This window comes from Mus musculus, chromosome 14 (genome assembly GCF_000001635.26).
Source record: "Mus musculus strain C57BL/6J chromosome 14, GRCm38.p6 C57BL/6J".
Classification (NCBI taxonomy): Eukaryota; Metazoa; Chordata; class Mammalia; order Rodentia; family Muridae; genus Mus; species Mus musculus.
The window spans coordinates 65,884,405-66,450,157 of NC_000080.6; the positions used below are offsets into that span (position 1 = coordinate 65,884,405).

Below are 565,753 nucleotides of genomic sequence, written 5' to 3' on the forward strand. Positions count from 1 at the left end.
GCCCAACAGGCAGGTGTCTGACATCCAGCACTTAAAAAGGTAGAGAGGTTTTCCACCCTGTGTCCTCCATTTCTTGCCTCATCCCCCTTTCTACCCAGTACCCTCACTTTCTTCGGAGCTCTTCATCAGGCTCTGTGGGGTAGGCTAGCTTTCCCCAGAATTATCCTTCCAAACCAGCACTGTTTCCTTCTGCTGGAAGTGTTGCTGCCCTCCCGCTCCCAGACCTCCTGGGAGTCCAGTTCAGTTGCTGCTTCTTCTCCACCTTCTTCCTCTCTGCCCCCATTGCTCTCTTAGTTCAAGTGTGCATTGTCTCTTGATTTGTTTGGAAACTATCCAATCAAATGCAGACGCAGGCTGGAATCTAGGCTTCCGATTGGCCCACTGAGCTTCTATGCTCACCCTCACCCATCTCCTTTCCTCCTGGACTTCCTGTAGCACAAACTCTACTCCCCCTGCTGAACCTGTCCTGCTCCTCCATGAGGCTGCGCTGCACCCTCTGCACCTGCTCTCTGTTCTCCCTCTCTTTTCTTTGCCATTTCCTTTACCAAGACTCCTCCTTGCTTGAAAAAAAAAAAAAGATATCTCAGTTTCGATATCACTTCTGCAAACTCTCTTCTGCCCCCACCCCCAATCATTTGAGTGAGAATGGTCCCTATAGACTCATAATGTTTCAATATTTGCTTCCCAATTAGTGGAACTGTTTGGGAAGTATTAGGAGATGTGGCCTTGTTGGAGGAGGTATGTCAGTGCTGGTGCTGGTGCTGGTGCTGGTGCTGGTGCTGGGCTTTGAGAGTTCAAAAGCCTTGTGCCATGACTATTCTCTCTCTCTCTCTCTCTCTCTCTCTCTCTCTCTCTCTCTCTCTCTCTCTCTCTCTCTCTCTGGAACAAGCCCAATTAAACCCTTTCTTCTATAAGTCGCTTTGGCCATGAGTTTTATCACATGGGAAAAAAAGCCAGTAAACTATATGTTCGTTCACTTTGGGAACAGAAATGTGATGACTGTTATGTCACCAAGTGCCTAGCGTAGCATCTGCCATATAGAGGACACATAAAACACTGTCCAGTGCTGGGCAATGGTGGCTCTCTCACACCTTTAATCCCAGCACTCAGGAGGCAGAGGAAGGCGGATTTCTGAGTTCAAGGCCAGACTGGTCTACAGAGTGAGTTCCAGGATAGCCAGGACTACACAGAGAAACCCTGTCTTGAAAAACCAAAACCAAAACCAAACCAAACAAAACAAAACAAAACACTGTTCAGCAAGTGAATAAATGAATAAATAGATTCCCCTGGTCAGATTAAAAAACCACGTGTGGGGGCATGGTGGTGCACACCTTTAATCCCAGCACTCGGGAGGCAGAGGCAGGCAGATTTCTGAGTTCGAGGCCAGCCTGGTCTACAAAGTGAGTTCCAGGACAGCCAGAGCTATACAGAGAAACCCTGTCTCAAAAAAAAAAAAAAAAGTTGTTTTTTTTTTAAGAAAAAGGGGGGGGGGGTTGGAGAGATGGCTCAGTGGGTAAGAGCACCCGACTGCTCTTCCGAAAGTCCAGAGTTCAAATCCCAGCAACCACATGGTGGCTCACAACCATCTGTAATGAGATCTGACTCCCTCTTCTGGAATGTCTGAAAACAGCTACAGTGAACGTACATATAATAAATAAATAAATCTTTTTTAAAAATTTAAAAAACCACGTATGGTAATTTTAACAAAGAAGGCATCAGAGGATCATATATTTGAATACTTGGTTCCCTGTTGGTGGAACCCACTAGGGGAGAGTTAGGAAATGCAGCCTTGTTGAAGGAGCATGTCACTGGGGGTGGGCTTGGAGGTTTCAAAAGCCTTTCCTCATTCTTAATGTCTCTGTGCCTAATGGTTATGTTTCAAGATGTGAGTTCTCAGTTACTGCTCCAGCACCATGGCATGCTCCCTGCCATCATGGTCACAGGACTCTAATCTTACCCACTGAAATCATGAGACCCAAATAAACTCTCCTATAAGTTGCCTTGGTCATGGTGCCATATCACAGCAATAGAAAAGTAACTAAGACAACATTTGAGCCAGGTGTGTGTGTGTTGGGGGGGGCACACAGCTTTAATCCCAGTACTAGGGAGGCAGAGGCAGAGAGGCAGAGGGGCAGAGGGGCAGAGGGGCAGAGGGGCAGAGGGGCAGAGGGGCAGAGGGGCAGAGGGGCAGAGGGGCAGAGGGGCAGAGGGGCAGAGAGGCAGAGGGGCAGAGGGGCAGAGGGGCAGAGGGGCAGAGGGGCAGAGAGGCAGAGAGGCAGAGGGAGGAGAGAGGCAGGCCAGTCTCTGAGTTTGAGGTCAGCCTGGTCTACAGAGCTAGTTCTAGGACAGACGCAGCTACACAGAGAAACCCTGTCTTGAAAAACAAAAAGAAGAACACCCCTCCCAAAAACAGTTTTGAAGAAATCAAGCAAATAATTTAAGGTCACCCTACAGGGGTCTGACCCCGAGGCCCCAGGGTTCTCAAGCCCGGGGAGCCGGTTTGCTGATGGGGTACACCATCTTCAGAGCTGCTCATGTTTTCCCACCCACTTCCCCAACCCCCATCCTGCTCCAGCACAGAGGTGCTGTTGTCCTTGGCTCTCTCCACCCAGTGAGGATAAAATTCCCTGGGCCCTTGGGGTAGCTTTACCATCAGCCTTGATCTCCGACTGGTCCCACTTGAGTCTGCCAAAGTCTAGCAGAAAGTTCCTGTCAAGCAGTGCCCCCGTAATCAAAGACGCCAGTCCTGGAGGGAGGCAGGTGGACGTCACTCTGTTTCCAGTGCCAGGCTCCTTGGGCCTGCCCCTCCCCTCTCTGACCCTCCCCTCCCCCTTAGAGCAACCATTTTCTTTGTCCCTGGCACCCAGGGACATACAGACTGTGCAGAGTTTTATAGGGACACGGGCTGGAAAGTGTGAGGAAGGTTCTCACTAATTGGTGGCCTAAATGGCTCTCTTAATGAGCAGGGTGTGAGTTCCTATTTGGCAAATCTGCCTAAGGTTGCGGCTCTGGGGAGATGCTGGGCTGGAAGTTTAGATTATTCTGCAGCTTCTAAAGCAAAGATCTACTTAGAAAACATGATGTCACTGAGGATGGTTTGATTACCCTGCAGGGCGCTGGCAGCAGAGGCCCCTCCTGCCTCCATTTGTATTATCTTAGGATGGGGACGAGAAAAACACTTTGAAATAGGAGGGAAGATGCTTCTGGGTGGGGTTGGGGAGGGGAGAGGAAAGAGGAAAGAATGAGAGAGACAGGCAAGAGAGAGACAGATGTGTGTGTGTGTATGTGTGTGTGTGTGTGTGTGAGAGAGAGAGAGAGGGGGGGGGGTGGAGTGGGATGGGGGAGGATGCCCAAGCACAGGGAAGAAGAGAAATAGAGGAGGGGGGTGGTGGAAATGGACCCAGAAGCAGACATAGAAAGCACACCACATACAGGGACCTAAGCGATTTTACAGACTATACAATGATTTGCAACTAGAAGTACTAGCTTGAGACCCCTTCAGTCCACCCTAGGGTCTTTAATACTGACCCAAATGCAAGTGGCTGTGTGGGAGTGGGGGCACAGATATCATATCTGTTTGTAAAGGTCAGGACTGAGTCCTGAGAACCCTCGAGGTTCTTTGTGGCTGATGCCCCGAGTTCTTTCTCTCTTCTCTTCTCCCTTCCCCTCCAGCTTTGATTTCTCCCTCTCTTCCTCTCTCCCAATCTTTCTTTCTTCCTCCTATGGGGCTTGAGACAAGACCTCTAGCCAAGGCTGGCATCCACATCCAACATCTGGAGTGCTGGGATGCTGGGCTTTGTGTGAGCCAAGCAAACAATCTACAACTGACCCACATCCCCAACTAAGCTTCCCTTTTTCTTCCTTTCTGCTTCCCTTTCCCCTCTTCTTTCTCACCTTAGATAATACTGTCTAAGTTTGTGTCTTGTATTTGGCCAGCTCCTCATTCTACTGAGTGCTTGATGTCTAGTGTATCATTTCATCAAAAAACCCCTTCCCCTCTATTTTTGTTTAGGTCATTCTTGCTTCAACGTGAAGCAAGATAAGCAAAAGACAAAACAGAACACAACTGAGAACAGAGCAACAACTTATTTCACTGTTGATACTGACATACTGTCATATAGCCTGCCACATTTTTGTCTACAATCGGGCACTCCAAGATCTTCTAGGAGGCCAAGGTTGTAATCCTAGCATGCCGAAGGTGGAGGTAGTAGAATCAGGGGTTTAAGGTAACCCTGGGCTACCCAACAGAAATCCTGTTTCAAAACCATCAGGACTGGAGAGATGGCCCAGCAGTTAGAGCCCTGGCTGCTCTTACAGAGGATAACAATAGTCTGTAACGCCCAGTTTCACAGTATCCTAGGCCCCCTTCTGGCCTTTTCAGACACTGCATGCATGTGTTGCATATAACAGACATGCAAGACAAAGCAGTCATAACCATTTAAATAAAGAAAAACAAGAGCCAAACAACAGCAAAGCAAGCAAGCAACCAAACAAACCCAAGACTCTTGCACGCTAACCACGCTGCAACAGGATCCTTCTGCACATGTTTATTGGGAGAGCTTGATTGCAGAGGCGAAGAGACCCCGAGCCCAGAATTGGTGCTGCTTATATAGGCCTAGGAGAGTCCTGTCTCACACTTGGATTGGTTATGCACTAAGCCTCATTTGCATGTTCCTTATCTGATTGGCTACTCTCTCTTTGTACCTCACAGAGCCTCATTATCATACCTCATTTGCATGTCTCACATCTGATTGGTTATATTCCCAAAGCCTCATTATCATGCCCGGACCAGGCAGTGTCTTTGCAAAAAACTTTACTGCATATGTACACATTGGTTGTTTGTCCAAACTTATGCGTGGTGGCCAGCAGTAGTCAGTGCCACTCTGCAACGGCACATGTGGCTTCCCACACAAGAGGAACAAGGAGAGTGTCCGAAAGTGGAGGCCTAGGTTTGAAGGAGTAATGTGATCTTGGTTGACTCAGTTTCCCCGGCCTCACCTGGAAACAATCTTGGCAATGCCAGCTGGTAACCACGGCCATCGCATGCTGAGAGACTATGTTTTTGTCTCAAAGAAGCTTCTAGATGGTCTCCTTTTGCCAACACACAAAGGATAGACCTGGTTGCTGGGCCCACCCAGCCACCCCTCCCTTCCTCGGGCCTCACCCTAACCTTCTCCGTTTTCACCGTTTCTGCGGAGTCTTTGGAAATCTCTGCACTCTGACTTCCCCTCCATCTGTACCAACAAACTCAAAAGTGCTGCTCCAGCGCTCTCTGAATCCCCAGGGTGTCCTCAGCACAGAAATGGTGCATGCTGGGGCTTGTGGTGGCACCTAGGGAAGGGGATGGGAGGCGCCCTCCTCTGGCTGGGGGATGATTTTTCTCTTGGACTTTCCTGGCCTAGTTTCCGTGGCCCTGTGCTCAGGTCCCAGGGCCAGGGCTATGGGCGGGGGCAACCTTTAGGCTCCCAGCAGGAAGGCTTTCAAGTGGATGCCAGCTGGCCTCAGGGGTGCGGGTGCCTTGGGCCTGGCACGGCCAGAGTGGGAGCTGCAGTGAGAAAAACACTGTTGGAGAGCTGCCTGGTGGGAAGGGCAACAAGAGTAAGTAGACCTAAGGGTCCCAGCGCCGGCATAGGCAGAGATCAGAAAGGCCATCATGCCACCGTGCAAAGGAGTCAACTGGCTTATTTCATCCAAAAAGAGTCACTGCAGAGGCAGGAGGAACATTCTGCCTGCCCAGGTGGAAAACAGCTTCTGAAGGCTGCCTTAGTCCCCACCCCAGGCTCAGAAGCCTAATCAGGTCAAGCAGGCTCCCTGGCCAAACACACTGGCATTGTTCAAAGTCACTACCTTCCCCCTCCTGTCCCTAATCCCCACAGAGAGCACAGTTCTGACAAAGGAGGGCCCGAGGGACAGGGCTGGGAGGACAGAGGTCCAGGGTCCCAAGGAAGCAAGGGCGCTCACCAGCCTTTCTCTCTCTCCAGCTGGTTGTTTTCTATCCCAAGCTGCCAGCCCTGGCAAAGCGAGGGCTGTTTTTGTTAGCTTATGGGCACTTGAGCAAACCGCCCCGAAAGGTCAGTCCTGGTCCCAGGCGGCCTGGGACCGGGCAGCCTATTTGGGAGGTGTGGAGAGAAAGGAAACTACGCCCCCCCCACCTCCCCACCCCCGCCCCCAGATGACTTCATTGGAGCGGGAAATGAGCGGGCAAGTGGAGGGAGGCTGTTTCTGGAATACTCTGGCTACCCTATAATATTTAAATAGGGCTGAGGTCAGCAGTTTATCTGCTTTCTCAAGCCCTGGGGCAAACCTGGGTGAGCCTTGGTTTGCAAAGAGATCAACCAGTCACTGCCGTAGGCTTCCTGACCCCTACTCAGCCCTGGCCACCGGAAGTTGACCTTTGAGGTCTATTCTAGGCTTTGGGCAAACATTACTGAGCATACATCACATGCCTGTTGCCCAATCTAGAGGTGGAGGCAGAAGCAGTAAGGGGTTCCGCAGATGATAGCCAGCCCTCCAACTTGCTTGGGACTTTCCCAGTTTTGAGCCAGAACATGTTCTATCTATGGAGGCTCAGGAAACCACTTAGCTCTGGGCAGGACTTGGAGAGTTGCTCATGGAACTTTAGAAGGTCCTGATAAGTGAAGCCATATGCCAAGGAGTGAATGCAGACATGGGAATTGATTGGAAGGAGGCAGAAGCCCTCCTGGAAGGGAGGTGTCTACTGGCTTCCTCTGCTTGTAAGGTTCTTTCGTGTTTGTGTATGAGGAGCTGGGATGTAGCTTGCTTAGCATTCGTGAACTCTGTGATCCCTGAGGCACTCCATACACCAGAATTGGTGGCACGTGCCTGTAATCCCAGCACACCCCCCACGAGGATCTGAAGTTCAAGGTCAGCTACAAAGTGAGTTAGAGACCAGCCCAGGCTACAGACCCTGTCTCATAAAAGCAAAAGCAAAACCAACCAAACAAAAAATACCAACCCAAAACAACATAGATCGCAAACACTAACAACAACAGATGTTTAAAATTTCTCTCAGACATTTGTAAAAAGGTCATATATATCCCTATTATTTCATTCTCTCTGTTTTATGTAATTGTTTCTTGGCTACTTAATATTCCTAATTTCTGCTTTTAGTATATATAGCCTAGCAAAGAATGTGTCCTACATTGTAACACTGGTAAATTAATTTACTACTTTTTTTCTGGTAAATCTCTTATGATTTTTCTATATTTGTCTATGAGGTCTATGAATAAAGACATTTTGCCTCTGCTTTTCCAAGATTTAGTTGCTAATCTGGTGTCTTCAGAAATGATTTCCAAGTAAACATTGAACAGAAGTGGAGATGAAAGTATTACGTCATTCTTCGTTTTAGAGGAAAAAATTCCTCTCACTACTGAGTATATGATTAGCAATAGACTTAAAAATATAAATTAATGTTCTTCATAAGTTGAAAGATTTCCCTCTATTTATAATTTGCTTTTTATATTCCAAGGTTTTTTTTTTTTTTTTTTTTTTGAGCCTTGTCAAATGATTTTCTATTGGAATGGCTATGTAGTTTTTCTCCTCTGTTTTGCCAGAGTGGTGAATGATAGCAACTGGTTTTCAAATGTCAAAGCAGTATTACATTCCTGGAATCCACCCTACTTAATAACTGTTAATTTACTATTTAATAAATTCTATTACAAAGTTCTTTTTTTTTTAAAAGATTTATTTATTTATTATATGTAAGTACACTGTAGCTGTCTTCAGACACTCCAGAAGAGGGCATCGGATCTTGTTACAGATGGTTGTGAGCCACCATGTGGTTGCTGGGATTTGAACTCCAGACCTCTGGAAGAGCAGTCGGGTGCTCTAACCCACTGAGCCATCTCACCAGCCCTATTACAAAGTTCTTAATGGCATTTGTCTGCAAATTGTTTTCTTTACTTTTTTTTAAAATTCATTCACTTTACATCCCCATCACTGTCCTTTCTCCCAGTCCCCTTCCCATAGCCTCTCTCCCCATCCTCCTCCCCTTCTCCTCTGAGAGAGTAGAGACCTTCCCTGGGTATCCCCCAACCCTGTCACATCAAGTCTCTGCAGAGCTACTCGATTCTTCTCCCACTGAGGCCAGACAAGGTAGTCGAAGTCAGGGGAGTGGATTCCACAGACAGGCAACTGCTTTAGGGACAGCCCCTGCTCCAGTTGTTTGGTACCCACATTCCATATGTGCAGGGGGTTCTAGGTTCGGCTGGTGTATTCTCTTTGGTTGGTGGTTCAGTCTCTGAGAGCTCCTGAGAGTCCAGGTTAGTTGACTCCGTTGGTCTTCCTGTGGATTCCTATCCCATCAGGGGCCCTGAATCCTTCCCTCAACTCTCCATAAGAATCCCCAAGCTCTGTCCACTGTTTGACTGTGGGTTTCTGCATCTGTCTGAGTCAGTTGCTGTGTGAAGCCTTTCAGAGGATGGCCATGCTAGACTCCTGTCTGCAAGCATAACAGGGTATTATTAATAGTGGCAGGGATTGGTGCTTGCCCATGGGATGAGCCTCTAGTTGAGCCAGTTATTGATTAGCCATTCCCTCAGTCTCTACTCTATCCCCCAGTCCTGTATTTCTTGTAGGCAGAATAAAGTTTGCATGGTAAGTTTGTGGGTGGGTTGGTGTCCCTATTGCTCCACTGGGGATCCTGCCTGGCTACAGGAGGTGGCCTATTCAGGTTCTATACCTCCAATGCTGTGTGTCAGTTAAGGACACCCCCATTGATTCTTGGACACTTCCCTTTTCCCAGGTCTCTGATCCACTTGGACTTGAGTTTTGTGCAAGGTGATAAATATTGATCTATTTTCATTCTTCTACATGTAGACATTCAGTTAGACCAGCACCGTTTGTTGAAGATGCTTTTTTCATTGTATGGTTTTGGATTCTTTATCAAAAATCAAATGACCATAGGGGTGTGGGTTTATTTCTGGGTCTTTGATTCAATCCCATTGATCAACATGTCTGTTTCTGTACCAATACGGTGCAGTTTTGTTTTGTTTTGTTTATCACTATTGTTCTGTAATATAGCTTGAGGTCAGGGATGGTGATTCCTCCAGTTCTTTTATTGTTTTTGCTATCCTGGGTTTTTACTTTTCTCACATGAAGTTGAGAATTGCTCTTTCAAGGCCAATAAAAAATGTGTTGGAATTTTGATGGGAATTACATTGAATCTGTAGATTGCTTTTGGTAAGATGGTCATTTTCACTATATTAATCCTGCCTAACCATGAGCATGGGAAATCTTTTCATCTTTTGATATCTTCTAAAATTTCTTTCTTTAGGACCTGAAATTCTGGTTATACAGATCTTTCACTTGCTTGATTAGAGTCACACCAAGATATTTTATATTATTTGTAGCTATTGTAAAGGGTGGTTGTACTGGCTAGTTTTGTGTCAACTTGACACAGGCTGGAGTTATCACAGAGAAAGGAGCTTCAGTTAGGGAAATGCCTCCACAAGATCTAGCTGCAAGGCATTTTCTCAATTAGTGATCAAGGGGGTATGTCCCCTTGTGGGTGGTGCCATCTCTGTGCTCGTAGTCTTGGGTTCTATAAGAGAGCAAGCTGAGCAAGCCAGGGGAAGCAAGCCAGTAAGTAACATCCCTCCACGGCCTCTGCATCAGCTCCTGCTTCCTGACCTGCTTGAGTTCTAGTCCTGACTTCTTTCGGTGATGAACAGCAATGTGGAAGTGTAAGCTGAATAAACCCTTTCCTCCCCAACTTGCTTCTTGGTCATGATGTTTGTGTAGGAATAGTAACCCTGACTAAGACAGTGGTGTTTCCTTAATTTCTTTCTCAGCCAGTTTATCATTTGTATGAAGGAGGGCTCTTTGAGTTAATTTTGTATCCAACCAGTTTGCTGAAGCTGTCTAACAGCTCTGTGAGTTCTCTGGTAGAAATTTTGGGGTTGCTTATGTATTCTACCATATAATCTGCAAATTGTGAAACTTTGATTTATTCTTTTCTGATTTGTGTCTCCTTGATCTCCTTCAGTTGTCTTATTGCTCTAGCTAGAACTTCAAGTACTATATTGAATAGATAGGGAGAGAGTGGGCAGCCTTGTCTTATCTGTGATTTTAGTGAAATTGCTTTAAGTTTCTTTCCATTTAGCTTGATGCTGGCTATTGGCTTTCTATGTATTGTTCTGATTATGTTTAGGTATGTATGTGCCTTGTATTCCTGATCTCTCTAATACTTTTAACATGAAGTGGTATTGGATTTTGTCAAAGGCTTTTTCAGCATTTAATGAGATGATCACGTGATTTTTCTTTCAGTTTGTTTATATGGTGGATTACGTGATGGATTTTCATATATTGAGCCATCCCTACATCCCTGAGATGAAACCCATGATGGATGATGGTTTTGATGTGTTCCTGGATTTGCCTTGCAAGTATTTTATTTAGCATTTTTGCATCAATAGTTGTTAGAGAATTGGTCTGAAGTTCTCTTTCTGGCTTCATAGAATGACTTTGGCAGTGTTCCTTCTGTTTCTATTTTGTGGAATAGTTTGGGGAGTGTTGGTATAAGCTCTTCGAAGGTTTGGTAGAATTCTGCACTAAAACCATCTGTCCCTGGGCTTTTTTATTTTATTTTATTTTTATTTTTATTTATTTATTTTTTGGTTGAGAGACTTTTAATGACTTCTTCTATTTCTTTAGGGGTCATAGGGCTGTTTAAATACTTTACCTGATCTTGATTTAACTATGGTAAGTGGTAAGTTGTGTCTGTCTAGAAAAATTATCCATTTTGTTAAGATTTTCAATTTTGTGGAACACAGGCTTTTGAAATAAGACTTAATGATTCTTTGAATTTCCTCACTGTTTATTGTTATGTCTCCCTGTTCATTACTGATGTTTATTTGGATTCTCTCTCTCTCTCTCTCTCTCTCTCTCTCTCTCTCTCTCTCTCTCTCTCTTGGTTAGTTTGGCTAAGTGTTTTTCTATCTTGTTGATTTTCTCAAAGAACCAGCTCTTGTTTTTTTTGTTTTTTGTTTTTTTTTTTTGTTTTTTTGTTTTTTGTAGAGCTTTTAAATTGCTAGTATAAAAACTTTCTAATTTCTTTATGGAGGCACTTAGCACTATGAACTTTCCTCTTAGTACTGCTTTCATTGTATCCCATTAATCTGGTTATATTCAACCTTCATTTTCATTGAATTCTAGAAGGTCTTTAATTTCTTTCTTTGATCATTGAGTAGAGAGTTGTTCAGTTTCCATGAGCCTGTAGGTTTTCTGGTGTTTCTGTCATTGAAGTCCAGCTTTAATTCATGCTGGTCTGATAAGATACAAAGCATTATTTTAATTTCTTGTATCTGTTGATGCTTGCTTTGTGGCCAACTATATGGTCAATTTTAGAGAAGGATCCATGAGGTGCTGAGAAGAAGGTATATTCTTTTTTGTTTAGGTGAAGTATTCTGTAGATGTCTGTTAGGTCCATTTGACTCATAATATTGGCTAGTTTCATTATTGACCTGTTAATTGGTGAGAATGGGGTGATGAAATCATCCACAATAATGTGTGGGGTTCAATGTATGATTTAAACTTTAGCAATGTGTCTTTTACAAATGTATGTGCCCTTGCATTTAGGGTATAGATGTTCAGAGTTGAAATATCATCTTAGCAGATTTTTCCTTTGATGGGTATGAAGTGTCCTCTGTATCTTTGATTAATTTTGGTTGAAAGTCTATTTTATTAGATATTAAAATGGCTAGTCCAGCTTGCTTCTTGGGTTCATTTGCTTGGAAAACTTTTTTCCAGTCATTTACTCTGAAGTAATGTCTATCTTTAACAATGAGGTGTGTTTCTTGTATGCAGCAGAATGATGGATCCTGTTTTAGAGTCCATGCTGTTAGCCTATGTCTTTTTATTGGGAAATTGAGTCTATTGATGTTGAGAAATATTAGTGACTAATGATTGTTACTGGATTGATGTTAGTGATATTAGTGTGTGACTATATGTATGTGTGTGTGCACACATGCTTCCCTTGTTTTTGCTGGTATGGAATTACTTATTTTGTATGTTTTCTTAAATGTAGTTATCCTCCTTGGGTTGGAGTTTTTTCCTTCTAGTATTTTTCTGTAGGGCTGGATTTGTAGATAGATATAGTTTAAATTTGAATTGTCTTAAATGTCCTATTTTCTCCATCTATGGGGATTGAGAGTTTTGCTGTGTATAGTAGTCTAGGTTGACATCTATCATTTTTTAGAGATTGCAAGTTATCTAACCAGGCCCTTCTAGCTTTTAGAGTATCTATGAGAAATCAGATGTAATTCTAATATGTCTGCCTTTGTGTGTTACCTGGCCTTATTCCCTTACTGATTTTAATAGTCTTTGTTCTATAGATCTTGTGTTTTGATTATTATGTGGTGGCAGTATTTCTTTTCTGGTCCAGTCTAATTGGTGTTCTATATGCTTCTTGTATGTTTATAGATAACTCTTTCTTTAGGTTGATAAAGGTTTTTTCTATGATTTTGTTGAAAATATTTTCTGGCCCTTGGAGCTGGGTCTTATTACCTTCTTCTTTTGCTATTATTTTTAGGTTAGGTCTTTTCATTATGTCCCAGATTCCCTGGCTTTTTTGTGTAAGGAATTTTTTTAGATTTAACATTTTCTTTGACTGGTGTATAAATTCCTTCTGTTGTATCTTCTATGCCTGCGATTTTCTTTTCCATCTCTTGTATTCTGTTAGTGGTGCTTGTTTCTGTTGTTCATGTTCTCTCTCCTAGATTTTCTGTCTCTGGGATTCCCTCAGTTTGTGTTCCCTCTTTATTGATTCTATTTCCATTTTCAGGTCTTGAACAGTTTTATTCATTTCCTTCACCTGTTTAATTGTATTTTCCTGTATTTCTTTAAGGAATTTGTTTCCTCTTTAAAGGCCCTTATCATCTTTTTAAGGTTGGATTTAAGGTCATTTTCTTGCATTTCAGTTGTGTTAGGATATCTGAGGCTTGCTGTAGTAGGGTAGCTGTGCTCTGAAGGTCTCACAATGCCCTGGTTTTTGTTGATAGTATTCGTTTGAGGGCCTTTAATCATCTGGATGGCTTTATCCCTGGATGTTGCTGTTGTAGTAGGTATTGGGAGGGTGCCTAACCTTAATGATGGCTGTCTTTGGGCTGTATGATTCTGGATCAGCAGGTCTGATGGAGGTGGACAAAAAGGTAGGGGAATAATGGAGGTCTGCTCTGCAATTTTCTTTATTGCCTTTGTCTGATTTTATTATCAGATTTATACTGGCCTTATAAAATGAGCAGAGATTATTTTTTATTTTGTGAGTGTGCATAATAATTGCATAACATAATGTTTAAATCTTTTATAGAATGCAGCTGTGGAGGCATCAAAGTCATAACTTCTTTGTGAGAACCTTTTGTTCTGCTTTAAAAGCTCAATTTCTTTAAAAGGTATAACTGTGTTATTGCCTCTTGAGGTGTTTTTTATAAGTTGTGTTATTCAATGATCTTGATCTCATTTTTTTAAAAAGATCAGTTTATTGTGAGTACATGGTAGCTGTCTTCAGACACACCAGAAGAAGGCATTGGATTTCACTACAGATGGTAGTGAGCTATCATGTGGTTGCTGGAAATTGAACTTAGGTCCTCTGGAAGAGCAGTCAGTGCTCTTAACCACCGAGCCATCTCTCCAGTCCTCCATCTCATGTATTATCAAATCAATTGGCACTTATTTGCACATACTATTTCTTCATTTTCCCTTTAATGTCTATAGGTGTATGTAATAGCATTATCTCTTTGTGGTATTGAGGTTTATGCTTTTCATTTAAATTCAATTACTTTTTGGGGGGATTAATCAATTTTATTTATTTTTTCAAATAACTCTGGCTTCTCTAGCTCTATTGCTTGTATGAGATTTGTTGTTGTTGTTGATGATTTTTGTTCCCATAGTTCTTGCTCTTTTAACTTCTGTTTACCTTTCAGTCTAATTTTCTCTTCTCCCTACAATTAATTTTTATTTGAGGCCTGGTCTCATGTAGCCCAAGGTGGCCTTGAACATGCTAAGCAGCTTAGACTGGCCCTGAGCTCTTCTGGCTCTTCTTGCATCCATTTCCTGCATGTTGGAATTACAGGCATGCATCAGCCTGGAAGGCTGGGGATTGAACCCAGGGCTTCACACATGCTAGGCAATCATGCTACCAACTTCATCCCGGCCCCAGTGCTCATGACAGCTTTCTTATGCATATTATTTTCATGGTGTGTCTTTTGCCAACCAATACTTCAAATCTACCCTCGTAATTAAAGCATGCCTAATATAGATAATATCAAGTTGGATGTGCAAACAATTTTTTAAAAGATTTTCTTTAATGAATGCTCCCCTTGCCTTTACAGCTGTGATTCATGTGTGTGCCTGTTACCCACAGAGGTCAGAAGAGGATACTGGATCCCCTGGAACTGGAGTTATGAATGTTTGTGTGCTGCCATATGAGTGCTGGGAATTAAACCTAGGTCCTCTGCAACAGCAAGAACTCCTAGGCGTTAAGCCATCTAGCTTTGGATATTTAACACATACATAAATAGCAATCTCTGAACTTTAGTTATTTAGTTCTTCAGCATTTAATATGCTTTTGGATAAAGTATGGATCCCATCTGTCACTTTTTCCTGTTTGTTTGTTCTGCTAATCATCTATTGCTCTGATTTTGCCTGTTCATGAGTTAGCAGAATAGTTTTAAATATCATTTTATCATTTCTTCTATTTTTATCTTAACAATGGGCTCACTTTTTTTTCAAGTTTAGAAAGCCTTTAATTTTTACTGGACATTACTAAAGATGCTTTTAGAAACCATGGGATCTCTCATGTTCCCCTAGGAGCTTTCCTTTGTGTTCCGTCACACACATCAATCATCAGCTTAGCCTCGCCCATTTGCCTGGACTCATTTCAGGCAAATCTGTGAGAAAACCCACACATTTTCCTGACCTCTAAATTCATGCTTTAATTCTAGATTTTATTTTCTGGGTTTGTCTTTAGGGTTCTTTCTTTTGTGTAGACATCAGACCTTACTCTAGCTTGCAGTCTTTAGCCTCTGCACACCTCAGTCTGATGTTTGGGATGCTAACAATTCTGGATGTTGTTCTTTCCCACCTCTTGGTCCAGATTTCCAGTATCATCAGGACTTCTCTCCAATGCCACTCTTAACTGACAGTCTCTCTGTTCCCCCCACCCCTGCCCCAGCAGTGCTTCCCTGCACATGTGAAGCCCTGCACTTCCTAAGGCCTCACTGATGGCCCAAATACAATGCCTTCTCTGCAGACCTCTACTTCTCAATGCCCTGCCTTCAGATCACAATTGCTCTAGCTGCCTTACACTCTCAGCTCTTACTCCTAAGCTGAGCAAGACTATTATGTCTTTTTTGAGACAGGGTCTCTCTACATTGACCTGGATGTCCTGGAACTAACTACATAGTCCAGGCTGGCTTCAAACTAAGAGATCTACCAGACTCTGCCTCTCGAATGCTGGATTAAAGGAGTGTGCGACTATATCCTGCCTATTGTATCTTGATCTTAAAACAACAACAACATCAAACCCCCAACCTTTATAAATGAGCGTATGTATTTGTGTAATGTGTATCTTTATATCTCTGTGTGCTTTCTCTCTCTTTTTGTATATGTGTGTCTGTGTGTCTGTGTATCTCTGTGCTGTGTGTGTGTGTACGTGTGTGTGCAAGTATGCTTGAGTGCATAAACACATTCTGGTATGTACATGTGGAGGTCAGAGAACAACCCAGAATGTTATCTTCAGGAGCATTGTCCATCTCCTTTGAGACAGGAGCACTCATTGGCTTAGAGTTCATCAGCTGGATTAGACTGGCTGGAGTCTTCCTGTCCCCACTCTCTCAGTGCTGGAATCACAAGTATGCACTACTATACCCAGTGTTTTCAAATGGGGTCTGGGGATAGTTTCTATGGAATGAATCTGGCAGTGTGTTGCTGGAGACTGAGGAGGAGAAAGGGGAGGGGAGTGGGGAAGACAGAGACAGAGAGACAGAGAGAAAGAGGAAAGTGATTTTGGCATGAAGGTCAGAAACTAAAGTGGGAAGCAGACTCATGAGCCAACATTGATTTCTTGGGATTGGGGTTATTTTAAGAGTCCTTCATTGTAAGCCCCTACCGGAAAGCTGAGTCACCTGGCAGGGGGAGGGGAATCTGTGATCAGATGTGGGAAAGCGATAGGGTAGGAGAACTTGGCTGAGGTGAGCAAAGATTTAAGTACCTGCAAAAGGCAGAGATAATTCCAGGACCACAAGGAAATGGGCATTGTGGTTGAGAATGAGGTCAGAGGAAGGACACAGGGACACGTGAGTATTGAAACTTACTGGAATCCCAGAGGAGGTGGGCTTAATGTAGCAGATAAGAACCTTCCTACAGGCAGTTTACAGGAGGAGAGAGAGAGAGAGCAACACAGTGGGAGGCCTCCCCCTTGATGGCAGGGGCTGTCAACTTGAATCATTGCCATCCGGAACTGACTAAGTGTCAGAGGCTGTGAAAGTGCCTTGAAATGAATCATGATGTCATGACAAGTGTCAGATGGAAGAAAGAAAACTGAGCTGCCGAGTTCCCAAACTGTCCCTAAGCTGGTTAAAGGCAAATGCTTCCTGTTTTGTTAAGGCAGCCCACCTACTTAACTGGGTTTTGTTTGTTTGTTTTTTGTTTTGTTTTGTCTTATTTATTTATTTTTTTTGGAAGGGGCAGGTGGTGGTGGTAGGGGAGGCAGACAAAGTGTCCCACACATCCCTAATTGTCCCCAAGCTCCCTATGTAGCCAAGGATGCCCTTGTAGGTACCTCTAACCATTTTTGCTTTCACCTCTCATGTTTGGGGATCTCAGAGATAGACCACTGTGTTCTGTTTGTGCTATGCTGGGGATCGAACCCAAGACCTTATGCATCCTTAGTAAGAATTCTGCCAACTGAGCTGCATTCCCAGCCCCATCTTGACTTTTAAAATATTTAAAAATTAAAACAGTTGCTTTACACAGTTGTTTTGTTGGTTTGTTTGTTTTCAAGACAGGGTTTCTCTGTGTTGCCCTGGCTGTCCTAGAAGTCACTCTGTAGACCAGGCTGGCTTCAAACTCAGATCTGCCTGCCTCTGCCTCCAGAGTGCTGGGATTAAAGACTAGAGCTACCACCCCTCACCTTGCTTCACAGTTATAAAAACCCAAAGGCACAAAACAGGGAAACGTCATTCTCCTGTTGCTTCTGCTCTGAAATCCATCTGCCAGTGGCAGCTTCTGTCACCCCGTTAGGTGGAGGTTCCCGTGGCTGCTCTCAGCGTGGAGAAGAGTGTTTGCTATGATGCACATACGGAGGCCTGGGGACAATTTGCAGGAGTTGGTTTTCTCCTTCTAGCATGTGAGTTCCAGGGACTGAACTCAGCTCATTAACCTTAGCAGTGAGTGTCTTTACCCACTGAGCCATCTTGTCAGTGCCTGATTCCTTCTTTTTAAAGTGACAGTGGAGATTGGACTGAGAGGACACTGTGCGTGCCAAGTAAGTGCTCAGCTGCTGAACTGCTAAACCCCTTTGTGCTTGTTTTGCTTTGTTCTTTTGAGATAGGGTTTAGCTTTATATTCAGTCAGGTCTGGAATTCTCTTACCTCTACCTTCCTAGTGCTGGGATTACAGGCATTCACGGCCATACCTGGCTTTGTTATTATTATTAATATCACATAATTTCCCATCTAACAGATGTATCATAGTTGACCTAGCCTACTATTAATCTTCAGTGTTTACTATTACATATGATGTTATGTAAGCTTTATGAATACTTTGTTTCCTCTGTGTGTGTGTGTGTGTGTGTGTGTGTGTGTGAGAGAGAGAGAGAGAGAGAGAGAGAGAGAGAGAGAGAATGAGAGAATAGGCATAGGGCTGCAAGGTCAAAGGTCTTCCAAAATATGGAGACTGCTTCTCTCTTTTTAAATGCACAATGTATGAACAGGTGAAGCCAGCAGGCAAACTATTTATCTGACTGTTGGAAGGAACCTGGTCACAGAGAGTGTTATTTTGCTGTTGGCCTTGGCTCTTCTAGCACAGAGGCATGCCCTATATTTATGCTTACATGCAATACCTTTATTTCATTTCAGATGGCCAAGCTTAGAAGGTGCTAGAAATTGCAGACTAAGTGGGCAACATCTGCTGAGGTCCCTGGGCTCATGCATTCGAGGAGAGTTGGCAGGTCTGTCTATTTACTTTCTGAAAGTTTACATCTTGGACCAGCCTTCTTGTAGGCTAAGGGTTCCTCTGCTGGATCCAGCTCAGCTTGACCAGAGCCAAGACAGCCCATATGTGCTTCCTTCTATGCCACCAATGTCTGTGAGGACCAGGGACTGAGATGACCTGGATGGATCACACTCGAAACAGGGGCCCCCAAATTCTACATCAGCTAGATGTCTTTTGCACTTTTACCTTTAAGTACAATAGGCCTTTTGTTCCCACGCACAGGGCTTGGGAATCCTGTTTTCCCACCTGAGTCCCTTGTCTGTGTAGTGGGAAGATTATGAGGGACAAATATGCCACAGCACAGTGCATGGCGTCAGTGCCGTGCTGGGTCATTGGCTTAGCTTGGAAGGTCATGGAATTATTGGGGATTTTTAGCAACAGGTCCTGTTTCACTTCCTTGTTCCACAGAGGCTTCCAGCCCCAGCCAGACACAAGTCCTGCTCTGCTCAACGTGCTGGGTGAGAACAAAGCAATCTCTACTGTCTCCCTAGGCCCATCCTTTGGTTAGGAGCAGGTCTAGAGACTCCTGGCCCCAGAGGGTGACTTTATTTCTGCTGGACATTTCTGCAAGTGATTGAGGAAGTTACTCCTCTTGGGACCTTCTTTCATTACTTGGAACGTGCCTGCAAGACTCTGCTTCTGGCTTGTATGACCTCTTCTTAATGACTTGCTTTGGCCTTGCATTCAGAGTATTTCTGGTGGACTTCCAGCATCAGAGGGGCTTATCTGGAGGCTGTTACAGAAAGCGTCTTGAAACACAGACCTTCATGCCTAGTCTCTCTCTCTCTCTCTCTCTCTCTCTCTTTCCTTTCATCCCTTCCCTTTTCAAAACATTGTGAGATAATTATTCAGAAGAGTAGAAAAACATATTTTAAAAAGAAATTGTAAAGCCAATATTTGAGCCCTTTTCACCCAGGAAGAAGCAGGAGATTGCAAGCCCCTAAAGCCCCAACTGCTCCCTGGACTGTCCTCTCTAGTCCCTTTCTATGTGGGAGCTGCGGGTTAGATCTCCCTTCCTAAACCAGTCTGGTAACTTTTCATTTACGTGTGTTTTTTCCTGAAACATCCATAGAAGCCCTCACTGCATGCAGGCACAGCTAGTCCTGTCTTCTCTCTAAAACCATGCTCTCCCATCTGTGTTCCATTTGGCCCCTTTACCCTTTTCTTCCTCACCATTAGTCACCGCTCACCGCCAGGCATGAGTGCAGCACATTTCCTCTTGTAGATGGAAGCAATTACAGAGGACAAACCCCAAATGTGCCATTAATTATAGACACAAAGACGAGTTACCAAATACCAGGATCCACGAAATACAGGGGGCATTCAATATGTACTTTTGGACGAATGAGCTTCTTGGATTCATCTCTGTTACTCTGACCTAGAATTCTCTTCCCACAGAAGCCAAGGAAGCCTGTCAGCTCCCTAGCTATTCCTTGCCTCTCCTTGTCTGACTTGTCTATCCTCTGTTTCTCTCTCTCTTGGCCCCTCTGGGTAGATATACAATACATAGTGCAGTTGGGAGCAGAGACCATAGCAGGTAGTGAGAGAATTTGATACAAAGATTTAGCAACAGACTTATGCCCTAGAGAAAAGGCAAGGGAAAAGAAAAACCTACAAGGTTGCAGAAGTTGCAGTCCTAGAAAGCCTTCGCTCCCCTAGGCTGGAGAACAAGGAGGAAAGTCTGTGATGTCATTGAGAAAATCTGTCATTGTCAATCAGAAACTTTGAGGAGCAACCCATAAAGCTGAAGGAGAGCTATCTGAGGAGAGAACTCAGTGTTGGTATCTCTGATCTTGGAGGAGTCCTAGACATCTGTTAGGGTTTTCAACATGGGGAGGGCATGGTGGGTTCTTTTGGGGAAACTAAGCTGCATTCATTGGCTGCCATGGGAAGGACTTGCTGCTGTGATTATGGAGTCAAGTGGGAGGCTGGGGAGTGCTCACAGAATGGGAGCCCTGTCCTGTGGCAAGCAGCAAGCAGATGGCAGAAGAGGTGAATCTCTTTCTGAACTCCAGGTCTGTGCTCTGCATTTCACGGGCAGAGCCAACTAGGCAAGAAGGATGCGGTTGGGCAAGGGAAGAGTTCTTTCTCAGCATGGTAAAGTGGGCCCAGAGAACAGGATGAATCTGGGGCTGAGGGTCAGAGTTTATTGACTCACACAGGCAGGTAGCAGGGTAACACAAGAACTCCCCGAGACCACTAGCTTAGATCATATCTTCCCTGCTTTGACCCACACAGACCAAACATCAACTCTGAGACTGGAGAGGGAGAGATGCTCCTGGGTCACCTTACAGCTTGTCAGCTGAGCACATATGTGCACAGATCACTACGGTGCCAGGTGCAGACGAAAAGTGCAGGCCCTTTATGTGAAATACGATCCATTTAAAGTCATCCACTCCCACACTAAATAATTTCTCTATTTTAGAATGAGTGATGGGGGGAGGTGGGCTTTAAGAGGCAAAACTGAGTTTTGAATAGTTCTGAAGGCTAGGAAGGAGTCATCCATACAAAGGTTATGAGGAAGAATAGACCATCTATGACAGTCACATGTTTATTCTCTGAGAATGATACCTGCTAAGCTCACGTGAGAAGTTCAGAAAGGTGACATGCTTTGAGAAAACAAGAGAGAGGCTGAAGGACAGAGAGGATGGAGAAGTCAACAGGTCAGCAGGTTTTAAGCAAGCACAGCCCAAAAGCCTTGTAAAATGTATGGATTTGAACTGACAAGATGGCTTGGTGGGAAGAGCAGTTTACACACAGCCTGATGGGGTCAGTTTGATCTATAGAGCCTGCAGTAGAAGCATGGATCAACTCCTGAAAGTTGTTCTTTGATATCCACATGTATGCATGCCATGGCATGTACACACACGTGTACATGCGCGCGCACACACACACACACACACACACACACACACACACACACACACATGACATGTTTATACACACACACTAAAAATTTAGATTTTATTCTAAGTGGGATTAGAAACACTGGAAAGGTTCTAGGCACAGAGCAGAAGTGATCTGATTTATGCTAACGAATGAAGAAACAGATAAAACTTAAAACAAAAACCAGTTGCTCCATGGAGAACCAAAGTGAGGATGAAAAGAGTGAGACTCAGAAGTGTTTGCACATCTGTAATTCTCCTTCTGGTTCTAGAAGGGAAGAGGGTACCTCTCCCCAGAGCTAAGTCATTCTAAAAATCCATCCACCTGTCCACCCATCCATCCATCCATCCACCCATCCACCCCTTCATCCATCCATCCATCTATCCATCCATCCATCCATCTATCCATCTATCCGTCCACCATCTATCCATCCCTTCATCATCCATCCATCCAATCATCCATCCACCATCCATCCCTTCATCCATCTATCCATCCACCCATCCCTTCATCCATCCATCCATCCATCCATCCATCCATCCATCCATCAATCCATCATCCATCCATCCATCCACCCATCCACTGTGGGTGCTCTTGCGATGACCATGGTTCATGTGTGGCTGTCAGAGGACAACTTGTCAGAGTTCTCTCCTTCCATCTTGCATGAGTCCTAAGGATTGAACTCAGGTAATCAGGCTTGGCGGCAAGCACTTCTACCTGATAAGCCACCTTGCCAGCCTACCATGAGCTAAGGAGGAGCCAGATGGACTGTAAGAATACCAAAACCATGGTTGAAATCTAAAATGCCCCAATAGGTTCCTGATTTGAATGCTTCTTCAGCAGCTGGTGGCAATATTCTGAAGGCTATGGGACTTGTAGGAGGAGGGGCCGGACTGGTGGAACTAGAGCACCAGGGGCAGGACTGGAAGGTTAAAACTGATCTCGAGCCCTGCTTCACAAGTCTTCTGGGGTGTCACCCATACAGTTCCCACGCCACAAGCTGAGCTGTACTACCAAGCAGAGGTTGACGAAGCCCCTTGAAACTGTTCTAAAATGAACGAGTCACCCACCTGTCCATCAATCCACCATCCATCCATCCATCCATCCACCCATCCACTGTGGGTGCTCCAGGTATCCTGTCACCTTGAAACAAAAGTAAATAAGACAGGGAGGGGTGAGATTCCCTGACTGCACATAGCAACCACACAGAGACTAGATGCATCCAGTTCTCGATAATGAGAAATTGCAATGGGAAGTGACTGACTGAATTAACACAGAAAAAAAGAGGCAAGAAGCACCTCACACAGCAGTCTGCCTCTTGGTATCCTTGGCTATCTCTCTCTTCCTTGTCTCTGGAATCTGACAAGTATTCCTTCCATTGATGAATGCAGCACTGGTGACGGGAACTTCGGTTGTCCTGTTCTTGGTCCCAAAGAGTAAACTCTCCCTTTTCTTCATCTCTTCCTCTGTCAGTCCATTTCTGTCATTTTCTTTCTCTTTCTGTAATCACTAACACTGTTGGTCATCACCTTCATCACCACCATCACCATAATCACTCTCACCATCGTCACCATGATCTCCATTACCACCATTATCATCATCGTTGCCACCACTATCTTTTATCCCTCTTCTCTACACCGTCTTTATTGTCCTACCTCTGTTTTTCCTTTCTCAGGCAAAAGGGGTCATTTATTAGCTAATATACTGCAAGACTGAGATGGGGACCTGTTTGGTTTTGTGTATGATCACACTAAGCACCAATATCTATGTCTCTGTTCTGTATGGTGGCTTCTGTCTTGGGCAGATTCTGCTTAGAGACTGAAGCAAATAGCCTCAAGAAGTCCAGAGTTAGCAAACCTGGGGGCAGGGGGTGGGGGGAGCGGGTGTCCTTTATCTGATACTTCCAGTAAGTCTGGGAGATAATCTGCTGTTCATGGACAGCCTTGGCCGTATGCCCAATGGTGCAGTCACTGAGGCGTTATCACCAGCCTGACCTGAATCACTTGTTATCCTCTGGGGGGGAATGTGGTTGGTGAGGTCAGCCCTGTGTGAACCACATGATGTTATTTAAAGTGTTTATCCGTAGAGCAGCAGTGTTGATATCTGAAGTGTAAGAAAAGGATGCTTGGCAGACCAGTACAACAGTTATCTGCTACAGGCAGCATTTGACGTGGGCTTCAGTAATAAAATGGAAGAGCATTCTGGGAGGAGCTGAGGACAAGCCCAAGGTGTGGACTGGGGACAGTTAACCAGCAGGCTGCCCTGTGCCCGGGGTTGGGGTTGGGGGTGGGATGGGGTGCTTCAGGACAGCAAAGGAGGCAGAGACTGCCTGTGTTGTTTTTCAGAAGCTCCCGTTGTGACTCTTACTGTCACGGCTGTTCTCATCTTTTGAGTTCCATGATGGAAGAATTTAAATAAACCCAAAGACACAAAACAGACCAGATAACCAACACACATGGGCTTGCCACCCCGCTTCCCAGTTATAAATGGTCTGCCGGTTTTAAGTTGCTGACCTTCCCTCGTGGAGTGCGCTAAGACAAACCCCAGACACCACGTCATGTTTCCTCTAACCCTGTCCAGCATTACATCAGTCGGTTGTTCATAGCTGTGACGTAATACCGGAGACAAACAGCTTAAAGAAAGTACTTTACTCTGCCTTACAGATCCAGAGGTTTCTGTTCATGATCCCCGGGCAGTGTGCTCCTGGGCTGGTAGAACAGCGTGGTGGAGGAAAGCTGCTCCCCTCGTGGCGGCCAGAAAGCAGGGAGACCGGCGTGAAGGGGCCAGGGACGAATACATCTTTCTAGGATGTATTTGTTACTTTTCTCATTATAGGGCAAAACATCTGGCAATGTAGACTTGAAGAGTTTATTTCGGCTCACAATTTGGGAGTACATGCAGGGAAGCACGGGGCAAGTGTGAGGGTGGGGCAGGACAAAGAGGCAGCTGGTCTTGTTGTACTACAGTCAGTAAGCATAGAGATGGATTCTCAACATTCAGCTCTTTTCTTTCCTCCTCTTCTCTTTGTTATTCGTAAAGGACCCCAGTCTGTTGAATGACACTGTCCATATTCAGGCAAAATTTCTACCCTCTTTAGAAACACCAAGATGTGTATCTCCTAGATAATTCCAAATCTAGTCACGTTGAAAATGAAGAGTAACCTATACATAGGGGATGACCCCAGTCACCTACTTCTTCCAATGAGACCCTGTGTCTCACAGTTCTATCACCCTACATAGTATAGTCTATTCAAGTTTAAAACATATTAATTAAGCCTGCCATAGTAGATCATACATTTAATTCCAGCACTGAGAGTCAGAATCAAGTGGATCTCTGTGATTTTGAGACCAGCCTGGTCTAGACAGTGAGTTCTGGGACACTGCTAGAGTTGTCTCAAAAAAAATCCATCAAATTACATCTTGTGTCCCATAGACCCCCCTCAAATACCAAGGCTATTGTCAAGGATATTGGTTAGTCTTCATAACTTGATGGTAAAGCCCTGTTGCTGAAGGCAGAACTTATGTTTTTGAACATGGTGAAATCGAGCTGGCTCCCAACTAGAAGCTTCACCCCTGCTGACTGGCATGAAGAGTGCTGAGGAATACCCAAGATACAGTCACAGACCATATGAAGCTTAAGAAGAAGAAAGAACAAAATGTGGATGCTTCAGTCTTTCTTAGAAGGGGTAACAAAATACTCACGGAAGGTAGAGGGTAGGAGGGACTTGGGATGAAGAGAGGAGGGAGAGGGGGAGAAAGGGGGCAAGATCAGGTATGAGAGGAATCAGGGATGATATACAGAGGGTCAGGAATTTGAACAGAGGTGGGTAGCAATGGGGGATGGGGAACTGGGGGCCTGGAGGTAGCCACCATCAAGTCCCAGATGCTAGGAAAGCAAGAGGCTCCCAGGACACAACAGGGTTAAAATGCCAAACAAAGGGGAGGGAGAACCTGTAGAGACCATACCCAGAGGTTCTGCAAGGCTCCTGGTTGGGGGGTGGGACCAGCCACTCATCTCCAAATTCTTAACCCAGAAGGGCTCCTGTCTAAAGGAAATAGGGGGACAAAGTGTGGAGCTGAGACTGAAGGAAAGGCCACCCAGAGACTGCCCCACCTAGGTATCCATCCCATATACAGTCAACAAACCCAGACACTATTGCAGAGGTCAAGAAGTGCTTGTGGACAGGAGCCTGTTATAGCTGTCCCCTGAGAGGCTCTGCCAGAGCCTGACAAATACGGAGGCGGATGCTTGCAGCCAACCATTGGACTGAGCATGGGGTCCCCAATGGAGTAGTTAGAGAAAGGACTGAAGGAGCTGAAGGGGTTTGCAACCCCACAAGAGGAACAATAATATCAACCAACCAGACCCCCCAGAGCTCCCAGGGACTAAACCACCAACCAAAGAGTACACATAGAGGGACCCATGACTCCAGCCTCATATGTAGCTGAGGATGGCATTGTCTGGATCAATTGGAGGAGAAGCCCTTGGTCCTGTGAAGACTTGGTTCCACCAGGGCGGTGAGGTGGGGAGTAGTTGGGTGGAAGGGGGAGCATCCTCATACGGGCAGGGGGAGGGGGTATGGGAGGGGGTTTCAGAGGGGAAATCCGGAAAGGGAATAACATTTAAAAAGTAAATATATAAAATATCCAATTTAAAAGAAAAGAAAATTACATTGTGCATTGCTGAAGGAGAAAAATAAATGTCAATATCACCCAGCTACAAACTCTGTGACCTACAACAGAGAGCTGCCTGAAAGATATGCTGGTGTAATAGTGGCACACATGTTATGGACATAACCAACTGCTTTTATAAAAATTGGATGTCAGGTTCACTCCATGAGATGGTGCTCATCGCTTCTAAAGACCTAAACTTAGCAGTGGCCAAGACCCTGAGACTAGAAAGGTCACAAGGGTAGGAGAAGCCTACTTCTGTTGTTCTGATAAAGAAACATAGCAATAAAATTACTCGTAATGGCATATTATGACATAGGCACACCACTCTCATCAGAGAAGTAGAAGGTTGTCAACACAGAGATCCACAACTTGACAGTGGGCAGAGAGTAAGAGACTTTGGATCAACTCAGCTTTGAATGGGATGCTTTTTTTCAAAGCTCTCTCTTTAACTGAGGGATCTATGTGGAAGAATAGGTTGTAGGTGGTTTTTGGCTACTTTGTGGGTTCTTTCTTCCACCCTTCTCCATCCCCTTTCTTCAACCCTTTCAACCCGCTAATAAGAGAGAAAAGAAGGATAGAGGTAAAAGGAAAGAGCTCCCCGAATAAAGTCAGGTGTCAGAGATGGGGTGATGTTATCATTAGACTACTTCCTGCCAATTAGGGGCATCTGGTCCCTTGGGACAAATTTGATCTTTGCTGTCAGAATATCTAATTTCTTCTTGTTGTTTCTTCTTTGCACATGACTACTTGACAAACTGCAACCACCAACAACCAACCAACAACCCACCACACCTCTCGAGGCCCTAGTACTTATATACCTTCTGAAAAGTCCCCGGAATTACAGATGTCACATAATCAGAGAACTATCTGCAGCTGGCAAAATCATGCCCCTACTAGAGCACGAGGCAAATCATAGTCACCTGCTGTGAAGCAGCCCCATATCCCCACACCTGGGATTAAAACAAAAACACATTCTTATAATATTTCTGTGGTTTTTTTTAATGAAACCAAAATTCTAGAATTCTCACTATAGTAGGTAGAAAGACCCTAAGAGCTACATATGGTGGATGACTCCAAAGACATAAAGTCTTTTAGACACAACAGGACTGACACACATATGAACTCAGTGACTGTGACAGCACACACAAGATCTTCACAGGTTCAAACCAGACTAAGTGCCAGCACAGAGTAGGGGAAGTAGATACATAGCCCTACCCCTAACCAAGAAGGTTTTACAATTAATACCTGCTGAGAAAGGAAACAAAATCAGTTTTCTCAAATGGTGTCTCACTGGTTATATCAGCCACACACAAGGGCAGCCTCCATGTCCAGGAATAGTTGGCCAGCACAAAATATACTCCATGTCTTTGTGTATGTGAGTGTGCTTTTTGTTTGTATTCATTGGCTGCTGCTGCTGCTCCTCCTCCTCCTCCTCCTTCTCTTCCTCCTCCTCCTTCTCCTTCTCCTCCTCCTCCTCCTGTTTCATCATCATCATCAATCTTACTAGTTTCCTATAGTTTAGTTTTGTTAGCTTTGATTTTCCTTGTTTGTTTTGTCTTATCTTTAAGAAAGAGAGAAAGAACTTGAAGTTGGGTGGATAAAGAGGTGAGGACCGTCTGAGAGAAGTTGGGAAGGGGGAAGAATATGATTAAAATGTATAAAATATTTAAATAAATAAATTAAACCCATAATCCATCAACAAAGGCAGAGGCCTCATGATCCAGTCACTTTTCTGAAGCTCCATCTGTGCATCCAAATCCGTTGTCAACCATCACAAATGTCTTTCTAAGTCACAGAGACACTTAAAGCCTGTAGCTATGACGCACCGCCACATTTAACACTACTGTTAATGTGTTCTCACAATTCATTTGGGTTCAAACTATTTCATTTTTTTTCAAACTACTTTCATAAGTTGTTTGTTTGAGGTAAAGTCCAAACCCTGGCCACATCTTGTATTTGTTGAAAAAAAAATTTAACTTTTTTCTTTTTAATAGACTTCTATTTGAAGGTTAATTTCAAGTCTATTTAGTGTATAACATTCTCTCTTACATTTCTCATGGAAATGCTACTTATTTGTTGAAGAAACTGGATCTTTCTGGGTTTGGTTGGCTATCACCTCAATATCATGAAGGTGTGGTTTAACATATTTCTATCTTTGAATGTTAGCTGTAAACTGGAGGGTGGTATAGATGCCGGATTATATTTTGGGTCTGTTTTCTTTTCTTTCTTGTTTTGGCAAGACACCTTCTTAGTGACAAGTTTGCTATGGTGTCCTACAAGGAAACATTCAGCATTTGGCTCTTCTAAAGGGAACACTTTCAAGTTTTCATCTTTAGGAAAGATTCTTGTTGTGCGATATTTTTTGGTAGGTACTAAGTATTAGGCCTAATATATTTATTCTTCATTTGATAAAATTTTGTAAAACTTGTTTTCAGGACTTCAATTCACTAAGCCTTGTTTCTGTATCTATTTTATTTTCTGATTTTGAAAAAAATATTTTCTTTCTATCCTCATAGAACAAGACAGGAAACTGCGCCCCATTTTTCCTGTTCTTTGGAAGAGTTTGTGTTGGATGGAACGTTGTCTTTGAGTGTTTTCGTAGGGTTTGCCTGTAAGTCTTTCTCCACGGACCTGCTGTTTTTCTTGTGGGAGCATTTTAAACCACTTACACGCCTTCAGACCTTTTAGGATTTTTTTCCTTCTTGAGTTTACTTGGTGAGTTATATTTTCCTACAAATTTGTTTATTTCATCTGAGTTTTCAAAGTTATTGGCATTGGATTTTCATAATTCCTCTTAATTTCACCTTTCACATGATAGCACTATTTATACCTTCATGAACTTTTTCTAGTCAACATTGCCTAGGGAAGCAGTTCCTAGCCTATGGATCACGACCTCTTTGGGGTCAGATGACCCTTTCATAGGGATTGCCTAACACAATCGGAAAACACAGATAATTCCATTATGATTCATAACAGTAGCAAAACTACAGTTATGAAGTAGCAACAAAAATAATTTTATGGTTGGGGACCACCACAATATAGAAACTGTATTAAAGGATCGCAGCATCAGGAAGGCCGAGAACCACTGCTCTGGCATGTCTCAGTTTTCATAGTCTTTGACTTTGTTGACCTTCTCTGTTCTAGACTTTCCTCTTACGAACCAAGCATGATGGCACATGCTTGTAATCCCAGCACTCAGGATGTGGAGGCAGGAGGATCAGAGCTAGAGATCACCCTCCACTACAAAGTAAGCTCAAGGCCAACCTGGAATTCAGGACACCAGCTCAAAATTAAATTCCAACCTTTTTTTTCTTGATGTTTTTAATCTCTACATCTTATTAGTTCGTTCTTTCTGGTTTACTGTGTTCTGGCTTACTTTTCTATACTCTGAAGCTGCCATCTTAGCTTTTCTTCTTTGTCCAAAATAATATTTCATGGATACTAATCTTATTTTTAAAGTCTTGCTTCAGATACATTCCTAAACTTCTGAATTATAATCTCCTCATTACAAAACAGTTTGAAAATATAGCCTATATTTATTTAAACCAATTCCTATTCTAATTTCTTTTTGGAAATAAATTACTGCCTTATGATTCTTCTTAAGCAGCGAGTTTTAACTTGTATTCAGTGGAATGCACAGATGATAGATCTACTTGGACAGGTTCACATGCACATATAGATGCATGCAGGAGCCCAAAGAGGCCAGAAGAAGATGTCTGATCCCCCGGAGTGGGAGTTGGTAGTGGTTGGGAGCTGCCTAGTATGGATTTATTTTAGCTTTTCTACTGTCTCAGCTGAATTCTTGATGTGGCTCAAAGCAGAGTTGTTCAGATTTCCAACAGCGCCTCCCTACTGTGCATGCTCAAGCATGTTTCTCAGCTCGGAGTTCTCTCCACTCATGCAGAATCAACTGCTCCATGAGAGGTCTGTGCAGAATTGGGGGCTCCTTCTCTACACAGAATCATCCTGGCCAGTACCCAGTTCCCCAATCCCTGACGTCTATTTCTTCCTTCTGTGAGACCACTAGTTTTTGTAGACTTGTGATTCTCAACCTGTGGGTCTAAACCCCTTTGTGGTTCACATATCAGATATCCTGCATATCAGATACCCTGCTTATCAGATACTTACATTATGATTCATAACAGTAGCAAAATTACAGTTATGATTAGCAATGAAATAATTTTATGGTTGGGGTCACCACAGCATGAGGAACTGTATTAAGGGGTCACAGTATTAGGAAGGTTGAGAACCACTGCCTAGAGACATTTATTCTCTGTACAGAGGTTTGGGAAGAAGCCTGAGGCAAGAGGCTGAAGGGGACCTGGTACTTGCCTCTCACATTCCTACTGTATATATAATAGCAACTGTTGGCAGCTGTCCACGTGATGGATGTGTGAACACATTCAGTATGGTCCTTTCCCTCCCTATTAAACTTTGAGATGTTTCTATGTCTAGAAGAAGGGAGTTCTTTGAGTAAGGCCGGTGATGGATGATGGGGAGCAAGGGAGTTCCAGGTTACAACTTGGGGTTAGGGCAGGCTTGTCCGGGCGATGGAGAGGACCTGGAGTTTCTTGTGCAGAGGCAGCCATAGGTCACAAGTGTGAGTAAAACCATCACATGGTGGAGATTCTTCCGCCGTTTTCCATCAGAAGCAGAGATAGCATCAGTCTGTGATCTTTAGATGACCCGATCCTTTAAAACGGTTGGCGTGGAATCGAGGAAACGCTATAAGGATAGCTTTCAATATTTGATACAAGTTTCTCAGTGATGGAGCTGGGTCTGCACTTTCACAAGTTGGGTGCTGGCTTTTATGGAGGAGAGCACATGACTTCCTTTGAGAAGCCTTCCGGCTCTCATGGTAGACGCACCCTCCTGGGTCCAGCTCCTGCAAGGCCCCTGCTCTTGGTAACAGAACACAGCAGTTGGAACTGCAGATCCTGGCAGCACTTTATTCGGGGCCTTGACACAGCTTTGTCGCTAGCTTGCTCTGAGATGGAGAGAACAACACTCCTTTCTGTGGTGGATTTAATCCTTCTCCAGCTCACTGACCTCCCGACCCCACCACTCTGGAAGAGGTAATCTCAGTAGAACAGAGTTATCAGGAAAACCTCCATCCATCTGGCTGAACAGCTTTTCAAAAACCACCACATTTATTTAGTTATTTACTTACTTACTTTAAAATTATGTGTATGCGTATGTGTCTATGTGGGAATCCGTGCACATAAGAGCAGGTGCCTGTGGAGGTCAGAAGAGGGCATCGGATCACCTGGAGCTGGAGTTACTGGCAGTTGTCAACCCCCAAGGTGGATGCTGGGAACTGAATGACCCCTGCAGGAACGGTATGCATTCTTAACTACTGAGCCATCTCTCCAGGCCTCATTTAACATCTTTAGATTATATGTTACTCATCACTTCAGAGCCTCTGTTTTCTGACCTATAACATGCCAGAGTACTATGCTCATGAAGAAGAAATAAGACAATAAACAGAAACGAAGTAACAACGTGTCCCTTTCTTTATCTCCTACACCTGTGTATCTCACATTTATGAGGCATCATAATTTCCCCGGTCTTGGTCTGTAGAGCACATTCCTTCCCACTCCCAGCTTCTTATCCATCTCCACAGCTCTGAACCAGTGGGTTTAGGGTGCAAGCACAGGCTGTGCACTTTTTATGGGGGCTCTGAGTAATTGTACCATGGTAGGTGGGCCCCATCAGCAGACATTGTATAAGCCCCCTGAGCATCCTCTGATGCACTAGGCACAGCTCTTGCACTTGGAAGTTTGAAAGAAAACAAAAGGAATAGACAGGTGAAGGCTAGCAAACCAAATGGCCTGTGCTTCTGCAGCCAAGCAGCCCCCAAGAAGGTCTCTCCATCACCCACAGGGGTAAGGCTTTCGGGAAAAGCCAGCCCTTGGCAGCCCAGCCCTGGTGGAAAGTTCGGTGTGGTCAGATCATGTTTTTCAGCTCTTGCTTGACTCTCCAGAGGTTCTGTTTTGACAGGTGTACCCAGGATTGGTGTAGTATTGCCAGCTCAGCCCTGGCCTGGGGAATGGAGCTGGGGGAGGGGCAGGAGCTTTGCCCAGCCCCATCCTGTTCTGCAGGAAGGAGGAGGGGTTGCCAGCAGGACCTGAGAAGGTGAGTCTGTAGTTTTCAGAGGTACTGAGAGACATGGTTCAGGCATGCCGCCTCTAGGAAGCCCCACATTCTCCTTGGGGAACCCAGGAATAATTTCAGGGCTTTGTACACTTTGGAATTAAAGGCACACCAACACCGAAGTCCATGCTTCGACTCTAGGAGCTGAAATCTCACAGGCTATCATCTGACTATAAAGGTTCAAACTTTATTATCTCGGCTCTAGTGAGATCCAGTGAAGCAACTGAGCAGAATGGGGGGAGGGGAAGTAGGGTGGGGGAGGGGAAGGAAGACAGCTTGATAAAGTCAGATAAATGTGAGAGTCCAGGCCCAGGGCAGTCAAGACCACCCACTCTCTGTTTTCTGAAGAAGAACTTGAAGGCCCAAGAGGCCTGTTCTGGGCCTACAGTCCCACTAGGAGGAAAGGTCCAGCAGGGCTGGAGCAGGACCTGTCCCAGCTCTCGGTCCACTGACGAACCCTGTCAGGTAGCCCACCCTCCTCTCAGACAAGTAGCAGCCATCTCACCAGATCTCATGAGTAACCCCCCTTAGATCAGGCTGTATGGTTCTGACTGCCCACTCCTAAGCCCCAGTCAGCTCCTTAGAATTCCAATAGAATTGAAGAAAATAGTTCAGATCCTCTAAAGGACTGTGTGACAACATGGGACAGAGGGACGAAAGAAATAGCTAGAGGACCAGCCTCTCACAATGCAGGAAAGCGTGCTGGCTGCCTGCTCTGAGTGTTCATTGGCAGAGTGGCAAGCATCCATGAAGCGTATGAAGCTTAGATTCTGTGTGATGATCCCCACCTGGGTGAGGGCTGGCGTCGTTGGAGGAATAACTGCTGGGTACCCTGATTGATTGACAGATAGACAGCTTCTGGGTACCCTGATTGATTGACTGACAGTTGCTGTCATCATCACCTCAGTGTAGCTATCAGGAAATCACTAAGCCTAACTGAAGCCATAGGGTTGGGCTTAAGACTGGATAAGCTTAAGTCCTTAGCTCCCATGTGAGGATGCAGGACAATGGTGGCCATGTGCAAACCAGGAAGAGCTGCCACCTTGGTTTTAACCTTCCCAGCCTCTTGAACTGTGAGAAAACACATTTCTGTTATTGGAACCATGCAATCCGAGATGTTTTCTAGTGGCAGTTGAGGAGACCAAATACCCTGGGTAACTGGCCAGAAGATCTCCCCAGCAATCTCGTGGGAGGAAATGAGAGAGTGGTTAAACAGCATGCCCAAGTCTGTCTCAGCATGGGGAGCAGACGTGAGCTTCTCAGATAAAGTCATGCAACACTGTCCTGTTATTCCAGTACCTGCTGGAGTTGGCTGCTAGCTTGCCTATAGTTCATCTCACTCTGCAGATTCTGTTGTCACTCAGCCCTGGTCCCTCCCTCCACCTATCTGCTGGTACAGCTCTCTGGGTCAGGTAAACCCTTGACTCAAGGGGTCAGCAATGGGGCTTTCACCTAGATCCTAGGAATTACAGCTGAAGGGCAAGGCCCATGGGTGGCCAATCTTAGTCCTGTTCTGTTGGGCCTCATGAAACCAGATGTTGGTCAGGGAAAGGAGACAGGTTTAGAGATAAAAGTAGCCACTGAGAGACGGAGAGATGAGAGAGCAGTCAGATATCTGAGGGAGGAGGGAATGTTTTATGTCTTATCCCAGTAATCATAGGATTAGATATCCTTCTGGTTCCATAGCCCCTAGCTTACCCACAGTCCCCTTCCAGGAGGGGACCCTGTGAATGCATGTATGGGCTCAGTGGTTTCTGACTTTTATCTGTGCCCTTAAATCAAGTGGTTCTTCAAGCCACATAGTCAGGGGCTGGTTTATAACAGCTGAGTCCTCTTAGGACCTTTTTGTATCTTTGCTCTTATGGTTTAGATCGAGTTGGTTTTTATTTATTTATTTATTTATTTATTTATTTATTTATTTATTTATTGTTTTATGTCTTGTCTCTCATTTTATCCCCTAAGCCCATCCCTTGGAATTGGCCCCAGATCTGGCTTTGCTAGACTTTTACTTTGAGACGCTGGCTGATATTCTCTCTTGGACTCTCCTTTATCCAGGGCCTGGCCTAATTCTTCCCCTACCAGTAGTGTGGCAACCAGTAGTTCAAGTTCTCAGGAGGTTTGCTTGTAATCGAGAAGCATGAGGAGACTCCACTGACATGTCTTTCCTGTTGTCCTTGAGCTACTTACGTGGGTGTCACCCTTCTGAACGTGCCCTGACTTATCACTGAGACTAGCCCTCTCCACTCGGAGTTCTTATTACTGAGACTTACCACCCCCTGGCTCCCCTAGACTTCTTCCTTCTTTCCCTGTTTAGCTTTATGCAAGGCTATAGCCATGTCTGCCTTTGCTAGGAAACGTGACCACATTGGACTCTAGGCTTTGCTCACTCTCGTGGCCCATAAGCAGTGACATCAGTGACCCACATATGTCAGGTGCCGTGGGAAGGATATTTCTCAGTGCCACATGGATGGGCAAGGCTCATAGGTGGGAGTCTCAGGTCAGTTCTTCCACGTTTTGACTCCTACTGAGCACCCCTGATCCAAACATACCCCACCCACATCAAACCAGTAGCAGGCTTTGTACCAGGTCATGCTTGACTTAGCAAATGAACCCACTCTCCCGTAAAACCCCTAGTAGAGCAGGCCCTGACTGATTTCCAGGGAACCAAGTTGACCTCTGTTCTTTCTCACTTGGAGCAAGACTAGCCTGGTCTTTTCCTCCTTTCTGTTCTGTTTCTTTGACTTAAAGAGCACAAGTAGAATCAGGAAGCATCCCTCTAGGGTCTGGGCCTGTTCTATTTTCCACTTTCATTTTAGCCAATAGCTACAGGGTCCAGCTGTGGCTTTTCCAGCTTGGCCTTGCCATTAGGGTAATTCCTCAGACTTTTCTTTGGGCTTCACTGCCAACCACTAGGAACTCCAAGAAGACCTCTCAATTCTCAGATTCTGCAATAGAACCCTTGACAGGGATACATCTCTGAAGGTCAATATGAAATGGCTCCCTGAAGAGGTCACATCCTCCGGTTGGATATAAACACTAGAAGACACATCCCTACTGGAAACAGCTCTTTACTGGGTCAGCGATATTGTGTTGCATGATATTTTCATATGTAGACAGGACAATTATACAGCAGGGGTAGATGGGTCGTGCAAGCCAGTTGCACACTGATATTGATGAAGAAGGTAGCACAGAGCCTTTGAACAGGAAGAAGAAGACAGGTCTCTGAGGCAGGGCAAGAGAGGACACAGCTCTAGCCTCTGCCCAGGAGTGTTTGAGTCTGCTGGAGTATGAAGGATCAGGGCAGCTCTACAAAATGAGTCAAGGAAATGCAGGCCTTTCCCAGCATCCCTTTCTGCCAGTGTATTCAAGAAGTTCATGAAAGACGAGAAGTAACATCTAAGGTTCCTTGTGCACGTTCAGCCTTTCGCATGCCTGGTCCAGCTTGCTGTTCATGTGGGAAAGAACTCCAGCCATCTTAGGTCATTGTGGGGTGAGGTCATTGTGCATCTGTCTCAGGTCAACCAAGAGGAGGAGGCAAGAGCTGCCGTGTTACCAGCTTCTTCCTCCTTGGCTATTACTGGGAGTAAGACAAGGCAGAGTAGGTTGAACAAGTGGTGGCTTTGGAGAGGGGAGTTTTCCCCTGATATGTCCTCCCACCTCCAGCCCTGTGGTCTTCCTGGGAGCTGGATAGAAGTCAAGCAGAGTGCTCTGGGACCTGTAGGTTCTTGACCTGCCGATGAAACTCTGCTTGGGTTTCTTCCAGGCCACTCTTGAGATGCAGAGGTAAGACTGAAAAGAGGAATTTTCTGGACATGTGAATAAAAACTCTCTGAACTTGTCAGGGTCAGTATCCATGCATAAGGCCTGGGAATGCCAGCCAGGCAGACTTCTCTTGCCCTGTGTGGATCAAGGCAGCTCCACATGATTCTACCGTGACTGTTATGTGTCGAGGGAGGGGGAAAGAGGGGAGGCTGCTATCCCTGGAGTTTCATTTATAATGCCCCAAAAGTTTCCCTGGATTTTTTTTTTCTTCAAGACTTGGCTCGCATGGGTGTTAAGTCATTGCAGAGACCAGAGTAGTTACCATCCAAGAGATCTAAGACATTCTTCCCCAGGTAGCTATCCCTTCCCCCACCAGCAGGCTCTCACAGCCTTTCCTTCTAACCAGCCATAGAAACCCAATAGACTCCCCTTTAGTCAGCAGAAAAAAGTAGGGGGAGGTGAGCTGTTTTCCTATGGTACAGTCATTATTGGGAAGCTTAAGGCTATGCAGTCAGCTCTAAGAGACACCCTCGTATTAGGATCAAAGAACAATGATTGTAGCAACCCTTCTGGCTGCTTTCTCTGACCCTCACCTCTCCAACCTGCATGGCAGCATCAGGCCAAAGACTTTTTTCAGTAGGGGCTCTGGTTCCCTGGTGGACCTGGAGGTCCAGGTAGTCCAGGGGGACCCTGGATGCCTGGTTCACCCTTAGGCCCTGTGGCCCCTCGCTGGCCTGGTGACCCTGTCTTTCCTGAAATTCCTGGCTTTCCCTGAGGCCCTGAAGGTCCTGGAGACCCTGGGGGCCCCTCTGGCCCTAGGGGCCCCACATCCCCCTTGGGGCCTGGCTGCCCCCTTGGTCCTCCAGTGCCAAAGCTGCCCTTTGAGCCTTTGAGGCCTGGAAAGCCTCTGGGGCCAGCTGGCCCTCTTTCTCCCACAGGTCCTGGCTCCCCAGGCTGCCCCTGAGGACCCTGAGGTCCTGGGGGTCCCAGATTGCCAGGATCCCCTTTAGGTCCTCTGCTACCAACAGGTCCTTTCACGCCTGTATCTCCTTTGAGTCCTCTTGGTCCTGGAGGGCCGGGGACACCTAGGATCAGATAGAAGAAGAGACGAGTCACTCTCAAGACTTTCTGTATGCAGAGTGGGCACAGGGGTAGCTGAGGTTTAGACAGACACTTGGCTTAGAGCTGCCACCTTTGGGCTACTAGGTGATTGCTTTACTATTGCCAAAGTGGGGGGTTAGACCAGCGTGTTCTATGCAACAGAATGAATCAATGTCTTGCACTGGGTCTGGTATACTGCTTGTTAACACTCCCATTTCTGACTCCAGGCACTCCTGCAGCTTCACACACACCCAGCAGGACTGAGGGCATGGTTCTGCTGGGGAAAGGCCACAGGAATCCCAGATGCTCCCATCGTGTCCCCAAGGCAGCCTGGCCTTCTAGATCTACTCCCTGTCCTACATCCTGTGACCTGTTGGTCCACTGGGATCAGGAGTGTGCAATCAGGGACACAGAGGATAAGGGGAAGAAAGTAAGGTGAGGTTTAACTCACAGAAGCATCCCAAAGAAAGGCTATCTCTCCGGAAATCCCACTCTGCCAATTCCAGCCTCATCTATGAGCCTTTGAGGGTGCTGTTTTTGAGCCTCTCTGTGTGGTGACACATAGAGAAATCAGTATGATGAAAGCCAGCAATATATGTGTATCCTATGGACTCTGGTAAACCACAGAGTCCCGGAGAGACAACAAGGACCATTTCTCACCATCTTAGCACTGGACACAGAGTCTGCCATGCAGTCAGGAAAGCTGAGAGTTTGTTAGGAGAGGCTGTTACTCATGCTCTTGAACTTTATTTTAGGCCTGATGATGATGGTGTGGAAGAGACATGACTTGCAGCATGGAGGCCTCACCAGGAGTTGAAAGATCTCCCTTCCTCCTATCTGTGTAAGGCTGAGAGTCATCACTTCTTAGATCAGTACCAACCCTGAGGGCACGTGGCAGACAGTGGCTGCCCCTCTGTCAGGGTGTGCAGAATGCTCACAGGTGACAGAGCATGATCTGAGATGAGGGCAAAGATTGTGGAGAAAAGAGCTCTCACCAGTGTGGAGGCAAGGCTTGGTGTGGACCTGTTTTTTTTTTTTTTCCTGTGGTCTCTGGGGGTGGGGTTGGGGAGGGGCAGTGAGCGTCAGGGCTGATGGGAACTGTGAGTCCCAGAGCCTGGCTCAGATCTCCACAAGAACTGAGCTGACACCTCAGACCCTTTTGCAGTGTCAAAAGGTTTTACGCTAAATCCCATTGCTAGGCTGGGGAGGAGTCTGGCTGGTAAAAATGCTTGCTGCTTGAAGGATCTGAGTTTGATCCCTAGAGTTTGTGTGAAAAAGCTGGGCATAATGGCACGTGCCTAGTCCCGGATAGTCCCGGGATGGTGGATCCCTTGGGTCTTTTTGGCACACGTGCACACGAGCAATTCTAAGGACTTCTCAAATGGAGACTAGAACTGAGCGGAATCTTTGAGGGAAGGGATGATGAGTGTTGAAACCTGAAAGCTCTCTAAGTTGCCAGACTCTTATTTACTCTGTGGCCCTGGGTCACCTTCATGCTTGCTAATGGGACCTGCTGCCCCACGTTGCTTACCCTCTGCTGTTCCCCGCATCTCCTTCTCAAAATGTTTCTATGTGGCAGTGGAACCAGGTCAGTGAATATCTATTATGACCCAAACTAGAAACCAGAGCCTGACCAGTCAGCCTCACCAGAGCCAATAAAAACCTTCCAGTCTGCTCCCGCCACTGCCTGCCATGGGACACAGCTCTGCCTCAGCTCACGTGGCATGCCAGCAGAGGTGGTTTAAGGCTGAGGACAGCTGGTGGGTCATAGTAGCAGCCTGGCATTAGAGAAACCAAGAGATGGGGGGCCTGCCCTTTGATTTCCAGAGAGTCCCTCATTGCAGTTACCAGCCCAGCACAGGCCCAAGCCGATGCCCACACTGGGTCTCCCTCCCTCAGCCTGGCAGGTCTCTCTGGGAACTGGCAAACTCACAGTGCCTGTCCTTATTCTGCTCCTGGCATCTGGACCAGCTAAGATTTGGAGAAGCAGAGGGCCATTCAACAGTGGAGAGGCCCTGTAAAGCCGTGTGGCTGATGGAGCCATGCTGAGCAATCCAAGCCTTACTAAATATCATCTGTAATACAGCTGAATTGATTTTAAACACGTCCCGCTTAAGGTGTTCTTAACTTAACATTGCAAAACTGAGTGTCAAAGAGCCGTGTGGCTCTACGGCCCCTTGTCCTGAACCCCACCCCATCCCTGTGACAAGGTGGGTACTTGCTTCATGCCTCTTTGCCTGTTCCTGCTTCTCTGGATTCTTCCTCCACCCGCCACAGGAATAGGGGATGTCCAAGAGTCTTCTCCAAGTCCCCTGGCTCTCTACTCTTTTTTACTTCAGGTGGGAGTGACTGCACGCCATGCCCTCTCTCAGAAATCTCATCATAACAAGGGTGCTCTGCCCTACCCCCAGGGCATCTGCTACACCCCACTTTCTCCTTGGGGCCCGGTTTCTCCAATACCACTGTCTTCTGGAAACAGTCTCTTCCTTAACCCAGAGGATTACAGCAGCCACTGTGAGGGTATCTAGGCTCTCCATGCCAGCAGCAAAGGAGAAAAGGCAGAGCCAAAAGTCTGCTGTGCCTGCTACACCACCAGTCATTCCCTGGGACTTTCCAGGACAGAGCTGAGTCTTCTTTTCCTAGGAAGAGAGTATGTGCCCATCATGCTTAGGGTATACATTTGAAGAGAAGTCTCAGCTCTGTCATACCCCCATTTGGTTGTCCCAAGCATGAGTATAAAAGGCCAGCACTGCTATTCCAGCCCTGAAGACCCAGATGAATCCCAGGCATCATCAGGAGGACAAATGATGGGCCTCTCTCCCAGGCTTCCTCCCACAGACACCACCTTTGCCCCCAGCACCCCCACAAATGGATTTCTGGTCTCTTTCATCCAGTTTGGAGCTGTCTGGGGAAGGGGTGGGGCTCTAGAACCCTTCTCTGAAGAGCACTGAGCGATCCATCAAGGGTAGGGAGAGCCAGGCATGATGGCTGTAAGCTGAGCACTTGAGAAGCAGACAGGAGGATTGGGAGTTCTGGGCCACATAGAGTCTGGGTAGCTAGATAACAAGACTCTGTCTCAAGAAACAGCTCTTGCCTAGCATGTGCAAGGTCCTGGATTCTATCCTTGGTACTTACATTTAAAAGGGGGGAAGGGGATGAAAGGTTCTTTTCTTAGATTCTCAGGTGATCCTAAGAATTGTGAGCTGGAGGAGCCCAGCCTATCCAGGAACAAAGTCAACAACCAGCAGTTAGCACAGTGGGATGACTCAAGGCTGACACCAAGGCTCCCACTAGGATGGGGTTTCAATGACCTGTCAATAAGACACTGGTGTGAGCAGAGTACAGAGCAGAGAAGAGGAAGGCTCAAAACTGCTCTGAGCAGCCAAGAAGCAAACACCAGCATGGTGATTGAGGTAAGGAGTTCCAGGGAGGCCGGTCATTATTTAGGATGCTACAGACTATAATTAGGCTCTTGGGCCCATTAGGAAGTAACCACAACTGACTGCATGTCTGAGGTAAGTAGAGTGGGTGGTGGTTCTGTGGTCCATACTGAGGATTAGGGAAGATGAAAGAAATGGGAGTGGCCAGAAAAATCTAGTATCTTAAGGCATGCTGCTACCCATCCATGGTATAGTGATGGTATAGAGGGGTCCATGGTGCCTCCCATAGTCCACTTACTAAGACAGAAGGAACTAGAAATACAAGAGATGTTCCTTGAGTGTCTAGCCCAGTGGAAGATGCCCTGTCTTGAACCCTGAGACCCAGGTTGGAATGCCAACTCTGGCATTAGTGTGTTCGGTAGCTGGACTTGATCTCTCCCACCTCTTTTTATCTATTCAATATCTTCATTGTTCTCAGCCAGGGAGTCTCAGTTGTAGCTATGATCACCCAAAGAACATTGGGAAAATGCTGGCGGACTTGTGTGTCTGTTGAGGATGGGCTGGTGTGAAACAGTTTACACTGCCAACCAAGGGTTAAGAGGACTGTCAGAGATGAGGCAGAGCATCTTCCCAGGAGCTCTGGAGTGATGCCAAGTTCTGAGATCCTAGGAGAAGTGGGTACCTGATGCCAGTTGCTTTTCCTCTCAAGGTACCATGGGGAGTAATTGTTCCATATAGAGAGGCTGGGAAATGGAAGAGTGCAGCCAGGGCACTGGAGACAACTCTAAGCAGCTTTACAAGGCTGGCCAAAAGACAAAAATGGGACTCACGGCTACTGGTGCCTCTTCACTGCCAACTGCATACAAAACCCCTGTGCCAAACAGAGCAGGACAGTCTGTCCTTTCTTTAAAAAATTGTCTATCAACCATCTATGTATCTATTTATTTATCATGTATGTATTCATCTACCTATCTATGTATCTATCTATGTATGTATCTATCTACATATCTATTTATCTATCATGTATGTTTGTATCTATGTATATACCTATCTATGTATCTATATATCTATCTATGCATCTATCATCTAACAATCTATTTATTTATTCCAGTGTATAGTGTAGTGCTTGCATTATATGTGTGAGCATGGGGTTGGAGGTCAGAGGACAACTGCTGGAGTCAGTTTCTCTTCCTTTCTTTCAGGTCCTAGCAGTTGAACTCCAGTTATCAGATCTGGCAGCAGCAGGCACCTTAGCCTGATGAGTCATCTTGCCAACCTTCCTGTTCCCTTCTTAGCATGTCAACTTCTGAATCCTTATAGGTCACAGCAGGATATAGCAGGTGGTACTTATGGAACAAGTCTGCATGGTTCCTCTGCACACTTGGCATCTTCCCTCTGTTCAAACTTTCATTTATTCATTCACTGAGCAAACACTTCAAGAGTGCCTTGCAGTGAACTGTTAAACATCTGTGAATAGGACAAGGAGTCTATGTCATCAATAACTTCACTTTGTAAGGATGCCTTCGGTTAACATAGCCTTCTTAGGTTGACATTATTGCTGGCACTGATCCTCACAACTACCTTTGTGGTATAGGCAGGGCGGGTATTAATGATCTTGTTTATGCCGGTCAGTTTTAATTGTCAATGAGATACAATCTAGAGTTGCCTCTAAAGAGAGTTTTAATAAGGAATTATCTAGATCAGGATGGTCTGGGGGCAGGTATATAGGGGATTGTTTTGATTGTTAATTGATGTAGGAAGATAGAGTCCCTTGTGGGCAGCACCATTCCCTAGCAGGGGTCCCTGAACAGTATTAGAGAGTAGAAACCTAGCTGAGAGTGGACAAGCAATTAAGCAAGTGGGCCTGCATGGATTCACTTCTCTCTGCTCTTGGCTGTTGGTGGGATGTGATGAGCTGCTTGAGTTCCAACCTCGACTTCCCCTCAGTGATGAGCTGTAATCTGGAATTGAAAGCTGAATAAGCCTTTTCCTTCTTAAGTTGCTTTTCATCACAGCAACAGAAATTAAAGTAGAACACGGTGGGTGACTCGACAGAGTTGAAAGTGACGAAGAGCCGCACCCATCCCTCAGATAACGAGTAGTGATTTCTTTGCTTCTAATTCTCAAAGGATAGTCCTAGCAGAGACACTGTCTAGCACAGACATTGTCTACCACAGACATAAGAATTATCCCAGAGACTAGGAAGAGATAAAGATTCTGAGAGAGGTATAACCAGCATGGATACACCACAGGATTTCGGTCTCGTAAATGGAGGCTTGGAATTGAATCTGGAAGGGGCCGGTCGGTCCTACCCTTTCATTTACAGATGACAGAGCACAGATGCAGAGATGAAACAATTCTGCCTGAAGTCCCAGAGCAAATTATAACCCAGTCTCCTTCCCTTCTGTAGGTACTGGGCAAGCCTCCTCACTGCCTGTGTTACTACCATCTCTCTCCCTGTGTCCTTCTGCCATCAGCTCTACACCAGCCAGGCAATCCTTCACTGCCACTCCAGTTTCAGAGCCTCAGCAAATGTCTGAGCGTAGGAGACAAGCTCCCTTTTAAGTGGGGTGTTCAATTTACCTGGAAAGTTTCTTCCAGATAAGAGAAGCTGTGCACGTGGTGACTTGAAGATCAGGAGGAGTGCTGGCCAACAGACATAACTTAAAAGTGTACCTCAGAGGCCACACACATGGCATCTTCTCACTGAAATGGTGCAGGAGACTTTCAGTCCCCACAGAAACAATCAGTGCCTGGCTTTGTTGTATAAACATAAAATCAAACAGCAATTAAACACTTTCTCCCCTACCCCACCTCACCAATCTATATCAAAGAGAAAATGTGCTCAGGAGCAGCAGAAACATGAAGATGTTGAACTGAGGGTCCCATGAACTCAAGCCGACGTCCCACCGTGCTGAAGATGAGGTTCTGTGTAAGAACTCTGTTATGATCAAGGCAGTGGCAAAATGTCGATGTCCAAGAATTCCTCCAGGTTCTGTCTCCTCCATCTCCATCCCTTGCCCAACAGTGAAACAGATTTTATGTAGAAATGCCTGTGGTGTCTGCAAGCTCCTGCTCTGAGCACCTCCTTTTACAGGGGACAGTGGACACATTTTGAAGAACTGAAGTAGGGCAGGAGGAGGGAAGGAAAGGAGAGAATGTGTGGATGCATGATGTGTGGGCGTATGTACATGTCATTGGCCAGAGGTCAGTGCCAGGTATTTTTCTCAGTGGATCTCCAGTATATGCTTTGGAAATAGGTTCTCTTACTGGACGAGGAGCTCACCACCTTTTAGGTAGACTGGCTGCCCAGTGAGCCAGGGGTCCTCTCGTTTCCACCTCCCCAGTGCTGGGATGACAGGTGTACACTAATGCACTTATATGAATACTAGGAATGGATTCCAGGCGCTTGTGTCTATGCAGCAAGCACTTTACCTACAAAACATTTCTCCAGCCCCCGGGATTTTCAGTCTCTAGTGTACAAGAGACTGAACACTCATGTGCTCTTGTTAAGCATGTGAGTCGTGGAAAGCACAGAACTCGAAACTGCCAATAAGTAGGGGGTGGGGGTGGGGTACTGCCCAAGGCTTATTATGAAGCACCACAAATCTGTGTGTGCAAATGGGCTGGCACATGAGAAGCTTGGGATCGCCTTTGTTCTCGGAGTGAAGTTAACACCACCACTCAGTTGGCAGAATATGCACCATAAGAACCATCTCTGAAGCACAGAACCCTAGAGGCCACACAGACGCGTAGTTTTGGTGAAATACAGTGGCAAAGGTTTGGCTCCCATAGACATTCTCGGTGTCTAGCTTCATTGCAAAAGTAAAGCACAGCAACAAGCAAAGAGGACCTTCCTCTTCGACCTGGTCAGCCGGAGTGAAGAAAAATGGTCTCTGGTGGAAACACAAACACACTGTGGCATCAAGAGAAGCCAACATAGGCTTAGGACTGGTGGCCAAAAAGGAGCAGAGTATCAGTGAGGTAGGTTCCAAGACCAAAGGTGGCCCAAGGAAATGAACTGGGAAGGGCCAAGCCTTGGATACTTCAGAGGATGCAAAGGCTGAAGGAGACTGGCTAGAGTGGACTTCAGACCTCCTTCCCATGCTGTGACAGCATAGGGCCTAAAAGACATTATTGTTATCAGGATTTGGGATTCAAAGAAAGATCATAGGAAAGTACTGATCACAGTTTTGCCTAGTGACCCACCAGCAAAACGTTTGCATGTTGCTGCCGCTTTGTGTTCTGCTAGGTTAGAAGATCCAAGAGGACAAATGCCTTCAGCAAAGACACAGTGGCGACTCAGTTGAACAAAAAGTTAAAGACCATCACAGGGTCACTTAAGGGCTCCTATGACTCTGGGTCGAGAGGGAGGGAAGAAAGAAGGGAAATGGTGAGCTTGCTCACATGGCCAAGGTCACTAGGAAACTTGTGCACCCAATCGAAGCATCAATCCAAATGGCCTGGAAGCCTCAAAGATGAAGGTTTCCAGTCATCCAACCAGGAGTAGCCATGAGCCACAGGAATGCTGGCTGAGGGCAAAGGGGACTTGAAACAGGAAGTGGAAGATAGTGTTATAAGTCCTAGCTATGACCACTAGATTGATGACAAAATTAAGGTCTGCATTGTCACGAGCATGTCCTCCTTGCCACTATAACCAGATCCTTTGTCATCTATCTGTCAAAGCATAGGACACATGGACTACATTGACCTCACAGTATTTGAGTTCTGAGAAAGGAGGAGAGTGAAAATTGTTCTATAACCCCCTTGTGTGGGAAATTTTAGTACGTGCACTTTGATTTTACACAGGATAATTCAGTGTGTTGTGTGGGAGCTCGAAACACGACCTCTACTACCAGCATCATTTGGAGATTAAGCATGGCGACCAAGAAAGTGTGTGTGGGCAACATGCTGGCAAGGTGTAGATTCACAATGCTTAATTTTATGTATCAGCTTTAAGGGGTCACGAGGCACCTAGGTAATTGACCAAACTTCACTCTGAGTGTTTCCATGAGGGTGATTTTGGTTGAAGTTGACATACGAATTGGTAGACTGAACGTAGCAGAGAATCCTCCCTAATGCAGGGTTATCCTCATCTAAGAGGCTGCAGGCCAGAATAAAACATAAAACTCACACTCTCCTGAATAAGAGAATCCTTCCTGCCTGATATTCTTCTCATCAGGGTATTATCTCTACAGATCTTGGACTTGCCAGTCTTCATAGTCATATAAACCAACTCCTTATGATATCTATGTATCTAGCTCTGTATCTCTGTATCTCTGTAACTCTGTATCTATCTATCTATCTATCTATCTATCTATCTATCTATCTATCTATCTATCTATCTATCACTTGGCTATTTGTTTGTTTTGTAGAATTTAGGGAGATATAGAATATAGAAGAAGAACCCATTAGGGTGATCAATCTATGAATGACAGATAGTTGGACAGGCAGACAAAAGCATTAACGAGGGGGCAGGAAAGGAGAAAGTGAGCTTAGATGGTTTCAAAAAGACAAAGTCTGCAAACTTGCCTATGAGGACAAAAAGAAAGCCATGGATAAAACAGAATTGTCTATGAAAGGCAAAGTTAGAAACCAGATCACCTGCACTAAGAGGTCTACAAGAGCCTCGCTGCCTCCCTCCCCTTCCTTTCTTCTTTAATTTGCTCATTTTGTTGAGATGAGACTTTTGCCTTATATTTCTGACTTACTGCATAGCCCAAGCTGGCCTCGAGTTCATGATAATTCTCCTGCCTCAGCAGCTTCCTAAGTGTTGGGATTACAGGTGTGCACCACTAAGCTTAGCTTAGAATTTCTTAAACACTAAAAATTATTTATTTTTATTTGTGTATAGCACATGTGTGCATGTACCTGTGGAGTCCAGAAGAGGGCTTTGGATCTCCTGAAGTTAGCGTGACAAGTGTCAGCCTCTTTATGTGGGTGCAGGGAACTGAACCGGGGCCTCTGGAAGAGCAGCGTGTGGTTTAATCACTGAGCCATCGCTCCAGATCCTCAAAGGCATTTCTTAGAGTTGCCTGCTGCCCTGGGAATTGGTTAAAGGATGATTTTGGCAATCTATTTTCCTATCTAGCATCTTCTTTCTAGCATCCTCTATCTAATGGACACACTCTTGGAGATTTCCCTAACATCAGATGCTCTTGTATTCAACAATAACCAGAGTCCCTGGAGAGGTCTGCCCAGCCCTCCTCTTACCTCGGATGACGGTGACATTGCGAAGGATTTCTCCGTGGTGTGTGTCCACAGCCTTCATTTCCTCCATGATCATGGAGAGGTTTCGGACATTGAAGTCTAACCGGGCACTGAGCAGACTGAAGCGCTCCCTGAGCAGATCTGTGGTGCCCAGCATGAGGGAGACGGATTTATTCAGGTAGTAGAGCTCTTCAGCATGGGTGTGGAAGCCCAGTGTGCAAGACAGCCGCACGTCGTCCAGGTACTTGAGCATGCTGTGCACGTGGTTGTCGGTGGCATTGATATTGGTGAAGATAGTGCCGATTTCAATCTCATGAGAAGCCATACGTCCTTCCAGAGACTCGAACCTTTCCACTGTGCGATTCTGGGCATATCGGGTGTGGTATTGGAGGTCATGCATGTTCTCCTCATGGTCATCCAAAAAGGAAGAGATGTTGTCCAGCTGTAGCTGTAGGCCCATGACCTGCAGAACCAAGTCATGCATGCTCTCAGAATTCTGGCTAATGCGCTGTGAGGAGGCCCCCAGGGTGGTCTGAATGGTCTTGACTATTTCGCCAGTCTTGGCAGAGGTGGTTCGCAGACCCCCAAAGAGTCTGGTGTAGTTCTGCCAGTCAGTGACTATCTTCTGCAGGGTCAGGGTCTCCTCATCTGTCTTCCTTTGGATCCCGTGGATCCACTCAGCAGTCTGGCCCACCGTGAAGTTGATCTGGTGTACAGCAGCCTTGACATCATAGCACTCCTGGGTGAGGTCCTTCAGGGTGATGTCCATGCCTGCTGTGGTGGCCTGCCAGCCCCTCACCTGTGCCAGGAAGAGTCCCAGGGACTGATTGACCTGGTGAATGGAGAAGGAGCAACTGCCCATCTCCTGGGAGATTTGACTGCTTCTGGTGGAGAGCAGCTCATGGGTCTGGGAGGTCTGGTCCAGCTGGACCTCCTGGGCTAGCAGCATCTTCTGAAGCCCCTCCAGCTCCTCCTGGACCTTCCTGATCTCTTGCCCCAGCTGCTCAGCCTCACGGCAAAAGGAACAATTGATCAGGGCTTTTGGGTCTTCAGGAGAAAAGGGGACAACATTTTCAGTTAAATGGGACAAAGGTGGTGTGTGTGTGTGTGTGTGTGTGTGTGTGTGTGTGCGTGTGTGCGTGCGTGCGTGCGTGCGTGCGTGTGTGTGTCTACATGTTTCTAAGTGTGAATGCATGGAGGTCTGAGGACAACCTTTGGTGTTGTTTATCTTGAGTTTTGAGACCCATCCTCTTGCTGGCCTGGAGCTTGTCAATCAGGCTAGGCTGACTGGTAAGTGAACTCCTAGAATCCGCCCATTTCCACCACCCTGGGCACCGGGATCACAAGCTCCTGTTACCACACCCACCTTTTCCATATGTGTTCTTGGGAACTCAGCTCAGGTCACAATGCTTACATGGCTGAGTTATATCTCCCTCGCCCCAGAGATACTTCTTGAAATGTAGGCCCAAGGAGCTGGCAAATGGCTTCTGGACTGAGCTCACTTTCCTGCTATGAATATCCCTCTCCTCCCCTGAGAAAAGCCTTGCCACCCCTGCGGAATTCCATCTTTATTCCGTAATAGAAAAGCGAGATTTTGGATATTTGTCCCTTAGCATCACTGCATTCTCAAGATTACAGATCTTAGTAACGAACTGTTCCAAGGGGGCCAAGAACCTCATTGTACACTCATTTAAAAATTCTGCACACATTTTAATATCTGTTGTCTTGATTGATATCTCATAATATACTTGTGGGGAAGGTGGTCCTGCGGACTATATTTCCTTATGACTCCTGAGGACTTACATAGAGAATTAGCTTGCCAAATAGACGTCTGTTACTAGAAGTCAAGCCAACACTATTTGCAACAGAGAAAGTGACCTTTATCCCCACCTCTGTGATGGCCTCTTCTGATGACCTCACTCTCTCTTAGAATGTTCATCATTGGGGCAGAAGCTAGAGACCATTGTGAACTGTGCTGTGGCTTAAGGCAGTGACTTGAAATGGGCTCACATCAGGAGGCTTTGCACGGTCTTAAAACTCATTTGAGACATATGATGATTTTTTGCGAATGGACCATGCTTACTTTCCTTCTCTGACAATGGTCTCTCACTAGATCAACAGCCCATATGGAAAACTCTGCCCCAGGCCTTGTGGCCTTCCAGTATCCCAGCCCTCCTCGATGGACAATGCTCAGCCAGAGATGGAAGTGTGAATCATTGCATGGTCTTAGGAAGTAGGCAGTACCTGTCCATCTCTGGATAATAAGGGGTAGAGAGGGTCCTGTGTGCTTCTGAACACTAGAATCTTACCTAGTCCTTGAAGATTTTCTTGCATTGACACAAGCTTCTTATTATAGATGGACTGGGCCAAGGAGATATCTTCTGAGAGAGAGTCCACCTTTCTAAAAACTGAGGAAACAGAAGAGACACTGGATTGGGGTCAAGGTTTGGAAGTAGCCGCCACTGGTGAGATCATTTTCATCGGTCTGCCACTGAAACTGTCCATACCTCTCCTAGGAGAAAGGCTCCCTAATGGCCAAGCCAAGATGCTCCTTACTGCCTGAGTTCAGCATGTCCCTTCACAAGAATCATAATTCACCTCCCAACCTGGGTTTTAGAAACAAGACCTCCTCATAAATTAGGATAGTAAAAATTCACAAACGTACAAATAAAATTATTCTTAATTCCATCACCCAGAGAGTGCTCACTGACATCAACACCTTCAAGTAGCTGCTTCTTCTAGTCATGAGCCCATGGATCGTCACTTGACAGTTACATAGACACATACTTTAGAAAATAAAATGCAAAACTGTGTTACCCTGACCATCCAGCTATTTCCTCTTAGAGGCATGGTACCATGGGCATTTTCTTCTCCCTACCATCTTCTTATTCTTTCTTTGGAAGGAGATATTTTTAACTTTAAAATAAATTTAGAAATAGTCCAGTATGTGTATTCACTATACATGGCACTGTGTTATACACAGACGTTTCCATAGAAGGATACAGTGTATATCCATCATTGACCTCCCTTCCCAAGCCCCGCTTCCTCCCTCTACACTTGGTTCCCCACGCGGTTTTATTTCTCCTTTCATGTCATATATACATGTGAGACTTTATATCTCTCTATACAATCTAGAAACCATAAATTAGAGAAAAATATAATATTTGTGTTTATTCATTTTCCAGCAAATATCATATCCTCTTCTTCGTGGTTAAAGAAATTCCATTGTGTAAACCCATACCACATTTTCTTTACCTGTTCTTCTGTGGTTGGGTATCTAGGTTAGTTTTCAGGAACATTTTTCTACTAAGGCTTAAATGTCTCTTTAAAATCATGAGCTTTGGTGTCTACACCACGCTCTGTATGGGAGTACATGAGGAATATTAAAAAAATCCTCTCTCACTGAGGACACACAAGGTGCCTCCTCTCTTAAGCTTATAAACAAAGTCTGACATGTAGATATGACCGGTACTCCAACTTAGAAATAACCCTAGCTGTGATGGTTTGAGGACATGCATTTTTCCTTGGGATAAACTCTTGAATCACAGCCTTTGATCTGTATAAATCTTTGGTACCAAGTTTCCTCTAGAGAAACTCATGCTCCCTCACAGTTCACTTCGTCTGAGGGCCCCGAAGAAGCTGTTGTGTCGGCAGGGTTTAGGGCATGCTGCATCAGAAGCAGGGTATCTGGGTTTATCCAGCAGAGGCGTGGCTGGCCCTGGCGGTGGTGAGAGGTTACAGGTTGAATTGATGACTGACACAGATCCTCTGAAGGCCACATCTGGCAGAATGGAATTATAATTGCCCAAAGCGAATGATTGATATCAAGTCTGTTGGGTGACTTTGGCAGGTTAATGAACCTTTCCAGAAAGAATAGCCATCTACCAAAGGAAAACATGGAGGTAGTATTCTTAGCACCTCCAAACCATTATGCCTTCAAGTGATTTAGGATCCCCAGGCTTCTAGTGAACATTTTGTATCTCAGATCTGTCAAGAGATCAAATTAATTAGGAACGGTAACATGTTTGAGAGAGCCCAAAGACAATCTCACATATTGTTGGGTTGGGGAGCACTTTACAGTTGGCAATAGTTATTTTGTTTGAGCCTTCTCTCATTTGAGAGTACATACATAAAGGAAAAGAAATAGGAAGACCTGATAGTTGCTATTTTGAGTCTAATGTCTCGTTATGTCTACTTGGCATTGCCCTAATTTACCTTGTCTTCTCGTCTTGCTATGGTTTCTGTGTGAAATGCCCCCTATTGGCTCATGGTTTTGAGCACTTGGTTGGTAGCTATGGTGCTGTTGTGGAAGGCATGCCTTTTAGAGGCAGCACCTCGCTGGCCATAGTGGGTCACTGGAGTAGGCCTTGAGATTTTCTAGCTGGGCCCTGACTGAAGAGGCTATGTATCTTGCTATCTCCTCCTGCTACTTACTCTGCCCAGCCCACTACGATGGACTGTTCTCAAACAAGAAGCCACAATGAGTCCTCCGTTCCTTAAGTTTCTTCTTGCCATAGCAAAAGAAACATAATTAATACAGCCAGGGGTGTGGTTCCCAAATATCCTCAACCAGGAGCATAACCAACTGCCTCTCCAGGAGGGTGTTCGCCCTCAGAGTCTGTACCCTGGTGAACGTTGCTCAGGCCTCCATTGTTTCTCCCTACTCTAAGCCGTCTCTTTGGTATCAAGCAGGTTAGAATAGACAGATCTCAGCATGAATGTGACGAGACTAATTTTAAGACAACTCATCTTGAACTCTTAGAGTCTAGAAGGTAGGAGCTATCTGAGCCTGGCCAAACACCAGCACCGTGGTCATACCGACCGCACTGTGCCTCAGAAGCACTGAAACTCGGGTCGCCTGGCCTCACCTGCAGGACTCTGATTTTACAGATCTTAGTAAACCTGGGAATTTACATGTTAATGAATTCTGAAGGTAATCTTGATGCAGGTGGTACTCAAGCTCAGCTTGAACGATACACAGAGACCATGCAAGGTCTTAGGAGCTACCTGATCCTGTAGTCACAACCCAGGGCTATACAATAGATTCTCCTGGAGAGCTGAAAGTTACAGGGTTCACTCTCTTACCCTGGGAATAGGAATGGGCACCAGTAGTTCTGGAAACTTCCACATGATTTCCATCTCAGACCTGCCAAACTCATCTGGTTATTTTCTTCTATTCAAAGCCACACAGCTAACTTTGTTTGTGTGTTTGTTTGTTTGTTTGTTTGTTTGAGACAGGTATGATCCTGGGTATCCCTAGAGCTTGCTCTGTAGACCAGGCTGGTCTTGAACTCAGAGAGATCCACCAACTTCTGTACCCCCAACCCCTGAGTACGGGGATTAAGGACGTGTACCACCACCGCCTGTCTCTTAACCAAATCTTAACCAGATGTTAGAAGCAGGTCTAATCTTTTAGTGGATTAGCCAAAATGGTTTCTGAGCCAGGAAGATGCTAGTCTGTGTGACAGGTGACAGAGGTGGAGTGCTTTTCCCTATGAGGGTGTTTTTGGTATAGAAACCTAATCAGCTATCCCCCCTGTAGCCAGGACCAGAAAACTCTGAACTCACCCAGAGAGGCCAGCACAGCCACGGCCACCAGGAGCAGAGTGAGGAAGAGGTACAAAATCCGCACTGATGTGTGCAAAGATAGGTTCTTCTGGCAGCGGTTGCAGCGGGGTCCTGCCCGGCCTGTGGAGGACACGAAGATGGCAGTGGCTTGGGTCAGTGAAGAGGACGGGGTGGAATGCTTAATTCTATGTCCATGTTCTGTCCTGCCTCGTCACTTCTCAAGCTGGGCTCACGGGGGACTTTTCTTCTTGTATTCCTTACTTGTTCTGCCGCCTAGGCAGAGTTTCTAGAACTTTCTGGAATAGAGGAGACAGAAACCACCCCACTCCTCCTTACCAGTCATTCTTTCTCAGCAATCTCTTTATTCAGCCCACAGTGTAGGAAGAAGATGCCTTCCCTCGCTACAGTGGCCCTACCACAAGTCCAGCAGCCTGCTCACCCCCTGCCCAATGCAATGCTGTAGTGTGTGCTCAACACGACCCAGTTTGCCCATGACCTTCTCAGTTATAGCACAGAAACTCTCCTGCCACGAGAGTTCCTCAATAGGGGCAATTCATGCTTTACATAGAGGTTCAGTTTTAAGGTTTAAAGTCTCACTCCTGGGGACCTCCTCAGCCCCAGACATGCCAGGAGTTGGTAAGGAATATTTTTCCTTTCCTTTCCTTTCCTTGCCTTGCCTTGCCTTGCCTTGCCTTGCCTTGCCTTGCCTTGCCTTGCCTTGCCTTGCCTTGCCTCTCCTTTCCTTTCCTTTTATTACATATTTTCTTTATTAACATTTCAAAAGCTATCCCAAAAGTCCCCTATACCCTCCCCCTGCCCTGCTCCCCAACCCACCCACTCCCACTTCTTGGCCCTGGCATTCCCCTGTTCTGGGATATATAATCTTTGCAAGACCAAGGGCCTCTCCTCCCAATGATGGCCGGCTAGGCCATCTTCTACTACATATTCAGCTAGAGACACAAGCTCTGGGGGGGGGGGTACTGGTTAGTTCATATTGTTGTTCCTCCTATAGGGTTGCAGACCCCTTCAGCTCCTTGGGTACTTTCTCTAGCTCCTCCATTGGGGGCCCTGTGTTCCATCCAATAGATGACTGTGAGCATCCACTTCTGTATTTGCCAGGCACTGGCATAGCCTCACAAGAGACAGCTATATCAGGGTGGTAAGGAGTTTTCAAAATGGGCAAAGAAGCTATAGTTCTCCTGGAAACCAAACAAGGAGTTAAAGTCCACCAGTCAGGTTGCTGCATGGAGGGAAGAGGGGGCAGGTGTTTCTGGAACTCTGGGAGGTGATCAGAGCCCACCGAGAATGTAGGATGTCCCCCAAGATGAGCTCAACATAGCTGCAAATGGTGAGTACTAGCAGCAATTAAGAACCTAGTGTCTGGTCCACGCAGCACACTAGACTAAATTTACAATTTTGAGGGCTTTTTTGGGGCATCCCCTGCGCTAGTACAGCATCCAGTCAAGGTAAAGAACACAAGCTGTAATCTGTACCAAATGCCACAGAGCACCCTGGTCCAACCAGAAACTCAAACAGCATGTGGTCCAACCAGAAACTCAAACAGCATGATTAACAAAACAGAGAACAGACCTTGGGCATAGTGTGTGGCTAGGAGAGATAGCATGGGTTCCTGCCAGGGCTCAGGTGGAGCCCAGGGGACACATGACACTTATGACAAATGCTGGTTTCATCCATACTACACAGCTTTGCCATTCACTCTCCAAGGAGCAGTACAAAAATGAGAGGAGGAATTCTGAAACTATGTATTTGGGCACACTGCTAATCTGTCTAGAGATGACAGCAGAAACTCTCGGCTCACACAGGAGATAGGGGGTCCCTAACACTTACCCTCTTGGGTGCATGGGAAGGATGGCATGTCCTCGTCTTCACCAGCCAGGTCCTCTTCAGTGACACACAGTACATCCCTGTCACTGCCAGCTGATCTCACTGCAATGGAACCAGTTGGGTCAGACCCCACTTTATCCTGAAGCCACACCCTTCCCTTTCCAGCTTTCCATCTGATATCAAGATTCACATCCCATGTCCGCATAGTTCCTAGGTCCAATTCACTCTACCTGAACCCCAGGTGACCTGATATAAGCTGAAAAACAGGGTGTGTGGGGGGTAGAGGTAAGACTTAGAAGAATAAGTTATTGAGATATCCCAGCCATCTGATAAAAGATGTGCCCATCTCCCACAAGCTAGGAAGACACACAGGCTAGTCAGCACTTTACTCAGACCCCTGGGGTGGGTGGACAAAGAGACATAAGGATGTGTTGATTGGTCCAGCACATGGAGCAGAAGCAGAACTTCCCTGCTTCAGCTACAACTCTGAAACTGGTACTGCATGGGCTCCAGGACTGTGTGCAACCCAGCTGGGAAGGAGGAAGCAGGAATCCAGAGGTGGGCAGACAGAGAATGAACACATCCTGCCTCCTCCGTGTCACTGGAGTTCCACCGAGGTGTCCAAGGAAGCATGGAGGAGAGGGCCAGGTGATCCCTAGATAAGACCTAAAATGATGTGTCTTGTTATTGAGAAAACTGTTTTCCCTCCTCACCCCTTCCATCTCTTCTTCCTAGGGTAATAATGAGGAAGGTGCTTTAATAAAGAGGCAGAGCCCAGTTGTCATAAGAAAGACTCCAGCACCTGATGGAAACAGATGAAGAGACCCACAGCCAAACATTAGATGGAGAACCAAGTAACCTGAGTCCATCGGGATTCACAGAGACTGAACCACCAACCAGAGAGCCTGCATGGGACTGATGTAGGCCCTCTGCACTGTTAAAGTGTGTAGCTTGGTCATCTTGTGGGACTCCTAACATCAGGAGCAGGGGTGTCTCTGACTTTGCTAACCTGCCTTTGGGACCCTTTCCTCCCTCTGGGTTGTCTTGTCTAATCTTAATAGAAGACAATGCACCTTAGACTTATTGATAGGCCATGGCTGGTTGATATCCATGGGGGGAGGAGGGCTGCCCTTTGCTGAAGAGAAAATGGGGAGGGAGGAATGAATGGGGAAGGGGAGGTGGGAGGAAGGTCAGGGAGAAGAGGAGGAAGGGAAATCAGCAGTTGAGATGCAAATCAATTAATTAATTTATTTATAAATAAAGAGGCAGAGCAAGCCATTGAGCCCATGAGAATTTACTTTGCTCTGGGAAATGGGAACAAAGCCAAGGGTGGAACCTAAACTTTCTAGGAGAAGCATCTTTGACCCTTTTTAAAAAGCTTTATTTACATATTTAAATGATTTTATTCTTTGGTATGCAGGTGTGTGTGTGTATGTACATGCATGTCATAGCTAGAATAGGCTTTCTTTTGTTATTATTATTTTTTTTAAATGAGGAATTAGAGTTTGCTAAGATGAGATTTTTACCCTAGGTTTAGGTCTGGACATCAGTAGAGAGACCCTCAGGAAGAGCAGAGTATATCCAAGTGTGACTGTGGGCTTCTCAATAGAAGCTGCTTATGTGTCTTAACCACAGCCAGATATGCCATTAAAATATTTTATTTTTTAATTATGTGCATGTGTGTGTGCCTGTGTGGGGTATGTGTATGTGAGTGCAATGCCCACAGAGGCCAGAGGAGGGCGTTGGATTCCCCTGGAGCTGGAGCCAGTTGAGAGACATCTGAAAAGAGGGTTGGGAATTTAACTCCGATCCTCTGGAGGAGCAGCACGTGCTCTTAACTGCTGAGCCATCTCTCCAGCCCCAAGCCATAGATATTATTTCAATGACATCTGAAGCTACAGATCAAATGGTTGAAAAGAAACTTAGTTCCCCCCACCCCAACATAAAATAATTTTCTTTATACAGTCCTTACAAATGAACTTACTTGGTTGGACCATAAGGATATTTTAATGATAAGATAATTAACAAATTATCATCAAAGAAGGATATTAAAACCATACTTTTAACTATACAGCATGTACTGGCACATCCCAATGAGGCTCATTATAAAGACAAATGTTTTATGAGGTTAACTCAAATTATCTCTATATTTTATCTTGTATGCTGAAAAATTGTTGGTGAAAGGCTTATTGTGGAGAGGGACATGGGACTAAAGAAAGTGCTTACCATGTATGAGACCCTGGTTCTTTCCCTAACACACACACACACACACACACACACACACACACACACACCCCTGAAGACCCTGGAGTCTGGAGATGCTGCGTTCTCTGGTCAGCTGTCAGCCCAACGGCCCGTTTTCCTTAGCCTCTTGTCCCTCTCCTTCCCCATTTTTAGAGGAACCAGCTAGGATACAAGTTAGAATCTTTCCTGACAGGTATGACCAGGCACCAACCAATCAGAGTGAGTGCCGTGACCAATCAGAAAGGTCTTGGACTGTCCCAAGGTGAGACACAATGACAGCAGTGCTGAGGAGGGACAGCTTCTGTGGTCCAGGTTTTGTTGTGAAAGCAGTGACCTGGCTGTCCCTTGTAGGACTCACGGTCACATGTTCCCATTATTGTACACACTGAAGACTCCATGCCCAGGATACTGTCACTTGGTCCTGTATTTGTGTCCCCCTTGGCTTGAGCTCCCAGTTTAAATGCCACCCCCATTTCCCTCTTCCTGTCCTCCTCCTCTCGTTCCTCCACCAAGAACTCTTCTTCTTTGGGGCTTGTTTTGCTTGGTCCCTGGAAATTTCTGTTTTCTTTCAACTCCACCTATGCATTTGGTAGAATGCTTGTCATTTACCTTTTACTAAAGTTTAAAGCCCCCCCCCAAAAAAAAACGTGTTGGAAGCAGCCACTCCTCTTTGTTTTCTTCCATTGTTTCATTTTTGAAATGTGGCTGAAGTGTTGGGTCTGGCCTCAAGGCAATCATTTTGACAATCGTATAAATTATACAACCTCAAGTATCACTTTTACGGTCAAATCGACTGTGGGCCAAAGACATTTAAGAATGTACTAACAGCACACACAATACACGTGGAGAAGCCAAGCTTTGGACTCAAAAATCTTCCTTCCCTGGCTCACATATTACCATTGGGAGGGAGGAACAAAAGCCCTCCACAGTTCTAAGAGGTATTTCTTCTGTAACTACAGATCAGGGGAAACGGGAGAGGAAGAAGGGACAGACACTTGACTGAGCAGGCAGAACCATCAGGGCTGTGACAATGACCAACAGCCCTCTCAGGTTGTGCACACCATTGGCCCCTTTGACCTCATGTCCCAAATGTTGCCTTGCATCCTCTGTGATCAACTGGGAAAATGAGATGCGGTGTAGATGTGATGGTGAATGTTCAATGTCAACTTAGCAGAATCTACAATCACTGGGGCATGGACCTCTGGGCATGTCTAGGGAGCAGTCTCTTGATTAGAAATAGCCGAGGTGGGAATAGCCATCTGTGGTGGGTGGCATCATTCCCTAGGCTGGGATTCTGGAATGTGGAGAAAGAGAGCTGAGCAGCAGCAAGCATTCATGACTGTCTGCTTCCCAACTGCTGATGGGTGTGGCCAGCTGATTTGAGCTCACACTGGCTGGACTTCCTCACCACAAAGGGTTGTACCTCTAACTAACGGTGAGCCAAAAGAAAGACTTTCTCTCTGAAGTTGCTTTTGTCAGTATTTGTCACAGCAACAGGAAAAACAAAACAAAACAAAACAAACCCCAAAAAACAAAAGACAGTGGTCAAGAACACTTGAGAAGCAGTGGCAACCTTGAGTGGGCTCATGGGGAAGGAGCTGAGGAAGGTCCTCATGGCTGCCATAAAGCTTCCCTGCTTAGCTCCCAGGTCTGCCACGGGTCCACTGACACTGGAGCATGGTCCTTAGTGTGTGTGCTCCAGGGTCATGGATTCACCTCTGTGGAACTCAGCAGCCAGCTCTCATGCCCAGAGCTTAAGTTCTAGGGTCAGACGCCATGTCTGGCACAGTGGCTGGCTCAGGGAAGAATGCTTTGAAACCTTTCCATGAGTTTTCATTATGCTTTCTGGTAAGTGGTTCTCCAGCTACACCTGAACACAAATCTGAGGATTTTAGGACTCACAGTCTGACCTCCAGGGGAAGTCTGAGTTGAGAGAGGCTGAAGATGAGAAAATATTGGGGCTTAAAAGCACTCGTTACCTCCATTGTCCTGATGGATCCATAAAAGTAGCCTGAGAAGGATATGGTGTAAGAAATTAGAGAAATTGGTCTCGGGATTTGACAGATGGATGGGGAAATGGTGTGTGTGTGTGTGTGTGTGTGTGTCTGTCTGTCTGTCTGTCTGTCTGTCTGTGGTAAAGGGAAACACCAGCTGTGTGGTGTGTGAGGGGCAGCACATCTTTTTACGTGCTTATCAATTATCAGCCTTTCCAACCCTGCTTTTCAACTCAGTCTGCAATCCTTCCATCAATCTGCCAGCTGTTTACAAGGATTGCTTTGCCCGGGCACTTTACAGAGTGATGATCTCTTTCCCCAAAGCTTCAGGCTAGGTGAACTAGGATTCTTTGGACCGTTCTGTGCTTGTCTAAACAGAAACCTCGGCAGCTAGCTAGGAATGGCCATCCCTAGGAGCTCTGCAGAACACTGCATGATGGGGCTGCTCAGATCCTCGGGCTTCAGTTGAGCCCCTCAGAGAGATATCCCTTCCTTCTTATCCATGCTCTTCATTTCTCCCCACTCTTTAGTGGCGCTTCTCGGCCCTCCCTTGGGACAGGGCCTCCTCCCTGTTTTGGCTCCAAAGGCAATTTCATCACTCCACTGTTTATAGCCTTTGCAAGGAATCTGGAATGATTTAAATGAAGCCTGGCTGACACCAGCCTTCAGCAAACACCCCTCCCATAGCTGCTTTGCCACACCCTTGCTCCCCTGGTAAGAGCCCCTTAAATTGCTTGTCATTAACAAAGGGAGTCAATAAGGACCAGCACTTTCCAGAGCTGCAAGACCTGGCCCACGGAGGGGAAGGACAACTGCCTGCCCAGAGCCCAGTCCTCTTTAGACCAGTGGTTCCTGAGTGTTGGCCCTCTTCCCCTTGATGACATCTCAGTTCTGTACCTCATAGTCCTCTCCCGTCCCCAAAGAGGGTTTCTCATTTTCCTAATCCCCTGACTTCCTGCTGTCCGGTGTAGAGTCCTGCCCTGGGGGACTCTGATTGGCCTGTATCTGGAACGCCTCGGCAGCTTGCCACGTTAGACTCTCTCACTTTAATGAGAACATAATCCAAAGCATTTGTGGGGCTCCCTCAAGCCAAGCCTTTTGTTAAGTACAAAGTCGATGTGTTTATGTCTCATTGAGCTTGGTTCTGGTTGGAGACCAGATGAACATATGAACAGAGTGAGCAAAGCTGGGAGGAAGTGTTAAGCCCTGTGAGGAGATGGATGGGAATTAGATGGGGACCAGGACACAGCCCTGGTGCTGAGGCAGACAGGCTCCCCTGGGGCAAGGGAGAAGAGTTCTCCTTCATCTCCCCATTGTCCTAGCCTCATGGGGCATGGTGACTCAGTGTTGGGGATATAGCTCTCAGAACGAGGCTTACAAGTCAGAGTCACTACTATCCCATTACAAAGACCCAAGGGTAGTAGTAATTGCTTCTTAGTGTCCAGGAGTCTGGAGTCAGAACCCAGAACACATGCACCATCTACAGAGTTGCCAGGAGAGCGGGGATAGGACCCTTCCACCCAGGCCTGCCATCTGTTTACCCATCAGAACTCCCAGCAAGGTGTCACTTCCTTTAGGTCAGTCCACCTTCCCCTGGGCTCCTGTCAGTCCAGGGCTGATGCTACAGTGAATGCCAGTAAAGGTAGCTTGTGGACTTTTGGTGAAGGCCTGAATGTTTTCTGATGTTTTAGCCACGAGCTCATTTTCATTGAAAAACAAATGAAGAACAATCATTTAAAATATGGTTTCAATCTGTTTTATTCTTGGTATTGTCTATGGCCAAGGGAGTGTTGACACACGGGGTTTGCAAGAGCTTAAGGCAACAGAGACACATTGGGGGTGGGAGTGGGGGTTTGAGGCTTGAACTATCAGGAAATGGAAGGTGGGGAGGAGGGCCGAGGGAGGCAGCAGAGTTCAGGTGAGTCTTCCTTCCCTTCCACAGAGCTAGCCACACATGGCATAAGACATTCTTTTCTTTAAACAGGAAGGATTCTTGTTTGGGCGAAGTGGCAGGGGTGGGGACATGAATATATGTGACATTTAGGACTTTGGGTTTGCCCAAAGTTAGGGTGACCTTGCTGTAAAAATGTAAAAGTCGTTGGGCATCTGGAACAGCAAGGAGAGCCTTGTTCTGATTGGACGAAGGTGTCTGGAGTAGGCTAAGGCTAAGCTTCTAGGAGGGACTAGCTTCCATTGCAGGTCTGTCTGTCTGTGCTTTCTCTTTCCCCTCTTGCTGCTTTCAGCATCTAGTATTTCTGGGCCTGGGCTTGGAAGAGGACACTGGATCAGACAAGACGTGTCTGGACCTAAAGTTTTCATGAAGCCCCTCTGAGGGACACTTGAGACAGCAAGGTGCCCTGGGAATCATGAAGGGACAAGCATCCAAGGCTCTAGGGACCAGTCACTGTCTCCCTTGTCCGGAGGCCACAGGGTTCTGAGCTGTGACCAGGGAGTGCTTTTAGCTAGAGAAGACTAGCCAGGTGCTTCTCTTCATGTGGCCCGCATTGCAGGCCACATGCTCGGAAAAAAAGGAAAAACCATCAAACAGCCTTTAAAGGCCAGCGTTGTAAGCCAGCTTCAAAATGTAACAGCAAACACTGCAGGTTGAAAGGGCCTCTGTTCTGCTGGTACCTGAGGGTGTAATCTCCAACTTAAGTGTCAGAAGGAAAGCCAGAGAGGAGGGGATCCCTTGTTTTTAAGCTTTTGCTTGCAAGAGCCAGGTAGAACATTGGGTTGCTGGGTGCATGTCTTGGCACCTGGTTGCTGTAGATGCCGACTTTCTTGGAGTTGAGTCTGGTTCAACCTTTCCTTCTGTGGGTAGGAAACAAGTTTGCTAACCATCTGCTAACTCAACCACCATCACTGACCAGGAAATGTGTGACTGAGTCACCTTCCGTCTTTCCCTCTTCTTCTCTCTCCTCCTCCTCCTCCTCTTCTTGAGACTGCATTCTTCGACAGGAGTCAGAAGGGGGGAGATTCGAGGAACCGAATAAAAGGTCTTTCTTTGAGCACTCCAAGGGACATATTGTGATAATTATCTTCAGCCGAGTTCATAGTGGGTTTTCCAAATAGCCAATTGGGACAGGAAAAAAAAAGAAAAAAAGAAAAAAAGAAAGATCTGGAGAGCCTTCTCGGGAGCCAATGCTATATTTAAAGTTTCAGGACAGCTATAGTTTAAGGTTGGGGAATGCTATAATTAAGGTCTCAGGGTTGTTTTCTTCAAAAGCCTCCTGCTACTGCCCTTCTCCGTGGTTTTGTGGGTTCCTCTGAAGCCTGGTGAGAATCTTCTGTCCCTCTCATTTCCGAGGAAGCCAGGCCTCTTGTTCAGATCCTCGTACTCAGCACAGCATGTTAGCACTGACAGCCTTTCCACTCCTGCGGCCACCTCTGGACCGTCACCATCACAGTTATCAGTTGCTAGTATGTGTGCCCTGGCTGTCCCTGCCTCCTCCCTCTGTGAGCACTCGTTGTATTCTTGGTGACTGTAGAAGTTGTGAGTTCCATCTTGCTTTATCTTAGGTCTTCCTTTCTCTCAACAAAATACTCCCCCTCTTTTGTTTCCCACTACGGGCATTTCAGTGGACAACGATTTTCAGGGATCCTAACCCTAACCTAGCCCATCCTAACTCCAACCCTCCGAGAACACCAAACGTCTACCCCATTTCTAAGCAGCTCCTCAATGGGTGCCATCACTTCTATTTGAAGAACATACTGCAGCCGTGTCTATTGTCCCCGCAGCTCTTGTCTCATAAGCACAAACAGCTCCTCCTCTGCTCCCTGAAGCCTCATGAATTTAGTGGGATTGGAGAAATGGGAGCCAGCAGACTGTGCTTTTCTCGTTGCCTCTCTGGTCTGTGAAATGCTACTATTTCTCACTGCTCAAGGTCCCTGCTGCCTTTTCTGTTACACTGTCCTTCTCAGAGCCCCCTTGGCTTGTGTGTAACACAGTGGCAGTGCCCTCTGTGTGTCAGGGATGCTGTGCATGTGGCAAGGAGGAGGTGACCACCATGAGGCACACTCTGACGTAGACTAAGGTAGCAGCCACTCTGAGCAGTGTTATTTTCCCAAACTCAATCGAAGCTCTCATCTATTACCACATCCCAACACCCATCACCCTCAGGTCTAATTTCCAACTTCCAAGAAATCCTTTTTACAAAGTGTGTCCACAGAACATGGTTCCAAAACATCCTTTGTGGGGGGTGGAGAGAAAGCTCTTAGCAAATATTTCAAAAAGTGGGGAAAAGGATGGCATTTAAATGAATGTTTAATTTTGTGTTTCTCAGGCTGACTTGACCTCAGAACTTCCGGTCAATCTGGAAAAACATGCATTGATTATTCCTATGGAGTGGGGGCTCAGAGGTGCCTCATGTTGGAGAATGACGTTCTGAATAATACCAGCACTGGGCTAGGTTACTCCTTCACACTCTGCCATGCCTGTGAATGGAGTAGTACTGAAGTTGAAGCTTCTTAGTTTGAAACCTGCAGGTCTCAAGCTGCAGGCTGGCTACAGCTCAAGCTGCCTGCTTTCCGGGGCATGACTGCCATTCCTCCTGCATGAACAGCCTCCAGCTTCTCTCTTTGCACCCTGTCACCATGCTTCCCCCCACCTCCACCACACCAATCCTATACACCTGCTCTCTACCCACACACAACCCATCCATCAGCTTAGCACAGGGTCAGAGAGACCACAGCTCTCTCCTGGGGAGGCTGTTAGTGCTCAGCCTGTTTTCTCTGTGCTGTGGAAGACTTTGCCACCTGGGGCAGTAGGAGTTCTGAAAAGACCAACCACACTTGAATTCCAGCTCCGTTATCTTTCACTGGCTCCCTTAAAACATCTGCATCTCACTCAAGCAAGTACATGTGAACAGGATGGGGGGACCCATGTGTATTTAGAGCAGTCAGTTAGCCATGTGCAAATGAGCATCCCCTTTGACCGTGTGTCCCTTCTAGAAACTTTCCTAAGAGGATAACTATGCAGCCAGCAAAAGAGACCATAGAGTTGACTGCAGCATAGTGTAATAAACCTGAGGAGAAATGTGGATGGCCTCAAATACCCTTGAATAAGAGTTTAATTAAACTATTGTAGAATTATACTATAGAACATTACAGACAATGAAAAATGTAGATTTATGATTATTACCTAGGGAAAATATGCATCCTCTATCTATTCCCCGCCCCCTGCCCCCACATCCTACCCTAGGAGCTGAGGATGGAACCCAGGGTCTTGCCCTTTCTAAGTAAACACTCTACCACTGAGCTAAGTCCCCAGCCCCCAAACCCCATTTTGCATCCTTTAAAAAAATTCTTTAAAAATAACTCAATGCTGGAGATTGGATCCAGAGCTTTAGAAATGTCAAGCACAAGCTCTACTATGAACCCCCCCCCCTTCACCTTTTGTTAATTTAACAAACTACACGTAGAGCTGGTGAGATGGCTCAGTAGGTAAAGGCACTTGCTGCCAATCTGGATAATCCTGAGTTAAAATCTCTGGAACCCACCTGATGGCAAGAGAGTATAAACTCCCGGAAGTTGTCTCCTCCCTTTACATATGAACTATGGTATGAAGACTATAAAACACACTGCCTACCCAGCTAAAAAAATAAAGTTTACGACATAAAAATAGCAAAACTGTGCAAGACAGAGTACGATGGATAGCATCTTCTGCTCTTTGTTGGGGGAAAGGTCAGTGTGCACACACATAATTTTACAGGCCATGTCCACCTATGCCTGGCTACTTGTCAGCTCTGGGGTGTTACATTTCCTATGTGCTGTATTCCCCCCCCCCCCTTTCTGACTTTTTTAATTTATGAACTAACTAAGTGTACTGACTGGTTTTGTGTCAACTTGACACAAGCTGGAGTTATCACAGAGAAAGGAGCTTCAGTTGAGAAAATGCCTCCATGAGATTCAACTGTAAGGCATTTTCTCAATTAGTGATCAAGGGGGGAGGGCCCATTGTCAGTGGTACCATCCCTGGGATGGTAGTCCTGGGTTCTTTAAGAAAGTAAGCTGAGCAAGCCAGGGGAGGTAACATCCCTCTATGGCCTCTGCATCAGCTCCTGCTTCCTGACCTGCTTGAGTTCTAGACCTGACTTCCTTTGGTGATGAACAGCAATGTGGAAGTGTAAACTGAATAAACCCTTTCCTCCCCAACTTGCTTCTTGGTTATGATGTTTGTGCAGGAATAGAAACCCTGACTAAGACACTAAGCATATGTCCAAGTCTTCTGGATGCTCCTTCACACCTTTGACAGGGTCTCCCACTCTTCCTCCACCACCTTGTTCCTGCTCTTACCCCCTTCCATCTGTCCCTCTGTCTTCCAGTGACTGCTGGCCATCTCTTCAGGCCCAGCTTCATTGCTCCTCCTGACACTCTCACACCAAGGCTTCTGCACCTTCCCCTCATTCTCTTCAATGCAGCTATAATGGGATTGGTCTTGTGCATTGTGTATTCAGATGCTGAGTTCTGGGCCCCAAGATCAGGTTGCAGCCTGGACACGGACATTGTATTAACCAATGTGCTGTAAAGAATGCTCCCCAGTAGTCTCTGGTTGGGTAATAAAAGGCTAGAGCCTGTGACTGGGCTCAGTAAAATTATTACAACACAGCCAGGTCTCCTCACAGTCGACTGATCCCCCTACTCCCACCACTTCCTCCTCTCCTCTCATCTCAGTGCCTATTTCTTTGCCTGTGGTGCCTTGAGGCCACATCATAAGCTTGATTCCTCTCCTCTCTAAAAGTAGAGATTTCCCAACATGATCAAGATGTAAGAGGATGAGCCCAGTGAGTGCCAAATGTGCCTTACCCTGACATCTAACATTGGGCCAACACACGGTCACTAAATGGAAGCATGCATTTTTATCAGCTTCATGGGCTTGGTTCTGAGGATACCATGGTGTGATTCTTGATTTAAAAGCCCTCAGCCCGGTGTGTGCTGAAGGTTAATACATATACAATAAACACATATCGCGAGCTCTCTTGAGTGTCAGGGAATGGACAGAGAGAAATGCTTCTGAAACCCTGTATTCTGATACCTCTCTGCGCATCATCCAGGCTATTGGATGAGGGGACTGAGGCTGTGGAGTGCAGTGGTGAGGACGGTCAGTGCTAGACTGTGATGACCTCACATACACATAGACACATCACACAGATACACACATACAGACATACACACATGCACACACACATAAACATATATACACATGCACACACACATACATGCACACACATACACAGAAGCACACAATACATACATATATACACACATACACACACAACACACACACATATACATACAATACACATATACACAACACAACATAAACACATGTACATACAACACACACATACACATATATACATACAATACACATACACACACAACATACACACATACACACACACAACACATACATACACACATGCACATACACACACAAACACACATATACACACAACACATACACACATGCACACACATACAACACACACATATACATATGCACACACAGATACACACACAAACATAAATGCACACACACACACACACACACACACACACACACACACAGAGGGCACAACATAATTGAATACAGATGGAGTATTTGCAAGAGTTCAGAGTCCGTCAGACCACCCCGGATGCCAATTCTAACACCCAGGCCAGCTGTGTGTCCATGGAGACTGCCAAGCTATCCACCAGCGCCCATTACAAAGCAGTATGCTTTTTCCTCTTTCACAAATTAGCTCAGAGATGTGAGTCTTTTAGCCTTAAAGTTACTCCAGATGGACAGCAGGGCAACAAACCATGACGGTTTGGAGCTGATCTGTGTGGCTCCTGAACCAGTTGATGGCTCTTTTCACCTTTGTGCAGTTAGCTCCTTGCTTTTGACCCCAGTCTCCTTTCTAAGCCCAGAGTTCTGGGGATGGAGGGCGTAGCCTGCTGCCTCACGAATAAACAAACTTTGCCAAGGCAAGCTTTTCTTTACCAAGGCAGATCGGTTCTCAGCCTTTGGGCCAAAATCAAATGTCAATCACAGGACTGTGTTTTTGTTTGACTAATTTATTTTTATTTTATACATGTAGGCAAAGCAGCCCACATGTAGGACTGTTCACCATGTGTGTGCTTTGTGCATGCAGAGGACAGAAGAGGGCATCAAATCTGAACTGGAGTTACAGAGTTACAGAGTCACCATGTGGGTGCTAGGAATCAAACCCCGGTGCTCTGGAAGAGCAGCCATCATTCTTAACTGCTGAACTGTCTCTCCAGCCCCGTAGGCTGAGTTTTTGCAGCCTTCTTTCCTCCCTGCCTGCCCTTGCTCTGTGTTTCAGGATCCTCTCTCAGTTTTGGGTACTGGCTTGCTCAGGATCCTCTCTCAGTTTTGGGTACTGGCTTGCTCCTCTAGTACTGGGGAGAGGGTGGAGCCTGGCTCTGAGGGTCAAAGATGCACACCAAACACAAGCTTCTCACCGCCATCCACCATATCACCAAGCTTCCCACCGCCATCCACCATATCACCAAGTGGTACTGGAGCTCAGAGTTCTCCATCCTCAGGGAGCACTAGTGAGGAGCACGGGGACTCAGAGATGGAAATGACAGAACCAGAACTGGTGAACTCATGTGGGTTGCAGATGACTGTTATAGCCAGCCAGGCTACTTCTGGAGGCTCCGGGAGAGCTTTCCTTTCAAGCCCTGTCACAGGTGGCTGTTAATGGCTCACAAGTCAGTGGGAAACTCTGAGGTGGGCTTGTCACCAAGAGACTGGTGGCAGCTGTTTGCTCTTAGGCTTATGTGTCACAGAGGCCAGGTGCCAGCTTACATAAAAAGACATGGCTGGCTGGGAGGCCCGGCCAGCCACTGTCAGGCATGAACCCCACCTCCCCATCCACCATCAGCAGAAACAGCTCTGGGCTGCCGGAGCAGGGACCTGACACTGGGGTGCTGTCAGTCTGTCTTCTGGTTTAAATTCTATCCTCATCATCGTTCCCTCTCTCCACAAAACATCACATCACTGTTAGCTTTGAGTGGGGGACTGTGGATTTTTTTGCCAGCAGATGTAATTGAAGATTGGTGGGGCCTTGGAGGAGCCAGAAAACCCAGCCTCCCTTGGGGAAGGGCCTCTTTGGAAAGTGTATCCCCTCCCTCTAGGGGCTGAGGGGCCACCATGCCTTTCACACTCCAGTGAAAAAAAGCTCTACTCTGAAGATCCCAGAGGCCAAATATTTGCTTTTTCAATCTACCCTGACCTTTCCCATCATAGAAGATGGTGTCAGCCCTTTCTGGCTGCTGCGGAGCGGGGCATGCTGGGAACCAGTCATTTTCCCCCCTGGCAGCTCTGCCACCCCTCGAGGCCCTGGGGTGTCACAGGAAATCATTGGGGTTTCTGAAGAGATACCCTGAGGTTTGTGGAGGGAAGTTTTCCTGGAGTCTGGGGGAAGCAGGAAGATGGGAGAAGTCAGGAGTTCTGATTGCCTCAGATCTGTCCTGGGGACCTAAGACATGTCCATCCGCACTAGCTCTGGTCCTCACTCAGGCTTTCAGCCCCACCTCTGCCTCTTATCTTATCTGCAGTGAGATGGGTCAAAGCACTCTGAAAAGTGCAGCATCTTAGCATCATCTGCAAGGTTCAGGGCAGCCTGTGGCCCTGTGGACTACAGTCATATGTGTCCTCGGAAGTTTCAGAAAAGAGCCTGTCCCAGGGCTACAGAGAGGGGGAGAGAGATTCAGTGATGAAGCGGCTAGAAGCAGGGGCCCATGGGTGAGACTCCTCCCCACCTGCCAAGGGAACACGCCAGGGCTGGTTATAACTGCTCCGTTCACCCTGGTCAACCTTAGACCCTTCGAGGCTATGGGAAAGCATGGGCAGAAGGTGCCAGAGGCCAGAGGGAAGGGAACAGAAAAACATCAGTCTCTTCTGGACCGGAGGGCAGAGCCAGGGCTCTAGACCCTTTAGCTGGCAATGAGTGGTAACAGGTTGCTATTCTATTTTACTAGCTGCAGAATTCCAGGGACTCGATGCAAAATGAAAGAGGAGGGTGGGGAGAGTCCTTGTTTAAAACATTATGCATTTCAAGATTCCATCAGTGGCACCATCACAGGACCAAGTGTGGGTCCTGTGGGAGTACTGAATGAGCGGCACATGGGACCAGTCAGAGATTTGTCTGCCAGGCCCTTTCCTCTGGAATACCCAATCCTTGGACACCAGAGAGACAAACCACCACTGCACCAGTTGAAGCAGGCTTGACAAATGGGGCCTGATCTCCTGTCACAACTGTCACTTTTCATCAACCCCCACTCCCCCCGAAAGTAGAGCTTTGAAGCCCTGAACACCATCCCACGGGCCCTCTGAGGAAGTTAGAGGTGGTGGAAGTTCTCCTTCGGCTGCTAGGGGAGAGTTACCAAAAGGCACCAGAGCGAGTACCCCAAACCTCATGACCTGGAAGGGAGCTCTCCGGTACCCGGGAGGTACAGCTTGGAACCAAGAAGGGTTTTTACTTCCATTCCATGTCTGTCTGGCCCTCAGGGCTTGCTCAGTTGCTCTGTCCTCAAGTCAGAGGTCAGGGAGTGTCAGATAGTGGGGCTCCGACTGGTCTGATAGCGAGGGAAGGGGACAGAGTTGGTAAGAGAAGCAGCTTACACCTGGGGAGGGTCTGCGGGAGCCTCTGGGATGGGACCTCAGCTGTGATCCACAACCAAGCATCCTTCTGTGCTCACTGGGGAACTGGATCCGAATCTTCTCGGAACTTTAAATTTGTTTTAAGGGGTAGGAGAGCAATGGCGGTGAGGCCGGTTGCTGCAAGGGCCCTGTGTGATGGTTCACCCTTCCTCTCTTTCTCCGGACTTAGGGCTCTTCCTGTCCCCTTCCGACCCTACCCCATCCCTCCTCACTATCTCCTGAAGGATAGTTTTTTTAAAAAGTCAGGGGCCCTGACCTGTAATATCTATTATGGGGACTTTCAGCCCTCCTGCAGCCCAGGCATCAGGGTGCCCTGGCCCGGCCCTTGTCTTGGGAGGAAGGATGGATGTTCTCTATGCTCCCGGGGAGTCTGCTTACCTTTCATGGTCCCTTCTGCGCGGGCCTCTGCAGGGCCCCCGCGGCGCTCGAGTAGCCTTGGATGGAGCGGGAAGCCGGGGTCCTCCCCAGGCACCGACCGCGGCCCCTAAGTGCGGCCCGCGGGTCTGAGGCTTGGGTGGGGACACATGCGGCGCTGTGCCGCTGCTCGGGCGGCGAAGCAGGAGAAGGATCCCGGGGGTCGCAGGCTGGGGACACCACGCTGCCCGCCGGAGCCCGGCGAGCTGTGTTGCCCCGCGCCCCGCAGTCCTGGCCTCGCGCGCATCCCTCCCTCCGCCTCCCGCCCTCCCTCGTCGTCACCGCTTGGGCCCCGGCCCAGATCAACTTCCTTGATATTTTCAAAACTGCCGCTGCCAGGGCCCTTTGTGCCCCTGATGCGTGGGGCTGGGTGCGCGAGAGGGTTCCCCACCCCGGGGGAAAGCGTGGTTACAGTTGTGGTGGGCGGGGACCGGGACCCTGGATTTCAGTCCTGTATAGTTCCTTTGCCTGGCTATAAAGCAGAGAGACCGGGAGGAGCAAGAATTCTTGGGCATCAGCCTTCTGCCAACTGTTGGTTTTGCTCTGGTCTGTGCTCTCCACATCCGTACACCTCTGCACTGCAAGCCTCCTCTTAACCTGGTCGTCTCTAGTTGACAGGGCTTGCTTGCTATGGTTCTGCCACTGCTAAGTTCAGTAATGTTGAATTTCTTATCTGCAAGGGAGAACTGGGCCCTGAGCACTCCCAAATCCTGCTACATGTGGCTGGGCCACTGGTGTAAAGGACCCTAGAGGGAAAGCCGCCTCAGACTTGAAGTTGACTCTTGTCATAAAAACCCCCATAAAAGCTCCATTTTGTGTTAAGTGAGCATATGTTAACCACACATTCAGCGGTTGGTCGGTTGGTCACCTCCCAACTTCCAGATCCTGCCCCAAGTTCTGGGAGAAGGTGAGGAACACTTGTCGGTAAGGACCAGAAAGCCAGCAATTAAGCAACAGCACGGAGATGTGGCGGACATTATGATGGCAAAGGTCAGGACCTCCAGAGGGAGGACAACCCAGCCTGGTCTCCTGGCTGAAGATGGAGATTGGAGATGGTGGTAACATCAACAGCAACACTAAGGAAGCCAACTGGCAGAGGAGAGCTGGTTCCCACCCCCCTATTCCTCACACTCCCTATCCCCATCCCCCCCCCCCCCCACCTCCTGACCACCACCTGGGCATCCCTGACACGGGGAGAAATTGTGTTAGGTAAATGACCTCTTGGTCCAACATGTTTTGGGGTAGTTCCCTCAGCTTACTCCCATTCTTGGTGGGGCTGGATAGGGGTGTGAGCTTTTCTTTTCTTTTCTTTTCTTTTCTTTTCTTTTCTTTTCTTTTCTTTTCTTTTCTTTTCTTTTTCCTTTCCTTTCCTTTCCTTTCCTTTCCTTTCCTTTTCTTTTCTTTTCTTTTCTTTTCTAAAAAAGCTCTATTTCTAACATGTGTCCTGTTGCTGTTCTTTATTGCCTCAGGACTCACACCCACCCCTGTAACACTGATTGCTAACAGCCCTGCTGTCTACTCCTTCCCTGCATGTCTTCCTCAGTTAAGACTGGACTAATGCTGGGCGTGGTGGCTCACGCCTTTAATCCCAGAGTTGAGAGGCAGAGGCAGGCGGATCTCTGAGTTCGAGGCCAGCCTGGTTTACAAAGTGAGTTCCAGGACAGCCAGGGCTATACAGAGAAACCCTGTCTCAAGAAGAAGAAGAAAAAAGACTGGACTAAAGTGCTAAGGGTGGGGATTGGGTGGAGGAAGAGACTACTATTCAGCCAGCAGACCAGAGAGAGCTAAGCTCCTTTGCCTGCAGTCTGCTTGCCCTTGCCCTGGGAAGTTCACAGATTGTGAAGTGTGCACCCCAACTGTACTAGTAGAAACATACTACCGGAAGGGAGAGAGGCTAGGACACTAAGTCTGCCACACGAGTCAGGGTTTCTGAGAATCATAGCCTGTATCAGGGGCACTTCTTTGGAGGCACCAATTAGACATTCCTATCCATCCATCCATCCATCCATCTATCCATCCATCCATCCATCCATCCTTCCTTCCATCCGAAGAGACTCGTCTTGGTGGTTGCCCGTTTATTCACTTGTTTGACCCTCTGTATTAGTTACTTTCCTTGTTGCTGTGATGAAATAGGGATAAAACACCTTAAGGAAAAGGGGGTTTGTTTGGGCTCCTGGGTTGAGCATACAGTCTATCACAGAGGGGTCAAGAGCAGTGGCTTCTCCGGCTGTGGCCACTGGAAGGTGAGGCATTGGTTGTTGGAGGTATCACATCACATGTAAGCATTGTGTCTGCGATCAAGAAGCAGGGAGAGCCAGATGCGGACGCTCAGCTCAGCTTCTCTTTCTTTCCCTTTTTGTTCCATCCAGGATCCCGGGCCCTGGGATGATGCCAGCCATACTTGGGGTTGGTTCTTCTGACCTCAGTTAAACCTCTACAGAAGCACCCTTATAGACACCCACAGAAGTTTGATTCCCTGGTGATTCTAGGTCCTGTCGAGTTGACCAGATAGACTACACACTCTCTTAGCAATCCTGTGAAGTAAATACCACCATTGTCTTCATGGAAAGGCTTGCTAGTAAGGCGGAATGGTGGGACTTGAACCTGGGCAGGCTAAATCCAATACTTGTTAAAGCATGATGGAAAGTGCTTAGATATTTGTGGACACAGTGAGTTTTAAAAGGAGCTCTTCATTTTAATCCATGTTTTCTGTAGCTGGTGGGCAGATGGCCTCACCCTTGCACGAGGGAGCAGGGAACCTCTCCCAGTGCCTTTCTGGGTCTGAGGATATTTACATCAAGGCCCCTGGGGATGATGAAAGCACAGAAGCCAGAGAAGAGGCTTGCAGCAACTAGAGAGGGGAGGGGGAACTGTTTGGTACCATTTTCATTCTAGCTATGGAAGGCTGAGGATGGCTGTGCGTGTGCACACAGGCCATACCTACATTGAAAGTCAAAGGAGATGGCTAAAGGCAAATTCATCTCCAGGGAGAAATATGACCATAATGGTAGATGTGCCAGGGATTTATGAAAGCCCAGTGCCCCTGAGAAGTACTGCCAAACCTCTGCTTTCAAGCCTTTTAGTGAGTTCCACGGGCTCCAGATTTCTTTTGCTTGAGGCAAAACTCTATCCTCAGTTTTCCTCCGAGCTTCTGTGATCCTCTGCCGCCTCTGGTTCACTGAGACCCCAGTGCTCACCCCTCTCTTGCACACTCACACCCTACATGGGGAAAGGCCCTCAGGCAGCATTTCCACTTTGCCTGCTACCTGACAACGAAGCCTCACAGGTCCTCGCAGTCTCTCCCTTCCTCCTGATTACCAAAGGGAGCAGTGTTGCCACATCTACAGCCTCTTCAACTTGTGCAAGGGACACTGTCAATGGATGCTACTCAGAGCTCTGCAGAGAACCAATAGGACGCACATCTAGCTGCCCTGCTTCATGCTCAGGGAATGGGTCTCCAGGGCTGCTGTGGATGCCTGAAACCAGAGACAACACAAACCACAGATATACTATGTTTGTTCCTAAACATAGACTAAGGTAAAGCTTAACTTATGAGTTAGACATAGTAAGAGACTAACAATAAGTACAGAAAGTGGAACAAATGTAAAAATACTGTATGTAAAGTTATGTGAATGTGGCCAGTTCCACTCAAGGTACCTGATCACACTGTGTATGCACTAATGGGTATGTAAGATCCACGCCATGGATGTGCTGAACAAAGACCTGGTCCACGCCATGGATGTACTCTACAAAGACCTGAGGATGTAAAAATGTCATCAAGATCACTAGTCTGTTAACTAAAAGCAAATAACAATAAGAGTTTAAGATGCTTGCAGGCATATTACATACCTCGACAGGAGAAGAGATTATAAAAACGTAATTATCTCCAAGATAAAGTGTAGACTAAATGCAATTACAATTACCTCTTTTTCAACTGGGCAATGTCATTTTAAAATTCATACAACAATTCCACATGCAAGAATTGAAAAATCTTTTAAAGGAAAAAAAAATCTATGTAATTAAAGCAATGTATTCCACACAAGTACACACACACACACACACACACACACACACACACACACACACACACACAGACCAGGCAGACACACACACACACACACACACACACACACACACACACACACACACACACAGACCAGGCAGAGGTCAGGTCAGGCCAGGTTAGGTCAGGTTCATTCTGAAGTTGGAGACAAGTGGATGTTCATGGTCCAGCTGTTGGCAGAAGCCACGTGGAAGCCTAGCATCCGGGCTCCCACTGACTGAAGCACAAGGAAGCTATCATGACTGCAGACACAGTTGAGGAAAAGGAACCCAAAAGGCTTCTGTGACAACCCCTACCTCCCCAAAGTAATAGCCTAGAGAGGAAACCATCAAGAATTAAAAAAAAAAAAAACCTAACAACAAACAAACAAACAAACAAACGGGGGGGTCAGGGGTTGCTGGTGGAGAAGGGTTCAGCTTCCCTGGAAAGGCTGGCCACTAGGAGTCTGACAATGCTTTGGTGAATGTATGAACAACTCACAATTGACTTCATTTCTCACCCCCTCCCCCTCCCCCTGCCCCTCCCCCCCCTCCTCCTCTTCTCTGTGTGTGCAGGGTAGATATGGGAGGTCTGGGGGGTGAGTACCATTGGGGGGCACGGTGTAAGATTCCCCAAAAGCAATAAGAATATTACGTTAAACAAAACGGTGAGTGAGATGGAGCATTGGCCTTTAGCTCTCGGCTTTGTGACCAGGGATCTAAAACTGCAGTCGCTGTGCCTTCTCCACACAATAGCCTATGCCCTCAAGTCTCAAGCAAAGCAAGCCCTTCCTCCTTGAAGTAGCTTTTGTCAGGGTATTTTATCATAGCAAATGGAAAAGCGACGACGACGACGACAGTTTCTCTGACAATAATGTCACATATTAGGTTATCAGTCTAGAATAAATAAAGCTAGACCACGCTCTTATCCCCACCCCCACTCCCACCACAGACACTCATACACAGAGTCAGATGCAAAGATTTCCTTTTGGTTAGATATATAGATGTACAAGCATAACACAGTGGAAGCTGAATGAAAATGAGGAAGATAGCTTTGAGCGGAAGGAAGAAATTTTCAAACAAGACAGGACACTCAGAGACTAAAGAAAAAGATAAACATGTTTACTTGCATAGAAATTTGAGAAAGCCTCCACAACCAATGGGGGGGGCGCAAATAAATAAATAAATGGCAGCTTGCTGGAAAGGGGGCTGAAGCCATGGCTCAGAGGTTAAAAGCAGTTGCTGCTCTTCCTGATCAAGTCTGGATTGTAGAACTCATGCCAAGCAGCTGACAACCACCCAGGAATCCAGCTCCAGGGCCCCTGACACCCTCCTCCACCTCTGAAGGTACGAGGCACACGCTCAAACATGCAAGACAAGTAAATAAAGATCAAAAAATAATTTTTAAAAGAAAGAAAATTTAGAACACACAAAAGATTACTTTCTTTGTCAATTCAAAAACTCTTAAGATTGATAGAAAAACACAAATAACTTGTTCAAATAAACGGAGAGCCAAGAGACAGAAAATGCCTGCCTCTTTGATTGCCTGTTTCTGTCTCTGTCTATTTGTGTGTCTGTTTCTCAGTTTCTGTGTCTCTGTGTCTCTTTCTGTTTCTCTGTCTCTGTATGTCTCTGTCTGTGTGTCTCTGTCTCTCTCCATGTGTCTCTCTGTCTCTGTCTCTGTCTCTGTCTCTGTCTCTGTCTCTCTCTGTGTTTTTTTATGAGGCAGGGCCTCATTCAAAGGCCCAGGCTGGCCTGACCTTGCTGTGTAGCTCAGGTTGGCCTCAAACTCATGATGCTAGCAGGCACACTGTTCTTGATAGAAGATGGTAGTTTTCAGCTCACCAAATGGTCCTGTGGGAAGGGACAGGCTTACAGAAGCTAAAGTCACAGAAATCCTTGGGGGAAGGTAAACAGACAGTGCCTTAAGAGTGAGCCCTAGGGGAATGCCAGGGCCAAGAAGCGGGAGTGGGTGGGTAGGGGAAGCAGGGTGGGGGGAGGTTATAGGAGACTTTTGGGATAGCATTTGAAATGTATATAAAGAAAATATCTAATAAAAGACTAAATTTAAAAAAAACAACCCCCCCCAAACAAAACAAAACAACAAAAAAAGAGTGAGCCCTGTGCAATGGATAAAATACTTGCTGTCCAGAAGAACAAACAAGGGCCAGAGTTTGGATTCCCAGAACTTACATCTGGATGTGGTCATGCCCATCTGAAGAGACAGGAGTGGATAGCCTGGTGTCTACAGCAGGGAACAAGAGATCTAGCCTTGAACAAGGTAGTTGGTGAGGACCAACAGGCCAGGTTGTCATGCCCTCCACTCATGTGCCATGGTCTACAAACAACAACTCCTACACACATATGTGAGTGCATCTTACATCACACACGGAGATTAAAATCAAAACAAAAGAATGAGCTATCTGTTTTATCTGTCAGTATCTTCACCTTACTGGAAGCAACAAGGGCACCAAGCAATTCAGAGACACACAGAACATGATCTTTGACATGACTTAGACCAGTGGTTCTCAACCTGTGGGTCCTGACCCCTTTGGGGGCCCCATATAGGATATTCTGCATATCATATATTTACATTATGATTCATAAAGGTAGCAAAAATTATAGCTATGAATTAGCAACGCAAATAATGTTATGGTTAGGGGTGGTCACCACAACATGAGGAGCTGTGTTAAATGGTCAGAACATTGGGAAGGTTGAGAGCCATTGGCTTAGACAAAGTTGGATTAAGAGAATGATTGAAAGAATATATCGAGGTTTACCTTGGATGCTATGCAGCCTCCCAGAAGTATGGGCTAGATCTTCCTGTGTATTGACTCAGAGAGATGTCTATGACAGGACCTTAGGTGGAAGAGAACAAGTTGCATATGGTTTAGTAAATATATATTTATTTTTATCTTATGTGTATGAGTGTTTGCCTGCATTTATACACATGCACCACATGTGTGCAGTGACACACATTGGATCACCTGGAACTGGAGTTACAGGCTGAGAGCCATCCTGAGTGCTAGAAACTGAGCCAAATGCTTGCTGTTAACTGCCGAGCAATCTCTTCAGTGCCTTTAATATTAATTTTTATGTCTTTTATTTCTACACCTTTATTTCTCCGTGTAAAGAAGAGGGACAGGAATAAAATAAAAATGGCACAATTTACACATACACAGAGACAGACAGACACACAGACACACACCCCCACACAAACATGGTTGGGGTTAGGAAAGGGGGCTGGTTAGTAGACAGGGGAGGGGTCCCCATTACAGCAGCAGGAGCCAGTGAGCTAGGACGCTCCATTTCTCCCAGCATGAGTGGGAACAACCATCTCTTCCTTTCAAGCTACGGTTCTGCCCAACTTGTACTGCCCCGGCCCTTGGGAGGTAGGCAGAGAAGTCTTCCCAGACTACAGAGAGGAGGAACCGAACCCTGCTGTGGGAAAGTCAGACCATGCACAGGGAGTGGCAGTCATTGGCCTCCTCCACCTCCCTAAGGGGGGCAGCTATGTGAGGGCTCCCAATACTTATTCTTCCAGAATCAAGCAAGAGAGAGAAGAGTCAGAGCCTCGTGGGAGAAGTACGTGACAGCCACATCCTGGTCCTGGGTCACCTTCTCCAGGATGGGCCTGACTTCACTCTGCAGGGTTCTGTTGTCAAGAGTGGGTCCTATCTTCTGTAGCCACAAAGCAGACATTGGTGACTGGGTCCCCAGCCATACAAAGAACTGTGGTCAACATGTGTTTGGTGGTAATACCCTGCCCACAGACCTCAGACAGCACATTGATGCAGAAGAGTGTAGTTGTGCGATGTGAATAGTTAGGGTCTTAAAACATGGCTAAGACCTTTGGGACAATAGTGGCATGGGCCCACCCCTTCCCAAACACCTCCACTAGCTTCTTGAGGTTGCTGGTGGCAGCCTCACAGATAGCATAGACATCATCCACTAGCCAGGCCATACACAAAGAGTTGAGTTTCTCGTCAATAAATTCCACCCCGAGCTGTCCAGCCAGAGGCACGAACTCAATGAAGACTAGGCATACTTGCCACTTGGCATCCTCAGCTAGTTCCACAATGTCAGGAAGACTAGCCATACTCGCCACTTGGCATCCTCAGCTAGTTCCACAATGGCAGGAAGCAGAGACTGAGAGAGCTGCGGGATGCCAATCATCTCATTCACGCAATTCAGGTTGGAGATGATGTTCATGCACACCTCAGGACACTCATCCTTCAGCTGAGCCAAGAAAAGGGGCAAAAGGTGTGCGGTGGTGTCTTTACCCAGAATGGAAGAGGAACATGATGACAAAAGCCAGTGCCGACTTGACATGTTGGGTGGCATCTGACACAAGCTCCTTGATGCAGGGCAAGATCTGGGTCATGGTTACATCATCCTGGCAGTTGGCTGGAAGATTTTCACAGAACTTTTTGACCTTACAGTAGGCTGTGGCCCTCACCTTGGCCACATAGTTCTTCATCAGGTTCTGAAAGGCAGGCACTAGATCTGTCAGTGATCTCAGGCCCCACTGCTTTCTGGAGCTCTGTGAACTTGTCAGCTACCATGTATCAGACACTTGTTCCTTAGCACCTGTCTCAAGGTGGGCATCACTAAGGCCTTCAGGTCCTCCTGGGCACAAGCTGAGCAATGTTCACACATGCCTCCACTGCCAGCAGCCTCACCGAGTCCTGCTCATCAGAGGGAGATTAGAGAACACGGGATGCTCTCACTCTTGACACTGTCCAGCTCCAGCACCTTAGTAGACTCCCTCAGCTTGGAGGCAGCAGCCAGCCGCACCATGGGGGTGCCGTCTGAGCACAGGTTCCGGAAGGACTGTGGAAGTTCTGTTCTACCTTCATGGCACTGGATACTCAGGGGTAGCAAACCAAGAAGACACCACGGGCCGAGGTGCAGGAGGTGAACCAGTCTCCACCCACCAGCCATCCGCTTCACCAGAGGCACAAAGTGAGCTTCTAGATCTGAAGGTGAGTGCTCATGTGAGATGGCCCACAAGGAGTCTACCACCTTGTCTCGCACTACTGCCTATTCCACTGTGGCCAGTGACTCAGGGGCTGGCACCCCAAAGTGGTGAAGGCTCCCAGCTACTCAGCCAAGGCCAAGAGGACTGTGTCTTCATCATAGATGATATCTGTAAGGAAAGGCAGGAACTTACTTCTGGTGCATCCAATGACAAGGGCCAAGGCAAAGGTGCAGAGCTTCTTGATACGATTGAGACAAAGCTGAGCGTCGTCATTTCGGAGTTCATCTATGAGCACCACAATGGGATAGAGTGGATCGTCAACATTGGCAGCTGCCATCTTGGCTCCTTGGCATTTCTTTTTAAAGGTACAAACAGTTGGATGGTACCTTTGGAGGGACACCTGAGGTTGTCCTGTGGTCTCACACGTGCACATGTATGCATGTGCACACACATGCCCACGGACACACACATGAAATCAAGAGGTGCATTCAAGATTTGTGTCCGTTTGCTCAAGGCTGAATTCCCAAACCTCGTGTGCTTGGGAACAGGAGAAAAGTGGACACTTGTAACTGTGGCAGGGGACTCCTTATCTCCCTCTCCCCGGATCCCCTACTTCTGCTGACTAAGGCACATCTTCCTGCCTAATCTCCAAAGGAGAACTTTTAGAGACTCGGTGCTGAGCTCACAGAGCCGGCTAATGGCAGGGCTGTGGGGGTGTACAGGAAAGGCAGCTGTCTTTAAAAAGGGACAGCAATCTATCTTTTACTTACATGTTTGTTTGCCCACACACATACTATTCTAGAAGCATGAAATTCAGGAGAAGCTGACAGTAAGACAGATAGGGTGATTGGTTACTGACTGTATATTCATTTTTTTTTCCTTAAATCTCCAAGGGAATTTGGAGCCAGCAACGTCTGCATGTTTGTATCTCCAAGCCGGCCCCACAGGTCAGCTTACATCGGTGTGAGGAACACAGTATTGTATAACACCATACAAAAGTGAGCAGAGACAGGGTTCATGAAATCACAAATCGAAAGTGTTTGCTACTGTTGTTACCTGGTCACCCAAACAGGTGTCCCGTATTTAGTTTAAAAGCCACACAGAAAGACAAAATGGAGCATGTTTGGGGTAGGGATGAAGAGAGTGAGGTATTTGGCATCCTATGTGAGAAGTAGGTTGAGGGAAACATGGGTAAGATCAGATACAATTTGGGTTTTCGGCTGTTTGAGGAGTTGGCTTGTAGAAGAAAGGACTCTGTATCGGATATTGTCTCAGGAATAAGACACAGGAGGCCGCTGTATGGAGGAAACTGCAGGGGCTTCAGCCAGAGAGAGCAAACACCTGCCAGAGATCTTCTGAGTCCCCTTCCCCCATGCTCTCTGTAGAGAGAGTAACACTGTGATACAGAGAAGATCAAACACAGTAGAGCATAAGCCAGCACTTTGCAAATTGTGTTCCCAAACTGCGGCTGCTTTTACTTGGCTCTGTGTGTGTGTGTACGTGCTTATGTATGCATGTGTATAATGTGTATATAATATATTAATAAGTTACATATGTATTAATATAAGACATGTTGTATATATGTGGTGGTTTGAATAAGATTGGACCAGGGAGTGGCACTATTAAGAGGTGTGGTCTTATTGGCGTAGGTGTGACCTTGTTGGAAGAAATGTGTCACTTTGTGGGTGGGCTTTGAGACCCTCTTCCTAGCTGCCTGGAAGAGAGATAGCCTTTTCTCCTGGCTACCTTGGATCAAGATGTAGAACTCTTAGCTCTTTCACCAGTACCATGCCTGCCTAGACACTGCCATGCTTCCTGCCTTGATGATGATGAACTGAACCTCTGAAACTGTAAGCCAGCCCCGATTAAATGTTGTTCTTTATAAGAGTTACCTTGGTCATGGTGTCTCTTCACAGCAATAAAACCCTAAGTAAGACAGTGTATATATTAACTATATATGTATCTAGATGCTGTGACAGATTAAACCAAATATCTCTGATGGGGAGGACTCATCTATTGGTAGTTTTAATATAATTTAATTAAAATGTTTAGACAGAATCTTATATATTTCAGGCTGGCCTCAAACTTGTTATAGAGCTAAAGATGATCTTGGAATCTTGCTTCTCTTGCCTGTGCCTCCTGAGAGCTGGGTTCTAGGCATGTGCCATCACAACTGGAGTATGTGGTTCTGCGAATTGTACCAAGATCCTCATGCACGTTAGGCAAGCCTGCCAGCTAAGCTATGTCCCTGGTCCTCATTGGTAATATTTAGAGCTACCAAGTAATCTTTTGGTTAGCCATTGACTGGTTCCACAGCAAAGCACATATATGAAGTAATAATTGGGTGCTAAGTGATTATAGAAGTAGTCTTGATTTGAAGCAGATCTGTGGGTCAATTTTTTTCAAGGCCCATTAGCTTAACGTTTGGAGATAAAGGCTGTGACTGAGAAGTTTCAAAGTGAAATCCAGAAAGCATAGCCTGTCCACAGCATGAGGAAAGCTAAAGATGGTTTAAGGACCATCATCTTTTCCCAGGCATGTGATAAGTCATTCAGGCTTGAGTAGCCACTAACCTTTCTCCTGGGAAGTCCCAGATGAGAAGGACCAACCGATGAATTGTTTCTAGAGCTCACAGATGCCCAAGAAAAGAGCCTAAGGGGTCTTCCTCTACCTTTGGCAGAGTCAATTATTTATGATTTTATTATCCGTGATTTCTTTATGTGATTGATTCAATGTGCCCTTAAATAATCACTGCCTAAAGACTGGTTCTTAGTGAGGGTCACGGGATTCTGCTTGTGTCCATGTCTGCATTGCTGTGTTGGTAGCTGAAGCTGCCTGGCTGCGTGCTGAGCTCACTGAGCCGGCTAATGGCAGGGCTGTGGAGGTGTACAGGAAAGGACACCAAGTAGACACTCAGATGCAAAGACATTTGGGCAGCCAGAGATGCTGAGCAAAGCTTAAAGGGGGAAAAAATTAGATCCCCACGAAGCTCTGCACTTACCCCAACACTCTTCCCCAAGACCACAGAGCAAAGAAACCAGGCTGAAGCTGTCACAGCTGCACGTGTCCCGTGACTCAGCTCCCAGCTCAAGGCCAATGTGGAGTATGCAGGATAAGGAAGTGGGTGCTCCTACTCTGCTCTACATGGCCAGGTCACTCCTGGCATTGACAAACGCAGAGCTGGGTTTGGGGGGTTTCAAGAGCATCAAGGTCAGAAGGCCAAAGCCTGGAGGAGTCTGCAGATGAAGACAAGCAATGAGCTTCTGGTTCCAGGCCTTCAGGGGGAGCAGATTTGGGAGATATAAGTGTGTGTGTGTGTGTGTGTGTGTGTGTGTGTGTGTGTGTGTTTCTGAGGACAGAATTGGGCTCAGGGCCAGCCCTTTACAGGAACCAGGGAGCTCCGGCAAAGATGGCTTTCCTAAAGAATTAATTGCTTGCAAGGAAAATACCCAGTTCTCAGGTTGGGAACATCCAAATAGAAGTAGGAGAACTCCTGGGGGTTGAGGAGTTGCTGATATACAAGTAGGAAGAGGGTCAACCAGGTCTTATACTGGAAACTCAGGGTGGGAGATGAGGTGGTGGGTAAGGCAGAAGCTCAGGATCTGAGTTGGATCCCTGGTACCCGTCTAAAACGTGGCCTATAGTTATAACCCCAGAGCTGGGAAGGCAGGCACAGGATCTTATGGATTGTTGTACAGCTGGTGAGTTCCATGCCAGTGAGAGAGCCTGCCTAAGGTACGAACAGTTGGAAGGCACCTTTGGAGGAACACCTGAGGTTGTCCTGTGGTCTCACACGTGCACATGTATGCAAGTGCACACACATGCCCACGGGCACACACGTGAATCAAGAGGTGCATTCAAGATTTGTGTCCGTTTGCTCAAGGCTGAGTTCCCAAACCTCGTGTGCTTGGGAACAGGAGAAAAGTGGACACTTGTAACTGTGGCAGGGGACTCCTTATCTCCCTCTCCCCGGATCCCCTACTTCTGCTGACTAAGGCACATCTTCCTGCCTAATCTCCAAAGGAGAACTTTTAGAGACTTTGCTATTGTACCCTGTGCCCATGACAGGCAACAGGGAGGGAACTGCTATCAGAAAAACATTACAAGGACATCGGTGTCCATAGAAAATGTAGCTATTACTGATAATTCTTTCTTTTTATTTTTCTTTATAAAGAAAACAAAAAGAAGATTTGGGGGTGGGGTGGGGGGAACATTCCTCCAAGTTTCTGTTGACTCTGTTTTTCTGGTTAGTTATCTTCCCAGACTTGGCATTGAATCAGGTTAGGCTAAAGAAAGCCTTAGTGAGGACTCATTTCAGATTCATCTTTCCCAGACGGAAGAAACTAAGGCCCAAGGGCAGAGTGGTTTGTCTAAAGGCACTGGGTGCCTCAGGGAACAGCTGGGACTGTAGCCAGCCTTAGCCCAGTTCTGACCATTCCTAGACATTTCCTGTAGGCTGCCTTTTGGGAAAGTACCAAATCACCATAGTCTCTGGGCCTTGAGCAAATGGAAATCTGGCCCTATGGCTGCTCCTTTAAAGATCTGAACGGGAAACAGACCTCGACCACACATTTCTCCTTCAAGTCTGTTTCTTTTACATAGTTTTCAAGGCCTGCCACCCAAACTGTGTTACCTACATTGGTTCCTCGACAGCTTGAGGGGGATGCCAGGCTCTCTCTCTCTCTCTCTCTCTCTCTCTCTCTCTCTCTCTCTCTCTCTCTCTCGGTTTTTCGAGACAGGGCTTCTCTGTGTAGCTCTGGCTGTCCTGGAACTTAACTTTGTAGACCAGGCTGGCCTCGAACTCAGAAATCCGCCTGCCTCTGCCTCCCGAGTGCTGGGATTTGATACACGGATGTTCCAGGGTTCAGAGTGGGAAGCTCAGCTTCTCCCCCGAGAAGTAGCATGGTGGGGGCTTCTAGGTTGTCCCTTCTTCCCAGAGATGCCCATAACAGGTGTCCCTGTTCTCAGCAAAAAGCAGCTAGGGTGCCTCTCAGCACCTCTGGTCACAGACCCAGCTACTCAGCAGCAGGGCTCCACGGAGAACTTCCACCATAGGCTCCTTGTTCAGAAACCAGTGTGAGTTCCAAGTCTGGGACAAAGTAGTTTTTGTTTAAAAAATTGAATTAGTATATATTAATTATACATAATGAGTTTAAGAATGGCATAGTCATATATATATATTCCCCTCCTTCATTTCTCTTTCGTGTCCTCTTTGTCCTCTTCTTCCTCCCATTATCTCTTCTCTCTCTCTTCCTCTCATAAATTTCATTAGTGTTGCCCACAGGAGCATGCGGTGAGCAGTTATTTACAGAAACATAGACACCTTACCATTGGCTCTATCACCTAAGAAAATGGGGTAGTATACTTGAAAACAGGTGTGAGGGTCCTAGGTCCAGAGGCAGTGAAGCCCACCCTGCTTGACTGGGTCCCAAGTGCGTGGGAGCCATGCTTAGGCTTTACGAATTCAGGGACAGCAGAGGCCTTCGGGATTACTGATGTATCATTGTCTCATTCTTAACCCGCTTCTGTTTCCTCCATCTGTCTGCCAAGGGACCAGCAAGCAGCCCAGTGCAGCGTTTAGGGAGCCAAGTACTTCGTGTATACTCTTCCCTAGCACAATGCCTACGCCATCTTCTATGTTTCTGTTACTCTCCCATTAAAATGGGAGCAAAGAAAAGGAGTGAACGATGTGGAAGGATGTGGAAGATGAACATGCAATAAGGTGGGCGTCGGGCGGTGGAATCCTGTGCCAGTTCTGGGCTGGAAGCAGGCCAGTGTAGTGTGTGGATTCCTTGTCCTCTAAGACTCTTCTGTTGGGGCCTGATTGAGAGGTTTTTGGTAGCTCTCAGGGATTAGAGCCACCAATTTAGGGGCCCTACAGCAACCAATGCGGTCATTTGTGATGCCCATGCGCCCCCTGGTGCCCCCCGCTGGGTGCTGCGCCTCTTACCCCCACCTCTAGGCTTCCAGAAAGCTCCTGGTGCATTCTCCGGCATTCTCTGGGCGTGAGTCACGCAGGTTTGCAGCCAGCCCCAAAGGGGGTGTACTTGAGCAGAGCGCTATAAATAGGGCGCTTCCCCGGTGCTCACCACCCGCGTCACCAGGAGGAGCGCACTGGAGCCAAGCCGCAGACCGGTGAGACAGCTGCACCTTTCCTACCCCAGCGCCGCTGAAGCCACACCGGCAGGGATGGGAGGGCAAGGGTAGCAGCTAGGTGGAAAGCTGGCGCAGCCGTGGGGAAGTGGGAGGTGACTAGAGCCCCATCACCAGACAGCCGAGCATGGGGTTGGGTAGGGGGTGCACGCTGGCTCAGACACGGGAGTCTCCGTGTTCTTTAATCCGGATCACAATTTCACAGCTGTTCAATAGGCCACATACAAAGATCTTCCTTTTGCAAAAATGGGGAAACTGAGGCTTGAAGCCTGCCGTACGATGCGGGAGGCGCAGGGGTGCGAGTGGCTCAGCGCCGCGACTAGGTGCGGATCTCTGTAGTGGCTGTTGTCTTTTGGGCATGAGTCATTGCATTTGGACCTCCCTTTCAGTTCCTGGGACAGCGCATAATAAATAAGATGTTGTGTATTTAAAGACGTGCTGCAGACATCCAGACCCGTTTTGCTGAGCTGACTGCATTCATCCAGTTCTTTAGAGAAATGCTCCACCAGGCCGAGACGTCTGATCCCACCGGATCACTTTATAGATGGTAATCTGAGGCCTGGAGACCATTAGAGGCTCAGCCTCCAAACGTTATATGAATAAGAAACTGAAGCCCTTTGGCTTTTCCAGAATTTCTGGGCCCAGTTTTAAAAATGGTGCTGGTGCTGTTTTTAAAGGAAGAAGTTAGGAATTCAAGAGTCTATACAAGTTCTCTTAACAGGATCATACAATTTAGTGCCCGACCCTGTGAGAATAGTAAAACAAACTGCAAATGGTAGTCAATCAATGGAATATTAGGCAGCAGCAAATGTGTGACTTTTAAAAATATTTAAAAACAGGACCTATGAAGGGATGGTTTATAAAAATGCATTGGAAAAAAATGGAGAAAATACGCCACAATGGGAGAGGCTATGTTTTCCTACTAGATAAGGAGGTCCTTGGCCCTGGTGGGGCTGATGCACCCAGGGTAGTTGGCAGCCAGGCAGTAGGCCAGCCTCCAAAAGAAGACAGGAAGTAAGTCAGTGTAGAGGGAAGGCAGCGGGCTGAACTGAGCAGCGTTGTCCTTGGAACAACAACACCACAGCGCCGGGAAACTTGGGAGACTAGCAGATTCTGACCCGGAGTCCATATTACCAGCAGACCTAGAGGGAGTCTGTTCTTAGCTTTACTGAATAGAGGATCGCTTCTTTGAGGTCTGTATCAGGTCCATTTTACAGATAAAGAAACCAAGGCCGAGAGATTTAGGACTTTTTATTGTCAAGGAAAGAATATTAAAATGAGGTTTCAGAGGGCTGCATTCTTCCTGGGGGGTGGAGAGTGGGGGTGGGGGTTGGCTACTGGCTTGCAGTGTGTCTTGGGGAGCCTGGCAGGTGTCTGGGCGTTGGCATTCTCTAGAAGGGCCCAGGCTGAAGAGCAAGCAACCCTCCCTTTCTTATTTGGGAACTTGGTGGCTCTCCAGACCCCAGGTCTCCTTTGGCAAGCCCCAAGCTCCCTGCTCCCTGTAGCTCATCTTGATACTGCTTCGCCTCCCATTCAATGGTCTTCCTTGGCTGCCCTGCCCTGCTGCCTCTTCCTGCCTCGGATCAGAAGCCATTTCCAAGGCTGTTAAATGGCTTTTCCCAAAATGGTCATGCTTGAGGCTACTCCCACCTACAGATATTTCTGTGGCTTTGTCTCTGATGTGTCAAGGGGTCTGTCCCTGCCTGGAGCATTTCAGGCCTCAGTGAGCACCTGGGAGGTCTATGAGATCAGGGCCTTCCTAGTGGATCATGAACCAGGCTGGCTGAGCCACCTACCTATCCCTGGGAAAGTCTCTTCTCCCACACCACTCCTCCTCTGCTCTGCGCGCGTAATTAAGCCCTCAGCAGAGGCCTTGCCTATTAATGATCTGCCCAGTGTGTTGATGGGCCTGCCTAGCTGAGAGCAGGTTTTAAGAGTGAGCCATTCCAGGAAGAGAGATCGCTCCCTTTTCCCTGTTCCTGTGGGTATAGGAAGTTGGTGAGCCCAGATAAGCTATTCTGGGCAGCGTTGGAGATGCAAGGGGTGTGTGTGTGTGTGTGTGTGTGTGTGTGTGTGTGTGTGTGTGTGTGTGTGTTTATGCAACCAATCCAGCTTCTGGGAAAGGATCCATTGTGTAATACTGGGGCTTCAGCCTGTGTCCCCTGGCTCAGGGCAGCCGGCCCAGTGGTGGCAGTGGCCCCTTGGCAGAGTATGCTAGTTCAGGCTTAGAGGCAACAGGCATGTGAAAGGAATTTGCTGGAGCCAATGGGCTTGTCCTCCTGAAAGGGCTTTCTGGGGCGGGGGGTGGGGGTGGGGATGGGGGCTCACTGCTAATCTCAGGCTTTGTCCTTCCCCTTTCTAGTTCTGCCTTCTCTGCAGTCCTAAATTCCTTCCCTTCCCATTTTGCTTTTACCCCACCCCCTCCCCAATCCATACTCAGCCTGGTGGCACAAGCGTTGCCCAGAGATGGTGAGATGGATTGAATTTCCCGTGCTGATGGAAGGGTGTGCATATTACCACAGGCTCACTTGGATAGCCTTGGGAGGCTGAGGGCCCCCTAAGGGGAGCCCAGGGCTGTGCAGTGAGTGGGGATGCAGTACCATGGAAGGGGATAGGCGAGGGATGTTTGCATGTTTCGGGAGAGGTATCTTTAGTATTTGGCATGTTAAATATGCTCTGGAGACACAGGAAATTCATCTGCCCTGCCTCAGGCTCTTATGGGAAGAAAGGGACTCAGCTTGGAGCTCGGCCCCTCCAACTCCAGATAGCCTGGCTCCTCTGTGCAGCCGGGCCATGGTTCTTCCCAGGGCCTCGCTGTCTCCAGTGTCTATAGAAGGGGTCAGTTTAATCTTGGCTTTCTTCCCCAGTTCTTGAGAAGTAGATTGCAGTGATGCCAGATGAGGAGACAGATGAGGGCCGCGTGTTCCAATCCCACCCCACCTCCCCTCTCAGGGAGCTGTAGCAGGGTGCAGAAAACCCTGAAGCTGCCCAGGGGTTGCCATGACACATCTGCTGTTGTTTCCAGGACTCCAGATTCCAAGGAGGCCACGCCATGAAGATTCTCCTGCTGTGCGTGGCACTGCTGCTGATCTGGGACAATGGCATGGTCCTGGGAGAGCAGGAGGTCTCTGACAATGAGCTCCAAGGTAGGTAGGCTGAGACTGTTCCTCTGGTGGATGCTATAGGGCCCAGGGCAGGGCCATTCCTCAAAGCTCAGTCCCCAAGTGCTGAGGGCTGTTTTCATTCTACATCCTGGGTCTGTCCATGCCCTCTGCCCTCTCTAGGTCCTGTCTTGATGTTTTTGTGGTCAGGTGACTTCTAGACATTGCCCTCTGTCTCAAGCCCCTCTGTTGGCTGCCTGTCATTCCTTTGTCATTACTGGTCCCCTCACCTGGCTCTCTTACTCTTCTCCCAAAGCCGTGCCCTAGACCCTTTGAAACTTTGTCAGTCTTCCCTTTGTGTGACATCCAGGGTTCTTACCGATGTGTCTCCACACCAACCCCTCCTGGAAAGCCATATCCACCAATTTCCTCCTCTGGAAAAAGGGCAATGCAATTTGACATGAAGTAGTCACCTGAGAGCACCCTCTCCCTTCCTCCCCATCTTCCAAGGCTTTTCTGGAAACCCACCTTTTCTCCCTTCTTCTCTCCTAACCTCTTGCTCATAGCTGACCAGTTCTGGGGGGGGGGGTCTTCGTTAAAGACAATGTGATCAGATTCTTTGATGTGGATACACACGGTGAAATGATTGCTGTTGTCAAGCTATTAGCTGTCCATCACCTCAACTTATCATTGGGTTCAGACACTTAAAATATGTTCTCTCAGCACACTTCAAGGGTAGAACACATTATCAACCACGAGCTCTGCTTGGACCATTGACCTTCGGGCTTACTTGTGTTGCTACATCATTGAAGCTCTTGCCCTTGGCTCAGCAGTCCCCCCTCCCGCTTCTCTTTGGATGTGTCTGGCAACCGCATCAGGTAGAAAACAGCAGAGGTGTGGGAAATGGCACTTGACACAGGATAAGTAAGTGGTACCACCGTGACATGATGTGTCATTGCCTTCGTCACCTGGGGCCGTGTCATGGCTATGGTCTCCATGGTGAATGCAGCTCTTCATTTATCGTCCCGTCTCCATGGTGTCTGGTGCTATCCTGTCACCTGACCCTGTGCGTTGTAGCAAAGAAGTGCCAGGATTGGGTTAACCTGAGCTTCACAGAGATAATTTCCAAAAGAGCACTTTTATTACACCTTGATGCTTAGGAGGTTGTTTTGTTTTGTTTTCTGTTTTCCTTGAAATATTCTCTGTGGCTGTTGGCTCTCCAGGGTGGCATGGTGGGGTCAGTCATAGTATGGCTGCCCCTCTCTGCACCACTCACTCCTGAGTTTCTGAGCTGTGACTTGGAGTCTACCATGAGCCCTTTGATGGGACATAGAGGCAGGACTGAGGCCATAAGGACTGCCACAGGCTTGGGGTAATAGTGATGGTGTCTCAGCTTGACGCCCCCAGCACTCCCCATCAAAGCATGGCTTTCTCACCGTCCCCCTGGCACCCAGGCTATTTCTCCAGCCATTCCTCCCCGCCCCCCTCAACTCACTGTACCTTCCTCTCTCTCACAGAACTGTCCACTCAAGGGAGTAGGTATATTAATAAGGAGATTCAGAACGCCGTCCAGGGAGTGAAGCACATAAAAACTCTCATAGAAAAAACCAACGCAGAGCGCAAGTCCTTGCTCAACAGTTTAGAGGAAGCCAAGAAGAAGAAAGAGGTAGGGCCAAGCCTTGGCTGAGCCCAGGCTCTCCCTGCTGGAGGGGAGGAGGGGACATGGTGAGCAGGTGCCTTTCTGGGTTGCCATGGTGTCCTAAGGCGGTCCTCGAAGGGTTCCGCTAATGCTGGACTGAGGAGCCAGGGAAAGCACATTCGCTTGTGGGAGCCTCAGTGCCGAGGCCTTGAATTTGGTTTCCCTGCAACTCTGGTCCAGGGCCTGAAGCCTAGATTCATTTCAATAGGTTTTTCTAACCCTTGCTGTGGGTAGGGCATGGTGCAGGACTCAGCGGTGTGTGTGTGTGTGTGTGTGTGTGTGTGTGTGTGTGATATGAGCATCCAGACATTTCCCATTCTTTTCTTCTGTATTCAAAATGACTTTTAACATGAAAGTTCTTATTGAAATATTTTAAAATCAATGTAAAATTCTTGTAATCTATCCTTAGACATCCATCCATTCATTCATTCCCACTCAGATATAGGGGAGGGGGGCAGTTTTCAAAACCCTTAGTAGAAGCTGCAGTTGTGGCTAGCACCAGGCCCTGCAGAGATTGTGCTTCTGTAATTTATAAATTACAGACAGTAAGGTATGAGCAGCCACAATAAAATAGAGCAATTATAATGCTATACCAGTTATACCATACAGAAGGCTACGCAGATGTGATTTCTCCCACACAAAATATCTCAATTCCTCAGCTTCCACAATACTATTTTTAGACTGGTTGACCATGGATAGCTAAGAACTGATAACAAGGGACTGCCCTGTTACCATTTGTTTAATTTGTCATCTACATTTGAACATCAATGTTGACTCTGGTACACACACACACACACACACACACACACACACACACACACACACACAAACTTATCCACAGATTCATCCATCCACTTAATTATTTTCCATATTGATATGTAGACACACACATTTGCTATAAACTAGTATCTCTTCAGGCGGAGAATTTAAATTTTTCATTTTAGCAATCCCCAGAGCCAATGACTGGGTCAGGGGCATGGTAATGAGTTTGATGGTTGATTTGACTGGATAGCTTCGATTTGCATGTCAGAGGCCACAGTTCTAACAGAAAGATAAGACTGTCCTCTTTGGGGAGATGAGAGGAGACAGTGGGGTGGTTTAAAGGAGAGGTGGGGCCTAAGGAAGAGACGGTCAGAGCAGCAGATCAGAGTGGACAGGGAAGCTTAGGGAATGGCTGGGCCTTGAAGAAGGAGAGGCTCCTGAGAGCGTGGCTGGGGAGGCCCAACAGAAGGGCTAGAGCGAAGCTGTGGGCACCAGGAGCAACCTTGTACTCAGATCGGGGAGACCGGCTGGGTCTCTGTGTGGGTCACCTGGCCTTCTTGTCATCTCCCTGAAGGATGCTCTGGAGGACACTAGGGATTCTGAAATGAAGCTGAAGGCATTCCCGGAAGTGTGTAACGAGACCATGATGGCCCTCTGGGAGGAGTGCAAGCCCTGCCTGAAGCATACCTGCATGAAGTTCTATGCACGTGTCTGCAGGAGCGGCTCAGGGCTGGTCGGCCAGCAGGTGAGAAGGAGAGATGTCCACAGCCTGGGTTCTGGATGGGGAATGTGGAGAATCCATGAAATAGGCCTCATTCCATATGCTGGGTACAGTTGATTAGCATTGCTTGACTGCACATCGTTCTAGTGTCATGGTCGATTGGTGATGTCTGCTTGGCAGGTACCATCTCTTTCAAGACCTTTAACTGGTTGGGTAAAATGGCCTTATGGGATGGTAGAATCCTGTGTTAGAATAGGAAAAGGGAATTAAAAAATATTTAGTCTATTTGCATTAATTCTATCCCTACCTGTGAGATTCACTTGGTTGGAACTCAGTAAAATTCACTGTTTCCTCAAGGCTGAGCAGCTAAGCAGGAGTGGCTATTTATTCTTTATGGCCCAAGGTGAGACTTGGGAACCTCCGAGTTTCGCCATGAGAAATGGATTTGGGGGGCGGCGGCGGGGGGACGGGGGGTGCTGACAGGGTACCCAGGAGGCAGAACAGTGGGAACTTGGGTCAGTTTCTGTGTGGCCACAGGGGGATACAGGCTGGAGTACACACAATGCCTTACTCTACTTCTCTGGGTCCCAGCTAGAGGAGTTTCTAAACCAGAGCTCACCCTTCTACTTCTGGATGAACGGCGACCGCATCGACTCCCTGCTGGAGAGTGACCGGCAGCAGAGCCAAGTCCTGGATGCCATGCAGGACAGCTTTGCTCGGGCATCTGGCATCATAGACACGCTCTTTCAGGACCGGTTCTTCGCCCGTGAGCTTCATGACCCCCACTACTTCTCCCCCATCGGCTTCCCACACAAGAGGCCTCATTTCTTATATCCCAAGTCCCGCTTGGTCCGCAGCCTCATGTCTCCCTCCCACTATGGGCCTCCGAGCTTCCACAACATGTTCCAGCCTTTCTTTGAGATGATCCACCAGGCTCAACAGGCCATGGATGTCCAGCTCCACAGCCCAGCCTTCCAGTTCCCAGACGTGGATTTCTTAAGAGGTTAGAAAGCAATTGCTTTCTTTCTAAGTAGGAATGTGAATGTCCCAGATGTCTAGGCTCTTCCAGGGCTTGACCTGTGCTGGTTTTATGTTCCTAGAAGCCTCAGAGGCTGGTATTTCCTCCATTTGTAGGGTAAAGGAGCTAGGATGGGGGCAAAGAAATGCAGGTAAATGTGGGGGGGCGCAGTTCAATTAGCATTTGTAGAGATTGGAGCTCTTGTGTTTGTTACAGTGAACTCAGGGTGTGATCTGGGGCTGTGCCTCCTATAGGATCCCAGATATTATTTCTTGGGAACTTTTGAGGGTGTGGTGTGAGAGGCCCGCCCTTCCAGGCAATGAGTCTGTGTCATCTTAAAGAAGATGTTCATGGCTGTGACCTTAGCGTGTAATGCCTGTAAGGATGAAATATCACGTGGACACGAGAAACCGGTGTCTGAGGAGTGATTTTTTTTTTCCATTAGTGCCTTGGGTCTTAATACCATGTCCTACATGGTATGGTTTGCATTAGAAATAGAAGAAGTCTTGGCATCCAACACACATCTACTGTAGCTCCATTGTCTAAAGATGGTTTATGTTGTCAGGACACACTTGTGCTCTCTGGGGCTTGAAGGCCAGTTAGGGAGTACCATCAGTCAAGGAGAACAAAGAACAGCCATGATGTCAGAAGGCACACAGCTGAGGGGATGTGGCAGGAGAGATCTCCTCAGATGGAGATGGTGGGAAGGCAGGCAGGACCTGCTGAGAGCCGTGGGAATATCCTCAGCCACAGGGAAGTCCCATGGCTGCAAGCAAACAAATAAGCTGCATCGTGCCCTGACCATGGCACTGAGCAGAGGTGTGGAAGGCTGTCGGGTGGGCATCCTTCTGATGTGCCATGTGTCTAATCCTGCCCCTCTTTCCCCTCATGTGTCCAGAAGGTGAAGATGACCGCACTGTGTGCAAGGAGATCCGCCGCAACTCCACAGGATGCCTGAAGATGAAGGGCCAGTGTGAAAAGTGCCAGGAGATCTTGTCTGTGGGTGAGTCCGGGAACCAGTGGTCATCTGACTGTGGGTCTCCAGTGACTCACTGGCACTATCCTTTTCCAAAGACTAGCTCTCTGCCTGGGAACTCTTAATCCCCGGGAGACTCCTCACCCTGGTGCACAGCCTACTCTCCTCTTATCTAGAGCTTCATTATTTGGGAGCTGGGGTAGGACCCAGTGCCTCCTGCATGTTAGGTGAACGCTCTACCACTGAGCCACATCAATTTTACTCAGAATCAAGTTCAGGTGCAGATTGTTCTCATATAGATGAGGTGGAGCTAAAGTGCCCACCACCACCCCTGTGGCTCACTGGCAAACCTGCAGTCCACGGTGGAATTACACTGTATCGACCAGTAAGCCACAGCTCGTTCCCCTGGCTACTTTGTTCCACAGTGCCAAGTACTGTAGACCCTGATTTTGAACTTCTGATTATGAAATCTTTGACAACATGCGTTTTGTTTAACAAGTGCTCGCCACATGCCAGGCACTGCTGCAAACACGTCACAGGTGTCTGTTCGCAGAATGATCCTGTGAGCTGGGTACAGCTCTCTTTCCGTCTTGCTGGATGGCTAAGTGACTTATCTAAGATTACGTGACACGAGGCTTCTCACTTAGGCTGTGCTCATAAACAGCACCCTGGGGTTTCTCCCTGGGGACCTTGAGCTATGTCCTTGTGATGGTGGTCCTTGGTATCCTGGCCGCATTCTTTTTGGTGAACTAGTCCCTCAGAAAAGGAACTATTTTTCCTTCATCAGTTCCCCAGGCAATCTGGGTATGGTGACATATCCCTATAATCCCAACATTTGGGAGGCTGAGGTAGGAGGGTGGTGAATCCGAGGCCAGCGGCGAGGTTCTGTCTCAATGAAAACAAAACAAAATACAGCAAACCCAAAACTGTTCCCCACAGATTTGTCAGGTCTGGCTATCAAGCCAATGCCCCGCCTTCAGCCTGGTCTTTACAGTGGCTCACAGTACACGGTGCTACCTGCTCAGATCACCCTCTTTGTTGGCCGGGACAGACCTTTAGAGTCTGGTTAAATATTCCCAGCCTCATTCCTGCAATGTTAGGAGGCTAGGAAAAAAAAAAAAATACTAGTGCTTTCAAAGGTCATAGTGTGACATTATAAACAAATATGGGCCACACCTGTAGGCTTTCCCTTATAGTTGAAAGATGGGGTGCCTGAGCACAGAGAAGCCAGTCACCTTATAGACTGGATCTCTTACATCAGACTTAGCGATCCTCTCAACAGTCACCCGTTAGCTCTTATTTACGGTGCTTATAATGGTATCCTCTCAGCAGTCACCGTTTCTGTCACCCGTTAGCTCTTATGTACAGTGCTTACAATGGTATGGATAGGCTTCACAGAGACCTCTCGCCTGGGACATCTTGCCTCAGCCCTGTGGGCAGACCTGACCATGGCTGAGCATTTAACAACATTTTTGGCTCCAACCTACCATCTACCAAGAGCAACCCTCCCTCCACTGTGACAATCAGAAACATCTTCAGATTGTCTGGACTGTCTCCTGGTGGGTGGTGTGGTCCCAGGTTGAGAACCACCGTTCTACTCTGTCCTTCTCTCAGGACTTTCTTGTTTGGGCTAATCAGTGGTTAGAGTGCTCCGGTTATTCCTGGAAGATTTCTTCTCATTTCTGCTTCTGGTCTCCAATCCTGTGTCTTGCCCCATGCAACATTATATCTTATTTTAAGTATGAACAATTGTAGTAGCCACATAGGGCCCAGAAGGCATCTCTCTTGTCTTGCTTAGTTTGGATATAGCCTCTCATAGATGTTTAAAAAATAATTGAGGAGGGGGGAGGCGTTGTTAAACACTGGTTTTCAGAAAGCATGAGCACTTTGTTGGTCTCAGTAGCCTGATGCCTGCAGTGCACTCTTGCAGAAGAGAGGATGCCAGAGTTCCTATTTCCTCCTGGTCATCCTGGGTGGACAAGGGCAGGCAAGGACTGACCCTTGGGCACCAAACACCTGTGTTTTGTAGACTCGGGACCTGGCTGTCTCTTCTGCAGGTTTGGTTCTGGGAAAATGGTCTTGCCGAATCTGTCAAATTATGTTCAAAAATAAGTTTGGAGAATATTCTAGAACCCTGGTCTCAGGGGCTCAGGTTGAGGAGTGAAAGATGGGGCTTCAATCCTGGTTCCACAGATCGCTTCCTCTATAGATCTGAGCAAGGTCCACCTAAGTAAATAATGATCCTGTTCTTTGTGGGGTGTCCAGTGCCACAGTAGCTTCCTCCTATTTTGGAAATGAGTCCTGGGAGGAGCTCAGGGAGCAAGAGTAAGTCCAGGAACATGGGGTAGTCAGCATAGGTGCTCCCCAGAGCACCGTCAGCAGCATTGTGACAGGTCACCAAGACTGGTCATGTCTACCGCCCAAAGAAGACTCAGCCACGCTGCTCTGACACAGTTTAGCACAGCTAAGCCATTGTATCCCAAAGCACGAAGGGGGCAGCACCTTGGTTTCCGTGTCCGGGGAACTGTAAGAGCTGATCTGTAGCCCTCCCTGGAAGAGTTCCTCTGCTTCAGATTGTGGCTGCTGCAGCTGGTTCCCAGGGGCGTGTCCGTCCCCTTTACCCTCCCTTTCATGCTTCTGCCTTCTGCTTCTTTCTTCTCTGGGCAGACTGTTCAACCAACAATCCTGCCCAGGCTAACCTGCGCCAGGAGCTGAACGACTCGCTCCAGGTGGCCGAGAGGCTGACAGAGCAGTACAAGGAGCTGCTGCAGTCCTTCCAGTCGAAGATGCTCAACACCTCATCCCTGCTGGAGCAGCTGAACGACCAGTTCAACTGGGTGTCCCAGCTGGCTAACCTCACACAGGGCGAAGACAAGTACTACCTTCGGGTCTCCACCGTGAGTTGTATCCCAGTCATTTGATGAGGCTGAGACCCGGGTGTGATCCAGAGGTGATGTGTGTCTCTTAGAGATGTGGTGGGACAAAGGTCCCACCTAGGATTTACACCAGCAGGGACTAGGAAAACCGTATGCACGTTGTAGCATTGAAATGCCTTTGCCCCGTCAAATATCCAAGTCTCATTGTCAAGATGAGGAAAGAGAGAGGTTCTGTGGTTTGCTAAGAACAGACAGTTTTGGGCAACTTCCCTGGGTCAGCCTGTCAGCCTGGCTGTAAAGCTGCTTCCTGCCCAGGGCCACTCTGAGTGCCACATGAATTGGTTCACTGTTAGCCAGTGAGAACTCGGTTTCCTTTAGTTTGTGGACCCCACCCCTACCCCCTTTGACCACAGACTGGCTAACATTTGTACAAAGCAAATGTTGGGGCCAGGTGTTGTGGTGCGTGCCTGTAAGCCAGCACTGAAGAAACTGAGGCAGGAGAGTAGAGAGCTTGAGCCTGGGCTGGACTATATAGTGACAGCCTCTCTCAAACAAAGCAAAACAAGAGAACACAACAAGAAGAAAACATTCAAAAATCATTTCAAGTTTCTGGAGTGCCTACTTGGCTAGTCATTTTTAAGTAACATTAAAGGCGTGGTGGCGCACGCCTTTAATCCCAGCACTCGGGAGGCAGAGGCAGGTGGATTTCTGAGTTCGAGGCCAGCCTGGTCTACAGAGTGAGTTCCAGGATAGCCAGGGCTATACAGAGAAACCCTGTCTCGAAAAAACAAACAAAGAAGCAAGCAAGCAAACAAACACACAAACAAAAAAACCGAGATAGTTTTGCTCGGAATTCTCTAGGCATCCAGAAATGACAGATAACCCGCAGATCCATATCTGGCTGAAGGGGGCAAAGGGCAGTTCCATATCCTTTGACAGAGAAGGGTGCACTCTGCAGCCATCCCGTAGAGACACTTCTCCTGCCTTCCTCTAGGTGACCACCCATTCCTCTGACTCAGAGGTCCCCTCCCGTGTCACTGAGGTGGTGGTGAAGCTGTTTGACTCTGACCCCATCACAGTGGTGTTACCAGAAGAAGTCTCTAAGGATAACCCTAAGTTTATGGACACAGTGGCGGAGAAGGCGCTACAGGAATACCGCAGGAAAAGCCGGTAAGCGGGCAGCCTTTCTGTGACCCCAGGGACTGGTAAACAAGACCCTGGAGGCCTGGAAAGTCCTCAGGAGTCCAGACAAGGAACAGACTATGCATTCTGGGCACGTGGCCTATCCCTGAGGCCAGAGCCCACGGGGAAGCTAGGAAAACCCCGGGGATTTTACTTTCTTTGCTCTGGGAAATGTTTTTCCTTGATGGTTAAGGATGTGGGTGTTGGCGGCTGCTTCTTGGGGGATACTGATTCTCTTATCCACTCTCCTCTTTTTTTTTTTCAAGTGCGGAATGAGATAGAAGCATCACCTTCCTATATGTAGGAGTGTCTGGGAGGGAATCTCCCAGCTCCCCGAGGTGGCTGCAGACCCCTAGAGAACTCCACATGTCTCCAGGCGAGTAGGCCTCACCCAAGCAGCCTGCCCTTCCTCTGGATTCTGTACACTAATGCCTGCACTTGCTGCTCTCGGGAAGAACTGATTCCCCCACGCAACTAATCCAATAAAAGCCGCCTTGCGATACGTGTCCCTTGGGTCTGTTTTTTATTTAATCCTCCTGCAGGCTGCACATCTTGGTTTGGTATGGAGGGGAAACAAGGATAATAGCCGGGTCAGTTGCTAAAGCACTTGCCACACGAACATGAGTTTGGAAAAGTCAGGCATGGTGGCACCCTCTTGTAATTTAACCTCGGCGCTATCAGAACAGAGGAAAGAGGAACTTGCTGGTGTTCGGTGAGCCTCAGGTTCCAGTGAGAGATCTTGTCTCAGAACACATGGGTAGAAAGAGACCAAAGAGCGACACGAGGTCATGCATATAAAAATGAACAGCTGAGACTATATAGGGGTCTCCATACACTGTAGAGTACTCATGACAATTGGGGCACCTTCAGCTTTGAGAGAGGTATGTTCCAATGAGCCACGGAGGTGAATTCCTGAAGTCAGAGACTTTCCCTTCCCGTTACAACACTGTCTGTGAGTTCTGACAAGGTGGAGCGGTCTCCCAGAGGAGGCACTGACATCGAGGCAAAGGAGGCTGCTAGTGGGACAAGTGGGTGTTTTACTGTGTAACTGACAATTCCCTGAGGAAACTGATCAGCAGGAAGCCACATGAAGATTTTATTTGTAAGAACTCGGAAACCTGGGGCACCTTCTGAATCATGGCATCTCACATCACCGTCCTTCCATACAGTCTATACCCCTTTATTGGTTGTTTATCTCTCTGCTTTCATGGTTTTTAGTTCACTGCTTTTTAGTTCACTGCTCACCCTGAACTGTTAAGTTAGCTGCAGTACCAGGTGCTGCCAGCAGGTGACGCTGTCCAGCCATAGTCTACATCCCTATGGCGCACATCTAGTGTGTTATCTGCAGAAGTTGAGAGAAGCCATAGTGAATGACAGAGGGCATTTAGTTATTAGTTCTGAAGCTAGTAAATATCAGATGAAGAAACCCAAGGAATTCACTGTGGCCTTATAGCTACCAAGGCTTCTAGCGCAGTGTCCTCTCCAGACCTAGTCTTTCCTGGTGTTTTCTAGAGGAGCTTGGTCAATTGAGTATGCACAAGGAAAATGAAGAGACAGTGTAGGACCAGTGAGCATGGAGCCAGTCTGCGAGATAACAAATGTTGTTACACTGTGACGAGAAAGCTCACGAGGTTCAGAACGAGCTGTTTGCCTCTGGGCTGTTTCCAGTTTCACCTCTGATGCTAATATCCCTATTGTGGTGTGCCACACTGACTACGCCATTACTCCATGACGGCCAGGCAGCATCAGTGTTTGCACAGTTCTTGCCCAGGCTCAGTGACTTGCAGTCCAGCAGAAGCTCTGTCTGTCTCTGAGCCAAGTGGAAGCAGAGGAGGACTCGTCTAGGCTTGGAATGGAGTTGCTGTGGATTGGGACACCCTGATCTGAACTGCCCTCGCTTGTACAGGCACTCAAGAGAACAAAGATGGTTGTTAGTTGGTACCAGGCACCTCTGTGACTCCACCTTTATCTTTCTGGGTATCCTAGGGCAAATCACAGGTCGGGGGTGAAGGAAGGACCACTTTTCCCAGCTCACGTTCACAAGGTTCACAATCTTTGTGGATGATGTCGTATGTGTAAGGCCACAGCAAACAACAGGCACTAAAGATAGAAGGAGTTAGTTCTTTGAAACTTGAAGGCCTTCAACATAACTTGCTACTGCCTTTCTCTGGCTATGTAATATCTATAAACATATCTATAAACATATGTCAAGAACACGAAAACAACAACCACATGGGTGACTCCTTTTTGGAATTTTCTGGAAATGTCTGGGCTTTTCTTAGTCTTTGAAAGGCCCTGTCTCATAGAGAAGACATCAAGGCAAAGCTGACATCATCAGGTTTTAGTGACCTCTGTTCCCCATTGCGTGGTCACGTTACACCTCTTTGTGGATTCCCATTCTAAGACCCCCTTGGCTTATGTGATTAGGCTCTTTGGAATTATATTTCTGGCTCCCAATCTCCCATTCTTATGATAGAATCTGTCTTAGGCAAAACCACAGGCAGGGAGCTTACAAGGACCAGAGGACCTCACTTGTAAATCTGAAGCCAGCCATGGTATGTGGAGCTCAGTGTTTGCTCTCTTCTCTGAGACATTCATGGTCAGGTTTTCGTTTTTTGTTTGTTTGTTTGAGCCATGGCAGGCACACACATTAGGTTTAGATTTTCTCCTGTGTACAGCTTGTCTCCCTCCTGGAGACAGCTTGAGACTCAGTCCAGAGATCTGCAAGAGGCTACCATAGAGGCTACCATGGGATGCCTAGAGAGATCCCGTCCCCTGAGCTCTGTGTTCTTTCCCTCTGTTAGTGAATTTCAGTGACTTTCGCCAGTCACCTCTACCCATCTGCCTTCCTGGCAGATCACATACAATGTCGTAGTGAAGCCTCTCAGGTGACAGTTTATCCATTCTCTAGTTTTGCTTACTTCCTATTGCTGGGACAAAAAGACCCCAATAAAAGCAACTGATGAGAGAAAGTGCTTATTCTGGCTGGTAGTACAGACACAACCCAGAGGGCTTCATCTCCTGATAGTTCTATAACCTCTCTCAAACATCTCCACCACTTGGAGATCAAATGGTCAGGCATGTGAGCCTGTGGGGACATGCACATTTGGGCCACCACACAGGTGGCCTGGTCAACTTGTCTAAGTTTGTCCTATCTAGAGCCAGAGACTCCGGGGCACAAGGACCATTTGTCATCAGCCTCTAAGTGTCTCCTGTATTCCGGTTTGGCAAGAACCTCAGAGTGATGAGCAGGTGACTGCATCCCACTGGAGCCTCAGAGCTCACCTGGCCCCTCCTTTTCTCGTCTGCATACCTGAGGAGTATGGGGAGCAGTGGGCATCTGGAGAGAAGTGGAGTTGGTCGCCTCTCACCCAGATTCAGCCTGGAGGACTGATGCTGTACCTCCCACCCCGCCCCATCCAAGGCACAGCACACACTGGCATCCATCTGTTAACTCGATTTTCAATCCTTGCATGTTCTGATGATCACTGTCCACTTTCTTAGAGTCCAGGCTTGGCAGACAGAGACACACCTCAATACCCATGAGTTTCCACAGCCAGAGAGGAAGCTAGTGTTTGCCACCAGGGGACAGAAGAGCTGGCTCCGCAGGCTTTGGCTTCAGCTGACTGGGAAGCTGCTGACAAGATGGAGCTCAGCCAATTCGGGAACATGGGACAGAACTAACAGGAGAGAAATCGGGGGGGGGGGCTCAGCACACATCACTCAGGGTCACAAGGGTGGCACATGAGAGTCGGCAGGATGGGTGCCATACTCCTCAGGTATGCAGACGAGAAAAAGAGGGGCCAGGTGAGCTCTGAGGCTCCTGTAGGATGCAGTCACCTGCTCAGTTGTCAGTTGTTCAGTTGTCAAGACACCAGCTCAGAGAGAGAATGAATCACACCCATTGGAACTCCTAAGGATGCACAGGTGCCCTAGCCATTAGAATGTGTGTTTCCACAACACTGGGCTAGCCAAGCAATCTAGGAATTGAAGAATGAAGGCACACGGGGGTTTCAGATCTGTCATTGGACCAAGTCCCTGCCTGCCTGCCTGTCTGTCTGCAATAGAATGCTCAGTTCATGGACTTTAAGCATGGAGATGTAAACTATCTAAAGTATACACTGTGGAAGGAGCCCCTGTCTCCAGCAGTAGCAGATGCTCTTCCTGGCCTACTGCTGGGGTAAAAATACCATCTTTAGGATGAGCCGGTACGAGTAAAGTTGGAGTTCAGTAAATACAGAAGGGAAGTCTGGGACTTGTTAAGGGGAGCAGGGCGGGCAGGAAGGGGATTGCAACACTTGGGATGTAAATAAATAAAAATCCATTAAAAAGAAGACAATCCATGCTTGTTTAAGCATGGGCATGGAGAGACACACAGCCAAGGAAAGGACAGAAGGACATTTGAGGAAATGAGGGCTTTTCAAGAGTGGAGTCATGGGGATTCTGGATAGTCCCCTTAATGAGCAAACTTAATGGGATGGGGGTTATTTGTGAGTTAAAACCGGGTGGGAGGTAACAAGTGTGGATTTCCCCAGAACAGGGTTCACCTCTTGTTGTCCTTCTACGGGGCTTTCCAGATGTGTCGTGGCATCAGAGGAATAATGGGAAAAGCAGTCTTACAAGCCCAGTGGTGGATGGGGCCATTACAGAGAAGCCAAGGATGTCAGTAGGCATATGTAGTCAGCCATGTTGGTCCCAGCGGGGCTTGGGTGGCCGTGTTCTTCACAGCATCCTGATAGCAGACAGCTCTGGGCTTTACCTTCTCTTTAAGCAACAAGTAGTCGGCCTTTCTCCACATGCCTATGCAGCCTGTCTCAAACTCCCCTACCTTTGGTTGAAGAGCTTAAAGACATCGCCTTTTGTAGCTTGCTTTGAGATATTGATAAGTCTCTTTACTTCTCTGAGCTTCGGTTTCTTCTTTTGTGGAAGGGCAGGGGTGGGTTGATTTGGAAACTGGAGATTTCCAATACCTTGGGGTTTAGTTTGCTATTATTTTCCTCCACCCAAGACACTCAGAGCCTAGAAGAGAGAGCTAGGAGCTTCAGTAGCTGTAAGCCTTCTTCTGATCCTGTGCTGGGAATCAAACACGGGTCCTCTACAAGAGCCAGGCATGGTCTTACGCTCTGAGCCCTCTCCAGGCCCACATTTACTCTTGTTAGCAGCACCAATCCATTTCAGAGTGGCCCAAAGAAAAGCAACCAATGAATACATCTATAACGAGAGATTCATGTTGGGCTCAGGTACCTATGATTTCATAGGCCCCAGTCTGCCAGGCAGCCCAAAGGCTGCAGACTCTGGCTGGAGTTAGTGTGGACTCTTGCGGCCCCAAAGCTTCTCCCAGTGGGCATGTTCAAACTTTTGGCTTGTCAACGTGGCATTCACACACATGAGAAATAGGCAATCAAGTTATAAGACTAATTTCAAAACTCATCATATTTTAAGTAAGCTTCTGCCCTTAAATATTTGTTATTGTTGATACTAATGTGTCATTGTGGCTTCATTTGCACTTTTCTAATGATCAGTGCAATGATACTGATCACGGATGCACTGATCATTCCCTAGGGTATAATGATATTGAACATGTTTTTCTGTGTCCGTGGGCCTTGTGTACCTGCTGTAGAGAAATATCTATCCAAGTCCTTTGCCCCTTTGCTGATCTGGCAATTCTGTTGGTAAGAACATTTTGCATTTTAACTCTCTACGAGATAAAGAATTAAAATATGAATTCCTCAAGGGCAAAAAGATATCTTTCAGAGTCTTTTAATTCTGACAAAGTACCTGGAACATATTGGCTCTCCAAGGAACATTCCAGAAAGGCCACAAATAAACTGAAATCATCTCTGTGAAGAGAAAGATGAAACCAAGACCCAGGGAAACCCAGGGACACGGCGAGATCCCAGCCCAAAGAATTGTCTCTGAGGTGAAGGGAGAAAACACAGGGATCTAACAGGAACTGGTTAAGAAGACGAGGCAAATTCCACTCTAAACACCACCCGAAAGAGACACTGTGAGGGCCAGGCCATGGCAGTCAGAAGGCCACGTGGACCCATCTGGAAGATGGCTTGCTCAGGACCAACAGACAGACTCTGGGCATCTGAAAGGCCTTTAAGGATAAAAGTAAGCAGAGCATGCCTCATGCTACCTCTGTTGCCAAGAGATCCCTTCTGAAGAGGGAGGGAAAACTGCAGGCCCCAGGGATCTCTCTATACTTGGTGGACCAGTAGAACCTAGAAGGACCAAATCCTTAGCCTGGACAGATATGATGCAAGGGGAACCCCTTTTCCTGAGATGATTGTAGTTTATGTATGGCTCGTGGAGATGCAAACAGGAATTTGAGTGAGAGGCCACTTCTTGCCTGGGGTGTTATGAAGATGATAAAGAAGGCAGAGGCCTCGGCCAGAGCCCAGCCCCTCCTTGTGTTCAGGAGAGGTCGTCTCCCACTGTGCCTGTGAGACACTGCCCTGCCCCCCCCCCCCCAAGGCAGCAGAAGTGAGGGGTCAGGGCAGCTTGCTTCTGCTTCTACTTTAGTAGAAAACCTTTTCCAGGTACGAATTCAAGAACATTCCAGTGGGGTCCAGCTTCTCGCGGATGTCACAGAACTTGTGAAAGGCGGGGTACATTTTCTCAAAGTCCTTCCTGGTGCAATTGTGGGCCTGTGGACACAATCAGCAGCATCGGGCTTTGTCCTCACAGAACTATGTCAAGCAAGGCTGCACTGATCCTGAGCCTGCACTGACACTGCCCCGCCCTCCCCCTCCCCCGACAAAAAGAAGGGGGTCTTGAAGATAACGCTAAAAGGCCTTAAAATGCACCCCATGATAGCATGGAGGCCCCAGCTTCGGTCCCACCACTACACAGGCCTTCCTTAACTGTTTTATTTGTTAAGTGGGCACACTGATGTTTACCTTACCCTGCTCGCTAGCTCCATGGGAAAATCTAATAAAGTGAAAGAAATCTCTAGGATGATTCCCAAGGGATCTGGGCTTCAGGGGCCAGAGTGCAGGAAAGGCATATTCTGGTGCCCTTTCACTAAGAAGCTGGGAGGATTCCTCAGAGTTAATAGGGAGGAGCGCCCTCTTGTGGACATAAGGTGCACAGCAGTTGCCCCGTGGCTATGGGGAAATGTCTGAATGTTTTTACCTTTGCCCAGTGGGGCCTGCCTCCAAACTTCTTCATGATGGTCTCATAGGCCAGCCAGTAATCCAACCGAGGCACATCCTTCCCATAGGGCCTAAAGTAGAGAGGAAGAAGGTGGCTATCCGGCTCTGTCCCATGATGTGCCTCCACTGTCTCAGGTGCCTTCTCTTTGACCTGCCCCTAATCTGGCAGGTGACTGGAGATTAAGCTGGCTCTCCCTGCAGATCAGCCCAGCCAGGACAGATGCCTGCTCACTGCACATCCCTAAGGGTTCCCCGAGACGTTGTCCCCTCTTGTATTCATCAGTTGGTATCTGGACATTACTGTGAGTTTAATCTTGGCCAAAGACTGACCAAGGGTAATGGAGCTGAAAAATTCCTCTTGTCCAGGTTATCGCTTTACACAGGTTAGCCACCATCATATACAATAGATATAATGTATCGCACACCACAATCATATACAATAGATACAATGTATCGCATCCCACCATCATATACAATAGATACAATGTATTGCATCCCACCATCATATACAATAGATACAATGTATCACATGCCACCATCATATATACAATAGATACAATGTATTGTACAGGCATGCAGCCTAGGACAAGCAGGGGGGTGCTGTGCAGGGTGATGTTTATTGTTATAAAATTGTTAATGGTGTGTTTGCCAGAATATTTCCTCATTGCAAGCAACTCTCGACTGTCACACAATACCCACACACTGTTCATACATACAGTATTCATATAATAGACACACAATGCACAAATTTGAAATATCATACTTTTACACAATACTTAATACTTAAATGCAACACACACAATAGTTACACATCTAGTATTCACACACAATACACACATACATAATGTGCATGAAATATGCACAGCACCCCCCCATACTAGTCACATACCATGCTCACACATATCACACACATATGGTACTTTGGCCAGTGCTGTGGAATCCCCAGATGACTTTATCCATGTCTAGAAAGCAAGGCTGTGTAACCTAATGAAGCTCTCCAGTTGGTCTCTTGCCCGGCTACTCAGCCCCATGGTGACTGATCTCCAAAGCTGACGTCAGCGCTAACACTTCAAACGCATTCAGATGCATCCCGTGGCATCCCTCACTTCTGCATTTGCGTTTGAGGATTGAGAAGCTGAGACACACAGACAGCTGACACACAAGCTTTACCATAGCTACATCCTCCATGAACGAGACGACAGTTCCTTCAGTGAGTCTTTCAGAAAAGTGTTTGTGACTCTTTGAGGCCCCCTAAAAACTGAATTCAGCTGTCCCTGGCTTTGCAAGGATTTGAGGCCTTACACATGGGGGAAGAACACCCTAGAAAGATCAAGGTGGCCACTATTTTTTTTTCAAAGCCAGAGAAGGCCTGAGTCTCGTGGCGGTGTGAAGCAAGACTGGAGGTGGTGTGGGTGGTAGATGAGGGATACATCTTAGCAAGAAACCAGAAAAGACTAATTCCCTCAGGCACCTCCTGCAGGCTAAAAAGAGAGAAAAGAAGGCCAGCCACAAGCTTGGGTTCAGTCCCTGGAACTGACAAGTACCCCTATGCAGGCAGGAACCCAACATCAGGTACCCGCCTCTCTTCTGTTGAACTTAAACTAGCCTCGGAATCCATCCCAACATAGCCTGGCTTCCAGGCCAGCAGAGATCTTACTGGGGTGGGCACCTGAGTGAGAATATATTGCTCATTTTGTTATATAATCCTCATAAATAATAAATATTCCTCACTGGTATTAATTCACTCTTGATGCTAGAATATAGCGATATAGCCTAGCCTATAAGTGGTATACGTCACAAGACTCTATAGGAGGGAGCATTCTAAGAACTCAAAGGAGTGAGATGTCAGTGTAATCTGCCAATAGAGAAAGTGGCCTCGCCAGGCGTGGTGGCACACGCCTTTAATCCCAGCACTTGGGAGGCAGAGGCAGGTGGATTTCTGAGTCCGAGGCTAGCCTGGTCTACAAAGTGAGTTCCAGGACAGCCAGAGCTACACAGAGAAACCCTGTCTCGAAAAACCAAGACAGAGAGAGAGAGAGAGAGAGAGAGAGAGAGAGAGAGAGAGAGAGAGAAAGAGAAGGTGGCCTCAGAAGATGGCACTGGAAGGTTAGAGAAGTAGAGGAATCCCTTTGCACTCGAGGGCTCCTTACACCCCACACCCTGCAGAGAGCTTTCACCTGTACATAATGATGTTCATGTAGCAGCTGTCCCTCTGGAAGCACGGGCTCAGCAGGATGTCATCACCTCGGGTGAAGCGCACCTCCACGGGGTAGTGGGCTACCACCTTGGGGTGGGCCTCCAGCATGGCCTTTAGCTCCAGCAGGGCCTCCTTGGTCTTCTCCCTGCCCTCCGCCCAGGAGAGACTTCAGAGTAAGAAGGGACTACCGCAATCCTCCTCCTCCATGGCTTTATATAGGGGACCTGGGCCTGAGCTGGGATGCTCATGGCCCAGCTCTAGAGGAAACCGTTTTTTCATGGTATGTCTGGGGGAGCGCACTATCTGGGGAAGGTCTTACATGGGGATGGCCCCTATCTGGGGATAGGCCTATCTTGGGAAGGTCTTACCTGGGCATGGCCCTATCTAGGGTAGGTCTTTTTTTTTTTTTTTTTTTTTTTTTTTTTTTTTTTTTTGAGACAGGGTTTCTCTGTATAGCCCTGGCTGTCCTGGAACTCACTTTGTAGACCAGGCTGGACTCAAACTCAGAAATCCGCCTGCCTCTGCCTCCTGAGTGCTGGGATTAAAGGCGTGCGCCACCACGCCCGGCAAGGGTAGGTCTTACCTGGGGATAGTCCTATCTGGGGGTGCTCCTACCTGGGGGTACCCCTACCTGGGGATGGCCCAGTCTTGGACATGCTGCTTGAAGCGACACTCGTAGGAGAAGATCTTGTGGCTGAGGTTGCTGCTCTCCTTCTTGCAGTTGAACAGCAGCCAGAAGAAGAAGCGGTTGATCCAGCCCACGAGGCGTGGCAGGTAGGTGCTGCAGGTGACAGGGTAGGGGGGTTAGGGGGCCCAGCATTTACCGTGTCAGCTGTGTGTGCACAGGCCCTCACTCCTCGTCTCCTAGCAGCCTTGTTGTATCCAGGCTGGGCCAGTGTGGTGTTGGTCCAGGTAGGAACAGTGCCTTCCACCCCCTGCTTTATCTCACCTTTCACCTACCAACGGCCCTTAAGACTCTGCTCAGTGTCTTGTCACTTCACGACACACAGTAACAAATGTCCATATTTCAAGCCTTACTGGCTAGCTAGGGCAAGGGTGAGTCGAATTTTAATTTTAGCGGATGCCTGCCAGGTTTAGCTCCAAAAAGAATGTTCCATTCACTCTCCTTCTGTGATGGTTTGTATATGCTCAGCCCAGGGAGTGGCGCTATTAGAAGGTGTTGCCTTTTTGAAGTAGGCGTGGCACTATGGATGTGGGCGCTAAGATCCTCATCCTAGCTGCCTGGAGGTCAATATTCTGCTAGCATGGTGGTCTGTGCTCAGTAGTAAAACCCTAACTAAGAAAGAAGTTGGTACCGGGCCCAGGGTATTGCTGTGACAGGCCTGACCATGATTTTGTTTGGAAGAATGTGGATTTGGGGATTTTGGATTTGGAAAGCCATGAAATGTTTTAAGTGGGGCTTAATGGGCTATCCCAGTAGGAATATGGAAGACTTTGTTGCTGTGAGTGATTTCAGCTGTGCAGACCTGGCCCAAGAGGGTTCAGTGGAGAAGGATGTCAGTATGTGGCCTAGAGACTGTTTTTGTAGTATTTTGGTGAAGAACATGGCTGCTTTTTGCCCTTGTCTGTAAGTCTACCTGAGGCTAAGGTGAAGAGACGCCAATTAATTGCGCTGACAAAGGAAGTCTCAAAAAAGCCCAGCAGAGACTTGTTCTCTGGTTAAGTCTCATGGAGAGAGTTGTGAACAAGCATAGCAAGCTGAGAAAGGGAAAGTATAAAATATATGGTTTAAATATTAAAGGGAAACCAGAGAATAGAATAGAGCTGAAATCTATGTTCTAGGAGATAGCAGATTAAGGGAGTAGGGCTTTGGGGCAAGATCCTACCCAAATAAATTTAGATCCAGGCATGGTGGTACACACCTTTATTCCCTGGAGACAAAGACAAACAGATCTCTGAGTTCAAGGCCAGCCTAGAACAGAGCAAGAAAAATTTAAATCTAGGCTTGGTGGACCACACCTTTAATCCCAGTATTTAGGAGACAGGCATGCAGATCTGAGTTGAAAGTCAGTCTGCAGAACAAGTTCCAGAACAGCCAAGCTTAGGCAGTGAAGGAGTTGGAAAACAGAAAGCTGGTGATAATGTAATAGAACAAGGGAGCCATGTTCCAGCCCCAGCAAGCAGCAGAACTCAGCAGCTTTGGCCATGTGGCTCTGGCTTTAGAGTCCAGAATAGAAGGGATTACTAAGACAGTTGATGCTGGTTAGCTGGAGCTATGAAATCAGTGGTGATTAAGAAGAGACCAGCATCATTGAGGTGAAATCTGGGATGTGTTTTCTGAGAGCACAAAAAAACTGTGTTCCAGAGACATAGTCAAGGTTGTACCTCATGCTGCAGCTGTACTTGGTAATGGGTAAGAGTCACCCAGGTGGTACTGGTTTTGAAGGTCATGAAGAACAACTGAGGCCTGGCACTGTGAGAGGCCATGGAAGGCCATGGGTGAAGGTGCAGCCTGTTACAGTTGATGGCCCGTGACTGAAGGGGTCATGTAAAGGAGTTGAGGCTTGGCACCATGAAGAAAGCCTATGAGAGGCTACTGGTGAAGCCTAGCTGCAGAGGAAGACTCCAATATATAAGATATGCCAGTACCACGAAGATACGGGATGACCAGGAAGAAGAGCAGCAGCAGTAGAGTGGATCAACCTGAGCTTAGTGCTACAGAGGGCAGAGCTGGAGAAGTGACACCAGCCCTTTGGAGGATCTCAGATCATGTGTGGATCCCAGACATTGAAACAAGAAGCTGTAACATTGAAGTTGCCTTGGAGACCCCAAGATGTTCAAGATGCCAGAGCTCTGGGCTATCTGCTGAGGAAAGCTGCTAACGGGGAGTGGAACCAGCCCATGAGAAAGAAGTTTGTTGCAATCAACAAAGATGAAAAAGGAGTTGGAGATCTGAAGACATCAAACATGGAGATGCAGAGTTTGGAGTTTTCCCAGCTGGTTTTCTGACTTGCTTTGGGACTTACAGCTAAGTGATTGAATGAATTTCAGAAGAGACTTTTAACTTTTAACACTGTTGAGACTACTATAGACTATGGAACTTTTGAAGTTGGACTAAACCTATTTTGCATTATGCTATGTTTAGGTATGGCCCCCATAGACTCATATGTTTGGACAAGCCTATGGAGCCAGGGAGTGGAAAGTGATGGTTTGTATCTGCTCTGCCCAGGGAGAAGCACTATTTAAAGGTGTGGCCCTGTTCAAGTAGGTGTGGCCTCTTCGGAGTAGGCATGGCACTGTGGGTGTGAGCTTTAAGACCTTCATCCTCGCTACCTGGGAGCCAGTATTCTGCTAGCAGCCTTTAGATGAAGATGTAGAACTTTCAGCTCCTCCTGTACCATGCCTGCCTGGATGCTGCCATGTTCCCACCTTGATGATAATGGACTGAACCTCTGAACCTGTAAGTCAGCCCCAATTAAATCTTGTCCTTAGAAGAGTTACCTTGGTCATGGTGTCTCTTCACAACAGTAAAACCCTAACTAAGACACCTTCTACACCTTGGAAGCCTTGATTCAATGCTGCCAAGAATAAGCAGCTAAAAGGGGCCAGTGTAAAAAGGGTCTTCCTGTTAATTGGAAGAAAATAATTTTTAGAGTGTGTGTTAATTTCAGTTTTGTATGTTTAGCTTTAATAAATAAAGTGTTGGGGTTTTTTTTTTTTTTCTAAAAAAAAGGAGGGGCAGTGTCCTGGGAAGGTCTTGGGTTAGACTCTTGTCTTTAGAAACAATGCTGAGAGCTCCTTAGGGAACTTTTAGAGAGATCAGTGCTTCTTGGGCCAAGATACAGCTGCCTCCTAGCTTTTGGCTCTCAAAAGTTCACCATGCCATTGTTTTTAATTTTTATTTATTTATTTATCTATTTTTGAGACAGGGTTTCTCTGTATAGCCCTGGCTGTCCTGGAACTCACTTTGTGGACCAGGCTGGCCTCTAACTCAGAAATCTGCCTGCCTCTGCCTCCCGAGTGCTGGGATTAAAGGCATGTGTCACCACTCCCGACTCGCCATTGTTTTTAAAATCTACACACACACACAACATACACACACACACACACACGAATACACACATTCCACACATATACATAGAAACACGCACAGACATACATGTATGCATATCTGTGCATACACATAGACACACAAGAAAATGCACAGACACATATACACAAGCATGCAGAGACATTCATACACATACATGCACATACATACACATACATCTACACACACACAGAAGTAGGTACAGGATCTTTTTTTCTTTATGAAAACCCTAATTGTTCATTGTGGACTTGCTGCAATGCCAAGAACATAGTTAGCATTGCCCCAGGGTGGTGCAGGGTGGTCCCAGCACCTGTCACACCTGCCTGGAAGGGACAAAGTCGTGTGCTATGTATCCAACATTCCTGTGTCCTCTATAGCTGGCCTGGAAAGCAATAAGAGGAAGGCTTCTGGAAGGGGACCATAGCGGCAGCAACATCAAATTCCTCAAGGCAGGATCCCTGTCTCCCCATCTCCTTACATCAGGAAGACAACCCAGAACAAAGTACCTGGATGACCAAGCTTCAAGTGACTCCCTGTCAATCACAACGTCCCTCCCACTTCCAACAGCATGCCATGGAATGAATCTACTGCCTCAGAACCACTGGGATACTTGCTCTGACAGTGACTAACAGGTCAGCCTTAGTTGCTCAAAGCCATCTAGTCTGTGTCTGCTATTCACTCTTGGGCTGACACCTCCTCCTCTCAGAGATAGCCAGTGATATGGTTTGGGTGTGGTGTTCCTCTCCAAAGTCCATGTGTTAGGAGCTTCATCCTTGGGTCTAGGGAGATAGCTCAGGCAATAATAAAAATGCTTTCTGGGTTAGAATGAAGGTCTAAGTTTCAACTCTCCAGAACCCATGTAGAAAGAAAAAAAGCCAGGATAGCAGTGTTTGCCTGTAACCCTGTGCTGAGAAGGTAGAGTCAAGTATATCCTGGGGTTTGTTGGCCAGAGAGTCTAGTCAAATTGATAAGCACCGTGAGACTGTCTTAAAATCTGAGGAGGAAAATGATGGGGAGAAAATGGATGCCTGGTGTTGACAGCACACCCTGGTGTGTGCTCACACATATACACACAAACACACACATGCACACACATATACACACATGCACATACACATACCCATATTCACATCACACACACATGCATACATATATACACATGTACACACATATCCATATATACATGCACATATGTATGTATATACACATGCACAGGTATACATATACACACACATATATACATACACACACATACACACATACACACATACACACACACACACACACACACACACACACACACACACACACACACAGAGGCTTAGTTTTTAGCAGGTGCTACTTGAGAAGTAATTAGCTCATGAGATGGGTGCTACCCTTATCAGCATCAGCAGGTTGATGTGCCGTCAGTGATGTCATAGTTGTGTGGCCTAACAGGAGGTAGGGCTTGGTTGGAGGAATTAGGTCAGTGTCCAAATGTGTCTGAATGTCTACCTATCCTTAGACCTTTCCTTTCTCTCTGCTCCCTTCCTGTTGTGAGGTGATCAGTCCCTCGCCACTGTGCCTTCACCATCATGAGTCTCTGCCTCAGTTCCATGGCAGAGGCATCAGTGACTGTGGATGGAACCTCTGAACTTGTGAGCCAAAATGCCCTTTTTGCCCTTTAAAATAACTCTCATGTGTTTGTCTCAGCAATGCAAAAACTAACATTAGAGTCTATCCACCCATCCACCAAACCACCCACCTGCCAAACCACCCACCTACCAAACCACCCATCCACCAGACCACCCATCCACCAGACCACCCATCCACCACCGGACCACCCACCTACCAGACCACCCATCCACCAGACCACCCATCTACCACCGGACCACCCACCTACCAGACCACCCATCCACCAAACCACCCATCCACCAAACCACCCACCTGCCAAACCACCCACCTACCAAACCACCCATCCACCACCAGACCACCCACCTACCAAACCACCCATCCACCAGACCACCCACCCACCCACCCACCAGACCACCCATCCACCAGACCACCCATCCACCAAACCACCCACCCACTTTCCTACCTCTCCTCCTCCTGACTTATGTGGATTCACCCACATCCACGCACACATCCCCCTTGCCTCTCCCAGTCCACTAGCTCACAGCCCCAAGGCTGCCTTATTAAAAATGCTCCTTCAAATTCTTCTAATGATTTTCCTTGCTTAGAATGAACCCTAAGTTCTTCAGGTGATTCTGATATGCAGTCAGGGATAGACCCAGGAGATAGTCCCAATTTGCAGTTGTAAAGGCAGGACTCTTCTGATGGCCTGTATCCTCCACAGCACACAGGAGAGGGGACAGAGGTCTTGTGGCATTCCTACCTGGTCCAGAGCAAGAATTCCAGGAGGTAGAACCCAATGGCATAGTCCCAAAACCAGTTAGATGCAGAGGAGGGCTCCTGGGAGGGATGGTGTATCATGAGTTAGAGACCTGGGGCTCAACGGCCTGCTGACTTGTTTATGATGATGTCTGACTAGAAGACATGTCTCAGGAGTGACTTCACGTTAGAGCAGGAGGGAGAAAAGTGAGATGACCCACCTACCAGGACAATCTGGAAGCCTTATTTCTTCATAGTGGAGCTAATTTCCACTATGTGGGTCCCAGGAACTTAACTTAGGTCATCAAGCTTAGCAGTAGATCTCTTTTCTTTTCCAGGTGAGCTATCTTTCTGACCTTTATTTATTTTTTCACAAGACAAAGATGCCATCTGTCCCTCCTTCTGAGATCCTATGGTCTAGATGTCCATCAGCCACCCTTCGGAAACCCAACAGTCATCCTACAACAGTCACTCTCAACCTTTCCAATGCTGTGACCCTTTTATACAGTTCCTCATGTTGTGGTAACCCCAACAACAAAATGATTTCTGTTGCTACTTCACCACTGTAATCGTGTGGACAGTCCCATTCCCCCGGGGCCGTCAGGACAACAAATGTCAGCTACCCTGGGATGGGGAGTGTGTGCAGGCTATGGGTGCTGTGGGGATGGAGAGTGTGTGCTAGTGATGGGTAGTCCCCTGCTCCAGCACACTGGGCAAGGTCGGGGCTGCACTGTAGCTACCTTGTTGGTGTGATCTTGGTAGATGATGCTGACGTTCTCACTGTGAGGAAACCAGAGGAAGCGGAAGTACTCAGACTTCTTCAGGTGGCTGTCCAGGTTGTCAAGGACCTGGCAGAAGAGGAGAGGGGAGAAGGAGAGATGACGGTCAACTTAATTTGACTGAGAAACACCAGGTTAGTGAAGCCCACTTGGGTGGGTCTGCAGGCATGTCTCCAGAGATGATTACATCTTGAGGGCTCTGATCTCATGAGCAAGCCAATCTCTTGATGGACTCATAATGTGAAGACACTGTGGGAAGTGGTAGTAGGTCCAAGGCAGGGCGTAGTTGGAGGAAGCAGGTAACTTGCCCTGGTCCCTCCCTGTACTCCCTTTCCAAAGATTGTTACTAATCCCCACTACCCTTAGAAAGAACTTGGAGATCTATGTTGTTAGTAAAGCTAGGTTAAGATGTTTTTACTAGCGGCTTTGATGTAGGACATCTTAGGGAACAATTTGAAGTTCAGAAAGTTTCACTTTTAATAGCCAGGGATTTTTTTGAAGGCAGGGAACAAGAACACTGGCAACCCTAACTGACATGCTTCTCTTGCCAAAGATGAGCTGGTGATGAAGGTTGTGAATAATGTCTTGTACCCATTTTTTCCCTCACTTTTATGATATGATTTAATAAAAAAAAATGTGTTAGTGAGTAGGTGGGCATCTTGAGGATTTAAAGTAGAAATGACTGACTGGTTTTTACATAAAAGTTTAGATTTGTGATTCTTTTAAGATTTCTAAAAGTTTACTTTTAAAGGTAAAAAATAAAATAATTGATCCTTTCTTTGTAACCACAAATTGCAGCCTGCCAGTAGGAGAAACTGGCTGAGAAAACTCCCTTGCTTGCTTACACTTTGGTAAGCTAGAACAAGTTGCAAATGTAAGTGGGTTCTTGGGAATAATTTTCTTTTTCACCTGTAACATGTAAAAAGGTTTGTTCATTCGAGGGAATTGGGAAATGTGTCTTTTTCTTATGTTTAGTCACTATAATTGTTAACTAAAATAAAAATAGAATATAATCACATTGTAATTTTTATGTGACTTGAAAATTTTTGCTGGGATATATAAGCCATGGGAGAAAAAAATATAAAGGTATTAGAGCTTTGTTCCATCTACCAAATATGTATATGTATGTATATATGGTTGGCAAAATGGTTGGAGCTTGTTGAAGCTTGCTACCAAGTGTGTGAATGTGTGCGGGGCTTGTGTGTACGTTGGAGACAGGGAGACAGCCTAAAATGAAGCTCTAATGGACCCAGGACTTGTCTGTAATTGATTTCAGTGCTACTGAACTAGGTCAAAGGACGAGCAGGAGACAGTCCACCCACCCAGATCTGGTACTCTGGTGGAAATGTGGGAGCTGAGGGCCATCCTCTGGCAGGAAGAATCTATTGATCAAAAGCTTCAGCTTAAGCATCAGTACACTGTTAGCTGAACCAAGCACCAGACAAAAGACGGAACAGTGCAGTGTGCAAGATCACCTCTTTCTGACGGGACATGGTCCTAGCTGTCCATCCCTTCCTGGACTGTGATGGTCTTCTCTCCTTAACCTATAAGGCCTCCTTTGCAGCCGTCCTCACAGAGGCCAGCGATGGCCTCCTGGGATCAATATGACCTGGATATTGACCCCTGATACCCATTACCTCTTGTTTTAGGAACTCCACCTTCTCCTCCCCATCTTCATTCCTGCCTAGCTCACCACTCCCTCCGTCTCCCTTGAGGCCTCTCTGTGTTCTCTCACCATCCAAATGCCCTGTCTTCAGAGGCCCATTTCTTTCACCAAAGCCCACTATTTTGGAGTGATGGAGCCTCTTGATCACTTGCCTAGGGAGTTGAAGCTCTCTGCCAGTTTTCCTTAAAATGTGTTCCTATTTAGAGATTCAGCCCAGATCTAAACCTGTGGTGCCATCCATGGTAAGGAAGCCCTGGCATGTCCTTTACAGGACCGGTAGGAGTTAATGCCCCTAAGAACAGCTAGTCCACACTTTGTCCTGAGGCAGCTCTCTGCCCAAACCCCTTCCACACCCACATGCCAGTAAGTTCTGAGGTGCTTCTGGGTTTTGCAGCCCACCAGGGTTCTGACCAGTCTCTCTTGGGCCAAGGAAGGTCTGGTGAAATAAGACCTCCAACCGGACCTCTCAGGGCACCAGAGGTCCGTGGGAACTGTCCGAGGCTGAGTCCCTTTGTCAGGACCTCTATTTGTTTTCTGATGCTGGGAAATGGAGAGCCAAAGACAAGTACCTCCTTGAGGGTCGAAGGAAAGGATGTCTCCAGAAGGTGGAACTGTGGCACACACTGCAGGGTGACAGTGAGGATAACACCCAGGCAGCCCAGGTGCACCCTTGCAGCCTGGAACACATCTGCATTACTTGACTCAGAACATTCCAGAACTGTTCCATCAGCCTTCATCAGGGTCAGGGCCACCACCTGGCAGTGGGAGAGGTGTCACACTTTAGAGCCCGCTCAGTTATCACCACACTTTCTGGCTTGTCCTTAGGACAGAGGCTAGATAGCATCTACCCCTGGGGGTCAACATGGCCAGTCACACTGCTTCCTAGCCAAGTCTACTGCTACTACTTAGAGGGCATTCTGGGAATTGGGGGTGGGGTGGGGAGGAATGGGTGAGAGGAAAACCATGGTATCAGCTCTCCACAGAGAGAGTCCATGATCATGTGACATCACATGGGGACCCTGCTGGCTTGGCTTGTCCTTCCTCATTCTCTGACCTCACAGTCAAGAAGCAGTTAGCCTCCTCTGCCTGGAGATGGCTTGAGGGCACAGATTCTCAAGGAGGATGTTTGGCAAGACAAAGCGAGTACACCGTATGCCCTGGGGTGGGACAGTGGATGGAGTGGGGTCCTAACAGCCTTCCCCAGACATGTGCAGTCTTCCTCTTCAATAGGGACACTCTACCCCCAGGAAATACATCCTCTCGGCTAGCCTCATCTAACCAGAAATATAGTGTTTCTGAGAGCATTAAGGCGCTCGGCTGCAAACTGATGGAGGTCTCCATGGTCCCTACTTCCAGAAGGGTTCTCTCTCTCTCTCTCTCTCTCTCTCTCTCTCTCTCTCTCTCTCTCTCTCTCTCAGCTGCTGAGGACCTTCTCTGTGCTCTGCTGCTACCTGCTAATTTGGATGGAAATTGCTTCTGACACGGGCAGTTGGTGGTTGGTTGCTCAGGAGAGAGGGTAGCTCCAGCTGAACTAATCCTGATTAACAGTGACCAGAGAGCTGACAGAAACAGGTCACTGTGGCCGGCTGAGGTGAGAGGAGAGGGGGCGACTCCATGGTTGAAGCCTGGACCCTGCCGGAGATTCAGAGCCTTGGAAGCTAGCTTGCCTGTGAGATGCTTCGTAGGCATCTAGAGGCCTGTGAAGGGTGGGCTCTGCATTGACTGCTCCCGTGACCTTGACGGCTGATCCTCTGCCTCAGCAGGTAGGAGGATCAGGCGTGAAGCCTGTGATTAGCCTCCTGCTGTAAGCTGATTTGAAAGCTGTCCACCCCTTTGCACTTTGCTTCTGCACTTTTGCCTGAATCTGTAATGTCTCTCCAAGGGACAGGTGTTGGTTGCCAGGTGATGGGTTTGGGGGAAGCCATTGGCTCATGGCAGACCTAACCTCATCGCTGATCTATGGGTGGACAATAATCTGGTGGAGGCTATGAAAATCAAGATTTCAGATCTAACTGAAATAAATACACTTTTGGGGGCACGCTCCAGAAGCGCCTTTCATGTCTCTGGCCCCTTCCGGGCTTCTGTGTGATAAGTGGCTTTCCTGAGTCAAACCTTTCCTTCAAAGCCTCCAAAACCATGAGCAAAAATATACTTTTCCTTTTTTTTTTTTGTTTTTTTTTTTTGTTTTTTTTTTTTGTTTTTGTTTTTTGAGACAGGGTTTCTCTGTATAGCCCTGGCTGTCCTGGAACTCACTTTGTTACCAGGCTGGCCTCGAACTCAGAAATTCGCTTGCCTCTGCCTCCCGAGTGCTGGGATTAAAGGCGTGCGCCACCATGCCCGGCTTACTTTTCCTTGAAGCTGATTTCCTCAGACATTTTGTTACAGTGCCCCCCCCCCACACAAATAGCCAATATAATTGCCATCTGCATGGCTGTAACACAGAATAAGCCCTCCCCTGCATTTCCAGACCTGCTCAATGGGGCTTCCAAAGAAAAGTAACCAATAAATCCTATGTGCATTTTTATGGGTGATGTTAGTTTTATCCCCTGACGACCAGTGTGTAGCAACTGACATGATCATCTTGACACCAGTCCTAGATGGTGGAAAGAGCTGGGCTCATATTTTGGGGGTACTGTTAGGCTGTCTCTACCCTGGTTACCTCTGGGCTCCTTGGGCGGTAAGCCACAAAGGCCTCCAAGTTACCAGTGTCAACTGCTATGCCAACTCCTACTGTCAGGCTGCTCCTGATGAAGGTGCCTCTGAATTGCCTTGTGGCCAGACACCATTTAATGAGTGCTAACTTGTGACCTTAACTCTTGAGCTGAAATTCTTCATTTTAGCTGAAGATTTTTGACAGCAATGCACCCAGAAGCTAAGGGAGTCTACAGGTGTGCACATACCAGGGAGCGGGATATAGGTTACGATTCAGGCTTGAGTCTCCGAGTTAGTATTCTTAAACAGTTCCCCAAACTGGATTCTCATCGAATGAAGTTTAAGATGTGGTTTTTGTTGAAGGACAGGTAGACTCTGCCACAGATGGCCCCTATTCCCACCCCCCACCCCCGGGCTCTGCCTCCCCTAGGGTAGTCCCACCCCCTCCCTGGCTCCTGATTATAACTTCCAAGGAGTTATTGCCCCTGCCCTGCCTGCCCCTTGCCTTGTGCTGCCTTTGAGGATGTGCAGAGGTGGGGATGGCTTGAGCGCTGATAAACCTGGGGCTCCTTCAGGCCTGATAACGTTTAGGGGAAGAAGTGGTACTTCTGGGGGGCATCTGCCTGAGGCCTTTATGGAGCTGTACCTACCCTGCATGGACACAGGCGACTCACCTGGGTGGCCAGGATACCGTGCTTGATCCCGGTGTTATGTGTTCCAGACCCAATGACGCCACCAACCGTCACATCAGACACGGCTCCCAGACTGGGCTCAGCAGGAGGAACAAGAGGGACGTCACAGATCAGTTAGGTTTTCTCAGGACAATGGGAGCCAAAGATGACATAGATGCTCCTCTGGGCAAAAGGTTCTCCTTCTGTCTGAGAATTCCCCTTTACCTTTGATGGCCCAGCTTGTGATCAGCCTATGTCTCTTGGTCCCTGTTTCCTGATCTCCATGGACCATCAGATTAGCTGGTTGGGACATGGGCCAGTTTGCAGGGAAGCCTATATGTTTAATCTTTGAGGTCTCTACAACTTAACAGCACCCCTCTCCCCTTCCCATCTCCCGAAGGCATCTTCTCCAAGCACAGCCACATGGTCTGGCTGAGACTCTTCTGCTCCCAACCTACTAAGACTCATGGTACTGTCCTGGTTCTAAACACACAAATAAATATCCCCGCAGGTCTGTGTAGGTGAGCTAGAAGAAAAGGAGGGGAGAGAGAGCAGAAACTTGTCCTACTGGGAAACCTACACAGCTTCCTCAGAGCCCTAGGAGAAAGCTAAGCTTCTTAGACTGGGGTTCAAGCCCAGAATGCTGAACTTAGGGTCCTCTGAAACCTTTCGGTATCCTCAACGTGTCACCGACATTGAACCTGTTTCCTGCCTGGCACTGGTCAGTGACTGCCACCACCTGCCCCCTGCTGGAGCTCCTTGAAGATGGGCTTTGTTGGTCTTTGCCTTCTCCAGAGCCTGAGCAAGGTCTATACATGTCAGTCATCCAGATCTTGGGAGAGGTGGGGACAGTGGTTTCCATAGTGCAGAATTGTGGGGCCTGCACTAGGAAGGCTGAGGCAAGCCAAGCACCAACACTCGAACCACAGGACTCCACAGGGTTAATTCCAGCTGCAGTGAGATTTCTACACTCATGTTCAAACATCTGCCAGTGCTTTCTCCTGGATAAAATTCAGTCACAGAGTTACCTCATTAGCCACACTTGACTGCTATGTTGATGGCAGCCCCTAGCACTAAGGTGGACAATGAGAAATGAATTTGGATGGAGGGACAAGAAAACCATCACAGGAAGGACCACCTTGCTCTCCCACCCCTCCAGAGGTGTTTTTTGCCTATCTTTATGTGTTGGGCTGTGTAGTTGTATATCATTACCAGGTGTAAGTTGAGTCCTTTTGGAAAGACTCAGTCCTTAATGGTCTGATTCTGGTTCAAAACCATTGCTTAAAACTCTGCTAAACTTGGATCTGTTCCCCTCTTAACTCATGGGGCAATGAGAAGTATGGCAACATGAGTAGGAAAGGCAGAGCTCTGAGGAGAGGGGATGCGCCCCAAGAAGTGTGCGGGTCTCAATGGCAGACCCTTGAGAGTGTGGTCCAGAGAGAGGAGAGAAGAGGCCGTTCCTTCCCCAGGTGGGGCTGGTGGAGGGACTCTTACTTAGACAGGGCCAGGCCATGCTTGTCCAGCTGTGGGTGCAGGTCAGTCAGGAGGATACCGGCTTCCACTGTGACCTGCTTCTTCTCCTTGTCCACCTGTAAGAGCCACCGTCACAGGCTGGGAAGAGTTAGGCCACGCCTGGGCCCTTGCTTCCCAGCCACGCCTCTCTGGGATGTGGGTACGGCTGTATCATCCTGTGGGCAGCTTGAGGTACTTTTCAGTCTAAAGGGGACTATGAGGCCAGTCTGGGCTACATCCTCAAAGTCTGTTTCAAACACAAATTCCCTGCCCCCCCCCCCAACATCCCCAAGGAGGCAGGGATATTGCGGGGGGGGGGGGGGGCAGGGAATTTGTGTTTGAAACAGATTTTGAGGATGTAGCCCAGACTGGCCTCATATTCAAATATACAATCACTCTGCATCCACCCTCCAAGGGGAGAGATTACAGAAGCATGTCTCAGCTCCTTGGTGACTGTCTGACATAGTTCTTCAGTATTGCAAATGGAACCCGGACCTTTGCACAAGCTGAACAAACCTGTCTACTGAGCCCCACCTCCAGCCCTTCAGAATATTCCATTCGAGGTCTCTTTTCACAGGGAAAGGAAATGAGAGGTGGAGAAAGTGAAGCGCTTTGCCAGGGGACACTTGGGCTAGGTTGGGGACTGGGCTACATCCATGCTTCTGCGCCCTGTCCACACTGGGAGACTGGCACAGACTCTGTGGCCACCACGCCTGGCCTTGCTCTTTGGAGGACAGTCTCTGCCTGCTCTTCCCCTGCAGACCGGAGCAAAGGCTAAGGGCTGAGAAGGAAGAGACACGTCTAGCACAACTTTCTGCTGGTTGTCCGCATCGAATACAGGCTACTGCACCCCCTGAGATCTGACCTTAGCACAGGGGGTGACGCCAAGGTCCAAGGTCATGTAAACAGGGCGGTCGGTGGCAGAGCTGGGACCGGAAGCCATATCCACCCAAGTACAAAGCACTGGTTCATTCAGCCGCCAGGGGCACAGAGCTTGGAAAATCAATTGCCGGAGCCCAGTCCTCACTAATTAGCTATCAGGGTTAATCATGGCCGTGACTAATGTTTCCTGTCAGTTGGAGTAAACACCAGCACAGTAGAGAAACTTAGGTACTGCTGGTTGGCTGCGGGGAGGGGAAAGCATTCTGTGGAACTCAGCTCAGGGGAGCCAGGCCCTGAAGGTGAGGGCTGGAGTCCTAAGCACACATCTCTGGGCTCCTGAGTCCCTGTTAGGCAAGCGGGTGCTAGCTGAACTGCATGGATAGTATTCCAATAGGAAGCTAGCAGCAATCCTAAGTCCGGGTCCAGCTTTGCTGTTGTTTGCTGTGTGACCATGGGCAAGTCACTGCCTGTCTCTGATCTCCATTTCCCTATTTGTGAGCCTGGCTCAGTGCTACTTTGGGTTCTACTGGATTAGTCTACTCTGTGGGAGCCTGTTTCTGTGCACCTCTTTAAAGGAGGAAGAACAGAAGCTACAGCAGGAGATGGGGAGATTCTCTCTGAGGCCACAAAGGGCCAAGTAGACTTGACAAGTGGCCTGAGCAATCCAAGGGGAGGCTCAGGTGACAGTTGTTCAGCAGGAAGGCCAGAGATCTGGGCATCACCCTGAGGACCCAGAACAGGGAGAAGCTAAGGGCTGAGGCAAACATTGGAGATGTCGTGAATAGAGTCTGGGACGTAGACTGAAGCCACTCAGCCTGGGCATGGGCTGAGGAGGGGTGTCAGGGGCGCCAGTACCTGGAGAACCCGGTTCATCTTGCCCATGTGAATCATGAAGCCATCGGTGCAGGCGATGTCTGAAGGCGAGTGGCCGCCACCCACCACCTTCACTTTCTTGTTCTGCTGCCGGGCCAGGGCCAGCACCTGCCAAGTCAATGCCAGTCAGTAAGGCCCTGCTCAGAGAGGAAGCCAGGGGGGACTTCAGGGCCTGGCATAGCCTGCAGAGGCTGCTGGTTATGGTATGGGGAAAGGTTGAGACCCTTTGGCATTAGGGGACCCTGCCTGGCACCAGAGAGAGAGCCAGAGAGATGGGCTGTGAGGTAGGTGAGGTAAGCTGGGATTGAGCAGCCTTTAGCCTGCGGCTCTTGCTCCTCCTCCTTCTGCAGCCCCAGGCATCCCTTTCCATTTGGTTCCTGTGTTTTGAGACAAGGTCATGATGTAGCCCAGCCTGTCCTCTAGTTAGTGATCTTCCTGCCTTCCTAACGCAGGAATTGCAGAACTGAGCAACCATATGGGGTAGTTTGAAGGTCCCTCCCTTTTGAGACTCATGTAGTCCAGGTTGGCCTCAGACTCCCCTGAGTAGCCAAGGCTGGTCTTGAACTCCTGATCTTGCTGCCTCCTCAGAGCTGGGATTACAGTGTATATCACCACACCAGTGTGTGCAGTGCTAGGGATGGAACCCAGGCCTTTTGTGCATGTTAGGCAAGCACTCTCCCCAGCTGAGCCATATCTCCAACCTCAGTAAAGGTTTTAAAAAGACAAATCCTATTGCATTCCTCAATAATAAAAAACCTTCCAAAGGCATCCCAGTGACTAAGGATAAGCCCCAAGTGCCTCATCTTGGCCGCAAGGAATCTTAATCTACCCCCATGCTGCAGTAAAGGCTCCCAGAGGGCAGGAACCATGGCTGTATCTGGAGACACTTGGTAGAAAAGCACGTGGATCCGTGATGTCACCTCAATGGATTCACTTACTTTCCCCCTTGTGTCAAGCACCCTCATTCAGGTGCCTCGAGACACACATTTTAGGAGCCATATCACAAAGCGATCCGTTGGCAATTGAAAATTGACTGACGAATGCTGGCTGCACTGCCTACTCCCCGCACAGTGCATTTTCCACAGAGGCTGAGCAAGACATTCTGTCACGACACAATCCCTGAGCTGCTTGGTCACGCACCTATTTTTTTTTTTTTTAATCTTCACTGGATTCTGCTGGTTCTCCATGGAAACACTACACCTTACTCCGTTAGTACCAGGAGGTCATGTAGGCTGCTAGCACATCCCAGAAACTGTTTTCTAAGGTAGCTCTGCCAGAAGCACACTTTTGGTTCCCTCTCTTATCCCCTAATAGCCCCAGCTCCATCAAAGCCACTTCTCACCTACCCCTGATGCTGCGTTCTTGTCTCGTAGGGTACAGTCCTCAGTCCCTACACTCATGGTGCCTTTCCCAACAACCCTGATTCTTCCCAGAAAACCATCTCATATGTGATGTGTGACTGTGTCTGTGTGTGTGTTTATATGTGTGCATAAGCATTCATGCGTAAGCTGGGCGTGGTGGCGCACGCCTTTAATCCCAGCACTTGGGAGGCAGAGGCAGGTAGATTTCTGAGTTCAAGGCCAGCCTGGTCTACAAAGTGAGTTCCAGGACAGCCAGGGCTACACAGAGAAACCCTGTCTCAAAAAAAAACCAAAAAAAAAAAAAAAAAAAAAAAAAAAAAGTATTCATGCATATATGTAGATGTTCATGTGTGTGCACAGGCTTGTGCTTAAATTGTATTTGCACAGGTATCTGTGCATTCCAGACTGTATGTGTACCTGTGCATAGGTGTTTGTGCATGTGTATATGTATGCATATGCACCTAGGTGTGTACATGGGTGTGCACGTGCATAGGTCTACAGGCATGTATGCTAGCACATCTGCCTGTGCCCAAGCACGCACAAATATATGCACACGTGTGTATGTGTGCATGGAGTTTATTACAGAGGTCAGGTTGGAGAGGTGAGTGTAGACATGGCTGCCCCTGGTATACTGCTGTATAGGCTTGAAGTGGGCATAGAACATTACAACAGGCTGCGGAGCAGACCTGGAGCTGGGGAAAGCAGGAAGAAGAGCCTTGCCTTTACCCAACCAGGCCAGCAGGAAGCCTCACATCCAGCGTCTTCCAGAGCGAGGGTTGTGGCTGCAGGCCGGGCAGCCCATGTGGTGTTCATGGGCACCTACCTCTCTGACCTCCCCCACTGATGTGGGCTGGTAGTACATCTCTGGACTGCAGCCATAGGTCTTCGCCCAGTTTTGGAACTGGACCCCTTTGTACCCATGGACCTATACCAGGAAGAAAGCCAGGTCTCAGTAGGCAAGCAGTCACTGTCCTCTCTGTATGTCACATCACCAACCCCAAACCCCGTAGACACAAAGAGGAGAGGACATGGCCACAGCACAGAGAGCCCCAGCTCCCTTTGGCTACTATGGTTCTTAGGTCAAGGGCCACTAGGAAGATCAAACAGCACCGGCTGCTCAGAAGCTGGCAGCCCACACCCAGCATCCTAATGCTATCTTTGATCACTCCAGGTCAGAATGGTGGGAATTCTGCCCATTCTGAAGGCCAAAGCGATAGATGGGATCAAAGACAAGGACAAATCCTGATAAGCCAGGACTCGGGTCAATTCCTGCTCCAGGTGCGCATTATGGATGGCCCAGCAGATAAGTAGGGCGGTCTGAGAAAGGGCTGGAGGAGAAGGCGCTGGAGGCAAGGGCTGGGGTCTGACTTCCCTGGCAGGGAAGGGGTATCCCTTAGGTGTTCCATGGTGGTAGCATCTTAGCCTCTAGCCTGGGAATCAGAATCATGTTTTCTGCACACCACTGTATAGCCAGCCAGATACGGTGGGTCTTCTGTGTGTCCTGGCTTATTAGATCTTACAATAATGTCACGAAACAGGACATTAGTCTTCTTTTAGCTGTCAAAATTAAGGCTCAGAGCAGTCAGGGTCTTCCCTAAGTTCACACAGAAGCCCAGTGAAGGCATTAAGAGGTCAGCCCAAGCCTTCCACTTTCATATCTCTTCTAACACCCCAACCGTTCCCCAAGTTCACTTGGGGGATCCCCAGTGGCCCCTCTGATGGCCCCAGCCTTGGTCTGACTTTACCTTCCCTCACTTGGCTCACAGATGCAGCCTGGACACAGCCGGCTGTATCTACTGGCGGTCTCACAGACCCCCTATCATTCCTACCATGATTCCAGCGATCAACAGGGTCAGACGACTTGACTTGAAGCGTTCCCACAGGAAGTTGAACAAAGCCCTGGGCAGCAGCAGATGCAGTGGTCAGGCAACCTCGGCTCTGGGTTACCTCAGGCAGAACGGGACTGGAAGTTTAGCCACAGGTACCAAGAAAGGCAGGAAACCGGTGTTGAACAGGCTCCTCCCCCTGCAAGACCCAGGCAATCTGTAAACAGCAGCTGGGTCCCGCCCCCTGCCCTCTGTCTGCGAGCTCCAAGGAAGCTCGGGAGGTGTAGGTTAAACAGCAGCATCTGTGCCCCTGAAACCCACTGCTGGAGCTCTGAGCCCAACCTTGGGAGTCCAGAGCCAAACACCACTGTCAGGCTCAGACCTAGGCTAGCTGCCTACGCGTCTGACTTTGGCCGCTTTAAAGCCAGGTACCCATGCAGCTCTTGTACTGAGCCATCCAAACACTGCCCCCCACCCCCCACTATGTTTGGTGATTGTGGGAAGGGACAGCTGAGTATAGTCTAGTGCCATTCAGAATCAGTACCCGGTATTCTACTGAAGCAGTCAGGTGGAGGCTGTTTTGGTTAAAAAAAAAAAAAAAACAAAAACAAAAACAAAAAACCCAGACTCTTCACTTGGGTCTACAAGGTACCTAAAAGCAGGGTGGGAGCCTGACACCGCTATCTTCATTTTGTGTCTCCTCCCCTGAAGGCATGGAAATAAGTCATTTCCCATAGAGTCACTTTGGATATGTTTGTTTGTTTGCTTGCTTGTTTTTTTCCAGACAGGGTTGCTCTGTGTAGCCCTGTTATCCTGGAACTCACACCTTAGCCCAGGCTGGCCTTGAACTCACAGATCTGCCTGCCTCTGCCTCCCAAGTGCTGGGATTTAAGGCAGGTTCCACCACGCCTGGCTACCATGGATTCTAAGAATAACAAAACCTCAGAGTAGGGACCACCTTCCAAAAGAGGGTGGTTATCTGTGAAGGTGAGGCTGTGCCCTGGAGTCCAAGGACCCATGAGAACTAAATAAGCTCTGGTGTAGAAAACAAAAAGGCCTTGTGCACACAGATAAGCAGGGTGGAGAAATCAGGAAAGTTTCTGGCAGTGAATCTGGTCCATGGTATGAGGTGCATGGCTGCTCTTCCTGGAATGGCTGGAGTGATGTAGTTTTACAGTCTGGTGATTCTTTGCTGTCTGATGAGGCAGACTCTGTCATATCTTCCAGGCTTACTGCTTTTACTTATTCCAGACCCTTTCCTCCTAAATGTTATGATTGATGTCTCTTGCGTTTCATTCACAACAGTGTAAGTGACTTCTGTGTGATCTTAGGGCCAGGCCAACCTTAGCTCCCACAGATGCTATGTTTACCTTAGTCAAGATCCCTAGACCATTATCTCGAACATTGTTTCAGCAAGAAACCATCTTACAGATGAAGCCATAGGTACTTAGCCAAGAGCTTCAATGTAAACCTGTTTTAAGCTTTGTGGCCTTCACGGAGCTGAGTTAATTGTTATCTGAACACTTCCCCTCAGTAATTCTGCGGTGCTTAAATATGGCTAAAGGAGAAGGACCTGGGCCAGACTCTTGAAGTCCTGGTCCAGTGCTGGTTACAATAAATCCGGTTGAGTTTCATTCTTACTGTAACCTTGATTGTTTTGTCCCTGACTGTTGTAAAGCCAGCAGGGGAGTCACCACGGCACTGAAATGTGAGGCCGACGATGACCCTCGGAGGAGGTAAGAAAGATTTTCTTTAAATAGAAATTAGGGGGCTGGAGAGATGGCTCAGTGGTTAAGAGCGCCGACTGCTCTTCCAAAGGTCCCGAGTTCAAATCCCAGCAACCACATGGTGGCTCACAACCATCCGTAACGAAACCTGATGCCCTCTTCTGGTGTGTCTGAAGACAGCTACAGTGTACTCACATAAATAAATAAATCTTTAAAAATAAATAAATAAATAAATAAATAAATAAATAATAGAAATTAGGGGTTTAGGAAATTCAGTTCTCTTACCCAAGGGTTGCCACCATAAAGGGATGGAAATTAACATGGGCTCTTCTTGTCAGTCCTTCGACAACAAAGCATTTTGTATAATTACTGAGATGCTTGTTAAGATCCAAAGGAGCAAAATATTCAGAGCTACAGCTCTGCAACATTTGAACATAGCTCATCCAAGTGAAGGGAAAAATCCCTGTTAATTATTTTAGAAGCCAGGGTTCAGAGATGTGTTGAGTGGGACTTCTGAAGGGGGTGGGAGGAATTTTCTGCTATACACCTTGGCAGGTCTTGGCAGGTGGCAGGGTGGGCCCAACTGGACACCAGCAGCCCAGGCTGAGCGATCTGGCTGAAGTCAAAGCCCCCTAGCCTACAGCTTTTTGGGGTGGTGGTGGGGGGCACCAGGATCAAGTGCAACAGAGTTCCAAGGAATGACTGGTGGGACTCCACCATCGCAACATGAGCTAACTTTTTTGTTTGTTTGTTTGTTTGCTTGGTTCTTGTTTAAATATTTTTGCTTTTCCTTCATAGAGGGATTAACTCAATATTAACGGTCCCTTTATCGGAATTATTTTTCCCCTCTCATATGGAGAACAACTTGATATCAATGGTTCCTTTGTGGGGGAAAAAGTTAAAGAACGCCCAAGTTCTAATACAGAAACATTTGCAGTCAGGGCATGAAGCACTAAGGTAATGGTATTTAAATTTCCGGAGGTATTAGCTACTCATTATATAGAGTATGTTCTTTTCTGCAGCGTGTGTAATCAGTACTTAAATAAATGCTTAGCCTTGACGGTAAAAGTGAAATGTAAAGGTTTAGGTCACCCTATTGAATGTTTTCTTTTCTGTTTGCCATGACTTGGGATTTGACTCTGCTCTTTAAGTTGCTTTGTGGAAACTCTTGGTTGAATTCTACGACAAATGAAACATGGCAAGCAGAGGAGAGGTATCAGTTTATCAAATAGCACAGTTGTTGTAGCGGTAACTCACAGAAATCGTCCCTCACTGGCAAAGAGCATAAAGAAATTATTGTGCCACTAAATACAATGCAGGCCGATTATTTGTTTCACACTGGTAATAGTTGGCAGGTTGGTTGCATGAGTGTGTTACTTGGGAGCTATGGATAATAATCGAAAATATTCCCTCCTAAGATTTTTAAAAGATACCTCATGAGTATTACCTTAAATTACATATAAAAAAACATCCTTCAAGTTTGGGGTTTTTGAATGTAATAGAGATTGCTTTTAATGTTTTTATAGATGACTCTTAAAAGGACAAGGAGCATATGTTCTCTATACAAATTCCACATGGTTCACAAAGATGGTATCCATCCCAGATGATACGGTTCAAAAGTCTAAGCTTGCTATCTATAGTCAGTCTGCTTTTATTAGATGTGTCTCAGCTGTTGACTGTTTTAACTGACCTGCTGTCTATTTAAGTGTGGGTGGTAGTTTACTGGGTGGACTGAGAAGAAGCAGTCTTCCAGTCACCATAGATGCCGAGTTTGGACACATTCACCCAAAATGGGTGTCCTAAAGAAGGCTGAGACGCAACAGTAACTCACCTCATAGACAAATTAGTGTACGGAGGATGGAGAAGCGTAGAGAATGGAAATCAACCTGACTTGAGACAAAAAGAATGTTGTAGAGGATTATGATCATAGAAAGGATGGAGCAGAAGGAAACAGCTGGAAGGAGATGCTGAAGGATGGAGCCCAGGGAACACAAAGTCAGAATGGACTGGGCGAGAAGGGAGTAATTAGGAGACAGACATGGAAAGGATACAAAAATGGAAAAAAAAAGGCCTACTGTGCTCCTTCAGGTCAGTGTCCTAGCATTAAACAAACAAATAAATCCGATCATATTGAAACACAGCAGTAATGCTAAGCTGTAAGCACCTCTGTCTCTAGAAAACACTAGCTGGACAAATCTGCCTACGAGGAAAACCAGAAGTTGTGGCTGTTGTTGGCAGCCACCTGGAATATTTCATAGTCCCAGGAACCCTCTGCTTATTATTATATCTTCTTTTTTAGACTTAAGAGACAACGGCAAGTCTCCAGTATATTTTGGATAGGAATGGATTTTTGTATGATAAATCCCAAAGGTTACAAAGGTATAACTCAGGTTAACAAAAATTAACTTAGAGATGTATGTCTACTAGTGTAAAATCCTAACCTTATAAAAGCTGCTAACTTGTAAACTGTTAAAGGTAATTAAGACATGCAAATTACTGGTCAGCCACCTTACAAATGATCAAATTGTTTAATGTGCTCAGAACTAAGTTTGTAGTCCTACTAAGTACAAACACGAGTTATTTAAAAAGACAACTGTTGGCCTTCTATGTTTTCAAGATTCCACAGAAGACAGACCTGGGACCCCTGTGACACCGGATCTTACTCTAGCCTAAGGATCCCCAGTCCTCATGATTTCTGTTAAGTTAATTCAGACAAGACCCACAGAACATAATGCAGAAGACAGGCAGAAATAACATGATGAGTTCTTGGGGGTGAGATTGGGCAGTGGCCAAGGATACACTGCAGATGAGGAAAATGCTCTTAGGGTGATGGACAGCGGCCAAAGGCACCATCGTGCTGACCATTGTACTCAGGCAGTTGATATGATTTCTTAAAATTTCTGGGATAGACAGCTTTCCTGAGAAAAGGTTGTCTGCCTAGCTGGTTGACAGGCCCATCTGGACCAAATCTTAAGGGTAGAGGCAATGGCACACTTTTGTTCTTTACTAGGAGTCCCTGGAGAGATGGGCTTCCCATGACCATTTAGGCGGTTTGGAATGTTGTGTTCCCACCTAGAGCCAGAGAGACACTCATGTTCCATTCTTCTCTGATCAGTTTTCAAAGCCCTGCAGTTTATAGGCTGCTGCTGAGGAAGGGGGATCCTGAGGATGGAGAGACAATCGTAGGTTGCTGCCTTGCTCCTAAAAGCCGGTGTTACATCATTTATCCCCCAAACCCAGTCCCTCCAAATTCAAGCCAATTTTGTCCTTCCACCTCTTCCACAATTTCCCATTCAACTGGAGTTAGGTCTACATCTCCTTCTTTTTGGTGAAATGTGGGCTTTCTTAGTCTAGTACCATCATAGGATAGGCCTGGGAAATCCCACAGCCTAGACCTGTTTGCAGACTTCCTGACTCCTCTGCCTTCGTTCTCAGGAGCTGACTTTTGGTCAGAGGTTTTATTACTAATGCCCTCCAGTGGGATGCTCTCTCCCTAACTGATGCCAGGCACAGCAGTGTTATAAATTTCCTTTATTGAAAAATAAAAGTGTGCTGAAAGAAGTAAAAATCAGGAAAAATGGTGTGCATTATTTAATTCTACCCATGTTGTACCCATCGTGTGATTGAGGACTGGGATTTATTATTTCTTCCTGTAGGACTCAGCTTGCTAAAAATAACCGCTGAGTCTTAATTTTTCCCAAACACTCATTGACAAGAAAATCAATGTTGAAGGTCCAGTGTTCACCAGAGACCTGGGGTCATGATGCTGCTCTCTTAGACTTGCTTACCCAAGAAAACAGCATCTTTCCATCCATACAGACTCTGTATCTGAACACATCTTGTTGGAAGAGCCATGCCTGCATCCTGCACATTCTGAAGGGAGTTTGGCGCTTTGGGAGGTGCCTGTGTGTAGCATTCCTGGCAGGAATGAGAGGATTCTAAAGAAAAATCTTTGTCTTGTCTTTTTGACAATCAAGCTATTGGAACAACGGACCCTAACGAACTGGAATCCTCATAGGAATCCCATGCTGGAAGCCGGGCGTGGTGGTGCACGCCTTTAATCCCAGCACTTGGGAGGCAGAGGCAGGCAGATTTTTGAGTTCGAGGCCAGCCTGGTCTACAAAGTGAGTTCCATGACCGCCAGGGCTACATGGAGAAACCCTGTCTTGAAAAACCAAAAGGAAAAAAAAAAAAAAAAAAAAGGAATCCCAGCCAGAGGGAACTTGTCTCCCAGAAGGAGATCTCACACAGTAGTTTTTCAGGTTGTGCCTTGCCCTCAGTGACTCTGTTGTATAAGTAGCAGTTGGCTCCATTTTGAGGGAGGAGGATGGTTGTGCCATGGCAGACATATAAACAACACCAAGTGTCCCGGTCCAGCGGAGCATCAGAAACTGGTGACTTACTCCAAAAAGCAGAAATGCCTCTCATCTTATACATTTTTTTTCTCCCAAGTAGATTGGGATCAGATGAGCTCATGGGTGTATTAAGATCAAATTAGTAAAACCAAACCGGAAAACCTTTACAACACACCAGACTGAGAAAAGGGTGCAGCTTCCCCAGACCCCATAAGGAGGTGGACAGCCAACATTGATGTGGTGACACGCCCCAGTGACTTCATTTGACATCCAGTGCATGCATCAAGGGACCAACAGGCACACAACTCCTATCTGTCCTAGGGATTTCAGCTTGGATCCATACCCACCAAGATATGGCCAAATTGCTTTGTGTCTGTTCAGTAGCCTGGCCTCAGTAGTGTCTGTTACTTCTATAGCCTCTAGCACACACTGCTCCTGCAGGTCAACTCTGACCTTGCAATTTAGCTTTAAGGCTCTGGCAGCAGCAACAGCAGCCACAGACCTGAAGTCTGAGTTTTCTATCTTATACCTGAGGATGTTCTCCAGGCATTCCTATCAGTTTCTGCATCCTCGGGCCTCTTTGAAATGCCTTGGACTCTACTAGGGCCTCCTTAGCCCTCCATAGCCATAACAGACTAAATGTACGTGCATTTATAGATACAAATATTATCTATCTATCTATCTATCTATCTATCTATCATCCATTTATCTACTGTGTAATATGAAATGTGTAATCTGAGAGTTAGTATTTGCAACTAAGGGAAAAATTTACTGCCAACCAAAGTGATGCTCCTTGTGAACTGATTGTTAGTGTGTTATGACATTGTGGGAAGACACTAACACGTTTGTGTATGTTTCTGTCATGGTGTGCTACTGACAACCTTCCAGGAGACCAAGCTATACAATACAGTAGATCACTAATGAACAGGACTACACTTTGACTAGGACAGCTTAGTTATGTGACCTCTTACCTTCTACTTAAACCTACACCTTTTGTCAGTACCAGAAGATGGGTTTGGGAGTTCAGCGAATATATTTATTTGTTTTGTTTTGTTTTGTTTTGTACCAGTGTGGTGATATTAAATACATCTCATTCTCTTGCCTTTTACTGTTACCCTGTCTCTTTAATTGGCTTCTCAAGGAAGTGGCAGAGTCTAACTTGTTATATCTGCCAGGACCTGAGCTTTGGCCTCAACAACTCTGGCATTGCCTGACTATTGCTTCTGTGTCCCATTCAGTCAGCTCATCCTCTTTATGGAGTGTTGCGAGGCTCCTAGAGCATTCTGTGCCATTTGGAGTTGCTTTCCATCTAAATCTAGGACACCAGATGAAGAACACGTGCACACATACATACCCTTAAAGCCACCAAATTGTAATGAGCACTCACGGGGCTTCCCAGAAATGCTTTCTGTGAATCGAAGGAACAAAGAATCGCTTCTTTGAAATTCTAAGAGAATTCCAAAATAGCCACACTGCAAGCTGATGTGTTTTGCCTTCCTACTTTGCTGGGAATGTCAGGGAAACTGTACTCCTTCAGAAAAAGAATTTGAATCCTAACCCAGTAACTCAAAAAAAAAAAAAAAGACATTAGTTTTTACTTAATTAGAAAATAAATTTGCTGCTCTGAGGTTCAGGACACAGAACTCCATCTTTGGTTCGAGTCTTTTGAACTGATGGAAAACAGCTCAGATATGAGAGCTCTCTCACCAGCTCTGGCCCTTTCCCTCTGCCTCTTACTGATCACAACAACCACAATTCCCTTTCTGTCACTGAAGCCCCCATTTATTCCAAAGCAAGCCATAAGAACGGCATTGCCTTCTGCTTTCTCTCTGGAAAACCTCCGCCTCAGAGATGCCAGCTCCACTCCTGGAAGGGTGGCTCCGGAGACTGAGGAACCACGTCCTGCTGGCTTCCCACCTCACTCTGTTGATCGCCTGAGATCAGTCCCAGTGGATCCCTGCAGGTATCCAGACAGGGAAGCAAACCGTGTGAAGAGATAAGAATGAAAACTTGGTACAGATTGACTTTGTCAACTTTGATCGGACTTCCTGAGTCTGATGCCAGCCCCGTTGATGGTAGGCATATTTAAATAAAATAGGATTTGGAAAAGGGTCTCCTGGCAACAGTAATTTCCATAATTCCAATTCCATATGCACAGCAAAGCTTAAGGTGAAATTATATAGCAACTCTTTTACGATGTACATGCAGATCCTTTATCTAAAAGGCATGGAATCTAATGTGGTCTCTAACTGATAGCATAGAGGTCAGCAAGCCATAAAGCACATGGTGACATCTCCCCTAACTAAGAGTAAAATTCTAGGGAGGGAAGAGTCTGGAATAATCATTATGGGGGATTAGGGTGAGGTCTGTCCCTTTAGAAGGCAAAAGGACACCACCAGGTTGTTAGCAACCTCTAACTGAGCTTTCTGGATGTAATGCAGGTATTTGATTTTATCTCCTCCATCGAACAGACACTCCTCCAAGATTAACATTTCTGGTTCTTTTAGCACTTCTCTGTGAGTAAAAGGCCCTTCTGCCCCTCTACACACTTCCTTCTGTTCAACCATATTTCTACCATACTATTATTCTGTACTGAGTCTAAGCCTAACAACTAGGTCTCCTGTGGTGGGTCTTCAGGTTTCTCTTAAGGCTCCCATGTTACCATGAACTGTGTCATTCTCAGAAATAATTTCTGTGTTAAAACATTTTACAAGGCTTAACTGGGGGCAGAGAGTTGGAACATTACAATGTGTTGTGTGTATTTGTGTGTGTACACATGTATGGACCTAGATGTTGAACCTATCAACCTTGATGATATCCCAAGGAATGTTGTCCATTCCCTCTGACAGCATCTTTCACTGTTTGGTGCTCACTAAGGCTAGCTGGCCAGAGAGTCCTAGGGATCTGATTATTTACACATCCCCAGAGCTGGGATTACAACAACACACCACTTCATCTGGCTTTTTTTTTTTTTTAAATAGGGTATTAGGGATCAAAGTCAGGTCTTTGTGTTTGCAAGGCAAACACTTTACTTACTTGGCCATCTCCCTGGATCTTGGGCCGGTTTTGGTCCTCTAAAATCCATGTAGTGTCTACCTCTGTATGTGACCTAGCATTCTTGGGTTAGTTATTTTGAGATATACAAGCAAACCACCAGTTTCTACCAACTGAAAGGCTAAAACTGTCACCAGATATCATTTGAAGGCTGGAGATTTCCTGGCTTTGCCGTAACCTCCTACCCAGTCTTACCACTGATGTATTTAGAATGTGTTAAAATTTATGATTTTTCCTCTGTTCTGTTATCATTAAAACTTCACAAAACTAAACTGAGCATGATGGTGCAGCCTTTAATCCCAGCATTCAGGAGGCAGAGGCCGAAGAGTCTCTATGAGTTCTAGGCAGCTTGGTCTTCGTGGTGAGTTCCAAGCCATCCAAGGTTACATAGCAGCACTGTCAAGACAGACAGACAGACAGACAGACAGACAGACAGACAGACAGACAGACAAAGAAATCCAAAACAAACAACCCCAAGCCAAAACCAAAACAAAACTATAAAGCGTTTAGAGTTTGGTATTTGAGGGAACTTGAATTTGTATTCCCAGGCTAGAGTCACCCATATTCAACTTCTGAATAGACTTATCTCTTGTTTTCTTTGAGCGATAGTTGTGCTTTTATTGTGTTGACAATTTACAAAACAAACCTACCATACTTCCCTTTGTTATAGATGCTCCAACCATGCTCCTAATGGGAGGAGAGAAGGATAATTATGTTCTTCTTGAAGGGCAGGGGATTTTAAGGCAAGTGTCTCAGCTGGTCCTGGGATACGGATCCTATAGAAGGCACATTGGGTTGGCATCCCACTACTATAACATATACACCAGACGATCAACTTAAAAAAGAGCAAAGGTTCATTCCAGCTCACAGCTTTGGAGATTGTAAGGCATGGCTGCTTCATAACCAATTGGTTTCTTTGCTTCAGAGTTGGTAGTGATACAACGCATGGTTGCTGTTAAGAACCTGTCCCCTGTGACCAGAAGACCTTTCACTAGGGCCCACATCTCGATTTCCCACCACCTCCAAATGACACCAACGTAGAGACTAAGCCTTTAACCTGCAGGGACATTTAAAGTGCAAACTATAGCCACATGGGCAAAGCTGTTCGGTGACAATGATTCAGGCCTTGGGCACCTAGAGAGGTCACCTTGTTTGGTTCTGTACCTCGTGCCTCTTGAGAGCTCTGGACTGGTGCCATGGACGTAGGGAAGGAGTGGGAGCATTGATCATTGTCCCTGCTGGCTCTGCAGTTAAGAGATTTTTGATGAAAGCCATGTTGCCTTGTTAATTATGAGCCCACTCATTTGTAGGATGCAATTACAATGGAGAATCAATGGATGCCTTCTGCAAGGTGATGAATGTCAGGCAGGAAATAGCAGCGGGAGGCTACAGATCCACAGTGATGGATGAGAGCCTGCCCAGCCTGTGAGTCGACCTCGGTCAAGATTCGTATTCTTATTTATTGAGAGTCGAGCTTACTCCACCCAGTAGCAGCACAGGGATACATGACAGTGTCTGTGGCCCTGCAGAGGCCTCCACAGAGCTCTGATCTCATGCCGTGTTTAGAAGAGTAAACAGTCAATGAGACTCAGAGAGTGCACACAGGTAAATAGTTCTGCCCACTCACATGAAAGTCCATCGTGCCGACAGGGAGAGGGTGTAAAGGTGAGGGTCAGAATGGGAGAAGATAAAAGGGCTGTTATCTGACTCAAGTTATCAAAGGGGAAGGCTGCATTTCACAAGGGTAAGTCTCCTGACAGCTCCTTCTGTGCCCCCGAGCCAGAGTTAAAGGATATCCTTTAGAACCCAACCCAACATGGCTCAAGCTCCAGTACTGACTCTTGCCCTTAGCTCTCCATGGGCTGGGTTGATTCATCATCAGCCACAGGAGGATTTTCGAGGACTCAGGGGGCTTCTGCATGCTTCTTACTGTGGTTCACTCATTTATGATTGGCATTAGGCATGCCAACACCTGGTGACTGTTATCGTCATTGTCACTGTCCTTAAAGTTGTCCCACTGCTCTGTCTAGTTCTAGTCTGGAGCCCTCGCTACCCTGTGAGCATCTCAAAGACATTGTGTCTTGTTTCTATTCTTGTTCCCACTGCCAAGTCAGGGCAAATGAAGGTACCCAACAGAGGCTGGATAGATGGCGAGGAGAAAGGAAAGAGGAGGAGAAGAAGAAATCTGTAGTGAAGGCTGCAGCATTCCTCTGAATGACCACATGGTTTGGGGACTTTTATTTTTCTGCCCACAATGAGGGCACATACTCACCAGCCCAGCAGATTCACTTCTGAAATGAGCTGAGAACTGAGTTTGGCTCAAAGCCTATGGAATAAATCTGCTTGGCTATATCCATGTACACAAAGACATTACGGGGGGGATGCACGGAGGATTCTAAGACTATTGGGGCATCAATGTGTTCTCTTACATGTTGGAGGAATGAGTGAGAGTCCCTACAATACAACTTCAAATGGAGGTGATGTGACGGGAACCCTCAGTAGGACTCATCAAAAAGTAGTGTTCTGCCTCCCTCCCCCCCTTTCTCCCTTCCTTTCTCCCTTCCTCCCTCCCTCCCTCCCTCTCTCTCTCTCTCTCTCTCTCTTTCTTTCTTTCAGCATGGAATAGAGTTTATTCAGGGTATGGGGGGGAGTTAAGAGGGCAGTAGAGGCAGAGAAATGCAGAGAGAAGGAGAAAGTAGAGAAGTAGAGGCTGGCCATGGCCACGTGTGTGTGTGTGGGGGGGGAAGAGAATGGGGAGAGAGGGGTAGCAAGGGGGTGAGAGGCAAGAGAGGCCTAGAGTGTTCTTTCTAATCACTCCCCTTCTTGCCCTCTCTTTAACCTGAAATCACAGACTTCAGAAGAAAATGTCTTGTCAAGTTTTGTTTCTTATTGTTGTGATAAAATACATCAACAAAAGCAGTGAGTATAAGTGGAGAGAAGTTTATTTGGCTCACAATTCCATCATTGCAGGGAAATCAAGGCAGCAGGAACTTGAAACAGGCAGTCACCTCACAGCCAAAAACAGAGAATGAGCGCTTACATGCTTTCTAGAGCTCTGTTGGATTTCTCTAATCTATAGAGTCCAGCACCCAAACTTAGGGAATGGTGCCGCCCACAATGAGCGTGCCCCTCCCACCACTGCGATGCTACCCTTCTGGAGCTTCTTTGGCACAGCTGAGGGGATATCATCCAATGGAGGTCTCAGTATTTGCGTGCCCTTATGGCTCTCTGCTGTTCAGCCAATCAGAGGAAGAGACTTGGAGAATCAGACTCAGAGTGGCTCCAAGAGGACCCAAGGTGCTCAGATGCCACCTACCACTTCCAGACTGCATTGTCTCTTGCTCCTCACGGTAGCACTAAGTTGCCCAGACCAATTCCCAGGCAAAGCCTTTCAAACTGAGAAGTGAGAAGTGCCTCTGTCAAGGTCAGGTAGATTATAAATGGCAACCCTGGGTGTGAAAATACCAGATTTCAAACTATTTGGTTGGTTCCCTTCTCCGGAATGCACCTGCACCAGTTAAAAGTCTGAGAATAAGACAGATAGGAAATACAACGGAAGCCTGGTGAACAGAGAAGCACAGAGCAGCACGTCACGTCTTAGCTGTACAATACAGTAAAATAAATGACCCTCAGCAGAAGATCACTGCAGTAAATCATGGTCCATTTCCGTTCTGAAATGCCACTTAACCTTTAAAAAAGGACAAGATAAAGCTGTACTCCTATCAGGAAGTTTGCTCAAGAGCCATCAAATGGGAAAGCCAATTTGCATCATAATTGAGGAGATGTGGGTCCACATTGACACACATATTCAATTAAAAGCAAATTTGAGAAAATACTAGAAAACACCCAAACTATTGCTAGCAGCTAGCTATGAATATCCTAGGCAGGTAGATAAGAGATTTAACCTTGTCCCTTTTAAAAAGCTCAGCTTCATCCCTGTGCCTGCCTCCCTCCCTCCCTCCCTCCCTCCCTCCCTCCCTCCCTCCCTCCCTCCCTCCCCCCTTCCTATGTGGGGGTAGGAAGAGGGAGGGTGGGCTCTACAAATAAAAACCCATAAGCCATGTCTCTAATGCCCTCCTATCCATGCAGCCTGAGGAGCTGTTGTGCTCTGGAGGTTAGGAAAGGTTTGCCATTTCCAGACAAAAGGAATGGCTTTCAGGTGTTAAGATTCCCTTCAGTTAGGTAACCCTTTCTCCTGTGACCACTGCCTACATTCTTTCCCTAGTTGTTTCCCTATGCTCTAGTTTCTGGTTAAATCTGAAAACAGAAGTGGGCTTGGAATCTGCCTTAAATAACATGTGACTTCACACGCAGGCACGCACGCACACACGCACGCTGCATATATCCACACACACAGACACATGGTATCACACACACGAGCACATTAGAACATGCCACCCATTCTTCCCTGTAGAAATAGAAGTATATGAAGTGTTAAGGACAGGGAAAGAAGAGCCAGTGTTGGGAGGTAGAAAAGGCCAGGCTTCTGAAGGACTTGGAACAGTCCCGGGCCAAGCAAGGACATTAAGCATCCTAACACTTAAGCAATGGACCAGCTATGCAGAGAGAGAGAGAGAGAGAGAGAGAGAGAGAGAGAGAGAGAGAGAGAGAGAGAGAGAGAGAGAGCACTCTACTTGTTTTGCATACAGAGACCCCTCTGCTCTTTCCCTTCCTCACTCTGTATGTGTAAAAAGTATTTCTCTTCCCAACAAGAAAAGCGGTCCCGTTTTTTGTGTTTACCGATGAAGCAACTTTGTAGCCTAAGACAGTAAATTCTCTGGTCAAGGACTACAGGACAATTATTGAGCTGTGCTCAAGTCTGCAGATGGAGAATATCTTTGAGCCTCAACACAACTCATCTTGTCCGGAGGGGAGAGCTCTGGGGTCCTGGCTGGGAGGAGGGAGGCAGGCAGGGAGGGCTTATCTAGTGATGTCAGCTCAGCTGATAGTTGATCCTTATCACCTAGACTACACTAGGACATCAACCTTTTGCAGGCAAGGAAAGACACGTCTCTGCTTATTGATCTCTTCAGTGATAGGATAGTGGGCAGGCCAGCAGTAAGCCTTGTGGGTGGGCTTCCCCCAGTCCAGTTCAGAGCTTCCAGGGCCATTCTCAGCTGGGGGTTGGACTCACCCCAGGCTTGCTTCTGCGGCCAGGCCACTCATTTGAGTGTCCAACACAGTCTGTGCCAAGAAGCATTGTGTTTGAGAACAAAACCATCTCCCAGATCTCACAGATAAAGCCCAGCGGCTGCACCAGGACAATAGATGCTCTGACTCTTTCACACCGACTGTAACAACCTCCAAGACAGGACCTTTGTCATTCCCAGGGCTGTTATTACTAAGCATCTCTCCTCTAAGGTCACTTTTCAAAGAGGGCTGGGAGCTGGTCTTGCCAGCCTCCCTTTTTTCCTTGGTAGGACTTGTAATAAAGTCCACACTTCCTCTTAGCATGGCTCGGCTGGATCGTGTGCGTTTGAGGCAAATAAGCTTGGGTTGATGCCCTGACCCAGTCGCACGCCTGCCCTTCCTCACGTAGCTCAGAGCCTGTTGGCTCAGCTGAAAACAATATTCCACAGTCTGAGTGATTCTTGCCAAATTTTGCTATCAGTCAGTGTTCGCTGACCTCCCGAAAGCCACCAGGATATATGTGGCTTTTGGGGAAGCTACCCAGACTGCAATTTCATGGTTGTTTTTCATTATGATTATGATTGCTTTGAAAAATATGGGAGTCCCTTACAGATATTAAAATTCTGCTTCGAGCAGTTTTGCAAAGTATTATTTTAAGTAAGATATTTCTATTTCACCTAAAAAATTATAACATATATTATGACTGCAGTTTTGCAAAGTGATATTTTAAGTAAAAGATTTCTATTTCACCTTAAAAAAATAACTTCTTAAGTGGATGCTCATGGTCAGCTATTGGATGGATCACAGGGCCCCCAATGGAGGAGCTAGAGAAAGTACCCAAGGAGCTAAAGGGATCTGCAACCCTATAGGTGGAACAACATTATGAACCAACCAGTACCCTGGAGCTCTTGACTCTAGCTGCATATGTATCAAAAGATGGCCTAGTCAGCCATCACTGGAAAGAGAGGCCCATTGGACTTGCAAACTTTATATGCCCCAGTACAGGGGAACGCCAGGGCCAAAAAGTGGGAGTGGGTGGGTAGGGGAGTGGGGGGGGGTATGGGGGACTTTTGGGATAGCATTGGAAATGTAAATGAGGAAAATACCTAATTAAAAAAAATAACTTCTTATATGCTATGACTGAAGTTTTGCAGAGTTTTTATTTGTTTGTTTGTTTGTTTATTTATTTATTTATTCGAGACAGGGTTTCTCTGTGTAGCTCTGGCTGTCCTGGAACTCACTTTGTAGACCAGGCTGGGCTCGAACTCAGAAATCTGCCTGTCTCTGCCTCCCAAGTGCTGGGATTAAAGGCATGTGCCACCACCATCTGGCTTGCAGAGTTATTTTAAGTAAAAGATTTCTATTTTATTTACTAAAAAATATAACTTTTTATATGTTATGACTGCATGAGTCTTATTTTACATAACGCTAATAACTGCCTTCAAAATCTCACTCTTGTTGGGAGCCATTAAGACAACACAATTGAGCCGAGCATGGTGGCACATGCCTTTAATCCAGCAATCGGGAGGCAGAGGCAGGCGGATTTCTGAGTTCGAGGCCAGCCTGGTCTACAAAGTGAGTTCCAGGACAGCCAAGGCTATACAGAGAAACCCTGTCTCAAAAAACCAAACCAAAAAAAAAAAAAAAAAAAAAAAAAAAGACAACACAATTGTCCTGATCTTTGAATTGGGCCTCTCCCCCTCATCCCCCGAGAAGAAAAGGGGGTCAAAAGCGGGCCACCGACACACCTATTCCGAGAACAACCACAGAATGTTCCAGCCCTAAGTCATCGCCTATGTCCTGACCACACCCCGATACCACCAAGTTCCTGCTTCCCTGTGTAGCTGCCAAAAGAAAAAATTTCTATTGCCCCCCTCCCACTGATAAGTACTTTTCCTTTTGTTTGTGCAATTCTATTGCCCCACCCCTCCCGCTGATAAGTACCTGTACTTCCCCTTTTGCTTGTGCATTTAAACCTTGGGCCTGGCTAATACATTGGGACCTTGACGCTACTCAGAATGTTTCCGTGTCGTTATTTGCACAAGGTTCTCGTCTCTCTCTACCCCCCAATTTCTTAGGGGAAGGTCCCCTCGAGACCCTCGAATAACTGGACCTGCTGGACGGGTCACACTCTTATCTTCAGAAAACCAGGGTAATTATTTTTAACATTTTTTGAATAAGCCATTTTGGCTTTCCTTTCAATATTGAAATTTTCTTTGTTTTTTACTAAATCTTTTCTGTTTATTTCTATATCATTTCCTACCCAAAAAAAAAAAAAAATAGACTAGGGACCAGGAATGAGTTTCAGTGGACGAAGCACTTGTTGTGTGAGTGTGCACAACGATTTTGGATCCCCAGCCTCCACGAAAAAGACAGGTGGGTACATATGACAGCTCACCTGTAATCCCAGAACTCCATTCCCATGAGAGACCCAGCAAATAAAGCAGCAAAGAATCAAGGAAGACAGCTACCTATATCATCTCTGGCTCCCATACACGTGTGGGCAACATGTGCATGTGTGCCTGAATACACATGTCCACTCATGTGAACACACACACACATACATATATGGGTGCGTATCGATTTGTTTTTTTTTTTTTTTTTTGGTTTTTGGTTTTTGGTTTTTTGAGACAGGGTTTCTCTGTATAGCCCTGGCTGTCCTGGAACTCACTTTGTAGACCAGGCTGGCCTCAAACTCAGAAATCTGCCTGCCTCTGCCTCCCAAGTGCTGGGATTAAAGGCGTGTGCCACCACTGCCCAGTTCGCATATTTATATACACACAAAAGAAACTTTTATTTTAGCATCTTCAAATAGCTTAGATACTTTCTAAGCTTAAGACCTAACTATATCACACAGTTTTCAATAATATTTAAAAAGACACAATTCAAAATACATGTAAAATCCCACGAAGTGTTCCTTAATTCATAGATTTATGAATCTATTGCCTGGCTCAAATATTTAGAGGATTTAAGCATTTTACCAAATATCTGCCTTAAATCAATCTCTCTTTCTGTGTCTCCTCTCCTCCTCCCCATCTCCTTCTCCCTCCCTCTCCTTCCCTTTCTTTCTTTCTCTCCTCCATGGGTGGGGTGGGGTGGGGGTGGGGGATAAGATCTCATGTAGCTCAGGCTAGCCTTGAACTCACCAAAAATGGCTGAGAACTTGTAATCCTCCAGCTTCCACTTCCCTGGTGCTTGGACCATGAGAAAATGTCACTATGCCCAGTTTTCTCAGAGCTCAGACAAGGGCGTACGGCACTAGCTCCTGTCAATTGACTGGCATCCCCAGGAATTTACCTTAAGTGTAGCTTAAAAATGATCTAAAATATTTCTTATTACTTATTTCTTTGTAGTACACACATACACCATACATGCATGCATATATACATACACACATACATACATAATTTGTGTTCTTGTCAGAGCCCCATAGGTTAAACAGACTACTTTTGTTAATTACATGATTTGAGTCCCTTACTAAATTTAGTGATTTTCCTGTTTGGCTAAAATTTGCTTTGTGTATGGTGAAGGTAGATTAAAACCCACAAGGGTTCCAGGACAGCCAGAGCTACACAGAGAAACCCTGTCTGGAAAATCCAAAAACAAAACCAAACAACAACAACAACAACAAAAAAACCCAAACCCACAAGGCATGGGTGGCACAGTATTTGCCTGGCACATGCAAAGCCTTGAGCTTCAATCCCAGGATTGCTGGGACAGCCAGAAAATGTTGTGCTTTTTATTATTTCATTTTCCTCTTAAATTGACCCTTTGGCTTCTGAAGTTTTTGCCTTTTGCCTCCATGAAGGCTCCTTGGGTTCCCAGTCTATTCTCTTCTCTTGTGTAGACTTGTGTGTGTGTGTTCTCATCCTTCACTCTGAACTGAATGTGCTTCAACGTGTAGCTTTTATAAACACCATGTGTTAGAACACCACGTGTTGGCGTGCCTTCTGAGTCCTAGAATCATTGTCTTCTGGCTGGTTACGGACTACCGTGTGACAGAATACCCACTGCACTTGAGTCATGGTACCACATTTATTTTCTTATAGCCTTTTCTATAATGTACCTACTAGAAAATACAATTGATGACTACCGACTACCAGAAATAGGGTAAAATATCAAAGTATAATATGAAATTCATAATCATTCATTTCTTACAAGTAAATCATTTATGGAATAATATACACACATATGTATCATACATGTGTAATGGAGAGATATGATTTCTGGCCTGATGGAGACCACGATATGCAGGCTTGACTTTCAGGCAAGATAATGCATAGGCTTTTCTTTTCCACTTTTTTTTCTGTCCACTGAAGAGAATTACTCTAAAAGAACACATAAAAGAGAAGAGTCACTCTTAGAGCCAACCAGGTTAAACCATCCTGGGTGCAACAAAGATCCCGAGAGCAGGGCAACTCAAGTCTCTTTAACCAGCATTTGAGCTCAAGACTTCTAAAAGGATGTAATTGAAAGCATCATGATTTTCTTGAGACAGAGTCTGATGTAATTCATTGGCAAATTGTGATATCATTGGTAACACCCTCATGTTATTGATATAAATGGTAATACTGCAAATTTCTCAGTAGTTGTTTGTATTATATAGACTGATATGACCATTGCCTGTTATATTATGTCTCACACATTTCTCTTCCCTCCTCCCTCTTTCCCTTGGAATATTGGAGGCTCACTGTGACATTGTGGAATCTGTCCAGACTAGTCTTTGGATTCACTTTCACTTTCAAATTGCCTGTAGAGAGACAGAGACAATTCCTTAGAGACAGTGATGCAAGGTTGAGCTCACTCCCAGATTCTTAGCATTTTTTGGCTTAAACTACCTTTAAGCTTTTGAGGCCATTCACCTTCACCTTTATCCACTGCTGTAAATTTAATAGATTATCCTCTCTGCCCTACCCCATCCTTGGCCAGCTTGGTTTCTACTGTCAGCTTGAAACAACCTCCAGTCACCTAAGGAAATCCCACTCAAAGAACTAACTGCCTTTATCAGATTGGCTGATGGCCTAGGAGAGTGGCTGGATTGATGTGGGAGGGGCCAGCCCACTGTGAAAGGCCTCAGCTCTGGACCCCAGGAGGGTGGGCCTGGGCTGTGTAAGAAAGCCAGAGAGTGACTCAATCTCCATCCCATGTGCTGTGGTTTCAGGTGTTTCCTTTCTGAGACAGAATCTCACTGTGTAGCTCAGGCCTGGGCTGGAACTTGCTATCAGGCCTGAACTCATAATCCACCTACTACTGATATGCAGTGCGGTGGTCATGTCCTTTAGTCTTGTTATTCTAAATCAGTTCTTTTACCTTTGGCTGCTTAGCTCTCCATTTATGTTAAAAAAAAAAAAGTTAAAACTGAATCTGGTGGTTTGTGTATGCTCAGCCCAGGGAGTAGCACTATTAGAAAGTATGGCCCTGTTGGAGTAGGTGTGTCACTGTGGGTGTGGGCTTTCAGACCCACATCCTAGTTGCCTGGAAGCCAATATTCTGCTAGTAGCCTTCAGATGAAGATGTAGAACTCTCAGTTCCTCCTGTACCATTTCTGCCTGGACACTGCCATGTTCTTGCCTTGATGATAATGGACTGAACCTTTGAACCTGTAAGCCAGCCTTGGTCATGGTATCTGTTCACAGCAGTAAAAACCCTAACTAAGACACTGAATAAAAGGAAAAAAGAATTTCCTCAGCCTCTTGTTATCTTTTTCAAAATAGCATATCAAAACTCTTTACAATGGAGAAACAGAAAAATTAAGCAATGCTTAATACATATTTAACAATTAAAATTAATAAGCAGGGGACAACAATTTACATTGACTTTTACCCCTAAAGAGGCCCAAGGATTTTTGTTTCCCCCCACCCCCCTGCACTGTTTTTTTCTTAGCAGCACACAAAAAAAAGAAAAACCAACCAACCAAACAAAAAAACCAACAGATCTCGCTGTGGTATTTTCATACCCACTTAGTTTTTTTTCTTTTTTTTGGTTTTTCGAGACAAGGTTTCTCTGTAGCCCTGGCTGTCCTGGAACTCACTCTGTAGACCAGGCTGGCCTCGAACTCAGAAATCTGCCTTCCTCTGCCTCCCAAGTGCTGAGATTAAAGGCATGCGCCACCATGCCCTGCCCACTTAGTTTTTTATAAGATTAAAACCCGATGGTTAAAAAAAAGAACCTGATTATTCATTATACTAATCACTAATATATTTACCACTCAATTTCTACAGATGGAAAAATGTTAAGTTTGAGTTATGAGCTATGTCTGTCTTGACATCGTTAATAACCCAGTATACCAACTAATTATGAAAGAAAACAGGTATGAAGTCCACGCACTCTTCGCTTGAGAAGTCATCCATTCTCCATTTCATCCTTTGGGAATAGACTTTTACCAGCATCCCAATCAGGACAAGGATCACAACGTAGAAAGGGATGATCAAGAAAAATGGCCACCGTGGAGACTTGGAGCGGTAAGCACTTGCAATGTAGGGCCGTACTAACAAAGGAAAGAACCAGGGGTTAGAACGCAATCACCAGAAATATAACAGCGATATTGTGTGTTTGCATATGATGTACTTAACACGATGGCATTGGAGTCTCCACACCGGCAAGCTCTTCAAATCCTTGCGTAAGATCCTGTCTTGGCTTTTCTTTTTGTATGTATCCTTTTGTTTGTTTGTTTTGTCTGTATTGGTGTTTTGTCTGCAAGCATGTCTGTATGAGGATCCCTTGGAACTGTAGTTACAGACTACAGTCTACAGTGAGCTGCTATGTGGGTGTTGGGAATTGAGCCCCGGTCCTTTGGAAGAGTAGTCAGTGCTCTTAACTGCTGAGCCATATCTCCAGCCCCTTGTGTATATCTTTTAAGGGATTAAAAAAATTGCTTGTGCATGAGTGTTTGTCTGCTTGTAGGTATGTGCACCCTGTGTGTGAGTGGTGGCTGAGGAGGCCAGAAGACAATGTTTGATCTTCTGGAACTGGAATTACAGAGGGTTGTGAGCTACCCTGTGGGTCCTGGGAGCCATACTTGGGTCCTCAACAAAAGCAAAAAGTGCTGTTAACAACAGCAGAGCTATCTCTCCAGCCTTGCTTTTCATTGGAGACTTCTATTCTAGGTAGTCTCTGTCTGATCATATAGACAGAAGAAATTGAAGTATAAGATCCCTGTTACCAGAGGGGTGTTCTCAAACTCTTATTTCTAGTAAAAAAAAAAAAAATGCTATGCATACTATTTTAGGTCTAAGTTGTTTTTTTATTAAGAAATAGTTATGTTTTTACATCCTTCCTTACAAATGTTTTTATTTTCAAAGAGTGTTTTAGAATATTTGTAGTTTTAGTTTTTATATTTAGACCAGCAGTCTACTTTATACAGCATCAGCATCAGCTGGTTCACAGCAGCCAGGGGGATCCAATGCCTCTGGCCACTGAGAACACCCGCACTCATGTGTACATTCCCCCTCCCCCACAAGACATGCACAAACTTTTAAAAACCTGGTCATGTTGTGAGTTCCAGGCCAGCCAGGGCTCTACAGTGAGACCTTTGAGAAGTGTGTTTTTTCCTTTTTCTTTTTTACTTTTTGAAATCTGTTAGGATTTTCTCTGTGATTAATTGTATCAACACACACACACACACACACACAAGCAAAGAAACAACAGTTCATCTTTTCTAGTCTTTTGTTTCCTTCTTGTTCTTTCCTTAGTTTAGGGCCTGGGACATAGGAAATCTACTGAATACGTACAGTGAAGCAGACTTCATTGCTTTGCTCCTATTTTTAAAATATTTATTATTATACATAAGTACACTGTAGCTATCTTCAGATAACAAGAAGAGGGCGTCAGATCTCATTTTAGGTAGTTGTGAGCCACCATGTGGTTTCTGGGATTTGAACTCAGGACCTCTGGAATAGCAGTCAGTGCTCTTATCCGCTGAGCCATCTCACCAGCCCCTGCTCCTATTTTTTAAAAGATTTACTTATTTATCTGAGTACACTGCTAATGTCTTCAGACACACCAGAAGAGGGCATCGGATCCCATTACATATGGTTGTGAGCCACCATGTGGTTTCTGGGAATTGAACTTAACCTCTGGAAGAGCCGTCAGTGCTCTTAACTGCCGAACCATCTCTCCAACCTCAGTTTTGCTCCTAATTTTATGGGGAGATAGATATTGCTTGTCCCACTCCCACGATGTGTTGATTTCAGTATTTTGATGTCCGTTTTCGATCTGCCCGGCTCATCCTCTGTTAGTCTGTTACTGCTTTGTGGCAGGTGAGGAATCCCATTTTTTCTCTCTCTCTCTTGATTTTTTTCTTCACTACCAAGGACTGTACCCATTGCTGCTCTAAGAACATCCCATGGGTTGTTTGATGCTGGAGGACATCTGTAATCTAGCACTAGGAGGCAGAGTCAGGAAAACTGGGAGCTTCAGACAAGCCATACACTTCCAAAAGGATGGATATCTTCAAGCTTCTTTTATCCTTCCCAGGTCCAGGCACAAAAGATGAGGCCATTCCTTTTCTGCTGACTGGGTGGAGGGCAGACAGCCCGGGTTCCCTGCTCTTTCTCTCAGGGACCTACAGAGAAAAGGCCTTTCCCCCATCTTGTCCCATGTCAGCTTCCTGCTGAGGTCTGGGGTGTCTATTTACTGCCTATATCTCCTCAGGGTCTATGGAATGCTACAGGCTGTCTGCATTACCAATCAGGCATTTTGACTCCTCTGTATTTCTGGTCCAGCTCCTGGTCCATACCTAACTCGGTACCTTAACTTGGACAGAGTTAGTGTCTGCTGTCCTTGAGGTGACAACTCCCTCAGGTTTTTGTTGGTGTTAGTTAGTCTGGGAGGCTGAGGTCTGTGATTAAGGGGCCAAAGCCAAGCTTGTCAGGCACCCACTGATACAGAACCCAGCAAGGTGCTGTTGAAGGGGCAACATGATAAGGAATAACAAGGGATCTTGGAATCCTGTGCTCTCTTGTGCCTCGTGGGCTGGCACCAGCTGTGGAAGTCACCATGGGTGCAGTGACTGCTAATTTCTCCAGGTCAGGTTAGTGTGGTTATAGAAGAACCCTTCCTATGTCTTGGTCAGATAATTGGCTTTACTGGGGAACAGTTTGGTCTTTTTTTTAAAAGATTTATTTATTTATTATATGTAAGTACACTGTAGCTGTCTTCAGACACACCAGAAGAGGGCGTCAGATCTCATTACGGATGGTTGTGAGCCACCATGTGGTTGCTGGGATTTGAACTCAGGACCTTTGGAAGAGCAGTCAGTGCTCTTACCCACTGAGCCATCTCGTCAGCCCCAATTTGGTCTTCAAAGCATGTGATTTACATTGTAGTGTTTCCTTCATGTGGCCAGTGTGTGGGGCTGTGTTCTTCTAAAAGTGGGTTTGGACACCTACAGAACCGTCTCCAAAGATATTGTTGGTTATGTAACTCCATGAAAGCATCAGGACAAAGGCCTCCCTTTGGAGGGAGTTTGAGTCATTCTAGAAAGCGTGGGCATCTGTGCATCCCCATCTGAGGACTCACAGTGACCCACAGTGGTCTCTAAAACTTCGGGAAAACAAACTGAAAAAACGAGGGGGAAATCTGAAATACGGTCCTGTTGTACAAGTGTCACGAGCATGGAGTGTAATGGAAAAGATGCCACACTTTTCACAGGGAAGGCAGAAGCAGTGAGAAAGTCATGTTCATTTCATGTTTATGAAAAGCATGCCTTTGAGCTTATATCCTTCTGGACTAAAGAGTGTCTCAAGACAGAGCAGCAACAACAGCGACAAAGCCCTCAGGAGTGAGGGTTAAATACCTTGCAATGAGTGCCACTTTGGTGTATTTTGTTGCTAGAGTGAACTGTCTTACAGTAGGATTGACAGTCTTACAGTAGACACCCTTTGGTATGGATTTTTTTCTTCCTTTCATGGAAGTACCTGGTTTTGAACTCAGGGCCTGGTATGTGCTGTATGAGCTCCCTACCCGTGATATGACATTTTTAACTTTTTAATATAGATAAGTATATACGATGAGCTAGTAGCATGTTAAAGAGTTTTCCTTTTGCATTTGTAAAGATGATCTTTTGCAATTTTTGTTAGTTTGCCCATGTGGCATCATGGTTGTTTTCCTCCAATGATAAACTAGTAGGGAGGGCTCAGCCGACCTCTCTTCTTTAAGTGCTACTTCTTCTTGGCAAAAAATGTCTTTCTGCCTCTCTTTCTCTTCCTTCCTTCCTTTCTTCCTTCCTTCCTCCCTCCCTCCCTCCCTCCCTCCCTCCCTCCCTCCCTCCCTCTCTCTCTCTCTCTCTCTCTCTTTCTTTCTTTCTTTCTTTCTTTCTTTCTTCTCTTTCTCTCTCTCTTTCTTTCTTATTTTCTTTCTCCCTTTCTTTCTTTTCTCTTTCTTTCTTCTCTTTCTCTCCCTTTCTTATTTTCTTTCTCCTTTTCTTTTCTCTTTCTTTCTTTCTTTCTTTCTTTCTTTCTTCTCTTTCTCTCTTATTTTCTTTCTCCCTTTCTTTCTTTTCTCTTTCTTTCTTTCCTCTCTCTTCCTTTCTTTTTTCTCTTTCTTTCTTTCTTTCTTTCTTTCTTCTCTCTTTTTCTTTCTTTCCTCTCTTTCTTTTCTCTCTCTCTTTTTTCTTTCTTTTCTCTCTTTCTTCCTCTTTCTTTCTTTCTTTCTTTCTTTCTTTCTTTCTTTCTTTCTTTCTTTCTTCCTTCCTTCCTTCCTTCCTTCCTTCCTTCCTTTCTTTCTTTCTTTCTTTTTTCTCTCTCTCTCTTGTAGCTTCCTTAGCCACAAATCCCAAATTAGAGAACTTTTGCCTCCAGCTTCTTGATTCTACCTTTGGTTGACAATTCCTCATCACCCCTGAGTGGCTTTGTCAGCCTGTTTCTTGTTGGTCGTGGTCAGGAGCCAAAACCTTACACACTTCTCCTGACCATGTCCAGTTCACAAGGACAGGAGACTTTCAATATGTGTTTCTGACTGTCAGATTTAAAAAAAAAATCCAGTAAGTTCACAGTCATAGATCTTTTTGGCAGACACTTTTCTTTCTTTTGGACCTTGCTGCGGCTACTGTAGACTGACCTACATTCTTAGTTGCCTTCCTCAGTTTTATTTCTTTGTGTGTGTGTGTGTGTGCATGTGCGCGAGAGTGTATGCTCTCGAGTTTTCCAGAAGCGAATGGGAAGTACCTTTCTCAACTTCTCTACACCTTATCTTCGGTGTCGCTCATTGGCCGGGAGGTCACTGATTAGTTAAGACTGATTCCTGTGTCTCTGCCTCCTCAGTGGCAGGATTTGGAGTCTGTGCTACCTCCGAGCCTTTGTATGTGAGTTCTAGGAGTGAAACTCAGATCGTCACATTCTGGAGGCAAACATTTCACTTACCCTATTCCACAATGCTCTACTTATATTTTCTATTTTTTAGTGAGACTTACCAGGGATGGGTTCAGCCCTTTCCTTGTTGCCACTATCAATGCTCCCGCCAGGATATGAATCTTTCATTCTTTTACAATCTGGAGGTAAGTATGTGGGGTCACAGTGGCAGTTCTTCTTGTTATTACATACCTGAAAGCACCATAAAGTCACAGGCTGAGTCAGGCAGCTGGGTTCATTCACACCCAGGAGCTCCGTAGAATAACGACTATGTAAGGTTACATCCATTTGTCTGTGTGGCTTATTATTGGGAAGGTGGGGGTGGGGGTGGGGTGTGGGGTGAAGTGGGGCGGGGGAAGGCAGGGAGGGGGAGGAGAAGATGCAGGGGGGAGGAGGAGGAGGAGGAGGGAGAGGGACTTAGTTAGGTCTTGCTCTCCAGAGCAGGTTCAGTGGCTTTCCCTTTTCTCACTCTTCTCTGCTACTTACACCATGGTGGTTGCATTTTTCCAGGTTGCAATCATAGCCCAAGAAAGTGTCTGCTACACATTTTTGATTCTGGCAAACCTAGAACAGAAAAGGTAACTTAGATGGCAGACTCACCCCTTGATTAAAAGCATTCCGTACTCTCTTAAGATAAAAAAAACACCTTGAGGTCTCACCTCACCCCAGTTAAACCGGCCAGGGACAAAGGGACAAATGAACAACGTTGGAATTTAATTTTAGGTGGCTGAAGTTAACATCCTCAAGAATCCCTAGGGGGAAGTGGCACCCGTGAAGAGCTGGCGTAAACTTGGATGATGACATAAGAATGAACGAGAGCAGGTAAACAAACACATAAATTGTAAAGGGCACCACGAGGAGATTCCAGCTCTAGACAATTGATTCCTAAGGGAATCAAACTGGAAGCTTCGCTGTGTGGGCAGAACAGCAGATGTGGGCAGGGCGGAATGAGGCATGAATGAAGCTGAAGATAGGGTGTTTGAGGTGGGAGAGTCTGTGAGATGGAGTCAAACAAGCCAGAGAAGTGAACAGAGTCTACGGGAGGGATGGGAGGAGCACCACCCAAGTTGACCAAGGTTTGGGCCATGATCTGCACAATGGTTTTTTACTTATTTTTTTGGTTGTTTGTTTGTCATCCTTGCCATTACACAAGGGGACTCACCCCCTCATACCCACTTGACTGTGTTAATGCACTCACAGACAGGGAAGACCCTCTTCTCTCATGTCCTCTAATACTGCCATAAAAAAGTTATGACTTAAACCTAGAGATTCCAACCTGATTGTGCACCTGCAGAACTCATGATCAGGGCAGCACCAGTGACACCAGCTCGTTGTCACAGGCAAACTGAGTGGCCACTGTGGCACTGTAGTCGGGTTTGTTTCTCTCAGGTTTTACGTGGAATTAATGGTTTAGTCTTCTTCTTGTACACATATGGTGAACAACATGCTGTTTTGGTATACAGATGGAATTTTAAACAGTTCATTTGGAAAACAAAATTGTGGCTTTATATATGTACGTGTTACCTTCCTTCTACCCATGAAATGGAATATTAATTCAAGCCTTTAAAAGGAAGGTAGTTCTGACTTTGAAGATATGGCCAAACTATAATAAGTGACATCACACAGACACGTATGTCATGACCTTACTTATGCATGGAATCTAGGAGGGCTGTAAAGACTGACAGAAGGTCAGAGGTGACAAGAAGAGAACGCAGAGAAGTCATGTAAGCTTGCAGCAGCACAATTTTCAGTTGTGAAGGATGATGGAGGATGATGAATAAATCTAGGGATATAACCGGCAGCATGGGGATGGCAGTTGGTGTTGTGTGCCTAAAGTGTGACGAGACAACAGGCCGGAGGGGTCCTTGCCATGCCTACGCACAGGGTGATGCACTCGAGAATGGAAACCAGACACGTGGTATGCTAGTTTCGTTTCTGTTGTTGTGATAAAATGCCTTGACCAGAATCAACTCAGGAGAGGGAGACCTTGTCAGGCTTACATTTCCTTGTTATGATCTATCACTGAGGGCAGGGACTCAAGCAGCTCATCACATTCCATCCATAATTAGAAGCAGAGAGAAGTGAATCCATGCAGGCCCACTTGCTTAATCGCTTCTCTACTCGCAGCTAGGTTTCTCCTCTCTTATAATATTCAGGACCCCTTGCTAGGAAATGGTGCTGCCCACAAGGGGCTCTGCCTTCCTATGTCAACTAACAATCAAACCACCTGTCCCTTCCCCCAACACCTACAGATGCCCTTAGACCAACCTGATCTAGATAATTCCTCAGTTGAGCCTCCCTTCCTAGGTAGCAAGTTGACAGTTAAAACTAACCACTTCAGATATGTGTAAGCCATTATTTTAATAGAGAATTTGGAATGTAATTGTTTTTGCCTTACTCTTTGACCTCTTTAGTTTTCACCATTATATAAGAATAATTACATCAAAGGATAATTCATCATATCAGAGGGCTCTCTCTCTCTCTTTGTAACATTCTGAAAATGTAACTAAATGCATGGGTGAACCCTGAGATCCGTTCTTCTCAGGATTTGTGTGACTTCCACAAAAAGTGCAAAGCAGCAAATGAAATGCCCATAGCAGCAGCAACCGTGCAAGGTCAATGGCTTTAGTTTATTTTGACTAAATAGAAATTTGACTAAATAGAAATTTCAAAGGGGACTCACCCCCCTCATACCCACTTGACTGTGAAATTTGAAATTTGTTTTATATTTTCCAAACTTCTATGTGGGATTGCACACTTACATTTCGAGAGAGTGTTACTTGGCATATGTTCCAAGAAAGACATAAACACTGGGAGTTACCTTATTTGACCCGCAGACGGTTCCATCTCTCACCCACATCTTCTGGCTCTCATTATGACCTTGGGGATATTCCAGGGAAACGCAGACATGCCCGCTTATATTGGCATAAATAACAGTGGCAGACCTCAATTTTAGTATATTTTCACTTTGGTATTTACATATTATTTTCCCACACATCCGGTCACTATAATTTACAAATAAATGTAAGTCATTATTTTAATAGAGAAATATTAGAATATAATTTCAAAAAACAAATTGATTTAAACAATTGGAGTTGGCAAATAAGATATACGCAGTTAGTTTTGGATACCACACACAGTGTCCTTCCTGAATTGCTAACAATAATGAGCTATTTAATTATGAACTCTTCCATTAGCTGGATTACTGTTTGTGATTTTTTTTAACCAGTATTTGATCCTTTATCACAATCAAACCCAAGCTTATTCTGACTTTTAAAAATGAGCAATTGGCCTTGTCACTAACTCCGCTGGGTTTCCTTTTTGGTTTCACAGCTGTTGAGATATTGAAATCCATATTCAAAGAACACTGTACACCATGCACATTATTAAAATAAAATGATCAAACCTAAATGTTAGTGCAGAAAAATGCAGAAAAAAACCCAAAGCATAAACACAACCATACAATAAAGGGACATTCTCTACAGAAGAACAGTAATAAAAATGAAGACTGATGGTCAGACAAAGAAAACATAGACCAGGGAACTCTGGGATGGTTTGGTCAATGGGGAAAGAAGTATGCCTTCTGCTCCACACACACAGACTCTTTGCCAATGTGGAAGGTCATCTCCTGTACAACTGGCTTTCTAACCAACTTCCTGGTAAGATGGTCCTTAAAAACCATCTCTTTCCACCCTCCAGGCAGCTAGCTCCTCATCATAGAAGCTCACTTGCTCCCATCTCTTTGTCTCTGGACTAGCTGACTTCTGTGTATGATGGGACTGGGGCCTTGACGGATGCACACTCATTCACAAGAAGAATGCAGACCCAGAAAAGAAAAAAAAAAAAAACCTGGGAGGTTATGTCTCTTAGGCACGCTGCTGGTCCCTTCTTTAGCTAAGGGTTATTTATTCTTTTAGCCTGGGAGGGCTGGCCGTGAAAACCAGTAACCGAGATGCTTTTTTTCCCCTCAGTGTGTAATACTAAGACCGGCAGCCTCACTGAGGCGACGGATGACAAGAGCTGAAGGGAGTCACCCAAACGATCCAGGTGAAGTTCTTCAGGGAGAAGCACAACTGTGCTAGAGATCCCAGTGAGACATGGGTCTATGGAGCAAATTTCTGTAACCATAAAAGATGGAGATAGAATACTGACCTTCAGCCAGTCGTATACTATACACATGCATATGTACACACACACACACACACACACACACACAGAGCACACATACCATCTGCGTCACACACATCCCATCATGCAGCTAGTGTGACAGACCATTGCTTTTCTACCACCCACAGCTTTCCCCATAACACTTTCATCTTTCCTCTTCATGTATTTGTTGAAACACACAGCTTCCGGAAAACATCCATTTTTACTGCAAAGCTCTTCTCCTGGAACACTTGCCAAGAGTCCCCAACACAAGCTCAAATTCTAGGAGAGGTCTCTAGGGAGCCAAAACTAAGGTGCTTGAGGTAGCCTTGAGGTATGTCTACAGCTCACTGTCATCTGTCACCATATGTCAAAAACACTATGTGTTTAAGGACTAGTGCACCCTGGGTCACAGCTTTACAGATTTTTCATTATCATATTTGTCCCATACATAGTACATTCCTTGTACTTTATAAAGAATGTCCATTCTTGGGGCTGCAGAGATGGGTTCTAAGAGCACTGGCTGCTCTTCCAGAAAACCCAAGTTTGATTCCCAGTACCCAGGAGGGTAACTCACAACCCTTGCTATAGAGGCTGTGACACCTTCTTCTCCCCTCCTTGGGCATTCATTGGTCATGCAAGGGACACACAGACATGTTTTCAGGCAAAAATCCAGACATATAAAACAAATAAACAGAAATTAAAAAAAAAGACTATCCACTCCTTGTGTGTGTGTGTGTTATATAAGCTTTTGTGCATGGTACATATGAGGGTCTACTGGCTTGTGTGCATGTGTATCGAGACTGTAGGTCAATGACAGGTGTCTTTCTATCCCTTGCCACCTTATTTTTTTAAGACAGGGGCACCCAGTGAACCCAGAGTTCACCATTTCAGCTAGACTGGCTGATCAGGTGTCCCTGAGGTCACCTACTACTGTTCTCCATAGCAAAGTTACCAAACTATGCCAGCACATCTGGTTTTTATATGGGTACTAGAGATCTGAATTCAGATCCTTGTGTCTAAGCAGGAAGTACTTCACCCACTGAGCCATTTCCGCAAGCCAAGACTGCTCATTCTTTATATAATTAAGGAGATAGCATACAGATTTTTAAAAATTGAATACTTATGGGTGACAAGTGCCCCCTTGTTGAAATAAAACCCTGAGTGGCAAAAGACAGGCCAAAAATTCAGGCCAAAGTAGTTCAACCTAGACAGCAACAGCCCAGGTGTGTCGGAAACAACACGGAGCCTCCTTCCGCACCTCTGACGTCTGTCACTAGCTAGATATGTCAGGCTTTGTGGTCAGGTGCTAGTTGGCTTCCGTGTGAAGGTGACTGGGGACATTTTCAAGGGTAAAGTGACAGAATCTGGTCACATTTCCTAAGGCATACTTAGGTGGGCATTCCTTGTATCCCCCAGCAGAGATTCCACAGCTCCCAGATATGTCGCTCTTGGAATTCAGCTCCCAGAAACATTCACTTGAACCAAAGCCTGCATCTGGAAGTTAGGCAAATGAAAGAGTGTCAGTGGCATCGAGCGTTTTCATACCTGGAATTAAAACAAGGGATGAAGACTTTCGCAGCTTGAAAATGGTTTTGGAATGTATTGCACAAAAGGCAAGCATCACATAGAATTGAAGATGGATGGCTCAGGGATACACTTCCAACTTCATGTACCTGGCAGTGCCTAATATGCAATGCCAATAACCCCAGGCACAGCAACAAAAAGCTAGGTTTTTGTTTTTTGTTTTTGGTTTTTTGTTTTTTTAATGCAATTGATATTCTGGTGAATAAGGTGGGCTTTCTTTTTTCATACATGTTTTTTCAATCACACTGTTCACCAATTGCTTTTTGTCTCTGAGTTTTCCTAGTTTCAATTCTCCCAAGACCCAAACTACTTTGAGAACAGTTTCTATTTTCAACCTCTGTCCATGCTACTCTTGTTGAAGCCTCTGATGGGGACATTTGACAACTATGTTGCTGGGCTGGAGGAAAGTGACCTGTCACAACAGCATCCCTGGGGGCTCAACTAGGTTGCCTAGAGATGCCAGTGAACCCAAAGTTCATTATATTCATTATGTCTCAGAATCCATTTGCCAAATTTGTTGTGGGTAAGAAATAAAGATTTTTGAGCTTGGTTAGGGAATCCAACTGTTCTTTGTGGACCAGAAAAAAAAAATAGGTAGAATCTGAATATTTCATAGCCACAGGGACAATATTTGACCCCTCATACCCTGTTGGCTCTTTTCCAGCTTCCTCTTGAGGGTAAACAAGGAAAAGATAGAAGATGAGAGTCTGGGGAAGTGGCTTTGATTGTGTCATAGTTTCCTATCTGCCTAAGTATCCATCAAAGCACGCAGCTGAAAGCCCTGGAGACCCACAGGTGAGTCACATGGGAACAGCCTTCAAATTCTAACTGACACCCAATGAGTATCAGTTATCAAGAAATATTAAATGAACCCAGACAACTGCCTTGCTGTTTAGGTTCAGTAGAATTAAAAGACGACTGGCAGGGTCTGTCCACAGACAGGCCCCTTTAACATCAACCATGGAACAGGAGAGACCGGGCAACCACTTCTAACGGAAGAGATGCCTCTATCTGCAGTTTCACTTGGGAATAAACAGAACAAAGTTAGTCAGCTGAGTTAAAATGACTAAGTATTTTAACATGCATACACATGGGAAAAAAATCCCAAAGGGCACAATCTACAAGAAATAAAAAGTGTCAGAAATATGTGGAATGGAGAGATGGTTAAGAAATTTGATTGCTCTTTCAGAGGATCCCAGTTTGATCCCCAACACTCACAGACACAAAATAAAAATAAATCCCCAATCATATATATATATATAAAAGAAATCGAAGTAGATGATTAGGTATAAATTTATATTTGATCTTTGAGGTTTGTGTGATAATGTAACACTTAGTTCATGTTGCAAGAAACTCAAAGAATGCTAAGCAGAAGCTCATGGTTGGGCCGGCAGGATGGTTCAGCAGTTAAAGATGATTGCCATGCAAACAAACCACATTCACTTTCAGTCCTAGAAACCCACAGTGGGAGGAGGGAACTGCATCTTGAAAGCTGACCTCTGACCTCTACACATGTGTCATGATATGTGCACACCTCTGTGATGCATCACACAGACACACACAGACAGACAGACACACACACACACATTCACCCACCCACCCAGGCTCACACACTAATAACAATAATAAATACACTTAAAAAGAAAAAAAAAAAGTAAGCACACAGAGCCACACAATGTTTGGTGCTGGAATGAACGTTTGGTGGAAGTGAAGCCATGGTGAGCAGATGTGGGGTGTGGGGTGGGAGGTGCTCTTTTCCTCTCTCTCTCTCTTTTTTTTTGGTTTTTTTGAGACAGGGTTTCTCTGTATAGCTCTGGCTGTCCTGGAGCTCACTTTGTAGACCAGGCTGGCCTCGAACTCAGAAATCCACCTGCCTCTGCCTCTGCCTCCCGAGTGCTGGGATTAAAGGCATGCACCACCATGCCCAGCTGGGAGGTGCTCTTTAAGGGGACACTCAGACCCCTGGCAGCTACATGTTCCTCTGCTTTTTGGCTAACATTAAGTATGGGCAGATTCCTCCACCATGTGACCTTACGACAACACGTCATTTTACCCATACGTGGTGTGCTGAAAGTAGCAGGCCCAGGGGACTAGGGAATGAACCTCTGAGACAGAGCCTGAGTGGAGTGGGGGTGGCCGGAGGATGTTGGTTGGCAGAGGATGCAGAGTACGTGGGGGAGCTGTGGCCTTGGAACGATTCTCAGTACTGCAGACAACACCAAACAGATCCAGCTATTTCTCTCTCACTAGCTCTTTTCTCTCTTTCTTTCTCCTTTCCTTTCTTTCTTCCTTCCTTCCTTTCTTTCTCTCTCCTCTCTCTCTCTCTCCTCTCTCTCTCTCTCTTTCTTTCTTTCTCTTAAATTTATGCCATTAAGATTTAGGTTTAGTTATTCTTCTCAAAGATCAGCTATTTTTTTAAAGATTTATTTACTATGTATACAGTGTTCTGTCTGTATATAATCCTGCAGACCAGAAGAGGGTCCCAGATCTCATTATAGATGGCAATGAGCCACCATGTGGTTGCTGGGAATTGAACTCAGGACCTCTGGAAGAGCAGCCAGTACTCTTAACCTCTGAGCCATCTCTCCAACCCCAGCTATTTCTTTTCAGCTCCCAGAGAATGCTTAAATGGAAAAACTAAATGATTAAAGTACCGATGCCAAATAGATCCTGGCACTGCTGTTCTCCACTCTGACAGGTGCCGTTAATACAGATCCACTTGCGATTGTCACATGGGTGACCGTTTTGAACAAAGAAGTCTTCACACACTTCGGATGTGCCGTTGCAGTACTCTGTGACATCACACTCATCTTGGGCAAGCCTGCAAACCTCCCCTTTCCGCTTCAGCTGATGGGTAAAAGTGAATCACAGTGAATACGACAGCAGAGAAGTAGGAATGTTTGTCCCTAGAGAGGATTGTGTAGGTCATGTAGAAACAAATGCTCTGACCGATGCCAGCATGGACCGGTACTCTCACAAGGCCTCACCCCAAATGAAAAGCTACAGGCAAGTAATGACTGTTCAGAGAGGGAGAATGTGTCTCCCAATGAGTGAGCACCCTGATAGGTTATGCAATCTCATCTCAAGTGGCCAACCTAATATGTGTGTGTGTGTGTGTGTGTGTGTGTGTGTGTGTGTGTGTGTAATAATTAAATAAAAAGCCGTGGATTAGAAAGAGTGGAAGAGTTGTGGGAGGAGTTGGAGGTGAAATAATCAACATATCTTGCACATATATAAAATTTAAACAGAACAAAAATACACTATTAAATGAAAATATGTGTTGCTTGCAGCACATTTTAACTATATGGCATGCAATAGGAGCAATATTTCCATTTCAGTCATTCATACAACACATACATTCTTGCTTTTTTTTTTTTTTTTTCCGAGACAGGGTTTCTCTGTGTAGCTCTGGCTGTCCTGGAAACTCACTTTGTAGACCAGGCTGGCCTGGAACTCAGAAATCTGCCTGCCTCTGCCGCCCGAGTGCTGGGATTAAAGGTGTGCGCCACCACGCCCGGCATCTTGTTTTATTTTTTAAGGAAAGGATTTTTGAAATATTATAGAAATGCTGAAGAAAATTAAATTTTCAAGGCTGAAAGACTTGTCAATAATAAGGTGGAAGAGGTATACGCATAGAATGAAAGACTTTTAAATTATTTTCTTAAGAGTAGAAATGTCTGAAGTCCTTGGGTCCCTCCCCTTGGAGCTCACGGAGTCCTGGGAAGAGATGGGGAGGCAGGGAGGGGTGGGGGTCTGTAGGAGCCAGAGGCGGGGAGGACACCAGGGAAGGATGGCCCACAGAAGAAACTAAGCAAGGCTCACAGAGACTGAAGCAGCAACCACAGAGTCTGCATGGGTCTGCACCAGGTCCTCTGTGTATGTGTTATGGTTGAGTAGCACAGGGCTTCTGTGGGACTTCTAATGCTGGGGAGTGTCTCTGACTCTCTTGTCTGCTCTTGGGACCATTTTTCCTTCCAGCAGGGTTGCCTTGCCTCACCCTGACCAGAGGTCTGTCCTTGGACTTGTTTCTTGTTACGCTCCTCTTATGAAGGGAGATGGAGGAGAGGGGACTTGCCTGCGTGCGTGTGTGTGTGTGTGTGTGTGTGTGTGTGTGTGTGTAGAGAGTGTTAACACACTGGGAGGAGTGGAGGGGGGAAGCTATGGTTAAGATGTATTGTATAGAGAAGAATTTAAAGGGACGAAATATCATAAATTTGGAAAAAGGAATTATACGCTGATTTTGAAAAGGGCAGTGTAGTAATACTTGTGATATCAAAATAAACCACTGACAAATGTTAGAAAACAAAGATTAGACACGTCAATTCTCTTTAAAAGGAAAAGCTTGGGTCTGAGGAGATGGCTCAGTGGTTGTAGTTAAGAGCACTGGCTGTTTGTCTAGAGAACCTAAGCTCATTGTTTGGCACTCATGCGGCACCGTATAGCCACCCAGAACTCCAGTCTTAAGGGATCTGGCACTCCCTTCTGGCCTCTGACAAATCACCCATACCTATACAAATTAAGGAAAAGTATTTTCTTTAAAAAGTGAAAAGGACGGCGCCCGGAAGGTCAGCGTGGTGAAGGTGGCAGGAGCAACGCGGGTCTTCCCGCTGTTGCTTGTCGCGGCCACGGCCGAGCATACGTCCCCGGCCTGAGGTGGTGGTGGCGAGCCCACCGCCGTTTGCTGCAACCTCATGGAAGGTGGCGGAGGAAGTAGCAACAAATCCACCAGCGGGTTAGCTGGCTTCTTCGGAGCCGGAGGAGCGGGTTACTCGAACGCTGATTTGGCCGGCGTCCCGCTGACTGGTATGAACCCCCTGTCTCCTTATTTAAATGTGGATCCACGCTATCTCGTTCAGGATACTGATGAATTTATTTTGCCAACTGGAGCTAATAAAACCCGAGGCAGATTTGAACTAGCTTTCTTTACCATTGGAGGATGTTGCATGACAGGGGCCGCATTCGGGGCAATGAACGGTCTTCGTTTAGGATTGAAGGAAACCCAGAGCATGGCCTGGTCCAAACCAAGAAATGTACAGATTTTGAATATGGTGACTAGGCAAGGAGCACTTTGGGCTAATACTCTAGGCTCCCTGGCTTTGCTCTATAGTGCTTTTGGTGTTATCATTGAGAAAACACGGGGTGCAGAAGATGACCTCAACACAGTAGCAGCTGGAACCATGACCGGGATGTTGTATAAATGTACAGGTGGTCTTCGAGGAATAGCACGCGGTGGCCTGGCAGGACTGACACTCACCAGTCTCTATGCACTGTATAACAACTGGGAGCACATGAAAGGTTCCCTGCTCCAACAGTCACTCTGAAGATTTTTGGCACCTCAGGAATGGGGGACACTTCATAGTCATCCAGATCAATTAATAAGCCAGTCTGGAGTTGCTTTCTGTCTTGTACCTACAGTTACTTTGAACAATTGGAGACTCTGATTTGCTGTGACAAAGATCATGGATGGTTAGCCTGGACTGCACTGCTTGCCCTCAGTGAGTGGAAGCCAACCCCTTGGTGGCTCACTGAGTATGTGTTCTCTTCTCCTTTGTGAGATGATCTTGCACCCCAAACTGGAAAACCACTTACTCTCCAAATTCAGGCCATACTTTTTATTACCATGTTAATTCATTTAAAAAATCTAAAACTTAAATGTTGCCCTGTTTTCCAAATAAAGGGTGAAAACAGAAAAAAAAAAAAAAAAAGTGAAAAGGAAAGAGAGGAGGAGGCTCTTTCTTGCCTTGCACGAGTTGCAGCATATTCCGCTGGAGCACTCGGAGCCATCTGACAGCTTACAGGTGTCGGGGTTACAGCATGGCGGGGGCATTTCTGCACAGCCCTGGAAGGCAAACCACAAGCCTGATATGCCTATCTGAATCCATCCCCGCTGAATGGAAATCGTAATGGCTACATGCTTCATAGCTTACAGACAGATGCTCGCCTTTCATGTTGGCAAACAGGAAAAGAAACAGAGTCTCTTCTTTCTTGCCCTGCAGACATTGATTTTTGACCCCCTACTAAGTGTTACATCCTAGTCATTTCTTCTAGGATGGAGCTTGCTGTGTTGGAAACAGAATTCTCTGATACCACGGGATCTTTCACAGTGGAGATGGTGAGGTGGCCCCTGGCTCTTGTAGATGAAGGCCAAATAAATATAATATATGGGATAAAGAGGAGCTACAGTTACTTCTAATGTGCCACGTTTGAGCCTAAATAATATAAGGCTCAATAATAAATGCTTTTTAAAGGTGTGTGTGTGTGACTGAATCTCTTGCTTTTGTATCATTAGTAAATGGTTACATGGCTTCTGTGTTATGCTTTGAGTCTGCCTTAATAGCTTTGACTGTTAGGGCTAATAAAATAAGAAAGGAAAGGTCTTTTTAGAGGACATATTCACACACACACATGCGTGCGCACACATACATACATACACACACACACACTTTTAATCCTCAGGGATTTGAAATGGTAGGTAGGTTGGGAAAAGTTGTAAGCAGATAGGAGTCAGCAGTGGAGGTCAGCTGTCATAGTATGACTTCTGCACCGTACACATTAAGGCACAGGAAGGTTTCTGTGTTCTGCACAGCTGTTCTGTCAAGTGAATGTCATTGCTCTTGCTCATGACATGGACATCTACAGGGAAGGGGCAGCACAGTGGTGAGAACTCAGTTAGTGGTTAGAATGTGATGAAGCTACGACACTATTGTCAGACCTGAGAGTGGGAACTTTCAATGTGTTTCCATTCAAGCCAAATCAAGTGAAAACTTTTGGGTGATGGGCAGTATTTCCTTAAAAGCACACTATTCATTTTGGATAGTTTTAGTTCAACTTGACACAATCTAGAAACATCAGAGGAAGGAAGTCTCAGTGAAGGATTGTCTAGGTCAGGTGGGCATGACGTAGAGGAATATCTTTTTTTTTTTTTTTTTTTTTTTTTTGAGACAGGGTTTCTCTCTGTGTAGCCCTGGCTGTCCTGGAACTCACTCTGTAGACCAGGCTGGCCTCGAACTCAGAAATCCGCCTGCCTTTGCCTCCCAAGTGCTGGGATTAAAGGCACCATTGAGCATGTTCATTGTGGCTGGCGCTGTTTCCTAGGACTGGGTCTTGTACCACATATAGGAGTGGAAATGTTCCTGAGCACGAGTAAGTGAGCAAGCGGGTACTTGTTCTCCCTGTGCTATCAGCCATGGATGTGTGCCCAGCAGCTTCAAGTTCCTGCTACCTCAACTTCCCTGCAGTGATGGACTACAACTTGGAACTGTAAGCTAACACAAACCCTTTGTTAGTGTACATTCTCAGCAGCAGGAAACAAGAGGGGACACCACCGAAGTGTCAGAAATACACTTTATCTGCTGCGAGGAGCACAGCTCAGTGTCCTCAGCCAGTTCATAGAGAACCCAGATGAGCAGCAGCCTGGTTCTCCGGGACATAGCACTCTCAGCAGTTATTGGAACAGCCTGTTTCCCCTTTCATTTTATCTCTGTATTTTTTTTAATCTCATTTACTTCACTCTATCTTCCCTCTTCCCTTTAACTCCAGTTTTAGATAAGATTTACTTAGTTTGGAAAAAAAAAACAACTTCCTGTGGTTATAGGTATATTTCGAATAATTTTGACTTAAGTAGTGAATTTAAATTGGTGATTAAACATTGGTAAAAACCAATAAAGTTCTAACACCAAATCACAAATGTGTCTTCCCTATTTTCTTACTCCACAGTGAAAACTTCGTACCTTCTGTATGGTTTGTATATGCTTGGCCTAGGGAGTGGCACTATTAGGAGATGTGGTCTTGCTGGAATAGGTGTGGTCTTATTGGAGTAGGTGTGTCAGCGTGGGCGTTAATACCTTTGTCCTAGTTGCCTTCAGAACAAGAGGTGGGACTCTCAGCTCATGTCTGCCTGGATGCTGCCATGTCCTTGCCTTGATGATAATGCAATGAACCTCTGAACCTGTAAGCCAGCCCCAATGAAATGTTGACCTTTGTGACTTGCCTTGGTCATGGTGTCTGCTCACAGTAATAAAACCCTAACTAAGATACCTGCTTTTCTGAAGGACAAATGAGCCTGAGAGAAAGGCTGGGCAAGGGTATGTCCAAGAGGAAGAGACAGAAGCTAGACCACTCACACTTGGGACTTAATGCCCTTCAAAACGGGTCGTTTAAAAAGACCACAATGGCCAGGTGGTGGTGGCATATACCTTTAATCCCAGTACTCTGAGAGGCAGAGGCAGGCAGACATCTGTGAGATTGGGACCAGCATGGTCTACACACAGGGTGAGTTTCAGGACACCCAGAGCTACACAGAGAAACACTGTCTCGAAAAACAAAAACGAAAACAAAACAAAATTAGAAACAAAGGAGCATAGAAGGGAGGGATAGAGATATCATGGTCCAGGAGTGTTAACGTAGATCAGTAGGAGGAACATGCTCCAGAGGTCTAACACTCAGGAGTGACTGTAGTAAATAGACTGTATTGTGTTTGCTAAGAGGTTGTGTCCTAATCCTTACGGAAGAAAGAGAAATGAGAGTTTGCTTGGCATGAATTGTAGTCTTGCCACTCTATAAGATACAAGAGTTTGGGGATAAAGGGTTTATTTTAGCTTACTCCTTTTCTCATAAGTTGATTTTGTCAGAACATTTTATCACAGCAACAGATATGAAATTAAGGCACTGTAGTGGCTAGTTTTGTGTGTCAACTTGACACAGCTGGAGTTATCAAAAAAAAAAAGGAGCTTCAGTTGAGGAGATGCCTCCATGAGATCCAGCTGTAAGGCATTTTCTCAATTAGTGATCAAGGGGGGAGGTTCCCTTGTGGGGGGTGCCATCTCTGGGCTGGTAGTCTTGGTTCTATAAGAGAGCAGGCTGAGCAAGCCAGGGGAAGCAAGCCAGTAAAGAACATCCCTCTATGGCCTCTGCATCAGCTCCTGCTTCCTGACCTGTTTGAATTCCAGTCCTGACTTCCTTTGGTGATGAACAGCAATGTGGAAGTGTAAGCCGAATAAACCCTTTCCTCCCCAGCTTGCTTATTGGTCACGATGTTTGTGCAGGAATAGAAACCCTGACTAAGACAGGCACTGTGCTTGTTAGAGATACTTAATGACATAAATTTTAGTTCTTGTTTCCAGTATGGAGATACAGAGATTGTAAGTCTCATGCAGTTGCAAGAAAATAAATTCATGAAAAGTGATTGCAAATTGCTAAGCTGTTACATCCTTTTTTTTTGGCTTTTGGCTTTTGGCTTTTGGCTTTTGGGTTTCTCTGTGTAGCCCTGGCTGTTCTGGAACTCACGCTGTAGACCAGGATGGCCTTGAACTCAGAAATCCACCTGCCTCTGCCTCCCAAGTGCTGGGATTAAAGGTGTGTGCCACCATGCCCATCACATCCTAATTCTTAATGGGAGAGCAAGGAAGGGGAAGGACTGGAGAGGAGGAGGGGGAAGGAAGGGAGAGGAGGAGGGGGAAGGAAGGGAGAGGAGAGGGTAGGAGGGAGTGAGAGAAAGGAGAGAGCAAGAGGGTGAAGAGAAGGGCAGGATGGAGAAGGGAGGGAGGAGGGGGGAGGGGGAGGCAGGGGAAGATAAGTCAAACATGGTGGCGTGAGCTTGCAATCCCTGTACTTAGGAAGCTGGAACAGGACAGTTGTTTTGAGTTTGAGGCCAGCACGGACTAAGAGGTCCTATGCTGGGGAGAGAAGGAGAGAGGATGCAGATGGTGTGAGTTGGCAGGCTTAGTCGTGGTGGCCTTCATACGGCATGCATGCGCCTGTCACCAACCCATCAACTTGCACATGCTCCAGTGTGCACCATTTCTTTAGATGTCAACTATATACTGACAAGGGTGAGTCAAAAAGCAAATGTATTTGTATGGATAATCTACCAATCAGTGAGCCATATGCCAAGATGTTAGTTCACTCCTGAGTTTTCGTATGTCCCTCACAAAGGACTTTGTGGAAAGGATGACTATGAGAAATGAAGAGGACCACCAAAAGGATGGTAGACATGCTACCTGATCCGGCCACATCCTCCCCAAGCCACACTGACCTTCTTTCCACAGTCGCAAATTTCATCTTCTTCCACCTCTCCATTCCCACAGACCGCCATCTTGTAAGATGGCTGTAGCCGTGGCTGGTTCTGCAGACAGTGGGAGCTTTGACTTGTGATAAACTTGGAAAAGTCCTCCATGCTGCAGTTACTGAAGGCCCGGACACCGCTGGAGTGACTGAAAAGAGCCCAGATGTCAAACATCGGTGCTGAGGGTTTCCACAGACCATCTACCCTAGTCAGTAAGCAAGCGCTCCCTGGAGCGTCCAGACCTTTCTCTGCCCAGGAAGTCAACTGTGCAGGAACTCCCTCAGAATCTGGCAGTAGGAGTAAATGGCATGGAATTCTATTGGTTTTTACATCCCAGGTTTTTTGGTGACACTGGCCTTATGATTCAGCATTTACCTTACACATTAGGCCATTTCTTCTAAAGTTGCTGCTGCCTCTCCCTACTGGGACTTCTGTACTTTGAGGTGCTCTCACCTCAAGGAAGGTCAACAATCTTCCTGTCTTTATCTACGCTTAGTCAGAGGCGATCCCTCCCAACTTGGCTTTGTGGTTTTTAAATAACTCCTATATCTTTTATTTTCTACCTTGACACCGGAACTCTTTAAGTCCAGTAGGTAACTCTTTATGTATGTACATGCATGTGTATGTACATATTCATATGGGTACAAGTTTGTGTGTGCGCATACACGTGCATGCATGCAGTAGCTTTCGGTTATATTAACCACACACAATGGGATTGATTATACCCTTTCAGCCACTGTTCCACGATTCCTGTTCGTGTGTATGTGTGGTCACGTATGGACCACAGCACGCACGTGTAGGTTAGAAGACAACCTGCAGGAGTAGGATCTTTCTGACTGTGTAGGACCCAGGGGTTGAACTCAGGGTCATCAGGTGTGGCAGCTAAGGTCGTGACCATTGAGCCATCTCACCAGTACGGTTTCTATCTACATACCAGAGAGCAAAGGAAGAAAAAAACAATAGACAGTTGGCAGGATAGCTCAGTGGATAAGGTCACTTACTGCACAAGCCTGGCAGCCTGAGTTCAGTCCTAGAAACTCACATATGGGTAGAAAGAGACAACTCTCTCCTCTGCTCAGTTGTCCTCCGATCTCCACATGGATGCTGTGGCATGTACATCCGTCCCTATACATTATATGACCTCCTCTCTCTCTCTCTCTCTCTCTCTCTCTCTCTCTCTCTCTCACACACACACACACACACACATTTTAAAGGACATAGGACATTCTATTGGACTTCCAAGGGCTAAGGAGCAGGCCATATAAGGGAGGCTTTCCACCCATGCGACTTGCATGTGATTGTTCTGTGAGGCTCAAACGGATGCTGCTACTGGAACTCAGTGCAGCTCATCAGGGCGGTGAGTGGCCTTATGGCTCCAATCCCCGAATAGACTTGCTGGGCGCCCTCTTTCTCCTTCTCCTATTTGGGAGCCTCTGGATTTAGTTGGACATCTCATCCCCTTGCACAGATCCTTGCAGCTCTCAAAGAGCAATAAATTAAGATTATAAAAAGGAGATCATGACTTTTAATTAATCATTTTTGATACAATAAACACATACTGGAAAAAATAGCCCCAATTAAAGAAAAAGAATCTCTGTAATTTAAAAGTTGATAAATCCTTTTCTAAAAGGAGGCAGCCCAACCCTAGATGGTCTCACTGGTCAGTTCTACCTGATACCTTAGAAAACAATCTAACTCCAATGTTGTGCCAACAGACCATGGCTGCAGACTCTTCTCTCCGGCACTTTCTCCTTATGGGACAGTGGAGGGGAACACTACTTTCTGAAGAGCGCTAACCACAATGAACCTCCCAGTTTCATTTCTCTCAAAGTACCTTGGCCAAAAGCAATTTAGGGGGAGCAAGGTGTTAATCCAGTTTACAATTCCAGGTCACTAACAATGAGAGGAAGCGATAGCAGGAGCCTCAGCAGCCAGCCACATCCCACCCACAGTCAAGAGCAGAGAGAGAGAATACTGGCACATTGGTTTGATGCTTAGTGGTGAGCCAGCAGCTGTCCTGCTAATGTTACTGAAGGTTGCTGCCTGTGGGTGGTGGGTTAAGTGTGGGCTAGTTTTGTGGGTGGCCTGATGAGTCTGGTTGGTATTCACAAATGTCAAAAGGTGAGCCAGGCTTTGGGGTGCTCCTTCTGAAGTAAGTACTTTCTGGTAGGAAATGAAAATGATAAACACCTACATGCAGTTATCCCTCCATGTCCCTAGGTGGCGCCGTTCCAGGACACTATGGATATCCAACTCCTCAGGTGCTGGTCCCTCACAGAGGATGACGGAGGGCCATGTGATTTATGGACTTCCTTCTGTGTACTTTCTACCACCTTTAGATGATGTTCAAGGCCTAAAGTCAACGCTAGGCAAATACCCAGCATGCTGTGCTTCAGGAAGTAGGGTCTAGGAAAATGGATACAGTTCCCCCCTGCCCAATAATTTTGATCCAATTGTCTTGACTAAATCTGTGGAAGTGAAACTTTGACCCAGAGTATCAACTGTGTACTGTGCTCAGTCTGCTTCCTCCCGACACTTGCTTCTCTCGGAATGCTCAATGTCACAGTGTCTACATCCTGACTTGAGGATCCTGTTGGGTCAGGATCCCTGGCTCCTCTTTCATAGAAGGTGCAAAGTCAAAAGGAATTCTGCTCACCAGGAGACTCACCATCTCCCATGGTCTTTGTTTCTAAGCACAGTTGTACTACAGCATTATAAGTAAGCATATAAGCATAAAGAGATCTTTTTCTTTCTCCACCAATTGGCTTGGGGGGGAGTTCCTAACAAGGCCATTGAATTCTTAAGTAATTCTGCATAGGTTTGGGGCTGTGGCTTTGGCTGGCAGAGTGTCTGCTGTACTGGTTAGTTTTTGTCAACTTGACACGAGCTGGAGTCATCTGGCAAGAGGGAGCCTTAATTAAGACTATGTCACCACCAGATCCGCCTGTGGGCATGTCTGTAGGGCATTTTGTTGACCAACAATCCAAGTGGGATGGCTCTGCCCACCGCGGGTAGTGTGTCCTGAGTCCAATTAGAAAGCAGGCTGAGACAGACTCCTCCATGGCCTTTGCTTCAGCTCCTACCTCCAGGTCTCTGTTTCTGGGTATTTTATTTTATTTTATTTTGTTTTGTTTTATTGTTTTTGTTTCCCCTCATTGATAGACTACAATGAAATGCGAAATAAACTCTTTCCTCCCCAAGTTGCTTTTGATCACGGTGTTTTATCACGGTGACAGAAGCCTCTCTAACAGTTTCTAACAGGTTAGTTTTCCTTAGCAGGAATGAACTTAGTATAAACTCGAGGGGTGCGGCGTGGAAGCCAAGGCTTACGGCGCTTCCGGGTTCATCACGCAGACAGGTACGCCACACTGGCACTTGTTCACGTCGTCATACGCTAGCCCCATGCTGAGGCTCAGCAGCTGAACTAAAATAATTGCAAGTGATTCCAGAGTTACGGCTTTGGGGTGCTGAAAAGAAAACACACCAGACCACAAATGTGCTTGTACCTTGTACGGGGGGGGGGGGGGGGATCTTACTTGCGGCTAGGAAAATGTAATTAGTTATTAACAGTAGCCACACAGTTGAGTGAAAACATGCACTGTGCTAGTCACAGACGTTGCAAACAAGGGAATGGTCTAAAAATGTCTTTGGATAATGTAAGTAAGGTGTGGCACTCAGAAAAATAATTTAAATAAGTTTAAATTGGATATAAAAAAAATCCCAGTTAGAATATTGAGGTGCACAATGAAAATACATTTGCAGGGTCTGGAGAGATGACTCTGGGTTTAGCACTTGCTGCTTTGTCAGGGGACCCAGGTTTGATTCCAGGCACCCACATAGATGCTCACAACAGTAACTCCCGCTTCAGGAGACCTGACACCCTTTTCTGACCTCTTGAGGGCACTGTGCACTTGTGGTTTGCAGACATGCATGCATGCATGCATGGAAAACACTCACGGATGTAAAATGAAGATAAATACGAAGGTCATCAAAAACTATTTTAAAATTGTGATAAGAAGCCAGCTGACTCAATAGACTGATCCAAAACACTGCTGAGCGTTTTCTCATGTCAAAGAACAGCCCAGAGCAACTGTCTCATCTTCTAGAGCCAGACAGCGCTTCTCCCGTAGGTCAGAAAAGACACGAGAATAACCACTGTCAATCATGCTCAGTGTCGCTCGGACCACCATCAAATGCTCACAGGTTATGAAGGAAGAAAACTTGGCTTTCTTTTGCATAGGAAACAATCTCAGTAAGAAAACTACAGTAGTCAGACTCACAGGGCAGAGTGCTGTCTGATGACGCATGCAATCATTCACTTTACATATGTGTGCATGTAATATTTTGTGTGTCTGTGGTGTTTCCCCCCGCCCCCGTGGTGTGTGTGTGTGTGTGTGTGTGTGTGTATTCGTGTGTGCTCATCTCAGGCATGCATTTGGAGGTCAGAGGTCCACCTCAGGGGTCTTCCTCTTTGCCCTGCACTTTATTTTTTGAGACACGGTCTCTTGCCAGACTTAGAAAAGCTCACTTTGGATGCCAGACTGGCTTCAGAGGAGCTCACAGACCCTCTTCTTTTCTCTCTGGCCTCCCAGCACAGTGTGCACTGACAGACTCAGCTTTCCTACACGGCGACTGGGAAGTCAGGGTCCCATGGCTCACACAGAAGGTTCGTTATCCACCAAGTCTTCTCCTGGTCCCTCTTCATTAATTTGTCTGTCACAACTATTAAGTAACCATTAATTACACAGTCTATGTATGTAAAGCAAGTGGTGTACTTGAATATATATATGTATACAATATACATATTAGAATTTAAAAACACACACTGATCATTCTCACTTGCTTCGCAACTATAGCTGTGCTTGGGTTGTTTTTCCCATACCGGTTTTAGGAAGCAGGTCAATAGGACATAATGCCTAGATGGCACTGCATGGCCCTGATGGATTATGGGAAGAGAGAGTGGGTGGTGGTGAAAGGGGGGGCATTAGTGAGCCAAGCTGCACCTATGTATTTCAGCATCTCGTTCCTGTGGATATTGGATGTTGCTGGGGTTTCCCAGCTAAAGATCAATGATGGTTACCCCAAAGAAATGTGGGGGAAAGGAAAAGTACTGGGGAAGGCCTCTGCCAGTCACTGCACCTCCATGGGGACCACTGTTTCTTGCCTGCAAATCTCAGGCTTTCCAGTCCTCTACAGCTGGACCGTCCTTGGTAACCAGTCTGCCTTTATACAGATGCGTTCTTCCTCTTTGCTCACCAGTGAAGCCCTTGCGGCATGGTGTGTGTGTGTGTGTGTGTGTGTGTGTGTGTGTGTGTGTGTGTGTGTCTGTGTGTCTGTGTGCTACATGTGAATGTTTGAGGAAGTCCTATGCCCCACCCTTAGAGACCAAGGAAATCACTGTCTCCATAAAATAAAGGCTACATTTTCCAAAATACAATTTATGATGTTTTTAAATAAGAAATCTCCCCTTCCCAGCTCCACTGTTCTCCATCTTGCTTCCTAGAGGGAGATCATCCTATGCCGCCTCTCTGAAACTCCAGCAGACATCATAGAAACACAATGTATAGGGAAGGAGCAGGTTCTATATCGAGAAGCACCAAGGTGAGATGGGGTCAGGCCCACACCAGTGTCCACACCCTAGGAGCCCTTCAGGAATGCGAATTTTAATGGAAGTAGGAAGTCAAGGGAAATCAAGGGATCTTTAATTTCATAATGATTTTTACAGCAGCCTGTTATTCACTAAAGATTTATTTTTAATTGTGTGTGTGTCAGAGAGAGAGAGAGAGAGAGAGAGAGAGAGAGAGAGAGAGAGAGAGAGGGAACAGTGCTCATGGAGGCCACAAGAGGGCACTGAGTCTAGTCTCCTGGAGCTGGAGTTCCTGCTGGTTGTGAGCTAAGGATTTGAGTGAGTGCTGGGAGCTGAACTGGGTCCTCTGCAGAGGAGCAAACACTCTTCAGCAAGGAGCTCCCCCCACCCATTATACATTTTAATTAAGTAGATTAAGGCACAGCATACCAAAGCAACTCCTCCTGCATAGTTCTTGTCACACATCTTCCCTTGATAGGTAGCGCCAACATAATCGGTAGTGTTCCTGTAGCTGAATTGAAAACAGATGATAGTCATAGGACTTTGCAAAAGTGAGCACCTTCAAGTTAATGCTCTGTTTTCACAGGGCAGGTTTTACTGTTGCTCAGTAACTCAAACTCTCAACATGGACTACAATGTGCCCCGTGATCCTGCATTCTCTAAAAACAATCAAATCAATTAAAAAGTAGAAAGTACAGGGATGTCTGAAACATAATGAAGTGTCTATTTTAGAATAAAATGGGTATGTCCTCTGAGATAAATATGATAAAAAAAATAAAATTCTCAGCAGTTCTCAACTTGTAGGTTGTGTCCCCTTTGCAAACCTCAATCTCCAAAAATATTTACATTATCATAAAGTAGCAATGAAAATAATTTTATGGTTGTGGGTCACCACAGCCTGAGGAGCTGTATTAGGGGTCATGGCTATTTCTCTCCACCTGATTTTTTTTGAGGCAGGGTCTCTAACTGAACCTGGAGCTTGCTGTTTGGGCTAGACTGGCTAGCCAGCAAGCTGCAGGGATCTGCACCCTCAGCCCTGGGATTGCAGGAGCATAGGCCACTTGGCTTTTACATGGGTGCTGGGACTCTAAACTTGGGTCCTCATAAATGCACAGCAAGCCTCTCTCCATGGACCGTCTCCTCAGTTTCTCCTCCTTGTTGTTTTTATGATCATTATGCTAAAGATCAAGTGACTACATTCATAGAATCCAGGTGGGCCTTCCAAACAGACACGAACCTGAGGTGCACAGCCAGGGAGGGGCATTTGGTAGAGCTCTGTGTGTTCTATGGTAAGAAGGCATCTGGGAGCGGGACTGAAGAAATGAGCTTCAACCACAGACCCGCCAAGTGGGGGGGTCTTAATAATCCCACTGTCGGCAAGCTGTCCCAATAAGAGCTGCATGCTGTTATACACAGAGAACTTAGGTTTTTTTTTTTCCCCTCCCAAACCATCTTTGGGTTGTTGGAAAAGGGACCAAGTGGGCCAGTTTTCCTCGGTATAGCCTGTCATAGCTTGAAAATGTACATACACGAGTAAAAACGCCATATCATGTGGTCGCAGAACAAGGTACGACTGTTTCCACTTCAGGAACCTGTAGAGCAACTTGTTAGCATCGCCTGTGGTCAAGATTTTGTTTTCATCCATCCAAAATTCCAGGGAAGACAGAATTACTGTAAGATTAAAGGGGGCAAAGATCTAAAATAGAACACAGACAGAAAACCTGTTCAAATGACATGATCTAAAGGGACCGGGCAAAAGAGCTTCAAAATCAAGCTCAGGTCATGCATTTAGTAACTGTAGTGTAGATCTGGGCTCAGTGCTTAAAGTGTTAGTCAGCAGCAAGCGTCCTGGTCATAAAAGTCACACTGGACGCTTTAGATTAATCTGTTGTATTTCTTTTGTAATTTGAGTGCCTGTATGTATGGATATCACACGCATGCTTAGTATCTAAGCAGATCAGAAAATGACATCAGCTCTCCTGGAACTGTATTTAAAGATGGCTGTGAGCTGCCATGTGGGTGCTGGGAATTGGACTCTGTCCTCTACAAGAGCAACAAGTGCTCTTAACCACTGAGCCATCCCTCCAACCCCGGGGATAATTCAAGATGCTTGCACTTAATCAAGATTCCCCTTTTCTCCCCCAGGAAGGTCTTGTTGTGTGTAATCCTTACAATGACCTACTTCACAGGTTAGAGAGCAGAAACTTCAAAGCCAAATAATGGTCTTCACATCACTCAGCATGTCTCTTTATGCAGTGCCACAAAAGAAGATCTGGGGGTTGTTAGGAACAGCAGCAAGTGTGGTGGTTTGAGGGATAACGTCCCTCAGAAGCTGGCATGTAGTGGCTGGTCACCAGTTGCTGGCACTATATTGGGGGAGGTTTAGGAAGTATGGCCTTGCTGGAGGAAGTAATTCACGGGAGGTGGGACTCTGAGGTTCCAAAGCTACACACCACTCTCAGTGGGCTCTCTGCTTTCTGCTGTCTTTCCCAGGCACGAGACTTCACTTTCAGCTGTAGCTGCCATGTCTGCTGCCTACCACCTTGCTGCCCCCACTATTAAGGACCTGAACTCTCTGGGACTGTAAACTCAAACTCTTTTTTTTTTTTCTGTTACGTTTCCTTCATTATAGTGTTTATCACAATAATATGAAGGTAATTAAGACAGCAAGGATAAAACATTTTAAAAAAAAGACAAATAAGATTCTTACAGCATTTGCCAGTCCAATCAACTGGAAAATCTTTTGAGTGACAATGGCTGTATCAGCCCCGATATGCTCAAACTGTAAAATAAAATTGCCACACACACACACACACACACACACACACGAGTTAACATTGATGACTGCAACTCTCCTGTGACAATTTAAATGTATCAAAATAATAATATACTTAAATCACTAGCACATTTTAATCTGCCTTATTTTATTATTCATATCATGTAATACATATAGTGTGAAAGTGGGAAATATAAAAAGATCCGAGAAAAGTACAAGATGTAATTCCACTGTTAATAAATTAAGGATAATAGTTCCTGACAGAAAAAATGTTAGTTTTAATTAAGATGCAAATATCTCAGTGCTTTGCCTGCTGCATGCGCATCCCATACATGCAGTGCCCATGGAAGCCAGCAGAGGGCACAAGATCACAAGGGCTGGACTTAGCAGGCTGTTGTTAGCTACCATGTGGGTACTGGGACCCGAACCCAAGTCCTCTAAAAGGGCAACAAGTGCCCTTAACTACAGAGTCACCTCTCCACCCCTAGGAAGTAACTTAAGACTGGGAAAATTCCCAGAACCTGTATGTGAGATACTCCCAAATGCTCCATACTGCATGATTCCACTTATACAACAGTTTGGAAGTGAAAAAAAAAAAGATATAGGGATGTAGAATGCATTAGTGGATTGTGAGCGCTGGGGAGACACGGTGGGAGGTGTGTGGGTAGAAAGCAGCATCAGTGGCTCCATGCTGGGATGCAAATATCCTTTACCTTGACTGCACTGGCAGCCATGTGCTGACTGCTGCAGCATCAGCAGAGTCCTCTTTGTAAAGAGGGCAGGCGGGGCACATGTTCATGCAAGTATGTGTGAGTGTATAACTACCCTCAAATAACAAGGAAAACTAGCCAAAAAAACAAAACCTGAGAAACTATTGTAATAAAAAACGACCCTCCAGTTAGGACACAAGGGCAAGAGTTTATTAAAATGCACTAACAGAGTTATCAAACTCTCCTCTGTCAGAAACCGACTCTGTGAGACATGGGAGGACAGCCTCGCTGCTGGTGAGAGCAATAGAATTGAACAAGACAAACACACTTGGAAGGCGCTTACCATTTGCTTTTCAACGACAATATGTATTTCCAAATAGTGAGAGACGATCCGCTGTGGCTGAAAAGAGACCCACCAACAGTGTCTGTGTCAGCGCTCAAGAGTAGCCCCAGGATTTTTGGTTTTATCACTAAAGTTGGGAGATCTTTTTTTAATATATATTCAGAAAGAGAACTAGAAACTTTCCCAAAGCAGGTTCTCCAGGCTCCTCTCTGCCTGTTACTCTGGTCACTTCTGGCAGCTCACCAAACATTTATTCTATCCAGAACACAGCCCACCCTTCCTCTCCTTCCTCCATATTCTCTTTGAACTCATGTGTACTTTTCTTAGCTGAATGCATTCTTTTAAAAAATTATCTTTATTTTCAAATTAAAAACCACATGTGTACTTCTATGTGTACAGCGCACGTGTGTGTGTGTGTGTGTGTGTGTGTGTGTGTGTGCACGCATCATGTGTGTGCAGTACCAGTGTTTGTGATTCTCTTCGATACATAGTCATGGTTATTGCTCAGATCAGATACAGGAGAATTCACCCACTCTTTGATCTTGAGTTTTCAACTGCTTTTAAATACTAGATCTCTGCTCTACATAAGAGTTTATCTAATTTTATTGTTCAATAAATTAGCATCCAGCCATCCCCAAGCCTTTGAGCTCTCCTCTCTGACAACATGGTCCTGTCGCACAGTTACCTCTCTGGAACTAGTGTTATATCTGCCAATCTGCTGTTTTTATATCTGGTAAAGACCTGTGGTTCCTGTCACCTGCATTGGCCCATGGGAAGTGGCACTATTAGAAGGTGTGGCCTTGTTGGAGGAAGTGTGTCACTGTGGGGGTGGGCTTTGAGGGCCTATGCTCAAGCTCTGCCTAGTGTAGAAGAGAGTCTTCTCCTGGCTGCCTTCAGATGAAGACGTAGAACTCTCAGCTCCTCCACCACCATGCCTGCTTGGATGCTGCCATGCTTCCAACCCTGATAATAATGGACTGAACCTCTGAAACTGTAAGCCAGCCCCAGTTAAATGTTTGCCTTTATAAGAGTTGCCTTGGTCATATTGTCCCTTCACAGCAATTACACCCTAATTAAGACAGTCACAGACTTTTTGGATATTCTTCTTTGTTCTACTTTTCAAATGAACATCTTAGGATTGTAAACATCTCCTGTTAGAAGAATTGGGGGTTTTGGGAGTGGAGGAGTTAATTTTTAAATTGTTATAAAATTAATAATTGTGATTTTGTAACTAGGGCAGAAATTATCTTTAAATAACTGTGACTTATAGTTCTGAAGATGCCAACAGACCAAAGTTGGGTAAGTGAAAAAAGAAAGGGCATTGCCTATTTCAAATGTTGGTGGCTGTAACAGTCAAAGCGATGTCCCATGAGGTGAGGAATGAAATACACATGAAAATAAAATAATCATGGCAACACAAAATACACTTGTTGGTTTTAAGGAGTTCTTTGTTCACATTTACGACCCACTTCTTCACAGGTAGTAGGGCAGCTGTAACTAAAACAAGACCTGGACTGAGTACTGGGAATATAGAAGATACAGGTACTCTGAAGAATAATCTGGGAGCTATTTAAACTGTGAAATACAGTTAGCAGATGATCCAGCAATTCAGTTCCTAGCATATACCTAAGAGAAATTAAAGCTTTTATCAACACACACATTTGTTGACAAATGTTCCTGGCAGCATTGTATTACCTCAATAGTGGGAATCACCCAATTGCTCACCTGGTGATTAATTAAGTGTGGCACATTCCTGAAGTGGAATATGACTCAACCATAAAAAGGAACTGGCATTTCAAAATACTATAACTATGAAAACATTGGTGGGTAAAAATCACAAAAGAGACACATTTGAAGATTCTGTTTGTATATAGCCATCCTATAAGTGCAAAATTGTGTAAGTATTTTCCATAGAAAGAAAGCAAAATGGATAGAGAATGTGCCTTCAGATCCATTACTGTTAATTAACTGTGACAGCAGATACCAACAAGATACAGAAGAGCAGTGATGTATGTCTCAATAAGTCATGATAGGTAGGATCAGGCATTCATTAGTTGTAAAGGTAACTTTTATTCACCAGTTATAATTGTCATCTTGGAGGTTTACTGCTGAATAAGCTCACCCTTTTTAGTTCTTTCTGAGTTCTGGCTGGCTGGTATAACTCAGCTCTTCTGGCCTGAACTCTTCTCCAAGTTGACTAATTCAAACTGGCTTCTCTTGGCTTCTCATTGAATTGCTCTGATTGGTCTCAGACTAACTGTGTTAGCAAAGGTTTTACTGCTGTGAACAGACACCAAGGCCAAAGCAATTCATATGAGGACAACATTTAATTGGGTTTGGCTTGCAGGTTCAGAAGTTTAGTACCAAGGGAATGTCTGTATTCCATCCAGAGGGATTAAAGGTGTGTTGTTCAGCCAGATCACACAGACCTAGAAGGTCTTTGGATGTGCTCCCTTGCCAGAGCAGCCATGTTGCTGGATTAAAAATTTTCTACATCTAGTAGAAGAATAACCACTAACATTGTTATATTGCTCAAGTACGCTCTGTATTTATTTTTGCAATATGGCTATTGTAATATATAATACAAAATACACAAACAGTGTCATTTTAAAATTTCTTAGAGGATAAAAATAAAATGGGTTGATTAATAAAAAATAGTGTAAGAGGAAGAATGAAAGAGTAAGCACATAACAAGAGACACACAAGAAGTGAGCAGGAGAATAGATTTAGTCAATGATTATTCTAGATGTGTGTGTTAAAACTAATGTCACGAATAAAGCAAAATTGCCACATTAAAAAACAACAACATGAGTCCCACAACACCCAGAGGAAGATCCACACCCAGGCACATTAACACACCCAGGATCACAGGATTACAGGATCACAGAATCACGGGAGCTTGGTCATACCAGGATCTCAGGGTCACAGAGGCAGCTTGACTCCCAGGAGCTCTAACACACCCAGGATCTCAGGATCACAGTATCCCAGAATCACAGGATCTCAGAGACAGCTGGACTCTGAGGAGTTCTGACATAACCAGAATCACCGGAAGGACAGGCTCCAGTCAGATACAGCCAGGGCAGGTAGCACTAGAGATAACCAGATGGAGGAAGGCAAGCTTAAGAACATAAGCAACAGAAACCAAGGTTACTTGGCATCTTCAGAAGCCAATTCTCCCACCATAGCAAGAACTGGATACACCATCACACTGGAAAAGCAAGATTCAGACCTAAAATCACATCTCATGATGACGAAAGAGGACTTTAAGAAGAACATAAATAACTCCCTTAAAGGAATACAGGAGAAACCTTAGGTTTCCTCTTCTCACTGTGTCCTGAATTTCCTGCATGTTTTGGGTTAGGAGCTTTTTGCATTTCCTTTGACAGTTGTGTCAATGTTTTCTATGGTATCTTCTGCACCTGAGATTCTCTCTTCTATCTCTTGTATTCTGTTGGTGATGATGCTTGCATCTATGACTCCTGATCTCTTTCCTAGGTTTTCTAACTCCAAGGTTGTCTCCCTTTGTGATTTCTTTATTGTTTCTATTTCCATTTTTAGATCCTGGATGGTTTTGTTCATTTTCTTAGTCTGTTTGATTGTGTTTTCCTGTAACTCTTTAAGAGGTTTTTGTGTTTCCTCTTTAAGGGCTTCTAGCTGTTACCTGTGTTCTCCTGTATAAGTATAGAAGAGAGTGAAGATTCCCAACTTAAAGGGCCAGTAAATATCTTCAACAAAATTATAGAAGAAAACTTTCCTAACCTAAAAAAAGAGATGCCCATGAACATATAAGAAGCCTACCGAACTCCAAATAGACTGGACCAGAAAAGAAATTCCTCCCATCACATAATAATCAAACATCAAATGCACTAAACAAAGAAAGACTATTAAAAGCAGTAAGGAGAAAAGGTCACATAACATATAAGGGCAGACCTATCAGAATTACACCAGACTTATCACCAGAGACTATGAAAGCTAGAAGATCCTGGGCATACAGACCTTAAGAGAACACACATGTCAACCCAGCAAAACTCTCAATTAACATAGACGGAGAAAACAAGATATGCCATGACAAAACCAAATTTACAAAATATATTTCCACAAATACAGCCCTACAAAAGACAATAGATGGAAAACACCAACACAAGGAGGGAAAACTACATCCTAGAAAAAGCAAGAAAGTAATCTTTCAACAAACCCTGAAAAAGACAGCCACACAAACATAATTCTACCTCTAACAACAAAAATAACAGGAAGTAACAATCACTTTTCCTTAATATCTCTTAACATCAATGGACTCAATTCCCCAATAAAAAGACATAGACTAACAGACTGGCTACATAAACTGGATCCAGCATTTTGCTAAATACAGGAAACACACCTCAGTGACAAAGACAGACACTACCTCAGAGAAAAAGGTTGAAAAGCAATTTTCCAAGAAAATGGTTCCAAGAAACAAGCTTGAGTAGCCATTCTAATATTGAAAAAGATCAACTTTCAACCAAAAGTTATCAAAAAGGACAAGGAAGGACACTTCATACTGGTCAAAGGAAAAATCTACCAAGATGAACTTTCAATTCTGAACATCTATGCTCCAAATGCAAAAGCATCCACATTCATAAAAGAAACTTTACTAAAGCTCAAAGCACACACCTCATCCCACACAATAATAGTGGGAGACTTCAACATCCCACTCTCAGAAATGGACAGAGCATGGAAACAGAAACTAAACAGAAACTCAGTGAAACTAACAGAAGTTATGAACCAAATGGATATAACTGATATTTATAGGACATTTCATCCTAAAGCAAAAGAATATACCTTCTTCTCAGAATCTCATGGTACTTTCTCCAAAACTGATCATATAATTGGCCACAAAACAGGCCTCAATATATACAAAAAGATTGAAATAATCCCATGCACCCTATCAGATCACCACGGACTAAGGTTGATCTTCAATACCAACAAAAACAATGGAAAGCATAAATATACATGGAAGCTGAACAATGCTCTACTCAATAACTTGGTCAAGGAAAAATATAGAAAGAAATTCAAGACTTTTTAGAATTTAATGAAAATGAAGACACATCATACCAATACTTATGAGACACAATGAAAGCAGTGGTAAGAGGAAAACTGATAGCTCTCATTGCCTCCAAAAAGAAACTGGAGCGAGCTTACACTAGCAGCTTGACAGCACACCTGAAAGCTCTAGAACAAAAAGAAGCAAATACACCCAAGAGGAGTAGAAGGCAGGAAATAATCAAACTCAGGGCTGAAATTAACCAAATAGAAACAAAAAGAACTATACAAAGAATCAACAAAACCAGGAGCTGGTTCTTTGAGAAAATCAAGATAGATAAATCATTAGCTAGACTAACCAAAGACAGTATCCAAATTAATGAAATCAGAAATGAAAAGGGAAAGATAACAACCAGTAGCTAACATCAAACTAAATGGAGAGAAACTTATAGCAATCCCACTAAAATCAGGGACTAGACAAGGCTGCCCATTGTCTCCTTATCTATTCAATATAGTACTTGAAGTTCTAGCTAGAGCAATTAAACAACACAAGGAGGTCAAAGGGATACAAATTAGAAAGGAAGAAGTCAAAATATCACTTTTTGCAGATGATATGATAGTATATATAAGTGACCCTAAAAATTCCACCAGAGAACTCCTAAACCTGATAAACAGCTTCAGTGAAGTAGCTGGATATAAAATTAACTCAAGCAAGTCAATGACCTTTCTCTACACAAAGGATAAACAGGCTGAGAAAGAAATTAGGGAAACAACACACTTCACAATAGTCACAAATAATATAAAATACCTTGGCGTGACTCTAACTAAGGAAGTGAAAGATCTGTATGATAAGAACTTCAAGTCTCTGAAGAAAGAAATTAAAGAGGATCTCAGAAGATGGAAAGATCTCCCATGCTCATGGATTGGCAGGATCAATATAGTAAAAATGGCTAGCTTGCCAAAAGCAATCTACAGATTCAATGCAATCCCCATCAAAATTCCAACTCAATTCTTCAATGAATTAGAAAGGGCAATTTGCAAATTCATCTGGAATAACAAAAAACCTAGGATAGCAAAAACTCTTCTCAATGATAAAAGAACCTCTGGTGGAATCGCCTTGCCTGATCTAAAGCTGTACTACAGAGCAATTGTGATAAAAACTGCATGGTACTGGTATAGTGACAGATAAGTAGACCAATGGAATAGAATTGAAGACCCAGAAATGAACCCACATCCCATACCTATGGTCACTTGATCTTTGACAAGGGAGCTATAACCATCCAGTGGAAAAAAGACAGCATTTTCAACAAATGGTGCTGGCACAACTGGCTGTTATCATGTAGAAGATTGCGAATTGATCCATTTCTATCTCCTTGTACTAAGGTCAAATCTAAGTGGATCAAGGAACTCCACATAAAACCAGAGACAGTGAAACTTATAGAGGAGAAAGTGGGGAAAAGCCTCGAAGATATGGGCACAGGGGAAAAATTCCTTAATACAACAGCAATGGCTTGTGCTGTAAGATCGAGAATCGACAAACGGGACCTCATAAAATTACAAAGCTTCTGTAAGGCAAAAGACACCGTCAATAAGACAAAAAGGCCACCAACAGATTGGGAAAGGATCTTTACCAATCCTAAATCAGATAGGGGACTAATATCCAATATATATAAAGAACTTAAGAAGTTGGACTCCAGAAAATCAAATAACCCCATTAAAAATGGGGTACAGAGCTAAACAAAGAATCTTCAACTGAGGAGTATCAAATGGCCGAGAAGCTCCTAAAGAAATGTTCAACATCCTTAGTCATCAGGGAAATGCAAATCAAAACAACCCTGAGATTCAACCTCACACCCGTCAGAAAGGCTAAGATCAAAACTCGAGTGACAGCAGATGCTGGCAAGGATGTAGAGAAAGAAGAACACTCCTTCATTGTTGGTGGGATTGCAAGCTTGTACAACCACTCTGGAAATCAGTCTGGCAATTCCTCAGAAAATTGGATATAGTATTACCTGAGGACCCAGCTATAACATTCCTGGGCATATACCCAAAAGATTCTCCAACATATAACAAGAACACATGCTCCACTATATTCATAGCAGCCTTATTTATAATAGCCAGAACCTGGAAAGAACTCAGATGTCCTTCAACAGAGGAATGGATACAGGAAATGTGGGACATTTACACATTGGATTAGAACTCAGCTATTAAAAATGATGAATTCATGAAATTCTTAGGCAAATGGATGGAACTAGAAAATATCATCCTGAGTCAGGTGATGCAATCACAAAAGAACACACATGGTATGTATTCACTGATAAGTGAATATTAGCCCCAAAGCTCCAAATACCCAAGATACAACTCACAGACCACATGAAGCTCAAGAAGGAGGAAGACCAAAGTGTGGGTGCTTCGGTCCTTCTTAGAAAGGGGAACAAAATACGAGAGCAAATATGGAGACAAAGTGTAGAAATAGAGACTGAAGGAAAGGCCATCCAGAGACTGTCCCACCTGGGGATCCATCCCATATACAGTCACCAAATCCTGACAGTATTGTGAATGCCAAGAAATGCTTGCTAAAAGGAGCCTGATATAGATGTCTCCTGAGAGGCAGCTCCTGCCAGAGCCTCACCAATACAGAGGCGGATGCTCACAGCCAACCATTGGATTGAGCGTGGAATCCCTAATGGAGGAGTTAGAGAAAGGACTGAAGGAGTTGAAACAGTTTGCAACCCCAGGGGAAGAACAACAATATTAACCAACCAGATCCCCCAGAGCTCCCAGGAACTAAGCCACCAACCAAGGAGTACACATGGCTCCAGCTGCTTATGTAGCAGAGGATGACCTTGTCAGGTATCAATGGGAGGAGAGGTCCTTGGTCCTATGAAGGCTGGATAAAGCCCCAGTGTAGGGGAATCGAGGGCAGGGTGGTGGGAGTGAGTGGGTGGGTAGAGGAACACCTTCATAGAAGCAAGGGGAGGGAGGATGGGCTAGGGGGTTTCCAGGAAGCGGGGAGAAACTGGAAAAGGGGATAACATTTGAAATGTAAATAAAGAAAATATCTATTTTTTTTAAAAAAGGAACAACACAGTTTGAAAAAAAAAAAAAGAAACCAAAACAGTTTCATTGTGACATCTGCAGCTTTAAAATAAGCCTGTACACACGCAGGCCAATCTAATATAATTCGGTGAATAACAAAAAAAGAAAATCAAAAACAATAAAACAAAACAGAAAAAGACAAGCCATGAAAGCAGGAACAGAACGGGAGAAGGAGGGGCTGCAGATGAAGCGGGAGTGGGATGAGGCAGGGGGATGGGTGGACATGATCAACATCTATCATATACGTATATGGAATTGGCAAAGAGTAAGCATAATTACTTAAACGTGAATGTTTCATAAATTAATAACTTCAGAAACAAGAAGAGGGCACCACATTTTAAGGAAGAGATTATATAGTAGGAAAACTTCCACAACAAGTTTCAAAGATAGTGCCCAAGGAGCTTTCTGATGGACACATCCCCGTGGTCTCTGTGTGTGTGTGTGTGTGTGGGGGTGTTATGTAAATAAATACTTTATCAGAAAGTTACTTGGTACCATCTAATTAATCCCCTACCTTGATACTTCGTATCTTATACTGCGAGTCTCTTAAATCGATATCCTTCTCGGCGTAGAGTAATGCACCTCCTTTCTCAGGTTCCACTTGGTAGATCACGTGTTCAAAACCACTGGAAGATTCCAGAGGTTCAATTCCATAGCTAACGTTTCCAAATTGGAGAAAACCCCTGACAAAGTCAAACCAGAACAATAACGACAAGAAAATACTAGTTATAATTGAGAGAACTCATGTGAAAGTGTCAGTTAATTGTCAGGTAATGAAGGCATTTTTTGTAAGGTCATTAACTCCTACTGAGCTACTGGAGAGCCACACAATTTATCAATGACTTTTGTGGGGCTAGAGAAATGGCTGAATGGATAAGACCACTCCCTGCTCATGCAGGAGACCAGGATTTGGTTCCCAGCTCCACAGCAACTGCAGAAGCCACCCTTTCTGCACTGTACTAATCCAGCACCCACGCAGCCACACCCATGCACACATAGAAACAACAAACAAATGCTAAGAATCTTTTACCAACTCCAAATTTAAGAATAACTTAAATTCATTATGAGGACAGAATCTATCATTTAAAATAATTTCTGTTTATAATCTATTTTGCATTCTACACACTTGCACACATACACACACTAATTTTTTTAAAAAACACCATTTTATATACAATTATGTATTACAACCTGAGTCCAGTACATGTGCTAACAATCACCATAGAATTTGGATAACCTTCAATGTATCCTTGGAAGTAGCAGATATTCTGAAACACAAAAATAAAATGCACAATATATCTCTTGGGGTAAAGATAATGTTATCAAATACTTAAAATTGTCAACTATGCTGTGTATGTATCAAATACCAGTTGTTTTCTACGTAAATCCATAAGTAAATCAGTGAGTAGAGTGGCATACAATTTTCAAAAGTGTTCTTATGGTCATATTTTCATATGGTCTTCCTATCTCTGTCTGTCTGTTTCTATCTCTCCGTTTCTCTGTCTCTCTGTCTCTTTCTCTCTCTCTCTGAGAAAGGGTTTCACTATGCATGTTAGAAAAGTAAAATGAATCAAAATGAGAAATTATTTTTCAAGAGTATTTTGAGTATGTTGCTGGATTGGCTTGCATGGAGCCCTCTCATGAAGCAACAATAACCCTAGAAACAGGGCCATTACATTCTCTGAGCATCTCCATTATGTGGCTTTTCAAGACTCTGCTGCAAGGGCTCCCCCACCCTATCTCCCAGGCAAGGGAGCTTTCGGGTTTCGGGAGATGGCCAGGGTTTCCGAGGTTTTGGAAATGAGATGCTAGCCTTGGAAGAGATGGAGACACAGAAGGAGGTCCCAAGACACATGCTCAGGTGGGATTCCTGTATCTGCCCTTGAGCCGAGGATGTGGCATGGCAGAGAGAGCCAAGTGTTTTTCAGTGGCTGCCTCCACCCACCCACCCCAACCCCCGGGGAGGGGGGAGTATTAACATTACTCTCATCTTGTCTCTCTTTGAGGATAGGATGCTTATAGAATGGAAATTCTTCTTCAGGGGAGGGTGGGCAGAATCCACCTGGATCCAAGATGGCTGCCAGCCTGATCACATGACAATATTTAGTCTTTGTGGAGTTTCCATACTAAGTGACTCAGCCACCAGCACCAGCCCTAACAGAAAGCACTGACCATAAAAGAGGCAGAGAGGCGGTGCCCGGGTCCCAGGCTGTGTAAATACTGTGTGACTTTCCCCAAGGAGATGAGCTGAATATTTGTGAGGTTCCCAGTGGTCTCCTCTGGCTGTTGGATAAACTGTGCAGGTGAAACTCAGCCTAGGGTCTGTCTTTGGCTTTGTGGCACTAAACAGTGATCTCTCCAGGGTAGTGACAATCATCTGTGGGTAACAAGAGGATCTGGCAGAAGCTAAGATCTGTACAGCTGGCAAGCTAGATGCTGGCTCCAGACCAGTAACTAGAACAAGACTGGAGAATGCTTGAAGTTGATTTCTTACAGTGCTGGGATTTGAACCTGAGACCTCATGTGTGCTAAGCAAGAACTCTACCACTGAGCTATGGTTCCAAGCTCAAGACTGAAAACTCTTCAAAGATTCTCAAGTGTTTTGATTACATCATTAAACATGGCCAATATTTGATTAAAAATATTAGCAGGTGTGATGGTGCATACCTTTAATCCCAGCCATCAGGAGACAGAAGCAGGTAGATTTCTGTGAGTTTCAGGATAACCCAGTCTACATAGAAAGTTCTAGGCTAGCCAAGGCTATGTAGTAAGATCCTGTCTCCAAAAAATGTACACATCACACGTGTGTGTGTGTGTGTGTGTGTGTGTGTGTGTGTGCGCGCGTGCACACACATGCACGAGTAGGACTGCTGAGCATAAAAAGATAATTAAGGAAGAATAGACTACTTTAGAGGAATACACCAGGTAGGATTCACTGAAGAAACCCTTCCAAATCAGCCCAGTGAGAATTGCCAACCAGGCCTTGCTCTGCAGGGGAGGAAACAAAGTAGAAGGAGACTCGAGAAGAGCATAGGAAGGTGGGGTCACAGGAAAACCTGTGGGGAGAAGCAAGGGATGCTGGGAAACTGGAGACTGTCTAACTCAGTGACCAGTGACAGCAGATATTGAGATGTCATTCCCCTCTCCCTCTCCCCCCTGCATCATCTGAAGCATCCACATTTGGGCTTGTCTCCTGTAATCAGAAGTCAAGGTCAGCACTGGCATGTGTATCTGTCCAACTCTCACTGAAAAAAGTGCAAAGAAACTGGTTCAGCGCCTGCTTCAGAAAACCCTTTCATTGGCGCCAGCTTTTAGTAAAGACCAAGAGTGAGCCCTAAAGATGAACCCCAAGAGCAAAGATGAGGATGGTGGATCTCCCTCAGTGTGAACATCGATGCTGGCAGGGTGTGCTTCCTGATTGCCAGGGCTGACTCAGATGTCTGGAGATGGCTGGAGAGAAGTAGGCTGCCAGGCAGAGGATAGCCAGTCTTTTCTGAGACCTTACGTGCAAGAGTTCAAGGAGAAGCTTGTGCTTGTAGGCACATTCAAAACAGGCAGAAAGGTTCAGGTTGTAGGGAGAGGGCTATGCTAGATTCGTGAATTTTCTCAATGTTCAACCTCCAAGTAGCTGACTAGCCTGGGAAGGACAGGTGGGACGCAGATGGGTAGGAGGGGTGTTCTGGGTCACAACAGACATGGAACCTTGACGTGTGCAGCTGTCCTTCCAAGACAGACACACTGGATTGGAGGAAGCTATAGAATGGTATGTGCCCTTGAACACTGTTAAGACAAGGCAGCGACCAGCAAGGACAGAATCTGCCCTGGTGTGGCCAGAGGGACCAAGGGGCTTCATATCATATAAATCTTTCACCTTTTACTGTTTTGTCTGTCATACATACATAAACACACATGTAAATATTTCTTTTTAACACTACAGCACCATTGGACAATATGCATTTTTTATATATCAATATCAACTCATGTGTCTATTTTTTGTTGTTGTTGAACAACAGTTACGATAAGGTGTGATAGTGTTAATGGTCAATTTAACAGAATCTACAGTCACCTGGGATAATTGACAGAACCCAGGAGGTGGGTCTCTGGGAATGCCTGTTGGGGAATTATCATGATTTTGTTAATTGAATTGGGAAAACCTATCCACTGTGGGTTAGTGATACTCCCTGCCTGGGATTCAGGGCTTTATAAGAAGAAATAGACCCAACATTCTCTGTTTCTAATCATGGGTATAATGTGAACAGCTGCTTCAAGCTCCAGCTTCATCGCCATGAAGAAAAGGTGTGTTCTGGCTCGACAGCTACGAGGCAGAACACACCTTTTCTCCCTTAAGTGGCCTTTTCCAGAGTACTCTTATCACAGAAGCAGTAAAAGAAATCAAGGCACAAGGACCATGTCTATTATTTGTTTTGTTAAAATCTTAGCCTCTAGAAGTGATGACATCACTATCTAGCAATTGAAAATGCAAAGGAGAAGAAAGGAAGAGGAGGAGGGAGAGGAGGCAGCAATCTAAGGTCAGGGCAATGACAATAGTAAAGTGCCCTTCAGACGTGGGGTAGTTCTGCACTTCCACCTACGTTTCAGTTACTCCCCACCCCCACTCCCAATGTATGTATCGTTAAGCAAAGCTCCAAGTGTTTCAAATGTGCAAAACATGTAATAGTTTTCTAGATGTCCGTGAAAGTTCGTGTGTTCTCATTTGGTCCTTGAGTGAACTTCAGAAAACAGCTCAGGGTTCCCTTGTCTTCCCAGATGCAAATCCGGGCCTTTTACACACTCACGCATGCGCACCATTGGGGAACCAATAGCTTGGAAACACTGTAGTCTGGTTTGGTTTAATCACCTGCTTAACGGGCTAAGCACGTATCATCAAAAGGAAATGATTAAGTTCATGTCAGAACCAAGGAGGACATCTTTGCACCCTAGGACCATACCACCCAGGCAGAGAGAGATGGAACGCATACCTGAAACTTCTGCTCAAGAGACCTCATGATTCCTGCGTTGTCATAACTGTATACTCTAAAGTTGGGAGGCAAGAACGGTCTGCAAAAGCCAAAAGAAAATGCACTTCAAAGAAAATTGCTTCCCACAGGTTTAACTTGTAAAAATTTATTATCAGACATTATTATCTCTAGGTAAGTTTGCAGAAAAAGATTTTTCAGTGTCTGGATCTTTTACCTCTGTTAAGTTTCCCACAAATGGTCAAAGCTATTGTTTGCAAGCCACTCAAACGATGGCGTCTTCCTACTGGCAACCAAATAGATGAAGATGCCCGCTACGCACAGACTCTGGACAGAAGGAAGCTTCCCCTTCCAGGCCATGTTTGACACAAATCCATAACAACCTAAACTATCCTACAGGCAGTTGAGAACTGAATCCCCAGCAGCCCCTGTATCGCTAAGACACTGGAACGAAGGATGAGTATGAATGCTGGGCCCCGTGGGAAGGAGCAGAAGGACCAGGCAGAAGCAGTCACCAAGTCATTCCCAAAGCCTCTATGTCTCACAGACATGCGGGAGAGGATCGTGGGAAACAAACCATTTCCAACGAGAGGCCTCCGTGTCCCAGAGAGCGGTAGGAAAGGGCCACAGGAGGTAACACTCACAGAGCAGAGTTCAGAACAGTGGGCACACACATGGGAAGGTAGAGCCAAAGCCGGCATCTTATGAGGAGGAGCAACAACGGTTAAATAAAAATGTAGCATCAGGGGAAATTTCTCATGTTGGGGAAAAAAGGATTTGTTTCAGAGACTTCATAGTCTTTTAAACACAGAGGTGGAGAAGGGTGAAGCACAAGTCAGGGAGAGGTGGCATGGGTCTGAGACTCCACGACTGGGGAGACGGAGGCCGGGGTGGGGGGAGAAGTTAATGAGTACTAGGCCAGCCTTGGCTACACAGAAAGATTGTCTCTGAGAAGAAAACAAGGGGACAAGATGAGCAGCCAGCCCATAACTGGAAAACTCCTGGACAGAAAATCATTGTGTTGCAGGTAATTACTGGCACTAGTGACAGGTGAGAGCAAGGTGGTTCAAGATGCGACAGTCACCTACTTTTGCATTAGGTCCAAGGTGTATGTTTTCCCTTCGATTTTGAGATTGTAGGTCACCTGGAAGCAGAATATATGCATATTTTATTTTTTTAAAAAAAGGAAAATGGGATGAGGGAGTCATAAAGGACAACTTTTTTTTAAATATGAATGCCACATCTCCCAAATCATAATACAAAAAAAAAAAAAGAAAAGAAAAGAGAAAATACATAGTTTGATGTTCACTTGTTTTAATGAAATGTGGTGTAACTTATTATCTGTTAATTCACCCAAGCAGATAGACCGTCTAAAGAATGGGTTATATTTTAATCGGGTAACTGTGTTAGCTTGCTAAAGACTGAGGTCAGTATAAAACTCATGCTTCATAGAAACTCCGCATACCTGAGAGCAGGAGGCCGGGAGCTGCTCCTGAGAGCTGTGCGGTGTTTGTGGGTTCTATGAAGTTTGCTCGTGGTGTGGATTCATCAGGAGCTCACCAACTACTATACCAGTGTGATGATTTAGAGACACTCCCTGGAGTTACCGTTCAGCAGAGACTGGGTGCCATTTAACCCACCAGTGGGTAATTGATAGCAGAGCTTGGTATATTCCACTTCCTTGTCATCAGTTAAAAGATTACACATTCGTGAGATTTACTCACAATTAGATCGTTTATTATTCATATAAGTTAAAGCCCCCCCCTTTTTGTGGAAAGTCTGCTTTAAACATTTCCCTTTGTCAAACTAAAAACACAGTGCATTTTTTTTTCTAAAATTGTTCATGCTTATACAAGTTTTACTGCTGGGTTTTTGATCTGATGTATTATAGATGTTTGTCTCATCTGTAAATAATGTTTTTCCCTCACTTCCTCCCCAATTCTTACGCCTATTCACCTTTTCCCTTGTTTTCTTTCCTTCTTGCGTGGCTTGGTAAGTACTTTCAGGACAATGGTCAATAGAAAAGGACAGTGGACAGCTTGACTTCATTCTAGATTCCCTGTGGGATACTTCCCAACAGTTCAGCTTTATGCTATTTGTAAAGGGCAGTTTGACTTCTCTGTAAGCCGCTTTGGTAATAGTTTTTAATTGTCATGAACTTTAGCCATACTAGATTTAAAAATCCGTAAAATGCCATGCCATCAACTCAAAACACAAACACTGGTAGTATTTGAAGATGGCGTCATACCCCCTCAGTAGGGCATAGCCCTCTGATCGCCCAGCTGGCCAGGATGCTAAACCTCATGAATACCATCCATAGTCACACTGGTTATGAATATTTATTTATTTATTTATTTATTTATTTATTTTTGTTTTTTCGAGACAGGGTTTCTCTGTATAGCCCTGGCTGTCCTGGAACTCACTCTGTAGACCAGGCTGGCCTCGAACTCAGAAATCCACCTGCCTCTGCCTCCCAAGTGCTAGGATCTATAAAGGGATCTGATGTCCTCTTCTGGCATGTAGGTGTACATGTAGCAGAACAAAACCCATGCATAAGATAATTGAAATAAAACAAAAATAAAAACAAATATTAAAAAAAATTTTAAAAATTAAAAAAAATTCTGTATATCTGCATACATATGTATGCAATTCCATGGGAGGCCAGAAATGAGCACCAGGCTCTCTGGAGCTAGACTTGGGGATGGTGGAATTCCCTAACGGGAGTTGCTAGCCACCAAACTCCAGAGCAGCACAGGTTCTTTTTTTTTTTTTTTTTAAATTACATATAAGTACACTGTAGCTGTCTTCAGGCGCACCAGAAGAGGGCATCAGATCTCATTACCGGTGGTTGTGAGCCACCATGTGGTTGCTGGGATTTGAACTTCGGACCTTAGGAGGAGCAGTTGGGTGCTCTTACCCACTGAGCCATCTCACCAGCCCAGCACAGGCTCTTAAACACAGCATTCTCTTCAGCACCTGGAGCACCTTATTTTCATAATGTCTCCACTATCAACTTGGGTTTTCTTGTTATTTATTTATTTATTTCTTTGTTTGCTTGTTTATTTATTTAGAAAAGTTCTCAGGCTATAGTCCTTGCTGGCCTGGTACTTACTAACGTAGGCCAGGCTGGCTTCACTCTTACAGTGACCTTCCTTACTGTGTTTAGTAATATAAATGTACCTTCTGTCCCTGAGCCAGTACAACAAACTCTTTGTTTTAAGGGAGCCAGCAGGTTCCTTACAGGGTAATAGACTTGCAGCCATTAACCAGAGAGACAATTTGAGTCCTGAATTTTACAGTTGAGACAGTTGCTTTTTTTTTTATTTTGTACTCTGCATATACTGGTGAGTCCTTGCAAGTAGAATCTTTGTTTTCCAATTAAAAAGAAAACAACCACTTTTTTTTTTTTTTTTTTTTTTTTGGTTTTCTCTGTGTAGCCCTGGCTGTTCTGGAACTCACTTTGTAGACCAGGCTGGCCTCAAACTCAGAAATCCACCTGCCTCTGCCTCCTGAGTGCTGGGATTAAAGGTACGCACCACCACGCCCAGCTCAAAACAATCACTTTTAAAATGGCCCCTTTAACTAAATGATTCAAGTTTCATAAACACACACAGACATTTCTTTTCAAAAAGATTTATAAAAATGTACAAGCTGCATCCTTCAGAGCTACAGAAGAAGAAATGCTCATGACGCAAGAGCAATCAATGACCGGACTATTTGTGACCCAGCCACAAAGATTTGCTACTTCAAGAAACACAAAGGATTCTAGCGCTTACATGAAACAAAAAAACAAAACAAAACAAAACAAACAAGCAAACAAACACCGCAACAAAACAAAAGCAAGCAAGCAAGCAAACAAACAAAACGCTAAGGAAAATAATCTTAAAGAGAAGCAAAGATGGTTTGAAAAGAATAATCTTAATGAGGAACATATTACAAAGTGGAAAACATAGTTCTATTAAATGGCAACCAATCACCTCTCCTCCAAACACACATGGCTAGGTGGTTGGGAAGAGATCCTTTGGTGGATCCGGTCAACTTGTGAGTGTTCAGAAGCACCAAAGGACGTGGGGCTGAGAAATCCCGCATTATCAGCAGTGATTTTTCTAAACCTTGTTAATGTTGGCAAAAACAGGGCGCACGTATAAAATCTATTGAGCGAGCATGGATGAGAAATACCAAGGCAACCTCTCGACAAGAAAAATACTTGTGTGACTTCTAATTCGTAAGCAAATTGGCAGTTAATTACCTGTGTTTCGTAGCCATTGCTTGTGACGGACCGGATTTTCTCTGGCACTGTGACTTGCACGTGTAATTTCTCACGAGCTGCAAGGTGCAAAAGGCATTTCTCAGAGCCACACCCCCCACGCCCTGAGGAACCTTCATCCTTATCCCATGAAGCATCATCAACCCGAAACAGGATCTAAAACTTTTGGAGAGTTGGAGGAGCCAAGCCTGGGATCACCCCATCCCCCCAATATCTCCTTCCTTAGGGTTCTGGGGCCTGTGGGAAAGCCCCATGCATTCGTTTTGCATTTCAGCTGTGGTGAGTTGGTGGCTTGAGCTTATGCAGGGGCGATCCTGGGATGTTCAAGTGAGATTCTGGGATGCCCAAGCCAACATGGAGGGAAGGGGGGGGGGGGGGTGCGGACTGAATCCCAAAGGCCCCAAGACGGGTGGTTACTCACTGCCTTCTGTTTGGGACTGGCTAAGGCCGCCAAGTTCACTCAGCCCACTCAGTAGAAGCAAGATGAGCCACATGGCCTGGCCTCCTGGACCCCGCCCCGGGGAATGGCAGTTGGCCCTCTACAGGGCAGTTGGGGGCGCGAGGTGGGGGCTGTGGGCAGCGCAGCTGTGTGCCGGGAAGCGTTTGTGCTGCTCGGTGAAAGCTTTGAAACTGTGAAAGGTTTGAAGGACTTGCTGGGGTTTGAAATCTGAGACCAAAGAAGGGAAAAGGGAGGACAGGCAGTTGAGGAAGCAAAACTCACTCCGGAGAATCAGAATTCATGAAAAAGCCGAGTAGCAGAAAGGTTCACATACACGTACATAAACTTTTAATTCTTTTTTGTTTGTTTTGTTTTGTTTTTGACTCTCTTAATAACAAAAACGTTTTAGTATCAAACAGTACTTTGCATATATTTGGATAGTGTCAATCATAGGTGTCTGACTAACATTTAAGGAGACAAACCAGTGTAACTACAACCCAGATCAGTCACCGGACCATCAAACCTCCTGCTTGATTCCCTGGCAATTCTCACGATCACAGACTAGTTTTGTCTGCCTTGAGCTTTTCCCAGAGAGGCTGAAACACTGTATTCCTTCACATCTAGATCCCTGGGTGGGTTCCATTCTCGACAGCAGATTCCCGTTGGTGCATACGGCACATTGAATACATCACCATGTGTTTGGTATTGTCTATGAACATCCGTGTGTATGATTTTGGTTCAATACTGAATTTATTCCCAGGGGGAAGTTACCAGATGGAAGAGTATGTCTTGTAAATAGTTCCGAATCCTTCAAGATTGTGCTCCTAATTTACATCCCACCAGAAGTGAATGAAGATTCTAGGTTCTCTGTCAGCACTGCTCTAGTTAGCTCGGTTAACTTGACATAGCCTAGAGTCACCTCAGAAGGGAGTCTAATCTGAGGGATTGCTGAGATAAGATTGGCTGTGGTGTATCTTTCTGGGGGTGGGGTGGGGTGGTGGTCTTGACTGGTCATTGATGTAGAAGGGTGCAGCCCACTGTAGGTGGCACCATTCCCTAGGCTGCTGGTCCTGAGTTGTATAGGAAAGTTGACTAGACACGGGCTTGGGAGTGAGCCAGTAGGCAGCCTTTCTCTATGGTTTCTGCTTTAAGTGCCTAATTGAGCTCCTGCCCTGACTTCCCCCAAGAGACTGTGACCTGAAAGTGTGCACCAAATAAATCCCCTCCTCCCCTAAGTTCCTTTTGGCCATGGTGTGTGTTACTGTGACAGAATGTAACTAGAACAATGTCTATCCTTACTTTCCCTATTTTGTTTGTTTTGAATTTGTTTATTCCTGGTGGGTAATACTTTTCTGTGTTTATGGGCAAATATATGTGTACATGTATACATACACATACATGTATACATACACATATATGTATATAATATATATATATATATATATATATATGCATGCATACATACATACATACAGACAGACAGACAGACATAAAAATAGCCTCATGGGCAGTTACCTCTTTGGCAGTTGCCTCCTTGAGATGCTGGCCCCTTCTCTAAATGGGCTGCTTCGCTTCTCTCTCACTATACATGGAAGCTGGAAACACATTGGCGATAGAATCCCTTTGTTGTCAGCAATGGCTGTGAAAGCCTGTGTTTCCTCTTTGCGTTCTGTAGTTTTCTGTTGATACCATTTGTCATAATCAGAAGTCTTCTTTCCTTTCAGCCTGATGGGAGTTTCCTATGGATTTTTATCATGGATTTTCAATGTACAGAAATCCCTTTTCTGCGTAAATAAGCTGGCCACAGGACGTTCTTCCTTTTCAGTCCATGCTGTGAGCTAAACTATTGAAGCAAACTTGTGTCCCCGTTAGATTTTGTCACTTTTACATTTTCCCGGATTGATTTGACCACATTCCTGTTAGAATCGTTGTCTCCAAATTCAGTGAGATCCTTGTAGCTTTCTTTTGCTGCACTAAACTCACCAGGATTTTGTATCAGATGCGTGCTTGCCCCGCCGAGGGTCCGGAGCAGCAGTCTCATTGTGCAATACTGTGGGGTCCCCTGCTCCCCAGCATTTGTGAACAGAAGGGTCAGGAGCTGGGATTTCCTTGACAGAGGATTGGTTTTATTGTCGATCTAATTTCTTTAAAAAAAAAAAATACCCAGCTAGTCTCTTTCCAGTTACGCTAGTGTGAGCCAGTTTATTTCTGAAAGGTTTTATCCATTTTCCCTTGAGTTTTGAAGTCTATTTGTAAAAAATATTAGCATCCCCCTCTCCCATGTCAACCTTTTAAAGGCCTTCCACATAGATGATCTTCTCAAAATAGTCTTGATAACGTGATTTTTCTCTTTACTCATGGTCAGTTGTTATTGAATTAAAAAATTATGAAAGAGGATCCAGCCAGATTTCACTCTCATATGTTAATATTTTCCCTATTTTGTTGACTTGATTCTTGTTTTTATTGGATGTGGTTTGTCCTTTTTATAGTTCCTAAAAATGGAAGTTTATATAGTTTCAAAACCTTCTTTTCCTCCTGTTCATTTAAATGTAGCAATTTCCACGTGTCCCCGGATTTAGCTTCATTAGCTAGTCGTATATATTGCACATTGTAAAGTTTATTTAGCAATGCTTTATTTCATTAATATTAGGTCCTAACAGTTTCTAATTTTCGCCATGATTTCCCTTTTGTCTCATGTATTTGGCTCTGCACACACTTGATCATGATGCATAAACTTTTTAATGTGGATGTTTTGTTACTTTTTGCTAGTATTTTATTGAGGTTTTTTTTTTCATATCTGTGTTCATTAGGGTTATCGGTCTTTAGTTTTTGTTATGTCTTTGTTAGCTTCTGTTATCAGGGTAGTTAATGCTGATCTCGTTGGATGAGTCTGGAGACTTCCCCGATGTCACTTATGTTTGATAGTTTAATGGCTGATACTAGTATTTTTAAAAGTTGGAGCTGGGCAGTGGTGGCACGCCTTTAATCCTAGTACTTTGGAGGCAGAGGCAGGTGGATTTCTGAGTTTGAGGCCAGGTTGGTCTACAGAGTGACCAGTACAGCCAGGGCTACACAGAGAAACCCTGTCTCAAAAAACAAAAACAAACAAACAAACAAAAACCCAACAACAAACAAACAAAAAAAGTCAGGATAGGTGTCAGCAGCAAAGCTACTTGGTACTGGCCTTTCTCACTGGGCAGGTTCTTACTATTGATTTGAAACCATTGCTTGTTGTTAGCCTCCTCAGGTTTCCTGCTTCTTCAGGGTTTTTTCTGGGTTGCTGCTGTCTCTAGTTTATTCACACCCCCTTCTGGCTTATTGTTCTATAATTGTTCTTGCAGCCTCTCATGCTTTCTTATCTCTGTGGAGTACCAGTTACTCAACGTCTTTTGGGTCCCTGAGTCGTCGGTTGAGTGTTTTACCCACCTCTTATTCCAACTAAGAGCTTGTCAATCTTGTTTCTCCGAAAGACGTCTTTTGTCATTGATCCATTGAATGTGGTTTTTTTATTGTTGTTGTTGTTTTGTTTTTGTTTTTGTTTTTTAAGTCTTAACCACCTTCTTCTTCTTCTTCTTCTTCTTCTTCTTCTTCTTCTTCTTCTTCTTCTTCTTCTTCTTCTTCTTCTTCTTCTTCTTCTTTCTTCTTCTTCTTCTTCCTTCTTCTTCTTCTTCTTCTTCCTTCTTCTTCTTCTTCTTCTTCTTCTTCTTCTTCTTCTTCTTCTTCTTCTTCTTCTTCTTCTTTCTTCTTCCTCTTCCTCTTCCTCTTCCTCTTCCTCTTCCTCCTCCTCTTCCTCCTCCTCCTCCTCCTCCTCTTCTTCTTCTTCCTTCTTCTTCTTCTTCTTCTTCTTCTTCTTCTTCTTCTTCTTCTTCTTCTTCTTCTTCTTCTTCTTCTTTCTTCTTCCTCCTCCTCTTCCTCCTCTTCCTCCTCCTCCTCCTCCTCTTCCTCCTCCTCCTCCTTCTCCTCCTCCTCCTCCTCCTCCTCCTCCTCCTCCTCCTCCTCCTCCTCCTCCTCCTCTTCCTCCTCCTCCTCCTTCTCCTCCTCCTTCTTCTTCTTCTTCTTGGTTTTTCGAGACAGGGTTTCTCTGTATAGCCCTGGCTGTCCTGGAACTCGTATCTGGTTGTAATTATAACCTTTGGCCAGTATAACCTTACATCCACAGACCCCTACATATAGCTGTTCTTATGACACTTAGAAACTCTGTCTTCATACACATAGGTTTCAGTGTGTATTCTCTTTTTTATTAATATGCTGCTGATAATATTGGTATGAGCAATATACCAATTAGCTTATCAATTCTCAAGGCCTTAAACCATGGGTTCATCATGCTTTAAGAAAGACAGCAATAGCTTTTTCTCTGTCAGTCTAATAGATCCGCCTTGAAGAGGGTACTTTCTCTTGGAAATAAAATGATATGAGTCATCTCAGCTCACAAAGGTGGCACCATTCCCTTCCCCAGGTACGGATATGGGGCTGCCTTGCCTCTTCCAAGAGAAGAGGAGGGTACTAAACTGACTATTTACACCCTCAGTAGGAACAAAATAAGACTATCACTTTAGGGGCTGGAGAGATGGCTCAGCTCAGCAGTTGAAGAACACTGGCTCTTAACCTCTTCCAAAGGTCTGAGTTCAATTCTCAGCACAACCACATGGTGGATCAGGACCATCCATAATGGGATTGGATGCCCTCTTCTGGCGTCCGGGTGTACATGCAGACAGAGCACTCATACATAAACTAAATAAATCATTTTTTTTTTTAAAAAAAGGATTATTGTTTTTATTTCTTTTTCTTCTCTTCATTTTAGATGACCATTTTTATTCTAATGTAAGAATGAATGAATTGGTATGGATTTGGGTGGGTGGGGAAATGGGGAGGATGGGAGGTGTTGAGGGAAGGAAAACTGTAATATAAATATATTGTATAAAAGTAAATTTTAATAAAAAATTATTTCCTCTATGACTAAAAAGAGAGACTATTGTTTTATAGTTAAAAAAAAACTTTGGAAAGATTCCAAGCAAATCTACTTAAATACTGCACCTGAGCCATATTTAACTGCTCTTTGCCCAGTTAAGCCAAAGCCACAGCAGTTTATCAGTAGCTCAATGTTCCCCAGAGCTGATCATCTGGACAAGATGAAATTTTCTTACATAACCTAGAGTCCTTTGCCCATCCGACATCACTTATGACCTTTGCCCATCCAACATCACTTATGACCTTTGCCCATCCAACATCACTTATGACCTTCAACCTTGCAAGCCTGCTTGTGTGTTTGTTTTGTTTTTGCAATGCTATGGGCCTGACTCACTGGGCTCTGTCGTACCCGAGGCACCCTGCTGGTTTGGGGGAACCTTCTCATAGTTTTCCTTACAGATGAGCTTGCATAGATCTAGCTAGGAAAATGCTGTTTTCTGTCCATATACATATTCTGCCAGGTCTCATGTTTGTCTGGCAAATAAGCCCTTCAATCTTATGGTCCAGAAGGATGAAGGTGATCCTGGTGTCACTGAATCTAAAGCCCTCCAAGGTCTTGTCTTAGTATAAACAAGGGTCCTCACAGGTACCTGACTATAGATGTCCCTCCATGGATCTCCTAGTCTAGATATATACATATACATATACATATACATATACATTAAACACTATACCACACACACACACACACACACACACACAGAGAGAGAGAGAGAGAGAGAGAGAGAGAGAGAGAGAGAGAGAGAGAGAGAGCTATGTAGAGATATATACCACACACTGATCACCACCACCACCACCTGACTATTAGGTATTATTAGGTATCATTTATGTTCTCTTTAAAGCAGTGGGAACTTAGGTACAGGACACTTCCTGAACTCATAGCAGGGAAGGAACACATCAGACACTGGCTGGTCTCCAGGTTTAGGAGGCAGATTCTCAATACAAAGAGCTCAGTCATTGGAACCAAAGGCTGAGGTCCCTGCTGGGTCAAGTTCCTTTGGACAGGTTATAAAAATGAGGAACTCCATCTGAAATGAGGGTATATATGCACGTGAATGTATGTGCATGTACCCAGCTTGGGCAGCAAGGAGAGAGGACATACCATTCAGACTGGGGCTTGGTTGAGGTGGCTGCTGGGAGACTCTGTAAGAGAGCATAGACAATTTGGGTGGAGGGTCAGGAGAGCCCATCTGGTGTGAGTGCAAGATTTGAGGATAGAAAAACTGGAGAGCAGCTATTATTAGGAGTCAAAGGGTGGTGAGCCAGGCTGGGTGGGTCTCAGAGCATGGTTTTAGTCTGTGTGAGTCTTTGAGGATCCAACGGGTGGTGTAGGCAGTTAGGAGGCTGCTTCTATGAGATTCTGGTTTCCAAAGCAGGAAAGAAGGCAGACAAGTGTAGAAGACAAGATCAATGAGACCTGAGGTCTCCCTAGATGTGACAAAGGAAAGGGTGTGTGTGTAAAGGGGGATAGAGGAGGAACAAAGCTAAATCAGCTTGAGACTGGTAGAGTGACAGATGAAATTCACGTCCTCTGACTCCATAGCAAGGTCAAGTCGAGTCTGCATCAGTAGCTGAGTGCATCAGAAACATTATGGACTGACCACCCACAGCATCCTTCAGGAAGGCTTCCCGGGCAGAGCTGGTCTAGGTTCCCTGGAGGCCCATGTGAGGCTTCTGTCCTTCAGGAAGCAGTGACCTCTCCAAGCAGTTGCCTGGCTTCTCAAGAACACAAGAAACTGGAGCCCTGAGGTTTAGCTTTATTGAATGAAAATCTTTACTCTCCAATCAGCTGCTTCAAAAAGAGCAGGCTTGGGTTTGGTTGCAAAGTTATAAACTGGACTGCCCCATACCTTCCTACTGGGGTGGGATCTCTTCTCTGATGGCACAGGCATACTCAAAAGAATTAGACACACACTCTCTTCCCGATCTAAAATTACATCTCATCCCATCATTTTCATTTAAAAGAAAATCACTGGCTGGCAAAAGAACGATGCTGGTACTTGTAGATCAGGCTGTGTTCCAGAAACTAAAATGTGTCCCCAGTGGCTAAATCTTGGAGGTCACTGATGGGTTCTGGACTTCAGTCTGCAGCCACTTGATGAGAATCTGGTTCACCTCAGTTGGTCTGGAAGGAAAAGAAGGGGCTCGTCACACTGTCTGACCCACTGTCCTCACCAAGGCAGGATGACCGAAAAGTCCTGGCAGACCTGAGCGGGGCAGAAGTAAGCCTGTAGTGCTCACAGGTCAGGTGACCAGGGAATTATACCCTCCTCATCGGGACCCCAGTCTCCTTACTTCTCTATCTGTGTCCAGTGACCACAGTCTTCAATGTGTCCCCTTTTCAGGAAAGGGATCTGAAAGAAAACCCCACGCAGGAAGATCAGCAGCAGAAAGCTAATAGGGCATGTTTGGGGTCAGAGCAGTGCACAGTAGAGACCGTCTGGGAGAGACTGTATGATTCCCATGGTCCATTTTTGGAGGACCCTTTTATTACTCAGGACAGGAATGAGAAATGACAGGGAGACCTTAGCAGTGTATGGAAAGGGAGGGAAGGTGGGTCAGGGCAGATCTTTACCTGACCCCCACCCAGCCTCATGGGGATGTCCTCCTCTGGGCATCTGTTCTCTTCTGATACCCACTGTGCAGGGTCAGGCCCTTACCCACTTTTCCATGTTCTTGGACATTTCAGGACGGAGTACAATGTCCTTCTCAGCTGTGACCATCAGGGCTGGGACCAAGATCTGGAGGAAACAGGTAGTAAGGGAATCTGGCACTCAGCTACCCTAATGCCATCTATGCCCAGGGAAGGATGTCTTGGGCACCCACCACTAACAGCCCTCACCCCCACCCCATGAGAAGACATTTGCCTTGCCCTGTCTCTGCCTCCACCAAGCTCCTCAGAGATGGTTCATCAGGATTTGGATCTAGCAATGCAGTGGTGTGTGTGTGTGTGTGTGTGTGTGTGTGTGTGTGTGCCTGCCTGTGTGCCTGTGTGTGTGTTAGAAGGGTGGGAGGAGCTGACCTTGTCTGAATCTCAGTTAACTCATAAAACTGATCCAATGGCACCAGGAAGGAAGACAGATATTCCTGGATGAAGGACAAGACTCCTTTTGATTTAAAAACGATATGTCAGGAGCTGGAGAAATCGCTTAGTGGTTAAGAGCATTTGCTGTTCTTGTGGAAGATCTGGCTTCTATTCCAAGGACACAGATTTGGTTCTCAGTACACACATGGCAGCTGGCAACCATCTGCAACTCCATTTCCTGTTAATCTGATGCCCTATTCTGGCCTCTGAGGGCACTGTATGTGTGTATGCGTGTGCAAGGTGTGTGCCTGTTTGTGTGTATATGTGATTGGTGTGTGTGTGTCTAGTATCTGTGTAATGAGGTGTGTGTGTGTGTATGTATGTATGACTGGTGTGTGTGTCTGTGTGTGTGTCTGTGTGTGTTTGTATGTATGACTGGTGTGTGTGTATTTGTGTGTATGTATGTATGACTGGTGGGTGGGTGTGTCTGGTGTCTGTGTGATGAGGTGTGTGTGAGTGTGATTTGTGTGTGTGTGTGTGTGTGTGTGTGTAGCAGGTGGTCACAGTTCTCACCTTTCGTCCCAACCCTTTACAGCTCCACTTCCAGTTTCTTTCTGTGTTCCGGTACCAGTTCAGAGGACCTCTGAGGAGAGGACCAGACAGTAATACAGGTGAGAACCCAGGACTTGGCCACTGTTGGCCCACAGTGACCCACCATATCCAGAGACAACTATGCCAGGGACAGTGAGTGCTGCAGGACACACCAAGAGAATCCCCAGACACTTGCTGCCTGTCCACAGCTCCTGCCTCTGCCACCAGGCTGGTGCCTCTGATATGAATTGGGGGCAGACAGAAGCCGACCCTACAGGTTATCCTCATCTTCAAGAAATGGGCCAGAGGGTGGAACTTACGGCAGCCCATCCGCACCCAGAAGCCACTTCTCTGCCCCAGGAAACTCAACGAGAAGGGGCATGGTGGGTGAGAAATAATGAGAAGACACATTTGGCTTCATTCACATGCTTTTGCTTTTCTGAGGACAGATGCAGAGCTGTCCTAATTCTTGGAGGAGTTACGGCTGCAAGTCAATTAAAAACCTCTGCCTTCTAGGGAAACCAATAAACACAAGAACAAGCTGGATACCCCCAAAGGAAGCTACACAGCACAGGTTGTGGGCCTCCTGGCACTGGGGGCATTCGATCACAGACAGGTCACTCGGGTGCTCACAGGGGCTGTGGTGGAGAACTACCTCCATGCTCCAACAGCTGACCAGCCCTCCACCCTGTCTGGGGTTGCTTTCTTTTTACCTGAAGCCAGTCTTCTTGAACTGCTGTATGTAAAACTCTATTTCTTCCTCAGTAGTAATTTTGCTGAGGTTGGGATCTTCTGGAGTATTCACAAGGATTCCCCCTACAAAAAAGAAACCTGTGTTCTCTTCTGCTGTGGGCCAGTGGCTCGAAAGCTGCCATTCCCTGCTGTTATTGCCCCGTTTGAACTTGGAGCAAAGGCTTCATGTGCCTTATGTCTGCCCATTTGCCCTCTCTTCATTGAGTTCCTTGGGGCTGGGATCTGCCCTACTGTGGGCTTCTCATTATAGAAAGCCATGTTGTCTCCTGAAGTATTCAGTATCCGGGGGACAAACACATCATTTTTATTCTACAGCACTAGACACAAAGGACGCAGCCACTCCAGGCTTTGATGCTAAAAGTCAAAGGAGTAGGAGAGCAAGCTAGTGCTCCTGTCCCATTGGGCCCTGGTCCTATTGGAGCACCCCCTCCCACCTGCATGTCTCCCTTCTTTACTGCTGGTCTGGCTCCCTACACGACCCTGAGCTCTCTGTGGGCAGCACCCCAGCCCAGGCCTCCCCAGTCAGGCACTCAGAACATGGAATCAACAAACTAATAAGGGGCTGAAAAAGAAAAGAAGGTAGGCAAGGAGGCAGTTTTCTTCAGAGGAGAAGACATCTAGGGTCAGGTTCTAGCTCGGCCTCTTGACATAGGTCAACCGTCTGAGACTCACTTCTTCCAGTTGTAATGGAGAGGTTATAGTGACAGACGTAGGAGTGTCAGTGCCCATTGCTATTAAGATACAAATGACTAATGGCTAGGAGGCAGTGCTAGGACTGACACAAGCATTTGTGGGGTCTGTGCTGGATGTGGGGGCCTCCGGGAGGAGTGCACTCAGCAGGGTGACCAAGATGGTCCTTATGAGTGGGAACAGTGACCAGAACAGGACCTTATGGTGGAAGGGCCAGTGGAGAGTAAGGTGGATCTAGTGCAATCTGCCTTGCACACACTGGTGGCTGCAGCAGCCAACTCTTCTTCCTGGGTGGGGTCCTGACGATAAAGGTTAGTACTAAGAGGAAATCAAAAGCCATCCCTACAATCCCATCATCAGAGGCCTGTGCCAGTTACTCTGTCCAAGTCCTCAAAGCATCTTAGGGCTTTCGCACTCAGCTCCCTAAGGGTAGACACTAAGCTAACACCATTAATCATTAGGGCACATTTGTTGGGCACGCTGAAGCACGGAACAGCAAGGCAAGCTTAGGGCTTCTTCATGGGCAGAAGGGACAGGACTCCATTAGCACTACCATTCTGCTGATGTGGCTCCAATGTCCCTTCCCTCCCAGGGACACCTCTTACCTATTTCAGTGGCTTTATGCACAGCGATGAAACCCTGTGGGAAGAGAAATTAGAGGATGTTGTAAGTGGGACAAAACAAGAAGACTGCGACTCAGTGCAGAAGAGCTCACACGCATGAGGACCACAAAAGAACTCTTTCACATGGGGACATGTGTTAAAATATATAGGGGATGCAAGCCTGAAACCAAAGGATAGCACAGAACACTGGGCACTGTGTGCTCCCTGAATATCCTGTACATAACACCTGTGATAATGTTTGTTTCATAAATGAGGCACCATCGCAAGATAGTCAGAAATGACAGCCCATACTAAAACAGAATAATAATTAATTACAGACACCCCCACCTCCCACCCAACCCTTGTCTGACACAGAGCAGATTCACACCAGCGGGATGGTGACACCAGTGGGATGGTGTGAGATTTCATTATACTTTTCAGCGTGGCACACAATTTATAACTTTATACTTTTCTTCCTTGTAGAATTTGCTCTTTGACATTATTGGATCGTGGTTAGCGAGGAATAACTGAAACCATAGAGAGTAAAATAAAATAACAATTGGGGCCATGCTAGAACACAGGATAAACCTGAAAGGCAGCAAAGGGGCCTCTCAGGGTCGGAGAAGGCGGGGCTGAAACTCCCATCCACGGCTGCTGCTGGCACTTGCAGGTTTGAGTAATGGCTTGGGCTCAGCAACCATTGGGAGCAAGAGCTCAGACTTGCAGACAGTGGAGGGATTAGAAGGAGCAGTTCCCTGTCTTTCCATAGAGAAACTCTGACAGCCCAGGGCTCCCTAGTGTGCAGAAGCATCCACGCAAAGGTAAAATGGAAAGCCGTCCCAGTCCCACGGTAGGCAGACAGAAATGGAAAGCCTTCCCTCGGTAGGCAGTCAGAAAGCACTAAGAGCAACCCAAAAGGCGTCCATACGATCCCATCAGAGGCCTGCCTTTGCAGATATGTGAATTTGAATTTACACAGTTCGTGTGATCTGGAAACTCCTGTGGTGTGAAGCAAAGAAGTGAGCCTGGGTTGGGACTACCAGCAGAATGTACAAGTCATGCTGAACCGCCCAAGAGAGCGGGTCCGAAGTCCAAACAAACAGGCCGGTACAGGTTAAATGTCACTAAAGATAAGCTCACAAACCAAAGTTATAAAACACACACACGCGCACACACACGCACACACACACACCATCTTCCACCACTCACTGTCTCATCACTGGCTCGGAAGAAGCTTTTGAAAGTCCGACTCATGTTCTTCTCCAGTTCAGCCTCGGCCACTCCCTAAAACAGTCAAGAAAAAGCAAAATTAAAGATCCCTTCCAGATGCCCTGGAAACTGTAGCCCTCTCCCATCTGACCAAAGGCCAGGAGGCCTTAGCTTCTGACTCATCTAGCCCATTTAACATTTTATTAGAATTACATTCCTTGATTTTTTTTATTGTGATATGCATGCTAGAAGAAGGTTAAAATAGAATATAAGATGCTAACAGGGTCTATGGATAATACCCAGATTCCTACTATGAGGTCTGACTTGCAGTAATCAAAGAGGCTGATACAGATTTAAGGTGGTGGCCAGGCTCTGAGACTGTAAGAAGCGAGACGCCTCTGTCCCCAGTTTCCTTTGATGCTTCTCAATTGACTGTAGGAACTTCAACCATCTTCTTCAATTTGGTCCTAAATCGTTACAGACTTTTAGAAGGCTCTCAGGGCTATCTTCCTAAGGACCGGACATCTGATTTCCTTTGTTAGGAGCTGGGACACACGTCCTTGGTGGTGATAAATTACCGGTTCTTCTGTCTCGTGAGAGTGTTATTACAGATAATTGCTTATCTATTATAGGCTACGACAAGCTCTCAAATGGCTTGTGGTCTGGATGCCAGGCTGCAGGAATGAGGAACAAGTAGGTAGAGGGGAGCACAGAGGTGTATACCTCCAACATCTCCTCTACTTACTTCTCTGTATCGTCCTTTAAATTTAACACACATAATTAGGAGCTTATTTATGGCAAAACAGAGATACCCCTGCAATGTGGAGGAGGGGTTGTCCATTTCAAATATAGTCAAATATCAGAAATATTGTGTGTGGTGTTCCTCGGAAAGCGTTCATGTTCACTAATTCATCTTGTAAATACTATTTAACTTCACGATGTGCTAAAGAGTTCGTGGGGGAGTTAGGCAGGCAGCAAACACCTCACAGATAAGCAGCAAGGACCGTAAAGCAAGTGACAGTTGATCCCGATTGCCCAAAATTGACCTACACCCTAGACACATATGATAGTACCCGCCCAGTTCAGAGAAGGTCACATACCACCTGGCATACACTAGGCATCTTTTTCTCCATATACTCATGAGCTTCAGCCAAACATGAAGTCTAGAGCTGATGCAGAACAGAAGCCAAAGGTCTGACTGGGCCACAGAGGCATAGAGAGCCCTTGTCAAAACTGGCCACAGCTGATGACACCATACAGTTCCCACAGCTGCCTGGGACAAGATAGCAAGGGCGGTCTTATGGCTAAAGGATTTTCCCATTTCGCTGTCACATGAAAAAGGAGGTGAACTTCCCACCAGATACACAGGGGCACACCAAAAAAGAAGATTTTGAAAGCGTGGCTGGAGTCAACATCTGACTCATATTCCTTCCTTAACGCCACGCCTACCCGCCCTCTTTTCCATTCATTGAGCCTTTTCTGAACACCTACTAATACTTTGCTTTGTCAATGTGAAGAAAAAATAAGGATGAAGCAAGGCAAGGTGTGCGTGGGGTTGGGGAGCAGCCTGAGGTGGGATGAGAAGGAGAACATAAAGGGAACAAGGGAGAGAAAAGAGAGCCTTACTCCAGGCCCTACTTTCTCTTTCAGTTTGGCTGAGAGTCAAGAATGTCACCCGAGCAAACAAAACCAACCATCCCAAACCCACTGTGAAGATGCCCCCTTCCTCAAAGGCAGCTTTTCCCTACATATCCAAGAACACAAGCCCTCTTATCTTCTCCTGTTTTGGCTGCCACCTTTAATCCCTCTCCCTGTTGTCATGCTGGACTTTCCTTCTCTGTGGGCAGAACTGAGTCTCACCAGCTCTTGACATCTGTTTACTCTTCTAAGCACCACAGCAGAGCTCTGTGGAGGTCTCCTCAAGATCCCTGACACCGAAATGTACTCATCAACAACAGCTGCTTCTGGGGCGAGGCCAGCTCACCATAAATAAGAATCCTGACCGAGGTCGACTCACAGGCCAGGCAGGCTCTCATCCATCACTGTGGATCTGCAGCCTCCCGCTGCTATTTCCTGCCTGACATACATCACCTTACAGAAGGCATCCATTGATTCTCCATTGTAACTACATCCTACAAATGAGTGGGCTCGTAATCAACAAGCCGACATGACTTTCCATAAAAAAAAAATTCTTCAACTGCAAATTCAGCATGGAGAGGATGATTAATGTCCCCATCTCCTCCCTGCAAGGGCACAGGTCCAGAGTCATCCTACCTCAAGGGGCACAGTGTTCAGAACCAGAAAAGATGACTTCTTCAAGTGTCCAAGGGCTCAGGACCGTGGTCACCACATGGCTGTATGCCTGTGACTGTGGGATCCTCCTTTCTGAGAACACTGGTTCAGCCCTACTGTACCCCAGGGCCACCCACCAATGCTGCAAGAGCCAAGTGAGCTCTGTCTCCCAAGGTGAACCAGGATCACACCCATAGCAATGTGGGATCAAGGAGGCAGAGCTGTTTGGGACTGGTGTAAGAAAGCAGGGCTTCTTAAGGAGATGGGGATTCCTGAAGGTGGCATGAGAGAACTCTAGACTTGCTAAACCAAGGAAGTGGCAAGCAAAGTACCTGCTTGGTTCAGAAGTCTTGCTACAGTACAGCTTAGCTGGTGCTGGGCTGTGCAGTTCATTGGTTAGAGTGTATTAGGGATGGACTCTTTATTATTTCTTGTCTGGCAACTTTGTGATGTTCTCAGAAAGTCCCTGTCCAAGGTAGTGTCAGACCCCATCACAAGGATGACCACAGTCCAGGCTGTCTCTGAAAAAGCATCTTTGTGGAACTTGTGCTGACACCTAGAACAACCCCGCACTCCAACATGCCGGTTGTGGAACTCTTTAGTAGTCGGTGCCGTTTGACAAGGCTCCGTCGTGAGCAGTGAGCAGAGTACAAGGTTCCTAGCAAGAGCCCAAGAGCAGCAGATTCAAGTGGGCACTCAGCACCCTGCTCCACACAGCCCAGAAGCAGCAGGAGCCAGCCTGGCACCGTCTCCTGTTCCTCAGCCTGGGGCCACCCAGACAGACCCAGAGAAATGTCCACTTACTCAGAAAGAACCCACTGGATCTGCGGTCACTACGCCCAAGCCTGTTTGCAAAGTCATTTGTACCTAATGCTTCCGAATATTTAAGAGGCGGGGATAAACTGATAGAGCCAGGGAAGGGGGGAGGGAGGGAGCAGAGGAGGAGGAGGAGGAAGAGGAAGGCAACCACACTGACACCACTCCTGGTGTCCTACACTTACTGGTTCTTGAAAGTACAGCTGATAATTGAAAACTGGGATAGATCGGATAACTTTCATGGGAGACACATCAGGATCTGGTGGCATAAACGGCGTGTTCAAACTGGCCACAGCCCTGCAGGAATAAGAAACTTTAAAACAACAAGCCTGTTGCGGAGTCAGACTCAGAAAGAACACTTCGGGTCAAAAGGGAAGCTCAAGTGGGGGAAAATTACACACACAAAGTCTCATTCCGGCAGTGGATGGGAGAGTGGCATTAGAACTCTGATTCCTAACCCAGTGGGTTCCCCAACTCAATTGCAAGTTTTTTAAACCTACCTGCCTTAGACACATGTACACACATGTGGACACACACACACACACACCCTTTTCTGGGAGGGATAGGAAGCAATAGCTACAGAAATAAGGATTAGGGAGCCTGAGACAGAACACAGGAGGAACTGGAGACCAGGGCATGCTAGGATGCCTCACCCAGGTCTGCTATTTGGGCAAAAACCTCCTTTTGGCCAGTAAAATGCTCCAAATTTTTGCTGGGAAGAGATTAAATTGAGTAAAACAACATAAACAGCCAGCCATCTTTAAACCACACATCATGCTCATGGCTATATTCCCATTGGTTTATTTTCAACAGCATTATAATATGTTTATTTGGTAACTTTTTGGTGAGTCTGAATCTGTAAAAGCCAAACTCTTATTTTCAGTCTAAATGAAACAGGAGGAAGAGGGAAGGAAGGAGTGTGTGTGTGTGTGTGTGTGTGTGTGTAGCAGTAATGTATTCACTTTATAAGTGTTTTACGAGGGATCAGGAGAGTTCGCTCAGTGGGTAAAAGCACTTGCTTTACAAACAAGAGGGCATGAGGATGTGAGTTCAAATCTCCAGCACCCACGTAAAAAGCCAGATATGGCTACAAGTGCCTGCAACCTCCTGCATTGTGGGAGCAGAGAAAGGCAGATCCCGAGTGAACTCCTCAGCCAGCCTAGCCAAAAAAGCCAGGGTTTAGGGAGGCACCCTGTTTCAAGGTAATCCGATAGAGATAGGGAACGAAGGCTGATGTATATGTTTTAGGAAATGCCTGGTTCATTTCGGTCTTTGATGTAACTCCACCATGTGAAGAGGGCGGAGGCCGACTGAATGAAGCACTCGCTGGTTCTCTTCTTCAAAAGATCACCTTGTGCGGAATGGCTGCATTAGGTGAGGCGTGCAGAGGCTGTTGTCTATAACCCTCTCACCTGCCCCTGAGACAGGGGCACTGACTGCAGCTTCCCAGCTCAGTTGTGGGTGGCCACGAGGTCCACTTCACCTGCTAGGGTCCAGGCCATCCAAAAGCTCCCAGCAGAGCCTGGATAATAATGACTGGGTACTGTGGTGGTAACCATGCCATGCTACGGGAACTGCACACTGCAGAACATTTCAGGATGTGGGTCTGGCTACAAGTTCCAGTTGTAGCCTTGTAGTTGAAGAAACCAAGGCCTAGGAGATGACGTGATTTGTCACTCGGACTTGGATAGAAATTGTGTCCTGTCTCTCCCCCACGCCCTGTAACCTGTGGTAACCTTGAACTCACAGTCCTCCTGCTTCAGCCTCCTAAGTGCTGGGATTACAGGCATGCGCCACAGTGTCCACTTAAAAGGCCACGTTTTCTGAATTTTGACCAGGGTGAACTATCTCCTGCTGCTTAAGGATGTGACTCTATGAACCCTCTATTGCCTCTTTATCCACCCACTCAGAGTCAGCTCTGAGCTCCCACAAGACACTCTGTCCCTGAATTACTTGTACCTTGTCAATCATTAGGTCAGAGACTGTTCCTAGGAGCTCAGTAGCTTAGTGTACTTACCTTCCCTATTACATACTGTTGTCTAGACATTTTACAGAGAAGCCCATAGCAGTTCTTGGGGGGCTCTAAGTCCAGCCTAGTAAACATGAGTGCACCTGGCTACTTACCTCACTCTCTCAGGGTAGAAGAGAGCCATGTTCCACACCATCACACCAGCCCAGTCATGGCCAATGAACACTGCTTGAGGGATTCCCTAGAGAAACAAGAAGAGACACAATGAAGATGGATTTCTGGGATGGGGAGTGAAGAACCAAAGGCTCTCCTTGACAAGTCCAGTGACACTGACAGAAACCCCCAGGAGCCCCTCAAAGGCATGCACCATTCTTAACTCCACCTCTCACACATCCTCCCTCCCCTCTTCGGTCTCCACAAATGACTAGGCTTTGAATTAATCCCCTTAAAGGCAGGAGACTAACCATGAGTGTTTCTCTCTCTCTCTCTCTCTCTCTCTCTCTCTCTCTCTCTCTCTCACACACACACACACACACACACACACACACACACCACTTCCTGACTCAATCTCATGGAGTGGAGACAGCCATCATCCTCTTCATCCTATACCCAGTTAGTAAGCTGGGCCCCACTGCTCCATGGTTCCCTGTTCTCTCCCTCCATTGCTACTGGCCTAGACCATCCGTCCTCTCCAGACCACCCTGCAGTGCATTCCATTCCAGCCTAAGGCGGTGAGGCAGAGAGCATGACAGAGCAGTCTGGGGAGTACTCGTACTCTGCAGATCACCGTGGCCACTGGCTTTCATTCCCTTGACTGAGTTTGACATTCCCAACAATGTCATCATCGCGTAATGATCTGAGATTTGTCAGAAGAGACTCACGTTTTTTCTGAGTTGTGAAATAAAAGCTTTAAAATGGCTCCCCTACACTTTCCCCTGATGTTCAAGGTTACTCTCTGGGTGGAAGCCAACAAAGCCTCCCCTCTCCTGGTCCTCTCTGCTCATAGTCACCAACAGTCAGCCCTCCAGGGCATCCAGCTCTCCTTTCATTACCAAGATCCACACGGAATTCTCCAAAAAGATCATCATGAAGGAATGACTCACCAGCTTATCCAGGAATGTCACCATCTCCTTAAAAAAGAGCACACAGACACAGCATCAGACAGGTAAGGTGGAGAGAAGCTTAGCTGCCTGCCATACCACACACTGTCAGCACAAGCCCCAGGGGAACTCATGCCATGGAGACCCCTATTCCTTCCTGGACCACAGTGGTCCTCCCTCTGTCTCCTGAGACCTCTTGCAGTCTCTGATGGGTTCCGTCCTGAGGAAGCACACACAAACACCTTCACTTCATATTCTGCCATAGCTTCTAGGATCTCAACAGACCCCAAGAAATCTTCAGCAGTGACACACCCTGTGCTGACGTACATGAAAGCACCTTTCCATATTCTAGTTCATCGTAGAGGTCACAGTTAGTTCAGTGTCCTCTCCAGTCTCCACAAGCTGAGAATCACACTTGGATCCTAAGAAGCTTGTAAAACAAAACAGCTCCAGCCATTCACTGCATCTTATACTCAAGAGCCTGACCCGCAAAGGTTAAACTCCCACACCAAAAGCCACACAGTAAAAAGAAACAACTGTGTGTAGACACATTTCCAAACACCAGTGAACTTTAAAAGATATTATTGCTATGTTTCACCCAGCCTTCTCGATGTGCAATCCCAAGGCTATAAATATACAGGGAGGCTTATGGGTAGAACAAAGGCTCCCATCCTAAAATAAAAATCACTTATGTTTACAGCAGCATTTTTATAGGAGACAAAAGATGGGGTCAACCCCAGTATCCATCAGTTGATGAAAGTCACAGAACATGAAGAACACACACATATAAGGGATACTAGGTACACATAAAAGGGTGAAATCAACTTATTTGTAGCAACATGAAGAACATGATGGTAAAATAATATAAGCGGGGTGGGTGGGGTGGGGGGCTCATTTTTTATGAGGTCTAGAATAGTTATCTATGAGGTAGTATGGAAGAATGGCTAACAGGCTGAGGCAGTGGACATGAGAAGGATGGACAGAGAGAGAGAGAGAGAGAGAGAGAGAGAGACAGACAGACAGACAGACAGACAGACAGGGAGACAGAACGAAAAAGCGATTTTAATTTTATAAGCAAGAGGTCCTCTTTATAAAAAATAAAACAAAACAAAAAACCCCCACCTTCCAATGTATTGATTCTGTTTACTTCTGTGGTATGTACAACTAGAGAGTGGTAGATGAGTTTCAAGGGACCTTCTATATAGCAAAGTGACTATAATCAGTGATGATATGCTCTTGAAAGATGTTGGGTGAATGTCATGTGCTGTCACGGGAAAACGATAATTATGTTAGGTCAAGCATCTGTCAGTTATCTGGACGTGACTGTTCTAGAGCGGATATTAAACACCCTATTATGCATGACAGAACGCATCGCTTGTCAATTAGAGATAAAGATTAAATAAAAGGAGAGCCCAGATTTAGAAAAACTATGAGTCACGTGGTGAACTGCCACAAAAATTTAGGAGTTGCAGTTGAGGGAAATGGTTTCACATGGTATTTAGTGAACTGTGGCGAGAAAGCTTTAGAGGTGCCTGCATACAAGCAGTGATAGGAGTCTTAACTCCATTTTCTCTGACCTCATATGTGAAGCCAATTTCAGCTTTTAAAGTACAATTTTACATTAAAATTATTGTGGTGATTTTTCACAAGGACTGTTATAATCCGCCACACCCTATGATTAGCCCCTTTAAAGTCCACACTTTAACGGGTTTAGTATAATCGAGTTGTGAAACTGTCACCACCATCCCAGTATCAGAAAACTTTCACTGCCCTAGAGGAAAGCCAACAGGCTTCATTTCCATTTGGTTTTCCCTTGTCTTGGCAGCCACTAATCTAAGTTCCCTCTGGATTGCCTGTTTTGACACTCTACAAATGGAATTGCATGCTGTGTGGCTTTTGTAACTGGCTTCTGCTTAATATCCACTCATGCGGGGACAGGGACCATTGCTTCACTACTCTGCATGGCTGAGTAACCCTCCAGGGCATGGATCATGGATCATACCTACCCAGTCAGTAGCTGGTGTGCTTGCTGTTTCCACTTGCGGCTACTATGGATGGGGCTGCTTTGAGTAGTGGGGTCTGGGCTCTCTCAACATTAGTTCTCTTGGGTTAGTTCCTAGTAATAGATGTACCATTGATACCTCAAAGAGAGAAGGATATGGATTTTTCTCTTCATCTAATTTATTCTGACCTCAGGACTCCATGCAGGAGTGTTCTTTGGAGCAGCCCAGCGCACCTGTACTGGCTAGTTTTGTGTCAACTTGACACAGATGGAGTTATCACAGAGAAAGGAGCTTCAGTTGGGGAAATGTCTCCATGAGATACAGCTGTAAGGCATTTTCTCAATTAGTGATCAAGGGGGAAAGGCCCCTGGTGGGTGGGACCATCTCTGGGCTGGTAGTCTTGGTTCTATAAGAGAGCAGGCTGAGCAAGCCGGGGGAAGCAACCCAGTAAAGAACATCCCTCCATGGCTTCTGCATCAGCTCCTGCTTTCTGACCTGCTTGAGTTCCAGTCCTGACTTCCTTCAGTGATGAACAGCAGTATGGAAGTGTAAGCTGAATAAACCCTTTCCTCCCCAACCGCTTCTTGGTCATGATGTTTGTACAGGAATAGAAACCCTGACTAAGACAGCACCCATCCTGGGAAGATTCCAGTAGAAATAAGTGTGAAGCTAGGTGAGTTGACAGCAGTGGGATGTGGCATGGGAGTGGATTCCTGGGGATTTGTGAGAGGCCCGAGAAAGAGTCACCACTGGGAAATTGAGGCAAGAGAACAGTCCTGCCTGGAAGTTTATCTGTGGCAGGGAAGCCACAATTTACACACAGAGCTGGTGGTTGAGGACGCTCAGGATGGGGTGGAGAGAGTGGAGCAGAGAAGGTTTCAATCTGGACCTACTACTTGTCAGCTGTGGGCAGCAACCTCAGGCTTGGGAGACGTACCATACTTTATATGTTCTGGCTGCCATTTAGAACCTTCACCTCCATGTTCAGTGAGAGTCAGCACACAAGCTACGCACTGTGTTTTCCCAGGGTTTAGATGGACACCTGTGCCCCTAGCTCATGTCAGGGAGAAACTCGGGATGGGAACGATGCTGTAGGTGCTACTGAAGAGGTTTCTTACCTTACACAGCAATTCCATGGCATATTCTTCTATTTCTGTAATTAGAAATGAGTGGGTGAATAAATAGGTAGATAGATAGACAGACAGACAGACAGACAGACAGACAGACAGATAGATAGATAGATAGATAGATAGATGCATGCCAGGCGTGCTGGTACATGTCTTTAATCCTCAGCATCCAGGATGCAGAGACAGGCAGATCTCTGTGAGTTCAAGACAATTGTGGTCTACATCACACACACACACACACACACACAGAGAGAGAGAGAGAGAGAGAGAGAGAGAGAGAGAGAGAGAGAGAGAGAGAGAAGCAAAAAACAGAGAGGAAATGTGATTTTAATTTTATAAATAAGAAGTCCTGTTTATCAAAAACAAAACAAAACAAAAAACTCCCAATATATTGATTCTGTTTACTTTTTGTTTTGTTTTGCTTTTTCGAGACAGGGTTTTTCTGTGTAGCCCTGGCTGTCCTGGAGCTCACTCTGTAGACCAGGCTGGCCTCAAACTCAGAGGTCCGCCTGCCTCTGCCTCCCAAGTGCTGGGATTAAAGGTGTGCAACACCACTGTCCGGCCTGTTTACTTTTCTTAAAGTCTATTTTGAGTTGGGTTTTGAATATGACATAAGATAAATTAGGTAGTTTGATTCTGTTTGAGCTTTTTTTATCTGTCACTTATTGACGACCTAGCTCCTCTTTGCAGAGTGTTCCGGGCACCCTTGTTAAAGGCTAGTTAAGAGGGTGTGTGTGTGTGTGTGTGTGTGTACATGTATGTGTATGTACATGTATGTGTGTATACATGTATGTATGTATGTGTCTATATATGTGTGTGTATACATGTGTGTATGTGTCTATATATATGTGTGTGTGTACATGTATGTGTGTGTATACATGTATGTGTGTATGTGTCTATATATGTGTGTGTGTGTTATTTCTAAGCTTTCTAGTCTGCTCTGCTTGTCGGGTTTTGTCTTTATACTGGCATCATATCACTTAACTACTATGGATTTGGAATAATGTTTAAAATCACAGTACTTAATTTCAAATCCCTACAGATTTGTGGGTTTTCTCAAAATGCACTCAATTTCTTTGCGGATATGTGTGGTACTGCATAAATTGTAAAATTTCTCTATTTCTGTCTAAAAAATATGCCATGGAGCACTTGGGAGGCAGAGCAATGGAGTGAATTTGAAGCCAGCCAACAAAATAAATAGCAAATCCTCGTCTCATGGGGGAAAAGAAGCCATTGGAATTTCGATAAGGACTGCATTGTACCTGAAGATTACACTGGGTGCTGGGGGTAAGTGACTTTTTTTTAATAAAAAAGTTTTTTTTTAAAAAAGGCTTTTAATAAGAACTATTCCAGTGAACATAAAGAAAAAGAAGTGTCAAAAATGGTGAAAATAAAAGAAAAATAAGATCATTCAATAAATAAATAATAAAATCAATAATAAAATCATTCTCTTTTCCCTGACTCCATTCAGAATGTTGTTACATCACTACATTCTACCCAGGCAATTCCAAGCAGGCTGTCTTGAAGTGAATATAAAGCAAGTGTTCTCATCCCTAAAACTAGCAATCTGACTGAGGACGAAAGCTTCCCTCCAGTCTGTAGTTGAGTTTTGTGTCATGGGCGGGGGGGGGGGGGGAGCAGGTGACACTGAGGAGACACTGTCACACGTATAGAAGAACCCACCATCCCCTCCAGCATGGCATGCCAAGGGATGCGGAGGATGGTCCTGTGAGTGGCCAAAGCCCCAGTCTAGGTCAGCAGGCTTTAAACATGGGAGCCAGACATGCCAGCTGTGATCACTGTGGTTAAGGGGACTGGGAAGCTGACTAGAGAGCCCAGCTGTCAACAGCATCACTGCCCATGAGGAGCTGTGTTCACGCTTGGCTGCATCATGTCCCTGCCTCCACACCTGAGCTCCGAAGACCTTTGAACTAAAGGCTCTCCTGAACCTGATACAAATGAAGAACTCTTTCTATCAGAAAAAAATGTTCATAAACTTACAAACAGCCTCAGGATTGGGAAGCTATTTAATGTTTATTCTTGGGTTCTGTAGTTGCAGGGCTTAGATCTGACTACAGTGGTTGCAGAATCCAGCAGGTCTAAAGAATGGAAGGCAGAGATGCACAGGTTGTGTGTGTGTGTGTGTGTGTGTGTGTGTTCACAATTGTGCACACACATGTTTAGAGCAGTGCTAATCAAAGTATTAAAGATGGGGGCAACCCAGTGGTCTTTGGAGGAGGAATATATAGGTAGATGATGGTTTGAACACTGAATGCATTCATCTGGAAAGTGAGGAACAGCTACAATTCAACAGGGATAAACACAGAGACAGCACACTAGACGAGATTAGCCAGTCATGAAAGGTTAGCTATTGTGTGAGCCCACTGGCATGAGGCATCAAGAGCGGCTGCCTTCATGGAGAGAATGGGCAGAGCGGAGGGAAAGCTGAGGAAATAAATTCAGTCTTTCCGCTAAGCATAGGAAAACCTTTCTAGAAATAGATGCTATATCCCACATTATGGCCAGCAGAGGGCTCCTTCCAGAACAAGCCTGTGTGCCTCCTGGGTCACTCAGAGTGTACTGAGCAGGAGCAATCTAAGACCAACAATATGGGACACAGCAGGAGAGGATCAGGGCTTCATCAGATGTGTTCAACCTAGACAGGGCAAGCTCAAGGAGGCCGGAAGCTGGGGCGGGGAGTTGGGGTGGAGCTAGGGATGATGACCAGAGAGAAACATGACCATACAGGACATGTATAATCTATAAGACAGCGAACTCACCAGGAGGAGAAGATGAGTCTCCATAGCCTTTCATGTCTATAGCCAGAACACGAAAGCCTGCCTGGGCCAGAGCAGGGATCTGGAAAATTAAACAGTTCAAGGGCATGGCCGTGTGGACTTGCCAGTCCCTAGCTGGTGCTCCTTGCTTCTATCCCTTCTTCCCTCTGACTTGTAAATGGCTCCACCTAAGTGCCACATGGCACTTGTTAGGTTCATTCCCATGGAGCTAGGTGGAGCCCATCTCCTAAGACTGCCGCGGACAGTCGGACAGTCACGGGGTTGTTGTATGCTGCATCGGAGCACACTGAGCAGAACATCTAGTCTGACAAGCTGCTGGCTATTACTGTGTTCATTTCGAAGATTTCTCAGCAGGAGGTGCAGAATGCCCCAGAAGAGGCACCTTCTAATGCAGATGTCTTGAGAGTCAATACAGCTCCAAGAAACTCCCTACAGCCAGCACTGTTGAGGCCATGTGGTTGCAGTCTGGAGATGATTCATCCACAATCCACTTCTTCTCACCCTGATTGGGAAGCATCTTCTCCAGTTTCCCTTACCTGGTACCTCCAAGAAAACCAGCTCTCAGGAAACCCATGGCAAAGGCATAGGGCAGGGCCAGAGCCCATCTCCACAAAATGCAGGCGGATCCCTGGCTGTGGAAGAGAGGGGTATGACAGTAATCTTGGTGCCATTGCATTCAAAATGGGGCTTCCTTAGACAGGTAACATTCCACAGCCATTGCAGGGGATAGCCAGACCTTGCCTGACCCAGACACCTCAGCTCAAAGACCCAAAGGTTAAATGGCTGGAGCTGTCAGTGGCCAATGTGGGTAACACACCAGGTGGTTTTCACTATGATGTGAAAAGATTATGCGGTTGGGAGCAAACAGAATCAAAATAATTTAGCGTCCCTCCTCTCTAAAGTGACTTAGTACTGGCAACGTCTCATAATTTTCAAGTGGAAGCCGATTTTCTAGAAAGCAAACGGTGACATGTAGAATTATAAGTCTACTTTATGAAAAACTGCTCTCTCTCTCTCTCTCTCTCTCTCTCTCTCTCTCTCTCTCTCTCTCTCTCTCTCTCTGTGTGTGTGTGTGTGTGTGTGTGTGTGTGATGGTGACATATGCAAGGGTGCATGTGAATGCATGAGTGACAGCCAGAGGTCAACCTTGGGTATCAATCTGTGGTAGTCTGAATGAGAACAATTCCCATGTACCCATGTGTTTGATTAATTGGTCTCCAGCAGGTGGAACTGCTTGGGAAGGATTAGGAGGCGTGGCCTTCTTGGGTGAGGTTGTGCTGTTCCCAGTGTGCTCTCTCCACCTCACGCTTGGGGATCAAGACGTGAGCTCTCAGGTGCTGCTCCAGCCCTTGCTGCCCTGCCTTTGCTCAACTATCATAAACCCTAATCCTCTGAAATCATAAGCCCAGTTAAACTCTTTCTTCTATAAGTTGTCCTGGTCATGATATTTTATCATAGCAAGAAAACAAAAACAAAAACAAAAACAAAAAACTAAGACACATTCCCTAAGAGCAGTCCAATCTATCTATCTATCTATCTATCTATCTATCTATCTATCTATCTATCTATCTATCTATCTATTAATTATTGATAGAACCTCTCACTGGCCTGGAACACACAAAGTAGGCCATTCTTACTGGTGAGTGAGCCCCAGGGGTCTATTTGTTTCTGCCTCCCAATGATTATGATTACAAATACACATGATCATGCCTAGCTTTAGTTTTCACATGGAACTCAGGCCCTCACGCTTGCACAGTGAGTGCCTGACCGGCTGAGCTGTCTCAGCGGTTTGCTTCTTAAATATGACTGTGCAGTCCATTTGAGTGGCTTTATTGGCAAGATGACCATTAGGGCTTCTAATGTCTGTATTATCCTTTTCTCCCTGAAACGTGCTGGCATTTCTAAATATGTCTTCTCCTGGTAATAGTCTATGTAGTCACATGACCGAGTCCTGGCCAATCAGAAGTGTATGCTCCACCAAGGACTCCGCCCATTTACCATGCTTTGTTCTCTTTTGTTTTCCCATCTGTACATTTGTGGACTGACAATTCAGTGGTCCCTGTTATTTCACATATCATCTATGTCTTGTGGTCAGAGAGAAGTTGGCTGACTTACCTTCACTGTCACATATCCATGGCTGACGTCATTTGGATTGCATGGGACTGGCAGTGGGGCCTCAGGAAACTGAAAGTATGATGGTCACAGTGAAGGACAGTGTGAGACCCCAGACATCACCTCTGCCACCCCTCCTGAGTGAACCCTGATGGTCCTCATGAATCAACCCCATCCAGATTGGACATGGCTGGACTCCATCAGCTGTCTCAGTCACTGGAGTCCTGCGACTGAGTTCTGGCCGATGGAATGCAGACAGGAGTGCATAGCCAACAAAACCCACATATGACTCTCTACAGTCCCTCATCTCCATCTTTTCACTGGGCATTCTATGAGATTTTGAAAGCCCTCAGCTGGTGACAGTATGTCTTCTGTCATCCCAAGTCTCCGAATGACTGGCAGTGTTCCACAAAGGCCCCAGGGCTGCCAAATGAACATCATAAGAGCCAGAAAAAACACAAGATTTGTACATCTCTGTGGTTTCAGACCATCTTCCACAGAAGTCCTCAGATGGCCACCAGGCTCAGGCCAGGTATAACTGCTGCCTTTCTGTGATGCCTCTGTAGGAAGGGATCTCCCTTTTGTCAGCTGCAGCCCTACTCTGTGCTTCTCAGTGAGCTGCAGCCTGACTCTGTGTCTGCCTTAGACTGTTCAAATTCTCACCACAGAGTTCCACAGACTGGGTGGCTGTTTTCAACAATAGGCAGCTATTTCTTCGTTTGGGAGGACAGAAGTCTGAGATGAAGGTGTAGGCAGGGCCAGTTTCTTCTGAGATCTATGTTTATAGATGGCCATGCCCCCCTGTGTCCTTCCTCATGTGTCCCTCTGTGTGCCTGTGGCTTAGTCTCTATTTCTTACATGGAGACTAGTCACATTAGGTTCCAGTTCCCCTTGCAGGTCTCCTGTTTCCTTAATGACCTCTTCCAAGGCCCTGTATTCAAATCCAGCCATATTCGGAGATACTAGACACTGCCATTTCAGTATGTGAATTTCAGAGCGCCCAGCCTTTAACAGTCTGTGTCTTGGTCCTTGTCCTTGTCCTCTGGAGACTCAGAGGCTTCCTCTGATCTGTCTTTGGGAAACATCTCAGTGAGGAGGAAAGTTCCAGAATGCCCCCTTCTTTACCTCACTGGTGTAAGCTCCCAAAGCGTCCATGTCATAGGGTGAGCTACTGAGCACACGCGCAGGGAGGACGTCTCCTAATGCCTGAGCTTCGACTGTGCAGGTTACCACCCTTCCCGGCTTCACCTGCCAGCTAGTCCTGAGAAAGCTGTCCTTCATGACTCTGTTATCTAACCTCTAAAATGGGGGCATAAACTAGAATTTATTCCACTTTTAAAGACAGGAGATGCTTCTCAGATCAGAAAGGGAGTCCCACCCAGGTCATGCCACTCTATGAACGAACCCTACAGACACTGTACTAAGTAAAATAAACAGTATGTGATTCCACTCATACCAGGGACTCAGAAGTCAGAGTCTTAGAGACAGAAAGTAGAGTTTAGCGTGAGTCATTACTTAACAAGTACAAAGTACAAGCCTTTTTTTTTAAACGGAAGAGTCTGGAGGTGGATAGAGTTGATTGCACAGTGTTCTGAATGTACCTAACACCACAGAACCGCTCACTTTAAAATGACTAAGATGGTAAACTTTCTGCTAAATGTATTTTGCCACAACTTTAAAGTACTGGAGACAAGGACACAGTAGCGATCCTCCCCTGTGGCTTCCTGTATGTACAGAATACTGGGAAATTGTCAGATACTGTTTGAGCAGACTGAGAAGCTGGCTCTGGAAGTGAGGTTGCCCTAACCCCCCACAAGCATGTTTGTCTCAAAGTATTCTCCAAGGCCCCTTGTCTGGAGTTGTGCTGTGTCTCTAATTCGGTGACAGGGAGGGGGAGAGAAAAAGCAGAGCAACCCAGGAGTAAAAGCATCATTTCCTTAAACAGTGAGGAGCTGTGGTGGTTTGAATATGTTTGGCCCAGGGAGTGGCACTATTAGGAGGTGTGGTCTTGTTGGAAGAACTGTGTCTCCGTGGAGGTTGTCTTTGAGACCCTTCCTCCTAGTTTTCTGAAAACAGTCTGCTCCTGGCTTCCTTTTCCTGAAGATGTAGAACTCTCAACTCCTCCAGCACCATGCCTGCCTGGACTCTGCCATGCTCCCACCTTGATGATAATGGACTGAACCTCTGAACTTATAAGACAGCCCCGATTAAACATTGTCCTTTGTAAGAGTTGCCTTGGTTATGGTGTCTCTTCACAGTAATGAAAACCCTAACTAAGGCAGAAGGTGAACCATTTCCATCACAGGATTGCTATTGTTTGTTTACGACATGATGTGACAATACCTGCTACTGTGGGAAGCTCAGCCCTCAAGAGAAAGCTCAGCTGAGAACCCCAGCTAACATCTTCATCCTCCCCAGTCGGTCTCTGCTGGATGTTTATAAGACTCTGACTTGATGATGTCACCTTTCTGCCATTTGTTCTTTATCTTGGAAGCCTCACCACAGGGGACACTCTGCTCTGATTGGGACTCTATCAGAAACTCCTATTCGCTCCCTTAAATGGACTTTCCCAAATGATTTCTGCCAGATGTTTTGAGTACCCAATTTGGTGATGTTTTGATATCTATCTATCTATCTATCTATCTATCTATCTATCTATCTATTTATCTACCTATCATCTATCTATCTCTTGGTATTTATTCTTTTACTTTGGCTTGCTACATTCTTAATAAACTCACTCATTCAAACCGCAAAGTATGGTCATAGTGAATCACTCTCTGAGCCATACATTATACTTCCTCATAACTGATGGTAAGCAAGGAAGGATATAGAGCACGTTTCTAGCTTACTGGGAGGAATGGATAAACCTAGCAACAGAGAGGGTGGATGGTTTGATTCAACTTGGCCTTAGTTTCCCCTCTGCTTGTAAGACTTCTAGGCCTAGAGAGAACAAGCTAAGCTCGGGCAAGATACTTCAGGTCTTGTGTTGTTTATTCTACATTTTTTACTTATTAATTAAATGTATTTGATTTATTGTGTTAAACAAATCTATTTATTTATTAAAGATGTAAGCTGTTATATAATAAACTGAATTGTGTCTTCCCCGGAAACACATATGATGAATTTCTAGATGTCAGCATCTCCAAATAATGAGTATATTAACTGGCTAGACTCTGGTCAGAGCTCTAAAGATCTGCCTGTCTCTGTATCCCCAGTGCTAAGATTACATGCATGTACCACTGTGCCCAGATTCCATGCAAGTGCTTGAGATCACATTCAGACCTCATGTTTCCATGAGAGACACTTGCCAACTGAGCCATCTCCCAGCCCTAAGTGCCTTTCTCTTGTCTTAGTTTCCTAGCTTGCCAAACATTGGTTTAAACTCCCACTTACTGTTTGCACAGAAGGAAATGGATAGATGTTGGTCAGGGGTGTGGACTTCCTGAATCATGGGTGGCAAGGACCAAGACTCTGCCCAGACCTAAAGATACCTGTGTCCCTGTGACCTTCTCCAGTTCTCTCAGAGCGGAGGCTGTGTTGTGGACCAGGATGGTAACCATCCCCATGTCACGGGCTGGCTTCAGATTACTTCCAAAGTCATCTAGGAAAACAACCTGGACCCAAACAATATGGACATCAGCTAGAGAAAGCATCTTGTGTGAAGAGATCCTCAGGAGGAGAACAGGACTGGGGGCAGCTCTATGGTAAGGAAATGAAGAACATGGACCCTCAGGGATGGTGTGGGGGTCTAGGTCTGGCATCTTGTGGCAGCAGGAAGGGCTAGCACATGAAGGAGAGGGACCTTTCCTTTACCCTTTAAGATTAGAGTAGGAGAGTGTAATACAGTGTTTCAGCATAGTGACTCCCGGGACATTTAATTGACAGAGACAGGATTCAAGTGGGATGTGAAGCTTGGACAGGGATTGGACTGGGAGGCCTGGCAGAAGGAGATCCACTCCTGATCACCCTTTTGTGGGGTGACTCTCACTAGCTTCATGTTCTTGGCAAAGTCTCCAGGGTCTCTGTTTCTTTGTGAGTAAACTCGGGCAGCTGCTCTAACAGCATATGTTTTAACCTATAGTCACAGAAGGGCTACATCAATGGAACATCTGGACTAAGCTACATGTCAAAAACCTTCCTCCTGACACAAAAGGAACGGCCTAAGACTGTGTACCCCAGCCTGTAAACTCAATGGTTCCCTTGTTGGAAAATCTCTGGGACACCCTTTCCCCGTGAAAGGGAGTACCTACTAACCTCATTGGGTTTTGCCTTCAGGGTATCCAGTAAAAAATTGTAGATCTGAGGCTCAGGCTTGATCATCCCAACCTGACAGGACTCTATCAGGAAGTCAAAGTGTTGGCTCAGCTCACACATCATCTGGGCCAGGCTGTCTCTCTTGTCTCCGTCGTCCAGCCAGTTGTTGGTGACAATGCATGTTGTGAATCCTGAGAAGGAAGTTATTAGAGATTGTATCAGCTATAGAGAGAGCTCTGCCCCACAATACTCTGGGTACCTCCAAGGGGCTTCTGAGAATGGGGGAGTTCCTACTGTGGCTCCTGCTAACTGATTCCAATTTCTACATACACAGCTTTCATTAGAGGAGCTGAGAAAGAATCACCTTACCCAGAGCACCTCCCGGCACAGTCCTGAGCATGGAGCTTTCTGAAGATTGGTTAATACTGTGAACATCAGCATTTTGACACTAGTGCCTCATTTTATACAGGTGTCTAAGTCTCCTCAGTTTACGTGGTTCTCTCCACTTCTGTGGCTGGTAGGGAGCACCTATCTCTCCCATATTGACAGATGACCATGGCACACACTACTCAGAACCCACAGTGAAGTCCAATGCTTCTCTGTAGTCTATACTAATGAAAACTCCGTGGTGGGAAGGCAAGAAGTAAATCTAGTCTAAAGCAACTAAGTAGCACATGTTGATTTTAGAGTCTGACACCAGGCAGTTTATTTTAGGCATATTTTAAGCACAGCACAATTTTGGAAAATGTTTCCTGATGATAATTAACTCAATCCCATGTGTATAAGCATAAGACACGTGTACATTGAAACTCTTCACAAAGTATATATGGCCTCTTCCATAAAGATAGGTTCTATTGACTCAGAACAATGCTCAAGGTAAGGGTCTAGGGAGAATGACTGAAATAGACATAATAGTCTGGGGAATTCAAATGTGGGCTGGTTCTCCAGATACTATGGGTCACCAGGCTGTTAACTACATTCATTCCCAGCGTCTCCAGCAGAAAACAGGTATGCATCTTCCTTTGAAGAGACAACCTTGTATGTTTAACATTTCTAGTCAGTGAGCATGAGGGCTTCATGCCCTCTACAAAAACCACTTGGCTTGACCATCAGGAACCTCACTCCCATTTCAAAACCGGAGAAACCCAAATAGAAGCAGCATCATCTCCTGGCTCTGTCCACACAGTCAACCATGGCAGGAAGCAGGAGATATTGGAAACAAGACACAGACAAGCCGATGGTGAGGGAAGAAGTATGGACATGGGATGAGCTATGGCTTGCATGTGTCTCCCAAAAACTTGTGTTGGAAATTAACTTCGTACTATGATAGGGTTAGTGGGCAAATGACTAACAAAATGACCAGGGCATGGGGAGCTCTGCCTTCAGGAAGGAAGTCTGTGCTTTTTGTAAAATAACTGGGCCTGCAAGGTGGGATATCTTGTCTCCCCATCATTCACACTCTATTCTTCCCTCTCCATTCCCAACATGCAACATACAGCATGGAAGCCCTCTCAGATACGGGTCTCTTGTTCTTGTGCTTCTCAGCCCCCAGAACTATAAGAAGCAGTATCTGTCCTTTGTAAACTCCCTAGCCTTGGGTCTTTTGTTATAGCAGCACAGATGGGTTGAGTCAGATGCCTTGAACATAATGATGTAAGTCTAATGTGGATGTTGTCATTGATGCTTATGAAGAAGCAGGCACTAAAATAAAATACCTGCTAATGGATGGTTTTGACCTTGTGTCTTAGACCACATGACATCACCTCAACTCATACCACCTCCTAGTACCATTCTGACACCCAAAGACTGACACTCTGACACTCAAACACTGGGAAAATCAGAGCAGCTTAAAAGCAAAAATTTTGCTCATTTGAATAATTATTGATACTAATTAGTACCAACCAAAGGGCAGGATTTTGTTCATAAAGCAGTTACTGGTAATTGCTTTATTATATACAATTATGTCATTTCTCAAGGTATCCTAACAATACAGAGTTGTCTCATGTCTCAAACATGCTCTGGTGCTTGCTTTAAGAGTATTTCAGATCTGTGACCTTGAAACACAATAGTGCTCTGACCTCAGCTTCTCAGGGGCTCTGGTTCAGTTGAGCCATGGGATGGGCAGTATAGGACTCTTACCTTTCTTTTTGAGAGCAATGGCTGCCTGAAGCATGGGGCGGTTGATGCTTCTTGCTGCCATAGCTTGGCTGAATATTTGACTTATGGAGAAATTCTCAGGTAGATTGGCTCCACAGGCTTTGGAGGACTTCCTGTAGCTTTCATCCATGAGTGGTACCCACTGTAAAGCAGAAAGATGAGGGTGGATAGCGGAGTCAGTGGTTGCAACCTTGGGGAAGGTTTGGCAGCACCACTAACTTCAGATGTGTGTGCTCCAACCGTGGAAACATGCTCCTTGAAAGAAATGGATGAACATGCCTGGGCTGCACCAAAGTAACAGAAGCTGGGGAGCCCAGAAGCGGGGTAAATTCCTTTCCCACAATTCCGAAGTCTGTGAAGACCAAAGTCAAGATGCAGACAGAGTTGCTGTGTTGGAGTTTGTCAAAAGACCCTCACTCACAAAGAACACAGAGACCGCTGCCATCGCTGCAAACCACATGAGGATTTTTTATTGATCCAACATGTTGGGGACTCCCCTCTCAGCATGCAGGCCAGAGGAGAGACCCAGAACAAAGAAAGAACACACTTTTTATACCTTTGTAAGGGGCAGATAAGGGTAACAGGGTTCTCATTGGTGTAGCAAGTAACCCTTTCAGGCATTGGTTGGTTTGTATAGTGACTAAGTAACCCTTTGGCCTAGTCCCTCACTTTGCTTGCCCCTATGGTGGGCTATTATGATTTGGTCAGCAAAGTAATAGTACATTTTGAAGTTATGGATCAGCTAGAAACATTACAGCTATTAACGTCAGGGGAATTCTTGCAACAAGGTCAGGGTGGTTTGTGGTCTTTATCAGTGTTCAGTGTGGGGTGAGGGGCAGAAGAATTGCTAATCTTGTTATGGCTATTTTTCTGAGAACAACTAATATTGTTTTAGTAGCTGCAGGCTTAATCATTTTGACCGCTAAAACTATGTTTTTACATTTGTTTAGTCAGGCAGCTTCCTTATCTGGCTCTGCACTTGGCCTGCTAGTACAGTTTGGAAAGTCCTTTTCGAAGGGGGAAGGTACTGGGGGGTCTTGAAATCATTTTGGATATTACATTCTCCCCCCCTTTCCCTGGTACATTTAACAAGAGGCACTCTGGTTTACTGCCAAAGCCTGGAGTGAATGCAGGGGAAAGGGAAACATCATTAGGCAAGAATGAGAAGCAGCCAGGGCTCAGAACACCATAGGGCACTCCTGGTCGGCCACTCCCACAGCCTCTTCCATCTCCCCTTCAGCAGTCACAACAACTGGGGCCACTGACTTCTCAGGGACCACCCCTCATCTGCTCCGGGTTTCCTGAGCTCAGTCCTCCCTAGGCTCCAGGTCTATGGGTGGGGCTGCTGTGCCCTGCGAGGTGCTCTTTAGAGTTGGAGAGTGGGAGGCAGGGCAGCTGGAGATCTGAAAGGAAGAGGTCAGCATCAGGGACTGACAGGGTTTTTAGACTTTGCCCGGAGGGCATAACTCAAAAATAGTCGTCAGTCGTTAGTCCAAGCCCGAACACAAAGAGACACACAAGACACACATGGAAGCTGTCCAGATAAAGCGTCACAGTAATTCCACAGAGAGAGAAAGTAACCAACCAAACAAGACCAAAACAGGGCGTCCTTAACGCAACTCCAGAGCCAAATCTAAACACAGAGAGATACACAAGACACACAGAAACCATTCTCCAGGCAACCACCATAGAATCACAGTACCACAGAAAATGAAAAACACAAACAAGACCAATAACAGGGCATCCTTCAGATCCAACTTCCCACCTTGACACCGGAGTATTCTCCAGCCTTGTGGCCCACGTTGCTGCGACCACCCCAAATGAGCCCCTCTTCACGAGAAGGCCCTCAAAACCTAAGACCAACCTAAAACCTAAAACCAAGATAACCAGTCGTCCCCTTGGGACCAAAACCAGACCTGAAACCAGATAAACAAAAAGCAAAACAAAAAGCAAAACAGAATCAGAAGGTGGTCTAGTGGAGGACACACAAGTGAACAAAACAGATGGACAGACAGAAACAGACACACAGACAGACAGACAGGGATCCCACTTTACCTCTGATGTATGTATGGTGTCTGTGTCCTCCTGAGAAGGGCCTTCCTGGCCAACACACCAAATGTTGGAGTTCATCAAAAGACCCTTACTCACAAAGAACACAGAGAACGCCGCCATCGCTGCAAACCGCATGAGGATTTTTTATTGATCCAACATGTCGGGGCCCTCCTCTCAGCATGCAGGCCAGAGGAGAGACCCAGAACAAAGAAAGAACACACTTTTTATACCTTTGTAAGGGGCAGATTTGGGTAACAGGGTTTTCATTGGTGTAGCAAGTAACCCTTTCAGGCATTGGTTGGTTTGTATAGAGACTAAGTAACCCTTTGGCCTAGTCCCTCACTTTGCTTGCCCCCATGGTGGGCTATTATGATTTGGTCAGCAAAGTAATAGTACATTTTGAAGTTATGGATCAGCTAGAAACATTACAGCTATTAACGTCAGGGGAATTCTTGCAACAAGGTCAGGGTGGTTTGTGGTCTTTATCAGTGTTCAGTGTGGGGTGAGGGGCAGAAGAATTGCTAATCTTGTTATGGCTATTTTTCTGAGAACAACTAATATTGTTTTAGTAGCTGCAGGCTTAATCACTTTGACCACTAAAATGATGTTTTTACATTTGTTTAGTCAGGCAGCTTCCTTATCTGGCTCTGCACTTGGCCTGCTAGTACAGTTTGGAAAGTCCTTTTTGAAGGAGGAAGGTACTGGGGGGTCTTGAATTCATTTTGGATATTACAGCTGTCTGTGTCATAGATAGTATCAGTCATTTTTCTCAAAGGAGAAGAGCCTAACTAATTCTCTATGGTCCCTTCTCCAAGGACTCTAACCTCATTCTGAAGGGCTGTACTCTCCTGACTTACTACCTGAAGGCTCTACAGCCTAAGGCTATGTATGGGACAGAATCTTAACATAGGCCTTGGAGAAGGAGCCACAGGCATTAAGATAACATCCAACCTTCAAAGAGAAACTACACAAATGGCTACTACTATAGCTGAATGAAAACTGTCCTTTCAAACCTAGAACATTGAAGTCTTCATCTTCTGCACCTCAGAATGACTTTTGGGGACAAGGGTTTTAAAGATGAGAGTCAGGTTAAATTAGGTCATTGGGATTCAATTCAATAAGATGGGTATCCTTAGAGGATGAAATCAGGACATGGCTCCATGCTATCATTAAATAGGTATACTGTCCTCCAAGTTTAATCCAAAGGACTGCACTATAGTTGGGGGATGAAGTCTTTGGGAGACACAGGGGGTGGAAGGTACTTAGGCCATTGGGAGTATATGCTTGTAGGGGATTGTGGGATGTTAGCTTCCCAGCCTCTCTCTTCTTCTAACTGGTCCATAATGTAAATTGTACTGCCTATACAAGATGCCCAGAACTATGGAACTGTCCAATCTTGGACAGGACTCTTTCTTATCTGTGAGCTATATAAATATTTTCCCTTTATAACTTAATTGCCTTAGGCATTTTATTCAAGCAACCTAAAGCTAATACATATAAATAAAAGGAAAGTCATATATTGAGCCAGTGAGAAACTGGCTGTCTGCAATATGAAACCCCAGAAGAAACCAATCTGTCTGGGACTCTAGTCTATAACTTCTCAGTTTCTGTTTAATATTCTCAGTCTGTTTTACTATGGCAGCTTATGGTGGACCAAACATCTGTATCCTGCTAAAATGTATATGCTGAAGCCCCAATTCTCAGTGTATATTATCTGGAGGTGGAGGCTTTCAGAGATGACTGAGTCATAGAGAGTAGAGTCCCCATACCTGGAGCTAGTACCTTTATAAAAAGACACAGGAGCTTTGGGAGTTTGCTTTTTCTACTATGAGGCTACAGCAAGAAGAGAGCTGACTGGAATCCAGGAAGAGCACCCTCCCCAGATGCCTTGTGTTCTCCAGCTCCTGGAAGAGCAAGAAGTGAATACCTGATATTTGAATCACCCAGATTTCTATAGCATATCTACACTAGCAGCCTAAGCTATGGCATGGTTCTAGCAAGCTCACTGCAGATGGATTGTAGCACACATACTCCGTTTCAAAACTATTCATGAGCGTCTCAAACTAAGAGCAGCTACCCAGAAGTGCATCCATTTAAACAGGATAGCTACACAGAATGGGGTATATCCATACAGTGGGTCCCCAGTAGCCACATGGATAAATTATTGCTAATTGACTGCAGTAGCATCTGTGGACAACACATACACAAGGCTGCGCAGAAGACACCAAACAGCAAAGCTCCCCTTGTCCCAATGCTCACACAGTTAAGAATGATGAAAATTAAGCAGCTGCTTGTGAAACGGTCACGTCCACAGTCATATAGAGGAGACCCCATCTCACTCGCTATGGTTTTCAACCTGGTGCTAAAAACTGTTCAGTTTGGAAATCTTGCCCAGATCTACAGCTGTGTGCACCCTTCTGTTTTCATACTGAAAATAAGTGGAGTTAAGGGACAAAGTTCACCTCTGTCCTGGGCAGTATTTTATCGATCTGAGACAAATCGGGTCATCTAGGAAGAAGGAACCTCAGTAAGAAAATCCCTGCATCAGGTTGGCCTGTATGCAAATCTGTGGGACAGTTTTTGGATTAATGATTGACGTGAGAGAGTCCTGCCCACTGCAGGCAATGCCACCTCTGGGCAGGTGGTCCTGGATGCTACAGGAAAGGTAGCTGCACATGAGAGCAAGCCAGGAAGCAGCACTTCTTCATGGTCTCTGCTTCAGTTTCGAACTCCAGGTTTTTGAGTTTCCGCTCTGACTTTTCCTCAGTGATGAACTGTGACCTGTAAGCCAAATAAATCCTTTTCCTCCCAAGTTGCTTCTGGTCATGTGCTTATCACAGTAATGGAAAGCAAATGAGGACAGCTTCCAAATATAATTTTTTTAAAAAGACAATTCAAGTTTTAGACACTTTTATTCTGCTATAATTGGGTTTCTCAGACTTCTTCCAACCCAACGAATTTCTAGATTAACAGAACTTGCGCAGGATGTCTGAATCAGATGCGGGTCAGGGTGCTGCTTATTGGAAATTCACTCCAAAACCATCCCTGTGGCATCCCCTGTGGCATCCCTTGTGGCATCCCCTCCCTATCCTGAGTCGTGCTGCCGAAGACATTTTTATCTGTTAAAGATTCAGAAATAGTTGCTCCCTATGGCATTGGCACAACTGTCCTTCACTGGTGTGTGTGTGTGTGTGTGTGTGTGTATGTGTGTGTGTGTGTGTGTGTATGGTAAAGTAACTGTGACATTCTCAGCAATATCACAAATGGGTAAGCCTTTTCTTTCTCTTTTTAAATTTTATTTTATTATTATTAATTTGAAAATTAGCACAAAAGGTAATGGATTTCATCATGGGATTTTCATAATGCTTTGTGTATATTTTTTAATTCAACTTTTTTTTGAAAATGTCATACAAGAATACTGGACTTACAGCATTTCCATCCCTCCCTGTTACTCCTCCAACTCTTCCTGTGTTTCCTCTATTCCCTCTAATTTAGTTTGTTTATGTGCATGCATGTATGTATGCATATGTTTGCATGTGTGTGAGCATGCATGTGCACATGTATGTATATATGTATGAATGTATGTACCTAAGTTTAGGGATGACCACCAGGGATTGGATAATCAGTTAGGTGACTCCTCCCTAGGGAACTGACTCTTGCTCTCTCAGCAGTCAGAATTGTCTATAGCTCTTTACCTAGGGGTGGGCTCCTGTGAGATTTCCTCTATCAGTGTTGTCATATCAACTGATGCTATCATTGTGATAGTCTTCTTTAGGCAGCCATATTGAGATTTCATGTCACATATAGGAGACACTATCTTTGGCAGACACCCCGATCCTCTGTCTTTTATGATCTTTCTTTTCACGAAGGTGGTCCCCACGTTCTCTGATGGAGTAATAAGTGTCTATAATAATACAACTTTTCAACAAGTAGATTTTAAAAGAACTGTGGGCTTATAGACAGATTCTTTATGGACACACTAATTGTGAATTTGCAGCTGTGAATACCATAACTACCTTATTTAAAAAAAAACTGAGAATTTCGTACCAGGAACAATGTTTACTGGCTCTGACTGAGTGAAACGCACAACATTAAGCATTCCCAGGCTTCACAACCACTCAGACATGGGTGGTATCATCACCCCATTTTATTGGTAGCACAATGGATGTTAAGTAACTTGTTGTGGTCTTGATCTGTAAGAAAGGCCTATAAACCCAAACCTCAGTCCCAGACTCCAAAGCCCCCTATTCTATAGTTATTGAGTTAATTGAGTGGTCCTGTCCTGAAATAGCCACTCTAGTTGTCATGATTTCTTGTCACAGTTCCTCAAGGCTTGAAAAGTCCCTCAGGTTGGCCCAGACAGACAACAACCCAGTTCTAAACACACCTTTCAGTGTCTTGCTATTTTGTGAGTTATGGGGGGTGGGGGTGGGGTTGCAGGACATGCCCACAGGGTGTTGAAGGATGGGGCAGAAATTAATGATGCAGAGGACCTCCCTCAGGGGTCCACACAGCATCCCCTCACCTGCGAAAATGTGATCTTCCCTTTCATGAGTTGCTCAGTGGGTCCCTCTGGGAATTCCGTCTGGTACGCACCAAGCAGGAAGTCTCTGGAAGACACAAGGAACAGCACCATCACCAACTATCTGATGACTTCATCATGTGTCCCATGGCAGGGACAGAGGGCTGCCATTTATATTTGTAGACAAACTGTTGTCAGAAAGGATGGGTCTATATAAGCCAAGGTCAAGTTTGTCCACATTGAGCCATTTTTAGCTCACATTCTTCAAAAGGCACATTTTTTTTCCTTAGTACTTATTTGCACAGATAGTCCCTATTTTATCTTAATCTCTAATTTCTAAAAACATTTCCTGTGTTAGGGACTGAAATATCTCTCCTTCAAAATCCCTACACGGAAGTTCTACTTTCCAGTACTTCACAATAGGGCTATATTTGGAGATGGAATCTTTAAAGTGATAATGAAGCTAATGAAACCTTTGGGGCCGGTCCTAATTTAACATGATTGGTATTCTAATGAAAAGAGGTGACTTAGACACAGGCACACATAGAACACAGAACATTCTTGGGCATACAGAGAGGATGCTATCCTCAAGCCAAGGAGAGAGTCATTGGAAGCAACCAACCGTCAACAAATCTAGTGTGATATTTTAGATGAAGACTCTATCTATGGCTGGGGACTGAAGAATCAGATGTGATTACCAAGAGGCCAGAATCACTGTGATTAGATCTTCTGTGAGGTATTTCATCAGGATCAGCACACAGAGGCTGTGGTTGGGGCCAGCGGGAAGGCAAGGCTGTGTCTCAAACTGGCAGCCAAACTTGGTAATATGTAAGAGCCTCTCCAACGGTATTAGTGTTGATGACATGAGAGCTGCTGGATTAAAGGGGCCGTGGAAAGCAGCTGGACCTTAGCATTGTGTGGCAGGGTCAGCAGGGAGACTAGTGTCACTTGGAGTGGAGACCACAACAGATCAGAAGTATCAGGACAACAGCTACCTAGGATGGAGACAGGTATGGAGTGGAGCCTGAGCCTTTGAGACAAACTGTGTGTGCTGCAGCTCACTGCACTGGGGAGGGGGAGTCTTTAACCCTTGGAGCCCAGAAGATCATGAATGAATCCCAGATGCCAGACACTGAGTAGTTACACTGCTGGGGTTTAGCTCGTCTTTGATCTGATTGTAACTGTCCTCCAATTATCCTCTCTTGGAATAAGAAAGTATATAGCTTGTTTTAAACTTCATAGGGGCTCACAATGGAGACTTCCTATTTTTAAAGAGATCTTGAACTTTTACGTGTTGAAATTTTTAAAGACAAGGGGACTTTTAAAAGTCAGACTGTATTTTATACTGTGATATTAACATGGAGATCTTGGGTACAAGAAATGAAATGAGTATTACTTATAGGGATATGCTTGTGTGCTTAACGTTGACATGGAGAAGATTGTCCTGTCATAGTTTTTTTTTATTTTATTATTTATTTATTTATTTATCAAATTGGCACACATCTAGACACATCTGGGAAGAGAGTTGAGGAACTGCCTCCCTCAGACTGACTGTTTGCCATGTTTGCGGGGCATTTTCTTGATTCTTGATTGATGTGGGAGAATCTGGCATCTAGGCTGAGCCATCCCTGGGTTGTATAACAAAGGTAGCTGAGAAAGCCAAGAATAACAAACCAGTAAGCACCATTCTGCCACTGTTTCTGTTCCAGTTCCTGCCTCCAGGTTCTCCCTGCTCTGAGTTCTTGCCCTGGCTTCCCTAGATGAACTGTAACCTGTAAGTCAATCATACTCTTTCCTCCCCAAGTTGCTTCTTGCCACCGTGTTTATCACAGCAAAAGAAAAGCAAGCCAAGACATCACTTTGCTGAAAGCTGGACTTCCACCCTCCTGGAACACTCTGTTGCTAAGCCAGCCAATCTGTGTTCTTTGTTCAGCAGCGCTAACTTGCCTGTTATCAGCTGGGCCTGCCAAGCCCATTGCAATTATTCACCATCCCAGTCATGAGAACAACTATCTCCTACTTCAGTAGTTTGTTTCTGACTATAGTGGAGTTATTGTTATTGTTGTTTTGCTTTGTTTTTAAACAGACTAGCCCTCTCTCAGGTAAACGCAGCTCTGTGCATCTACAAAAATACATCTGTGGCCTTCACCAACTTTCCTGTGTTAGTAATGGCTCTGCCCCACTTTTGCCAACAGTGTTTTCTGAATCACCACATTAAGGTACGATCGACATCGAATTCACACGTTTTCAACCTGCCATCCAACAATTCATAGTGAACTCAGAGCAATGCAAATACCGCCTCAGTCCAGTGTCAGAACACGGCCCTCTCTGTAGTGAGATTCCGCAGGCGCTTTAGCAGTTGCCCTGCAGTTTTAAGAATCAGAGTGGAGTTGGACGTCAGAAGCTTTTATTAGATGCCTAAGTGTGTGAGGCTTGAGCTACAGCCTGTGATGTAAAAGATGAGGAAAATAACAACACCATCCTTAGGAAATGCACAGTGATTGGTAACCAGATAGTTATAGTGTATGAGTTAGATGGAGAAAGTAAGGAAATTATCTGTTTCTCCCTGGAAAATGGGGATTGGTTAAAGAAGAACGAACAAGACCAACAAGACTGCAGTGTGGCGTTGCAAGAGCAGGCAGGGGTTATTTTTAAAGCAAAAGCAATTTGAGATAACAAGAATATTCTTGCCACTGGAAAACATGAACATTAACCTTTTTTTTTTTTTAATGGGCCCCATATTGTAAGAAAGGGCCTTCAATTTCTAAGGCGTCATCAATCTCCTCCCATCAATTTTGAGATCTGCATTTTTTTAAAATTAGGTATTTATTTCATTTACATTTCCAATGCTATCCCAAAAGTCCCCCACACGCTCCTTCACCCACTCCCCCACCCACCCACTCCCACTTTTTGGCCCTGGCATTCCCCTATACTGAGGCAGATAAAGTTTGCATGACCAATGGGCCTCTCTTTCCACTGATGGCTGACTAGGCCATCTTTGAAATCTTTTATTGCAGTTATTTATGTAGGTGTGTGCACGTGTGCAGAATCCTACATGGTATGAATGTGACATGGTTCCTGTCCCTGGAACAGAGTCATCAGGGTGTGGGCCTCCATGAGTGTTGGCAGTTACTGGTGTGAGGCTTGTTAGTAAAAACAATATATACTTCATGTCCCTCCTTTGGGAAATATTCTGTCAAGGTTATCAGGAAATATTCTGTCTGCCAAGGTTATCGGGGAATGTCCTCTCAGCCAAAGTTGATGATGCCATAATACTTAGAGACAGCATGAGGCTTTTGTAAAAATGGTAGATCCTATGACCTTCAGGACAGCCTTTAAGGATGTGGGAAAGAACTCTGAAAACACGAGTTCAAAAATATAAGTTCTTGATTATGCAAAATATAAGGATGCAATATGAATTATATGAGGGGCTTCATGGACCTAAAAGAACAAAGGCAATTGCACTATAAGCCAGTATGTCAGGAAGATATTAAGAAAGGAGGTAGAGAGACTTTGGGAGTAGTGATGGCAGGACAAGATCCCACCCAGCTAAGTTTATTGTTTGTGCTTACAAAGGCAGGCAGATCTCTGAATTCATTTGCAAAATTAAAAAAACAAAAAACAATGTGCTGTGGTCTCTTACTAGGAATCAAGGGGAATTCTGATTTGTGGGATAATCAAAAGGGAACTTGGAGTAAATGACTGAATAGCTATGTAAATGAAAGACTGGGCTTTGGTCCTTGAGAGTTGGGCTATCTGGATGAGTTGTCAGGAGATGCTCAGAGAGAACCGTCTTGAACAAAACACTGGCTGTCAGCTTGTACCCACAATTTTACTTTGTGTCATTCTTTTCGCTGCTCCCAAACACCCCTTCCTCAGGACCCCTCTCCAAGCTGAGGCTGGTCCTTGGCACACATGCACACACATGTCACAATGCACATGAATAGGTCAAAGGGCAACTTGAGGGAGTCAGTTCTCTTCCTCTACCACAAGGGTCATGGAGATGGAATTCAGGTTGTTGGCTTGAAGAACAAGCACCTCTGTCAACTTAGCCATCTCACCAGCCCCTGAGCACTGTAGTTTAAGAATGCTTCATCAAGTCAGCGAGTAATGAAAGGAACTTGACAGAAAGGGAAACTGGTGAATTAAGAGATACAGGGGGGCTGGAAAGCACTGTGTGCTGTTCCAGAGGGCCCAGGTTACACTCCCAGCACCTACATGATGGCTCAGAACCATCTGGGACTCTGGTTCCAGAGGATACAACACCCTCTTCTGCCTCTATGGACACTAGGCATGCGCATGGTACAGAGATACACATACAGACAGAACACCCACACACATACAATAAGAGCAAAACACAAATAATGAGAGACACAAGGAAATTTCCAGGGACCTTGAACTTTGGTCACTTGTTTGGGCAGGGTTATGTCTGCAGGCAGGATGGAAATGCCCAGTGCGTGGAAGAGGCATTTTCTTCACTCTCTGAAACCTACACAGTTAGGTTATACCTCTGATGGGTAAACAAGCTCAGAGCCCGGTACTCTGACCTCCCAAGCTCAGTTCATTTTGCTGTGGCCTACTCTATATTACACACCTGTGAACAACCCTGGTCACAGAGGAGCTGTGTGAAGTATCATCTAGTGGTATGCTAAATGCATCACTCTCTAGTCATGGAGAATTTGGTAAATAATAGCATGTGTCAAGAACACCGCTGCCCATTTGCTTTCATATCAGCTAATTTAACTGCTACCCCAAATTCCTAGTGAAAGGCAACGCCTTATTAACGTGGAGAGATGACTAAAAAAGGCAGGTTAAGCAAGCACACCCGTGCACTTACACACATTAAAACATTCATCCATGCATATCCACATAAAATTGGGCATGTGAAGGGGCTACCTCTTGTATCCAGACAGGAACCCCAGTGGAGCGACATAGACACCAACCCACCCACAAAACTTTCAACTCCAAAATTATCCTGTCTACAAGAAATGCAGGCACAGAGACTGAGGGAATGGCCAACCAATAACCAGCCCAACTTGAGACCTATCTCATGGGCAAGCACCAATCCCTAACACTGTTAATGATACTCTGTTAGGCTTGCAGACAGGAGCATGTTTTTCCTCTGAGAGGCTCCACCCAGCAGCTGACTCAGCTACAGACACAGACATGCAAAGCCAAACTGGATGGAGCTAGGGGACTCTTCTGGCAGAACAGGAGGAAGGATTGTGGACCCCAAAGGGGATAGGAACTCCACAGGAAGACCAACAGAGTCACTAACCTGGGCCAGTGGTTCTCTCAGAATCTGAACCAACAACCAAAGAACACACACGGGCTGGATCTAGGCCTCATATATAGCAAATGTGTAGCTTAGCCTTCATCCGGGCTGCAAACAACTGGAATGGTGGCTATCCCAAAAGCTGTTGCCTGTACATGAGTTATGTTCTACTAGCTGGCTGCCTTGTCTGGCCTCAGTGGGGGAGGATGCGCCTAGCATCACAGTGACTTGAAATGCCAGGGTGTAATACCTGGGGAGTAGGGGGCGGGACCTGCCCAGAGAAGAAGGGGAGGGGGAAGAGGGGAAGGATTGTGGGAAGGGATGGGCAGGAGGGGGGCAGTGAGCAGGATGTAAAGTGAATAATTTAAAAAAGTTAAATTAAAAAAAGATTAAAAATCAAAAGCAAAACAAAAAATGAGCATAGTCTCACATGTGCACGCATGCATGCATGCACACGCACACATGAATGCACACGCATACATGCATGCACACGCACACTTGCATGCACACTTCTTGGAAACTAGCTCATCATTTCTCCCTCAGTTTCCCCACCCAAATGCAGGGCTCCTTTTGGGCAAGCACAAGGTAGGTGGCTTTTCACTTTCAAATGTAGTTCTCTGTCAAATTCCAATTAGCCTCGGCAGTGTGACCCATTGAGATAGACATTGTAGCCACTTGTTTATTTGTGCTTCTTAGTTATTGATGTGTTTATTCACCCTGAGACAGAAACTTTTCCAGAACAGCAGCTGAGGAAGATACAAAGTCACAACGAGCCAGAGAGGGAGGAAGCTACACTGAGCATAGGAACACGGTATTCAGCCAGGGAGGCTACCTACTGTGTGATCAAGCAAGGCTGAGGCCACCTACAGTGTGATCAAACAAGCCGCTCTCTGCATCCTTTGGGTTGACTTGCAAGATTTCTATAGTATAAAGGTTAATCCCGGTTGGCCTTTGTTATCATAAGAATTCAAGAACCATCAAATGAGGCAGATCTCCCAGACTCAAGCTGCCCTTAGGCCTCTTCCCCTCAGTGGTAATTTGAAATTACCCATTTGTTCTTTTCCTTGGGTGATACTAGAGTGATCTTTCATTTTTTTTTTAATTTTTTTAAAAATAAATATGTTTTCCTCCTTTCTGATTATAAAACATCTTTTTTAAACTGAAAGTTTGGAAAATAAAAAGAGAAAAAAGTAGAAAAAAATTATACATGAACTCAGATACAATGAATGATGTCTGGATCTTTAAAAAATTATTGTTATTACTTCTTAAATTACATGTAGCTGGGTGGTGGGGGTGCCTTTAGTCTCAGCACTTAGAAGGCAAAGACAAGCGGCTCTTTTGAGTTCGAGGCTAGACTGCTCTATAAAGCTAGTCCCAGGACAGCTAGGGCTACACAGAGAAACCCTGTCTTAAACAATGGCCTTAAATTATGTGTTTGTGTGTGCATCTGTGCATACAGGTATCATAAGACGTCAGAAGGGGGAGTCAGATCCGCCGGAGCCGCCTGACTTGGTTGCTGGGCCTCAAAAGTTCAGCAAGAACACCTTTCTTTCTTTCTTTCTTTCTTTCTTTCTTTCTTTCTTTCTTTCTTTCTTTCTTTCTCTTTCTTTCTTTCTTGTTTGTTTTTGTGTTTTGCTTTTTTTTTTTTTTTCGAGACAGGGTTTCTCTGTGTAGCCCTGGCTGTCCTGGAACTCACTCTGTAGACCAAGCTGGCCTCAAACTTAGAAATTCGCCTGCCTCTGCCTCCCAAGTGCTGGGATTAAAGGCGTGTGCCACTATTGCCCTGCTCTTCCAAAGGTCCTGAGTTCAAATCCCAGAAACCACATGGTGGCTCGAAAGAGCACTTTCTTAACTTTAGTCGTCTCTCCAGTCCCATGTCTGGATATTTTGATATATTTATTCCAGACATTTTCTACTGTTTCCTGCTTCCTCCCTCCTCGGTCTGAATCAGAGCTACTACTTTCTGATATTAGTGACTGCCTCCCAGGTTCCCGTTTCCCTGGGCTGTGGGACATTTCTGTAACCTGCTCTTGCACTAGTTCTCCTATAACGCTGGCCTAGGACTGAACTTTCTTGTAAATCGCGGCGGGTATTTTAAAGACCCAGTTCAGTAGCATTAATCCGGCAGCAAATGGTAATAACGCCTCTTTTCATGAAGGAGTTTTTTTTTAAAGCAAGTTTTAATTACTTAGCATTTAGAAGGGCAATAGATCTACTCGTGCACGCTGGCATTTTAACACCAGGTAATGATTTTGATCTTGCCCAGGCTCACCTGGAAAGCAATTTGAAACCTGGGCTGGACGTATGGACAGGGCACCAGGCGGGACACTGACCCAGCGCGGCTCCCCTTACCTAGGCAGTGCCAGGGCCTCTTCGCTGCGGCGGAAAGCCCCGGCGATAGAGGGGAGGGCCAGCACTCCGTCAAGGTCGAACGCGGCTACACGCAGCGCCATGGCGGCCCGGGCTGCAGCGTCAAGCTGACACAGACACGAAGCTGGAAGGCTGTGGCCTAGAGTGGGGAGGCTGGCTGTGGGAACCTAAGATTAGGGTCGTGCCAATCTCAGCACCGCCCCTCGCCCCGCCCCGCCCCGCCCCGCCCCGCCCAGTACTGACACTGCCCTGCCTACTGATCAGCTGCCTAGCCCGGAGCTTCTTGCTGGATGTCCCACCCAAGTGTCAATCCTGGTCTTGGCCACTTTTTCCTCCTTAGCCTAAGGACTAGAAACCCTGCCAAGGCTCCCCAATTCTCAGACTTTGACCGTTTGGAAACAGGCTTGGTATGGGGAGAGAGGGGTCTTGAGGAGGCAGGTTGGAGGAGACGGAATATTCTAAACATTTTCTCCTTCAGTATTTGGTCTTGATTGGCATATCCCATGTATGTTGGGATCTGTGGACCCTCTTCTCTAAATGTGGTCCACATCTTTGCAACCCCCTCACATCTGCCTGCTTCTTCTAGCAGTGTTTCTGGAATGCAAGACAGCCTCCTGTCTTGGTGTGCTAACCCAGAATACTTTTTCTCTTGAGGATTAAAAGAAATTAATCGAGTCTGTTTCCTTTTTCTACACTGTATTGTTTAAAAGTGAGCTGGGCTTCTTGGAGGTTTCTGGAACCTTCCTGCCCCTTGGCCCAGTGCTCTCCCTAGTTAAGAGAAAAAAGAGAAACCTCCTCTACTAATGAGTTAATTAACAAATCCACCGTTTAGTCCAAGGCTGTTGTGAAAGACTGCCTCCCTTACTGAAACCGGGAATTGGCTTCTTCCTTTGCTCTGGTTGCTGCGTGTTAGGTGGTGGGAAATGGCCCTACTGTGGGTTAATTTTTGTGAGTCTTTCAGACACTTCCTCTTCTTGCCTCAAGTCTTGTCTGGGGCAGTTTGTGTTTTCTGAGATTCACACCTAAGAAATGGAAAGTGGCTGAAAATGTGGGGGTGTTGCCCTGAGAACAGAAAGGGTCTTTTGAGAGTGCCTGTAGTGGATGGAGTGTTTAAGAAATAAACGAGATAGCTGGGCATGGTGGTGCACTTGGGAGGCAGAGGCAGGCAGATTTCTGAGTTCGAGGCCACAAAGTGAGTTCCAGGACAGCCAGGGCCATATAGAGAAACCCTGTCTTGAAAAACTGAAGAAAAAAAAAAGAAAGAAAGAAAGAAAGAAAGAGAGAGAGAGAGAGAGGGAGGGAGGGAGGGAGGGAGGGAGGGAGGGAGGGAGGGAGGGAGGGAGGAAGGAAGGAAGGAAGGAAGGAAGGAAGGAAGGAAGGAAGGAAGGAGATGGTCCTGGGCCTGAAGACAGAACGAGAGAGAACGTGAGCTGGGTATGGTCCCGTCTGCCTGTAATTCCAGCATTCCAGATGCAGAGGTAGAAGGCTCAAGCACTCAGTGTTAACCTCAGCTGCATATATAAGCTTGTATACAAACTCTTAAATAAGTCTCTGATTTGACAGACTTTCCTTTGAGTTCCAGATTTGCACATCCAACAACTTTGCTTGGCCATGAAATGGTCCTCCAAGGCTCCAGACTAAGGCTGAACTCTGCTTTGGTCTCACCTTCAACAACGGCTCCTTCCAAGAGCCTATGACTTGGTTAAATCTTCTCTAAAGATTTGACCCCCAACCAATGGCACTGTTATGAGAGAGCCAAACTTTGAAGAGTTGAAGGCCCAAGGGAGGTCTTCTGGTCATTGGAGATACGTCTTTCAAGAATATATTGGGACCCTGGCCCCTCATTGTTTCTCTCCTTTGCATTCTGTCCCTGAGGTGACAGGTTTTGTTATGTACTGTTGCTTTGAGGTCAATGAGGTCAACCATTCGTGGGAAGACATTTCCAAATCTGTGAACCAGAAAATACCCTTTCCTTCTCTAAGCTAATAACCTTTGGTATTGTTATGATAGTAGACAGTTGGCCCCCAAACAGGAGATTCCTATGTTACTACTTAACACAAACCTTGGCCCAGCTACTCCATCCAAAGACCTTAGAGTTGCTTACCCCTGGCTGCCCACTGAGCCACATGCTCTGACTTGGTTCCCAGTCAGCTGACTGGGGCAGAGGTAGCAGCTTCTAGATCCCTGGTGGTGTTTCTTTCTTAAAGGTTTGGCTGCCTGGAAACAAATCCTTTCAGAGATTTTGTTGGTCTACCTCATGACTCATACTTTATATGTCTGTTTCATCACCCATATTTAATACTTCTGACAATTATCAATATTTAACACACCTCCCAATTACTCATAGTTAATACATCATGGGTTTGAAAAAGCAAACGTGGTTTCTGTTGCACACCTCTACATTCTGACAGGTAGAGTGTTGCTGAGGCCAAATGAATATGTGTATAACAGTTACAAAGCAAAGAAGAAAAACATGGCTACGAAAAATGGAATTCACAAACCCCTCCTTAAAAAGAAAACTGTGAAGTCTCAAAAAATGAAATTCCATCTTCAAACAGCAATCATCCTTGGTTAGCGTGATGGAAATCTGTAGTTGTCAGTTTGACACAACTCAGAATGGGGATTTGTCTGAATGAGGTTGGATGGTGGGCATACCTGGGGGGATGGGGGGCTGTCTTGGTCAGCTTAGTTGGTGAGGGGAGACCTATCCGAAATGTGGGTGGCGTCTTCTGGTAGCAGCCCAGATAAAAAGACCTGGAAGGAAGGGTCACTGCTTTGTTATCTTAGCCTTCACTCTTGAGAAGTTCATTTCCCCCATTGCTGCTGCTGCTGATTCTTTGCTACTGATAGAACTAGCTTCTTCAAGCTTTAAATAGAAACCGAAGCCCAGCAACTCTCTGCGAGCCTCTAGAGTTGTGCTTCTCAACCTTCCTAATGCTGTGACCCTTTAATACAGTTCCTCATGTTGTGGTGACCCCCAACTGACAGAAGCCATCCAGGACAGGCTCTGTCTAGCAAGTGAGTTTCCTGGAGATAGCCCACTGTTTCCATGGCTATAGTGGGTGCACTCTGGGGAGGCACAGCCTGAAAGACTTCATCCCAGGATTGTTTCTCCCTGATGATATGACTTTCCTGCTATCATTACATAGTCTAATGAGTCCTGGGCATCCTTTGGGTACATTTCCTGCAGATCAACATGAAGATGAACTTTCATGAATTAATGCTGTTTAGATGAATTAATGACTTTGTAACATTCCTGATTGGATTCAAATAATTTCAGGAAGAAGGTTTAGGAGATGGTTTTAGTTGTTTTGGCAGAAAGATGTTGGGTGTTGGGTCCCCTGGAACTGAAGTTATAGACAGCTGTCAGCCACCGTGTAGGTGCTGAGGGAGTGCAATCCAGATGGAAGAATAGCCAGTGATCTTAACCACTGTGGCGCCTCTCCATCGCCCCCCAACCTCACTTGATTTTTTTTTTGGATGAGGCACTTACATTGAGAGCTCTCTCTGCTGTGACTGTTTCAGTTGAGCTCAAACTTCTTAGAGGCACTGAGTCCACATTCTGCCTGATGCTTAGTCTGTTAATCGTATGCTATTTCTAGTGGGAAATTCCTTTGGTTCATTCAGCAAATATATACAAAGTACTTACTATGAACCATGTACTATTGTATGCAGCTGGGACGCATCTGTAAGGGTAGCAGACAAAAGGTAAGAGCCACTGGTGAGTACGGTTCATGGGACCTTTGAATTCCCAATGGGGCCAGTTGCTTCCAGAGGACTGAGACGAGGAATGTCCATCACTATATTTCAGCTGTTCAGTGTCTGTGGTCACCCACAGACAGGAAGCTGCATCTGTCATTCAGAGCCACACAGCTCCTTCAAACAGCTTCTCTCTAATTAGGATAGTTCTCACATTCTGCCCACTGCCTTCTTGTGGTAGATTCCACAGGTGCTGCAATTCCCAAAGCATCGCACCCAAGACTGGTCATAGGACACTGGATCTGGTGCCTCTATCTGAGACTAGACATGACAATGGATGACCTGAGGGGACGGGGGTATGTGCTGGAACTTTCTTTCAGCAATGGTGGGAGTGGAAGCATCTAGTTTTTCTGTGGAGGCTGAAATAGAGGAGCATCTATAGTCTAGTTCTGAGTGGACATGGTACCTGAGGATGGCCCAGCAATAGCCTTGTTGAAACTGTATCATCATGTGATCACTCTTACAGTGGTGTTTTGGCTGTAGAGTTTCTAGACCTTCCACCATATGGGTCCCTGAGATTGAATTCTGGTTATCAGGCTTGGCGGCCGTTGCCTTTATCCACTGAGTTATCTCTCTGGCCCCTGGCAGTAGGGTCTCTGAACTGGCTTCTTGCATCCTACCCAAATGTCTTAACAATCCCCTTTCTGCTCATGTGACTAGAAGAAAACTCCAGGCCTGTAAACAAGAACACTGTAAGATAGCTTAGATACAGGCTCATGAACTTTGATAGAAGAGCTGCTTGGATTACAGAATTACAGAATTAAATTCCATTCACTCTATTCCCAGTACGAATCTAGGTAAAGACCTGTGAGCCAGGCTCACTAGCTCAGTGGCATCAGTCCAGAGGACACATGGGAGCTTCTGAGCCAAAGGAGGACACGAGAGAAGGGTCTCGAATGGCAGTTCCATCAGCTACTGTGTGGGCAGGGATGGTACAGACCCCATGGCTTCAGTGGTCAGCTGTAGAGCAGAGTCCTCTTAGATCATAGTCCTCAGGGTCCTGCACTCCCACCTGGGCTGCAGCTATTACTCTTGCTTGTTTCCTGAGTTCAATTCCCCAAGCTGCCGCAGGCCCACACATATATTCTGTCATTGCCAACAAGGAAACTTCTTACTCATAACCACCCTCCCCCCAAACCTTTCTAAAGTGTCTTCCACATCCATTGAGCATTCAGGAACTTCAGGCCCATCATTAGTAAAAATCCACCATGCCCTTGCCCTTTCTCCTCTCCCCTCCTCTCCTGTTGGCCTCCCTGCTCCTGCCATTTCTTATTGCCTGGCTTGGGGCTCTTACCTAAGGAACCTGCTTCCGCTGAGGTTACCTCTAGTGTTCTGCTGTTTTCTTTTCTCTCTGTGCTCCTGGGGAGCGGGGGAACAAGTGGATGAGCACCAGAATCCTCACCTTGGCTCCCAGACCCTTCTAGACACAGACATTAATATCACATCATCAGAGTCTACCATGACCAGCTGACAAATTCAGCTCTTTTTTTTTCTTCTTCTCTTATTTAGTCTCTTCTCTGTTCTCCCAGAAACCTATGGAAACTCCCCTCTCTTGCCAGATCCCCAGAACCCTCTTGCTATCAGCCAATATATCTCTCACCCCCACCCCCCACCTTGCTGTTTGTCTGAGGTAACTGACACTCTAGTGGCTCCCAGGCTCATCAAGTGACATACTTCCACCAATGAGGATAATCCGTGCTTAAGTCCAAGGCTAGATCTTCTGATGTGCTAGAGCTGGCACCTTCTGGGGCGCACAAACAATCCTCTCAGTTGCCTCCTTATGGGACTAGCCATCCTCGCCTCTATAACTATCAAACCCCACAAAGTTCTTGCCTCAGGCACTTGAAGCTTTAATCTTAATAGGGAAATGTTTCAAGAAATGTAGTGAGAGAACATTTGGAAACGAGATTGACCCGCTGACATCTGTCCAGATGACTGAAGTCCAGGCTAGAATTTCAACTGTATTTTGACCCCATGATTTGCCCACTTCTTGCATTAGTTGAGTTTTCAGCTCTGGCCAAGGAGAAATGAATTGTCATGCTGACTGGGAGCCAAGTCAGAGCATGTGGTTCAGTGGGCAGCCAGGGGTGAGCAACTCTAAGGTCTTTGGATGGAGCAGCTGGGCCAAGGTTTTGTCATGTACTAGGAAGATTTCTGTGAAGAATGGTGCTTGGTACAGAAAGCTGCTTCTGTCAGCCTTAGCTGAAAACCCCATAACTATCTTGCCTGACCAATGACCCCCTTCCCTGACCAATGACCCCCTTCCCACCCACCACGCCTTCCTGCCTCCAGAACCCTGCCATCATCAGATCCCCACATGGCCCAACAGACAGGTTCTAAGGAGGCACAAAATAGGGCCCCAAGTCTGCAAGATTCTGCTTGCTTCTGTCCCCAGTCAGGAGAGTGTGTATGTACATATATTCTTGTGTTGTCTGTCAGTCCTGGAAGGTTTGGCTGGTGTTTGGAAGATACAGCGTGCTTTCTAAAGCTTTAGGGTTAGTCTGTATGTTTGATAAGCTACAAATGGGGCTGATGAGACAGGTCAGCTGATAAATGGGGTTTGCTGTCACCAAACTACCTGTGTTTGATATCTGAGCCCCATGTGGTGGAAGGCTCCTGAACACTGTCCTCAGGCCTCCGTGCCAGGGCACACGCATACATGCACACATGCCCACCCGATGATGACGATGACGGGTTTTGTGAAGATGTGGTAGCAGTAACCTCTACAGGCAATAGAAGACTGGATTCCCATGCGTATGATCTGCTTGCCTTCCTGCTGACACAAAAAAGTGCCTGGAGGGGCTTTTCTCTTCCAAGACTGGGAGGCATCTTGATCTCCCAGGCTTTGACAGGTGCTTTGGACTCTGGATGTCAAGGTTTGAGTTAAGGGTATGTGAAGAGTAACTGTTACTTCAAGGACCACGTTTTAATACTGACGTGCTCAGCCTGGGGGTCTGGAGAATCGGTAGAAAGTTTTGAAATGTATAGCCTAGTTGAAAGGAGTTGGGTCACCGGGAATGCTCTTGGAAAGAATATTAGACCATGGCCCCCTCCTGCTTCTCTCCTTGCCTCTCAGACTCCATGAGGTGAGCGGTTTCCTCAAGCATAGTTTCCCATCACCGCAGGCTCCCAAGCAACAAAGCCAGTCAGCCTGGTTGGGAGCCAATATTAACCTCGCTTATCTGTCGTTTCCTCGGGTAGTTCATTGCAGTAACAGAAGTCTAATAGGACATTTCTCAGTGTATGACATATGATAGTCACCAGTCAACTAATAGAAGACCCTGGAATGAGTTCCCTTCCCATTCAAAGCAGTGAGTAAAGTCAGTCCCATGTCTCTGGATCGCTAGAATTAGCACACACCTAAGACAGTGCAAGACACTGAGGGAGTGAAAGTGGAGTGTCGAGAAGGTCATTAATAGATAAGAACAGATAGACAAACAAACAAACAACAACAAATTAGAAAAAGAAGCTGGTATTCTATTGAGAACCTACATAAACAAGACCCAGGTATTCCATACTTCTAGCCTTGGGATGCTGCGAGCTTATTCAGCCAAGACTATTCTTATTCAGCACAGGTCCTCATCTATACGGCTCTGGTCTGCATGGCCTTGGTCTGATGACCCTGGGTTACATGGTCCTGGTCTACATGGCTCTGATCTGATGTCCCTGGGTTGCATGGCTGAGATGCAATGACTGGAAATGACCTGAACAGCAGCTTACACTAACTTTCCAGATCTGAGCACCAGCAAGCCTGACTGTTCTCGCTAACAGGACATAAATGACTTGTAAGAAACTATGTACAAAAACTCATGCTAATTGAGTAGTGTCTCCTGAGTGGAGAATCTGCTGCCCATTGCCTTCTGCCATGGGTGCCATTGGGCTACTGCCTCCTAAAGTATACCCTCTGAAAATGCACCCCCAAGGGCAGAATGAGCACCTGTGTTTGTCTAAGGGTTATTTGTTGAAGTTCAGCATTTATTTTTATTACCTCTGGACCAAGGAACTCACTTCATGGCCGAAGAATCACTGCAGGAAGCATAGAAGATGCTGTCTGGGGCAGGCACATGCTGCTAGCCTTCTCACACAGTTCAGAATCACCCCCTGCCTGAGATATGGTGCTACCTACAGTGGGCGAACCCCTATACATCAATTAACAATCAAAACAACACACACACATGCTTGCTCGCTCCAAGACTTGCCCACAGGCCAATCTGATATAGGCAATCTCTCAAATGAGATTCTCTTCCCAGATCATTCTAGGTTGTTTCAAGGTAACAGTTAAAGCAGTCTAAGAACCTGGACCCACACCTTTAACTCCAGAACTCGAAGCAGAGACGGCAGAGGCAGAGGCAGAGGCAGAGGCAGAGGCAGAGGCAGAGGCAGAGGCAGAGGCAGAGGCAGAGGCAGAGGCAGAGGCAGAGGCAGAGGCAGAGGCAGAGGCAGAGGCAGAGGCAGAGAGGCAGAGGCAGGCAGATCTCTGAGAGTTCCAGGCTATCCAGGAATCCATAGTGAGATACTGTTCCATAAAATAACAACAACAAAAACAAAAAGTAAATAACCACCCCTAAAGCCCCAAAGCTATTCAGAACAGTCGGAGGGCGGAGGGGGGGGAAGGAGAGGGCTCACTAATCATGGCTTTCCCATTTAGACCTCCTTCCTCCTGCCTGCTCGGGGTATGGTATGCTATGCCTCTTGTGTGCCAGGATCTGTGAGTATAAACTGCTTTCTTGATGATCCTCATTCTCGTATCTGTATCTGACCAGACTTATTTCAAACAAATTCTGGGTGTGCATTTTTAAAACAAAGAGTGTTGTGTCCATGGAAGGCTGTGTGTGTCTCCACACAGAGGAAAGGCTCTGGATGGGGGTGAAGGGACTTCCCAGAATTTTACTCTTTTGATGTATTTTAGGAACCCTCCCTCAATGTTGAAAATACAAAGTCCACTTTCCACGCAGGAGACCGAAACACAGACGCCTGCCTCTTCAGCCTTCCTCACATCCATTCTGGGGAATGGAATTAATCAGATGCATTTATCCTGACCTTTGTATGAGGAGCCAGTGACATGAATAACCAGGGAGGGGGGGGGGAGGGTTGATTGTGAAGGCAGCAGCAGCAGCAGCAGCAGCAACAGCAGGGCTGATTTCCAGGGTTGAGGTAGCAGTATCAGCGATGCTTAAGTTCTGGTGCCTGGCTCTGTAGCAGGGGCCTACCACGAAGGCAACCAAGCTGCTCTGGGCTGAAGTGGAGCTGACACCTCCTTTGTTCCCACCCGGCCTCCAAGCAGTCCCTCCAATTTTGTAAGTGCTGCTGCAAGCTACCCAGTGGCTTTATCTTCTGCTTTACTTAAATGATGGTTGTTTCTATGGCTGATAGCCAAGAATCTTGACAGATATAATCTGATACTTTTTTCCTCCTCCCTTCCCCCTCCCTTCTTCTCTCTCCTCCCTCTATCTCTTCCTCTTTTCTTCCTCCTTCCCTCCATCTCTGATTCTTCCTTCCCTCTCTCCTTCCCATCTTCCAGTTTCCCGGTGAAGAATGCATGCAGCTAGCTTCATGTTTGCATATGCCAAGAATGTTATAGTAACATTTTAAATCATGATTAATGAGAAGATGAGTGTTTCTCGATTTTAGCAATCAAATGCGCAACAGCAAATGTAGCACATGCAAATGTTTGTGTTTGCACAAACATCACACTCTTGCCATCTGAAGCAATTCACAGTGTCCTATGCCAACTCGTGGGCTCCTCAAAGAAAGCCTATGGGTAGTCACCATCATTCACACCCTCCTTTCACTTGTGAGGAAACTGAGGCACAAGCAGCTTTTGAGACTTGCCTGAGGTCACAAATCCATGCCTGAGCAGAACTAGAAAGCAAGCCCTTGTCTGTAGCAGCCCTTGTCTGTGGGAGTCAGAAAGCCTTTCGAGCAAGTAGTTTAATGGGGGAGGCAGAGCTTGGAGTTACTGGTTGGAAGATGCTGAGGGGAAAGGGCAGAAAGGAAGAAGAGGTCAGGGCCGGAGAAAGCCTGGGGTCACCAAGTGCGGGCTGGTGCCATGGAGATCACAGGCTGCATAAACCTGGCTGTGATAATCTACAAACTGTAAAGGCACCAGAGGTCAGCCTGTAGATTTAGAGCATGACAACCTGATATCTCTAGAAGATAGACATTGAAGTCATGTGCAAGTAGGGTAAGAAGAAGACAGGCCTGAAGCCAAAGCAGGAAGGAGACCCTCAGGCAGTAGTTGTAGTCGGGGCAGGGATCTTCCAGGTGAGAAAGAACAAAGGCGACTGTCAGCTGGCTGTTCCAGGGCTCACTCACATTTTGCTGACAACTGTACATTGTTATGACAGACCCTACAATCCTAGAGGACCTCATCTTGGGTGTGTTCAGGGATCCAAAGGCACTCCAGGTGACAGCCCTGGAGCCTAGGGTCCTTCAGAGCCGGGAGCAAGCCATCATAGTAATTGGCTGAACCGAAGCCAGAGCCGCACCTGTCTGTGCTGGACACAAAGTGAAGAATAGTGGTAGACTCCTCCTCCTTCCAGTGTGTGTGTGTGTGTGTGTGTGGAGAAAGTGAAGAATAGTGGTAGACTCCTCCTCCTTCCAGTGTGTGTGTGTGTGTGTGTGTGTGTGTGTGTGTGTGTCACACAAACAGAGAGAGAGAGAGAGAGACAGGGAGGGAGGGAGAGAGAGAGGGGGGGGAGAGGGAGGGAGGGAGAGAGAGAGAGAGAGAGGGAGGGGGAGAGAGAGAGAGAGGGAGAGGGAGGGAGGGAGGGAGGGAGAGAGAGAGAGAGAGAGAGAGAGAGAGAGAGAGAGAGAGAGAGAGAATAGTCTGCAGAAGCCGTAGTGCTGGTGGCTCTCCAAAATAGCCTCTTCTGTGGCACCTACATAAGCCTCTGCTGTCTCCTGGAGCTGAGCAGCCCCAGGAAAACTGACCACTCTTGAACTGGACCACCTATCCCCAGGAAGCTAGCCTGAGTCCCTCATCCTTACAGTGCCTCCTCCCAAACCTTCCAGTTTCTGTGTCTGTGCAACCATGAGCTGCAGCGACTGAGCTCCGACCTGCACCTGTCACTGCTTCCAAGGGACCCTCATCAGCTACCCCCAACTCCAGCTGGCTGGTTCTCTGCATCCCTCGAGGGCCCTGTGTCCTATGACCACAGGTAAGTAAGCAAGCTGTTCACTCTCAGGGCTTAGTCTAGGTAGAGGTGCTCAGCACGCTGGGGAGACTATGGGTGTGAGTTCAGAAGGAAGTTAGCAACTTGTGAGCACTTAGGAAATGGTCATGTCAGAATGCTGGAAGTCATCTGCTGCTGGACAAAATTCAGCCTTCTGGTTGACCCTGCTGGACCCACTCAGAACTCTGTGAAGGGACCACTTCTGAGTGGCTGTGGAGACTTCTGTCTTGTAGTAGTGCTCACTTTTATGTTCTTGTCACTTCCATTCTCTTGTTCATTTATCTCTTCATTCAGTGAGTATTCTTTCTACACACTTAGATGAATTAGATGAACAGAAAGCAGTGGTCTTTACAAACATGAAAGCTAGCATGTTCTCCATGGCTTGTGTGGATCAGAGTTGGAGTTAGACAGAGTACTGCCTCAGCTGGTGCCAGCACAGGACCTTCAAGATGCCACCTGACCTTGAGAGAGGTTACTCTACTGTGATGAGCAGGGCACTAAGCAGAGCAGCCATGGAAGCAAAGTGTGAGCCCTCCACCCTTAGAGCATGTTAGCGGGTGTGATTTGGAAAACGAACAACTGGCATTGGCATCATTTCCTCTAATCCAGGGGTCTCTTTGGTGGAGAACTGGAGTTGTTTGTGTCGTGCTGTGGCATGAGGGGTTTCTGGATGGGAGTCAGGAGGGGAAATCTAAGCATGTTTGGGGGAGAGGCAGTGCTTCCAGAAAGGGTAAAAGTGTGTTCTGATGAACGGGCAGGTAAGTAGCAGCTGCAGTAGGAAGGTGGACAGGGTAGAGGGTCTGAGTTATACTGGCTTCAGTGGATTTGAATCTAGGTAGATAAGCAAAGTTGTAATAAGTGCTGGGGCTTTGGGGATTGCTAGACCCTAATAAGCATCACCCCAGTGGGAATGTTCACACCCGAGCCCTTTATATGTGGAATAGTTTTTTTGTGTGTGTGGAATAGTTTTTGTTTGTGTGTTTGTTTGCATAGATCTCGTTTACTGAGACTTAACAAATAATGACATTATTTTACCAGCATCCTTATTCCAGAACTGCTAATCCTCTGACGCTGGGGCTCAGAGTCCAGAGCCTTTCACTTTAAATCTTTGTAACTAGTGGTGGAAGGTTACTCTAATTACTGCTGATTACGTGGAACAATTTCTTCCTTGGTTTCCGGTGACAAATTAATGAAATGATCACGGTGGGCTAATTACAAAAGGTGGAAATCAGAGGCAACTCAAACACAGTCTTTGGAGCCAATGGCGTCTCATTTGCACATTGCTCCAGACAGCCGCCCCTAACAGACATCTTTTCTCTGATCTCTAAACAACAGAAGCTCAGCACTCCTGCATCCATGGCCTCATTAATAGGAGGGAGCAAAACTTTATTCGTTGTGATAACACTCAGACTGTAGCCTTGGAATCTGCAGCCATGGTATTAGTTAAAAGGAGGAGTCAGTGGCCTGCATACAGAGGGACATTCTAGAACTTTGGACCTAGGTGAGCCAAAGCTTGGGGCAGAACACCTTGTTCATCACAGACCCCAGTCTTGACAATAATGTTTCCAGAATGTTGCCAAGTTTTGGTTGGGTGAGCTCCTGTGTGGTCACCCAAGTAAGAGGTTGATGCTATCACCATCTAGTTGCCCCAGTTTTAACATTTCTATGCTCCGTGAACTGGATAGATTTATCAACTTCTCCAAGAAGCAATATTTTAGTTATACATGGGAGACAGTGGTTTCCCTGCAGGCTTTCCCAGGGGCAATGCAAGTCCTCATGTTGGACCACAAGGGTACCAATGCGCTTTGTAAACCTGAGGGATATTAATATGAATTGTTCTTAGGAAGACATGTTAACATGAGACAGACCCTGGAATGGTCCTTACCCAGTCTGCTTCCTAGCATAAGAAAAAGACAGTGTGCCTTCCTGCCCATGGGATGCTGGATATAAGGACCTGAGGTTTTTAACTTTTATAATTATCTATTATCTTATGTGTACAATTGTGTTTCAAGCATGTATGTCTCTATGCATCAAGTATGTGTCTGGTGCCTGTGGAAGGCGGCAGAGAACACCAGATCCCTAGAACTAGGGTTACAGGTCATCGAAAGCTGCCTGATGTGGGTGGCTTTGGGGAACTGAGTCCAGGTCTCAAGCACTGAGCCATCTCTCCAGTTCCAAGAACTGAGTTTTGTAAATCCTCTTTACAACCCCTGGCTGGTTATGACAGTGAGAGTGAGGCTTAAGTCACTCACTCATCCAGGTAAATTTGAAGACCTGGTGGTGGCCTTGAGGTCCTCCAAGGTGGAGAGGATGAGGGGAAGAGAGAAAGAGAGAGGCACGGGACAAGCCACTTACTCCAGGTCTCTCAGCTTAGCCTAGCTATAGTCTTTCTTGGGTGTTTGCACAGAAATCGAACTTAAGGAAGTGCTTCCCAAAACTGGGTAGTTGTTTAAAGCCTGGAAGAGAAGATCAAGGAACCAGGGGCATTGAAGCCAACAAGGCGGGGATGGGGGACACATAAATATGTCAGGGATCACCTCAGGGTATATGACTAATGAGTTATCTAGAATTATTCTTTCCTAATGGTTCCTCTCTGTCATTCAAGTGACTTCAATCTCTGTCTGTTACTTACAGTACACATTGTTGACCTTGGCCAAGGGTTAGGGTAGGGGAAGGAAATGAATAAAGAATAGATAACTGGGTACCTGGGGCAATGGGCTGATGGATAAAGAGCTTGGCACACAAGTGTGCACACTAGAGTTTAGAAACCAGGCAAAAGCCAGGCAGGTGTGGGCGCTGTTTATAATCCCAGCAGTTCAGAGGCAGAGCTATGGGGTTCCCGAGGGCAAGCTGGATAACTAGACCAACTGGAACTGACGAGTGTCAGGTACAGTGAGAGACCTTGCCTCTATAAATAAAATGGAGATTGATTGAGGAAGACACTCAATTTCAACTTGGGGCCTCTATGTGCGCGCGCACGTGCACACACACACACACACACACACACACACACACACACACAGCACATACACACATACTGCACAATATACTAATTCCACATAAATTAAGTAATTAAGCTATTTGCCCTGCTCACACTTCCTGCCCTCAGTGGCAAGCCTCGGTCTTCCCCATCAGTTCTCCAGGCCTCTGTTCTCCCTGGACACATTTGGCAGGAGGCACAATGTGAGCAGGGAACTTGGTCTTCATTTCGAGAAGCGAGTTTACAGCAGGGCTTCTGAGTTCTCATCCTAAGAAGGAAGATCTCAGCAGGATCCTGCTCTCCTTGGAACCTCTGCTCCCTTTGCCCCAGTTTTGGTGGCATGCGAGAGTTCAGATGTTTTAAACCTAGTGAGATTACAGATGGACTCTGACGTACTGTCACTAGTGTGACAAAATACAGGTAGTACCATGATTCAGGCCCTCAGCCTATAGACAGCAACACAGTAACATGACATCCCATCTTAGACCTCCAGCTCGGACTTTAGAACCACAGCGTCCTCCTGGGTGGACACTCTACACTTTAAATACTACCTCCTCGTCTTCACCCGACTCTAAGTTCTGTCTCTGGGGATCTGATGACTCCAGGTGCCTCTTCCTAGAAGTGGAGGCACACAGTGCTTATCCTTTGGTGTCTATCTTATTTCAACGAGCATGCTCAAGGTTCATTCCCATCAGGATCTTCCTTTTTAAGGCTATATGGTCTCCATGGAGAGCACAGACAATGCTTTCTTTCTTACGTCTCTCGGGGACATAGGTTATTCCTCCCATCACACAATTCACCCTGATTGCTTATATCCACTCAGATGGTGGACTGGAATCTTAGTTTTATATGAATTTGGAGTGGCGCTGCACCTGTGAGGCTGGAGGAAGACACATAGAGCACACGGTGAATGTCACTGCATACCAAAAAGACTTCTCAGTATTATGCTTACGGTAGGAGATTTAGAAAATGTAGACATGTAGAAAAGTGTCAAGAAGTTTTTAAAAAGTCTCTGGGCAAGGGAGAGATGCTCTCCCCTCCCCCACCCTTGGCACCTTTGGCAGGCAGGAGAGCTGGCTCTGAGGCCATCAGAGTGGGAGAGCTGGTTCTGCCGTCACTGGCTACAGCACCCAGGAGAGCAGGCCTGCACAGTAGTGCTGACCCTGGTAGTGGGGGTGCAGGTGAGCCAGCCCCGAGAGGTGGAAGCTAGGGAAAGTTGGGTGCTACAACTTGTCTGCTGTGCAGTGGCACAGGTGAGGGAGGCATGCCCTCCTGCTACACTTTCCCCGCTTTGTCCCCCCCCACCTATGGCAGGTAGGAGGACTGGCCCCAAGGTCATGAGCGTGTAAGAACTGGCCCAGTCCCCCACCTGCAACATTTGGAAGAGCAGACCCTGAACCCCTACCTGCACCTGGGCAGCAAAGTAGAGCTGTGCCTGGTTGTGGGTATTGCAGGTGAGTCGCCCTGAGGTCACAAGAGCAGGAGAGCTGGCTTTGCTCCTTGTTGGTGGTGGCATTGGATGACCTAGCCCGGGGCAGGAATAGAAAGCCTGGTGTGTGGTGAGGGAGAGCAGGCAGGCTGGCCAGCTCAGATACCTCTCAGGCCCAGATCAGGGCTTTGACTTGGCCCACCCCAACATCTACCCCATCCATGAACCACTAGAGCCTGCCAAGGGACCCGTCAGACAGATCCAAAACTACAAGATCTCCATCACACAGGCAACGACAGGTTATCCGAGAGGAGTCCCAGGGAGGTTCCGGTATTGATAATGTAGCAGAAGCCAGAGGCCTCAAACCAATGACTCATTGCAATGAACACATGCAAGCACACAAGTGTGGGCAAAGGGTATACTGCAGGACACACCGTGACACAGTGCAGCTTCCAGAAGATTTTTTTTCTTTCCTTTTGTGGTGGGGGGAGGTTGCAAGGGTGGAAGGCAAGTATGAAGGGATGGAGAAATGAGTGGGACTTGGGTACATGATGTGAAATTCACAAAGAACCAATAAAAAGGTTTTGGTTTTTTTTTTTAAGTTAAAAGTGCCTCTCATCTAGGCCCCCAGAGAGCACAGGTGACTGCAGGCACACAGGGGAAAATGTAAAGAAAAGAACAAGCTGGTTCTAATCAATTTCCCTGGAAGTGATCAAGTGGGAGGGCCCATTGTGGGTGGTGCCATCCCTGGGCTGATAGTCCTGAGTTCTATAAGAGAGCAGGCTGAGCAAGAGTTCCATTGTAAAAATATCAGTTGAGACGGCTCTCTCTCTGTGTGTGTGTGTGCAGGATCTGGCTGTGTGGAGAGGTTGAATGTGGTGGTGGTGGGGCTGTGGGTCAGGGGCCGAAAATCTCAAATTTTAATAAGCCTCTGAACTGAAATCTCATGAGCAGGGGGAGGGGTGAGGAGGCTTTTCCACCAAACACACCCTGGAGCTATCAGTTATGGTAGTAAACATGTCCCATACACTGCAGCATGTTGGCGTTCCCCCATTCACTCTTTCTCTACTTGGCATAGACAGTCACTATGTGTTCCCATTGGGTCACAGGGCACTGACATCCACAGAGCAACCCAGTGCCTGGCCCCCCTCCTCAGTGTTCTGGAGCTCACATACAGACTCCTATGACTCCACTGGACTATGAACCTGTTCTGGGAGGTAGGTCATAGCTACCCTACAGATAAGCTGAACTCTCAGAGCTGTTAATGATATGGCCTGGACTCAAAGTCACGCTTGCAGACTCTGGATGGGGTAAGGAACACAGTGCAGGACAGTGACAGTTTGGAGGGGAGACAGCAGCAGCTGGTGGGGCTAGACTCTCGGCTGGGTCACTTGGGACAGTGTAGGATAGACTAAAGGATGAAGATGGGAAAACAGCTTCACAGATCCATTGGTAACAATGATGGTTCCCGATTCCTGCATGAATGTGGCCAGTTCTATGTTTAATTCATCTTCTTACACATATTTGTGAAGCCATTGTTAAGAACACACAATATTAAACTATGAATGGCATTCAGAGTTTTAGGAATGCAGTGTGCCTATCACCATTCCAAAACATCTCAGAATATCCAGAACATTCTCATTACGGTCAAAGGGAAATAACATGTCTGTGCTAAGAGCCAGTGTTCTATCTCTAGTCCATATACACAGGGTACCGCACACGGACATTTGGATATTTAAACTCTGTGTGTGTGTGTCCAGGTGCATGTGTGTGGAGTTGCACATATGTGCACATATGTTCAGAGGCCCCAGCCTCAGATGTTCTTCAGGTGTTGTTTTTATTTTTTAGACAGGGTCTCTCACTGGGACTAGGGCTCAAATGAGTAGGTTTGGCTGGGTGGCCAGCAAGTCCCAGAGGTCACTTGTCAACAGACTCATTCAGTATGTGGCTGGCTTCTCTCACATAGCAAGCTTTTAAAGTCCATTCCAGCAACTGCAAATGTCATGTTAGTACTTGATTCCTTTTGATGCCTTCATTGTTTTGGTATGCTGTCCGTCACTCCATCGCTCAACACTGATGGCATTTGCTTGCCTGCATCTTTGGGTCATTGTCGCTAGTAGTCAAATACTGCTGCTGAACGCCTTGTCCAATGTGGTTAGCCCCACTTTATAGATGAAAAGTTGAGACCACGATGGCAGGGAGGCTAGCACCTTCCTCTGTGAAGGTCAGTCATGTCTTAGCTAGTTAGCTAAGTGGCTAACAATCCAATGGCTCTCAAAAAAAGGGGAAGTCTATCTCCTCCGTGAAGCTGAGCAGCCTAGGTGCCCCATAAACCAGGCAGGCCCATTGACAGCCATTTTCTCGCTTCTAAACCGTTATGGAATACGAAAGACAAAGACACTAGATGTCACATCACTTGGCCCTAAGAGTCTTCCCTTGTTTATTCAGCTGCAGAGAGACAGGGCCTTGAAGAAGCCAGCTCCTTGTAGTCCAACAGAAACCAGGACCCTCTGAAGCCATGGCCCCCTCCCATCCTGCTTTCCAGTTCTGGATACATCTTTATCTCTGGTGTCTGCTTCTGATGCCAGCAGGTGAGTGGGTACCACCACTACCACTAGGACTTCATCGCACCATCGTGTGCCCACAGGCTATAGAGTAGACTCCCCTGAAGGCCAGCTCATATCATTCTCAAGGGTACAGGGGGCACTTAAGGTCATTGGCTGGATGGCCAGCACCACAGGGTGAAGATAAAAGGCTGTTTCAACTCTAGTACTAGCAGCTTTGTTGCCTTAGAATGTCCCAAGCTTCAGAGTTCCTGACCTCAACATGCAAACAGCATCATAGAGCACTCAAGATCACTGTGGGGATGAGGGAAGCTTACACGTAGCACACAGGCTAGGGCAGATAGGTGGGTATGCACACAGTAGCTATGGTCATGGCTGTACTTTCTATTCCAATGGCAGCTGAAGATTTGTCTGGTCTTTTATAAGGTAGTTCTTTGCCTGCTCAGACAGCAGAGCCCCTGAGTGGAGAGAAGTTATTATGCAAAACACAGTGCAAAAGACATAATCAATCCCAGCAGACAGTTTTGCAGAGCTTTGCACAGCTGAAGAGAACTGGTCAGAGCTGATGATTTAAGAACTTAGGGTGGTACCCTGCGTGGGAGATGTTCTCGTGGGCATTAGTAGCTCGTTGTAAAAGTGGATGAAAAGGAAAAAAGATCTCACTGTCAGCCAGGCTCATAGCAGTGGGTGAAGCCCCTCTCAGCCATCTCCCATCACACCACCCCTCCACCCCGCCCCGTCGCCCCATACTACCTGAGGCTCTTTGGTTCTGGCTGAGACTGGTTTCTAGGTCTGAGCTTTTTTTGCTCAGCTGGGGCAACCCTCACTCCCTGACTTAAAGTCAGGAAGACACCAGGAGTATTTGCTGTTTGCCTGATGCGTTATTATGCAAACAGAGTGCCATATTGGTGCTGCGTTAAGCACCAATCTGCGTTAATCTATGGGGTTTGTGATGGGCTTCTTATGTATGTAACCCCTGTACTGAGGCTACATGATGTGGAGTGCTGCCCATTTGATGGGAGGTGAAGGGAAAGCCACAGGCTCACCTCCTTGACTTCATGCAGACTCACTCTTTCTTTTCTGTCCCTATCTCACAGTGTTGGCCCAGCAAGGCTCGCACACCCATGCCGAGGACCGCCTGTTCAAACACCTCTTTGGAGGCTACAATCGCTGGGCACGGCCAGTGCCCAACACTTCCGATGTGGTCATCGTGCGCTTTGGACTATCCATTGCACAGCTCATAGATGTGGTGGGCCTGCCTTTTCATGCTGCACTCCCTTAATCAGCGCCCACCCCACCCCCCCCCGCCCCCAGCCCACACGATCTCTCTCTTGGTCCTCCTTGGATTCAGCTCAGCCCTTCTCCCACCAGCCCTCAAAGCCCACCCTGGACACAGCATGCAGCTACCTTGTTGTGTTGCCATGGTCCCTTTGTTCCCATTCCTTGGAGCCCCCAAGAGCATAGGTTGTCTAAAACACATGTTCAACTCCCCTCCTCTGTGATTGGGTGACCCTGAGGAATCAGAGTACTGGTGACAGGAAGGGTGGCTGGGCTTTGAGTGTCCTATGAGTAGATCCTCAAAGTGCCTCCTATACACTCTGTCTTCTGGGATGGTTCATCAGATACCCCAACTATTTTACTTTCTATCTCTGCTACCCCAGGATGAGAAGAATCAAATGATGACCACCAATGTCTGGCTAAAGCAGGTGAGTCTTCCATAGTAGGAATTGGCAGACTTGTGCAGTCTCCAGACCCTTCTAGGACCCTCATTATCTATCGGCAAGATGCTAAATTCATGGGTCATGATCAGTAGTCACCTAAGAGGTGAGGCAGCTGTGGTACTGCAGGCTGCTCTCTCCGGGGGCTGGCTTTTGTTTGGCCAGTCTCTTACTCAACTGTTCTTTTCACCCACAGCACCAAGGGATGCCTTTCTAGGAACAAGCATCTCATAGTCCCAGGTTTACAAGACAGCTCACTGAATCGGCTCCCTTCATCATAGGACAAGGGGGTACCCAGGTATGCCCAGCTCCAAGGTCCATCTCCTAGGAGTGGCTTAGAGTCTGTGCTACCTGGCAAATGACCCCAGAGCTCACAAGCATAAAGCAATGACCCATTTATCACACATTTGTGGTCTGGTGGTCAGATGGCTTTCTCTGCTTCAAATGGTGACTAAGGTACTTGGCGGCACCTGGCCAGCTGTGGTTAGTGTGTTACTGTCTAAAATGGCTTCCCTTACATCAGCAGTTTTCAATCTCTGGGTCACAGCCTGTTGGCAAACCTCTATCTCCAAAAATATTTACATTATTCTCATAACAGTAGCAAAAGTACAGTTATGAAATAGCAATGACATAGCTTTCTGCTCGGGGGTCATCACAGCACGAGGAACTGTATTAAAGCACTGCAGCATTAGGAAGGTTGAGGGCCACTGCCTTACATGTCTGTCTTTTACATGGATATTTGGAAAGCTCTGGAAGATTCTGAAAGGCTGGGGTCCTCCATGCGCACTCTCAGGTTCCTTCACTAGGGTCTCTTTGGCAGTTGATTTGATGGATTCTCACTTGGTGTCTTCAAGTCTCCCTGAGTGACAAGAGACAGAAAGTAGAAGCTGAAAGCCACTTATGGATCTATAGCAATCTAGCCTCCATCTTACTTCATTCTATAGGCACAGTCAGTAAAGAATCTAGAGTCGGGAAGAGACAAAGATACCATTTCTCCATGGAAGGAGAGTGTGTGTGGAGTTCTGGGATGGGCCACTGTTGGGCAGGCTCATTCTGTCATCCCAGAAAATCCCAAGGCCTTAAAGTGGAGATGACAAAGGGACATGGGAAAGGAAAGCTAACCCCTGCCCTCAGCTTTCTACTCTGGCCCCTTGGGTACCTGACTGGCCCTGACTCAGAGGCCAGCAGGCAGAAACCCACCAAGGCAATGCCATTTCAGAGTCTTTCAAATAGGTTCCTTGCTCACTGTAGGGGTTCTACACACAACCCCCGACTCACTGGGTTCTGGATGCGTGATAGCTACTTGGGTCAGGGGCTGCTCTGAGCCAATTGCTTCTGCTATTGCTTATTCTGGAGTCATTGGAGGGTCTGAGCCTCATCTCTATGGATGAACCAATGGGAACCAGAGTGAGGGGGAAGCTTTAAAAGGTGTGTGCAGTCATGTCATGGGGGGTGGTGTGGTCCTAGATCCTCGATCACCACGATTGTCCTGGTCACTCATGCCAGGGTTGTGGAGGAGGAGAGGAAAGGGCACAGTGGTGGAACCAGGCCTTCTGCAGCTGCCCAGGACTAGCCTGAAATGCTGGAGAAGTTATTAACCCTCTGGAAGCTCCTTTCTCCCCATCTGTGAAGGGGTGGCTCATCTGTCTTAGACCTATGGCCGTCAGATGCCCCCATTTGATGTAAGTGTCCCCAAATATATGAACCTGAAATCCTAAAGGATATACCAGAGAGGGAATAAGAGCTCGGTATTGGGAACTAAAGGGTAAAGCTCCGTTTCATACAGTGCTTGCCTGGGTTTGACTCCCCAACACCGCAGGCACTGGGCATGGGGCTCATGAACTCCATCCAGAGCCTGGGAAGAGGGGCTGAGAAGAAGCAAATGTTTAAGGTCGTTTTTTACCTTTACAGTAAGTTGGAGGCCAGCTTGTGCATGAAACAAACAAATAAACAATAACAAAATCTGGTTTTAAAATGCACTTGGACCTGCTCTGGTGGAACACAGTTGGGACCTAGAGCATCCTCTTCCTGCTGGGACTCCCTGGATCAGGAGGTCTCCAGAGCATAGTTGGAAGGTCATGGGTAACTCTCCTGGCTGTCTCTGGCAAGCCCTGCCTGGAGAAGGAGTGACTGCATAACAGATTCACTAAGTGGGGAGCATCAGAACAAGGGCCAGAGGCACAGCTAGAGGGCCAAGTGTGCTGGCACTGGCTGCCTGGGATTTTCACTACCAGAGTCGGAACAAAATGGGCTGCTTATCAGAAATGGTTTGCCCTATTCCCATAGCAGCCTTTTCCTCGTGCCATAGACTCTGTGGATTCTGTGGGGGCTAGGAGAGGGACACAGGGGTGCTACAGTCCCACAGCTCCTCAGATCACCTAAAGGTCCCGGTGGGGCAGTGCTCTGATGTGACCACTCCCCTGAGCAGGAATGGAATGACTACAAGCTGCGCTGGGACCCGGCTGAGTTTGGCAACATCACCTCCCTCCGCGTCCCCTCAGAGATGATCTGGATCCCAGACATTGTTCTCTACAACAAGTAAGAAGCCAGTTACTAATTAAAGTGCATCTGGGAGGGGAGAGAACTAGGCGAGCAAGAGCTCTTGCTGGGCTAGCAAGAAAATCTGTTTGAATCCTCAGTGGTCACATAAAAGCTGGGAGTGGTACTCTGGCTCGCTCTGTCTGTCTGTCTGTCTGTCTGTCTGTCTGTCTGTTTCTGTGAGTGTGTGTGTGTATGAGAGAGAGAGAGAGAGAGAGAGAGAGAGAGCACTTTAGCACTGGGGATAGGGGAGACAGGTAGATCCTAGAAGTTCACTGACCAGTCAGTTTAGCCAGACAAGCCTTCGATTCTTGAGGACCTGTCTCAAGAAGTAAAGATGGAGCATGGTCAAGGAAAGATACTTGATGGCAGCCTTAGGCCTATACACACTCAAATATGCACAAGCACTACCCACACATGTGCACACACCACACACATACACACATTTATTCACACATGTGTGCCAGCACACACTCTCTCTCTAATACATACATACATACATACACACATACACAAACATGCATGCATATATATACACAGACACATACTCATGTGCACTGGCATCTCTCTCTCTCTCTCTCTCTCCCTCTCTCACACACACACACACACACACACACACACACACACACACACTTTCTCATAAAAGAAACTAAAACTTATTCTTTCCTTTTTGGCTTGGGTAAGGTTTCACAGAGAAATCCAGACGTTAATACTTAAATGATGGCAGTGTCTCTTGCTAACATTTTCTAAAGCAGGTCTCTGGGGGACACTGCTACCTTCTTGAGATATGAATAGGCATGGAAGGTTCTTGGTGGTGGTGTGTGTGGGGGGGGGGGGGTTGGCATGTGACATAATTTTGGATAGCATAGTCACCCCCTGGTGGTCTAAGCCTTAAACACCTGTTGTTTGCTTCTGCAGGAGTCATATGCCCCGAGTTCCCCAGGCCCCATCTCTGTGCCCTGAGGTGGCACCTAGGATCCTTCCAGTTTCTGGTTCTCTCTGACAGATCAGGAACAAAGTCCCAGCAGCAGATTTATCTGAGTTTTTAAATTGTCAATAAGACAGCTGGTTGCTAATACCTGATTGCATCAAGTTCTTCTGGTAGGACAAAGGCTAGTCAGAACAGCTGCATTTAAGGGGTGTGTGAACGACACCCTCCTGCAGGTTAATAGGCAAAGGGTCAGTGAAGTCACATGGCCTCTTCCCCCGAATGGGGGCCTGCTGCCATCTAGTGGTAGTTATGTGAAATGACCGAAATTATCACTACCGGTTTGGGTTGAATGTAGGAATTGGGGGTGGAGTTTAAAGACTATTTCTACCCAGGGAAACCCAGAGTCCTATGGAGTCCTGCCTGCCGATTTCTTCCTTGTTCTTGTGAGGCTTCCTGTTTTTATGCTCTTGTCTCACCTCCCAGGTCAAGAACTAATTAAGCTTTCACAGTAATCCTGTTGAGCCCAGCCAGAAGTCCCTCCTGATCTCAGAAGCATTCCAAATGCCCAGTTGCATGGTGATGTCATGTGACTATATTTCATTTCCATGTGGTTCCCCAAGGGCAGGAACCACATCTCACATCCCTCAGGTACAGGCCCTGGTAGATGAAACTGGCCCCAAATACTGTGCTAAATGCACAGAGTACAGGGAGTTTCCTCACCAGCCAAAATGTTAGTCTCGTCTGGAAAGGAACGAAAAAGATCTGGGTACAAGATCTAGGATCCTCCTCCTCTGGAACTGAGTTCCCATTTAATCGTGAGGGAGATCAAAACACTCAAAAACCTTTACTCTAGTCAGGTATGGTGGAGAATACCTGTTATTCCAGAACTCAAGATACTGAGGCAGGAGGATCACAAGTTTAAATCCAGCCAGCAAGTTGGGGGCCAGCTGGGGCCACATAGTAAGATCCCTGTCTCATAAAACAACCACAAAAACTTCAACATACTAAATGGATAATAACAGGATCAGACTATAAATGTCCCATGATTTGAAATATGAAAAATTAAGGAATAGTCTTTATGACAGTCAGATATATAATTATGACATCAAAATGGCAATCGTGGTTTTTTTTTTTTTTAGTTTATTTAAATTTTTTACTTCTGCAATTAAAACACTGGTATTTGAAAAGGCAACTCAGATACGTCTGTCTGTAGGAGAGATTTATCTTGCCCTTGCTTGGATGACTCTACTTAGCCAGTCAATAGTGAGTTTGTTTACTCAGTTGCCCTGCTTCACGGAAGAGGCAGATATGCAGGATCCCAGCTTGTCTCCTCTTCCCAGTGCAGACGGGGAGTTTGCGGTGACCCACATGACCAAGGCCCACCTCTTCTTCACGGGCACTGTGCACTGGGTGCCCCCAGCCATCTACAAGAGCTCCTGCAGCATCGACGTGACTTTCTTCCCCTTCGACCAGCAGAACTGCAAGATGAAGTTTGGCTCCTGGACATACGACAAGGCCAAGATCGACCTGGAGCAGATGGAGCGGACGGTGGACCTGAAGGACTACTGGGAGAGCGGCGAGTGGGCCATTATCAACGCCACCGGAACCTATAACAGCAAGAAGTACGACTGCTGCGCGGAGATCTACCCCGACGTCACCTACTACTTCGTTATCCGCCGGCTGCCGCTGTTCTACACCATCAACCTCATTATCCCGTGCCTGCTCATCTCCTGCCTCACCGTGCTCGTGTTCTACTTGCCCTCTGAGTGTGGAGAGAAGATCACGCTGTGCATCTCGGTGCTGCTCTCCCTCACTGTCTTCCTGCTGCTCATCACAGAAATTATCCCATCCACCTCACTGGTCATCCCACTCATCGGCGAGTACCTGCTCTTCACCATGATCTTCGTCACCCTCTCTATTGTGATCACAGTCTTCGTGCTCAATGTCCACCACCGTTCCCCTAGCACGCACAACATGCCCAACTGGGTGAGGGTGGCCCTGCTAGGCCGGGTGCCCCGGTGGCTGATGATGAATCGGCCCCTGCCGCCCATGGAGCTCCATGGCTCTCCAGGTCTGAAGCTCAGCCCCACTTATCATTGGCTGGAGACCAACATGGATGCTGAAGAAAGGGAGGAGACAGAGGAAGAGGAGGAGGAGGAAGAAGATGAAAACATATGTATGTGTGCAGGCCTCCCAGACTCTTCCATGGGTGTCCTCTATGGCCATGGCAGCCTGCATCTGAGGGCCATGGGGCCTGAGGCCAAGACTCCATCCCAGGCTAGTGAGATCCTGCTGTCACCTCAAATACAGAAAGCACTAGAAGGTGTACACTACATTGCTGACCACCTGAGGTCTGAGGATGCTGACTCTTCGGTGAGTTGGGATGAGGAAAGCCCCTCCCCACCCCGTGGGTGACTCTGCCAGCTTAGCAGGGAAAAATCCAAGCCCAGGGCATGCCCTTGGGCAACCCTTTCCCTTCTTCTTGTAAGGACCAGTCACCCTCAGTCATGTCCAAAGAGTCTGGACTTGATCATGAAAGGGAAACACTAGCTAGAAGTCCTCTGGTTACTTCCTGGCCGATGGCAGAATACCACAGGGTCCATCCCCCTCTCTTCAACCTAAGTGGGGGAGAGTGAGGAAATTGGGGAGCTCAGATGCTGGTCTCCATCTGCTTTGTCTTTGTCTGGGCAGTCCCTCTATGAGAGGGGCGGGGTGGGGCGGGGCAGGGCAGGGAGATAGACTGCTCTGAGAAGGTACAGAAACCAAATACAAACGCATCCACTCAGTGCATGGCTGGCCGCTGCACTACCCTGTGGTAGAGGGTCTCCTCCATCTGGGCTCTGGGCAGTCTGTGACGTTCCCTAGTCACTCTCAAACCCTGCAGATTCTCAGCTGAACCAGGGTAGGCTCCCCTCCCCCAGGGCTGCATATAGTAAGTACTTAGTGTTCAGAACCTGGCTGTCCCCTTACCAACCAAAGGAGGAGTGAAAGGTTACTATGGGACAATCTTATTGAGTAGATAAGAACATTGATCATTAATTTGGAAATTTCTAAGAATGTAGATCCTCTGGCTTGGCCTGTGAGCTGAAGAGCTACAAAGCTCCAGCTCTTCCACACTGGCTTGCCCTGGGCTACAACCTGCCTCTTTCTGTCCCCTTCAGGTGTGTGGGGAAGTAGCATGGGACAGCACATTATTGGGGACTACTATGAGCTACATTTAAAATTTCCTGATTTTGATGGCCTGTGCCTAGTGTCTCCTCATGTCCCTCTGGACTCCTGAGCCTAGCAGTATGTGGAAATGGGAAAAGATAAAATGGGATTCCCAGGGATGTATCAGCCCTGAGCTAAGCCTGTTTCTCTCTCCACCCATCTCTATGTGTGGGATAACCTTGGCTTTGCAAGCCTTCGGTGGCCTGGTGACTACTGCCTCCATGAGGCTGGATGTGGGAGGGACATCTTCTCAAAGCCTGGCTCTTGTCACTGTAAGCCCAATTCTAACTCCAGGTGAAGGAAGATTGGAAGTATGTGGCCATGGTGGTAGACCGGATCTTCCTCTGGCTGTTCATTATCGTCTGCTTCCTGGGGACCATCGGGCTCTTCCTCCCTCCGTTCCTGGCTGGAATGATCTGACTTGATGTCCCTCATGTTGGCTCCAAGGTGGCCTGGACAACCATCTTCTGCTCTTCTGTGACTGGAGCCATCTCTAGAATATTCTTTTGACTTAATGCCACCTGCCTGCGATGTTTCTACGAGGCCCCTGATCTAGCCTGGACTTCATATCCTCCTTGTCAACAGTTCATGGTGCCATTGCGGTGACAAGCACTGAGACCACTCAACATGACAACTATTTAGGGATGCTGAGGAACTAGAAGAGGTGAAGGCTGCTCTGTAGGTGATGACAACATGGTGGTGATATGGGGGGAGAGCAAGATAGTTCTGAAAGAGCATATAGGAGTTGTCTATGGCAAAAGGGTCAAACAAAGGGATGGAGGGGTCAGACCAGGACAAAGGGAAATAGAACACTGGCCCAAAGATGGGCACAAGGGGACAATGGGAGTGCCTGGTGTGGAAGAGTTCTGCACAACACTGTGGATTCAGAATGTCAGAGAGGACAGCCAGCTGGGGTGGGGAGGCTGGGAGGCAAGTTGGGATATTTTTGACCCAGGCCCAAGAAGAAGCTCAGAGTCTGCACTGAACCTGTCTCTATGCACTTTGCAGGAAATGTCAGAGGGACAGGGGTACTTCCCAAAGGAGTGGGGCACAAAGAAAGTTCTAGAGCAGTGGCTTTCAACCTGTGTCGTGGGTTGCAACCCTTCAGGGAGTCAAACGACCCTTTCACAGGGGTCACATATCAGATATCCTGCATATCAGATGTTTTACATGACAGTCCATAACAATATCAAAATTACTGTTATGAAGTTGAAATGAAAACAATTTTGTGGTTGGGGTCACAACATGAGGAACTGTAAAGGGTCATAGCATTAGGAAGGTTGAGAACCACTGATCTAGGTGCCCTGGTGGATGCTTGAGGCAGAATAGCAACATTGGGTATAAGTTGCTGGGCCATTATTCAACCAAAAGCACTTTGGAGCCTTCAAGTTCCCCTCAGTGTCATGTCTCACTGTTCTATGCTACAAAAAAAGAGGTATAGCAATTTCTACAAGGGATCAGGGCTACCTTCAAATCAAGAGGACAAAGTAAGAAGGCAGTCTCCAATGTTGGCACCCTTCTTGCTGTCCACAGGGACCTGGTCCTCAATTCCTGGCTCTGTCAGCATGCCTCACATAGGAACTGAGATCTTTGCATCAAGCTCTTTCAATTGTGTGCTCCTTCAGGGCAGAGTCTCTGCTCTTGTTGCTTTCACTCATCCTGAGCTGGGTGAGAGAGCTCAGTAGCTGGACCCTCCATCGTGAGTAGTGGAGAGAAACCAACCTGGTAGCTTTAGGCTCCAGAACTGCTACATAATACCAAAGCTTTGGGGGAGGACTCTTCCCCAGTCTTCCCAGGGCCCCATCAGGTGACTAACCTGCTCTGAACTGTCCTGTGTAGCTTGTTCTTTTACTTGTAATATTCCACGACCCTTCATTGCATAGAAGCCCAGCGGATTGGGCCTTTCAGAACATTCTGCAGTCCCCAAGGAATTAGGTCCCAGACGCTAACAGCAATGAGATTCAGGGTCACTAAGAGATATAGAGACCAAGTTTGTTCTCTGTCTTGGGGTGCTCTCCTTCCGAACCCCACACACAGCACCTCGACAGACCTAGGAGATCTGCTTGTCGGAGGCCTTACCCAGACTTCCTGTTACCAGTTCTAATGATACCCACTCAGTCTCAGGCCTTGGCTCCCCCTTTCTCCACTGAATGCAGCCGGCACCTCTTTTCTCTGTGTCAAACCCCAAGACATGATTTCCTGATGCAGAGATGCTTGTTGGATGATCCCTACCCCCCATCCTCCTTGCATGTGAGTGAAATGTCAAAATAAAGCTAAAATGTCTGCCGTCAAGAGTGTCATGCCTTCATGCCAGCTACCTCAGCTGTCACTGGCATTAACTCGTCCCCTCCAGAGCCTAGGTGGCTCAAGGACAGTCAAGAGAGGTATGTCCCAAAGTGTCTTCCTGGAGAGCTGCCTCGAGATGAGGTGTCACTACTGCCCACATGAGACAAAAGGCATGAGGCCACTACATACTTCTCATTGGCGTCAGTCAGCTCCTGCTCTGTACTGGACAGGAACGTAGCTGATTCTCCCAGGGCTGTGTTTTCAGGTCTGCTTCCTCCCACAGAGATCAGGTCAAATAACCGACACAGTCAAGCTAACCACAAAGCAAATGGTAATAATTTTAATTCAACCACCGATCAAAAAGAAGGAAGGTAAATGTTCTCCACAGACATGAGAGAGGAGGGGAGCAGATGTGAAAAGGGGGAGGAGAAAAAGGAGACGTAAGAAAAGAGGGGAGAAGGAAAGAGGGAGAAGAGAAACGCAGGAAGGGCACAAAGTCCCATTCTGACCTCCGACTCTCTGCTTCTTCCCTGTGGCACTCAGTTCCATAAAAACACAGAGTCCTGTGACTGGATTGGTTTGCTCCTGGACTATGGCCCTTGGCTGTCCATCCAGGTCAAACTCACATTAAATAAATTCCAATGTACACTGTACAAGAGAGCCAGGTCCAGCCCTCATCTCACCAGCTTCTCTACAAATAAAACCCCTCTCTGTCCCCTCTGTATCAGGGGTCCCTGAGGGCTGAAGAGGAAGGAGGAATACTGGCTCTCAAATGTCCATGCAGAAAGCCATCTTGGCCGTTAGGGGTACACTCATGACCCCAATGATGCTCCAGCAACCCAGGCTGGGGTAAGAGGGAGTGGCTGGCAGTAGTACCCCTATGAACTATGTCACCCCACCCCGTGTCTGTGCCCAGAGTCCTTTCTGTCCAGATGCAGCCTGAGTAGCACAGTCTGGGGTGGGTTGGGGGAAGAGGGGGTGTCGTGCAAAGTGGCAAGGGGGATGGACTCTTCTCAGCTTTCCCTGGAAGACCAATAACCAAAGGCAAGGCAGGAAAGGTATGCCAAGACAGGTGGGGGCAGAAGATGCAGGCAGGTGGCCCCTCTCTTGATCACTCTGCAGGCGGGTGGGCCAGATTAGCCACAACCTTGGCTTGGTCCACAGCATCCAGCAGGTTCTTGGCATCCACAGCCAGGGTATGGGACGCTGTGAGCATCTGCCGCTTGCAGTCCTCACTCAGGGACGTCACGGCGTTCTGCTGAGCCAACTTCATCTTGTTGATGAGCTCTGCCAGGTCTTTGTTGAGCAGTTTCTGGGTCCCTTCAATCTGGTGGGCAAGCACACATGAGAAGCTGAATGAGAAATGCTCAGGGGAGAAAGCATTGGCTAAGACATCAGAAGTTCCCTGGGGACAAACTAATCTCAAACCTGGGCTGAATCCACCCTTCTGCACAGACTGGAGCTGGTCCACAAAGATCAATGCAGTAGGCACTCCAGTGGCCTCCTGCACAGCAGCAATCCCTGCATGCTGACCAGAGGTCAACCACATTCACCTACTTCGATGGGTGATCTTGATTGTCATACTGATGGCATTTAGAGTGACCATGGAAACAAACCTCTGGGCGTGTGTGTAAGGGAGTTTCTAGATGGGGTTAATTAAGGTGGGAAGACCCTCCCAAAATGTGGTGACAGCACTCCATGGGCTGAGGTCTTGGAATGAGCAAATAGGAGAAAGTATTTATCATTTTCCCACTTCCTAACTGTAGACGAAATGTGAACAGTCACCTCCCGCCCCTCCCACCATACTTTCCCTGCTGTAAGGGACCACACCTTCAAACAATGAAGCCAAAGCAAACCTTTCTTTGGACATTTTCCTGAAGTGTTTTACTCCAACCATAAGAAAAGTAACACACTGATTCTTTAGCTGTCTGTGGTCGAGTACAGAGATCAGATCCCATATCTATTTAAGCATCGCATTGCTAGTGCTTAGCATCATGAATACACAGCACGAAAGCTACTGTATAATGCAATGAATGAGTAAATCAATTGGCTGTGCCAAACCTTCCCATCAGCTCTGCACTGTGAAATTCACCCAGTGAGCTGTCCAGGTTCTCGGGAGCAGTCTCAGCCCTCTGGTGGCACCTGCCCAGCTGGCACTCCTTGGGAGGCCACTGCTGTTACCCAGAAGGTAGCCAGCTCTGCCCTTGTTCTGTCTTGCCTTGGGCAACCACGGGCAGCAGAGATCATATCATAGCATAGATGACCACTGGAAGGCAAGGCTTCAAAGCACTGCATATTCCAGACAAGAAACAGATCTGTCTGCCTTGGCCATGGGAACACAGCAGTGCAAACTTTGCATGTTCATTCTTGAACAGTCCTAGAGGCCAGAATTCTGGAATAAGTCCCACAGTGAGCTAAGGGCATCAGTGGAGCAGTACCCCTGTTAATGAGTCCAGGGGAGAGTCTGTTCTTTGTTTTACCCAGCTTTGAGGTTATCTCTTTCCTTGTGGTCCCTTCCAGCAGAGGCATCCCTCTGACTTAAATGCTGCCCTCACATTCCCGTGTCTCTGACTTTGACCCCTTGCCCCTGGATACTCCATTATCACCTCTCCTTCTTGGACCCTTAACTTTATCAGCCCAATAAAGTTTCTTTTGACATGTAAGGTACTCTGCAGAGTACCTTACATGTAGGTCACAGCTTTTGGAGACATCACCGTGCATCATTCCACCAAAGCACCAGGACTCCACCTTGATTTCAATAATAGATTCTTATCTCAATAAGATAATCTGAATGCAGAGGGTTACTGGGTGGGGGGAGGTATGCATTTACTTGCATAAACCCATTGAGACTATTTGAGATCTAGACTGTGATTTTTTTTACTCAGGCTCAGCCCTGTGATGCCAACAGCTCTGATGCTCTGCAGAGACATTTGTTGGGAGAATTAAGGCTGCCCAGATGGCACTGGTGGAAATTACAGCCAGGGACAGGGGGAGGTACAGCAGGCATGGCCGAGAATGAGGACACTCACCTCTGTCCTCGAAGATGCCGGCAAGGAGGGCAAGAGATCGTCCACACTGCCGATGAGCTTCCGCAGGTTCAGCCCCACGTTCTAAGAGAGCAAGAGCAAGGCAGCTATTCCACCTGCTTGGTGAAAAGCTGCCACTCCTGGGACTGCTCTCTATGATAGCATCTGCCCTCTGAGACTGCCTGGGATTGAACTTCCTAGGGTCCCCTTGCTCCTCTGGGGTCTACAGGGCTGGTCAATGAGAGGGACATAGTGGTTTTCCTTCTAGGGTCAGTCTAGGAAGCCCCTATCTCCCTGACCCAGTCCAGCCCTGTCAGTCACCTTCACCACCACCACATAGTCCTCAGGGGGCAACTGGCCAAGCTTGTTCTTGAGTTCCAGCACAGCCTCCACCAGGGTCATGACATTGTGGTACACGAGGTCATCGGTCCTGTCCAGGTTGGCTGTGGGCTGAATGGACTGGAAAGAGAGGGGTGGATGGTTAGTGGCTCATGGGAGCCAGGAGGACCTCTCTACCACTATTATTCATTCCTGGGAATGCACAGATATCAACCAGGAAACGGGCCTCTGCTTTGCAACAGCAGCACTCTGCCCCAGGGGTAGAGCCATGCCTTCTGCCTTTGGGGTCACATTCCCCAACTTCGGAGCCCAAATAAAATGTTAGTGTGTTATCAAGCCAGCCCAGGGTAGACAGCATCTAGTCTTGGAGTCCACATTGTCTTAACATCTCTCCAGTGATTTTTATGTGTGAAGCTGATACTGAGAATACACATTCTAGAACCAAGAAAACTGATGGACAGTAGAATGTTGGTACCTGGGGGAAGGCTCCGGAAGAGAAGAAACCCACACCTTTCAATCCTAGGCTAAACCAATGAGACCTTTCTTCTAGTCAGGGAAGAGACCCAGAAGAGAAAAAAAAAACTGGCCCGTCTCCTATTTTGTTGTGAATTAGCGATGAAGCCTGACCTGAAACTGGATGCATGTGTTTTCTGGGGCTCATCTCTACAATAATGGCATTGGACTGGATTATCTCTGAGGGCCTCTGAACACGTCAGGCCTACAGTTTTTGACAGTCATAACCCCAATACATACCTGTGCACCGAGCCGAGGTGGTTTCTGTGGGGGCCCTGTGAACTCCGCTGTAATAGGAAGGACAGGGAGTGGGTGAAGGTCTCAGTACCTGGTCTCTCTTTCTACCTTCTTGTAATCAAGCCAGTGTCCCATCTCGACCATCAGGAGACCCCAAGAGTGTAACCCCCAAATTCTGGGAAGATGACCAAGGAAATAGGATCTTGGTCTTCCTGCTTTCCCAGTAGCCAGAGACAAGATCTGTCCAAGGCTTTCAAAGAAGAGCCAAGGCAGGACTGCATGAACACAGCAAGTATGGGGACTCCATGCCCTCTAAGATGGGCAAGTTCCTGAGGAGCAGCAATACTGGCTTTGTGCATCCATGGGAAAGAAAGCCACAGTCTGCAGGTGGCAGTCTTCAAGAGCCACCATGGTACAGTGGCAGCTTCGGGGAGAGTAAACTTTAAAACCGAAGATGATTTTTCATACTATCGACTCGACTCTGATGAGCAATAGTACATGAGAGCCTGGGTGGAGCTGCTGTAAGAGTGAACCAAGATGCAAGCCAGCAAGCTTGCCTCTGATCTCACCACCACACAGGAGCTTGCTCATCCAAGGCAGATGCTTACACCCCCAGCCCTAGTTCTTATCTGGAGAATGAGATCATGAGCTCAGAAACCAGAAACGGAGAGAGCGTTCCAGGTTCGCTTAAGAAATGAAGATGAAAGATAAAGAGGAAAGAAGGTCTAAGAAGTGAAGTTGCCATCTCCTGAAGAGTAGAAAGGACCTCGGCAGATGGAGAGTTGTCGGGGGGGGGGGGAGCACTGGGCAGAGCTAAAGGGGAGGCTCCTTCCAAAATCCAAACACACATTCAGGATAAAACAAGGCAGATGGTACTTTTTCCTTCTTAAAGTCAAAGACAACCGTCTGCTTCTTGCAGGACTGTGAGCTACAATCGCATCACACCCCCCAACACACCCCGGGCAGAAACTGTCCCAAGGAAGCACTCACTGTAGCCGGCCTCCTTCTCTGGAGTCTGTAAGGAAAGGAAGGGAGAAAGGAGTCACTACTCTGCCTCCAGAGAACATCCTATTCCTCTTCTTGCCCATCCCCTTCTGGTTTAGACACACTGCAGTCATGAACAAGGAGACCTGAGAGCTCCTGACTCCAAGTGACCTTTCTAGAGGCCCAAGCCAGCACTAACAATATGACTCCCATCTTCTTTCAGGTGAGGAGATGCATGGGGTGAGCCTAAAGGGCAGAGACAGGCACAGCCAGGGGTCCAACACATGAGTAAATAGGGCTCTTTCAGGCTGTGGCTCTGAGTGGCCTTTCTTTGTGACTTACCAGTGGGGACTTGTCATTCATATAAACCATAGGGTCCTGTAGAGGAGACCAAAGCAAAGGACTCAGAGACCAGAATAGGAAGTATGGGCTATGATATACATGGTAAGCATCCACTCTAGTGAGTAGGGACAGAGGGGAGCCACTCACCAAGCATCTTTCCTCTCGCCTCAGCCACTGGGAATCTTCCACCATCTGCTTCTGCTGTCTTTCTAGGACCTGCTTCATCTTGATCTTCTCTGCCTCCCAGAGCTGCTGGGCCTCTTCTCGGCTACTGGGCCGGATGAAGTCCTCCTCCTGTGAGGACAACAGCCGCAGTGAGCCCCATCCTCAGGCCTGGACTGGGGAGGATTAGCTGAAAAGCCCCAAGGAGCCAAACCTTGGCATCACCTGCTGCTCTTCTCTAGGCTATTTCTAAAGCCAGAGGCACAAATGCAGACAGCTCTGGTCTCAGCCTCAACCACATGGTTGGCTGTAACCAGATGCCAAACCCCAGAGCACTGGGTTCAAACTGTCACACAGTCTGCCAATGATATATTTTCAACTATCTACCCATTTTTCTCTGCTGGCATTTGTGATGGCGGCTGACACTTATCAGGCTCAGAAATGCAAAGCTGGCTCCTAACCTTTGGAACTCGTTTTCACCTACGCACTATGGTGACAGATCTGGAAACATCTACAGTGAGGCTACCTCTGAGCTCCAGGTGTACAGGATTATTTGTGCCCATCGATCATGCATGCTTGGTTAGGAGAACAGCTTCAATGATACAGAAGGAGGTTAAAAGAAATGAAGGAGCTAAGAAAGGAGACAAATAATTAAACTCTCAGAAGCTTAACTCTACAGACATAAGAAGAAGGTTCCTTCCTCCTAGATAGCCCTAACCCTGGTCTTTACATACCAGTGAGGCTTTGGACTTTATTCTTAGTTTTGTTTCTTAAGTGGGTGTTGGTGTTTTCCTATTTACCTCAGTCTTTCCAGGGTGCATTTACAAAATTATTTTCTCAGTCCCCCCTAAACCCTTGCCTTTCATCTACTGTGATGGATCACCTTGCCTTGGGTTGACTGGAGGAAGAAAGTTGTGTGTATCTTCTTGATTGGGAAACATTTGTCAGTGACAGAGTCCTCTTGTGAAGTCCTGTTTGGCTTGAGTGTGGCCCCCTAAGATTTGTGTGTCGGGAATTTGACTTCCAGGGCAACAGTGTTGAGAGGTGGGGTGACTTGGAGGTCATGGAGGCACTGACTTCATGAACAAGTTAACAAACATGTGGACTCCTGAAAGAAGGGAGAGTTTGCCTCTCTGTTGTCATTCTGTGTTCTCCCTTAACCACATGGTGTCTTCTGCCAAGTTAGGAAACAGCAGGAAGGCCCTTGCTAGAGGTGGCCCTTGATCGTGGCCTTCTCAGTCCCCCAAACTGGAAGTAATGACCTTCTGTCCAGTAAAAAGCACCCAGCCTCAGGTATCCCATTACAGAAGCACACAACAAGTCAACATGGTCCCTTCCCTTTTATGTGCCAGTTTATAGGGTGCTCAAAGAAAATGTTAAAAAAAAAGTCATATCTACTTTTAACAAGTCATGTCTCTGCCAGGCCTCTGAAAAGTTTCCCACTAAGCTCCATAAAACAGGCTTGATCATTACACTATAGCTTTAAAATAGTTGAATTGGAGTACACTGCCCATCATTAATATAGATTCAAGTCTCGGTGTTTATTTCTTATAATATTCTTCATCCAATCCATTCAGCAACTATTGGTTAAGCAGCTACTGTGTGGTAGGCATAAAGCTGGATGCTGGAAGAACAGCAGTTTTAAAAACCACGTGTTTCTGTTTTCATAGGGCTAAATGACTAATATAAAGAGTTATTTATGCCCCTAACACAATGCTATCTACAATGGTATGATGGGCCAGGAGGTCTTCAGTGGAGCCCAGTGGGTGCCTGTCCATGTTCTTAGCACTAAAAACTAAACTCACTAAACCTCTTTTCTGTGTGAAGCACTTAGCCACAGGTATTTTGTTATAGAAGCAAAATAACAGACTAAGACACAAATGTCCCAAAAAATGAAGGTAAGCATTTTAAAGTTAAAAATATCCCCAGTTAAACTCAATGCAGGTCTATGGTCACCTTGGGCTTTTAATAAATGGTAGAACTAAGTGTCAAAAGTTTTCAATTCAGGGTCAGAAATATAAAAGAAAATATAGAGACCGAGGAATATTAAATACTGATAGGACAAGTTACTGGACTCCAAAATCTTCTATATAGTTTTGTCATAAGAGATTGCCACAGGTTATACGTGATGTATACCCCAGGCTTGACCTTGGCAAATATTTATTAGCAAACAAATGCTAGAAAGCTTGTTCTGATGACTTCTAATTACATAATAAAACTAAAGGATAAAGGTAGAGGCTTTCTGCTTTATTCTTAATCTGTGTATGTATGTGCACACGTGCATGTATGTGTGTTGGTGTGTGTTGTGGGAGCATGTGTGTGTGGCAGCTGGAGGCTGAGACAGGCATCTTCCTCAACTGTTTTTCACGCCCTTGGAGCATGGTATCTCCCTCAGCTGAACTGACAACTCACTGGTACGGATTAATCAACCTGGCCACCTCGCTCCCAGAATTCTCGGTTCCTAGGAACTGGAATTACAGGTGAACCAGCATGCTGACCCAGCGTTTAGGTGAGTGGGAGGATCCAAACTCTGGTCTTCATGCTTGCACAGCAAGTGCCTCATCCTTGGAGCCATTGTCCCAGCTCCAGTAATTTCAATAATAACGTTTAAACCTTGAACTTCTTTACATTCTGGTATTCTCCCTAGGCAACCGACACCCACACTTCTTGGAAGGAATCGGGGATTTGCGTTACAGAATGGTGCTCCTGAGTTGTTTTCAGTAACTGCTGCCGCTCATCCTTCCTGCCTCATTTACACCTCCGCATAAAACCTTCCTTGTTCTAGCAAAACCATAGTCCCGCCCCCTTGCCTCATAGCAAAGCAGTGGCCCCACCCCTTACCCTATAGCTTTCTGCCACTTAGTCTTGGCTCCTATAGCAGCCTCTTCTTTGTACATCTCCCACATTCCAGTTTTGTCCCTTTCCAACGTTTCCCTAGGTGATACAGGTGAGTGTGCACCTGTGCCCTGAAGGCAAAGCCTCCTGGTTCCTCCTTCAGCACCTAGGACAGCACCCTGCTGCACCTCGTTATGGAATTGGGATATGGGGTGGGGGGATGACTATCATCATCCTTGTGCGACGTTCCACCGGACTCCCAGAGGAGCCACACTATACAGGAAATGATTTTGCCATCTCCGAATTTTTGTTAAATGCTTTCAGATGCTTCGTGGGAAAGCTGTTATCTCGTGAGCATGGCACTGGCAAGCGACTGTCTCACGTACACCATAAAATGGAGTTTATACTTTTTCTTTTTTATGTATTTAAAGAAGAACTCTTCATGTTCTTTCAGAGTTCCTTTATGACAGTCACTTCTAAACGCCTGCCACAAAAGACCTGCACAGCCTGTCTTTATGGAACTGAAAAAAGTCCTGGCAGTGAAACACAGCCCAGACAATGGCAGTGCTGCCCCCCACAGGCACTAAGCAGCCTCTTTCTGAAAGAACGAATGCAATTTTTTAAAAAAGCTCTCCAAAACTTAATAACTATGAATAAAGAGTCCAGGGCAGGGGTGGTGGTGAGCATTGCCTAAATTAGAGCACATGTTTAAAACTGTGGGTTAATTATGGTTAATCATACATGAAGACCGAAATTGGTGAAATTAATGTAAGAGAGAAAAACAGAGTGAGTTTGAAGAAATTTGACTTCATAACAGACCTCAGCTGCCTGGAATTCTAAATTATGCTCATTTCAAATTTTTGCTAAATTAAGAATAATAGCACAGAAGCATATTCAAATAATTGCCTACATTTCTCAAATGTGTTCTAACGAACATGTATTTTTTTTTCCCCACAAAAAGCTTTAGAGTTATGGATCTTGAGGCTGAAACGTATATACATATAGAGCAAGAGAGGAAACGGTGAGTATTTCAGTCTGTTTCATAACTTAGTAAAATATATCAAGTGCTTACAGCAACTTGATGTTGGGGGTGGACACCTGCTCACAAGCCAAGTGCTCAGCGCAGAAGACCTGACATTCTGGCCCAGGAAGCCTCCAGGGCTTCACTGGAGACAAAGAGGCTGCAGTGAGCTGGTTCATGAGCCTGTTTTCTTACCAGTCTCTATTCTTCATACCCAGAATCCCAAATCACAAAAGCAGCAGGGAAAGCCACCATGAGGAAGTCTTTCCTCCAGGGATAGATTTAGCAACCAAAGCCACCAGTCAGAAAGGCAGCACAGGGAGGCACCTCCAGCATCCCTTATTCCATAGCAACCCCAGGCCCTCTGTCCACAAGCCTCTACACTGCCTATTGTACCTGACTCCTGAGACCCAGGAAAGGAAGAGAATCTGCCATCCTTGGCCACAGCACCAGTCTGGACAAAAAAACCGGGTCGGTCCAGCTGATATGTTTGCAAAGGGAAGAGGGCCACAGAGGTTCTCAGGAGTCTGACTGGCACACGGAACCACGGAGCACTTCCCAGGCCACCTCCCTCCAGCAGCCTCCGTGGTGAGGCTGACACCCAGCATGCAGAGTCCTCTTACCCGCATGCTGTGGCGCTTGAAGACATTGTGCCGGTGGAGAGGTGGGGTGTGTAGCGAGTTAACTGGAGATGGATACTCCATAGGGCTGGTAAGCGTAGGAGAGCTGGCACACAGACCCTCAGGGACCTATTCATGAGAAGCAAAGAAGCACAAGGCACAGGGACAAGGCGAGAGGATGACAATTAGCTGCTACAAACAGGAGCACACAAAAAGGGCGAGAGCACACCATGGGGGTGCAGACTTGCTCTACTGTGGCACATAAAACATGGGTTGTATCATTTCCCTGCCGAAGAGGTGTGGCAGAACAGCGTGGCCTCTCCTCTGCCAGACACACCTCCTACACAATGCTCTTCACATGGGTAGATGCTCACAGGCAGCTCATCTCCTGGAGACTAGGGGACCTCAGGACCCTTGGGAAAAGGGTTATGTGTCATAGTTGTGACATGGGTTACGATAAGCTTGCAGATAATGAATGCAGACATATACACAGAGTTATCCCTCAGTGGCCCAGGGGTGTGTGGTTCCAGAATGCACCATAGATATGGAATTCCTTACATAAAATGGTGTTATATTTGTATATCTATAGCTATCATGTGATATAAAGCATCTCTAGATCTTTTACATTGAATATTATGCAAAGGTGATATAAGTGGCGTAATATATTGTTTAGGGGATAATGACAAGAACAATCTGTACCTATTTCATGGCGGATATGGGCTTTGTTCTTTTCTTTTTTTCATGTTTACCATTATTGGTCGGTTGAATCCACAACAGAAAAATAGATCTCTCTCTCTCATATGTGTGTGTGTGTCTGTGTGTCTGTGTGTGTAAGTATATGTGTGCATGTGTGTATGTATATATATGTATATGTGTGTCTGGGGTGTAATCATCTTGATTAAAACTTATTCCATTTTTGTGTGTGTTTGCTGTACATTAGTGTGTGTGTGTGTGTGTGTTGTGTGCATGTGTGTGTGAGTACACATGGGGCCTGGATTGATGTCAGGAGTCATCCTTTATCACTATCCTACCTTATTCACCAAAGCATGGTCTCAATGTCAAACCGAGAGCTTGTGTCAACATTCACCAGTTCTCTCTGGGGGTTCCTTGTCTCCACCTTCTAAGGCTGTGGTTCCAGACAGCCACCATGCTCACCTGGCATTTATGTGGGTCCCAGGGCTCTCCAAACTTCAGCTGGCATACTTTTACAGCAGGTGTTTTAATCTCTCCAGTCTAACAATGCTATTTTACATGGTTTTTTAAAACCTTTGTTAGTGTACGTGTGTGTGTGTGTGTGTGTGTGTGTGTGTGTGTGTGTGTGAATGGGTGCATGACATATAGTGATTGTGGAGGTCAGAGAACAAATTCTGGACATTGGTCTTCTCCTTCCACCATGTGGGGTCCAGGGATTGAACTCAGGCAATAAGTGCCTTTACCCACTAAACTATTGTGGCAGCCTACATATCTCTTTATCACCTCCTGCATGACATTTTCTTTATGTGGAGAGAATTTGTCGTCCATTCTTGGCTGGGCTTGATTTTTGACACAGGGCCATCTCCCTGACAAGGAAAGTGTGGTTGGGAGGCTCTCTCTTCCTGTCTGGAGGACCAGCAAAGCTAACATTGGTTCTTGTCTTTTGAAATATTCTATTTTCAAGCCACAACTCCGTTCAAGGGGATGGAGGGGAAGGAAAGGCAGGAGGCTGGGCTAGCTCCCACTCAGATGCAAGAGAGTGGCACAGGGAATTGTGAGTCACAGGCTACAGCCTTGGAGAGGTTCAAGGCTGGCAATGATGGATGCAGACAGCTCAGATGGGCCCCTGCTCCCTCTTCACTGACCACCTAGGTCCTAACCAGAGCCTCTGCACAGAGCCTTGGGTGGTGCTCAAGTCCATAGGACCCTCATCCATCCCTAGAGCCCTGGAATTCCTTCTCAGAAGGCTCTGCTCAGTGTGGGAGGTCAGAGAAGCCAGGGGCACAGAAAGACAGCTGCAGGCAGGCGCAGGAAGCAGCAGACACTGCAGACGGGTGGACTGGGCTGCAGGCAGAACTTCTGGAAGAACTGAATTTCTGTTCTTTTGATATAACTTGAAATTCTTTCTTGTCTACCAAGAAAGAGCCAATCCGGGCATCCCCTAAGCAGATGTTTGCTGCTGCACCTCAAAGGTGTAGGCATGACATTTCAGAAAAGACCTTGAGGAGGGATGGAGTCAACTTTCCCCATCATCTGGCTACACATTTACCTGGAACTGCAGCTTAGGAGCCAGCAGGTTGGTCTGTGGAGGAGGTCTGTACTTGGGCCGGCTGGGCTAGAAAGAGAACACAGGGCTATCTCAGTCTGACTCTCCACTTCTGCAAAGGGGATACACCAAAGTCAGAGGCAGTTCTGTTTGTTTGGAGTGGAGAGATAAGAACAGAATTATCATTGGATTCATTCTGCAGCCACTCATTGAGCACTAGTTACATGGCTAGTGATGGGAGGGGATGGGAGGAGAACATGCAAGAGAGACTAGAAGCAAAGACCTTGGACCAGACTAGACATTGCTATGGATTCATCTTTTGTGCCTAGTTCCAACACCTGTTTATATATTGGCATGCTACAACCAAAGTGATGGTATTATGAGGTGTGGTCTCTGAGAGGGGAATGGAGTTGGGTGATGTCATCCCATGATGAGATCAATGCCCTGATGAGAATAGCACAGGAGACTGAGAGGGTCTTTCTCATTTTCCCTAACACACAAGGATATAGCAAGGAGAGGCCATCTAAAAACTAGGAAGGGGCCCTGTGACAGTTAATATTGATTGATGATTGACAGTTCTAGAATCACCAAAGAGACAAGACTCTGAGCATGTCTTTGAGGGGTTTTCTATATTAAATTAACTGAGAGAAGATTCACTCCAGATGTGGGGTCATCATTCCTAGGGCTGGGATCCTGGACCATATAATAAGGCAAAGCTACCTTACTTAGAAGAGGCATCTACCTCTCTGCTTCCTGACTGCAGATGCTATGTGACCTCATGCCTTCCTGCTCTGATGGACTATACTCTCAAATGTACAGTCCAAATAAACTCTTCCCTCTTTAAGTTACTTTCATCTGGTGTTTTATTATAATGATGAGAAAAGTAGTGACCACAGACCATCACCAGAGACCAAATTTGATGTTTTCTGGACTGTGGACTTCCCATTTTCTGAAATTGTTGTTTAAGTCATTCTGCCTGTGGTATTTTGTTTTGTCAGCTCTAGTTAATACAGCCCTGGTTCTTAGAAATGTAACCACCTTCTGGTGGAGCCACAGGGTCCTGGATCCTGAGACCAAGGCTGTCATTGCAGTCATGGACATAGAGCCTGAATCTCAGAGGCTTGGGTCATTCTCCTTTCTTATTATAATGGATACCTGATGTGCCATCCCAAGAAGCACATTGGTTTTCATGGGTAACACTGAAGGACAGTTCTTGCTCCAACTCCCCCTGCCCCCCACAGGCTATGTGCTGGCCACAGATTTCTCCTGATGGGACACCCCCATGGGTGGTTAGGGGTTGGGTTCAGGACAGAGAGAGGATTGTAAGAAAGCAACTCTTTGTGGTCTGAGAAGGCAGTGGGCCACAAAGAAACCTGGCTTTGCTGTGGCCAGGGGACCGAGCTTACCTTGGGTGGGGGTTCCTGAAAGGTAGTAGGCTCCAATATTTTGGGGGGTCGGTAGCGAGCATTCCTTTCTTGCTCTATGGCAATGTCCTTCTCCATCTGATAAATGTCACTGTTGAGGAGTCAGGTCAGGTAGAGAGAGAAACCAGGTCAAAGGGGAACATACTGAAGTCAGGGGCAGCCTGAATGAGGGCCCCCACCGATCCCATTTCTGCCTCCATTTTCCCTACAGAGTGACTTGGGAGGTGCCTCTGAGACAGATTAGGATATAGATCTTGAAAGTAAGGACATCAAGGTTTGAGAGGGCCACATGAATGGATTCAATTGGTAGAAGCCCTTAGAAAGCCAGTCCCATGGGTGGCAGGAGCTGGCTGGCAGCTCTGCCCCCATCACCCCCAGGCTTTCTGTACCAGCTATTGGCAACAAAGCCCTGTTTATGTCTCCAGTGTCCCATCCAAGTTCATGTCTGGGGCCCAGATTCACCATGACATTAGATACTCCCCTTCTCACTCCATAGCTTTCTCTGGGGCTACTGTCTACTCTCATAATGAGGTCTTGACTTTCTCTCTCTGTGCAGTACTTCTCAGTCCAGAGGCCCTTGTAATTACTGCAGAGTCTTTAAGTCCGTTTGTTCAAAGGAATACTAAACATTATGCACTATCAAATGGTACTGTCCCTTCAAATATATATATATATATATATATATATATATATATATATATATATATATTTATATATATATACACACACACACATATACATATTCATGTACATATATATTTGTGTATACACACACACACACACACACACACACACACACACACACACACACACTGTGTCCATAGCCTACTATGTTTTGTCAATCAAAAGGATTCTGAAAGTTCGCTAGTATTTTGTTTAAGTTCTCAAAGTTTGACGACACAAGGATGGGGAGGGTTAGTTGGATCCTTTCTTAAGCATGGTAGAAGGACTGCCAGGCTGTGCCTGAAGGAGGCGTCAGAGTCTCTTTAGGGGATAGGAGTGGGTGTCAGCCCAGAGATAGTCAACTACCAAGGCTCCCTGGGGTTCTCAAGACCCTTCCATTTTCACCCCAGAGCTTTTATCCTCTCTGGTTGTATCTTTCAATTACATTTTATCCTAGAACTTTCTGGCTTCCAGATGAAGTACCAACAGATGGTGCGGAATTGGTCAGAAGAGTCACGGAGGGAAGTCAGGAGCAGATAGGCATTGTAAAACTACAGTTTTTCTGAATGTGTTCGAGACTCTAAGCCAAAAAACAAATGCAGGGTCATCTTTACCTGGGCTTTCTTAGCTTCTCCCTTGGGCCCCCCATTAACCTTTTAAAAAAATTTGTGTTGAGGATGGTCTTGAACTCATGATCCTGTTGTCTGTACCTTTCACATGCTGAGATTATAAGCATGTGATGCCATGTCTTCCCTAGAGCCTATTTTCTTGCCCTCGAATAATAGAGTCAGGAGTGTACCTCAGTGGTAATACACTTGCCTAACGTTCCCTAAGCCCTGGGCTTGTTCCACAGTGTATTCATACACACACACACACACACACACACACACACACACACACACACACACACACACAGGGAGTTTGCTACGTTATCTAAGCTCTCTACATTAATACATTATCTAAATTTCCCTAAGACAGAGGTCAGCAAATGGCAGCCACAGGCTAAGCCCACCCTCCCAACCTTTTTTTTTTTTAATAGTTTCACATTAAGAATGGTCATCATGTTTTTTCACGATTGATTTTTTTAAAATATTTATGACATCAAAATAATGCTAGGTTTTGGCATACGCAGATGGAACTTTATCAAACATAGCCAGCCTTTTCCTTTATCAGCACCTCTGGCTGCAATGGTAGAGCCAAGTGTTTGCAAGAGAGACTTACATAGACCACAAAGCTCCAAGTATTTACTACCTGGGCCCTTAACAGAAGTTTGCGGATTCCTACCCTAAAGGAAACCAAAAGAAGTTGATGACTCATGAGTGGTAGGCAGGCAGATGGGGACGCTGAATCCTTAAGACAGACAACAGTCCTGCCAGCGGCCTCCTGGCACTGGAGAACCAGCAGCTGGGCATTGTGAAGGATCTAAGCCGTAGACTACTGGTCCCTAAACAGACTGAACAGACAGGTAACCTGTGGGGCACAGTCTCCCCCATTCTTCCATAACTGAGAAGGACTGTCAAGTGGAGCAGGAAAGTAGAGAAGGTCCCAGGCATAAGTAGTTGTTCCATGAGGCATCAGATCAAACAAGGCTTCCCCAGGCTGCCTGCCCTCACCTCTGAGCTTGCATGGAACAGTGAACCTGGTCTCAACTTTCTGTCTTCCAACACTGCCACCCAGTGTGCTTCTACTGGAAGAGAGGGCACCTTCCTCTTGCTGATCAGAAGGAAGTTCTGGTATAAGTGCCATTTTACCTGTCACTATTAGGCATCAAGTCACCAACTTTAACCCGAACTCTCCTGACAAAGGGGAACAAAGATACCCACTGCACAGGGCTGGAGACCCCCACAGCATCTGCAGCGTCATCCTCTACTTAGAGTTCCCCACCTTATGCTCACCTGAGGCTGCACACAAGCTCCGTGAAGCGGGGCCGGTCACTGGGGTCGTAGTCCCAGCAGCGAGTCATGAGTGTGTAAAGGACAGGCGGACAGAGTTCGGGCTTGGGCAGCCTGTCCCCTTTCTCCAGCACTCCGATGACATCCTTATTTTCGAGCCAGAAGAAAGGCTGCTTCCCAAAGCTGAGGATCTCCCACATGCATACAGCTGAGAGCAGAGAGGGAAGACTCAGGGGAGGGACCAGCTTGCTCTCCCTAGCGATAACTGTGGCCACTGGTGGGTCCCAACTGGAGGAGGCACAATCTCCCTTGAGGTCCTGCCCATCACAATGGTCCAGGCCAAGACAACTACAGCCTATACCTATAGTACATGAACTACAATCTGCTCCTTAGAACCCTCCCTGTAGAGCTACTAAGATGCTGGGGATCCAGAGGAGGCTATTATCTGTATGATCAGAACTTCCTCATGGGCAGGTAGGACACAAAACCTCTTCTTCAAGGGTTAAGGAGTTCTAATACTAGTACTGACACTTGTTGCCTGTGTCCTTGGCCAAGGTCCTGGCTCCTCTGAGCCTTCATTTCCTCAAGTGGAGAATGCTCAGGGGGAGCAGTGATGTTGTTTCCCAGACATAGCTGCAGGCGGAAATGTCCATCACATCAGCTGGCTTCTCTCTCTTCTTGAGCCTCCTCATCAAAAGAAGCTGGCCAGCTTTCTTTAAGGTCTCCATGAAGCCTTTCCCACACAGTCCCTGGGGATGGCTGATGTAGTCCAAGCTTTTGACAAGAGTCTTTACGAGGGAGTGAGCCCAGTTTATCCCAACCGGGCCCTTGCCCATGTCATGGCTGCTCTGACTCTCTGAACCTTTGGGACTTCTCAGTGACACTGGGACCTGAGGGGCACACGTAAGACCCTTGTTCTCTCTTCTGCCCTCCTGCTCAGGCCACAGACATGAGAATCAGCACTTTCCCAGGCCCACCCGATTCTAATCGCCACTCACCAAACATCCAGACATCACTGGCGGTTGTGAAGCGGCGGAAGTTGATGGACTCGGGGGACATCCATTTGATGGGTAGACGGGTCACAGAGGCTTTGACAAAGAGGTTTAAGGGATTATTTAGGGATGTAAGATCTAGAATTGTATTCCTACTCTTCAGAGACCACTGGCCGAGGCTGCCTGAACCCAACTTCCTTGCTCTGGAATTTTGAGTTCTATAAACCATACTGGCCACTGGGAAGCCCTCACCTTTGTAATAGTCTTCGTCCTCAATGTACCGGGAGAGCCCAAAGTCCCCCAGCTTCACACACTCAGGAGAGGCCACCAGGATGTTCCGGACAGCAATATCCCTGAAAGAGGAATCGAGGGCTAATATGAGGCACTGCCTCAGGACCCTGGTACACGCTGAGAGAGCCAGGCATCGGCCTGAAGGAACATACCAAGAGGTTTCTGACAGGAAGAGAGTGCCACCAGGGTAGTATAAGTTCTAAAACACATAGGTATCTAGCTCTCCTTGAGGAGTATCTGCTGACCTGGACCGGCTGCATTCATAGTGGCACACCAACCCCAAAGGGCCCTCCTGCTTCTCACAGGCCATGCCACTTCCTGCAGTTTCTGCTACTAAAAGGATGATTCTTAAAACACACAGCTTCAGATACATAAAGGAAACCTGTGAGCACATCTCCCTAGCCCCAGGCCGTGTGAAACCCCCATTTGACCCTCACACTAGAATGTGATTCCAAAGGGAAAGGATTCTTGTTTCTGTTGGTCGTGACTTTGTTCTAGGACACAGGCTGGATTGAGAAGGTATTTCCAAGGAAGTTGATGGATGAAGTGGGGGATGCGGGGAGTAGTTGTTTGTAATTCCTCCATGGCTCTGCACAGAATCAGGCTCAAAGCCACACAGGCCATGTCTGTGGTGGGGTGAGCATCCCAGTGTAGTCTCCTCGGGGCTCATGAGCTCAAGGGAATGAGAACAAAGCCAGTGGAGAGCAGGGAAGAGCCACCCGTGTAGCTATAGTTAAAGTAGAAGGTGGTTCAGGAACACCAGAGAACTAGGGTGGAGACCAAAAGACCCTAGGAAGCTCCAGACACTTCTCTAGCCCACTTCCTTCTTCCTAGACTGTGTGTCATGCAGAGAGCAAAGTGGAGGAGCTGGAGCTCTGAGCCAGAGGGCAGCCCCCGCCCCCAGCACTTGCCAGGATGCAGCAGAAGGCACAGAGCTACAGTGAGACCTCAGACTTTGGACTTCCTCTCAGTATCCTTGGACCTTTCAAGTTTCCCGGTGAGGAAATGTTTCATGGAGACTATCTGAGTCTGGAGTACCCAGCACTCTCAGTTGCCAGGCACAGACCGGGCTGGGGGCCTGGCTTAGGACCATATCACTCTTAAATTCTATGCACTGTCTCCCTCTCGGGAACCAGGTTAAAGTCTCACACCCCTCCTACCTGTGCACACAGTTGATGCTCTCCAGATAGGCCATGGCTTTGCATATCTGTAGGGTGTACAGGACCAGAGTGGGTACCTTCAGGGAGTTTTTATTTCGTTCCAGGTAGTGTCCCAGCTGCAGGAAGAGATAGGACACCAGAATGACTTTCTGTCCCAGCATGGCACCAAGGCACCAGGCTACTGATAGCCACTGACCCTTCAATTCCCTTGAGGGGCAAATTCAAAGATGGTAATATGTTTCGGCAATTCCTCCACCTAATAGTTAAAGGAAAGACACTTAATAGGAAAAACCCTTTGCTGTAAATGCCTCCCATGCCTTGCTCCACCGCAGCCCGGTTGTCACATGAAGTCCCTTATCAAGGCCCCTGAGCTTACCTCCCCATAAGGATACAGTTCCATGATAATCCAGGTGGGTTCCTCTTCAATGATGCCAATCAGCTTCACGATGTGAGGGTGGTCAAGATTCTTCATGATCACTGAAGGAGGGCGAGGGAGATGAAGCAGGTTAAAGGTCATACAGAAAACACTTGGCTTTTCTCTCCCCAGTGCTGAGGAGCAAACAGGACCTTATGCATGCCAGGCAAGTGTTCCACCACCAACACAGCCTCCCCTCCTAGACACATAAAGAGAAACACAGTTTCCTGCCCCAGCTGTGGAACATGGGACAAGAGACCTTTTGCAATCAAGAGTGGGGGGTGGGGTCCCGTTGCTGCTCGGACTTCCTTCCCAGCCTCCCAGCTCCCATTCCGGGGGCTGGAGCATCTCAGGGGCCTCTCCCCAGGGGATGCCTACCTGCCTCACTCATGAACTTCTCCTTGTTGTCCTGGGTACAGTCTTTCTTACAGGTCTTGACGGCCACATTAATTTTTTCCCCTTTCTGCAATAGAAGTGTGTGTTCAGGGACCACAATGCTTTTCAGAAGAAGGTGTCTTCCCTTCAGTCTCAGCACAACCATCTCAGACTTGATTACCAGCCTAGGCAAACAATGTGGCTCCTGACTGGCACCTTCCCCCCCCCCCACTCCGCCCCCCCACTCCCTATTTTTTCTCCCTCTTTTCATGCTTTCTTTCTTATTTCCTTCCTTCCAGATCATTTGGTGTTAGACCTAGAAAGAGCTTCAGAGACCAGAATGCTCAATCCCTGTGTCCAGATGAGGACACAGCGTCACGTGATCTGCCCAAAGGCAAGCAGGTATGTGGCAGAACACACACAGGGCCTCCTTCTCTGTCGTTACTGTTGGCTTTCAACCATTCTGCTCTCCATGGGGTCTGCCTTCTCCAGCCTGCTGGCAGCCTAACCACATAGGCAAGGCTCACCTCAGCTTCAGCGACCTGAACATTGATTCCTGCTTCAGCCCTGGTCTAACCTCATCTTACCATCCTCCCTCCTCTACATTCTCCCACAAGCTTGAGACCGCGGTGTTTTTCCCCCACCCCCCAGTACACTGCTCCCCAATCTCAGGATTGACTCTCGTCCCCTTCACTTCTTGGGTGCTCCAGAAATAGTCCCATGCCATGTGAATGAGGACCCACTGTGTGTCAGCCAGCTGCTACCTCCAAACCCACTCCTCTCTCACTTCTCAGGCAGAAGAGAGGGACGTCAGATAAGAGTCTGAGACTCACGTGGTTCGTGTAGACACCTTCATAGACCTCCCCAAAGAAGCCTTCACCCAGAATGCGGTTAAGAACTACTTCTTCACGGGCAACACCGTACTGTGGACCTGCATAGAAAGAGAAGACGGGGTGGGGGTCACAGGGTCCAGAGTGCAGCTGGCCTCCCCAGGGGGACCTGAGGGTTCAACAGCAAAGATCCAAGGACATAGCTGGACTTGGCATCTAGATGGTTCCATCGTCTCAGCTTTAGAAAGATCTATTGTTCTGTTCCCCATTCCCTGGTCCCTGATCCCTTGGTCCTAGCTCCACATTCTTAAGGTCCTCACTGAAGCTACACAGACCCACACAAGGCCAATCTGTAACAGAATCTCAGGTCCCAAACCAAGGGTTCCTCCGTTTTTCTCTGAGCACATGAAAATGAGGATGAAGGAAGAACAGAAGGTTCTCCTGTGGTGTCCCATGAATACTCATGGTGTCACTTCCCAGGGCCCTGACTCTGGTCACCGTGGTGGAGGGATGACCAACCTCTTCAAGTACCCACCTCCTGGTCTTCGCAGGGTCTCATCGGGAATCTCCGCATAGATGTCTGACTCTGTAATGACAGAAAGGGGCCCAGCCCATGGGCTATGTGTCTTCACTGGGCACAGCCAGGAATTAAAGCATGGCTCCTGCCTAGGAAGCCAGGGCATCGAGGTGGGGGGTGGGCTCATGCAGGAGACTCCAGGCTCCTACACCAGGATTCAAGGAAGCCACACAGTCAGGGACACTTAGCTTAACCCGAGCTTATTCTCTCAGTGTTGTTAGTTTCAAATGACACATCACTTATTTTACTCTACCATTAACTTGATGTCTTCATCTCTCCCAAATCCACACGTCCCAGTCCTACCCTACAGTGTGACGTCTGGTGTCCTCCAGGACGCGATAAGAGTCAGATGACATCATGAGGAGAGAGGACTCTTATTAAAATCAGCTCTTAAAAGAAGACACTAGAGCTTGCTGTATCTACCATGTGGCCCCACAGCAAGGAGACCAACCTAAAGCCTTCTCCAGCCAGAATCTGCAGAGATGGGGCTTGCCAGCCTCCAGAACTCGGAGAAAGAAATGGCTGGTTTTGAGTCATTCAGTCTATTGTATTGTGTGTGCCGATACAGCTGACCAAGATCAAAACAGTACCGTGGTACAAATTATTCACACTTGTTATTACAACAAATGGTATTTTTTTTGAGCCATCATTGAGAAGCGATAGAGAAAGTAGTTACCACTGTGACTTAGAAGGCTCAGTAACATCGGCAGAGGAAACACAGGCCTCGGGCAAGCATGAAGGAGGAGCAGAGGCTGAGGGTTCAGTGAGCATGCGCCAAGCATGAAGGAGGAGCAGAGGCTGAGGGTTCAGTGAGCATGCGCCAAGCATGAAGGAGGAGCAGAGGCTGAGGGTTCAGTGAGCATGCTTACCTATGCTGCAGCTTTCTGAGAGGTGCGACCGCCGAGCCTCCAGGTTTCTGTAGGACAAGGTAAGAGGGCAGGAGCTAGCTGACCCCAGAGCCCTGAAACATCCCCCCTCAAGCAGCCCCACTCTGCCTCCATCCACACATCCATGATGGGCGGGATCTTTAAAAACAGCCAACCTGGCTATCAGTGAGCTGGGAGTGTAGTAGCCCAGGACTCCAAGGGGCAAGAGCTGAAGGAAAGACAGAAGCCTTCTTCTCAAGATAGCACCAGGTGGGACAGGGAATGTCCCATGGGTGTGAACTGGGAGGAAACACACACCCTAATGAAATGAAGAGACTCAAGCATTCTCTCAGAAACAAGGGAGGTGGTGGTGTTCCCTGCATAGTCTTCCAGCCCTGTGCCATAGAGGTATCTCTCTTGTACTCACAGTGTGGGGATCTGAGGCAGGCTGTTCCTCTTCTCACCATCTAAGGGAAAGTAGAGGAAGGTAGGGTTGGGGACAGGGACATATGGGTGAATGGATGGCAGGTGGAACACTGCATCTAAGGCCCCCTGTCAGCACCATGGTGGAAGCTGGAACTAGAACCCTTTTTGAAAACATCCTCCTGCCAACATCACGTGCTCCAGTCTTACCCATTTCCTGACTGGTCCCTAATCAGGATCACAGAGAACAGAACAGTTATAAGCTATCAAAGGCTCTGCTATGCCAGAGGCTGCAAACACAGCCCCTTGAGAAGTTACTTCCAGTAGCTGACCATCTAGAATAGACTTAGCACCTCCTCGCACTCTTAAAATCTTTGCTTCCACGTAAGGGCCAATGCCTGATCTTCCCTCTGCCTTCCACCTCTGGGCTAGTCTACATCCCACGAGAAACCCACCTTTCTTGGCATGCATGATGAGAGAGCCCTTATGTTCTCCTTGCAGCCTGCAGTAGCCATCTATGAGGTCAGCCATGTTCTCAGCCTCTGCCAGGGACGACGTTTTGATAGACAAGGACTGTAAAGAAGGGGCCAGCCAATGGTGAGAAAGCAGAGCTGGGCTAGAGTACCTTCCCCAGGGAGGAAGAAAGGGCTGCAGGACCCGGCCCACCTCTGTGGGACTCCACCCACTCATGTGTCGTTAGAGACAGCCACCAGAGGGCGCACTGTCCGTCCCTCCTGCTGGCTACCTAGTGATCTTTGTTGCAAGGCCAGGTCTGGCTCTCTGATCTTTGAGCAAATAGCAAGATGCTTTGTATTTGGTGGGCGCTCATTGTGTACAGGCCAAAACTGAGAATTGGGAGGTGGACAGAATTGGGGGCTAAGTGCATGCTGCTAAGAGAAGAGAAACAAATGTTTGGTGGTCTGAGGTCTCTCCCCTACTTCTAATTACAAAAGAGCCCCGTGTCCCTTAGATCTTGATTTCTAAACTATTGCTTATTCACTAAGTGTTAGACTTCTGCTATACATGTACCTTATTTTCAGTCACCTCTACCTATCCTAAAACGTTTTCTACTTCTTTCTTGATATTAAAGAAATAATTTTCCTCCAAATTTCCTTAAATCTTACCATTAGCATAGTGTGGATATGGATACCTTGTTTGGATAATGGGTGGAGTTTTATTTTGGTTTATACTTATTGTACTGGCTAGTTTTGTGTCAACTTGACACAGCTGGAGTTACCACAGAGAAAGGAGCTTCAGTTGAGGAAATGCCTCCATGAGATACAACTGTAAGGCATTTTCTCAATTAGTGATCAAGGGGGAAGGGCCCCTTGTGGGTGGGACCATCTCTGGGCTGGCAGTCTTGGATTCTATAAGAGAGCAGGCTGAGCAAGCCAGAGGAGGCAAGCTAGTAAGGAACATCCCTCCATGGCCTCTGCATCAGCTCCTGCTTCCTGACCTGCCTGAGTTCCAGTCCTGACTTCCTTTGGTGATGAACAGCAGTATGGAAGTGTAAGCCAAATAAACCCTTTCCTCCCCAACTTGCTTCTTGGTCATGATGTTTGTGCAGGAATAGAAACCCTGACTAAGACATTTATTTATTGTTGGCTGCAGGAGAGAGGCCACAAAGTCGCCACTGTATAAATGTGGAGACCAGAGGAAAATTCTCTCCAGGTCATTTCTTTCCTTCCAGTACATGGGCTGGGTGTCAGGGTGACAGTGGGGACTGAACTCTGATTATTGAGTTTGGTGTTAGCCTCCTCTCTCTTGCCAGTCCTGGATACATGTTGCTTAACAAGATCTGTTAACAGAGAACCCCTAGTCCCTCCCAGACTTGGACAGCTTGGCTTGAATAAATCTCATCCACAGAGCTCCCAGGTACCCCAGAAATGCTCACCTGGGGGGCACCCTCGATGCCCAGCTGCAGGACTGCCTGGGTCTCTTCCAATGGGAGGCACCTGATGGATTTGATCTGCTTAAACTCGGCCAGGCAGGTGGGCTGTGAAGGAAGCAGGGAAGACTGAAGACCAATTATCCTCAGGATCTGACCAAGGAAACTGGTCAAGATGAGGGTGAAGATGAGGGGTGCGGAATCTCTCTTGAGGATGGAGAGAATATCGCTGGCAAGTCTGTCTCAGAAACCAAAGATGCTCAGGTTGCAGAAGAAAAAGGGGAGAAAGGTGCTCTTGCCAAGATTGTATGTCAGGTTGGGGGGTAGAGCCAGAGCTGGACCCAGGTTCCCAGGAAGTCACTAGCTTGTTTTATGCACCACAAGAATATCTACGGCATCCTCTCGCTCCCCACTCCACTTTGTGCACCAGCATCACGGCAAATAAGGAACCACCTGACCCTCGCTGCTATCCCCGGATCCTCTCAACAAATCTACACCCAGGTCAGACCCTATAAAGTCTCTGCCCTGGGCAATGGGGCAGAGAAGAGATGATGGGAGGATAGAAGAAGAGGCAGGGAGGAGGAAAGAGACCTGAGCCGGAGCTGGACTGAGGCTCACTCTTGGGCTCTCTCTACCTTTGTATCTTGACTTGTCAGCTGACGGATGCCTTTAGGGCCGATGACCAGGTCCACAGTAATGTTCCATCCTTGCTGGAATAAAAGGAGAAAGGGCACCGTTTACCACACTGCCCAGCTCCTAAAAAAAATCTCATTAACGTAAACAAACGCCACCATCTCTCTAGCCCTTCTTCCATTCTAAACTCCACCATACAGCTCACCTCTTCCCATCTCTTTTCTCTCCCTGATCACCTTCCTCTTTCCCCTCCCCCACACCATGCATTGCCCCCCCCCCCCCCCGGGGTTCCATCCCAGAGGCCTGGAGTTCATGCAGGGTGAGGGTAAGAGGAACAGGCCATTACAATGAGTTCGCAGCGGTAGGTCTCCTGGTCAATGTTGGCAAAGCCCGCTAGGGTATTGAAGAATTTCATGACACACTCTTCCTCCCGGAGTGATGCATACTGCTGGAAGGTCTGCTGGATCATCTTCCGGAACTGCTTGGGCTGAGCAGAGGATGGGGAGTACAGGGTCAACTCAGCTTCCTGTTTAGATCTTATAGAAAGGCTGCCTACCGCTACAACTTGGCTCCCAGGGTCTCCGCCACGACAGATACTGAGCTGAAGATAGTCCCTAAAGCTCAGGACCACCTCCACAGAAGCACACGCTAACCCTTTTGAAGGAAGGTGGGTGGCATGGAATCCCACCACCCAGGTCATGAAAGGAATCAGGCCTCGAAGGCAGTTGTGAGCCAGGTGCACCTCATCCTGATTCCCAGGCCTGGAGGGCCTATCACGTGCATCTGCTGTCTTCTGTGAGGTAGCCTCAGGCTATAGATCCTCTTCTCTGGACTCTCTAGCTCTTGTCCCAAACCCACATCGAACAGGGCTCCCTGGGCTCCTTGATCTCTGCTTCCCTCACCTTTAAGTTTTCCTGCATCTGCTTTGGGAAAAACAGGTCCAGACCGACTTCTTTTCTGAAAGAAGGAAAACAGAAGCCACATTTGATACACGCTGAACTTCTGACCAACCAAAAGGAGGTGAGAGGGCCTGGAGACCAGGGAACTGAGCCCTAGGGCCCCTGGGGAGATGGGCAGGTGAACCAGACAGCGGGACACTGGGGGAGGGGTGGGGGAAATGCATGTCTGACACAAAACTTACTCCAGGAGTTCAAAGTTGGACTTTTTGTCCAGTGCATTGTGGGGCATGTCCTTGAAGAATCTCCTGGGGAGAGAGAGGGAGAGATGGGATGGAGAAGAGGGCCGAGAGCTGAAGGCTGAAGCCTACGAGTGCGGCACCCAACATCCATGTGCTGGCCTATGAGCATCTGTCTCTACCAGATGTAGGGAGCAGCGAGGATGGGTGGGGTAACAAGACTCGAAGAGCAATGAAACCAGATATTTATGAAACCACGAGGAAAGGGGAAGCCAGTGAGCTGAGTTCCCCGGAGATTCCCCGTGCTTTAGGGCTCTAGTCCTTGGATTTCTCAGATGTGTAGCTGAGAGAGAAAACAGCAGCTCTGTAGGCATCAGCAAAAACAAACAGTCCTTAGGCTCAGATTACAATGGTGCTTGCCACCAAACCTGAGGAACTTTGACCTCCTCACACACTGTGACACGTGTTCCCCCCTCTCTCTCCCTCTCCCTTATCCCCCCCTCACACACACACACACACACACACACACACACACACACACACACACACACACCAGACCATCGTCTGCATTTGTTTTGTTTCCACTGTTTGACACAGGAAAAGAAGTGACACAAAGTAAGAATGAGAATGAGAACACAACATGACAGGAGCCTCCATATTGAATGTGTTTCAAACACCACTGGATAGAATGGAGTAAGGCAAAAAAAAAAAAAAAAATTAAAGTTTTTTTTTTCTTATTCAATCAAAAAGGGACACATTCGACTGAGGATAGTGTGGTAGGGACAGTTCATGACTACTTGAGGGATATTATTAAATTCTAGTTAACGATATTGGAATATACCTCTATTCTATCTACTTCCAAGCCAAGAGAAAAGGGTAGAAAGTCTTAAACCATATCAAATGAACGGAAGCCAGGAGATGAAACCAAGAATATGGTTTTACCTGGACTCTCAGCCTGCGGCAGGAATGTCAAAGTCTAAGGCTAGCCTGAACTATAGAGTGAACATGGGTTACAAGGTCCCTGTCTCAAAACTAAACTGAACTAAAAGAAAATCTACAGTCACGCTGTGTGTTTTATTTCCTAAACACATTTCAAGTGTGCCTTGCATGGGTCTAAGTGTCCTCAAATGGGGGCAACTTGGCACTATCCCCCTGTAGCCTGAAACCCTTATCTACATCTGGAGGTGCTTTTGGTTGCTCCACATGCTGACAGCAGCATCTAGAGATGTACACTACAGTGTGTACCCAGGAAAGCCCCATCTTGACAAGGAGTTACCCATCCCTAAACGTCCCTAAGTAGGAGAGAACTTGGAAAACGCAGAGCCATGGCTCTTTCCTTCTGCCCCTTCTCTCTGCTGGGTTTTGGAAATAGCGATGCCAGGAAAGAGGAATGAGCCTCTGTAGGGCAGGTCTGCAGACGTGAAATCACAGGATGAATGATAGCTCCGGGAGCAGGTTCAACTAGGAGCTCTAAGGGGCCTGTCTAGGGTGCTTCATCACCCACCCAAAGCACCCTGTGGTTAAGTTCTCCAAGATCAGTCATGGCAGCTTTAGAAGTTCCCCCAAGCCAGTGCTATCTGCTTCTTATGACATTTCTAGAAAACCTCAGAGCAAGCCTTCCCAGGACTGTTCTAGTCAGTGTGGTTGTCCATATTCCCTCCAGGACTGAGTGAGCTATGACACATGTCCTGGGTAACTGCACACACTGGCTTCCCTTACACAAATGGCCTTGTTTTAACAGCACAAATATTGGAACAGAACTAAAAAAAGGGGAATTTAGTCCTTTGTGAGTTACCAAGTGTGGTGGTTTGAATGAGAATGGTCCCCAGTTGGTGGACCTGTTTGGGAAGGATTGGGAGGTGTGGCTTTGTTGGGGGATGGCTTTGAGGTTTCAGAAGACTCTCAACATTCCCAGTGGATCAGAATGTGAGCTGTCAGCTGCTCCTTCCTTCTGCCACCATTAACTTAACTATAAACCCTTTGAAATTGTGACCCAAATTAAATGATTTCTTTTATAGATTGTCTTGATCATGGCATTTTATCACAGCAATAGGAAAAAAAAAAAGTTGGTACCCAGAGTGGAGTCAGTACTGTTATGATGCACCTGACCGTGCTGGTTTTTGGGGGAGGAATGTGGAAGACTTTGGAACTTTTAGCTAGGAAAGCAGTTGACTCCTTTAAGTAAGGCTTAATGGGCCATCCTAGCACAGGCTTGGAAGAAAATAGTGCTCAGAGCAATGTGAACCATGGAAGAGCCATTCAAGAGGTTTCAGAGGAGATCACTATTGGACACACGGCTCTATATCATTCTTGTGATATTTTAACAACAACAACAACAAAATATGAGGCTGCTGACTTCTCTTGTCCTTAGAATCTGCCTGATGCTAAATTAAAAAGTGTTGGAATAGTTTTCTTGGTGGAGGAGAGTCCAAGACAGCCTAATATTGATTCTGTCCCATGGTTGGTAATAAATCAATAACAGAGGAAATTTTTTTTTTTTTGCAAATGTGATTCAACAGGCCAGGCTCTATCCACATGGGCAGTCAAACATAGCAGTGTCATCCACATGATCCTAGATTTCAAGTCAGAATGGATACATGAGTAAAGGGACCATGGAGTCTTCCTCTATGGTTGAGGAGAGCCCCTGAGGGCAGGTGTGTGGCAAGGGAGTCCCTACATGAAGCTACTGAGTGAAGCTAAGCCTGGATTGCTCTGGCGATCCCAACGCAAAGGAGGTGCTGGAACCATAAGACCCTGCCAAGAAGAGCTACATACAGGGAGTGGAAGCATCCCGAGAGGGAGAAGCATGGTGCAGTCAGCAGAAAAAGAATAGAGCAGTGGTTCTCAACCTGTGGGTCGCGACCCCCTTGGGGGTTGTAGATCAGATCCCCTGCATACCAGATATTCATGGCTGTAGCAAAATTACAGTTATGAAGTAGCAACAAAATAATGTTATGGTTGGGGGTCCCCACAACATAAGGAACTGTATTAAAGGGTTGCAGCATCAGGGAGGTTGAGAACCCCTGGGGTGGCGCCATCTCAGTCCTCTGACTTTAGACATGGAGCAAGAAGACCCAGAGATTGCCCTGTGAGTTTTCAGTCTTGCGCTGGCCCAGTCTTTTCTCACTGTGTCTTCTCTTCTCCCATTTTGAATTGTAATGTATATTCTGTCCTCTTGTATGTTGGAAGTATGCAGCCTGCCTTTTTTTTTTTTTAATTTCATACATGGTTACAGTTTAAGAGATTGCCTTGAGTCTCAGCAGAAGACTTTAGACTTTTAAACAGTGTTGAAACTGAAAGACTACCAGGGCTTTTGCAGTTAGACTAGATGCATTTTGCATTACGATCCCACAAGTTTGTGGGGGACCAGGGAGTAGAATGTGGTGGAATGGCCCCCCATAGGCTCATATGTTTGACTATTCCAGTTGGCGGGCTGTTGGGAAGAGGAGGCAGGGCTTTGTTGGATGAAGTGAGCCTTTGGGGGTGAGCTTTGAGATTTCAAAGTATTCAAAAACATCTAAGACATCAATTCATTGACGTTTTTGTTTACCAGGGTAGACAGAACCAACCACACAGTCTAGCATGTGCGTGAGGTGAGTGAGGGGCAGAAAAGGCCTTCAATGATGGAGAGACTCTCGGGCCGAACAATCATTTCCTTAAAGACGTGCTTCCCCAGACCTGCTTTAAAGTTCCCTCTGCAGATAAAGCTAGGCAGGTAGCACCGACTTACACACCTTAAAGAAGTTGCCCAAATATGGGAGCCTTTACCTTCCCACACCCAACCACTTTTATAATGTTAAATGTGAGAAGAGACCTAAGCTCCATGCTCTGCCGCACAGCGTGATGACGGAAGCTAACAACAATTTCATATTTCAAAAGCAACAGAAGCAGATGTGTCAATCAAAAACGAAACTTTAAAATAGACTTTTTTTCTCAGGCTGAAGAGGGGAACCATAAGAGGTGCCAGTTGTTTGGACTGCCTCTAGTACCCATAGGTTCTCTCCAGGCCGAGCCTGCAATTCTGAGAAGCAAACACTAGATGGCAGCAGTCTATGGGCGGGTGCAGACTCCTAACCGATCCACACCCAATCCCCAGAACTAAGGAAAATAAAGACATGCAAAATCCTCTTGGCAGTAATAAAATGTTAACTTGTTGCCAACATTTACAGGTTAACCACAAGGTCAAATTCCTTCCTGATTTTCTGAAGCAAAGCAAGGTGAGTATTCTTTCTCTAATCCTAGCCTTGTCAGTCACTTCTGAACAAGCCCTGGGTAACACATTCACTATGATTCTTTGGCCCAGAAAGTTCTGTTGTCTCACTGGCTAAGGGAAATATTCCTGGTTCCATCTGGTCAAAGAAGATAAGTTACTTGGTCCTTCTGACTAACTCTAGCATATGGCCCATGCACTTCATAGTTTACTGTGCAATAGGGAACAAGAAAAAGAAACTTACTCTAAGTACTACCATTTCATTTTTAAAAACTGAGTTCAAGATCCCAGGCCCTAGAGGACTTGGGGACTTCCCTATAGTTGACCTGTTTCTCAAGGACAACTTCTTCATCTGCTGACAGGGTCAAACAAGTTCACGTTCCCAGGCCTAGGAATGAACACCTATCCCACTTCTCCAAATGTTTTCTTAATGCTCTGTTAACTGGTAAAGAATACAGAAATTGCTGTTATCTAAATCAAGGTGCCTATGTTGTAAAAACATATAATCAATTGCCTGTTATGCCCTAATTAACTGCACGAGGCTGACCTACTCCTTTCTCCACACATCTCTCTGAGCTCCAGACCCAATGTCTAGGAGAATGAATTAAGGACCTTGAAGCCAGGTACCCTGGATATGGCCCAGTCTCCATGGGTACTCCCTTGCTTAACCCATAATGTCAAAATACAATTGCAAGACACAAACTAACACTGCATCGCTCCTAGCTCCCCCTTGCTTTGTGTTCCCATCCTTTAAAAATGTTGTACAATCTCCCTTCAGGGTTACGGTTCAGATCCTGAACTGGCCACCTTCCTGAGCACTCAGAAAATAAAGCTTTCATTTTTAAGCTTCCACATCTGAAGTATATTTTCTTGGCTTCCACCCTGGACCCAACAGTAGAATGCTTACACAAAGTGATGTGTTTGGCATCTATAAAGAACCCTTCGATAAATAATAAATAAGTATCAATTAGCTATCATCCCAACTATGTGATTCCCTGGGAAAGGCAAAACCGTAATAATAAAAAGGTTGGTGGTGGCCGGGGAGGGCGAGACAAACAATAGATGTTCACAGTAGTGAAACTTCTGCATGACGTTTGGCCACACTCGTGGAATGTGTGACACTCAGGTGAACCTTGATGTGAACTGTGGACTTTGCGTGATCCTGGTGCATCTGTGGATATTCATTCACCATAAGAACTTCACTGCTCTTGAGGGATATTCACAATAGGGGAAACTCTGTGTGTGTGTGTGTGTGTGTGTGTGTGTGTGTGTGTGTGTGTGTGTGTTTGCTGGGCCCAGGATCCATGGGAAACCTCTGTGCCTTCTGCTAACTTTTGCTGTGAACCTAAAACTTCTCTAAAAACAAAACAAAACAAAACAAAACAAACAAAAACGAGTAAACTGAGCCCAAGGGGGTCTGCCTCAGTGCTAGAGGGCTTGCCTCGAGCACACAAAATCCTGTACCACAGATATAATTAAGAGTGATATGAAAAGGCCCTCACCCTCCCACTTGGCACAGGGACAGAGGGAGACTGCCTGCTCTCCCTTGAACATCTTTCTTCCGTTCTGGTCACCCCTTTGCTGCCTGTCAGGGCCTGTGACCTCCTCCTCCTGGTCTTTCTCCCTCTCTTCAGGATAGTCCAGATCTCAGACCCCTTATAGAATCAATGAATAAAGAACTAATTCTAGGACACTTTGTTATTGTTCGCAGGACTCTAAATATATTAACTAACTCACTCTTCCCAACAGCCCTCCAAGATGGTTACTGCTAACATCATCCTTATTTTCAAGATAAAGAAATTAAGGCACAGAGGGACTATGTAACTTGTCAAGAACAGCACAGCAAATGAAGACTCAGCATTCCTGTCCAGGTACCCCGCTTTAGACCCTCTGTTCTTCCCAGTCAGCCCAATTCTTCTCAACAGGAACCAGTCCCCTGAGGTCTGATGTCACCAGTCCCCTGAGGTCTGATGTCACCAGTCCCCTGAGGTCTGATGTCACCAGTCCCCTGAGGTCTGATGTCACCAGTCCCCTGAGGTCTGACATCACCAGTCTCCTGTCTTATGTGCACATTGTGCTTCTTTAAACCAGGAAAGGATATGTTATTTTTTTTCTGGTGATGTCATTTATCTGTAGGCAGGTTATGCAATCCTTGATGTTGGTAGAAGGAGGCCAATTGCCCATGAGTTTAAGTAAAGAACCATAGGTCTAGAAGATTCTGCCTTATGGTCTGATTTTCAAAAACCTGTCTGACTCTTGGTAAGAATTAGTAATAACCTCATTTTAAAAGTCCACTCACCCCATCACCATGTAAGCTGTGAATTCTACGTTGTCCACTTGAAACTCACTGGGCCTAGAAGCCTAGTAGGTTTACATAGGTGTTTTCCACATACCCACTGGAATACCACAGCCCTGGCCCTCAGAGTTAGAGCCTGATTCTTTCTCAGGCTCAGGATATCACCAGAATGGCAGGATGTTGGATCATGAAACAGTGTGAGTTTGGGGACAACCCTGAGGTGATTAAGGAACAGACTCTAGCACACTATGCCCTCTTGATGAGACTATAGAGACCAGTTCAGACACCTCTCTGATTGTCTAACTCAATGTGACTATAGAGGCCAGTTCAGATACTTCTCTGGTTGTCTAACCCTTGAGTGCCAAGCTTGGTACTTGGACTGTAACCAATATCAGTTTGAGGATGGTTGAAGGGTGTAAGAATATGAAGTCATTTGCCAGCAGATCTGGACCAGGTGGCTTACTGGAGTCTCAGAATAACACCACAGTCTAGCATGAGCTCCACAAATATCAAGCTCAATAGATCTGCTTTTTAGCATTGTCTCATTTCTGAGAGGAAGCCTGTAACATCTGGTTCAAGCTTCATGACTACAGCAGACACAGAAGACAGACAAGGACACATATAACAAACTTCATAGGTTCTCTGGTACACTGTCTATGAGCACCCAAGATGGCAGACCCTATACTGGGTACTATTAGGTCCTTGCTTTTGTGGGACCAGCTGCCACTAACTGTAAGGAAATGAGGTGTCCTTAACAAGCCAACAATCTCAGATACTCAAATCAAAATGGAACCTTCACCTTCCGGCTGTACAATCCCCACCATGGACCCCAACAACCTCTCTCTAAGCCCCACCCCCCAGTTCCATGGAAGAGTCAGCAGAGTTCCGTTTTCAGTCAATGTGGATGGATGTCATGGGTAGAGTCAAAAATCCCCCAGAATGACACTTTGGGCCAAACAGAAGTAACACTTGGCAACACTCCTTGAAAGTCTTTCAGCAATTCTGACCAGGCTAACTGCCTCTAAACCACCTCAGAGGCTAGCTAAAAGTTCATCTTCTAAGGTCTTGTAGACCACAGGACCAAGGGTGGGGTTGGGACGCTAGTGTTTCTACCTCCCAGGTAACCACAATGTGTGCTCAGATGTTGAAGCTGCTTTTACACTGATGGGGCCGCACAACAGGGAAGGGAGGTTTGACCAGGGGGTGGCTGATCAAACTGAAGGTATTGTGGCCTTGGTCAAGACCAGGCTAAGCACATAGGTTTAGCCACAGGGTCCTCTTCTGTCTCAAATGGCAATGGGATACAACAGCAAAGGGTAAGGCCTGGCTTCTTAGACTGTCCTGTCTCACTCTAACGATGTCATTCTAATGATGTCATCAGCCTGCCATCAAAATGGTCATTGCTTCCACTATCTCATTCCCAGCCATGGCTTTTGCCCCACATTTCCTGGTCTGGAATGCCCAGTTCCCCAACCTAACTCCACCCACTATCTGCTAGCTGAAATCTTTCACTTCCTTCCAGGAACAGTTCAACTTTACTTTTGGTCACCTTCTCCTAGTAGAAGACTGTTTGAGACACACCCATTCTGTCTCTAATTATAATTAACGGCATACATGCCATCTCCAAACACTGCAAACTGATTTGATGGTGTGCTAACCTAGGTACAAACTGAGTACGTACCTCTTGGAGCTTGGGATGCAGCCATGGGCAGCCCAGACTGAGATCCCTACCTTTGAGTGGTTTCCTAAACCCAGGCTAGAGTTCTAGAAACATCTCTGAATCACTGAGTAACAGCAGCAGTGATGGGGGGGTCAGAGAGACAGGCAGCTTAGAAATGAGGGCAGGAACAGGCAATGGTGGGTGGAAACAGGCAATGGGTGGGTGGGTGGGGGGTTGGGACAAGCCATAGGTGGGAAGAGACCAGGTAGAGTGGGAGTGGCTCTTCTCCCTTGTCTACCATAAAGACTAGACAGTGAGCCCTTCAGGTTATTAGCCTCCTCTCCTCCTCTTTCTGTCTCTCACATGCCTACTTCACTTCCTAGAAGAGGGACAAGCCAACAAGTCCAAAGCCAGCGCCCAGCTTTCCCAGAAGAGGGCGCGCAGTGACCTACCTGAGCTCCAGACAGCCCAGCTGCAGAGCCATGCCTTCACTGACCTTGCTGGCGTAGCGTTGCATGTAGTCATTCCGGAGCTGATGGGAGAAAGGTCAAGGATCAGACTCATGCCCTCACTTTTGCTTCCTGGAGCAGAGGCCCTGGGAGGTAAACACAGTGATGCTTACAGGGCTTGGTCTCTTCTGTACAGTATTGGTGGGCTGAATGAGAATGGCCCCTATAGGCTTGTAAATTTAGATGCCTAGTTCCCTTTTGGAGGAACTGTTTGGGAAGGATTAGGAGCTATGGCCTAGTGGGAGGAAGTGTGTCACTGGAAGCAAGCTTTGATGTTTCAAAAGTCTAGAATACTCCCAGTATCTGCCTATCTATCAGTCTCCCTCTCCCTCTCCCTCTCCCTCTCCCTCTCTCCCTCTCTCCCTTCCTCTCCCTCTCCCTCTCTCCCTCTCTCCCCCCCCCCTCTTGCTCAGCCTCTTCCCTACAGATAAGGATATAAGCTCTCAGCCACAGCCCTAGCACCATGCCTGCTGGCCTACTGCCACACTCGCCACCATAATAGTCAAACTTACCCTCTGAACCATAAACCTAATGTCTTTCTTCAGTACGTTCCCTTGGTCATGATGCCTCTTTACGGCAATAGAAAAGTAATGAAGACAGTATCCCACCATGGAGAAGCATTTCGTGCCTTTCTCCCATGGCCATTTTTTTTTTGATAGAATAAAACTGAAGCCGGTCTAATGGTTAGGCCTGTAATCTCAGCTACTCCACATGATAAGCAGGAGGATTATAGGCTCAAGGTATCTTTGGGCTACATGAGTTTGTTAAGGCCAGCGTAATCAGCTTAATGAGATACTTTTGAGCCAAGGTGGTGGCTTGTGCCTTTCATCCCAGTTCTTGCGAGGCAGATGGATCTCTTTGAGCTCCAGCTTGGTCTATACAGCCAGCTCCAGGAGAACCAGGGCTACATAGAGAGACCCTTTCTCAAAAAAAAAAAAAAAAAAAGAAAGAAAGAAAAGAAAAGAAAAAAAGAAAAAAATGGGGCAGGGCTGGAGAGATGGCTTAGGGGTTAGGAGCTCTGACTGCTCTTCCAGAGGTCCTGGGACCAATCCCCAGCAACCACATGGTGGCTCACAACCATCTGTAATGGGATCTGATGCCTTCTTCTGGTGTGTGTGAAGACACTAAATAAATAAATAAATCTTTGAAAAAGACTAAAATGGAGGCACTGCAAGAAGAAAAATGGCTGAGGATTTGGTTTAGTGGGGGAATATTTGCCTTGAATTCAGTCCTTATTATTGTAAGTAAAATAAGAAAGAAAGAGAGATGAAGGAAGGAAGGAAGGGAGGGAGGGAGGGAGGGAGGGAGGGAGGGAGGGAGGGAGGGAGGGAGGGAGGAAAGGAAAGGAAAGGAAAGGAAAGAAGGAAGGAAAGAATGAAGATAGGAAGGAAGATTTGGGAGAAGAATTAGCGATTTATCCAAGCCAATGTTGTTAAGCAGTTATAAATGTCACTCAGAGTCCACAAAATATCTGGGCTGATGTCTGGCCCAGACATCAGAAAGGGAAGTGCAAAGACAGAACGAAAGCGATGGCGCCCGATGGTTGGCACTGCTTTAGAGCTTCCTCTGTGGAGGAGCTGTGGCAGCTACGTGTTTAGCCTGCAGGTGTGTGAGAGGGGCTCAGGCAGCTCAAGAGAGCCAGCTGGCACACCTTTGAAAGTTCTGTGAGCTAGCAGGTGCCACACTGATGGCTTGAAAGAGGCCACAACAGGAGTATTTACACCATGGGAAGTGGTAAGAACTACAACTTGTTCTTCCTCGGGCCAATTTGCCAGTACTCTGCCATGAATGGACGTCACTTGGTCCCTGTGACAACTCTCTTTACCGCTCTAAACTTAAAGAGGAGAAAGCAAACTCATGCAAATGAAGTCCTTGGGAATACCAGGATGGTCAGTGGCAGGAAACCACACCTCGGTGCCTGAGCACCAACCTGCTTTTCCTGCTTCACAGGTACACAGCCACACAGATGGGAGATAGGAGCATAAGAAACAGCCTGGGGGTGGGGAGGGGAAGCCTTCTAGAAGGCTGGCCTTTATCTTTCCATCTCCCCTGAAGACAGTGGGGTGCTTTTCACCTGTTGATAAAAGTACAGCAATGTGGTCCTGTCTTCTTTCAGGCTCTCCATGAAGTCTTCCGGCAAGTAGCGGATTTGAAGGTCATACCTGTATCAAGACAGACTCTGGTTGACACTGGGAAGCTGAATTCCCAAGAGAGCAGTAAGACTCACAGGGCCAAAGCTCCTCTACCCTCAGCATGCAAGGGCCATCCATGAGGCTTTTGGCACAGATACTAGTTTCCTTACCTCAAAGACCCGCCCTTGGCCTGGGCTCTCCTTCCTTCCCGCCCTCTGCTCCCTCTTACCATAGCACCAACAGCATCTGGTCTGGAACTGTAACCTAGATACTGTCCTGAAATGAGGATTCTCTATGGAAGCCAGGTTAGACCTCAAAACTATTCTCATCCGGACGGGTGGGAGGACTAAGTCTAGAAAGCCACTCCAGTTTTCTAGAAGATTCCGAGCCTCGGGCATGCTTGAAGGGAGGATGACATTCCTACCTCCACTCAGCTTCCACGTGTAGACATTCATACTTGTCCTGCACTTCGCCCACGGTCATCTGTGGGTGCAGCCAGTGGATCTCGTCTGACTTCATGTGCTTCAGCCTCAGCCCATAGCATTCAGCCAGCTGGATGTTGGGCCCTATTCGCCCACTCAGGAGGATGGAGGTGATGATCTCCTAGGGAGGAGACAGGAGGGCTAAGGGTCAGGGATGCACCCCTGCTGGGCTCTCACAGGCTCCCCATGAACATCCCCTAATCCTGTGTGGCAGTCTGTCTTGGCTATTATTTATTTCTGATTCTCTGACAGTGAGCACAGGCCCTGGGACACAGTGTGCTCTGCCCGGTGAATGAACAATTTGGCAGAATGAGACAGACATAGAGGAAGTGGGAGGAGGTAGCAGAAGCGAGGACAAGATGCAGAGGCTGAGAGCACAGTTCAAAAACAATTAATACCAGCTGGGCATGTGCCCTGTGAAAAGCCCCTTCTGGATAGTTTCCAGTCTAGCCAGCAGGATGCAGTACAGGACTAAGATCTGCCAGGTCTTCTCCACACATGACTGCACAGAGTCCACGTGACTCAGGGAAGCAAGCAGGTGTTACCACTGCGTTATTGTTGGTAAGTAAGCTGATGCCAGGACTAAGCTGGGATGGTGAGCCCTGGACACCAATGTTTTGCTTTGCCAAGCTGACTTGGGGCATGGCAGAGCTGGAGAAGATGGAAGCATGAGGCTGACCTTAAGGGACAGACCCACGAAAAGATGATCTTAGGAGAGCTGACAGGAAGGCACTAGCCTCTGTGTTCTGCTCTTGGGGTTTTCTTTTTCTTTTACCCACAGTTTCAGCAGGTCCCACACCCACAGACCAGTGCCCCCACTTCTTGGCCCAGACACAGGCCAGCCTGATTAATATGAATGTCAACTGCAAGGCTTCCCAGAAGCCCACCAGAAAGCCCTGACTAGCCCAACTTAGCTGCTGGTAATCACATTTCTCCCTTGGGTCCACATAGAGTGAGTGAGCTGAGTCCACTCCTGGCAGAGCAGAGTTCCCTGGATGCAGATTTAAAACCTCACTGACACTGACCCTTCTGAACTAGGAGTCTGAAATGCATGGATACCCAACCTACATCAGCCTACCCGAGACGGCAGGCTGGCCAGGAAGAGGAGGGAGGCTTTATTGTTTAGACTGTATGTTTTTTTATTTTTTTTAAACATGCCTCCCAAGAAGTTGTCTAAGTTAGCAAGCAAAATGCAATTAATTCCATAATTGGAAATAGAAGCAAGCATGTTGCTTTTTTCTCTCTTCTAGGAAAATGTCAAGACTAATATTTAAGTAATGCTGGTTTAAAATAATGTCCAATTAACGTCTTGTTCCAGATGCCTCCTTTCAATTCTCTTGAACTTCCATACAACTCTCTTTCCTACAAAGAAAGACAATGGCTCTCAGAGAAGCCCACTACCGCTCTGTGAGATGCATGGTGTGGGGTGGGGGATGTGGGGACCAGAGTACAGACCAGCAATCTAATATCATCTCTGAAATCAGAACGAAGGCTGAAGGTGAAGGAAGTGATCTACAGTGGCTCCAGAGAGAGAAGCCTGGACGAGAATGTAAGGCCTACCTTATGAAGCAGGCAGGTCTGCCACTGTCTCTACCCACTTCTGCTCCTGACCTCCTGCTCATCTCTACCCACCTGGTCACCCTGATATTTTACCCAGAATCTCTCATGTCTCCACTGAGTCCTACTTGCAGTTCCCACCTCTGGTGCTGAAGTGTAGAGCCTACCTCTTACCAAACTGAAACCTATTAGCTGAGCACTTCATTTTGTAGTAGTTAGGAACCCTGACTGAGGTAGAACTGAAAATCTCAGTTAAGTTATGCAAAAATAAGTTCAGGAGCACAAGAGCCCTCTTTGCATTCCCAGCCTGCTTCAGCGAAGAGATGCTGCCATTCTTCAGCTTTCCTTTAAGGTGATCTATGTATGTACACACACACACACACACACACACACACACACACACACACACACACACACTGTTGTGTGTGTGTATGTGTGTGTAACATGTTAAAAATGTATAAATTTTAGCAATTCAGTACTGACACATAAATACCCTCTTGAGACCTACTTACTGATTAAAACAGATGTTTTCCACATCTTTAGATGATTCTTTGTCCGGGTCAACCCTTGTGACTAACTCCTTTTCCCCTCTCGTTGTTTTAATGAATTTTCCTATTCTACAATTTCATATGCATGAAATACTAGGTATTATATAGCTCAGGATGTTCTTGGCCTTACAGTCCTCCTGCCTCAGCCTCCCAAGGGCTAGGATTACAAGTAGGTATCATGACACCCTGGCAAAGTTGCTTGCTTGCTTGCTTTGTTACACTGGGAATTGAACCTAGGGCTTTGTATATAGTAGACAAGTGCTCTGCCACTGACCTACACCCCAGCTTTGTTGCTCCTTTTTGGAGATGAATAATAGTCTTCTGTATCAACAAACCATAATATGTTTATTTAGCCCTCTGATTCTAGAAACCTAAGGCATTTATGTTTTTTTTGTTTTTTGTTTTTGTTTTTGTTTTTACTGTCGTGAACATTTGAAAATTAATGAAAAGTGTTTCTTATATAAATAATAAACTGGTGTTTGCTTGCAATTAATCCAAAGGAGTAGAATTACTGGGTCAAGGGTCATGGACTTTGTAAAAACCTGCCAGGGCTGGAGAGGTGGCCTGGGGACTAAGAGTGGTTATTGAAGACAGAATTGAAGTTGGTTCTCTCCATTTCTTTTCTTCATTTTTAAATTACTTCTTTGATAATTTGTGCATACATGCCTTCAGATCCAGGTCCAGCTTTTCCAAAAGCTTTTCCTAAAAGCTTCAGATCTAGGCTTTTCCTAATAAATGAGGACGCAATAGCTTCTGAGCGAAGTGATTTTTGTGAAAATTACGTTAGTTAACTCTTTGGGATGTTGCTTGGCTCCAGGTTAATACTCTTTTTCTTTTAATGAGCATACCTTAACACAGCAGTCTCTTACAGGATCCCATTTAAACTGTATTATAAAAAACACAATTTTGTTTTGTTCTTGTATCTTTTTTTATACCTGCCCCTCCCCACCCCTCACACACCCTTATCTCTTTCCTTTTCTTGTAAGTGCTGATGGGCCAAGGGTCAGAACGGTAAGGCCAAGGAGCTGGCATTAGCAGCCAGCCCAGGGACACAAAGAACTGAATGAGGGTGAAATTAGTTCCCTACAGGGGAGCTTAGCAAAGGGAGACCTGTATTGAAAAGAATGGACCCCTTCTAACAGTTCGGGAAAGTATTCAATCCACGGAGAGGAGAGAGCTAGAGCAGACCATGCAACAAGGGATTGTTTTGAAGTTGTGGTTCGTGTGACTGACACTGAAGGGGAGAGGGCTTGAGTTTTGAGTTGATTCTACTAACGGGCTTAACGAGCAATGCCATGTCAGAGTGGCTTCCAAGCCAAGCCTGAGTTTTAGTTTCCAAGCGCCATACTTCCGGAAAAGGGTCCAAGGCCCTTGTAGAAATAGATGATTCCAGGGCTGAGAGGAAGACAGATAGCACTAGGTGAGTCTGTAACATCGATTTGGACCAGAAACCAATGGCTGGAGTATGATGGGCATCCCTGACTACTTCACTCCATCATCCTGAAGCGCTTCCACGAGGTAAGGCAGGCATAGCTCAAGCCATACATTTCTTTCCTGAGGATGAATGTGGATGGTGCTGGAGACAGACAGCCTCACTGAACGGCACTGTTACCTTCCACCCACGTGACCGGACTGATTTACTGAGGTTGGATTATAGAGGACTTGGCTGGTCTTTGTCCTTGGTTCCAAATCTTGGGATTTTCCAGGAGGTAGAACTAGCTTTGTTATTCTTGTTCGGTTTTAACATATGGGGGACCCACAGTTTCAGAAGCATGGGGGAAGCGGGGGGCACTGGTCAATCACATATTGGTTTTCAGTTTGTAAAGACCAGCTAGCTATGTTCTTGGAGAGCTGCAACTTAGAGCCTGAGAGTCAGCCCAAGCTTGGGGCTGCGGGGTGGTAGAAATCAAGTTGGTCCATGCAGCCAAAGAGTTCACTCATCATCAACCATGCCTTATTTCCTTTTGAAAGCTCTAATATATCTGAATCAGGATGTTCACCTGAGTCTTGGTGATGTGCATTGCTTTGCCTAGCAGGTGATGGATCTTGATACAGAAGTTTCCTGTCTAGGAGTCTCCCAGAAGTCCTGTATGCTTCTTAGGTACCAATTTGTATCCACTAGGATAAAACTACAGCATCAAGTCGTGTACTTTCCCAGTTCTTGGACTTGTTCTAGTAATTCATTGAGCCTGAGGAGGAAGTGGGAACTACTAATTCATAGTAAAAGTGTGGGTGACTCAGGATCTGAGGGAAAGGGTGTCTGATGAACTGGGCCCTTAACCTGTGAAGTCTGTTAACGGTACAGCTGAGGGAAATACATTGTGTCAGAACTTGGAGGGAGGCAAGCTATGTCCACCCTTCAGACATGGCTGGGAGAAATGAATGTGAGGCTCATAACCACACAGAAAGAGTATCAACACCGTATCATGCAAACTAATGTGTGACCATGCACTTCAGAAATAGGGACGAGAGCACAGAGCAGGATCTGAACTGAAAGCTGTCTCCCTGTTACGGTGCCAGAAGGCATCATGCAAGCTTTCGAAGCAGGCCTCCCTAAGGGTGCACACAAACCCTGTTGGTAAACAATAGCTTTCTCACTGGACCTAACGGTCATCCCAGTAAGAGGGAAATCATGCCCGATACTAGAAACCTAGTCAGCTCTCTGGAGTTAGTAAAGCCATGGAGTTTAGAGGAGAATCTATAATCCACTCATCACTAAACCAGCATAACCCCTCAACTGCATTCTAAGTATGTAACCCTATACCCACACAGAAGCAGAGTCCTCACCCCTCCTCAAGGAAACTCCTCTTTGCAACAAATGGAAACCATTACAGAAAACTTCAGCTAATCAAAATGAAGAAGGTGGAGCCCAGTCCCAATGGATACGTTCACAACACAAGTCCTGCACCTAAGGCGCAGGCATCTCTATGGAGGAAGGGGCAAAGGAAGAGCCAGAGGAACGGGGAGTTTATTGTGACGTTTTGCCTCCTGGAAATGTCAGAAGTTACACTCATGAAGTCTCATCAACATGGTTGCACAAACAGGACATGAACAAAGCTGACACCCATGGATATGATAAAATTAAAGGGGGGAGAATCTCAAGAGGCCACAACCCAAGACAAGACAAGACAAGACAAGACAAGACAAGACAAGACAAGACAAGACAAACTTCAGGCAACTAAGGAGTGCTGAGAACAGCGGAACAGTCTTCCCCAGGGAAGAGAACACCATCGGTTATCCAATACAAAATGGTCAGCCCTGAAACCATACGCACGAATAACATTATACAGACTGAGCAGGTCGTATGTATATATTTAAGAACACACACACAAAACAACAACAATTAAAGAAAAAGAGGCCATGAATTTGAAAGAGAGCAAAGTGGGGTTCATGGGAGGAGGAAAAGGAAGGGGAAAATGATATAATTACCTCAAAATATAAGATATATATTAAAAAAAATTAGGCTGTGAATCTAGTTCTGACAAGAAAGGTCTTCTAACAGGATGACAAGCTTCCTGGGCCACAGTGTCCCCTGTGATTGTCTACCCTTGCCCTATCAAGCTACAGTGGTTCTGTATTCAAAGCATCAGCCCCCATCTGCCATGTGCACACTGTGAAGAGTGATGGGGCCACAGCTCCAGTGCGCACACCCCCTCCCTCCAGCCATGCAGAAGTCTGTGTGTCAAGAGAATGGCTTCCATTAGGGGGCTCACCTGCTCTTCTGCCTCCAGCCCTGCCTCCCTTGATTGCTCACCCATGCACACAGCAGGGGCAGCAGTGTTGGTGCTCAACCCCAGCTCACCAGCTGCCACAGTCAGTCTTTCTTTCTCTATTAATAAAGCACTCCTTAAAAATGACAGTACATGAGGTTCCCCTACTCACTCAATTGCCATATGTAACCTGAGTTTTTACCAAGTGCTGTCTCTTTAGATAAGCCCAGGGTTCTTTTTGCTCCAGGAAGACCTCACCTTCTTCCCCTACCAAGGCTTCCAGTGCTGAAGGGTGGGTCTTCTAGCTGCCTTGAGTTACAGTCTAGACTCAAAAAGACTTCTGGTACTTTCTTGAAAATGTCTGTATTCCTCCAATTTTCCTTTCCTCTAGATTCATGTTGATTTATTCAAATCGTTAAATAGTATGAAGATTCTAGAAGGCTCCCCTCCCATCTTTGACCTTTTCACTTGTAGGTCAGAAACAAAGAAGGATTATCTCTACCTAGCTTGTCCCCACACCCACATACACTAGGTGAGGACTTTTCAGCTGGTGGTAGACCACATTTAAGAAAGTAGTCTCATGAGGTGACATCATCTAGTGATGTCATAGCTGTCACGACTTGTATATTTACTTTCTAATGTTCATTTATATCTGTGTGGTGTGCATGCATGTATGTCCTCATATCCACATGTGTGTAGGTACATGTGGAGATAAGAAGTTTATGCCAGGTGTCTTCCAGAAGACATTCTCCCTCTTCATATGTTGAGGCAGGGTCTCTCACTTGAACCCAGCACTCACTGATTTTGCTGGTCTATCTGGCCAGCTTGCTCTGAAGACACCATGTCTCAGTCCCCAGAGTGGGGGCTCACAGGTGTGCTCTGTGCCCACCAGCTTTGACGTAGGTGCTGGGAGTCTGAGCTCTAGTCCTCATGCTTGTCTGGAGAAGAGACAAGCAAGGGTTCCTCCACAGGGTTCAAGGGCATAGCCCTACCCACACCTTCATCTTGGCTTCCTAGATTTCAGAGCCACAAGGCGATGCATTTCTGTAGTCTTCAGCCACACTACAGGGGGTATTTTGTTAAGACTCCTAGGTATTTAATAAAGACATTGGCAAAATAGGTCTAAAACAACTGTCTGTGTCTGATCTTGGATCAGATGGACACATACACTCTTTGAGTTCTAATCAGTGATTGGTTGAGGATTCCAAAAACTGTGTCCTGCCTCAAAAAGAATCTTCCCGTGATAACTCTCCAAGAGACACCAGTGCAGGCTTACGTTTATTTCCAGTTATTTTTAATTGACAGACTAAGGTGTTTTGACGTATGACACATAACTGTGACTGGCCTGCCTTATGTACATTCCAAGTACATTAAGAGCTCAGACAATGCTTGGTACACATTAGCTATTCAATAAATAGTAGTTATGATGGCACCATAGGTAATGATGAGATAGCTTGGGTGGATGTGGATGCTACCAGGAACAGAAAGAAGATTATAAATAATAAAAATTATCCCAGGATGATCAGGCCACACCTAGAGCTGATCTGGCCATACCTGCCCTCTGGAAGAAATAGTCCAGAGGAAAATGACTTCATTCTGCCCAGAGCACAGAACTGTAAGAGTTTTATGGCATAAGCATTAAGCCCAACACAGCTGTGTCTTCATTACCTTTTTTGTTCTACATGGAGACAGAACTTCGAAAAGGAAGAATAAAAAGATTTTGAGACAGTAACATGCGTCTTATCTTTAACTGACTTGGAGCATAGGGGTTGTCTTCAAAAATAAAAATACTCTGTTAAATATAGACCTGTTCTATTCAAATTTCTGATTGTTAATATGCCACAAGGAAGAGCTCTTAATGCTAAGATGAGCTTCAGGAGGAAGAAAGAATAAGAAAAAGCAGATAGGAAAGTACCAGGCAGGTTAATGTACTTTTTTACAAAAATAAAATAAAATAAAATAAAAGTTCCCCGCTACTCTGATACCTTTTAAAGTAATGACTTTATAATACATTGTGAAGTTGGCTTGGGGGATGGGTCACATGCCTTGCTTCAGAATGAACAACGGAAGAGTGTCATTGGCTGTGGGGGATGGATCTAGAGTATTTACATTTGCTATAGTGCCTAATAATCTGCATTAGTGAGTCTGATCAGGGTGCTGTTGACATTTGGGGCATGTGCTGGCTAGCTTTATGTTAACTTGATACAAGCTAGAGTCACTGGAGAGGAAGGAGCCTCAAATGAGATAATGCTTCTATAAGACTGGGCTGTAAGCAAGCCTGTAGGGCATGGCTAAATTAGTGATTGACGTGGGAAAGCCCAGCCTATTATGGGTGGTGCCATTCCTGGGTTAGTGTTTCTAGAGCCTATAAAAAAAAAAAAAAGTAGACTAGGCAAGCCATGATGACCAAACCTGTAAACAGCACCCTCCATGGCCTCTGCATCAGCTCTTCCCTCCAGGTTCTTGCCCTGTTTGAATTCCTGCCCAGACATCCTTCATGATGGACTACAATGTGGAAGCACAAGCCAAATAAACCCCTTTCTTCTCAACTTGCTTTTGGTCATGGTGTTTTGTCATATCAATAGTGACACTAACTATAACGGGGCAAAAAGATTCTTTGTTGCATGTGGCCATTTAACACCCAGGGCCACTGAAGTTCAATCTTCATGTCCAAGTCTTGGTGTCAACAGCATAGTAGAATTCTAACTAGTCTCTAGAAAGAGGGCTTCAAGAGATTAAGATCTGGATAGCCGGTAGAGATGGAGAGCAGGCAGGTGAGCAGGAGAGTGTTACAGAAGACTGTATATCACATTCAAAACTTGGGTACCATTGAAGTTAACATCATAAGCTAAGGAATAGGATGTGGTTATCTAGGAAATGACAAAGTTACACTGGAGGAAGTCTCAATAGCAGTGTGTGTCCTGTCTTCCACAGGACCAGAGTTAGGTTCCCAGCACTCATGTCAGGTGACTCGATCCACTGTAACTCCAGCTCCAGGGGGTTCAATGCTTTTTTTTCTGGCATCTGCAGGCACCTATACACAAACCTAGCATACCTTCACACAGATGAAAAAACAAACACATAACTAAAAATAAATCTTTTTTTTTTTTTAAGTGACAAGGCACCATATCTCTGACAGCCTCACAGGAAATCAGATGCAGGGCAGGGCAGCACACAGGCTTTTTGGTAACTGAGACCCTTAGCAATGGGGGGAAATGACAGACTTGTATCATCTGGGCTCAGTTCCCTGACCCCAGCTGGGTGTCAAGGTAATATGTATGTGAAACACCTTTACATTAAACTCACTGCACATACCTGAAGGTAACACTAGTAATTTCAACCAGGTAGCTAACAGGGGATCGATTGCTCCAAGAAGATATTCCCATGTTCTCACCCTTAGATCACATTTCAAAAGAGGCTCTATATAGATATAATTAAGTCGAACAACTCAGTTCACAGTCTTTCTGGACTTTCTGTGTGGCTGCTAATCAGGGGTGTCCTTATGAGAGCTATGGTAAAGACGGCAGTAGGAATAGAGAGGCAGAGTGAAGTGATGCTACCAAAGCCCAGGAGCAGTAGGAGTCACCAGATGTGTTTCTGACACCTGCACTTGGGACTTCCAGTCTTTAGAGCGGTGAGAGAAACATTCCTGTTGTTTTAACCATTGATTCCTAGTAACCTATTAAGGCGGGGTTAGGAAGTAAAGACAAGAGCTACGTAAGTTCTGAATCCTCGATTCAGGGGGCTGATATTTTTCAACTAGTGGTAGCAGAGAAAAATACTAAAGTTTGCACAACTTTTCACTCTGAAAGCATTCATTCCGAAGTGATAAAAGCTCTCAAGAGGATATTCAACCACGAAACTATCGGATCAAAAATAGAACAGCAGCACCGACACCTGCCTCCTCCTTCGCAGACGTCACGAGTCTATGCATACAGATAAACGAAGAGAGACCCATCAGGCTTCACATCTTCTTTGTTCTCAGTGTGGTGAGTGTCTGTATGTGTGAGGAGCTGGAGGCACACACAGGAAGTGAGAAGGGGTGCGGAAAAGAAGAAGTGTGTATTAATGTGCCTCTTTTTATGTCACTCTGTGGTGATGGTTTGTGGTTTCCTGGCTGAGCCCTTCCTGCCTGTTTCATGGGCTGGTCTTATGTGGGGGGGGCGGGGGCGGGGGCGGGGCTAGCCTGATATGGGCTAAGCCTTCTTTCAGGAGTAGCTTTCCTGGACAGGGAGCCCTCCCCTTTCTTTCTGTAGCTCCTCCAACCTTGAGGCATTGCCCTTGTGCCTCTGAAGGAGGGAAGTGAGGAATGCTTAGGTGACAAAGAACATGGCCTCTGGGCCTGGGACTGCCTGCCAGCCTTAGGGAGCTCCTGCCCTGGCTCTGGTGCTAATCTGTCCCTTCTGCCGCTACAAAGTTCCTTACTGATCAGTTATAGACAGTGAAAATATGTTGCTTACAGTTCTGGGAAGTCCAGGATCAAAGATCTAGCATCTGGCAAGGGTTTCAAGATGGAGCCTATGCTCGATCCTCACATAGGAGAGGGGGGTGGCCAGGGTGACATCTTTTAAAAAATGATGTTTACATTTTTATTTTTACTTATGTGCGTATGTATGGGAGGAAGAGCTGTATGCATGAGTATAGTGCCCATGGAGGCCAGAAGAGGTTTTTAGGTTTTTAACCCTGATACTGGAGTAAATGCAGTTGTGACCCATTGATATGGGTGCTAGCAACCAAATTTCAGCCTTCAGCAGGAGCAGTATGCAATCCTAACTGCTGGCCCAGCTCACTGGGCTCTCAACCCCTTCTTAAGGACTTCTAATGCCATTCATGATTTTATCGCATCCCAAAGGCCTTGCCTTCCCATGTTGCCATATTAAATATTAAGTTTCAACACTGGTATTTTGGGGAACACACTAATATTCAGTGCTAGTTCTTTCCAAAGGGTCTTATGTTCCTATCTATCATATTAGGGATTAGAACTTCAACATACGAATTAAGGGGTACAAAAGCATCCATCCCCTAATTCCCTGTATCTAGTTAGGTGACAGGACTAAATTTGAAGCCCTTGGGGTAAGTGTCTTGCTAAGTTAGGGCAGGGCTATGTATTGCAATACCTTTATCTTCTTCCTCTGGGGAGTCTGGGAGGCTTGTGGGGATGGGCAGGTCATGTAGTGAGTGGAAGTGGGTGCAGAGCCTGCTGCTTTGGGGAGCTAGATTCCACCTTCCTCGTGTCAAGCAGCACCCAAAGGACATCTGCAATCTGGAGAGCCCACCATGGGTGGGAGGAATGCATCGAGACAGGGTGGGGAACGAACGCTCCAGAAGACTTCAAGACAAAACCAAGATAAATTCTTTCCTTCTTTTCTTTTTTTCTTTGTATGTGCGTGTTTTTTAAAAAGGTTTATTTTATGTGTCTGAGTATTTTGCTTGTCTGTATGTATGTGTATGTACCACATGAGTGGCTGGTGCCCACAGAGACCAGAAGAGGGCATTAGATTCCTTACAAGTTGTATTGCAGACTTGTGAATCCCCACATAGGTGCTGGGTCCTCTTCAAGAAGAAGTTCTCTTAACTGCTAAGTCATATTTCCAGCCCTGTCCCCTTTTAAAACAGGGTTTTGCTATGTATTTCTGGCTAACCCAAAAGTTATTCTGTGACTCAGACTGGTCTCAAATTTCCAGAAATATTCCTGCTTTGGCTTCCCAAGTGCTGAGATTATAGATATGCGCCACTACACCTGGTAAAAAATAAATCTTGACTTTATATTTGTACAAGGTAGGGCCTTGAAAAGGGATCTAGGATGAAGATGGTGCTGGGCTCTGGCAACTCTTGAGATACATTGTATCATCACATGGGTGAGAGCAACTCTTAAGATACATTGTATCACAGGCACAAGCGCACCCTTAGCTTAATGCTCTCCCATATGAAAAGCAGAAGTTCTAATGCACACAGAATGTACTAGCAAGAGTCAGCTAGAAGGAGAAGAGAGTGCGAACTAGCCCTTCAGCATCCTGATCAGAGAGGAGCATGGCACTTAGACCTGGGTGATGGTAAAATTTGCCCTCTAGTTCATGGTTGGATTGATATTAGCAAGGCACTGCTAATCATCCCTGGACAGTGCATACAAACTGGGATGGAACCGAGGACTATGGTCACCCAACCTGCAAATAAGCTGGAGATGGGAAGGAAGGGAAAGAAAAGGAAAAGGTACTAGAAGGCAGATTTTTAAAAGCGTGAAGGATGATTCTTGTTTGCAAGGTGTTGTCTTAATCCCTTTCCTAGACGAGCAAATTAGCATATTAGAGGAAAATATTACTTAAGCTTCCACCTGTTATGAAGTCTCAGAACTCCTAACAAACATGATTCTAAAGAAAAAGAAAACAAAGTAGGAATTCAAGAAGGGCAGCACCAATGTCTCATCGGGGCACTGCTGGTCTTGTTAGCCACTGCCTGCTTTCTACAAGGACTTAGGCTCCATGGCCAATGATTATTCACAAAGCTGTTCTGTTTTGGATATAGGGTCTCACTGTGTAGCTCAGGCTGTCCTGGTACTGATGATTCTCAACCCCTACAAAGCTGGGATCATAGCTAAGTGCTGCTATGCCTGCTTTGCCATAGTTTGTTTCATCACAGAGAAAGCACAGTGGGGCATTCACATTTACAGAGAGAAGAGTCAAGATTAAAAACTTGAAATTAGCAGTCTGAAACTTATAGAGGGGGGAAGCCTCGAAGATATGGGCACAGGGGAAAGATTCCTGAACAGAGCAGCAATGGCTTGTGCTGTAAGATCAAGAATCGACAAATGGGACCTCATAAAATTGCAAAGTTTCTGTAAGGTAAAAGACACTGTCAATAAGACAAAAAGGCCACCAACAGATTGGGAAAGGATCTTTACCAATCCTAAATCTGACAGGGGACTAATATCCAATATATACAAAGAACTCAAGAAGCTGGACTCCAGAAAATCAAATAACCCTATTAAAAATCGGGTACACAGCTAAACAAAGAATTCTCAACTGAGAAATACTGAATGGCCGAGAAGCACCTGAAAAAATGTTCAACATCCTTAATCATCAGGGAAATGCAAATCAAAACAATCCTGTGATTCCACCTCACACTAGTCAGAATGGCTAAGATCAAAAATTCAGGTAACAGCAGATGCTGGTGAGGATGTGGATAAAGAGGAACACTCCTCCATTGTTGGTGGGATTGCAAGCTTGTACAACCACTCTGGAAATCAGTCTGGCGGGTCCTCAAAAATTGGACATAGTACTACTGGAAGATCCATGTACTGGCTAGTTTTATGTCAACTTGACACAGCTGGAGTTATCACAGAGAAAGGAGCTTCAGTTGAGGAAATGCCTCCATGAGATCCAACTGTAAGGCATTTTCTCAATTAGTGATCAAGGGGGAAAGGCCCCTTGTGGGTGGGACCATTTCTGGGCTGGTAGTCTTGGTTCTATAAGAAAGCAGGCTGAGCTATTATCCACTTATCAGTGAGTACATATTGTGCGAGTTCCTTTGTGATTGGGTTACTTCACTCAGGATGATACCCTCCAGGTCCATCCATTTGCCTAGGAATTTCATAAATTCATTTTTTTAATAGCTGAGTAGTATTCCATTGTGTAAATGTACCACATTTTCTGTATCCATTCCTCTGTTGAGGGGCACCTGGGTTCTTTCCAGCTTCTGGCTATTATAAACAAGGCTGCTATGAACATAGTGGAGCGTGTGTTCTTCTTACCGGTTGGGACATCTTCTGGATATATGCCCAGGAGAGGTATTGCTGGATCCTCCGGTATACTATGTCCACTTTTCTGAGGAACCGCCAGACTGATTTCCAGAGTGGTTGTACAAGCTTGCAATCCCACCAACAATGGAGGAGTGTTCCCCTTTCTCCATATCCTCGCCAACATCTGCTGTCACCTGAGTTTTTGATCTTAGCCATTCTGACTGGAGTGAAGTGGAATCTCAGTGTTGTTTTGATTTGCATTTCCCTGATGATTAAGGATGCTGAACATTTTTTCAGGTGTTTCTCTGCCATTCGGTATTCCTCAGGTGAGAATTCTTTTTCAGCTCTGAGCCCCATTTTTTAATGGGGTTATTTGATTTTCTGGAGTCCACCTTCTTGAGTTCTTTATATATATTGAATATTAGTCCCCTATCCGATTTGGGATAGGTAAAGATCCTTTCCCAATCTGTTGGTGGCCTTTTTGTCTTATTGACGGTGTCTTTTGCTTTGCAGAAGCTTTGCAATTTTACTTGCCAAACACATGAAATTCAAGAAGAACGAAGACCAAAGTGTGGACACTTTACCCTTTCTTAGAAATGGGAACAAAACACCCATAGAAGGAGTTACAGAGACAAAATTTGGAGCTGTGACAAAGGATGGACCATCTAGTGACTGCCATATGCAGGGATCCATCCCATAATCAGCTTCCAAATGCTGACACCATTGCATACACTAGCAAGATTTCGCTGAAAAGACCCAGTTAAAGCTCTGTCTTGTGAGACTATGCCGGGGCCTAGCAAACACAGAAGTGGATGATCACATTCAGGTATTGGATGGGTCACACGGCCCCTAATGGAGGAGCTAGAGAAATTACCCAAGGAGCTATAGGGAACTGCAACCCTATAGGTGGAACAACAATATGAACTAACCAGTACCCGGGAGCTCTTGTCTTTAGCTGCATATGTATCAAAAGATGGCCTAATCGGCCATCACTGCAAAGAGAGGCCCATTGGACTTGCAAACTTCATATGCCCCAGTACAGGGGAACGCCAGGGCCAAAAAGGGGGAGTGGGTGGGTAGGGGATTGGGGGGGTGGGTATGGGGGACCTTTGGGATAGCATTGAAAATGTAAATGAGGAAAATACCTAATAAAAAAAAAAAAGAAAGCAGGCTGAGCAAGCCAGGTGAGGCAAGCCAGTAAAGAACATCCCTCCATGGCCTCTGTATTAGCTCCTGCTTCCTGACCTGCTTGAGTTCCAGTCCTGACTTCCTTTGTGATGAACAGCAGTATGGAAGTATAAGCCGAATAAACCCTTTCCTCCCCAACTTGCTTCTTGGTCATGATGTTTGTGCAGGAATAGAAACCATGACTAAGACAAATTAGTACCAGCAGAGTGGGGTATTCCTGTGACAACCTGACCATGTTTTGGGGAGGACTGTGGAAGGACTTTGGAACTTTGGGTTTGAAGATCTATCCATTGTTAAGAGCTCTGTTGGATGTTGTGTAGGAGCTTGGAAGATAATGTTGAGAACACTGCAGAAGATGGAGGTCTGGTTTGTGAAATTTCAGAGGGAAAATTAAAGACTCTTTTCAGGGCCATTGCTGTTTTGATTGTGAAGATTCTGTAGTTCTGGTTAGCTGGGGCTGAAGAATCAGCTGTGATTAACAAGATACCAGAACTACCAAAGCAAAAACTTTGCATTACTGGGACTATTGATGCTGGTTAGCTGGAGCTAAGAAATTAGCGGTGATTAAGAAGAGACCAGCATCATTGAGGTGACATCTTCTGGGAAGTGTTTTCTGGAAAGCACAAAGAGGCTGTGTTCCAGAGATGGTCAAGGTTGTACTCCTGCTGCAGCGGGACTTGGTAATATGTAAGGGTCACCCAGGTGGTACTGGTTTTGAAGGCATGAAGGGGTCACGCAAAGCAGCTGAGGCTCGGCACTGTGAGAGGCCATGGAAGGCCATTGGTGAAGGTACAGCCTCAGTTGCAATAGAAGGCCCAGAACTGAAGGGGTCATGCAGTATTTTGGAGATGCCAGTACCATGAGATGACCACCAAGAGCAGCAGCAGCAGTGGAGTACAGGCATCTGGAGCCTAGAGGATGACGCGTGTCCTACAAAGGGCCTGGCTGGAGAAGTGACCCAAGCCCTTGGAGGAGCCCAGAAGATCGTGAGTTGGATCCCAGACATTGTACTGTTGGAGATTGACTTTTGCTTTTGATTGTGACTGTGCCCTGATATTTTCCCTCTTGAAGGAAGAAATTGTTTTAGTGGAGCCCACAGTTAAGAGACTTTTAATTGTAAAAAGACTTTGAATTTTAAAAGAGATGGATATTTTAAAGAGATTGAAATTTTAAGAATATGTAAAGACTGTGGGACTTTTAAAGTTATTTAGATCTTGGGGATGAATAAGATTGTAAGGGTTGAGGCTTACTAGTGATGTTTTTGTGTGTCAAGTTGACAAGGGGTCAATTGTACTGGCTAGTTTTGTGTCAACTTGACACAGCTGGAGTTACCACAGAGAAAGGAGCTTCAGTTGAGGAAATGCCTCCATGAGATCCAACTGTAAGGCATTTTCTCAATTAGTGATCAAGGGGGAAAGGCCCCTTGTGGGTGGGACCATCTCTGGGCTGGTAGTCTTGGTTCTATAAGAGAGCAGGCTGAGCAAGCCAGGTGAGGCAAGCCAGTAAAGAACATCCCTCCATGGCCTCTGTATTAGCTCCTGCTTCCTGACCTGCTTGAGTTCCAGTCCTGACTTCCTTTGTGATGAACAGCAGTATGGAAGTGTAAGCCGAATAAACCCTTTCCTCCCCAACTTGCTTCTTGGTCATGATGTTTGTGCAGGGATAGAAACCCTGACTAAGACAATCCAGCAATACCTTTCCTGGGCATATACCCAGAGGAAGTTCCAACTTGTAATAAGGACACATGCTCCACTATGTTCATAGCAGACCTATTTATAATAGCAGAAGCTGGAAAGAACCCAGACGTCCCTCAACAGAGGAGTGAATACAGAAAATATGGTACATTTACACAATGGAGTACTACTCAGCTATTAAAAACAATGAATTTATGAAATTCTAGGGCAAATGGATGGATCTGGAGGATATCATCCTGAGTGAGGTAAGCCAATCACAAAAGAACACTCATGATATGCACTCATTGATAAGTGGATATTAGCCCAGAAACTTAGAATACTCAAGATACAATTTGCAAAACACATGAAACTCAAGAAGAAAGAAGACCAAAGTGTGGATACTTCATTCCATCTTAGAATGGGGAACAAAATACCCATGGAAGGAGATACAGAGACAAAGTTTAGAGCTGAGATGGAAGGAAGGACCATCCAGAGACTGCCCCACCCAGGGATCCATCCCATATACAACCACCAAACCCAGACACTATTGCATATGCCAGCAAGGTTTTGACAGGACCCTGATATAGCTATCTCTTGTCAGCCTACGCCAGTGCCTGGCAAATACAGAAGTGGATGCTCACAGTCATCTATAGGATGAAGCACAGGCCACCAATGAAGGAGCTAGAGAAAGTACCCAAGGAGCTAGAGGGGTCTGCAACCCTATAGGAGGAACAACAATATGAACTAACCAGTTACCCCCGCCCCTCAAGAGCTTGTGTATCTAGTTGCATATGTAGCAAAGGATGGCCTAGTTGGTCATCAATGGGAGGAGAGGCCCTTCATATTGCGAAGATTATATGCCCCAGTACAGGGGAATGCCAGGGCCAGGAAGCAGAAGTGGGTGGGTTGGGGAGCAGGGCGGGGGTATAGGGGACTTTCGGAGAGAAAACTAGGAAAGGGGATCGCATTTGAAATGTAAATGAAGAAAATATCTAATAATAATAATAAAGAAATTAGCAGTCTGTCTGGCATAAGAACACTGTGTGACCATGACACCAAAGTGGGCTGTTTGAGGCAGTCTCTGTTGCTTCTGTTTCATCACACACAGCTAAGAGAAGGGGTTGACATTGCAGCAGTGTTCTTATAGAGGGACATGTCCTCGGCAAGTCTGAAGGTGTTGGCAGCATTTTGAGAACTGGGAGCAGGAGGTGGGGGGGGGGGGTGATAAAGGGACAGAGAGTAAAAGAAAAATTCACCAAAGTCAAGACCAAGTGATAGGGGAGACAGTGTGGGGTTTGGAAGCAGGGGAGAAAGAGGCCACTAACTTCAGAAGAATCTTAAGCAAGGATGCTGGGTCTGGGCCCCATCTCTACACACAGGGGGCAGTGTTCTCAAACAGGCACTTTACAAAGCTGGACCAACAACCTCTTTGAGTTGCATGCTTGTGCTTGCACAGGTTCTATTTCTTTTTATCAGAGCACTTCCATTGCCTTTTAAAGATTCATTCATGCATATGAATGAATGTCATAGCCTTGGTCAGGAAGCCTTACAAGAACAGGGAATTACACCGTGTTTAGAGAATGTCAGTGCCCCATCCAGGTGCCTGGTACTAGAGGCACACAACCATAAGCTGTGGAATAGAAGACAGATTATTCAGGTTGCTCTTCTGTATTGTCTTGTCCACAGGGTTTCTTTCATTCAGCCACCATCCAGAGGCTGACCAATTCAAATGTCTGTACCAAGAATTAATCTTTCTCCAGAATCACCTGCCCGTGGTGTTTTAAATGTTGCCACTTGAAAATATAAAGGCATCTCAAATGTACTCAGAGACCAAACTGAGTGGAGGATGCCCCATCCCCAGCCAGCTTCCTCCAGTGCTCATCTCAGACAATGGGCTCCTGTCTATCTGAGTTAGGCAGCAGTTCTCCATATCTCCTCCCATGCCTCACATTCCCGACCTATCAGAGAGCTGCCAACTCTTGTATCCTCCAAATCACTGATCTTCCTCCTATAGACTGAATTGTGTAAGAGTGTATGCTCTGGAGGTGGACTGTCTGGGTTTGAAAACAAAACCCACCACTTAAGTAACAATTTGCTTAACTCCTCTGCACGAAGTTTCCTTAAATAGAAAGTAGAGATAATAACACTTTGTGTTTCAGAGGGGCCTTTTGAGAAGCCAGTGAGATAACAAGTGTGTGTGTGTGTGTGTGTGTGTGTGTGTGTGTGTGTGTGTGTGTAAAAATGTTAGTTTTTACCATCACCTTCACCATCAGCATAGTCACCTACCCCTGTCATTACCACCACCACCACCATCACCACCACTGTTATCATTCCTACCATTGGTGGAGCCATCACCAGTATCTGTGGCTATCCTAATTGATGACCTTACCATCTCTCCACAGACCTCTACCTATGGCCACGCTTGCCTTCCTCCAATCTCCACCATGTAACCTACATCAACCTTTAAAAGAATAATCTCATATCACTCAGTAGTTTACATTTATATCAATGTTTCCAATGAGATGGAGTGAAGACAAAGGTACTAATGAAAGATCCTGACAGAATGTAAAAAGTCACAGAAGCCCTGAAATTGGCAAGATAGATGTCAGTGTTAGCAGAACTAGCTTCACTGATTTAGAATAATAGAGGTGCACAATGCTCTGGCCACTCCTCGAACCTGTGTGTCTGCCAATGTTCTGACCAGGTGTGTGCCCATTGCTGCACCTTCATTAGACTCTTTCCTTGTACCCCTCCCATACCCATTTCTTGAGAATAGATATCGTTTAGATCTGGAAATCCCCTACTCTCCCCCTTCTCCTTTCCCCCCTGAGGGCCTATAAAAACTGGGACCTCTTTCCCCTCGAGGTCGACTCCTCTACCCCTGCGAGGGATATGAGTCGTCCCCAGAGCTCTGGCTTTCCCCGAATAAAGCCTCATGTGGTTTGCAACAAGCTCGGTCTATCGTGAGTTCTTGGGTGTCCGCTATTGTCCTGAGGCCTGAGCGAGGGGCTCCTCTCAGAGTCTTTCACTAACATGGCTTTAATTGTCCATCTTGGGGCACTAATGGACTCAGACCTACTATGTACCTTCTCAGTTTAGGACCTTATGATGTTCCCTTTGCTGTATCTTCTCCTCTTTTCTTCCTTTCATGATAAAAAATGCTCTGCCATATTGGTTAATTCTCTCTCCACAACAAAGGCCTCTTGTAGTGGAACTGCCCAGCAGAATACCATCTGTGATATAGAGTCCTGAGAGTCCTCAAGTCAGGGAACCTATTTCCGGCTTTATCTGTGAACTTCTTAGCATCCCACACTGATAACCATTCCTTTCTTGGCCCCGCCCCCACCTCACCTCTGTTGGTTGGTTGCTTTTTTTTTTTTTTTTAAACTATCTTTTCTCTCCCAGCTTCTGGCTTCCCTGATCACCCCCCCCCCCTCGAATCCTTCTCTTGCTCTTCTCATCCTTCAGTGATGGCCTAGTTCTCTGGCTTGTCCTTCATTGCAGGTTGACACCCAAATCGTCTCGTCTATGTCCTGTCATCTTTCTGAGCTGCAGGACCATGTCTATCCACAGGGGTGTTTCAAGAGTGCTTCAAACAGAACAGGCGTGAAGCTGAAATCTCAGCTTGGACTTCCTTTCTCGTCCCAATGAATGGCACTGAGCACCCCTTCTGCTGCCCAAGCCAGAGTCTGAGTTATCTTTGTCTCCTTCCTTTTCTTCCCTCCCACATTTAGTTAATCATCAGTTTCTATTGACTCTATCTTCTTGATACAGGCCAGAACTATCAACTTATCTTTGTGCCCCAACACTCCATTAGTAAAAATCCACATTTCTGTCCTATTAGTAACTATAACCTCCCAGCCCATAGCCCACTCTCTCTCTCAGTCTCTCCTGTTCTGCTATGGAGCAGGGAGGGGTGGGGTGGAGTGGGGTGGGGGGTGGGGAAAATGTGTCTTAAAAGGCTTGCCAGAGAATCAACAAGTCCTGCCTACAAAGAACTCCTTTAGGCAAATGAAAAGTACCACATATGGCTCTGTCTCAGTAATTCATCAGGTAAACATGAGGGTTCTGAGAAGTCTTGCTGTGAAAGACTCCATTCATGATTTTCAGGAAGGGCTGAGAGGTATGTTCTAGGGATAGAACCTAAGGCCTCCCAGTGATGGGCCAGTGCCTTATCACTAAGCTATTATCCAGTTCCCAATTGTTTAATGAAGCATTTCCCAAGCTTCTTTGAGCATAAATCTCTTCTCTGAGCCTGCCTTCTTCCTTTCCCTTCCCTCTGGTTCTATCTCCTCTCCCTCCCTCCCTCCCTTCCTTTCTATAGTACTAGAGATAGAAACCAGGACCTTGGGCACACTGGGCGTGTAATCTATTATGCCATACTCCCCAGCCCCGGGGCAAACTCCTTGCAGAACACTGTATGCTATTTTAAAATACAAATGTAGTTACTGTCTAAGTTTGAAAATAAGACAGATAAGTGGATAAATAAAAAAATTGAGGTTTTTTTTTCCTGTGGAACACTGGTAGCTCTGAGATAGCTGTGCAGAGCAATGATAAACCAGACTACCAACGGATCCAGATCCTGGAATCCACTATGTGCCAGGTACTTAACCCACTGTGTGCTAGGTAATTCTCATTTATCATCTTGAGTCCCTACAGCAAAGCAACAGGTGGGCATGGTCCTCTTGAGGGAAATCTGCACACAGATTCCGTACGCATTCAGATCCAAGCCCACATAAGCCATCCAGCTGGAGCCTGGCATGACTGTTAGTCCAGGTGGTTTTAAAGTCACAGCTTGTAATAACAGGATGGCATTAGAAGGTTACGTTTTGACAGTAGGAAACATTGCAAGCAGGGAAAATCAAAAGGCTTGGGTATAAGTTCCAAGAAAAGAGTTATGTCACTCTTTTGTTATCCACTCTGTCCCTGTGCCCCTCCAGAGAATTCTTCAGACACTCGTAGCCTGTCATACATTCTGACCTTAAGTAACTACAGAGCCAGGAAGATCTCCTGCTTAAGAACTATGTGTGTGAGCCTGAGTATGTGTAATGCTAGCACTTGGAAAGCTGAGGTATGGTGTTCATGTGTTCAAGATTGGTCTGTGCTACAGAGTGAATATGAAGCCAGCCCGGGCTAAACAGTGAGACCATGTTTAGAAACCAAACCAAGCAAACAACAACTACATGCCGCTCCCTAGCCCCCAGTCTAACTCTGGATTTCCAAGGCGTGTGTTCTACACCTTCATTATCTGTGCCCACCTCTCCTTTAGATACTTAGAATCATATAGCTTGTGCCACATTTGAAATCTCTCTATTCACTAAAACAACCTTCCTGCCATTCTCCACCATTTCTTTTTTTAAGGTATTTTTAATTAGATATTTTCTTTATATACATTTCAAACTTCAAATGCTATCCCAAAAGTTCCCTATACCCTCCCCCCGCCCTGCTCCCCTACACACCTACTCCCACTTCTTGGTCCTGGCATTCCCCTGTACTGGGACATATAAAGTTTGCAAGACCAAGGGGCCTCTCTTCCCAGTGATGGCCAACTATGTCATCTTCTGCTACATATTCAGCTAGAGACATAAGCTCTGGGGGTTACTGGTTAGTTCATATTGTTGTTCCACCTATAGGGTTGCAGACCCCTTTAGCTCCTTGGTCTAGTTTCTCCATTGGGGGCCCTGTGTTCCATCCTATAGATGACTCTGAGCATCCACTTCTGTATTTGCCAGGCACTGGCATAGCCTCATACAAGACAACTATACCAGGATCCCTTCATCAAAATCTTGCTGGCCTATGCAATAGTGTCTGGGTTTGTCTCCACCATTTTTTCCCCATGGACAGTTGTGCCACGACTTCAATTCCATCTGTCCTTCAGCACATCCTCAGAACACATTCTAGTGGGAATAGCTAGATGTGTTCGTTTGTCATCAAAATTGGGTCATTATGGTGCTTCTCACTACTTGGAAATCAAGTTAACTTTTGGAAACAAACAGGTTGAGTTGGCGGTGGATGGCATAAGGTGTGTGCAGAAATGGGACACCCAAAGGAGGCTTGAGTATCAGCAGAGGCCAGAGGAAAGGGCCTCCTTACTCTCTGCACACACCCTCACACGTGACGGGCAAGCAGAACCCTAATCAGATCAGCTATGGGTAACAGAAGTCTACCCAACTGAAGCAAGGATGCTAACTGGAAGAGACAGCGTGTTCATCAATGCATCCTATTCTGGTGTGTGAGCTGTAGTGTGCATTGTACAAGATACAGCACAGTGACCTGGCAGCTAGGACTACCATAGCACTGATGAAAGGAGTCGCCAGTGGACATAGGTCTTTGAAACTTCAGAAGGGCTAGTGACAGAGCCAATTTAGCCCCCTTGGGCCTGGGGAGACTTCCCCCAAGGTACCCAATTCCTTTGCTCAAATTATGAGCCCTCCAGAGCAATCTTCTGAGGGCCATCATGAAGGAATGTTCTGGAAGAGAATGGGTATGTTCTTATTGGGTCTCCTCATGGGAGAATTCAATAGCATGTATGTTGAGAAACTGACCACAGGGATACATATAGTAAATGTTCAATAAAGGCAAGTTAAAACAGGCCAGTGTAGTGTAACCCTGCATGCACAGCTAGAGGAGAGTGGTACAGCAAGCTGAAAATGTCTCTCCTGATGCCAACATCTGCCCTGCCCAGACAATGCTAGAAGAAGTTGCTAGGCTCAGGAAGGGTTGCTCATCTGTCCAGGAAGTGGAAGGAGGAGCAGAGCAGCTGAGGAACAGAGGCCGCCACCCTTACCTGGATCTCTGTCTGCACTGTGCATTTGACAAGCTTGAAGTTCTTCCCTGGGTTGAAGCTGTTGCTGTAGAAGCAGACCTTGAGGATGCGCACGTCTTCCTTCTCCACATCCACTGGTACCACCACCATGGGCTCTGGGGGGCCCTCAGGCCGGCGTAAAGTGCCCACTTTTACACGGCTCAAGGGCTCAGACACCCCGGACATCCTCTCAGACTGCAGCTAGGACCGGCACATTGCAGTCCTGCAGAGACAACAGAGAGACAGCCACAGAGTGAGCTCTTGCAAGCCACATGCCACATCCCCCAGGCTGGCACACCCACAAGACCCAGGATGGATACAACAGCCCATTCTTTTAATCCTGAAAACTCCCTGCAAAGGCCTCCAGCTGCTTCGACTGGGGAGGCTTTGAAGCATGGGAGCCAGTTTGATAAAACATCCAGGTATATAATCTAGACTCACTCTCAAGCACGCAAGCTCTGCCTTCTGGCCCTATTTCCTTCCCTGTTCTCCTCCGACACTGGCTCCTAGGCAAGAGGCCCACACTTAGCACATGAGGCAGCTGCGAGAGGAGGCGGCTGTGGCATGACACAGCAGAGCAGAAAAAGCAGGGAGTGAGGCTGTGATAAATAGGAGAAGGAAAACAGGAGTGGAGAGGAAAATCTGAGAAGAAACATAACTTGGGGGTCGGTGGCCCCAAGAGAATGTACAGAGAAGAAGATAAAGTGCCCAGATCAGGTACAGGCCATTAACTTGACTGATCTTGCTCACAACCTCAGTACTTGCTAGAGTTTTCATATAGGAGGCCTGGACCTCATAGGAACTCACCACATAGAGTACCAGGGATCACAGAAAGGCTGGCCTAGGGAAAAAAAGCCCCTTGGCTGGTTCCCTGCTGTTTAGGGTAGAAAGTTGTTTTGCATGACAGATAGAGCTAGTCTGGGCTCCTGCACACTGCAGCCTGTACTGAGGACAGCCTGGCCACAGTACTGACACAGAAGTAAATTAAGAATCCGTGCAATCTGTAATTCAGCCTGAATCTCAGCTGTCTTAATCTAGTTTAATCACCAGTGGACATAGGTTTTTGAAACTTCAGAAGGGCTAGTGACACAGAGCCCTTATTTTCAAACTTAAACACTAACTACATTTGTATTTTAAAATAGCATACAGTGTTCTGCAAGGAGTTTGCCCTGGGGCTGGGAAGTATGCATAATAGATTACACGACCGGTGTGCACAACGTCCTGATTTCTATCTCTAGTACTATAGAAAGGAAGGAAGGAAGGAAGGAAGGAAGGAAGGAAGGAAGGAAGGAAGGAAGGAAGGAAGGAGGGAAGGAGGGAGGGAGGGAGGGAGGGAGGGAGGGAGGGAGGGAGGGAGGGAGGTGAGAGAGGGGAGGAGAGGAGATAGAACCAGAGGGAAGGGGAAGGAAGAAGGCAGGCTCAGAGAAGAGATTTATGCTCAAAGAAGCTTGGGAAATCCCTGGTTAAACAACAGAACTATCAAGGACTGACTTCTCCTGATCTAGAGCAAGGGATTAGGCTATTGAGATGGCTCAGCAGAGAGATGCAGGACCATCCCACAAATTCCATTCTCAATCCCACAAGGTGGCAGGAGAGAACTTACTCCAGAGAGTAGTTTGTACACCACGTGACTGTCTGCACATGTACATGGGTTCACACACACACACACACACACACACACACACACACACCATAAATAAATGTATAAAATTATAAAGTGGGGGAATGTCCAAAGAAGTAAGAAAAGTTGTAACTATGCATTGGCAACATCAGCTGAGGCTTGTACAGGGGTCACCAGTGTACCCCCAATCCCTGCCCTCTGTGCATGTATTGAATGTGTCTGTGGTGAGGATTAGGCGGTCTTAATTTCCAAGAATTTTTCTAACGATCACCTTAAACTTGGGTCTGACGGCTCACACCTGTCATTGCAGCACTTGGGAAGCTGAGGAAGGAGGGTTGTCATAAATGTCAGGCTGACCTGATCTACAGAGCAAGACCTTGTCTCAAAACAGAAAACTACCCAGCTAGTTCTAGAATGAGCTAAGCCCTAGGTCTGAGAGTTATTCTTAGAGATAAAAGATGTGCATTCTCATATGGGTGTAGTTTGGTGGTGGGGTGTTGCCTGCACCAGGAATTAGGAGGGAAAAATAATGGAGCTGGCAGAGTAACAATATAAATATGGAGTCAAGTATTTTAGAAGCAGAACATAGCCTATGATTGTTTATTTATACTGATCCAGGTACCTGGAAAGATTTGAATAGTCATTACTCTAAGGAACTATTCCTTTAAAACAAAACAATAAAGCAGTGGCTGGGAAGATGGCTCAGTCAATAAAGTACAAAGACCAGAGTTCAGATCCCCAGTAACCTCATAAAATCCAGGTATGGTGATGTGCTCCTATAACCCCAGCAATGGAGGCTGTGGAGAGGAAAAGATGGGTCTCGGAGCTTGCTGGCCAGTCTAGTTGAATCCACAAGCTCTCAGTTCCACAAGAAATCTTGTCTCCAAGAATAAAATGGACAGTGAAAGAGAAAGACATTCAAATCTTACCTCTACCTGTGTGTGCACACATACCTCATATGTACATGTGTGTATACCCATACAACAACAACACCAAAGAACAACAACAAAAAAGGAGATATGTTTTAGGAAGGGACAAAGGCGGTATTGTAAGAATTCAGGGAGAAAGAAGACATGTCTCTGGGGTCAGGGGAAGCAGAAAAGGGGAGCACAAGGCTGAGCTCACAAGGGTGGATACATCTTGGGACTAGACTGACAGAAAGGAGAATATGTGTTCTAGAAGTCTATCTGAATTTGTATACCTGTCTCTATGTATACCTCTCTCTCTTTATATGTAACCCCCCTCTCTCAATAATCCCTCTATGTATAGTGGACCCTAGTGTTCTACCCTACAGTAACAATCCATATAAATTCTTCTTGAAGGAATTCAGAAGTTATTTGAGGGGTGTCTGCAGGAAGCACCCCCAGGAGCGTAGAACAATGTGGCATTGAAGGAAAGACAGGCGAAAAGGGGACTGTGCTGAGTACTGAATCTTGGACAAGCCCCCTTTCAATCCTCTGGGAACTGGAGGGGACTGGGGAGCCCAGGATGGACCGACCACATCTCACTCAGAGAAAGGGAGAGCTGGGAGCATGTCTACTCCACTTCATATGCTCAGTGTTCTTGGCAGTTCTTGTCAGTTCTGCACAAGGGAGATGCCAGAAAGCCTTTAGGCAAAGATGCAGAACAGGCAGCTGGGAGATGAGGGAGAATACTGAAGTGGCAAGGCCTGAGGGGGCCCAGGAGGGATGATGGCAATGGTACATTAGGATTGGGAAGATGGGGGGGTACTTAGTCCCTAAATAGCATAGTCCTAGTCAGGAGTACAAACAAGCAACTGCATATGCTCCAGGAAGTGCTGGCCTGCTGGCTTGAGGATCTGCTGGTCTGGTAGGCTTCAATTTGTATGTGGTAAGTTGTACACAAGGCTTTCACAAAGGTGGATTGGGAGACAGGCATCTGAGGGGGGAAGTGGAGTGACCTATGACACACAACCCCAGGGACTTGACCTTATCTGCAATGGACTGAATGCATGAGTCCCTTAATATTTATATGCTCAAATTCTAACCCCCCAAGATGCTGGTATGACATAGGGATACATAGAGAGAGGTTTACATAGAGAGAAAGAGAGAAATGTCTTTAGTGATCCCATCAGGTGCCCCTTCAGTCTAGGTAGCATCTTCATTCAGAGGGCTGCAGCATCAGTAGGCACATCCTAGACACCCCCAGATGCCCCCTGAAATGCTGGACAAGTACGAGAGAATACTTAAATAGGCTTAAAATGTATTGGTAAAGTTCAAGATCCAACGGTGAGAACTGGGGAACACTCCATGGTCATTTGTCATGTGTCACTGAGTACTGAGGAATGTGGAGGCAGCAATACCTGCTTGAAGATAAAGCAGAAGGTTGAAGTCTATGCCTAGACACGGCCAGGGCAAAGTGTCAGGTACTTAGGAACGAGACCTTCAGATGCTCTTGAGCCTGCACTGTTATGGCTGCTCCTAGAGGAGAGCTTTGCTTTCCATTCAAAACAAGGAGTCAGTGAGAAAACTGCAGTAAGAATGTGGGGGAACGTGACGGTTGCAGCCAGAATTAGGAGACAGCCTGGCAGCCTCTTACCACACCATCACGGAATCCTCTCCCTTGGTATTTACCCGAAGTATTTGAAAACTTAACAGCCACGCCAACACCTGCTCACGAGGAATGGCAGTCTTATCTGTAATCACCAAAATGCGGGATGAGTCAAGGTGAATGGATATGCAAACTGGTATCCACACAATGAACTCTTATTCACACTGAAGAGAAGAGTTGGGGCTGGGTAAAGACGGCACAGTGCTGGCTATGCAAGCACGTGGACCTGAACTCTCCCCAGAACTCGAGTTGTTGCTGTAGTTGTTTTAATAGCTATGCGTGGTGCCATGCATTTATCACCCCATTGTTAGAGAAAGCAGAGACAGGAAATCTGGGCCTTACAGGCCTACCTGGTGAGTTCCAGGTCAATGAGAGCTTATTTCAAAGAAGGTAGACTACACTCTGCTAAGACCCAAGGCTGCTGGCCAAGCCCCTGAGATCCAATATGCTCATGCGCATTGATGCTTGCATACTCCCACACAGATGTGCTACTCGCATGTATAGGAACACATTTGCAAACACACACACACACACACACACACACACACACACACACACACACACACGCAAGCATGCATGCACAAAGAGAGAAGAGTTGTCAAGATATGAACTCCATGGAAGAACCTAAAGTGATTATATTTTTTCTTTGAGGCAGGGTCTCAGTGTGTCCGTCAACCTGGCCTCACATTCACAGAGATCCACCTGCCTTGGCCTCTCTAGTGCTGAGATTCAAGGCATGGAGCCCACATACAGCTAAATGAATATTTTTTAAGTAAAAGAGAAGTCTATGTACATCCTGTATGGTTCCAGTTGTGGAAAAACAAAAGTTTAAAGATTAAATTTAAGGCCAGGAGTTGCCGTGAGGAGACAGGGAGGGATGAACAGAGAGCACAGAGTATGCTCAGACAATGGAAATGTTCAGTCTACCATGATTCCATAAGGATCGTCATACTTCTATCTGTCTTGTAGACAGCACAGGAAGGATAAAGTCTGATGTTAAACGACAAGAGAAGGCCACAATGGTATCAGTATGGGATTAGTAATGGGAGAAGCCGTGCATGTGGTGATGAGTGGCATTATGGGAATTCTTTGCATTTCCTGTAATTTTGCTGTAAGCCTAAAACTATTCTTAAAAAAACAAGTATGTATATGTGTGTGTATGTATGTATTATGTATGTATAGGTATAGGCATAATCATATGCATGTGTATATGTATGTGTGAATATGTATGTGTGTATATGTATGTATGTGTTTATGTGTGTATGTATTATGTATATATGCATGTATAACTACAACCTGGTATACTTGGGAGCCCCACCCATTTCCGAATCTGACCAGTGTCTAGCACAGTGAGCATCCTGTCCCCAAATCCTGACCATGACCCAGTACCTCTGAGCAACAGCAGCCCACACCAGCTGACAAGTCAGCCATTGCCTGTAAGCCCAGAGGATGTGGATTTCTTATCTTCGGCAGCTTCCTCTAGCCCAGTGAGCTCATGGCCCACAGGGTGCTGACAGAAATATGTTAGCAAAGTCATTCTGGTTACCCATGATCCGCTTTTACCTTCAGCCTGATGTGGGCCCCTCAGTTCTGCATTTTGTCCCAGGGAAAACACATTTGCAGAAGAAACCAGCAGAATTACTATAGATTCTAGAAAAACCTTAAAACACACACACACACACGCACACGCACACGCACACGCACACACACACACACAAAGGCAGTATTGCTCCAAGGGTAGAATGACATAAAGCTGCAGTAACATATGTGCCAAGCAGCATTCAGCAGCCCAAACACAATCCAGACCTTCCCTGAGAGACTGTCTCCACTGGTCCTATAAGAACTAAGAATGAGGGCTGGTGAGATGGCTCAGTGGGTAAGAGTACTGACTGACTGCTCTTCCGAAGGTCCTGAGTTCAAATCCCAGTAACCACATGGTGGCTCACAACCACCCGTAATGAGATCTGACACCCTCTTCTGGTGTGTCTTCTAGTGTGCAGACAGCTATAGTGTACTTATTTATAGTAGTAAATAAATCTCAAAAAAAAAAACAAACTAAAAATGAAAACAGAATTTGAGTCTGAAGACCCTAGCCTACAAGGCAGTGCCCAGATCTCTATTAACACATAAAAATTGCCCAGACTCCTTCCACAGAGAACAATCTATAATGATTTACCCAAACTCTCCAAAGCAGAGTTACCAGACGGTAGTGTTTAGGAAGGCCTGTCCTTCTGGCCTGAGATTTACCTAGATTCTCCAGTCTCTCTTCCTCACTCTGCCTGTGACCCTGTTCCAGAACTAAAAAAAAAAAAAAAAAAAAATTCCGCGAGACCCAGCAAATGGCTTAACTTTTCCTAGCCTCCTTTTCCCCACTGATAACATGGGGCAATAATACCCTGCTTACCTTCTGGAAGCCTTGTGAAGGGAGAGAAGGAATGGGAGTCCATTAATAGTAGTAGGACACAAAGGGAAATCACTTCCTGGCTATCGCTTGCCTATATTCCAACATCGTATGTGACCACCACGTTCCAGTATCCTGTTCCTTCTGCCAGGTGCCTTTTACAGGGGTAAGTGTTTGTCTTCAGCCTTTCCCACCTATGGTGTAGATATTCCCATCATGGCTGATTTCAAGCCATCACTGTATACCACTGAATTCCAAGTCAGGACGAGACGGTGACCAACAAACCGTCGGCTCCTAGTACTCGTGAAGGAACTTGCCTGCACCTCCTGGCTATTTGAATTTCTCATCTGTTGCCTTAACCTTTGAAAAGTCCCCTGACCCCTCAGTTCATGAGCCAAAGCCCTACCCTTTTCTCCAGACTCAGCTCTCCCACCACCGGTGACCACTCCACCCTGTATCCTAGTCTGCCCTCGGCCCTCCAAGTGGTGTCCAAGGCGTGTCCATACCATGATACCAGTGAACCCTTGGCTCTGAGCCACCAGTGGGCTTCAGTGTGCTTCTTAGGCCCCAGAACTGCCCAGGCTACAGGCAAAGAATAACAAACACAAGGAAATGGGCCCAAATTAAAACAGGAAACATTTTGATTGGCTACAAGAACTTCTTGGCTCAAACTTTCAAAGGATACTTCAGGGGCCTATTGAGTCTCCGAGCCCCTATTAATCTTCTGGAAGAAACTCAATGATGCCCTTCCTGAACGGCAAGTCATCTACCTGCCCAAAGGAGGTGGGACTGAAGTAAGATTTAAACCTCTTCCAGACGACTCAGCTATACTACCAAGCTCTGCATTCCCAGCCTGAGGAAGGTTCTGGGGATCACCACAGGAAAAGAAAGTCCTTTGTCAGGTGGACATTGTAAGGCAGTGTTCTCTCTTATGGAACATCTACCATCACATAACAGGGAGTTCACACAGTAACCCGATTTCCCAGAATAATTCTGCAGATGGGACTTGTCCTTATGTACTATGAGAAGAAACTGAGTCCTACAGAGGTCAGCTTTGCCAGGCCACAGAGCCAGCGAGTGGCCAAGACTTGAGGCTACCATGATGCCCGACTCCAAAGTCCACAGTGAGGGATAGCCCAGTGATGTGGCACAGCGGCCCTGGAGACAAGTTTGAAACCCACATCTGAATGAGTCAAGTGGGTAAGCATTCATCTGCCTGACATCATGCCAACCGCGCTGCTGACTAACACCAGTTACCAAAGCTACCAGGTTGGTGTCACCGTCCACTGCTGTTAGTGAGGGCCTGGGTATTAAGGCCCAGCCACTGACTGGCTCTGATGGTTAGAGATGGAGGTTGCGTGAATCAGAGTTTCCAAATTGTGGTTGGGAGACAGATGGTGGCCATGACAATGTTTTCATGTGTCTACCACAAAATCTGATATATAAGGATCGTGCAGAAAACTCGTGTTGTGACCCAGTGGATTTGATTTTGGTTTTGTTCTGTTTTGAAGGCTTTTTTTTTTTTTTTGCTTTTGCTTTTTTGAGACAAGGTCTTCCGTGTCAAGGCTGGCCTTGAGATTGCTATGCAGCTATAGGGAACCTTGAATTCTCTTTTAGAGTTAGGAGTGTGTGGATACACCTCTCTGTGGGAGTTACATGCATATGAGTATGCTGGTGAGCGTATGTATGCACTTGGATACATGCAGCCAGTGAAGGACATCAGATGTCTTTTCTCATTTATTCTCTTCCCTAGTACCTTGAGGTGAAGTCTCACAAAACCACAAACACATCACCCAGGATAATAGCTGTCCAGTGAGTTCTTGGGACAGTTGTCTCTGCCCTTCAATGCTGTTGTTACAGATATACGCAGGCTCTGCCCCTCGGTATGGTTACAGATATATGAAGCCATGCTCAGCTGGGGATTCAAGTGTGCTGGGGACTCAAGTCCTCATGTATGCATCGTAAGTGCTCTTCTCTATAGCCATAGCCTAGCTCCTGACCTTGGACTCTTGGTTCTCCTGGCCCCACCTCTCAAATGCTAGGAGTACAGGTGTATGTCACCACATGTTTATTTGTTTATTAGTTTGTTTGTTTGTTTGTGATATATCCTGGCCCAGTCTAGCCCTGGCCTTCCACTTTCTCCTGCTCGGCCATCTGAGTCTGGCAGTCACAGGTATTGGCTGTCACTCCCAGTGTTGAATGTATTCATTTTAAAAGACATCTGCTCATTCTCGAATCACACTCTCTCTTCTGTATTACAAAGCTCATTCCTTACCGAATGGCTGAGAAGCACCTGAAAAAATGTTCAGCATCGTTAATCATCAGGGAAATGCAAATCAAAACAACACTGAGATTCTACCTCACACCAGTCAGAATGGCTAAGATCAAAAATTCAGGTGACAGCAGATGCTGGCGAGGGTGCGAAGAAAGAGGAACACTCCTCCATTGTTGGTGGAATTGCAAGCTTGTACAACCACTCTGGAAATCAGTCTGGCAGTTCCTCAGAAAATTGGACATAGTACTACCGGAGGATCCCGCAATACCTCTCCTGGGCATATATCCAGAAGATGATCCAACCGGTAAGAAGGACACATGCTCCACTATGTTCATAGCAGTCTTATTTATAATAGCCAGAAGCTGGAAAGAACCCAGATGCCCCTCAACAGAGGAGTGGATAAAGAAAATGTGGTACATTTACACAATGGAGTACTACTCAGCTATTAAAAAGAATGAATTTATGAAATTCCTGGGCAAATGGATGGACCTGGAGGGCATCATCCTGAGTGAGGTAACCCAATCACAAAAGAACTCACATGATATGTACTCACTGATAAGTGGATAGCCCAGAAACTTAGAATACACAAAATATAAGATACAATTTGTAAAACACATGAATCTCAAGAAGAACAAAGACCAAAGTGTGGACACTTTGTCCCTTCTTAGAATTGGGAACAAAACACCCATGGAAGGAGTTACAGAGACAAAGTTTGGAGCTGAGACGAAAGGATGGACCATCTAGAGACTGCCATACCCGGGGATCCATCCCATAATCAGCCTCCAAACGCTGACACCATTGCATACATTAGCAAGAGTTTGCTGAAAGGACCCTGATATAGCTGTCTCTTGTGAGTCTATGCTGGGGCCTAGCAATCACAGAAGTAGCAGAAGATGGCCTAGTCAGCCATCAGTGGAAAGAGAGGCCCATTGGTCTTGCAAACTTTATATGCCTAAGTACAGGGGAATGCCAAGGCCAAGAAGTGGGGGGGGGGGGGTCCAGAAGGGGGGAGGGTATGGGGGACTTTTGGGAAAGCATTGGAAATGTAAATGAAGAAAATACCTAATTTAAAAAAACAAAACAAAACAAGGCTCATTCCTTCATGAAATGCCAGCAGTAACTTTTGGCAATTTTGGTCTGAGGTTTCTGCAGCTTATCAGCTATGCCACCTGAACCAGGTGACCTTTTTAGGTCCGTTTTCTCTATGGAGACATGAAGCTGATGTTATCTATTTACCGAGTCTTTCTGAAGAATCAGGGGCATTGCAATACACATGTTGCTTGTTTGTTTGTGCCTGAGAATTAGCTAAAGAAAGAACTGGAAAGCTAATTTAACAGCAAGGCCAGGTTTTCCAAGCCCAACTCAGCAGTAAATGAGGTGGCCTCTGCAGCCCAGTCTGTCTCTCCAGCCCAAAGACTGCCTTCATAACCAAGCTCGCCTTCCTGTGTCCATTCTGTTCACCTGGAAAGCCTCCCAGACTCCCCGAGTTCCTGCTCTGCCCACTCAAGTTCCCCTGCCTGACCTGAGAATACAGAAGTATGTTCCATGGAAGGAAGCCCCACGGGAGAGAGCCCAAGCACCAGCCACTCAGACCAACAGAAGTCAGAATATCACGAGAGGCACTCTTTGTTTCCACTCTGTCTCTGAGTCACTTCCCCTGGCTGTTTCCACATCAACAAAATGGGGAAGGCAGGCCTTTCCTATCTCAGGGCCTGCTGGGCACAGGCACTTAACTAATTGTCGTGACCTTGCAGTCATTCCTGAGCTTCTGGACCCAGCTGTGCCCCAGGCTCCATGCTGCACCCACTGACTTGGTCCTTTCAACCCCCAGGCTCCTGTGGGGCCAGCATTCTACAGCCCTGGGACCCCCCAACCTGTCATTTGGTTAATCTCTTCCCTTCTTCCCAAGGCAAAGGAATGAACCCGGAAGGTTGTGATTACTGCCAGCTATAATTCAGCGTAATTCAAAAAGCATTTGAGACTCCACCACATTTTCTGCTTCCCACCCCCGCGCCCATTACCCACTTGGAGCCTTCTGTTACCAACACCTGCCTCCCTGCAGGTCAGCTGGCTCCGAGAGAGCACCAGAAACCAGGCGCTTCACCTTCCTGTTAAGGGAGCCTTGGTTCTCCCCATTCGTTCAAGGCTTTCCTTGCTGCTGGCCAGATTCCTCTCCCTCTTGTTTGACCTTTGGGTTCCATTGCTTTCCACAATCGCTAGCACTCATGGTGGCGCAGGCAACACCACCACTGAGGCAGAGGTGGGGAGAACATGAGTTTCAGGTCAAACTGAACTATGGAGACCTTCCCTCTCAAGCTAAGCAGGGCCTAGAGAGAGCCCGGTTGGTGCACACTGAACATGCGTGAGGATTGCTGAATTCAATCCTCAGCACCCACATAAAAACATCACACACACACACACACACACACACACACACACACACACACACACACACACTTTAAAATTCTAGTGCAGGGAAGACAGAGACAGGAAGGTCCTGAGGCTCACAGCTTAGCTTAGTCAGCGACCTTCAATGGGAGACCCTGCCTCAGACAATCAAAGTGGATAGTTCCTGTAGAGTGCCTCATCTTCTCTTCCTCCCCGTTCCCTACCCTCTCTGACTCTGTCCTCCTTTCCTCCACTTTTCTGAATCTCTGGAGCTATGCCAGAGGTTGATTAAATGAAAACAAGAAGACAAGAAAAGAGGATTTCTATCCAAAAGAGATCCATAATCCAAAAGAAAGAATTTAGCACCTGCTTGTGTGTGTGTGTGTGTGTGTGTGTGTGTGTGTGTACATGTACATGCACACACACATGGACACACACACATACCCATGCACCAGTCATAGCATGATACGGGCCCCAAAGTGTCCTTAAGTGTTCTGCTTGACAAACACCGAGCAGGACCTGCTCACTGGGCTTTGGGACTCTGCAAAGTATGACTCAGAAGATCAGGAAATGAAATGACATACTGGGCTGAGGATAAGAGTGGGAGAGGGGGTCACTGAGAAACAAGACCAGAGAAAGTGGCAACGTGTTATTAAAGAATTTGAACTTCATATGGTGGGGGGAAACTTTTATTTTTAATAACTATAACCTGGCAATAGGGTGACTCACTGTATGACCTCAGAGGCAGCAGGGGTGGTTAGGAGAAAGCCTAGTGAGTATTCAGCTCCTGGTAGTACACAGGGATGCCTTGGTTCATAGCATGTGCCAGTTTCTCTGCTGTAACTATTTCCATCATGGCCCTTTTCAATCACTTGTATGATCTCTCAGATGGCAGAGAAATGGCCATGGGCTCATGAGAGTGCAGTCTAGCCTTGTCCTGTCTGGATAGTGTAAGAGCTGGGGCAAGGAGGGCAGGTTTCCTGGTTACAGGCTACCAGCCTACCCATGACCTTTGACCCCCCCAACCCTACCTCACTCAGTGGTTTCTCTACCTAGTCTGGCAAGAGAGAAAGGCACAAGGTGCTTGGAAGCAGAAGCAGGCCACAGGTCTTCTATAGAGGAACTTGCTCCTCTCAGAGCTGGAAAACCTTTCAGAACCCACACTCTCTGGCATCCATCAGTCCAGGCAGGCTTAACTCTTCCCTGACTGCTCCACATGCAATCATGTGGAACACAAAATTGGTGTTTGGGTAGGGAAGCCTGAACCATATGCAACCAGAGCTTGCTTTGGGCATCTGACTGAGTTCTCATCACATCTTCTTGAGAGGCTAATGAGCAGGCCAGATGATAAGCAGGGGAAGTCACAAGTTTTCAAACAACTCTTGTTAGTCAAATGCCCATGAGAATCTAGTAGGAGGAAGATGAGTGTTCTAGCTGTCTCTGCCCATGCCTTTGAACTCCATAGAGAGAGCTTGTAGTTACTGAATGAGGTATATCAAGTTGAGATTGAAAGAGAAGACACTGATGGCAGACCAAAGCAGATTCTTGGCAGGGAATGGATCAGTCAATACTATACTTGCCTTGCATACATGAGCATGCAGTCTACTCCCCAGAACCCAATAGGAAAACCCAAAACAATTCAGGAGTGTTAACTTAGTCCTGTAATCCCATTGTTGTAGAGGTGGATAAGCAGACCAGCCATCCTAGACTAGCTGGTGAGTTCCAACCAGTGAGAGATTCTGTCTCAAAAAAAAAAAAAAAAAAAGCTAGACAACACATGAAGAACGATACCTGAGGTGGTCAAGTTTCCACCCCTATTTCCAGCGCGCATACACACACACACACAAACTCTCAAAATCTTCACACACAGTGAGACAAGGCAAGATTAACTTGTAAAATGGGTAAATCCTTCTTATAGACAAAACATTAAAAAATTAAGCTGGTCATCGTAGCACTCACCTGTAATCCCAGCACTCAAGAAACAGATGGAGAGCTGGGCAGTGGTGGCGCACGCCTTTAATCCCAGCACTTGGGAGGCAGAGACAGGCAGATTTCTGAGTTCGAGGCCAGCCTGGACTACACAGTGAGTTCCAGAACAGCCATAGCTATACAGAGAAACCCTGTCTTGAAAAAACAAAAAAACAAAAACAACAACAACAACAAAAACAGATGGAGGTTTATCAGATTTTCAAGTTGAGGGTAGGCTGTGCTACAGAGAAATATCCTGCCATGTACAGATAAATAAGTAAAAGCTTCCCCTTGTGGGGTGGGGGAGATTGGACTTAGCAGCTCCATGGTTTAAAAACAGTTAACATTGATTCATGTTAACTGTACTGTAACTCACTGTTTGTTAACGTAATGTGGTCTATCAGAAGTTAATGCATAGTTGCACTACCTAGAAAACTCCAAAAAAATTTCCCCTGGGCTTTGTACACTTGTGGCTATAGCTGGGTTCTGCTTATTAAGGGCCACAGGTTTTGAGGGTCTTTGTTCCAGGGTGAAGGACTCCTGACCGAGTCCAAAGTTCTAGATCCCTGAGCACAGGGGAGAAGAAAGGCTCGGGAAGACAAGATGGAGTGTCAGTGTCTGATGGGTACAGGGCTGCATGAGTCCTTGCCACGAACCAAGCCACAGATTGAAGACCAGGAGTGATTTCATCTTGCTATGGCCAAGCTGAGAGCTCATGGAGGAGCTATAGCTGGCAGGTTTTGGGGTGTCATCAGAATGTTATGAGAGTAGAGATTGGCATGGGGTATTTGGAGAGGCTTGTCTAGCTCTGCTACCCTTCTTGGGTTTCGGGCTACAGGTGGGAAGTTTGCCTAGCTACAATGCCTGGAGTGATTGGCTCTGAGAAAGGTCTAGAAGCTCCCTTGGGTTCCAAACCCTGGCTGCCTCTTGGTCCTGCTGACTGTTCTCTCTTAGCCCCACCCCCCACCCCCCACCCACAACCACTTAATTTTCTCAGTTGTTCCCTTGAACACCCGGAAGCTGTTGACAAATCCTTTTCTTTGCTGTGCCAAGGCAGGTCAAAAGCAGATCAGTGGATAAGGGCAAGGTGTCCCAAGGAGCCAGCTGTCCTTCCTCCCTCTTTTGACCTTCAAAGGGACAGACCTGATTTATTAATTTTGGCCAAGATTTAAACTGTGACTGAGGGAAGGAGGGGAAGAGGAAGAGTCTTTATATTTACATGCAGGCGTCCTTCAGTGTCTGCAAGCAACTCATTCTAAGACCTTCCAGATGTCAACATCTAAGCGTGTTCCAGCTCCTCCTAGAAAGGACGTGGCACTTCTATCTAGCTTATGCTTATCCTCCTGTTGGTGCTATACTGAACCCAAGATAACAAATACACTTAATATACAAATGGTTATTTTATCCTATTACTTTAGAAAATGATGAATCTGTAAATATTCAGGACAGAGAGAATGTCTTTCAGGTCTTTTCCATCTTTGGCTGGTAAGCACCTAGATGAGGAGCCTTCCCGGCTGCGCAGGCTTCCCCTTTTACTAGTCTTTGCTCTCGCTGCTTTGCTCAAGTCCTTAAGGCAGATAGATGTCTCTCCCACTTGGAGCATTAAGGAAAACTGATGGAGCCAGCCACCGTAGAGTCCCCTTTCTTAAGAGGCAGATGCTGGGCAAGAACTTACGTTCCCGTCTCACCCAACACACCTCGTCCATACACAGCCGAAGCTCCACTTTGGGATCTGCAGCTCTGGATGTGTTTGAGTGTCAAAGGGTAGCTCAGCTGCACGTGGCTTTTCTGACATGGCTCCTAGACATGATCGCTTCAACAAAAATTCCTCGCCAAGTTCATCATCTGCTGCTAGCTATGCAGCCTTGACCGGAATGCAGGCCTTCAGCAGAGTGGCGTGTATAGTAAGATGAGTACAGAGAATTTTATTTAAGGGATCTAATGTGATCCATATATTTAATTTAAAAAAATGGTAATTAAAAAGAAAACTCGAGGGTCTGGAGAAATGGATCGGTGGTTAAGAGCACAGACTGCTCTTCTAGAGGACCTGGGTTCATTCCTCAACACCCACATTGCAGCTCATACCCATCTGTAACTCCAGCTCCAGAGCTTCTGACACCCTCACAGATGTACATGCAGTTAAAACAAACCAAAAAAAAATCATCAAATGAAATTAAAACTTAAAAAAAAGAGAAAACCCAAGCACTCAGAAAAAAATCCTATAAAGTATAAACACAAGACTTTCATCATAGGCATTGCCCTCCCCATTCCCACAAAAACATCCTCTTGAACAAGCTTCCACCTGCCAGCCTCCAATCTGCTGCTGGTCTACAAATCCAGTCTACACCAAAGTTCTGCATTGTGTAAACAGACACTGAAACCGTCAAACAGCATGATGTCCCCATCTGTACACTACAGCAACCAGCCTTCGTTCTAATGGCAATCAACTAAAACAACAATCCAGATGCCCCGTCAAGCAAACAGGATGCCACCTGTGTGTGAAAAGACTTGGGAAGTTAAAAATAGATGGAGAAACCCTTGTGGTTAAAAATGCTAATGAAATCAACTTTAAGAAACCAACTGCAAACAACTTAAAGGAGCCAAGAGACCCAGAGGGAAAACAAAAGAAACTTACATGTTGATGGGTTGGTGAGTTACTCAGAACTGGCTTTCTGGTGAGCAACCTTTTTAAATACTAAATAACTCACACCTGCTAACCTGGTTTGGGAAACATGTCCCATGTCCTAGTTTCACTTTTATTGCTTTGATAAGAACCACTCTGACAAAAAGTGACTTCTGGGGGAAAAGGGTTTTATTTGGCTTAGGATTTCACATCCTTGTCCATTGTTGCAGAAAGTCAACAGGAACTTAAAGAAGTGTGGCAGGAACTATGAAAGATGCTGCTTGCTGGCCGGCAGGTAGGCTCATGCTCAGCTAGCTTTCTTATACAACTCAGGACCAGAAACCTAGGGAATGGTGCTGCCCACAGTGGGCGGTGCCCAATCACATCGATTAGCAATTAAAATAATCCCCACAGACATGCCCCAGGCCAGTCTGATCTAGGTGATTCCTCAAATGAGATTCCATTTCCAGGCCTTTCTAGGTTGTATTTAGTTGAAGGTTGACGCTAACCTGAACACTCCATGGGTCTGAGGTGAGGAAAGTAGATTGTTTGTACAAAGATGTTCACTGCTTACCACAGGGGAATGGTGAGAACCAGAACAAAGAGCTCAGAAGGAAATTTCAGCAGTATCAATAACATAGAGATGAGCCATGATAAAAATACAAGAGTAGTAGTATGTGAAAAGATGTATATAAAAATGTTAAGCCACAGAGAATGGAATTTGCAACTACATAAAAACACACCCACATTTAGAATCCCATGCAGTTACACGACTTTAAGCTCTCTTGCTGCTATATTGGTTAAATGTATTTAAAGATATGTACCGTCTGTCCCACACGCATAAAGCTTTGCCTCTTCCTGGAGCTCTCTTTCTTACAGTCTGACTTCCTGTATTCTCCACACAGACCATGGAGAGTGGCCAGTCTTCTTAGCACAAAGCCAGGCTAGGCAGCAAACAGCATTTCCGAATCCAATCCAAACTGAGGTCTGGGGTAAACAGTATAGACAGGCAACTGATGCAGCCTGGTAGGAGAGGCCTGGGACATGGAAAGGCATCCTGGCCTCTAAGCAGTGTCCTGGGAGATGAGTGTCTGATGGTGTCTCAGGGTCCTTTACCATCCTGTGCCTTCAGTTCTCTCCAGCCTCTAGTCCCTGAGCACCCACCTATCCTGTCTTTCTGCCTCTCTGTGCTCCCTGAAAGAGCTATTTCTGCAAACAGCACAGGTAACAGAATCTTTCCCCCATACTCCCACTATGGACAAGCAGTTGCACTCACAGGACAAGCCCATTATATTGTAATAACAACCCAAAAGTACTGATACACACACACACACACACACACACACCCTCACACTCACACACACACACTCATACACACACACACACACACACACACACACACACACACACACACACATACCTATCACCAATGTTATACATGGAGCCACACACTGAACCCGGACTTGAAATTATATATACTTAAGATGTGCAATATGTTGTATTATGGCAGAGCTAACTGGCAATATTCATCTATTCACATAGTTACCATCTGGCAGGGGGAGCAGGGTGTGAGATATATTCCCAGTGACGATTAACCACAGGATACAAGACTAGTCAGAGCTTGTTAGAGATCTAGAACTCATTCATTCTGCATTGCTGAAACATTATATCCTGGGCCCAGCATCTCCCTCTTTCCCAACCTTTGACATTCTAAGTAATTCTAACACCTTCCCAGGAAGGGTAAGAAACCACAAGCATAGCCCTTATCTCCCTGGTGAGAACTGAATTTAGGAAACTAAATGGTGCGCCAATCAGTGGGATCCCAGAAACCCCCAGTTCCCAGGCCACAAGACTCCCCTTGACAGTGTGGTGTTCACCAAGGCCGAATTGTGACAGAGTTCAGTAGGTTACAAGTCATAAATGCAGGCCTTCCTGGCTGTCTTGGGGCCTCCCATCCCAGTGCCCTGGTAGTTTCTATTTCAGTGTCTTGTTACTCAAGCCTTCTATTGGGAAATGGGTGCCAAGAAAAGAAACAGGTAGTTATGCAGAGCTCAGAAACTTTGGGGGAAATTTGTTCTTCTAAAACTCTAGCTATGAGAATTCAAAGTAGGGAGGAGCCAGATCCCAAAAGAGCAATCCCACTCCCTCCTTCCCCCTCCCTTTTCCCCTCCCCCTCCCATGTGAGTTCTACTGCAACTTCTTGACTGTTGATCCAACAGCAGCAGGACTTCTCATTCCCTGGTTAGAAATTCAAATAAAAGACCATGGGAAAACACAACTGGAAACCTCCACAGCACGGAGGTAGCAAAGAAGCCATGAAAGAAAATGGTCACATGGACCCAGAGGCAGGTGTAGGAATGGGGAGCCAGGTGGCCAGGGGTGCGCAGGAAAAGAATCTCCCAGAAGCAAAGCTCTACAAATGAGAGTTTGGAGAGAGAGAGAGAGACCAGCAATTTATCTGAAAATGAGAAAGAAAGAGAGAGGGGGGGGGAGAGGAGGGGAGAGGAGAGGAGAGGAGGGGAAGGAAGAGAAGAGAAGGCAAAGGAAACTGGAGGAGGAAAGAGGGGAAGGGGAGGGAGGAAAGAAGAAGGGAAGTGATGAGTAAACCAATGCCGTGTTTCCACTGGCCTCCATGCCACCAGGACCCAGAGCCTCATTCAGAATCAACTCTAGTCTACCCTAAAAAGTAACCGGTGAGCAGACTAGATAGGCATCCTCTGTTACATTTACCCAAGATCTCAAAGTTACACATAGTTGTGATATAACTGCATATCCACGTTTACAGCTAGAGTGTAGCTGAGAACAAATAGAGCCTTGAAGTCAGTTACTTGAGATAGAAAATTTAGTTTGCCCATTCCGTGTTAGAATGATTCAACAGTAGATGCTTCTCTGGGATTGTTTTGGCCACCTCTCAAAATATATTGACCCAAATATGAAAATAGTGAAGGCTCTGCACCCTACATCCAGCCCCTCCCAAGCTTTTCACATCCCCTTGCTGGATGCTAGCAGAAACACAATCAGAATCCTGGGTTTTACCTGTCAGACTTGAGACTCCAGCTTCCCTGAATCGAACAGAGGCTGTGTTTGGCTTACAGGTCCATCAGCCCTCTCTTGTTAAGGTTTCTGAAGAGCACAGGAAGTCAGAAAAAGAATAGCACCTCACCTCACTACAGCTCACCACAGACCAGAAGGCAGGAAGGACAGAGAACCTAGCAGAGGGCTCAGGGGAATGGTGTAGGCTACCTCTTCTGGCAGACAAGATGTATATGTGGGGGAGGGGGAGGGGTGACACATAAAGGGAAGTATGAGGTTGTGATCATAGCCAGGAGCTCAGGGTCTTCAAAGGCACCACATTTTCCTTCTCTCTTGATGAATGAGAAATTTCTAGATCACACACACACACACACACACACACACACACACACACACACACACACCATATACACCAAGATTTTATACTCTAACTGCATTCCACGGACATCCAGAAAGAGACCCAGATGGCTTAAGTAGCACAGCTGGTCTATCTGACCCCTACTTCTGTTTTATATAAAGCCTCAGATTAGCTAAGAATGATTTCCCAACAATACCTTGGGTGTGAATATTCACAGTGCCTAAAGCAACAGGCTCGCTTCTCCAGGGACTGAACACACCACTCCTCTCTAAGCCTTTACACAGAAGTCCCAAGACCCCTTTGCAAGGGTTCCAGCTTGATGGGTTAAGTTTCCTTGTCTAGACTAGAGGCTTTCCCAAGTAGAACTTAGGAGTTAAAATCATTGGCCACAAGGAGAGACCTTTATGGGAAGGAGAATGTGACAGCTGAGCAGGTAGAAAGTGAGAGAAAAGAGATAAAGGGGAGGGAAGGTCTTCTAGAGGAGGGCATGCAGTCAGGTGTCCTATTCCAGAGAAGAAAGACAGATACTGCGGACAGACATTGGTAAGGGGAAAAGCAGCCAACCCCGCAAATAAACTTGACAGTGTGGGAAGGGTGGCCACTGGGCATCCCAGCTGGGCTTTGACTTCCTCTGTATTTTAGAAGAAAGTAAAACTTGAGGACAGAGACATTAAACTCCCAAAGACCTGGGCTGAGTTCCTGATGATCAGAAAACAGAACAGAACAGTTGGGAAGATTAACTAAACTAATATTTATAATCTGTTTATTATTCATGAACAATTTTCTCATGAATTATTCTCCCTCCATTAAAGCTGCCTATAAGACGAATCCAAAGTTGCAGGCCAGGCTGCTTCCTTGGGAAGCACAGCCCTCCCAATGCTTTCCCCATAACACACTGCCTCCCAAGCTTCCTGATGCTGCGACCCTTCAATACAGTTCCTCATGTTATGGTTGACCCTCGGCCACAAAATTATTTTTGCTGCCACTTCATAGCTATAATTCTGCTACTGTTGTGAAGCATAATGTTAATATCTGTGTTTTCCAATGGTCTTAGGCAACTCCTGTGTAAGAGCTGTTCAACCCTCAAGGGGTCTCTACCCACAGGTTGAGAACACCCTCACAATTACTTCATTTCTCTCTTCTCTGAACTCCCTCTCTGAAAGCGCCAGATAGATGCCTCCAATATACAGTATTGGTCATGGTCATGATTCCAGATCCTTCCTTTGAGCATCTCCATAAACATTTTGGTGACAAGTTATCTTGTCAAGGAAACCCATCATCTACCCATTTCACTTCTGGAGCATTTTTAGCGTTGATAGCATTTTCCTAGGACATGTTGAAGTGTTTCTACATCTGCTTTCAGATCCTAGCTCTCCCTCTGGAAGTGCCAGCCACGAGCGTCACTCAGGCTTTGCTGTCAGTGATCTACTGTTTTAACACAACCTTGTAGTGAAGGTCTGAAGTATTCACGCACCCTTCCATGACAAGGTCACCTACTATTCACATACATTTCACTCCCATCTCAAGAAGTCTATAATAATCAAAATGAGCAAGGTTGTTAAAAACTAGGGGTGATAAGCAGAAATTTTGAAAGCTAGTCCCAGATAGTCACCAAGCCAGTGGTCCTATCCATATTTTCTGGGTGTAAACCTAGTCTCTGCTTTCTGGGTTTAGGTCTTGGATACTTAGAATTTTGGAGTATAATAAGCTCTGAGGGTCATACATCCTTTTCCATGGCCTTAAAGCTCAACCATTGGCTCCTGTGAGATGCTGAGTCCATTCTGAGTTCTGTCCCCTGCTCATCCTTCAGCTAAGGTGGCATCCCCAGACTCTTTTTATCTCCACAGTACTGGCTGAGCAGATTCCCCTCCCACTCTTGGGTTCTATTCTCAGCTGTCAACATTGCCAGCTCTCGTCAAGTGTCTCGATGTATGGCTAAGCGCCAGGTAAAGAAAAGAAGAATCTAGAACACAGCCTGCCCTGCTCACTGCATAACCCACAGCCCTTCTTGCATGGCTGAGCGCCAGGTAAGGAAAGGAAGAATCTAGAACACAGCCTGCCCTGCTCACTACATAGCCACAGCCCTACTGGCAACAAGCAGGTTATATGGGTAGAACACTAAACCGAACATGAATGGGCACTGTGATACTTGTGTTCCATGAGGTTCTCTGGCACAGACATATGGCATGAGGAGAAAGGGCCTGTTGGAGGAGGAGCTCGTGGAGCAGACGAAAGAACACAGTCCTCCCCTGGAGACAGGATGCCTGGGTTCTGGCTTTCAGCCCTTCACTCCTGAACAGCTAATAACTTTAGATCTCTCTCTCCTTGTCTGTCCCTGCCCTCCTCTGCCTCTGTGGTGCAGTGGTAACAATTTACCCCCTTGGACCAGCCCTGACTAAATCAGAACACTATAGAATTCAGCACTAGATAGGGTTTCAGAGATCATCCACTCTGCTGTTTTTTCTAGAACTTGCAAGATCCTTGGGGAAAGTCGTTAAAAAAACACATGGCCTACTTACCGAGCTGAACAAAGGATTTTGAAACAGGTAGTGTGTGTGTGTGTGTGTGTGTGTGTGTGTGTGTGTAGTTATGCATGTACATATATAGAGAGAGAATTGGGGAAAAGAGAGATAAATTCAAAGTACCTAGAGGTTGATACAGCCTCAGGACTGTCACAGCAGACACCATGTGACCTCTAAAAGGACAAAAACTCAAGACCATCCAAAGCCTGGACCAAACTAACTGCTAAATGCTTCATCTTGCAAAATCCACTGTTCCCGTCATGCACCCAATGCCATGACACATCCAAAAATCCCATATAAGGACACAAAGTTGGAGTAAACTCTGCAGGAAAAAATTCCCAACCCGTTCCCGGAACTGCCTACCTTTGCTTTGCCTTAGTCATGGCCACCACCTCCTCGTGAATATTTCTTCCCTCCTTAGGATTAACCCTCCTTCCATTAAAGTTTACACATCAAACTCTGTCCAGAAACCCAGGGTTTGCAGCTTTCTGGGGGGAAGGCTGCCCTCCCCACTTGAGTTTGTACTTTCGTTTTATAATGAAACTCCCTCCTGCTTCCTTCCTCTGCCTGGTCTCTCTGTTTCTGAGACCTCTCTAGCCTACACTTTCTGGTCTCATTGGAGGATCTTTAACAGGAATGATGACACAGCTATTTGAGTGTGACTGAGTGACATTTGCAAGACTGGTACCAGAGAGGGGAAACCAGCTGCCCAACACTTGGTTCAGACCAAGATTGGGACTGTACTGAGGTTCCCTCATCCCAAGCAGCACCCTGGCTCTGACATCTTGTGGTCTTAGCTAAGCTTAGAATTGAGAAGCCTGGCAGAGACCTAATGCTGCTGTCTTCTTGCTGTCCCAGGCAGCTGTTAATGTCACTGTTAGGAGCATTTCTGACCTCCTATTTTCCTAAGGTTTAAGGACTCCTACAGACAGAGACACTTGGGCATGCTCCCTCCAGCTTAACCCAACCCCAAGGAATATGGGTAAAGCATTGAGTTTGGCTCTGCTCTACAATTAGCCATGTTTTTTGTTTGTTTCTTTCTTTTTTGTTTTTGTTTTTGTTGTTGTTGTTGTTGTTGTTTTTGGTTTTGGTTTTTGTTTGTTTGTTTGTTGCCCAGGCTAGCCTCTGATTTATTATGTAGCAAAGAATGACGCTGGATTTATGAATGAGAATTCCTAAAATGTTTCTGAGTCTACAAAGGCTGATTAGCCTTTAACCACTGTGAAGCGTTTGGAATGCTGCAGCCTGAGACCTTAGTTACAATTCTCTTTGGCTATTTTTAGCCCCACAAGGAGTCAGACCTGTATCATACCTAATATCCTGATAAACACATTTTAAAATCTCTGGAACATAATAACAAAACTCATATCATACCAATGGAAGGGCTAAGAATCAGTTACCATCTGGGGCCTATGGTTGAAGTTCTCTTATATGGAGGTAAGCCACTCCCTTGGTGTAACGTTTTAAATGACTTGATTTATAAGTTTCTTTGTTCTAGGCCCACAAAAACTCCATGAAACTGCTTCCACGTTGGGAAAATGTATTTGGAGAGATCTAAATCTATGTTCCTGAGAACATTCACTCATATTTTGGCTTCAGAATAAACTACCCCTGATTCTCTTTGAGTTCAGAGCTGTCCACCCCTCCCCACTTCCCTCAACTTGGTGATTTCTCTGCTTCTGGTTCTAAAGTTGTGGAACAGAAGCAGGAGTCACATTGTCTTCCCATGATGCTGGGAATTGAAACCAGACGTTCATTAGCTAGGTGAGTAAATGAGCCACACCCCCAGATCAACCATGAGAGGCTCAGTGCTTGGGGTTTACAAATAGGGAGTAAGGCTGGGCTCTTGGGTCCCTTCTGGTTCCATTTAAAGTACCTCTGGTCTAGAAGAGAACAAATCAACTAGTGTGGCATGCTTTTCCTGCAGCACTTGGAAGAGCTGATCTTTTCAGCCCTAAGAGCATACAATGAGGGCCTCCAGGGCCTCCAGGACCTTCTTAGGGCCATGTTAAACCTTATTCTGAGTGGATTTACCAGTGCATTTCTTGACGGTACTGGCATTTGAATGGTGAACTGTATAAAGCAGATCACCCTCTTCAAGGTGGGTGGGCCTCATGCAAGAAGTTGAAGGCCTGAAGAACAAATACCGAATCTTCCCTGAGTAAGAAAGAATCCCCTCACACCCCCCCCCCCCCCCCCCGCCTAAAGACCTCCCAGATAGGACTCAGGATTTTTCTGTCTTTTAATCAAAACCAAAGCATGGGTTCTCCCTTGGTCTTAAGCCTGCCAGTTTTCAGACTGGAGTTTACCCACCATCCCTCTTGGGCTTCCAGCTGACGGACTCAGAACTGGAGTCTTAGCAGCTTCTACAATCACGTGACCCAACTCTTCACAATAAATCTTTCAGTACTTCCTATTGGTCTCTTCCCCCAGGAAATCCTGACTAATAAAATCTCCACACTAGGAGGAGTAGGATGGCTTATGGGATGAAAACATGTTTTCTAAAGCTGTGGTTCATTTGTGCCCTGCTCCTAATGCTGAACGTCACGGCAGCCAGCATCACAGATTTTCTACGGTGTTGAGTGGCCCAAGCAAACTTTCTTGTAGAATCCGTATAACACTCCATCTTCTGGCAGAGTGCACTGGCAACCATCAGGACAGATGACATGTCAGCCTTTCCCACACTATGTTCACTCCTGGGCCACGCTTGGTATGGAGTGGACTCAATGAATGCTGGGGTGAATTAAAGACTAAGGAATTCCTTGATAGAGATACTGTTCATACTCCCCCATAATAGATGGAGAAACGGACTCTAAGAGACACTAAAGAACCAGCCCAAAGTCACAAAGCTAAGACAGGAGAAATGAGATATACTTCTAAGTTCAGTTGAGTTCAAAACCCACATTCTCAACCCTGGCACTATACCTGGAAGAGTCGGGCCAGTCTCCAGATGTGATCTGGCATTCACAGCTGTAAGTCTCTCAGCTAGTGGGAAGGATACGTGCTGTCCCTCACAGTCCTGTAAACCCTGTTCTACCCCTAGTGACAGCTTATGCCATTTAGCTGCCTATCGAGGTTTCTATAGACTAATATGGGAACCTAACCATGGATGGGTCCATCTTCAGAAACATAAGCAAGCCATGAGAGAAAACTCACCACAAGCATCTATCTCATACCCCCAAGTCTTTCCTCAGAGATGCTTCCAGGTACCACATGGATCTGACCCCCCAGGCTGAGAAGGGAGAGCATGGAACAGCTGAAGCTGTTTACTCCTGGAAGGGAGGGAGGGTTTCATGTCATGTCGTGTCTCCATTTCTCAGGATCATCATCTGCTTACACCCTACACATCTCCTAAGGACCCTGCGGGCTGAGCTGCACTATACGGCAGACATCAGCTATGAGATGGGTGAAGGCAGTCAGTTGAGCACATCTCAGCAGGAGAGGGAAAGGAGAAGCAAGGGCTTTCAGTGAAAGCCAATCCAGAGGCTTTCATGATTCCCATGCACTGTTAAGACCCACTTGCCATGGGAGGCACACAGGGGGATACCAGATAACTTGGCCTCAAATGAGGCCACACGCTATTCTGCTTATTTGCCCTATAGTAACCATGCCTTCTCACCGCAGGTATTTAGAGAGCATCGGACTGGGTGCCTTACTATGGGGGCCACCTCAGTCCATGGACCCACTGCATGACACAAATCAAACAAGTCAGATGTATCCTTCTGTCCCTGCAGTACTAGCTCCCTTCCCGAGGATTTCAATAGGACACAGCTTTGGGATAAGAACAGTGTAAGGCTGGAGAAAAGCTGTATAGTCTTGAGTGCTAGGAGTCTACCTCACCTACAGGAGCCCTGGGAACCAGAGTGCAGCAATCCCCAGAGTGGATATCAATTTAGTAGTGTCATCTCAGAAGAAAGACGGGTCCAGTTCTTTTTTTTTTTCCCCAGAGCTGAGGACCCAATCCAGGGCCTTGCTCTCAATCGCTCTACCACTGAGCTAAACTCTTACAAAGATAAACATTTAATTGGGGCTGGCTTGCAAAACTGTAAAAGCAGGCAGACGTGCTGCTGGAGAAGGAGCTGAGAATTCTACATCTGAAGGCAGCAGAAGGAGACTGTGTGCCACACTGGGTGTAGTTTGAGCATATATAACCTCAAAGCCCACCTCCACAGTGACACATTTCCTCCAACAAAGCCACACCTACTCCAACAAGGCCACACCTCCTAATAGTGCTAAGAATTCAAACCCATGAGTCTGTGGGGCTATTCCTATCAAACCACTGCACTAAGTATCCCCATTCTGAAAATCCAAGCTTGTAATAATGCTCTACTGGTAGATTTTTCAGGGAACGTGATGCATAGATGGAAAATTCCACATCTGACCCCACCAGAACTTAGGTACACTAAAACATTGTATGACACCACCTTGAGGCTATACACATGAGTTGTGCATAAGAAATAAATGTTTAGATATGACCTGGGGCCTTTCTTCAAGATACATCATCATGTCCGCATAAATTTTCCAAAATCCAAAATATTGCAAAAATCTAGATCCAAACATTTCCGATAAGGGACACGAACTCTTGTGACGTTTGACACTGCGTCTATGCAGTTTGGAACTTGTAGAGCCAAAGCAGGGTACCCAGCATTGCCCGTGAAGGGAGCCTGTGCTTATTGGAGAGCCACCAAGCAGGCAGTGAGGAGGAAGGGGTCTCAGGGAAAGGCTTTGAGAATAGAAGATTGGAAAAGACTGGGGAGTGCGGGAATCTAAAAGATGGTAAGATTCCTTTCTCCTTTTATCTCCATATCACAGCTCTATTTATTCTGAGAAGCACCCAGCTGTAGCTCCAAAATAGGCAATGCTGAAAAACGCCTCTAATGATAGAGGAGGCTTCTGCAGGATCCCAGCTCGGAACAGCCCTCTGCAAGGGGGTAGAATCACCAAAAGGCCCTCGGAAGGGGACACCTCTGGGTGCCTCTGCCTTTCCTTCCCCCCATCTAAGGTAGTTATTGTTCCTCTTTTCGGAGGTACAGGAAAGAGGTTGTGGTCTGCCCTAGGGAGTCTGTCCATCTCAAAGCTATAGGGAGAGGTGGAATTTGTAGCACACAAGAATCTGGCTGTCAGAAAGAACTCTGAGTTGGTTAGGTAAAGACAGAGCCTTCACAGGCACAGTGAGCCTCTGATCTAGAGACTGGACATGGCCACTGGATTCTACTGTGTGCATAGGAGACAAACTAGGTCAACATGAAACCCAGGACCTGGGCAGTTAACCCTTACTCTCCTGGGGTATAAAGACAGGGAGGAAGTTGAGGTGCTGAGGGTTGAGTCTGTTCTCAGAAAACTGAACTAGTTCTTTGGTCTGGCATAGAATGGAAGCCCTGACATCTTCTAGGCTAAGACTTGTGCCACTCAAGACCAAAGAGCCATGATTAATTTCTTTGGGTTTTAGACTTCCTGTTGATCACAGGAAGTGGAGCTGCTGCCCCCTTTAACCCGAAGCTGAGGTGGACTGTGGCCATGGTTGAGGAACAAGGCAACTGAGCTAGTACTGACTGAAGGCCTCTTAGGTCTCGATATGGATGAAAACAGTCCACAACCATAAGAGAGGAAGTCTGTTCAGTGGTGTCTGGACCCTTCCTCAGAACGGCTAGTGTGACATTCCTTGTTTCCATCCTCTGAGGACAGTTGAAGTGGCCAGGAGGTAAATTACCAACAAGTTCTAAAGAAACTAAGGCTTCGTTACCAGGGTTATCTTGAGCCTTCCTGGTTGTATACATTTTACCTTCTAGGAAGGAGAACAGCCAGGTGATAACCTTAGATAGTGAGCATCTACTGGATACTTTGAATGTTTCAGTCATACATGCTAATTTTTAACTGTCAGAACAAACGGAAGAGGTTGGTTCTGTTATTCCTCCGCCATGTTGTGTATGGAGAAACTGAGGCATGAGGAGATTAAGGTAACGCAATAACATAGAGCTAAAAAATGATAGATTTATATTTGATATTCTTATCTGCTACACCACACCCCTAGCCCAGTGAAACATATGACCAGTTCAGTTTGTTAAGAAAGGGGAAAAAAACATAGAGAAGATATCAAGGTTAAATTACATGTTATGGGTCTCTCTGTCTCCAGCCTTTTCTCAGTTATACTTGAAATATACGGCTAGGATTGTGATTACCATAAACTTAACAGACAGCTTGAGTACCCACACAGTAGGAGAACAATGGAGAGGATACAAATGCTACAGTTCAGGGAGAAATCAGGAACTTAGACCAGTTGGAGAGAGAAACACACACGCTAAATAATGCCATAGGGCACAGTGTGGTTTATGCAAGAGAGGTTTAAATGTCATTACACACAGAGAGCAGTGCAAGCAAAGGAGTTAATCTTATCTCACGGGAAGGGTGGAGCCTGAGCTGGGTTTGTGAAGAGGAGGAGGTGGCTGAGACATGGGGTTTGTTGTAGGGTGCAAGAGAAGCCCCAAAGTTTACAAAGGTGGCTGTACCCATAGCTAGCCAGGGTGTAGACTCCATAGGAGCAGACCCCGAGGGTAATAATTTGGTGGCCAGTTCATTGATTTTGGCAAGCATAACCTCACCCAGGATACGGACAACACAAAAAGATACAGAAGGCGTGGGCGAAGGGAATTATCCTGAGGCAGAATCCAAAGAATTCACAGCCAATTGGAGGAAGAGCTGATGCTGTCTACACCAGCCAATCATAAAGAGCCTCATCCGTGTGGGGAGAAGCTAGGCTGGAATTTGTCTGGGTGTGGGACCATCCATCATGAGAGAGTAGAGAAAGCAAAAGCGTTAGTGAACGCTTGTTTCGCAACTGCAAGAGACCTTGTGGTAACATTCCTTTTGGCCCCTCCAGCACAGAATGCTACATCACTAGCCCAGATACGAGCCTCCTCTGTGCAAAGGCACCTCAGATGCCGGGTGTTTTGTTTGCTTGTTTGTTTTTGCCAAGGAACTCTCTTTATGTCCCCAGTAAGATGAGCTCTCTCTACTCCTGTTTTTACTACAAGTTTGTTATGTTCCTTTTTCTGACTACTAGTTCTTACGTGCACCTGAGTGTGTGAGTGTGTTTGTACACGTGTTGAACGTGTGTGTGGAGGCCAGAGGTCAACCTTAGGTGTCGCTCCTCAGGAGCCATCCACATTCATATTATCGTTCGTTCTGGGGATAGAGTCTTTTTTTGGTCTGGAGCTCTCCTAGCAGGCCAGACTGGCTGGGCAGTAAACCATAGGGGTATATCCGTCTCCACCTTCCCAGTGCTGGTATTGCAAGTGTACATGGCCAAGCCCAGCTTTTTCCCATCAGTTCTGGGGATCAAGTCCAGGTTCTCATGCTTGCATGCTGCACTGTTTCCCCAGCTTCAGCCTACTAGCTTTTTGCAAGCTAAGCAAAAAAAAAAAAAAAAAAAAAAAAAAAAAAAAAAAAAAAAAAGGAACACCCCTTTTCTGAATTTGTATTTATCATAGGACCTAGAATACAATAAGCAGCTCATCACTCATCCAGGAACATGGCACTGAGTGGCCCTATCTATTCCAGCGATGTCCTTTCCAGGTGAAGAGCTCTTGAATCAGCTTTTGGTGGCATCTCATAGCAAGGACAGGAAGACCTTGGACAAGCTCTGGCTCTACCCCTCCTTAGCCATGTCACAAGTGCCCTGCCAACTGTCCTCCTTCTCAGCTTCCTCCCCAGTGACACGAACATGACGGTGCAGATGTTGTAGGGTTGTAGTAAGACTGCAAAGTCAAGCTGGGTGTACATAGGGTGGGGATTTGTGAAGAGCCAGGCTCCGGGCTCTTTTGGCAGAATGTGGACACCCAATCAATGGATACTCAGCATGTACACGCATGTTGGTGGCAAGTGGCCAGGCTCTCTAATCAGCCCTGCAGGGACCTGACTGTTTCCTCACTTCCTCCTCTGCAGCTCTACAGAGAACAATTGTAGCCCTTAGGCCTGAGGGTGGTGAAATGAACCATGAGAATTCACACACACACACACACACACACACACACACACACACACACACACACACATGCACACGCTCGAGTGTTACAGAGAAACGGTGTACTTGAATCCACTCAGCCTCTATAACTCAAAGGAGACTCAAAGGAGAAGGGCTACGCTGGGAAGAGTAGCAGAGTCTGGCTACAGAAGCATGCAGAATTGAAAGAGACCATGCATGATACACTCCAATCCCAGTCACAGAGGATCTCAGAAAAAAGCTGTGCAGGTCACAGGAGCAACAGCCCTGCCCATCTCAGGCCCCCTCTGTTTGAACTCTTTTAGATATAAGGGTCTTCATGCTTGCAGCCTGCCCCATTGCTCAAAGAATGAGAACACCTTATACAGTTTAAGTGCAGAACTAGAGAGCCGGCTCAGTGGTACTTGCTTTATGAGCATCTGAGTCCAGCTCCCTAGCCCCCATATAAAAACTAGGCATGGCAGCACATGTCTGCAATGTCAGTGATGTGGGAAGGCAGTGGGAGGATCCCTGGAGCTCACTGGTCAGCCAATATAGCTGAACTGATCAGCCCTGGGTTCAGTGAGAGATGCTGTCTCAAAGAATAAGGTGAGAGCAATTGAGGAAGACATCTATGTTGAAATTTGGTCCCCACACACTTGTACATGCCTGCTCACATACACATATGCACACAAACAAACATCACAGACAGACAGGCAGGCAGACAAAAGAAAGGGATAAAGGGAAGGAAGGAAGTAGAAAGGGGAAGAAGGAAAGAAAGGAAGAGAGAAGAAGAGAGGGAGGGAAGGGAGGGAGGGAGGGAGGGAGGGAGGGAGGGAGGGAAGGAGGAAGGAAGGAAGGAAGGAAGGAAGGAAGGAAGGAAAGAAGGAAGGAAGGAAGGAAGGAAGGAAGGAAGGAAGGAAGGAAGGAGAAATGAAGAGAAGGCCCAAGTGTATTTTCTGTCATCTTTTGTGTCTGCCTTTAGGATACATGTGGAGCAAAAACCATCTCACCACCACCTGTTGACCCCTTTCATGGGTGAAGAACAGCTTATGGCCCCTTCATCTCCTTCCACTTAAATGATCCAAGTCCTTCAAGGGACTGTGTCAAAGATGGTGTCTTTGGGGTCTCCCCCGCCCTACCCCGTCTTCCAGTGAGGGTCATGATATGACCAGAGGGGTACTGGGTAGCAGAAACGCATGGTGAGGCTAGGAACCAGGGCTAGGGGACAGGTCGAAGTACAGGAGTGGTTTGCTGAAGGGAAGCGGGGAGGGTGTGGCAGTGAGAGGGAAGGATGAATAGACTGAACTTGGTTCTTGGCTCCCCAAAACTTCCCAGTGAGGGCACAGAAGTTTCCCCCAACAGCTGAAGGACCTCTGGAAGGATGTCTGTAGCAAGCATCTAAGCCCTATAAGGGGGTTAGCTGGGGTGGAAGATAGTGAGACTTTGGGACTCCTCAGAGTAAGGAAATGACACACACCTGCTCTGCTAACAGGAGCTACCTGTGAGTCACACCCCGGAAGTGGAGAGGGAGCAGGGTAGCCCAGGGGGAAAGGTAGGTCCAGGAGGTGCAGACTCTGATATCAACTTAGCCTTGCCTTCAAAATGTCAAATGGGTCATCAAAGTCATCAGAGGATGAGGGTGAGATCTGGATTTGTACCAGCTTGCCCAGGATTTGGTGTGTGTGTGTGTGTGTGTGTGTGTGTGTGTGTGTGTGTGTGTGTGTAAATGAGACTCAGGCTGCTCTTCCTACCACTATGGAAACCTAGACTGTCCCTTCAGAACATGAACATTGCATGTTTTTTGACATACTGAGCTGAGGCAGCAGGAGAAAATGGATTTAAGGATGAGAAAAATTGGACCCCCGCCATCTTCCTTCTGAGCCCAGTTGGAGGCTGCTAAGGGCTCCAGAGTGCTCTCCACACCGCAGGACCTTGGGAATCCCCTCGGGATCACGGGTGAGTGGAACGCAACATCAGCTTCAAAAAATCTCGGAGGGTCTTGTGCCGGCAGGAACAGGGATGGAGGAACCTCGCCTGACCAGAGGCTGGGATACATTAAGGTCTGGGACAGCCCTACCATCTTCTGTGTGAAACCAGCCGAGGGCATCTAGGATACCAGAGGACTCTCCACGCTGCAGGACCCCTAGCACACCCAGGATCTCCCAATCACCTGAGAGCATGTGGGCGATAGAAGCAACAGAGCTTCTTGGTCAGGGTCCCGTCAGGCCTTCATTCTCAGACAGGAGGCAGAGCTGAGACCCAGACCCCTGGGCACTTTCCTTGCCAGAGGAGAGTTGGTCTACAGGGAGGGCTCTGACCTGAGGACTCAGGAGGTGGATCAGAGCTCCAGACTGCTGGACACCTGCCCTGCAAGAGGAGAGCTTGCCTGCAGAGAGTGCTCTGACCACTGGAACTCAGGTGAGAGTTGGACTCTCAGGAGTGCTGACAGAGGCTAACAGAATCACAGGAGGATCAAGCTCCAACCAGAGACAGCTTGAACATTAACACTAGAGATTTCTAAATGGCAAAAGGGAAATGTAAGAATCTTACTAACAGAAACCAAGAACCCAGTATGCCCACCACAACAAGTCCTGGATACCCCAACACACCTGAAAAGCAAGATGCTGATTTAAAATCAAATTTCATGATGGTGATAGAAGATTTTAAGAAGGGCATTAATAACTCACTTAAAGAAACACAGGAGAACACTGCTAAACAGGTAGAAGCCCTTAAAGAGGAAGCACAAAAATCCCTCAAGGAATTACAGGAGAATACTGCTAAACAGGTAGAAGTCCTTAAAGAACTACAGGCAAACACTGCTAAAAAGGTAGAAGAAACACAAAAATCCCTTAAAGAATTAGAGGAAAACACAACCAAACAGGGGATGGAATTGAACAAAACCATCCAAGATGTAAAAATGGAAGTAGAAACAATGAAGAAAACCCAAAGGGAGACAACTCTGGAGATAGAAACCCTAGGAAAGAAATCAGGAACCATAGATGTGAGCATCAGCAACAGAATACAAGAGATGGAAGAGAGAATCTCAGGTGCAGAAGATTCCATAGAGACAAAAGGATGGACCATCTAGAGGTTGCCATATCCAGGGATCCATCCCATAATCAGCCACTAAACGCAGACACTATTGCATACGCCAGCAAGATTTTGCTGAAAGGACCCTGATATAGCTGTCTCCTTAGAGGCTTTGCTAGTGCCTGGCAAATACAGAAGTGGATGCTCACAGTTATCTATAGGATGGAACACAGGGGCCCCAATGGAGGAGCTAGAGAAAGTACCCAAGGAGCTGAGGTGCTCTACAACCCTATAGGTGGAACAACAATATGAACTAATCAGTACCCCCAGAACTTGTGTCTCTAGCTGCATATGTAGCAGAAGATGGCCTAGTCAGCCGTCATTGGAAAGAGAGGCCCCTTGGTCTAGCAAACTTTACATGCCCCAGTACAGGGAAAAGCCAGGGCCAAGAAGTGGGAGTGAGTGGGTAGGGGAGCAGGGCTGGAGGAGAGTATAGGGGACTTTTGGGATAGCATTCAAAATGTAATTGAAGAAAATATCTAACAAAAAACAAAAAGATGAGAAAAATTCCAAAGGAGTGTGTTTAGAACAGCAGGATTATAGATGACTCTGTGTGTACACTCCCTCATACCCATGTGCCCTTCATGTAGGTACAGGGGCACAACTGGTGTCATTGTTAGCATTGAAAACATGGGACCACTTAGCATCTCCCAGCATCATTTCAGGATATAGGGAGACTGTCTCAGATGCAGAATCAATCCCTCCAGCTCCTTCAGTGGACCTTCCCATACCACAGTGAAAGCACATGATACATGAGACCCCACTCAATGGCCTCAGTCGTGGGACTGAGGAGACCTAGGGCTGTGCCTCCTTCAGCTAAGGTCTCTCTGAAGCTATGGGGTCATTGTTGTTGTTGTTGTTGTTGTTGTTGTTGTGAGAGACAGAATCTTATGTAGCCCAGGCTGGCTTCCAATCACTATGTAGCTAAGAGTGATCTTCAACTCCTGAGAGCATACATTCCCTTCTTTAGTAGCTTTGCCAGTAAATTTGTGGGTATCCCTCAGAGGGTTTGACTTTGGCCTGTGTGCCCTGCTGGGTATGAAGAGCTGGGAGGGCAGGGAGCCCCCGATGGAGTGGGTTCATTGACATCTGCTGCCTGAATTAGCATAAATGAGTGTTTGTCTACATAACAGAGAAGGCAAATGTGATTTTTAGTGGCTCTAGGGAAGGAACTTGGTCAAGCTGTATGGAATGCTGGGTAAAATGAAACCAGACGTCTCCATTACTCCCAAGTAGGAATGTGGAAATTCCAGGTATCAAAAATCAAAAGACCGAAACTCAGAGCAGTGAATGAGCACTGGCGAGGTCACAGAACCAGAGGAAGCCCCATGGAGCAGGATGGCGACTAGTGTTGGCAGGGTCATATCATCTGACCTTAGACCCAAAGAATAAGGAGCTGTGCTAGCCTGGAGGCCCAGAGCAGCAACACTAGCCCACTGACTCGAGGACGCCTGAGCTCTGGCTGGAGCCCAGGTACTAAAAGAAAGGAAAAAGTGAAAGACCAAAGCCTGTGCAGTGTGTGGTGGAAAGTCTAATTCAAATAATTAAAAGAGAAGCGCATCCAGAAATGCAGAGGTGTGGGGGACTCAAAACACCGTAGGATGCTTCCACCATCAAAACCCCAAAACTATGCCCGCTCCTCGTTTGCAATGACGGTCCATACCTTAAGAGCCAACCATAAGGAGTGGCAGCAGATACGCATCGTCAACCAGAAAATCTAAAACTGGGGTGATAGAGTGATTTAGGACTGGAAAAAGAATAGGGGATGCTGGCTATGGTGGCGCACACCTTTAATCCTAGTACTTGGGAGTCAGAGGCAGACGGATCTCCGTGAGCTCAAGGCTGGCTTGGTCTGCACAGTGAGTTCCAGGACAGGCAGGGCTACACAGTGAGACCCTGTCTCAGAAAGGAAGGGTGGGGGGTTGAGAAGGAGGAGTAGGAGGGGCTGAGGGACCCAACAGTAGAGTGTTTGCCTAGTGCAAGGCCAGAAGTCAGGCCCTCAAACTACACAATAGCGGTCGAGCTGTATTATTTAAATAGAAGGGAGAGCACAGAAAGTTCAAGATAATGATCTTAATGACTAAATGGGGGAGTGAGGATATTTAACAGAAAGTCTCACTGGTACACTAGTTGACAATGGTTTAGGAACAGCTTGTCATAAACACCTTCTACTTTGAGGAGGAGACTGGAATGCCGGTGAATATTGGGCTTAATTCAAGTACATGTTAAAAGTTACAAAGATGGAAAAGATACTAGCACTCCAACAGACACAATTGATTCAATGACTGGTCATAGTGTGGGAAAAGCAGATACAAAGTATGACTAACGTCAGTAAAAAATGACATTGTAGACATGTGCTAAATAGGGGCTGGACAGATGGCTCAGTGGTTAAGAACACTGGCTGCTCTTACAGAGGATCTGGGTTTAGTTCCCAGCGCTCACATGGTGGTTTACAACCATTTGAAACTCCAGTTCCAGGGGATCAGGTGCCCTCTTCTAAACTTTGTAGGTACCATGCATGCAGGTGATACACATTTCAGATCTTTCTATGTTCACTATTGAACACGCATACATATATGCATGCACAGACATGTTACATGCATAACATGTAAAATATAATGCAAACACTAACAAACATACAAAAAGAAATTACAATTTTTCTCCTCTACAGCTTCATTTGGCCCTAGCACTTCAGAACTTCGTTAGCAGTCAGTCAGCTAAACCCTCCACTCTGAACTGTACCCTGAGCCCTGTGCCACCTTAATGGAACTCAGGAGACCCAAGGAATCTATAAGAGGAAGTAACGAGAGAGGATGCTAGAGGCAAAAGAACATGTACTCTTTCAGGCATCAGAATAAAGGCCAGTTGCACCATCGCTTGGGATTCTCTGTGGCTATAAGGAGAAACCATAATATTAAAGTGGGAAATTCTGTTGATAAGTTATGATCATAAATGTATACACTCCCAGACACTGAGTTAAATACAAACCACAAATATCAAAAGAAATTAGTCATCCTGGTTACTTTGAGTGATACCAACCTACAGGAAAGAAATCTAGCCCCAAAGATGCTAAGAAACTTCAGAGGTCACATGAACTTTAACACTTGAGTGTTAAAGTTAGAATTCAGAACATCTGATATGGTCTCACCTGGTATTCCTTGCTCAATACAGAGAACTGTTTATACCAAATACCTATCTTATTATCTCTATCTGAGCCATCTGTTTCTTTGTCCAGATCTCCCCTCCAATGAAGTCTCTCTCTCTAGCCTCTTTCCCAGCTATATCCCTTCTCTCACCAAGAGATGGTAAGTCAGGAAGCTAGACTGATGCCTTGCGACAGAAACAACAATGTCTCAAGCACAGAATCTCATGGTTCCTTTAGTTGGCAATGATACACTTGTGTGTAGGTGAGGGGATGGGCAGGCATGATGTGGCCCAATGAGCTGCAGTTGTCAGTGGAGGGGTGAGCTGCCACTCACTCCCATCTGCTACCAGTTTTTAGTATCACCCCTGTCCTGTTTCTCCATGAGCAAACATCTGGAAGCTACAAGGGGACCGTGGGTTGCTCTAACACTAACTCAAGTGGCCCTGAATGTATTCAGGTTTTGAAAACATTCTTAGGAACAAAAGAAACTTGAGAAATTTTAGCCGGTAGCTATTTTTCTCCTTTTGAAGTGATTATAGATCACAGGAAGGTGCACAACCAGCTGAGTATTGTGACTCAAGACCCATCTTTCATCTTTCTCTAATGATGACATCTCTCAGTACATCATCAAAGCCGGGAAACAGACACGGACAAAACTACAGTCCTTACTCCATGTTCACTGTGTGCGCGCGCGCGCGCGCGTGTGTGTGTGTGTGTGTGTGTGTATGAATGCATGTGTTTACTCATGTACATGATGGGTATGTTTAGAGTGGAAATCGATGTTAGGTGTCTTTCTCATCTGTTATCTACTTACTTTGTTCAGGCTGGGCTCTCGCTGAACTTGAAGCTGATCGACTCAGTTACACTGACTGGTCAGTCAGACCTCATGATCCTCCTGTCACAGCTTGTGTGTCCTGCTGTGTCTGGCTTTTGGTGTGGATTCTGGGGACCCAAACTCAGGTCCTCACGCTTATGCAGCAGACCCTTTATTGACTGGGTCATCTCCCCAGTTCCTGTTTTCACCCGCTGCAATCCAAGTTCACTTGTTTGCATGCATGCACGTGGGTCTGTGTAATTTCATCTTACATCTGCATTCACATAATGACTGTCACAATAACCCACTGTTTTATCAGTGAGAATGGGCTTCCCTGTGTGGTGGCCTTTTTCATGATTGGGTAGTATTTCATTGCATGGATGAACCAGTCACCTACTGGAGGACCTTCAGGTTGTTTCCTTTATTTATTTATTTATTTATTTATTTATTTCCCTATTAACTGTAACTTGAGGGTGCTTAATTTGCTTCAGGGTACAGAGCCTGGAGAATCACTGGATGCAAGCGGGATCTGCATGTGCTGTTATCAACGTGTGTACAGATGGGAAAAGGAATGCCCACTCTACATTAGCTTTAATAGCTACCACTTGTTCCTGCTGGTCCTTCAAAATGTAAATGGGAGGTCAATGTTTCTGAGATCTTTGCTTCTGTTACCATCTCTGTAACCAACCCCATCCACCCTCCCTGGCCTATTATGTGGCCAAGGTCAGTGAGCATCTGCTGAATGACTGGATCAAACCTGTCATCACAGCTACTTTTTATTACAGCCATCAGTCCCCACAGTATACTGCTCAGAGCAACATTCTACAGGGCAGCAGTTCTCAACCTGTGGGTCCCCATCCCTTTGGGCAATCGAATAACCTTTTCACAAGAGTCACCTAAGACCATCAGAAAACGCAGATATTTTATATTATGATTCATAACAGTAGCAAAATTACAGTTAAGAAGTAGCAATGAGGATAATTTTATGGTTGGAGTCACCACAACATGAGGAACTGTATGGAAGGGTGAAAGCATTAGGAAGGTTGAGAGCCACTGCTCTAGGGGAAGAGCCATCAGCCTAAGGATCATGTTGCAAATTAAGTCACAAGGAAGGAAGAGTGCCCACAGGCCTCAGGTTGCTGCTCCCAAGGATTTGTGGCATACACAATAACACAAACATCATGTTATATACATCACATGTATAAGGAGAATGACTGAGTGAGAACTCATTAAAATTCCTCCCAATCCGTCCTGCCAAGTTGCTTTCCAGAAAAGTAGAGGAACTTTTCTTTTCTTTTCTTTTCTTTTCTTTTCTTTTCTTTTCTTTTCTTTTCTTTTCTTTTCTTTTCTTTCCTTTCCTTTCCTTTCCTTTCCTTTCCTTTTCTTTTCCTTTCGTTCCGTTCCGTTTCGTTTCGTTTCGTTTCGTTTCGTTTCGTTTCGTTTCGTTTTTCAAGACAGGGTTTCTCTGTATAGCCCTGGCTGTCCTGGAACTCACTTTGTAGTCCAGACTGGCCTCGAACTCAGAAATCCACCTGCTTCTGCCTCCCAAATGCTGGGATTAAAGGTGTGTGCCACCACTACCCAGCGGAACATTTCTTACTGATGCTATAAAATAGTACCATTAGATTCGGTGGTTTAGAATAACATGTTTATCTTATAGTCCTTGAAGTCAGAAGTCCTAAAATTAAGGTGTTAACCAGACTAGGGGAGAACATTTCCCTTTTGCAGATTTTAGAGACATTTTTTTTATACTTCAGACTTTCTGTATACTTCATATTTGTCCTTCCCCATCCCCCTACCCACACCCACACCCTGAGCCCTCCTCTCCCCTCCTCTCCCCTCCTCTCCCCTCCTCTCCCCTCCTCTCTCCTCTCCCCTCTCCCTCTGTCTATCTCTCCATGATATCCCCTTCTCTTCCTCTGGCCATCATTCCTGATTTCCTCTTTTCATCCCAGGAAACCCACGTGACCCATCCAGAATGTTCATCTCCAAGATCTTCAACCTCACCCCACTTGCCCGGCTTCCTTCACCTCGTAGGACAATCTACTTAGAGACTCTGAGGTTAGGGTGCAGGCATCTTTGAGAAGCCATTGTTACATACCAACCAGCAGAGTGTTAAAGCATGAAGACTCTTTTTGAACAAGAGCAAAGCACAGTCTGGAGAGTCAAAAGGCAAAACCAAAAATAGCTGCCTAAAAACATCGCCCATGCAAAGACTGGAGGGCAAGGTGGCTTTTCAGTTTCAGACATGAGCTGTGCAATATAAATATCATCTTTGAAAGCCAGGATTTGGTTCCGTGGCAGGTTCCTCACTAATGCTGACCCTGGGTTCAAGCCCAGGGAGACAGAACAATGAGCAAAGGCATCTGTTGTTCTGAACGAGCCTGCAGCAGGCCACTGCAGCCGGGAAGGCAAATGCTGCAGCCTTCTGCCTACAGTGGCTGCTGTGGGAGGGCACAGAAGGGTGCCAGGCTGCATAGCCCTTTATTAAAGACTTACCAATGTCTCCTCCTCGGTCCTGCTACCTTGTTCTTTCTTCATGGTTTCCACTCTCAGAAAAATCATAATATGACCTATTTTCAAAGGCTTTCTTTCTTTCTTTCTTTCTTTCTTCCTTCCTTCCTTCCTTCCTTCCTTCCTTCCTTCCTTCCTTCCGTTCTTTCGTTCTTTCTTTTGTTCATTCTTTCATTTTTTCTTTTTTGTTTTTCTTTCTTATTGGATATTTTCTTTATTTACATTTCAAATGTTATCTCCTTTCCTGGTTTCCCTCCCTCCAAGAAACACCCTATCACATCCTCCCTCTCCCTGCTTCTAAGCTAAGAGGCTATTCCTCCACTCACCTTCCCACCCTTGATTTCCCTACACTGAGGCATCTATCAAGCTTTCATAGGACCAAGGACTTCTCCTCCCACTGATGCATGACAAGGCCATCCTCTGCTTCATATGCAGCTGGAGCCATGTATACTCCTTTGTTGATGGCTGAGTCCCTGGGAGTTCTGGGGGGTCTGGTTGGTTGATATTATTGTTCTTCCTATGGGGTTGCAAACTCCTTCAACTCCTTCAGTCCCTTCTCTAACTCCTCTATTGGGGACTCTACCCTCAGTCCAATGGTTGGCTGTGAACATCCACCTTTGTATTTGTAAGGCTCTGCAGGGCCTTTCAGGAGACAGCCATATCAGGCTCCTTTCAGCATGCACCTCTTGGCACCCACAACAGTGTCTGGGTTTGATATCTGTATATGGGATGAATCCCCAGGTGGGACAGTCTCTTGGTGGCCTTTCCTTCAGTCTATGCTCAACAATTTATCTCCATATTTGCTCCTGTGAGTATTTTGTTCTCCTTCTAAGAAGGATCGAAGCACCCACACTTTGGTCTGCCTTTTTATTGAACTTCAGGTGGTCTGTGAATTGTATCCTGGTTATTTGGAGCTTTGTGGCTAATAGCCACTTATCAGTGAGTGCATACCATGTGGGTTCTTTTGCGACTGGGTTGCCTCACTCAGGATGATATTTTCTAGTTCTATCCATTTGTCTAAGAATTTCATCAATCCATCATTTTTAATAGCTGAGTAGTACCCCATTGTGTAAATGTCCCACATTTTTCTGTATCCATTCCTCTGTTGAAGAGCATCTTATCTCCTTGTACAAAGCTTGAATCCAAGTGGATTAAGGACCTCCACATAAAACCAGATACACTGAAACTTATAGAGGAGAAAGTGGGGAAGATCCTGGAACACATGGGCACGGGGGAAAGATTCCTGAACAGAGCACCAATGGCTTGTGCTCTAAGATCAAGAATCAACAAATGGGACCTCATAAAATTGCAAAGCTTCTGTAAGGCAAAGGACACTGTCAATAGGACAAAAAGGCAACCAACAGATTGGGGAAAGATCTTTACCAATCCTTCATCTGATAGAGGGCTAATATCCAATATATCAAAGAACTCAAGAAGTTAGACTCAAGAGAACCAAACAACCCTATGAAAAAATGGAGTACAGAGCTAAACAAAGAATTTTCACCTGAGGAATATCTTATGGCTGAGAAGCACCTAAAGAAATGTTTAAGAAATCATCAGGGAACTGCAAATCAAAACAACCCTGAGATTCCACCTCGCACCAGTCAGAATGGCTAAAATAAAAAACTCAGGTGACAGCAGATGCTGGTGAGGATGTGGAGAAACAGGAACACTCCTCCATTGCTGGTAGGATTGCAAGCTGATATAACCACTCTAGAAATCAGTTTGGCAGTTCCTCAGAAAATTGGATATAGTACTACCTAAGGACCCAGCTATACCACTCCTGGGCATGTACCCAGAAGATGCTCCAACATGTAATAAGGACAATTGCTCCACTATGTTCATAGCAGCCTTATTTATAATAGCCAGGAGATGGAAAGAACCTAGATGTCTTTCCAAAGACTTTCAATGCCATTGTTTCCATTGTCCCCATTATGAAGATGTGTGGCCACTAATCATGAGCCTACCAGGGCTTGCAAATCACTACCCAGAGCTCACCTATTTCATCAGCCTGCCATGCCTCCTCTCAGCCCTTCAGAGGATGTCTCTCATTTTCTTCATGGGAAGCGCCCCCTTCACGTCCCTTTCATACTTGAAGTGGAGGCTGTCCATTGTGGTGGCCCATCTCTTCAGCTTCCTCATCCTACTCTACACACAGGATGAATGCACATTAACTAAATGAAACCAGCATCCTGCTTCTATCTCCTGGCCATGGAGACCATTCAGAAGTGGACACCTGATGCTAGCCAAACCTAACACTTTTTAAACTTTAGTTTAAGGAAAGGTGTTTTCTTATATGTGTAACAGAGCTGTGACCACAGCAGACACTATTTAAACAAACAAACACACAAACAAAGCCAATGTGTACAAGAGCCACAGGGTGAGAGGCAGACATAGGAGTGTGTGGGTGAGTTCAAGGCCCTGGTTCTTCGAACTCAGCCTCTTCCTGGGTCTTCCTACATCTTGACTATGGAAACTAGAAAATCCCCTCTTGGGTTTCTGTTATCTATAAATCTGTAACTAAAAGACACTCTGAAATAAGCTGGAATGCAGTGCCTCTCTTCTTTTCTCCCTTCTTCTTCTGTAGTTGGCCTTTTCTTGCTGGTACTGTTTTTGATTGCTATTTCCAAATATCTGGTCAAACAACTCACAGAAGAAGGGTTTGCTTTGGCTCTCACAGCTTCCGAGGAATCAGTCCATAGTCGTCAGGCTCCATTGCTTCTACAACCATGGCAAGGGAGAACTATCCGGAAGGGAGGGCATGGCAAAGGAAAGCATCACCGTAACATCCAGGAAGAAAACAGGAAAAATCAGAGGAGTCAGGGCTACGGTGTTGCCTCAAAGGCAAATGTCCAGCGACCCAGGGCCTCCAACCAGGCCCTGCTTCCTACAGTTCTACCAGCTTCCATTCAAATGTTGAATCCATCCATAGATTAAACCTTTGTGTAGGTCAGAGTTATGATGTAATAATGTTTTTGGAAATGTGCTCAGAGACACCCCTAGAAGTATCCCTTACAAATCTCCTAGGTGACCCTCAATCCAATCAAGCTGAGCATCAAGATCCACAACCATGACTTCCCGAAGCCAGGTCTGAGTGACCTAGGAGAGTCAGCACATTCGAGCTCCCTGGGTAAACAGCAGCTAAGTAGTAAACCAAGCAGCTGAGAGGTTCATCCAACAGTTAAAACTGCAGGAAACTCTACCTCTTGACGAATCCCTCACGGTTCAACCCTGAGAATGTGCCCTAGTTGGTCAAGCACTGGTCTGCCATCACTCAGTTGCTCAAGGGATGCGTCTGATAGCTAAAGGATGTGTGGCAGCTAAAGGATGTATGGGTACAGAAAGAATGTGTGTATGGACCTGTGTTCACTCATTCGTAGGTCAGTTTGGGAGAGGATTGAATAGGAAGCTGAGCTCTTCCTAACTAATGCTACTAAATTAAATGGGAGAGATGTTTATGGTTGACAAGCTACAAGTACTGCAACAGAGATGCCCTGGAAAATAGGGGTACTCTCATGGACAGGGTGGGCCATCCCCTAAAACCAAGAACGATTCACAGCTTACTGTTATCACTCCCTCTGCCATACCACCTTTACCTAAAGTCTCTCATCACACACTGCCTCCAAAATTAATGGCCCTGCATTGGCTAATTTTCTATTGCTGTGATAAAACACCATGGCCAAGGCAACTTATAGAAGAAAGAGTTCCGTTGGGCTTTCAGTTCCTTAGGGATCAAGTCCATGATGCAAAGTAAAGGGGTGGTGGCGAGAGCAGGAAGCTAAGAGATCACATCCCGAACCCTAAGCACGAAGCAGAGACAGCGAGCCAGAAGTGGCTCGTGTCTTTAAATCCTCAAAGCCCATCTCCAGTGATGCACTTCTTTCAACAAGCCCGCACTTCCTAAACTTCCCAAAGAGCACCACCAACTGGGAAACAAATGTTTGCATACCCAAGACTATGGGGGGCATCTTAGTCAATCCATCACAAGCTCCATCAATGAAAAACCTGAATCAATTTCTAGTGCTCTCTCATAGTTAATGCTGAATAAATCTTTTAAATCATATAGCGAAAATGTTTACTATTCTGAATCATTATATTTTGTTCTTGAAGAAAATGTTACTGGTTTCGATACAAAACCGTCCTGAGTTTAGAAAAATATGCATCTAGATAGATAAAGTTGTTAGTATGGCTGGTGTGTGTGTGTGTGTGTGTGTGTGTGTGTGTGTGTGTGTGTGTGTGTGTAGAAGCAAGAGGACAACTTTAGGTATCTTTCCCCAGGTTCCACTCGTCTCCTATTTTTCACTGGCTTGAATCTGGCTGAGGAGGTTTGCTGCTTCACCTGTGAACTTTAAGGATTCACCTGTCTCCATCTCTCTAGTGTTTAGAATAGAAGTGAAAACCACCAGGCTCAGCTTTCTTTTACATGAACGCTTGGAAACTGAACTCAGCTGCTCATGCCCACAAGACATGGATCTATCTCCATAGTCTCTGGCTGACTCTTATGGCAAAACACAGGTTCACAAGTATGGGGTCTCTTACTACCCCAATCCCCGCCTGCCCCTGCCCAGTGAAGTACCTGCTTACCTTGATGGGCATTTAGAAGAGAAAGGAGAGGCTAAAAGGCTTCTCTTGGTTCAGTGTGTGTGTGTGTGGGGGGGGTGTCTTTATAATGTTTTATCTTTATATTATTATTATTTTATGTGTATGAGTATTATGCCTGCATGTAGCATTTGCACCACAGTCTGGAAGTATGGAGTCTAGAAGGAGGCATTGGATGCCCTGGAACTGAAGTTTTGGACAATTGTAAGTTACTGTGTGGATGCTAAGAATCAGACTGGGGTCCTCTGGAAGAGCAGCCGGTGCCCTTACCGGCTGAGCCATCTCTCCAGCTCTTGGTTTTTATTTGTGTTTCTCACAGGAATCCATTGTGACCCTCACTTGGCCTTCCATACCTCATGCAGAGGAGTAAGTGGGTGTAAAAAAAGCCCTTTGGCTGCTCACCAAGATCTATGTACAGTGGGGCGGGGAGAGACGCCACCGTAGTTCTTCATTGAGCATACAGAAAGCTGGAGAATCGAAGAAGAGCAGAGATCCCACGACAGAAGGGAGCTGGGTTGGCTGAGCAAAGAAGACACAGCCCTGCCCATGGGCCCCTGAGTCACCCAGGATAGGCAGCACAGAGTCAGCTCCCTGCCCAGAGGAAGTGGAACCCGAACATCAGACTGAGTCATATTTATTGAAGAGACGCTGGGAACAAAAGCTGTAGACAAGAGCCTGTGCGGGGGAAGGTGTTCAAACTGCTTTTCCCCACCCCGTTAGCCCTGTTTCCCTGCCTGCTACGTGGGCCGTGGCTTACAGAAACCAAACACACGGTCTACTTTCACATCAGCCCTGGGCAGGCAGCTTTAACCCCATTGCAGCAGGTGTGTTTTGAGAAAGTGGCTTAAGACTGATATTTCATGATTAACATTTCCCCATAGACTATGTCTATGTTTTATTCAAAAGATAATGTGTCTGAAATGATCCTGTGACTTGTGAAGTGTTGACAATTTAATGTTTAAAATGGTTAAAAAAAAAAAAAACCTACTCTGGGATTGTAAAAGATCTTTTTGGAGATCCAGTCCCAGCCTTGCCTAGAGTTGCACTGGAGTAAGCAGAGGTATGGAAGTCAACAGATTCGGGGAATCTGGACAGAGACTGCCTCCATGTTATAGCAGAGCCTTGGGTAAATGCTCTTCTATTGTTTTAGTTAGGTATTTTTATTTGCAATGTAAAAGAAACATTTTTTTTAAGTGTTCACAGTTAACCTCCAGTCGCATCTTGGGAAACAGTTTCCTAAGCTGTGAATGGTGGGTAGGTTGGGCAGTTGCCAGAGTCTCTCTTGACTTAACTGCCTTTGGTTATGACCTACTATTCTAGCTGTCTGGGTAGAAAATTGGTAAATCTGCCTCCCCGTAGATCCTCATCAAATCCCTCTGTCTTTTCAAAGCTAGCTCTAACTAGGTCACTGGTTGACCTCTGTGGTATATTTAACTTCTAGGGATTAAGGTTTTGTTTTTGTTTTTCTTTTAATTAAAAAGCAGGAGTTTTAGCAAGAAGCCCTGCTTAGCTCCTCAATGACGTTGCACGATTGAGGGGGTGGGGGTTGGTAAACTCGCTCGCTCGGTGAAGCTGCACATGCCCCTTTCTAAGGGCTTTGAAAAGTATCGTCCGGTGAGAGAAGGAGCCTTGAGAGCTTGCTGGGTTTCCTACCTTTCCCGTAGAGATCTTCCTTTATGAGACAAGCCTCCAATTGCCTAAGGGTAGGTGTTCGGGCAAAGCGCTCATGCCTCTGGAATGTCTGTTCATCTTTGGCCAGACTCCCAACCTTCGAGATCCAATAACACCCAAATTCTATTTGACTTACTCTAAACCACCTATGGAGTGTGCTTTGCCACCTCTTGCCTCCAGAAAGCCTGCATTTGCAAATTTGCCCTTCACCCAGCTACCACGTAATTGCCATGGAAGTACAGGTGACATAAACCCCAAACACCCACCTCAGGGACTGCTCTCTCAGCACCTCAACTCAGCCTTGGTTAGCTTCTGACTCATTTGGTTTTTGTTCCCCAGCCAGAATTAGAAGAGGCCTGTAAAATGTTCTTAAAGTCCTAACTAGGTGCCACCTAGCCACCTTAATCATGGGGCCCAAGGAAAGAAAAGGTAGAAGTGTGGCTATAATTTATTCTGACAGCTTCGAGATAGAGCATCTTAAAAGGGTTTGATGTTGCCACCAAGGTCATCAAAGAATGGGTGACTGACATGTATCTGTTTCAGTCTTAGCTATCTTTTTCCATCTCACGGCAAAAACAAGACCAGATTTTTTTTCCCCAAGAAAATTCTTCTCTCAAAAATCTGTAAAGAGGCTCAGGGTGTGTAGAGTATATCAGTGCATTTATCTTCTTTGGGCCTTGCAAGCAGCTCTTCTAATAGACAGGTCAAGTCCTATACTCAAGGGTCCAATTCCAAGGTGAAGGAGAGAACGCATGGCTGTTGAGCCTGCTTTCCCAGCTGCCAAGCAGTGCAGCTCAGCTCTCCTCTGGTTTCTGCAGGACCCTGAGTCCTGAGACGCCAACCAGAAGCTGGGTTTGGCTTAAGAGACAGCAGGGCTAAAGGGCGCAGTCTCTGGGATTTCTTATCAAAAAGCGAATTATTATGACTTCACTGGAGATTCTTGGGTGTTGTGGATTAGCAGACGGCACAGCCAGCCAGAGAGTCTGAGCCTGAGCAGGTAGCTACCAATCTTGTCCCCAACTTGTGTGATGTCTGGTCCAGAGGTTGAATCAGGATGGGATGCATATACATGTAAGAGCAGAGAGAGGGGAAGGACATGAAGATCATGGGAAACTGAGACTGGAGTGTCTGAAAGACAAAGACTCTAGGCCAGTGGTTCTCAGCCTCTAGATCATGACTCCTCTGGGGGTTGCATATCAGATATATTGCATATCATATATTATGATTCATAACAGTCAGAAAAGTACAGTTATGAAGTAGCAACAAAATAATCCTGTTGTTGTTGGGGGAGGGGCTCACCACACCATGAGGAACTGCATTAAAGGGTCGCAGCATTAGGAAGGTTGAGAGCTACTGCTCTAGGCACAGGCAGAGCAATAGCTGACAGGTAAATGGTAGGGTGTAGAGAATCATCTCCAAATGGAAGAGGATGTGGGGAACACAGTGACTGGGGGCAGGGGTGCAGGCTTGGTGCAGGGAGGGCTGCGTGGGAGCAGAGAGGATTCTGCAAGCTGCCCTGACTGCATCAGAGGCATCCTGGGAACAAGTGCAAGCAGAGAGATCCGGCCCTTCAAGAACCACCTACCCACCCGCCCCCACAAAGATATTATCCAATGCCAAGTAAAAGCCAAACAACAACCAATGTGGGCCCCTGGATGGTGAGCACTGTATCTCAAGAGCAGAACGCTGGCCACCTCTGAAAGTTACCTTCCTGTAGCCGCAGAGAGAAATCAGGAGCTGTTTGTATTGTCTGCAGTGCTCCATGTACAATGCTGAGAGGTGTGATCACACTTCCTTTACTGGTTGCTAAGCATATTGTTACTAGGCAACGACACTGAGATGATGCACAAGGCTGAAGTTCTAGGAGCTGTGCATGCTGGAGAGCTGCATGCTGGGGAAGAGTGGGAAAGGGGAATGGGAAGAGAAGTGGGCTCTGTTGGTTTTCCTTTGATGGAGTGGTCTTGGCATAATCCTGTGTATGGTGGCACAGCCCCTTAATCCCTAAGCACTAAGGAGGCAGAAGGAGAAAGACTTCTGAGCTTGAGGCCAGCCTTTTCTACATAGTGAGTTTCAGTCAAGCAAAGGCTACATAGTGAGACCCTGTCCTGGGGGGTGGGGGTCATAGATAGTGTTTTGTCTACTTCCACTTCCAGCTATGACTTTCAAGGCAGTGGTAGAATCATTTCTCCAAAACATAGAGTAAGAGAGGCCATGCATTAGAAGACTCCCTTCATACAAGGAGGAAAGGAAGTGACTCTCTGTGCTGCACTTAGATAGGAGAAACTCTGGGGGATGGGGGTCCCCTGTCATTGAGGGTCATTGTATGCTTTATGGAAGTTCTAGCTCCAGGTGTCTGAGAGTGCAGCACAGCAAGGGGACCAGTCCTTTAGCAATAAGAGATGGTGTCATTGGAGGAAACCCATCTAATAGTTGGTGAGGTGGAGGAAAACATTCCCCTTAAGGAGAGAGTGTGTGAGTGGAGAGCAGTTTAGAGCAGCCTACCCCACGCTCTCCACAGTGACAGCCCTAGCCCATGTTTTTTCAACAATAAGAGACAACTACTCTCCCCCCCCCCCCACATCATCATGGAGCAGAAAGCAAAGTATCCCACTGGAATTGCTCCAAAGCGTCTCTTCCTTGAGCCCTTTCCCATCTACACACAGAACACGGGACTATCAAGGCTCAAGTCTACCAACGCATGTCATGGTTCCCTGTGTCCAAACTGACAACTTAATCACCCCACCCCACCCCAACTCCAGAGTGGCAGTGAGCTACACTTAATTGTATGTTGAATGGAATTTTATGAGATATGTGGGGACTTAATGAATGGCAGATGTTGTCTAAGTCACCCAGCCAGGGCTGAGAATGGATTTAAAAATTCCGTTCTCTGAGGGCTTCCTCGGAGACTGAGGGAGGAGAGTGTTTGCCTTCACTCAAGCTGTTGTGGCCTCTAGAGTTGGCACTTCTCTGACCCAGGTAAAAGGAGATCCAGGAGGGCTTCATGAAGGTGGTGTGGTAGGAAGAAGACAAGGATATCATCGGGTGGAGAAGAAGAAAGAGGCAATGAGACTACTTGGGATGACGAAACAGCTCCCTGGTCAAGGAACGAGCCATGAATAAGGCTTGAGAGACAACAGTGGCTCTTTGTAGCCTCTGACATGTCCTGCATTCTTTCAGTCCTCATGTGACTTCACGGCCCTGGGCCCCACATCAGTGCCTCCTGACTCACCTATCCAGGAAAATGACAGGCACATCAGAGGTTCCATTTCTTTGCCAGGCCTGGAATCACTTATGCATAACAGAATCTATCAACCTTCACCTGCCTTTTCGGTTGATGAGAAAGTCAATGGTGCAATCTTAGACAGGTTACCCAGGCCCACCATTAGAACATCAGCCTTGGAGTCCATGAAACACAAATACCCTCTCTTTGTACACCCCCAAACCCACCACACCATACCCCCGGCTTGGCTTGTCTTTTGAGGAACTAGAGCACTAGTCTCCCATGGTAAGCTACTCTGTCAGAATATTCCAGCTCTTCACTGACCAGGTAGCGCCTCCCCCCACCCCCATCTGCTGAGTCAGAGTTTGCCTTGAGTTCACCCAGATTTTTAACACTGGCTACTCCGTCTCAAAGATCTGACATCTTTATTTAAACGTAAGTCAGTGCTGAAGAGGGAATAGAACAGACATCGTCCTTCCAGGAAGAAATCTATTTTTCCCATTTGATGAGTGCAGTTAGGAGATGAGACTCAGGGAACCTCTTAGAGTTTGCTTATTGTTCTGCAAGGGAAACAGAAAGAAGAAGGGCTGGAGACCAGAGAAATAGTGGATACCACATCCTCTAACCTTCCCTTTCCTTTCTCCTTCTATGTCTCCATGCAACCTGCAAAATCCTCATTTCTTCCTGTAGGCTGTGGCATCTTGGGGTGAGGGGGTGTCTTAATTAGGGTTTTACTACTGTGAACAGACACTATGACCAAGGCAAGTCTTATAAAGGACAACATTTAAGTGGGGCTGGTTTACAGATTCAGAGGTTCAGTCCATTATCATCAAAAGTGGGAGCAGGCATGGTGCAGGAGGAGCTGGGAGTTCTGCATCTCCATCTGAAGGCTGCTAGTGGAAGACTGACTCCCAGACAGCTAGGACAAGGGTATTAAAGCCCACACCCACAAAAGGCCACACCTACTCCAACAACCACACCTCCCAATAGTGCTACTCCCTGAGTCAAGCATATACAAACCATCTCAGTGAGGGACCATGTTTTCTGGTGTGTCATGATGGGACATAGCCAAGATGGCACAATAATGCAGGGGTGATAAGAAGCACATGAGGTGAGTCTCAAACTGCCAGAGACCATGCTGAGGCTCTGAGCTGCAGAGCTGGGATTTGGTGTATGTGCAGTTTGACTGAGCGGGGATGAGGCTCCACCAACCCTTCAGATATACACACTTGCATCTTCTATATGTGCTTCCATTGATACACAGAATTACTAGACAGATTGATTACCTGTGACATATAGAGCAGCACACACGGTGCATTCAGATACATGATAGAGCTGTGAGTATCTATTGCCTTTTAATCTTCGCGATGGTCTGGTGAGGAAAACATTGGCTGTCAGTGTTGAGCGTGGTGAAGTGTGTAGGAAGGCTGAGCTGGAGGGTTTGCAAAGTGTGGTCACATGGCTGGGAAGAGGAGGCTGCAAGGTGTGAGGGAAGGCTTGGTTTCTAGGCATACCTAGAAACAGAGGCCCCAGTTCTCCTCCTTGTGACCCGTGTCTCCGGACAATGGAGAATCACCTCTATTGTAGACAAAGGCTCCCTCTGCTATGGTGGGAGACACTGCAGAATATCGACTTCAGTCCTGCAGCTCTCCCCTACTTCATACTGGGGCACTTCCCCCCCCACCCCTGTGTCTGAGTCTTGCCCCTCTTAGCCCTTGCTAACAAACCTCTAGTATCCATCAGGATTACGGTGTCTGGGACAGGGAAGTGAGGGGAGCATGTGTGCTTATCACTGTCTTCAAAAGTAATGGGAGCAAGTAACTGGGCCTAGGTTTGTTTTTTTTTTTTCTTCCAAACATTTTCTGAAAATCAGTATGCAAGGCAATGGTTAATGACTTGTAAAATATTGAGGAGAAGTTACCAGCAGCGCATGGCAAGAAGTTTAGCTGGCTTCTGTGAAGACACAATCTGGAGCTGTGGGTCCCTTCCAGGGTGATACTATCATTAGGCGGGTATAAATAAACAGCAAAGGGCAGAACTACCCAGGGATGTGCCTGGAACCTTCCAGAGCTTCTGGGCTTTATGTGGGATACACAGGTCACGGAGACCCCGTAATCTTGAGGGGCACCAGGGACTTTGTTAGCATGGACTAAGGCAAAGAGCAAGACTCAAGAGACGAGGTTGGAGGGAAGGAGCTCCAAGAGGGAACTGGAGAAGAGCTACAGGGCAAAAGGGCAGGTTCAGCTCTGTGTCCACAGAGGTATAAATGGGGAATGATCTGGAAGAGATGAAGGAATGAGCCAAAGAAATTAAAAATTAACAACGCGGGATTGATCATAGCTGAAATTCCTGAGACAGATTTAGTCACCAAAGGCGGCACTTTTTTTTTTTTTTTTTTTTTTTTTGGCTTGAATAAAACATTCCTGATACAACTCCAGGAGTAGCAGTTCCCTGGGTAAGATTGGTAATCAAACTATTTTCAAGGCTAAGGAACTGATGGACTGTGGCTCTCAGCTAGCTCAGCTCCTGGTGGGTCTAGCAGCTACCCCCTCTTTCCAATTGCCCAGACCTTTGTAGCTAGATCCCCACATCATGGGCTTCTGGGAGTGGAAGTGGGGGAGACTCAGTTTGGTCTTGGTTTGTTTCTAGTCCCTTCCTGTCCTACAGCAGCCAACAGCCACAGCCTCCTTGTGACTAACCCATCAACTAGGACACAGGCAACCAAGACTTCCTCTGGTTCCATGAGCTCATTGAGGAAGCTGTCTGTGCAATGAAGGATGCCATAAAGCAGAAGTTTGCCTGTGTGACAAACAGCACAGAGACTTATGCGTTTGGGGGACAGGTAGGGATCAGCAGTGATGGTCCTGAGTATGGAGAGACAAAAGCAAAGCCCGGCAAACTGGCCTAATGGTCAGTGTACCTGGAGCAGATGGAAGGTCACCTGGACCATCCGGCACTGCTGCTTTAAGCAGCGTACATCAGAACCACTTTGGGTAGAGGAAGCATGGAGAACACCATCACCACCACCACCACCACCACCACCCCCAAAAAAAAAAAAAACAAGAAAGAGGAAGCAATCGTCGCCTGTGTAGACAGACACGGGACTGCTCACCAAGCTTTTGGGTTTCTAATACACTCCCTTAAGAAGTATGGCTGAAGGGCTCTCAGGAGGCTTTTCTGCAGCCCCTTACTCCAGAAGATTTCAAAATATGGCCCCTGGTCTACTCGCAAGGCTGTCAGAAGGATGAATGATGCTCAGGCTGTACGCTAGACAAGCACAAAAACGTGGGGCTAGAGCCAGGAATCCAAGCTTCGGTGAGTCTCTGGCCTTAAGAAGCACGACTCCATGCTATGCCGGGAGTCTAAGGCCACTGTGTAGTCAGGGAGAGGTAGTCATCACTGTGAGGACACCACCAGCTTTTCCTGGGTCCTCACGTGTTCGCTGCTTATGCTTATTCTCCTCTGGAGTAGCCGTATCCCTGAGCTGTGGAAGTTGTGTGTGAGCTATTGCGGCAGTTGGTAAGGCTCCACAATGTCTTTTAATCCAAGTCTCTCTGCTGCCGATCCTTCCCAGAGGGGCCAGAGACCATCTCTGACCTCCACCTCCCTGCACATCTTTTCTCTAAAGCCTCCCCAGATCTGACCAAATGTTCCCGGACTACAAGCTGTGAATCCTGACATTTGCTGGATTAGGACTGGGAAGCCGAGGGCACAAAACAAGGCCCCAGCCTTCCCACCGCTTCATTTAGCAAAGCGTGTACTTGTGAAAAAATAATTTTATCTCAAGAAAACATTTGCCAGGCAAAGCTGAGTGGAGCAGCCACGTGCTCTAGGAGAGGCCTCCTGGGGGGAAGGGGTGTGTGAGCCTCTGTCAGCACCCAGTCCGTTCCCTATGCCAGAGTCCTCTCACCCTGCACACATACCCCAGACATTCTGGGAATCAGTTGTAATCGCCTGTTCCAAATGTCAGAGCAAAACCACACATCTGCCCACCCATGCATTTTGGGTAGGCACACTCTTAGTGAGTTTCCTATTCCTGTAGAGTAGGCCCTGGCTCACCCTCTGCACCTCTGCTGGAGGCAGGTTGGTTCTTGCTAACCTGGCCAAGCCCTCTGTTCCCTCTGCCCCATTCCTCCACAGCCTACACTGGGACTAAAGAAGAAAGTGGGAAGTGGGCTCCTTGTGAACAGCCCTTGGGGGATCATTCCATGCCACTGGCTTCTCTGACCGCCAGCCGTATGGGCAGCTGTGACATGGCAGATGCCCAAGTGGGATAGCAGGCACTGAGGTCTATGTCCCTGGGGGACTTACCGAGTGCCCTGCTGTACATCAGTGACACAGCCTGGCTCATAGCCCTTGACCACACCCCAGAAAGCTTGTCTGCAAATCTCCCAGCTGGAGTCTCTCTGTGCTTGGCACTCGAGTTCCTCTGGCCTAGGGCCCGAATCCTCCTATCAAAAACAAAATGCTGACTGTCTTCCCAACCTAAAAACCTGTATAGCTGAATGTTCTGTTCCTATATATTCAATGGCTTCTGGCTGCTGGAGACTCGTGCTGAGTGCCAAGCCTCCATGACAGAGGTCCTCTCTATATCCTGTTTGCATTGCTCATGCTACAGCTCTGCTAACTCTTGGTACTTTGAGCTGTTCGGTTGCCCATACTAGCCAGTCTTCTGAGTCTTTGAGTGGGAAGAATGTCACTACTCTTCTGTTGGCTTGGCCCCATCCACTCCTGAAAACCTATGCTTGAAGTACTTCATCTGGGAAGTCATTTTAGCCTCTGGTTGGTAGCATTGGTATCTCTGGTGTTACTCAGTGACATTTGTGCTGGTCTCTGGCACCACATGTAGTAAGCACTGAAGCTATCCTTACCTGGAGGATAGCTTCCTATTCACCTCTGTATGCCCAGTGCTTAGCATAGTACCTGGCCCACAATAAGTAGAATAAATACAATCACCTACTCTTGGGCACACACACACACACACAGAGAGAGAGAGAGAGAAAGAGAGAGAGAGAGAGAGAGAGAGAGAGAGAGAGAGAGAGAGAGAGAGAGAGAGAGGAAGGGAGGGAGGGAGGGAGGGAGAGGGAGAGGGAGAGGGAGAGAGAGAGAGAGAGAACACTAAGAGTCTATAGAATGAGTCTATAGGATGAATCTGGAGCCTTCCCTAGCTGATATAGATCTGAATGCCTAATTCCAAAGCCACTGATCATCGTCAGCAAAGGAAGGAGTTGGGGCTGGGGCTGGGCTCAGTTCGTAGAGTGTTTACCTAGCCTTCATGAATCCTTGATCTGGGACTGATCTCTAATGCTACATAAACTGGGCATTGGCTTATGGCTGTCATCCCTGCAATCTGGAACTGGAGGCAGGAGATTCAGAAGTCATCCTTTGGTTCATAGTGGGTGAGAGGTTAGAGTGAGCTATACAGTACTGTGTCTTGAAAAAAGAGAAAGGATGAGAAGGGAAGAGCAGAGGATGGGAAAGAAAAGGGGGGAGAGAGGGATCGAGGGGAGGGGAAGGAACAAAAGAGAGAGAAAGTGAGGGAACAGGAAAGAAGAAGGAAGAGAAAAGAAAAAAATGTCCCAGCCCCACCCAGAATACTCTCTATTAAATCTTGCTCCCAGAACCCAATTCCCACTGTACCCCCTCCTGAGTGAATCTTACAGGCACCCACCCATCGTGTTGTTGCCATGAAAGCCTATCCACAGAGCATCCACTACTTCTCCCCTCTCTCTCTCCAGGGTCTGAAGCTTTAAAAGTCCTCCCTTGCAGCCTTGGCCCATGTCTGCCATGTGTTCATGTCCACAGCTCCCTTTCCTACCTTCTTGCATAGAGTGCTTTCCCTTTTCTTTGCTTACTCTATCCCTGGACACCAGAGCTTTATTCGCTAGCCCATATGTGTTTTCTGTCCTTGGAAGCTGGTGGAGTCATGGGGGCTTGTGGTCTCTGGCTAGCCTATCCCACCTGGACCACCAGAGAAGGAAAATGGCCTTGAGACGGACAGTGACCCAGAAGTTTTCACAGTGGTAGGAAAAGTGCTAACAGGGGAAGGCATGTGTCCTGTCCCTGAAGCAGGTGTCTGTCATATAAAATCTTGTGCCACATCTAAGAGCCAAGCAAGCCCTCATCTTGTCAAAGATATTCCAAGCAATAGGAAATATAGTATCTTGTTTCAACCTTGCAATAGAAAGCCTGCTCTTCTATAGCTCCGTGGAGTGAAAAACTGAAAATCAATCGACTTTTCTGAGTCGAAACAAGAAGATCCAAAGGGCAGTTGGCAAACCTGGACTGACTGCTTGGATGTCTGATTCCCTACACTTCATTCCTTTTCTGGTGCACTCATTCATCAGTCCATTGATACACCCTCCCTTCTTTCCACCCCTCTACCCATGCATTATTCACCCTATTCTCCACCTCTCCATCTGCCCACCTATAGCTCCATCCCCTCATTATCCATCTATCTACCCAGCATCTCTCCATCAGCCACCCGTCCCGGCATCCATTGATCTGTTTTTTTAAATATCACATATGATAACTATAAGGTAAAGGTTCCCCCCCCAAAAAAAAATCAGAAAAAGAGAAATTTAATACCCAACCCTTACGGATCTTTCAAATTATAAATTTCTCTCTAAATTACCACATTTCGAACAAAAGTCAACTGGGAAAAATCTTAGTCTGAGGCCACCTGAGTGATTTGGCGAGCTGGGCATGCTTAGAAAGGTCATTTGACAGAACTGTTTTCTTTTTCAAGCGATAATTTAGATTTAGTCATTTTTATTAGAGACATAGCTCCGTAAACTAAGTGTTTCAGAAAGCCCTTTAAAGAGCAATGGATTGGATGATCAATACTTTCCAGAGGATATGAATGATGCTTCTTCAAAGGAAACGTCTTGGGCGTCCGTGGGATTGTACAAAGACTCACTATCATTCGTCATTAAAAAGATTAAAATGAAATTGCAATGAGACATGACATCTCCACTGAGACCGTTAAAGTCAAAATCACCGACAGCAGCAGGTGCAGATGAGAACACAGAGAAGTAGAGTTTCAGTCGCTGTTCTTTGATTGTGACAAAACATCATGACCAAGGCAACTTCTAACAGAAAGCATGTAACCGGGGGCTCGCTTACAGTTTCAGAGGGTGAATCTGTCACAATCATGATGGGGACCAGGGGACCAGGCAGGTGCTGAGGCAGGAGCTGAGAGCTTACTTCCTGATCCAAAGGCAGGAGTGATGGAAAGACTGAGTCTCCAGTAGGCTTTAGAAACCCCAAAGCCCACCCTCCAGGGACATGTCCTCCAACAAGGCCACAACTCCTACCTCTTCCCAAACATTTCCACTAACTGGAGAACAAGTATTCAAATTCATGAGCCTATTGGCCCACTTTCACTCAACCCACCGCAGATAGGAACTGTCATGTTCTGCTGTTGATAATTAAAACCATGCAAATGCTATGTAAAATAGTTTGGCAACTACTCAAAATGTTAAATGTAAGCATTGCAGATAAAGACGATGTTGACAAGCCAGGTGACCTGAGTATGCAGGCAAATAAATAAATGTAATAAGATGTTTTAAAGTGTTAAACATCGAGTTATAGTACTATGTGTCCCACCAATTCTACTCTGAGGTACGTAATTCAGAGAAATGAGAACATATTATCCACACAGAAACCTGCACATGAGATTCACAGCAGCATTGTTTATACTCGTTGAAAAGTGGGAAATAGCAATTGCCCATCGAGTAAGGAATAGGAAAATAAAATGTAGCCTTAAGTGCTGCACACAATTATAGTCATCAGATATTCAACAAAGTGTCAAAATACACAGCATAGGAAAGGCAGCATCAACAAACTGCACTGGAACAACTGGGTGTCCACATGTAGAAAAATAAAATCAGAGCCTTATTATCACTCTCTAGAAAAATCAACTCCAGACTGCTTAAAGACATCAGTGGGGAACTTAGAACTCTGAGCTGCTGGAAGAAAACACAGGCAGTACCTTACATGATACAAGTGCAGAACAGGACTCTGTGAATTTACCCAGGAATCAAGGCTAACAAAGGACTGTGTGAGCCCATGAAACTAAAAAGGGTCAGTATATCAGAGGAAGCAATGGAGTGAAGGGGAGGCACACAGGGTGGAAGAGAGTCTGCCAGCCATGCATCTGATAGAGGGTGAAATCCAGAATATACAAATAACCCAGAAAACAAAAACATCAAGAAAACAAGTGACCCAATTTTTAAAAATGGGCTGTAGATTTTTTTTCTTAGTATGGCTGTGAAGAGACATCATGGCCAAGGCAACTCTTATAAAAGAAAGCAATTGCTTGGGGACTTGCTTACAGCTCAGTCCGTTATCATCATGGCAGAGAGCATGGCAACAGGCAGGGGTAGGGCTGGAGAAGTAGCTGAGAGCTACCTCCTGATCCACAAGCAGAGAGAGAAAAAGACAGACAGACAGACACAGACAGAGAGACAGGAAGACAGAGAGACAGAGAGACTGAGGCTGGGATAGGCTTGTGAAACCTGGAAGCCCACCTCCAGTGACAGACTTCCTCTAACCAGACCTCCTGTCCTAATCGTTCTAACCCTTTTAAATACTTCACTTTCTGCCGACTAGTCATTCAAAGATGAACCTAAGGGTTTGTCCAAATCACCACATATTTGAACCAAGAGTTCTCAAAAGAATAAACAAAAATGTCTACAATATATCTTTTAAAGTATTTAATATCCTTAGCAGTTATGGAAACTCAATTAAAATTACATTGATATTTCGTGGCTAAGACCAAGAAAACAACTAGCATCAAAGGCAGCAAGGCTTCATGGGAAGGGAACCCCTTGACTCACTGTTGCAATAGTGTCTGGCCTGGAAGACCCATCCAACTGTGCAGTGGTACTAACCTTGGGGCTAACCAACAGCTGTGTGGTTGGAATTAAGTTCCACTCAATAGGCAGGAACTCAGACCTGGTAATGTAAACATAATTAAGAGCCCATGGTTAGAAAGGCCCTAGCCCCTAGAGGACAACCTACTACTTTACCAGACTGATAAGAGTGTCCAGCTGCTTTTTAAATACTTATCCTGATAGTCACAGATAATACAGTACTCACCTCTAATCAGAGAAGGTTCTTTTTGCAGTGTCTTTTTGGTCTCTCTGTAAGAGACCCACAACTAGTCAAAGTGCCAAGAAAAAGTGATCATGGGTCTCACTGAACCAGAAATTCTCATTCAGCTAGAATAGCTGACAACCAAGTTCTGGGAACCTCCTATTTCTACACAAACTCCAGAACTGTGATTATAGGCACTTTTAACCATGCCCAGCTTTGTATGTGGATGCCAGTGGTTCAAACTCAGGTCCATCTGCGTGTATAACACGTACTCTTACCACTGAGCTATCTCCTTAGCCCCAGTGTCGTAATCCTTTGAGCTCTAGATTCCTTGGGACATCAAGTGAAAGCTATGAACTTTCTTCCCATAAGCATATGTGTGAGCTCAGAGGTGAAAATTACACACCTTCCAAAGAGTCTGTGTGGACAACTCCCACACTGTGCATACCATAAACCCAAGCTTACCAACCCAGGGCAAGGCTCTCTAATCTTTCAAGCACCTCTAGGTGTGAACACAGGTTAGAGGCTCAGCACAGATGCCAAAGGTGTCTTTCTATAGAGTCAGGTTCTCACTAAGGATGACAGATTACTCTGTGAATAAACAGTTAACATACACCAGGAGTCCGCACCTCTCAAGACCTCAGGAGCCAAAAGTTCAGAGTCCACAGGGTGAAGTCCAGGCGACAGTATGTACACTGACGATGGTCACTGTTCCTGGGGATCCCTGCTAATCTCTGCCTTGTGGGTCTCTCTCCTGTGTATTTTCAACTTTACACTGAAGCTACCCCGATTTCCATCTTCTGGCCTTCCTCATCCTGGCCCAGACAATCTCAAAGCAAGAAGATAAAAGAACTAGTAACCATATCAGTCTGGAGCATTCGCAGGACTCTTGAGTGCGTTTGTAAAGACATTTACAGGCTCCTTATCTTGATCCATGACTCCTCTCTGGGTTTTAGGAAACCTCTGCCTCGAAGGAAGACAGCTATCTAGGAAGAGGCTTGATAATGTCTTCTGTGTCACAACTGGATGTCGCGACGGCTGGTGCCAGGAATGAGGAAGAGCTAGTCTGTGTAGCCAGGTTTAGATAGGCATGAGTGTATAGGGAAGGAGTGATGGGGACATGGAGTCCCATGACTATGGGATCTGAGGGTGTATGAAGGACTGAAGAAGGAAATGCACCTCCCTGGCTAGGAAGAATTGAATGCGAAGCTGCAGATCCCAGCAGTCAAGAAGCCTGGAGGCTCACATGGGAAGAGCAGGTTTCCAACGTGTGCTGTGAAGCAAGCTTTAGAACAGGCATAGGTAGGACTTGGTTTGCAAAAGCGAGATGGGACTGGTGTTCTCCAAAGGAATAGAGATTTGTGGGTACAAGTGACCAAGGCAGCTTGGCAGGGGTGAAGGGCTTTGTTTGGGATATTTAAGGACACAAGGTAAAAAGGGTCAATTAAAGTTGGTTTACACACAGGTAGAATTATATGGACTGTTCAGGTTATACTTAGAAATATATGTATAGACATATATACATATAATAATTTAAAAACAAGGCCATGACTTTGAAGAAGAGCAGGCAAAGGGTATATGAGAGGCTTTGGAACGAAGGAATGTTGCAATTAAATAATAATCTTAAAAATTAAAAAAGGAGGGCCCTGAATCATAAATTTGAGGAATTTGGAATTCCATCCTGGAGAGCTCCTAGGGATGGGAGGAGGAGAGAGGTATTAATTCTATTTAGTAACATTACATGATAAGGCCTGAGCTTTGAGTAGAGGCCATAAAATAAGGAAGGAAGGAATGAGAGGCATGAAACAGAATCTGTGGGATTCAGAGATGAGTGAGCTTTGAAGGAGGAAAGTGAAGGTAGAAAAGGATGGGTAGGAAGCCAGGGCGAGCCTCCTGGGTGTGTGGAGAGAACAAAGCCTGGAGATAGGGTGCTGGAAGGAGAGACCTTGGTGAGAGGAAAGGACTTCAGTTTAAGGTGAGTCATTCCAGTGGGGATGTTCTTAGACTTGGAAGTGGAGGGCTCTCGGGAGATGCGGCAGGAGAAAGATCTGCAGATCAAATTGCTGTGTGTTCAGAGACCGCCATCGGATGGATACTGTAGAAAGGACAGAATGGTAGTGAACACAGACCTGAGAACAGCAAGGTCCATCAAATGGAACACACGTGCAGGAATGAGAGAGAGAGAGAGAGAGAGAGAGAGAGAGAGAGAGAGAATCCACAACATAAACAAAAAAGGGTCATGAAGAATGCAAACGACCTATACAATCTACATGCTCAAACAGTCCCATAAGCCCTTCCTTCCAGCTTTTAAATTCATAAAAACAAAACAAAACTGTAGCGCCAAGAAAGTTGAAGCCTTGGTTGATGCCTGGAAACTGCTGGACACTGCTCTCGACCTCTGAGACCACCCTGCATGGACTGTTAAAAGTCTGCACCCCACGCAAGCTCAAGTTTTCTGCTAAGCTGTCTACTTTGTTTCCTGCTCCCCAAATCGGACCTTAACCCCTTCACCCAACTCAACATCTTCAACAGTACCCGCTGGTGCCTTCCCAATAAAGCTGCTAGCTTTCCCAACAACATCCATAGTCTTCCACTTCCACGTCCAGGTCTTATCTCTCTCTTCACCTGTAAGGACTCTGGCTTTTTGCTACCCTTGGCCACACCTAGAATGAGTCAGTCAACTCTGCTGGTCCTCCCACCTGCAGGCTCCCATTTACACTTTTCTAAGGACACAAGCAGCATGCCAAGCTCCCTGAAATGGAAACAGAGCTTCCTTTTCTCTTCAGAGTGCTTCCCTAACCTTCCTAGGAAGCTCTGTGACACATTCGAGTCAGAAGTAGTCTCTCTCCTCTAGTCTTATGCACGCAGTGCCTTTCTCATGGAACCACAAATCTCCATCTTCTCTTAAAGATATTTCTCTCCATGTGGTATCCTCCCCTCCCCCTCTTCTTCCCCCCTCTCCCTTCCCCCGACTTTGATCATGCTGAGGTAGATAAGAGCCTTCAGATGGGGGATGGGAGGTAAGAGAAACATTCAACAAATGTGGGAAATGGATTACAAGTGAGAAGCTGAGGCTTGGTAAGCTCATGCAGATAGAAAATAAGTTAAGACTAGAATTCTCATCGTTCTGATCCCAAACCATCTCGTTTTCCTGTCATGCATGATGCCTGTGATATTTTATAGGACATGGTGACAGGCATCAAGTATCTCTCCCAAGGACTCAGACAGATGGTCTCTCTCTCTCTCTCTCTCTCTCTCTCTCTCTCTCTCTCTCTCTCACACACACACACACACACACACACACACACACACACATTAAAAAGTAGAGAAATTTCCTCAAAGCTATTTAGCCCCAGCTCTCTCAAGCCCAGGTCTTTATTCACTCACCACTAAATGGCTCTTCAAGCTCCAGGGACTGATGGGTATTTTGAAGCACCATTCAGGTGGAGGTTCCATAGCACTAAGCCTGAAGCTTGGGACCCACAGGACTTACAACCCCCTTAAGACTACTTCAGTTGATGACTCTGAACATCAGAGCCCAGAATCCGTGTCACTAGTGGAAGGGGCTGAACCGGATGTTGCTAAGAGCAGACGTAGAGATGTTGGGGAGCCAGCATTGAGTGTACCTGGAGAGGCAACCCCAGAGTCTGAAGGTGTGGAGGTGAACTGAGAAGCCCGACTGTAACTGTGCTATCACCACATGCTGCTGCTGAGCAACAAAGAGCTTTGGGCACTGGAGGAAGTGGAAAGAGGACAAAGCTACTTTAGAAACCAGGACACAGTGTGCCTGTTTCAAGTGGCCAGAACCTCTGCTGCAGAGAGGAACCCTGTGGGAGAGCCAAATTCAAACTGGGAAGAAAATCCCAGCAGGCTCATGGGTACAGGAAAGACACCAAATTGGGGAGAGGTGGCAGAGAATGGTGGGGGGGGGGGAGGTGGTGGAGGTGGTGGAGGTGGGGGTGTCACGAAATTGTGGTTAAAGGAATGTTAGTGACTATGTCAGGAGAGTTGGAAGGGAGAAAACATTAAGTGAGCTATAGAGGTGCTCCATCTTCCCGGGCTTGGCTATGGCCCATCTTAGAGTCAATCACATTGTCATGTGCCTTGTCCTGGCCCCTTTAGCACTGGGGAAAAGGAAAAGCTAGAGAGAGCCAGAATTCAGAGAGGTGCCCACCAGTAAGACCACCTGAGTCTGTCTGATCTATCTCTCAAAACAACCAAACTCTACCCTGTATCAATCTGCCCATGGCATCTAGGTAGAAATGCATCAAAATGTGCAGCTTGGAGTCTGCTCTCTTAATCAGATTGTCATCTCGAGTAATAATTATACCTTGAGAAACAGCAGAGTGACTCAAAAGGCTGCCCCCTCCCCTGCCACCTCCTCACACAGCTCAGAGCTTTGCATGCCAAATGAAAAGGCCTAGAAAGAATAGCCACCATGTTCTGCTGCCTACACCACTAAATGGTTCTTCAAGCTCCAGGGACTGATGGGTATCGGTGGGTATCATCTTTCCTGGCCAAGAGTTGTACCCAGAGCATGCTGGCTTGGGAGTTGGGAAGCCAAGATAAAAACTACTGGGTGTTTGCCTCATGCCTCTCTGCGTTGCCGCCTGGGGAATGCTCTTCTCATGTCAGAGGTAGTCTATGGCTTCAGGAATAGGACAGAAAAAAGCTGAGGTGGAACTCATTGGAGCTCAGAGTGTGTCTGCCTGTCATTTGTGAGAGCCTCAATTCTGTCCCCAAACTGGGGGAAAAAAATTCTTGGGCATGGTAGTACATCCCTGAAAGCTCAGGACTTGTGGGGAGAGGTGCAGCAGGTGGAGTGGCGATGGTTGTCTGAGGCCAAGATGGGGTACACAGGATAACCTTATCTCAGAAAACTTAAAGCAGAAGCAGGCAGGAGAAATGGCACAGCTGATCCATGCGGCGGAGAGACTAAGCTTGTACCGCTTGCTGGTCACCCTAAGCTAGGCTTGCTCCTGCGGCTTGCTAGCCACGCCCTGGCCGGGCAGAATGAGCAAGTTCATGGTAAATGAACCTGTGGTGGTCGGCGGTGTCAGCTCAACAGAATCTAAGATCTGGGGTTGCCTGTGTAGGAGAGTCTTGATTGCAGTAATTGGGGTGCAAAGACCCGCCCACTGTGGGGGACACCATGTATGGGTTGAAGCTATAATGTGGCCAGCTGCTTCCAGTGACTTCTGCCTTGACGTCCCTGCCATGGCTGACTGTATTTTCCCCACCTTTAAGCTGCTTTTGCCAGAGAACTTGATCACAGCAACAGGAAGGGAAACTACAACACATCTGGAAAATCAAGATGGATGGCATTCTGGATAATAATGCCTGAGGCTGACCTCTAACCTATACCAAGCATACACAGGCACTTGCTCGACCCCCTCACCCACTCCATCCCTGCCCCACCACAAACTTGTGTGCTACACAGTCAAACAAAACAACAACAACAACAACAACAACAACAACAACAACCACAACAACCAGTAGTTTCTTATAGGCTCAGATGTAGCCCATAAATTTCAAGACATGGGAGAGTTCACACTTCTGAGTATCTACTGTGTGTCTGTTGTGTTTTATGTATGGCAGAGGTTATTAAGTTGGTATGTGAGTATCCCTTCTCAGGGATAATATTAATTAATAAAACAATAGTCTATACTTCTTGGTGCATGTCTACAGCCCCAGTGCTCTCAGGGCCTGGCTTCTCCACTAGATTTCCAATGCTCTGACACTCACAGGCTGACCCAGCACAGCACAGGACTCAGGAGGGGGCAATAGGGAGCTCTCCTGTTCTGCCCTGGGTGATGGCAGCTGTCACCTCTCTTTTATTTGTGTCCTGGCTAATGCAGATGACATCATCTTACCACCTCTGCCTTATAGATAAGGAAGCCACAGCTAAATGACCTCCAGAAGGTCACAGAGAAGGTCCAGTTAGTCACTGTAATCCTAAGTTCCTGTTTTTTAGTGTTACCAGGGTCCTGCTCTCCCTCCCTTGTCTTGAGGCCAGCCTGAAAGATAAGAGAAGCACACAACACACACACACACACACACACACCCCTCCCTTCTCTCATCCTTGCTCTGACTCTCAAACCATCCCAGCTGTGCCTCTCTGGTCTCCGCCTCTTAGTTAACTCCCTGAAGTTCCCATTGCCCCGGCAGGCCAGGTAGTCTGAGATAATAAATCCCCAGCTGTGTATGAGAGACTGGGGACTGCACCAATCAGGAAGGGCTAAGCAGCCCTGGGTTAGGGAGATTTCTATTCCTGAAAAATGGTGAGGCTGGAATGTTGCACACAAAAGCTCCTGAGCGTCTCTGAGCTGGGCATGATAACTCTGGGAGGAATGCTAGGAGGAACTTTGTCCATCTTAGTTAGAAGTGTGGGGGAGCAATGACTTCTGATAGATTGTGTGGCCTGCACCCCACACATGCATCCACATTCTCTCTGTGTGTGTGTAATGCTTCTTTTCCTTGAAAACCTGGTGGGCCTTTGTAGCCACACTTGCCTTTTCTGTGAGATCTAGCACAGCCCTGGGCATGTAAATATAAACAACATATCATTTGAATGTTTCATTGGCAGAATATATCTATTTCTATCGGATAAATGGCACCCTTAAGGGACTGGGGACAAAATGGGCTGGGCTGGGGAGGCAGAGATTCATCACTGAAGAAAAGGACCGTTTAATACAACCCATTAGTACACAAGGGAATCTCTCTCTCTCTCCCTCCCTCCCTTCCTCCCTCCCTCCATCTCCCTCCCCCCTCTCCCTCCCCCTTCCCCTCTCTTCTCCCTTTCTCTCTCTCTCTCCCCTTTTAGGAGGTCTCCTTAGGAATGTTCTCATTAAAGCCAGAACCTGTTTCACTGGGTGCCCTTCCTTCTTCTTGCCCCAGCTTGAGTTTTCTAATAAGGAAGTTATTATAAAACAAACGATAATGAAAACCTAATTTTATGGTGCATTTTTGGGTGTTTTGAGCACATTTTCTTTTCATCCATCCATATTTCTCTCCAGTTAATTAAGGTTTGAGCCAGTCCTCTCTCCCCACCTGCTGCCCTCCAGGAAGAGAGCCCTTTGTCTCTTCTGTCTTTGAAGCAGGGTCCTGGATGGGCAAGGAACCCTGAGGAAATAACTTTGTCTCACTCTCCCTCCCGCCTCTGTTGAGAGACAAACTTTTCTCACTAGAAACAGGAACCAAGCCAATGCAGGTTCCCTGCGGTCTCCAGACACTCTATAAATTCGAACAGGAGAAGATGGCACCCCAGGCACTTTGTGGATGCTCTTTCCGTCACTGTGAATGTGTCGTTTCAAGTTAATATACATAGCACTCAAGTGGGGCTTTCATACATTATCAAGGCTCCTACCCTAAACCTCGACAAATAGGCTCTGAGGCTCAGCGAATCCAACAGTTTCCCCATAGGTCTGAATCTAGGACCATTGGTCCAGTGTCTTTCCAAGTTACTACCAAGTGGACTAAGCTGCTTTCACGGTCCCTAGACCCTCCCTCGGCTGTGCAGATGTGTAAGCTGTCTGGGGTGCTGCTTTTCTTCTCTCAATAGCAATATCATGACCAGTCCTAGAATGAGCCTCCAACTGGACCTGTCAGGATTTGTCACAAAATAAATATGCCCTGAGCCTGCTCTTGAGGTGCTGGGTTAGTTCGCAGTCTAGACGGAAGAACATCAGCCTCCGCGTCCCAGACAGACTCAGGACATCCAGTAAAGCTTCAGATAAACTGTGAGTAACGCCGGAGTATTAGGTATATCCCAAATACTGCATGAGACATACTTAACGCTGAGAACCAAGTCTTCAACACATTTGTACATTTAAAATTCAAATCTGAATGCCCCATGTTTTCATTTGCTAAATCTGGCACCTCCATCCCGGAGTGGAGGCACCCTGGGAAGTTTCAAGCAGCCTGAGGTTCCAAGCTTTGCTCCTAGAGGAGTTGCCATGGCAGCCTGAGCACGCCTTCCTAGGCTGGGGAGCATCCTCTATTTAAGGTTGCAGCTCCTCCTGGCCCCTGAACTCTAGGCTCCTAACAAGATGGGCTTCTTGGCTACTTTCGGTTTCCCCGGTATCTCTTGCCGCTCTTAGCCCTTGGATTTGTACTTCTCAGGCTCTGACCTGCTTTCTTCTCCTCGGTTAGTTAATCCCTATTGATCTTCAGTTCTCTTAGTTGCTTCTGCCACAGATTCAGGACCTGTCCCTGCCCAGCCCTGCCCACCCTCTGGCACTGTAATTGGTGGAACTTCATTTCTTCTCACGACAGTCCCGCCCATCCTAGCTCCGCCCTAGCTGGGCAGCTGGAGCTACAGGCTCCTCCGTCTCCCCTCACCTGACAGGAGTACCTGGGTTCAGGAAGGATGCTAGTAAGTGAAAGAAAGAAGGCAGACTGTCCTGCCAAAGTTAGGTCTTTCTTATGAATGTGACTTCTTCCTTCCTTCCTAGGGTCGTGAGTCACTTTTCCCCCACCCCCTGCTCTGCATTTCTTGCGCCCCCGCCCCCACCCGGTAGCTACTGTGAACCGCAAGAGTTTGTTGACCTGAGCACACTGCGGCTGCCTGGTACCCCTACCCTTTCCAAACCATGCATTGTCTCAGCGGGCTCCAGACTGGTACAAGATCTGCTAAGGTTCTTCTCCCTCCTGCTTTCCAATTCTCCCGGGCTAATGCCCCCCCCCCACACACACACACCCAACCCTCAGGTCCCAGCTTGGTTTCTTCAAGGAGCACAGCGGAATCGGAATCTTGCTTCCAGTATAGGGGTGATGGGAGATATTGGTGTCATCTGGCTGAGGGTGAGGGCAGGTGGCAGGACTTGGTGGGCCTCAGAACGTCACCCATATGCTCGCTGTTCACCCACCCAAAGCTTTGCCCACGCACAGCCTGGCAGCAGGAACAGCAGCCCAGAACTTAACCCTCAAGGGGCATGGGGAAAGCAGCTTCAAAATGAGCCAGTGCGGCTGGTGTGAACTTTGGAACTTCAGCACGAACACACACGCACACACACACACACACACACACACACACACACACACACACTACACACACTACACACACTATGGTATGGTTCCTCTTGGAGAACCCCGTTTGTCTTAAAGCTCCAGCTTCAGGGAAAAAAAACAACAAACAAACAAAAACAAAACGTCCCAGAGGCTGGGGATAGGGGTGGTGCAGGGGTGGGAAGATAGGCCACATGGGTGCCGAAGGGCACTGTGGAGAAGAGCGCGCCGTGCCTGGGCAGAGGTCTGAGCTAGAGCTGAAGTTGGGTTCTGAAGCCCTCGGTTGGGTTCGGAGTTCCCAAATCCAACCTTTAGAGACAAGCATTGTTGCTGAGCCGATTTCAATCGTGCCCCTAGTCGCCCCTCTCTGAATAAGATAACAGGACAAAAAGGGAGAAACACCCTTTAGTCTTAAAAAGAACTCCAAAAATAGATGCCTTCTCTAGCGCCCTCCCTAACCCCCTAGCTCAGGGCGGCAAGCTCAGGGAAAGCACCTGCTCCGCGCCTCCGACTTTCTGGGTCCTTGGCTACCTTTCCAGGAATTCTCAAGCTTCCCGAAGGACTGGAACTGTAGACCCTCTCCAGCTTTCCACTTAAGTCGAGCGATCGAAGTGTCCCTGACCCCGGCGCTGGGTAGGAACACGCAGGACTTACCCTCGGGCGAGGCGCGGACTCGGGCCAGGGCTCCGGGCTGGGCCAGGTGAGCGCAGCCGCCGCAGGTAGGACGCGCGGCTCTGCCTGCAGAGGCTGAGTAAGAGGCTGACAGGTTGTTTTTCCCCCTCCTCCTCTCGGTCGTTAACCACACCCCTGCTGCTCTCCTCTCCACTTCCTTAAAGGGTGGGGTGTGCTGTCTGTGTGTGCAGGCTCCAACCTCTTACCATAAACTCTGAAATAGATGCCGCCTGCAATTCCTGGAGCTGCCCGGCTGACCCGGGGGCCAGAGCCCATTGCCTTAGGGCCCCAATTGGGGTCCTCAGGTGCTCCGGACCTCTTGCAGTTGGTTGACCTCCAACTCCTACCACACCTGGCTTCTTCCAGGCACCCTTCTCTGCAGCCTTTAGTCACCAGACCTGACCCATGTTCTCAGCAGTGGCCCCCATGGCTCCACACCTTGAAATGGCCCTCACCCTAGGTCAGATAAATATTAGGGATGCCCGATATGACTGGTACAGGATTGGAAACACCTAGGACTGGGTTTCTGAGCCCAGACCCTGGAGGACCAGAACACAGTCCCAAAACAGTCGGGGAAGGGGTTGGGAATGTAGCTCAGACGGTAGAATGTGTGTCTAGCCTGGATTCCATTCCCAGAACCAAAGGCATAATACTGAGTGTAGGTGGTGGATATCTGTAATTCCAACGCTCTGGAGGTCTATCCTTGGCTATGAGGTGAGTTCAAGATGAGGCTAGGCTGAAAGAGATCATGTCTCAAAAACAAAACAAAACAAAACAAAACAAACAAACAAACAAACAAACAAAAAAACCCCAAACCCCAAAACCCAACCCCAACCCAGCATTAATAACAACAAAACCAGAAAAGACTAGAGAAGCCTTACAATGATTTTCTTCTGTGGCCCTCTCCCTGCATCAGTTTGTATCCGTGACCCTCCGAAGAGGCTGGCCATCTCTTTACTGCATCAGTAAGGCAGTGGTACTTGAGGCAGATCTAAAGTACTAAGTTGCGACATCATTTACTTCTCTAGCCCGAGAAAGATTCTGACTTTCTCCTAAGTGGAGGTCAGTGAGCTGGACTTAGCAGGAGACCCTGCCCCAGACATCTTTATCCTGTGCCCTTTGGGGTTTGGGGTTTAGTCACAGTTCTGTCTCTGATAGTAGCAGTCCTGAGACTGCAACATCAAGCTGCCCAACTCCCTGTGAAAGCCACAGTTTTCATGATGACACTTCTTCACCCTACCCCACCTCCAAGTTCAACAGACCTGCTGCCCCAGGAGACCATCAGAAGCTACCAACACTCATCTTTCAGAGTGGTGGTGATGGCTTCTCAAGAGAAAGCAGACTTAATTAATTAAGAACTCAGGAGGCAGAGGCAAGTAGAATTCTGAGTTCAAGACCAGCATGATCTACTGAGTGAGTTACGGGACAGCCAGGCTACAGAGAAAAACCCTGTCCCGAAAAACCAATAGCAATAATCATAAAATCAATTAAAGCTATAAAGTTCATATGTCTTAAGATGTAACAAAATGTAGATTTTAGCTGTATCCTCCATGTCTACTAAAAACCCTATCTAAAGCTAGCGTCACCCACCCTCAAATGCCTCAACACCACAATATACCCTGCCATCTGCTGGGCCAGCAGGACCCTCTCTACCATCCTGAAGGGCCCCATTTATCAACTATCTGCACTCAAAGACAAGTGGAGGGGTAGAGTTGGGGGAGCAGTGAAGACTGTGAACAGCGTATGGGGTACATGACCACAGGACAAAAAAAACTACCAGAGGGTGTGAGCAGTGGGGTGGCGTAAGGTGTTGGCAGGGGGTGGCTTTCTGAATCCTTGCACTTGGGAAAGAGTGGGTAAAGCGTCTTGTGGTGTAAAGCGAGATCTACCTGAGGGAATGGCAGCTGGCTGACTGTTGAAGACTAGCTGGGTTTGTGTGTGCTGCCCTCATGTGGGCACACATATGAACTACAGCCATATCTCTGCTCTAGTAAGGTCTTCTGTTCTGTGTGCACACACGTTGTATTCTTTACCTGGCATATTATTTCCTTCAAACTTCTCTGAGCACTTTTTTTGGTCACTTCTTAAAAAAACGAGCATATTTCATTATAACAGGTACTCTGCTGCTAACTCACTACCCAGTGTCTTGCCTGTTGGGCTGGTGTTCACTCTCCTCCAGGGTTCTCACCCCTCCTACGCTGCCACCCTTTAGTACAGTTCCTCGTGTTGTGGTGACCCCCCCCCCCCCGCCCCGACCATAAAATAACCTTTGTTGCTATTTCATAGCTGTAATTTTGCTTCTGTTAAGAATCACAATGCACATATCTGTGTTTTCTGTTGATCTTAGGTGACCCTTGTGAAAGGGCCATTTGAGTCTCAAAGAGGGTCACAACCCACAGGTTGAGAACTGCTGCCCTAGACAGTCTCACTATTTCCTCTGGCTAAATAGGAAGAATAAGCAGCCAGCACCACCAAGGTCAATTTATATAATTATTAAAATCTATATTCTGCATATAAAAGAAAGCGTTTGATATTTTTCTGAGTCTGGCTTATTTTGCTTATCACAGTGATGTCCAGTTTCATTTATTTTTCAGAAAAAAAATGACATAATTGTTTGTTCTTCTCTGTGTCTGAATAAAACTCGTGTGTGTCTGTGTACCACATTGTCTTCTCTCACTCATCTGTTGGTGGACATCCATGTGGACTCTATACCTTGGCTTCTGTGCATATAGATCCAGCAAACATGGACATCAAGAGTCTCTGTGGTGTCTAACTTGTATTCTTTCAACTCTTTCCTCAGGATTTATGGCTGAATGACACAGACGTTTTCTGTTAACCAGCTAGCCTTAGCTGGTGAGATGGAATCTGAAAGTAGTTTTGTTTGTTTTGTTTTGGTTTTTTGGTTTTTTGTTTTGTGTTTGTTTTTCGAGACAGGGTTTCTCTGTATAGCCCTGGCTGTCCTAGAACTCACTCTGTAGACCAGGCTGGCCTCGAACTCAGAAATCTGCCTGCCTCTGCCTCCCGAGTGCTGGGATTAAAAGCATTCGCCACCACGCCCGGCTCTGAAAGTAGTTTTAATTGGCATCTCCCTGATGGGTAAGGATGTTGAACACCTTTTCAAGTACTTATTGATGGTTTTGTACTTCTTCTTTTGAGAACTGTTTATTTGTCCATCTATTGATCAGACAATTTAGTTTTGTGATGTTTTTGTAGTTCTTTATGTAGCTTGGATACTAATCCTCTCTGTCAGGTATGTAGCTGGCAGAGCCCTCCCCCACCTCACCCCTCCCTGCCCCACCCCATCCCACTCCCATTCTGTAGGATGTCTCTTCACTTCAGTGATTGTTTCCTTTGTTGTGCAGATGCTTCTTTTTTTTAAAATTTTTTATTAGGTATTTAGCTCATTTACATTTCCAATGCTATACCAAAAGTCCCCCATACCCACCCACCCCCACTCCCCTACCCACCCACTCCCCCTTTTTGGCCCTGGCGTTCCCCTGTACTGGGGCATATAAAGTTTGCGTGTCCAATGGGCCTCTCTTTCCAGTGATGGCCGACTAGGCCATCTTTTGATACATAGTGCAGATGCTTCTTAAGGTCATGTATTCCCATTTGTCAATTCTTGAGATTGACAGATGTCATAAGAACGTGGGAGCTTGTGTTCTTAGGGTCTAATTTAATTTAATATAATTTAAACTTATCCACATCTAGCTTACGAATGAATGAGACTCAGACTGTGGTTATTTTATTTGGCTTTGACAATTACTGGGGGTCACCACTTATCTACTTTTCTAATGGCTGGCCTGGCTTCTTCCCAGAGGTTTGCCCCAGATTCTTGTTATTACTCATGGCCAGGTGCTCACGGTCCATCTTCTTTCGTGGTGGCCTCCTTCCCATTCCCTTGTCCCTCTTCCTCTCTCACCCAACCAGCTAACTTAAAACCTACCTACCTCTAATCCTCCAGCAATGGGTTGTAGACATTTTTATTTAACCAATAGTTTTAAGTTAAGGAGCAAGTTTTGCACAGAAAAAGTTGGTAACTGTGGCTGGCAGCTAGACCTTCATTCAGGTAAGGAATTTAGCATTACAATACACAGCCAACAGACCAAACCTCAGCAGGTCCTGCTTCTACAGTCCTTGCTGGGACTGTGTCCTGAAGTGCTTTGCCTGTGCTTTTCTCTAGCACTTTCAAAGTTTCAGGTCTTAAGTTAAGGCCTTTGGTCAGTTTGAATTGCTTTTGTGTAGAGATAAGGATCTGGTTTCATTGTACCTGTGGAAATTCTGGTTTCCCAGCTCCCCTTCAGGGCCTTGCTGGTTCTCTGATGTGTTTTTGACAGTTCTATCAGAATTTAGCTGGCTGTACCCGTGCTTATTTCTAAGTCCTCCATCCTATCTATCCCATTGGCCTATGTGTCAGTTTGGGGCTAGTACTGTGGTTTTTATGACTACTGCTCTGTAATACCATTTGAGATCAGGTATTAACTCTGCCAGCCAGAGAAAGTCATGCTTGCAGAGAAAAATCACTCACTTTGAAAAGAGGCTCAAATCTTTATTCCTGAGAGGAAGGAAAAAGGAGAATCCTTTCCCATTGTCGTTCTTAGTTCTTATACTTTCTCAGGACAAATGACCACATGGTATGCCAAGTATCTTCATGTTGAAAAGTTCATCATAAATCAATAAGGAGATACAGAAGAAATGTTTCCATGTATTTCCATGTTCCTAACTAAACATTCATTATCCATATTCTAGCTCTATAAGTTCATTGAAAGTTTAAAAGCAATAATTTGATGTTAAATAAAAGTCAGCATGGTTTTGTCAAAAGGCAAATCATCTACCTTGTGTCTCATTAGTTTTGAAGTTTTGTATTGATAGTTCCAGCCAATATGTTATTTTCTGTCCTTACACCTACAATGAATTGCTTATGACCTTGTGTTATCAGATAATGGCTTCACAGCTAGCCTAGAAGGAATGTTTTCCTGATCGTAAATTTGTTCCAAGCCAGCTTTCTATATCCTAGTGCAATTAGTTCATGACACATGAAGATTTACAGAACTCTAATTGCAGCTTTCATACTATAGAGGGCTCAAAACTACGTGTATAAATTTAGGAGTTCTATAGAATCATTATTAGGAATTATGAAACCATCAGTTTGTCTACATAGCATTACAACAAGAGAGGACATCTTCATTGATTTGCAGGAAATCTACCCAATAGGGTGGGGCTAAGTCCCAGGAATCATTAGACTATTTAACAATGATAGGAAAGACATAACAACAACAAAAATCAATCCTTAGATGGGGTCTCTGAAGGCCCAGAAATTCAGAGTTTACCCATGGCAGCCATGCAAAACGACCCATCTCCAGAGCGTCATTTGTTAGTTCTTGCCCCTCCTAAATGCCCTCTGACATCCAGCACCCTCTGACATACCTGTCTCCTGCTGCCATGATGATTAGGGACTCACCCTCTAAATCTATAAGCAAGGCTACAATTAAATGTTTTTTTTTTCTATACACTTCCTTAGTCATGGTGTCTCCTCACAGCAATAGAACAGTAACTACGACACTGAGTAGGAAAAACCCACCCTAAATGTAAGTAGCACCATCCTACAGGGCCTGGACTGAATACAGAGAGAAACGGAAGCAGCATCCTTCTCTCCCTGATTCCAAAGGGATGTAATTTCACTAGCCCCCTCACACCCCTACCAACATGGCTTCTCTGACATTATGCAGTATATTCTGGCTAATTATAACCCAAACTAAATGCTCCCCAAGTTGCCTCTTTGCAGGTATTTGATCACAGTGACAATAAAAGTAACAAATGCAACAGACTTTTCTAGGGCCTCAATGTCACTAATTGTTATAGATCTGATAGTTTATAGGCTCTTCATTTAACTTTGGTAGACATGTGTCTATGAATTTACCTATTTCTCTTCTGTTTTCTAATTTTCTGAAATAGTTTTTCAAAGTGTGCTATAACGACCCTCTAAATTTCATTATTATCTGCTCTAATGTGCCCCCTTCCCATCATCTCTAATCTTGTTAATTTGTGTTGGTTGGGCTAAGGTTTTGTTGATATTATCTCTTCAAGGAAACAACTCTTTGCTTGATTCATTCTTTTAATGATAAGTTCATTAATTTCTGCCCTATCTTTATCATTCTTTCCATCTACTATTTTGGAGTTTAGTTTGTTTGCTTCATTTTTCTAAGACCTGGAAGTGTAGCGTTGTTTATTTGTATTCTTAACAGTTTTTAAGATTTAGTTTTATTATTTTTAGTTATGTGTATGTGGTCGGTGTGTGTGTGTGTGTGTGTGTGCAGATGTCCCAGAAAGTCAGAATAATAGAGTTCCGCTGGGGCCAGAGTTACAGGTGATTGCAAATCACCTGATGTAGGCGGTGGGAACTGAACTCCAATACTCTGCAAGAGTAGTGTGTGCCCTTAGCTGCTGAGCCATTTCTCTAGACGCTTCTTTCAGGTTTTCTTCTATATTTACACACTCAGAGCTATAAACCCCCACTTTGGAGCTACCTTTAGTACATCTCAAAAGTTCTGTCAAACTGTGTTTTGGCTTTGTTGGATTCTAGGAATTGTCTCCCTTCCACTGTTTCCTTCAGTGAGCCACACCAAGGTTGCACTGTTCATGCTTCACGCCTTTACATAGACCCTGCAGTTTTCCTGATTTTGTTTTTTATATTCCATTATGATCTGATAAGATGCCAGATTATTTTTTCTGTTAACAGGTTTTATGCCATAAAATGTGATCTATTTGAAGGAAAACTCCATGGAATACTGAGAACGTGTTACATGGAATATTCTGGAGATGTTTGTGAAGTCCACTTTGTCTATAAAGCAGATTAACTCTGAGGTTTCTTTGTTATCTTTTGTTTGGAAGACCCATCAACTGACAAGAGTGAGAGATTGAAGTCATACACTCTTATTGCAGATAGATCTGTTATTTTATGTTGAGTAGTGTCTATTTTATAAAATTAAGCATGTCAACACTTGTGTCTTCTGGACTATTCCCCTTATTAATATGCAGTAACCTTCTTCATATATCTAATTTTAGTTTGAAATGAACTATGTGAGATACGGATATACCCACTTCTGCTTGGTTTTGCCTTCTAATCTCTTAGTATATTATTGTCATTTCTGTTTTTTGCTTTGACAGTCAGGTATGTTTCTTGCAGACAGCAAACAGTTGGTTCATATTTTTAGTTCACTCACTTTCTCTGTGCTCTTTGGTTGAAGAGTTAAGACCATTCATATTAAGGTTATTGTTAAGAAGAATTTTCTTGTTCTTATAATTTATTGGCAGTTTTCCTAGTTGAATCAAAGATTGTTTGTTCTTTTCTTTCTTCACTATTCATTTTAGGGATTTGTTGGTTTGCTGAATTGGACATGGTCGATTTTTTCCTAGTTCTCATTTGCTGATCTCTCCTCTTACAAAGCATACTCCTTTGTGAGCTCTTGTGTTTACAATTCTTTTTTCTTCCTCTGGTGTATAGAAACCCTTCAAGTGTCTTCTGAAATGTTGGCTCAGTAGATGCTTAGCTTGGGAAATCTTTATTTCTCCATCAATATTTAAGGATTGCTTCTCTGGATATAATGATCTTTGTTGACAGTTAATTTTACTTTCCTGGCTTTTAGGGTTTCTGCTAAGATGTTCGATATTCTGATGAACTTGCCTTTTTAATTTTCTCTAGCAGTTTGTGATGTTGTTTCTTTGATCTTTAGCCCTAGCATATTATCTATAGTGGATCAGGGAGGGGTTCCTTTCTAGTCATGTCTTCTGGGGGTCCTAAATGCCTCCTTTGCTTGGATGTCCATCTGTTTCCCTAAACTTTGGCATCTTTCATGAAATAAACATTATTTTTCTTTTTAAAGATTCCTTTATTGTATATATGTGAGTACACTGTCACTCTCTTCAGACACACCAGAAGAGGTCATCTGATCCCATTACAGAGGGTTTTAAGCCACTATGTGGTTGCTGGGAATTGAACTCAGGACCTCTGGAAGAGCAGTCAGTGCTCTTAACAGCTTAGCTATCTTACCAGCCCCATGAAATAAATATTTTATGCTTTCAGTTTATAACTCCTTCTTCAATTCTTATGAGATGGTACATCTGATCATGTCCCTGAGTTCTTGCATGTCATGCTTGTCATCTTTTCTTTACTGAGATTTGATTATAATAAGCCCTTGACTGTGTCTTCAGTCCCTGATGTTTTTACTTGATCTCATATATGGTTGATTTCCAGCTTGTTTTAAATGTGACTTATTGCATTTTTAAAAACTTTCCAACATGTTTTAAAGTGTTTGTTTTCATCTGCATCATTGACTTTCTTATCCAAGGCCTGAACTGACAATTTTAACTCATTCTCTTTTTGTTTGTATCGTCTTTGAAAGCATTGATTTAAATTTAGACTTTAAAAAAGCGTTAATTTTTAAAATTATATGTTTCTGTATATGTCTTTGTGTAGGTATATACAAGCGAGTGTATTGACTGTGGAGGGGCATCAGGTTCCCTGGAACTAGAGTTCTAGGTAGGGATGAACCATCAATTGTGGGTGCTGGAAACTGAACTTAGGTCCTCTGCAAGAATAGTATCACTTATAAACACTGAGACTTCTTTCTTGTCTCTTATAATTAGACTTTAGAATCCTTTGTACATTGTTTTAATCATCCAATTCTCTTTAGGCACAGTTATTAAGGAACTATGATCTTTTGGAGTTTATTGCATTGATTTTATATGCTTGTTGAGTTTCTGTGTTGGGGTTTGTGCATCAGTTGGGAAGGCTCTCTTCCCATTTGGGGTATAGTTAGGCTTTGTTTTATTTAGGTCTTCTTAGTAAACAGTTCTTCACTGAGGGCTCAATCCTCAAGACCACACAGACACTTAAAGAGGAGAAAACAGTTCTGTGAAAGCAACAATGTCAACACAACAACAGGTTTAGACATAGGATTGTAATGGATTGGTTGAAGCCAACGACTACATCACCAAAGCCTTAGAAAATAAAACAGCATAATAACTTAGTAAGAGATGAAGTTAAAACTTACGCTAATAGTATAAGTACAACAAGGATAATGAAAGGAAGAGCACAGAAAAGGGCAGAAGGAAGAAGCAGCAAGTTGTTAGCAAGAGGAAGGGAAAAGCATGAGAGATGAGCAGATTCATGGTGCTGAAATTATGCAAAATAAATTAGGTCAGCACAAGAAGGAAGCTAAAAACATAGGCTAAGAAAAGATACTAAAATTCTACTCAGTAAAGAGAAAAAATGAGGAAAAGAAAAAAAATTCAGAGACAGAGTTTAGGTATCTTCCTTTTGATTCCTTTGATATCGGCATCTGTGAGGCAGAGGGGATGGGCAGGTAAATTGGAGTCTCTTGTCTTTTTGCTAGTCAAGGCGATGCTGAGCCTGGCTTGGACAGAGGCCTCTTGTGAAGGGGCTGCCTGTTCCTTCACATTAAGAGCTTCCTTTCTGGGCATTCATGAAGAAAAGTTCCTAGAGGGAACCATGCTTTACAATGAACTTCCTTCCTACAGGGCTGACTGACTGATTTGTACTTCAGTGACCGGGGAAGAGTTGGAATGTTGCAGGACTTATTACAATGTATCTTGCGTTATCTCTAGCCGCCCCCCCCCCATGCCCATTCCTTACCCTCTGTCTTCTAAGCAGTCTTTACCATCTCCAGTAGCTGTGGCCATCTAACCATCCCTAGCCTGAAGCAGGCAGTGCTTGTTCTTATGAGACACCCCCCTACATTCTCCCTTTAGCCCTCACCTGTACCCAAACTTCTTTGGCTTAAATGACAGACCCCACAAGGGCATGGGCAGGGGACACAAAAAAAAAATTGCCGTAATAATTAGTGACTAAAACCTCAGATTAAACATGTAAGGAGTCAGGTATGTTTCTAGCAGTGCTCATCTGTGTTATGTCACATGACTTCATTACAACCTTGATTCTGAATACACAACACGTGTGCTTTGCACTGTGCATGTTGACTGCACTTACAGCACCTCAGCTTGATTTTAAGATTATTGTAAGTCATAAACGGTAGCTCTTTACTCTACATGGCTTTCTTCTCTTTTGGAGATACGATATATTGACTAAATGTTTGAGGTTAAAATTACTGTTTGAGGAATACTGAATGGCTGAGAAGTACCTGAAAATATGTTCAACATCCTTAATCATCAGGGAAATGCAAATCAAAACAACCCTGAGATTCCACCTCAAACCAGTCAGAATAGCTAAGATCAAAACCCAGGTGACAGCAGATGCTGGTGAGGATATGGAGAAAGAGGAATACTCCTCCATTACTGGTGGGATTGAAAGCTGGTACAACCACTCTGGAAATCAGTCTGGTGGTTCCTCAGACAATTGGACATAGTTCTACCAGAAGATCCAGTAATACCACTCCTGGGCATATACCCAGAAGATGATCCAACTTGGAATAAGGACACATGCTCCACTATGTTCATAGCAGCCTTATTTAAAATAGCCAGAAGCTGGAAAGAACCCAGATGTCACTCAACAGAGGAGTGGATTCAGAAAATGTGGTACATTTATACAATGGAGTACTACTCAGCTATTAAAAACAATGAATTCATGAAATTCTTAGACAAATGGATGTATCTGGAGGATATCATCCTGAGTAAGGTAACCCAATCACAAAAGAACACATATGATATGCACTCACCGATAAGTGGATATTAGCCCAGAAGCTCAGAATATCCAAGATACAATTTGCAAAACACATGAAACTCAAGAAGAAGGAAGACCAAAGTGTGGACACTTCAAACCTTCTTAGAAGAGGGAACAAAATACCCATGAAAGGAGTTACAGAGACAAAGTTCAGAGCAGAGACTGAAGGTATGACCATCCGAGACTGCCCCACCTGGGGATCCATCCTATAAACAACCACCAAACCCATACACTATTGCAGATGCCAACAAGAACTGGCTGACAGGAAACTGATATAGTTGTCTCCTGAGAGGCTCTGCCAGTGCCTGACTAATACAGAAGTGGATGCTCACAGTCATCCGTTAGAAGGAGCACAGGGTCCCCAATGAGGGAGCTGGAGAATGTACCCAAGGAGCTGAAGGGGTTTGCAGCCCCCTAGGAGGAACAACACTATGAACTAACCAGTACCCCCAGAGCTCCCTGGGACTAAACCACCAACCAAAGAAAACACATAGTAGGACTAATGGCTCTAGCTGTATATGTAGCTGAGGAGGGCCCAGTCAGTCATCAATGGGAGGAAAGGCCCTTGGTCCTGTACCAGTATAGGGGAATGCCTGGGCCAGGAAGCAAGAGTGGGTGGGTTGGGGAGCAGGGGGGGGGAGAGGATAGGGGATTTTCTGAGGGGAAACTAGGAAAGGGATAACATTTGAAATGTAAATAAAGAAAATATCTAATAAAAATTGCTGTTTGACTTGTTGACTGAGTTTCATTTTGAGACAATCATTAATTGAATTTTGGCTTGGGCTGAGGACAGAATCTCCAGCAAATTCAGAAGTGACCTAAACGTACTTCTGCCATTTTGTTCTGTGCATTCATAGGAAGCAATATTCTTCGCTTTTGATTTTTTTTATATAAAACAGAAATATTGATCAACTTCGAAAAATGTTGAAAGGCAGTATCTAAAATTCAGCTAAGATTTAATCCCGGCAGCATTTATGCATAAATTTAAAAAACCCAACATAAAGTTTATGTAGAAACACAAGAGATTTCCGATAGTTGAAACAAGTTTTAAAAGAACAAGGTCTGAATTCTACACTTTTTTATTTGAAAACCTACTATGAACATATAAACTAGATGATCCTGGCACAAAGACAGACACACAGACCAATAAGATGGACTTCAGAAATGAACCCACGTATGAACCCAGTCAAGTGAGTCTCAACAAATGTGTTATGACTACACAACAGAGAAAGGCTCATCTCTTTGACAAATGATGATGAGGAAATCCAACATCCACACACAAAAGAATCAATTTGTGTATTATATCAAATGTCACTCAGAATAAATGAACAAGTAACAATAAGGGGAGACAACAGAAAACACTTCCTGGCCTTGGGTTGGGCTCAATACTGAGAACATAAACAATGAAAGTAAAACAGGATACTTTGGACTAAACAAACTTAATGTGCGGGAGCCAAAGGACACAATCAATGGAGTACAATGACAACCCAGAGAACAGAGGGTAGGGTCTGCAAGCCATAGACCTGGTAAGGAAGGAGCTAATATCTCAAGTTTACAAAGAACTCTTATACATCAACTAAAAGCCCAATAGCCTGATTGAAAACTGGGCAGACTTGGTGTGGTGTTGTGTTCTATAATTCAGCTCTTATGAGGCAGAAGGATTAGGAGCGCGAGGCCAGCTTAGGCTACACTGCAAACTCAAGGCCAGGCTGAATGAACTGCATCTCAGGTGTCGTCCCCTAAAAGGGAACAAAAGGTTCAGATTCTCTCCAAAGGAAATATCCAAACAGTGACAAACATAGAAAAGAGGGTAGCATTGCTGATGGTTAGGGGAACTTTAAAAAAATCCAAAACCCACAACAACAACAACAACAAAAAGACAAAAGAAAAACTCCATTAAGATGGCTATAATGACATAAAAAAAAAACCTAGGAAGTAAAAGTGTTGGCACAGAATAGATATAAACAGTCAGAACATGTCCCCACTGGAAAGCAGCGTGGTGGTCACTCAGAAATCTAAGGGGCAATGCATATCAGTAGTAATTCCACTCTGGGGCATATACTCCAAGGAATGAAAAAAAGTGTCTCAGAGAGGTCTCTGTACACTCATATTCACAGTTGCATTGAACAGCCAGGAAGTGGAAGCAACACACCTTTCAGTGATGCACAAGGGGATAGAATGTGATTTAAACTTGCAAGGGACTTTATATGAAAATGGGGGAAATGATGAAATGGACTGGAGCAGGGACAAACCTTGAGGTGTCCTTGGGGCTCTGCTCTTCCTGGTGCCCCCATTTGTCACCATCTGTCTATGTGTGAGATGTTTCAGTGATAGCGGAAGGTTAGTCACCAAAAGGAAAATGCAGTGTGCATCCATCCACTTACAAAAGGGAACTGGAGTACTCGAGTACATAGAGACAAAAGTACAACGGAGGTTTCTAGGGAGCAGAAAGCAGGGAGTTGGTTAATGTGTAGATGAAAAGATTTGTAGATAATGGGCTTTGCACAACAACAAAACATACTGGGCACTGCCCAGCTGTACACCCCCCCCCAAAGAATCATTAATGTGTTTTGACATTGTGTATAATATACAACTATAAATTTTAAATGCAAAAAGGTAAGAGTAAGAATGTAAATTTTTATGTGACATCTCTAATATGTGACTTGGGTCAGTTCCATCATAAACCAATAGTTTTTTTTTGTTGTTGTTGTTCATTTCTTTGTTTTTGACACAGGATCTTGATTTCTAGCCAGACAAGAAGGGTGGCGCTGGCACTGTCACTTTCCGAAGTGGTAGGGAAGACCAGTTGCTTCATAACTAACCTTGGGGGCCTTATGTGTACTTATAGTTTAAAAGATCATAAATAATACACATGACAGACTGAATCAAAGATGTCTGCAGCCCAGTCGATCCAGAGGCAGGTGGTTTCCTACCCTGGTATATCCCTAGTCACCTACTATAGCATGTTTTCTGTAAGCTCATGTTTTCCCTCCCAGTCCCAAGCTCCTGGAATAATGACTCTGAGTCTTAAATATATTTACATACAAATGCCTTGGCCAAATACTCTGGGTCGTTCCCTGGCTAGCTTAGAACTTAACCATCCCGTTATTCTATTCCAAGTTCTGTCACGTGACTGGTTACCTGGTCCTCAGTTACTTGTGACCATCTATCTCATCTATGTCTGGGGCTGAATCTTTCTTCCTCTCCCCCAGAATCCTTCCTCTGAACTGGACCTTCCACCTCCCTGTTTCCTGCCTAAGCTAATAGGTTAATAGCAGTTTTATTGACGGGCGACTCTTCCATACAGAATGCGATTCTCTCTACAACTTGTACTGTACAGCACTTGTGAGGGATGGCCTCCCTGACTTAATTCAGAGCAGCTAAGCACCCTTCATCCTCCCTTGCAGACTCCAGGCTTTAGAAAAGGTCTAAGCCATGCAGTCTTCACTGAGAGGATCAGGCTACTCTCTCTTCCTTACAGGTTTCCCTGGCAACTGATGAATAAGCTCTGCTGACTCTGCAGCTCCAGCTGCCTGTGTTTAAAGATGCTATCAGCAACTCTCCTGCTGAACTGGGCCTTCTCCTGCCTGTAATACTTTCTGTCACCTGATATCGACAGAACCATACTAATAATTAGCACTCGCCTTTTCTCTTTGTTTGTTTGTGCTACTTAAACACTTGCAGGTAAAGTGGATTCCTGGTAGACAGCACATAGTAAGGCCTTGCCTTTTCATGCCATAGAACAATCCTTGCTTTTATTCCTTGATCTCTGCTTTAAACAGAAAGGAGGAGAGAGAAAGAGGAGGGGAGGCTAGAAGGGAGGTAGGCATGCCGTCCTTCTTTGCCAGGGTTTCAGCAGACACCCAAAAGTCCATGCCTTGGAAACTCAATCCTTAAATTGGAGTTGCTAATTGAAATGAGGCTTGTAGAAGGAGGTTCTTCAAATGAGGCGATGAGGGCAGAGCCCAGTCCTTGTTAGCTCTATTCCTGTGAAAGAAACCATGGCCAAAAGACCTCTGGGTCATGGTCTGTTGAGGGATGCCAAGGCAGGGAAACTCAAAGCAGGAACCTGGAAGCAGGAACTGAAGAGGCCACCATGGAGGGGGTACTGCTTAACAGGTGGCTCCTCATGGCTTGCTCAGATTGCTTCTTTATACAAGCACCTGCCCTGGGGGGGGGGGGGTTGAGGGAGTGCATGGGGGGAGGGACATAGCCCACAGGGGACTAGGCCTTCCCAAATCAATCAAGCCTCCTACAGAACCATCTTATGGATGGTTTCTTCCATAAGATGTTTTCTCCCTTCAGGTTTCCTCTTTCCAAATGACTCCAGCTTGCGTCAAGTTGACAAAACTTACCAGCATGGACTTTCCATAAACACCACCAGTGGCTTTACAGGAAGAAGTGAGATCTGAGCAGGCAGGCTTGTCTGTCTGGGCATGTGACTCTCTCTATCGCATCAAGATGCAGCAGGAAGGCTGGCACACAGTTCTTGAATATCCCTGCCTCTGGAACCTCTATTCTTTATAAACCATCCCGTCTGTGGTTCTGGCAAGAGGAATAGGAAAGAGACCCAAACACACTGCCTTTTGTAATTGTTTATCTAGTGCATTTTTTAAAAATTGTTTCATATGATCCCAAGGAATTTGCAAATCTGCAGTGCCTTGCTGAATTAGTGTGTATGTTGGGGTAAGACAGCAGCGGAAGGTTACAAATATCAACTAGGAATGGGCAGCTGGGAACATTCAGACTGCCTTTCTTGCCAGAATCCAAAGTGGATTTTTTTTTTTTTTTTAAGTGTCCCTGTGTAACCCAGGCTGGTCTCAAACTCTTGATCCTCCTGCCCCAGCCTCCCAAATGCTGAGATTACAAGCATGTTCATCACGACTTTCTCACCCTGACTTTAATGAAGATGCCACGAGCATGCTTCCCTATTAATTTCGTTCTCACACGTCCTTTTCACGGAAACCACCATTTTACACTGGAACTCATTTATCCAACCACAAGCCGGGAATCTCAACTCCTCAGGTCTTCCCGCTACCTCGAGGTGGCAGTAAGCCCGACCAAAGTCAGCGGACGACCTATGTGAGGGTTTTGAGAAACCATTCCCAGTGCTGCATGACCTCCCCCCCCCCTACTGCTTTGGGCCCAGGTTCAGACCCCACCTAGGGAGCTCAGGAGTTAAGCCATGGACATCCCTTCCCATCTATACCAGGAGTCTGAGATAGCGGGAATTGCTTAAGGATGGCGGCCCGTGGCTTCACTTCCTATTTGACAACGGAAACCCGACACTGCAGTGGGACGACAGATCCTTCCGCCTTGGAGCTAACGGAGATCGCGGACCACACCTCCTCTGGGAGACCCCGCGCAAGACGGAAGTGGGAGGGTCCACGCCCTCAAAGCCCATCCGTGATTGGTTGGAGCCGCCTTAAGCTCCCAGATCTTCAGCAGGGACAACGCCCGCAGGCTAGGCATGAAGGCGGCGACACCGGTGGTGGTGACGGCGGCTGCTCCTGCGATGGAGCCGGGCCCTTCTGTGTCCCCGGGGCCTTCGCGCTCCTTCAAAGAGGAGCTGCTGTGTGCCGTGTGCTACGACCCGTTCCGCGACGCAGTAACTCTGCGCTGTGGCCACAACTTCTGCCGCCGGTGCGTGAGCGGCTGCTGGGAGGTGCAGACGACGCCCTCGTGTCCGGTGTGCAAGGAACGAGCGGTGCCCGGGGAGCTGCGCACCAACCACACGCTCAACAACCTGGTGGAGACCTTGCTGCGCGAGGAGGCTGAGGGCGCGCGCTGGACCGGTCGCCGGTCCCCGCGCCCCTGCCGTGCGCACCGTGCCCCGCTCACGCTCTTCTGCCTGGAGGACAAGGAGCTGCTGTGCTGTGCTTGCCAGGCCGACGCCCGGCACCAAGAGCATCGTGTGCAGCCCATCAAGGACACTGCGCAAGACTTCCGGGTGAGCACCGCGCCAGCCCGCCCTGGGGACCCCCGGCCTGCCCCTCCCCCTCCTCCAGGCCTAGCAACCATCTTGCCCCCGGTCCAGGCCAATCTGAACAACGATGGGGAATAGTATGGTCTGCAGACATTTGGGCTTGGCGCGGTCATTTTAGAAATGGAAGAGGCCAGGACCTAGCAGAGTTCTAAGGCCTTGAGATTTCCCCTGCCCAGCAGTGCCTTGATCAACGGGTTACAGAGCCGTAAGAAAGGCCTGTGGCGCTTGCCTGCTGCCTTGCTCCTCTTACTCTTAGTATCCAAATATCTGGAGTTCCAGTGGTTATAATTAAACCAAGAGCAGCTGACACAGCAAAACTAGCATGGCGGGGAAGGGTGGGTGTCGGGGCTGTAGGAGATCACGCTAGGCAAGTACTTTACCTCGCAGCTGCACCCCAAGCCTACTTTTGATTTTGAGCCAAGCTCTTAAATTAGCCAGGATGGCCTTGAACTTTTCTTTGCTTGCCTCAGCCTTTCGAGTGGCTGAGATTGCAGGCTTGTGCCACCAGGCCCAGTGAAAAAGTCTTTGTTCTAAAACAGAAAAAAAAAAAAAAAAAAGGCAGACATTTTCGATAACAATTTGACCTAATCGCTTAGATATGCATGCTCCATTGCTTTCCAAAACATTCATACTGACATATTGACTGATTTTTCTTTTTTTAAAGGGTTTCTGAAATGTCCATTTTACTCTGGCAGTATCTTGTTACTTTTCTCGTTTAAAGTCATTGATGTACTGAAACAGCTAAATTTGTTTCATCAGCCACTAACACACGGGTCAGACCCACAGTTGGGAGGGCCCAGGGTTAGCCACTAGGAAGCCTGACATAGTGAAAAGGAGGTACTGTAAGAGCCCACTGGGCCTGATCTTCAGACGCCCTTTCTCCACTTGGTGAAATGTCTTTTTTTGAGAATCAGCAGTTGATGGCAGCTCCATACAGATTGGAAGCAGAGCAGATGGGTGCTGTCTACATCCACGTTCCTCCAGTTATCCATCATATTAGCTCAGCAGTGGTTCATAGTGCCTGTTCCCTCGTTCATTAGTGCTAGATCTCTTATTTGGCATAGCTGAAATAGACAGCCTAGAAGTTTAGGTCCTGGTTCGAATTCCCCTGGGCTAGCAAAGGTACTGATTAGCATGGGTGGTGTCCTCAGAATGGGGTAAAACATCAACCGAAGGCCTGTGATCCAGGGGACAGAGAGCGTGTGGGCCTGGAGACTGCCTTCTGTTCTTGCTGGCTGCCTCGTTTTGATTAGGAGGTCCGAGGGACACTGGAAGTGAGATAGGTGGTAATAATTCCCACTCTCTGGGAGCTTCTAGCAAAAATCTAAAGAACCTAGAGGCATTAACCAGGTGAAGGAGGTGAGGGGAGGTTTTTGCAAGAAGATGCTGCAGCATATAGAAGATTCTAGAAGAGAGGAAGCTTTGGACACCAGGTGAGGCCAGAAGGCTGAAGTCTTATTCTGCATCTTAGAATGGTGGTGCAAAGCCAGTGGGTGCTCAGTGTGAGTGAGCCTTGAAGAGCAGGGAGTGGGGCTGATCTGAAAGATCCCAGGAGTCCTCAGGCTGTGTGCTCAGCCAGATGCAGTGTGGCCTCTTCATGATGTATTCATGTGTGAAATAAACATCCTAAGAACCTCTTTGATTCTCACACCCTGTTCTAGATATTGCGGCTGCTTAAGTCCGCAAGACAGCCCCCCTGTTCTACTCAATTTCATCTTGACACAGCCTAGGGTCGTCTGAGGGGATTTCAGTTGAAGGATTGCCTCAAATGGATCAGCCAGTCAGAGAGATTGTCTAGATTGGTGATGGGTGTGGGAGGGCCCAGTACATTGGTCCTGCCTGGGTAGTGTAAGGCCAACGTGGGCTCTTCCATACCAATCAGAGGGGATGTCTTATAGACAGCATACCTCCATTATTTCCATAATTTCTACATTAGTTTTGCTTGATTTCCTGCCCTGATATCCCTCAGTGGTGGAGTATGACTAGGAAATATAAGCTGTAATAGACCCTTTCTTCCCAGAGTTGCTTTTTGGTTGTCATGGCAGCAGAAACCAAACAAGAACACTGTTTGCAGTAGTCGACATTTCAGAGGAGTTGGTGAGGCAGTCATTAGATAAGCTGGTTCAGTGTGGTTGGAGATGGGTATGGCTTGTTAAGGGAGCAGGCAGCATAGGAATGACCCACTGTCAGGTAAGAATGGTGAGATTGACTAAGCTTGGCCCTGCCGGGTACCCTCAGGAATCCCAGAGGTGGGTGCTTAGAAAGATCCCTTTGGCCTCCGTGTTGATAACCCAGCAGCAATAATCTCTGAGGATTTCTTACTCTGTGTTAGGTGCCCTGAAGTATTAACAAAATTTACTGTCCACAGAACCCCTGAAGCTGTATGAGGGTTAATCTTGACTGTGGCAGTAAAGTACAACTTCTTGAGTGCCTGCAAGTGTTCCAAGAATGGGACCCTGACCCTGTGAGTGAATCCTGGTTCATCACTTGATGGCCTCCTGAGGAGGTTAGGTAAGGTAGGAGACAGGGCCTAGCTTGAGGAAGGCAGTTTGTGGAACTGTTCTTGGAGGCTGTGTCCTAAAGCTCCTATCTCTGCTTCTTGGCCACCTCTGGTCCCCCCCCCCCCATACTCCCACCCCTGTGAGGGACAAAGCTGACACTTTCAGAGCAGCAAAATGAAGAATTCTTTTCTCTGGTTGTCCTGTTGGGTTTGTGGTTCACAGTCCTGCAAAAGTAATAAAGGTTGTGTGTGTTCGTTTTTCTATCACTACGGCGGGGCAGACACATTCATGGGACACTGAGGGGGATGGTGATGAGCTGGGACTTTGTCCTGATGCAGTGGGACCTGATGGAAGGAAGGGTGACAAGATTTTGGAACATGTCATAGCGGATCAATCCAGAGCTCAAGAAAAAAACCTGAATGCTCAGAGGGACCAGAGGAAGTCCTCGAGTACAGTGGTCACAGGTTTGCATAGACACACTTTGTGTGTGTGTGTGTGTGTGTGTGTGTGTGTGTGTGTGTGTTAATGGGGTTGTGGTGTGTGTATGTATGCAGGGGCTAGAGGTAGGCAAGGTCAGCCTTTCCTTGATCTCTCTCTCGTTAAATTTTGACACCGGGCCTCACACTAGATCTGAATCTCCATTTTGAGCTAGGTTTGGCCATTGAACTCCAGGGATCCAGAGCTGAGACTACAGGTATGTGGGTGCTCAGGACCAGAATTGAGGTTCTCCTACTTCACACACTTTACTGGCTGACTCGCCTCCCCAACCCCACGTTTCTTCTCAAAGGGAAAAGTATCCCAGCAGTATGGCTTAGATGTGCTATTGCTTATGTGTATACGGATAAAGTTCCTCATATAAGCAGTGACCAAAGGAAGTTGGCATACTGCGTCTCAGTAAAACTAGAATCAGTGCCATTCTAGCTGGGAGATTAGTTTGAGGTTGTTTGCATTGGTGAAATGAAATCTTTGTCCTTGGCAAAGAGTTGTGAGTTTTCTGTCAACCTTAATCCAAATTGAGGTTCACACTCTTGGAGAGAGCAGGGTGCTTCCCCGGTGCACTTCCGATTCCCTTCCCTGGAGTGGCCTCTAATGTACTTACTGGAGAGAACGAATGTGGTAACGAAGTGACCCACAGTGCGCGGATGAGTGCGGACGGGGGCATAGCGAGTGCTCAGTGGACGGAGGTCGCCATTGTAATTAACACTGGATTTGTTTCTGGAAAAGCCTATAACACATTTATGGAATGTAGAGAGGAAAGGATAAAAGTGGAGAGAAGTTAATAGGCCTTGGATGCAAAAGGTAATAAGAACCCAACTTAAAACTCAAAAGTGTTTCTTCCGAATTCCAGCTTAGCAGCAACAATTAAAAAATGTAAAAGCATTGAGGGGATGGAGAGTTGCTGAGGCGGTTAAGAGCACTGGCTGCCCTTACAGAGCACCTGAGTCTTGTTCCTGGCACCTACATGGAAGCTCACAACAGTCTGAAACTCCAGTACCAAGGAATCTAACATTCTCTTCTGGGCACTGGGCACAAGCCACAAACGCACTTCACAGACACATGTGGGAAAAACACACATAAAATAAAAATCTTCAAAAAACCAAGTGTTTGAGCACCTTCCTTAAATTGATATATATGTGTGTTCATTAAAACAAAAGTGATTTTATTTTTTAAAATTAAGCAGGATGCAAGATAGATGGCTAAATGGGTAAGTACTTACTGAGTGCTTGGCTCAAGTTCCAATTCTAACATAAAAAGTGAGATCACATGATTACCTCAACTTTAGCTCTGTTATGGGGCAGAATAAGGAGGTTCTTAGGAATTGCTGGGTAGGCCTAGCTCTAGATTTAATGAGATACTTTGTCTGGATTATGGTAGTCTAAGGCTCAGGGGACATTGAGGAAAAGCCAGACAATCAGTGAGTTGGCTGTGGGTCTGTCTCCTGGGATTGTCAAGAGTGAACCCCATGTCTCGCCAATGACTGCCTGAGCAAGGGCTCAACAGGGGCAGCGTGAGTGGACATTCCAGAGTGGATGGCGGAAGGTCACGGACCAGCAGCCCTACACAGAGAACTATAGGCAACTGATGTGGTGGGGGTGTAGTTCCCTGGGGGAAGAGCACACCAGCTGGTTATCCAATACCAAATATCCACTCCTGAACAGCACATTTACAAGGAATATACACAGACTGAGCAGGGTTAGCTAGGAGATTATGTGTATATAAGTGTATGCATATGATGATATGTGAGAAGGGCTATGAATTTGAAAGGAAGCAAGGAGGGCTTGGAGAGAAAGGCAAGGGATAATGGTGAAATTCTCTAAAAAGACAAAATGACAGATTGTGATGGGAATGAAAAGAGTGGGACACCTACCTACACAGCTTTCAAGAGCATGTGGGGCCATGCATGCCACAGAGTACGTCTGGACCCCCCCCCCCAAAAAAAAAAGTAGGAAGGACAAGAGTTGGGTGTGATTGCTTATGCCCATGATCCCACCACTTGGCAGAAGGCTCACTGTGGGTCCTAGAACAGCTTGGCCACTTAGTGAGTTTAGGCTAGCCTGTGCCCTGGAGTAAGCCCCATGTCAGAAAGTAAAACATACAGGAAAAAAAAAAAAGTGAGTTTGCTGTGTTTCTTGTCCTAACACCATTATCGGGAAAAGGTGGATGTGGAGCCATGTTTAGGTGAAAGTTCATTTGAATATTTTACCTCTTGGGAAATGACTGCAACAGTCCACACTGACAACCCTTTTCATAAAGGCTGTAGAAGAGTCCAGTTGGGAAGACTCCAGAGTGAACCAGTGGCCATGGCATCTTGATGGTATCCCCACAGGTCTAGCCTTCTAGGAGCAGACATAAGCTGGAGCTTGCTGTTCTCTGCTGTACTGTGGCCAGTTGGGCAGAGCTCCTGGAACCCCTGAGCCCTGCTCCCCACCTGCACCAGGTGTCTCCTCTCCAGGGCTGGGTTAGAGACCCTGAGGTGGGAAGCAGCGCCGTTCAAGGTTGGGGCTATGCTGAACAGCACTTGGAGCACACTGGCTTGTGGTCGGACTCCACAGAGGAACTCTAGTTCTAATTTGTCCTGTATTCCCCACATTAGGCCAAGTGTAAGAACATGGAGCATGTATTGCGAGAGAAAGCCAAGGCCTTCTGGGCCCTGAGGCGCACCTATGAGGCCATTGCCAAGCACAATGAGGTGAGATTGCTTTGTAAATATTTAATCTCAGTAGAGGTTTCTGCCCCACCTTTGGTTGTTCAGTTCCCAGATAAAAGATGCACAACTTCTCTATTTATAATAAGCCTTAATTAGCACTAAAGCTGGGTAGCTAACTACTCTAGCTATGAGAGTTTACTTCCCATCAATAACCCTGAGTTATAATTTGCATTGTTCCATCTGGGCAGCTCTTAGTTCCACTTGGCCAGCCCTCATGGCCATGTTTTCATGAGTCTACCCTAAGACTGTCTTCTGTTTCTCCTTTCTCATGGTCTCTTCCTTTAACCCTGACTGAGCCCAGGAACCAAAAACACCCGCCTCTTTCTTTTGCCCAGCTACAGGCTGTTGGCATCTTTATTCACCAATCAGGGATAACTTGGGGGACAAGGTTACAGAGTCAGTCAGGTCTAGGTACTGATTATCTTGGTCCTGAAGTCAACCAGCCTTGGGTGGGTGGGTAGGGGGCAGTATTTAGCATTATAATACATAGCAAAAGACCAAACCTCAACATGGCTGGGCCAGGTAGGAAGCCTGGGAGGACCGAGAGGGGAGGGAGGATGAGTCCCTGGCATTGGCCCACCCATCTCTGTCTTTGGGGCTCTTCATGTCACACCTAGAGCATTGAGTTGCTTTGCTGAAAGTGGTCCCCAGCTGGGGCGTCCCAAAGCCATTACATCTGACCTTGCTTGCTTCTCCCTCCTCTGGTGTAGGTGCAAACGACTTGGCTGGAAGGCCGCATCCGGGATGAGTTTGACAAGCTCCGTGATTTCCTGAGGGTGGAGGAACAGGCCACCTTGGATGCCATGAAGGAAGAGAGCAGAAAGAAGCACCTGCAGGCTGAGGAGAAGATGAAGCAGCTAGCAGAACAGACCGAGGCGCTGGCTCGGGAGATTGAGCGTCTGCAGATGGAGATGAAGGAAGATGACATGACCTTCCTCATGGTAAGAGGCTCATCGTGTGAACTGAGGGTGGGGTCAGGGTCAGGGGCCAGCAGCTCAGACCACAGACCATGTTCAACAGTCTTTCTGTGATGGTGGAGGGCCTTATTGGCATGCCTTGTGGCAGAGCAAGGCTTGGCGGTTGAGAATACCCTCTTACCTTCACCTCCGCCCCTTACTGTTGCTGCTTTCTTATTCTTTGATTGGTTATCTCTCTATCTCTAATGAAATAGTCAAATTGTGTAATAATTTAAGCTTTAAAATTTTTATTACATTTTTATTTATTTACTGTAGATGAGTGTCTTAGGGTTCATTTACTATGAAGAGACACCATTACCACAGCAACTCTTATAAAGGAAAATGCCTAACTGGGGCTGGCGTACAGTTCAGAGGTTTAATCCATTGTCATTATGGTGGGAAGCATGGCAGCACACAAGCAGACATGGTGCTAGAGAGGGAGTTGAGAGTTCTACATCTGGATCAGTAGGCAGCAGGAAGAGAGAGTGAGCCACTGGGTCTGGCTTGAGCTTCATCCCCCTGTGACACACTTCCTCCGAGAAGGCCACACCTCCTATACTGCCCCTCTCTATGGACCTATGGGGGCCATGTCAAACTGTCTCTATGGGTACACATTGCAGAGTGCCTGTATGGAAGTCAGTCGGTCTTCTTTTACCACGTGGGTCCCACAGACCAAACTGAAGTTGCTAAGCTTGACAGCAAGCACCTTAACCTGCTGAGCCATTTAGCTGGCTCCGTTGTTGTTGTTGTTTGTTTTGTTTATTTGTTGCTTTGTTGTTTGCTTTCTCCTCTGTCTTTCTTGCTTTTCTCCCTCCCTCCCTCCCTCCCTCCCTCACTGTGCAGTGCTGGATCTGTAGCTTAGGCTTTGTGAATGACAAGTACTCTCACTGAGGTATCTTTTATCTTTTCCTTAGTTTTGGGGATGGGTGTGAGGGTACAGGATTGCACTCTGCCTTCTTTCTCTAACGCTTTCAGGCTGAGGAGCTGGCTCAGCCTGTGAAGTAGGAGGAGCCAGTCTGATCCCTAGATGCCACAGAAAATAAGCTGAGCATGGTGGCTCACTCTGTTTGTTTTTAAGCTGAAATTATTATACAATTTGACTATTGCATTCAGGAGTTGAGAACAACCAACTAACCAGCCAACAAAAAAAGCCACTAAGTGGCCTGCCAGCCTAGCCTGCTTGGTGCGATCCAGGGCAGTGAAACACACTGTACTAAAGAACAAGGCAGGAATAAGCTGTGGTTTACCTCTGGCCCCATGAGACGTATGTATTAATGCTGCGCGCGCGCGCACACACACACACACACACATGAGTGCACAGGAAAGAAATTCTGTTCTTCCTTTAAAAACATGATTCATTGTCTTTCTTCCCTTTACTGATTTTGTCCTTCCTTGCAGAGCAGTTTCCCAGACTTGACAGCTAGTTTATCAGTCAGCCCCCTTTGATGGCGAGTGTTCCCCTCGTGCATGGCGTTTTTACCTGTCAGTTGGCCTTCCGTTCTCACTTGAGTTACTTCTGCTTTTGCTGTTTATGGGCAGTAAGACTCTAAGCGTGTGTGTACTGGATTTGTGTGGACATGAACTTTTCGATGTGTACCCAAGGGATTTCTGGATTACTTGATAATTCTGCTTTAACCCATTAAGGGCTGCTAGGCAGTTTTACCAAAGTAGCTACACTATTTTGTCTTCCCACCAGCAGAGTCTGGGTGTCAAGTTCCTGTACCTCTTGGCCACTTCTTTTCTCCATAGCTTTCCTTGTGAGTCACTTGGGCTCTCATTGTGCTTCCAGTGTGCACTCTCTGGATAGCTGATGACACTGGGCATCTGTCTTTTCAGTGGCTTTGTGGACATTACTAGTTCTTGCTTAAATGTCTGTTTAATTTGTTTATACAGTTTTTTCCTTCCTTTTTTTTTTTGTTTTGGTTTTTTTTGTTTGTTTGTTTGGGTTCCCCCCACCCCCAAGATGGGGTATCTCTGTGTAGGTAGCCCTGGCTGTCCTGGAATTTACTCTGTACCAGGCTGGCCTCAAACTCAGAACACCTGCCTCTGCCTCCCGAGTGCAGGAACTAGAGATGTGTGCTAACGTGCCCAGCTATCCAGTTTTCAGTAGGGTTGTCTGTTCATTGTTTAGCTGTGAGAGTTCGTTCCTTTTCTGCTCCAGTATGACTCTTACCTCTTCCGTCTTAGATTTGCATTTAAATCTTACATGTATTTTAAGGGTGTTTTGTTTTGTTTTTGTTTTTGTTTTGAATCTGACACAAGGCAGAGGCTTTCCCCATTTTGGTTGTATTGACATGTTCTCTGAGAAGGCAGTTCTATTAACTTACCTTGGTCCTGTAGAAACTCCAGCGTTATCTAGACTGTCACTTCTGTCCTCATTACTCCTGATATCTCTACCACAGCAGCTTGTGTAACAAGTGTGAAGTTTGGGAGTATGAGTCCTCCAACTTGGTGGTTTTCAAGGTTGCTTTTATTCAGCATTTCCTGAAACTCCATATGAACTTTAGGATCAGTTTTAAGTTTTGCCAAAGAAGGCCCAAGGCCTTGTGTATACCGAGCAAGGTCTCCCTCCCATGGCTGCATCCTCACCATGGGACTTTCAATGGGAGGTGAGGGGGGGACACTGAATCTGAGATGAGATCCCCATGGGGTATGTGACAGCTGGATGATGTCAGTTCTTCTCATCCATGAGTGTGGGACATCTGGCAATTCTTGGTCAGAAATTACCTGCAGTTTCTTAGTCTTTGTCTCTGCTTTTTTTTTTTTTCTTTCCAGAAACACAAGAGCCGAAAACGCCGGTAAGTTGGCAAACCCAATGGGGATGGGAAAGGGTAAATAGATAGAAAGCCAGGCCTTCACTGTCCAGTGGTGGAAGGGCTAGGCAGGTAGTGTGTCCAACTGGGTGGAATCCAGAGGGAGCTGTAGAGGCCAGCCAAGGGGAGCGCTTTAAAGACATCCCAGTTCTGGTTGGCATGGAGACAGGGAGTTGTTTCAGAACATAGAGGGTCGATACTCTCCACAGGGATTGACAGCACCAGGCACATGACTCATGTTTCTCAGTCGTCAACAGGCTTGGTTTTTGGCTGGCTTCCTACCTCTGGGAAAGAGCGTTGGCATGCTTTGCTGTGGGTGGATGCTTGCTGGGCTCTCCAAGATGGGTAAGGAAGAGTTGTGTCCTGTCAAGATGAGAGAAAGTGCTCTGGGCTGATGTGATGGGTTCCCAGTCTCTGTGGGAGCTCGCAAAGGCCATGTAACACCATGGCTCTTTTGAATTCAAGCACAATTAAGGCCCAGCTTGGACCTCTCCTGAGCCTAAGTGTGATTTCTATCCATGAGGATGGCAGCAGCTAGGTTGGAGAACCTCCCTGTGTGTCTCCCAGCTATTCAGGATTGATCCTCCTGCTGAATCCTGAAGGGCTGTGGCAGCCCAGTGGGCTCCTGCTTTGGGACAGCTGTCCAGGAAACTTAGGTTGGAGATAAGGGAAGCAGTCCTGTTCCCTGCTTGTAGTAAATGCAGCCAGGGGTCGTGGCCCCATCCAATGCCCAGCCTTCCTTTACCAGGCTCTTCTGCACCGTGGAGCCAGCTCCTCTCCAGCCTGGCTTGCTAATGGATGCATGCAAGTATCTGGAGTCCCTGCAGTACCGAGTCTGGAAGAAGATGCTTGGATCCGTTGAGTCTGGTAAGGACATGCAGCACCATGCTCCAGGAGAATGGAAACCATCCTGTGCTGCACAGGCCTGGCCAAGCATCTCAGCTGCTCTCCCTGCAGCCCTTTCTAGGCGGGGCCAAGGGCCTTCCTGCTCTGACCCACTTGAGAAAGGCTAACTCTTCTTTCTGTCTTCATAAGTCTAACAGTCATGATGAAAGATCCAACTCTCTCCTGCCAGTGTGCCCTGGTTTTATACCCAGAAGTGGCATCAACTCAGTGGAATGTTACTTGATCATCTTAGGTGTCCTGGGAGTGTGTAAACCGTCCTGCTTCATAGTCCCTGCCTATGTTAGTCTCCTTGGCTGCTGTAACAGAGAACCATAAATTGGCTTAAATGACCAAAATTTGTTCCCATATTCTTGATGGCTAAAAGCTCATTCCCAGGAAATAGTCAAAACCGTGCTCCTCTGATCTGTGGGAAGGCGCTTAGACCTTGGCATTTGCTGCATTGCTTGGGTATCCTTGGTTGTAACTGCCCAACTGGCCCCTGCCTTGGTTGGTTAAATGACATATATTCTCTCACTTGCGCTCCCTTTTTTCTCCCTCTGTCTCTCTCTGTGCCTATCTCTAATCTATTTCTAAATAAGGTTATATCCTGAGGTACTAGTGTTTAGGACTTACAAATATCTTTTTGGGGGTGGAGGTAGTTTGGCCTATACTACCCCAACAACCCAGGGCAGCTCCCTGCATGCGTTAGGGTATGTGGGACCTCAGCCAGCCTGGCAGAAGAAGGGTGTCCAGTTTGCTGACTCTCTCTTCTCTCTCTGTCCCCAGTGCCCTTCAGCTTGGATCCCAACACAGCTGCTGGCTGGCTCAAAGTGGCTGATGACCTCACGAGTGTCATCAACCATGGCTACCGCGTGCAAGTGGAGAATCCAGAGCGCTTCTCCTCGGCACCCTGCCTGCTAGGCTCTCAAGTGTTCTCCAAGGGCTCCCACTCTTGGGAGGTGGATGTGGGTGGCCTGCCAACCTGGCGAGTGGGTGTGGTTCGGGTGCAGGCACATGCACAGGCGCAGGCTCAGGCTGACGTAGGTGGTGAAGGCCACTCACACAGCTGCTACCATGATACACGCTCAGGCTTCTGGTACCTGTGCCGCACGCAGGGTGTGGATGGAGACCACTGCATGACTTCCGACACTGCCACAGCCCCTCTGGTCCAGGCCATGCCGCGCCGTCTGCGTGTGGAGCTGGAGTGTGAGGAGGGTGAGCTATCCTTCTATGACTCTGAGCGCCACTGCCATCTGTATACCTTCCATGCCCACTTTGGGGAGGTGAGGCCCTACTTCTACCTGGGAGCCTCTCGAGGTGACGGTCCCCCGGAACCTCTGCGTATCTGCCACCTGCGTGTCTCCATCAAAGAAGAGCTGGACATCTGAGCTGCCCACCCCTGACACATGCAGCATACTATATCCTGTCTTAGCTTTTCTGTAGCTCCAAAGTTAGGAGCCACCCAGGAGGTGCTTGGCTGAGCCTAGGCTCTGTCTACAGTCATGCTACCTTCAGGATGTGGGTTTTCTGTTCTTGGATTGCTGGTATACTGTTTTCTTTGTAGGATGGCATTATAATGTAGGTGTAGACTATTTTTAGAGATGATGAAGCCAGCCTATCAGGAGATGCCTCTTATTGAGTCTATTTGTCATTTATGTTTCCCAGGAAGAGGTCCTTGTCAGGCCACACAGGGAAGCCCCAGGATGGTTTGAGACAAGAGTGGGCAAAGCCTTCACCTAGGCTCTCCCACCCCAGTAGGACAAGTTAGGTATTGGCCAGCCTCACTGAGCATGCATGGCTTTAGCATCTGGTCTGAACCAGGAGTCCCCGTGTTGGTTCCTAGGACAGGATTGTCCTTGACTCTCTCTGTGGGAACACTGTAGGGTGTGAGGTACTCTGGAATACAGCTCAGAGTTGTGGGTGTCTCAGGAAAGGCAGCTCCAGGGCCTTTGGCAGTGGTTAAGGACTGACCAGCCTCAAGTTAGTGCCATAGAGGCCAAAGCACCAGAATGCAGTGAGTGAGAAGACAGCTAGTGCTGGGTTGGAACATGAGCCCCACTCTGTTACTCAGTCTTTCGGCACGGAATCGACACTGGTTGGTCACCTCATGCTTTGAACGTTTCCTCTGGAATTGTCCAGTTTTCTAGAACACTTTTTAAACCTGTGTTTCCACATCTGTGATTTGACACTAGTCCTTGGAAATCACTGGAGGAAGGTATGAGAAGGAGCCTCAGAGAATGCTGCTTCAGTCAGTGACTGTTGGTCTGGGAGACGAGTCCTGGCCTTGCTGGCCTTGTCTTCATTGGCTTCCACCTGCCTGTCCTTGCTCTGCTCTCTGCAGATTCCACCCCTTTCCTTTATGTGTCCCTCTGCCTTTTCTTTCTCAGTCATGCCTGTAGATGGAGTCTAATTGCCAACTAACCAAATCCCAAGAGATGTTGTAAGGAAAAAATACCATCTCAGGGGTGCCCTGTCATCGTCAAGACCTAGGACCTAGCATCCCAATTTCAGCCTGCACCCCTCATTACATAAGACTTGTTTTAAACCACGCCGATTACCCACTAATTGGCTCTAAATGGGTCATGTGCACTTGTGGATTATCTAACAAGTGGAGACACAGAAGAAACCCTGGTGCAGGCCAGGCCGGGAGCAGGGACAGTGTTGGCAAGCCAGCTTGTGAGTGTCAGATGCTTGGGCACCACGGATGTGAAAGGTGCGCCTGGTGCAATGTATGTGTTTGGTTAAAGAAACTCTCTGAAATTACTGTTATAATAAGTTTTTAAAAGTTTTTTCTTTCTTTTTAATTTTCACCTTAACTCTTAAATAGGGTAATTTCAATGACCTAGACTCTTAGAAAAATTTGACTTACCCCACAACTGACATGTTTCTTTCAGAGCTTTTGTAAACACAAATTCCTAGTGTAACTTGTACCTGATCTGTCCTTCCCATTGTAAGATTCCATCGTGTGCAGTGAATGTGCTGTGCAACTTGTTAGTTGATGGACATTTGGCTTGTTGCAGTGTGTTTAGCTGTTATGAGTTCTGCTGCTATGAAATTTGTGTGCAAGTTTTGTGTGGCTGTGTCTCTTGATTTTCTGTCATATACCTTGGAGTCTGTTTTCCAGGTCATATGATAATTATTTTAAGCCCTTTGGGGACTTGCCAAGCTGTTTCTAAGAGAGCCGTCCCATTTTCTACTCCCACCGGCAGCAGGTGAGGGCTGGTTTGTAACGAATTCTCTCTGCCCTCTTAAGCTGAGGAAGCTGGAGTAGGTCTCATTTGCCCTGTAGTTGCGATCTCTGATGGCTGGGGAGCATCTTTCCTCATGTTTGCTGTGTATCTGCTTCAGAGACTTCAGGGTGTTTGCCCATTGGGTTGTCTGACCTTTTATTATGAAGGTTTACAAGTTTGTTATGCATTCTAGATAAAAGTTCCTTTGTGTCAGATGAATCACATAAAAATTTTCCTCCTAATTCAGTGAGTTGTTTTTTATTGTCTTTACATTTTTTATTTTTATTTTATTTTATTTTATTTTATTTTATTTTATTTTATTTTATTTTTTTAGGGAGTGAGAGATGTCTCATTGGTTGAGATCACTTCTGCTCTTCCAGAGGTCCTGAATTCAATTCCCAGCACCTCTATTGGATGGCTGACAAACACTTGTAATTACAGCTCTAGGAGATCTAACACCTGGTGCCTTCATGCATGCATATACATACATCCATACAGATATGAGAAGTAATCTTTTTAAATGTATTTATATGCACGTGTATGTGTACAAGTGCCTATAGAGGCCAGAAGAGGCCACCAGGTTCCTTGGAGCTAGAATTACAGGCTATTGTGAGCTACCTGGTATGGGTGCTGGGAAATGAACCAGGTTCCTTTGGAAAAACAGCAAATGGTCTTAACTGCTGAGCCATTTCTCCAGCCTCCTTAATGTCTTAATGATGTCCTTTGGTATTCAGAAGTTTAAATTTGTGATATCCAGCATGTTTGCCTATTTCTTGTGTTGCTTATCCTCAGGCCTTGGGCATTGTTGCAGTAAATTGCCAACCCAAAAAAAGCCCGGACAAAGAAATTACTTAATTGGAATACAAGCCACACGCCTAGATTGGGCAGATCTACCGCTACACTACTGTACTCCCGTCTATGAGATCCCATATAACTTTTGGTTTCCCCGAGCCATGTGCTTCTGCTCCATCTTCCTTCCCCTCATCCTCCTCCATCATTCCCCTCTCTCCTCTCTCCCTTACCCCGTTAACTTTTCAGCTCCACCTTCCCTCCTTCTGCCCATTCATCAGCTGTAGTCTTTATTTGAAAAGTTAAGGTGGAGAGAAGTTTCCCAAGGCACCTGTACACTTGATTCACTCCCAGTCTACCACCCCTCTCAGGAATGCGGAATTAGCATCAAACTACAACACCAGGGCTATCTACTACAACAACCTGTACAACACAATACCTGAATTTTGGCTCAGGGGTGGAACAGCTATTGACAGGCCCTTGTCCATGAGTTTAAATTCTTCCCAACTCTCTTCTACCCTTTTGCCCTCTTTTTTGTACCCTCAATGCTAAAGGTGGCACCATTCAGTTTCCCCTTTTTGAACTCATCCTGTGTGGTTGCTAGAGGAACCATCCTTCCATGTCACCCTAAGTGGCTCTGTACCCAACCTTAGGTGCTGTGTTCTCCAATGCTGTGTTTAGAGGTCCAGTTGCCTGGCCCTGCCTTCATACTGTGGTTTTATGACTCTTACACACAGGATTCTAGATGGGTGAATGTTGGTTTACCCTCCAGACATGCCACCTGGTACATAAAGGGCTATTTTCATGACAGTGAACTGATGAGATGGGATCTTTTGGTGCATCGCCCACCTGCCCAAGCTCTCTTTATCTGTAGCGATGGAGAAGGTCTTTGAGGCCCAGAGTTGGTAGTGGAGCTTCCCCACTGCAGGAGACAGGAGAGCCTCTCTCCTGTAAAGAGACACCATGACCAGGCCAACTCTTACAAAGGACACTATTTAATTGGGGCTGGCTCACAGGTTCTGAAGTTCAGTCCATTATCATCATGGCATCTTCATGCAGGAATCATGGCAGTGTCCAGGCAGGCATGGTGCTGGAGGAGCTGAGAGCATCTTGTTCCAAAGGCTAACAGAAGAAGACTGCGTCTCTCTACCACACTGGGTGAAGCTTGAGCTTAGGGGCCCCAAAGCCCACCTCCACAGTGACACACTTCCTCTAACAAGGCTACACCTCCTCTGATAAGGCCACACCTTCTAATAGTGCCGTTTCCCATGGGCAAACCATATTCAAACCACCACATTCCAACCCCTGACTCCCATAGGCTTGTTCAAACACAGAAGTCCTATGGGGGCCATACCTAGCTATTGCATAATGCAAAATACATTTATTCCAACTTCAAAAGTCCCCATAGTCTATAGCAGTCTCAACAATGTTAAAAGTTCAAAGTCTCTTCTGAGATTCATCCAATCACCTAATCCCCTATAAAATCAGAATTTCAAAAAGCAGATCACATACCTCCACCATCACAGGATATACATTACCATTCCCAAATGTCATAGTGAGGAAATACTGGACCAAAGCAAAACCAAAAACCAGCTGGGCAAACTCCAAACTCTGCATTTCCATGTCTGATATCGGATCTCCAACTCCTTTTCATCTTTGTTGACTGCAACAAACTACTTGCTCCTGGGCTGATTCCACTCCCTGTTAGCAGCTTTCTTCAACAGGTATCCCAAGGCTTTGGCATCTGGAATATCTTGGGGTCTCCAAGACAGCTTCAACTTCACACCTTCTTATTCCAATGCTTGGTATCCACACATGATCTTGGTTCCTCCAAAAAGCATAGGTCACTTCTCCAGCTCTGCCCTCTGTAGCATTCTAGGTGCTATTTGATGCACTCCACTGCCGCAGCTGCTCTTGGTACTGGCATCTCCGATGCACTGGGGTCTTCTATTGTAACTAGGCTTCCCCAATAGCCTCTCATAGGCTGCCTTCATGGTGCTAAGCCTCAACATTTTTGCGTGATCCCTTCAGTTGCAGCTGAGGCTGTGCCTTCACTCATGGTCTTCCCTGGCCTTTCACAGTGTCAGGGGTCAGCTGCTCTCCATGATCCCTTCATGTGCTCAAAAACAGAAGCACCTGGGTGACTCTTACACATTACCAAGTCCAGCTGCAGCATGAGGTACAACCTTGGCTGTCTTTGAAACACAGCTTCTTTGTGCTCTCAGAAAACACTTCCCAGAATATTTCACCTCAGTGATGCTGGTCTCTTCTTAATCACCACTAATTTCTTAGCTCCAGCTAACCAGCATCAATTGTCCCAGTAGTCCCTTCTGTTCTTGACTCTAACGCCAGAGACACGTGGCCAAAGCCACTGAGTTCTACTGCTTGCTGGAGCTGGAAAATGCCCCCCTGCCAACACACACACACTCTTTCTATTACATTATCATCAGTTTTCTGTTCCAACTCCTTCCCTGTCTAAGCTTGGCTGTCCTGAAACTTGCTCTGTAGATTGGCCTGAATTCAGTGATCTGTATGGCTATGTCTCCTGAGTGCTGAGATTAAAGGCCTGTACCACTATACCTAGACTTAAGCTTTTCTTCACCTAGAACTTGCTCTGTCCCAGGCTGACCTTGAACTCCGAGATCTGTTTGCCTTTGTCTTTTGGGATAAAGATGTGAACCCCTGTTCATGGGCCTAGGCTTTTCATAGCCACTATTCCTCAAGATCCTGATTAAAAACCCGAGTCTTTAAGCCCCAAGATCTGGACCACAGTGTGCCCTCCATTTCTGGATTGTAGTTCATTCTGGATTAAAAGTCCAAATGAAAACAATAACCAGGTAATAATACCTAACATAATATACCTATTCCTGTCCAACTATAAACACAAACAACAAGCTTAGTTGGGTGGAATCTTACCCTGAGACCACCACTGCCTTAATCTGTTTATCTCTTTGTACCCAGGATTCAGCTCAGTTTCACTTTTATTACTTGAACTATACATTTTGTTTCGTTTTGTTTTGTTTTTCTAAGCTTGCTATGCCTGATCAAAACTCTCTTCATGAGATCGAACCAGAGGACAAAATCTATGCTGGGCTTTTTGGAGACTTCCTTTGTCTATGCAGTTCATTGAAATCTGTTTACCTCAGGGAATCTGTTTACCTTAGCCTCAGGGAGATTCTTCAGACAAGGACAAAAAGCAGTTACTTCTTCACCAAAATATTACCAGAACAGTCTTTAGGCCACATACTGAAATTCTCCACGGAAACGCCTTGGGCTAGGTATGCATGGTTCAAATTGCCTCCCAGTACCAATATTTTCAATATTCCAACTAGGATGGTCCGTTAAGCCCCACTTAAAGCATTTTACTGCTTTCCAAATCCAAAGTTCCAAAATCCACATTCCTCCAAACAAAAACATAGTCAGGCCTACCTATCACAGAAATACTCCAGTCCCTGGTACCAATTTCTGTCTTAGTTTGGATTTCCATTGCCTAAAAAGATACCACAACCAAGGCAGCTCTTATAAAAGACAACATTTAATTGGATCTGGCTCACAGGTTCAGAGGCTCAGTCCATTCTGGCAGGAAACTTGGCAGCATCCAGCAAGCATGGTGTTGGAGCAGCTGAGAGTTCGACATCATGTTCCAAAGGCAAACGAAGATTAGATCTCTCTTCTTCACTGGGCAAAAGTTGAGCTTAGGGGCCTCAGTGCCCAGCCCCACAGTGACACCCTTCCTTTAGCAAAGCTTTACCTCCTCCAATAAGGTCAGACCTCCGAATAGTGCCATTCCCCATGGGCAAAGCATAGTCAAACCACCATAGCCCCTTCCTGGGTCATCCTTGAGCGTCCATTGGCCATTTTCCCCTTAGCTCCCTCTTACTTTTTGGAGGGTGGGATTTTAGAAGAATATGGTCTTGGCTTCAGTATCAAAACAAGAGAAGTCTCTGGGACTCTGGCTAGAGAGTAGACAGGAACATGCTGTGTAGACCACGCAGGCCTCAGAGATGTGCTTGTCTATATCTCCCCAAGAGTGAGAGTGGGGGTGTATGCAGTCACACTCAGCCCAAGATTTTCTTATCTTTAAATGATGTATTTACATTGCTTAGGTTTGTGTGTGCCTTAAGAGGCTAGAAGAAGGGGGTGTTAGATCGCTTGAAGATCGAGTTACAGGTAATATGGGTGCTGGGTCTGAACTCCGTTCTCAGAGCAGCGAACTCTCTTAGAGTGATCTCCAATCCTGAAGGAGTGTTAAGACCTTGAGAACATGATGATCCCTCTCAGTGTGCTCCTGCCCCTCAGTCTCCATCTCCCTGCCACTGTGACTTGGCCCTCTTGCTGTTAATTTTTATAGTGAGTGTGGGAGCCACATGGCTATCTGTCAGTCCTAGATGTTGTAGCTTCCAGATGGCTGTTGTGTGGTTATCCAGTCATGCGTTTGGGTGGCCTGGGGAGACACACAGTCCATCCATCCACAGATATGATCATACCTGCTGGACCGGTAACTTTTGGGGGATTACTTTAGGTACATGAGTCGTTTCATGGCAGCTGTGTCACCTTTAAAGCCCGCCCCATTGTGGATATACAGCTCAAAAGCTGCATTGCGGAAACCTCCTGCACAGCTCATTGGCAGCTCCACCAAAGAATCTCTTCCCTAGCAATTGTGTACCACTTACATTACCTTGGTTCTTGAACTTGGGTCTTGAAAGGTTTTGTTTGTTTACTTTTTAAAAGTTGTATTTATTTCCATGGTGGGCAGGTGCCACAGCACCGTGACAGAGGACAATTTGTAGAGCCTTTGTTTCTCCTCACCGTGTAGGTCCTGGGAATCAAAATCAGGTTTGGCAGCAAGTGCCAGTACCCCTGAGCTGTCTCACCTACCCCTCTTGCAAAGTTTCTGTGAGATTAGAGGGTTTTATAAGAATCCCTACACTTTCTAGAAGAGACTGTTTCAACCTTTGGGAAATGGCCATTCCACCACCACATAAGGATGTTTCTGTCAAAGATGGGCCACATGTAAAGATCCTGGGAGATTATAAGTGGAATACAAATGTGTGTGTGTGTGTGTGTGTGTGTGTGTGTGTGTGTGTGTGTGTGTGTGTCTAGAGGTGTATCTTGGGTATCATTCCTTAGGAACTATCCACTGTTTCTCGAGACAGGCCCTCTCACTGGCCTGAAACTCACCAGGTTGGCTGTGCTGGCTGGATAATGAGCCCCTGAGATCCACCTACTTTTTCTGAGCAGCTTTTTATGTGGGCTCTGGGGGTCAAGCTCAGGTTCTTGTGCTTCCACATCAACCTCTTTACCAGATGGACCGCCTCTCCAGCCCAGGACTGACTGACAAGTTTTACGGTATGGTTTTCTCCCTATGCCTTTCAATGCTTAGCCACACAGATGCTTGCAGGAGTGGTACAGTGGCAAGTGTGTGGACAAGGAATAAGCCATCTGTTGCAGCATCTAGGGGTATAGTAGATGGCATCTCATTTTGTATATAGTGCACAAAAACATCACTTAAGGATATATCTTAGGTTATGACCCCATTACTAAGCAAATTATGACTTGTCTAGTTGGAGTCATGCACCATGGGCTGGCAACTACGTCCTTGAAAGTGCCATAGAGCAGACATCAAACCTGTTGTGGTAGTTCACACCTTTGAACCTAGTACTCAGGAGGCAGAGGCAGGTAGATCTGGAAGTTCAAGGCCAGCCAGGACTGTATCATGAAACCCTGTCTTTTAAAAAAGCAGGCAGGCAAAAACATTGCCTTCATTTGGGGAAGGAGAGCAGCACACAGAATGTAGAGCCCCGAAGCCTGGGTCCAGGTGCCAGCCTTGTGGTGGGCAAGCTACCAGGTCTTTGCAGCATTTCTCATAAGGGACTGAGGATAACAGTATCTACCCTGAGCACTTAGAGAATTCATTGAGGTGGTTTAGAGTAAAAATGCCAAGTGCTCTATCTTAAGCCCTGTACAGGTTTCTTACATGCCAGTTAATTCTTCAGAAGGTGGCAGATGCTATATTTTGAAATCATGGTTTCTCAGTAACGAATCCCAGAAACAAGAGAGAGATTGAGAACTACATGGTCAGAAGCACACCAAAAAAAAAAAAAAAAAAAAAAAAAGTCTCCCTGCAGTTTAACAAGGACATATATTTATGGTCTGGGAGTGTAGGTCTGTAATTGCAGTTACTTGAAGCTGAGGCAGGAGGATCATAATCGTGGGATCATCTCCAAGTAAAGAGAGCATCGTGGATATAGTGCAGTGGTGAGAGTCGATGCCTTGTGGGGACGGAGCCCCACATGGAAGCCCTACTGTCACAAGAAAGTTCACAACATTTCAGGAACCAGGGAAGCCATCAGGTTGTAATAAAAATAAGGGTCCAGAACTAAACATGCAGGCATGCAGCCTATGAACCCACAAGCCTCTCAAATGTGTGTGTGTGTGCGATTAGATTATGTTCACATGATTGTAACTCCAAAGGTACAGAATGTGCTAGAAGAGTCTCACTGCACACTGACCCTCCCAGGCGGGCCATAGTATCAGTTTTCTTCTCAGTCTTCTGAGAGGCTTTGTCCGTGGTGCGTACTCTATTGATGAGTGACTTCTGTATGCACATAACATGCACCATAACTTAAAAGCAGACTGTCCTGCCCTGTATCTAACCAACCTGACTGGGAGCAGGAAGCTCAAAATGAAGAATACTGTTAAAATAAGTGAAGATGTTCCTTCACTGTAGGGAAGGCGTGTCCTGTATGGTTGCATGCAACACTCACTTGGTAGATGCCACACTTTTTGCTTAAACATTGTGTCTTAGAGTTTTAAAAGAAAAAGAAAACGCTAAAGCCTTTTAAACCCAAGACCTTACGAAATGTGTTTCAATTCCAGTCTTCACAAAGGAGTCTGGTAGCCCGGAGACTAGGATAGGGAATTGGGTCGGACAGCCTGGGTTCAGATTCTGCCTCAGCTGCTGTCAGACCTTAAGAGAATGGTTTCTTTTTTCCTTAGTTTCAAGTAAAAACAGAGAGGGGGGTGAGGAGCTTTCCTACACACACACACACACACACACCAGCATGTATGGCAATTGTGAGGTGGTGTGTGCATGTGGCATGCATATGCGCGTGAGGTCCATTCCTCAGAGGCTCTCCATCTTGATTTTGGGGACAGAGTCTCACTGGGGCCTGAGACTTATTGGTTACCAACTGGCCAGTGAGCCCTAAGGACCTGCTGTCTCTCCCTTCCTGGCTCTGAGATTAGGCACTCACCACCAAGCTTTGCTTTTTACCTGTGTGCCAGAGATTGATGCTGGTCTTCAGGCTTGTGTGGCAAGAATTTTCCCAACCAGGAAGTCTCCCCAGCCCCTGGCTATGAGATTGAAGGTGAGCAAACGTGTACAGCACTAGAGTTTGGTGCACATAAAACAGTTGAGTTTACCATTCTGTCACTGAGCTGCAGCCACAATGTCAGGCAAACTTGGACAGTTATGCCGTTTTCTTTACCAAGTAACTTCTAGTGCTAGTGCCTTGAAAACCGTAGCTGTCACCAGCAAGAATCTGTCTTTGCAGTGTAAAGGACCACTGATTCAAGAAGCAGGGTGTGGCACTCACTCACTGACTGGAGGCTTCCCCCCTCCCCCGTTTGATCCCAGAGGGAAATGAGCGTGTATATTGCTTCAGACACAGCAAAGGAATAGAGAGGAGCAGAGCTTGAGGATCTGTGCATAAAATTAGTGGATCACAGGATAAAATTGTGCTGTTATTTCTGCAGTGGCTCATGAGTACACGTGAGCTGAGTGATAACACCAGATGCTGCCTCCTGCCCACTGAGGGGGCTGTCTGCACAGTGATTGGACAAAGAGCATTGTCAGTGATGAGAGAGATACTGGGATCACAGAGTCTCCAGGTTTCAAGAAGAGAAAGCCTTCTCTGCTGTGCCAGGCCACTCCCTCCCTCTCCCCCCCCCCCCCCCCAGCCACACAGAAGGGCTGAGAAGATGGGTCCATACTGACAGAAACCAATAGCCCAGGGCTCTCGGGGAAACCTTCCTGCCATTTGTCCTTGTTTGTGGTTGTCACTTGGATGGGTCTCTTCTGCCAGGAAAACGGGCTGAGGAATGCAGGAGATGTGGTTTCCATGGATACTGGGCTAGCTGGTATTTGCATAATTCAGTTTGAAGAACAGACAGTCTGGGAACAATGGGGACCCAGAGGAACATGAAGGTACATAGGGAAGAGTCAGCGATGGGGAGCTGGGCTCCGCCTCACCCCTTTTGTAGGGGTGCATTTGAATCTGTACACCCCCAGTTCTCAGTCTGTGGCAGCACGGAGGGGGTGGAGCATAAACAATGTCCCCACAAGAAACCGTAGCATGGGGAGTGAGTCAATACTGACTGCCACCCCAGAGCCTAGTCATTGGTACAGGCTACCCTTCCTTAAAAACTAACAAGGTAAGACAAGACAATATAAGCTGTTTAATGTTCTAGTCCCCACCTCTCTCAAGATGCCTTACTGCTAGTAGCTAAAGCAAAGCAAAGCCTCGGATAAGGGAGGCCTCGGCGTCTCTTTAGAAGGCCCAGAAGCACCCTGAAGCAGCTTTGGTGTCCTGGATAAGCAGGACCAGAGGGAGAAGAGGAAGTCAGTGAGATCAGGCCAAGAGACAGAGAAGCCCTACAGCCCTGACACCCAGAGAAGAGACCTCCCAACAGATAGAAGACTAGGGGAAACTGAGGAAGAAACATGGAAGGCAGCTCCAGTACCATGGCGCAAGAGAGGAAAAGAAACAAATACAGGAGAAAATGGAGAGCAGAAAATGGAAATCTAATTTAAAACCCACAATGAGCGATAATGATGAAGTCGCTTATCACCCCGGACAGACCAGCACGGAATTTGAATTATAGGTCACAGAACACCAACGTCTAGAAGAACACTGCGAAAGGATCACAACAACAACAACAACAAAAAATGCATACTGAGGAATGACAGAAACGAAATGAATGTGGAGCAGCCTGCTTGCTCTACCAGAGGGCAATGAGCAGGGCAGCAAGAAGGAATGCCAAGGCTCTGAATCTCCTAGAATTCTAAGTCACTTCATTTATGAACTGCTTGTGTGTGCGCACATGTGTGCTTGCCACAGCACACGTGAAAGTCAGAGGACAACTCCCAGGAGTTAGTTCAAACAGATCATCAGGCCTGAGTGCAGAGGCATCTATCTACTGAACCTTCCCCCCCCCCCCCCGACTCTTGAGAGGTTATTTTCAGAGAGTAACGGGACACCAGGAAACTGGGTGTTGTTTGCTTGCCCATCATCCCAGTGTTCAGGAGGCTGAAGGAGGATCTTGAATTCAAGGGCCAGCTTGTGGTACAGAACAGACACCCATCTCAAAACAACAGCAAACAAAAAAGAGCAGGGCACACGCACGCACGCGCATACACACACACACACACACACACACACACACGCACGCAAAAGCAAGTCCCCTTTGGATTTTTATTTTAAAAACATAGTCTCCAATATATGGAAAAATAGAAGAAATAAATCCATATGCCAAGACTGAAAGCCAAGTAAATACAAGGTCACAAAATAAAATATGCCAACCAATAGAATTTTTATTTTTATTTTTTTTACATTTTTTTTTAGAGTTTTCAAAATGAAGCCAGCTGTAGTGACTCATGTCAGCGATCCTAATGCTCAGGACACTGAGGTGGGAGCATTGCCAGCCTGGGTAACAGTTTGACACCCTGCCCAAGAGATTAAACAGAATCTTATTTTTCTAAAAAAAATATTTACTTTTTGTTATTTTTATTTTATCTGAATGCATTTTGTTTTGCCTGCATACATTATCTAAGTACCATGTACATGCAGTGCGTGTGGCATGCAGATCCCCTGGAACAGGTGTTTGTGAGCTACCATGATGGCGCTGAGAACCAAACTCAGATCCTCTGCAAGAGCAGGAAGTGCTCGCTACCCTTGAGCCGTCTCTCCAGCCCCCAGGCAAAAATTTTTAATTAAAGATTAATACTTGTGACTGGAAGGATGGGCCTTAGAGGTTCAGAGTTGTTACTGTTCTTGTCGAGAACCCAGGTCTGATTTGCAGCACATACATGGGGTAGCTTACAATTCTCTCTTAACTCCCATTCCAGGAGCTCCAGCGTCCTCTTTGGTCTCAGTGGGTACAAGGCACACGTGTAATGCATATACATACATCCAGGCAAACACTCCCATACATAAAAGTTAATAGCTTTTAAAGGATTCTCACACTAGGTATACAAATACTATAATCAATTGCTTTAATTTTCTTTTTCAAAATGAAAGATCGATGAACCACAGTAGCAGGTGTTTGCATTTCTTCTAGGCCCCGCCCCCCCCCCCCCCCCCAGTTACCTGGCAACAGTCAGGAGTTCCGACTCACTATAAAAGGGGCTGCTTGCCCTCTCCTCTCTCTCTCTTGCTCACGCTCTTCCTCTTTCTTTCTTCCACCTCTGTCCCTTCTCTCCCCACTCCCATTGCTGCTCTCTCTCCATGTGTTCATGCCCCCCCTCTCTCCCTCCCTCTCCGTCTGTCTGTCTGTCTGTCTGTCTGTCTGTCTCTGTCTCTGTCTCTGTCTCTGTCTCTGTCTCTCTCTCTCTCTCTGTGTGTGTGTGTGTGTGTGTGTGTGTGTGTGCCTTTCTCTGCCTCCACTACTCCATCAGCTCCCCTCCTCATGCCCTAAATAAGCTCTATTCTATACTATACCATCATATGCATGGGGCACCCCCTTCCCCCACACCATACCGTGCCTCCACCAAACATATCCTTGGCTTCTCTTTCTTTTTTATAAAATGCAACAGCAGGGAGTCTAGTTCCTCACTATACAGACCCAAGGAAAAAGAAAATGAGATACTTGATAATTTCAGACAATTAACAAGGATGGAATGAAATATAAAGCTAGTTTTTATTTAAAAACATCAAAACATGCAAGGCAAGTCCAGGCATCGATTACAAGTTTGCTGGTGTAGTTACTTAGAGTCTTCTGAGTCACTTAAAGTCAGTGGACTGCTTCAAGACTGGGGACGGGAGCCCAGTGGCTCTCTTCACATATCAGTGCTTTTCCCCTGAGTCAAATCTTACTTGTTCATATCATGCATTTGCAGTATTCCGATGACAGCCTGAGATTCCGTCATTCTCCTTTAAATAGCCATGTGCACTTGCCTGGTTGGCACGCGGCTCTCACTGGGTGTTAGCATTGGTTACAGGGAGGCTCCTGCAATCCACTATGTCTCACAGCACAGCTACACATCATCATTAACATTGATTGTCACCATTTTCAGGGACCCTGATGATTTCTGTGTCCTGTTGGCTCACAGGATGACATCACCACCAGCTTTTTCTAAAAACTGTCAACACCTTTTCTGTCAGCAATATCCAACAGAAAATATAATGGGAATAAGATTATTTGAAAATAGCAACTAAAAGTAACAGGATCTTTACTCAAGATTTCTTTAAAAGTGTGTGTGTGTGTGTTTACTGAGGATTAAAACAATCATGGTGGCTTGAGTAAAGAATGACACAGCCCTGCCATGTTGGTGCTGCTGCTTGGGAAATTTATGAAACTTCAGGAGCTGGTGCTTTCTCGCCCTGCTGGAGGAAGGCTTTGAGGGTTTATAGCCTTGTCCAACTTCCTGCTTTCTCCCTCTGCTAACTGTGTTCGGACAAAGATGGCCAACAGGCTTCCTGCTCCTGCCACGAGGCCTGCCTACTGCCATGTCTTCCAGACCTAATGCTCACCCACTCCCTTTGGAACCATAAATCAAAAACAAAAACAACAACAACAAAAAAAGCTCCAAAAACTGTCTTCTGTAAGTTGCTGTTGGTCATGTGTTTCATCACAGAAACAAAACAGTAACGAATTCTCTCAAGATCTCATGCACACCGTGCAGGGCTATATTCCCCAAACTATATCTTCAGCCCTTGTCTTTCCATTTTTATTTTGGGTCAGAGTCTTCATAAATTTCCTAGGCTGGCCTGAACTTCAGATCTTCCTGCAAAACTCCCAAGGAGCTACTATCACAGGTGAGCCCCACCGTGCCTCGCCAAATTAAATTCTAAAGCCACAACAAAGCCTTACTGGAACGTTTAAAGCAACATCTCAGAGCAAGTAGATGTGGTGCTAAAATGCCCAGACGCTTTGAAGTCGAAAAGGTGATTTTAATTTAACTGGAAATAACATGAAAAGGTCAACAAGATATTTTAGAGAAATGATCATCTTATTATGATTGTATCAAAGGAAACATTTAGCTGTGTACAAAAGATCCATTCTTTTTTTCCTTTCCCCCAAAAGATCTATTTTCCCCCTAAAAGATCTGTTCTTGTTCATTTCCTATTTTAAACAAGGAAGTTGAAAAAAATCCAATTAAATATCCAAGAGTAGGGGAAATAGTTAAATTATTCCTTATACTGGAATATGGGGCCACTTAATAAAAACTAAGAATATTTCAAGTCAGGAGAAAATGGTTATTTGAATGTAGCAAATATTCAGTAATAATAAGTGTGCTGCCAAATTAATTGGGATTGAAGGGAAGAGACAAAACTGTTATAATGGATCTGTTGTTGCTTTTTCAATCCAGACGTTTTCAATTTAATTATCTATTATTTAGCAGACCCATCGATGAGGCTCTCAGCATCACCATACCCGGATACCCTGGTTCTGTTTAAGAGTTGTCTATGCATGGTTTTTGCTCTTTCTCCTTTTCCCCTACTGCCCTTGGCCATTATGCTCTTAGTTGAGAAATCACTATGTCTTGGGCCAGAAAAAGATAACCAGAACTAAACACCAGAGCCCGGGACTGGGAGGTTAAATGGTGGCAGGTGGCCTTGAGACAGCTGGGCTTTAAGGCTGTGAGGGGACAGCCTGGACACCAGTTAGAGGGGCGGGTCCATTGCAGAGGCCCAGAAAGGAGGGGCTAGGAGGGCAAACAAAAGAAACAACCCCGGGTGGGCGGGGGCACCTGAAGAAAAGCACGGTGCAGACCCTTCCACCCCCATCCAAGAACCCGAGGCTGGAAGAGGGGCGGGGCCGCCGCTGGTCACCATCAGCTCTCCCAACACAGGTTACAGCGACCTGATCTACGTTGTGGGTGTCCATCCCCACAGAGCCGCCCACGCCACAGCTACTCAAGTGGCCCAGAGGCCTCACCAGGGCTTAGTGAGCAGGAACGCCATTATTGGCTGCAGCTACTAGCATGATGTCATCATCACCCAATCTGAAGTCAGTGCCCCTCCCCAGGCTAGGGAATTAATTAGGAGTTAATTAACTCTTCCTGCAGAGTCTAGTAGAGTGCCAAGGTTTTGTAAGGATTTAGGGTGTGAGTGTGTGTGTGCACACGCGCGTGTTCTCGTGCGCGCGTGTTAAGACATAACTGTATTCAGGAGATTGTTGAAAGGATAATCTAGGATATTATTAACCGTTTTGTTCTACTTTGTGTGTGTTTGTTTTTGGTTTTGTTTCGTTTTGTTTTTGAGACAAGGCCTTGCTGTGTGTAGCCCATTGTAGCCTAGAACTCAAAATCTTTGCAGCTCACCTTTCCAAGAGCTGGGATTACTAGAGTGCGCCTCTACTCCCAGCCTGCAGTGAAATATGTTAAGCTCTTTTCTGTATTTAAACGCAAACGTGTGAGGTGCCTTACAGAGGTGCCTCATGCTTCTGGCAGCCTCTTAACTCTGCATTTACTGTGAGAAATCTCCTTTGCATTTATTCTTTAGATTCCTGGTAGTTAGTTGATGCGAAACGGGCATTCCGTAGGTTCACACACCACATCCAGTGTATAAACGTGCGCGGTCAATGTTACTTGCTGCAAAGAACTGAGCCACATGTGTGATGATTTATTTTATTTTATTTTTTTATATACTAGGATGAGTGTTTTAAAGTAGGCTGAAATGAACACAGTTGTGGATTTATTACACTGTAGGATGCCTGACCTTAATTCCTTTAAGATCAATTTCTAGAAGACAAACTTGTCATAGATGAAAATACTTGTTGCCATGAGCTGGGGACCCAGCAGTAGCCCAGCATAAGCAGGTCCTAAGGTTGATCCCGGGCAAACAAACCAAAACAACATGAACAACAAACAGGAAAGGGAAGAAAGCGCACGTCACCAGGCTGCTTTGGAAACTTACAATCCATGAGCACCTCTGATTCTCCACATGGTAATCAAATTTGAGATTATCTTTGATCATCTCGGGTATGATGAGAGCCCATGTGTAAGTTTTAGCTCTTCCTTTCCGTAATTCCCAGGATTTTGGCTGTTGTGAGCCTCGGTCAGTCTCCTAGCGATTCCCTGAATTCTCTTTGCCCTTTGCCTGCTTTGGTACCAGTCAGGATGCCTCGGCGCCCTGTGTCATTAGGGCACCTAAATGTGTCTCCTTTTTTCTTTGTGTCACACTGTATGTATAGCATATTCCCTTGCAAGATCACAGCCGACCTTGCTGTTAAGTCTGTGGCCACTTTTAAAATATCTTTTTTTTTTTTTTTTCACTTTACATCCCGATCACTGCCCTCTCTTCCCAGTCCCCCTTCACACAGTTCCTCCCCCCCCACTTTTAAAATATCTTACATGATTATTAGTCAATCCAATTAGTTTCTTCCTACAATTTTAAGTTTTAATTAATTTTTGTTAAAGTAATTAAGGTTTTAGTTAAGAGTTTTTAAAGATTTCCTTATGAAAAAAATTTAAATTAATAATACTCACTTGGGCACAAAGTGAATGTTCAAGGGAGAATACTGGGAAGTTCCTCTAGCTCCTGTATCTTTATTCTAACAATAGCAATCATTACTACTGGTTTGTTGTGTTTCTCCCCCCCACCCCCCGAGGTAAAGTTTTATGTCAACTTGGCACAAATTAGAGTCATTTTGGAAGAGGAAATCTCAACTTAGTGTGGGCAAGCCTGCATGTGATGCATTTTCTTGGTTGATGATCCATGTGGGCGGACCCAGCTCGTGTGAGCAGTGGTACCCCTGGCCTGGCATCCTAGGTGCTATAAGAAATCAGACTGGGCATAAGGGAGGCTCCCAGGAATCAGTGCAGGCGACCTCAGCAGAAATACCTAACAGTTGGGATTTGGAACCCAAAGAGACTACCTCCAGAAGCCAGACATGACCCTCAGCAGAGGCATGGGAACACCAACCCACCTACAAAACCTTTGACCCAAAATTGGTCCTGTCTAAAAGAAATGCAGGGACGAAGATGGAGCAGACTGAAGGAATGGCTGACCAATGACTAGCCCATTTTGAGACCCATCCCATGGGTAAGCACCAATCCCTCACACTATCAATGATGCTATGTTATGTTTGCAGACAGGAGCATAACATAGGCTCTATTCAGCAGCTGACTGAGATAGATACATATACCCACAGACAAATATTGGACAGAGGTCAGGGACCCCTATGGAAGAGTTAGGGGAAAGATTGAAGGCCTCAAGGAGATGGCAACCCCACAGAAAGACTAATAGTGTCAACTAACCTGGACTCCTGGGAGCTCCCAGAGACTGAGCCACCAACCAAAGAACATATACAGGCTGGTCCTAGGTCCCTGACATATATGTAACAGAGAGCTGCCATGTCTGACCTCAATGGGAGAGGCTGTGTCTAATCCTACAGAGACTTGATGCTCCAAGGTGGGAGGATGGGGGCAGGTTGCCCTCTCAGAGGTGAAGGGGAAGGTGAGGGGGAAAGGAACTCTGTCAGGGGGGACCGGGAGGGGGAACGTTTGAGATTTAAATAAATAATTTGAAAAAGAAGGAAAGAAAGCAGACTGAGCAAGCCATGACTGCAAGGTCAGCAGCACCTGCTCATGGCCTCTTCCAGTTTCCACCTTCAGGTTTCTGTCTTCAGCTCCTGCCCTGACTTCCTTTTCAAGACAAACTGCTATGTGGAGGTGTAAGCAAAATAAACCCTTTCCTCCTCAAGTCATGGTGCCGTATCACATCAATATAAACCTTTCCTTGTTATATGCTCACTTTGTTTTGAGGGAAATTCTTTCTATTACTTTGTATTATTACACATAAAGTTACAGTATCAGTCCTGTGTGTATCAATCCGATCTGTGAGTTGTTCCCTTTTATTGAGTGAGTTTGTCCTCTCTGTAATAAACATCACAGCTTGGTGACATCATGCTTTGTCAGACTTATGCTTCAACTTCGACTCTTATTGCTTCTTCTGGTCTTTCTTGTTTTGCTGTGTGTCTGTGTCTGTTTTATTCCTGGCTGGGTGATTCTTCTAAGAAAGGGGCTGATTTCAGTCTATGGTCTTGTTTTTCTTTTTTCTTTTCTTTTTTCTTTATGACTGTAATCTTTACTTAAGCAGTTTATGTTTTCACTGAAGTCAAAATTGTTGTCTTAAATAATTTCCACTTGTGATTGTTGGTGTTTCTTCGTGGAATTTCTTATAACCTGGTTTATTGTTTTCCTTGTTTGGAAGGGCAGGGGCAGTCCAGGGAAGGGAGGGGTGTGCAGAGCCTTCCAAATAGTAGGGCAAATGCTCTACTACTGAGCTGCACTGCCAGCTCCTTTTCATGTCATTTTGAGATAGTGTTTAAGCTGCCCAGGCTGACCTTGAATTTGTGGTTATAAACATAGGACACCTTGGCTAGCTGGGAACTGAACCCAGTTCTCTGCAAGAACAGTGGATGCTCTGAGCCTTGAGCTGCCTGTCCAGTCCCGTGCAGACGTCCAACAGGAAAGTGTAAACATGGCTTGCTGACAGGATGTATCTTGGTCGCATCCCCATCTCTCAACCTCTGCTGTGTATAATATTTTCTTTGAACTTTTTCCCCTTCTAGAAATTGAACAGCATTGATATTCTTTGTGGCTTTAGGGTCGTTGTCTTTACTTGTATTAGAAAACATAAACAAGACTACTACAAGTTTCTACCTCCACGAAACTTGTGTTATAGAGCAATACCTGTGAGGGTGTGGTAAGAAAACGTCCTTATGAGCTAATTTCACACATAGCTGACAGTTCCAGATGGATACAGTAAATAGTAAAGCAAATTCTGCATTGTTTAAAACCAGCAAGCAGGGCCAGGTAGTGGTGGTGTGCACACCTTTACTTCCAGTGAAACTCTGGGGAGGCAAAGGCAGGTGGATCTCCGAGTTCAAGGCCAGCCGATCTACAGAGCAAGTTCTATAACAGCAACAGCTACACAGAGAAAACATTTTAAAAAAACACACACAGAGACATGGACATGGACACAAATCAGCAACCAGGTTAAGTTTATTTCAGGATTCACTTTTGGCACATCTTTTAATATCCAAAAATCAATTATTAAGACTGGAGAGACAGTTCAGTAAAGTGCTCACTATGAATGCACAAGGAGCCTTGTTTGATCCCCAGAATTCATATAGAAAGCTGGCTGTTGAGGTATATTATAATCCCAGTGTTTCAGCGGTGGATAAGGATCCCTGGGACTCCCTAACCAACCAGTGTGCCTGCTTAGCCAGTTGCCAATAAAAGGAGAGACCCTATCTCATAGAAACGATGGCATGCAAGGTTGTCCTCTGACCTCCAAACACATGTGCACTCACATGCACCCACATATACACGTGTACCTGCCTCCCCCCAAATATGATCGAGAGCCAGCAAGTGAGGGGTGGGGACATTAGGAGAGAACAGTTAGGAGTTTTGTTTCTGCATCAGTGTGCCTCTGTCCTATCAGGAGTATGCTGGGTCTGGTGGCACCTTGTGCCAGCTTTTTCTTTGTTGACCCCTTGCTTTCTGTTTGTGGGCAGGTCACTGAGAACTGGAATTGTGAATGACTTTAATATTCTATTTTGTAAACCCCATATCTCACCAAAACCAAGGTGATAAACATATGTTACTTATAAATCAGAAAGCAAAATTAACCGTCTTTTATTTGTCTGGTTTTGAGACAGTGTCTCACTATGTAGCCCAGACTGGACCTGAACTCATGGAAACCAACCTGCCTTTATCTTCCAAGCACCTTCCTGCCACCCTAAGATGTTGGAAGAATGAGTCAGTAAACCCTGATTAGTAGGCGCACAGTGGCCCACGAATGCACAGCAGTAGATTCCATGCCTGCTAAAGCGTGCCTGACACCCGGAGACGAGACAAATGGTGACACAACAACCAACCAGATGGTGCCAACTACATGGAATGAGTGGTCATGGGCCAATGAGGCTTGAGTGAAGGGTATAAAGGTTTGCTCAGTTCCTGCAATGAATGAGTTTGCTTTTGCCACTTGCCTGACTCCAGGAGTCTGTGTCTTTGACTCTGAGCCTTCTTACCCCTGCCCTCAAGGGTCTTGGTTGGAGTCACAAACCACACTAATATAATTAAGAATAATTTATATTTTTATGAAAATGTGCAAAGCTGCACGGTTGTGTAAAGTGGGTACCATAGCAACACCCTCCCCTTATTCCGAGTCTTTGTTCTATACTTGCCCATGACCACCAGTGCTTTATCATGGAGAGTCCTATAATTTAGGAATCCTGACTTCCCTGCCTGCTCCATTCCAAAAGCTGCCACCTTTATGTGTTGTTTATCAGTATTGCCCTCATGTGCTTTGGGAAATGGGTGAGATGGCTGTTTACCACGTTAGGGAAGGCATCCCGGAGGAGATGACAGCGTGTGCTGGGAAATCATTGAGCCGCCAGAGCTGGCTTGAGAGGCAGAAGAAGTCAACCTAGGCATGAGGAAGAGTGGTGTGCTTGACTGTGAGCAGCAGGAAACACACTGCGGCATCTTTGGAGAGCATAGCGTTTCTCCAGGGTTCAGTATACAGCAGAGACTGAGTGAAGAAATTCTGTTTTGTCAGCGTTATTGAGAGCCTAAGGTGGACAGAAAAGGGAGGAAGGGTGGACTCCCTCTCTCTCCAGCTTCTCCTGTCCATGGACATTGGAACTTTCCCACTTCAGGCCTAGTATCTACAGCAACAACTCCCCAAATTCTATGTACTGAATTCTAGCTGGGCTACCCCTCCCCCTTTCCTGGTTCTCAGACTTCCCACAGACTGATCCTCTAGCTTCAGACTGCAGACCATAGGACTCCTCAGCTGTCAGAATCTATTTTTTAAATTTATTCTTCTCTTATACGATACATCCTGACCACACTTCTCCAGCCCCCTCCACTTCTCCCATCCCCTCCCTCTCTACCCCAGATCCACACCTCTTACATTTACCTTCAGAAAAGAGCAGGCCTCCCACAGACAACAATTGAACATGGCATAACTGAAGACTCAGTAAGACTGTAAAACCCTCATATCAAAGCTGGTACAAGGCAACCCAGTAGAAGGAGAAGGGTCCCAAGAGCAGGCAACGAAAGAGTCAGAGACAGCCTCACTCCAACACTTAGGAGTCCCACAAGAACACCAAGCTATAGAACCATAGCGTATATGCAGAAGGCCTAGTGCAGACCTGTGCAGGCTCTGCAGCTGCCGCTCGAGTCTCTGAACCCCTATGAGCCCTGGTTAAGTTCTGTGTGCTGTGCTCTCTTGGTGTCCTTGACCTTTCTGTTTCCTACAATCCTTCCTCCCCATCTTCCTCATGATTCCCTCACCCAAGCCTAATGTTTGGCTGTGGGTCTCTGCATCTACTCCCAACAGTTCCTGACTGATGCCTCTTAGATGACAGCCAGGTTAGGCATTGATCTCTTCTTTTGGCTACTGTGATATAATTTTTATGGTGATTTTTTTTTAGTTTTATCCATATCCACAGCCATATCTATAACCTCATCCTTGTCTGTAACAGGTTCTGTTTCTCTGGAGAGCCCAGCTCACACAGTGTGTCTGATTATATGTGGCAGTAGTTGGGGGGTAGAGGAGAAAGTGGTGCCTATGGATGGTCCTGGGGTTTGAATATTTTCCTGTGGTTGCTGGGGATCCACTGAGAGTTTTAAAGGAGAGTCAGGGCGTGTTAGGGAACATGTTTCTCTCTTCCTCTTTCCCTTTGCCCTACCCTAGTGAAGTCATTCTCTGTGTGAGGACAGGCTGTAATAACAGCATATTCCACAGACCTGATGTTCATTACCAGATGACCTGAAACTGGCTCTGTCCCCTGGAGTAGCTGCCTACAGTGTCCCTTGGAGGATGAGAGCATCTTTGGAGTCCCTAGTGCCTTAGCCATCCAGGATGAAGTCATACCCAATGTCACCTGCATCCTCCTGCCCCAGGGACAATGCTCCCTGCCTCTCCTCAGACAAAGGGCATGGCCACAGGCTGGAGAAGGCCAGGGACTGAGTGAGTAGAGCCAGAGTACCGCCATGAGAGCACTGTGTGTAGCCAAGGCCAGAGAGCAGCGTGTGCCACCAAGAGGACCTCTTATCTGTGTTTAGTCTTTAGAGGAACTTTCTCTAGAAAAGCTTTGTTTCCTGAAATACTTATGAGCTGGAGCTGCAGAAATAAACGTTGAGTCTTGACCAGGATCAGGCTTGACTCCATTCCTGTGTCTGTCTCTTCAATCCCCATTCCCCCATTTGTGTTCTAGATTGACTTGTACCTGCAGGCTGGGTCAAATAGAGAGTAGGTCATTGGTATGTTCCACTTTTCAGACCGGCCCTAGGAGGACTGGGGAAGCATCATAATGGCATCAGACCCTTCTGCTTTGAGCTTCTCTACCAGAGCTAAGCTTCTTTATCAGACCCAAGCTTCTCTAAAAGACCGAAGCTGCTCTACCTAGATACCATAAAAAATGAAAGCAATGAAACAAACCAAGAACAGTATAGTACAGTTGTCCTCTGTATCCCTGGTCCCATATCCACAGATTCAAACATCGTTTTTACAGTCTTTAGTTTATAAGCCTCTGCCAGGCACTGAAGCACATTCAGGGAATATCGAGTTTCTATTAGAGGCATGGTCACCTTTTGCTTCTGAGGACCTCACAGTCTTCAGTCAGAATAGGTAAAACACATAGTGTCAACCTTCTGCTCTTGACCTGACAGTAGTTAAGGGAGGTAGGGAAGACAGGAGGAAGGATGGACAGGGAAGAAGGAAGAGGGCTTCAGACATGCCCATCTCATCTATGTAGTTTTAAAGGCTGGTACAGATGATGGGCTATGTAAACTATCTACTCTGAGTCCAGTGCAGCAAAGACCCAGAAAGCTTTGGTCCACAGCCCATCCGCACAACAGAGCAAGTGACCCGGGCCAGTTAGATAACATTCCTGAGACTTGTTTTCCTCCTCTGTAGAAGAACAACAGTCATTCTCCTACCCCATGGGCTTGTTGTGAAAATGAAGGATGAGAATCTACAGCAAGATCAATGTGGAGAACTGGCCTCCTGGAGGGATGAGGACTCAACTGTTGGTGGTATTGTCACAGGCTGAGAGTCAAAGGTGACAAGACCAAGTCTTATGACTGACAAGCTGAAAGTGGCTTCCTGAAGCCTATCAGTTACGTTTGCAATGGTGTATCCAAAATACATGATGGAAACAATTAAGTGGAGGAAAGATGCGTTTTTGGCTCATGGTTTTAGGGTATTTTGGTCCACTGTGGAGGGGGTCATGCCAGTATTCATAGTGGTACTTGTGGCAGTGTCTGGGGAAATGGAGATTTATAGTGAGGGACTCTCACATCATTGTGGACTAGGAAACAGACAGTATGAAAGGAGCCAGAGCAAGATGAGGCAGGCAAAGAGCCTTTTTCCATGTCCTTAAGGTGTGGCCCAGATTAAAGGTATGTCTTCCCATCTTGAGATCCCATAAGAAATGTGTCTTCCCACCTCAAAGGTCTGTACTAGAAGTGGATTCACCCACCTCAAACCAAGCAGAAAAGCTCTCGCAGGTATGCCCTCCATTTCTGGATTATAGTTCATTCCAGATGTAGTCAAGTTGACAGCCAGGAATAGCCATCACAGCCAGCACCACTTTTGAAGGTTCCAAGACCTCCTCTAATCTCACCACCAGCAGGTGAGCCTGTGGGGGCATTTTCAGATACAAACAGTAGCAGAGGCTGGGATCCATTTCTTGCATTTCTCAGCTGATCGCTCCCCCCATCCCATGAGAAGTTATAGACCAAAGGCAATGGGACCATAAGGAATGTTGCTCTGAGGTGTGATCTAGGCCTTCTGTGAATCCCACCTTCCCTCCCAAAGCCTCAAAGTCCTGCTACTTGTCACCTTGAGAATGCATACACATGGTAACAAGTAATATGTCTCTCTCCAACACCATGACTAAGGAGCCACCTGGAGTAGCTTCTATGTGACACTGGGGGGTGGGGGCTGGGAAGTCACTGCGGTCTGGCCTGAAAGGTGTAGCACTTGAATGACAACTCTGTTTCAGAAGAGAGAGTATCCTCTAAGGAAGGACCAAACATGGTCTGTGAAATACAGCCTGGAGTTGTCTTCGATTCTGCCCAAAGGATAGGAGTTCCTAAGAGGAGAAGTGCGTGAAGGAGCTGGTGTCACCTCCATCATGCACAGGTGCTGCCAGAGGACTCTAGTCAGCAAGACTAAAGCCACTTATCCCTCAACTCCCACAGTGATGAAACTGCAAGAGAGAAGGGCCAGGAAATGGAGGCGAGGGTGGGGAAGCCAAAGACCTCCAAGTCAGCTTTAGATGCCCAAGTGCATCTGAGCTGGAGACGGTGAAAGTGGAACTTCAAACCCAGACGGACACTTGGGTGGACATACTGATTGTTGAACCGTGGCTGTTGAGATCACCTGTTATTTGAATACAGGCAAGACCATGAGGTGAACTAGAGCTTTCATCCAGGGATAAGCTCATCTTCTTACCAACACATAATCCTGTCAATACTAAGGTTTTGCATAGCCTGGGGTCAGCTTGCCCTCCACAGCCACTTGGTGAATCCATACACCTTCCTCCACCCAGAATACAGTCAATGGTGTCTTTTATTGGCCTCCCCTTGGTTGAAGTATAATTTAGTAGACTAGTATAAGCTTAAAGCACTCAGTGTGATGAATAGATACCTATAGCATCATCAAGTGACAACTGCAATCCAATTAATTAGCAAATCTGTTGCTTCAGGTACCACATTCATATTGTTGGTGTGAACCCTTAAGACTAGCTCTCCTCTTAGACATCACAGATATCCCTCTCTGTAGTCACCTCACCCATCATTCTGTCCTCAGCACTTGCTTTCTCTTGACCCACAGAATCTCACCCTTGCCTTGAAACCCCCAGAGGCACATGGTGTCTTCCCTTTTGACCCTGGCTCCAATGTTTCCCTTGGGTAGGAAAGAAGAGTACACATCTCATCCCAGGACAATATGATAGTACCTGCCAGCACTTTTGTTGCTTTGGGGCAACACTAGTCTTTTACTCATAGACATAGATGTGCATAATGCTATAGACATAAATATAGACATGCTGTACTACCACAGAGCATTTGGTTATTAAAAAAATCATAGAGCTTATCAATAATGAAATTTACTCATGAATTTGGAAAGTTTTGACAACTATGTCAACACACATACTCTCTACCACAATCAAGATCTGCCCCTTTCCATCACCCCTAATATATCCCCTTAATGTCCCTTCTTCCTTTTCTGTCCATCCTGCCTCTCTCAGGCCACCATTCAACCCTTGCCTGCGTCTGGTGACATTCTCACCACTATTGATGGAATTACATCACCTAGACCAGTGGTTCTCAACCTTCCTAACTCTTGATTCCCTTTAATACAGTTGCTCGTGCTGTGGTGACCCCTCAACCATAAAATTATTTTTACTTTTGCTTCATAACTAATTTTGCTACTGTCATGAATTGTAAATACCTGTATTCTCTGATGATCTCAAAGGGGTCGAGAACATCTACCCTAGACACTCACAGAAATGGAACCATATTCTGCAATTCCGTTTGCTAGTTGAAATCAGCCTGAGCACGCTGATGTGTGACCTTCACCTTGCTGATTATAGTCTCATTGGCTCATAACCTATGTGTCTCCTCTCTCACGCACCTGTCTCTGGTTCTTGGTTAATGCCTTATTTATCGTGCTAGCACATGAAAACGCCATTGACTTTGTGCATGTGGATGTTTCTAATGTCCTTTGGGTTTTAGGTACAAATTGGTTTTTCATAAGTACATGCATTTTAAAAATGATCATGCTTGAGGTTGGTATCATTGCTCTAAAGTGTACCTTTGAACAGAGTAGGACAGACCCTTATCTGCACAGGAAGGTGGAGGAAGGTTGAAGAGGCTGTTCAGCAACCACTATGAGGGGTTGTGTGTGTTTCTCCTGCATTTTCCTTTCATGGACTTCTGGGTCCTTACTGTCTATAAACATTTAGTCTAGCAGGGGCATCCAACCTTTTGACATTGCAATGTGATGTTGTCATACATGAATGTATTGGACCACATCCATAGCTGCCTTGGGATGCATACAGTTCATGGACTCTGGATTGTATGCACCTGGTAGGGAGGAGTTCCAGTTGGCCTCCTACCCTAACCCCCCTGGTCTCTCTGAAATCCTGAACAAGCCAGCGAAGGAATGCATCAGAACTGACTCCAGCTCATGAGTTCTAGAATGTTCCCTTCAAACGAAAGCACACAGCACATAGAAATGCTGGCTGAGGAAGGTGGGCTCACTTCCCCCTCCCCCCACTCAGTCAGCTCTGGCATTTCTCAGGGAACTCTCCAGAAGTAACTCTCCATTTAGGCAGACACTGCTCTTGTTCCACCTGTCTTGCTTTGTTTGGTCCAGCTAAATTTAAGTGCTGTGCCACCAGCAATGGCCTTCTGTTCAATGACATTTCGTTAATGAGCACCGTACTGTTTTATCATAAGTTGCTAACCTTGATGGAACACGCGCACATATTCATGGAATTCAGTAGCTCTTCATTACTCCCACCCCCAGCACATCCCCGCAGAGTTACAAGTTCTGAGGCCAAAACATATACTTGTCCTAAACTGACCCAGACAGGTTCTCTAGCCTGGAAATATTGAAATTGGGATAGAGAGAGCCTCCTCTATGACTCTGTCACCAAGAGACATGGATAAGTGTGCTGAAAGGCTGAGCTGGAGACAGTGCAGAGTGGGGTTACAGAATGGGGTTAAATGCAAAGTCGGAGTGTGTGGTTTACACAAGCAAGAGATTGAAGAGGAAGGGATGGGGTAGATTTCCAGGTTCTGTTTGGTGACACTTCTCTGAACTTAATGAATTTCTTGCTTTAGTGTCCAGTGGTTTGGAGTAGCCTCTGGTTCATCTTCAGCAAAATGAACTCTGAATAAGATGCAGCCTGCCATTAGGAAATCAAGCTGCCCAGAACCTCACAGCTGACCTATGTCAGAGACGTGAGGCCAATAGAATTCCACTATGCTGGGGGACAGAAGATGATGCCAGTGACATGCAGCTGGAGATAGCTGGTGCAATGGTGTCTGCTGGGTTAAGAACTTAGGCTGCTTTGCAGCTGAGACAGAGAAGTCAGGCTTTGTGTCGGAGTCTTCCTGGGGTTCCAGCAAGGTGCGTGCAAGAGATATCCAGTCTGAGGCTGACAGGCTAAAGTGGCTAGGAAAATTAGGTCGGTTATGCAAGCCTACTCCTGATGCCCCTCCTGCTGGAGGTATAGGATGGGGTACCACTCAGAATCTGTTCTGGAAGTTAATCACAGGACTGGCTGAGCTGCGGCAGTGACACCCTGCAGCAACCTACATCGAGAACTAAATTTGGCATACCACTTATGAAACAGTCAGGTTCTGGCAATTGGAACAAGGACATAGGGGCAGGGCCAGGGGAGCTGGGGGAACCCTATGCCTTCCCAGTTCCTCTCCAGTTCATCTGTGGGTGCTGGTTGAGGGTGGGACACCTCCTGCCACCCAGCCAAGAAGCACACTTTGAGACTCAGCTTGGGATGCTCCACATCACTAATGAGATTGACACAGAATTTCTCCACTGGTGCCCTAGGGCAAAATGCATTATGCAGACACAGACCCAGCTCTTCGGGTCCTGTTAAAAAACTGACCTGCAAGCACAGGTTAAACAGCTGTGGAGCGATTCCTTTCAGCTAAGGTGGCCTCCCTAAGTTAGATTGATGGGCTGTCAATTAAGATTTATCTAGGCATTGTGCTCAAGAAAAATGTTAGCCTGGAGAATAGGATTTTTCTTTTAAAAACTCATATCAATACATAAGATTTAGGCTGATGCCCACAGGCAAGAAACAGGCTCAAGCCTGGAGGCTCCCAGCTCTCCTCAGAAGACTCCTGTGAACACACCCACCATGCTCCATACACACACCAAAGTCCTCCCAGAATGGTTCAGAGGACCCTGCACAAGGAGATATCCTTGCGTTACCCTGAATGGTGCTACTGGCTAACCAAGGAAACAGCTCCAGGTACGCACTTGGCTCTGTCAGATGTCGAGCCTGAAGTAGTTCACACTTCCAGTAGGACCACACCGTGTGATGCTGGCTTGAGGTTCCTGTGTCATCCCTGTAGCTGTGTCCAGACCCTTTCTGCAGCAGATGAGCTCCAGGTGGTGGATCATTACCATTTTCCCCCAAGATTGGGGCAGGCAGGAGACTGGGCTGGGGGAGAAAGGCTCTTGTCTGGGATCAGGGCCTCACCTCTTTCGTGCCATGAATGAGAAGTGCCCTGCCCTCATAGCTTTGAATGTTTGAAGACTTAGTTCCCAGTTAGTGGCACTGTCTGGGGGAAGGTTTAGGAGTTGTCTTATCTGGAGAAACATGCCACTGGGGGCAGACTTGGAGAATTTCAAGTTTGCTCTCTCTGCTTTGTGCCTGTGTTTCAAGATGTGTGCCATCAGCTTGCTGCTGCAGCTGCTCCCATCAACGTGGACATGTATCCTCTGGGACCATAATTCCCAATAAACTGAATTGTCTGGAAGATGCTTTGGCTGTGGTGTTTTATCCTGGCAACAGAAAAGCAGTTAGCACTCTTCTGCAATGGGAACTGGTGAAGGAGTTACGCAGGTGTGTCTGTTCAGGTGACAATACCGCGATGTGTGTGGTGTGGACTCTTGGTCTATGCAGGGCTGCTTACTTTGATTTTTCTCAGTTTAAATTGGATCTGAGAGATACCTAGGGGATTTCTCTCTGTGGTCCAACACTGAGGCCTAGAACATTAGGCAGCAGAGATGATGACCTGCAAAGAGAAGAAAGAGTGGCAGCAACCTGGGGGTGGGGGCAGGAGAGAGAGAAGGAATATGATTCATTTTCTTCTCTCCCTCCCTCGTTCCCTTCCTCCTTACCTCCTTACTTCCCTTTCTCTCTCCCTCCATCCCTTTCCTTCTTTCTCTCACATAACCCAGGCTGGTTTCAAATATCCTATGCAGCTAAGGATGACCTTGAACGTTTGATTCTACTGCCTCCACCTCCTGAGTGCTGGATGGGATTACAGCCCTATGCCACCAACATGACTGATGTTTGCAGTGCTCAGAATGGCACTCCAGGGCCTCATGCATGTTCCACCCACCAATCCCAGCCCCTGACCAATTCTTGAGAGGACCCCTTTGCTGGGTATGAAACAGCCGATTCTTGAGTGGATCCCTCTGCTGGGTATGAAACAGCCTGCATTCATTTCTTTTCCTATTCTTGTCTTTATTTTATTTATTTATTTATTTATTTATTTATTTATTTATTTATCTTTAGTAATGTTTAATTCTGAAATACAGATTCAGAAGAATTTTCAGAGTACAGAAAGACCCACATTCTCTACACTGAGTTCCAATAACTACAGCAACATGTTTCTGCAGCACAGGGTCAAAACCAGGGAACTGACACTGGTGTGAGGTGCAGGAGCAGTCCTAGCCATTTACCATTGGTGCTGACTTTCACATGACCACCACAGTCAGGATGCAGAGTTGCTGGACTCCATGAAGATTTACTTTCCCACCACCATCATTGCCAATCCCTGCTACCTGCCAATCTTTCCCACTTCCACAATCTTGTGCTTGTAAATGAAATCATCTGGTTTGTGACTTTTGGAGATTATTTTCTCTCTCTCACTCAGAATCATTCTCTAAAGATACACTCCAGTTGTACTGATAGTCTATTCATTTCTGCTGCTGAATAGTATTCCATGGGATGACTATACCCCATTTTTTCTTAGTCATTCATCTATTGAGAGACATCTTATTTCCTCTTTGGGTCTATTACAAAGAGAGCTTACAAACATATTGTACATAGACTTTTGCAAGAGTATGACTTTTCATTCTCTGGGAATAATGTTCAAGAGTGCAATTGCTTGAACCTCTGGCTAATGGATGTTTATGTAAGAAACAACTAAACTATTTTCTGAAGCAGTTGCATCATTTTACATTTCTACCAGTAGTGTGAACACTACTCTGAGTTCTAGTGTGTCTGAGTTCTTACCTCAATTTGGTATTTTTAAGCCTTTATTTATTTATTGTTAATTAATTAATTAATTAATTAATTAATTAATTAATGTTCATTTATTTTGAGACAGAGCCTCTCTGCTTAGCCCAGGCCAGCCTCAAACTCAACATCTTCCTGTCTCAGCCTCTTGCATGCTCGAATTGCAGGCATGTACCACAACACTCATCCACTTTAGCTGTTGTAGTACGTTTCTAATGAAGGCTTAGAGGGATTGATTGCTCAACAGTTAAGAAATTTGCTGTTACAGAGTATCCTAGTTTGATTCCTAGCACCCACACTAGACAGCTCACACCCATCTATAACTCCAGTTCCAAGGGATCCTACACTTTCCTCCATCTTCTTTAGCCTCCTGCATTCAATTATGTGCTCTGTGTATAAGGCCAGTCTCAAGAGTTGACACTTACTGAGGCCATCCTTTGTGCCAGGTGCTGTTCTCAATAACACACAGGTCTCCGATTCCTTGAAAAGAGCAGATTTTATAAACACAATCTGCTTTTGTTATAAACACAAACTGCTCTCTTGACTTAGTTTACAGACCCAACAGTCAGCACAAATGAATGGCTCCCGTCATCCAACAAGACTTAAAGGCGAGTGAGCTGTGTTAATTTGTGTGTCTGCTGGCTGAAAGTGAACTTAAAAGTGTCACAAGGCCTCATGAGTCAGAGCAGATACGCTTCCAGTGAGACAAGCATCCACATTTAACAATTACATCATATGTACATGTTGTTACTCACACTGAGAAAGTCACTGACAACGTTCAGTTCCACAAAGCCTGCATAAAGAAACCCTGAGACTCCCAGCCTCCTTGTGAGCGCAGGAAGTGAAGCACCACAAGATTATGAATTAGAGCGTTAGATACTGCATTGGTTCAAGTCAAGTGGATACAAGGTTATCAGACTTACTGAATTCTCATGTCAGGCTAAGATCCTGGCTTTTGAGGGTTGAAAGAGGTTCAAGCTTCTATGAAGCTCCAGAACTACCCCCAGTACAGGCAGAGGTGACCAGGCACTTCTATACCAAGGGTGGTGACTCAGTTCACTAAGAGGGACCTGTCCCAGGATTCCTGGCTAAAAATAAATGGCTTGGGTCTCCACGGTGCAGCCAGGCAGCAGGTGGAGATCTGAGGGCTGAGTGTCCTTGTTATATATAGCACAGTCTATGTATAGCACAGAGCTATGACAGGTGGCAACCACAGAGGCCATGGTGTGCTCTGTACATCGTGGGCTCCAGCTGCCACATCTGAGCATTGGTCACTATCTCCTTGGCCCACTTGGAAGCTGGCTTGGCAGGTAGAGTGATAGCCTCATGCAATCTGCCTTTCTCAGCCAAGCTGGGAAGATCGAGGAGCAGTCTCTACCCAGCTTTCTGCATCTGTCTCCAGCTTTAGTCTCACCCTGTTAACCTCCTAGCTTTGACCTTGCTGATCTCTTTTGTGGCCATGGCTTTCTTTGGATGCGCTGCTTGGTAAATTTTCCTACAAGAACTCTGACTTTTCATTGCTTTATCATTTTATATCACCTCAAGGAAACCACGGCACTCAGCCATCCAGTAAGACTCCCGGCAGTGGCTCGGCCTGGCTTACCTTTCTCTCCTGTTCTATTTGCTCATTTTGTGTGCCTCAAAATTCAGATGGAGGCCTCACGCCCTAGCAGGTGCACTGTTTGAAGTGTCTTTGTTATAAATGGTGCGAATAAGCAATACCCTTACAGAATGACTGCTGTGTGTGTAGTGTGCATGCGTGCGTGAGTGCGTGCGTGTGTGTGTGTGTGTGTGTGTGTGTGTGTGTTGATCACAGCTTCATGTGATAGCTAGATGATTCTGGAGAAGGAGCAGCTCTCGTCTCACTTCTCTTTCCCACTCCTGTTCTTTGCCTTGGGTAGTGATGACCTGTCTCTTTCCATCTTACCTTTGCTCCACTCTGTTTCACAGGCAGGGCGACTCAGACTACCCTTCCCTCTCTTGGTAGCAGCAGATAGCTGATTGGCTACCATCGTCATGGCAACCCACTCTCTTTTATCCCCTCCCTCCATTGCCAGAGCTAGCTAATCTGTGTGGTGTTTGGAGTTCCAGACTCCCCAGGCTGGGAAGGGCAGATTGGGGAGGGGAGAGGGTTCCTCTTGACAGCAATGTGGCTACACTTTGCAATTTGCTTAAATTTGGACCCCAGTCTGGTATGGTAAGAGACACCTCTGAGTCTGATCTGGGTCCTCGGCTGGTGGGATGTGGCAGTGCTCATTGAATTTCAGTCTGAATGGCATTCCTCCCTGGCTGCACTCCTGAGGGTGATGCCTGAAAAAACAGCCAGATGTGTTCTGAAACCCAAGGCCCCTGCCAAGCAGCATAAGGTTAGCTTCTTTTCCTGGTGTGGAGTTGGGGGTTTGGAAATGTCTGTCCAAAAGAGACACTTGCAGAATAACATAGGGTGACGGGCAGAGAGAAACCAACCCATGCACTGTGGCTGTGGCAGGTAGATGAAAGGTAAATGTCAGGATCAGAGGCTCCAAGACAGTCGACCAGTGAGCTGCGGCTGCGTGTGGCAGCCACCACTTCAGATACGCACAAATGCTATTGCTGTTAAAAACTCTCCTCAAACCTGGGTGTGGTAGTGTATGCCTTTCACACCAGCTCTCACAAGAGAGGAGAGAGGCAGGTAGCTCTCTATGAGTTCAAGGCCAGCCTGGTCTACATAGCAAGACCATGTCTCAAACAACAATGAAAAAGAAAAAAAAATTCCTCATCTCAAAGTCTGGGTTGAATTCAATGTGATTTGTGTGTTCTCAGTCTAGGGGATGAGGGTGAGGGTGAGGATGTGTGATGCCAATCAATACCAAGCAAATCTTTCTCAAAGATAGTCAAACACGTGAAAGAAGGAAGTCTGACTCAGGAGGACAGATATTGTATGATAGCTTCCACTAAGCGCCCAGGACAGGCATCTTTATTGAGCTGCGCAGGAGACAGAGGTTGGGGAAGGTGGATTTATGGTTTGAGGGTATGGATGGAAGTTAGGAGGGATGAGAGAGTTCTGAAGATGGGAGGTGACGGGCTTTACACAGCATGGTGGCTGCACAATCACCAATCGGAATGTATTCTTGGGAGTAGTTAAAAGAATAAACTTCACAGTTTGAATATATTACAACAACATAGTGCACCCTTCTAAGAAAAGGGAATGAACTGAAGGAAGACTGGAGGTGAGGACAGGGGATTCATAGGAGGGAACTTAGAGGGGGAGTTCTGCTCCACAGGGCCATTTGTCCTCCCTCCCCCTCCCCCCTGCAACAGCTGCCTGCAGCAGACGGGCAATGTGTGACCAGCTGATGCATTTGCACAGAGGGTCCCCTCAGTCCCCAAGGAAAGCTATCACCAGTGATCCATCTCTGTTCTCCAGGAATCCACCACATTTAGGAATGCCCTTGGTGTAATGATCTCCAGTTTAATTTCCTACCTGTGGCTCCCTCTGATTGGCCCAGGCTGGCCGAGTGGGCTGTGAAGACACATTAGTGCTACGTAGATTCTGTAAAAGAGAGGGAGGAGCGTGTTTTTGAGGCGTGCAATGGGAAACCCTACATTCCTGGGACACCTGTGAGGTTAGAGCTCTCACCGGCTCCTGGGGATTCTTCAGTTTCCCCCTCCCATCTAAACTATTCTCCACATGTGTCAGCACCAAGTCTTCAGGGGGATGTATTTAGGGGTCATCTGCCCTTACTCTTGCTCCTCTAGATTTTATAGTCTCCCTACCCCAGATTTGAACAGCTAAAGATTCCTCAAGTCATCCATCCTTCCCCTAGCTAGAAAGCTGCCAGCTGTGCTGGAACCTCCACCTTTTCATACCACACCCTCTCCTGACTCCTGGTCATCCTCTCCCCTTCTGCTTCCCCAGCCCCACAGGCAGCCGGTGCGTGTGGGGCGGGGGTTGGGAGGGGGCGAGCAGGCTCTTTGTCTGACATCATCTTTCACTCCCCAGCCTTCTAAGTTACTCACTCAGGCAACCCCGGCTCCACCAAAGGAGACTGTCCAATTGCCAAGCAACCCACCGCTAGCCAATCAGGGAGCTCGGAGGTGATGTCATGATGAGAGCCCAGCAGTGGTGCTGATGTTGAGAGAAGCCCAGGGTACCACTAATTGAAGGAGTGAGAAGAGAACAGCTCGCTTTGGAAACCGGACTGCAGGTAAGTAAAACTGAGATATGGACAATCGGAGGTGGGGTGAGGGCGGGGGTTTTAAACAAAAGAAACAAAACAGCAGCCACAGAGGAGAGAGAAACCGGAGGGTCTGGTGTCTATTGTGTTGCCTTTGGTTTCACTGAGTGGATTAAACTTTGTCAAATTCTGGGGGGAAGCAGGGTGAGGCAAAATGATGGCGCTTGAAGAGGGGCGAGGGTGGGTTCAGGGCATCATTTTTGTTCCAGATGAGTGGGATATGTCGGAGGTTCAAGCTGAGTTATTTCTTCATTTTAAAAAATGTTTGGTTTTGGGAGAGGAAGGTTTACTGGAGCTCGGCTTCCTCTGGGGCTGCTCTGACTGAAGACCCTATTTCAGTGGATGAAACTCTGTGAAATTTTCATCTGTTCTTGTTGTATTTGCTTTTCGGGACTATCTTGTCTTTCTTCCTTAGTTCTGTGCAGTCTTGCTTTTTCTCTCTTGGCCCTAAGGATACAGTGAGATCATCCCCTCTTCCTTGCCCCGCCCCACCCTGAGGTTAGCCTAATTCTAACTGGCTCAGCAACTGGCTCTAAGGCAGAGGATGCAAGCTTGCAGGACTGCCACACCCAGGCTCTCTGATCTTGACCAGTCACAGCTAGCCCCCTTCAGGCTCAGCCCACAGCCCCAGCCAGGAGTTTTAGCATCCCCTCACCCCCACATATAGGGATCCAGAGCTTTGATGTCCGTCTGATAGCTGTGTTCCCACGTGGCAGCGCTGTCTTTGTTTTATATCTCCCAGGAAAATTATATCTGCCCAGGTGTGGAGGAGCCTCATTGTCCTCAACCTGGACAGTTCTTGGGGAGACTTTAGAGGACAGGTCAGACAGCTTTAGGTCACCCTCTGAAGACCCCAAACAGGGATACCCTATACCCCAACACCAAGCAGCAGATGGGATGACCTGATGGTGACCTGCTGGAGTTCTGAGGGGGGAAGGGTAGAGATGGAATGTGTGGGAATCTGTCTCCCCTAAGGTTGGGTCCTCTGGGGGGTGGGAGTTCTCCCTCAGATGGGTGCTTGGGAGATGAGATCATGCACCAGATGTGGAAATAATGATAGTGGTGGAGGGAAGCAAAGACAAAGGGGGCAGGTCAATGTAAAGCCAGAAGGCAGCCACAGCCACCCAGTTCCATGCCCTTGCCGCCAGCCCACCTTGCTCCCTGCCTGTGGATAAAGCTGTGTTCTTGGTCCTTTCCTAAGCTGCTGAGATCCCTCTAGCTGGCTCCAGACTTCTTTCCCCCAACTCCACCCATCTGGAACAACTGGGAAGTGACCTGCTAGGTGGGTCCATCACAGAGCCTACTGCCTTGTGGGAAGTGAGAGCCCCATCCCTGACCTGACAGCATGGGGGTGGGGGCTGGATGACACCCAGCAGAGAGATACTAGGCATCTTTATATTACTGTGAAGGTTATGTCAGATCAGGGTCTTTGAACTGCAGACTGAAATCTAACTAGGATAATGAGATCAATTTTGTAGAATGTAACTGATATTTAAAAAATACAATTAGACTGGACAGAGTGGGTGGGGTGGGGTGGGGGAAGGCAGAACACACCTTGTATAATGGCTTGTGTTTTTTTGTGCCTATTTAATTCTATATATTTTAGCTAGATGTATATCTGTGTATAAATGTGTTGCTATCCAAATACACATGTGTATTCTTGTGGCATTCATATGCTGGATCATGAGATAAAAATCTAGCTTTTATTGTGGATTCCAATCAATAAAAAGTTGAGAATCATTGGGCTAAGTGACATCTGCTTCTCTCTTCTAGCCCCAAGCCTACATTTTCATGGAAAATTCACCAGGCTGAACATTTTTTTTGCTTTCAGTTAAAGATTTTTAAAATTTTGATTGTATTAAAATGTAGCCAACAAGAAAACGACCATCTACATCATCAGTGTCTGAGTGGACACTGTTGTCCATGCAATGTCCAGAAGTCCTTTTGTCCTGCAGACTGAGACAGTGGACCTGTTAAATGTCCACTCCTCAGTGGCAACTGCCATTGCGCCTGATTGACAGCCATCGCTCTGCTGTCCACCTGCTAGGTGCCCCACAGCAATGGAATAGCACGTCCATATTGTAAACTGTATGCCCCTGCTTCTACCTACAGTTAGATGACCCAGAGTTACAACAAATCCCAGTCTTGTTGAACCAGAGAGGTGTTTATTCAGGGGTGTACCATGCTCTGAAGGATTACTAAAGCACCCACACCCAGCACACTGTTGAACTGACATACCACAGTCGTCCCCCTTGATCATGGTTTCACCTTCCTTTGTCTCAGCTACCCAAGATCCAATACACCCAAAAATATTCAAGGGGCATTTTTAGGGGAAAAAACATTTTCTTAAAGTAACTTTTACCAACAATGTTACATTTTTAAATGTAATAATTACTGTTCTTGCTCTTTAACTGTGTCTTCTGTGTAGATTCAACTTTATTCTAAGTAGTATAGAATTGGGGTATGGTGTACGGAGAGTGCCGTTGTCTGTGGTTCCAGACACCTAAGGAGCCTCTTGGAACATATTTTCTGCAGCACAGAAGGAAGGAATTCAGGGAAGTGGGAGTGTCTTCTGTTTTTGTTTGGATTAGTAGTGAATATAGATTTCATTTTGGCAACCCCTCCCCCCAAACAAAACAAAACAAAACAGAAAACAAACAACAACCATAAAAGCAGAAAAGAAAGAGGAAAAGAAAGAAAAGAAAAGAAAAAGAAAAATCGAAAAGAAAAATTAAAATTAAAAGAAAAGAGGAATCGAAGATCTAAGTGATTATCCCATAAACCATACTTGCTTTGTAGGAGGGAACTGGGTTAGTTGGTATTTAAAACAAGCAAGAAGGAAGGCGACTTCAGGATGTGGCTCAGTGGTAGAATGCTGTCAGGCACGTACCAGGTCCTAGTGCTCACCTGGATAATGAATGATTAAGATCATCACCCAAGAAAACCTTGTGGTTTTTTTTTCCCCCTGAAACACAAAGATCCCGTCTTTGTGTCCCACTTGACTAGGACTCCAAGACTCAGTCCCCTAATAACCCACAGAAACTCAGCCCTCTGCTCCACACCCTTCTGTACTGGGTCCTTCCTTGTGGAATCAGGTTAGCCAATGCACCCTTCTGCCCCTTCAGACCTGTCCATTTTCTCAGCACTTCCATACCCTGCCTCAGACAGCAGACCCCATGGGAGGGGGCATAGAGCTGTAATGGATGGAAGAGATTCTTGGATTTGTCAAGGAGGGAATGCATGTGTGTAGGGGGAGTGGGTAGGGACATATGTGTGTGGGTGGACGCATAGATCTCTATGGCTTCCTCCTTCCTGTTAGAACTGGAATGTAAAAGTCTAAATGCTTTTAAAAATGCTTTAAAAAACTGGCAGGGGAGGGGGAGGGTATTGTTGTTCCTCTTCTCCCCCATGGGTGATCCTCTTGTAAATGGGTGTCTGGGTAGCTATATTGCAGGATTCAGGGTGAAGTGATTACAACTATGTAATAAACTTAAGGGCAGGGATGCGAATTCCTGGAGTGAAACGCTGAAAGGATAAAGTCGCAGACTTCGGGAGTGATTGATTCTCTGTGATAGGTTTCCCTGGTGTGTAACGTTAATGTCGTGCGGTGCTGTGTATAAAGGGACGTATGTGTATGTACTGGGAAATGTGTGATACACCATGTATGCTGTCTGCATTGATGCTGTTAGGAGTGAGGCCAGGAGTGATGCCTGCAAGTGTCCTTGACCCCAGGGCCTTACCCTGTGTCCTGGTCACACTCTTGCATTCCAGCTAGCATGCCTGAATGGGAGCTGCTGCCCAGAACTTAACTTCTGGCATGGATTCCTCTGCATATATCGAACTGGGAATAAAAATAGCCCAAGAATTCCCCTCTCCATGTATTGTTTGGGGATGTAGGTTTTCCGGCTGTGGTTCCCCATCCCTGTCTTGCCTCTCAGAGTGGCTGTTGGAGCTCTCAGGTCTTTGCAGACTCAGGGCTCCAGGGTTGGCAGGTCAAGTGTCCTCGGAATGCACCTAAAGCTTCCTTTCGATGTCTGTTATGTACTCTAGGAGTTCATGACCATGGGCCTGGCACCAGTTCCTGTTGGAGCCCTTAGAAACACTCAACGGGTGATTCAGCAGTGACCGTTCCCCGCTTCCCCCTAAGCCAGCTGCTCAAACCGTATTTTCTCTGCCAGGTCACCTGTGCATGCCCTACTTGTCCACTCTTGGTGGTGCTCTGACCCCTCCTCCCTTGAGGATACAGGTTCTGCGTGGACCAACAGGAGTCAACAGAGGCCCAGCAGAACTCCCCGAGGCCCTACCTACCACGCTCAGTTTCTGTCCACCACCAAACTATCTGTGGCTGGTCGAGTACTTAAGGAAGGACTTAGCACAGTACTCACTGTCCAAGAAATAGTGTGGAAAGAATGAAAACCACAGTATATGAAAAACATAAATTATCTCCTTTTGGTTTTAAATATAAATAAAACGCACACTGCCAATCAGAACCAAGGCTAGAAGGAAATCAGTTAGGCTGGCTGTTCCTCTGTGGGAACATTATTCCAGCCAGAAGTGGAGATGTGCGACACTGAAGTCACTGGACAGCACAGAGAGCATCAGGACATAGAGTAGTGTCAGCCTGGAATGGCCTCTTTCTGCACTCTTGTGGTTAGAGGAGCTAGGCTAGAATTCATTACGCCCACACCCACGAAGTTCCCATCTTGAATCCGCGCCAGAGTCCCTATATTTGTCTTGTAGAACCCTTGCCAGAGACAGCTCTATTTAAACCACTCGGACGTGCATTAACTGCTGATGCCTCAGAAAGAGTCCACGTGGATTTCTACACAGCCCAGTAGCAGTAGCTGGGCATTTCTCACAGAGACAAAGTACTTGCCCAATCTGCCTACTGTGTGGCCAGTTTGAGATACTCAAGGGCTGGACACATACGACCATGTCTCACTAGAGTACCCAGAACACTGCTGAGGTTCTATCATCACCTGATCCCAGAAAGCCTAGAAATTCTGCCACAGTATCCTACAACAGCATTCCTTTTGGACACCCATTTCCATACTGAGGAAAGCTCTACAGACCCTGATGGGGCTGTCGTCTCATTCAAGAAGATGGAAAGGGCCCAGGATAAAGGGGAAAGGCCCAGGACAAAAGGAAAAGGCTCACACACTGGGACCACACTCTGTTTGCTCCTGTACCAACTGCTCACTGTGTAACCCCAGGATCTCTTGTCCCCAGTGAGCACGGGATTGACACTGTGAGTGGGACAGATGTAGGTAGTCATATGCATTGCAGTGCCTTGGGCCTACCTGGCTCCTTCTCACTATACACAGCAGTCCTTATCTAGATGTCACAGGGAAGTCTCATATGCGCCTCATGGGGAACTATCAGCCCTGCGATTGCTCGTTCACCTCTGAAAGCATATGAAAGAAAGGTTCCATCTTTCCGATCTAGCCATCTTTTCTTCTCTCTTCCTGCTGGTAGGTCCCTTTTCCAGTCAACAGCCTTGACTTTGCCTCTTCACTATCAGCCACATCCACCTAATTTGCTTCTTTTGCTGTGTCTGATTGTGTTCTTAGTTGCCTGGTTGCATGGTATAAGTCACAGATTTAGATTATTAAATACGCTAGTGTTTTAATCCAGCAACAGAAAAGTGTGATTATCTGTGCTTCTGGACATAGCCACTTAGATGCTGGCATTGTGTGAAGATCAGTTTACAATGGGACAACACTGCTGGGTGTGACTCAGTCTAGGTAGGTCCTTCATACTTTGAACCTTGCCATGGCCTCCAATCATGCTTCCTAGCCTCGTCCCTAAGCTGGGACCACCAGATACACTTCTTGGCAATAATGTTAGATCCTGTAAACAGAGGCAGACATTCCAGTGAAGCATGCATTAAACTCACCTCCCAGCTCAGCACCTTACAACCTATGCAACTGGTGCAATCTACCCAATTTTGCTGAACTTTGATGTCCTCATTATCTTAGATCAAGTTGAGCTATAGTTGCGGCTCTTCTGGAATATCACCATCCATCTCTGTTCCCACTGAAAACATGGCAATAGCTTGAAAATGGAATAGGTATAAACTCCCCTAGTGTGGAAGTGTCTGTCTTCTATCTTTCTGTTCTGATCCTGGTGTTCAAGGCAGTCTACACAAGGCCCAATGGGTTCCTCTCTGTTCCTGAATATGCATAGTTCACACTTCAATACAGCCAAGTTCCAAAGCATGCATGCTTCTAGGCACAAGGAGCCCAACTTGCATAATGGTTCCCCTCCAACCTGGGACAAGCTGTCTTCTTGATTTTGACAGCAGATACTTGAGTCCTCTTACCACCTGTTACCCTGGTTCAGTCCCTGCAGCAAGGGAACTGGGTGGTCAGGAGTCTCTTATTTTTGACCGACCAGTTTGTGACATGTTCTGTGCAGGAGCCCAGAAACCACCATGCTGAGCCCTTGTTATTTCTGCAGTGACTGCTGAGTGACTGTGTCACACTGACCTTTAGAGCTTGGTGTGTGGTCAGCGATCTCCTGCTCAAGGCTCAAGGGCTGGGGTCAGATTCTACCTCAACTGTAAGCATGGGAAGAGGCTCAGGATGGGCTTGGAATGTACTTAGCATGGCTCAGCTAATGCCCTGATGCTCAGCTGCCTGAGATCTGGGGCAGCATCTCTTCCTGATAGGTAAACTCTGCCCCCCCCCCACCGCACCCCTTCTGCTGGCTGTTACTTCTTCATCTGTGAGTTCTAGCATTCTGTGCTCTGACCTGTGGTGTAACCCTTCCCTCCTCCTCTTCCTCACAGCTGTAGGCACCCTCAGCAGTCCCTACCTCTAGGCTGTAGGCTGTTATGACAAGATGACATGAGCAAAGATAATAAGCAGGAGCCACACCACAGGCAGAGGGCTGAGGGTGGTATATTTGATTAGCTGCTACCATATGCTGATGCCACAGGCTAATAATGGGGACAGCCAGGCTCCCTGCTGTGACTGTTACCCCTAGGGGCTTAAAGTTGCTTTGGATTGCTGTGCTTTCTAGAAAGCTTTGCCTGTGGTATCTTCTGTAACCTTTCTCAGAGTGCCTCTTGAGTCTTGACTGAAATAGAAATGATATATCAGCAGGAGAGTTTTTGAAGGGTCCCATTTATCTCTAGGTCCAAGCACACAGATTATATTGAGGAGTTAATCAGACAATGTAAAAGAACTAGCTGTTGAGATGCAGTGGCGGCATCGTGGATTTGAACTTTGTGTTTGTCAGGTACTGAGAATATTGGGGCTGACACATACCCCCAGCACATAGAAGGGTAATGAAAGTTCAAAGTCAACTTGTTCAAAGGTTCTTCCCTGCATCTTCTGGCTTCAAGAATCTCTACGCACTCCTTGGCTTATGACCACATCGTTTTGATCATGTGTCAGTCATAAGTCCCTCTTTGGGAGTCAGGGATGCTCTCATCTTGAACTTATCAGTCACGTTGAAAGTGGTCCTTTGTTCACATGAAACAACAGTCACAATGTTAGGGTATGTGCACACTACTTAATCAACCCAGGGCACGGAATGGGCTTGGAAATGTCACCTTATCCTTCTGAGCCTTGACATCTTCATCTATGGAAGAGCATTTCTATCCCTCCAAAAGGCAACTGTGATGCTTGGGGTGAGTGTATAATGAAATGAATGTCCTGTGACTTTGAGTTTTTACTGTGCTGAGATCTGTGACAAATTCCTTGACCCCTTGTCACCCCCCCATCCCCTTACCCCATTCCCTGTCCTGGTCTTTCTTCTCTGGCTCTCCATCATTCTGTGTTCCCATGACTCATAGCTGAGGTTTTTTCATATGGAACATACTTCTATACATAGTTGAAAGAAAAATTCCCTCCCACTTCCAGGCTAGACTGGCTTTTTTTTTTTTTAATCCTTGGGGCCACGAAGGACAAGCAGCAGGCATCTCACTCTTCCATTTGCCTCTGGAGAAGATCTTCTAATTCAGAAGATCTGGGTCTGGACCCAGGCTGCCCACTTTAGAGCTTTGTGATCCTAGGCAGATATCTTAACAACTCTGCGTCTCAAGTTCTTCACCTGAATGCAAAGATGGTGGCGTTTGTCACGTCTGCACAACTCAGGCTCACGTGAAGGTCAACTGGGAGAGAGTTGAAAGTGTGTGTGTAGGGTCTTGTCACTCCAGCCCAGGCTTAGGACAGGCCCCTTCCCTCACAGCTGTTCGTGTTCACTCCTCTTCTTTCTCAGATGTGTGTTTTCTTCCTCTTCTCCCTGTTCCTAAGCCCCAGCCTCCATCTGACCCATCATCCAAGGTCCTAGGTCTCTGCCTCCCCTGGTGAAAGTTTCTCATCAAGTCACCCCAATTTTTTCAATCACTTTGGACCTAAATGAATGCCAATCCCATGATTAAGGACTTTGTTCTCAGGCAGCAGGCCTGGCTCCATATTCAGGGACTCACTGGTACCATCAGAACCAGCCTGACACCATGGAAAAAAGGCCTATTGTGTTGGCAGAAGAAGGCCCTGGCAGGATCTTTGGCTTCAAAATAGAGAACAGAGCCCTCTAAGAGCAGTTGATCTTGTTTCAAGCCTGTGTTCATTTACCCTCTCTTAGCCTTGACAAAAGGGGGAGCTATCCTCACCTGCAGGGCGGCAAAAACAACCCTGATGCAGGGGGTAGAGGGAGGGTGTTTCCTGGATGCTGGACCAGAACTTGTCCCATTTCACAGGTGCAGCTCTCTGCAGAATGAAGACTAGAAGCACAGGTCTGGGTATGCCACATGACCAGTAATGGGGTGAGATATCACCTAGCATCAACTCTGCACTAGTCTAGTTTTGAGGCTGGAACTGAGCCCACTGCTGGCCCAGGAGCTCCTATCTACATGACCCTCAGAGGGCAGACATACTCGCTATATAAAGACAGGGATCTCATCTTCCTGAGAACAAAGTAGTAGTAGCCTCCTGGCTCATATCACTCTCTATTGGCACAGTGACCATCAAAGGTGGCCAAGCATTAAGCGGTCTTTATGCCAAGCACTCAATACTGGCTGTCAGTGAAGCCCTGTCCCCTCCCCTCTCCTAAGTACTCACAAATGCTCCTCTCTTGAGCTTCCTATCTCTTTTTGGTCCTCTCCTCTCTTGCCATATCCAGGTCTAGCTCCAACCAGCTTAAGAGCAATCCCTGCTTCCATGCAGGGTGTACTTGGCAGCTCTCCTCCTTGTCTCATCTTTTAAGGCTCATTTCAGGGACCCCTTAGGCCCCTCAGCCTTTTGTTGAGGAGAGATTCTTGTCTCTAGTCCTAAGATGGCCCCACATGCCCATGTATGTCTCTGCACTAACGTAATTATTTATGATGGTATATCTCCATGTGCGTGTGTGTGTGCGTGTGTGTGTGTGTGTGTGTGTGTGTGTGTGTGTGTGTCTCCTCTTATGGTCCAGGGTCATTTTCAGTGGATCCAAGGAGCCAAGCTGGTGGTTCCTAGAGGATGAAGTAGAAGGGTATCTCAAAGTGGGTTTCCTACTGGCCTCCTGTCAGAGTTGGCTGGAGGGAGGTCTGGGGTGGAGAAGTTTAGACAGCTATTTAATTTATAAACATTTCCAGACTAATTTGACTGAGGCCTTGCCTCTCACCTTCACCCTGACCTTGAGCCAGGCTATTACACTGCCCAGGGGGACAGATAAACACCCCTTAGAAATAAAGTTGGGGAAACTCATATTTCTATGTCCAGTGCCTCAAGTAAATTGTGAAAGGGATCATTGTGTGATCTGAACCTGCCTGGGTAGATGTGGAGGAGGAGAAGGGGAAAGTGAATGTTGGAGAGGAGAGGGCCTATAGGTCATAGCAGATGCCGTATCCCCAAGATTCCTTCAGTGCTTAAAAAGACAATCTTTATAGTAAGAGCCTGTCAATGTAAACTATTCTCTCTTTCTTAGGGCTGTGATCCAGTTCTGAGCTGGTGATAAACACTCCCCTGTGACTTTTGGTCAATTCAGCCACCAGATTCCAGCCAACATGACTCTTGCAGGTAGGTACATGCACCAGTCAGTGATGGACACCATAACAGAAGCCATCCCCACCCCCCTCTTCATGTGTATACTAAGGTGCATGTGTATGTGTGACACACACACATATGTGCATGGCCTACACGTGTGTTCAAATGCATGTAGAAATCAGAGGACAACCTCAGATGTCCTTTCTCCGGATTCCTCTGTCTTCCTTTTTAAAAGAAAGGGTCTCTCATTGGATTGAAGCATGTGGATAAGGCTGACCGGCCTGTTAGTGCCAGGGATCTTCTTATTCCTGCCTCCTCAGTGGCTTTTCCATGTGAATGCTGAGCCTCAGAACTTGTGTTTGCAGGCAAATATTTTACCAGCTCTCCAGCCCTCTTTCTCTAGGTATGTGTGCATGTATAAATGCACAGAAAGAAAGGGTAGAGAAACCAAGAGGCAAAGTCATTTATGAGTGGTGGGTGGGATCACAATTGAATTCTTCTTTCTCATTTGCTCCATGTGTATTATTTAATTTTAAAACAATGCCTTTGTAATAGTGTTGGAACTATGCCTTCAAGTTTATAAGAGAAAATGAACACTGGGCTATGTACTGAGGGAGTCTTTTATATTATAAATAAAACACGGTGCAATGGGGATAGAGCTGCAGAGGCCCCCATGATGACCTGTGACCTCCAGAAAGACTCAATCATGTCAAGAGTACATTTCTACTCTGTGGACAGCTTCTCCCTGGTTTGATGCCTATGCTGGGAAGATTTGAGGAGACTTCCACCCTGACCCCTTCTACAGTGGGCCTGGACTTTAAGGAGAGTAGCAATGAAGTCTCTCTATTAATATGTTTACCCCTTAGGCAGAAATTTCAAGTACTTTCACAAGAATGAAGTATAGATTTCCTACAAGCTAGTATCAAAGCCTTGGTTTATCCTTGAGTGGGAGTAGGAGATGGAGGGACAGGGTCAGGGCTGCTCTTGGGATCTTTACTTGAGAGTATTTAGCATTTGGTAGTAACAGAGGATAGAGTCATTTGGGTGAGTGAGAATGTCAAATTTCAAGTGTGAGGTGGCCCAGGCTTGGGAGCCAGAAAGTCTGAGCTGACTCACAGAAGTGCTGTTTTCTGGGACTGATGGACCCATCGTCACTGATGCACTCTCTTGTAGCCTATAAGGAGAAGATGAAGGAACTCCCACTAGTGTCTCTGTTCTGCTCTTGCTTCTTGTCTGATCCCCTGAATAAATCATCCTACAAATATGAAGGTAAGTGGGGGCTCGGCTGGGATAGGAAAGGGTGGAAGCTTCTGTGTCCTGTGTTTGTGGGTGTCCCCCCATTGACTCCTATCTCATAAAACTGTCCTAGTCATAGTGTGTCTTCTTTCCCAGAGCCCGAGGGGTCTGAGCCCAGGGGATGTGGTCTGGATGCCAGGCAGCCACTGGGGATCTGGATTGGGTCATCCTGGAGCACTCGCTCCTAGAGTCCCTTTTGCACATTCCTTGACGCCGCAGAGGATGCCAGGATAAGCCAGACACAGGTTCTGAGATTCTGTTCATGGAGACACAGAACAGAAAAGAAAACTTGGTGTATTCACCAGGGCTTCTAGGGACAGATAGAGATGCTCCCAGACAGGCCCAAGGCCCAGGCAAGCACTTCCAGCCTGGATGGTGACAGTGGTGCTGTCTGAGTCTCAAGACCTATCAGAGGGTACTGGATTGCCATGCTCTCAGGAGGAGTGGTCAGGGGACAGATAGGTCATCTCTTCATTTCTCTTTGCAAGGAAGGGATGGGTTTGGTCTGTCAATAAGAGAGATGGGTGTTTGGATGACCTGAGACTGTTTTTTCCATTTAGGCTGGTGTGGGAGACAGTGTAGGAGGAAAGGTCAAAGCCAGCGGAAAGGCAGTGCTGACTGGAGAGAAAGAAGAGAACAGGGTAGGCCGGAGCCAGGGGTGAGGTCCACAGGCCATCAGAGGGACAGGGCAAGGAGGGGCTGGGGTGAGGGTGGGTGAAATGAACTGGTTGTCTGTCATCAGCAAGGAACAACAGCAGGTGGTGTTGCTGTGACTGTTATCACAAATCACAGCTCCTGGGATCCTTGCCTAGGGAATCCTCAAACCTTACTCTGTCAAAGTCACTGACCTTAGGATCCAATATTCAGGATCAACCAGCCCCCTAGTCATTGGTGTGCCTTGGGACTCCCAGCTTCCCTGTGTCTGTGTGCATGTTCGCATGCTTGTTGGGGCCCCAGCTGCTCCTCAGAAGGTGAGCAGCCCCAACTCTGCCCTCCACAGCAGATACAGTAGACCTGAACTGGTGCGTCATCTCTGATATGGAAGTCATCGAGCTGAACAAGTGCACCTCGGGCCAGTCCTTTGAAGTCATCTTGAAGCCACCTTCCTTTGACGGGGTGCCTGAGTTTAATGCCTCCCTCCCAAGACGGCGAGACCCATCATTAGAAGAGATTCAGAAGAAGCTAGAAGCAGCAGAGGAGCGAAGGAAGGTTAGCAGCTGCATGTCTCTTTCTCCCGTCTCATCGTGAGCAGGACGTGCAGCCCCATAACTCTTTGTCCCATCCCAATGGGAGTGGGAAGGATATTTAGAGAGCACCTCCCGAGCCCTGGGCATAGACCAGGAATTCTCAGTCTTCCTAGTGCTGCAACCCTTTAATACAGTTCCTCATGTTATGATTACCGCCCCCACACCATAACTGTACCCCATTGCTCTTCATATCTTCATAATTATAATGTTGCTACTGTTATGGATTGTATGCAACTATCTTATATGCACCCCCACATGTTGAGAACCACTGGTGCAGACTAAGACACCACCTGAAGGAGACAAAACTATGAGTATACACTGGGTGAGCTTATAGTTTGGCTAATGGCTAAAGTGTCATAGTCCTCTCAGAGCTGGCTTTGTATGCAGCTTCCTTCTTCCCCATTGATTCTCGCTCCTCAGCTCAGATGCATTTTAATGTGAGCCTTTCTTCATCTTTCAAGGTAAAAGAAAAAAAAATAGCTTTCTCCATTTAATTGGGTGGTCCCTCCCTTTATATCCATGGCATTTATCACACACACATCTGAGTTCTGTTATTTATTAATATGCATGTTTACTTCTACTAGGCTAACTTTCTCCTTTTCCTGGTGTCTGGAGTTGTGAGGGTCTTGAAGTTCATATAAGATCACTTAGTACTTGTGAATGAATGAGCGGAAGAATGGATGAGGAAAATGAGAGAAGAGATCCAGAAGCTATTTAGGAAAGGGCCACTAAAGTCAAAGATGATGGAAAGCTTTGCAGGTGGTCTGAGCTCTCTGCTTCTGTGAAAGAGGACCAGGTTCAGGGATGCATCTCATCCGAGTGTGGCACTGTTAAGCTGTGATGGTAGAAGTTCAACCTAAAGGGTCTTCCTCTTTCTTGTGTTGCCCTAGTACCAGGAAGCTGAACTCCTGAAACACCTCGCGGAGAAACGAGAGCACGAGCGAGAGGTGATCCAGAAAGCTATCGAAGAAAACAATAACTTCATCAAGATGGCAAAAGAGAAGCTGGCCCAGAAGATGGAGTCCAATAAGGAGAACCGGGAGGCCCATCTGGCTGCCATGTTGGAGCGGCTGCAAGAGAAGGTAATCCATGCTGGATTGGCAGGAGGCTCCTTCCGTGGCAAGAACGTGTGACCTACACACCACTCTGGTGGAAGTAGCCTCTGCAGGAATGGAAATGCTTCTCCCAGGCAGGGTCCTCATTGTTCTAAGGGGATGATTTGGGAAGTCATAGGCAGGAAGCTCACATCACACTCTGGGGTGGCCTCTGGGGATCTTCTAGGGTTTTACAACAGAAATTACTCACTGTCTCAGGAGCCAGCTCACAGCCTTCTTTTCTAGAGAAAACCTGTCCAGTGCAAGTATCTCAGGAAAGGCACATGTCTACACACTTCTGGCTTATCGTTGAATGGGCAGATTTGGGTTAATGAAAGATGCTAACTTGAACATGACTCTGAGCCAGGTTTACAAGCTTGGTTGCCAGAACAGCAGGATACAGAATTCTCCCCAGAACTCCTCATAAGGGCAGAGAGTAGTAGGTTTTCCTCAATAGTCTGCCTTTGTCAATAACTCAAATGTCACCTGCCTATGAGCGGTGTGAGAGACTGAGGTTGGTCTTCCGTGTCATTCTTTGGAAGACATGCTGGCCTCATTCCCTGAGTCCCAGGCTGCCTCAGTTTCTCCTGCAGCTCCTGGGAAGCTTTAGCTCTGTGTTTTATTTCCAGGAGCCGCCTGCTGCGCGGTGACTCCCGGGACCGATCGGTGGCCTCGTCCCATGGTGAGCAGCGTGGTCCTTATTCCTTCCCGCCTACCCACCTAGAACCTCAGGCCCTTGGCAACAGTTACCAGAAAGATCTGGCTTCATCCAGGCATGTGAGCTGCACAGGCTGGCCAGTAGGTGGCAGCCCCATGCTCTGATGTTCAATTCCACGAAGGACAGCATGGCTTCTTTCTCCACTGAGTGCCTTAGAGGAGGGTCACAATCCGAGCATGACCTTGGGCTTCTCCAGTTAATGAGAGATATTGTAGGAAAATTTAAGATTGCCTTTACTTTTTAATACTGGGTCTCATGTATTCCAGGCTGGCCTCGAATTGGCTATGTAGCCGAGGATAGCCTTGAAATTCTTATCATTTTGCCTTCACCTCCAAGTGCAGGGATTGTAGCCTGCCCAGCCTGTTCTATGTAGGTTCTATGCAGGTGTGGGGCTTAAACCCAGGGCTTTGTGCATGCAAGGTAGGCAGCTGCTAACAGAACCACATCCCCAACCCCAAGGCAAATTCTTGAGGAAACCACAGTTTGGATGGGAGAGGTTATGGGCTTATAGACCCAGGTTAAAACATATCACAAAGCTAGACTGTATTGGAGCACTTGAACATTTGTTTATAAAACACTTTCATTTTTATCATAACATGGTTATCGAAAGTTTACAAGGCAAACATTCTTAGTTCAGACAAGGAAACCATTCCAGAGGTCAAATGATTCACAGAGATCTCCATGGTATACGAACAGTGAAGCTGGCCCTGGCCTCTTGTCCAAGTGACTGCTTTCTTGCCTGGCTCAGAGGCAACATCCCAGTATTTTCTCACTAGCTTTTTCTCATCAAGGGATTTCTGGAGACCAGAGGCCAGAGGCCAGAAACCCAGGGCTCTGCATAGCCAACTCACTTGAAACCAGAGATGGAGGCAGAGGTAGAGTGGCAAGGTTGTGTGTGGAATGTCAGCTGTGTACATCAGGTAGAAGCTAAGAATCAAGATGCCAGATCAGATATCTGAGAGGACAGTTTTCCTCTGAGACCTGATCTCCACTCATAATTACTCACTGGAGGAAGCAGGAGGCAGGAGGCAGGAGGCAGGAGGCAGGAGGCAGGAGGCAGGAGGCAAGATTGAGAGCTAGGTATATGTTTTCCTCTCTCCCTCACACCTCTGTCCCCAGACCTGGGATACCTTCAACATCAACAATGTTGTCCATGCTAGCTCTTGTGTTGTAGGTCATGACCAGAATTCCTAGGCCTAAAAACCCCATTCCAGACTTACTGCCTGACTTTCTAGGGGTAAGGTCTGACTCTGTGTGGACTCCAGGTCATGTGATAGATACCATAGTTTGAGAACCAGACATACTGCTCCTTGCTTTTAGCCTGTCGGAATTTCTAAGGGCTCCTGGAAAGACTAACTGTGGGTGAGGGTGTATCTTAGGAACCTGGGTGGCCTCAGTGGCTCTATTCCAGGTTAATCTGTCAACTCGTTGTGACAACACTGGAATCTGGGAGGGGGATCATTGGGTACCTTTTGTTTCTCACAATAGGGACTGGGAAACATAAAGAAGAAAAACACATATATGCTCCCAGCCTACAAGGACACAGATATTTATTTAGTGATCTGGAATCACATGGAGGCAGGTGTGGCATGGTCCCATGAGTGGACACTTGTCACACAGTTTCAGAGCTGAGCCAGCTGCCCATTCTAGTCCCTCTGGAAAGGTCCAAGAAGTTGAGTCCCAGTTAGATAAGACAGTCAGTTAAGGTCACACAGCTGGCTGGGGGTGGGAAGGAAGATCTAGTCTTTTGGCTGAAATATGCTACAAAGCAAATGAAGGTTGTCTTCCAACACATGTAAGGGAGCCCACTGTCTGGAGTCAAGCACTATTTCCCAACAGTTCTCTGTCAGTATGTAACTCAAGGGTCCTCCTCCTTCAGTCAGAGATTTAAGACGACGCTAGAGAGATGGGAGAGAAACAACACATCTGTGGTGTGTCAGGGATGCTGGCAACGGACTCATTCTTTTCCCGTTCCTTCTAAGCTGGCTGTCCTAAGCAGCCCCTTATGTTTAGTCAAGTGACCATTTTGAGCACCAGAATGACCAGTAGAGATAGAGAGGGCCTAGGGTATCTTGGGGTCACTGTGAGGTGGGTCCCCTGCAGGACGTGGGGACTCACCAGTTCGTGCACTCTGTGCCTTACACACCTGTGTCCCGCGTCTTACTCGCCTCCTTCCTCCCCTTAGGATACCTTCGCTGACAGCTCTGCTCTGCCCGTGGTGACCATCTTTTGCGTTCCATTCTCTTGCCCTTTGTCCTCCCCTGGCAGCCTTGTGTGACCCGCCTTTGTCCCTCCCTTCCTCCCCAGGACAAGCACGCAGAGGAGGTGCGGAAAAACAAGGAGCTGAAGGAAGAGGCCTCCAGGTAAAGCCCAGAGGCCAAGGAAGTTTCCAGGACAGCCGGACAGCTCCCGTAGCAACCTGGTTCCAGCAGCCTCGGCTGCTGGCTGCTCTCCCAGCACTGGGGTTCGGGGGGAGGGGGGTGGCCAAGGGGCGTTTCCTCTGCTTTTGGTGTTTGTACATGTAAAAGATTGACCAGTGAAGCCATCCTATTTGTTTCTGGGGAACAATGATGGGGTGGGAGAGGGGACAGTGAGCGTGTGGAAGAGGGAGGTGAAGATGAGCCCAAGGACATTGTGACACTGTCCACTGACTGCAGACTTGGGCCAAGGCCCCCGCTTTTCATGGCTCTGCCTGGACATCCGGCCTCCAGGTTCCGAGTGGAGAGAAGATGAGAACTGGGGTAGAAGTTCAGAGTGAAGGGCAGAGTCCTGGCGGGGTGGTGGCTGCAGGGCCAGCAGGACAAGCCCGTCTGGATGGAGTGAGACCTGCCCTGCAGCGGGTGGGATAAGGTCTGTGTGCGTCTGTTCATTGTCATCTTTTGATCATCATGACCAATGAAACATTTACTTCCAGTCTCCAGTGTTTTTATTTCCCATATTGGCTCTTTGCAGATGGGTAGAGTGTTTTAAAAGTTTGGCTTCCCACCTATCGGATGGCAGGTACCTTTTAATGTTTCCATCTAGGTATCCGGTGTGCTGGTTCATGCTAGACACTGGAATGATGAGAGCTTTGCCTCTCTTTCTCCTTTTAAACTCCTTTTGTGGGCTGTCCCTTGGTGGCTGGAGGCCACCGAGCTGATGAGAAAAGAGATGCTGTCTTTCCTATCTGTAGACTCACATCCTAGTACAGTCCCAAGGATTCATTATAAGAAGGACATTCTTAGCCTGTGTAGCTGCTATAACAAAATACCTTAGGCAGGGTAATGTATGAATGACAGGGATCTACTGCTTACAGTTCCCAAGGTGGGAAGGCTAAGATCAAGATGTCTGCTTTCTGTTAAGAAAACACACAGTACCTTCTTGCTGTGTCCTCTTGTGGTAAAAGTATGACAGGGGTCCATAGGCCTGGTTTATTATTTGCCCCATCTGTGAGGGGAGAGACCTCTGACCCAATCACCTCCTAAATGCTCCACCACCTGGTATTATGGGGGATGAAGTCTAATATATGACTTTTGAGGGAACAGCGCCATTCAGATATAGCAGAAACCCTCACCAAGGGCTTGGAGTCTAGACAGATCACAGAACTCCAGTGAGGAAATTTCATTTGTTAGAAGAAAGCAGAAGGGCCATGCTCTCTAGGACTCTAGGCCAGGGCTTCAGAGGACAGCCCTTCTGACTCTCTTCTGCAAGCAGGAGTGAGGTGGAGTCTTTATGAGCCAGATCCCAGGGCATCTCCACAACTTGCCTTAATGTGTTTTTGTTTAGCTTTGTATACAAACTCTTTACGGTTGCCTTAATATTCTCTTGGCAGTGCTGCTATAAGTGAGCGTCAGTTTAGGGTAGAATAGCTGGAAGAACAAAGGTGGCAGTGATGGTGAAGGTGACGGTGATGATGATGATAGTGGTGGTGACAATGATGTGATGATGCTGATGGTGATGGTGGCAAAGATGGTAGTGGTGATGTTCCTGGCAGCTCATACTTTTAGGCAGTACCTATTAGATGCCTATTTTCTAGACTTCCCACAAATGGGGCTTCATTCTTTGTACCAACTGTAGGAGAAAGCTGCTGCTGTCATCCCATTAGCCAGAACAAGAAACTGAGGCATAGAAAGCATAAATAGATTGCCCAAATTCCCACACATAGTAAGTGGGAGAAGAGGTCTTGAATTTGCAGCTTGTTCCCAAAGTCTATATTTTTAGTCTCCGCACAGTACAGCTTTCTGGCTCATCTAAACTAAGCCACAAATCCCCAGTCAGGGTTTCTCAGACCGAGTTGTGACTCACTGGGTGGTGAGACCAACTCTGTGGTCCCACTCAGCTTCTTTTTCTTTCTTTTCCTTCTGTCGTGCTGGAAATGAAAAGCCATAGTCATAGAGGAAAAGTATTTTCTGCCCAGAATTGACATAAATAAAAGTTTTAATAAAGAATAGACACTGTAGACAGACGCACAGTGAGCAAATTCTCAGAGAAAGAATCACTCATTATAGCAAGGCGTTCTTATAGTGAAGGGATCTCTATGGGGAAGGGGACCTTGTAGGAGTGGATCGTTACAGGGAAGGAATCCATGTAGGGAAGGGATCCTTTCTTGCAATTAAGTTACATGACTGCCTTTCCTGGACCATCTGTGCAGGGTCTATTTGAACAGATAAAAGGAAGGCAGCTTGCTTTCTCATTACCAGTAGCTGTTATAACATCATTTGTCTTTCCTAAGGCTGGCTGTTTGGATGAGGTCCTAGAGTCTTGGGAGTTAGGCTTTAAGTAGGGCAGAGGCCATGACAAATCACTATGTTGGGTTTCAAGCAGTTAATGTCTCACGGTTAGAGTATTTTTGGTGTTTTACTTTTGGCTTTCTTGGTATGGTTTTTTCCTTCTTTCCCTTATTCTCTCCCTCCCATCCTTCCTAGTAGAACAGAAAACAACACATCAAAATTAATTTTAGTAATGAAAGTATGTTTTCCTGGAAATTATCAATTTTTATTTTGTGGCCATATTTCCAGGGCACCACACAGAACACATTTCTTCCTCAGGTTGACAACCAAGAACCCTTTGAAAGCTGCAGCTTTGGGAAGAGCTCAGAGACAGGATCAGGCTGTCTAGGCTGCAGTCTTTGGGGGCTTCAGGAAGCTGCTGTGGAGGCCAGTGTAGAATGAAGCCTGTGACTTCAGATTTGCTTTTTTCTTGATAAATAGAGAAAAGAGAATAGCCTTGAGGGTCTCATTTCAGAAATTAACTCCATCATCATCTTCACCTCTTCTGTGGACTGAAGGCTAGGAGCTCTCTCAACCCTTCCTCTTCCCCTGTTCCCTTCCCATTCTCAGACAGTTGCCCTTCACTCAATGCTCTTGTCCTTCTATATGCTTGTCCCTTGCTTGGGTTGTTCTTCCCTTCCTTGCTTGGTTCCTAACTGTTCCTTTAAACCCAGCTCGGATGTTATGTCCTCTACTCTGCTAGAGCTTCTGCTTTTGTGTATTCTGGTTACACACACTTCATTGCTTAATCTCACCTATTAGACAAGACCAGGTTTAGGAATCTTTGCGTCCTTAGCAGTGGGTGTTTGGCTAAACTGGGATTAAGAACATCAAGGTGACCTACAGATAGGTGAGTGAGAGCTAAGGATGAAGAAAACAGTCACATGACAGCTCCACTTGTGTAGCCTTTTCCTTAAGCTCCTTGTAGAAGATGGAGATCTGAGGTGGCTGACAGCCTGGAGAGACAGCTCAGTTGCTGGATGTATAAACGTGAGGAGCTGAGTTTGGATTCCAAGCACCCATGTAAAACCCAGGCATGGTGCAGCGCTGGGGATTTGAAGACGGGAAGATCCCTGAGGCTTATTGGCTGGCCAGTCTAGTCAAATTGGTAAAGTGGAGGTTCAGTTTGAGACTGTCTCAAAAAAGTGGGGAGCAACTGAGGAAGATGTCTGGTGTTGCTCTCTGAGCTCCAACATGCACCTTCACCTGCACACACTTGCACAAATGTGAATGCCAAAGATTGGAGGTAGCTGATCAGGGTTATGCAGAAGGTTGAAGTTCATCTCCATGACAACTTGAGACCTCACCAATCCCTAGCCCTTGACAGAAGACCTGAACACAGGACAGATGTGTATATCATGGAACATCTTCCAGAGTCTAGGCCACCAGTAAACATTTCCTGCAGTGAAAGTGGCCACAAATCAAATGTGGCAGGAGGGGATGAAGTGGATGGAGGATGAGTTTATAAGAGACATGTGGTTCTGAGGTCCTCGGCTAGTGACTTTCAATGGTAAGCACTCTATAATCCTGAAGCAGCAATTTTGCTTTAAGCAAGCAGAGAGCACAGCGTTTTCTTTGGATGACTGGAGCCTGAATGGTGGATGAGCACCAAGGGGCATCCCATTCAGCCCCCAAATATAAATTAGAAGCCTGTTGATGATTATCTAATGCCAAGCCTAAATTATTTTACATAGAAACAGCTTTCCCACAGTTTAGCTAAGAATCAGTATATCTTGCTCAGTACACAGCCTTCCCCTCATTAAACTTCAGTGAACACTGGAATCCAAAGATATGGGAGATTAAAAACCCTAAGGGAGTAAACCAGCTTCAGTAGGCACAGGAAGGAGTGGGGTGGAGACACACTCTTGCACATCCATCCCTCCTTGTAGTAATTGTTGTAGAAATCTGGCCCCAGGTTTCTACCCTGCCTTAGTTATTTAAGTTCCCAGATGACACACTCACAGCTTTCTATTTACAATAAGCCTTTAAACAAACAAGAGCTGGACAGATATCTACCCTCCATGGTGATAGAATCTACTTACTATCTAAAACTCCAAGTTATTACTCTATTTCATCTGGGAGACTCTTAGCTCTAATTAGGCAGCCCTCGGGGCCAGGTTATCTTGACTCTTAACCCTTAGTGCTTCTCCCTCCTCCTCCTGCACTCTCTTTCCTCATGGTCCTCCTCTTCCCGTCAAGCCCACAAACCCCCACCTATGTCTCTTCTGCCCAGTTATTGTCCATTGGCATCTTTATTTACCAATCAGAATTATCTTGGGGGCAGGGTCACAGGGCCTACTCTAGACTCCAGGTCTTGGGGGCCCCTTGCTTAGCATTACAATAGTCAGTAAAAGACACAACCTTAACAATTCCTAGAGCAACAGTAGAGAGAAACATGAAAAGGAATAGATACCCTACTTAGGAGGGATCATGGCCCTTTGTACTGTATATTATGTACAAGTCTAGAGGACTAAGGACAGAGCACAGCCCACACTTACAGCACATCTTCCTGATCTAGGAGAAAAGCCTCTGCTCTTGTGAAATCTACAGGGACAGCAGGAAACTCAAGCACCAACACAGTGCAGAGTAAGGGAACATAGTGACCTCCCTAGTGAAGACATCACAGGAGTGACACACTATGGAGTCCAAATGCACCTGACATATTCAACATGACAGCATGATATGCCAGCACACATCATTAAGAGATGGCTGGCATCTAAAATGGCTCTTGCTTAGAAGTGGAAGAGATACCAGCCCACCAGGAATCTATTGTATGTATTTTCTAACATGAACATAGAGGAAACATGAAAACATGGGGGCACAACTCCTCCCAAAGTTCAGAATTCCATCAACTGACTCCAAAGACACTGAAATGGGTTAAGGGTTATAGAACGAACTCAAGAATGTTTTTATTTATTTTGTTTTATTTAAAGAGCTTTGGGTAGAACTCAGGCCCCCATGCTTGCTATGCAAGGGATGTATGAGAATAGGTTTTTACTGTGCAGCTCAGACTGGCTTCAAATTCATAATCTGGTAAGAAGCAGTGGTCTCTCCCTGAGTGCTCGGATTACTGTTGTATATCTCCACGCCCACCTCAGAAGACTGATACTAACCAAAACTAATGAATTCCAGTAAAATACAAAAAAAAATAGCCAAAATGAATTAAGGAAGACAGCATAGGATATGAATGAGAATTTTGCAAGAAAGAAAGAGAGAGAGAGACAGAGACAGAGACACAGAGAGAGGCAGAGAGAGAGAGGAGAGAGAGAGAGAGATCTGGAAAAGGAATCCAACAGGATTCTTCAAAATGAAAAGCACAGTAAGTCAAATTATAAAAAAATTCAGTGGGAAAACACTCCAAACAGACTAGATGAATCACAGAACAGAGAGAGAGAGGTCAGAGCTTAAAGGCAAGGTTGATAAATAAGAGCATGTAGACAATAATTAAGAAAATAATGAAGTGAGCAGGCAAGACCCCTGGGACATGAATAAGAGACATTTTTTTTTTTTTGGAACAGAAGAAGGTGCTAAAGTGAACACTAAAGGCGTAGAAAATGTATTCAGTGAAATAAAAGCAGAAAATTTCTAAAATCTAAGGAAAGGTATGGGTATAGGAGACATTTGTAATCCTAAGCAAATGTGGCCATGTTAAAGGGTAACAGTAAATATTGAAGGAAGGTTATTGTAAGCTGGGAAATGCCAACTTACTTATAAAGGTAACCCCATCAGAACAGCAGAGAGTTCATCATGGAAACTCTAAGAAGGCCAGGAGAGTCTGGGGTGATGGACTTAGTGTCGGCTCTGAAAGGAAATAACTGCTAAGTCTGGATTTCTAAAAGCAACAAAGTTGTTCTGGAGGTGATCTGAAGGATAAGCACCTTCCAAGATGTCATAGTAAGTCATTCTATGTGATGACTTCAAAGGAGTCTTAAGTAGAGGAGGTAGAGACATGGCTACCAAAGCACAGGAAAGGACAAATCCCAATGTGAGCTCATTAAATGTGCAAATAAAAGCCAAGAAAGGATTGAACGATAGAGAAATAACAAAATGAAAGGAATAAATACATAACAAGTATATCATTCAGTGTAAATGGTCTGTCTTCTCCAGTTAGAAGCCATGATCTCACTCTTTACATGAAGCATCAGACTGGATGATCAGCTGCCTGCAAGAAACACACCTCACAGGTTGGAGAGATGGCTCAGTGGTTTAAGAGAACTGGCTTCTCTTCCAGAAGTCCTCACAGTTCGAATCTTTTCTAATGGGATTTGATTTCCTCTTCTGTCTGATGCCTCTTCTGTTGTTCAGGCATACATGCTAATAGAACACTCATATACATGAATAAATAAATAAATAAATAAATAAATAAATAAATAAATAAATTTAAAAACCAAACAAAACCCAATAACAACAACAAAAAAGAAACACACCTCCCCAGCAGAGGCACATGCAGATTGAAAGGAAAGGATGGAAAAGTCATGTTACAGAGGAGTGGAACTCCCAGACCAGCAGGAACAGGTAAGTTCATCTCCATCATAGCAGACCCCTCAAAAGTCACCAGAAGAGACACAAATCTCTACACACAAGCAAAGGGAATGATACACCAAGTAGATATTGCAATTATGGATACATGCATAATGAATGTTAGTGGAGCCATGCTCAAAACGTAAACTCTAGTAAAGAATCATGGGACAGAGAGGCCCATACATGTAGTAGTAGGTGACTGTAGTAGTTCTTTGTTATCAATATATAGGTCATTTAGACAAAACCCAACAAAGAAACTGCAGAGTTAATTTACACTGTGGACTCAGTAGAGATGAGTCACATATAAATAGTCCATCTAACAACTACATTCTTTTCAGTAGCTTACATGACTTTCTGCATAATAGAAATATTTTAGAATACAAAGCCAGTCTTAACAAACACAAGAAACAAAATCATATCTGGAATGGTATCAAACTGTTACAAAATACAACTGGCAATAGTCTTAAGAGAAACTCTAGAAAATATATAATAATCACATGGAGATTGAATATACGTTTTTAAGTGCTAAGTGGATCATTGAAGGAGTCAGAGGACATTTAAAGAGTCATGTATAAGGACTTAGCATAGCGCCAGATGCACAAGTGCTTCATAGATACCCAAGCTGGCAATGGGTTCTGTTGCTCTCAAGAATGACCCCAAAGTCTGCTTCCTCTTCCTTATGGTAGAGCTCCAGATGCAGAAATATCCCTCATTGTTTTCCTTCGAGTGAACTGTCCAGGTGCCTCCAATAATGACTTGTCTATAAAGATTCACAAATGCTCCCAGTTTTAGTCATTGCATATGGATGTTGTGGTGGTTTGAATATGCTTGGCCCAGGGAGTGGCACTAATAGTGTGGCCTGTTGGAGAAAGTGTGTCACTGGGGGTGGTGGTGGGTTTTGAGACCTTTCTATTAGCCATGTAAGAGTCACTGTTCTCCTGTTTGCACTTGGATCAAGATGTAGAGTGCTCAGCTCCTTCTCTAGTACCTTGCCTGCCTGGATGCTGCCATGCTTCCCACCATGAAGATGACATGATGATAATGGACTGAACCTCTGAACCTGTAAGCCAGCCCCAATTAAATGTCCTTTATGAGTTGCCCAATATTAGATGCACAAGTTTCACCTCATGTGAATCCAAGTGGGGCTGGCCTTTTTGGCAAGTTATTTGGCAGCACAGAAATTGGCTTCTAGGATCTGTTCTGGCGCACGCCTTTAATCCCAGCACTCGGGAGGCAGAGGCAGGCGGATTTCTGAGTTCGAGGCCAGCCTGGTCTACAAACTGAGTTCCAGGATAGCCAGGGCTATACAGAGATACCCCGTCTCAATCCCCCCAACCCAAACAAACAAACAAACAAACAAACAAACAAGAAGTGCTTTGATAGCCGAGTGGTAGTGGTGTAACCTTTAACCCCAGCACTCAGGAAGCAGAAGCTGGTGGATCTCTGAGTTTGAAACCAGCCTGATACTCAGAGCAAGTTTCAGGTCAGTCAGGAAAGCCAGAGAAACTCTGTCTAGGAAAACAAACAAAAAATGGAAGTGCTCTTATGTAGAGAGTGGACAATTGTTCACCAATGGTTTAAGTATGTTACAAACACACAACTTTCACAAATACCTAGCAATAGAGGAGCCTTTTAAAGATGTTCATAAAAAATATAAGAACGGAGGGTCCTTGTACAGTCTGTGGGACACTTTTAAAAGCATATTATTCAGTTTTAAAGGGAGATGTTGGGTTAGGTATGTAGCAAGGATTCTGGAATATAAATATAAACAAAATAGGAATTTATTATAATAGAGATGAGGTCATTAAATAACCTGAAAATATTGCAATAATTGCATAATGAAAATATTTGTTTGGGGGAAGGAGTGGAGCTGAGGGCAGTGGTGTGTGAAAGAGAAAGTCTTCCAGAAGGGTTAGCTTGAGCTGATGTCAGAAAGTAACAGGAAGTTCATTGGGCAGAAGATGAGAAAGGAAGGGAGAGGAGGTGAGGAGAGCAGGAGAGGGGAGAGGGGAGGGGAGAATGGAGGGAAGAGAGAAGAGGAGAGGGGAGGAAAAGAAAGGGGAGAAGGGACAAGGAAGAGGAGAGGGGGAGAAGAAGGGAGAGGAGATGGGAAGGGAGAGGAAATTGGAGGAGAGAGAAGGGGAGAAGGGAGGAGAGGGAAGGGCGGAGGGGAGGAGAAGGAAGAGGAGAGGGGGAGAAGAAGGGAGAGGAGATGGGAAGGGAGAGGAGAAGAGAAGGAAGAGGAAAGGGGGAGAAGAAGGGAGAGGAGAGAGAAGAAGGGAGAGGAGATTGGAGGAGAGAGGAGGGGAGAAGGGAGGAGAGGGAAGGGCAGAAGGGAGGAGAAGGAAGAAAAGAGGGGGAGAAGAAGGGAGAAGAGAGTGGAGGAGAGGGAAGGGTAGTGCAGTCCTCCAGGCAACAGCAGCAGCAAAGTGCACAGGCAAGGCCACCAGGCACAAGGAATGTGACAGTGGCTCCCTAAAAGAGGGATGTGGTATGGAGTGGTCAGCATCCTCCAGTAGAACAGTAAAGAGAATGAATATATACAGTGAGAGGACTTATTAGGTTGGCTACCACGACAGGGGCTGGTCTGATGTTGGTGAAGAACGACAGGGGCAGCAGGAGCAGTGACCATCATGGGGTACTCGCTCACTAGCAAGAGGTGAAGGCAGGCAAGTTTCCAGAAGATGCCACCTACTTAGGGGAGGCTCCCCTCAGGATTAGGTCCTAGAAATACAGACATACCCAGAGATGTGTCTCCCCACTGATTCCAGTCAGTAATCAAGATCAACCTCCACAGAGCACTCCAGTGAGTGTCAGGAGGTACAGCTAAAAGGGTCATAGGACCCAGAGTTTTTGTTCTGGCCATGTGTGGAGGGAGAGTGGGATGATGTTGTGAGTGTTGAAAGGTCAGAGCAAGTGAACACCATAGTAGAGAGGAGGAAGCCATGACCGGAAGCTGGGCAGCTAGGCAGAGAAGGCACAGGAGACTAGGTAGGGTGAGACATGAAACATCCAGTGGGGACAGAATGGACAGAAGTATGAGGTTGCATAATATCATCAGCACCAGAGAGGGCGTGGAGAGGTCACTTGGGTGTAGATGATATTGCTACTGTAAGGAGGGAGATGTGCTGAGAGTGAGTAGGGAAGGGCCAGCATGGCCGTGGCTAATGGAAGGTTCTCTCCCCCTTTCTCTGGGTAGTGTATGCCTCTGATATGTCCCCATTTGTTGTTTTATTGTTATTTGCAGTGGCCATTGAGGAGGGTATCATTAGCCTTTGGGGTTGGAGTGACATTGGAGCTAGCACAAGCAGCCTAACACAGCAGAAAATAGAAAGGGAGGTGCCAAACGGGCTTTGCCAGAGATGTTCGATGTGAGCAAAGGCAACGGTTTGTGTGAATCCTATGCTGGGTTCTGGGATGGCTGATGTGCTCAAGGAAGAGGGTGTTAGGTAGAACAGGTAGAATGCTGGGAAACATTTGGGTGGCAGATAAATGTGGGTGCTACCTGGTTGGAAGGACCCCGAAGTTGGCCTTCATCAATGCTTTCTAAGCTGGCCCATCACTGAGTCCATCATATGACTCCATAGGCACACTTGCCAATACAGTACCCAAGGGCTTCTCTGTAAGAATACATCTCGGGCTTCTGTCAAAAGGACTCAGAGAATTTTATGAGGATGAGTGAATCAGAGAAGAGAAGGAGAGAGGCAGATCCAGGGTGTGTGTGTGTGTGTGTCTGTGTGTGTGTGTCTGTGTGTGTGTGTATGTGTGTGTGTAATAAAGAAAAGGAGGCCATAGATTTGAGAGGGAGAGGGGAAGGATACATTAGGGGTTGGAGAAAAGAGGGAGGGAAGAAATGACATAATACAGTATATATGTATGAAATTTAAGAATACATTTAATAAAAGGAAAAATAAGGTTACAGAGGAATGGAAAGAAGATGAATTTTGAGATGAATTCTGGAATACACCTGACTTTAGGGAAGGAAAAAATTGCTTCTAAATTTATTGGTAACGAGATCTTCACACTCTTCTTGATCTATTTGTGTGTCCTCTCTCTCTCTCTCTGTTTTCTTTTTTAATTAGATATTTTCCTTATTTACATTTCAAATGTTATCCCCTTTCCTGGTTTCCCAAAAACCCCTTATTCCCTATTCCCTCCCCCTGCCCATTGCTCCCCAACCCACCCACTTCCAATTCCTGTCCCTGGCATTCCCCTACACTGGGGCATAGAGCCTTCACAAGACCAAGGGCCTCTCCTCCCATTGATGATGGACAAGGCCATCCTCTGCTACATATGTGGCTGGAGCCATGGGTCCCTCCATGTGTATTCCTTGGTTAATGGTTTAGTTCCTCGGAACTCTGGGGGGGGGGTACTGGTTGGTTCATATTGTTCCCCCTATGGGGCTGCAAACCCATTCAGCTCCTTGGGTCCTTTCTCTAGTTCCTCCATTGGGGATCCTGTGCTCAGTCCAATGGTTGGCAGAGAGCATCCACCCCTGTGTTTGTCAGGTACTGGTAAAGCCCCTCAGGAGACAGCTATATCAGGTTTCTGTCAGCAAGCACTTGTTGGCATTCATAATAGTGTCTGGGTTTGGTGACTGTATATTGTATGGATCCCCAGGTGGGGCAGTCTCTAGATGGCCTTTCCTTCAGTCTCTGCTCCACACTTTGTCTCTGTATCTCCTCCCATGGGTATTTTGATCCCCCTTCTAAGAAGGATCGAAATATCCACACTTTGGTCTTCCTTCTTCTTGAGCTTCTTGAGGTCTGTGAATTGTATCTTGGGTATTCCGAGCTTCTGGGCTAATATCCACTTATCAGTGAGTGCATACCATGTGTATTCTTTTGTGATTGGGTTACCTTACTCAGGATGATATTTTCTAGTTCCATCCATTTGCCTAAGAATTTCATAAATTCATTGTTTTTAATAGCTGAGTAGTAGTCCATTGTGTAAATGTACCGCATTTTCTGTATCCATTCCTCGGTTGAGGGACATCTGGGTTCTTTCCAGCTTCTGGCTATTATAAATAAGGCTGCTATGAACATAATGGAGCTTGTGTCCTTACTACATGTTGGAGCACCTTCTGGGTATATGCCTAGGAGTGTTATTGTTGGGTCCTCAGGTAGTACTACGTCTAATTTTCCGAGGAACTGTCAAACTGATTTCCAGAGTGGTTGTGCCAGCTTGCAATTCCACCAGCAATGGAGTAGTATTCCTCTTTTTCCACACCCTTGCCAGCATCTGCTGTCACCTGAGTTTTTGATCTTAGTCATTCTGACTGGTGTGAGGTGGAATCTCAGGGTTGTTTTGATTTACAGTTCCCTGATTACTAAGGATGTTGAACATTTCTTTAGGTGCTTCTTAGCCATTCAGTATTCCTCAGTTGAGAATTCTTTGTTTAGCTCTGTGCCCCATTTTTAATTGGGTTATTTGGTTCTCTGGAGTCTAACTTCCTGACGTCTTTGCATATATTGGATATTAGCCCTCTACCAGATGTAGGGTTGGTAAAGATCTTTTCCCAATCTGTTGGTTGCCATTTTGTCCTATTGACAGTGTCCTTTGCCTTATAGAAGCTTTACAATTATATGAGGTGCCATTTGTCAATTCTTGATCTTAGAGTATAAGCTATTGGTGTTCTGTTCAGGATATTTCCCCCTGTGTCCATGTGTTCAAAGCGCTTCCCCACTTTCTTTTCTATTAGATTCAGTGTCTCTGGTTTTCTGTGGAGTTCCTTGATCCACTTGGACTTGAGCTTTGTACAAGGAGATAAGAATGGATCAATTCGCATTCTTCTACATGCTAACCTCCAGTTGAACCAACACCATTTGTTGAAAATGCTGTCTTTTTTCCACTAGATGGCTTTAGCTCCTTTGTCAAAGATCAAGTGACCAGAGGTGTGTGGGTTAATTTCTGGGTTTTTAATCCTATTCCATTGATCTATCTGCCTTTCACATACCAATACCATGCAGTTTTTATCACAATTTCTCTGTAGTACAGCTTGAGGTCAGGGATGGTGATTCTACCAGAAGTTCTTTTATTGTTGAGAATAATTTTTGCTATACTAGGTCTTTTGTTATTCCAGATGAGTTTGCAAATTGCCCTTTCTAACTCTGTGAAGAACTGATTTGGAATTTTGATGGGGATTGCATTGAATCTGTAGATTGCTTTCAGCAAGATGGCCATTTTTACTATATTAATCTTGCCAATTCATGAGCATGGGAGATCTTCCTATCTTCTGAGATCTTCTTTGCTTTCTTTCTTCAGAGACTTGAAGTTCTTGTCATACAGATCTTTCACTTGCTTAGTCAGAGTCACACCAAGGTATTTTATATTATTTGTGACTTTATTTATATTATTTGTGACTATTTCCCCAATTTCTTTCTCAGCCTGTTTATCCTTTGAGTAGAGGAAGGCCACTGATTTGTTTGAGTTAATTTTATATCCAGCTACTTTGCTGAAGTTGTCTGTCAGGTTTAGGAGTTCTCTGGTGGAATTTTTGTGGTCACTTAAGTATAGTATCATATCATTTGCATGTGTCTTCTCTATAGGCTAGCAGCAATGGATAATAAATGGCTTACTTGTTGGAGTAAAAGTGTTACATGTAATTTGCGATTTATGCTTCATTGAAAAGCCAAAGGGAAATTATATAATTTAGGAATTGCATTTCATGCCAGTTGCTGGAGAGTAAGAACATAAAAGTGCCTTCTATGTTCCTGTGAGGTTGACTGGTTCTCTGCCTTTACTCTTCCCTCCACCACATTTGAAAGAAACCTTCAGAAGTTCCCCACCTTCCAATGAACCTTCTATAAGTCATGTTAGCTGAGGAGAACCTCACTGGCTGGGGAGGAGTGGGAATGGTAATTGTAATTTTCCAGGAAGTAATTGTAATTTTCTTAGGATTATCTTTAACCCCCCCCCAATATCCATTCCTTACCCATTTCTGTGTCTCACCCAACATCTTTGTGACTAATGTATAAAACCTTTGCAAGGTATTAGAACTGTCACGTGTGTGCTAGGAATTGAACTCAGGACCTCTGGAAGAGCAGTCAGTGCTCTTAACCACTGAGCCATCTCTCCAGTACCCCAAATATACTAACTTCAGACCACCAAAGACATGCCTGCGTTGCGTTAACCCATCCACCTAATGTTTCCACCAATGTGTTCGAAAAGTACCTCAATATGCGACTTTCACAGTCCTGATACCTTAAAACTTCATAAAGCTCTTACCACATTGGAATATTGAATTTGAGGTCTCCCACATCTCTGTACCTGGGGCTGTGATCACTCACATTTGGCTCCAGAATGAACTATCTCTTGTTCTGTTGAGAGTTGTATTTGTATGCTGACTCGGACAGTCATCATGGTCAGCCAAGAGCTTGGTGGCAGTTGCTCCACTTGTCTTTCTTATCTTCCCGAGGCTAGGGCAGGTCAAATGGTTCCAACAGACCTTTCTGGTAGATTCCAGGGTCCCAAGCAGCAGCATCAGGAGGACTCTAAGTTCTTCCAGAGATGCAGGCTCATTTGTGTTCACCACTGTCCTGTTTAAAATAGTCAGGACATAGAGCCAGCCTAGACGCCCATCAGGAGAGGAGCAGATGATGAAAATATGGTTCATACATAATGGAATTTTATTAGGTCTTAAAGAAAGGCAAAAGCATGGCACTTGCTGGAAATGGATGAAGCTATAAATTATTATCGTAAGCAGAGGAACATCGCAGACCCAGAGAACCAAAGATTGCATGCTTTCTCTCATCATTTTTATGTGTGTGTCTCAGCGTAAGGGTGTGTGTATGGGTCATGGAACTAGAATGGGACCCACGAGAGGGGAAAAGATATTAAGGGAGGTTGAGAGAAGAGGAAGAAAGAGGATTACAGAACAAGACATGAAAGATGAGGGGACTGAGAAGGAGGTGGAGAGGAGAGAGAGATGGGGGAGGAGGAGGAGGGAGTAAGGGAGTCAGAGAAGGGGTGAGAGTGTGGAGGAGGGGGTGGGAAATGGGGCAGGGGAGGAGACAGGGACAAGGATTCACACATCAAAGTATGTCTGAGGATCCCATAGTGAGACCAATCACTTCGTATACTAACAAAACAAAACAAAACAAAACAACAAACAGATAAAATATAGTCAAACTAATGAAAAAGGCAAATAAAGGCCCTATCTCCTTCCCACGAGAAACTTCAAGGGCTGTGGCCTTTTCCCTACTGGAGCTCAGCTTCACTGGGACTGAATGATTGGCCTGAGTGCTCTCATTTTAAGAAAGGTCAAACCTCCTGGAGTTATAGTAACAAATGAAACAAACCAAACAACACACCATAAACAAGGGAAAGGCCTCAGGCAGCCCTCTGGGGACACCAACCTTTAAAACCAGCACAGGATCTGTGGGAGGAAATGTTGCTGAGGCACACAGTGGATGGATCAGGAGGATTTGCCTCTGGGGTTACTCTAGGGTTCTTTTTTCCTTGTGGGTGTTCCCCTTGCACTTTCTGTCACCTAGGCTGTGTGCATCACTGGGTGGCGGAGCGCATCGCTGTTGTATGTCTTGGAGCCGATGGTTCTTCAGACATTCTAGGGCACTGAAAGGGTTAAAGGAGAATTTTCCACCTCGGGGCACAGAAACTATTTGTGTTCAAAGATGTGTAAACACACGGGAAAAACCTGCACAGAGGCCTGCTAACTCCCCACTCCCCCCCCCCCCCGTGTGTGTGTGTGTGTGTGTGTGTGTGTGTGTATGTGATCTCAGAAGCCTAAGGCAGCCATGTGCCTTTGTGATCTCAGCATCCAGAAGACTGGGGCAGAGGTTCACAAGTTCTAGGTCAGCCACGGGGACAGACTGAGACCTTGTCCCTCTAAACCCCAACCCCCCCCCCCCCCGCCCAAACCAATAAGAATCGTGAAAAAAGATCAAAGCACCAAATAATGGCTCTCATTACACTTAGTTGCACAGGCAGGTGGGCTACTCTGAGAGAAATGGTAATTTTCATATAAAAGGAAAAGAAAACCAATGTCAATAGATTCTGCGGTGGAAATTCAAGAAGCCATGAAGCAAATCAAAGACAAGGGTAACAAGAACTAAGACACAATGTGGGCTGAGAGGAGGAAGAAAGAAACACAGAAATACTGACATTAGAGAATGCTGCACATCAGAATTCTGACATGCATAGGAATCAACATAGAAAAAACCAATTTTAACCATTGTGTAATACAAATTCAGAAATGTTTTTACTACAGAGGAAACAGGAGAAAGAATAATAACAAAATAAAGAGAACATATGTTAATAGTATCATTTTTCGATAGATGATAGGACTTTATCCTAAGCGAATAAGCATCCAGGGGAATTTATGGGCATTCCTCCCCACCACCCCAGGGCTCCGATTTTTAATTTCCCTAAGCTGGTCTGTGACAGTCTGGTGTATCTTCATATCTGATAATCACACTTAGCAGTTTTCTAGACACATTTTGCCATTTAAGTTTATGCAGTAGGGTCTTGCTACATCTCACAGGCTTATCTGCATCTCACTCATCAGGTGGCTTTCAATGCCAGTTCCTCCCTGTCTCAGCCTCTCAAGTGCAGGGGTTGCAGGTGAGGGTCTCCCCAGCTTCTACACTGCCATCTTAAAGCAAGTTGACAGTATTTAATGCACTTAAAGCAGGTCTCTGCTAGGAGTTCACACGGACTCCAATACATTTCTTAATATCAAACACATGTGTTTTCACATTCAAATTTTTATGTTCCCATCTCAGCTTTCTATCATGCTTTGAAGATTTGTCACTGTTTCCAGGACCCTTACTTTTATTAAGATAAGAACGGAAGTTTATTTTTGTAAAAATTACACACAGTCACTTTCCCTCGTGACCCCTCGTTCCCCCAAACCTCCCCCACTCCCTGAACCCCTTTTCTGGAGTTGATGATTGTTCATCTTGCTTTATTTTCTTGGCTTTGACTTTGGACCCCAGAGATCACAGGGAGCTAGCGCAGTACAGGAATATGACCAGCAGGTGGCGTTCGTACTGTTTCTACTACGGGAACCGCCCAGAATTCTCCAGGACAAATTTGCACAAAAGAGGCGACTGCAACCATAGCTGTTACAGTTGGTAATTAGGGATAAGGTTGCCATGGTGACGAGGGGTCTTGGGATGTTTATAGCTTTGCAAGAGCTGATGCCAATGAGCTATCGGATTGCTTCTTCCTTTGATGGTAATGGCAGGCAAACTGAGGTCATGCAAATGCTGTATGGTGCAGCCTGCTTAGGAAGCTATTCTGCTGCTGTTGTTATTTATGGGATAAAAGTATCCTGTTGAGAGAAACACACACACACACACACACACACACACACACAATTTGTATGCATGCACACAAGTGCACCATATTTATCTGACTTGTTTACATTTTCTGTATGTTTTATCTCCATTCCCCACATTTCTCAATGTGGTTTTCATTAAAATTCTCTGAGAAGAAAGGCTCCATTCATCTGACAAGCTCGGGAAATATTGCATGCTCATGCTTTAGAGGTTCACAGTGTACTTGAGCCAGAACGTCTTTGGATGTCCTATTTCACCTCCACACGCTCATTTGCCTCGTAAACCCACTTAAACAGACAATTCATTAACTCTCTCAGCTAATCACTCCTCATCTTCTCCTCAAGACGTTAATAGACATTCATTAAGTGTAGGTTTCCTTGTAGCCTTGCGCTCACATAAGTCTCTCCAGCAAGGCGTGGAGCTCTGATAAGCTAGCCTGTCAAAGGCTGTGTGGCCAAGACTCAATGGTTATTAATGGCTGCCTATGAACTCCTAAGAAATGGTTTCCAATTGAGCTATGTATCCATGGATACCACAGACTGAAATTATTCATTGTTAATGTCTTTATCCATCCATAAATTTTATTGGGTAAATGAGGCCACGCCCCAGACATGGCCCACAGCATTAATAAGTCATTTGTAGGTTAGCATAGTATTATTTTACATCTTGTCACATCGTTTCTGATGCTTTAAATTCAATCTTCTGCTAGTGTATTTTCCCCAGAGAGGCACCTCCTCTCCCATGAATAACCTACTTGTGATTGATCATAAAACAGAACTTATTAAAAGAGATTTTTAAAAACAACAACAAAAAAAAGGACTGAGAATTTGCTCACACATACTGCCTCTCGGGTGGGGGAGGGGAGTCACCCTCCCTGCACTTCATTGTGAAAAGGGAGGTCTGGTCCTCTCAAACTGTGGAAAGAACAATTGCCCTAGTCCACTAGGGCAGTGGCTGCCAACAGCTTTAGGAATGCACCAGTTGACACTCTTGGCTAGGCTGATAATGTTTTAGACCCACTCCAAATGTTGAAGGCGTTTCCTGTGACTTACCCCTCTTTACACTCCGGAAGGCCACTGGATTTTATTGCTAGGGGACCATGAGAGGAGCAGGAACATTTAAAAGACAGGCAACAGTAACCAAGTGTCCAGCTCCTTGTCAGTCACTTTGCTATTTATTGAATCCTTGATTAAGTTTAAGCCTTAAAGCCCACTAGATGGGTTTTACCAGCCCCATTTTACCAAGAAGAGATGAAGGCTGGAGGTGCCTTGCCTCATATGGGACAACTTGTAAAGTATAAATAAGGGGACATTTTTTGACTCTAGGTTTGTCCAAATCCAAAGTCAAACAAAGGCAGCAATATTTGTACAAGAATCAAATTATCCTCAAAAGAAATAAGGAGGAGGAAGAGGAGGAGGAGGAAGAGGAAGAGGAAGAGGGAAGAGGAGGAGGAGGAAGAGGAAGAGGGAAGAGGAAGAGGAGGAGGAGGGAGAGGAAGAGGAGGAGGAGGAGGAAGAGGAAGAGGAGGAGGAAGAAGAGGAGGAGGAGACCTAGGAGGAGAGGATCAGCTTGTTTCTTCCATGGGAGGTACATAATTAGTCAAAAGGGGAGGGTCCCTGGCTCTGGCCAACCCCTACGGTCTTCCACAACAGCCACTGTTCTATTTACCATTTGTGTTAGTTCCCTTTCCCGTTGCTGTGATAAAATACCCCAGCAAAGCAGTTTAAGGAAGTAGGGTCTGTTTTAGCCCTCACCTCCAGATCGTGGCCTATCACTGCAGGGAAGTCTGGAAGGCCGGAACTTGAGTTTGATAGTCACATTAGTAGTCATAGTCCAAAGCAGAGGGGAAGGACCGAAGGCATAGGTGCCACTGCTCAGCACACTTCTTCCTTGCTTACAGTCTCAGATTTCAGTCAGAGAATGGCCCCACCCCCTGTGGGCGTGTCTTCCTGCCCCATGCAATAAAGATAATCTCCATAGCACGCCCATCTTCCAGGTGACTTTAGACTGTCAAATTGACAATAAACACTGCCTGCTGTTGTTCCAAGCGTTTACTCCGTTACCAACTTGTCCCGCTTCTGTTGTGTGGGCTGAACTTGTATTGGCATTTATTCATATTTTTTAAAAACCCCTTCAGTCAATTTTACACTCATGGGTTCCTTTCGATCAAACCTCCAGTTATTTTAAAAGCTGGCAATTGCCGTCTACTTAGGATCTTTTCATTACCCATGACAGTTTGTCTTAGATTTCACTGATAATCAATGAGCTGCTCTTTTAAATACTTAGTGGATCAAATTAACGGCTTTAATTAACAACCTACATGAAAATCAATGACCTCCATATTCAGCTATTCCAAGTTTATCTGACTTGTTAGTCAGTAGGACAACACTTGCTTTTTGTTTTGTAACATGTATATTCCTTTAGATCACCGCACCTCAACCTTGCTAATGCTGCTACCCCCTTAATACAGTTCGTGCTGTAAGTGACTCCCCACCATAAAAATATCTCATTGCTACTTCATAACTGTAATTTTGCTACAGTTATGAATCATAGTGTAAATATCTGATATGCAGATGGGCTTAGGTGCCTTGTGAAACGGTTGTTCTACCATCAAGGGGTCCTGACCCACAGGTTGAGAATGGGTCCTTTGCATGTAGCTTTCAGATTTTATACAAACAACTCCCAACACGAATCAGGAAGACATCTGGGTCTTTCATCTCAATCCCTAATCATTGAGCTGCTCACATGGCTCTTTCTGTAGAAGACACTCAGTTCCTGCTGTTACCGGCAGTTAAATATTGATTAAATAAATCACGACATCTGTTACCTATTTCTGTTTGCTCTGCTTTCTGGTCCCAGGTTGGGATTGCTAGTTCCTGTGGTCTCCGGGAAAAGAAAGTTCTTTCTTTGTAGGCTTAGTTTTCTCCTTCCTTCTACCAAAACGTTTTGCTGGCAGTGAGTGACCCTGTTCTAGCTCAGGCATCTGAGTACAGCCATGGCCTCTGAGTACACAGTGCCTACCTAGTCAAGCGGTGGAGTCTCTCCAGTCCTCTTTTCTTAAGTTCCCAGGAGTCATCACCCTTCTAAGCCCTTCCAGGTTTTCCAGCTAAGAGTTAAGCACACAGCTGCTGTTTCCCAAATGACTACCGGCTTTCTCGATTTAATCCAGACACTCCCTTCTGGTCACCGCCTGGCTTTAGGCAGACATTGGCTCCCTTGAGCAGCAGAGCTACTGCTTTCTTTGGCAGCCGCCATTGCTCCTGGAAAGTGGCTGATAAGGGTGCTTCCTTAGAAGATCCGAGTGCGCCTGGCGTGGTGGCGCACACCTTTACAAAGGCAAAGGCAGGCGGGTTTCTGAGTTTGAGGCCAGCCTGGTCTACAAAGTGAGTTCCAGAACAGCCAGGGCAAACCCTGTCTCGAAAAAACAAAACAAAAAAAATCCCAGCACGAAGCTCCTGGCTTTTTGTGACGCGCATGCGGGCATATTCCTGTTTTTTTTTCCCCCCTCCTCCATTTTCTTTGTTTCTCTTTCCCTAATTTTCTTGGTGTTCACACCTGGGCTGACCAAAACTTCCTTTACTTCCCGTACCATCTAGGGAATTAACAGTTTTTAAAACATAGATTCCAGGAACCAAATTCCATTGGTTTTATTCACGTTTTTCATTACTACAGAGTTAAGTGCATTTTTTGATATCCTGTCCCTTTGAGAGCTTTCTGTTAGTACCCCTCACTTATATTAGGCTCTGGGCTTGGTTCTCTCCCCTTATTATTTTGCCTTCTCTTAATGTTGTGACGTTTTAGCTTTTGGAGTACACTTGGAAGGCGTGCACTTCCATTTTCTCTATTTCTGCATTGTTTTCAGGCACAGATACTTAACATTCTCACACAGCAGGGTCGATGAAAGCCTCCCTTTAAGGTTTTCTGCTATCACTGTAAGGGTCCAAAAAACCACTAAAAGAAGACCCCAGACTCAGATAGTATTCGAAGACAGAGAGCATTTATTCTTCAGAAACATCCAGCATGCGCCCGGGCAGGGAGGTCAACCATTCTCCCAAATGGCAACCCCGGACAAAGGTGTGCAGGCCTTCTTATAGGGAACCACCAGGGGAACTCTCTAGAAGGATTAGGTAATCTAAGCTTTCATTGGTGAGTGACGCAGGGGCTGGGGGCAGCGGGGGGGGGGGGGGGTTTACAGGGTGGCCAGTGGTCTGCATTTCTACATCATGAACAGTTAACTGAAGGATGAGATAGGGCTGCCCAGCACAGATGGCTCATTTGGAGAGAAGATGTTTCCCATTCTTGTGCTTATTCCCAGGCTGTTCTTTGGGAGGGGATTTTATGATCTTATTCTGGATTTTATGGGCTGTTCCTAAAGCTGGTACCTTTTTTTGAAATCAGGCCTGGTCCCTGAATGGAGACAAATGGGGTTATGTTGTCCTCTCATCATGAAATTGCCTAAATACTTATCTAGTCTTTCTTCTGATTTTGTTTTTTAATATATATATACATATACATATATATGGGTATATATATGTATATATGTGCATATATATGTATATATGTGTATATATGTGTGTGTATATATATATATATATATATATCTTCAGACTCACCAGATGAGGGCATCAGATCCCATTACAGGTGGTTGTGAACCATCATGTGGTTGCTGGGAATTGAACTCAGGACCTCTGGAAGAAAGATCTCTCCAGCTCTTCTGATTCTTTTGCAAGCTATTCCTGCCCTCCATTCAGTTATTGCATGGGGAGATAATCTGTGGGATGCTCATTTGGGTGCAGGGTTTGAGGTAGGCTGCTGATTTTAAGTTATTTCTGACTAGTTGTGTGTGTTTGGTCGGGTGGTTGGTTTGCTTTTGTTTTTGTTTTTTTCAAGACAGGGTTTCACTGCATAGCCCTGGCTGTCCTAGAACTTGCTCTGTAGACCAGGCTGGCCATGTTGCCTGCTTTTGCCTCCTAAGTGATGGGATTAAAGGTGTGTGATAGCACTGCGACTACTTGTTCTTATACCCTTCCTCTCCTCTCTCTCTCTCTCTCTCTCTCTCTCTCTCTCTCTCTGTCTCTCTCTGTGTAGATATGCCATTCATTCCCAACTGAAGGTCAGAGGACGATGCTGGGTGCCTTCTTCTATTCCTCTCCTTATTGTTTTGAGACAGGGTCTCTCCCTGAACCCAAAGTTCAATGTTCCAGTTAGGCTGACAGGACAGGGAGCTTCCAGGATCTGCTTGTGTCCACCCCTGACACCCAGTGCTGGGATTACAGTACTGAGATGGGATTACAGTACTGAGATCTCATTCTGGCTTCTACAGAGGTTCTCAGGTTTGAGCTCAGACTCTCTGGCTTTTAGCAAGCATTCTTCCATGGCACCACCTCGCTAGCCTTCATACTAAAGTTTGATAGTTGCTTCTTCCCACATCGAGCTGTCTGCCATGTCTTTGATACACGGTGTTTCTGTCCCATAGTCCTGTTCTTAGTTCGCCTCTGTGTTCCATCAATCAATATTTCCAATCCTCGCTCTAGTGCTATTTTTGTAGGTACCACTTTCATGTTTTAAACGAAAATAGCATATTCTAAAATGATTTCTCTCTGGTTCAAATTTATTATAGCTAACTCATGAAATTTTTCTTTCAGAAGGATTAAAAAAAACTTTGGAAATTATTTTCCATAGTTTGTTGAAATTGGATAAAATAAATCAAGTTGGGAGAAACTGAAATCTTGGCACATGGAATAATTTTATTTAGAAACAATTTGCCTTTCCCCCCCTCCTAGTTATTCAAGTCTGCTTGTATACCCTCAATAAAGCTTTATAGTTCTTCAAATAGTTTTTATAAACATTTTGCTAGTGTAGTTGAATCCTTTCTATTTTATGTACTTTCTCTCTCATTGTTTGTTATATGATGAAAAAGCCATATATTTGTAATTGGTCATAAATTCTCACTTATTCAAAAATATGTTTATTTAATTTGGTGAGAGAGATATTGTTATGTCCAAGTTGCAGGGACCCCCAAAGACCACGGAGGAACCGATTCTGATGCAAACACATAAGGGTCTTTATTATGATCTCCCAAGCAAGGACTCTCACTGTCTCTGTCACAGCGGGTCAGAAATGAAAGCCTTGAGTCTAGAAGTGCAGGATATTTATTGAGGTTGCAGCACACTTGGGGAATTTCCATACAGGTCAGTAAATTAATATTTTTAAAACTGCATTTCTGGCTTAATCTGTAGGAACTAAACTCGGGGGCAAAACCACCTGACAAACAGGCTGGCTAGCTTATCTATTCTCTGCAGGTTGTCTTAGGTTATCAATATGTACCTTGGCCCTGCTGTTGTAGCCTAACTGGCTGTTGCTAAGGTGAGGGGCAGTGTTGCCATAGGATGTTTGCTCAAGTAGACTTTGTGGTTTTCTTCCTGGAGCTGAAGTTTAGCCCCTTTGCACAAAATGGAGCTTCTTCTCAAAACTGGTTGGTTGGTTGGGCTTTATGATTCCCTATTTCTTCTGGCTCCTTAGGAAGCCCAATCATGGGGCTCCTAACAGGGCCAGGGGGATATATTCAACCTGTTTCTCTTGTCCTTCAGGTGTTCATTCTATAAATTCGTATCTAAGTACCATGAGCTGTATTGCCCCTACTCTTTCTTTTATGAACCACATTATTCTGTTTAATATGCAGGAACCAAACGTTAATAGCAACAGTTGAATGAGTAGGGGATGAACAGGGTAGAAATCAGGGTAGTCAACCAGGGGGAGCTATTGATCGATGATTTGAACCATCCGTGGGCAGCATATCTCTCTGTTGTTTATCTAACTTTTCTCTTACTCTAACCAGTGAGTCCCTGATCACCCTGGAATGATTCACATAAAAACAGCATTCCTCTTTCAGAGCAGCATGTAGCCTGCCTTGATGTAAGAATAGCAAGTCTAACCCTCCTCTATTCTGTACCAAAACTTCTGCCAGGGAGTTAACTGATCTTTCTAAGTGGGCTATTCCTCTTTCCAGTTCTTTAATGTCCTCATCTATGGATGTTCGTAAGTTGGCATGGCTGTAGCTCTGTTGGGTTAGTGCAGATGTGCCAGTCCCTGCTCCCACCAGACTCAGACCCATCATGAGAGCCAAAGTAATTGTGAGGGGTTCTCTTTTATGCCTGATAAGCCCATTGCCTTTATCAAACAGTCTGTCATCTTCTCATCAGCATGATAGTGATTAATTCTTAGTACTAGCTGCACCAGAACACAGCCTGGCTCATAGTCAATCTCACCACTGGGAACATTGGGAACAGTTGTTTTGTGTGATTGATAACCTGCCCTTGTATGCATGGGGCCAGGCTAGTCAGGAAGGTCCACCATACAAGTTTGGAAGATATTATATATTTGGACCCCAGCTTAGGTGTGAGGGGTTGGGTTGCCTTACACAGGTGTTGGTGAGAGGGAGGGACATGTCCTATACATAAGCCCTGTCCCACCACTGATTGGAGGGTCAAATGTGCTTGCTCTACTTGCCACCTGAGGACTTGGGAGCCACAGAAGTACATCATCAGAGCTCCTCATAATAAGGGGGCCTGGAGTTGTAACATAGAGGAATTAGTAATGTCTGGGCAGGATTCATTAATCACCTGGAAGGGGTGGTTTATTAAGACCGATAGGGGATCTTTGGGACTCTCTGAATCTGCCATTATGACCCGAGAGGTCAGTCTCAGGAGGTCATTAGGTACAGTTCTTATGGATCTTGTGTGTGGGGTGAGATGTAGCTGGTTTGGGTGGGGCTAGTATCTGGTTAGGTCCTACAGATTGGTGAGGTCTCCCAGGGATAGGCTCTGTCCTTGCTTTCAAAGTGAACACCAGCCCTTGGTCATGCCCTGTCTGATACAGCCATCACCCCCGGTTGTACCCTACTTCCCAACCTTGGAATTTCTTTCTCTTTTCTGTAAAGGTCACTCATATAGGATTAGAAAGGAAGCCAGAACATCTCCCATACAGCAAGTTTGGAGCTAGCTGCTGCTGGGGATCTCTTGTGGCAGTTATCAAATCATCATTACCTTGGGGCTTCCATGAGAAGCACAGTCCCAAGCCGCACAGAAAAACTGATCAGCACCCCCACATTTGTTTAAGAGCGCTCTTACCCTACTTTCTCTGGGGCATGCATAAAAGCCAGTGTCCCTCAGTACTGCATGACAGATGACATGACTGCAGCCTCATCCCCCTCCAGTGCTTGGGGAGTGGAGAATGCCACCCCCTTTTCCTGTCCTGCATTCCAGTCACCCCATTAGTATCCTGTTCTCAGTCACCTAGATCCTAACTCCTGGCAGCCAGGTGGCACAGGTCAAATTATAGGGTTGGCCACCAGGTGCCTCTCAGCGCTTCGTTGAAGGAGCTGTTCACAATGTTCCCAGTGGTGGTGTCGATTTTAAGCCAGGTTAAGTTGAGGGGTTGATGTGGGTTGTAGGGGGCAGGAAAGAAGAGGGAGCTTATAGTTCCTATAATCAGCATTTTCAAAGTCCGGGTCAGTTTTAGTAGCTCCAGCCACTGGTGTTGTCAGGATTGAGCCGGTTTTTTTTTGGGGGGGGCGGTCTTCTTTTTTCACAAGAAGGTCTACTGCACAAGTATGGGTGTAACGGAACCAAGCTGCAATCCCATCTACCTTCAACTTGGTAGGCATGGTTAGAAGTACAGCCTATGGGCCCTTCCAGTGTGGTTCCAAGGTCCCTTGGTGATATCTCCTCATGTAGACAAAATCACCATGTAGTTAGCAGTGTGGTTCAGGTGGGGGGAACCTATTTTATACAGAGCATGCAGTCTAGGCCAGACCTGCTTGTGAGAGTATTGGATGGCGTTTAGGTCCTCCAAGAGGCTCCGGTCCTCGAATTCTGCAATGACTTCCACCTACAAGTTAGGGGTGATGGAGGATGTTATATCAAATATGATTTCAAAGGGGATAAGTCCCATTTGATAGGATGAATTCCATATGCTATAGAGGGCAAAGGGGAGGAAAGCCACACAGTTACCACCAGTCTCCAAGGCTAATTTTGTTAGGGTCTCTTAGAGTGCCCTTCATTCTTTCTACCTGCCCTGAACTCTGAGGTCTATACACACAATGCAATTTCCAATCAATCCCCTGGGCTATGGCCAAACTCTGACTTACTTTGGACACAAAAGCTAGTCCATTATCTGACCCTATCACCAGTGGGAAGCCATACTTTGATAGGATGTCTTAGAGTCATTTCTTTGACACCTTCTGAGCAGTCTTGTGTTTGGTAGGAAACACTTCAGTACAATAGGAAAAGGTGTCTACAAACACAAGAAGGCACCTGTACCTGTTCCCATATTTTCAAGGCTTAAACTCAGTGAAATCAACTTCCCCAAAAAGCAACTGGATGGGTGCCTCAAGTTGTGATGTTCTTAGTTATGTTAGTGAGCTGGCAGGCTTTGCAGCTGGCCACAGTTTTATCAAATTTGGAACACAAATCCTGTATCTTAAGCTCTACATGATGAGTCAGATCCTGCATTCTCTGGGTGCCCACGTGAGTGGATCAGTACATCTTGGTTAGGATTCAGTCCTCTAGATCAGCAGGCAGGATTAGGTTTCTTTCTGCTGATGGCCACCATCAGGACCTAAATCATAGACAATTTCTTGATCCATTGGAGGTCTTCTGCTATATTTCTGGGACCAGCTGGTAATCGGGGTATCCACTGGGTCTGGAAATGTGATCACTAACACAGGCTCTGCTTTGTCAGGGTTAGCTGCTTGATCTTGTAGGTTAGTGCCTCTGGATTGTCTCCTTTCCGATGCCCTGGGCAGTGGATAATGGCTAGTTTTTTTGTGAGCCAAAGAGCCATTAACAGGGTCAAGATTTCATCTTTATCTTTAATAGTTTTTCCTTCTGCAGTCAACAGTTTCCTTTCTCTGTACATTGCCCCATGAGCATGAGCAGTTGCAACTCATGTTGGTGGAGAGGTGTAGGAGAGGTGTGTCTTGTAAGCCCACTCGAGCTCCATGTATTTGTGCTAGGATTTCTGCAGTCATAAAGTCTGGGTCGGGCAGCAGAGTAGCAGGCAGTGGGGATCTGGAAGGAAATTCTGGTAGGGTTCAGCAATAGAGTCTGATAATGGGTCATGTGGGCATTACTAAGCCAGTGATCTGGAGGATGCTTTAGGCTTTCTTCGATGGCATGGGGGAGTGGTGATAACCAGACTCTGTCTCAAAGGCAGCTTATTGCATTTCTTCACCAGGAGAGCCAACTGTTGCTACTATGCAGATGCAGGATGGCCATCCTGCAACTATTATTATATTGAGCCATTTGGACAGATAAGCTACCAGGCTGCACCATGGTCCCAGATGTTGGGTTAGGACTCTTTCTATTCCTTTACATTTGTCTACCAATAGGTTGGAGAACTTAGTTATATCTGGCAGCCTTTAGGCAGGGGCTGAAAGGAGAGCTTGTTTCAGTGCATCCAGGGCCTTCTGATGACTGTCAGTCCATGTGAATCCTGACTGTTCCTTGGTTGCTTCATATAGGGGGTTGGCCAATTTGTCAAACCCAAGGATTCATAGGCTGCAGAAGCCTGTCACCTCCAGGAATTCCCTCACTTCCCTTGCATTTTTGGGTGTGGGGATTCTCAAGACTGTTTCTTTCCTGGCTTGGAATAGCCATCTCTTACCTCCTATGAGGACATAGTCCTCCTATGAGGAGGACATATTGTATCTCCTTTAGGCACACTGACTTTTGCCGAGCTAGGGGCGAATGTCCCCTTTTCTAGGTCCTCTCTTACCTTCATCTTTATTCGGCTGTTTGGGGCACCCTCTCCGATGCTCAGGCTCAGCCATTGCTGCTAACATGATCTTGTCTAGGTTCTGATTCTGCTGTTTCTCAGCCCTTACCTGTTTTTCCTCAGCACTTTCCTTATTGTAAAAAATCTTTTCTGCCATGGCCACTAAATCCTGGAGACTCTTTTCTCCAAGTCTCTCAACTCTCTGAAGTTTTCTGCGAATATCTGGAGCAGACTGGTTATTAAATGCCATGGCTACTGCTGCCTTTGCTTCCTGAGACTCGGGATCCATGAGTGTATTGCCTAAATGTTTCCATGACTCTTCCAAGGAAGGCAGCTGTTCTCTTCCAGTCCCTGTCTAATATTATATACGTTGCCTAAATTGGTTAGCTTGCAAGCTTCAGCCTTGAGATACCCCAATCAAGTCTGGTGGTGTCTTAGTTAGGGTTTTACTAATGTGAACAGACACTATGACCAAGACAATTCTTATAAGGACAAAATTTAACTGGGGCTGGCTTACAGGTTCAGAGGTTCAGTCCATTTTATCATCAAGTCAGGAACATGGCAGCATCCAGGCAGGAATGGTGTAGGAGGAGCTGAGAGTTATACATCTTGTTCTGAAGGCAAACAGGAGAAGACTGGCTTCCAGGCAGCTAGGATGAGAGTCTTAAAGTCCATGCCCCCAGTGGCACACCTCCTCCAATAAGGCTATATCTACTCCCATAAGGGCACACCTCCAAATAATGCCACTCCCTGAGCCAAGCATATTCAAACCTTCACAGGTGGTGACCAAGGAGTCTCCCCTTACCTTCAGCAGTATTACAATCCCAATCAGAGCAAGTGGTAGGGAACTCCTCATTGATTTAAATCAGCTCAGTGGTAGGGACCCCAGAGACACCAGGAAACAATTTCCTGGCCTCTGTCTGGATTCTCTCTCACTCTCTTCTGTTGTAAAGAGGACCTGTAATAGTTGCTGACAGTCATCCCAAGTGGGCTGATGGGTAAAAAGGGCAGTTTATAGCAGGGTTATCAAGGAAGGCACAGGGGTTCTCTGAAAAGGGGCCATTCTGAGATTTCCAATTATATAAGTCACTAGTAGTAAAGAAAAAACAAACAAACAAACAAAACCCCAAAACAATAAAACCAATAGATGTGAGGCTGGTTGTCTTGGTCCTGGGCCGGGAAGCTCTTAGTTCTTAGTGGGAAGACTTTAGAGTCAGGCCTAACTGTTTATTCTTCTGCGTGCTCCCTTTCTACTCTGCATTCCTCAGGTGGGTCCTGGCTCTTCTGTGGTGAGAAGGCTTTATGGCAGGGACCAGGGATTCCAGTGAAGCTCCTTCTTCTATAAAAAGGTCCTGTAAGGGCTAGGAAATGGGTCGATAGGGAGGGGGGAAATGAGGTCTTCATTCATTCTAGCCTGTAAAACAGGGTAGAGAGGGTCTGAAGGTTTAATTGCAGCCTGGTTCTGCCCTGACGGCTGTCGCTGAGATCATTCTGTTATGGCCAATCACTGAGTCTAGGTCCCATTGGTAAGAAGGATTTAACCTAAGGTGAGGGGTTAGAAACTAAGTCCTCCCAGACCACATATAAGGCACTTGATTGGGGTGCCCCAGCCAATGTGCAAAGACCTATCTGTGGACTTCCAGGATGATATCTAGTTGGAAGGTACCTTCAGGGGTCCATACTGCATCATAAATAGGCCATTCAGATTTATAAAAGGTCTCCATTTTCCCTTTTCTAATCTTCACTGACAAATTGTGTCTGTGGACCTTGATCTCCTTAAAATGCCCTAAGACTGAGTTGATTGTCTCAGTTACAGAATAGTAAAGTGCCTCGCACAAAACAGACAGCCACAAGGGGGTGGTAAAGGCTAGCCAGCAGATTCCTCCACTTTTATGGAGGAAAAAAATGAAGACAGGGCTAAGGTAGTGAGGGGTATAGCAGGGTTCCATATCTGCTAGCGGGTTCCATGCCCACGCCATCCTTCCCAGATATTAACACCAGGGACACTCCATACCCCAGGGGCACTCAGTCCTTTATGCTAGGCTTTGGAATGACTTCCAAGCTTCTTTGGCTATGATCCTCCAGAATGTCCAATGTAGCGGGGGTTCTGTCTTAGTCAGGTTTTCTATTCCTGCACAAACATCATGACCAAGAAGCAGTTGGGGAGGAAAGGGTTTATTCAGCTTACACTTCCATACTGCTGTTCATCACCAAGGAAGTCAGGACTGGAACTCAAGCAGGTCAGGAAGCAGGAGCTGATGCAGAGGCCATGGAGGGATGTTCTTTACTGGCTTGCCTCCTCTGGCTTGCTCAGCCTGCTTTCTTATAGAACCAAGACTACCAGCCCGGAGATGGTCCCACCCACAAGGGGCCTTTCCCCCTTGATACTAATTGAGAAAATGCCTTACAGTTGGATCTCATGGAGGCATTTCCTCAACTGAAGCTCCTTTCTCTGTGATAACTCCAGCTGTGTCAAGTTGACACAAAACTAGCCAGTACAGGTTCCATGTCTGCTTTAGTTGTCTCCTGCCATGAATAATCAAGAAAAATCAGGCAGTCAAGGCGCGCGCGCGCGCACACACACACACACACACACACACGAATCTGACAGACAAGACACTGACACAAAGACCAAAAATGAGGCATGTCTTTACCAGCTGGCCTCCTGTCCCTTTGGTTGGGAGTACTGGGGGTCTTAGGGTTCTCAGCCAATGCACCAAGATGTTATGTCCAGGTCACAGGGACCCCAGAGACCATTGAGGAGCCAATTCCAATGCAAACACATAAGGGTCTTTATTACGAGCAAGGACTCTCACTGTCACCATTGCAGTGGGTCAGAAATGAAAGCCTTGAGTCTAGAAACATTGTACTCATTATCAGAGCCTACATCAAAGGTAACATTCCCAACTAATAGAAGATTAGGTGGGGTAACACAGGATGTTACATTCACCTTAATCACAAAACCTGTTCCTTTTTTAAAAGGTCTATTTGGAATTATGTTTCAATTCTCCATGTTTGATTTTTTTGTGTGTGTCAAATGAAATGAATAACTGTATTTTATGAATAAGCTCCTACTCCTAATGAGGGGTGCTAACCATCTGCTTGATGCTCTTGAATTCTCTTTGTGCATAGAAACCTCAAGCTTTGATCTGAATATCAATGGAACAGCACTCTTTGAGAACACAGGTTTTTATGATCTTACACTTATTATATAAAGTCATATATGTCTAATTAGAGAATCTCTTTTCCCTAGTAATACTCTAGGTCTTTGTTAGATAATTTTATTTGTTGCTGTAAGTTTTTTTTCTTTTAAATATTTGATTTTTGAAAGGATTTTTATTTAGTTATCTGAGTACACTATAGCTGTCATCAGACACACCAGAAGAGGGCATCAGATCCCATTACAGATCGTTGTGAGCCACCATGTGGTTGCTGGGAATTGAACTCAGAACCTCTGGAAGAGCAGTCAGTGCTCTTAACTGCTAAGACATCTCTCCAACCCCAACCTGTTCCATTTTTATCTACAGCAAACATAACATCGTACAAGACAGCTGCCAATCTCCAGACATGTCTCTCAAAATGTCTAGAACCTGCCTTCCAAATGCCCACTGACATTTGCTTGTCCAGTATTGGATTGATTTCCAGACCAGTCCATGATTGAGTAGGGATAGACAGCTGGTCACGTTAAAGGAAAGAGGAGGGCCATTATAACAACTCCATTTGATTGAAGTTTTTGAAGGCAGGTTCCAGTCTTCATGTTTTCTATTCTGCAAATTCTAAAAGTCTGAGGCAAGGCAGCTTGTCCAGTCTGGAATATAGGCATTCCCATTTTAATGCTTTGCACTATAGCCTTAGAGATATTCTTCTTCCAAGTCTTAGGGTTCACAGAAACACATCCAGCATTCATAGTATTTCTAGTAAAACAAATAGGCAGGCCCTGGCCCCTAGCAGTGTAATTCACCAACTTGGAATACTTTTTATTTTCATACCAAGGAAATCCTAACAACTGAGTATAATTAGAGGTCATAAGTACTCAGAAGGATATAGCAGAGGTGGGTCAGGAACACCTTCCTCATCACCGTTGTCAGGGCTTTCAGCAAGATCATGGTCAGCATCATTCTTTGTCCCAGCTTCAGCATGTCTCACCAATCACTCTAGCAGCCACCACGCTCCTTCAGCATCCCATGAAAAAAACACAAACATGTTCTCTTCCCCATATTAATACCTGATTGGGATCATGCCATATGCCAGCAAGTGGATCCTTTCATTTTACCTGGGCATAAGTATGCCTAGTTGTAGGGTACAATAGACTCACAGCAGCAGAGAATCTCATGGCATCCAAGATTAAAAATTCAAAATAAATTTTTTTTTTTGGTGAAGGAGTATGCAACTCCCCTTTTAAAATATTTTTGTAACTGATTTTTTAGAGCTCCATGGGTTCATTCCATAATTCTCTGTCCTTGAGGAATGCAAAATTATGTACTTTATATAGATTATAACTTACATTTTATAATTTAACTCATATTTAATTCACATTTCAATCTAAACAATTAACATTTAATATATATTATTTTCACTTAAAATATAATTAATATTTAATGCACATGATTTATACTTACTGTATACAATATATACTAATGTATATAAATCATATTCAATGCATATAAATTATATTCTATGTATATCATTTATATTTAACTTGTATAAATTATATTTAATGTGGATAATTTATATATACATACACATGTGTGTACATGTAGTTATTATATATGTTACAATATATAAAATTTCTAACTTGTATGATATATGTTAGTTTATATAATTTACATATGGGGTCACCTGCTAGATTGGATCAGAACAGACAGGTTTGCTTATCTGGAGTCCATTTTATCTGTTACAGGTGGGTCCAAGTCTTAAGACTCTTGATTCACTGAAGTTTATGTAAACTTTAGTTTACAAAAGGCTGTACAATAGTATTTACCATTGTATTGAAATCCATATTTTAGAAATATAGTTAACGTGGGTCTGTTAGAAAACATGAGTAGACTCATGCCCTTGGGACTGAGTAAAAGCTGTAGGTTTGAGTTAAAAGGCACAGAACATTCTCTTCTCAGTCCAGAGGGCTGGATACACAGGTTGAACAGAGATGCTTTTAGCATGATGGGGAGCATCTTGAAGTTCATATTCAGAAGACAACCAAAGGGAAATAAAAATCTTGAGCTTATGACTGAATTGTAAACTGCCAGTGTTCCATTAGCTTATCAGAACTCCACTGATCAATGCTGAAATTCTGAACTTTGAAATAACAATAGCATGTGGGGAAAATATGAAACATTTCCCATTTTCCCTAAATCATTTCTTACATCTGTATACCTTGCATTTATATGCCTTGAAACATCTTCCTAGATGCTCCAGAATTTATAACTTGCATTTACCAACCTTAAAAAACTTTACTTGCATTTACCAAAATTAAACCTCTTTACTCTGAAGTATATTTTATTTCTAAACCATCACCATCCAAGTTCTTTTATATCCTCTAACCTTTGTCACTTGCACTTATCAATCTAAAACACTTTTATAAGCATTTTTCTTTTTATATCTTAACCTTCTGGATCATAACTCCCCTATGTTAGAGCACAGCACTGATGCTTCTACTGCCACCCAGGAAGGCAGGGGTGGAAGTTACCTCCAACTGCGGATCTGGACTGCTTACATTTGCTTTCTCTCTTTGCTAAAGCATCCCCAGATAGGGGGGAGGACTGCTTTTCTGAAACCCACTTCTCTCTCCTACCCCTAATCAGGGTCCAAAGACTGAAAGTATCTATAGGCACTTGAACTAGTCCATGCACATCACCATAATTTTGAAGTCTACCTCCAACTTTCTTCCAGGTTGCTAAATTTATTGTATTTTCCTCAGAAAACCAAGGACAAACTTTCTCTACAAAATCTAAAAAATTATGTAATTGCTGTTGCTCTACATTAGCGAAGTGTATTAGACATTCACACAAAAGCACATGGTGGTCCCATCTTTTTTTTCCTTTTCTTTTCATTCCCACCTCCAACTTTTACTTTTTATGAGTTCCCTTACATTTTTTTGGGGGGGGGGTTCTCCTGCTTTTTCTGAGCTCCCTTCTCTGTGTCTTCCTATGTCTTCTACTCCTGAGAAATATTCACTGCACTGAACTCTCTTTTTCTGAGCTCCCTTTTCTTTGTCCAAGCACTCACTTTTTCTGCAGTGTCCTTCATTGTGTCCCCGAGTCAAGCCTCATGCTAGCCAAGCAGTCAACATGGAAACTGCAACTGGAGGAGTGTGGATGATTATAGGAAAGGTAGAAAGAAGATGGGAGAGACAGAGATGAGAGGGCTGCTGGCCAACACCATGCCACTGAGCAAGTGTGGTTTTTTTCAGTTAATTTTAAAGGCAAACAACACAAAGCATAACCAATTCCAGGAAGTTAAACAATGACGACAAATGCTTATGTGGTGAGTTTATGGTACACAGTATATGTTTGACTAAGTCCATTTCCTTTAGGCTAGGGTAGTCTCTCAAGGACTTATGCAGAAATGGAGGAACTTGGCAGGGTACAATGCAAGTCTTAATTGAAACAAAGACAGATGTTGGCATACTCATTCATGATTAATCACAAGCAAGAAGTCAGCCAGCCAAAGTTAACTCTAGAAGTTCTCCTCACACTTGTTAGTCTTGCAGAGGACCTGAGTTCAGTTCCTAATTCAGTGCCTATGCTATGCAATTCATAGCCACCTGTAACCCCAGCTCCAGAAAAATGTATTAAGTGGCCTAGGGGGATCTAGAGAGAAGAAGTGGAGGTAGGCATGTTCATGACACATTGTATACCTGTATGAATTTTTTCAAAGAATAGATTTAACAATTTTTTAAAATATGCATTGGTGCGAGGGTATCACATCCCTGGAACTGGAGTTACAGACAGTTGTGGGCTGCATGTGGGTGCACGGAATTGAACCTGGGTCTTCAAAAAGAACAACCAATGCTGTTAACCACTGAGTCACCTCTTCAGCCCCAAAAGAATAGACTAAAAAAAAAAATCATCAGGCAAAAAAAGAGGCCTGTTACCAGGGAAAAGTTAGAGTAAGTGGGCCAGCTGGAGGAAGTCTCCCGGATTGTGACAGATTTGAAGGAAATAGAGGAGGCAGGATTACAATTATCTCAAAGACTAGCATGCTGGGCAAAAGGATGAATATGTGCAAAGTCCCTGAGGTGAGATCAATGATTGGATAAGTCTTTCCTGCTTTTAACACTATTACCCTGAATGACAGCCTCTCATACTGTCCTTGAATGCATCCAAATGGGATCACAGCATTTCTCACTTCAACTTGCCATAGATTTAATCATGCTACATTAGGGTTTCATTGATGTGAAGAGACACCATGACCAAGACAACTCTTATTTATAACTACATTTAATTGGGGCTTGCTTACAGGTTCAGAGGTTCAGTCTATTATCATCAAGGTGTATCTAGGCAGACATGGCACTGGAGGAGCTGAGAATTCTATATCTTGTTCCAAAGGTCAACAGAAGACTGGCGTTTGTAGGCAGCTAGGAGGAGGGTCTCAAAGCCTACCCCCACAGTGACACACTTCCTCCAACAAAGTCACACTTCCTCCAACAAGGGCATATCTCCAAATAGTGTCTCTCCCTGGGCCATGAATATTCAAACCACTAGACATGCATTCTCAGGTGTTTCTAGGAGCTTCAATTCAATTTTCTTGGAGTAAAGGGGACATTGGGGAAAGCACTAGGACATGTGATGCCAGCACCCATCGTGCATGCCCAAGATGAAGGAGACCTTCACTAATAGAAGCTTCTTGGTCTGAACAGTACTGTTTGCATCAAATTCAACATTGATGTCAAAATGCTATTCTTTTGCTCCTTTAGTTTATCTTGGAAGTGTGATTCCTACATACTATTGACTTCTGACATTAAATGCCACTACAGGTTAAATATATATTTTAGACAAAATTATAGTTCAAATTTAGTTTTTGGTAGAATTTACCTGTTTGATTTTAATTCCCCCCAAATCTTTCATTAACTGTTAAAGCAGAGCAAAATGTTATGGGTATCACATCCCTCTAAATGCAAGATATTAACTTAGTCACAGTCTCCTAGTTACAATTTCTAAGTTATAACCTCCACATTAGTCTCCCAGTTAGTCTCTTCCCTTTGAATAATCTAAGTAAATGTATTATTCAAACCTTGTGTTCAGATACTATTGTGTGTATGTACCAATATTTCTTATGGCTGCTGGATCATAGCAACTTCTACTTTACCCCCCACTTCACACACTTTCATCTCAGTTGTGCCCTTAACTCTTTCTTGTTTGGCTCAAATCAATGTCATGAACAGTACTCATCTGCGCTTCTCTTTGATGCTATTGTTCAGCATGATGTCCTCTTCATTTCCTTCAGTGCACCAAATTGAGATCTTAGCATTTACTGGCTTACTTTGCAATGGACTTTATTGTGCCAACTCAATATTAGCAGAGTTTCTTGAAGTGTCATTCAATCTAGTGGGTCTGTGGAACTATTGTTTTTACTCTTTGGAAAAGTGCTGTCTAGTTTTATGTCAACTTCACACAAGTTATAGTCATCAGAAAGGAGGAAGCCTCAATTGAGAAAATGCTTCCATAAAATCAGGCTGTACAGGGGCTATCTCCGGCTTTGTTGCCTGCCTTTGGATCCCTTTCCCCTAACTGGACAGCCTTGTCTAGCCTCAAAAGAAAAGATATGTCCAGTCATACTACAGCTTGATATGACCGGGATTTATATTCATTGGAGGTCTCCCCTTCTCTGAGGAGAAAGGGAGGTGGTATGGGGGAGAGGAGGGGAGAGGGAAGGACTGGGAGGGAGAGGGGAGAGGGGAAGCCCCAATGGTGATATAAAGTAAATAAGTAAATTAATGAAAATAAAAGAAGATCAGGTTGTAAGTAACCTTGTAAGGCATTTTATAATTAGTGATTGATGGGGGAAGCCCAGTCAATTTTGGGGGTTCCATCCTTTTGCTGGTGGTCCTGGGTTCTACAAGAAAGCAGGCTGAGCATGCTATAAAAATCAAGCCAATAAGCAGCACCCTTCTATGGCCACTGTATTAGCTTCTGCCTTCAGGTACCTGCCCTGTTTGAGTTTCTGCCCTTGATGCTTTTGATTATGATATGATGATATGGAACTGTCAGTGAAGTAAACTTTTTCATGCCTAAGTTGCTTTTGGTTGAAGTGTTTCATCACAACAATAGTTACCCAAACTAAGACAAGAGAGTTTCCAAATCTAACCTTTTGAAACCTACTCTTAGTACTGAGTAAATTCTGATTAGTTTGTTTATCTTCAGCCTTATTTGCTACATTAAAAAAGTATGTGTGTGTATGTGTGTGTTTGTGTGTGCACATGTGTGCACAAATGAGCACATGCATGCATGCAAAGGCTAGAGGTCAACTTCAGCTACTGTTCTTCAGCAATGCTGTCCTATCTATCTATCTATCTATCTATCTATCTATCTATCTATCTATCTATCTATCTATCTATCTATCTGAGATGAGTCTCTCAATTACCTGGTACTTGCCAACTAAACTAGGCTGTGATGAATAAACAAATAGAGGCTTTTGATCTTAAATTGTAGGTCAAGAGCAGGCGATAGGGTGAATAACCTTATTTCAGACAGATAATACAAACTTAGACCTTGATTTCATGTAAGAACAATGCAGGAGATAGTAAAGGAACCCTGTCCCAACATATGTTTATTTAGATTACTTTAATTGCTTTGAATTGTTTTAATTATCAAAATGTGTGTGGTTAGAAGTTTGGTGGTTATGATATTAAAAGACCTCTGGGAGAGAGGTCAAGCTACTAAATTGAATCAATCTACACATTTGATGATTTGGGGTTATTGGACTGAAGACATGCTATTTTTGATAGAGGCTTCGTATTTGTGTTAACAGGAAAGTAGAAAATGTGTTGGACCCTCTTCCAGAGTGATATGGATCAGATATGACAGGGGAAGACCCCCTGAAGATCTTGGCCACAGAAAAAAAATTTCAAGAACATCAAATAGGACTGGTAATTTGAATTGCTGATTTCTCCACATGGGAACAGCCCAGTAACTGGTTTAGACACAAAAATGTCTCTGGCCAAAACTTCAGGTAAAATTAGACAATAAATCTTGTTGGCCATGGAATCCTTAAGATTCATCATGCAATCATTCATATGGCATGGATGAAGATTTATTACAATTGGTTATTGATCAAATTAATTCATAAAAGGATGTTGTCTTTTACCTGCTCAAACAAGGAGCAAAATATTCATACTTAACTGATCTGTGCACCTTTCATAATTCATATAATATATTAGTAGTGCTAAAGTTTTGGTTGTAAGATTCATATATTACAGAATGTACAGCTCTGACAACAAGATTCATCCATGGGGACTGTCTTAGTCGGGGTTTTTATTCCTGCACAAACATCATGACCAAGAAGCAAGTTGGGGAGGAAAGGGTTTATTCAGCTTACACTTCCACACTGCTGTTCATCAACAAAGGAAATCAGGACTGGAACTCAAGCAGGTCAGAAAGCAGGAGCTGATGCAGGGGCCATGGAGGGATGTTACTGGCTTGCTTCCCCTGGCTTGCTCAGCTCGCTTTCTTATAGAACACAATACTACCAGCCCAGGGATGGCACCATCCAGAAGGGGCCCTAACCCCCTTCATCACAAATTGAGAAAATTCCCCACAGCCAGATCTCATGGAGGCATTTCTTCAACTGAAGCTCCTTTCTCTGTGATAACTCCAGCTTGTGTCAAGTTGACACACAAAACCAGCCAGTACAGGGACACTGAAATGGCCTGTTGTTTCAGTACCTGCCTTCCAAAACAGCTTCAGGAATAACTGTTAATACCCAATGGACTTGATTCATCCAGCCTTTCAGACTGATCCAGTCTGAACTTTAGTCAAGTCCTGAGCCTTCTATACATAGAAAAACTGGATAACAGATGCTAAAGCTAGCTTTCTTAAGTCTACCACTTTTTCTAATTTTCCTACTCCTTCCCATCCCTTTACATTTTTCATCACCCCTACTCAGTAGGAAGAAATTGTGGAGCGTCAGCATCCTGATTCCTTGGATTTGGGTGTTTGGATTATGGTTATTTTATAAATTATAGGTAGTTTGTCACTTTAAAGAATAACTTGGAAATGGTCATAATTTTGAACAGAGAGGAAATAGATGGGATAGATTACTAAATTTATTCTTGAACAAACCATTGTGTAGCCATAATCTTACATTGATAGAAATCTTTATAATTGATGCAAAATTGAAAATTTAATTCTTACATTGGTAAAGAATTTGTATATTGATACAGATTTAAGGTTCTCATTGATATAAATCTTTGTATATTAATACAAAATTCAAGATTAATATTGTTACTCTGAGATAGGCATTGTGTCTGTGCAACTCATTTAAGAATACAAGGCTTATTACCCAGTCCTGCTATTACAAACTCTTTAGAATGATTAAGCAACTCAAGTTAAGGGCCACATAGTAAACTCATGGTTATATTAGATTCTGATTTAATAATATAGTGTTTTCAATATTATGCAAATAGAAATAACTGAGAGTAGTCAAGGTTTAACAGTTCATATATACTTTATATAGGTAGTCTTAAAAATATCAGAAATCCACAGAATATGGCATTCATAATCATTTTATTATTACTAAATTTTTGACTAAGAGACATGTTGGCTACTTCCAGTACCCCTTCATGAGATATTGAGCATCATAACCTCCATATGAACTTTCTCCAGTTTTAGCAAGGTAGCCACTGGGCCAGAATTGCCCTAATTTGTCTACAGATAAAAAAAAATACTGTCCAGGAAAGGTCATAAGATGGGGGAATAATCAACAGCTTAGCTCTGCCAATATAGTGTAAGCTAGTCTTTCATAGTTCCTGCTTCACTTAAGGTCTGTCAGATGGTTATAGGCCAGAAGGCTGCAGACAGATGCTGCAACATTTTGAGGAATAGAGGACTGTCCAGGTAGTCAGCTGCCTTTATGATTTGTTTACATTTTGGAAGTTATGATTTTGTGCTTCCTATATATTCAGGTAATATTTACTTCATTCTTAGATTTCAGACAGGGTTGAAGACTGGTTATAGTCTCATATTCAAGTTGTTTAGCATTGAGGAAGATGATGTAGATTTAAAAGGATGCTTTTCAGGTGCTAATGCAAGTTAAAATCAGACCATGATTCAGGTATAGAATTGTAAACTCTAAGTTAGGGTAGATTATAGAGTACCTATACAGCAAGATTGATGGACTGGACATTATTATTGTATATCATACCTTATAGCTACGTTCAATATATATCTGAGAGAAAAGGCCTTTTTAATGGATGAAAAGGGTGAGATGTTATGGGTTAGTTCTAATGCTATTCATGTTAATTTGGTTCCCCAAATCACACAGGAATCTGCACATCCAGACGCTTAGGGTCCCAGCCCCCAGTTGGTTCTAATTGGTAAATAAAGTTGGCAGTCAATAGCTGGGTAGGAAGACAGAGGCGGGACTTTAGATTTTCTGGGCAAGGGACCACAGGAAGAAGGTTTGAGAATCACCATGATGAGGAAGCAGAATTAACAGATTTGAAAGCTGCAGGAGAGAAAGCATCTAGCTATATAAGAGTCAGGGAAATGGCACCAGTGCCCACTTCCATAATTGGGTCTAGGGTAGAAAGAGTGGCCCAGCCATCAAGCTGCTTAGGGCATATTAAAATTAAGGCTGCATGTGTGTGTGTTTTACTCATGGATTCAAAACATTTGGGCAAGTGACAAGAAGTGTGTACACAAGTGTATCTGCCAGGGAGTTTAGATCAGATTAATTTACCACCACTATAGGCTGATTGACCTCAGATTCCCATGAGTCCATCTGACTCTGTCACCTCAGGTCTGGGATTAAAACCATTGGCCACCACATTTAGCTTTTTTACATGGCTCTTGGAAATTGAATTCAGGTCCTTTTGTTTATATGGCAAGTACTTCATTGACTGAGCCATCTGTCCAGCCCTACAATTCTAAATCTATCTGTCCTACCCACCGCTTTATACACATGCTATACCCTAATTATGCATAGACACAAATGAGAATTTATATATAGACTTAGTGAGAATAGTAAGGTGTGCTTATAGTACCATATAGCTACACTCTATAATGAGTCTAAAGATAGAGCCTAGGAAATGTTTATGTAAAAATAATTCCCTGTAGATCCTAAAATGTAGCTGGAGAAAAGAGATGTCACATGCCTTAAAAAGTATAAAAAATATTGAGGCTCTCAAATGAAGCTTAAAATAGTAATGAACCAAAAACCATAAGCAATGACTAGTAATGAGCAGTGTGGGATTTCACACAAAGCAGAAATGGGATGGAGTCTTGGCTCTGTCTTTGACTAGCTGTGCAGTCTTGGATGCATTATTTAGTATTTTTACAAGCTAATTTCCTTAACTTTGTATTGAGGTAATTGCAATACTCCCTTCTTAGAGCGATGAGAGACTGGAACTTAATAGAACAGACATTTTATACCACAGACATTTTGGGTTTGGCGACGGCAGTGCAATTTGAACACGCCTATCTTTGGGTCTCTTTGTTTTATGCACTAGAAAAGCATGAAGAAGGAAATGGGTTGCTCAAGAATTTCTTTGTCTGAGCTGCAATACTATCTGGGGTTAAGTGCAATGGCAATTAGATTCCTTCAAGAGAACTTCCAGAAAACTGTTAAAGATAAAAATAGAAGTCACAAGGCAGGGGTGGGGTGGGGGGGTGACATTTAGCATAAGGATATAGATAATATTCAATCATATTCTTAAGAAAGGACAGGCAAGGCTGGGATGTATCTTAGTTGGTAGAGTGCTTGCTTAGAATACAGGAAGGCCTAGGATGGATCAGCCAGGTATGGGGTACATTACATACCTGTTATCCCAACTCTTGGGATGAGAGGCAGGATGGTAAAAGTTCAAGTTCACTGGCTACATCTCCAGGTTAAGGACAGCCAGGGATAGGTGAAACCCAAAAACAAACAAACAAACAAACAAACAAACAAAGCAATAAGAGAAAGAAAAGAATTAATGAGAGTACAGCAAGAGGTCACTTCCCACCTAGAAGTTATCAAAAGCCCAAATGTTTTCAATAGGGTCTTTGGTAAGCTTTAGAGGACACAGCCTAACACTGCTGTGAGTATGATACTATACTTAAGTGACCCCCAAAATTCCACCAGAGAACTCTAAAACCTGACAAAGCAAAGTAGCTGGATATAAAATTAACTCAAACAAATCAGTGGCCTTCCTCTACTCAAAGCATAAACAGGCGGAAAAAGAAATTAGGGAAACAACGTCCTTCACAATAGTCAGTCACAAATAATATTACATACCTTGGTGTGACTCTAACTAAGCAAGTGAAAGAGCTGTATGACAAGAACTTCAAGTCTCTGAAGAGGAAATCGAAGAAGATCTCAGAAGATGGAAAGATTTCCCATCGTTATGGATTGGCAGGATCAATATAGGAAAAATGGCCATCTTGCTGAAAGCAAACTGCAGATTCAGTGCAATCCCCATCAAAATTCCAACTCAATTCTTCACAGAGTTAGAAAGGGCAATTTGCAAATTCATCTGGAATAACAAAAAACCTAGTATAGCAAAACCTATTCTCAACAATAAAAGAACTTCTGGTGGAATCATCATGCCTGACTTTAAGCTATACTACAGGGCAATTGTGATTAAAAACTGCATGGTACTGGTACAGCAACAGACAGGTAGATCAATGGAATAGAATTGAAAATCCAGAAATGAATCCACACACCTATGGTCACTTGATCGTTGGCAAAGGAGCTAAAACCATTCAGTGGAAAAAAGACAGCATTTTCAACAAATGGTGCTGGCTCAACTGGTGGTTATCATGTAGAAGAATTCGAATTGATTCATTCTTATCTTCTTGTACAAAGTTTAAGACTAAGTGGATCAAGGACCTTCACATAAAACCAGAGACACTGAAACTTATAGAGGAGACAGTAGGGAAGAGCCTCGAAGATATGGGCACAGGGAAAAATTCCTGAACAGAACACTAATGGCTTGTGCTGTAAGATCGAGAATCAACAAATGGGACCTCATAAAGTTTCAAAGCTTCTGTAAGGCAAAGGACACTACCAATAAGACAAAAATGCCACCAACAGATTGGGAAAAAAATCTTTATCAATCCTAAATCTGATAGAGGGCTAATATCCAATATATACAAAGAACTCAAGCATTTAGATTCCAGAAAACCAAATAACCCTATTAAAAAATAGGGTACAGAGCTAAACAAAGAATTCTCACCCGAGGAATACCTAATGGCTGAGAAGTACCTAAAAATATGTTCAATATCCTCAGTCATCAGGGAAATGCAAATCAAAACAACCCTGAGATTCTACCTCACACCAGTCAGAATGGCTAAGATCAAAAACTCAGGTGAAAGCAGATAGATGCTGGTGACGATGTGGAGGAAGAGGAAGACTCCTCCATTGCTGGTGGGATTGCAAGCTGGTTCAACCACTCTGGAATCAGTTTGGTGATTCCTCACAAAATTGGACATAGTACTACCAGAGGAACCAGCAATACCACTCCTGGGCACATACCCAGAAGATGCTCCAACATGTAATAAGGACACATGCTCCACTGTAGTCTCCCCTCCCCCAGCCTGAAATCTGCTTGCTCAGGGGTGGAGCTTGCCCACTCAATCGTTTTGCCATGCCCACTGCTGGAACGTATCGCTTTGCTGTTTGGAGCCATACTCATGCTCACCCTGCTACTGGATCCCGAAATTATTTGGCGGGAATCGGGCCCCCTCCCCCTTCCTTCATAACTGAGTGTCGGAAAAGTAAAATTGAGCTTTGATCAGAATGCCTGTCTTAGCTGCATTTCTTTCTCTCGCCACCTAGCCCCTCTTCCCTTCCAGGTTTCCAAAATGCCTTTCCAGGCTAGAACCCAGGCTGTGATCTGCTGGCCGGACACAACACTCCACTATGTTCATAGCAGCCTTATTTATAATAGCCATTGGCTGAAAAGAACCCAGATGTCCTTCAACAGAGGAATAGATACAGGAAACATTTCTTTAGACCCTGAAATGTTCCATTTTTTAAAAATGAAGTAAGCCATGAAAAACACAGCATATATTTAAAACAACACAACAAAAGGAGGGTTTCTTGGTAGCCAAAGAGGATGCCATTGAAATGATACTAACAGTAATGGATGATTCAATTGCTGAAAGCTATTGGTTACAGAAATGCCAAGGACAGGAAGTAATCCCCAAGAAAGAGAACAACTGATTGGATACTAAAAAAGAACAAAAGCAAAAGTGCCACAAACCTGAAAACCAGAATGAAGGAATGAAAGATTGCTCACTGATTCCATCCCTCCCCATTTAAAATGTACCATAGTTCAGGTTATCAGAAAGCCTTGGTTGATGAAAGGGTAGATCTGTAAAATCACCATTTCTACAATTAATGATCGCTGGTAGTAGATTAAGAACCCAGTGGATAGGGAGCTCAGGACATGGCCAGCAGAGTGGGGAGGTCACACTGTCATCTTCTGAATCTGTTTGATTCATTATTTCTAACTGTGCAATAGCCACACTTTATGTACCTTCTGCCACTGGGTGGCAGGAAGCTCAGAGCACTCCTTAAAGTTCAGGGAACCCCATGAAATCTTAGTATTAAAAAGGTGAAACTGGATCAAGTCAAGTTTCCAGGAAACCCTCTACACACAGGGGTAAATTAAGACTGCGGGTCTTACTGACAGCTTGTTTGGCTTCCAGAACATTCCAGTGACAGTCTTTAAATTTAAAAGTTACCTTGAATTATAAAATATTAAAACAAATCCTGGGAGAGCATTGAAGAGACACTAAAATACCATCTGTAGATGTTCTGGGCTTAGGGACATCTTCATTTAGGGGTAGGTTTTCCTGAATCTGGCAAATCATGCATCAAATAGAGCCACTGGCACCCTTGGTTGAACTTGGACCTCAATATTCATTCTATGAAGAAACACACTGACTTATACAGTTTTCACAGTATAGCTTTGGGGAAGGTGTCCTATTATGCTTTTTGTTACATTAATACCATAAGCAAAAGCAAGGTGTGAGTGAAGGTTTTATGTTTATGTATAGCTTCATAGTCCTTCATGAAGGAGTCAAGTAATCAAGGCAGGACCTTGGAGGCAGAAAGTGAAACAGAGATATAGAGGAGTTATGCTCTTACTGGCTTGTTCCCCATGGCTTGTGAATCTGCTTTCTCACATACCCAGTATTATCTGCCCAGGGGTAGTACCACTCACAGGAAGATGGACCCTTCACCACATCAAGCATTAATGAAGAAAATGATTCCCACAGACTTGCCTATAGGAACATCTGATACAGGAAATCTATTCATTGAGATTTCCTCTCCACAGATGTTTCTACTTTGTGTCAAGTTGATAAAAACAAAACAAAATATAATTAAAGAGCAAGGAGCTCAAGATTTATCTGTCCATCATTCTACTTTCAGGAAGGAATCACTCCCCCGTGTCCATGGTTTGAGAGTCCCAGACACCAGGCTGGGTGGCTTTTTAAAGAGGCAAGTGCATGCTCCTCCCATAAAGCTTGCTTCCTTGGCTCTTAGAATCCCATGCCTCATTTGGTGCTTGTGGAGTCCTGAGATGTTGGATACCCCTAGAGCTTGAGTTGCACACAGTTGTGAGCTGGCTGATGTGGTTGATAAGAGCCAAATTCAGAGCCGGGCACTTGGGAGGCAGAGGCAGGTGGATTTCTGAGTTCAAGGCCAGCCTGGTCTACAAAGTGAGTGCCAGGACAGCTGGGACTATACAGAGAAACCCTATCTCGAAAAACAAAAAACAAAAAACAAAACAAAACAAAAACAAAACAAATTCAGGTCCTCTAGACAAGCAGTGTTCTGGTTGGCTTTTGTCAACTTAACACTAGCTAGGCTTATCTGGAAAATCAATTGAGAAATGACTCCATCAGACAGGCATATAATCAAGTTCTGTGGGCCACGATCTTGACTGATGATTGATGTGCGAGAGTGTAGCTCATTGTGGGTGTTGGCACCCCTAGGCAGGTGGTCCTGGATTATATACTTATATACATGTTTATACATATACATATACATATACATATACATATACATATACATATACATATACATATACATATACATATACATATACATATACATATACACACACACACACACACACACACACACACACACACACATATATATATATATATATATATATATATATATATATATATATATATGCATGCATGCCACGGAGAACAAAGTAGGAAGCAGCCATTCTCCCATGGCTTCTGCTTGAGTTCTTGCTGTGGCTTCCCTTGATCAAGAACTGTAAGTCAAATCCTTTCTTTCCGGGTTGATTTTGGTCTTGGCGTTTATTACAGCAACAAATCCTAACAAACACAAGGAATATTCTTACTGTGGAGCCACCTCTCCAGTCCCCACTCATTCATCCTCTACAACCAGGATGTGGTTGATTCCTTCATGGGCTCCTGAGTCAGAGAACCATAGATTTTTCAGGCTGAAGATGGCTCTTTTGAGGGAGAGCTAGAATTAGGGCTGAATCTGGTATGTAAAATTGGATCAAGACATTTAGTTCCGGCCTTTAATTGTTTTAATAGAAATATTATTTTAAAAAATAATATTAAAACAGTTGTTGCTATGCAAATGTCTCTCAAAAGTCAGATCATAGGCTCCGAATTTAGATTTGACCCTCACCTTCCCTATCTTGGCTTGATGATCTGCAAAGGGTCTGTGAAATCCCAGTTGCAACCAGTCCAGAGTATACCAGAGTACATTCCAAAGCACTTATCCCCGGGCACTTACCGCTGTGCTTTCGGAAGCGTCTTCCTCTCGGGGGCAAAGTCTGCAAATAAATATTTCTGTTTATTGTCACTCGAGAGCCCCTAGAGGGGAAGCAAAATGTACCCCCAGAGGCTGGAAAAATCCAGTCATCCTTCCTTAGCGGGGAACAAATGAGAGTGAGCTGTTGGCTGGGTCACAGTGGAGAAGGATCTGACGGGAAGTTCCGGGAAGGATAGAGGCTCCCTGAGAGTTGAGCTAGTTGGAGGTGGAACCTTCCTTTGGCCTCTTCTCTCTTTCTATCTTGTGACTGTTCTTGTGCTTGGAGTTGCCGAAATGTTCCTAAGAACAGAGGTGATCCAGTGGGTCATAGGCTACCCTGAGCTTCTGTGTCTCCAAACTCACATCCAGAGTATAAGAAGGCCGAGGGGTCCTTCTGAGTCCTTCAGGCTCTTAAAGGAGTAGATAAACCTTCCACAAAGATCTTGGTCCAGTGGAGGGAGAACCAGAGGGAGCCAAAATTATTGAAGGATCTTCCGAGGATCACATGTGACTCTACACATTGTGGCCTGCTTAGCTTTCATGGTATCCAAGAGGGAGAATTAGCTATCAGCCTATCTGTGGAATCAGCTCCAACCTGCCCAGATATGAGCAAGCAGCCTCCTATTTCCCCTTCCATGAGGACTATACCTTACATGGAGAGCTTGAGTAAGTCCTTCCACCCTTAAGCATCTCCAATCAGGTATTTGGCCACAAACATGAGAAAAGTAGCTAATGTAATGTGTGATGGAAAAGTTACTGTAGAGGCTAGTCAAGAGATGGGTTAGAAGCCAGGTAGTTTCTGACGGCCAGTGTCTTATCAAGTGACTCATTCATTTGACCTTTGATGGTCAGTGCTTGACCTAATGGATGTGAATGCTGATGGTGGCAAGCTGGGAATTGTTTCTCTTAATTCCCACCCCCTCTTTCTTGCCAGTGGTCCATTCACCCTTTGTTCTTCCCATCACTGTGACCAGGAAAGAGAAGTTTGTTTTGACTCATGGTTTTAGTCTGTCATGGTGCAAAAGACATGACAGACACATTCATTGCAGTGGGGCATGTCATGGAGGCCCTGCACATCTCAGTGGAGCAGGAAGCAGTTGGTGGAATCAGAAATGGCACAATGTTGTGACTCTCAGAGGCTTATCTTAGTGTCTTATACAGTGGTGAGACATCATGTCCCAAAGGCTCCATGATTTTCAAAGAAAGCATCACCCGCTGAGGGGCAAGGACTCAAGATGTGAGCTCATGGGTGACATTTCATATTCAAACTGTGATGGTGTCAATAATACACTTCTGGATTGCTTTTTAATGAATGCCTATAGAAACACCATGTTGTCGACACTCTTACAGACTCTATAAAGCCTTTTCTATTTAGATTATGTTTGAAAACAATTGCCTTTTAGAGATTTAAGTAGCGAGACTAATGGTTAATCAAAGCACCACCCCACAACTGTGTGTGATCTCTGTTCAGTGTCACAGTGCCTACCAAGTCTCAAAAGAAGCATGTAGAACAGTTTTAAAGGAAAGCTCCTTTATTTTGCTGATTTGGTCTTCTATGTCTTAGAGAAAGAACAGTAGAGGGGATTTCATGAGTGAACATCTGCTGGGAAGAATGTTGGGAATCTACTGATTTTGTTGCCACACATTGTCCAGAATTATTCGTTTCCACTGGTTCTCAACAAGAGGTCAGCCCACTTCCTTCATCACAGGCATGCAGACATTCCAGTAAGATTTCCCCCAAGCTTGTTACAGCTACAGAGAAGTCATAGTGGCATGTATACAACCATCCACTTATAATTTAATAACTTCTAGTGTAGTCATTAGTTACACAATGGCTTTTATTGTGTAACTGCCACAATAAAGAGTGTCTTCTTTATCACAAAGAGCATCTCCTTGACAAATTCTTGTTTGCTCTCTCATCTCCTGTTCTAGTCAACGAGCCCTTAGTTTCCTGTCTTTGTGCATTTCATATCAATGGAGTCAGGCAACACATGGTCTCTTGTGACTGGCTTGTTTCACTTACCATGATGGTTTCAAACCCATCCTAGCTTTAGCCTATATCAAAACTTCATTTCTTTGCTGAGTATTATTCCACTGTATGGATATACCACATTTAACATACCCAATCAAGGGACTGTGAGGAGTTCATTTGTTTTAGATATCACAAGTATAATGTCTACATGCATTTCTGTGAGGGTATGTAGCTTAGCTCATCCTGCAGTTCCATGTTTAACATGCCTGGCATTGATACTCTATCTTCTTTCTTTCTTTCTTTCTTTCTTTCTTTCTTTCTTTCTTTCTTTCTTTCTTTCTTTCTTTCTTTCTCTCTCTCTCTCTCTCTCTCTCTCTCTCTCTCTCTCTCTCTCTCTCTCTCTCTCTCTCTCCCTTCCTTCCTTCCTTCCTTCCTTCCTTCCTTCCTTCCTTCCTTCCTTCCTTCCTTCCTTTAAGGAATTATTATTTTATTTCTCTGAGTACACTGTCACTGACACACCAGAAGAGGGCATTGAATCCCATTACAGATGGTTGTGAGCCACCATATGGTTGCTAGGAATTGAACTCTGGACCTCTGAAAGAGCAGCCAGTGTTCTTAACCACTGAGCTATCTCTATAGCCTTACACTCAATTTTCTAAAGCAGGACACACTCATACCTTCCTACCAGCAGCTCACGGTGGTCATCCGCACGTAGTGTGGTTTTTAAAAAACCTTTTTTTTTTTAGTTTTTATTACTGGTGTGTGTGTGTGTGTTGCATGCACATGAAGGCACATATATAGAGGTCAGAGGACAATTTTTGGAAGCAAGTAATGGAACATGGGTATTTACCACCTACCCACTGGTTGTTTTTTTTTTATACGTACTGAGTATAAACTGGCATTTTTTGCATTTTTTATTCCATTTTCCCCACTTTTTTGGATCTCACTATGTTGCCCTGGCTGCCTGGACCTTGATTTGTAGCCTAGGTTGACCTTAAACTCAGAGATCCCCCTGCCTCTGCTTTCTGAGAGCTGGGATGAAAGGTATGTGCCACCTTCCATGGCTTGTTGTCTCACTTTTAATTTTCCTTCCCTAATGACTAATGATGTTCAACATCTTTTAAAATGAAAATTCATCATTTGTATGTATTTTTTGGAGAGTGTGCATTTAGTTCCATTGTCCATTTTCTAATTAAATTGTCTTTTTAATTTCTAAGCTGTCAGATATCTTTACACATTCTTGGTCCAATGCTCCTTCCAGATATATGATTGACAAGAGGAAACATTCTTCGTTTCTTTAATGGAATCATTTGAAGCACAAAGCCCTAACTTCTCACTATGGGAAGCTGGTATTCACACACCACATTCTACCAATCTCGCTAATGCTAATGGCATGAGCTCTGCCAAAGGTCAGGGCCATGGGCAGTTTATTTAGTTTGGTTGCAAACCAATGTCCTGGATATCTGCTGAGATATCTAAATCCACACAAACATGAGATTTTTGTACTTAAATTATTTTATTCATATTCTCCATCTGTGAATGTTTTTGATTTAAGTAAGCTTCTTTTGTCCCCTTGCTACAACCTCTTCCTTACTTAATGTTGTGTTTGGAGCTGCTGAAACTCCTGTGGGTCAGCAGTCTCACATTCTGACTGTATGTTTGCATTTTTTGGGATAGGTGGTAAGCTCGACCATGTCTGTGCAGAAGAGCAAAGCCTGTTTTCTTTTCAGGGAAGAACAAGAAATTAATCGTTAGAATGCCCAGTAGAGCAGTAAGGAGTGAGACTGAAGTCCAGGTGAAGGAAAGGAGATGTGGGAGACAAGAGGGGGGAAGAAACAGAAACAGAAAGGAAAGAGAGACCTACAATGATGGTCCCAGACACTCTAAGGAATGGTCCACAGTGCCCTGAGTTAGCATCAGTACTTCTCACCCATCGTGATGCAGAGAGGAGGCTCATCTCGTCATTCACGGAGTCTCAGAAGGCGGAGAGTGTGGCTATGACACCTTGCCTGAGCCTTAGTCCAAGGTTAGCCCAGTGTGCCCGAGAGACCGACTGTAATCCATCTTCTCTTTGAACTTGAGACTCTATGAGAGAAGGGTTGAGTCCCTTGTGAGGCAAAGGTAGCTTTGCAGCTGGTCAGAGCTCCAGGACTTAGCTGTGTCCTGCGTGGATTTGCTCTGAGTCACACCTGAACCTTCAGTGGAAGTTGTTATTATGGATTCAAAATTAGAGCCTAACTGAAATCAAAGGGTCTCTGGATCTATGTATGTATGTATGTATGTATGTATGTATGTATGTATGTAGGAAAGTCAGTTATTGTGACAGCAGGTGACACAGGACACCAGTCACATTTTCCCTGTGTTTAATGGTATAAGTAACTGCAGTCATACTAAGAGTTAGCGGTCTGACTGAAGATGACAACATGCATGTAAGATCTACAACATGAGACAATGCATGTAAATCCATGTTCATGTTCCAGACATGGGAATTAGGAGCCCAATAAACCTCTAATTTGGTATGGAAAAAAAAAGAGTTAGCAGTCTTTGGTAAACAACAAAGAAATTATATTTTATGAACAGATTAAGAATAATAGAAAGGTTGGAGATGACTTTACTGGTCATTTACATCTTTACAGGTATCACAGGTTTTAAGCTCCTTAACCTAGCAAGTTTGATAACACTGAGTAGCTGTCATTTATAGGCTACCTGATATTATTGCAATTATCCCCTGGGGCCTCCAGTCTTTCTTTATGCAGTTCTTATTAGAAAATTGTGATGTCAAAACAGACTCAGCCAACCAAATCCCCCAGGAACACATTCCTGGGAAAGAAGCTGACGTCCCCATTTAAGAGAAAGTAAGAATGTGGGAAGTCCCTCCATGGGAAGGTTCCCACACGAGCTCAGTCGACAGACTTGCTTTTCTTACTTTGCTCTTGTACTAATATTTCCCATGCACATAGAAGGTGATGCCTTCTCATGTCTGTTCTTCATTTTCAAGCACCATTTTCTACATTTCAAGTATTTGCTGGCATGGAAGAACAGTGAGATGACAGCTTGGACAGCTTGTGATGAAGTCTAGTTCCTGCCATTTATACCCTTGGCCTTGGAAACGTCCTGGTCACTTTTAGCACAAGTTTTTTCAACCATTGCATGTATAAAATCTCTTCCATTTAGTCAGTGAGAAGCCATTACTATGCCTTGCAAGATGGTCTCTTTCCAGTCCAATGCCCTTCTTCATTGCTTTGTTGATTGGCAAACTGCTGAGCTGTCTTGGGAATCACAGATCCATTCAACAGATCAAGGACATGTTTTCAGGATAATTAAGATTCTGTTTGTCTCGTGTGTAAGCCAATTACTTGTTATTTTATTTCCACTTAGTCAAAGAAACTTTCCATAAAAATGATGCAGTATCATGAGCTTAGTAGACACAGACAGATATGAGAGCTTCACAAAGAAATGAAGACAATATGACATAGGTAGTATATAAATACATATACGGTATATTCTACAGTATATGTTCAATTTATTTTTCAAAATATATATTTCAAATGTCACATACACATTTTTTTTTTGAGAGAAGTCTTTCTTTGAACCTGGGGCTCACCAACTTGGCTAGGCCTGCTAGACAGAAAGCTCGAAGGAACTACTTGTCTCCATATCCCTAGCACTGGGGCTATAAAGGCTTATTACACTGCCTGTCTTTTTTTTATGTGGGTGCTGGGAATCTGAACTCAGGTCCCCATGCTTGTGCAAGTCCTTAACCAACAGAACCACTTCCCCAGCCTCCTTCACTCATTCATGGATCGAGGTTCAGTTGGTCACGTTCCTTCAGAAGGACCTCGCCCAGCAAGGCACCCCTTGCTCTGAGTGCTTTTCTTCCTCCTGAACCTACCAACCCTGCTGAGATGTAGAAACAGTTATTTTCTTGGAATATTTGGTCTATTTAATACCATTTACATCTCTTGGTCCAAACCCCTTCATGTACCTGTGTACCCATCTCCTTCTTGCAGTGGATACCTTTCTGTTGTCAGTTTCTAAGGGCTCCATGCCATCTGTGCTCTCCTCCTTCCACACATCTAATGCTCTTTCCACCTAAACAAGCACTTCTGCCTTGACCATAACTTTTTTTTTCAGTTGGAATTTCAACTCCTAAGCTAGTAGTGCTCCCCCACCCTTCTTCCCACTTTCACTGACAAAACAGTTATTCTTAGCAAGAGTCTTAGCAACCTCAATGTATACCTTAATTTTAGTCCTTAGTGAGTAGATAACTGTTTTATCTTTCCAGTGCGTTCTCTGTGGCTCTGCTGAATTGCCAGCCTCAAGAACTCTTGGGCTTCTGAACTATTGCTGGGTAAAAGACAGGTTTCTTGAATGCAGAGAAACAGAGTAACAGTTAACCCCCTACCTGAGATATCTGCCACGTGACTAGTTAGTCGGAGGGTAGTGTGTACAGGATGGACACACTGGGTGAAAAAATGATCCATTTTCTGGGCAAGGTAGGTGGGATGACCTGGAATTTCATGTTACTCAGAACAGTGTGCAGTTAAAAACTTAAGAATTGTTTACTTCTGGAAATTTCTCTAATATTTGTCTGTAAGAGATATTGAAAGCCCCAAAGCCATGACATCCTCATAACTATATTTAGTAACAAGTGCTTATGGGATTCTTTCAAACCCTTTGGAAAATATTGATATGTACTGATCCCAGCCATTTTCCCATCTGTTCAAACTTAGTCACCACCATGAAATTATTAGACCACTAAAATGTAGTCATAAAATATTTGAGCTGGAGCAAACTTGCCTCCTCTTTCTATCTCACAGAACATGAGTCTTCCAGAGCCATCAAACAAAGCAAAGAAAGATATGCTGAAGGTTAGTTATATAGAGACTTCAAGATATTCATTTTAAAATTATACCAGCTAAATTATCAGGGGTGGTGGGAGGTATTTATTATAAGGAAGGAGCTGGAGCAGAAAGACTCTGACAAGGATGGAGTGGAAACTTCTGGTTTCTTTGGAAAGTCAGTTTTGCTGGATGTTGTTTTGCTGGGGGAGACACATGAAGGAACATTTTGCTGAAGCAGACACAGGTGAAAGGATGTTTTGCTAAAGCAAACACATGAAAAGATGTGTGATGAAATATTCTTCACTAATGAAATGCACATATAGGTTCACTTTGCATTGTATTACTAGGCTCCACTTATCCTGACTTCATAAAAAAATAAACACACCAAAAAACTTCTGGCGGTGTTCTGGTGGGTTCTTGCTGCTTCCAAGGACTCAAGTTGACTGGCAGAGTGATATCAGCTGATATAGACCCAAGTGGACTTTTGCTAAGACAGGGTGGTGAGTTTTGCTAAGACAGGGTAGTGAGGCAAGACCTGAGGGAGGAAGACAGGTGATGTTTAGAGAGCATATAAATAGGTTTCAGTGGACAGTGTCAGTGCACTGCATAACTAGCTTTGCAACGCTTTGTGTCTTTGTCTCCGTTAATCTTCACTTTGCCTAGAGAGGCATGGCAGAGAATTTCTCCTGACATCCCTGCTGGTCTTGGTTGCTTCTGTTGACTTGTGCTGATTTGGCTGAGACCTGGCTATTTCTGCTGGGTCATGCCACTGCTGCTGATTCTTGTTTGCTATGCCAACACTACTGAATTGGACTGCTGGTATACTCCTGAAGTGTTTAGTAGTGGATCAAGCTGCTGAATTCTGTGAACTGAACTGCCAATTTCCTGACCATACATCTTAGATTTGCTCCAAAGAACCATTTCTAAACAGGTCTACTTCCCCTGTATCCTAATAACCTTTCTTTTCTACTACCTCTGGTAGGTGGTGGGCTAGAAGGGAGGTTACAGCATTTAAGAACCATTATATTAAATGGAGGGTTTGAAAACTTTATGACTACATAGGGCAAGAAGACCCAGCACAGGAAAGCAGTCAGAGGGCAGTTCTAAGGCAAGGTTGAGCTGAAGGTCTGGGCAACTGAGGCAGCAGGAATCTAGGTTTTGCTTCCAAAGGGCACAGGTCCTGGCTGCCCAGAGCCTGCACGGGATGAAGCTGCGTTTTAGAGGAGGAGACAGTCTGGAAGAGGAGCAATTTGCAAGAAAGTTTTAAATCATTCCAATCCCTGGTTGAATGGAGGTGATTTCTCCTTCCCCATCTAACTTTCAGAAGATGATCAGATGTTCCCTAAGGTAAGGAAATGTCAACTAGAGCCACCAGTGTTCAGCACACGCTACCACCACTACCACCACCACCACCATGACCACCAGCAGTAGCAGCAGCAGCAGCAGCAACATCAACAACGAACAAAACTCTATAAAACATAGAATAGTACATCTGAAAAATGGGAGCTAAAATGGAACACATGCAAGTTTACAGATAATCTAGGTGTGATGGTTTCAATGAAAATGGCCCGTATAGGCTCATAGGAGCAGTACAATTAGGAGGTATAGCCTTGTTAGAGTAGGCATGGCCTTGTTGTAGGAAGTGTGTCACTAGAGACGGCCTTTGAGGTTTCAGCCTCTTATGCCAGACCCTGTGTCTCACTTTCTCCCTGCTCCTGCTAATCCAGATGTAGAACTCTGGGCTTCTTCTCCAGCACTATGTCTGCTTGCACAGTGCCATGCTTCCCACCATGATGATAACAGACTAAACCTCTGAACCTGTAAGCCAGCCCCAATTAAATGTTCTCTTTATAAGAATTGCTGTCATCATGGTGTCTCTTCACATCAATAGAAACCCTAAGAAACTAGTTATTAGAATAATCAGGAATGGATTTAATAGTAATCATGACTAATATATTTAAGCAGTGAGATGGAATATTTTGCTAGACAGCTGAGACCTATAAGGAAATTGGAATTTAAAAATACTACAACTGGAATTAGAAATGAAATAGTGAGTTTAAAGCAGATGAATCATATCTGGGAATAGAAGTACATAATTAGCCAATGGAAAACATATAGACTGAAATTATGAGAGGCAAAAGCTTGGGAGAAGGAAAAATGATGCCAAAGTCATTCGGGACAAAGAGCAGTGCATGATGGGAATGTCATATGGAAAAAGAGGACGATAGGGCAGAGGCAGTATCTAATGATGAACAAACTGAGATAGTCACCAAGTTGATGAAAGAATCAAGTCACAAGTTGATTTGCCCAACAAACCCAAATGGTTTTGAATGAATGAAGCCCAGTGATCTTGAGCAGCAAAACTGTTGAAAGTCAAAGACAAAGGAAATATGGGTAGAAGACAGGACAGTGATATCTGCACCTTGAAGATTGTCAACCCCACAACTCCAGCCTTGAGGAAAGAGCATGAAGTAGAAATGCCTCACAAAAGTGGCAGCATTGCAGAGAGAGCAAAACCATTCAGATGAGCAAAACCAAAGATAATAATACAATACTGTCATTAGAGCCCACACTGAAGGGTTGGGACAATGCCTCAGTGGGTAAGAATGGTGGCTTTGTAAGCATGAGGACTAGAGAACCTGAGTTCTAATCCCTAACACCTATGTAAAATGCCATGTCTAGCTACACATTCCTGAACCCCCAGCACTGTGTGGGAATCTAGCTCAGTGAGATACCCTCTTGTCTCAAGGCAACAAGGCAGAGGGAAATAGAAGAAGACAACTTGTCTCTTGCCTTGGCCTCTGCATGTATGCACCCAACATATTTACTCACATACTCACCTGTAAACACTGTGTGCGCATATGCGTACACTCGTGCACGCACACACAGAGAAACAGAGACACTGCATTGAAAGACAGCAGACAGTTTTGAAAACTGGGGAGTAAAGAGAAATTGCTATGCAGGTATGTAAACACGAACATTTACTCTAGAAGACCAGTTAATAATGTTCTATGGGATTGACCTATATGCAAAATAAAATATAATATCAACAATACAAAAAAAGGTGAGGTTGTGGTGAACTGAGACAATGTTCCAATATCTAATTCACAGAAAGGATAAATGTGTAAATATTAAGGATATGTATGATATCCTCAAGGGTAGACCTCAAAAGAATATACAATTAATAGACTGGAGGAGGGAAAATAGGGTAATAAAAGCTGTTGAGTACTCCAAAAACGATAAGAAGGAAACCTCTAAGGGCTAAAGAACAGAAAATGAGAACTGGTTTATGAGACTTGAGAAGAAGGATACACAAGTCTGGAGATGGTTCTGCACTTGAGGACATTTGGGGTGAGGGAAGATACATGATCAAAATATATTACGTGAAAAAGACTAACTAAAATACGTATACTGAATTTAAAAACAAAAGGACATTTGCTCTTTCAGAGTACCGGGGCTCAATTTCCAGCACCCTGTGGTAGTTCAAAACAAACTGTAACCCCAGTTTCAGGGGATCTGGCTGTCTCTTCTCACCTCCTCAGGTTGCAGACCCAGACGTGATTCACATATACATGCCAGCAAAATACGCATGCACACAAAACAAATAAGTAAGACACGGAAACAAGGAGTTAAAGATATTGGTGAAAGCAACTCCTGGAGTTGCTCATGGAGTCAAAGCAGAGAGGAGTTAAATACAGATGTGTGCAGGGAGGGAGGGATCACCAGGTCAGGCCAGCTCAGCCTTGGTTGCATATTGAAATCACCAGAGAGAGGTTTATATTAAAACTAAACTTCATAGTTTGATATTTTTGTACACAGCAGTTGCGATAACAACACAAAGTGATTCAATCAAAGTTTCTAGTTTCTCCAGTATAACATCTTGCAAAACGATATTAAATACCAAACAAGGGTATCAGTGCAGCTCTACTGAATGGGGTTGATAGCTCCATCACTTTGTGGGTCTCCCAAGTTGCCCTTTGAAGGCCCCACACTCAACTTCCTGCCCACCCCCAATCTCTCTTTAATCCCCTGGAAGTTTGTCTCCATTTCTAGAATTTTATCTTTTAAACAATCCTCCATGGGAATGTTAGTCTTGTTTGTCACCCTGATGGGGGCGCACGGTCACCATAGAAACAAGTCTCTAGGTACATGGGGTGTAGACTTTCTTGAAGGGGTAAATTGAGGTGGGAAGATTTACTCTGAACGTGGGCAGCACCATCCCTGAGCTAGAGTTTCGGCCTGAAAAACAAGGAGAAATGGAGCCTGGCCCTGGAACTCATCTTTCTCAGCCTCTTGAATGCTAGTAGAATGACCTTCTGTCCTTTACTCCGGCTGCCATGAGTAGAGGAGACCCTGGAACTGAGAGCCAAAATAATGCCTTTCTTTCCTTAGCGGCTTTTATTGGGGACTCTGTACCGAGATAAATAATACAGCATGAGAGTAATCATACTCAACTCTTAGGCTTGGCAGCAGGCGCTGCCATTTCACTGGCCCTCCCGCCTTTATGGTTATTATTTTAAAAATTCCTTTTTAATCAAAGCTTTTTTTTTTGTTTTTTTTCTGGGTGGTGGTTGTGTTGGGCCTAATGTAGTCCAGGCTGGCCTCACACTTTAAATCCAGTATAAAGCCCCTGAACTTCTGCTCCTCCTGCCTCTATCTCCCAAGTGCTAGGACTTTGGGTGTGTGCTTCCTGCTTCACGTACAAAAGCTGAAAAATCTTCACAGTTCTCTTTCCACTGAGCTAACCACACACACACACACACACACACACACACACACACACACACACACACACACACACAGAGAGAGAGAGAGAGAGAGAGGGAGAGAGAGAGAGAGAGAGAGAGAGAGAGAGAACCATGGAAAATTTTTATCTCTTGCTGCTTGCTTTGAATATTCTAAATAGGAGTGGCCATTTTTCAACTTTTCAGGTTATTTTTGTCTTCTTGATATTATTTTGTGATCTCTTACAAGGGAAGCTGAGGAGTTGGTGTGCTTATAAATCCCCCCACCCCTTCCACTGATCTTTTTATTGTAGAAATTACTTAGACTTGACTCAAGCACATGTAACATCATGGCTGTGTAAGTTTTGCCCCTGAGGATCCCAAGTGGGATTTTATAAGTGCTTTTCTCTGTCCTTTTTTTTTTATTTCCCAAAGTAAATTTCCTTGTGTATTTTCCTTCCTGGCTTCTCATCCAATTTGTCAGATTGTCAGACCTGATGTTACACAGTCACTGGAATGCACAACATTATTATCTGGTGGCAATCAATCAGGCAAGGATCCTTACGGCATTAACAGCAGAGCACAAAATCACATGTCAGCACCCCCGACTTCTGGTCCATACACTGTGAATGTGAATACATGAGAGCTTATACTACTTGCAAGGATGCTGTCACCCTCGATCGTGGACGTGATTCTAAGCCCAGGTAACAGGTGGGAATGTGGCTTCTTCCCTCCTGCACACTGCAGCCCCAGGTTCTTGGACACTTAACCCTTAGCCTCTGCTGGACTCCTGGCCTTCAAGTTAAATCAGTTGATTTCCCTAAACGCCAAAGTCTGTCTGTAAACCAGGACACTTACATTTTCACAGAGAATTATAGCAGCAGCCCTCTCATCCCTGCCCAGTCAGAAACGGAATAGGAAGGATTAATTTTCTAGTAAATGACAAGATAGAATTCTGAAGGGACACACTAGCCCCTGGATATTGATACACACTAATTTCTCTGATGTCTGTACTCAGGAGTGGAATGTGGGGCTGCCGGCTGTGCTTCAGAATACCCACCAATGTCCGCAGATGGGACTTTAATTTAGATTCTCATCAGTTGTAGAAGGGAGCTTCATAGCCCTATGGTCTTAGAAAGTACAATATTGTCAGTTTAACTGAAAATGACAGTTTACCTTTTCAGGTGGGTGTGCTTCCTTTTATAGTAGCAAACCTTATAATAGCAAACCTTGCTTGGCAGTGCTTAGATAACTGCTGGGAATCAGAGGGTAGATAAGCAAGTCACAGTTTATTCTTTTTTCTTTTTCTAGAATAAATGATGTTAGTCTTCCTTTTAAAATCGAGAGAGAAGCTCACGTCACCATCTCATCTGAGACCGCTCAGATCTGACGACTTCAGCGTTTCTGGATGCCCAGGTAGCTGTCTTCTGTGGCCCCAACTTCTGCCCCTTCTAAAAGCCAAATTCATGCTCACTCCACGCCTTGGTGCAGTTTCTCCTTGGTTCTGTCACAGGCTCACATGGAACCGACCCCTTGCTTTGCTGTCACTCAAGCCTTTCTGTGTCACATCACAGGAGCCAGAGAGCTACAACACAAACCACAAATTACTTATAATAAAAAAATTTTTAAAGATTCCTAGTCTTAAAAAAATTAAATATCCATATTCTCAAAGTCCCTTGGTTGTCCCACCCTGCTCCCTTTTCTCCCAGGAACAAAAACCCACAGACTCTTCCATTTTCTTGCACATAAGATCTCTGCCCCCTCCTGACCTTTTCAGAGAGCACATGCATCTCCAAGCACTCTCTGCAAAAATCTAAACATTTGGCTAAAATTCAGAAATTGCCTTCTATGAGTTGGGACCTGATTAAGGCAACACACAGCACCCTCTTGTCTCTGCCAGTGTCTTGCCTAAAGCAGCTGGCTGTTCTATTCTTCCAGGTCAGTGGATATTGAAACAGGAAATTGAAGAATATTAGTAAAATCTAGGATGTTTATCTCAGAATATAATTCAAGTTATTTTCTTCATTTTTGCTTTCTGGTTTTTTGTTTGTTTGTTTGTTTGTTTTTTCGAGACCGGGTTTCTCTGTATAGCCCGGGCTGTCCTGGAATTCATTCTGTAGACCAGGCTGGCCTCGAACTCAGAAATCTGCCTGCCTGTGCCTCCCGAGTGCTGGGATTAAAGGCGTGTGCCACTATGCCCGGCGTGCTTTCTGTTTTCTAAAGCATGTCTTCTCATAGATATAAGTAGCTTGGAAGAAAATTTTTATCTACTTGTGGGAACAGTGGTGCCAGTGTACGTGGGACACAGAGGGCAATATTTGAGAATTAAGTAAACTTGGGCTCCAATTCTGCTTCTGCTCCTTAGAAACGGAATCTCCTTGGAAAGGCACACTGCTTTCTGGCCCTCACTTCTGTGAACAAGTGTTAAGTGACACTTTTCTTGTGGAGACATGAACAAACCCCTACTTATCTCAGATGGAGGACCAACAAACAGACCAAAAACTACAACCTGGTGAGCCAATGAATTTTCCTGACCTTGCTTACAGGAGTATGGGTGGGATGAGGGGCTACTTAGAGAAGCCATGATAACTAAAGGACAGCTACCCATCAAAAGCCCATTCTATCGTGTGTGGTAGATCACTGTGATGGGAACCTGGCAGAGCACACTGCTTAGCCGGCAGGCAGCTGGACATCTTGGGAAGTGTCCTTTCCAGAAAATATGGTAGTCTTCACTTCTTCTAGGCTGCGGAAGGTCTCTTCGGGCATCTTAGCTTGTCTGAGAGTGTCTCTCGGCAATATCTACTTGAAAGAAGCTTAGGGAGGGAGGAGTCTAGTAATCCCTGTCAGTTTCAGGGACTGCTGAACTGCTTGAGTTGTCTTCTTCCTTAGCCTAATGAAAGTTTAATGAACCTGCAGACTGGAAGATATCGCCTCCCTTTAGACAAAAGGGATATTGCCAGCAGTAAACCAGATGATAGAAAACAAATTTCAAATAACATGTACATGCGTGTGTGTGTGTGTGTGTAGTGTGTTGCATTGTGTTTAAGTGCAAGTGTGTAAGTGCCTCAGTGCATGTGTGGAGGAAAGAGGACAACTTGAGGAAGTTGGTTCTCTCCTTCTACTGTGTGGGTCTTAGGGGTCACATTCAAGTCACTGGGACTGGAGGTAAGCTCCTTTACCCTCTGAGCCATCTCGCTGGATCCCAGGTTTTAAATATTATCCTACTGTCTGCTACATACCAAGTTAGGTCCAGGAACCTTAGCCTCTGGAGCTGAAGTTACACAAGTCACCTGACATGGGCGTTGGGAACTGAACTCAGGTCCTCTGCAAGAGCAGCAAGGGCTTCTAATGGCTAAACCATCTCTCTAGTTTCATCTCAGAGAATGAAGAAGTGACATCCTGGTGTGCTAGCTATAGTTAAAGTACTAGGGCTTAGAAATTGCTAACTGAAATATTTTGTAATTAGCTCAAATTATATATATATATATATATATATATATATATATATATATATATATAATTTCATATTGCTGCATTATTATTCCACTTTCAATTTCAGAACAGCTTCTTGGTAGGTGGAAAGCCATAGAGCTATCCTAAAAGCCTCATAGAAGTGCACCATCCACTTTCCTCTCATTTAGCACATTTATTGGCTGAAATGATTATGAATGATTAAACAGCTTATGACTCGCAATTGTACAATTACTGCAGCTTTTAATTGATTTTTATTCTCAGAGTTAAATCTTAGTAAGAAAGACAGAATTAATTAATGCATTTCAAGTATCTTAACATATTGCATATGGGAGAGTGTTGCAATAAACATCTGTGTCAGAGGGACCTAACAGTTGGGATGGCAGCGACCTCACTGGTAACAGCCTCTGCTGCAGAACTCCATATTAATAGTTCATTAAACATCATCTATTTCATCATGTTTCTGAGCGACCGTTTGTGTCAAGAATTCATTTACTTCTGCCTAACCTACGAGGCTGCAACGAAATGATTGTAGCTTGCGTTTTGAGGGACAAATTTGCTGAAAACGTTCTCTTGCTAAGATTTCCCTAGGCTTTTTTTTTATTTGAGATTCAAAATTATTTAAATATTATCCTACTGTCTGCTACATACCAAGTATGTAGACCCCAGACATTACACTGTTACATAGACCCCAGCTACGGCAGTGAGATCTCTGCTCAGTTAGGTTTGTATTTTCAGTGTGTAGACTCTTTACCTTGACTTGTTAGGTCCAGTAAGGATGGGCTCATTATGGAATTCACTGTACATAGTCAGTTACTGAGGAAGGAAGCTAATTATCAGTGATAAACATCTCCCTGGGAAGGAAGAGAGGGATGGGAAGGAGACCTGTTAGAAGGACAGCTTTGCAGGAGTTTCAAAGCTGACTGGCATCCCTGAAAATGCCATTTTCTATGGACCTGTCAGATGGTTGTTAATTGATGTGATGACATTTAAGTTTGTTTTTCTACATGGAAAGGATAGGGGGAAATGTACGAGGAAGTTTCTAAAGGAGCATTGAAAGTCACACGTGCTTCTTAGCATATCTTAGAAAATGTCATTTAATGTGCTGAGATGGTGCTTGCTGAGATGGTTGATTGGCATTGTTTGAGAGCCTCCAAATCAGCTCCCCGAGTGTCCCCAGCAGGGAGTGCAGCCATTGTCGCATTAATTAGGAATTGAAAATGGAGATACCAACCTAATGAATGCATTGTCAGCTTCTTACTTGAGTACAGAGGGCGCCCCAGCACTGGGCTCAGCTCTTTACTGAGGCTCCTGTAAGCTGCCTTAAGCAGAATTCTCTAGAGGAATAGACCTGATAAAACGTATATTTGTTGTAAAAGCAGCTTTACTAGAATGGCTTCATGGTGCAGGCTGGATTGTCCAACAGTGGCTGCCTCCATACTGCCAAAAGCCAAGCCCCTTGCAGCTGCGTAGCTCTCAGATGTCGCGGCAGTGCTGCTGTGATAGTGGAGACCTGGGAGATTCCTGCAGTTGCTTGACTTCAGTTGCATTCGAAGGCTGAAGAATTTGGAGTTGGACATAGAGGAAGGATGGTAGTGGCAACAGCAGCAATTGTAGATGCACTCATTAGCAAAAAGTGACGGTCGGGCAGTCAGGTAACATCGCTTTCTCCTCTGACCTCTTTGTGTCTAGCCACCTGTCAGAAGGCGCCACCCACTTTCAGGGATGACCTCCTCCCCTCCGTTAGTCTTTCTAGGAAATGTCCTCACAGGACTAGGTGCGTGTGTCCCTTAGTTGGTTGCAGATCTATCAAAGGCAACAGTGTAATGTCTGTTATAGATTTAATATTAACATACAGGCAGGAAGCTTTGTAACAGCATGGGCTGAGCCATGACTGCTTCAATGTGTAGGTCCCTAAGACAAGAGACATTAGTGGCTGATTTCGAGGGTGTCAAGAGCAAACGTCATAGATAGAATGGCTCTTTAGAGTTGTTCTCACTAGCTAATGGTGATTGTTTAGAATCCATGCACTGGAAAAGACTCCTCAGACCGAGTTGGCTTTGAGGTTGAAAGGAAACTGTTTTACCTGAAGTTCTGCTATGATGAGAAGGAAGTGCCTGCCGTGCTTGCTCTTCTCTTAGGCTGAGGTTAGTAGAGGACATGCCACTCCCCTCCTGCTCCAGCCTCCAGTTGCCTGTGGATGCTTTGCTGTGTTTTATTGGACACAGATCTGGTTTGGGAATGTGCTCTTGTCTCCAAACGGTTCTGTGACCATGAGCTACTTTTTAGGTCTTTGTTCTTCTCCTGCCTAATGAGGCAGCTGAGCCCTTCCTTCACTAAATTAACAACCAGAAGTGGAATCTTATTTGTGGCTATCTGCTAGAGAGCATTGGCTTTAACTTTTACAAACACAGATTCTCCTTCTAATGTCTACTCTTTTGGTCACATTATTATGAAAATTTAGTGTATGTATTATGAAAACAGAGTATATAGAGTGTATATCAGTGTGACATTTTATTCATTCAAAATAGACAGCATTTAGAGTTAACCATCCCAGCTCCCGAGGAGCCAGCTCTGACACTAGACCAAATGAAGAGAGCTAGTGTTGGAGTTAATATTGCTTCTGGGCTATATAATGAGGGATGCATCTTGTTTCCATGAGCGTTTTTTAATCACAGCAATTTCAAATGTTCAGTGAGCTTGTAACAGCACAGTATCATATATAGGCACCTTGCTGTATCCTTTCTCCTGCCTGCTTCATGGATCCTGAGTCCTTCAAATAAATACTTCTAGAATGAAGAGGGGACTATAAGTACCTTTAGTCGCCACATCAATGGAATGGATAATTCTAGAAAATTCTACTTTCAAAGGTCTTTATCATTTTGTCCTTCTAAAATACTGAAAATGGCTACTATTAATCTGTTACGACTGTTTGCAGATTGCTAAGGAGTACAGGGATCTCAAGGCAGGGTGGTGTGGTGTGAGATGCTCTTTGCTTTAACCTACCATATTTATCGTTCAGGGTGCTTTCTGTTTTGACTGTGTTAAGAGATGCTTACAGAAATGTGGTCCTCAGGTATCTATTGTGGAAATGCTCATGGAAAATGATTGATTTATCCAACCAGGAAATAAATACCCTGGAAACTTTCTCAGTGAGCCATGTTCTCACTTGGTCATGGGTCAAGCAGATTGGCTAAATCACTCTGCTGATCTGGGAACGTTTGCATTTGAAACAATAGCTAGTGGTAGAAGGTCAGGGGAAAAGATGTACTCAAAACATTTTTTTTTTAAATTTTGCTCGAAGCTGTAGGTTCAAGCTAACAGAGGGTTTACACCCCTCCTTTACTCACCCTGCTCCATCCTCATATGCCACAGCACAGTTCCGACTTAGCCAGTGACCCTCTGGGACCAAGTAACATTTGGCTAATGAGTTGGAAATGTTTATAATGGAAATGATGCCCCCCTGAGAAGCGCCGTGGGTCATCAGAATGACTAGCTGTGGAGGCTGAATGAATTAGCCTCTGGCCGAACTGAACACAGGTTGAGTGTCTGGTGTGGGGCAGGAGTTTAGGCATGCAGGAAGTTTCCTGTTGCTTTCCTGTCCTCCAGGGAGATGAGGAGATGGGGCTTACACACAAAGGTCAATACTCATGACAGGATTTCCGATGATGTGGTGTAGATCTGCAGATATCGGCATTGTTGCCTGAAGATAATTGCTGCTCAGCTTTGGACACGGATATACAATGCCAGCCATTTCAAGAAAGGGTGTGCTTGGCAGCCATGATGGTGTTCCAGAGATTCTCTAAGCATGCGTGTAAATCAGTTCTGAAGACATAGGATTAGCCAGAAAACCTATAAAAGAAGATCTGGGCCAGGGAAGAAGCATGATAAAAATGATCTAACAGAATCAATAAATGGGACCTCATAAAACTGCAAAGCTTCTGCAAGGCAAAAGACACCGTTAATAAGACAAAAAGACCACCAACAGATTGGGAAAGGATCTTTACCTATCCCAAATCAGATAGGGGACTAATATCCAATATATATAAAGAACTCAAGAAGGTGGACTCCAGAAAATCAAATAACCCCATTAAAAATGGGGCTCAGAGCTGAACAAAGAATTCTCATCTGAGGAATACCGAATGGCTGAGAAGCACCTGAAAAAATGTTCAACATCCTTAATCATCAGGGAAATGCAAATCAAAACAACCCTGAGATTCCACCTCACACCAGTCAGAATGGCTAAGATCAAAAATTCAGGTGACAGCAGATGCTGGCGAGGATGTGGAGAAAGAGGAACACTCCTCCATTGTTGGTGGGATTGCAAGCTTGTACAACCACTCTGGAAATCAGTCTGGCGGTTCCTCAGAAAATTGGACATAGTACTACCGGAGGATCCCGCAATACCTCTCCTGGGCATATATCCAGAAGATGTCCCAACCGGTAAGAAGGACACATGCTCCACTATGTTCATAGCAGCCTTATTTATAATAGCCAGAAGCTGGAAAGAACCTAGATGCCCCCCAACAGAGGAATGGATACAGAAAATGTGGTACATTTACACAATGGAGTACTACTCAGCTATTAAAAAGATTGAGTTTATGAAATTCCTAAGAAAATGGATGGACCTGGAGGGCATCATCCTGAGTGAGGTAACCCAATCACAAAGGAACTCACACAATATGTACTCACTGATAAGTGGATATTAGCCCAGAAACTTAGGATACCCAAGATATAAGATACAATTTGCAAAACACATGAAACTGAAGAAGAACGAAGACCAAAGTGTGGACACTTTGCCCCTTCTTAGAATTGGGAACAAAACACCCATGGAAGGAGTTACAGAGACAGTTTGGAGCTGAGACAAAAGGATGGACCATCTAGTGATTGCCATATCCAGGGATCCATCCCATAATCAGCTTCTAAACGCTGACACCATTGCATACATTAGCAAGATTTTGCTGAAAGGACCCAGATATAGCTATCTCTTGTGAGACTATGCCGGGGCCTAGCAAACACAGAAGTGGATGCTCACAGTCAGCTATTGGATGGGTCACATGGCCCCCAATGGAGGAGCTAGAGAAAGTACCCAAGGAGCTAAAGGGAACTGCAACCCTATATGTGGAACAACAATATGAACTAACCAGTACCCCGGAGTTCTTGTCTCTAGCTGCATATGTATCAAAAGATGTCCTAGTCAGCCATCACTGGAAAGAGAGGCCCTTTGGACTTGCAAACTTTATATGCCCCAGTACAGGGGAACGCCAGGGCCAAAAAGGGGGAGTGGGTGGGTAGGTGATGGGGGGGGTGGGTATGGGGGACTCTTGGGATAGCATTGGAAATGTAAATGAGGAAAATACCTAATTAAAAAAAAAAGAAAAAATGATCTAACAACATACTATGAAATATCCTTTGTTGAGTCAAATTTTCTGGTTGGGACAACCGGGTCTGTCTGCCTGAAGATTTTGACCTTTGTCTTAGACATGGCTTCACTGCAAACAAGAGTTGATGAAGTTCACTGTCTTTTCTCCATAGCACTGTTTAACTGCACAGACAAAGAAAATGAATCCCAGAACATTTATGTTTTAGTACAGAGAAATTCTCAAAGCTCAAAGGCTCTATTACTGCGGAGATGCTTGTCACGGTTCATTTTCTTAGAACAAATTGCTAAGACTGCACTGCCAGAACACTGCACAAACTTCAAGAGGGAAACTTGACTATAGAAACTATTTAGTAATAGGAATTATTGTTTATCAATAGGGTGTTTTACAGCAGCATATTAAGATACACACACACACACACACACACACACACCTTATTGTTATTTTATGTATGTTATAATTTCACAAAACCCTAGGGGATAGATATTAATCCCAAGACGTTATACAAGCAAATGGGTGGATATTAAGAGGACAGGAAATGTGTCACATCATGGTTGTACAACCAAGCCATCAACAACACTACAAACCATGTTGAGCACTCCTGGTTGTGCATACATTTGATTGGCAGTTAGTCAATGCTCAGCTGAAACACAGAAGAAATAACCTTCAGAGAGTTGACTGAGCTTCCCAGGATGCTGTCCCACCTCTTCTCCAAGGAAGGTGCTCCATAGATGAACAAATTTGGTCTTCTAGTTAAGGGTTAAAAGAGCTTTTCTTTCAAGAGAGCTAATTGACTGAAGTCTTTGATTCCTGAGAAGCCAAGTGGCATCTCAGTTTAACACCACAGGCATGAATGGTGTGCTAAGGAACACACTGATCTTCTATAGCATTCTGGGCATCACTGTTGACTCTGAGTCCTTACCAAAATCCCAACAAGCTACCTGAAAAAATTTGGATAGTTGAAGGGAACGGGTGTGAAAATATTTCTTTCTGTATACTCTTAAGTTCTAAAAGAGGGGTACCACTTCTGAGCAGGAATTTCCCATTCTACATAGACACCACCTCTCCCTAGAAGTCAAAAGTTAAGACAGAAGAGTCCAAGATGGGCCAATGTCTCACACCTGTAACCTCTGTGCTCGGGAGGTGGAGGCAGGCAAGGGAGATGGGAGTTCAAAGTCATGTTTAGCTACATAGAAAGTCCAATGTGGGTCCAGTATACACAAGGCCCTGCCCTCCCCAAAGCAAATAAAGCAAAAGCAGAAAATCCTATTCCATAAAATAAAGCAAAATTTCAACCTCTTTTTGGAAAAATATTGAAAACTTTTGAAGTTTTTTGTTTGTTTGTTTCTTTGTTTGTTTGCTTGCTTTGTTGTTAAGTATATGTAAAACACAGGTCAGATCATAATATCTTCCCTAGGGTTAACTTCTCTTTATGGTTAAGACTGAGAATCAAGTCTAAGTCCTTAGAGTGACATCCTAGGCCATGAGAGCTTAGGCATATAATTAGTCTTATAATGAGCAGCATCCTTCAACCACAAGAGGTAAACAAAGTGTAAGCTTCAGGGTTGACTGCTACCTCCAAAATTCCTTGGAAGTAACCTTGGGTATGGAATCTCTCTCTCTGCCCCTTTCTAGCCTCTGTGAATATCTGCACAAAATAGCATGCATGCACACAGACACATGCACACAAAATATAAACAAAATCTTTTAAGAGGTATGATGTTGTTCATAGGCTTAATAGAATGCAATTAAATCTTTCTTTTTAAAACAAATCTACTCCAAGTAGTAACCAGTGGGGTGGGTCCCCAAATATGTCCCATGTTGCCATAGCTGGAACACACACACACACACACACACACACACACGATATTACATGGCAGATGGAATTTTGCCAATCTGTTTAAGTTGTAAACCATAATATGGAGACATCATCCTGAATGATCTGGGTCAACCCAATTTAATTTCGTGAGCTCTTAGAATAGTGGGAAATTTCTCCAACTGGAGCAGAAATAGAATAGTAGAATAGAAGGGAACTAGGTAGTATGTAAGGTCAGGAGGTGGGAAGAGCTCTACATACAACTGAAGGAGACTACAAACCAAGGAACATGGGTGGTCTTGTGGTGATGAAAAAAATCACCCACACCTAGGAAGGACACTGGGATATTGGCCCACCAACAGCAAGAAAATGGATTCTACTGGTGACCTGCCTAAGTCAGGATCTGCTGTCAGGGGAGTGGCTTGCTGACATTCTTAATTAAAATTTTTAGTTTTTTAAAAAAATTTCATATATAAGCACTGTATTATACCATTTCTATCCTTCCTTTCATGACCTCTGTTTCCTGTGTCCCAACCCCATGTCTCTCAGCTTATTATGTTGCTGCATAGATATTAACCTTCTGAACTCATTTAGCATATATAGAGAGAGTATACATGCATGCATGTGTGTGTGTGTGTGTGTGTGTGTGTGTGTGTGTATGTGTGTGCTTAGGGCTGACCACTTGGGTTTGGATAATCTATCAGAAGAATCATCTCTACAGAAAAGAGATTCTTCCTCTCTCAGTAGCCATTAATCGCCCATAACACTTCATCTAGGGGTGTAGCCTTGTGGAATTTCCTCACCTATGTTGGCATGCCAACTGTCGTTATTATGCAGGTCTTGTCTAGGCAGCCATGTTGAGATTTTATGGGTACAGTTTCCCTATCATGTTTAGACAACATGTCTCACAGCAGGTGTCTGATCCTCTGGCCCTCACAACCCTTCTGCCCTTTCTTGTGCAGCTTTTCCTTGGAACTTAGGTATAGGGGTTGCATTGTACATGTACCAACTGGGTACCCACAGTCATCCCGCTGACATCATCTTAGTGCTGTGACACCACTGTTGGGCTTCCTAACTGCATAAGTGCTGAGGGAATACATTTGGGTTGTTTTATGAAGCCAGGTTCGTTATAACTGGTTTACACAGCTGCAGAATATTAACACACTCAAAGCACGTTGTAAATTAAAAACCTTGTTAATAATCCCCATCCTCTTCCCATTTGTATTATGTTATAATCACAATATCAAGCATAAAATATAGCCCTAGGATTTGGATTTGCTTTATCACCTCTAGAATAGATTCTGAATCTTTCTACATGAAAGCCATTAAGGGTGCACCCAACCATGCAACATGACTTGAGATTGTCCTCCCAAGTCCACTTGCGTTCCCTTTTCAGCTGGGTGAGGTTGCATATGGAACAGAGATTTGAAGTCAGAAAGCTTTAGATCATATTTTCTCAACTTAGGCATCTAGTCTGAAGTCTTCGTATTAGCTGCAGGGCATCTGGGGACTCCAAGTCCATACCCTGTAAACAGTATTGGCTTCACAACCGGCATCCCCAGAGTCTAAGATAAGCTCTTGTCTAATTAACCTTTATCTCCAGATCAGAGCTGAAGCAGCTCTGAGCAGTCAGACCTGTTCCTTCACTGCCAGACTGGAATCAACCAATCGATAAACTACTGCGTTCTGAGTTCTTACAAATTCTACTATTTAGGGGAACCACAACCCTTCTATTTAAATGACAGTGACTTATGTTTTGAGTATCTGTCTGATGATGATATACTCAGCAGTGGTTGGATTTCAAGACTGTGGTTGACAGCAAGCACCCTCCTGATACCCTTCTGTTTAAATGACAGTGACTTGTGTTCTCAGTATGTGTCGAGGCTGGGGTACCCATCAGTGGCTGGACTCCGAGTCTGTGGGTGATGGAAACCCCCCTCTGACAACTTGTTACCACTTCCCAGTCTTTCACAATCATTACAGTTATAATTTTTGTTAAAAAGATTATACAATGCTGATGTCCTTGAAGAAAAGTTGCTATTTCACAAGAATTTTTAATAGCCAAAGAGTCAAATTCTTATTTTCTTAGAACAGAGAACACTTTGCAGTTTTAAAAATAAAAATTGTAGGTCCCCAGAGTTACCCTAAACAGAGGACAGCGCTCCCCTAAGACAGCAGAGGTGTAGGATACCTCCCCTTGAGTATGTCAGCTAGAGGTGTCCTGGAGACCCTCGTAAGCAGTACAGAGCTTTGTTGTTGTTCTTAGATGCCCAGCAGAACTTGATGTTAAAACTCTATTACTGAAAATATCATACATTTTGGTGGTAGAACATAAAGAAAAAAAAAACGTGGATTCTGACCCAAGATCTTCTTCCCTCTTGACTAGCTCCCATATTCTAGAAGGTGTTATATGGGCTGCCAGGGGGTGGAGGGGGTGGGGATTAATCAATGATCTTATCCACCTGTGAGCTATAAGAACAACCAGATTATTGGCAAGATTCTCATAGCTGCAGCTGTGTCACAAATGATATGTAAGTAACCAACTACTTTCAGATCAGAATTAAGGCCCACTCTACAAGATAGAACTCATGGCACTGTACCTTGGCCTGGTACTGTATGTAAATCTGGCCAAGAACCCATGGTTGCAGGTTCATAGGCCCCAAGAGTGGACCTACTACTATCCTATTTTGCTAACTGAACATTGCATCAAACGGCCATCTAAATGTATCACTGTACACATAGATTAGTTTTATTTAGACCCTGTCTAAGAAGTTTCTTTTTTTCTTTTTTGTAAAAATAATTTATTTATTTTGTGTACATTAGAGTTTTGACTGCATGTATATCTGTGTGAGGGTATTGGATCCCCGGAAACAGGAGTTATAACAGTTGTGGGCTGCCCTGTGCTTGCTGGGGATTGAATCTGAGTCCTCTGGAAGAGCAGCCAGTGCTCTCAACCATGGAGCCATCTCTCCAGCCTTGAGAATTTTCATTGTGTGATGGGTGGTTATTACAGAAACTCACAATTGGTGAGACCTTCACACAGATATATATGCAGTCAAAACTCCAATGTACATAAAATAAATACATTATTTAAAAAAAAAGAAAGAAAGAAACTTCTCAGATAGGGCCTGAGCAAAACTGATCTTTGTGTACAGTGATACAATCAGATGGCAGTTTGATGCAATGTTCAGTTAGCAAAATAAGATAGTAGTAGGTCCACTCTTGGGGCCTATGAACCCGCAACCATGGGTTCTTGGCAAGATTTACATACAGTTTCGGGCCAAGGTACAGTACCATGAGTTCTATCTTGTAGAGTGGGCCTTAATTCTGATCAAAAAGTACACACCACTTGTGACACAACTGTGGCTACGTGAATCTTGCCAGTACAGAGAATGTCTGTGGCGTGGTCAACCACAATTGGACTATAACTATATCACACCTTCTTCCCCAAAAGCTCAGGGACTTACATGGAAGAGGGGACAAAAAGATTTTTAAGAGCCAGAAGTTGGGAAGTAGCAGAGCCAAAAGGTGTCTTACTGACATGAAAGGATCATTGTACTCATGAACTCATGGTAGTCATGGCTGTCTGCACAAGACCCATACAAGATCAAGCCAGTCAACATCGCAGCATGGAGGGAGAAAGGCTCAAGCATTCCCATCCCTACTGAGGAGCTATTGACAGTTGATGGCTTCTGGGAGAGGGAGTCTCTCTCTCTCTCTCTCTCTCTCTCTGTATATATATATATATATATATATATATATATATATATATATATATATGTGTGTGTGTGTGTGTGTGTGTGTGTCTTCATGAGTCTGTGTATGTGTGTGTGTGTACATATATATGATGTGGTCCCTGATAGGTTAAGCACCCTATGTTCCCATGTATGTTACCACACCTATGAACATGTAAGCAGCATAAACTGGACTTGGTGGGTTACTTAAAAAACAAAAAACATGAAGTTGAGAGGGAGAGGAGTGGAACTTGAAGCAGTTGAGAGAGTATGATCGAATATGATCAAAATACATTATATGACTATATGAAATTCTCAAAGAATTAATAAAATATTATGTTAGGATAAACCACAAATTCATAGGAAGCGTTCAAGCTTTTATTTCAGAAGAAAATTAACTGGAAGGTCTTGCGATAAAATACTTGCACTTAGCAAAATTCACTCATGTGGAAACAGTACTGCTTGTTGCTATAGTGAATAAGATAGGATAAATAGCAAAAACAAACCAAGCCAACAACAGCACGTAAGCAATTTAAGAAGTAGAAAAACACATGAGTGACATATGTATGAACAATGGAGACCATATGGAAATGGTGGAAGGTATTATAGACACCATACTTGGGAATGAAAGGAACCAGAGAGGAGAGGTGGAACACAGTGGAGACTTTTAGATGTTTCAAAATGTTCAAAAGGGCATAGGAAAACTGGAAGGGCATTGTGGGCTTTTTTAGAAACACACACTCTTGGCAAATATATTTTGCTTTCCAGAATCTGCTGTTACTATTATTATTACTTTCTTTTTGTATGTGTTACATGCATGCTTGCATGTGTGTAAGCACACACCTGTGCATGAAGGGCATGTGTGTGTGTGTGTGTGTGTGTGTGTGTGTGTGTGTGTGTGATATGCAAGCTTGTGTATATGTAGGCATACACATGTGAATGAATGATGCATGTATGCATGTGTGTATGTGGTACATGCATACTTGCATGTGTGTGTGTTTATGTTACATGAATGTTTGCATGTATGTAAGCACACAGCTGTGTTCGAAGGGTATGTGTGTGTCTGGGTGAGGTACATGCATATTTGCATGTGTGTAGACACACACCTGTGTATGAAGGGTGCATGTGTATTTGGAGGTGTAAGACTGATGTTGGGATGATCCTTGGTCATTCTTCCACTTTATTCAAGGAGGCAGGGTCTCTCTATCAAACCCAGAACTTACCAATATGGCTCATCTAGAGAACTTGTTCTGGGACCACCCTTGGTCTCTGTTTTCTGAGACTCAAATTGCAGGCAGACTGGCCATGACACTCTGGCATTTAAATGCGTTCTGGAGATGTGAGCTCAGGTCCTCAGGCTTGCATGCCACGTGATTGTGAGCCATCTCCTCAGCTACTAGAACCCACTAATATTGTAACAGTCAGGTGTCTGGAGAAAAATAGGTTGCTCAAAAAAGCTCTGGCCCATCCAATTAACATCATCATTCTTCCTGTCAAAATGTCAGTATCTTGAAAAGAGAATGAACTGTGAACATGTGTTAATTTCATTAATAAACATGAGTGCACAGGTGCACACAGTGAGAAGCAAGAAGAACACATCTTCAAGAAGCAAAGGGACAAATGTGACAAAAAATTTCACCAGAAGTTCATTTCCAAGAACCTGAGATTTGGGGGGAAAGAACCTCCAGGTATGCAGAATAAAACTCCACAAAACCATATGATGCAAGCGATTTCCAGGAATACTTTAAGCAACTGAATCTTGAAGTAATTGATTAACATTATTATAAGTACCAAATCAGTTCAGATGTGCTCTCAAATTGATTTAAAACAACTAAGTTTAAGTACAGATGTTTAGGCAAACTGGCCATTAGTCAAGATAATCAATAAGCAAATTACTTTCTAGGTAATTCTCTTCTGCGTAATGGATGTTCCCACTCTCCATAGGGAGCCTGGCAAGAGTGAGCTTGGGGATGATGCTTTCAGAGAACAGCAATGTGTCTCTCTCTGATAGGAGAAGCTAGTATGCCAAAATATGGGACATTGAGACTGGAGTAAGAAGGGTGTGTAAAGGGTGTGTGTGTGTGTGTGTAAAGGGTGTGTGTGTGTGTGTGTGTGTGTGTGTGTGTGTGTAAAGGGTGTGTGTGTGTGTGTGTGTGTGTGTGTGTAGACAGGTTAGAATCAAAGCATAATGGTAACAGAAAACCCCTTGGTCCTCTGCCACCCCCCCAGTGGCCTTGCTGCTCATGGGAAGGTGAGGACAAGATGTATTCATTTTGGAGGTTAGTTTAAGTTCTGTTGACCTGAATCAAGCTCGGCTTTTTCGTAGGGCTGCTGTACTGTGTTAAGTTCCCAGGAATGAAGTCACCAGGAAGATTTCTAGAATCTTCTAAGACTCATTGTCTCCTGCCAAGGGAAAAGTCCCAAATCAAACAAGCAGTGCATACTTAGCAATAGAAAATGAGAAACTTTAGAGAAGTGTGAAGAAGGAAATGCAAACCATCAGTCTTTGCACTTCCAGAACTTCCCATTTTTTTTCAGATGCTTTTCACATACATTTGTGCAAGTAGATGGAGGGAGAGCCTTCCCTCCAAAACGCAATACAGCCTGAGCGTGAAACAGCTCATCTAAGTCAGCTGGATTCTGTCAAAACTCTTTCTTGTCTTCTTCCTAACCCGTCAGAGACAGAGTCCAGAACTTGCTGGTGAAAGCTGACTACTGCTTGTTTATTTGTTTAAAAACAGTGCAGGAGGCTGGAGAGATGGCTCAGTGGCTAAAAGCACTGACTGCTCTTCCAGAGGTCCCGAGTTCAATTCCCAGCAACTACATGGTGGCTCACAACCATCTGTAATGGGATCCGAAGCCCTCTTCTGGTGTGACTGAGAAGAGTGGCAGTGAACTCACATACACACAATAAGTAAATAAATACATGTTTTTTAAAAAAAGTATACTTTATTATTTCTTAGAGAATTTCATACAACATAGCTTGTTCTTTTTTACTTTTCTTCCTTCCTAGCTCCTCCCAGATCCATGCTCCCCTTACTTTATTTCTTCTCTTCTTGCTTCTCTTTCCTCCTCCTCTTCCTCTACTCTTCCTCTTTCCCTTTCTTCTAGAAAACATTATCTCATAGCATATGTCCATGTCCTCTGGCTCCTACAATCTTTCTGTGCCCTCTTCCATGATGTGTTCTGAACCTTAGGCATAGGGCTTGGGTTGTAACTGTTACTACTTGGTTGAGAGCACTCCATGATCAGTTATTTTCTGTAGTTTAACCAGTTGTAGCTTTCTGTAATGATCTCTGCTACAAGAGAAGCGTCTTTAATGAAGATCGAGGGCTCCATATTTCTGTGACTATAACGCTGAGTATTTAGCGCTTGCAGATTACACTGTTTTGGGAAGTAGCAGTCATGGGTTCTCCTCTAAGTTCTGTGGCCTCACCAGCCACAGGGAATTAAATTTACATGCCAGGCATAAATTCCCTCCTATTGATTGGGCCTTAAGTCCATAGTTGGTTATCCCTAGGCTATAAGTGCTACTGTTGCGTGGTTTGGAATATCATGTCATGCTGGCAGTTGTTGGTGTCCATTGATGTTACAGCTGGATAGAACTATTGACTGCTATTTTTCCATGAACAGCTTACATGGCTTCTTCTGAGACTACTCACAGTGATTCCTCAGTGAGAGGCTTCTAATTCGGTTAGATATTACTTCACCCAAATCCTGTATCTGAAGCAAATGCTGTCTTCAGCCACAGGGCAAACTCTTCAACACTTTGTGAGCTAAAACTATAATAAAAGTATTTCATCTTACTTGTGGCTCTCAGTTGCACAAAACATCAAAGAACACAGGATACTTCCATATCTTCATCTACACCTGTTCTTCTTAACAACCTTCACCAAAGTTTCCTTTCTTCTACACAAAACCCACCCTAGAATGAATCCACACCAACATAGCACCTCCTTAGAGTCATCCAGAATGGATCCAGACCTCCCAGAAGCCCACTGCTCCCTCCAGCTAAGGCATCCTATGGTTCTTTGAAACCTGTTCTTGCTCCTTATAGCAAAAGCAATAAGCTGACCTTTCCCCCAGTGTTCATTTTGGGCAGTGTCATTTTGGCTAGTCTGCATCTGCTTTGTTTCTTGTAACACATCTATTCTGACCACTCTTCTTGTCAGCATCCAGCTTCGCTATCTTACCAGGCTCTCTTGAATGGCAACAGAGCTACCTGGGGGAATTTCCTCAGTAAGCCAAAAAGAGCTCTGATAGTAAGCAATGCAATGCCTGGCTAGCAGCCTCCAGGCAGTGTTTCCCAACATCAACACCTTGAGATGACAACAAAGTAACAGCAAAGCCACTAACAAATGAGGACTGACAACTTAATGCCAGAATGCCCAAAGAGTGGCATTAATTGTACAGCAGATTGAGCATAGCTAAAAGCAATCTACTGCACTCTAATTGATTGAAGACCCAGCACGGTCACATAAACAGAGATGGTGCTGCTTAGTACCTCCCAAACAAATGTTCCTTGCCTCAGAGACCTAGATTCACAGCAACAGTAAAACAAGGCAGACAGAAAATTTAGGATCTTGTTCCCACCCCACCTACTTCCAGCCCAGCACTATCTTATGTTCAGCCAAGCTGAAATATCCCAGTAAACACTGGAGTGTTTGGAGAAGGAAGTGAGGAGATGGTGAACACAGTAACAGAAACTGCAGATTCATGTGGGAAGGTCAAGGAAGAAGTCAGAGGGTCTTAGCAGTGGATTCTGGGAGTTGTAGTTTTCATACATTAAATCAACAGGTAGAAACCCATTATGAGATAGGCGGAAATAATTTTTTGTATTTCTATTCAATTTTTGTTTAAAATACTTTAAGTAAAATTAATGTAGTTAAAATGATAGTTAAATATTGGTTTATTAATTCTAGTAAATAAGTAATTGTCAAAGATAATAATGAGGAAACTGTTAGATGCGGTATAGGAACCATAGTAATTTCTAAATATTTATGCAAAGCTAAAATGACTTTTATAATAAAACCTATTACAATATTTGAAAATGAGGGCATTAAGATTTATTATCACTTAGTGTGCAATGATTCTGGAGTCCTGGTTTGTGGCGTATGTCTGATGGTCACCATATGACACTTCTGTAAAGGAAGGAAAGTCTACATTCCCCATCACAGAGGACTGGCTGGGACACATTCATAGGTTACTCATTCCCACCCATTGGTGACACTTTTCAGCTTGAAGACTGTCTTAGGGTTTTATTTCTGTAAAGAGACACCACAGCCAAGGTAACTCATATAAAGGACAACATTTCGTTGGGGCTCGCTTAGTCCATTATCATTATGGCAGGAAGCAAGGCAGTGTGCAAGCAGACATGGTGCTGGAGGAGCTGAAGTTCTACATCTGATCTGAAGGTAGCCAGGAGAAGACTACCTTCTGCATTTGGTGGGAAACTGAGCATAGGAGGCCTCAAAGCCCACCTACACAGTGACACACTTCCTCCAATAAGGCCACACCTCCTAAGAGTGCCACTTCCTATGGCCAAGCATTCCAACACCCGACTCTATGGGGGTCAAACCTATTCAACCCACCAAAAAGACTGAAGACCATTCAAAGAGCGACTCATGATACTTCTTGTCCATTGTATCCTCTGTGTGTGTGTTCTATATGAACACTTGTGTGAGGGTGTGTCTATCACTTATCTTACTGCTTTAAGACACAGTCTCTCACTGAACCTGGAGTTAAGCTGGCAGTCAGCAAGGCCATGAAATCCTCCTGTCTCTGCTCTGGGGCCACAGGCACAAGTGAGGCTACAACTAACTTTTTACGACTGTGCTGGAGATTTGAACTAAGGCCCCTTTGCTTGTACAACAAATGCTCTTAAACACTTAGCCACCTCCCCAGCTCCTTGCTGACATTTTTAGTAATGGCCATTTCCCACCCATTTATTGAATGTATAGTGTTTCCTTGTTAAATATGAAGCTATCATCACTGATAGGACATTTAAGAACTTGTGTTAATCTAACCATGAGAACAAGTGCCAACAGTTTGCCTAGTGGTATTCCATTTTATGCCATACAGAATCTAGGCCCTCACAAAACTTAAAAGAGGCTTGTAAATATTTCATATCTTGTTCCTAGGTTTCTGCCTAACGAGATAAAGATAAACTCTGTTGTGTGTTGTAGAGGGGAGAATATGTCATTGTTTTCCTGCTCCAGGAAAAATAGCTGAGGTGTAAATGAAAAATAAGTGAAGCCACTAAACTGGAATGTGTTTATCTGACAGGAGATATGAGCATTAACGTGCCTGAAAGAGCATCACAAATTTTAGGAAGTTTGCTAAGCTATATCATCATTTAAGATGGAATGTTCTCAGTTCCACCGTGACAATGAAAGGAAGGGAGAGAGTGCCCACTGAAGGGTGCCCTGAAGGTCATGTGACTTTTACGTGGAGAGTATCCTCAGGCATTCCTATGGAAGGAGTGACTATTGGTGCTGATGTTGTTCTGAGGAAAGATTATAGGGATGGCATCATTTAAGCCACCCACCTTATCATTGACAAGGAAGCTCTTGCAGAAAAGAAGTAGATGCTTGAAGTTCACAAAGGGCTGAAGTTCTTCAACACGATTTTATTTATAGAAAAAAAATTGTGAAGCCATTGAGATAGCTCAGTAATTGAAGTTGCCTGCAACCAAGCCTGATGACCTAAATTTAATCCCCAAGACTTATGCAGTGGGAGAGAAGAGACTCCCACAAGTTGTTCTTTGACCTCCATATGCAGGCACATGTGTGCACATACACAAAGTAAAATAAAACTTTCAAATAAAATATGTAAAGTCATGGTTTCTTAAAATAGTATTCCTTTAATGAGATGGGGTATAATTATGCAAATCTTTGTTTCATATGGTTGTTGTTGATCATTAATGAAGTGCATGAAAGAATTGTTCCATATAAAAATAAATTGCTTATTTTTTTCTGAAGTGCTTGCTGTGATATGTTTCTACTGTGTGTGTGTGTGTGTGTGTGTGTGTGTGTGTGTGTGTGTGTGTGCGCGCGCGCGAGGGTGTATTGAATGCCAGATGTCAATCTCAGGTGTTATTCCTCAGGTGCCATCCACCTTGATTTTAGTGGCAGGATCTCTCCTTGGCCTGGAATTTGCTGGTTAAACCAGGCTATGCTAGCTGACCAGCAAGCACCAGGGATGCACCCTACCACCCCCACCACCCCCACCACCACATCACTGGGAAGGCAAATGTGAGAAACCATGCCTGGCTTTTTACGTGCATCGGGGGGATTTAACTCATGTTTTGTTAGCTGCACTCTATTAACTAAGCTGACTTCCTAGCATCTAATAGACCTTTCTGAAGGAACAACCAATCTGCCCCTTTAGGCTAAAGTCGGTACTTGCAAATTTGGAATAGAGCTATTCTTTAAAAGGACAGGGACGTGGAGGGTGCACTTTTGAGTGTTTGGATTATGGTTGGAATTACACATAATGTAAACTTTATAGCTGTTTGAAGGTGAACAGTTTGGTAGTGTTAAATGTATTCACAGCAGCCCTCTGAATACAGATATTTAAAGATAATTTCTGAATGGTGGGAGTTTCTTTTCCTCTCTTCTCAATATTTTTTTAATGGCTTTGTTTGTATTATAATGTTACAAAATCAAATTACCTTTTAAAACATGCTTGCATTGAAGTTGGCACTTCAAATGCAAAGAAAACAAACCAAGCAAATGGCAAAAATGACACAACACAACAACCACACCACACCACAACAACATGAATGAAATTTAAATGCAGCAAGAGAGATGCAAGAGAGAAGCAAACACTTCCCCTGGAGCTGACCGAGCAGCTACTCTTTGCTTGCTTTTGCCTTGGCAACTGTGTGCTGTGTGGGAACAAATGTGGAGTGATTCTTCAGCCCCAGATCAGAGGCTCAGCTGCCTTTGCTCTTCCTGCGAGCTTCAATTGCCTAGCACCCAGAGAGGAACTGGAGCATATGGAGTGAGTTCCCCCACCACCACCACCACAACACAGTGAGCTTAAGGTCAGCTGGGAAGCTTCTGACCAGGGGAGCTTGGGCTTTGCTGGCCCTGAGATACTGGGCTGTCTGGAAGGGTTTGGCTAACACGATGTGCTGCCAAGTCCTCCCATCCCGGATGCACAATGTGGAAAAGGAAGCAGCTTCTCCAAGTGTGCTCTCCCTGTCTCTCTCCCTCTGTCTGTCTTGGACTCTCTGTGTCTCTCTCCCTAAGTCTGTCTCTCTGTCTCTGTATGTGTGTGTGGTGTGTGTGAGACTATGTGTGGCATGTTCATGTGTGAGGCTGCATGTGTATGTGTATATGTGTGATATAGGGTAAGTGTGTGTGTGGTGTGTTTATGTATGTAGTGTGTGTAAGACCATGTGGGGTGTGTGTGTATGTGTGTGTAGTGTGTTTATGTGTGGTGTTTGTAGGGGGATGTGTAGAGTGTGTGTGTGATTTGGGTGTGGTATGTGTGTGGTATGATGTGAGTGTGTGGTTTGTTTGTGTGTGGTGTGTGTGATTTGGATGTGGTATGGGTATGGTGTGTGGTGTGTGTGTGTGTGTGTGTGTGTGTGTGTGTGTAGACACACGTTTGAAGGTGTGGTCTAGAGGACAGAAGGAGTTGTGGGAGTTGATTCTCTGTCTCTGCCTTGTATTCTCAGGGATTAAATTTAGGTCATCAGCAGGACTGGCAGAGAAGCCTTTAATCCACTGAGCCTCCTCCCTGCCCTTACTAGGATTTATTGTCATCATCACCTGCTTTATTCTTGGTTCATAAGCCTGGCTGGGGTTTGCCTCTAGGCATATGGCCCTGCCTTGACACAAAGGCTTCTCTACCAGGAAGATGTACACTATGTAAATCCCCCCTGTGCTCCTAGGACCTGGAACTGTTTAGTACTGAGCCCTATGAATATTAGAAGTATGTGAAGGGCTTGTTTTTGCTGTCAACTTAACTGACAGGTGTTCACAGATACCTGGCTAAGATTTTAGTGGTCTAAAGAAGTACTTCCAAAGACATCAGCATTTAAATTTGTGGACTGAATAGCAGAGGTCCCACTTCCAGGTGTCATCTTTCCCTCCTTATCACTCTCCCTTTCTTCTTCCCTCCTTCTCTCCCTCTCCCTATCCCTTCCTCCTCTTCCTCTTCTTTCCCTCATGGAGTTGGATATTCAGCTTCTCTTGTCCTTGAATGGCCACATGCACTACTGACTTCCAGTTCTTAAGTCTCTGAAATTGGAGTGATAGGTCATTTCACTTCTGGTCTGCAGGCTTTTACACTTGAACTTGAATCACACCATCACCTCTCTGTGTTTCTAGATTACATATGGCTGAATGTGGAACTTCTTAGCTTCCATAGTTACAGCAATCACTTTTGTATAACAAATTCCTACTTGTCTATTACCTATCTCAGCGCAGGACTTCAGAGTAGGTGGTCATAGTGAGTCTACAGTTAGGAAGCAAAGAGGAATAGACAGTTTGTCAGTCTGTCTCCTTCCCTTTTACCTCCTTCCATTTAGGGTGGGTCTCTGTGCCTCAGACAAATCTCCCTGGAACTCCCTCACAGACACTCCCAAAGGTGTGTCTCCCAGCTGAGTCTAAATCTTGTCCGACTGTCAAGATCAACTACAGCAGGTCAATCCCAATGGTCCCCACTGCAGGAAGAGTGCTTTCCCATGCCTCAAGCCTCAACTCAAGCCTTGCCCCCTCATGCTAGCCTCTAGTCATCAGGAGTCAGCTGATAGGATCAAATTATCTTGTGTGTTCTGCTACTTTAGAGTTCAATACATTTCACTAAATACATGGAGTATACTTCCTATTTTTGTTTGCTTCTTCTGTTTTCCTACAGATATTGGGCAATTTGCTGTAGTCTGGGGATGGGAGGTGGGGTTAGGGGTTGGGGTGGTACTTGGTCCCCTGAAATTCATGTTGGACCTTAGTTAAGTATTTATAGTATTAAGAATTGGATCCATGGGAAGTAATCAGTATTAAATGGCATCATTAGTTAGCAGTTATGTAAGATGACAGTCCTGAACTGTCAGCTCAGTGTTTCCATGCTGTATGTATCAGAATGCCCCATCAAATGCCAGCAATGTGCTCATGAACTTCTCAGTTGAAATAACAGGTGATAGAAAGATGGGTGGGGGCTTTTATGGATGTCAAAACAGAGACATTTCTCAAACAAATATTCTTAACTGATTCTGTTTTATGACTGTGTAGCATTCCACTGCAGATGTGTGCTAATAGAATTTAACTCAATTTGACACAGTCTAGGATCACCAGGGAAGAGAGTATCAATTGAATATCTTTATCAGATTGGTCTGTGGGCATGTCTATGGTGAATTATCTTGATTGTTAGTTGATGTAGGAAGACCCAGCCCATGGTGGGCAGCACCATTCCCTAGACAGAGGAGCCTGCATTATATCGGACAAGAGCAAGATGTATACAAGGAAGCAGGCTGTCTCTGTGTGTCTGTTTCTCTCTGTTGTTGCCTGTGGATGTGGTGTGATTAGCTTGACAACTTTCTGCCTCATCTTCTCCTCAGTGACAGATCTCATCTTCTGCCTCATCTTCTCCTCAGTGACCTGGAATGGCTAGCTGAAACAAACCCTTCTCTCCCTTAAGCTTCTGTGGCCAGTACATTTAATGACAACAAACAGAAGGGAAACAAGAATGTTGTGTGCCCCACATTTTCCCTTAACTGTAGTAAGCTGGACACAGAAGATGAACACTGTAAGAGCTCTCTAACGTATGGAGCCTCTAAGAGTTTCTTTCACAGGAAGAGCATGGGGTAGCAGCTTCTAGAGACTAGGGGGAATGAGAGGAGAGAGGGGCGTAGTGAGGATGGTGGTGGGCTAAGAAGCCAAGTCAGATGGGAGGACTAAGTTCGTTACTCCATTGTGCAGGAGAGTGACTCTCGTGCCATGTACTGCATGTTTAAAATACCTGGAACTGCTTACAGTGCTTCTTACTGAGGAAATGATGAGTGTTTGAAGGAACGGTGAATAGCCAAATTTGGTTTCTGCATAATTGTACGTATATCACAGTGTGCATCTTATTAATATGTATAACTGTTAGATGTCATTAAAAATAGACAAAGAGCAAATGAGAAAGAGCAGCGCACACACCCTAAGAGATGGCAGGTACCTGTGTGGAGTAGAGACTAGACACAGGAAAGCCACATGTCTCGGCAAGGACTGTATATCCCCCATAGGCACATCAAACAATGTGCTCCCTCGGGCTTCTCTGACTCCACAGGCCAAGTAATCCCTATTCCTTCACTTCGTTCTGTTGCTGTTATTTGTACGTGTGTATGTGTATATGGGTATGTATGTATGTATGTATGTATGTATGTATGTATGTATGTATGTGGAAACCTTGATTACTGCTCCTTTGGTGCTGAGACAGGATCTCCAACTGGCCTGGGACTCATCAAGTAGGCTGAACTGCACAGCTAGGGAGCCCCAGGGACCCTGTTCTTTCATCTTCCTGGGACTGAGATTACAAGCACAAACCACCATGCACAACCTTTATAAACCACCACACAAGAATTTTTTTTCCTTTTACATAGTTTCTAGGGATCAAACTCAGATCTTCATGCTTGCACGGAGAGCACTTTACCAACTGAGCCATCTCCTAGGCTCTTATTTCTTTTTAAATTTCTTCACTGTTTTTAGATCTTCTTTGTACAAGTCTTACAATAAGTGGTGAATTGCCACAAGGCAGAATAGCATTCTGTTTATCTCTACATTACCACTCCTGTGGTGGTTTCTGACACATATTAGGTTCTGGGTAGATATTTGGAATAATAATGCTGAAAAAAGAGGAAGGGGAAAAACAAATCTGAGAGTCTTAGAGTTATTACTGTTGTAATAAAACCCTATGACCAAGAGCAAATTGAGAAAAATAGAGTTTATTTGGCTTATATTTCCACATTTATTGTCCATCATTATTCTTTTCTGGGGGAAGTCAAGACAGGAACTCAAACAGGGCAGGAATCTGAAGGCAGGAACTGCCATGGAAGGATGCTGCTCTCTGGCTTGCTCATCATGGTTTTCTCAGCCTACTTTCTTATAGTACCCAAGACCACCAGCTCAGGAATGGCACCACCCACAATGGGCTGGGACTTCCTCCATCAATCCCTGATTAAGAAAATTCAATGCCCCCACCCCTACACCCATCTCCTCCCCCACAATGGGCAAAAGGACATCTTGGTGTTGGGATTGCTCTTATATCAGTCAGGGACAGAGCAGGTCCTTTGTTCACCCAAGCTTGATGCCTGACTTGGTGGCCAAAGCTGTTTTATGCCTAGGACACACACAGAAAAAAAAATCAAATCAAATCCAGGCAGTGCAGCTGCCACTGAGGTCTACATCTGGGGGGGGGGGGCAGTTGCTGGGACCATGTGGATGTCTAGGGGTTGTGCAGAATTGGCCCCATCTCTGACTGGCTGTGGCAGTGCTCTGGAGAGCTGGTCCCATTTCTCACTCATTGTGGTGTGAGGCAGCCCTCCAGGGAGAGCAGGCCCTGTGCCTTGCCTAGGCAGCACAGTGGAGCTGGCCCTGGTGGCAGGGGTGTGTGAGTGAGCCACCCCTTGGGGATGAATGTAGGAAATCTGATCCCATCACTTGTCTGCCATGGGGTGACATGGGCACAGAGGTGATACCCCACCCCCTTGTCCTCTGAGGTGATCTCAAGAGCTGAAAAGGAATGAGCTGGCCCTGGTCCCTTGCAGACAGAGCCACTCAGGAGAGTGGGCCCTGCATCTCACTTGGGCAGCACAGCAGTGCCGGCCCTGGTGGAGGGGGCACAGATGAACTGGCCCCTGGGCATGAACACAGTAGGACTGGTCCTGCTTCTCATGTGCCCTGAGGTGACATGGATGCAGAGATGATGCCCTTCCCCCACAACTTGCAGTAGTCAAGAGAGCTAGCCCAGCCCCTCATAGGCTGGAGAACTTAAGAGAATGAGCCCCACGTGTGTTGACTGGGCAACACATTGGACCTGACTCTGTGTGTGGATGCAGGTGAGCTGGCCCCAGGGATATGAGAGCAGGAGAGCTGAACCTTGGGTGGCCTAGCAGGAGCAGTGCTGGAGAGCTGGGCCTGGTGGTGGGGATAACGGGCTGACCAGCTCAGCTACCACCTAGGCTCAGATCAGGGCTCTGAATTGGCCCACCTCAAAATCTATATCATCTACAAATGGTTGGGATGCGTGAAAGGGCCAGTCCCACTGCCCAAAGCTGCAGGATCTCCATGACACAGGGCAACAGCAGGATAACTGGAAAGAATGCAGGAGAGGATTCAATACTGATGGTGTCACAGAAGCCAGAGATCTGGAACCAGGCCACTGACTCACTGCAGTGAACATTTGCTAGTGAAGATGTATAGACAGCAGAGAGACACACTGGGAACAAACTGTGACATGCTATAGCTTCAGCGGTGAGGTGTTTCTATGCTTTGATTTTTTTTGTCTGTTTGTTTGTTTGTGTGTGTGTGTGTGTGTGTGTTTTATTGGGAGGCTGAAAGGACAGATATGAAGGAACGGGGAGATGAGTGGACTTGGGGTGCATGATGTGAAACTCACAAAAAATCAAAAAAAAAAAAAAAAAAAGCGTTACATCCTGATCTAACGGAGGCATTTTTTCCCAATGGAAGGTCTCTCCTTCCTGTTAACTCTAGCTTATGTCAAGTTGAGATAAAACTATCCGAAAGAGAAACAGAGAGAGAGAGAGAGAGAGAGAGAGAGAGAGAGAGAGAGAGAGAGAGAGAGAGAGTTTAAAGGCTGTAAGTGATATATAAACCTAGGAAGTTTTCAAATGAATGGGCACTCTTGTTTGTAGATAAATAATGGCTGATGCTGTTTGGAGAGGTGAATCACTTTGATGAACATTCCTGGCTGCTCTATGATTCTTCCTGTGGGCTTTATACATGGTGTCTACAGAGAAACCTGAGGGTCTGTCTTAGCTTTCAACACAACCTTTCCAAAGACAGACCCTGAACCTGAAGGGTGAGGTGATGTCTCCAAGGCTGCCTGGACGTGTGATTGGCTGAGGATTTGGTTAGCTGAGCTGTCTCTTCATGTGTGGTTAGTGCTGTGAATACTTGTCAGGATACAGGGCAAGGAAAGCCAAAGCTGTTTCCAGACTGTGTGAGGACTCACCAGAAGAGGACCAGCCATGAGGACTCAGCAGAGGAGCCTCAGCCCTGTAGTTCTATAGATACTGGCCTTTATTTTCTCTAATGGTCATACTGACTTGGCAGATAATTAAATCTCCACGATCATCAGAAACATGATTTATGTAAGATGCTGGTGAGGTTGGGGGAAGGGTCATATTGACTTTTATATGCTTTATAGTACAGGCTGGGAGATAGCCTAGAAGACAGGAGACTAACACCCCACTTGGAGGCTTCTAGGCATTAGTGGTGGAATTTTGTTAATAGTTTCCAAACACTGAATTCTTAAGCCCAAAGAGAGAAAATTACCTTAAAAATATTTCAGCTCAATTGGTAGAATGCCCAGCTAGAATCTATGCATATATGAAGCCCTGAGTTTGTCCCTAATTCAACATAAAAGCAGACATGATGGTACATGTCTATAGTTCCAGTATGTGGAAAGATGGAGGCAGGAAGATCAGAAGTCCAAGGTCTTCTTTAGGTACATTAGCCAGCTGGAGGCCAGCTTGGGCTACATGACATCAAATACTACTACTATCACTACTACTGACACCAAATCATATCCTTCCTTCCAGTCTGATTTAGACCTCCATATGGTAGGTAGTTCCTTCATCTCTTGTGGGAACATTCTAAGATCAGTGGATGTAGGAAATCTCTGATAGTACTGGCTCCTATACAACAGTGTGATGCAGCAACAGCTAATCTGGTAACTGTGACTACCGGGGTGGGTAGTGTATACAGCATGGATACTCTGGACAAATGGGGTGGGTGATTCATATCCTGCGCAAGGCACAGTAGGATGTTGTGAGGCTTCTTCATGCTGTTAAGAATAAGGTGCAACTAACTTTTAAAAATATTTTTGTTTCATTTATTATTAGTGTGTAGAGACACGCCATGGTCCACTTTCGGAGATCAGCCAACTTCATAGAGTTGGTTTTCCCTTTCTACCTTCACGTGGACTCCAGGCATCACACTTGGGTCATCAGGCTGGTAGAGCGAGTGCTTCTACCTGCTGAGCCATCTCACCCGCTCCCCATGAACAATGTAAACTGAATGCTTTAGTCCTGGAAGGTCCACTTACAGTCTTCAGATCACAGCTGGCCTTTGTCTCCCTAAAACTGGTAAGTGAAACTATGAACGAAGAAAAGGGGGGTACTGTAGCTTTAATTTGTAGAGATGAACTTAGAAAGTTGCAAGCAGTTGCAATTTGCTTCTGATACCCTCCCTGTGCCCCCAGTCAGTCTGCATGCAACAGTCCTCTTCCCAGGTCTCTTAGGCTTTCTCTTTCTATTCTATCAATGCATCTTTATCCTCTCGTCCTCAAATTGTGGAGTAAAATTTCCGTCGTAGAAGTCCATCCAACTAGCCTTCATTCAATGTTTCTCATATTCAAATTTATCTTTTGTGACCCATTTTAGCCTCTCAAGATCCACTACTACCTCAGTTTACCTTATATTAGCAAGGTCCTAGAAAATCTTAAGGCTGCATATACTAGCTTGTACAGGGATCAGGACTACTAAGCAGCTATTCCATGCTCTCAGGAAGACCAGTAAGGGCTTCACTGGAGACCACCTGTGGTGTGAATGAATCTTTAGTTGGCTGGAAACCCAGAGAGGCAGAGCAGAGCAGTCTGGCCCTATAGAGTGTTTGAGAGTTAGAAAAGGTTTTCCCAAGTCCCTTCAATTTCACTAAGCCATTCCATCTCTATATATGTTAGGCTCAGATAGGATGACTCAAAATCAACTTCAAATCAAACCTAAAATACTCCTTTGGCTTCCACAACAGCCTCTGAAATGCTGAATTTCCTTCCTGGGAAAGTATGTTTGCCTTTGATAACAGAACTTCATTAAATGCCATGATCGCCACGCTTCTAATTCACCCTAGCTCATCACACTCTCATGCCCTCTGCTCTAAACACCTCACCCACAGCCTGTCAAATGGTAACGCTCT

The 565,753-nt window shown here is 45.7% G+C and overlaps 9 protein-coding genes, 6 long non-coding RNA genes, 1 other non-coding gene and 2 pseudogenes across 44 annotated transcripts; 10 read left to right on the forward strand and 8 right to left on the reverse strand.

Annotated features, from left to right (window-relative positions):
- Positions 1-18,632: 18,632 nt before the first annotated feature.
- On the forward strand, positions 18,633-29,850 carry Gm41181. 2 transcript variants are annotated; one of them, XR_874726.2, is made up of 3 exons: positions 18,633-18,686; positions 28,301-28,499; positions 28,929-29,850. It is a non-coding gene; the product is annotated as a predicted gene, 41181 (long non-coding RNA). The 2 variants fall into 2 exon arrangements; XR_874727.2 differs by having other exon boundaries at positions 28,301-28,395.
- A 1,922-nt stretch (positions 29,851-31,772) lies between these two features.
- Positions 31,773-42,988, forward strand: Gm41182. 2 transcript variants are annotated; one of them, XR_001781297.2, is made up of 2 exons: positions 31,773-31,919; positions 42,591-42,988. It is a non-coding gene; the product is annotated as a predicted gene, 41182 (long non-coding RNA). The 2 variants fall into 2 exon arrangements; XR_874728.3 differs by lacking the exon at positions 31,773-31,919 and adding an exon at positions 37,833-40,213.
- Scara3 (scavenger receptor class A, member 3) lies at positions 34,990-69,574 on the reverse strand. Of its 2 annotated transcripts, XM_017315980.2 has the most exons (7): positions 69,092-69,574; positions 53,807-53,905; positions 51,959-52,078; positions 48,700-48,798; positions 46,394-47,437; positions 36,713-36,784; positions 34,990-36,640 (listed from the first exon to the last, which is right to left on the reverse strand). In XM_017315980.2, the coding sequence occupies exons 1-7, from the start codon at positions 69,096-69,098 to the stop codon at positions 36,333-36,335; spliced, it is 1,749 nt and encodes a 582-aa protein (XP_017171469.1). In that variant the 5' UTR covers positions 69,099-69,574; the 3' UTR covers positions 34,990-36,332. The 2 variants fall into 2 exon arrangements, with proteins under 2 accessions (XP_017171469.1, NP_766192.1); NM_172604.3 differs by having other exon boundaries at positions 34,991-36,784; positions 69,092-69,340.
- Positions 69,575-76,319: 6,745 nt separating this feature from the next.
- On the reverse strand, positions 76,320-78,506 carry Gm19222 (predicted gene, 19222; annotated as a pseudogene).
- Positions 84,079-97,144, forward strand: Clu (clusterin). 4 transcript variants are annotated; one of them, NM_013492.3, is made up of 9 exons: positions 84,079-84,284; positions 87,328-87,448; positions 88,921-89,069; positions 90,439-90,609; positions 91,177-91,588; positions 92,502-92,606; positions 95,247-95,476; positions 96,450-96,625; positions 96,904-97,144. In NM_013492.3, the coding sequence occupies exons 2-9, from the start codon at positions 87,355-87,357 to the stop codon at positions 96,911-96,913; spliced, it is 1,347 nt and encodes a 448-aa protein (NP_038520.2). In that variant the 5' UTR covers positions 84,079-84,284; positions 87,328-87,354; the 3' UTR covers positions 96,914-97,144. The 4 variants fall into 4 exon arrangements, with proteins under 4 accessions (NP_038520.2, XP_006518567.1, XP_006518566.1 ...); XM_006518504.4 differs by lacking the exon at positions 84,079-84,284 and adding an exon at positions 85,307-85,495; XM_006518503.4 differs by lacking the exon at positions 84,079-84,284 and adding an exon at positions 86,608-86,771.
- A 5,237-nt stretch (positions 97,145-102,381) lies between these two features.
- Positions 102,382-124,850, reverse strand: Gulo (gulonolactone (L-) oxidase). Of its 3 annotated transcripts, XM_006519066.1 has the most exons (13): positions 124,641-124,850; positions 123,635-123,736; positions 121,433-121,558; positions 119,678-119,772; positions 118,187-118,277; positions 115,430-115,615; positions 113,156-113,263; positions 112,420-112,496; positions 106,626-106,775; positions 105,975-106,139; positions 103,778-103,868; positions 103,155-103,290; positions 102,382-103,097 (listed from the first exon to the last, which is right to left on the reverse strand). In XM_006519066.1, exons 1-12 carry the CDS (start codon positions 124,641-124,643, stop codon positions 103,162-103,164), a joined length of 1,323 nt encoding a protein of 440 aa, XP_006519129.1. In that variant the 5' UTR covers positions 124,644-124,850; the 3' UTR covers positions 102,382-103,097; positions 103,155-103,161. The 3 variants fall into 3 exon arrangements, 2 of the variants coding, with proteins under 2 accessions (XP_006519129.1, NP_848862.1); NM_178747.3 differs by having other exon boundaries at positions 102,383-103,290; positions 124,641-124,806; XR_001781125.1 differs by lacking the exon at positions 112,420-112,496 and having other exon boundaries at positions 102,382-103,290.
- Positions 124,851-142,917: 18,067 nt separating this feature from the next.
- Positions 142,918-193,447, reverse strand: Adam2 (a disintegrin and metallopeptidase domain 2). Of its 2 annotated transcripts, NM_009618.3 has the most exons (21): positions 193,246-193,365; positions 192,807-192,883; positions 189,646-189,701; positions 188,561-188,639; positions 184,773-184,849; positions 184,096-184,264; positions 175,464-175,520; positions 174,345-174,416; positions 173,164-173,330; positions 172,064-172,145; positions 169,378-169,514; positions 166,018-166,195; positions 161,725-161,823; positions 158,639-158,831; positions 155,789-155,894; positions 153,073-153,256; positions 150,738-150,815; positions 150,314-150,443; positions 145,231-145,390; positions 143,595-143,653; positions 142,918-143,231 (listed from the first exon to the last, which is right to left on the reverse strand). In NM_009618.3, exons 1-20 carry the CDS (start codon positions 193,316-193,318, stop codon positions 143,620-143,622), a joined length of 2,208 nt encoding a protein of 735 aa, NP_033748.2. In that variant the 5' UTR covers positions 193,319-193,365; the 3' UTR covers positions 142,918-143,231; positions 143,595-143,619. The 2 variants fall into 2 exon arrangements, with proteins under 2 accessions (NP_033748.2, XP_006518502.1); XM_006518439.4 differs by lacking the exon at positions 174,345-174,416 and having other exon boundaries at positions 142,925-143,231; positions 193,246-193,447.
- On the forward strand, positions 160,537-161,679 carry Gm10233 (predicted pseudogene 10233; annotated as a pseudogene).
- Positions 193,448-199,967: 6,520 nt separating the features above from the next.
- Ephx2 (epoxide hydrolase 2, cytoplasmic) lies at positions 199,968-240,118 on the reverse strand. 4 transcript variants are annotated; one of them, NM_007940.4, is made up of 19 exons: positions 239,931-240,118; positions 232,307-232,391; positions 225,712-225,871; positions 223,573-223,763; positions 222,810-222,932; positions 219,322-219,390; positions 217,743-217,838; positions 217,189-217,267; positions 214,400-214,434; positions 211,282-211,308; positions 210,334-210,419; positions 208,395-208,506; positions 205,102-205,176; positions 203,896-203,929; positions 202,561-202,663; positions 201,830-201,899; positions 200,892-200,972; positions 200,527-200,585; positions 199,968-200,356 (listed from the first exon to the last, which is right to left on the reverse strand). In NM_007940.4, the coding sequence occupies exons 1-19, from the start codon at positions 240,029-240,031 to the stop codon at positions 200,278-200,280; spliced, it is 1,665 nt and encodes a 554-aa protein (NP_031966.2). In that variant the 5' UTR covers positions 240,032-240,118; the 3' UTR covers positions 199,968-200,277. The 4 variants fall into 4 exon arrangements, with proteins under 4 accessions (NP_031966.2, NP_001258331.1, NP_001258332.1 ...); NM_001271402.1 differs by having other exon boundaries at positions 239,851-240,118; NM_001271403.1 differs by lacking the exons at positions 232,307-232,391; positions 239,931-240,118 and adding an exon at positions 227,785-227,982.
- Positions 240,119-248,831: 8,713 nt separating this feature from the next.
- Chrna2 (cholinergic receptor, nicotinic, alpha polypeptide 2 (neuronal)) lies at positions 248,832-268,544 on the forward strand. 4 transcript variants are annotated; one of them, XM_006518436.4, is made up of 8 exons: positions 248,832-249,004; positions 250,722-250,867; positions 257,740-257,882; positions 258,953-259,104; positions 259,517-259,561; positions 262,002-262,111; positions 264,383-265,415; positions 266,547-268,541. In XM_006518436.4, the coding sequence occupies exons 3-8, from the start codon at positions 257,810-257,812 to the stop codon at positions 266,670-266,672; spliced, it is 1,539 nt and encodes a 512-aa protein (XP_006518499.1). In that variant the 5' UTR covers positions 248,832-249,004; positions 250,722-250,867; positions 257,740-257,809; the 3' UTR covers positions 266,673-268,541. The 4 variants fall into 4 exon arrangements, with proteins under 4 accessions (XP_006518499.1, XP_006518498.1, XP_006518497.1 ...); XM_006518435.3 differs by lacking the exon at positions 248,832-249,004 and adding an exon at positions 256,401-256,508 and having other exon boundaries at positions 250,504-250,867; XM_006518434.3 differs by lacking the exon at positions 248,832-249,004 and having other exon boundaries at positions 250,504-250,867.
- A 308-nt stretch (positions 268,545-268,852) lies between these two features.
- On the reverse strand, positions 268,853-396,696 carry Ptk2b (PTK2 protein tyrosine kinase 2 beta). Of its 9 annotated transcripts, none has more exons than XM_017315926.2 (31): positions 396,479-396,696; positions 328,908-329,148; positions 305,652-305,830; positions 305,170-305,257; positions 303,039-303,118; positions 294,427-294,489; positions 294,188-294,242; positions 293,632-293,772; positions 293,288-293,362; positions 292,659-292,760; positions 291,220-291,337; positions 290,769-290,808; positions 290,345-290,391; positions 289,434-289,484; positions 288,902-288,999; positions 288,072-288,156; positions 287,655-287,755; positions 287,279-287,394; positions 286,080-286,180; positions 285,834-285,923; positions 284,839-285,043; positions 282,263-282,371; positions 280,860-280,925; positions 278,621-278,746; positions 274,127-274,273; positions 273,980-274,015; positions 273,611-273,668; positions 272,657-272,703; positions 271,886-272,023; positions 271,568-271,648; positions 268,853-269,865 (listed from the first exon to the last, which is right to left on the reverse strand). In XM_017315926.2, the coding sequence occupies exons 2-31, from the start codon at positions 329,109-329,111 to the stop codon at positions 269,650-269,652; spliced, it is 3,063 nt and encodes a 1,020-aa protein (XP_017171415.1). In that variant the 5' UTR covers positions 329,112-329,148; positions 396,479-396,696; the 3' UTR covers positions 268,853-269,649. The 9 variants fall into 9 exon arrangements, with proteins under 9 accessions (XP_017171415.1, NP_001155837.1, NP_001155838.1 ...); NM_001162365.1 differs by having other exon boundaries at positions 272,657-272,691; positions 273,644-273,668; positions 396,479-396,648; NM_001162366.2 differs by having other exon boundaries at positions 273,644-273,668; positions 396,479-396,648.
- On the forward strand, positions 294,091-303,124 carry Gm52098. The gene is made up of 4 exons (XR_003951030.1): positions 294,091-294,305; positions 298,590-298,637; positions 300,380-300,501; positions 302,970-303,124. It is a non-coding gene; the product is annotated as a predicted gene, 52098 (long non-coding RNA).
- Positions 346,729-350,704, forward strand: Gm52099. Its single transcript, XR_003951031.1, has 3 exons — positions 346,729-346,808; positions 350,057-350,190; positions 350,631-350,704. It is a non-coding gene; the product is annotated as a predicted gene, 52099 (long non-coding RNA).
- Positions 396,697-410,922: 14,226 nt separating the features above from the next.
- Positions 410,923-412,725, reverse strand: 1700001G11Rik (RIKEN cDNA 1700001G11 gene). Its single transcript, NR_038077.1, has 3 exons — positions 412,405-412,725; positions 411,551-411,740; positions 410,923-411,182 (listed from the first exon to the last, which is right to left on the reverse strand). It is a non-coding gene; the product is annotated as an RIKEN cDNA 1700001G11 gene (long non-coding RNA).
- Positions 412,621-427,020, forward strand: Trim35 (tripartite motif-containing 35). The gene is made up of 6 exons (NM_029979.3): positions 412,621-413,145; positions 418,777-418,872; positions 419,601-419,831; positions 422,622-422,644; positions 423,408-423,526; positions 424,331-427,020. The coding sequence occupies exons 1-6, from the start codon at positions 412,666-412,668 to the stop codon at positions 424,930-424,932; spliced, it is 1,551 nt and encodes a 516-aa protein (NP_084255.2). The 5' UTR covers positions 412,621-412,665; the 3' UTR covers positions 424,933-427,020.
- Positions 427,021-451,631: 24,611 nt separating this feature from the next.
- On the reverse strand, positions 451,632-459,325 carry Gm41183. Its single transcript, XR_874729.2, has 3 exons — positions 459,284-459,325; positions 456,246-456,300; positions 451,632-454,588 (listed from the first exon to the last, which is right to left on the reverse strand). It is a non-coding gene; the product is annotated as a predicted gene, 41183 (long non-coding RNA).
- A 480-nt stretch (positions 459,326-459,805) lies between these two features.
- Positions 459,806-477,276, forward strand: Stmn4 (stathmin-like 4). 6 transcript variants are annotated; one of them, XM_006519317.3, is made up of 8 exons: positions 459,895-460,007; positions 469,950-470,041; positions 471,182-471,277; positions 471,865-471,945; positions 472,305-472,513; positions 473,442-473,633; positions 474,275-474,327; positions 476,549-477,276. In XM_006519317.3, exons 2-7 carry the CDS (start codon positions 470,029-470,031, stop codon positions 474,293-474,295), a joined length of 612 nt encoding a protein of 203 aa, XP_006519380.1. In that variant the 5' UTR covers positions 459,895-460,007; positions 469,950-470,028; the 3' UTR covers positions 474,296-474,327; positions 476,549-477,276. The 6 variants fall into 6 exon arrangements, with proteins under 6 accessions (XP_017171586.1, NP_001297451.1, NP_001297452.1 ...); XM_006519316.3 differs by having other exon boundaries at positions 476,671-477,276; XM_017316097.2 differs by lacking the exon at positions 471,865-471,945 and having other exon boundaries at positions 459,806-460,007.
- Positions 477,277-561,811: 84,535 nt separating this feature from the next.
- Positions 561,812-561,948, forward strand: LOC115488419. Its single transcript, XR_003951278.1, has one exon. It is a non-coding gene; the product is annotated as a small nucleolar RNA SNORA48 (small nucleolar RNA).
- Positions 561,949-565,753: the final 3,805 nt, after the last annotated feature.

Coding starts and splice junctions, on each gene's coding strand:
- Adam2 (NM_009618.3), bottom strand. CDS start 193,318: ATGTGGCTCATCTTGCTTCTACTGAGTGGGCTGAGTGAACTTGGCGGC. Junction 175,521..184,095: donor ATAAGATACGAAGTATCAAG/GTAGGGGATTAA, acceptor GTCTCTTTTCAG/CCACAGCGGATCGTCTCTCA. Junction 150,816..153,072: donor CCGTCTGCGGGTCAAATAAG/GTAACTCCCAGT, acceptor TTTCTGTTCTAG/GTTTGCCAGAATCAAAAATG.
- Ephx2 (NM_007940.4), bottom strand. CDS start 240,031: ATGGCGCTGCGTGTAGCCGCGTTCGACCTTGACGGAGTGCTGGCCCTC. Junction 205,177..208,394: donor AGCTGTACTTTCAAGAACCA/GTAAGTGTAGGA, acceptor TGACTGTTTTAG/GGAGTGGCCGAGGCTGAACT. Junction 200,973..201,829: donor GTAAAGGGTTGGGACGAAAG/GTGAGAACTGTG, acceptor TGTTTCCTCCAG/ATCTTGGTCCCAGCCCTGAT.
- Stmn4 (NM_001310522.1), top strand. Junction 472,514..473,441: donor CAGCAGAGGAGCGAAGGAAG/GTTAGCAGCTGC, acceptor GTGTTGCCCTAG/TACCAGGAAGCTGAACTCCT. Junction 473,634..476,670: donor TGGAGCGGCTGCAAGAGAAG/GTAATCCATGCT, acceptor CTTCCTCCCCAG/GACAAGCACGCAGAGGAGGT.
- Scara3 (NM_172604.3), bottom strand. Junction 52,079..53,806: donor CTTCCCATGCACCCAAGAGG/GTAAGTGTTAGG, acceptor TGTCCTCCACAG/GCCGGGCAGGACCCCGCTGC. Junction 36,785..46,393: donor CAATGTCACCGTCATCCGAG/GTAAGAGGAGGG, acceptor ATCTGATCCTAG/GTGTCCCCGGCCCTCCAGGA.
- Chrna2 (XM_006518436.4), top strand. CDS start 257,810: ATGGCCCCCTCCCATCCTGCTTTCCAGTTCTGGATACATCTTTATCTC. Junction 257,883..258,952: donor TCTGCTTCTGATGCCAGCAG/GTGAGTGGGTAC, acceptor CCTATCTCACAG/TGTTGGCCCAGCAAGGCTCG. Junction 265,416..266,546: donor CTGAGGATGCTGACTCTTCG/GTGAGTTGGGAT, acceptor TTCTAACTCCAG/GTGAAGGAAGATTGGAAGTA.
- Gulo (XM_006519066.1), bottom strand. Junction 113,264..115,429: donor TTCCTTCGACCCTCAAGGAG/GTACTTGTCTTT, acceptor CTCTTCTGCCAG/GTCCTTGACAACCTGGACAG. Junction 106,140..106,625: donor CAAGACTGGGCCATCCCCAG/GTAGGGGTACCC, acceptor GGCGGAGGGCAG/GGAGAAGACCAAGGAGGCCC.
- Ptk2b (XM_017315926.2), bottom strand. CDS start 329,111: ATGTCCGGGGTGTCTGAGCCCTTGAGCCGTGTAAAAGTGGGCACTTTA. Junction 289,485..290,344: donor CTCAGAAAGCTGCAGCATAG/GTAAGCATGCTC, acceptor CTGTCATTACAG/AGTCAGACATCTATGCGGAG. Junction 285,924..286,079: donor GGACGAAGACTATTACAAAG/GTGAGGGCTTCC, acceptor TCTTTGTCAAAG/CCTCTGTGACCCGTCTACCC.
- Clu (XM_006518503.4), top strand. Junction 91,589..92,501: donor AGACGTGGATTTCTTAAGAG/GTTAGAAAGCAA, acceptor TCATGTGTCCAG/AAGGTGAAGATGACCGCACT. Junction 92,607..95,246: donor CCAGGAGATCTTGTCTGTGG/GTGAGTCCGGGA, acceptor TTCTCTGGGCAG/ACTGTTCAACCAACAATCCT.
- Trim35 (NM_029979.3), top strand. CDS start 412,666: ATGAAGGCGGCGACACCGGTGGTGGTGACGGCGGCTGCTCCTGCGATG. Junction 413,146..418,776: donor ACACTGCGCAAGACTTCCGG/GTGAGCACCGCG, acceptor TCCCCACATTAG/GCCAAGTGTAAGAACATGGA. Junction 418,873..419,600: donor CCATTGCCAAGCACAATGAG/GTGAGATTGCTT, acceptor CCTCTGGTGTAG/GTGCAAACGACTTGGCTGGA.